General features: G+C 42.3%; 3 protein-coding genes across 6 annotated transcripts; 2 read left to right on the top strand and 1 right to left on the bottom strand.

The window, feature by feature from the left end:
• Positions 1–82245: 82245 nt before the first annotated feature.
• On the bottom strand, positions 82246–147192 carry brat1 (BRCA1-associated ATM activator 1). Of its 4 annotated transcripts, none has more exons than XM_060840384.1 (15): positions 147060–147192; positions 144638–144787; positions 143308–143462; positions 130049–130196; positions 126730–127141; positions 121582–121701; positions 119253–119347; positions 116289–116399; positions 109340–109458; positions 108877–109063; positions 106380–106450; positions 105805–105910; positions 95396–95494; positions 94893–95071; positions 82246–83074 (listed from the first exon to the last, which is right to left on the bottom strand). In XM_060840384.1, exons 2-15 carry the CDS (start codon positions 144762–144764, stop codon positions 82394–82396), a joined length of 2610 nt encoding a protein of 869 aa, XP_060696367.1. In that variant the 5' UTR covers positions 144765–144787; positions 147060–147192; the 3' UTR covers positions 82246–82393. The 4 variants fall into 4 exon arrangements, with proteins under 4 accessions (XP_060696367.1, XP_060696366.1, XP_060696368.1 ...); XM_060840383.1 differs by having other exon boundaries at positions 106380–106453; positions 147060–147190; XM_060840385.1 differs by lacking the exon at positions 116289–116399 and having other exon boundaries at positions 106380–106453; positions 147060–147188.
• A 243-nt stretch (positions 147193–147435) lies between these two features.
• eif3ba (eukaryotic translation initiation factor 3, subunit Ba) lies at positions 147436–216438 on the top strand. Its single transcript, XM_060840926.1, has 19 exons — positions 147436–147591; positions 163127–163319; positions 164301–164420; positions 164734–164791; positions 171064–171192; positions 176568–176725; positions 181182–181313; positions 183868–183934; positions 184812–184858; positions 185749–185959; positions 187897–187969; positions 196195–196317; positions 198291–198369; positions 201107–201245; positions 201872–201997; positions 206080–206157; positions 209645–209753; positions 212739–212855; positions 215966–216438. The coding sequence occupies exons 1-18, from the start codon at positions 147471–147473 to the stop codon at positions 212840–212842; spliced, it is 2067 nt and encodes a 688-aa protein (XP_060696909.1). The 5' UTR covers positions 147436–147470; the 3' UTR covers positions 212843–212855; positions 215966–216438.
• Positions 216439–219989: 3551 nt separating this feature from the next.
• Positions 219990–523839, top strand: LOC132825298 (kinesin-like protein KIF19). Its single transcript, XM_060840402.1, has 19 exons — positions 219990–220246; positions 267952–268032; positions 311425–311535; positions 319756–319843; positions 326289–326425; positions 328844–328969; positions 343408–343602; positions 345259–345411; positions 352292–352414; positions 367028–367184; positions 384995–385169; positions 417318–417519; positions 423552–423822; positions 457966–458087; positions 475425–475591; positions 484001–484106; positions 488701–489228; positions 497576–497731; positions 523720–523839. The coding sequence occupies exons 1-19, from the start codon at positions 220202–220204 to the stop codon at positions 523837–523839; spliced, it is 3063 nt and encodes a 1020-aa protein (XP_060696385.1). The 5' UTR covers positions 219990–220201.
• Positions 523840–576716: the final 52877 nt, after the last annotated feature.

The raw sequence follows: 576716 nt of genomic DNA, 5'->3' as shown, positions 1-576716 counted from the left end.
CACTTGAGATTGGAATTGAACCTGGGACCCTGGTGCTGTGAGGAAGCAGTGCTAACCACTGAGCCACCATGCCGACTGGAGGACAAATATGTACCATTATTCAAGAAGAAAGCAGAAACTCCAGGCCAGTCATCTAACCACAGTGGTGGGGAAACTATTAGAAGCAATTCTGAGGGATAGAATTAAACTGCATTTGGAGATGCAGGAATTATTCAAGAACAGTCACCATGGTTTTGTGAAGGGGAGGTTATGCCTGAGCAACTTGATTGAATTTTTTGAAAAGGTGACCTGGTATGTAAATAAGGGCAATACATTTGATATAGCCTACTGGAACTCCAGCAAGGCTTTTGATAAGGTCCTGCCTGAGAGACTAATAGAAAAGGTAAGAGCCTATGGGATCCAAGGAAATTTGGCAATTTGGATTCAGAATTAGCTGAGTGGATGCAGGAAGCAGAGGGTGATGGTTGAAGAGTTTTTTTTCTGACTGGAAGCATAGGGATCAATGTTGAGGCCAATGATGTTTGTAGCTTATTTGAGCCATTCAGACTTGAATGCAGGAGGGTTCATCAGTTAGTTCACAGATGATACAAACATTGGAGGTGTGGTAAATAGTGAAGAGCCTTAGAAATAGCCTTAGATTATAAGAGTTTATAGATGGGCTGGACAGATTGGCTGATCAATGGCAAATGGAATTCAATTCGGAGAAGTGTGAGTTAATATACATGAACAGGACAAACAAGAAAGAGAATAGATAGTGAACAGTAGGACCTAAGAAAGTTCCAAAGATCAGAGGGACCTTGGTATGTAAGTGTATCGGTATTGTAGCAAGGCAAGTGGTAAATAAATTAAGAAGACATATGGGATATTTGGCTTTATTAATTGAGAAATTGAGAGTTTAAAAGAAGGGAGGTTATGCTAGAACTGTATAAAACATTAGTTAGGCCACAGTTAGAGCAGTTCTGGAATCCACATTATAGGAGGGATGTCATACTACTAGAAAGGGTGCACTGGAGGATACTGCCTGGGCTGGAAGATTGTAATTGTAAAGAGAAAGTGGATAGATCAGAGCACACTTGGGGGACATGACGGTGGTATATAAAAATTATAAGGGGCACAGATAAGGTCGACAGGAAAAAACCTTTCCTTTTGGTGGCAGGATCAATGGCCGAGGCAGAGATTTATGGTAAGGATCAGAAGACTCAACGGGGATGTAAAGAAAATTATTTTCACCTCGAGAGTGATGGGAATCTGGAACTCACTGCCTGTAAGTGTGTTACAGGCAGAAACCTTCAATATTTAAGAAATATTTAGATGTGTTTTGTGGTGCCAAGGCATACAAAACTATGGTGCTGACACAAATTCAAATGGGAGATTATGATATGGTAGCTATTTCTGTATGACTGAAAGATGTTGGGGACTGGGTACTAAATAGACCAGGTTAAAAGGTTTAAAGGGTGGCCAGGAAAATGCATAGGAGGTGGGGTAACTTTACTGACTAGAAACAAAATTGCTTCAATAGTGTGGGAGAATATAATGAGGAGAAACCATTCAGTGGAGATCATGTGGGTAGTACTGAGGAACCATGAAGGATCTAAAGTTGTAATAAGTGTTGTGTTCAGACTCTGGTGGCAGCTCTGAAGTGCTAGATGGTATAAATACAGAAATTAGACAAGTGTGTAGCAAATCCAAGGCATTGTTAATGCAAGATTTTATCTTCAACATAGATTGGGAGAGGTAGACAACACCTATCAGAAAGATGGTGAACTTCTAAAGTGTGTCTGGGTTAGTTTCATACAGCTATTTATCCTGGATGTCACAAGTTGATAAGAAAAACTTGATTTAGGAATGGTTAAAGAGCCAGAATTAATTAGAAACCTAATTGTGTGTGAACATTTATCAAACATTCGACTCGATTCCAGCCTCAGGTGACTGTCTGCGTGGAGTTTGTACATTCTCCCTTTGGATTTCTTTGGGTGCTCCAGTTTCCTCCCACAATCTAAAGATGTGCAGGTTAGGTGGATTGGCCATGCTAAATTGCCCATAATGCTCATGTATGTGTCGGTTAGGTGCATTAGTTAGGGATAAATATAGGGGAATGAGTCTGGGTTGGTTACTCTTCGGAGGGTCAGTATGGACTTATTGGGCCTAATGGCCTGTTTCCACACTGTAGGAATTTTATGATTCTATGATAAGGTAACTCCGTTTAACTGATTAAAGCTAATCTATCCATTGAAATAGTGATTACAACATAATCAAATGAAATGTAGCATTTGAAAGCAAAAAGCATGTGTCAGCTTCTAGAGTTTTAAATTAAGCTAAGGCCAACTTTAATGAGATCAGACAGAGATTGTGAACTGGGAAAATATGCTAATGGGTGAAAGAACAATGGAGGATGTTTAAAGAAACATTTAACACAATACAAAACCAGTTTATACCGCTGAGACAGAAAAGCTCCACTTTACAGATAAAAAAGCTATGGACACATAAAGCGATAAGGGACATCAGAAAACTAAATGGATTGATATAGCTTGGTGTTTGGTGGTCAGCATAGACATGGTGAGCTGAAGTGCTTGTTTCTTTGCTGTATGACTGTATGAGTCTGAATGAAAGGGCTACAAAAATGCCAGAAAACAGCACAATTCTGCTGAATGAGAAAAATGCAGCAAAAGAGCACAAAAAAGCTTGTAAAAGCTACTTATTGGGATAATGAAAGGAAACTTGCCAGGGACAGCAGAATCAGGAAGAAATTTGAAAAATACATAAATGGAAAGCAGGTAGTCCTGAGCAATGTTGGCCAATAAAGACTGGAAGTGAGAATATTGTCAACGACTATAGGGACAATGGCAGATGTATTGAATAATTACTTTATCTCAGTATTTACAGCAGAAAAGGAAGATAATTTGCTGGAAGTCAAATGGATTAGGAGCAAGGACAGAATAAAGTGAACGTGAGTAAAACATCGATAATGAGGAATTAAACAGTGACAAATCTCCAGGACTTGATGGTTCCTATGCGAGGTTTTAAAGGAAGTGGGGAACACATTGTAGATTCCTTAACTATAATCCTTCAGAATTCCCTACGTACAGGAATTGTCCAGGTCATTCTGATTTTTAAGAAGGGCGAAAGAGGGAAAAAAATTACAGACCAGTTAGCCTAACATCTGTGGGTAAGAGAGGAGGGTGATAAGCAAGGATAAGGTAACTGAACACCTTGAAAATTTCCAGTTAATCAGGGTGGGGGGAGATGTCAGCATGTCTTGCCTGACAAACCTGACTGAATTTTCTTTTTGAAAAAGTGATTCAGATAATGGATAGGGGAATATCTATTAATGTCGTTAATATGGACCTACAAAAGGCATTTGATAAACTTAAACATGAAAGATTTTAACGAAAGTAGAAGTCCACAGAATTGAGGGAAAATTACTGACATGGGTGGGAAATTGGTTGAGTGGCAGTTAACAGAGACAATGGATTAATGGGTAGATACTGAAATTGGCAGCATGTGACCAGTGGTGTCCCACAGGAATTTGTTTGGGCCTCACTTATTCATATTATTATTAACAACTTAGGTGATAGAATATGAAGTTGTATAGCCAAATTTGCTACTGACACAAAGTTAGGCTCCAGTGATTGTAATGACGTCAGCCAGTTGGACTTCATGGAAAATGAATTCCCTGAAGGGAGCTGTTAATCTGATCCAATTAGGGAGCCCTGGCTGACATATAAAAAAGCTGCATGTCAGAGTTGACATTTGAATCTTGATGAGACAGTACTAAAGTCAAGGATTGTTCGTGCTTAAATAAGGGGAGATTTGGTGATAGCATATCGACTTTTGTGGAGTTATTTCATAGGCAGCATGATAGGCAGTGCAGATGATAGCATAAAATTACAAAAGGGATGTTTATAGACTAAGTGAATGGTCAAAACGGTGGCAAATGGAGTTCAATCTAAACAAGTGTAAGGCTAGCTATTTTTGGACCAAAACTTTCTAGATGGCATAAAGTTAAATATAGTGGCTGTCTGAAAAGACTTGGAGGTATCACCAGCATAGATCTTTAAAAGTCATAAACTGGGACACAAGATAATGAAAAAAACTAATGGAATGTTGGCATTTATATCTAGCGAACTAAAGTAGAAGGACTCAGAAGTTATGTTGTAGTTATAGAAAACACTGGTTATACCACATTTGGGGTTCTTTAACAGATCTAGGCACTACCCCTTTATGGGGGATATTTTGGCCTTGAATGGAATACAGTCTAGGTTTACAAGAATGATACCTGGATTTTAGGAGTCACATTATGAGCAGACGGTACACAAACTAAGCCTGTTTGCTCAAGAATTTAAAAAGTTCAAGGTGTGATCTGATCAATGTCTTCAAGATTAATAGCAAAAGACAGAGAAACACAGAATATATAGCATAGAATATTACTGCACAATACAGGCTCTTCAGCCCTCAATGTTGTGCTGACCTGTGGAACCAATCTGAAGCCTACCTATCATACACTATTCCATTTTCATCCATATGTTTATCCAATGACCACTTAAATATCCTTAAAGTTGGCAAGTCTACTACAGTTGCAGGCAGGGCATTCCATGCCCCTACTACCCTTTGAGTAAATAACTACCTCTGATATCTGCCCTATATCTATCAACCCTCAATTTATAGCTGTGTCCCCTCGTGCTAGCCATCACCATCCGAAGAAAAAGGCTCTCACTGTCCAACCAATCTAACCCTCAGATTATCTTATATGTCTAAATTATGTCACCTCTCAATCTTCTTTTCTCTAACGAAAACAGCCTCGAGACCCTCAGGCTTTCCTCATAAGACCCTCCCTCCATAGCAGGCAATATCCTAATAAATCTCCACTGAACCCTTTCCAAAGTTTTCACATCTTCCCTATAATGCAGTGACCACAACTGCATGCAATACTCCAAGTGCGGCCCCACCAAAGTTTTGTACAGCTGAAATATGACCTTGTGGCTCCGAAATGCAATTCCTCTACCAATAAAAGCTAACACACCATATGCCTTTTCAGCAACCCAATCAACCTGGGTGGCAACTTTCAGAGGTTTATGTACAGGGACACAGAGATCTCTCTGCTCATCTACACAGTAAAGAATCTTACCATTAGCCCAATGTTCCTTTTTTCTGTTACTCCTTCCAAAGTGAATCACCTCACACGTTTCCACATTAAATGCCATTTTCCACCTCTCAGTCCAGCTCTGCAGATTAACTATGTCCCTCATAACATGCAATGTCCTTCGGCACTGCCTACAACTCCCCCGACTTTAGTGCCATTCGCAAATTTAATAACATGTCCTTTTACACCCTCATCAATGTCATTTATAAAAATAACAAACAGCAGTGGACTCAAAACAGATCCTTGCGGCATACCACTAGTAACTGAACTCCAGGATGAACATTTCCCATCTGTCTTCTTTCCGCTCGCCAATTTCTGATCCAAACTGCTAAATCACCCTCAATTCCATGCCGCCGTATTTTCTGCAATAGCCACTGTGGGGAACCTTTTCAAACTCTTTACTGAAATATTCACCACATCAACCACCTGTTTGGTCACCTTCACAAAGAGCTCAATAAGGTTTATGAGACACGACCTACCCTTCACAAAACATGTTGACTAAGCCCAATCAACTTATTCCTTTCTGTATGATAATAAATAACCTTTTTCAACACTTTACCAACAATCAAAGTAAGGCTCTTTGGTCTATAATTCCAGGGTTGGCTCTACTGCCTTTCTTGAACAATGGGACAGCATGTACTATCTTCCAGTCTTCTGGCACTATTCCCGTAGACAATGACAACATGAAGATCAAAGTCAAAGGCTCTGCAGTCTCTCCCTGGCTTCCAAGAGAATCCTAGCATGAATCCCATCTGACCAAGAGGACTTAACGATTTTCACACTTCCCAGAATTGCTAATACCTCCACCTTGTGAACCTCAATCCCATCTAGGCTAGTAGCCTGTATGTTAGTATTCTCCTTGACAACATTGTCTTTTTACAGTGTGAATACTGACAAAGTATATTCATTTAGTGCTTCTCCTATCTCCTTGGACTCCATGTTCAACTTCATTCTACTTTCCTTGATTGACCCTAATGTTATTCTAGTCATTCTTTTATTCTTGATGTACCTATAGAAATCTTTAGGGTATTCCTTAATCCTATTTGCCAATGATTTCTCACGACCCCTTCTGGCACTTCTTAGTTCTCTCTCTAGGCCTTTCTTGGCTAACTTATCACTCTCAAGCACCCTAACTGAACCTTCACGTCTCATCCTAACATAAGTTATAACTCTTGCTCTGATTAAAGGAAACATAACCGAATTGTGATCGTTATCACCAAAGTGCTCACCTACCTCCAAGTCTAACACCTGGCTGGGTCCATTACCCAGTACCAAATCCAATGTGGCCTCGCCCCTTGTTTGCCTGTCTACATACTGTGTCAGGAAACCCTCCTGCACACATTAGACAAAAACTGACCAATCTAAAGTACTCGGATCTATAATATTTCCAGTCGATATTTGGAAAGTTAAAGTCCCCCATAACAACTATCCTGTTTCTCTCGCTCCTGTCCAGAAACATCTTTGCAATCCTTTCCTCTACATCTCTGAAACTATTCAAAGGCCTACAGAAAACTCCCAACAGGCAAAGCATTCCATACCTTTACTACTCACTGAGTAAAAAAACTACCTCTGACATCTGTCCTATATCTATCACCCCTCAATTTAAAGCACCCCTCGTGCTTGTCATCACCATTTTTGGAAAAAGGCTCTCCCTGTCCACCCTATCTAACCCTCTGATTATCTTATATGTCTCTATTAAGTCACCTCTCAACCTTCTTCTCTCGAATGAAAACAGCCTCAAGTCCCTCAGCCTTTCCTCGTAAGACCTTTATGGATGGCACGGTGGCACAGTGGTTAGCACTGCTGCCTCACCGATTGTAGTGAACCCTACACCGATCCTTGCGGTACACCAGAATTTCTAATACCTCTTCGTTGTGAACCTCAATCACACCTAGTCTTGTAGCCCATAACTCAGTAATCTCCTCGACAACATTGCCGTTTTCTAGAGTGAACACTGTTGAAAAATATTCATTTAGTGCTTCCCCTATTTCCTCTGACTCCACACACAACTGCCCACTACTATGGGTGGCACGGTGGCACAGTGGCACTGCTGCCTCACAGCACCAGTGATTGGGTTCAATTCCCACCTCAGGTGACTCTCTGTGTGGAGTTTGCACGTTCTCTGCGTGGGTTTCCTCCGGGTGCTCCGGTTTCCTCCCACAATCCAAAAATGTGCAGGTCAGGTGAATTGGCCATGCTAAATTGCCGACAGTGTTAGGTGAAGGGGTAAATGTAGGAGTATGGGTCTGGGTGGTATACGCTTTGGTGGGTCGGTGTGGACTTGTTGGGCCGAAGGGCCTGTTTCCACACTGTAAGTAATCTAATCTAATCTAATCTAGATTGGCCCTAATCTTACTCTCATCATTCTTTTATTCCTTAAATACCTATAAAAAAACCTTAGAGTTTACCCTGATCCTATCTGCCAACAACTTCGCATGTCTCCTCCTGGCTCTTCTGAGCTCTCTCTTTAGGTCTTTCCTGGCTACCTTGTAACCCTCAAGCGTCCCATCTGAGCTTTCACATCTTATCCTAACATAAGCCTTCTTCTTCCTCTTGACCAGAGATTCCACTTCCTTCGTAAACCACGGCTCCCGCGCTCCACAGCTTCCTCCCTGCCTGACAGGTACATACGTATCTAGGACACACGGTAGCTTTTCCTTGAATAAGCTCCACATTTCTAATGTGCCTATCCCCTGCAGTTTCCTTACCCATCCTATGCTTCCTAAATCTTACCTAATTGCATCATAATTGCCTTTTCCCCAGCTGTAACTCTTGCCCAGTGGTATACACTTATCCCTTTCTATCACTAAAGTAAACATAACAGAATTGTGATCGCTATCACCAAAGTGCTTACCTACTTCCAAGTCTAACACTGGCCGGGCTCATTAAACAGTACTAAATCTAATGTGGCTTCGCCTCTTGTTAGCTTGTCTAGATACTGTATCAGGAAACCCTCCTGCACACGCTGGACAAAAACTGACCTGTCTATATACTCATACTATAGTGTTCCCATTCAATATTTGGAAAGTTGAAGTCCCCCATGACAACTACCCTGTCTCCTATCAAGTGTCATCTTTGCTATCCCTTCCTCTACATCTCTGGAACTATTTGGAAGCAAACAGGGTGACCTCTCCTTTCCTGTTTCTAACTTCAGCCCATACTACCTCAGTTGACGAGTCCCCAAACATCCTTTCTGCAATTGTAATACTATCAGGTACATACGTGACAGTACATACATTTGTGGGTGGCCCGGTGGCACAGCAGTTAGCACTGCTGCCTCACATCACCAGAGACCCGGGTTCAATTCCCACCTCAGGCGACTGACTGTGTGAAGTTTGCACATTCTCCGTGGTCTGCGTGGGTTTCCTCCGGGTGCTCCGGTTTCCTCCCACAGTCACAAAGATGTGCAGGTCAGGTGACTTGGCCATTCTAAATTGCCCGTAGTGTTAGGTGAAGGGGTAAGTGTAGGGGTATGGGTGGGTTGCACTTCAGTGGGTCGGTGTGGACTTGTTGGGCCGAAGGGCCTGTTTCCACTCTGTAGGAAATCTAATCTAATCTGTCCTTGACTAACAAAGTCACACCTCCCCATCTTCTCTGTTCTTACTGAAACATCTAAATCCTGGCACCTGCAACAACCATTCCTGTCCCTGTTCTAACCATGTCTCCGAAACGGCCACAAGATCGAAGCCCCAAGTACCAACCCATGCTGCAAGTTCACCCACCTTATTCCGGATGCTCCTGGAGTTGAAGTAGACACATCTCAAACCACCGTGCTATGTCCTTTTGCCCAAATCACCGACGTTCCTGCTCCTCGGATGCTGCCTGACCTGCTGTGCTTTTCCGCACCTCTCTAACCCAGCATCTGCAGGTCTCACTTTTGCCTTACATCTCAAACCACCTTACTGCTTGCTGATGCACTCTTGAAACCATATTTCTGACCTCACTACTCTCAAGCTTCTGGACACTGGAACTACAATTCAGGTTCCCATCCCCCTGCTGAATTAGTTTAAACCCTCCTGAGGAGCAAATTCCACCCCCCACCAACCTTCCCCACTTCCTCCCGCCCCAGTATATTGGTACCTTCTGGTTCAGGTTGAGGTCCCACTTACCCCATAATGATCCCCAATTATCCAGGTATCTGAATATATATATATATATATATATATTCCTTGCCTCGTTGGCAAGTGGCAAGGAACCAGAGATAACAACTCTGCTTGTTCGAGGTCCCAGCTTCTACCCTAGCTCCCTGAATTTCTGCCTCACATCCTCATTCCTTTTCCTACTTATGCCATTATTGTCTATATGGACCACAACTTGGGGTTGCTCCCCCCACCTCCTCAAGGATCCCAAAAACATGATCTGAGACATCACAGACCCTGGCACCTGGGAGGCAATACACCAACTGTGAGTGTCTCTCATTCCCACAGAACCTTCTATCTGTCCCCCTAACTATGGGGTCCCCAATGACTAATGCTCTGTTCCTTTCTCCCTTTCCCTTCTGAGCAACAGGGACAGACTCTGTGACAGAGACCTGTACCCCATGGCTTACCCCTGGTAAACTGTCCCCTGAAACAGTATCCAAAACAGAATATTTGTTATTGAGAGGAATGGCCACAGGGGATCCCAGCACTGTCAGCCAGTTCCCTTTCCGTCCTCTGATTGTAACCCATCTGTCTTTTTCTTGTATCTGAGGTGTGACTACCTCCTGTAATTTCTCTCAATAACCCCCTCTGCCTCCTGTATGCTCCAAAGTTCATCCAGCTCCAGTTCACTAACAAGAAGCTGGAGTTGGGTGCACTTCCTGCAGATGAAGTCACCTGGGACACTGGCGGTGACCCTTACCTCCAACATTCTGCAGGAGGAACATTCAACTGCCCTAGCTGCCATTCCCACTATTCTAAATTCCCAAAGAGACTAGTGCTAAATTTAAAGAATAAGAAAAACTTATTACCTTACCAATCCAACGCACAGAATCTTTTTTCTGGTTAGAGGAGGAGGGTGGGTGGGAGACGCTATCTAAGTCATGTTTTGGGCAACGCAACTGCCCAAATATATTACTTCACTTACTCAGCAGTCCCATGTCCAGTCCTGCTCAGTGTGCACTCCAGCTATTCATGCTGTTTAAAGCAGTGATTTACCTTCCCGGCAGCCCCTGCTCCTCTCTCCCTCTCTCCTCACTGCTCCCAAACAATGGAGGCCTGACTCTCATGGTAAGTCCCCTTTTAAGTGAGAAACTTACCTCCCGGTAGCCCCCGCTTCTCTCTCCCTCTCTTCTCACTGCTCTTCTGTATGGAAATAATAATACTCTTTCTATTGATTGAAGATTCTCGAACTAGGGGCATACAGAATTCAAGAGAAATGTTAGGAAACACCTCTACACACAAAGGGTGGGAGATGTTTGAACTATACTAATCCTCAAAAGAAAACCCCATCCAGATCCATCCCATCTTCATAATCGCACATGGGGTTTTTACCATGGCGAACCCACCTAGCCTGCATATCCTTGGACATTACAAGGCAACTTAGCATGGCCAATCCACATAAAGTGCACATCTTTAGACTAAGGAATAAAATCCATGCAGACACAGGGAGAAAATCCACACTGACAGTCACCCAGGTCTGGAATTGTACCCTGTCCCTGGCACTGTCAAATAGCAATGTACCACTGTGGTGCCCTTCTGCTATGAGGTTCATTTTCTTGATGATAGTAGCAGATCCAGCAAGCTGGCTGAGGTTTGTTGAAATTTTGGGTTGGAAATTAACATTTTAGTCCATTCAGCATGAGCTAATCATTTTATGCTCTTGGTTTCTAAAAGCTCAAACAATTTGGTATTTTAGCAATGCAGTTATCAAAGATTACTAGATTAGATTACTTACAGAGTGAAAGCAGGCCCTTCGGCCCAACAAATCCACACCGACTCGCTGAAGCGCACCCACCCAGACCCATTCCCCTACATTTAGCATGGCCAATTCACAACAAGTCCACACTGCCCTCCAAAGAGAAACCCACTCAAACCCATTCCCCTACCCTATATTTACCCCTGACTATTGCACCTAACACTGTCGGCAATTTAGCATGGCCAATTCACCTGACCTGCACGTCTTTGGATTGTGGGAGGAACCGGAGCACCCGGAGGAAACCCATGCAGACACGGGGAGAATGTGCAAACTCCACACAGACAGTCGCCTGAGGTGGGAATTGAACCCGGGTCTCTGGCGCTGTGAGGCAGCAGTGCCACCGTGCCGCCCACAAAAAAAGATGAACATTCCAAGAAACCAGTTAGCTGCACTAAACAATTGGCCATGAAAATGTTGAAGTATGTTATTCTTTCTGTCCAATAAGGAGAGTCAATGGCTCCCTCATAACTAGTTGCCAGTCATCAGTTCTGAAGAAGCCAGCTCATTCTGTTAGGCCACACTTGGAATATTTTGTTCAGTTCTGGTCACCTCATTACAGGAAATATGTGGCAACTTCAGAGATGGTGCAGAGGAAGTTTACCAGGATGCTGTCTGGATTGAAGGACATGTCTTATAAAGAAAGGTTGAGGGAGCTAGGAGTGAAGAAGGATGAGACGTAATTTGATGGCAATGTACAAGATGATGAGAGGCATAGATAGAGTAGATAGCTAGAGATTTGTTCCAAGGGCAGAAATGGCTGTCACAAGGGGATTGGAGGTAGGTATTTTACACAGACAGTGGGTGGGTGTGTGGAATGCACTGCCAGCAGTGGTGATACCTGACGAAGGGCTTATGCCCAAAACATCGACTCTCCTGCTCCTCGGATGCTGCATTACCTGCTGTGCATTTCCAATGCTACACATTGACTCAGATACTTTAGGGACATTTAAGCGCCTCTTGGATAGGCACATGGATGATAGTAAAATGAAGCCTATGTAGGTTAGTTTAATCTTAGGGTAGAAATTTGCCCAGTCCAAGTTGTTGGATTGCCCTAGCTCCCAGTGACACAGGAATACATGCCTGAGAATAAGTTGTTAGCTGTCCTTTCAGATGGCAAGTACATACAGTGGAATAGAAGCTAAAACACAGAAAGTCTAAGGTGATGGTGAAATTTATAGTTTTGATTTTTCTAAGCAAAGAACATCCAATAGTTTCATTGGAATTTAATGTGTTGTTTGTCATGAATAGGGTCCAAGAGAATAATTAGAAAAACATGTGCCACCTTTTTCATCATACACATCGAACACCATGACATCTGGGTGCCAAACTTCAACCTTCTGGACTGCAGGTTTGATGGTGATCCCAAATAACACGGAGCACAGTTCAAAGAGGATCACTCGAGGAAGGATAGGACATTTCTGATTTTGAAATCAATAGGGTACACCAAGTCAGTTTATCAAACATTTGATAATCATTTTTAACAAAAGTGCACAGAGAAGATAGATGAATATTTAGGTATCCACATCCCCACCAGCACCAACTCTGTCTGGTTCCACCTCTAGAGCATTGCCCAACTCAATTGCTTGGCTCAGCAAATCTGCTGCTGAAACCCTCATCCATGCATTCATTGCATCCATGCTTGAAGCTTGTCTTTACAAGAGTTCACCTTTAAAGCTTATAGTGCTATGTGTACACAATACTGTGAATCTGTCCGGAGCTTAGTGTGCTATGGGTCTGCAAGCTACACATAGAGAAAGCAGTGTTCATTGTCATGTCTGTTTTATAACTTGTTTATAACTTTTATAATTGTTTTAAATAAACTAACCCATGACCAATAGTCAGCAGGATATTGAGAAGCAAATTTGTAAGATCTCAATTATCTAAAGAATAATAGACTGGTAATGGTTGAGTTCCAAATGTAGACTGGGACTGCCATTGTGTTAAGGATTTGGATGCAGAAGCATTTGTTAAGTGTGTACAAAAAAAATTTTTTAATTCAGTATGTGCATGTACCTACTAGAGAAGGGGTAAAACTTGGCAAATGCTGACTGAGGTGTCTGTGGGAGAGCACTATGGGGCATGATCATAATTCTATTAGTTTCAAGGTAATGATGGAAAAGGATAGATCAGACCTAAAAGTTGAAGTTCTAAATTGAAGGATGGCAATTTTGACGGTATTAGGCAACAACTTTCAAAAGTCACTGGTGGCTGATATTCATAGGTAAAAAGATAGTTGGAAGGTGGGATGCTTTCAAAAATGAGATAACAAGAGTCCAGAGACAATATGTTCCTGTTAGGGTGAAGGGTAAGGCTGGTAGTGTAGGGAATGCTGGATGACAAGACAAATTGAGATTTTGGTCAAGAAAATGAAAGAAGCATATGTTGGATACAGACGGCAGGAATCGAGTGAATTCCGAGAAGAGTATAAAGGCAGTAAAGGTATAATCATGAGGGAAATCAGGAAGGCAAAAGGGGGATATGAAAAAGTTTAGCAAATAGGATTAAGGAGAATCCAAAGGAATTCAACAAATGTATTAAAAACAAAAGGGTAACTAGGGAAAGAGTAATATGGCCCCTTAAAGATCTGCAAGGCCCGCCTATATGTGGAACTGCAGAAGATGTGTGAGATACTAAACCAGTAGTTTGCATCAATGTTTACTGTGGAGAAGGATATGGAAGTTCGAGAACTTGGAGAAATAAATAGTGACATCTTGACAAATGCCTAGATTACAGAGGAGGAGATGCTGGACTTTTCAAAACGTATAAAGGTGGATAAGTCCCTGGGATCTGATCAGGTCTACCCGAGAACTCTGTGGGAAGCTAAGGAATTGATTGCTGGGCCCCTTCCTGAATATTTGTATCATCGATAGTCACAGGGGAGGTGCTGGAGGACTGGAGGTTAGCTAACGTGGTGCTACTATTAAAGCAAGGTGGGAAGCAAAAGCCAGGGAACTACAGACCAGTGAGCCTGACATTAATGGTGGGCAAGTTGTTGAAGGGGATCCTGAGGGATAGGATTTACATGTATTTGGAAAGGCAAAGACTGATTGGGTTGGTCAACATGACTTTGTGCATGGGAAGTTGTGTCTCACCAACTGAACTGAGTTTATTGAAGAAGTAATGAAGTGGATTGATGAAGGCAAAATGTTGGACGTGATCATATGACTTCAATAAGGTGTTCAACAAGTAGATTGGTGAGCAAGGTTGAATCACATGAAATACAGGGAGAACTAGCCATTTGGATACAGAAACTGATTCAAAGGTAAGAGACAGAAGGTGGTGATGGAATATTGCTTTTCAGACTGGAGGCCTGTCGAACAGTGGTATACCACAGGGATCGGTGCTGAGTCTACATTTATATAAATGATTTGGATGTGAACATAGGAGATATGTTTCTTAAGTTTGTAGATGACATCAAAATTAGTGATGTAGGGGACGGCCAACAAAGTTACCTCAGACTACAAGAGAACATAGAACATAGAACATTACAGTGCAGAACACGCCCTTATGCCCTCAATGTTGCACCGTCTTGTGAAAGCAATCTGAAGTCCATCTAACCTCCACTATTCCATACTCGTCCATATGCCTATCCAATGCCCATAAAGTTGGCAAGTTGACAATTGTTTCAGGCAGTGCGTTCCATGCCCCTACTACTATCTGAGTTAAGAAACTACTTCTGACATCTGTCCTATATCTACCACAACTGGACCTTGATGGGATGGGCCGAGGAATGGCAAATGGAGTTTAATTTTGATAAATGTGAAGTGCTGCATTTTGGAAAGGCAAATCATGGTAGAACTTATACACTTAATGGTAAGGTCCTGGGCAGTGTACCTGAACAAAGATATCTTGGAGTGCAGTTTCATAGTGCCTTGAAAGCAACCTCAGAGGTAGACAGGATAATGAAGAAGGCATTTGATATGCTTGCCTTCACTGGTCAATGTATTGAGTATGAGTTAGGAGGCATGTTGCAGCTTACAGGACACTGGTTAGGCCACTTTTGGAATATTACGTTCAATTCTGGCTTTGCTACTATAGGAAAGATGTTGTGATATTTGAAATGGCTCAGAAAAGATTTACGAGGATGTTGCCAGGGTTGGAGGGTTTGAGCTGTAAAGAGAGGCTGAATAGGCTGGGGCTATTTTCCCTGAAGCATCGGAGGCTGAGGGGTGACCTTATAGAGATTTATAAAATCATGAGTGGCATAGATAGGGTGAATAACCAAAGCTTTGTTCCTCAGGGCAATGGAGTCCAAAACTAGAGGGCATAGGTTTAAGGTGAGAGGGAAAAATTTAAAAAGGACCTATGGGACAACTTTTTCATGCAGAGAGTTGTGATGTATGGAATGACCTGCCAGAGGAAATGTTGGAGACTGGTTCAATTACAACATTTAAAAGGCATCTGGATGGGAACAGGTTTAGGAAGGATATGGGCCAAATGCTGGCAAATTTAGGATACCTGGTTGGCATGGATGAGTTGGACCAAAGGGTCTGTTTCCATTTTTTATAACTCTATGACTCTATGAGTCAATCAATCCCCAAAGAGTGACTGAGTATTAGATCATTATCATGCAAGGACATGGTGAACTGGGATGGAAAATGTCATGTTGATGAAGCCAATTATGCACGTCCGCAATCATGTCAATATAAACATAGAAACCAAGAGTAGGAGTAGGCTATTCAGTCCTCTGGACCTACTCTGCTATTCAATATAAGCAATGCTGATCTTCTATTTCAAAACTGGATTTCCACTTTCTCCCCATACCCCAATGTCTCTAATATCTAAAAATTTATATAACTGTTTTTTTTGAATATATTCAGTGACTTAGGCTCCATAGTCTACAGCAGGAGAGAGTTCCATAGGTTCATTTCTCTTTGAGTGAAGAAATTTTCCTCATCTCAGTCCTAAAATAGTCCACCCCTTATAATCAGTCTGTGACCCTTGGTCTAGACCCTATTCAAAGAAAACATCCTCCCTGCATTTAACTTGCCCAAGCCTGTTGGCACTCTATACATTATGTTAGAGCCCTTGCTAATTATTCATTATTTGCATATCAATTTTATCAATTGTGTCTTTTATCAATTTTGGCTTGGAGCTGTAAAATGGAAGTTGTGAGCAAAATATAACTTTTGGACTATGGGTTAAAATGAAATTTATGTTAAAATGAAAACAGACAAACAAGCTTCTGTTTAGTTGAGAGGCCAGGTCTGGACTTAATTGCAGATTGTTCCTGATCAAAAGGTTCTGCAGATGCTTTATCACTGGGGAGAGCATTATACTTAAACAGATAGTGGAAGTCAAGTCCAGCAAGTCTCAAGCAGGTGGCAGATATTGAATGGTAACTGGCACCTCATGGAGGAGACAGTCAGTCAGTCCATCAGGCAGTGGTCAGTGTTTGAATTAGGTTTTGGACCTAATTGTGTTTTCTGTGAAAAGGAATCTGTTTGTTGTTGCTATAGCATGAAGAATTGAAAGCTCCCTGCCGAACCTGCCATGAGCAGCTCTTCAAAGCCCTGAGAATAGGGAACAAAGTAGTATGTAATACAATCTTTATCTGAGTGAATTGTAAAGGTGATGCTGATCCACATCTTCAGAAAAATTAACCAAGAAACCATTATCTATTCCATTGTAACAATGTATAATGAATGTCACTTAAGTAACCTGATCAGTTTTGTTATTTTCTTTCATTAATCCCTTAACTGTGTTTGTCTGTCTGTCTGTCTTTTGTGTGAATGGGGCTGTAACTAAAAGTTTCGGGTTTAAAGAATATATCAATTAGATTATTTGGTTGTTTAATTTTTCTCACCTAAAGATGATATATTTTTAACCAGTGGCTAAGTTTGTTTTGGAAAGGAGGGGGCTGTTATATGTGCACCTTGCATCTATAAGCTTTAAGGACCCATGTGCTATACGTATATTATATTGCAACTCTGCCTGGCAGAATCTGCTCTGAGTCTGCATCCCAAAAACACAGAATTCAACTGGTTACTGTAATGTCTTATTCATAACTTCTAACGTGTTTTACTGTTTCAAATGAATTAACCCATGGAGTTAACTAATCTCTGATAAGCAATTAGTTATTAAACCATGATCATTAACCTGGCATCTTGTACATTCTACATCCTGTAAACTTGAGGTCATCCAAATTTCTGTTGTCTGTGTCCTAAGCCATCCTGAATTCAAAGGCATCTGTATCTCTGTCATCTTTTCCACCTCTATGAATCTCCAAGATGCCCACACTCCTCTCCTGGCCTCTTTTGCATCCTCAATTTTAATTCCTCCATTGCTCAGAGCTGTATTATCGTACTATTTGTCTCTGCTGTATGTTGCAATATAGTTAAAGGATCAGATACAAAAACAGTGAAAACATAGATTTAAAAATAGATGGAGGATTAAGAAGTACAGATCCTAATAGAAAATCTGTCAGAGCTCACCGTTGCTCTGTACGGTCTCAGCTGTAGAGTTTAAAAAATACAATAAGATGCCATTATTAATCTTAAACAATTTCAATAAAAGAAGATTGATATAACAATTTCACCATTTATTAAAATTTGGGGTATGATATTTATTTTTTAAGATCAATTTATATTTAAATTGTTGAAAATGAATTCCAAGCACTTCAGGACAAAATTAGGGATGAAAAGAAGAAAACATTCATAGCTTTCACCCTCTTCCTGACGGAAACATTTTGTGCTTAGACAGACACACAACAAAATGAGATGCCATTTGTACCTGAACAGTGTTCTCCTTTGTAGCTCATCCCAATAGTCTGTGTCCCACTGTTGCAAATTGCCTTTTTGGCCATGGCTATTAACAAACTGCTGTAGGGTCTTCAATTCCTGCTGTGCCACTATCAGATTCACAAAAAACTTGCATCAAAGAAAGAAAGAAAATATATATTGGGCCCACTAGATCACTCACAGGTTTTACAACCAATCATTTAAATTTGTGGTCACATATGTGGAAGAAACAGCAGCAAACTCCAATGAATAATGGGATAATAACCAAGTAATTTACTTAGTCATGCTGGTTGAGACATTCATTTTATTCTATGTTCAGATACCCCATCTAAATGAATTTATCTTGATTAGGTTGCAAGACAATTCCACTATGGCACCCATTCCTGTTGATATTCTCCTCACCTCATATTGCATCGGCTGTTGGTGAGGTTGATAGTTAGTGAGAACTTCCCCTTCTATCCAAGTCACTCTCCAGACCTCAGAGCCCAGAGATCAGCTAGCTCCATACTGATTAGTAGACCAAACCAGGATTGTAAAGCTCAGATAGTTATGGCAGAATTTAATCCAGCAGATGGGATCTCACTCATTGGCTGCAGAGCTGGCAGAAAAACCCTTGACCTCCTTTCGAAAAGCTCTGTTGTATTAGCTTGCAGCTACAGGCCTCCAGTGGGGTGAATGAATCCAGAGGAGAAAATTCTATCCTCAACCCGTTCTGACTGCTGCTCTTGACCTTAATCCAAATAACAATAGTTTATCATTAATTAGATAACTGTGAATTATGCCATAATAATTTAAGGAAATGGAAAGCACCAGATATTTGTTAACTCTTTAATTATTCTGTTTCATACCCAATGCATTGAGAAACTGTCAGGCATCAATCATTTCCAATTATTTCACACTGAGAATTACACAGAAATCACATTTTGAGCACAAATCCTTCACATCATCAGTCATCTAATCCCTTTCATGTTCTGTGCCCCTTCACTTGCATTCCTTTACTTTGATTGTCTCCATACTTTCTTTAATGGAAGCTGTCACAATAATGAAATACCTCACAAGTAACATTTTAAAATACGATTGACATATCATGAAAGTTTAATTAAAACTCACCATTTACAGACAACTTCTTGGGCTCGTTTTTTAACTCAATGTGAGGGAAGTGTTTTGGGCAAGTTAAAATTAACCAGAAATGTGATGATGCTAAGCATCCTTCCATCAGCAGAAAGGGCAGGAAACAAAATTAAAAGCAAGTTGGATGGCTTATTACCCTGTGAACAGCTTTTAATTGAAGGTGATCTGGCTACCTATCTGGATTATTCTGATTTGAAGATGCCGGTGTTGGACTGGGCTGTACAAAGTTAAAAATCACACAACACCAGGTTATAGTCCAACAGGTTTAATTGGAAACACACTAGCTTTCAGAGTAACGCTCCTTCATCAGTTGATAGTAGAGGGCTCAATTGTAACACAGAATTTATAGCAAAAATTTACAGTGTGATGTAACTGAAATTTTACATTGAAAAATTGATTGTTAAGTCTGTCATCTGTTAGAATACAGTGATAGTTTCACTTCTTTCATGTGTAAATCACAAAACCTTTTTTAATATAAAAAGTTGCATTCTCGGGTTAGCTGTTCACAATGGTGATAGCTAGACAATAAGTTGAAGGTGTTGGCTCCCTGTGTTCTCTGTCTATGCCATGATGCTTAGATTAAATCTAATCTAAAAAGTGAGATAATGGAGTTTTACACAAAATCATGCAGTTTTGAGCTCAGAGTTCTACATGAATGCATGCAGTTTTTAAGCAAAGTACAATGTGACCCTACAAGTACAAATTCACCCCATAAATTATATGTGTGCATGTGTGTCTTTGTCTGTCTGTATGTGTATGTCTGTCTGGGTTGGGGGTTGTAAGTGTGAGAAAGTGTGTGTGTGTGTGTAGTGAGTGCAGAGTGTCTTAAGTCTGTGAGGGGGTGCAGGAGTGAGTGTGGGAGTCTGTGTGTCTGTAAGGGTGTGTGGGTGTCTGTGTGCGCGTCTGTGTGTATAGGAGTGTGTGTGTGTGTGTGTGTGTGTGTGTGTGTGTAGGAGTATCTGTGTGTGTGTATAGTGCAATGGTGGTCACTTATAATGTGACATGAACCCAAGGTCCCAGTTGAGGCCCTCCCTATGGATACCGAACTTAGCTGTCAGCCTCTGCTTGGCCACTTTTCTCTGCTGCCTGTCCTGAAGTCCACCTTGGAGGATGGTCACCCGAAGGTCCAAGGCTGAATGTCCTGGACCACTGAAGTGTTCCCCAACTGGGAGGGAACCCTCCTGTCTGTTGATTGTTGTGCAGTGCCCATACATCCATTATCATAGCCTTTGCTCGGTTTCCCCAATGTACCATGCCTCCGGACATCCTTGCCTGCAACGTACAAGATAGACAACGTTGGCTGAGTCACATGAGTATCTGTACAAGGTGGGAGGTGTCCCCACGCGTAAAACTGCATGAAGTTATATAAAACTCCGTTATCTCACTTTTTAGATTCGAATCAATCTAAGCATCATGACATAGTCAGAGAACACAAGGGGCCAACACCTTCAACTTATTGTCTAGCTATCACCGTTGTTAACAGCTAACCTGAGAATGCAACTTTTTATATTAAAAAAGGTTTTGTGATTTACACATGAAAGAAGTGAAACTATCACTGTATTCTAACAGATGCAAGACTTAACAGACAATCAATTTTTCAATGTAAAATTTCAGTTACATCACACTGTAAATTTTTGCTATAAATTCTGTGTTATGATTGAGCCCTCTACTATCACCTAATGAAGGAGCGTCGCTCCGAAAGCTAGTATGCTTCCAATTAAACCTGTTGGACTATAACCTGGTGTTGTGTGATTTTTAACTTGGATTATTCTGAATAGCCTTCCTCACTGTCGCCATCTGCTGCCCAATTATATTGTGAACTTTTAATGCAAAATAAAAAAAATTTGAGGGTCTCAGTACAATGTTGAGGGGTGAATGGATGGATGAATGCCGATTGTTCACACTTTATTGTCAAGAAGGAAGAGGTGGCAAATATCAAAGATTGAAATCATTGTTGAAAACTCAATCCGTAGGACTAGGAGTCTTTTACCATTTTGCGAAATCTGGGGTTCCACAATCATTTCCTTTCCCCATCAGCACCTTCTGTCCAGTGGATTTGGCCAGTCTGCAGCCTACGTGACCCTGGGATGGGCCAGAGCAAGTGATCTTATTTAGGAGGCCTGCTCTCCGGTAATGCGTGACTGTGGCATCTTCTCACACCCAGACTGAACTCAGCAACTCTCTGCTGACCACTACCTCTTAACAGGTTAAATTTCACTCCCACCCCAGCAAAGATTTGGCCACAATGGTTGTTTGCAGGTGATCAGCACCAAAAAGACACTGTGGAGTTCCCTAAAATGATTCTTCTTGCCGTGCTTGATAATCAAGCCTGCTTCTCCATGAAAAATTCCTCACGTAACAAAGGTGCTTTAACTTCAACAGTGTCAACTTGCTTTTATAAAATGGCTTTAAAGTGAGGGACTCCAAGGCGTTTCACAGCAGCATTTTTCAACAAATTTTGACACAGAGTTAGGTAACTCAATGTTTAGTCAAAGAAGTCAATTTTAAGAAGCATCTTAAAGTGAGAAGAAAATCAATACAGAGGAGAGATTCAGAGAGGGAATTGTAATGGTCAGGCAAGTGAAGGCTGCCAATCGACCTGATTAAAATCAGTAACAACCAGGTCTCACCCTTATCTTTTGAAAATTAATGCTCTATTCCCAACTTCATTCCCCCAACTTCAGCAATGTTTGCAACTCTATCTCCCTGGCTCACCTGGATAACTCCGGGCACGCAGAGTATTAGCAAAATTCCACACCCTATCCACACTTCCTGCCATGTTTTTACTGATGGAGTATTCAGCAAAGTTCTTGTCGCCAAGTATCTGGGCAAACTCATGTCTATCAGTCAAAGAAAAATAAAATTATATTCAAAGTAATAACATTTTCATGCTTAATGAGGTTGATGGTGTTGAATGGTGAGGCAGATACTGGGGGAAATGTTTTAATGTTCAAACCTTGTAATGACAGCTGTGCTCCTAAAGGGGCAATACTGTCAAGATTCACTGGTCATAGAAATCAAAGATTTATCTCCTGGATACCACAAAGCAACTAGGAGAAACAATTTATGCAGTTATCTTTGAAAATAAATTTGTGTTGATTTTGTTTTCATTTTTTCTATCACATTTGTTCATTAGCTGGAAAATATATTGAAAATATGGGAAAACAGGCTGTTATGACTTACAAATCAGAACTATTCAATTGGGTGCCAATGGAGACTATTTGTTTCCCAATTGGTACAAGAAGGCTGTGCTTGCCAAGGATGGATAAGTGGGTTGACCAATGCCAAGAGAGCAAGGTAATCTGGGTGTTATGTTACAACATTTAAAAATCAATGTACAGGAAGGACAATAACTTGTAAAGAGAACATTCATTTGAATTTACACATGATGAGTCAATATTTACTGCAGTACTGGAAGGGCCAGCTCACTGCTCTGAATGGACTGCTGTTGATGATGAACATTACTGCCACCATCCTCTACAAGTGTAGGAAACCATAGGGGCAGTTTCATTTAATGTGGGAAATGAAAACCATTTCCCGAATCCTTCTAGTTAGCAAGATCTAGTTTATTGTATTTTAGCAATGAATCACAGCTCACAATGATATAATAGACTCTATCATTTGAAGAGGGTCAGATGTCACATCTCTCATCTTCAAGATCCTAAGTTGTTCTGCCCCTTGAAATTGACTGAACAGCCAATCTCTAAAGGCAGTTAGGGATAGGCAATAAATGCTGGTTCTTCCAGTGTTGTCCACATCCCTTGAAAGAATTTTCAATAATTCAAACCTTAGTAGGCAAACCTTTGCAGCTACTAGACGCTAGAGTCTGTCTAAGGGTAAGTTCCACTGTACAGCAGATTGGCCCAATAAAACCATAGTTCACAACCTTGCTTTTTGACTTGTTTCAGCAAAACTACTGTAGCCCTTAGAGAGTTCATGAACCTTCAGAATAAAATGTCAGATACACAAACTGTTCAGTCTGATTCCTTTGTAAACAAATTTCTGATTTCACTGGGCATAGCTCATCAAGTAAATATATGGGCTTTTTACATTGTGTGATAGCAAACTAAATGAACAATTAAGTTTAAAAGTGATTTTCTCTCGAGCTTTATCGGGATTAGAAGTTGTGGATGCTATTACAGGAAGAGAGGAAATGTTCTGCATGAAAAGCTCATCTTATTTCTGATCACCACACTACCAGAAGGATGTGGATGCTTTGGGGAGGGTACATAAAAGGTTTACCAGGACATTGCCTTGTATGGAGGATTTTAGCTATGAAGAACGATTGGATAGACCGGGTTTGTTTTCACTGGAATGCAAGAGGTTGAGGGGCAACCTGATAGAAGTTTATAAGATTGCAAATGGCATGGATAGAGTGGAAAGTATGAGAAAGTATGAAAAAGTGAAGGAGGTCAATTACTAGGGGACACAGTTCCTGGTTCAAGGTGCTGGTTGGTGGGGTGGGGGTGAGGGGGTTTGGATAGAGTTCAAACCAGATGTAAGAGGCATGTTTTTCAAACAAAGGGTGGTGAGTGCCTGAAATACATTGCCAGAAGAGGTGGTGAAAAGTAGACACAATTGCAGCATCAAGAATATCTAGACGAATACATAAATAGGAAGGTCAAAAATCAAACGATAGCAGGTTATAGTCCAACAGGTTTATCCACTTATTCCTTGGGTTTGGTATGACAGGAAGGTATCAGACACAGTACTTATAAGCAAGAAGTCCTGAACCATCAAAGTGTTCCCACTGGGAGTGTCCCCCACCCTCCTGTCCTCTCCTATGTGTTGATCGTTGAGTGGTTTCCACTCATCCGTTTGTGTCTATCTTATATGATGTAGGCTAGGATGCCCTGAGGGATGATACATTGTCGAGCCCGTATTGACACTACGAAATGGATTAATGGACACTGCACAATGATGAACACACCGCAGGGTACTTTCCCAGTATGTGAACACTTTGGCAGTCCAGGACATTCAGCCTCCAATCTTCAGGTGAATGTTCTCTAAAGTGGACCTCAAGATATGCAACAATGCAAAATCGCTGAGGACAGTCTCAACTGTGATCCTGGATTCATGCTACACTACATCACACTATCTACTCGCTCACACAGATTCACACACACACACACTTGCACACTTACACAGACCCTCTCCCATACACAAACACTCACACTTGCACACTCAAACTCACATAGACACTCACGCACGCATACTCACACTCTCTCAGATGCGCGCGTGCACACACGCACACACATTCCGGGGGGTGTCATTTCATTCAAGATTCTTTTCTGTCAAAAAAAAATCAAACCAGGCCTCAGCTTAAAGCATTTACAGATTTGAAGCAGGACCTCACACCTAAGTGCATTGCCTAACCTGAGATATCATCTCTTCTACATTGTTAAAACCTTTAATTATCTTGGACAAAGACTTGAAAGGAATCTGGATATAGCATTTTAATCTGCTGTCTATCTCCTAATTAATTAAAACATTCCAACAAGGGCAGCTAGTTTTAAAGTTGTTGATGTTTTGCTTATAAATACCCTGTCTTATATCTCCCTATTATACAATGCCTGGGGAGGGAGTGGAGCTCCAAAAGCTTGCAATTCCAAATTAACCTGTTGGACTATAGCCTGGTGTCATTTGATTTTTGAGCCAACTCCAGCATCTCTAAGGGATACCAATCATGAAAGTGAAGACAGTTTTAATATTGAAGGGCAAAATGCGTCGGTCAAGGCTTGGAGAGCTGAGGGCCTGTTCCTGTGCTCCATTGTTCTTTGTTCAGCCAAGCAAAGTTTTAAATGCATACAGAACCTTACAAATTACCTTAACATTCTAATTTCTTCAATCAGTGCCCCATTATCAAACAGCCCTTCTCTCGTCGGGAGACAAAGGCCTTATACAGTTGTTCTTTTAACTGTCTGTTCGTACTATACAACATTATTGGTTTGAAACTGGGGCTGTCTAACCCCACCTTCCATGGACCATTCTCTTCATCGGGACTGCCACACACAAAATGGAAAGCATTTAATTGAAAGCCATGTAAAAATTCTTCAAATGTATAAAGTTACAAAGGAGTGAAACAAATTCCATAATCACACAGAAACAATGAATTAATATCGACCTTACAATTCACTGTACATTGGATTACATCAAATGAAGTCATGAAACAGGCTACTTGGCTGAATGAGCCCAGCTTCCATCATCCAAATCTCCCATTGTAATTCTCTATTCCACTCTCCCTCATATAACCTATAATCTATACAATCTATAATCCTCTAATTTTGCTTTTAAGTTCATCCAGATAACCTTTTTTTAAAATTTGTGTGATGTGGTCATCACTGGGCTGGGCCAGCAGTTATTATCCGTCCCTAGTTGCCTTTGAGCAGGTGATGGTGTGCTGCCTTCTTGAACTGCTGCAATCCCTGTGCAGGTGATGGACCTATAATGACCTGAAGGAGGTAAATCCAGGATTTTGACCCAGCAGCACTGAAGGAACAGTGATGTATTTCCAATTCAATAATGGACGGTGCCTCATTCCTGATGAAGGGCTCTTGCCCAAAACGTCAATTCTCCTGCTTCTTGGATGCCACCTGACCTGTTGTGCTTTTCCAGCACCACAATTTTGACTTTGGAAGATGCTGTCTATGAATTCCTGCAATGAATTCTGCAATACTTCCAGCGCAGCGTCGTAGCATCAGAGAATGGACGTTTGTGGAGGTGGTGCCAATAAAGCAGGCTGTTTTATGCTGTCAACTACTTTCCTGAGGTACTCAGTGCCACAGTCTCACTATTTTCTGGGTAAAGAAGTTTCTTGCGAATTCACATAGGGGCAAGGTAGTTAACAAGGTGAGTTTGGTAAAATATGGCAAGAGATCTCAACAAAACCTGTAAGAAATCCTCAAACAACTCGGTACTACAGGCATTTAACAAATACAACTGTGAGATATCTGGTATAAATTTCAAAATCATTAGTGGTGCTGTGGCACTGAATAAAAATAATCAACTATAATAGGAAATGCCAGACCTGTTTGGTTACAAAATCAAATGAATAGGAGGACGAAGAACGAAGAATATAAAATTAATCCTGTCCAATTCCTCACTTATTACCACTGGCCCATGCGATGTACAATGACACAAGTTAACATGCACTAACTTTCTTTTGAGCACCCACTCTATTTATGAATGTATAGGCTATTTCATTGTAGCAGCATTACAACCAAGATAATTTATCCTCGTGAGTCTAGATTAGAGTGGTGCTGGAAAAACACAGCAGTTCAGGTAGCATCCGAGGAGCAGTAAAATCCTTGTAGAGAGAGGAGGAAAACTTCTTCAAGGCAGGCATCCTTGCATGAGGATTCGCAGTAAGGTTAAAATCAACTAGGTAAAAACAATGACTGCAGATGCTGGAAACCGGATGCTGCCTGAACTGCTGTGTTTTTCCAGCACCACTCTAATCTAGACTCTGGTTTCCAGCATCTGCAGTCATTGTTTTATCTTGTGTGTGTCGGTGTGTGGAGGGTGTATCTGTGTGCATGTACTTTACACCAAGATAGCTAAGTAAGTAACGAGTTTATGACAGCCTTTCTTCAATGGCAACCTAATCCAAAATAGAATAAGACCTATTTCTGGTCATGTGTTTGTGGACTATAAATATGCTCCATTCTTAGGGTGAAATTAGGAACTTAGATTCTAAATAAAAACTTTTCACAATGCAAATACAATACTGATTGAAAATGGAACAATATTTAGAACAAATAAAATCATTTTACATCTCTCTGAACTTGTGCAATAATTATGAAAACAATATTAAATGTTGAATTGCCATTTATAATCAAGAAATAAATTAGCAGGAAATAGAATTGGAACTTCAAACTTCTCAAAGTTCTCCACTTCCAGTGAAGGTATCTTGAATATTGTTGAAAAAAAGATACATTTTAACAAATTTAATTTGATTCCAATCAGTCAAGGAAAGGCACTGAGAAGTTAATCAAAGAATAGCTGTCATCTATGTTGTTGCACTGACTTTAAACAAAGCTTAGCAGTTAACTATCAATCAGCATTAACTGGTGCATTCTGCATGGGAACGCTGCCACCAGAGTACACTTGTCAACCAATCAGCAACCTCTTCTCATACAGCACAGATGTTATTTTCCTTTCATATTGGATTTTCTAAATATTGTATTGATGAATGCAAGCTGAAACGCTTGGGGGAAAAATGTTTCAGCAATAATGTTCTGTGTGACCAAATGATTATTTAAAACTAATTTGCTTGAATGAATCAGTGCCTCCCAATAAATGAAAATGGGAAATCTACAGTGAGTACAGATTGGTTTAATGTGCAAAAAATTGGAAATCAAAATGGCATTATTTCAATACCAGAATTCTTTCCTGGGTTGTGGGCATTTCTGGCTAGCCCAGTGTTTGCTGCCCAATCCTAATTACCCTCAAGAATTTAGTGATGAGCTGCTTTCTTGAATTGCTTTAGTCTACGTGGTCAAACCTTTCTGCAGTAATCTGATATCATTGAATAATCTGTGAGGCCATAATTGCTGTAGGTCTGTAGTCACAAGTAGGCCAGACCAAGTAAAGGTGACAGATTTCCTTTTAGATTAGATCCTCTACAGTGTGGAAACAGGCCCTTCGGCCCAACAAATCCACATTGCCCTCCAAAGAGAAACCCACCCAAACCCATTCCCCTACCCAATATTTACCCCTGACTATTGCACCTAACACTGTCGACAATTTAGCATGGCCAATTCACCTGACCTGCACATTTTTGGATTGTGGGAGGAAACCGGAGTACCCGGAGGAAACCCACGCAGACACGGGGAGAATGTGCAAATTCCACACAGACAGGCGGGAATCAAACCCAGGACCCTGAGCCCCTTTCTTAAATGACATCAGTGGGTTTTTACAACAGGTGGGTTATTTTTTACAAAAATCACCATTGGTTGATGGGATTTATGAGAAGATTAAATTTATCAAAATAAATTAATAGAATTTTTGAAAAAATTTCATGGTGAGATTTGAAACAATATTAATCTGAGCTCAATAACAGGCCTAGTGACATAACCACTGCACCACTATTTCCCTTTAATAGTGGCAAAACCAGCAGCATTTGCTAATGAAAAGTTAATATGAAGACATTGGGTACTCCTGACTTAAACCATTTGTCAGGACTTAGCTTCATTATTGCAAAGCTCAATATTCTAACAGTTCCACAATTTTTCTGAAGGATGGGAATTGGAATCTGTAAAATCAAGACACAGTTGTTTGATCCATCTAACCAGGCTGTACATTTGTTGTGATTTGGTGACATACCTTTGAGATGTCCCAGCGACTGCACTACTAGCAAGGAGTGCGAGTTGTTTCAGGTAGTTCCTGAATGTCAGCCTTGTCCATCAGCAGTAGTGAGAAAGAGCATGTAGAATCAATCACATTGGCACTGAAAACAATGAAAGAAAGATATACAAAACGGAGGCTATAATCACTATCCTTTTTCGATTTATTTTATAAATATATTATGTTAGGAACATCAGAACAAGAGTAGGCCTTGAGCTTGTCCCACCCTTTATCTGTGACTTAAGTCCATGTGCCATCCTTGCCCCATATCCTTTGATGTGATTTTGCCTCCAACAATGGCTTTTTAACCTGTTGTATAGAAACATAGAATATGGGAGCAGGACTAGGCTATTCAGCTTCTTCCCCGCCCCGACCCTCCACACTCCGAACATCATTATGATCATTCAACCCTGTACACTGTTCCTGCTTTCCCCTCATACGTTTGATCCCTTTAGCCCTAAGAACTATATCTAATACCTTTTGAAAATATCTGGCCTCAACAGTGGCAGAGAATTCCACAGGCAGTTACAGTAATGCTTATGGTAACCCTTGTAACACTGGAAATTGGACTTGGATATTGTCGTATCCAACAGATGTTTATTGCAGCTCGTAATTATATATAAACATAGCACTCAAAAGGACATAGGTGTCTGGGTTAACACTGAGTTTGTATGCAATTTTTTGAGAAGATTTGTAACTCAGATTGAGGTTCAGGTTGTGTGCTACCTGTGAACAACTGTATTTCCTACATGAATGCCTCAGGAAACAGATATTATCAATATGTATCAAGTACAAACCACTTCTCAACATCGCACAAGCCAGAAAATTAGCTAGCAGAATGTTGCAAGAAATGATTAATGATGCCCACATCCGATTTCACAAATACGAACAGGAAATTTCGCGCCAAAAAACTCAGTACACCAATATGACTGATCTAAATGGACAAATATGTTAGACCAAGTCACCAGCATCAAACAACTGCAGACCAAGACTAAGAAAAAACTAGACTTACAAGAAAAACTCAACAAGCTCACACAAAAGAACAACACAGACAAGCCAAAAAAAACTTGTCAGAACCGACTACTAACAGACACAGAAAAAGTCGTTGTAGAAAGAGGAATGAACTATAACTGCAGAGATGCAGACGAAAAGGGCTTCCTAGCAGCATTGTAATCAAGCCTGAAAGACAACAGATTCACGAAAGAACCCCAGCAGACGATCAGACCGACAATCTCGGGGCGGTATGGTGGCTCAGTGGTTAGCACTGCTGCCTCACAGTGCCAGGGACCCAGATTCGATTCCAGCCTCGGGCGACTGTCTGTTTGAAATTTGCACATTCTCCCATGTCAGTTTGGGTTTCCTCCCACAGTCCAAAGATGTGAATTGACCATGCTAAATTGCACATAGTATCAGGATGTGGAGGTTAGGTGAATTAGTCAGGGGTAAATACAGCATAATAGGGTAGGAAAATGGGTCTGGGCGGGATAATTTTCAGAGGATTGCTGTTGACTTGTTGGGCCGAGTGGCCTGTTTCTACATTGTAGGGATTCTGTGATTCTATGACAGTTGCACCAACACTAAGCAGGAGGAAAGAAGGGAACAGCCTCAACACACCGGAAAGGAAAGCCCTAGAAAGAGACAGAAATATTGTAATCCTACCGGCAAACAAGAGCGCATGACCATCATCCTAAACAGAACACAGTACATTGAAAAGGTGAACTCACTACTCACTGATACCGAAACCTACCAACAGGTGGTGATAGACCCGACTCCACAGCTACAAACCCTTATCACAGCTGAACTGAAAAAACTCCACAAATCAGGTGAAATTAACAAGTCAGATCACCAAAAAATGAAACCTGATGGACTCAATGCACCCTCTTTCTGTAGAACATAGAACAATGCAGCACAGAACAGGCCCTTTGGCCCACGATGTTGTGCCGAACATTTGTCCTAGCTTAAGCACCTATCTATGTACCTATCCAATTGCTGCTTAAAGGTCACCAATGATTCTGACTCTGCCACTCCCACAGGCAGCACATTCCATGCTCCCACCACTCTCTGGGTAAAGAACCTACCCCTGACATACACCCTATACCTTCCACCCTTTAACTTAAATTTATGTCCCCTTGTAACACTCTGTTGTAACCAGAGAAAAAGTCTCTGACTGTCTATTCTATCTATTCCCCTGATCATCTTATAAACCTCTATCAAGTCACCCCTCATCCTTCGCCGTTCCAAGAAAAAAAGGCCTAGCTCTCTCAACCTATCCTCGTACGACCTATTCTCCATTCCAGGCACCATCCTGGTAAATCTCCTCGGCACCCTCTCCAAAGCTTCCACATCTTTCCTAAAATGAGGTGACCTGACCTGCACACAGTAATCCAAATGTGGCCTTACCAAGGTCCTGTACAGCTGCAACATCACCTCACGACTCTTGAATTCAATCCCTCTGCTAATGAACGCTAATACACTATAGGCCTTCTTACAAGCTCTATCCACCTGAGTGGCAACTTTCAAAGAGCTATGAACATAGACCCCAAGATCCCTCTGCTCCTCCACCTTACCAAGAACCCTACCGTTAACCCTGTATTCCGCATTGTTATTTGTCCTTCCAAAATGGACAACCTCACACTTGACAGAGTTGAACTCCATCTGACACTCCTCAACCCAGCTCTGCATCATATCTAAGTCCCTTTGCAGCCAACAACAGCCCTCCTCACTATCCACAACTCCACCAATCTTCGTATCGTCTGCAAATTTACTGACCCACCCTTCGACTCCCTCTTCATTAATAAACATTACAAACAGCAGAGGACCCAGAACTGATCCCTGTGGAACTCCACTTGTAACTGGGCTCCAGGCTGAATATTTACCATCGACCACCACTCTCTGACTTCGACCGGTTAGCCAGTTCTCTATCCAACTGGCCAAATTTCCCACTAGCCCATGCCTCCTGACTTTCCGCATAAGCCTACCATGGGGAACCTTATCAAATGCCTTACTAAAATCCATGTACACTACATCCACTGCTCTACCCTCATCCACATGCTTGGTCACCTCCTCAAAGAATTCAATAAGACTTGTAAGGCAAGACCTACCCCTCACAAATCCGTGCTGGCTGTCCCTAATCAAGCAGTGTCTTTCCAGATACTCATAAATCCTATCCCTCAGTACCCTTTCCATTACTTTGCCAACACCGAAGTAAGACTAACTGGCCTGTAATTCCTGGGGTTATCCCTATTCCCTTTTTTGAACAGGGGGACAAGATTCGCCACTCTCCAGTCCACTAGTACCACCCCGTTGACAGTGAAGATGAAAAGATCATTGCCAATGGCTCTGCAATTTCCTCTCTTGCTTCCCACATAATCCTAGGATATATCCCGTCAGGCCCGGGAGCCCTGTCTATCCTCAAGATTTTCAAAATGTCCAACACATCTTCCTTCCTAACAACTATCTCCTCTAGCTTACCAGTCTATTTCATACTCTCCTCTTCAACAATACGGTCCCTCTCGTTCATAAATACTGAAGAAAAGTACTCATTCAGGACTTCTCCTATCTCTTCCGACTCAATACACAATCTCCCACTACTGTCCTTGATCGGACCTACCCTCGTTCTCGTCATTCTCATGTTTCTCACATATGCATAAAAGGCCTTGATCCTACCCGCCAAAGATTTTTCATGCTCTCTCTTAGCTCTCCTAATCCCTTTCTTCAGCTCCCTCCTGGCTATCCTGTATCCCTCCAATGCTCTGTCTGAACCTTGTTTCCTCAACCTTATGTAAGCCTCCTTCTTCCTCTTTACAAGACATTCAACCTCCCTCGTCAACCAAGGTTCCCACACACGACCATCTCTTTCCTACCTGACAGTTACAAGGACACGTTGTATCTGTTCCTTGAAAAAGTTCCACATTTCAACGACATCCTTCCCTGACAGCCTATACTCCCAACTTATGCTCCTCAGATCTTGTCTTGCAGCATCATATTTACCCTTCCCCCAATTGTAAAACCTACCCTGTTGCATGCACCTATCTCTCTCCATAACCAAGGTGAAAGTCACAGAATTGTGGTCACCATCACCAAAATGCTCACCACTAACAAGCCCATCACTTGTCCCGGTTCATTACCAAGTACCAAATCCAATATGGCCTCCCCTCTGGTCGGACAATCTACATACTGAGTTAGAAAAGCTTCCTGGACATTCTGCACAAACACCGCCCCGTCCAATCTACTTGATCTAAAGAGCTTCCAATCAATATTTGGGAAGTTACTGCTACCCTGTGGATTCTGCACCTTTCCAAAATCTGTTTCTCCACATCTCTGCTGCTATTGGGGGGCCCATAGTAAACACCCAACAAGGTGAATGCTCCTTTCCTATTTCTGACTTCAGCCCACACTACCTCCAAAGGCAGATCCCCCTCGAACTGCCTTTCTGCAGCCATTATACCATTTCTAATTAGCAACACCACCCCCACTCCTTTTTTACCACCCTCCCTAATCTTACTGAAACATCTGTAACCAGGAACCTCCAACAACCATTCCTGTCCCTCTTCTATCCACATTTCTGTGATGGCCACAACATCATAATCCCAAGGACCGATCCACACCTTAAGTTCACCCACCTTATTTCTGATACTCCTTACGTTGAAGTATACACACTTGAACCCATCTCTGTGTCTGCAAGTATTCCCTGTCAGTGCTACCTTCTCCACAGCCTTCCTACATTCTTGGATATCCTGAAAAACATCTAACCTACTTGCTGGACTACAAGTCCAGATCCCATCCCCCTGCCAAATTAATTTAAACCCCCCCGAAGAGTGCTAGCAAACCTACCCCCCAGGATATTGGTGCCCTTCTGGTTCAGGTGCAACCCGTCCTGCTTGTACTGGTCCCACCTTCCCCAGAATGCAGTCCAATTCTCCAAATACCTGAAGCCTTCCCTCCTACACCATCCTTGCAGCCACGTGTTCAACTGCACTCTCTCCCTATCCTTGCTTCACTGTCACGTGACACCGGCAACAACCCAGAGATGACAATTCTGTCCATCCTTCCGTCCTAGCTTTTAGCTTCCAGCCTAACTCACTGAGCTCCTGAATGACCTCCCCACCCCTCTTCCTACCTATGTCGTTGGTGCCAATGTGCACCATGACGTCTGGCTGCACACCCTCCCCCTTAAGGATTCTGAAGACACTGTCTGAGACATCTTGGACCCTGGTACCCAGGAGGCAACAAACCATCCAAGAGTCTCGCCCATATCCACAGAACCGCCTGTCTGTCCCTCTAACTATTGAGTCTCCTATAACTAGCACTCTCCTCCTCTCCCCCTTTCCCTTTTGAGCCTCAGAGCCAGACCTTGTGCCAGAGATCCGGTCACTGCAGCTTACCCCTGCTAGGCCATCTCCCCCAACAGTATCCACTCAAGTAACAATCACTTACCTTCCCAACCAGCTTTGCGCTCCAACTTCACTTCCGCTGCTCTCTGCTGCAAAAAGACAATTGGCATTGAGGTAAGTTCTTAAATAACAATCACTTAGGTATAGATTATCTAAGGTACACAAACAGGGACGCCCCACCCCCCCACCCCCCACCTCCCCAGACCCACAATCTCACTTCCCAGCACACCAACATACAGATTAGCAAAGAAACTTCACCATAAACTGATATACCTAGTAGAAGACTCATGCCAATCCACCCACTTCACCCAAGAATTCCTGAACAGTATCAAAGACACCAAGAAAGAAGAGGACGAAGTCATGGTCTCTTTCAACGTAACAGCCCTATTCACATCAATCAATATCAGCCTGGCCAAAGACATACTGACCTCACTGTTAGATGAACAAAGGACACAAACACCAGACAGCACCAACTCCATCAGCAAGGACAGCATCCTTAAGCTAGTAGACCTGTGCCTCACAACCCACTTCACCTTCAATGACAAGACCTACAAACAAATCAACGGGAAATCCATGGGATCACTAGTATCAGGATTCTTAGCAGAACGATACACAGACTAGAACGAATAGTCCTCCCCATGATCTAACCCAAATTTTGGGTCCTTTATGTTGACTACACCTTTGTCATCATGAAACGGAACAATTTTGAGGAAACCTACTATATCATTAACAACATTTTACTGGCATAAATTTCACCAAAGAGGAAGAGAACAACAACAGACTCCCCTTCCTAGATGTCACAGTGGAACAAACAGTTAATGGAGAACTGCAGACCTGCGTCTACAGGAAAGCAACACACACAGAGCAGATACTCAACTACAGGAGCAATCATCCCAATACCCACAAGCAGAGCAGGATATTATTTAAGTGGGCCACAACACACTACAGGACCCTGGAACTACGAGCAGCAGAAGAAAAATATCTATACAGTGTATTTAAGAACAATACGATAAAAGCACCCGATAAACACAGTCTGCCGATCCTTAAACAACAAATCCAGACAAGAAGACACAAAATGACCAGAAACATTAGCCACACTACCATACACCAAAGATATCTCGGAGATGGCTACCAGGCTACTCCGACCTCTTGGCATCATGGTAGCCCATAAACTTAAGGACCCGGTACCAACAAATAGCAAATTGAATGTCTTAAACAAAATACCCTCTAAGGACTGCAACAAGCAGTACATCAGACAGATAGGCAGAACACTAGCCACCAGGATACATGAGCACTAACTAGCCACCAACTTGACCCACTATCACTAGTATGCTAATAAACAGATGAAGAAGGACACCACTTTGACTGGGACAACACATCCATCCGAGAACAGGCTAAACAGAGATACACACAGAAATTCCTAGAGGCCTGGCATTCACACCAGAACTTCATCAATTTGGTCCCCATTTATCAACCTCTGAGAAGAAGAACCAAAAATGATCTCAGCCACCTTAACACACAGCGGCAGAGGTGAATTTGGGCTCCTTGCAAGAATCAGTGGCATCAGCAGGGGCTGCATCAGAGAAGTGAGGTCCAAGCATAAATGAGTTTGGGATAGTGCAGTACCCAGCATTATCAGTGGCATCTGTATTGGCAAGGTCCAGTGAGGACTCATTGTAGCAAAAGTGTTAGTGGAGGCAAGATGGCACTAAAGAGTGACTACTTTCATTCAGGGGCTGCAATATGGCAAAGGGGACCTGTGCATGGTCACTAGGCCCATGACAAAACATTTAACAGGAAGGACTGTAATGTTGGACACTTCCATTATCTCTTCATTTTTCTGCCTTTATATTCTATGTTTTGGTTTATCTCTCTGCATTAAGATGGCACCAAAGAGTGGTATAGTATAGTATGGAGTGATAGTATACAGTACTTCTCACTGTATTTTGTAACAAGAAATGTGACAAATCATATAGAAAGAAACATATTCAGAATATCATCACTATATTGTAACATGTGACCTAAGGGTATAAGGATCTCAGACTCCACCTTCCTCCAGAAACACTTGAAACACAACATGCGACTAAAATCATGTCCTCTTTTGCAAATAACAAGCTCAGTTTGTAAGTTTGCTCACTGAGCTTGTATGTTTGTTCTCAGACATTTCATCACCACACTTGGTAACATCAATGAAGCCTGTGTTGAAGCACTGGTGTTCTGTTCTGGTGTCTTGGTCTGTTAAGATGGTTGAGATCATTTCCGGTTCTTCTTCTCAGAGGTTGGTGAATTGGGACCAAATTGATGGAGTTCCGGTTTGAATGCCAGGCCTCCAGGAATTTCCGTGCGTACCTCTTTTTAGCCTGTCCTAGGAGGACCTTGCTCCTCAGATGCTACCTGACCTACTGTGCCTTTCCCAGCGCCATGCTTTATCAATTCTTTATTGAGTCACTGTCACTGATTCAAAGTTCCTTTCATTACGATATCAGAACTATACTTGTAAAGATTTTGCCTGCTGCAGGATGCAGGTATGTATCTTATATCTTTGCAGAAAGACTGAACAGAAGGAATCTGTTTATGTGGCAATACACAGTATATAGAAATGCCCCCACAAAAAGTAAAAGCTAACTTTTTATGATTCCTTTCCTGGCACAGCCGCATCCCTTTATCCTGCAGCATTCTGCAGTTTCTCTAATTTAAAAAGTATTCTGCTTTTCTATTCTTCCCACCAAAGTGGACAACCTCACATTTTTCCACATGGTACCTCATCTGTAATTTTTTTTTGTCCATTCACTTAAAGCATCTAAAATTTTTGCAGACACTTTGCATTCTCTTCACAATTTGCTTTTCTACCTCTCTATCTATCAGGGCCTTTTTTCAAGTCATTCAAATAGATCACAAATTGAAGCCCCAGCACTGGATCCTGCAGGACTCTATTAGTTGCAGTTTGTCCACTCTATAAGACCAGTTTAACCAGACTCTCTGCTTCTTGTCCTTCAGCCAATCCTCTATCAATGTAAATATAACATCTCCAAAATTCCAAGAGCTCTTATCTAGTGCAATAATCTTTCATGGGGTATCTCGTAAATACTTTTCCAAAATCTAAATTCATGTCTGTTCAATCCCTTTGATGCAACCTGGTTATTACAGCTGAAAAACTCATAATTTGTTAAATATGGTTTTCCAATCACAAAAAACAGAGGGTCACAAGTCAATTTCAGGAATTCAATTCATGCCATTTTCTATCATGGCACTGAACTATACAGATTGCTGAGATGAACACCGACTTTGACTATGAATGTGTCCTGGTTTAAGCCATCAAGCATGAATGAAGAGAGAATAAGGGAGGATGAGAGGCAATATGTTAGACATAGTGAACATAGGAAACCTTCCTACTGCAATTATAATGTTGCCCTGGCAACTTCACCCTGCTATCAAGATAAGAAAGCACCACACAGTTGACAAACTCTTCGGCATCCTCTTTGGTAAAAGTAAATCAACACCAGAAAGAAAGATCCTCACAATGATAATACAACCATTTAGAAGTAATTTACCATTGAATAGAATAATAGAATTTGACAGTATAGAAGGAGGCCACTCAGCCCATCAGGTCCTGAAAAAGTTGCCCAGCCAGTCCCTGCATCCCTCTAAATTCAAAACAGCTTTTAAACAACCACATCTCAATATGAATTACCATTTGAAACTAGAGAAATGTGAAAGTGATTAGTAATTTGATGTTAGGGCAAGATGCAGGAGCAGAAACAGGCCATTTAGCCCATCAAGTCTACTCTGGCATTCAATGCGATCATTGCAGATCTGATCATTGACTCATCCATTTTTCCTATAGCCACTGAATCCCCTGCTGATTAAAAATCTGTCTATCTAAGACTTAAATATACTTAATGACCCAGCCCCAATAACCGTCGCAATAAAGAATTCCACAGATTCATTCCCTCTGGAAGAAGATCCAATCGGTCCTGGTTAGTCTGCAGTCCCAAGTCCTTTGTTGGATGGTTAATTGCTTCTTGCCACACCCGAATTTGCTGGAGTGCTTTGCCAGCTGCAGCTGGATGTCATTGAAGCGGGCTTTTGTTTGTCCTTTGAGATGAACTCCCCCATGCCTGGCTGCACACGGAGAGGAATTCAGGATACGAAGCTGGACACCATTAAGCTTCTGGTTTTGAGAGATCAGTGCCTGCTGAAACAAAAACATGTCACAGAGGCAAACACATTTGTAATTTCAATACTTTTTCAGTTTCATCAAAGTTTATCACTGTCCTTACAGAAGGGTTCTCATCTCCAACCCAAACCATTTAAATCAAAAGCAAAAATTTTCATCTCCACAATCAATTGTTCTGAGCCTAAATATTAGTGATCTATGATTAGGGATGAAATATGAATAATATCCTTTTTTTCAATTAAGATATATCAAATATATTATAAATTAGAAAATATATGTCTATTGTTACCGTAAAATCTGCTACCACTATCTAACTCTCTCTCGCTTCCACTCTGATAGCAGCAATTCATACAAGGATGGATTGAATGGCTAACACACACTTTCTGATATCTCAGTCAAAACCATACTTCACAGATTCAGAGAGTCATACAGTGTGGAAACAGACCCTTGTTGGTCGGTTTTGGCAAGTTATCCAAATGCAGGAACTATAACAGCTGAACCCTGACTTCCTCTCCAACTGACAGGAACAAAGCCATCTAACCCTTGCTCAGACACAATGAGATCAGTTACAGCCTCCACTGCTCTCTCGACTGGATTTAGCTGTCTGAAATAGACTGGGGTCCAGTTGGGAACAGTTCTTCTCTCTGCATCAGAGAAACTGAAGAGAACACCAGCTGCAATTTCCCCTCCAAGCCGTTCACTATCCTGAATTTGAAATATCATAAGATCTTATGCAAAAAGCGGCCATTCAGCCTATCAAGTCTGAACTGACTCTCTGAAGAGCATCCCACCCAGAAACACCTCCTATTTTATCCATATAACCCATATCCACATTTACTTTGGCTAATCAGCAAGCCTGCACACTATGGAGCAATTTAGCATGTCCAATTCACTATTAATGAGGCTCGGTCATTAACTAGTGGAGCACCCATTTGAAACCTGCACAGACATGGGAAAAATGTGTCAATTCCACACTGACAGGCACTCAATGCTGAAATCAAACCTGAGTCCCTAGCGCTGTGAGGCAGCAGTGCTTACCACTGAGCCACTGTGCCACCCGACATATCATCATTCCTTTAGTGTCATGAGGTCAAAATCCTGAACACCCTCCTGAACAACACTGTGGATCTACCACGAGCAAATGGACTGTTGTAGTTCAAGAAGGCCATCACTTTCTCAAGAAAATCAGTATTAGTAATGAACACTAGACCAGCCAGATGCAACCACATCCTATTAAAGTGTTAAAAAAATTTAATAACCAAAGTATTTTGGGGAGAACTGAATACTGCTAACTTCCAGCATTTGCAATTCCAGGAAGAAATGTTTCTAAAATATAATGTTCTCAATCACTCTAATCATGCTGCTCATTGAGCACCTTATTGTAACACCATCTGATTATTGAAATCTTCCTTGTCAGGATCAGTGGACATGGGTCTCAAAGTTTCATTTATTAAAACCCAAAGATCATCTACAACCCAACGATATGAAAAGGTTTGCTGTCATGTTTCCTTCTGGTGGCTTTCTTGAACAATACTGTAAACTGGCATTTTTAGACTGTTTGTTTGCCAGACAATACTGTCTTTGGAGATTAGTCACCATGGTTACATTACTACAAATGGAAGCTCATGGAAGATGTCTCATAAGGTAAGAACTAATTGCCATTAATACAATTGTGGATAGAACAAAGAAGAACAAAGAACAATGCAGCACAGGAACAATGCTATACCAGCATCGACACATTTTACCCTTTCACACTAAAACTGTATTCACTTATAGGATCTGTATCATGTATTCGTGTATTCGTCCGGGTGCTTTTTGAATGCTGCCACTGTGTCTGCTTCCACCACCTTCTCTGGCTGTGTGTTCCAGGCAGTCACCATGCTTTGTTTGAAAAGCTTGCCTCATACATCTCTTTTAAACACATCCCCCATCGCAACTTAAACCTGTGACCCCTAGTAATTGACCCCTCCACCATGGGAAAATGCCTCATACTTTTCACTCTATACATTCACAATTGTATAAACATCTATTCAGGTCATCCCTAAACTTCCTGCATTCTAATGAAATGAAATCCAACCTTTCTTTAGAGCTAAAATCCCCCATATCAGACATTATGGCAAACCTTTTCTGTACCCTTTCCAGAGCATCCACATCCTTCTACTAGAAGTGATCAGAACTGTACACAATATTCCAAGTGTGGCACAACTAAAGTTCTATAAAGCTGCAGCATAAGTTGCCCATCCGAATACTCTGAAGCATTCTGCTTCCATCTGTACTTGACCTCCCAAAATGCATCACCTCACATTTGCCTGGATTTAACTCCACCGGCCATTTTTCTGCCCATGGTGTTAGCTGATCTATGTCCTGTTGTACCCTCTGACAATCCTCCTCATTATCTGCAACTCCACCGATCTTTGCATCATCCACAAATTTACCAATTAGCCTCGCCACATTTTCCTCCAAATCATTTACGTAGACCACAAACAGCAGATGTCCCAGCACTGATGCCTGTGGAACACCACTAGTCATTACCCTCCATTCCGAAAAGCATCCTTCCATTGTTACCCTCTGTCTCCTATGACTAAGCAATTCCATATCCATCTTGCCAGCACACCCTGATTCCATGTGACTTCACCTTTTGTACCTGTCTGTCATGAGAGACCTTGTCAAAGACTTATTGAAGTCCATGTAGACAACATCAATCACTTTTCCCTCAGCAATTATCTTTATCACTTCGTCAAAAACATGATCAAGTTAGTGAGGCACGACCTCCCCTGCACAATACCATTTTGTCAATGACTCGTAAGTCCATTTGCTTTTAAACCGTACAAATCTTGTCCCTGAGAATCTTTTCCAATAATTTCCCTACTGCTAAAATAAGGCTCGCAGGCCTGTAATTTTCTGAATTAATCCTGTTACCCTTCTTGAACAATGTGACACCATTGGCTATTCTCCAGTCCTCAGGGGGCACCCCTGTGACCAAAGAAGATACAAAGTTGACTGTCAATGTTCCAGCAATTCGATCTCTTGCCTCCCTCAATATTCTGGGATAAATCCCATCAGGATCCAGGGATTTACCTACCTTATTACTTTTTAAGATGTGCAAAACTGCTTCCTTTTCAATGGCAACTTGACCAAGATCTATGACACTCCCTTCCCTGAGATCATCTTCCACCAATTCCTTTTCTTTGGTGAATTCTGATGAAACTATTCCTTTAGAACCTCACCTACCTCTTCTGGCTCCACACATAGATTTCCTCTTTTCTCCTTAAGTGGGCCAACCCTTTCCCTGGCTACCCTCTTGTTTGTTGTATATGTATAAAAAACCTTGGGATTCTCCTTAATCCTGTTTGCTAATGACTTTTCATGCACTTTTTTAGCCCTTCTAATTTCTTGTTTAATTTCTTTTCTATTTTCCCAATATACTTCAAGGATTTCATCAGTGCCCGTCCTCCTAGACCTTATGTAAGCTTCCTTTTGCTTTTTTACTAAGGTCATAACATCCCTGGTCATCCAAGGTTCACATTAACATGCCATACCCAGCCTTCATTCTTGCAGGAATGTGCCGCTCCTGAACTCTTATCAACTGCTGAATGAAATACGCCCACATGTCCAATGTGAATTTACCCGACAATTAAAATTCTCCAGTTCCTGCCTAGTATCATTGTCATTTGCCTTCCCCCAATTCATCACTTTTACCTGAGGATTGCTGTTATCCCTATCCATGACTATCTTAAAATTCATGGTATTATGGTCACCTCTCCCAAAATGCTCCCCAGTGAAATTTTACTCACCTGGCCAGGCTCATTTCCCAAAACTAGTACTTTGGCTGGACTGTTTCCATAATTTCAAGATGATTTCATCTTGACCTGAAATCCATTTTCCTGCCCACTCCCTATAACTCCTGTTGTAGACCTGACCAGAGCCCCCCAATATATTTTAAGAAGCCTTGACCTTAAGGTCTTCATATTTTAAAGGTGTTGTGATCCAGATGCAATGTGACTGTTCAAACTACTCAACGTTTAGCAAAACGTAATTTATCTAAACACTATAGTTAAAATACAAACAAAAGAAAGAGGAATTTAGAAAAAATTAACTATTGTCAACATAACCAACTAATAGATACAGTACCTCTTATTAATTAACTGCTTCAACATAGTAACATCCCATAAATATACCCATTGGCAAAATGACAATTTCAGACACAGATTCTCACATGCAGTTCTCCAATCCAGGAGGAAGAAAAATCCAAGAGAAATTTCAGAGAGAATAGCAGTTTGGAGACATTCACTGAAGCTTCCAACTTTGTTGAGACCCCAGAGACTTCTGCTTAAAACTAAACCTAAAAACTAAAAAAAACTAGAAAGCTTGTTTGTGAGAGCTGGCCACATCAAGGCTGCTTCTACCGTTCTAACTTAAAAAAAAACCCAAGGCCTCACAAATAGTTTACTTTTTTAGAGACAGCTCAGCACCTTTGCCTTACAACCTCTCTTTGAAAAAAAGGACAAACAAATCTCTTGAAGTGACATCATTGTCACATTTCTTAACCCATTGCTAACATATGATGTGGAAGTGCCAGTGTTGAACTGACAAGGGCAAAGCCAGAAGCCACACGACATCAGGCTACAGTCTAACAGGTTTATTTGAATCACAAACTTTCAGATCGCTGCTCCTTCATCAGGTGGTCTCCACCTGATGAAGGAATAGTGCTCCAAAAGCTTGTGTTTTCAAATAAACCTGTTGGACATGGTGTTGCGTGACCTCTGACATTGTTAGTTTAAATATCTATCTCGCCCTTGGATTTATTCAGTGTCCCAGCATGCACCATATTCTAGAATTGAATTGAAGTAAATTGAATTTATTGTCATGTGTACCATGGCACAGTGAAAAGCTTTGTCTTGAGAGCAATACAGGCAGATTACAAAGTTAAGTAACATAGGTAAGCAAATAATAGGCAAACAGCGTCAAAAATTGCATTGATTTATGACCGTTCGTGAGACTTAATTCTTTCTCTTGGTTTTAAATCTGCCACACCTTGTCCTAAAACTATGACCTCTCAACCTCTTCCCACAAGCAGAAACATCTGTAAATGTAGATTTTGTGTTTTTGTATTCTAGAAGAGCAGCACTATTAATCATGTTGCTGTTTATTGAAGCTGTCTTTCTGTTCATTTTGGGGGAAGAAATTAGCCTTATTAACTCAGAATTACAATCATGTACAGATTAACAGTTAATAATTCTCCAAACCTTGTGTGCACAGCCCAAACCATCATGGAAGCCAACCTTCCATCCACGGACTACATTTATATTTCTCATTGCTGCAGAAAGGCTGCCAACACCGTCAAAGACCCATCCCACTCCGGTAATGCTCTCCTACACCCTCTCCTGTTAGGCAGAAGACATAGGTTCAAGATTACTAACTTCAACTAATGTTGATCTTGCAAATGTTTATTTTGCTTTGTGCATGTCCAGTGCAGCTGTAACCTTGTATGCCTTGCTCTGTCTAATTGTCCATGCTATGTTCTACCTCTACTTCTCACAAAACACAGCCTTTCATTGTACTTAGGTACATGTGACAACAATAAACCATAGAACATAGAACACAGAACATTACAGTGCAGTACAGCCCTTCGGCTCTTGATGTTGCACCAAACTGTGGAACCAATTGGAAGCCCATCTAACCTACATTATTCCATTGTCATCCATATGCCTATCCAATGACCATTTAAATGCCCTTAAAGTTGGAGAGTCTACTAGTTGTCAGCAGTATGTTCCGTGCCCCCAAATACTCTCTGAGTAAAGAAATACCTCTGACATCCATCATGTATCTATCACCCCTCAATTTAAAGGTATGTCCCTTTGTACAAGCCATCGCCTTGTGAGGAAAATGGCTCTCACTGTCTAACCTATCTAACCCTCTGACTATCTTCTTTGTCTCAATGAAGTCGCCTCTCAACCTATTTCTCTCTAACGAAAACAACCTCGAGTCCCTCAGCCTTTCCTTGTAAGACCTTCCCTCCAAGCCAGGCAACATCCTAGTAATCTCTTCTGAACCTTTTCCAATGCTTCCCTGTCCTTCTTATAATGCGGTGGCCAGAACTGTACATAATACTCCAAATGTGGCTGCACCAGAGTTTTGTACAGCTGCGGCATGATCTCATGGTTACAAAACTCAATCCCCCTACCAATAAAAGCTAACATATTGTATGCCTTCTTAACAACCCTATCAACCCGGGTGGCAACTTTCAGGGAGCTTTGTACCTGGACACCGAGATCTCTCTGCTCATCTACACCACCAAGAATCTTACCATTAGCCCAGTACTCTGCATTCCTATTGCTCTTTCTGAAGTGAATCACCTCACACTTCAGTGTGCCCTCATTCCTGATGAAGGGCTCTGGCCCAAAGTGTCGATTCTCCTGCTTCTTGGATGCTGCCTGACCTGCTGTGCTTTTCCAGAAACACTCTCAACTCTGTTCTCCCATATCTGCAGACCTCACTATCTCCCAAAACAGATCCTTGTAGTACCCCAGTCGTAATTGAAATCCAGGATGAATATTTCCCATCTATTACCCCCGCTAGCCAATTTCTGATCCAAACCACTAAATCACCCTTAATCTCATGCCTACGTATTTTTTGCAATAGACTACTGTGAGGAACCCTATCAAACGTCTTACTGAAATCTATGTACATCACATCAAACACTTTCCACTTTACCCTCATCCACTTGTTTGGTCACTTTCTCAAAGTATCCAATAAGGTTTGTGAGACACAATCTACCCTTCACTAAACCGTGTTGACTATCCCTAATCAACCTATTCATTTCTAGATGACTACAAATATAATCCTTTCACTGAAGGAAGGCTCCCAAGTTTATAATTTCCAGAGTCGTCTCTGCTCCCCTTTTCGAACAAGTGAATAACATTTGCTATCCTCCAGTTTTCTGGCACTATTCCTGCAGACAATGACAACATAAAGTTCAATGCCAAAGGCTCAGCAATCTTCTTCCTGGCTTCCCAGAGAATCCTAGGATAAATCCCATCCAGCCCAGGGGACCTATCCATTTTTACACTGTCCAGAATTGCTAACACCTCCTCCTTACGCACCTCAATCACATCTAGTCTAATAGTCTGTATCTCAGCATTCTCCTTGACCACTTTTTCTAGTGTGAATATTGATGAAAAGTATTCATTTAGTGCTTTCCTATCTCCTCTGACTCCACACACAATTTCCCACTACTATGCTTGATTGGCCTAATCTTACTCTAGCCATTCTTTTATTCCTGATATAGCTATAGAAAGCCTTAGGGTTTTCCTTGATCCTATCCGCCAATGACTTCTCATGTCCCCTCCTGGCTTTTTTTTTGCTCTCTCTATCGATCTTTTCTGGTAAACTTGTAACTCTAAAGTGCCCTAACTGAGCCATCACATCTCATCCTAACATAAGCCTTCTTCTTCCTCTTGACAAGAGATTCAACTTCCTTAGTAAACCATGGCTCTCGCGCTTGACAACTTCCTCCCTGCCTGGCTGGTATATACTTATCAAGGACACGCAGTAGCTGGTCCTTGAATTAAGCTCCACATTTCAATTGTGCCCATCCTCTGCAGTTTCCTTCCCCATCCTATGCATCCTAAGTCTTGCCTAATCACATCATAATTTTGTTTCGCCCTACTATAACTCTTGCCCTGCGGTATACACGTATCCTTTTCTATCACTAAAGTAAACATAACTGAATTGTGGTCACTATCACCAAAGTGCTCACCTACCTCCAAATCTAACACCTGGACGGGTTCATTACCTGGACGGGTTCATTACCCAGTACCAAATCTTATGTGGCCTTGCACCTTGTTGGCCTGTCTACATACTGTGTCAGGAAACCCTCCTGCACACATTGGACAAAAAAAATCAAATCAAATCAAAATTTTAAGAGTGTAAATCATTGATTTTCTTAAATCTGCATTCAGATTTCTGGGCTTAAGCAGATTCTTCAAAGTTTTTTTTACTCACAATGCACTTTATGTTTCAGAACATAGAACAGTACAGTACAGGAACAGAAAGTGAGGTCTGCAGATGCTGGAGATCAGAGCTGAAAATGTGTTGCTGGAAAAGCGCAGCAGGTCAAGCAGCATCCAAGGAGTAGGAGATTCGACGTTTCGGGCATAAGCCTGACCTGCTGCGCTTTTCCAGCAACACATTTTCAGTACAGGAACAGGCCCTTTGGCCCACTATGTCTGTGCTATGATGTCATTCTAAATTAATCCCATCTGGACCCCTATTCCTATATTCACTATCTGCCCAACTGTCTGTCTAAATGCCTCTTAAATGTTGCTATTGTATCTGCTTCTACCATCTACCCTGACAATGCAGTCCAGGCACCCATCACCCTCTATGTAAAAACTTTCCTTGCAGATCTGTTTTCAATTTTCGTCTTCTCACCTTAAACCTATGTGCCCGAGTATTTGACATTTGTACTCTGGGAAAAAAAAGACTTTGACTAGATGCCCTGTCCATGCCTCTCATAGTTTTAATATACTTCTATCAGATCACCCCCTCAGCCTCCGATGCTCTAATGGACACAATTCAAGTTTGCCCATTTCTCCTTATAGATAACAAACTCCAATTCAGACCAACAGCCTGGAAAAATCTCTTTTGTACTTCTCCAAAGTTTCAATATCTTTCCTCTAGTGTGAGGACCAAAACTGTACACAATAATCCAAATGTTGCCAAACTAATTTTTTTGTACAGCAGCAACATGACTTGCCAACATTTGAACTCAATGCCTGATCAATGAAGGCCAGCATTCTGTATGCCTTCTTTACTACCTTATCCGCTTGTGTTGCCACTTTCATGACGCTATGGACTTGGGCAACAAGATCCCTCCATACATTAATGCTTCTAAGGTTCTTGTCACATAGCTGTACTTTCCTTTTGCATTTGATCTCCCAAAGTGCATCACCTCACACTTGTCCAGATTCAACTCCATCTGCCATTTCTCTGCCCAACTTTCCAACCGATCTACATCGTGCTGTAAACTTTGACAAACTTCTTCACTATGCACAATTCCACCAATTTTCATGTCATCTACAAACTTATTAATCAAGCCTTCCTTGGTAACATTCGGCTGTTACTAGCAATGAGAACATGCTGTAATATTGAAGAAGATTAGAATGTAGAAATTCAGCTCTTTCCTGTAGTTTGGTGTGAAATATTTTAGTGACCTTACATTCAAAGAAACATTGGTTTTATTCACCTTGTATGCATTGTACAATGAAACACTTTGAGAAAATCGAGTAATTTTCCCTCAAAACCAGCAGTGCTACCTGCAACACAAAACACCAGCAGATCAACATAAATTTAATTTTTTGATTTGTTCAATGAATTAAGAATATTAATAACATTTTGCAACCTTTGTACATTATTAAGAAGCAATACTTTTAAATCCAAAACAGACAAACTAATGTCTTGCTCCTGGCTTTGGAAAAGATCTACTCCAATTTTGGTGATCTCTTTGCCATCTGTCAACCAGGTGCTCAAGCACAAAGTTTGGAAGGATCTGTAATTTCAGTGAGCCCACTAGCCGCTAAACAATAATAGGCCTGTCGGCAGGAGCAAAGTTAAAGGGATCAATTTGAAGGGGATTATGTGAGCACATTTCACTGTCCACTCGGTCTCAAACTAATTCTGAGTGAGGAAGGCCATTTTGCCAATCTTAATCTATCAGATCAAGAAATGGGAAACCCTGAAAGTCACCAACGAGTTCTTTTTGACAAAACCCATCTGTTGAATGAAAGGCTTTGAAGGACCATGACACAGAGTACGCATTGCTAAACAGATTCAGGACAAGCCAAAGTCACTGCACAAGCGATCGTTCACCAATGGGGCCCTTAGCACTTGTGTGGAGAGACACAAACAAAGCCACACATCACAGTTCACAAAATCACAGAATTATTACAGTGCAGAAGAAGGCTATTGTGCCTGCATCATCTTTGTATCAAGCACCAATCTCCTACCTTTATCCAAACCCCTGCATACGATTTCTATCCTAAAAAACAAATTCCTCTAGAATGACTCAGTTTGAACTTGCTTCACCACATTTACAGGTTTTTCATCCACCATGCTTGCTTTGTTTCACGTCACTTTAAATCTAAACTATTTTGTTTTTGCTCTTAAACAAACAGCTTTTCATTCTCCACTTTGTCCAGCCTTGATGATTTTGAAAGCCTCTATCAAACCTTCTCTTAGCCTTTAGGTCTCCAGGGTGAACAGTCACCACTTCAATCTCTCCTCATGTTATGACATGGGGCAAACCCTCCTGCTTAATTAAAAGTATCACAGCATACAATGAAACAGGAAGTGGATGAGGAATCACAAATTCGCAATTTTGCAACTGAGGATAAGGTATTACTTCCAGTGACAGATGAGCCTTTAAAAGTCAGGTTTAGTGGACTTTATCAAATCGAGAAAAAAATTGAGTGAGGCGAACTACTTGATAAGGATTCCAGACAGGAAGAAATCTCACAGAGTATGTCATGTGAATATGCTCAAGAGGTATTTGATAGGGAAGGAAAGCAAGAGGAGAAGGTGCTAATGATTACATCACAGAAGGAAGAACCACGTTCAGAGGCTTCCGAGTTGGACATTCTTCAAATTAACTTGGACAATGAGGAAGTTGGCAAAAATTGGAATAAATTATTGAGTTACCTTCCACAAGAAAATTGAAATTATCTGGAAGAGTTATTACTATCACATTGGGAGATGTGTGGAAATAAACTGGGAAGTACTAATTTAATTGTGCATAATGTAGATAAAGGAGATGCTGTTCTGATTAAACATTATCCTTATAGGCATAACTCTAAAGTTGGCACAGGTTCAGAAGGAGATAGAGCTCCAAGATGGCATAATCAAAGGGAGTTACAGTGACTGGAGCTCACCCATAGCCATGGTACCAAAGCCAGATGGTAACCAATGATTGTATGTGGACTATCACAAAGTCAAGACTGTTACAAAGACTGATGCATATCCAATTACATGGTTGGAGGACTGTGTCGAAAATGTACCACAAGCAACTTACATTTCTAAGTTGGACTTGCTCAGAACCTACTGGCAAAAGACTCTGTCAGAAGGAGCAAAGGCGATTTTGACTTTCATACTGCCAAATGGACGATATCAGTTGGTATGAAAAATGCTCCAGCCACATTTCAGAGACTGATTAATAGGGTCATTGCCAGATTACCCAATTGTGTGGTGTCTATTGATGACCTAGTGATTTTTTAGTCACTCATGGAAGGAACGTTTATAGCATTTATTGGACTTGTTCAATCGACTTTGGGAGGCAGATTTGGTGGTAAACCTAGCCAAAAGTGAATTTGCAAAGCTCAAGTCACCTTCCTGGGCTATGTATTGGACATGGACAAATGGTCCCACAGAATGTGAAAATGAAAGTAATTGGGGAATTTCCCACACCCTTTACAAAAAAAGTAGTACTATGGTACCTGGGATTGAGTGGATTTTACGGAAAGTTTGTGCTGAAAAAATGTTAACTACTTCCCCAGTATTAGCCACACCAGAATACATGAAGCCTTTCAGGGTGGCTATCAATGTCAGTGATGTGGATGTCGGTGCAGTGCTCCTGCAGGAGGATGAGGAGGGAATAGAAAAATCCATCGGGTACTTTTCCAGCAAGTTGAACGTTCATCAACAGAAATATTCAACGGTGGCGAAAGAGACTTTACGTTTGGTGTTGGCCTTACAACATTTCAGTGTTTATATTACCATCAATGCATCTGAGACAATCGTATTCACTGATCACAACCCACTGACATTTGTTGAAAAATTTAAGGACAAAAATGCCAGACTGTTTAGATGGAGGTTGTTGTTGCACCATTCAATTTGACAATTGTGCATGTGGCAGGTCGCAAAAACCTGATTGCTGACGCATTATCGATACTCTAATGGTGGGTGTACTGCAGCCTGAATTTGCCTGTGCGTGCTTGCATATCTATAGTTAGTACAGTGTATATGTGTGTTTAGACTACTAACTGGGGGTTTGGAAGTGTTAAAAATGAAGCCACCTTTTGGTTCTGTTTTTTAAGGGAGTAGGTGTCACAAAGTTAGCCCCTTTTTTTCAAAAAGCTGTTCCTTGGTTCAAGGACACCCTGTCCTTGATTTGTTTCAGAGAGATAGTAAACCAGGCCGGGCTCTGATCAGTCTGGTTTGGGATAGAGATGAAAAGTATTTTGAGAGGCCTTTTGTTTATATGTAAACAGATGAGACTTCAGGCCAAAGTGGTCATGATTTAGAAGTGACCTGTATAACAAAAGGGTCAGCGCTCTAACTGAGCAGTTTAATTCAGTCCTGAACTGGTGAGGAGTTCAACAGTGAGTTGTATGGAAACTCTCTCTCTCTTTCCGCCCTGCAACTTCAACCTGTAAGCATGTTTATACTGGGTTTAAAGGGGGTTTGCTTATTGGGACTGGTGTGTGTACTCAAAATAGCATAATTAAGTCTAGTTTGGATAGACTGAGTTCTGTAGGGGTTCTTTATTCTGTTCTTTGTGTTTCATAGTGTAATTTTGTGAATACATTTTTGTCTGTTTTAAAATCTAGTAGACAACCTAGCTAACTTACTCCGAGTAATTTTCACTGTTCACTTACAGAAACAAATTGTAAAGTTATGGTATGGGCTGCCTGCTTAAGTATGTTTTGAGTGGTCTGGCTTAGTCTATAACACCTCTTCATTGATTACAGATCTTTCAAGTTTGGTGACATTTGCAAACATGTAAACTATCCTCTGCCCACCAAGATCTAGATCATTAATATATATCAGGAAAAGCAAGCATCCAAATATTGGCCCCTTGATATCTCCAATACAAACTATTCACCAGCCTAAAAATAATCAATTATCATCTGTTTCCTGTTACTCAGTCAATTTTGTATCAATGTTGCCACTGTCCCTTTTGTACCAGGACTTATATCTTTTCTCACAAGTAATATAACCAATGATTTTTGGAAATGCATATATACAATGTCACATGCATTAGTCTCACTGACCCTTTCTTTTACCTCTTCAAAACATAAGCTAATCATAATTTCATAGAATCCCTATTGTGCGGGAACAAACCATTTGGTTCACTGAGTCTACACTGATATTGCAAGGACCAGCCCACCCAAACCTACCCTATACACGTAACCCTGCATTTCCTATTGCCAAGAACACCTAACCTGCACACCTTCAGACAGTGGGAGGGAACTGGAGCACCCAGAGGAAACCCACGCAGACAGTAAAACAATATGCAAACTCCACACAGTCACCCAAGGGTGGAATCGAACCCAGGTGAGGCAGTAGTGCTGACACTGAACAGCAGACCAGCAATTTTCTCTTTAGAAATCTATTTTGACTCTTCCTGAGAGAGTGTCCCCTGTCCAGACTAAGTGGCCGATTAATCACCTTGAACTCAGCAAAGAGGTCTTCGCTTAGTTTTGGATATGTAGAATTATGAAATAAATAAATAAAACAAAATGTTTATCAATGAAGACCTAACTGCAAGCAAGGGCCCCACGATATTATGAGCCACCATTTTTATTACTCTCTAAAAAGATAATACAAACCTCATGATTGGCCTCCCGCAATTCGGGACTGCCCTTTACTTTATCCAGGTACAACACAATCCCCCAGCTGTAATGAATAGGGAACAGTAGCACTTTCAATCTGTTGAACACTGTTTCCCATGTTTTTTCTGTATGTTCTAATACAACATAGTAACAAAAAAGTTAGCAATTCTTCTTAATCATTCTGAAGCTGATAATAATCTGTTATAAAGGAAATCCAGACTTCATTCACAGAATATTTCATTTGCATTGACTATTATCTTTAAATGTAGGATTGCTGAGTTCAAACTGAGAACAAAAACAGCTAATGTTAGGTTCCATAGCTGTCGTTGTTTGACAAAGAGAGTGGCAGGATCTCTTAATAAATTCTCCTTGTAGACAGAATCCAGCCTGGTTTATAAAAGTTGCAAAAAATTGTATTGACAGTTATTGAAGAGGAAGAAATCTGATGTCAATCTAAAGTACAGGAGTACTTTAATACTAAATATAAGTGCACTTAATATAATTTTATGTTTTGCAGTCATGTAGAACATAAAATATTATAGCATAGGAACAGCCCTTTGGCTTGCCATGTCTGTGTTAACCATGATGCCATTCTAAACTAATCCCATCTGTTGCATCCAATTCATATTCCTTTAGTTTCTGACTGTTCATGTGTCTGTCTAAATGCCTTTTCAATGTTGCTATTGTATCTGTTACCACTATTTCCCCTGGCAGTACATTTCAGACACTTGCCACTTCCTGGACAAAAAACTTGTCTTGCACATCTCCTTAAAATATTTCCCTCTCACCTTAGCTCTCCATAATATTCACATTTCCATCTTTGGAAAAAGACTTTGATTACCTGCTCTATCTATACCTCTCTAGTTTAAATATACTTCTATCAGGTCACCTCTGATGCTGTAGTGAAAACAATCCAGGTTTGTCCAACATCTCCTTATGGCTAATATTCTCCAATCCAGGCAACATCCCAGCAAACACATTCTGAACCCCCTCCAATGCGTCCTTTCTCTGGTGTAGTGACTAGAACTGCACACAATACTCCAGCTTTAGCCAAACTAAAGTTTTATACAGCCAATACATGCCTGGCCAACTTTTATACTCAATGCTATGATTAATGAAGACAGGAAAACTGTATGCTTCGTGACAAGGATGTTGCCAGGGATTGAGGGTTTGTGCAAGAGGAAAGGCTGAATAGGCTAGGGCTGTTTTCCCTGAAGCATCAAAGGCTGAGAGGTGACTTTATAGAGATTTATAAAATCATGACAGGCATAGAGAGGGTAAATAGACAAGGTCTTTTCCCTGGGATTGGGGAGTCCAGAACGAGAGGGGAAAGGTGAGAGGGGAAAGACTTAAAAGAGATCTAAAAGGTATCTCTTTCACACACAGAGGGTGGTGCGTGTGTGGAATGAGCTGCCAGAGGAAGGGGTGGAGGCTGGGACAATTGGAACATTTAAAAGGCATCTGGATGGGTATATGAATAGAAAGGGTTTAGAGGGATATGGGCAAAGTGCTGGCAAATGGGACTTGATTAATTTAGGATATCTGGTCAGCATATACAAGTTGGACCAAAGGGTCTGTTTCCCTGCTGTACATGTCTATGACTCCATTACCTTATCCACTTGTGATGCTCCTTGCAGGGAGTTATGGACTTGCACCCAAAGATCCCTCTATATGTCAATGCTCCTAAGGGTCCTACCATTTACTGTACACTTTCCTCTTGCATTTGATCCCCCAAAATGCATCACCACACACTTGTCCATTTTAAACTTCATCTGCCATTTCTCCACCCAATTTTCTAGGCAATTTATGTCGTCCCTTATGCTTTGATATCCTTCCTCACTATCCACAACTCAACTAACTTTCATGTCATTTGCAAACTTACTAATCAATCACTGACATTGTCATCCAAATCATTCATATATGTTTCAAACAACAAAGGTCCCAACACTGATCCTTGCAAACCACATCACATGTGTTGCCAGTCTGAGAAACTACCTTTCATTTCTACCCTCTAATTTGTGTTTTGTACTTTGCAAGCCATTTTGCTGTTTAGAATCCACATCCATAAAATAGCTACACAAGGTCATTTAGCCCATTGCGTCAGCACCAGCTGAATAAACTAGCCATCCATTCTAATCCCACTTTCCAGGACCTGGTCCAGAACTTTGCATCCAGTGCTTCAGGTGCAGGATCCTTTTAAACGAAAAGAGAGTTTCCACCAAACTGGACAGCAAATACCAGATAACCACTACCCTTTGGGTGAAAATGCTTTTCCTTGTGTCCCTTTGAAACCTTCTCACAGTCAGCTTGAATTTGTGCCCCCTGGTAATTGACCTCTAAGGGAAGCAATTCTTCCCTGTTCATGCCCCTCATCATTTTATACTCATCAATTAAGTCATGTCTTGATCTAAGGAAAATAACCTTCACCCAGCCAATCTTTTCTCATTCCTCCAATTTTTGTGCCCTGGTAACATTCTGGTAAATCTCCTTATTCAGCTTTCTCTCGAGCACTTATGCCCTTCTTGCAATGTGGTGACCAGAACTTCCATTGAACTCCAACTGCAGCTGAACCAGTGTCTTCTATAGTTCTTGCATTATATCCCTGCTTTTTGCCAGTAAAGGAAAGTGTCGCATATGCTTTCTTTACTATCTTCACTGCCTGTCCTTTAACCTTTATGCATTCCAAGGTCTCTCAAGATCCTCCCATTGATTATGTTTGCTTTTTTTAAATGCCCTTCCCAAATTGAATTCATTTGCAAAGTCTCCACCCTGTTAACCAAAGTGATATCTTTCTGCAGTTGACAATCATCTTCTTCAGTGACAGTCATCTTCTTTATTATCAACTACCCCGCCAATTTTTGTGTTGTCTGCAAGATTTCCAACTGTGCCTCCCACATTTAAGACTAAATCAGTAACACATGCAACAAACTGCATGGCACCCAAAATTGAAACATAGAAACATAGAAAATAAAAGCAGGACTACGCCAGTTGGCATTTTGAAACCAGTCTCCTATTAATAATGATTACGGTGATCATCCAACTTTATAGCTTGTTCCTGCTTTATCCCCCTATCTTTTGATCCTTTCAGCCCAAAGTGCTGCATCCACTTCTTCTTGAAGACATAAAATGCTTTGACCTTGACTAGATCCACTGACTTCCCTTCATCAAGTCTACAAGTTACATCCTCAAATAATTCCAGTTGATTTGTCAAACAAGATTTCCCTCTTGTAAATCCATGCCAACTGTATCCAATCCTGCCAGTGCTTTCCAAATGCTCAACCATTAATTATTTTATAATAGACACTTATATCTCACCCACTACCATATCAGATTCACAGGTCTATAATTCACGGTTTTCTCTCTGCCTCCTTTCTTAAACAGATTGGCTACCCTCCAATCTGTTCCTGAGTCTACAGAATATTGGAAGATGCCCACCAATGCATCCACTCAGACCACTTCCATAAGTACTCTGGGATGGAGATTATCAGTTCTTTCAAGTTATTGGCTTTCAATTCCATCAAATTCTCAACATCATTTCCTGAAGTAATACTGATTTCCTTTAGTACCTCCCTCTCACTAAACCTTTGGGTTCTATTTACCCTTATGGTACACCACTGGAAATTGCTTTCCATTTGCTAAAACACACATCTGCCATGACTCTTTGTTTCTTGTCACTGAGCCAGTTTTGGATTCAGCTTACCACATTCTCCTGTAGCCCAAAGACTTTAATGTTACTGACCAGATTGCCATGAAGGACATTGGCAGATGCCTCAGTGAAATTCATGTAACAACATCCACTGTACTACCAATCAACCATCCTTGTTGCTTCATCAAAAAATTCAATTATACTAGGAAGACAGAACATTCCCTTAAAATCATGCTGATTACCTCTGATTAATCCATAGTTAATTTGATCTCTCAATGGCAATTTCAGTTATTTGACCATTACTGCAATCAGATGGGCCAGCCTATAAAGCATTTGGCTTATTCTTCTCCTCCTTTTTGAATAATGATACAATGAGGTTTGGAAATGAACCTCAGAGCATTTATGTCCTTGCTAACTTTATTTAACAGCCTAGGGAGGATACTATTCATCTGGTCCTGATGATTTATCCATCTTCATGGAGGTAAGTCATTTCAATACTTCTCATTTCATGGTGCTTATTTTATTTCACACTCCTCCTCTTTAACCAACATGATTGTATCAGCCACCTCCCTTACTAAGTCAGAGAAAATTCTCACTTCGAATTTTGCCCAGCAGTTCTGTATTTGCTCATGAGCTTTCTTTGTCACTTTGCATAATGGTGCCTATTCTAACTATTTAATCACTGTCTCCAAAATGGTCATCCATTGCGATTTCATTCACCTACCAGCATAATTTCCAAAGACAAAATCTAGAAATGCATCCTCTCGAGTTGGGTTTGTAACCTCTGTGTACCATGGAGAAAGACATGAAGATTTGGGAACTTGGGGAAGCTAGTATTCGTATCTTGGGGAAAGTCCATATCACAGTAGAAGAGATATTGGATATATTAGAATGTATGAAGTTGGATAAATCTCCTTGTCTTGACCAGGTATATCCAAGAACACTGTAAGAGGCTAGAGAAGAAATTGCGGGGCCCCTGGCTGATATTTTTGCTGATATAATGATGCCTATTCTAACTATTTAATCCCTGTCTCCAAAATGGTCATCCATTGCGATTTCATTCACCTGCTAGCATAATTTTCAAAGACAAAATCTAGAAATGCATCCTCTCGAGTTGGGTTTGTAACCTGTTGGTTAAAAACGATTCTCCTGAATGTCGTTCAGGACTTTTGTGCCCATTGTGCCTTTCTCATTGTTTATGTCCCAGTTAATAATTTCCAATTACTATTCTATTGTAGAACCACAGCAGATGGATGAGGTCCGCAATGAATATTTTTCCTCTCTGTGTACCATGAAGAAAGACATGAAGATTTGGGAACTTGGGGAAGTTAGTATTCGTATCTTGGGGATAGTCCATATCACAGTAGAAGAGATATTGGATATATTAGAATGTATGAAGTTGGATAAATCTCCTTGTCTTGACCAGATATATCCAAGAACACTGTAAGAGGCTAGAGAAGAAATTGCGGGGCCCCTGGCTGATATTTTTGCGTCCTTGTTAGGCATGGTCCCGGAAGACCGGAGGTTAGTGATAAGGTTGTTCCCTTATTCAAGAAGGACTGCAAACAGAAGTCTGGAAACTATAGACCAGTAAGCCTAACATCTGTGATAGGGAAGTTACTTGAGAAGATTCTGAGATGTAAGATATATATGCATTTGGAAAGAAAGGGTTTGATTAGGAATAGTCAGCATGGCTTTGTGCATGGGAAAGCATGCCTCACAAATTTGTCAGTGTTTTTTGATGAAGTGACCAGGAAGGTTGATGAGGGCAGGGCAGTAGATGTAGCCTATACAGATTTCAGTAAGGCCTTTGATAAGGTTCTTCATGGTAGGCTGCTCTGGAGCTTTTGATTGCATGCAATCCAGGGGGAGCTGATGAATTGGATACACAATTAGCTTGGTGGTCAGAAGCAGAAGGTAATGGATGGATGCTTGTCATACAGGAAGTCTGTGACTAGTGGAGTGCCTCAGCGGTCAGTGCTGGGCCTATTGCTGTTATCTATATCAATGATTTGGATAAGAATGTACAAAACATGATTAGTAAGTTTGCAAATGACAGTAGAATAGGAGGTTTGTGGACTATAAGGAGGATTATAAGAAATTGCAGCAGGACCTTGATCAGCTGGGGAATTCGGCTGAGAAATGGCAAATGAAGTTTAATATAGATAAGTGTGAGGTCTTGCATTTTGGAAAATTAAATGGAGGTAAGAGTTTCATGGTGAACAGTAGGGCCTTAAGGAGTGTAATGGAACAGAGGGACTTTGGAGTTCATGTGCACGGTTCTCTGAAAATGCATTGCCACCTTCAGGGTACAGTGGACCCTGGTGTTGCGAGGCATCGTGCTAACCACAGGGCCGCTGTGCCTCCCCTTGGCCCATAAAACATTTCTAAACATTTCCTATCCACGGATTGTCCAAATGCATTTTAAATACATGGATAGGAAACGTTTAGAAAGGTTTTATGGGCTGAGGGGCGGCACGGGGGATCAGTGGTTAGCACTGCTGCCTCACAGCACCAGGGTCCCAGGTTCGATTCCAGCCTCAGGCAACAGTCTGCTTGGAGTTTGCACATTTTCCCCATGCCTCTCTGGGTTTCCTCTAGGTGCTCCGGTTTCCTCCCACAGTCCAAAGATGTGCAGGTCAGGTGAAGTGGCCGTGCTGAATTGCCCATAGTATTAGGTATATTAGACAGAGGGAAATGTGTCTGGGTGGGTTACTCTTTGGAGGTTCGATGTGGACTTGTTGGGCCAGAGGGCCTGTTTCCACACTGTATGGAATCTAATCTATCAAAAAAAGTGCAGGGAAATGGGTTAGCATTGATGGATGCTTTGGTCGGGATTGACCAGTTTGGGCCAAAGGCATGTCTCCATGTTGTAGAACTCTATGATTCTATGAAAGACAATGGTAAACCAAGATAATATGTGTTACATGGATAATGAAATGTGAAAGTTCGCCTATGTATGCTGTAATCTATATAAAGCTGGAAATTGTTCTGCAACATGGCAGAGAGAATTTTAACTTCTGTATTAATATTTTCTCTCTGGACATACACATAAAATAAACAACTGTAATCTGTTGTCTTGAAGTTCTCTATCAAATATACCAACAATATTTCCATTAAAGCAATGACACCATGTTAGTACCACCTGATGAAGGAGCGATGCTCCGAAAGCTAGTGTGCTTCCTGCTGACTATAACCTGGTGTTGTGTGATTTTTAACTTAGTCCATCCCAGTCTAACACTGGCTCCTTCACATCCTATTAATACTACCAGTTTTAGGTGCTGTACATTTTTTAACCTCTGCTTCCTCTGTTTTTCAGAGTCAGTCATTAAGTTTCTGACTGTCATGCATTGATCTGAATTTACCCTCAGCTTTCAAACCCCTGATAATCTAGTTTATACCTTCCCCAGCAACCCTAGTACATCCTGTTTGGGTGTCAACCAGCCAGCTTACACAGGTCCCATGTTTCCCAAAACCATTGCTCTGGAATCTGATGACCACCTTCCTATAACCAGCTTTCTAGCCAAGTGGTTCAATCCTCAATTCTCCTCTTTCTATGCTCAATAGAACATCACAGTGGCAATAATCCTGAGACTCCATTCCTTTCAAATCTCCCATTAAACTTCCTGAAATTCTCATCCCCTCCTACTTCTTTTGATGTTATTTCAAAAATATACTATATTCACAAATATATATATACACAAATATATATATAGTCATAAATGTAGTTCAGCTCTGCGCAGTAGCTTATGAATAAAACAAACAAACATTGGAGTTGGACACGATTCAACAAACAACCAAAGTCATCTCTTACATGTGCAGGATCATATTTACATGTATTATAGGCATCACACAGGTCCGATAAATGGATGGACCCGCATTTAGGTTAAAAAGGAAGACCTCAGTTTCACCCACTGTGCTTTGGCTGCAACTGCCAACCTTTAATGCATCTCTCTAGGCCTTGGAATGTGCGGTCAAGATTAACTCCTTGTTCTGGAAGATGAACAAGTTTTGGGCAGACCAAAGACATGATGGTCGTCCAGACACAAGACGATACTTGCCTCAGCATGTGTCCTGGGGAACAGATTGTAGAGCACAGAGTCTTGCGTCACTGAGCTGTTCTAGACAGACTTCGACAAGAATCACTGCATCTTTCTCCAGACTTCCTTTGCAAAGGCACATTCCAGCAGGGGATGTGTGACAATCTCATTCCCTCCTCATTTTCAGAGTAGCATGTGGTGGCACAGACAGACTGGGCCTTCAAGAGCCAGGCAGTCTTTATGTACATACAGTCACTTATTGCAATCATCACTAATATTGTGAACCAAGGCCTCTAACTGACAACCCTACCCATCAGTCATTCCATAATAACATACGCTCCTGGAATCATATTGACTGTGACAGAAGTGCCTGTCAGATCTCCTGATGATTAAATACCATATCACTATTGTTCTTCCATTCCTCCCACCATCTTTCACACACATCTGGGGGCCCAGGTGTCATCTTGGTTTAATGATTCATCTTAAAACTTATACCTCAGCCAACGCTGTACTCCTTCACTGCTGTATTAGTTTATGTAATAATAATATTGACCAAAGTAAACACTAACTGGCTGCATCCAAATCCTTCTCCAATTCCTGTAGTCCCTCACGAAATTCCTGAACCACCTGTTTGACCCCAGGCACTATATGCTGTATCGTAATAGCAGAAAATCGAGGCAGCCCTTCATTATCGAGTAATGGATTTGCTTCCCTTCTTTCTCCCTCTGCTGTTGTGGAATATCTGCCAATGTGAAAGTGATAAAATAACCAGCAGAGAATTATAATGCTGTCATTTACAGCAGACCTAAACAGATAAAACACAGCTATAGAATCATTTCATTTCTAAGCAGACAAGGACAGCAAATGTGAACAGCTGGTTGTTCAGACCGGTTGGGTAAACAGATTAATTCTCTTTTCCTTTCCCTTCGGCCCAACAAATCCACACCGACCCTCTGAAGAGCAACTCGCCCAGACCCATTCCCCTACATTTACCCTTGCACCTTGCACGAGCAATTTAGCATGGCCAAAGCACCCTAAACTGCACATCTTTGGACTGTGGGAGGAAACCGGAGCACCCAGAGGAAACCCACGCAGACACAGGGAAAATGTGCAAACTCCACACAGACAGTTGCCCGAGACAGGAATTGAACCCAGGTCCTTGACACTGATAAATATTAATGAGGACTTGAGATGCAAGAACAATATTAAAGAAACACAAGACTTGGAAATGAGTGAAGAGAAAAGTTGCAGAGGTTGGAGGGTCTCAGACGAGTAAAATGGGCTGGTGTTTGACTGTTGGAATTTGAAATTGGAAATGTGAACTCATATATTTTTGTTAAAAGAATGAAGAACAGTGATATAAACCGGATGGTGCAATTCTAAAGGTATGCAGGGCCAGAGAGAGCTGAGGCTGTACACTCACAAATCTTTGATAATATGGTAATACGGGTGTTTAAAAAGGTCAGATTGGAACTTTGTCAAGGCAAAGAGTCAAAGTCATAGAGTCATACAGCACAGAAACAGACCATTTGGTCCAATTCGTCCGCGCCAACCAAGTTTCCTGAACTAAAATAGTCTCATTTGCCTGCATTTGGCTCGTATCACTCCAAACCTTTTCCATTCATGTACCTATCTAAATGTCTTTTAAATGTTGTAACTGCACCTGCACCTAGCACTTCCTCTGGCAGTTCATTTCACATACAAACCACTTGCGTGAAAAGGTTGGCCCTCAGGTCCCTTTTAAATCTTATCCCTCTCATCTTAAAAATATGTCTCCTAGTTTTGAACTCTCATGTCCTAAGGAAAAGACCTTTGCTATTCATCTTATCCATATCCCTCTTTTTTTTAATTAATTCATGGGATGAGGACATTGTTGGCTATGGCAGCATTTATGGCCCATTCCTAATTCCCAGAGGGCAGTTGAGAGTCAACCACATTGCTGTGGGCCTGGAAATATATGTAGGCCAGACCAGGTAAGGATAGCAGTTTCCTTCCATGAAGGGCATTAGTGAACCAGATGTGTTTTTCCAACAATTGACAATGGATTCATAGTCATCATTACACCAGATTTCTTTTTCTATTGAATTCAAATTCCACCATCTGGCATGACAGGATTCAAACCCAGGTCACCAGAACATTTCCTGGGTTTCTGGATTAACAGTACAGCGATAATACCAGTAGACTATTACCTCCCCATGATTTAATAAACCTCAATTAGGTCACCCCTCACCCTCCTACACTCCAGTGAAAAAGTCCCAACCTATCCAGCCTATCCTTATAACTCAAACCCTCCAGTTATGGCAACATCCTGTTAAATCTTTTCTGAACCCTCTCCAACTTAATAATATCTTTTCTATAGCAGGACAACCAGAACTGCACATTATACTCCAAAAGTGGCCTCATCAGCATTCTGTACAACCTTAACATGATGTCCCTACTCCAATACAATGGTCTGAGCATTGAAGGCAAGCGTGCCATGACCAGTGTTGACAAGCAGACTATGACGATGAAGGAAGAAATGAGTGGGTACAGATTTCCCAGAATAATAACAGATGGAAGGAGATTAAATCATGTACGGATGTGTTAGAAGCTGGAATTGTTCTCCTCAGAGCAGAGAAGTTGCAGAGATTTAATAGATGTTCAAAATGATTCAGAGCTTTGTATGTGAGTGAAGAGCATTGGTTGGAATTTGATCTCCTTCAATGTCAGCTTGATGATGATGAGCTGAAAATGTGTTGCTGGTTAAAGCACAGCAGGTTAGGCAGGCTCTGGCCGAAACGTCGAATTTCCTGTTCCTTGGATGCTGCCTAACCTGCTGTGCTTTAACCAGCAACACATCTTCAGCTCTGATCTCCAGCATCTGCAGACCTCACTTTTTACTTGATGATGATGAGGAAAGCATTTAGTTAGACAGGAGGGTGACGAATGGCAAACCCATCATCTTCCCATCTCTGCTATGGAAGGCTTGTGATTGGCCTCCTCAGCCAACTGAGATCCTAAGTAGGTAGTTAATACTTGATTTAGGCCTTAGTCTTACTGCTAGAATGTGTAATCAGTCAGGCAGAAAGCCCGAGCAGAAAAGTGTGTGTGCATGCTTGTGCATGTGAGTGTGTGCGCACTCATATATGTGAATGAATGTGTGTGTGTGTGTGTGTATGTGTGTAGATTCCTTCATTGTCTGATTAAGGAAGCTGGCATTAGGAAGACAGTTGGAAAACAGTCGGGTTGCAGCCAAATTGCTGCTGGGAGGCATTTCCCCATATTTGATGACAGCCCATTTTCCCCTCTTCCATGACACCCCTATCACAGCTCCACTTACCATCACTTCCCTGTGGCTTGGCTCACTCAGCAATGCTTGACTTTGGGTTGGGACATTACTGACCATTAACTTCCCAAAGCTGTTACTGATCAAGCATTGCTGACAGTCTCTAATTGGCTGGCAGGTCTCAGGGAGCAGTGTCACAGGGAACTTGGTTCTGAGAATTCTCTTCTAAAGCTAAGGCCATTTAAGTGAATGGTATGGTGATGGAAAAGCATAGCAGGTCAAGCAGCATCAGTGTTTCAAGCAAAAGCCCTTCATTAGGAATGAGGCTGGGAGCCTCGGGGGTGGAGAGATAAATGGTGGGGCTGGGGGAAGGTAGCTGAGAATGCAATGGCGGTGCGGGTAAAGGTGATAGGTAAAGGGGAGGGTGGAACTGATAGGTGGCAAGGAAGATAGACATATGGGGTGGGTCATGAGGACAGTGCTGAACTGAAAGGTTAGAACTAAGGTAAGGTGGGGGGAGGAGAAATGAGGAAACTGGTGAAATCCACATTGATGACATGGGGATGGAGAGTTCCGAAGCAGAAGATGAGGCATTCTTCCTCCAGGCATCAGGTGGTAAGGGAGTGACGATGGAGGAGGCCCAGGACCAGCATGTCCTCTGCAGAATGGGAGGGGGAGTTAAATCATTGAGATTCATTCAAACTCATTCATGACACAGAATTGAAATCAGGCCCAATATTGCTTCCTCTATGTGATGAATCAACAACAATGAAGAGAATTGGCAAAATGAAAATGGGAGCTAACGAGATATTATTTTATGTGGTGAGCTCTTATAATCTGAAAAGTGCTTCCTGAAAGTGCAGTGGAAGCAGATTCTACAATAACATTTGAAAAGGAGATGGGTACATCCTTGAAAGGAGCCTTTCGTGGATCTAGCTTTTAGTTATAGAACATTGACATTTTCATTGTCAAAACTATTATAAAATCTAGGCCATAATAAGTTCCCAAATGCCAGTGACAGTATTTAAATGACACTGAGTTCTTGTCTCTCAGACTTTCTTGGACCTCATCAAAAATGAAGATGAGAGCATTGAGGAAAGCTAGGAATTAGGGCCAAGTTACTGTAGTTCTGGATAGAGACAATGAGATGGTGAGAACACAGGAGATCGTTATAGTTTGAAATTTTGCCCCTTTTCATTGTCAAAGGAGACCAGGTTCCATTTACAATAATATTGCTTTGTTTACGACTGCCCAGCATTTATTTCCAATATATTCTTCCTCCACAGCAAGCCCCATTTGTCACTACATCTTGAACACATTAATATTTTATTTTGAAAGCTGAAGACAAGATAGTACAGAGTACCTTTCTAAAGATGTAAACATCCATTTGCATAGTAAAATGAACATCAGTGCTTGGAGACACCAGCTGCATGAAATAGAACACATCCCATTGGCTTTGTATAATATCGGATCCCTATCACTGTTTCTTGAAAAACAAGCTATTTCATAACAGCCTCTTGTATAAATAAATTTGTAATAATCATCTCAAATACAGCTGCTCTGTAGTGTATGAGTGATATTTTCTATTATTAATGAAAGAGAAGTCATTAAACAAAGCTTGATAGTTGCATCCTAGAACCTATCACAATTTGAAAGATTACCACATTAGTATCAGTTGAGGTCATTCTCAACTGTGAATTGTTACATCACATTTTTCCTTAATTTGCTTTATGTAAGGGACACTTTACAAAATGGAAGACTCTGTTAGAGTCATAGATTCCTACAGCATGGAGACAGACTATTTGGCCCAAATTGGTCCATGCTGAACAAAAGGTCCATCCACTTTAACCCAATTTCCCTGCACATGGCCCATATCCTTCTAAATATTTCCTATCCATGTATTTGTCAAAATTCCTGTTAAATGTTGTTAATATACCTGCCTCAAGCACTTCTGCTCACAGCTCATTCCATATGCATACCACCCTCTGTGCCAAAATGTTGCTCCTCAGGTTCTCTTTTATTCTTTCCCCTGTAACGTTAAACTGATGCCTTCTAGTTCTCGATTCTCCAAAGACCAAGTGCACTCACTCTATCCATACCTCTCATCATTCCATTCATTTCTATAAGATCCCCCCTCAGTCTCCTACACTCTAAAGAAAAACATCCTAATTTGTTCAACTTCTCTCTATAACTCAATCCTTTGAGTCCTGGCAACATCCTTGTAAATTCCATCTGCACTCCTTCCTATAACAAGGTGACCAAAACTGAACACAATAATCTAAGTGCAGCCTCATCAACATCCTGTACAACTACACCAGAACTTCCCAACTTCTGCCCTGACCAATGGAAGCCAGTGTGTCAAAAGCCTTCGTCAATGCCCTGTCAACCTGTGACTTCACTTTCTGAGAACTGTGCACCTGAACTCCAAGATTCCTCTGTTCCACTACCTTCTTTAAGATCCTACCATTCACAATGAAATTCCTACCTTGATTTGATTTTCCAAAATGCAAGACCTTGTGGGAGATTAGAAATGTAGTTTCTGCAGGTGGGGGAGGGGGTGTTGTGGGGGGAGGGGAAGGGGAACATTACACAAATGATCGCGGGATTCTTGCAGCATACTTAAGGCTAAGATTTTAATGAATATAGAGGTTTTTGATTAAGAAATAGTTTTAAACTAAGAAATAACTTTAAAGTGTTGTAGCTGACCACCAAAAGAAGCAGCAGGGGCATTTCACAATAAAGCTTCTGGTATGATAAGAGAAACTGGATAAAAGAACAAGCTATCACAAACAAGGAACAAAGAATGCAGACATACAAGGACAGCAGGATGACCAGATAAGAAAATAACTAGAGAGAGAAAAAAACAAATGAGGTCATGATAGGATGGGAAAAAGGAAGTGTGATTCCGCAACTTGCAAACTGAATAAGAATGCTTACATGCTTTGTTTTCGTGCACATTTTTGCTTGATTGCAGAGGCGTAATAAATTGTTCTTTTTTCCAAGGCTTTGTCTCAGGCTGATTTGTGAGTGAGTTCTTTTCTCAGAACCTAGCACCTATCTAAATTAAATTCCATTTGCCATTTCTCGGCCCACTTCCCCAGCTGATCAAGGTCTTGCTGCAATTTCTGAAAACCTTCCTCACTGTCCACAATACCATCTATTTTAGCGCCAACTGCAAACTTACTAATTATGCTTTGTACATTCTAATCCAAATCATTGATGGAGATAATAAACAGCAGTGGGCCCAGCACTGACCCTTGAGGCACTCCATTAGTCACAGGCCTCCAGTCTGACAAGCATGCTTCCACTATTACCCTCTGCTACCTTATGTATCTAATTCATCAAATTCCCCTGAATTCCATGCAATCTAACCCTCCAGCAATCCACCATGTAGAACCTTATCAAAGGCCTTACTGAAATCTGTATAGACTACATCTACTGCCCTGTCCTTATCAACCTTCCTGATCACTTCATCAAAGAATTCTAACATTTCGTGAGGCGTGATCTTCCATGCACAAAGCCATGCTGACTACTTCAAATCAAATGCCGTCCTTCTAAATGCATCTTATCTCTCAGAATCTTTTCAAGCAACTAACCTACCACAGATGTTAGACTTACTGGTCTATAGTTTCCACATTTTTCTGTACAGTCCTTCTTGGACAAGGACACATCATTCACTGCCCTCCAGTCTTCTGGGACCTCACCCGTAGCTAACAATGATGCAAAAATATCAGTTAAGGCCCCTGCAATTTCTTCGCTAGTTTCTTGTGGTATTCCTGGTCAGGACAAGGATATTTATCCACCTTCATACATTCTAATATGTCCAATACATCCTCTACTGTGAAATGGACTGTCCCCAAAATATGATCACTAACTTCCCCAAGTTCCCGTGTCTTCATGTCTTTCTCCATGGTAAACACAGAGGAGAAGATATTTAATGAGGATTTTGTCCATCTTCTGCAGTTTGACACATCCATGACTCTCTCGAGATCAAGTGTTCTGTAGTATGTAGTGTGTCAGAAACTTCAAAGCGTATTCATAGCAAGGGATGTAGGATATATCAGTGATGTGGCGGCGCCAGTGTTGGAGTGGGGTGGACAAAGTCAGAAGTCACATGACATCAGGTTATAGTCACATTTATTTGAAATCACAAGCTTTTAGGGCACTGCTTTTTCATCAGGTGGACCACTGAAGGAGTATTGCTCTGAAAGCTTGTGATTTCAAATATACATGTTGGACTATAACGTGGTGTTGTGTGACTTCAGACATATCCATGTCAGGGCTAAATAGGGAGTGTATTAGAATATCAGAGTAAGGATTCTGTAGAAAATAATTGATACAGTGAGAAATGTGAAACATATCAGTGTGAGTGATAAGAACTTTTTTTCTTCATTCATCACTGGCTGGTCAGCTTTTACTGGGTGTTCTCAGTTGCTCTTGAGAAGGTGGTGGGAGTTGCCTTCTTGAATCACTGCAATGCATGCTGATTCACAATGCCCTTAAGGCAGGAATTCAGAGATTTTGATTCAGTAACACTGAAGGAACAGTGATATATTTCCAAGTCAGGATGGCAAATGGCTTGGAGGGTAACTTGGAGGTGCGGGCGTTCCCATGCTCCTGTCCTTCAAGACAAAAGTAGCTGTGGGTTTGGAAGGTGCTGTCTAAGGATCTTTGGTGAACTAATGCAGTGCATCTTGTAGATCATGTACACTGCTGCTACAGAGCAACTGTGGTGAGTGGGGTGAAGGGGAAAGGTGGATGCTTGTTGATGTGGTTCCAATCAAATGGGCTGCTTTGTCCTGGATGGTGTCATGCTTGAGTGTTATCGTAGTTGCACTCATCTAAACAAATGGGGAGTATTCCATTACACTACTGACTTGTGTTTTGTCGATGGTGAACAGGCTTTAGGGAGTCAGGAGGCGAGTTACTCTCTGCAGTATCCCGAGCCTCTGAATTGCTGTTGTAGGCACTGTGTTTATGTGGTGAGTCCACCTGAGTTTCTAGTCAATGGTAACCCCAAGGATGTTGATAGTTGGGGATTTAGTGATGGTAATACCTTTAAATGTCATAGGGCAGGGGTTAGATTATCTTTTTTTGGAGCTAGTCATTATCTGATGTTTGTATGGTACAAATGTTATCTGCCACATGTCAGCTCAAACCTAGATATTGTCCAGATCTTGTTGGATTTGAACATGGTCTGCTTCAGTATCTGAGGAGTCATCAGTGGTGCTGAATATTGTACAATCAATGGCGAGCATCCCCACTTCTGATAAACTCAAGGTCATTGATGAAGCAGCTGAAGATATTTGGGCTTAAGTCATTACCCTATAGAACTCCTGCAGAGAAGTCCTGGATGACTGACCTCAAACAACCACACCCATTTTCCTACATGCCAGGTATGTTCCAAGCGGTGGAGAGTTTACTCCCTGATACCCATTAATTCCAGTTTTGCTCGGGTTCCTTGATGCTACACTTGGTCAAATGCAGCCTTGATATCAAGGCCCATCACTCTTATCTCACTTCTAGAATTCAACTCTTATGTCCATGCTTGAACCATGTCTGTCATGAGTCAGGAGCTGAGTTGGTCCTGGCAGAATATCACTGAGCAGGTTATTGCTGAGCAAGCGCTGCTTGAAACACTGTTAATGGTACCCTCCATCATTTAACAGATGTATGGAGTGGTAATTGGTTGAGTTGGATTTGGTTTACTTTTCCCGTACAGGACAGTCTTGGGCAATTTTCCACACAGTTGAGTAGATGTTAATGTTTTAACTGTACTTGAACAGTTGCAGGATATTTGGGACTTTTAGTACTATTGCCGGAATGCAATCAGAGCTCATAGACTTTGCAGTATTCAGTGCCTCCAATCGTTCCTTGATATAATGTGGAATGAATTGAATTGGCTGAAGATTGGTATCTTTAGTGCTGGGGACCACTGGAAGAGGCTGAGATAGATCATCCATGTGGGATATAGGAAAGCAATGTTGCCTCTGCGACCATAATTGCTTCTCCATGGTGATGAACTGACTTGTACAATTGTATCAGCAAAGAGCTGAGTTAGCTAAAACCTGCATACAAAGATGAAACTATATGAAGGGAATACATAATTGCTTCTGCGAGGTAATAAAGTAACTTACACAACTGTATAATCATTTCAGCAAAGAGCTGAATTTACAAAGAGCTGAGTTAGCTAAAACTTGCATGCAAAAGTTAAGATTAGGATGAGCAACAATGGAATATGTTATGGACGAGTAGATAAGGAGGAAAGAGAACACTGAGCCATGCCAGCTCAGCAGATTCCCCTCATGTAGGCACCAGAACAAGCTAGGTTAGTTGCAAATAAGGGATAAACAAACAAGAGTGAGGGGTGCCAGGCTCAGAGTAGTGGGAGAAGTAAACAAGGGCGGAGTGCAGCTGGGCAGGGGTGGAATACAATAAGGAATAGCGATAGGTTTGACACGTAATATGCTAGGCCAATGAAGTAGACAGGGAAGTACCGAGAGAGACTCAATTAAACTGTATAAATTGTGAAGTAATTTTTGGATCGGTGTACTACTTGTTAGATACCCGTCTTGCAAGAACGTTTCAATAAAATTTGCTGCTTCACAATTTGACTCGGACTGAAATTTATTAATATGTGAGCTTTGTTTCTCACATTCACTTGCCACTTCTGGCTGAAGATTATTGTGAATGCTTCAGTTTTATCTTTTACACTGATGTGCTGGGCTCTGCCATTATTGAGAATTGTTACAATATGGGGAAACCCTTCTGCTTGTTCAAACCAGCCACACAGAAAAACTCACCTCGCTTTATGAGGTGAGTTACAAATTATGAGTTACAAAGAACCACCAAATTCCACTATTTAAAGAAAAAAAATTGGTTTGATGTCATCAAAACATTAAAATTCAAATGCAATTGGATTTTGGTATCTTGGGGCATAATTTAAACTGATTGGCCCAATTTGAATTTGTTGTGTACCATGGCAACTCAGCTCTAGCTATTTACTTCACAGCCAAATGTTACATTTTTAAATTGTTCAGCACACTCTGTGCTTGCAGTCAGTCCTTGCCAGTTTTCACTCTTTCTTAAAGGTACAGTACACACCTACACCTTCATAACAGGGATGAAGACATTTATGAAGCCTCCTCCTCCTCCAGTGAGCTGGTTTAATTATTCACCATCATTCACGACTGGATGTGCATCTAGTTTACATCTCATCTGTTGATTATGGGATTGTTTAAATCTGTCTATCATTCACTAGTTCCCCTGTTTGACATGTAAAGAGTCCTCTGTTGTAGCTTCACCAGGTTGATGTCTTATATTCAGGCATGGCTGGTGCTGCTCCACACTATCTGTTGAACAAGTGCTAATCCCGCATCTTGTTGGTAATAGTGAGGCATTGGCAAAGCCAGGTCATGAGTTTGCAGATTGTGCTGGAGTACAAAACTGCTAATGTTGATTGCCCACAGTGCCTCATTGATGCCCAGACTTGCTGGATCGGTTCAAAATCTGTCACATTTAGCATAGCAATAGTGCCACAGAAGACAATGGTGGGTATTCTCAATGTGAAGATGATATTTCATCTCCACAATAACTGTGCAGTGATCACTCTTCTGGACTTGAAAAATTTCTTCCTATAGATGCTGCCAGACCTGCTAAGTTTCTTCAGCAAACTGCTGTTTTTGATCTTCAATGATGCTTGACGTGGAAGATCACAGAGTCATCAACCAAGGCGTGTGGGAATTGGGGGAGGGGGTGTTGGTGGTGGTGGTGGTGGGATGTTGGTAGGTGGTGCATGGTGATCAGCAAGATGTTTTCCTTGCCCATGTTTAACCTGAACCAAGATATTTCATGATGTCTGGTGTCAATATTGAGAACTCTGAGGGCACATCTTCCTACATTATAAAACTCTGCTGTCACATGCTGGGCCTGTCCTGCTGGTTATGGCAGGTATGATTCCTTGAATTGAATTGAATTTAATCAAATTAGCTTTATGTACTCAAATTAATACTATGAAAAATTTACAAGTCACCACTTACAGTGCTATCCTAGTCACAAAGAGGTCAGCAGAGAGACTTCACTGAGGAGCATTCTGGGACAAGTCAGTTTAGTCACCATGACTGGAGAGCAGAGCAAAGAAGAATTCCCTTTGGTGATAAGCAGGAGGAAGAGCATCCAACAAAGGCAGCAAAGAGACTTCGTTGAGCAGCATTCTGGGAGAGGTCAGCTCAGTCACTATGACCAATTGGCAGATTAAGAAAGAAGCTTGTGTCAAGGAATGGTAAGCCCCAAACATTACATAACTGTCTTGTTTCCCTCCTTCCCTCCTCCTCATACAACAAAAAGAAGAGAGAGAGAGATTGAGAGAGATTGTTGGGAAGTTAGTTGGAGACTGTATGGTGGAAGTGCTGTTAGTTTGTAAAAGGTTCAGGCTTAGGTGAAAACTGAACTTTAGTGAGTAAGGCAAGTAGGTAAGTTTTTAAAAATCTTTCTTAGTGTAAAAGGACAGAGATGTAAGTTAGGGCAATGGTGTGGTTCTCCCGTCAGACAGAGGAGACCAGGGAGCAGTCTAGTGCCCCTCACGGCAAAGTCTGCAGGAAGTGTGACCGGCTGCAGCTCCCCACAGATCACGTTGCTTGGTTGGAGTGGCAGTTGGACACACTGAGGACCTTATGGGTTGCAGAAAAAATGTGACAGAGTGTAAGGGAAGTGGTCACATCACAGCTTCAGTCAAGTGGATGAGAAGTGAGCTGGTAGTGCAGGAGTCTCCTGTGGCTATTCCCCTCTCTAACAAGTATTTGTATTGGGAGGATAGCCCTTCAGGGCAGAATAACAACCAGCCTGTGGCACCACAACTGGCTCTGTAAGCAGGGTCGGGCAAAGTCCAAGCAAGCACTATTGATAGGAGACTCAATTGTTAAGGGCTTAGACAAACATTTCTATGGCCGCATTCATGACTCCAGGATGGTGCGTTGCCTACCTGGCGCCAGGGTCAACGATGTTGCTGAGCAGTTGGAGGGTGAGCAACCAGAGGTCATTGTGCACATTGGTACCAACAACATAGGTAGAATGAAGGGTAAGGTTCTGCAGAGTGACTAGAGGGAATTAGGAAAGAGGCTGAAAAGCAGTAATCTCTGGATTAGTACCAGTGCCATGTGCTAGTGAAGCAAAAGAACAGAAAGATAGGACAGATTAACACATGGCTAAGGAGCTGGTATGGGGAGCAAGGTTTCAGGTTCTTGTATCATTGGGGCAAGGGTGACCTATACAAGAAGGACGGGTTGCACCTGAACTGGAGGGGAACCAATACCCTCACAAGTAGGCTTGCTAGTGCTACTTGGAAGGGTTTAAACTAGAGTGGCAGGGGGCTGGGCACGAAAGCAGTCTGGTTAGCAAGTAGACGGATTCAGGGGGAGGTAGATATTAGGACCAATAAATCAAAAAGGAAGGACAGGCAGAGACAAATAAATTAACACAATGGTACTAATGGACTGAAGTGTGTTTATTTCAGTGCAAGGAATATTATAGGTAAGGCAGGTGAGCTCAGAGCCTGGATGAGTACATGAGACTATGATGTTGTGGCCAGTACAGAGATTTGGTTGACAGAGGGACAGAGGTTCAATGTTCCAGGGTTTTATTGTTTTAGATAAGTTAAAGAGAAAGTTGCATCACTAATCAGAGAGAATGTTACAGCTTCTCAAAAATAAGATGGGTGCAATTACTCTGATAGGATTAAACTAAAGATCCCCTAACAGCCAACGAGACATTGAGGAACAAATATTTATGCAGAATGTGGAAAGATGTAATAACAACATGGTTGTCATAGTGGGTGACTTTAACTTCCCCAATATTGACTGGGACTCCCTTAGAGCAAAAGGCTTAGACGAGGCAGAATTTGTTAAATGCATCCAAGAGAGTTACTTGATGGACAGTCCAACTAGAGGAGGGTCCATACTGGACCTCTTATTGGCTAATGAGCCTGATCAGGTCACTCACTTTCCAATGGGAGAGCATTTTCAAAACATTAATTACCACTCCTTCAGTTTTAAGATGGCTATGAATAAGGATAAGTCAGGACCTTGCAGGAAGATACTAAATTGGGAGAGAGCAAATTACGTGAGTATTAGGCAGGAGCTAGGGAGTGTTAACTGGAAGGAGCTGTTATCAGGCAATTCCCACAATTTGACATGTGGGAATTAATTAAAGACCTGCTGGGGAGAGTTCAGGACTGGCATGTTCCAGTAAAGAGGAAGGATAAGAATAGTCAAAAGGAAAAAATAAATACATAAGGTTTCTAAAGCTAAAATTGGACGGGGTCCATGAGGAATATAAAGAAAGCAGGAAAGAACCCAAGCAGGGAATTAGGAGAGCAAGAAGGGGCCATGAAATGAGCTTGGCAAGTAGGGTTAAAGAGAATCTCAAAGTATTCTATACATACGTTAAAAATAAGAGGATAACGTGGGGAGAAGGTAGGGCTACTCAAGGATAAAAGAAGGGAAGTTGTGCTTGAAAGCAGAGGATGTGGGTAAGATCCTGAATGAAGATTTGATTTGATTAGATTCCGTACAGTATGGAAACAGGCCCTTTGGCCCAATAAGTCCACACTGACCCTCAAGTGTAACTGACCTAGACCCAATCCCCAACATTTACCCTCAACTAAAGCACCTAACACTATGAACAATTTAGCCTTTGCACAGTATTTACCCAGGAGAAGGATATAGAGGATAGTCATATTTGTGTGGAGCATACTAGGGCATTTCATGATGAAGAAAGAGGTGGTGGTGGGTTTCTTGGAGAGCATTAAGGTGGATAACTCCCCAGGGCCTGATGGTATCTACCCCAGGTTACTGAGAGAGGAGATTACTGGGATCTTCGTATCCTCGCTAGCTACTGTAGAGGACTGACGAGTAGCTAATGTTGCTCCTCTCTTCAAGAAGAGAAATAGGGATAATCTAGGAAACCATACTTACTTTGGTAGTTGGGAACTTATTGGAGAGAATTCTTAGGGATATAATTTACGCTCATTTGGAAAAGCATGGCTTTCTGTGGGGCTTGATTGAGTTTTTCAAGGAGGTGATAAAAGGTGTTTGATGAGAGTAGAGCAGTGGATGTTGGTTATATGGATTTAAGCAAGGCTTTCGACAAAGTCCCTCATGGTAGGTTCATCCAGAAGATCATGGGCAGCACAGTGGCACAGTGGTTAGCACTGCTGCCGCACAGCGCCAGAGACCCGGGTTCAATTCCTGCCTCAGGCGACTGACTGTGTGGTGTTTGCACATTTTCCCAGTGTCTGCATGGGTTTCCTCCCACAGTCACAAAGATGTGCAGGTCAGGTGAATTGGCCATACTAAATTGCCCATAGTGTTAGGTGAAGGGGTAAGTGTTGGGGTATGGTTGGGTTGTGCTTCGGCAGGTCGATGTGGACTTGTTGGGCCGAAGGGCCTGTTTCCACACTGTAGGTAAACTAATCTAATCTAAAAAAAATTAATATACATGGGATCTACAGTGACTTGGCCGCATGGATTCAGAATTGGCTTGCCCATAGAAGGCAAACAGTAGTGGTGGAAGGATGTTTCTCTGGATGGAGGTCTGTGACTATTAGTGTTCTGCAAGGATTCGTACTGGGACCTCTGCCATTTGTGATATATAAATAACTTGGATGAAAATGTAGTTGGGTGGGTTCTCGAAAACCCTCCCTCTGAACGCAATAAAGACAGAGTCCCCCTTATCCTCACCTACTACTCCACGAGTCTCCGCATTCAATGCATCATCCTTAAATGCCAATTCCAACTAGACCCTATCACCAAGGACACTTTCCTCTCCCTGCCTCCTTTTGCCTTCTGCAAAGACCTTTCCCCTCCACCAATCCTTGGTTTGCGTCAGTTTCCCCACCACCCCCTCCAAACCCCCAGGTACGTTCACCACAGAAAAGATGCAAAAGCTGCCGGCACACCACTCTCCTCACATCCATCCAGGGCCCCAAACAGTCCTTCCAGGTGACAGAGGTTCACCTAACTCTCCTCCAACCTAGTTTACTGAATCCAGTGTTCCCAATGTGGTCTTCTCTACATTGGGGAGATCAAAAGTAAACTAAGCGAACGTTTCGCTGAGCATCTCAGCCGAGCCCAAAGGGGCCAACCGAATCTCCCAGTCACCGCCCATTTTAATTCCTCTTCTCACTCCCTTTCTGACATGACCATCCTTGGCCTCTTCTATTACCAAAACGAACCACAGCGCAAATTGGAGAAACAACACCTCATCTTCCGCCCGGAGGACTCAACATTCATTTCTCCAATTTCAAATTACCTCCCTTCCCATTCTCCGACTCCCTTTCCAGCCCCTTCCCTCTCCCTTCCTGTGGGAAAAGATCTGCCACCCTGTCTACCCAGTATGCCCACACAGAACATAGGAAATCAAACTTGGCCAAACTATACCAGAGACACCCAGAATGCCTCAGCATTGACCAAACAGACTGACAAGTGAATCCAGACAGAACCATAGTCACTTGCAGACAAAGGAACATACTTCCCAAAACACACTAGTAATAAGCTTCCTGGACCCGGTCAACACAGCTGTCCGAAAGCCTGGAGGACAGTCTGATAACACAGCGATACCAAAGACACACAAAGGACAGGTCAGACGGAGAGACACCAGAGGACCTCGCTCACAGGACAGGAACAATGGAAGCACCTTATGGTTTTAAAAGAGACATTCTCATCTACCTGCAAAGCGAGCTGGAATCTCTTGATACCATCAAGAACTCATTGATACTGTCAGGATGTTACGTTGTATCAACAATCAGGACATTCTTCCGAGAACTGTTTTCAATTATCACTATTGTAACTGGATTACTTAATTTCCAAATACATTGTCTCTTTCCCCATTTTAATTAACCTCATTGCACAAGATTCCTATAAAACTTTGCTTGATTCTCAGCTCTGGGAAGAGAATTCTCAGCTACCAGGGCAGACTGTCCGTGCTGTTTCAGGTCAGTCAATTTCTCTTCCGCAATATCGCCGTACTAATAAACTATTAATTTCACTTTGATCTGTGTTTTGTGATCTTTAATTTATTGGGCTAATTTCTCCGACACTTTCATTCATCTCAGCCACCTATTGGATTCACCCCCTCTCTCGACCAACCAGGGTGTGCCCTCTACCTGTCTTCACCTGTGAGGAGAAAGTGAGGACTGCAGATGCTGGAGATCAGAGCTGAAAAATGTGTTGCTGGAAAAGCGCAGCAGGTCAGGCAGCATCCAAGAAGCAGGAGAATCAACATTTTGGGCATAAGCCCTTCTTCAGGAAGAAGGGCTTATGCCCAAAACGTCGATTCTCCTGCTCCTTGGATGCTGCCTGACCTGCTGCGCTTTTCCAGCAACACATTTTTCAGCTCTGTCTTCACCTATCCCCACTTCACCACCCAGCCCCCCACCCCCTTTCTCTGCAGTTCCCCTACACCCACCCCTAGTTCTGAAGAAGGGTAACACCTGAAACGTCAACTTCTCCACCTTCTGATGTTGCCTGGCTTGCTGTGTTCTTCTAGCCTTCTGCTTGTCTATCTTAGATTCCAGCATCTGCAGTATTTTTTCTCAGCACAGGAACAGGTCCTTCGGCCCTCCAAGCCTGCACCGATCCAGATCCTCTATCTAAACCTGTCACCTGTTTTCTAAGGATCAGTATCCCTCTGTTCCCTGCCCATTCATGTATCTGTCTAGATAGATCTTAAATGATGCAATTGTGCCTGCTTCTACCACCTCCGTTGGCAATGAGTTCCAGGCACCCGCCACCCTCTGCATAAAGAACTTGCTGCGCATATCTCCCTTAAACTTTTCTCCTCTTACTTTGAACTCGTGACTCCGAGTAATTGAATACCCCACTCTGGAAAAATGCTTCTTGCTATCCACCCTGTCTATGCCTCTCATGATTTTGCAGACCTCAGTCAGGTCCCCTTTCAACCTCCATCTTTCTAATGAAAATAATCCTAATCTACTCAACCTCTCTTCATAGCTAGCGCCCTCCTTACCAGACAACATCCTGGTGAACATCCTCTGCACCCTCTCCAAAGCATTCACATCCTTTCGGTAATGTGGCGACCAGAACTGTATTCCAAATATGGCTGAACCAAAGTCCTAAACAACTGCAACATGGTTGCCAACTCTTGTACTCAATATCCAGCCGATGAAGGAAAGCATGCTGTATGCCTTCTTTCCAGTATCCTGGCTAACAAGACTTTATGTTTCTGTTGGTGGTGGGGTGCCAACTTCTCTTTCTCAATCATTTACCTTAGAGTAGTGAATGGCACTCTGTGGCTTTCAGCATTTGACCTGATGCGCAACTGAGATTCACAAATAACACAATGGTGTGAACCGCAGAATGTTCCAGCAATGGTGAGTAATTCCACTGTTGCTGATTGTAATATAGTATGAGCGCAGTGTCATTGCGGCATAATGTAAACAGTTGTGAGGGGAGTTCGAGGAGATAGGGGAAGTACGAAATTAATATTTTTTATTAGTATTCACACTGGAAAAAGACAATGCTGTCAATGAATGTACTGAGATACAGACTACTAGAATAGGTAGGATTGAGGTTCACAAGGAAGTTGTGTTATCTGTTTTTACACTTTCCAGAATTGCTAGGTCCCCTGGGCCAGATGGAATTTATTCCAGGATTCTCTGGGAAGCCAAGATAAAGATTGCTGAGCCTTTAACTTTGATCCTTATATCGCCATTGTGTATAGGAATAGTGCCAGAAAACTGCAGGATAGCAAATGTTGCCCCCTTGTTCAAAAAGGGAGGTAGATACAACCCTGGTAATTATAAACCAGTCAGCCTTACTTCAGTTGTGGGTAAAATGTTGGAGAGGAATAAATTGATTAGGGATAGTCAACACAGTTTTGTGAAGGGTAGGTTACCCTTTACAAACCTTATTCAGTTCTTTGAGATTTTGACTAAACAAGTTGATGAGGGTAAAGCCATGTGCATGGGATTTCAGTAAAGTGTGTGATAAGGTCCACCACAGTAGGTTATTGCACAAAATAAGGAGGCATGAGATTGAGGGTGCCTTAGCAGTTCGGATCAGGATTTGGCTAGCTAAAAGAAGACAGAGGGTGGTAGTTGATGGGAAATGTTAATTCTGGTGTTCAGTTAGGAGTGGTATACTGCAAGGATCTGCTTTGAGGCCACTACTGTTTGTCATTTTTATAAATGACCTAGATGAGGGTGTAGAAGGATGGGTTAGTAAATGTGTGGACAACACTGAGGTTGGCGGAGTTGTGGATAGTGTTGAAGGATATTGTAGGTTACAGAGGGACAAAGATAAGCTGCAGAGCTGGGCTGAGAGGTGGCAATTAGAGTTTAATGCAGAAAAATGTGAGGTGATTCACTTTAGAAGGAGCAACAGGAATAAAGAATACAGGTACTATGGAAGATTCTTGGTAGTGTAGATGAGCAGAGAGATCTCGATGTCTATGTACATAGATTCCTTAAAGTGGCCACCCAGGTTGATAGAGTTGTTAAGAAGGCATACGGTGTGTGAGCTTTTACTGGTAGAGGGATTGAGATTCTGAGCCATGAGGTCATACTGCAGCTGCACAAAACTCTGGTGCAGCTACACATGGAGTTTTATACAGTTCTGGTCACAGAATTATAGGGAGGATGTGGAAGCTTTGGAAAGGTTCAGAGGAGATTTACCAGGATGTTGCCTGGTATGGAGGGAAGGTCTTATGAGGAAAGACTGAGGGACTTAAAGCTGTTTTCATCAGAGAGAAGGTTGAGAGGTGACTTACTTGAGACATATTAAGATAATTCAAGGGTTAGATAGGTTGGACAGTGACAGCCTTTTTCCTTGGATGGCGATGGCTAGCATGAGGGGAAGTGGTTTTAAATTGAGGGGTGATAGATACAGGACAGATATCAATGGTTTCTTTACTCAAAGTAATAGAGGCTTAGAACGTACTATCTGCAACAGAAATAAACTTGTCAATTTTAATGGTTATTGGATAAACATATGGATGAAAATGGAAATATTCTTCAGATTGGTTCCGCAGGTCAGCATAACATCGAGGGCCGAAGTGTACTGCGCTGTAATGTTCTATGTTCTATAATAAAGTGAGAGGTGGAGAATTGCATAAGAGAATTTGCTAGCACTGAGAGAAACCATGAAACTCCCTAGGATTGACACTGAGCCAACTTACAGTAAAATTCAGCCCAATGTGTCCAAATGGAAATTAGGTAAATGTTTTACGAACTTCAGATTTTCTTATTTTATTTGCTAGGTTAGGTTGTTAATTTAGGTTTTTCCTAATTTGTGATGGTTTTATTAGTGTAACTGACCCAACTGGGTTAAAACTAGTCCAAACGTTTGAAGATTTTTGAATACGAATTACATTGAACATCAACTGAGTTTCAATAATCTCTTTATGCTGACTTTACAAATCTCACTGCAAGTTGTGCCAACTTTCAGAATTGACCGTACTCCTGTTGCCTCAATGATCATGGTGACTTGCTTACAACTGTGCTTAATTCTAGCCCTTTGAGAAAATGCTTCAAATAAGATTTTATTTAAGGAAAAGCACATTGTTAAAATATTTTTACATTTTAAAAATAACAATTTGCCAAAAAAAAGTGTCAACTAATTAACATATTAAATAGTTCAACTCAGTTTTAAAAATAATTTTTAGTTATTTAAAACGAGATTACTTGCAGGTGGTGGACTACCGATATTTGTTAATAATTTGCAATAAAACTCTTACTTGTGAAAAACTGTGCCAGGTCATCATTAAATTCTTCTCCCATATTGTGAAAAGTATTTGTTAAAAAGGGGGAAGAGGATTTTCCCTGGAATTCCAATCTCCCCTTTCATTACCTGCCTCAACTTAACTATTTAGAATGTGCTGTGTCAGAGAGCCAGCCCCGTCCCTCTTAACTGCATGTGGTGAGTACTCCGCTAGATCATTAACACTGACCTTCCTTCCCCTGTGTAGGCTCCACTGACAGGAGATCAGGAGCTTTGTGATCATTGCCTCTTGCATCCCCCAACATCTGGCTTCAGCTTCCAGTACTCTGTGACAGGTCAGTTCGTATTCACCTGACATGCAGTGCCTTTTGGAATTCTGTCTTCACTGTATTGTTTATTCGTTTATTCCGTGCTCCCGCGAGGAGGTTGAGCAATTCATCAACTTCACCAACACATTCCACCCTGACCTTAAATTTACCTGGACCATCTCTGACACCTCCCTCCCCTTCCTGGACCTCTCCATCTCCATTAATGATGACCGACTTGACATGGACATTTTTTACAAACCCACCGACTCCCACAGCTACCTGGATTACACCTCTTCCCACCCTATCTCTTGTAAAAATGCCATCCTGTATTCCCAATTCCTCCGCCTCCGCCATATCTGCTCCCAGGAGGACCAGTTCCACCATAGAACACACCAGATGGCCTCCTTCTTTAGAGACCGCAATTTCCCTTCCCACGTGGTTAAAGATGCCCTCCAACGCATCTCGTCCACATCCCCACACCTCCGCCCTCAGACCACACCCCTCCAACCGTAACAAGGACAGAACGCCCCTGGTGCTCACCTTCCACCCTACCAACCTTCGCATAAACCAAATCATCCACCGACATTCCCGCCACCTCCAAAAAGACCCCACCACCAGGGATATATATTCCCTCCCCACCCTCCGCAAAGACCGTTCCCTCTATGACTACCTGGTCAGGTCGACGCCCCCCTACGACCCTCCCATCTGGGCACTTTCCCCTGCCACCGCAGGAACTGTAAAGCCTGTGTCCATACCTCCTCCCTCACCTCTTTCCAAGGCCCTAAAGGAACCTTCCACATCCATCAAAGTTTTACCTGCACACCCACTAACATCATTTATTGTATCCGCTGCTCCCGATGCGGTCTCCTCTACATTGGGGAGACTGGGCGCTTTAGGGAACATCTCCGAGATACCCGCACCTATCAACCACACTGCCCCGTGGCCCAACATTTCAACTCCCCCTTCCACTCTGCCGAGGACATGGAAGTCCTGGGCCTCCTTCACCGCCGCTCCCTCACCACCAGACGCTTGGAGGAAGAACGCCTCATCTTCCGCCTCGGAACACTTCAATCCCAGGGCATCAGTGTGGACTTCAACAGCTTCCTCATCTCCCCTTCCCCCACCTCATCCTAGTTTCAAACTTCCAGTTCAGCATTCTCCCTATGACTTGTCCAACCGGCTTACCTGTTTTTCCACCTATCCACTCCATCCTCTCCTCCCCCACTGTACTCTATGCTACTCTCTCCCCACCCCACCCTGCTCTAGCTTATCTCTCCATGCTTCCAAGCTCACTGCCTTTATTCCTGATGAAGGGCTTTTGCCCGAAACGTCGATTTCACTGCTCGTTGGATGCTGCTTGAACTGTTGTGCTCTTCCAGCACCGCTGATCCAGAGTATGGTTTCCAGCATCTGCAGTCATTGTTTTTACCTTGTTTATTCGTTAGCAGGCCTTCCTCCCTCCCTCGATGCTGGGCCATGCAATTGTCAGGAGGTATTGTTGACGGAAACTGAAGGAGTCACACAGGAATGGCTCTTTGTGCAGAGAAGGGATTGGTTGGAGCATGACTGCCACAGTCTTCGAGACTTGGCAGTTTCTATATCATTACCAAGTTTATTCTAGGGTTCACATCTCTATTTGGGGAAAATGGAAGACTCGGAAGCTGCTGAAATATCTTTTGAGTGCAGATAGATTTAAAATGAGACCCTGGAACACAGCAGGGAAAGCTGGAATCAGTTTCACTGTGACATAGGTTGTAACAAGTTCAAAATCTGAGAATCAGGGATTTACAATTAAACAATTTTGTCACTACTGATGGTAACTGATATGTTTTTAACAAGAGACATTTGCCTATTTTTGTGTGAACCAGTGAATGTTTCAGAAAAGTAGCAAATAACCTTGTCTTAATTCATGTTTCCAGGCTGCCTGCCTGTATTTTACAACAATAAACTCAACCTCGCTGTTCAAAAAAAGGGGGCGGTACTGTGGTTAGCACTGTTGCCTCACAGTCCCAGGTTCGATTCCAGCCTTGGGCGACCTGTGTGGAATGTGCACATTCTTCCGGTGTCTGTGTGGGTTTCCTCCGAGTGCTCCGGTTTCCTCCCACAGTCCAAAGATGTGCAGGTCAGGTGAATTGGCCATGCTAAACTGCCCATAGTGCTGGGTGCATTAGTCAGAGGGAAATGGGTCTGGGTGGGTTACTCTTTGGAGAGTCGGTGTGGACTGGTTGGGCCGAAGGGCCTGTTTCCACACTGTAGGGAATCTAATCTAATCTAATCCAATCATTCTTAAACATAACATTAGAATGCTTTCCAATGCACGGAAAAAAATAATTTTGTTCTAAAAAGCTTGTTTTTGCATTGGTTCATGCAAAATTTTACTCACGTAGTCAAGTATTATGCCCAGTTAAGGCAAGTCATATTCATACTTTTAAACACGGACTGCATTCAGTATGGAACTGCCAGCTCTTTTAAAAAACGGACAGTAAAAGGATGCTCAAATGGGTCAGGTGACTCTTGTAATTTCTGCACAGACTATTTCAAACCTCCAGAAAGCTCCTGATTGAATGTGTGCTTCTGATATGCGACTCCAGCTAATGAACCCACTGAGGCTACTCTTTGGGAGTGTAAGTGCCTTTTTCACTAGGCCTGCAAAGCATGCTTTTCCTGGAAGTGAGCTAAACACAAAATTCGAAACTATCCTTTTGTTTGTGACCTGTAAATATGCACCATTCTCTGAAACTGTGCTTGTCTGAGTGTATGCCCAAGTGAATGGCACTAGATTTTCAGAGTAAATGCATAAGTAAATAACTCATCTTTATTTATACACATGAAAACTTTCTGCTCGTTAATCAAATAACCAGCACATTTCCCAAATTTGACTTACATTACAATAAAAATTAGTACCACAATTTTGCAGGTAACATTCATTTTGATTTGAAGATAATGCATTACTAGATGACAACCGCCATGTTAATAACAGTCTGCACCACCATCTTCAGAATCAGCTGCTGCCAGTAAGTCCTCTAATAGAGATCGAAAACTGCTCTCAATGTGATCACTGCTACGAACAAGGTGTTGGTGTTGAATTTCCAAGTCCAGAACTATCAAAATCTCCATGATATCATTAACGTTTTGCAAATTTAAGTTACTGTAGGAAAGCCAATCGCTAAAACTTTCTCTGTTTGGTTTTTGTCCATTTGACTTGAGAACTTCTACGTTGTCAGCACCTGAAGCAATTGTTTTTAGTTTAATTAGGATCTCACATGCTTTCTGAGCTACTGGTCTGTCACAATCCCACAAAGCATGAAATAAAGTAGTAAACATTCCAACCTCACAGAGGGTCTGCAGAAAGACCTTCACTTGTGTAGAACCAGTGCTATTTGACATCAAAACTGCATATGGACTTATGGATAAGTTGGAAGCTACATGATCGATGAAAGCTTCTGCCAAGCCCAGGGTATGAACTTTGACTTCCCAATCCAAATCATTGCTTCCTATTTTCAAAATTACAGGAACAAAATTCTCCAATTCACAGGAACTGAGCGTGTGGCTATTTTTCAGCCAGTCAGCAAGCACTTTAATCGCAGCCCTCCTGGCAAAGCCCTCAGTATCCTTGTTCAAAATATCTAACAAATAGGAAAGAATATTGCCCTAGAAAACAAAATAAAGTGTGTGAAAACAATACAACTTATGACATTCATTTGTTCTTAAAGTTCATGGTGGCAAAACATGCGAATATAACCTTGATTTTTCTTCTATGAATTACAAGAATGAATAGTATTAAAAAGTAAAACATATTAGCTCCAATGGTTTTCTTTTCCAAGTGTAAGGTAATTTCCAATTAATAATGATAGGGCACCATTGAAATAAAATATAACTGACTGAATTAAAGCATGCAAATAATTCCCATCATTTTCACAATGGCAATTCTGGATGGATGGGTTGCATATTCCTTCCTGGTTTCCAACACTATCATGAATGGCACAAGGCATTTGATAAGGTTCCCCAGGGTAGGCTCACTCAGAACATAAGGGGGCAGGTGATCGAGGGAAATTTACCTGATGGATGCAGAATTGGCTGGTTCATAGAAGACAGAGTAGTAGTAGATGGAAAGTATTCAGCTTGGAGCTCAACGACCAGTGGTGTTCTGCAGGGATCTATTCTGGTACCTCTGCTCTTTATGATTTTTATAAATGACTTGGATGAGGAAGTGGCAGGGTGGGTTACTAAGTTTGCCGATGACACAAAGGTTGATGGAGTTGTGGATAGAGTGGAGGGCTGTTGTAGATTACAACAGACATTGACAGGATGCAGAGCTGGGCAGAAAAGTGGTAGATAGAGTTCAAACTGGATAAGTGTGAAGTGATTCATGTTGGAAGGTCAAATTTGAATGCAGAATACAGGGTAAAAGGCAGGATTCTTAGCAGTGTGGATGAACAGAGGGATCTTAGTGTCCACGTCCATAGATCCTTCAAAGTTGAAAAGGTTGTTAAGAAGGCATGTTGTTAAGAAGGTGTGTTGGCTTTCATTAGCAGAGGGATTTAGTTTAAGAGCTTCCAGATTATACTGCAGCTCTATAAAGCCCTAGTTAGATCACACTTGGAATACTGTGTTCAGTTCTGGTCACCTCATTAGTGGAAGCTTTAGAGAAGGAGCAGAGGAGGTTTATCAGGATGCTGCTTGGACTGGAGGGTATGTTTTATGAGAAAAGGTTGAGGGAGCTTGGGCTTTTCTCATTGGAGAGAAGGACGAGAGGTGACTTGATAGAGGTGGACAAGATGATAAGGGGCACAACCAGAGACTTTTTTCTCAGGACAGAAATGGCTTTTGTGAGGGGGCATAATTTTAAAGCGATTGGTGGAAGGTCTAGGGGAGGTGTCAGAAGTAGGATTTTATACAGAGAGTGGTGGGTGTGTGGTAGTAGAGTCAGATATTTTTTGCAAGGTTTGTAGCTCAGGTTGAGGTTTAGGGTGTAGGTTTGCTCGCTGAGCTGTAGGTTTGCTATCCAGACGTTTCATTACCTGGCTAGGTAACATCATCAGTGGTGACCTCCAAGTGAAGCGAAGCTGTTGTCTTCTGCTTTCTATTAATATGTGTTTGTCCTGGATGGGGTTCCTGGGGTTTGTGGTGATGTCATTTCCTGTTCGTTTTCTGAGGGATTGATAGATGGTACCTAGATCTGTGTGTTTGTTTATGGCGTTGTGCTTGGAGTGCCAGGCCTCTAGGAATTCTCTAGCATGTCTTTGTTTAGCCTGTCCCAGGATAGATGTGTTGTTCCAGTCGAATTGGTGTTTTTTTTCATCCATGCGTAGGGCTACGAGGGAGAGAGGGTCGTTCTTTTTGTGGTTAGCTGGTGTTTCTGTTTATAAGCAGGGATGATGAACTGTATAAAATATGGCCACAGGTAGAATGTTGCATGCAGTTCTGGAATCCATGTTCTAGGAAGAATGTTGTAGATGATCCTGAAGGGATTTACCAGAATACTTCCTGGGCTCAAGAGCTGAGGTTGCTTTCCTTGGAGCAGAGGAGATTAAGTAGGGATGTGAATTAGATGCAAAAACTAATGAGGGGCCCAAATAAGACAGACAGGAAAAAATCTTGATGGAGAGATCAATGCCTAGGGTGCATAGCTTTAAGATAAGGGGCAAAAGATTGAGAGGAGATAGGAGGAAAAACTTCTTTATCCAAAGGGTGGTGGGAGTCGAGGATGCATTGCCTGTAAGGATGGTAGAGACAGAAACCCTAGCTGCAAATGTGTTGCTGGTCAAAGCACAGCAGGTTAGGCAGCATCTCAGGAATAGAGAATTCGACGTTTCGAGCATAAGCCCTTCATCAGGAATAAGAGAGAGAGAGCCAAGCAGGCTAAGATAAAAGGTAGGGAGGAGGGACTAGGGGGAGGGGCGATGGAGGTGGGATAGGTGGAAGGAGGTCAAGGTGAGGGTGATAGGCCGGAGTGGGGTGGGGGCGGAGAGGTCAGGAAGAGGATTGCAGGTTAGGAGGGCGGTGCTGAGTTGAGGGAACCGACTGAGACAAGGTGGGGGGAGGGGAAATGAGGAAGCTGGAGAAATCTGAATTCATACCTTGTGGTTGGAGGGTTCCCAGGCGGAAGATGAGGCGCTCCTCCTCCAGCCGTCGTGTAGTTGTGTTCTGCCGGTGGAGGAGTCCAAGGACCTGCATGTCCTCGGTGGAGTGGGAGGGGGAGTTAAAGTGTTGAGCCACGGGGTGATTGGGTTGGTTGGTTCGGGCGGCCCAGAGGTGTTCTCTGAAGCGTTCCGCAAGTAAGCGGCCTGTCTCACCAATATAGAGGAGGCCACATCGGGTGCAGCGGATGCAATAGATGATGTGTGTGGAGGTACAGGTGAACTTGTGGCGGATATGGAAGGATCCCTTGGGGCCTTGGAGGGAAGCGAGTGTGGAGGTGTGGGCGCAAGTTTTACATTTCCTGCGGTTGCAGGGGAAGGTGCCGGGGGTGGAGGTTGGGTTGGTGGGGGGTGTGGATCTGACAAGGGAGTCACGAAGGGAGTGGTCCTTGCGGAACGCTGATAGGGGAGGGGAGGGAAATATATCCTTGGTGGTGGGGTCCGTTTGGAGGTGGCGGAAATGGCGGCGGATAATACGTTGTATGCGCAGGTTGGTGGGGTGGTAGGTGAGAACCAGTGGGGTTCTGTCTTGGTGGCGGTTGGAGGAGCGGGGCTCAAGGGCGGAGGAGCCCCTCCACCGCATCTCCTCCACTTCCCGCTCCTCCGCCCTTGAGCCCCGCTCCTCCAACCGCCACCTTGGACTCCTCCACCGGCAGAACACAACTACACGACGGCTGGAGGAGGAGCGCCTCATCTTCCGCCTGGGAACCCTCCAACCACAAGGTATGAATTCAGATTTCTCCAGCTTCCTCATTTCCCCTCCCCCCACCTTGTCTCAGTCGGTTCCCTCAACTCAGCACCGCCCTCCTAACCTGCAATCCTCTTCCTGACCTCTCCGCCCCCACCCCACTCCGGCCTATCACCCTCACCTTGACCTCCTTCCACCTATCCCACCTCCATCGCCCCTCCCCCTAGTCCCTCCTCCCTACCTTTTATCTCAGCCTGCTTGGCTCTCTCTCTCTTATTCCTGATGAAGGGCTTATGCTCGAAACGTCGAATTCTCTATTCCTGAGATGCTGCCTAACCTGCTGTGCTTTGACCAGCAACACATTTGCAGCTGTGATCTCCAGCATCTGCAGACCTCATTTTTTACTCAGAGACAGAAACCCTTACAACATTGAAGTAGTATTTAGATATGCACTTGCAATGCCAATCCATACAATGCAATGCGTCAAGTGCCGGAAAATAGGACTAGAATAGTTAGGTGGTTTTCTTTGATTGGCACGTATGTGATGGGCCAAAGGGCATTTTTCTGTGTTGTAGCCCTCTATGACTAACTTTTGCCCAACACATCCTCATCTCCCTTTCCTCTTTTAGGAATCTATTCACCTGTCTGAATATCTCTATGTGACTTGACAATAAATTTTCCTTCTAACACTTGGCAGGTTTTACTACATTAGTAGTTGCCATTGTCCAAGGGCAAAAGGGCTGCTCTTTGAGTAGAGAGGGACAAATGGGTGTGGTTTAACCAGAGGGTTACCACACCTCAGATGAGGCACGAGGTTGGGAAGGCAGGACCTTCATGGTAACCTCAGCCAGTGCGGGAATTGAACTTGCACTATTCCATCAAACTGCATCACAAACCAGTCACCTTGAGCTAAACCACACCATTAAAGCTGATAGATAATGCAAGTTGTTGTTGCCTTGTGAAGCCAATACTGAAATTCAATTCAGTAGAAGTGAAATATCTTGGGCCAAATATTCATGTTGCCAATAATACTCAGTCCTCTATTTCTGTTTTTCAGCAGCAACAGCAACTCGAAGGGTGGGAGCTTGACTGGGACCTGCCGGGAGCGGTGAGTCACTGATTTGAGCTTTTATATTTGAACTCAGAGAGCACTGGTTTTCTGGGAAAGGAGGGATTTCTGCTTTTTATTTCTGTCCAGCTATACAAGGTGGTGTTTTCTCAACCTGAGACCCTACGATTGGAGGGCCTCCCACCCAACCACACCTCTAACCTTAAACACGAAGGACACATCAGCTAAGCATCTCTTCTTTATTATTTTGTGAAAAGCGGACTAGTAGGGATGGCAGTGCAGGGAGAGCAATGTTCCTTCTGCATAATGTTTGAGGTGAGAGATGCCATTAGTGTCCCATCCAAGTACATCTGCAGGAAGTGCACCCAACTCTCACTTCTCCAAGATTGTGTTAGGGAACTGGAGCGGGAGACTGGATGAACTTCGGATCATTCAGGAAGGCTGTGATAGATGAGAGTTACAGGGAAGTAGTTACTCCGAAGCATGAAGAAAGCTGGGTGACTGTTCGAAGTGGGGGAAAGAAACAGAGTGGAGGGATCCCCAGTGCGTTCCCCTGAAAAACATATTTACCGTTTTGAATACTGTTGAGGGGGATGATTTACCAGGGGTACGCCGTGGAGCCCAGGTCTCTGGCAGAGCCTGTCCTTGTTGCACAGAAGGGAAGGTGAGAAAGGAGGAGAGTGCTAGTCGTTGTGGACTCAATACTTAGAGGTTCAGATAGAAGGTTTGTTGGGAATGAACGAGACTCGCGGTTGGTGTGTTGCTTCCCAGGTGCCAGGGTACTTGATGAATTGGATCATATCTTTGGGGTCCTGATGGGAGAGGGTGACCAGCCTCAAGTCGTGGTCCATGTAAGTACCAATGACATTGTTCGAAAGAGGGATAGGGATGCAAGGCAGGATTTCAGAGTGCTAGGGTGGAAGCTGTGAGCTAGAACAAACAGAGTTGTTATCTCTGGTTTGTTATCCGTGCCACGTGATAGCGAGGTAAGGAATACGGAGAGATATCAGCTCAACACGTGGCTGCAAGGATGGTGCAGGAGGGAGGGCTTCAGGTACTTGGATAATTGGGACTCATTCTAGGGTAGGTAGGACCTGGACAAACAGGATGGTCTTCACATGAACCAGAGGGATACTAATATCCTGGGTGGGAAATTTGCTGGTGCTATTCGGGTGGGTTTACCTAGCTAAACAGGGGGATGGGAACCTGAGGTGTAGTTGCAGTACACAGGAGGATAAGTGTAGGGAGGACAAGAAGATGATTTCAGGGTCACAGGAATGTGCTGGCAGACAGCAAAACTGATTTGAAGTGAGTCTACTTCAATGCCAGAAGCATCCGAAATAAGATAGATGAGCTTGTAGCATGGATAGGTACTTTGGACTTTGAAGTTGTAGCCATTTCGGAGACATGGATAGAGCAGGGTGAGGAATGGATGTTGCAGGTTCCAGGGTTTAGATCTTTCATTAAGAACAGGCAAGGTGGTAAAAGAGGAGTAGGCTTGGCTTTGTTAGTCAAGGATAGTATAACGGTGGCTGAGAGAATGTTTGAAGGGGACTCATCTACTGAGGTAGTGTGGGCTGAGGATAGAATCAAGAGAGAAGAGGTCACATTGCTTGGAGATTTTTTTTATAGGCCACTGCAGAGTTCCAGGGAGGTGGAAGAGAAGATTGGCAAAATTATTCTGGACAGGAGTGAAAGGAACAGGGTGGTCATTATGGGGGACTTTAACTTCCCCAACACTGACTGGAAATGCTATAACTCTAGTATGCTGGATGGATCAGTTTTTGTCCAATGTGTACAGGAGGGTTTCCTGACACAGTATGTCGAAGGGCCGACAAGAGGGGAGACCACACTGGATCTGGTGCTTGGTAATGAACCAGGCCAGGTGTTTGATTTAGTTATGGGTGAGCACTTTGGAGAGAGTGACCATTATTCAGTTACGTTTAGTTTAGCGATGGAAAGGGATAGGTACATGCCACAGGTCAAGAGCTATCGATGGGGCAAGGGCAATTATAATTCAATTAGGCAAGAATTAGGATGCATAGAATGGGGGAGCAAAGTGCAGGAGATGCAGAAAATGGAAATGTGTATCTGGTTTAAGGAACAGGTATTGCGTGTCCTTGATAGGTATGTCCCAGTCAGGCAGGGAGGAAGTCATAAGGTAAGGGAACTGTGGTTTACTACAGAAATTCCACCTCTTGTTAAGCAGAAGAAGGAGGCTTATGTGTTGATGAGGCAAGATGGTTCAGGTGAGGCGATGGAGAGTTACAGATCAGATAGGAAGGATTTAAAGAGAAAGTTATGAAGAGCAAAGAGAGGACATGTGCAGTCTTTAACGAATAGAATAAAGTAGAACCCTAAAGTTTTCTATAGGTATGTGAGGAATAAAAGGATGATTAGGGTAGGAATAGCATCAGTCAAAGACAGAAGTTGGAAGTTGAGTGTGGACCCTGTGGAGATCAGAGAACATTTCTCATTGGTTTTCACTCAGGAAAAGGAGAATATTGTAGAGGAGAAGAATGAAATACAGAATAGTAGACTAGAAAGGATCGAGGTTAGTTATGAAAGGGTGTTATCAATTTGAGAAGAAGTGAAAGTAGACAAGTCCCCTGGATTGGATGGGATTTATCTGAGGATTGTCTGGGAACCTAGGGAGGAGATAACAGAGCCCTTGGTTTTGATATTTCAGTCGTCATTGTCTACAGGTTTAGTACCAGAGGACTGGAGGATTGCAAACGTTGTGCCCTTGTTCAAGAAGGGTAAAAGAAATGACCCAGGTAATTATAGACCAGTGAGCCTTACTTCTGTTGTAGGAAAGGTTTTGGAAACAATTTGATTTCAGATAGTCAGCATGGTTTCGTCAAGGGCAGGTCGTGTCTCACAAACCTCATTGAGATTTTTGAGAAGGTGACCAAGCATGTAGATGAGGATAGGGCAGTTGATGTGGGATACATGGACTTGAGCAAAGCCTTTGATAAGGTTCCACGTGGTAGGCTGGTGGAGAAAATGCAGAGGCATGGCATTGAGGGTGATTTAACAGTTTGGATTAGAAACTGGCTTTCTGAAAGAAGGCAGTGAGTGGTGGTTGATGAAAAATATTTAACCTGGAGTCCATAAGACCATAAGACATAGGAGTGGAAGTAAGGCCATTCGGCCCATCGAGTCCACTCCGCCATTCAATCATGGCTGATGGGTATTTCAACTCCCTTACCAGCATTCTCCCCATAGTCCTTAATTCCTCGAGACAACAAGAATCTATCAATCTCGGCCTTGAAGACATTTAGCGTCCCGGCCTCCACTGCACTCCGTGGCAAAGAATTCCACAGGCCCACCACCCTCTGGCTGAAGAAATGTCTCCGCATTTCTGTTCTGATTGGACCCCTCTAATTCTAAGGCTGTGTCCACGGGTCCTAGTCTCCTCGCCTAATGGAAACAATTTCCTAGCGTCCACCCTTTCCAAGCCATGTATTATCTTGTACGTCTCTATTAAGTCTCCCCTTAATCTTCTAAACTCCAATGAATACAATCCCAGTCCGGTTACTAGTGGTGTGCCACAAGGACCTGTTTTGGGACTACTGCCGTTCATCATTTCTATAAATGACTTAGACGCAGTCATAGGTGGATGGATTAATAAATTTGCAAACAACACTAAAGTTGGTGGAGTAGTGGACAGTTTGGAAGAATGCTACAGGTTGCAGGGGTCTTGGATAAAATGCAGAATTGGGCTGAGAGGTGGCAAATGGAGTACAATGCAGCTAAATGTGAGGTGGTGCACTTTGGAAAGAATAACAGGATAGGCAGGAAGGTCAATGGAAAGATTCTTGCTCATGTGGACATGCAGAAGCATCTTGAGTCCATATACATAGATCCCTGAAAGTTGCCACCCAGGTTGATACTGCTGTTAAGAAGGCAGCTCTTGAGTATAAGAGCTGGCGAATCATGTTAAAATTGTACAAGACAATTGGTTTGGTCGCATTTAGAATACTGTGTACAGTTGTGGGCGCCACATTACCAAAAGGATGTGGACACTTTGGACAGGGTGCAGAGAAGGTTTATGAGGATGTTGCCTAGTATGGAAGGTGATAGCTGTGAAGAGAGGTTGAGTAGGTTAGGTTTATTTTCACTAGAAAAAGGAGATTAAGGGGTCCGGATTGAGGTTTACAAAATCGTGAAGGGTATAGACAGGGTGGATAGAGACAAGCTTTTTCCCAGGGTGAAGGATTCAATAACGAGAGGTCAAGCTTTCAAAGTGAGAGGTGGAAAGTTTAAGGGGGATACACAGAAGGTGGTGGGCGTATAGAATGCGTTGCCAGCAGAGGTGGTAGAGGCAGACACGGTAGATTCATTTAAGATGCGTCTGGACGGATGCACGAGTAGGTGGAGAGCAGAGGGATACTTAGATTAGATTTTTTAAGATTGCTTACAGTGTGGAAACAGGCCCTTCGGCTCAACAAGTGCACACCGACCCTCCGAAGAACAACCCACCCAGACCCATTCTCCTACATTTACCACTTCACCTCACACTATGGACAATTTAGAATGGCCAATTCACCTGACCTGCACATTTTTTGGACTCTGGGAGGAAACCGGAGAAAACCCACGCAGACATGGGGAGAATGTGCAATCGCCACACAGACGGTCAGCTGATGCGGGAATTGAACCCGGGTCTCCGGCGCTGTGAGGCAGCAGTGCTAACCACTGTGCAAATGGGCCTCACAAAGATGCTTAGAAACTGACCGACAGGTTGAGACAGTACATTTGGATCGACTCAGGCTTGGACGCCTGAAGGGCCTGTTCATTTGTTGTAAATTTTCTTTGTTCTTATATGGTGTGTTAGGTTTCATTGGTAGAGGGTTTGAGTTTTGGAGCTGCAATATCACGCTGCAACTATACAAAATGCTAGTGCGATCACACTTGGAATATTGTGTACAGTTCTGGTGCCATATTTTGGAAAGGGTGTGGAAGCATTGGAAAAAGGTGCAGAGATTTACCAGGATGTTGCCTGGTCTGGAGGGAAGGTCTTATGAGGAAAGGCTAAGAGTCTTGGGTCTGTTCTCACTGAAAAGAAGAAGGCTAAGAGGGGATTTGATAGAGACATACAAGATGATCAGAAGATTAGATAGGCTAGACAGTGAAAGTCTTTTTCCTAGGATGATGAATTCAACTTGTACGAGGGGGCATAACTGCAAATTGAAGGATGATAGATTTAAGACAGATATCAGAGGCAGGTTCTTTACGCAGAAAGTGGTGGGGGCGTGGAATGCCCTACCTGCTAATGTAGTTAACTCAGCCACATTAGGGAGATTTAAAGAATCCTTAGATAAGCACATGGATGATTTTGGGATAGTATAGCACGGTGGCACAGTGGTTAGGGCACGGTGGCACAGTGGTTAGCACTGCTGTCTCACAGCGCCTGAGACCCGGGTTCAATTTCCGACTCAGGCGACTGACTGTGTGGAGTTTGCACGTTCTCCCCGTGTCTGCGTGGGTTTCCTCCGGGTGCTCCGGTTTCCTCCCACAGTCCAAAGATGTGTGGGTCAGGTGAATTGGCCACGCTAAATTGCCCGTAGTGTTAGGTAAGAGGTAAATGTAGGGGTATGGGTGGGTTGCGCTTCGGCGGGTCGGTGTGGACTTGTTGGGCCGAAGGGCCTGTTTCCACACTGTAAGTAATCTAATCTATAGGGGGACGAGCTGAGAATAGTTCACAGGCCGGCGCAACATTGAGGGCCGAAGGGCCTGTTCTGCCCTGTATTGTTCTATGTTCTATTCTTGACACTTTTCAAGCTGTGCATAGTATGATTGAAATTCTATTGGAAGTTCTGATCTGGTAGTTTCTGAATGTTTTTCTCAGCACACACAATCACAAGAAGAATACTTATTCTAATGCAATTGGTTAAGTTTTGGTTATATTCATACCAATACGCAAGATGTCTCCATTACACAAAAGGTTAGCAATCATCACAGAAAGGTCAATTACTTCCAACGTAATTCAGGTATACTCACTAATAACTACTAATTCCTGTATTTGCCCCATTTCTTTCATTTAGTGTCACATCCATGAATATGTGTTGCTTTAAGCCACCAATTTCATGCAATATTGTGTAATGTCATCCATATCAAAGCCTGACTGAGCACTTGAACCTATTTTTGAAAGATCATATGGGAGTGCGCATGGGATCTTTTAAAGATGTTACAACTTTAGTTTCAAACTGTTTGTCAAACAAAGCTTAGCTTTTGATTGTAGGTTTTAAAAACAAATACATTCTTTTATCATGGCTCTGAAAAGGCCTCAGATGTTTTCTTTACAATCACATCATGACTGGCCTTCCAAAGGAATAGATTACTTTGTTTCTGCTACTGAATGCCAAACCACCTTTTTTGGACAGATTCTAGCCTCCATCATTATTCAAGGGAGCAACAGAGGGGAGAAAGGAGGAAACAATTATAATGCTATAGCTTCAGACAAAAGCTAAGGTTAGAAATCCACTCCAAGTGGCAACTTAAAGACAGCAAATAAATATGGAATGCATTAACACGGGATTTTGTTTTAAAATTGGTGACTACTAAAGCAAATTCTTGAATTCTTGTAATCAATTCAAGTGTTACTATTAGCAATCAATTCAAGTGACTAGAATTCAAGTAATGCTATTTAGTGACAAGAATACGTGCTGTTATCTACTTCCCAACTTATGTGAACTATTCTATCAAAAGAATTTAAAACTGTTCTCCAAATTAACTTATTTTCTTTCATTAATTGGTATTTACAATTAAATGCTTTGAAGAGGTATTTGACCTTTTATCAGTTGGTAACAAGTAAACTATTGAGAGGGACATCTTAGAATGATCGACAGTTTGTGATTTAAGTGAAACACAATACTGTATATGATGCAGCTAATTGCTAAGGTTAAAATTCATTCCAAGAATTCTCATTACCATTCATTCCAAATTAATGCTGTGTGGATAATACATTAACTCACTAAACCGTGGAATAAAAATGAGGATTCTCTCTCCTCAATTTTTTTTTGATTAGATTACTTACAGTGTGGAAACAGGCCCTTCAGCCCAAGAAGTCCACACCAACCCTCCGAAGAGCAACCCACCCAGACCCATTCCCTTCCATTTACCCATTCATCTAACACTATGGACAATTTATCAAGGCCTATTCACCTAACCCGCACATTTTCGAACTGTGGGAGGAAACCGGAGCACCCGGAGGAGAATGTGCAAACTCCACACAGACAGTTGCCTGAGGCGGTAATTGAACCCGGGTCTCTGGTACTGTGAGGCAGCAGTGCTAACCACTGTGCCGCTGTGCACCATTTTCTTACATTTGAGCTCACAACCTGTGTTATCAGTAAAAGAAGGTATTGGCAAAGACCTTTGGAGCGCATTTAAAATTTATTGGAAAACTAATTCCAGAACATTGAATTTATTCTAATGTTATGCTAAGTCTAGAACAGTTTCATCTTGCCAATGTCCTCATAATGCGAGAGAGGAAGAGCAACTATAGTAGAATTGAAGTGGTTACAAAAACGAAGGCCAATTTAAACACACTACAGAAAACTGACTGACCTTCACCGCTGTGACACTGTTCTCATTTGGTAACATTTGCCAATTAGGAGAGAGATAGTTCATTTTTCCCAGAGCAGTAATGGCACTTGCTCGAACATAACTTTCAGGATCTGAAAGCAGCTCCAATACAAGATGAGGAATTCCACAGGAACCAATTAACTGACAGAAACTCTCAACTCCTGAAACAAGGTAACAATTAAATACAGTTACAGTAAATTTTATGCAAATAAGCAAAGCTTAATAAGTCTGAGCATGAGCAATTATTTTGTCCATTCCAACTTCAATGTATTCTGCGCAATTTCTAATTAAAAATTAGGTGAACAAACTGTCCAATACATCAAGATGGATAATTTTAAAATCAATCATTCTTAAATATTACAGTAAAATGGGATGAGAAGTTAGAAGAAGCAAATTAAAATCCTTTCTGAAGATTATCTTAATTATGCAAGCAGCAATCAGTTCTAGGATTTGACTAAAATGACTATTGGAAAAAATGTTTATACCTTTAAACTGGAAGCACATTTGGCCAAGGAACTCAAGTACGGAGTCTCGAATTTCCCAATGAACATCAAATAGTCGCTTCTTCATTACTGATATGAAGTCTGAGGGTATTGTAATAGAAATCAGTATTAACTCCGGATCCATCTGATACAAAACATACCAAATTTAACATAATATTGCTGAACTCTGAGAATTACAGTAACATAACAATGCCAAGTAAATCTTCATGACAGACTGGAAATGGAAGATGAGAAATTAAACTGAAAATATGTATCTCCACATTAAACTTTCAACCTATATCAAATGCCACAGGAATTCTCCACTTTAGATTGATTATCAATAAAAAACATCTGTGTTTAACTTAAAGGGAATAATAATGTAACAAGGATAGAGTTTGCAAAAGTGAACTGGGTTGATGAATTAGCAGGAATGATAGTAAGAAAGCAGTGCTAGGCATTTAAGGTGATAATTCATGACTCTCAGCAAAACATATCCCAGTAAGGAGTAAAGATTCTAAGAGAGGAATAAGCCAACCATGGCCAACCAAGCAAGTTAAGGAGAGTATTAAGCTGAAAGAAAAAGTATGCAAGGAGGCAAAAGTCAGTGATGACTCTGAAGACTGGCATAAATTCAGAATCCAGCAAAGGTCAACTAACAATATAACAAAGATAGAGAAAATAAACTACAAGAGCAAACTAGCAAGGAAAATAAAAAAATCTTACAATAAAAGCTTATTTAAATACATTAAAAAGATGATAGAGGTCAAACTGAACAGAGGCACCCTAGAAAATGAATCTTGGGACAGTGTTTTGTGGAACAAGGAAATGACAGAGGAATTAAACAGATATTTTGCATCAATCTTTACATTAAAATTACTTTGAATATTCCATTAATAATAAAGAATACAGGGAGGAAGGAAGCATCATCATCGTCACTAAAGAAGTGGTATTAGACAAACTAACAGGGCTAAAATTAGCTATGTCCCCGAACTGCTTGCTTACATCCTAGCATTCTAAAAGAGGTAGCTACATTGTGGATGCTAGGTGATTTTCTAAAAATTGTTGGATTCTGGTGAAGTAACAGAGGATTGGACAACTGCCAATATGACACCCTATTCAAAAAGGGAAAGAGGCAAAAAGCCTCACATTTATTGTTGGAAAAATGTCAGAATCAACTATTGAGGTGACATGGTGGTTCAGTGGTTAGCACTATTGTCTCACATTACTGGAGACTCGGGTTCAATTCCACCCTTGGACAACTGTCTGTGCAAACGTCAGATATCTCTCCAGGTCTGCGTGGGTTTCCTCCGGGGGGCTCCAGGTTCCTCCCACAGTCCAAGGTTAGGTGCAGGTTAGGTGGATTGGTCCAGGCTAAATTGCCTAAATGTCCAAGGATGTGCAGGTTAGGTGAGTTAGGGAAAATGCAGGGTTATAAGAATAAAGTAAAGGCACGGGTTGGGTGGATGCTCTTTGGAGGACTGATGTTGACCCAATGGGCCTAATGACCTGATTCCACACTGTAGGTATTCTATGACTCTATGGTTTAGGAAGTAACAGCAGAACAGTTGGAAAGTCATAATCTAATGGTGCATTCATGATTTTGTATATTGTGTCTTGACTAACTTCAAGAAAGCCTCAACCAGAGTGGATAGAGGAGAACCAATAAATGTGTTGCATTTCCACAAGGAAAAGGGTAAGTCAGAAGATGAGAGTCCAAGGTATTGGAGTTGGTGTATTGGCATTGGCAGAGAAGGGACTCATGGGCAAGAAACAACAAGTGGGGATAAAGGGTTTCCTTCATCAGGCTGCCAGTCAGTGGGGTTCCACACGGTTCGGTGTTGGGACCACAACTGTTTACAATATCTATTAATGACTTAAAGGAAGGAAGTGAATGTATTGTAACCAATTTTGCAAAAGACACAAGAATGAGTGGAATGGCAGGGGACAGGGATACAGTTTATTGAAAAACATTCATATGTTAAGTACATGTGCGAAAAGTTATTAAATAGAATATAAAGAGGGAAGATACAAAGCTTTTTTTTGGAAAGGAAAGTAAAAGAATAGAGTATTATTTACATGGAGAACAACTGCAGAATGTTCTGGAAGACAAAGGGACTTGGCATAAAACACAAAAAGCTAGCACCACAGGTGCAGAGGAGAATCAGAAAGGCTAATGGAGAGTTTGCCCTTTATTTCAAAGGTGATGGAATACAAGTGTAGGAAAGTCTTACTGCAACTATACAAAGTGCAGGTGAGACCACACTGAAAAACTGTGAACAGTTTTAGTCCCCTTATTTAAGAGAAGATATTATTTCATTGGAGGCAGTTCAGAGAAGGTTAACTAGAGATTGTCTTATAAGCAAAGGTTAAACAGGTTGGGACTTTACTCACTGGAGTTTAGAAGAATGAAAAAAGTGATCTCACCAAAACATATTGGATTCTTAAAGAGCTTGACAAAGTAAACGCTGCGAGGATGTTTCCCCCATGGAACAGAGGGCATAGTCTCAGAATAAAGGGGCATCAATTTAATACTTCGATGAGAAAGAATTTCTTCTCTCAGAATGATGGAAGTCTTTGGAACTCCTTGTCACCAAGAACTGTGGGAGAAGAATCTTTGGGTTTATTTAAGACTGAGATCGATATATTCTTGATCAGTAGTGGAAACAAGTGTTATGGGGAAAAGACAGGAAAATGGACTCGAGGAATGTCAGAACACCATGATCCTATTGAATTGCACAGCAGACTCGAACAGTTGAAAAGCCTACTCCTGTTCTTATTTCATATGATCTTATACACCTAAAATCTATGCCATTTTGAACTATGGTGATGGTGAGTAGCGTAATGTTTTTGGTAGAAGGCAAGTTCAGCATGATGCTTCAAAGACTAAAGTTAGAAATGCAACAAGAATTTTCATTATGAATATTGTTAAGTATTTAATTAAGCAGTTATTTCTTGATTTTACAAGAAAGAATTGCAGGAAGAAACATTTATTTGCAGACAAAATCCACGTACCATATACGAGAAAGCAACAGGAATATCTGTACAACATGCAAGTATTCTTCTTGATGTAAGCAGATTTGCAGGAATGAACTCTTTGTATAAGTAGTGTCACAAAGCAATACTCAAGGATAATTAAATATAACAAATATTGTACACAACAAGGTAAATGCCGATGGGAGTCACAGCAAAATTCAAGGAATTGGAGATGACTTTCCTGAACACACGATAAGTACATTTTTGAGATACAAAAGACAGAGAAATAAGGGAGGGCATGTCTCACTGGCTTTCCATTAGCTCAGGATGTTTAGACTTTAAACAGGATGGGCTGGAAGTGTACCTGTGCTACTAGTAGCTATATATCATTGCAGTAATGTAAAATGAAGAGATAGGCATTCTGACCTGCCCTATCATTTTGCTGCATTTATGGCGCTGGAAAACCTGAACATGCTGGCTTAGTCTGGCACATCTATGGAGTGTTGTGGTTACATCGAGATTTTTCTTGGAGAGACAACAGACTGCCCATGGGACAACTGAATCACATGGAAATTTGCAGCTGTTGACCTGATTAGCAGCCAGTTTTCTTTGGTGGCATTGCCCCTCTCCAATATTAAGACAGGGAGTCACCATTTTCAGTGAAAATTCAATGACAGCAAACAGTTAATGCTCAATATGCTGGTTGTATAATCAGAATCCCAAAGTGAGACAAGACTTTTAAACAGATTCAACCTCTGCAAGGATCCAAGGCAATCATCATCTTGCGCAAGATGGAATTATGGGGAAATATTTACATTTAGAGTTAGTATGAAAAGTATTTAAAGTAATGACAATAAAGTCCATCTGTTTTAAACCATCTTCCAGCATGTAAATAGAAAAAGTTGTAAATGATAGCTGTTAGACAGAGAGAGACTGTGTTTGCTTGACTTCAAAGTCAGGTCAGAAGGAAACTACTTTTGAAATTGTTAGCTTTGTCATAGAATTGTAATGTTTGGTATCACTACGAAATAACTTTACATTAAAGCTGATACTAAAACGTCATAAAAATAGGTAGAAATTAGCATCCTTTCTAACCTTCTGTACTAAGGTTAGCAAGAATTATAAAATGCATAATAGAATTTGAAAAGTAATTCATAATATACAATACTGCTGGCCAAAGTCTGGGAAGGAACAGAACTGTCAGTTTTGGAATGTGGTCAATAAGATCTATTATGTAAGCCCAAGGACAGGTGATTGGGGTCTGGCAAACATCATGAGACGTTGGGAAAACATGGGTTGACCATGAGTTGTTCATTATTGATTGTGATTTCACAGGATTGGATGTGTAGATCAGAGTGGATGTGGCAAGCACTGTTAAGAGTGTTGCACATCGTCATTGTAACATGGTATGCATAAATATTCTTTACTTTATTGGGAATGGTATCCCTGTAAGTCTATATTTTCAAATTCACCTAGCCTGCAGAACCCTGGACATGTTGGGCAATTTAGCATGGCCAAACCGTCTAACCTGCAGATCTTTGGACTGTGGGAGGAAACTAGAGCACCCAGAGGAAACCCATGTAGACATGGGGAAAATGTGCAACTTTATACAAAATCCCGAGGCTGAAATTGAACCCGGGGCCCTGGCGCTGTGAGGCAGCAGCGTGAAGCACTGAGTCATTGTGCCACCCTGTTCTTTTGGCACAGTGGTAGAGTCCCAAACCTTGGACAAGAACTCTCTAAAGTGTGGAAAGAGGCCATTCAGCCCATCAAATCTGCACTGATCCTTCGAAGAGCATCCCATCCAAATCCAGACCCTTATCCCATAACACTGCACTTACCATGGCTAATCCACTGAGCCACACACATCCCGAGACACTAATGTCAAGTCAGACGGCCAATCAATTAAACTGCTTATCTTTGGACTATGTGAGAAAGCCCATGCAGACATAGGGAGAACATACAAACTCCATACATACATTAACCCAAAGCTGGAATTGAACCCAAGTCTCTGCTGCTGTGAAACAGCAGTTCTAACCGAGCCATCATGCCCCCCAAGGAGGTCTGAGTTCAAATCACATTTACTCCAGAGGAGTATATGACATCTCTCAGCAGCTTGGTTTGGACAATATTTACATATAGAAAGACAGTGATAGTGTCCCTGTCTCTGACAGGCGACCCAGGCTCAAGTTCCACTTCTCCAAAGTTGTGTCATAACATGTCTGAACAGGTTGATTAAAAAGATCTGGAAACAAAGGGTAAGAGTTCTTGTGTCTCAACTGCTGATGAGGGCCCAGTTTCATGTCCCATCTGCTCCAGAGTTGTGCACCCTTGTAGTCGAAAGGTACCCTCCTCACTATTTACTATCCCACGTGCAAACTGATTGATCCCTCCTACATTCAAGTCTAAACCAATTATTTAAACCACAAACAGTAGGGGCCCTGTGATACCCCAGATTTCCATTTGGTAAACCAACTCTCAACCTTCAACTTCTGCTTCATCCTACTCAGCCGATTGTGTATATAATTTTCTAAATTCCCTTGAGTTCTATGAGTTCTTACCTTTGCTCTCCCATGCAGGACCTTATTAAAAGCCTTGCTGAAGTCCAAGTAGGCTACGTTAAAAACATTGCTGTCATTTACACACTTGGTCAACTCTCAAAAAATTCAATCAAGTTGATCACATGACCTTCCCTTAATAAAATCATGCTGACTTTCTTGATTAATCCCTACCTCTGCAAATGCAGATTAATTTTGTGCTCCAGAATTACTGACAATAGTTGCCCCACCACTGAGGTTAGACTAGCCTGGAGTTTCCTGGTTTATTCCTTGTTCCTTTCTTCAACAATATTACCACATTGACTGTCCTCCAGTGCCTCTTTTGTGACTGGAGATGAATGGAAGAGATTTGCAAGAGCCCCTGCTATTTCCTTCCTTGACTCATGCAACAGCCTAGGATATATTAGGCCTTGGAGATGTATCTACTTGTAAGCCTAGTAGCCCCCTCAGACCATCCTCTCTCTATATATTCTTAAATTGTATCAGAGACTTTCTCACTGATTTCTACACCCACAGTTTGGTTATGTTTACAAAGCAATGGGCGGGGATAACTAGATACCACAGGGAAAAAAGGTATAACTGCGCGGAAGGCAATTACGATGCAATTATGCAACATTTAGGATGCATAGGATGGGGAAGAAAACTGCATGGGATGGACACACTTGAAATGTGAAGTTTATTCAAGGAACAGCTATTGCGGGTCCTTGATAAGTATATACCTATCAGGCAGGGAAGTAGATGCCGAAAGAGGGAGCCATGGTTTACTAAAGAAATTGAATCTTTTGTCAAGAGGAAGACAATGACTTATGTGAGGATGAGGCATGAAAGCTGAGTTTGGGGGCTTCACAGTTATAACTTAGCAGAAAAGATCTAAAGAGAGGGCTCAGAAGAGCCAGGTAGGGACATGAGAAGCTGTTGGTGGATAAGGTCAAGGAAAACCAGAAGGCCTTCTATAGGTAATATCAGGAATAAAAGAATGATCAGAGTAAGATTAGGGCCAATCAAAGATAGTAGTGGAAATTTGTGTGTAGAATCTGAAGACATAGGGGAAGCACTTAATGAATACTGTTCGTCAGTATTCACGTTGGGAAAGGACAATTTTAGTGAGAATATGGAGAGACAGGCTACTAGATTAGATGGGATTGAGGTTGACAAAGAGGAGGTTTTGGCAATTTTTGAAGATCTAAAAATAGATAAGACCCCTGGACCGGATGGAATTTATCCTTGGATTCTCTGGGAAGCCAGGGATGAGATTGCAGAGCCTTTGGCTTCAATCTTTATGTCATCATTGTCAACAGGAATAGAGCCAGAACACTGGAGGATAGCAAATGTTGCTCCCCTGTTTAAGGAGAGTCAGAACAACCCTGGTATTATAGGTCAGTGAGCCTTACTTTGGTTGTGGGTAAGGTGTTGGAAAAGGTTATGAACCTATAATTTATAATCATCTAAAAAGAAATAATTTCACTAGGGATAGTAAACACTGTTTTGTGAAGGATAGGTCATGCCTCACTAACCTTATTAAGTTCTTTGAGAAGGTGACGCAGTTGGTGTGGTGTATATGGATTTTCAGTAAGGCTTTTGATAAGGTTCCACATGGTAGACTATTCCACAAAGTACAGAGGCATGGGATTGAGGGTGATTTAGTGGTTTGGATCAGAAATTGGCTAGCTGAAAGAAGACAGAGCATGGTGTTTGAAGGGAAATGTTATCTTGGAGCTCAGTTACTAGTGGTGTGCCACAAGGATCTGTTTTGGACTCATTGCCTATTTTTATAAATGATCCAGAGGTGGGCGTAGAAGGATGGGTTAGTAAATTTGCTGATGACACTAAGGTAGGCAGAGTGAACAGTGCCGAAGGATGTTGTGAGTTACAGAGAGGCATGGATAAGATGCAGAGCTGGGCGGAGAAGTGGCAAATGGAGTTTAATGTGGAAAAATGTGAGGTAGTTCACTTTGGAAGTAACTGGAATGCAGAATACTGAGCTAATGGTAAAATTCTTGGCAGTATAGATGAACAGAGAGATCTCAGTATCCAGGTGCATAATTCCTGAAAGTTGACACCCAGGTTGAAGGGTTGTGAAGAAGGCATTTGATGTGTTAGCATTTATTGATCAGGGGATTGAGCTTCGGAGTCACCAGGTCATGCTTCAGCTATGCAAGACACTGGTAAGGCTGCACGTGGAGCATTGTGTGCAATTCTGGTCACCACATTATAGGAAGGATGTAGAAGCTTTGAAAAGTGTTAGGATGTTGCCTGGTAACGGAAGTAAGGTCTTATGAGGAAAGCCTGAGGGATCTGAGGCCATTTTCGTTGGACAGAAGAAGTTTGAGAGGTGATTTAATCGAGATATAGAAGATAACCAGAGGGTTAGTTAGGGTAGTCAGTGATAGTCTTTCTTCTCAGATGGCGAAGACTAACACGAAGGACATAGCTTTAAATTGAGGATTGAAAGATTTAGGACAGCTATCAGGGGTAGTTTCTTTACTCAGAGAGTAATAGGGGTGTGGAACAGTAGAAGACTTGCTGACATTAAAGGCATTTAAATGGTCACTGGATAGTAATGGAATGGTGTAGGTTCCATTTTTGGAATCAGATTAATTTCACAGGTTGGCGCAACATTGAGAGCCAAAAGGCCTATACTGCACTGTAATGTTCTATATTGTCCCTCTAACTAGTGAACACCAACCCTAAATATTCACTTATTACATTACCTGCATCCTCAACTCCATGCACAAGTTACCACTATGATCTGTAATATACAATAGGTGCAGGAGTAGGCCATTTGTTATGATCATGGCTGATCATCCCTAATCAGTATCCTGTTCATGCCTTATCCCCATTAACCCTTGATTCCAATGTCCTTAAGAGCTCTATCCAACTCTTTCTTGAAAGTATCCAGAGACTTGGCCTCCACAGCCAGTAATGGACGCTAGTCTTTCCCTAGTTATCCCATAATCCTTAATGTCCTTTAAAACAACTTAAAATTTACCTATATATTACCAACTAGGATCCTTTCATATCCCCTTTTAGACCTCCTTACTTTTAAGCTCCCTCTTGCACATTCTTTACTCCTCTGGGGCTACTGCTGCTTTGAGTCCTTGGTACCAGCCATAAGTCTCTCTTTTTCTCTTAATTCAATGCTGTAATTCAATGCTCCAGGCTTCCCTCCACAGGATTCGATGGTCCCACCATTTTTCTTATTGGAATATATTGGTCTTGCACTCTCCATATTGAGACATTTAGAAGTAAGATGAGAATTTCTTCCATTCAAAAGCCTGAGTGTCTTTGGAAATATCAATCCACAAAGTTGTAGATGGGCTGTCAATGAATATACTGAAGGTTGAGATAGACATATGGTGTATTTGGATTTCCAGACGGCATGAATAAAAGACTGCTGCATGATAGAGGTGCACAGCATTATAGGTAATGTGTTAAAATGGACACTGCACTGGTTAACTAACAAAGCAAACTGCAGTTGTAAATGGGTGTTTTTCTGGTTGGAGATCAGTGTTTAATGCAGTGCCTCGAGGACCAGTGTTGGGACAGCAATTATTTACAATTTATATAGATGATTTGGAGTTAGGGGGTGAAGTATTGTGTGTCAAAGTTTGCAGATGATATTGAGGTGAGTGGCAGAACAATATGTGCAGGGGATACTGAAAATCTGCAAAGGGATATAAATAGATTAGATGAGTGGACAAGGGTCTGGCAAATGGAGTACAATGTTGGTGAGGTCTTCCATTTTGGTTGGAGTAACAGCAAAATGGACTATGATTTAAGTGGTGAAAAATTGCAGCATGCTGCTGTGCAGAGGGACTTGTATGCCCTTGTGCATGAATCGCAAGAAGTTGGTTTGCAGGTGTAGCAAGCAATTAAGAAGGCAAATAGAAAATTTTAGATATTTGAGAATGTAAGATGAATGGAGTTTAAAAAAGGGAAATTATGCTGCAGCTGTATAGGGTGCTGGTGAGGCCACACCTGAAGCGCTGTATACAGTTTTGGTCTTCTTACTTGAGAAAGCATGTACTGACACTGGAGGGGCTACAGAGGAGGTTCAATAGGTCGATTTTGAAATTGGAAAGGTTGTCTTATGAGGAGTAATTGAGTAGACTGGGACTATATTCATTAGAATTTAGAAGAATGGGGGGGAATCTTATAGAAACAGATAAAATTATGAAGGGAACAGATAAGGTGGCAAGGAGGCTGTTTCCACAGGTGGGTGAAACTAAAACTAGAGGGCATAGCCCCAAAATAAGGGAAGCAGATTCAGGACTGAGTCGAGGGGGGAACTTCTCCCAAAGAGTTGTGAATCTGTGGAATTCCCTGCCAAATGAAGCAGTTGTGGCAACCTCATTGAATGTTTTAAAGGTAAAGACAGATAATTCCTTTACTGTTAAAAAATCTAAGGATAATAGTAAGCAGGCGGATGAGTGGAGGGGAGTCCATAAAAAGATCAGCCATGATCTTGTTGATTGGTAAAGTAGGCTCGAGGGCCAGATGATCTACTCCTGCTCTTATTTCTTATGTTCTTATAGCACGTTTGGTCTCTCACGTAATCAAAATCAGCTCCACAGGCTATATGATTTTCTCCTTTTCTATTTCTTTTGTTCTTCATGAAGTATTTAAAAAACATTAGGATCAGAATCCAAAGCTATTTCTTTCCAATATCAATTCTTTATTGATCCATGTGTGATCTGTGTATTAAGTTTAATTGAATTCTGTCTGTTAGTTTTGGATGTCTCGTTTACAACTAACAGCATGATAAACATTACCTCCTCCTCCCACTTCAACTGGCAGAGGTAATAAAGTTAGGCAGAATGAAAATAGAATTAAATATTTACTGGGTAGAATACAAGAAGATAACCAACATCGGTTTCCTACCTCCATGTAAAAACTCTTGTAATTTGGGCTCAAGTACATGAGAGTTCACACCTTCAATGCAATGTGACATCCAGCAAAATAAAGCCTGGAGGGACTTCTTCAAAACCTAAATTTACACATTTGATTTATTGATTGTATTTTTAGACATTCAATTCAGAAAACATTCAATTCAATTTTAAGTGGTACAAAATATACCTTGAGCAGGAATGTGGATCTTTACCTCTCTGAAGGGCTTGGGCAGCAGATCAATGGGTACATCATTACCTGTATGTTCCCCTCCAAAATACACACCATCCTTATTATCACCATTCCTTCACTGTTGCTGAATCAAAGTCTGGAACTCCTTTCCTAACAGCATTGCAGGTGGCTTACCATTACCTTTTCATAGACAATGAGGATGTGTAACAAATGCTGGCCCTGCTAGCGATACTCTCACCCCACGAACGAACAAAAATTTCAAACAACTGCATGCAACCTCAATGATGCTGTCCCATCCCAGATCATATGCTTCAGTAAAAGAAAACTATACTGACACATTATGACTAGTTATTTTAATAGACAAAAATATTACTCACAGTACAGTCAGTATCTGGGTTGCTGATGTAATCATGGAGAATGGCCAATGCACTGTTTACTTCCTCAATCCCTGCTAAGATTGAAATCTTAATTTCAGCAAAATGTCAACCAATCTTTTTATTGGTGCAAATATTTTTATAATTTTAAAAATATTTACTGGTAAAGAAAAAAATGTGTGTATTATAAAAAAGTGTTTTTGGACACCAATGTACAATTAAAAATTCTGAGGGTGTACGCTTACCTCAGTTTATTTTCACATACATGTAAAAGATATAAAGATGGTTTTTGAAAAATTAAATGTAATTCTATGATGTTTAACAGCGTTTTTTCTCTTGAACAATATACTCTAATTTTTTTAATATGTTTTTAACAATTTAAGTAAACTTAATTTAGAGATTTTGCTACTAGTGCAATGCTCTAGGATGTCAACAGACTCTAATATTTTGATTAAGATTGCTTCTGAGATAACAAGTAGTCTCTCAAGACGGAAGGAGAAGAATATAAACTCCATTTTCTATATGGGTGTTTACTTACCCTATTCTAAACAATAAAATCTAGCATTTTCTCAGAAGTTAAGTCATGTAATGTCTAAGACAAAATTTACTTAATTGTGGTTTATTTTTGAATGTATTAACTCCTAAATTGTGTTTAGTTCAGACAAATTAAGTCCCAAATTATTAATCTAGAAGTACTGTTAAACTATACCGAAAAGCTTGGATCACAGAACAATTTTATTCAAATATAAACATTACCAATTTCACCAAAACTCTACTTCAATACTTTTATACAAGTTGAGTACTACTGAAAAGAAAAATTTTTTCAAAGCTTTTTTTTTAAATTTTACACTCATCAAGATAGCTGGAAGAATACCAATTTAAAGAGAACAATATTTTATACAGTATGAGAAGACAGTGTTGACTGTTGGCAAGTGGGCTCTGATTGGTAGGGATATTGCCATGGAAAATATACCTTGGACAATGACTGACGGTTAACTGCCAATCTTTGTTTCAATTTAAATGGAGTTGACTCTGACTGGTCAAGGCATTGGCCTGACAAATAATATAGACAACAGCTGTTTGTTGGTTTAAGTTAAGAAATGCAATTTGTATACATGTTCTTTCTGTCATGAAAGAATATACTCTGCCAATTAATATATGTCTCTGTCAATGCACACTGTAGCAATCTTAAGTTGGTTGTCAGCAGATGCCTTAGCATATTATTTAGTGAATCTATGATTTCTCAGGGCAATGCTGTCAGTGATTATTTAACTGATGAATTTTTCATGTCAATACCTTTACCCATCGGAGTCCACTTGTCAACCAATCGATACTCTCCTCTTACAATATAACATGCTGTTCCCCTTTATATTCAAAGCGTTAGTCTCTTAAGAGACAGAGAATACTGTATTGTGTTATAAAGATGTGTACTGTACTTTGAAGTAAGTTAAAAGCTAGCAGAACTATCTGACGGCACCAAGTGTTCGGAACAAGATATAACAGTCTAGCAGTTAGTGTAGCTGGTTGCATGGAGACAAAAACAAATTCGAATTCGGACAATCAGTTTAAATTATACCCTAAAATACAAACCTCCAATCAAGTTTGTATTTAGTATATTGACAATATTAAAAACAAATGAAACAATCTGATGCTTTGGGGTATAAGACTGGGGAAAATTGAACAGTTGTGGAGAACTACCAGAAGACCAACAGATGTAAGTTGCTAATCAGAACTGAGAAGTACCTGTCTAAAGAAGGAGTTTGCACAGAGAAAAACATCAACAGCAACCTGGAGAACAAATCTACAGAGAAAATTTGAATTTTTCACTAAATCTTAATCGGGGGTTTTATTGGACTTATATTATAGAAGGGCAAGTAAAAGATAGCTTAGAGGATGGATTTGTAAATAGTTGTTAGTTAATCATTCTCTGTTATACTTTAAGGAATAAAGTTGTTAATTTTTACTTTAAATAATTCACAGCCTCTCAAGCCTTTACAGATTACTGTGTGGGATAAATCCTTTCTATGTTGCTGGCTTATGTTAAACAGGAGGGTTTATCCCATATCGTAACAATTTGGGAGCTCGTCCAGGAATTGAACCCAGGATCTCTTGCAGAGTTCTAACTAGCGGCCTACATCTGTTGGTCTTCTGGCAGTTCTCCCCAACTATTCAATTGCCCCCAGTCTTATATCCCAAAGTAACCGATTGCTTCATTAGTTTTTAATATTATCAATATACTAAATTTAAACTTGATTGGAGGTTGGTATTTTTGGGGTATAATTTAAACTGATTGACTGAATTAGAATTTGTTTGTCTCCAGGCAACCAGCTATATTAACTGCTGGGCCAAAAGGATACATTATATCTTGTTCAGAATACTTGGTGTTCTGGTCAGGTACTTCTGCTAGCTTTTAACTTTCCTAAAGGTACAGTTCACCCACATCTTCATAAAAACTGTTATGCTTATTTACATTTATTGTTGTTTTTGTTTTGCTTCTTACCTGCCCACTGAGGTAATGCACCCAGTACATCCATTCCTCTTCTCTGAACTTTGATGCATCCAATCAGATGTCTGCTAATATTGACAACAGTTGAAGCGACAGGAATAGCAATACCAATACACAACTGTAGTATTGTGATCACTGATCTCATCAAAGCTTGGAATGGCAATTCTGTGGTCTGAGGGGGCTGATCAAGATGAAGAAAATCAATACTTTCAGGTTTATTAAATAATGTTTGATAAATGAATTTTATATTAAGTCTCAATAACATTTTTTTCTTGCAGTCAAACCATGAAAAAAAAATTGTTGAAGGAAAAGAGACATTTTCTGGACATTATGATAATGTCCAGAAAATTGCTTATTGACTGCTTGCAGGTATAAAACCAAGGAGACAGAAAGATTTACTTTGAGTCCTGAGCCAAAAGACCACAGCAGAATATCTAACATAGTCTTACCTACTCACCATTTGTAAGAGTTCCCAGAGATAAGAAAGTATTTGACAGAGCAAGTTGATACATGCTGATTTTCTGGATAGACGATTTTCAATATCGACTCGACAGAATGAAGACTCATCCAGCAAGACTACAGTAAAACATAATGCATTTTCACTGCTTGTTTATGTTACTATTAAAGAAATACCAAAGTGTTTCACTTAGTACTGACAAAATCAAGACTGTTTTGAAGGGATAGAAGAAGGATCAGAAACCAAGGGCCCTGGTACTTCTACTATTTTTGGGTCCCTCATTTTCTCCACCAATCATCTCACGCCCAACCTTTAACTCTTTCTCTCAAATCATTCAGAATTAAGACCAGGGTTCAAACTAATCTCTTCGGTCATTTCCCCCCAACACAAGAATTGCACTTAAAAATAAATTTTTTTCAAGATCTACACTTAATTTTGGGGAGCTTCTTTTTCATTTTCACTAATTCATTTATTCAATGATGCAAGCCGTCTGTATTTATGCTGACATATGACGTATTAGAATACATACAGAAGCAGAATTAGAAAAATACATTAATATCCTCAATAATTACTTATTTTCCATTAAATTAGAAGCTACAGCACATAGGAAAGCATTAATTTCTTAAGCCTTACAGTATTTAAACTGAAACAAAACAACATGTGTAAGATGCATAGCCTGACAGACATGGGCTAGGCCAGAGGATTGAGCCTGGAGCAAAGGAAAAAGCAGACGGAAAAAAAGAAAAGAAAAGATTTAGTGGGACAATAGAACTGCAGGATTTAGAGGGACAATAGAATGCCAGAGATTGCAACTGTCATGGGGTGAAGAGAAAGAGAAAGAATTGTTGGGGGCAGAAAAAAAGTTACATTGGCAAGAACATTGTCAGTAGGAATGACCTTGACCTACGAATTGCCTGCCATTTCAATAAAATACCTTTCTATCATGCCAACATTTCTGCCCTGAGCTGGCAGGAAGAACCCTGACCTCCTAGTTGGTTGCCAGTTCAATAAACCACATTGCTCCCATGTTAACATTTCTATCCTGGCCGTGTTGCAATGTTCCAATGAAGCTTGAGGAACAACACCTAATTTTCCACTTAGACACCTGACAGCATCAAAGTCTCAATACTGAATTCCATAACTTCAGAAACTGATCACATTATGTCTGTTCTCAATTGTTTCTAATATTCTCTCCCCTCTTCTCACCCATAGCCTCTCTTGTTTGTGTTTTGTATATTCTAATCTTCGTAGAAGGAACCCCTTCTCTCCTTTTCACATTTTAATTTACACCTACTTTATCTCCCTTTTTTCCTTTACCACCATTAACTACCCCTGTGTATCTTGTACTGGGCCTCTCTACTCCCTTGCTCCACCTCTGCCTCTGTCAAAAGTACATTAAAACAATTCAACACCTTCTGAAGAACATTAACTAAATTTCTCTCTCCACAGAGATAGGGTAAATAACAAGGGTGGACTAAGGGCAACTGCAATAGTTGGGGAGGGGAGAAAGACAGAAGCTGGAAAAGGGAGGTTGCATGGTTGGGAGAAGGGGTGATTGTGCTATGAAGGTGTGGAGGTATACTGTACCTTTAAGAAAGTTGAAAAGCTAGCAAGGACTGACAAAACACAGAGTCCTGAACAAAGTAAGAACATAACACTTGGTTGAAACAAATAGGTGCAGCTGAGGTGTCATGAAATAAAAACAAATTTAAATTTGGCCAAACAGTTTAAATTATGCACCAAGATACCAAACTCCAATCAAATTTGAATTTAGTATTCTGATAATATTAAAACCAATGAAATGATCTGATGTTTTGGGGTATAAAACCACATATTTTGAACAGTTAGGAGAACTGCCAAACTACCAACAAGCACAGACTGCCAGCAGAACTGCTCTCTGAAAGGCACCCGTCTATAACAAGTTTGTGCAGCAGAATATCAAAACCAACCTAGAGAAAAATCTACAGAGGAAAATTTACAAAGGATAATCAACAAAGCTGATTGGTTTTTGAAATGTGAGGTTTTTTTCTGTAAATCCTAATCAGTTTTTAAAAAAATATCAGACCAGTATTGTAGAGTGGAAAGTAAAAAATAGGTTTAAGAGAAAAGTCGTAAATAGTTGCTGATTTTAATGTTCTCTGTTGGACTGAAACAATAAAATTGTTAATTTTTACTTTAAATAGTCAGCTCTGGGATAGTTCTTTGCCTCTTGAATTTTAACAGATTACAGCATGAGATGAACTTTTTCTGTGTGGTTGGTTTAAATTAGCAGAGGGGTTTAACCCCTGTAGTAACAACTGTAATAGGGGCCAGAGAGGGAAGGTGCAAAGTGAGGTCGAGAGAACAAAGATTTTCAACTTCTTTGCAGACTGCTGGCATCACAGCTAATGTTTATACTCAAACCTGGATGACTTTAACCAAGTAGTTAGTATCATTTTTTTACTGCAGCTTAGATTTAAATTTAGCAACTGACAGTTTTCATTACAATAACATCAACAACATATTTCAATATAGTAGCTCATTAATATTGCAGCTGCAAATGTGTTGCTGGTCAAAGCACAGCAGGTTAGGCAGCATCTCAGGAATAGAGAATTCGACGTTTCGAGCATAAGCCCTTCATCAGGAATAAGAGAGAGAGCCAAGCAGGCTGAGATAAAAGGTAGGGAGGAGGGACTAGGGGGAGGGGCGATGGAGGTGGGATAGGTGGAAGGAGGTCAAGGTGAGGGTGATAGGCCGGAGTGGGGTGGGGGCGGAGAGGTCAGGAAGAGGATTGCAGGTTAGGAGGGCGGTGCTGAGTTGAGGGAACCGACTGAGACAAGGTGGGGGGAGGGGAAATGAGGAAGCTGGAGAAATCTGAATTCATACCTTGTGGTTGGAGGGTTCCCAGGCGGAAGATGAGGCGCTCCTCCTCCAGCCGTCGTGTAGTTGTGTTCTGCCGGTGGAGGAGTCCAAGGACCTGCATGTCCTCGGTGGAGTGGGAGGGGGAGTTAAAGTGTTGAGCCACGGGGTGATTGGGTTGGTTGGTTCGGGCGGCCCAGAGGTGTTCTCTGAAGCGTTCCGCAAGTAAGCGGCCTGTCTCACCAATATAGAGGAGGCCACATTGGGTGCAGCGGATGCAATAGATGATGTGTGTGGAGGTACAGGTGAACTTGTGGCGGATATGGAAGGATCCCTTGGGGCCTTGGAGGGAAGTGAGTGTGGAGGTGTGGGCGCAAGTTTTACATTTCCTGCGGTTGCAGGGGAAGGTGCCGGGGGTGGAGGTTGGGTTGGTGGGGGGTGTGGATCTGACAAGGGAGTCACGAAGGGAGTGGTCCTTGCGGAACGCTGATAGGGGAGGGGAGGGAAATATATCCTTGGTGGTGGGGTCCGTTTGGAGGTGGCGGAAATGGCGGCGGATAATACGTTGTATGCGCAGGTTGGTTTACATTAATATTGCAGCCTTGGGATTTATACTCAATCCTACAAAACTCTCATATTCTGAATTACTGGCCAAAATCCTGGACTTTCCCAATAACTTTTAAAAATAAAAGTAAAAGAACAAGGCAGGTAGCTGGGCTAGGTTCTGGGAAAATGACACAGACACAAAGGTAGCTGCTTGGAACCATTGTTCTGAAGAAGGGTTATACCTGAAACATTGACTTCTCCACCTCCTTATGCTGCCTGGTTTGCTGTGCTCTTCCAGCCTCCTGCTTTTCTACCTTGGAACCATTGTTCAGCCTGAAAATTCAATTCATACATTCTTTCCAAAAGAACAATCAACCAGGCCTAAACTCCATCTAACCCATCTCTGAACAGGGCCTCGGCAGATCAAACCTCAATCAATATTCCAGACATTCCGCTTAATCAAAATATATTCACATCTACTCTTAACTATCAGGAAGCCATTTGATCTCAAAACGGAACACCAGAAATACAATGGCAACACAGATTTGAGAGGAGATAATGGGACACATGGTCTGTATAACTGCTAAATTAAAAAATTACACAAAACCAGGTTATAGTTAGTCCTGATCTGGAAGACAGAGAGGAAGAGCCTTTTCCAACATCAAGCTCCTGCAGAAACAGTTTCCCCACAAGCTGTATCCCCAACAGCAGCTTTCGAACCAACAATCATAGAAGCCAAACTGAGAAGCTGGATCAGGAAAACAAATCAAGAGCATCATCACAACATAGGGCATCTGAGAGGGTAGGAAGCCAGCCAACGCTTTCTGAACAAGAGGTTCCAGACAAGGCTTGTTCCATGACAAGAGAACCGACGGGAAGAACACCAGCAACCGGGTGCACTTTACCACTGTTTTCCCCAGTGATGAGTGAAACTCCCGAGACCCCAAGGTTTCCAAACAAGCTCGCAGGGAGGGGAAGGCAGATGGTGACAGTGCAGGGACCCCAAGGGTAGAAAGCTTGAAGAAAGTGTCTGTGATTAAAACCTCTGTTTAGCTTTGTTTTAACCTCTGTTTAATTTGACAGCGTATTTAATTACTGTCCTCTGTATAATTGCCTTAAAGAAGTTTTCCACCTCTCTCTACAAGAATCTCAGTGAGTCTCTCTCTCTCACTGCAACCCCCAGGTCATCTCCTCTGCACTGAAGCTCTTCTCAATGCTACTTTCTCCCCACTCCCCCTCTCATTTATCTCTCCACTCTGCAGGCACCCTGTCTCTATTCCTGATGAAGGGCTTTTGTCCGAAACGTCGATTTTCCTGCTCCTTGGATGCTGCCTGACCTGCTGTGCTTTTCCAGCACCACTCTAATCTAGTCTCTGGTTTCCAGCATCTGCAGTCCTTGTTTTTACCCCTGTATAATTGTGTCCATTTCACATTTTTATCATAATTGCGTTTTTATTGCTTGTATTATACTTACCTTTCGTAATTAAATAAATGCAGAAACTCCTTTGCCCTGAAATACCTATCTGCTGCCTTCTTCATTTCACATTACCTAAACAAGTCCAGTGTCAGAACCAGGGATCTGGGGGATGATTCAAACTGCCTTAAAATCAGCAAATTATTGATCACAAACCAGAAACCCGACAGATTCCATATTCACTTGCAAGGAATTGCTTATTTCAATGACTTTCAGTTTTCTTGGCTCTTATTCAGCTGTATATACATTTACTGACAGGTATAAAACTATTCAGTCTCTTTTGTAACCAGCTAGCTTCACTAGCTGCCTTCCTGCACACTCCATCTTCACTCACAACTTCAGCCTCCTCGGTTGAACCTCTCCCTTTCTCCTACCCTTGTAACATTCCTCTCTACACCCTTGCAGCCTCTCTCTCCATTCTCCTCCTGACAGCTTGAATGTCTTCCCTCCCTTGCAGTTGCTCTTTCATCTTCACATTAGAATCTCTGCCCCACTTTGCAAACTCTCCTTTGCATCCCTACATTATAGCCACACACTGTATCCTCTCGCAACCTTCGTCTCTTGCCCACTCATGCAACCTACCTTTTATGTCCCCACCTCCCTCCCCCATACTTTTACAGCCTTCCTTGTCTCATGCTTGTAACCTCCATCTCGCTACCCATGCAGCACCTTGCTGTCTCTCTCCTAGTCCTTGCAGCCTTCCTCTTTCAGTCTTCCTCTGCAGCTTTCTTCTCTCTGTCCAGAACTCACCGTTGCGTCTCCACCCCTTAGGGGCTCTCTCTTCTCACAATGACAGCTGAAGATCCCTGGCACTCTCTCTTCTAACGCTTGCAGCGTCTCTTCTCCTTATCTCTCTCTCTACCTGCTATGTCTAGCTACTCACACTCCATTGGCCTTGATCCTAATCCACACCTCGTGGGCCCTGTAACTCCTCACTGTTGCCAACTTCTTGCACCTCCAAGCAGGCTGGTTCTCCATCTTTGTTGCTAATAGGGTTGACAGTCTGCCTAGTTGTACCAATTAGCTCCACCCTTCTGATAGCCATTGTGACAACTGACCATGCTCAACACCCCTTAGACCGCTTTCTTACGCACCCTCCATGTTGTACACAACTACTATCTTACCCTCAATAGGACACCCTCGACACTTTACTCTTCAGAACAACCTTTTAAAACACCAAACCATCATATGATTGCCATCTTGACTGCAGCCACAATCACTTTTTCAGACCATCCCTCAACTTACGTATCCTTTTATTGTGTATCTCTGCTATAAACTGCCAATTAGTTTATCTATTGAGTGTAAAAGCTGCAGCAAGTAAAAACTAAAGATAATTCTGGAAATCTGTACTGCCCAACCGTAATTTCCCACTGACACCCACTCCCAGTCTGAACGTGTGCTCTGAAAGTCGCCGCCCATTTTATCAGGTTCAGCAAGCAGTTCTTTAGATGACATTAGACAGAGATAGTCTGCAGATTGATGTTTTCCCCGATTGCAGAGTAAATCAGGTTGCATATGAGACAAGTAAATCGATACTAAGCATGCCATAATTCCTTCAGAAAAACTGACAAATCAGTATTGAATAATTTTGCATTATATGTCTGGTAGATGGAGATTAAGGTTACTCATCTTGTTTACAATTGGAACAAGCTCACCTGCCAACATCTATTGTAAATGGAAAACAAAAAGACAACTCTAGATTGAGAATGAAAATTAATAAAACTGCAAGGAAAATATAGAGCAACTAAAAGGCACCTGGATGGGTATATGACACCCAGGTCCCATTGCCCCGGCCACCATCATTCAGATAATAATCTGCCTTCCTGTTTTTTGTGACCAAAGTGGATAATCTCACATTTATCTACATTAGGAAGATCTTAGAGTGATATGGGCCAAGTGCTGGCAAATGGGACTAGATTAATTTAGGATATCTGATGGCATTGACGAGTTGGACCAAAGGGTCTGTTTCTGTGCCATACATCTCTATGAATTGCAACATTTAAAAGGCATCTGGATGGGTTTATGAATAGGAAAGGTTTGGAGAAATATGGTCCAGTTGCTGGCAGGTGGGACCAAATTGGTTCGGGATACCTTGTTGGCATGGACGAATTGGACCGAAGGGTCTGTTTCCATGCTGTACATCTTCACGACACGATGACTGTAAGTACTTTCCATGAAACAGGGTGCTTGTGTGTACTTGCACTGGAAATGATAATGGGGACAAAAGTAAAGCTTATTCATCTCTATATAATCACTTTACTGAAAGGAAAATCAATTCTCTCTGTGATCGATTTAGCTTTCTTTTCATGTGCACCTTTCATGGAATCATAGAGTGCAGAAAAAGCCCTTTAACCCTCCAAGTCTATATCGAAAAAGTTACACTAAATCATTAAGGATGTAATAACTGAGCATTTGCAAAGTGGTGACAGAATCGGTCCTAGTTAGCATGGATTCACTAAAGGGAAATCATGCTCGAAAAGTCTTCTGGAATATTTTGTGAATATGATTAGATGAGTGGGCAAGGGTGAATCAATAGATGGTGTGTATTAGGACTCTGGAAAAGCTTTTGACAAGGCTCCACACAAAAGGTTAGTAAAGAAACGTAAAGCATACGCTATCAGAGGTAACGTATTGACATGGATAGAGAACTGGTTGTCAGATAGAAAGCAGAGAGTTGGAATAAATGGGTCCTTTCAGAGTGGTATGCAATGGTAAGTGGGGTGCTGCAGGGTTCAGTGCTGAGAGCTCAGCTGTTCACAATATACATTAACGATTTGGACAAAGGAATTGAATATCATACCTCCAAATTTGCAGATGACACCAAGTTGGGTGGTAGTCTGTGCAGTGCGGAGGATGCTAAGAGGATGCAGGTAACTTGGACAGACAGGCTGAGCGGACAAATGTTTGATAAATACGATGTAATGTGGATAAATGTGAGATTATCCACTTTGGTCACAAAAACAGGAAGGCAGATTATTATCTGAATGTTGGCAGTTTAGGAAAAGGCCAGGGGTAACGGGACCTGGGTGTCATGACAGAACGGTCGCTAAAGGTTGGCATATAGGTGAGGCAGACATGGATGGTTGAACCAATATTTGAGGAAAGAATGGATTAACTGGGCTTGTATTCACTGGAATTTGGAAGAATTATGGGGGGAATACCTCATAAAAAACATAAAATCTTGATGAGACTGGACAGGATGGATGTGGGAAGAATGTTTCCAATTTTGGGGAGGTCCAAAACAAGGAGTCACAGTCGAAGAATAAGGGGAAAGCCACTCAGGACTGAGATAAGGAAGAATTTCTTACTCAGAGTTGTGAACCTGTGGAATTCTCTCATAGGAAGCTGTTGGAGATATATTCAAGAGAGAGCTTGACATGGTCCTTGCAGCTAAAAGGGTCAAGGGTTACGGGGAGAGGGCAGGAATAGGATACTGAGATTGCATGATTATAGTGAATGATTGTGCAGGCGTGAAGGGCTGAATGCCTACTCCTGCACTTATTTCCTATGTTTCTGTGACACTAATCCCATTTTTCAGCATGGGACCCATAACTAGATCTAATACTCTGGACCATTAATCTGCTTCAGCATTCTTTTTACTATTCTCTTAATCATATGAATGTTGCCACTAAAAATGGTAACTGGGTCTTCATTAAGTACAAGTAAGGGGCCTGGTGGCTCAGTAGTTAGCCTTGCTGCCTCACAGCACCAAAGACTTGGGTTTGATTCCACTCTGGGGTGACAGTCTGTGTGGAGTTTGCACATTCTCCCAGTGTCTGTAAGGGATTCCCCTGAGTGCTCTGGTCTCCTCCCACAGTCCAAAGATCTGCAGATTAGGTGGATTGACCATGTTAAATTACCTATAGTGCTCAAACACGTGTATGTTAGGTACGTTAGCCATGGGAAATGTAGGGTTACAGGGATAGGGTTGGGGAAATGGGCCTGGGTGCTCTTTGGAGGGTTGGTGTGGGTCCATTGGGCTGAATGGCCTGTTTCCACACTATAGGGATTCTATGGAAGATTTATTTATATATATTAAATTCTCTACAGTATGGAAACAGGCCCTTCGGCCCAACACATCCAAACTGACCCTCCGAAGAGTAACCCACTCAGACCCCCTTCCCATGTTCGTCCCTGACTATGGGCAACTTAGCGTGACCAATTTCCCTAACCTGCACATCTTTGACTTGTGGGACGAAACAGGAAACAGTCAGTCAGTCACCCAAGACAGGAATTGAACCTGGGTCCTTGGTGCTGTGAGGCAACAGTGCTAACCACTGAGCCATCGTGCTGCCCCTTCTCTATGACCTGCTGATCCTGTAAGATACCTTTTTCAGATTGATACACAAAGATTCCCAAAACCCTTTGTGCAGTTAGTCTGAAACCAAACAGTGTTATCCTGACAGTAGGTCATGAAAGTGCTGAATATGTCATTTACAATAACAGGACCCTTAGAAACACATTTTATAAAAGAGAATGTGTTTTTGAGCTTCTTGGATTTTATTTATTTGAATTTTTAGAAGTTTCAATAAGGGCTAAAGAGTAACTTGGCAGAGAATAGGGCCCCTTAAATATCAATAAGGTCACCTTTGTGTGGAATCGGCGGAGATGGGTAAGATACTAGGCAAAATAGTCTTGTCAGTATTTACTGCGGAGAAAGACATGGAAGCTCGGGAACTTGGGAAATAGTGATGTCTTGGAAAGAATCCTCAACAGGGAAGAGAAAGTGCTGGAATCTTAAAACAAATAAAGGTAGATCAATACTCAGTAGCTTATGAGGTCTATCCTAGTGTATTGTGCGAAGCTAGGGAAGAGATTGCAGTGTCCCTAACAGAGATATTTATATTACATGACAACTCATTCTTCTGCAAATCCATTCCTTTGCCTATATGCTGGCTCTTCACTACTTCTGCACAAATGATAGGACTGTAGTCACTTAAATGCCATCATAATTCATTACACAAAAACTTCAAATCTCTAACTGAAGGCAAAATTCAGCATAGGCAATATTAATTTTGTTACTGGGACTGTTGTATAATTATTTACGTAACATACCTGCATCTTCTGGGGCTTGCACAGAAGTCACAGCAATGATGTAATTCAATGGTTGGAATAGTGTTGTCACAGCCTGCATCCTCAATGACTGTGGACTATAAAAAAATACAAAGGATTAGCTAAAACCAATAAATAAAGGTTGCATGCATGTCCCACGAGCTTATAAAGAAAATCCACAAATTACGAGACAATGTCCTTGATTGTGAGGCTGCATAAAATCTTGTGAATTAATAGAACTTAGTGAAAAATTTGGGAATACATATTCTAACAACTTTGAAAGCCTGGAGAGGCAATTTCTATGATTTACACAAAATCTCAATTTAACTCTGTACTAACAACTCATTTTTTTTGGAAAGGTAGGTTAGAACCAGTTAACGGGTAATTAATAGAACATCGATTTCAAGAGTGATACTTCAGGCATTAAGTTATAAGGATTATAACTTAATTGTAATTTATAATTAGGCCCATTTTCTCTAGAATTTAGAAGGATGATCTGATCAAATTCTTCCAGATAATAACAGGAAAAGACAGGGTAGATAAATATAATCTATTTCCACTAGTTGGAGATTCTAGAACTTGGGGGCATTGACTGAGAATTAGGGTTAGACCATTCAGAAATGTTAGGAAACACTTCTGCACACAACTGATGGTAGATGTAGCCAGTATCTTATATGAATAAAAGGTTTCCAGCGTGGCAGATCAAGTTGAGAACCGTGTAGAGCGTAGAGAGTTTCAGAAGCCACTTGTTCTCATTGCCACTGATTTCAATGCATCCACTGGTATATTACATGCCAATAAAGCACTCTCAAATGATAGATTAACATCTTCAAAGCCTTAGACCTTGATTCCAGCTGCTCTGTTAAGATCAGCATGGACACCTTCAACACAGTCGGAGGAGTACTCTCCACAGTCCTGAACTCTCACTTATCCATTTCATCATGATTTCAAAGGGCATTGCCTCAAAGAATTGTTTGCATTTCAAGACATAACCAGTAGTCTTAGACAGTAGCAGTGCCAAGGCTGATCAATGCATCAGCTATTAGAAGACAATGATGGCTGGGAGACAACAAGACTCTTCCTTCCAACCAACCATCGGACAGTAGAATGTTAAGGGTGTCTCCTACCCAGAAAGCCAGGAGAGAGGATTAACGATCAACCTCCAGACAAGAATCAGCAAAGCCAAATCAGTCTGCCAGCAGCTTCACACTATATATGTATCAAACATCATCAACTCAGTCAAATGCTACATGTTTACGTAGTATAACTACAATGAGATTTGATTACTTTAGGTTAGATCACCTACAGTGTGGAAACAGACCCTTTGATCCAACAAGTCCACACCGACCCTCCGGACAGCAACCCACCCAGACGCATTCCCCTACACTTACCTCTTCACCTAACACTATGGGCAATTTAGCATGGCCAATTCACCTAACCTGCATATCTTTGGACTGTGGGAGGAAACCCACGCAGACACGGAGAGAATGTGCAAACTCCACACAGACAGTTGCCCGAGGCGGGAATTGAACCCGGGTCTCTGGCACTGTGAGGCACCAATGCTAACCACTGTGCCAGCGTGCCGCATATGGAAGAGAACAGTGTCACTAAGTTGCATATCTTCCCACACCATTGTCTGTATAAAATCTTGTGCATAACTTAGAAAAGACAAAAAACTCTAACAAGGAAGGGTTACAAAAAACTGTCTGAGGCACCTACAGGAGAGAGAGATGACTGAGATTAGCAGGATTCATGTTTCACCTCCCAGACCATTGATCGAACAAAGTTACATCGAATTCATACCACCAGATGGGAAAAGATGGGTTAAGCAAAAAGACATAGTTAAGCATTTAAGAACCTTCAAGAGCAGGATATCCACTGGGTTTGCAGTGAAAGACATTGCAATGGATGGGACTGGGCCTGTAGTGGAATCTGGAGGATCTAAACCTAAATAAAAATCTAATCTCTTCTTTGGGTTTGACCAAATCAGTGTCTGACACATTCCCATACATATGCTGTTTTGGATACAACCTGAAAACTGGGAACGATGGATGCTGCATTGCTAGTCGACAATAATCTGAAGAGAACATTCACATCAAAGCATGTATCAGCTCACCTTTTCTTGACAAAAGTAGAAGTATCAGATTAAATAGAGTGCACCCTCAAAGCAAGTAAATTTTACATTAAATCCCAGGGCTTAGAGTGGTATGTGGTTGAATTGGAGCAGCAGTCAATGTCCAACCACATGGTAGTTTCATGACACATACAACTTACTTATTCAACCAGATATTTTAACAACATATAATACAAGTAAATGCTCAGACTTCCATACCAAGTTTTGAGCTTTAGAATTCCAGAAGCTAATGTCAATGCTTCAATCTGATTCATTGATCTCAATAAGAGACATAGCAATTCCCAGAACGTAGGCTCCAGCACTTCACTTGGAAATGATCTGCAGAATAAAATCAAAGTTACCCTTTTCACTCTAAATACAAAAGTCCTCACAAATCATCACAAAGTTTTGATACCAAGCAAAATGCCATAAATATTTGTCTCCTCAATTACTTCCAGCTTCTGTGGTACTATCCCTGATCAGGAATGCAAGAAATCTCCACAGATACTGTATTGGTACCTGGCATATTACCAATAGATAACTAATTAATCATGACAAAAGATCATCTCAGAAAATGAGAATATTGTCAAAAAGCAGAATTTTCAATTTTCTGATCAGCAAAACTAAATGTTTAGGTAGTCAAAATTGTAATGTTGCACACTGCTAATTTTCTAAACTTAATGGTGGATTCACAGGATTTTTATTTAGAGTCATAGAGATGTACAATACAGAAACAGATGAGTCTAACTTGCTCATACTGACCAGATATCCTAAACTAATTATGTCCCATTTGCTAGCATTTGGCTGCTATCCCTCTAAACCCTTCCTATTAATGAACCCATCCAGATGCCTTTTAAATGTTGTAATTATGTCAGCCTCTATCACTTCCTCTGGTAGCTCATTCCATCCATGTACCACCCTCTGCATGAAAATGTTGCCCCATACGACTATATAAACTTCTATAAGGTCACCCCTCACCCTCCGACAGTCTGGGAAAATAGCCCCAGCCTTTTCAGCCTGTCCCTGCAGCTCAAATCCTCCAAGCCAGGCAACCTTTTCAAGTTTGACAACATCTTTCCTCTAGCAGGGATATCAGAACTGAAACGTAGGTGTTCCAAAAGTGGCCTAACCAATATCCCGTGCAGCCACAATATGACCTCCCAAGCCCTATACTCAATGTACTCAATAAAGGTAGGTGTATCAAATGCCTTCTTTACTATCCTGCCTGCCTGCAACTCCAATTTCAAAGAATTATGAACCTGCACTCCAAAGTCTTTTGTTTGGCAACACTCCCCAGGACCTTACCATTTAGTCCTGATCTGATTTCCTCTACCAAAATGTAGCACCTCACAATTAACTAGTTTAAACATTGACCATCTGTCAATCCTCAGCCCACTGGCCCATCTGATCAAGGTTCCATTGTACCTTCTTCACTGCCCATTACACCATCTATTTTGGTGTCATTTGCAAACTTACCAAGCATTCCTCCAATATCCAAATCATTTATATAAATGACAAAAAGCAATGGACTCAGCACCGATCCTTGTGGCACACCACAGTCTCCAGCCTCCATCACCATCCTCCATCTCCTACTTTCGAACCAATTTCATATTCAAATGGCTAATTCTTCCTGCAGTCCATGTGATATGACTTTGTTAACCACTCCACCATGCACAACCTTGTCAAACACCTTTCTGATGTCCATGTAGACAACATTTGTTGCTCTACCTTCATCAATCTTCTTTGTCACTTATTCAAAAAATGTAATCAAGTTAGTGAGACACAATTTTCTACACACAAAGCTGGGTTGTCCATCCCTAATCCAAATACATAACCTTGTACCTCAGAATCTCCTCCAACAACCTCCCCACAATTGGCTCACTGGTCTATAGTTCTCTGGCTTTTCTTTCCCACCTTTCTTAAGTAATGGCACTATATGTTAGCCAATCTCCAGTTTTCCAGCACCACACTTGTGACTATCAGTGGTACAAATATCACAGTAATGTGCTCATCAATCACTTCCCTAGCTTCCCACAAAATTCTAGGATATACCTTATCCAGTCCCAAGGATTTACCCACCTTTATGTGTTGCACTCTCAATGTTGCCAGAGCACATTCTCTTGGATTGATTCACAAAATAAATTGAGATAAATTGTAATTATAATACTTTTGGCTATTTCTCTGAACAATTTGGCTAATGCTTTAGAATTGGAATTGCACCATAGGAACATGCACAATATGATGCAAGTACCTCCAAGTCTTACCACAGCAGGATATAGGAAACAACTTTGCTTCATAATTTAAGCAGATGAACTCATGGGCATGAGGCTCTAAGCTTTTCACTGTATCCACCCCTCTCCTATCTCCAACAAGTCTAAGACATTAGATTCCACAATTTTCTATTTAAAAATTAATTCAACTGAAAACATAATCAATTCATATTATCTCACTCCATCTTTACCTACCTTTAAGATGCTCCCTAAAACCTATTCATTTAACGAGTACAGAGGAACCTCAAATATCAAAGAACATGGCTGGGGAGCATTTCGATTGGATAATCAAATGCCAAATAAAACAGTTTAGCTAAGAATCGGGACCTTGCGACCTTATTAGGATGATCCAAAGTACGGATAATTGAAGTTCTTCTGTATTTTGTTCATCTGCCCGAATAACTCCTTATGTAGCTCAGCACCAAATAATGTTATAGTGCTCAGGTATGGTTTGGGATGCCTTTCTACATTAAAGGTGGTGTGTACATTACAATTTACTGTTAAATCTTGTTCAAAATGCAGGAAGCATTTTACCAGATTTATTTATCATGCCAAAACAATATTAAATAGCTCTTAAAAACAAGCAGAATATGTTAGACCATAAGACATAGGAGTGGAAGGCCATTCAGCCCATCGAGTCCACGCCGCCATTCAATCATGGCTGATGGACATTTCAACTCCACTTACCCGCATTCTCCCCGTAGCCCTTAATTCCTTGTGACATCAAGAATCTATCAATCTCTGCCTTGAAGACATTTAGCGTCCCGGCCTCCACTGCACTTTGCGGCAATGAATTCCACATCCTCCAAGGTGGTCTTTGGGACAGGCAGCAGAGGAAAGTGGCAGAGCAAAGGCTGATAGCTAAGTTCGGTACCCATAGGGAGGGCCTCAACCGGGACCTTGGGTTCATGTCACATTACAGGTGATCACCATTGCACCACACACACACACACACACACACACACACACACACAGACACATACAGACACATACAGACGCGCACACAGACACCCACACACACCCTTGTAGACACACACACTCCTACACGCAACCCCTCGCAGACTGAAGACACTCTGCACCCTCTACACACACACTTTCTCACACTTACAACCCCCACCCCAGACAGACAGACACACACAAAGACCCTCATGCACACATATATTTTGTGGGGTGAATTTGTATTGCAGAGTTACATTGCACTTTGCTCAAAAACTGCTGGAATTTATGTAAAACACTGTTATCTCACTTATTAGATTAGAATCAATCTAAACATCAGGTCATAGACAGAGAACACAGGAGCCAACACCTTCAACATATTGTCTAGCTATCACCATTGCTAACAGCTAACCTGAGAATGCAACTTTAAAAAGAAGGGTTTTGTGATTTACACATGAAAGAAGTGAAACTATCACTGTATTCTAACAGATGAAAGGTTTAACAGACAATCAATTTTTCAATGTATAATTTCAGTTACATCACACTGCAAATTTTTGCTATAAATTCTGTGTTACGATCGAGCCCTCCACAATCACCTGATGAAGGAGCGTCGCTCCGAAAGCTAGTGTGCTTCCAATTAAATCTGTTGGACTATAACCTGGTGTTGTGAGATTTTTAACTTTGTACACCCCAGTCCAACACTGGCATCTCCAAATCATGTATTATCTTGTAAGTTTCTATTAGATCTCCCCTTAATCTTCTAAACTCCAATGAATACAATCCCAGCATCCTCAGCCGTTCCTCGTATGTTAGACCTACCATTCCAGGGATCATCCGTGTGAATCTCCGCTGGACACGCTCCAGTGCCAGTATGTCCTTCCTGAGGTGTGGGGACCAAAACTGGACACAGTACTCCAAATGGGGCCTAACCAGAGTTTTATACAGTCTCAGTAGCACAACGGTGTTTTTATATTCCAACCCTCTTGAGATAAATGACAACATTGCATTCGCTTTCTTAATCACGACTTTACCTTTAGAGAATCCTCAACTAGCACTCCCAGATCCCTTTGTACTTTGGCTTTATGAACTTTCTCACCATTTAGAAAGTAGTCCATGCTTGTATTCTTTTTTCCAAAGTGCAAGTCCTTCCATTTGCTCACATTGAATTCCATCAGCCGTTTACTGGACCATTCTCCCAAACTGTCTAGATCCTTCTGCAGCCTCCCCACTTCTTCAGTACTACCTGCCTGTCCACCTCACTTCATATCATTGGCAAACTTCGCTAGAATGCCCCCAGTCCCTTCATCCAGATCATTAATATATAACGTGAACAGCTGCGGCCCCAACGCTGAACCCTGTGGGACACCGCTTGTTACCGGCTGCCATTCTGAAAACGAAGCTTTTATCCCAACTCTCTGCCTTTTGTCAGACAGCCAATCCTCAATTCATACCAGTAGCTCACCTCGAACACCATGGGCCCTCACCTTGCTCAGCAGCCTCCCGTGTGGCACCTTATCAAAGTCCTTTTGGAAGTCTAGATAGACTACATCCACTGGGTTTCTCTGGTCTAACCTACTTGTCACCTTTTCAAAGAATTCCCACAGGTTTGTCAGGCACGACATCCCCTTACTAAATCCATGTTGACTTGTTCTAATCCGACTCTGCTCTTCCAAGGATTTAGAAACCTCCTCCTTAACGATGGATTCTAGAATTTTACTAACAACCGAGGTTAGACTAATTGGACTATAATTTTCCATCTTTTGTCTTGACCCTTTCTTAAACAAGGGAGTTACAACAGCGATCTTCCAATTATCCGGGACTTTCCTTGACTACAGTGACTTTTAAAAGATCTCATCCAACGCCTCCACTATTTCCTCAGCCACCTCCCTCAGAACTCTAGGATGTAGCCTACTGGGGCCAGGAGATTTATCAATTTTAAGACCTTTTAGCTTTTCTAGCACTCAGCACTCAGTTGGAGAAACTCCGCATGTCAGGCAGAATTTGTAGAGATTTTAAATGTTAAATTGGACACAAAACATTAACTTTTTCTCCCTCTACATATGATGTCAAGTTTGTTTATCACTTTCTGCTTATGTTTCAAATTTCCAGCATTTAGAGTATTTTGCTTTTATTACACAGTTATTAGTTACTCCACTCTTACCTGGATACATTCAAGAAAAGTTCTGCTAAGGGTTGACCAATTCCAGTCAGGTCACCTTTCAAAAGTAACTTTATACTTTCTTCTATCTTAGGCCACAAAAATATTATGGCAACCGGATACATGGTTCCCGACACCTTGGATAGTAGTTTTAGAGCCTGTTGGACATTGGAAGTGATATCTGACCTCAGGAAATCTTCAATGTGACCAGTAATTGCACAGATACAATCTGACCAATCATCAGAATGCAAAACTGTAACTTTGTTAGTTAACTGGGTTTTGCTACTATTTCCCAGAGTAGCATGTGTGGAACATTGTAAACAGAAAGACAAAATGCTTGCTAAAAGTTGGCTAGCTGTTGAGGCCACAAATATACTGGGATCCTTCTGAAGCTGTATAATCTCATCAATACATCCTGTTGATAAAAGGGAGAAAGTAAATGTTATTTTTTTGTTGAAATTAGTAACAGGACATATAGCAATTTTCCTGATAAAATAGAAAACCAAACAAAGTGCCATACACTCATCTAGTGGCATCATCTTTATAAAAGTTGTGATGTAGCACTTTCACATTAATGCATATACACAGGTTTCATTAACCTGCTACTACAAATGATGTAAAACACTTTTCACAATTTAAAATGGGGCAAGTTCAATGTAAATAAAGGCTTACAGAACTAGTTAATCAAGCAGTTTCAGTGATATAATCAAAACACAGGCCTGATCCAAACTTTAATAACAAGGTCGGCTAAAACACAAATAATTAACCTTTGTGAAAAATCAGAAACAGTTCTTGCAAGTTTGTGATTGTATGAAAATTATTTATATGTATTAACATTTTTTTGCATGATTTCAAACCAGGGAAGTAGGGTGTTAGTCTGTTTTTGGGAAGGTATTTGAAAATTAACTCCGTCAGTCGTATCAGAACCACCATAAATCAGTATGTGTCAGTGAATAGATGACCTGAGATTTCTTGGAATGTTAATGGAAGTTTGTTTCTACTGTAGGGGTAGAAGAAAGTGAGGATTTCAGATGCTGGAGAGTTAGAGTCGAAAGGTTTGACGCTGAAAAAAGTACAGCAGGTCAGGCAGCATGCGAGGAGGAGAGTTGACATTGTGGGTTAACTCACAGGAATGGACTGCAGCGATTCAAGAAGGCAGTTCAACATCAACTTCCCAAGGGGAAATAGGGATGGCCTATCAATGTTGGCCAGCCAGGGATGCCCACATCCCAGAAATGAATTTTTAAAAAATTCAGGCATAAGCCTATAATCAGGAATGATAGGGGCATCCAACTGGAGAAGAAAAGCATTGAAATGCATGTGATTGCTTTTGAGTTTGGAATAATCAAGGATTGATTTTAGCTTGGCAAAGCCCAAACATTGGAAAACCTTTGGGGTTCAGTTCATAGAGGACCTTACTGAAATCAGTTGACAGCATTGTAATGAAGATGTGGGTGAACTATACCTTTTAAGAGAGTTAAAAGCTAGCAGTGACAGCACCAAGTGTTTTCAATAAGATACAATGTAACATATGCCCTAGCTACTGGAGTAGCTGATTGCCTGGAAATGACAAAAAACACATTCGAATTAGACCAATCAGTTTAACTTGTATCCCAAAAAATACCAAAATCTAATCAAGTTTGAATTGAGTATATTGACAATCTGAAAAGCCAATGACACAATGCAATGCTCTGGGGTGTAAGACCAGGGAAAAATTGAACAGTTGAGAGGAGAACTGCCAAGCCCCAGCAGGTAAAAGACTGTCTGAAAAAGTCACTCTCTTAAAAGTACCTTTAGCAATCAGTAACCTGTGATGCAGAAATTCCTAAGAAGAAGAAAAGAAAATACAGGAAGATCCAAATAGAAGATCCGAAAGCTGGCTAGTTTTGAGATAAGAAGTGTTGTTTTGTAAATTTTAATTGGGAGTTTTAACAGACTAGTATTATAAAAGGGAAGGTAAAAGGTAGGTTAGAGTAAGAACTTGTACATAGTTGTTAGTTAATTATTCAGTAACATTTTAAGAAATAAAGTTGTTAATTTTTACTTTAAATAGTCTTGGCGACTCGAATTTCTACAGATTACTGCATGGGATAATTCTTTGCGGTGTTGCAGGTTTTAAATTAAGCAGGAGAGTTTACCCCATGTCGTAACAGTTTAGTCTCACCTAAATTGTTTAGATTGTTTAGATCAGTTAGGATGTAAGTTACTTCAAAGAAAGAATTTAAATAACTTACTTCCTAACTGATCTGAATAATCTTTTTCTAGGCAATATTTTACGGTCAACTGACTTCAGTAAGGTCCCCTACAAATTGAACCTCACAGGTTTTCCAATCTTTGGGCTTTTCTAAGCTAAGACCATAAGTATTTGGTTACAAATCTGCATTGGTTATTCGAAACTGAGATTGGAATTTCTCAGCTATGTGAAGACTAAAGGATAAGACTTCACAGCTCAAAAGACAGAAATTGAGGAATTTCGTGAAACCTAGAGATTTGATTGGGAAAGGAAATTTTGCTGACTGGTAAGAACTGTTATTTAATATTGTTGAGAGTAGATGGGATTTTGGTTTGCTGTGTGTTTTGAAATGTTTAACACTGTATTTTACTTAGAGAGATTTTTTTTATTCTGTTCTTGTTTCTTTTATATAATAAATTGCTGTTTTATTGTTAAAACCAATTGACAGCCTTATGTTCTTACTTTTCACAGAAAAAGCATGGTGTTAAATCAAAGAAACCCATGAAAATGATCTAACAAGCCAAGTGTTATTTTGGGATCTGATTTGGCCAGTAGTAAAATTAGCAGGTATCATAGCATGACAGAAGACAAAATAGGTAATAGTTACAATCCCAGGGATACATACAAAATGCTCCAGTGTTGGAATAAATATGCAGAGACAGCCTCCTTAAACTGCACAGATACAAAATGGTTAAGGTAAAGGAGCCATTGTCTCCCAGTGGAATACAAGACTGCTCTCTCATTAGAAAGAGATAACTGGTGATGGATTAACTTAAAGGTCACCATGTCTTATGGGCGATGTGTTCCAGGAGTGAGCTTGAGAAGGCAAGCCTTTCATTATGTCCTTAGCCAATGCAGTAAGTTAACTCACACTGTTGACATCACTCTGCATCACAAACTAGCCATCCATCAAACTGAGCTAACTGGCTCCAAAACAGAAGGAATTACTACTCCATATTCTTTTCTTAAGTTTCTATACATTTCAGGCTTTCACTATCCATTAATCATGCACACGAGACTTTTCGTTGACCTTAATATTTACAACAGAAACTGTCTGCATTCAAAAGAAAAATCAGACGAAGGGATTACCATATTTATAGAGAAACCGAATTACAGCCTCATGCCGCAACATATTTTGGATCCCCAAGAGCCATCCACTTCGTACAGTTGCTTCCTCCCACGCGTCTGTTCCAAGGTTTGTCGGATTCACAAAAAGGCTGCTCATAATTCCATTATCCTGAGACAGCAACAACATTGATTGGACAAACATTTTTGATTGGTAAACATTAATCAAAAATAAATTATTTCATAGAAAAATCTCCTGAGCTGCCACTTCACCTTTTTTTCAGCAGTTTAAAATAGAAAATCAAGAAAATTACAGTCAGGTGATGATTATCAACATGTCGTCTTGTGGGCCTAAGTAATTTTCCAATCATCCCTTCTTTTCTCACCACCGCAAAAAATTAAAAGCCCAAGACAGACAGAATACCATTCAAATGGGACTTCCTTTAATTTATGTTAATACAAAGCATTAACATGATACAAAAGGACATTTTACTTCAGTCAAAACTACCAGGAATTGTGCTCTCAGTCAAATTTAAAGTAAACATAAGATTGAAGTTACTGACTTCTTACATTTATGTAGTACTGCTAAGACACCCTTAGGCACTTTACAGATGCATTGTCAAACATAATTTGACAGCGCTGCATAAGGAATAGTAGAGTGATGTCTAAAAGCTTGATTAACAACAGGCCAGAGAGAAATTATGGGCCCTGGTGCACCTCCCATTTTCATTCCTCCGTCTCCCCATCCTTCGATTGCCCGGAATATTGATCATCACGGGGGAAAACTGTTTTATATGGTTTTAGCAATAGTTTATTGGCTTTTGTCATCTATGCATCTATTTATAAACCTATTGAAAGCTCATGCTTCTCTATGATATACTTTAAAACTACATCTTTAAGAGTTAATTACACAAAACATAGTCATTCATATTATATGAAACTAGCTCCACTTTATTGAAACAAAAGCAGAAACTGCTAGTGAAACTTATCAGGTCTGGCAGCATTTGCGGGGAGAAAGCAAAGTTAACGTTTTGAGTTGATGACACTTCATCTGGACAGCAACATCCAAAATACATGGGCTTTAATCATAGAAAAATTATACTTTGCATTAAGTTATAAATATGTTCTCATCTTAAATTTAAATTAATCACATTTATAAATCCCCAGCCTGAAACACAGCAGCAGAGCAAATTGTTGCTGATGCTGAAAATCTGAAAGAAAATGATTGAAATGCTCAGCAGGTAAGACATAGAAAAACAGATTCAACTCATCAGATTCACAGGCTTCACAAATTTTGGTGAGGGGTTTCTCTGCACAACCGCCTTTAGACATACTGAATATTTTGAACACTTGTGGTTTCTACTTGAGCTAAAATAATTCCTTTTGCCAGTCTTTGAAAAAGCAGATTTCTTATGAGCATTTTATTCCTCTTCAGCAAAAAGCCCAGCAGCTGCTGTCTGAGTTTGGGTTTGGCATAATAAAGCACATGAATTTAAAATATCAATGACAAAGCAGTTTGCTGTGTAAAATCATAAAGCAATCATGAGTAATTAACCAATTACTACAGGAGAACCTCAATTATCTGAATATCAATTATCCGAAAATCAGATTATCCAAAGGAGATCTCGAGGTCCCAATAGAAACATTACATCAAAGACGTGTTTCCAAAACTGATTGTGTCTTTGTTTACAGTGATTAAATAGGCTCTGTCTCCAAATGACTGACCTCCCACCCTCTCGCTCACCCCACACTTTCCCTGGGGTTGTAGAGAGGTGTACCCTAACCAACCCCCCACCCCCAACTTCCCAGGAATAATCTCTCCAACGTAGTCCTGTGCAGGATAAACGTCAAAAAGTTGCAGTAAAAAGTTGTATGTGAGGCTGTGTGCATGCAATTTGGAGATTTACCCCACAAAGGCAGCTCCAGCAGCAACAGTTGTTGTTGGAGTCCAGTCTGGATGCCCCGGGTCAGGAGTGGACAGGGGAGGTGGCAGGGAGCAGTGTTGGGGGTGAGCGCTCACGTGCTTTGTACTGGGGAGCGGGGTTGGACCACTTGGGGGGGGGGGGGGGGGGGAGCACAGGGCAGGTTTGGAAAGGTTGGCGGCAGGTATTTGGGGGTGGGCGGGGTTGGACAGTGTTGGGGGGCAGGGGACATTGGACCAGTTGGGGGGTGGGGTTGGGGACATGGTTCGGGGGCGCAGGGTTTGATGCGGGAGGTGGAGTTGGACCGGGTTGGGGGCAGGGTTGGACGGGATTCTGAGGGCGAGCGGGGGTGAGCATGCTTTGTGCTGGGGGCGGGGGCGGTGTTGGACCAGGTTGGAGAGCGGTGCTGGACGGGGAGGCGGGCGGGGGCGGAGTGTCGCGAATATGCGCTGCTGCTCATCCCCTGAACGGGGAGCAGACTTTTCAACTCTGAGCCCCAGAGGAAAGCTCAAATTAGTCTCACATCTCTTATTGGAAAAGTTTTGGAATTCATCACGATCATGGCTGATCGGCCAACGCAATAGCCTAATCCTGCTTTCTCCCCAGATGCTATATCTATCCACATCTTGATTTTCCGAATAATCTATTTTCCGAATGAAATAGTGTCCACCCATGTCATTCGGATAATTGAGTTTCCACTGTATATGAAATGCAAAGCAGTAGAGCTAACTATTTTCTTTTGCCTGTTCAACTTTAGAATCAGAGCTGAAAAACGATGGACCAGCACCCAAAACTTGATCACTGGGAAGGGGAGGGGACTAGGATGAGTTAAGGAATTACCTTGTCCTCAGGTGGTGCACACTGCACACTGACCTTTGCAGAATTCATATGAGAATGAGTGTCAGAAATGGTTTGTCATCCAGCTTGGATTTTGGTCCTCTCCAAACCCAGTGTGTGAATAGATTTTTGGGGGTGCATTCATGTCTGTGTGTATATAGATATACGTACATGTCCACCAAGCAGCATCTGCCTTTTAATATGTGCAGTTCAATCCTAGCCTCAGTATACATGTGCGCACACACACTCACACAAACTCTTCCTCACACACACAAACAGGCCCAAAAATGCTCTCTCTCACACTTATGAGCACTCACTCTTGCTAACATTCGTACACACACAAACACTCGATGTGCACTCACCTTCCTACACACAAATCTGCACTCTCTCAAACATGCTCTCACAGAATCTCAGAAAGAGGCCATTCAGCCCTTCATGTCAGCCCCAACTCTATTATCTCATTTCTATCTCCTGTCTTTATCCCATATCATGCACAACATTACTATTCAAAAAAAAATCCAAAGAGACAGTGGATGCATTATTGTAATTTTCTAAAAATCCTTGGATTCTGGAGAAGTACCAAACATTGGAAAATTGCCAATCGAGTCAAAAGGCTGATTAGCCTCACATCTACTGTTGGAAAAGCTTTGGAATTCATCACGATCATGGCTGATCGGCCAACGGAATAGCCTAATCCTGCTTTCTCCCCAGATGCTATATCTACCCACATCTGGAATACATTCAATATTTTGGCATCAACTATTTCCTGTGGTAATGAATTCCACAGGCTGACCACTCATTGGGTGAAGAAATGTCTCCTCATCTCTGTCCTAAATGATACACCCTGAATCCTCAAACTGTGATCCCTGGTTCTGGATGCACCCACCATCGGGAACATCCTCCCTGCATTTACCAAGTTGAGACCAGTTAGAATTTTATGAGTCTCTATGAGATCACCCTCATTCATCTGAACTCCAGTGAAAACAATCTTAACCTCATCAATCTCTCCTCATATGTCTGTCCTGCCATCCCTGGAATCAGCCTGGAAAGCTTTTGCTGCACTCCCTTGAGAGCAAGAGCATTCTTCCTCAGAAAAGGAGACCAAAACTGCACACAATATTTGTGGTGTGGCCTCACCAAAGCTCTGTATAACTGCAACAACACATCCCTGCTCTTGTACTCGAACCTCTCGTAATGTAGGCCAACATACCATTTGCCTTCTTTACCGCCTGCTGCACCTGCATGCATACCTTCAGCGACTGGTGCACGCTCCCCTCTCCCAATTTACAGCCATTCAGGTAGAAGCTTGCCTTCTTGATTTTGCTTCCAAAGTGAATAACTTCACCTTTATCCAAATTATACTGCATCTGTCAATGATTTGTCCGTTGGTATCATCTATAAATTTTGAGATGTTACATTTTGTTCCCTTATCCAAACCATTAAGATAGACTGTGTCACATTTTGTTCCCTTATCCAAATCATTAATATAGACTGTGTTATATTTTGTTCCCTGACCCAAATCACGAATATACAGATCATAGAACACTACGGCGCAGTACAGGCTCTTCGGACCTTAAATGTTGCGCTGACCTGTGAAACCAATCTGAAGCTGATCTAACCTACACTATTCCATTTTCATCTATATGTCTATCTAATAACCACTTAGATGCCCTTAAAGTTGGCGAGTCTACTACTGTTGCAGTCAGCGCATTCCATGCCCCTACTATTGAGTAAAGAACCTCTGATAGTTGTCCTATATCTATCACCTCTCAATTTAAAGCCATGCCCTCTCATGCTAGCCATCAGATTCTGAGGGAAAAGGCTCTCACCCCATCTAACCCTCTGGTTATCTTATATATCTCAATAAAGTAACCTCTCAACCTTCTTCTAACAAAAACAGCCTCAAGCCCCTCAGCCTTTCCTTGTAAGATATTCAAATATATTGTGAATAGCTGGGGTCCTAGCACTCTGTGGCACCCCACTAGTTACTGTCTGCCAACTTGCAAAGGACCCTTAATTCCTACTCTTTATTTCCTCTCTGCCAACCAGTTTCCTATCCATCTCAATGCACTCCCCCCACTCCAGTCCCATGCACTTTAACCTTGCATGAAAATTTCTTATGCAGTACGTTGTCAAATGTTTTCTGAAAGTCTAAATATATCACATAGATTGGTTCCCCCTTGTCAATTCTACTAGTTACATCTTCATAGCATTCCATTGGATTTGTTAAGCATGATTTCCCCCTCATAAATCCATGCTGACTCTGTCTGATCCCGCCACTGCATTCTAAATGCTCCACTATAAAGTCTGTTATCATGCATTTGAAAACTTTCCCCACTACCAATGTTAGGCTTTCTCTCCACCTCCCTTTTTGAAAGTTAGAGTGACATTTGCTACCCTCCAATTAGCGGGGACTGTATCAGAGTTTATAGAATCCTGGAAGAAAGTGAGAATTGCAGAAGCTGGAGATCAGAGTCGAAAAATGTGGCACTGGAAAAGCACAGTAGGTCAGGCAGCATCCAAGGAACTGGAGAATCAACAATTCGGCCATAAGCCTGATGAAGGGACAGCAAGAGTGTACATGAGAGGGAGCATGCGGGGCGGGGGGGGGGGGGAGGAGAGAGAGAGAGAGAGACAGCGTGCGTGAATGAGATAAGTGCGTGCACATAAGAGAGACAAAGTGTGCACTTGAGAGAGAAAAGTGCACATGCTCAAGAGTGCGGGTGCAAGATGGAACGTGAGAGAGAGCATGCAAAAGACAGTGCGTGTGCATGCGAAAGAGCGCATCCATGTAAGAGAGTGTGCGAGAGTGCATGTGCAAGAGAGATGAGTGTGTGCAAAGGAAATTGCACGTGAGAGGGAGAATGTGCACAAGGAGGATGTGTGAGAGAAGGTGCGCGTGAGAGTGTGCAAGAGTGCATGCACAAGAGAGAATGAGAGAGTGCACACATGAGGCAGACAGCGTGGGTGTGCGCGTGAAAGAGACAGCGTGTGCGAGATAGATACCACCTGTGAGTACTTGGGCAAGACAGTGTACGTGACAGAGAGTTGTGCATGCACGCAAATGAAGGTGTGCGCACAAGGGAGAGCACACAAGAGAGAATGAGTGGGCACACAACAAAGACAGTTTGCATGAGAGGGAGTGTGCACGCATGAGTCAAGAGTGAGAGTGCGCATGAGAAAGAGAGCACGTATATGAAGGCGTGCATGCGATACAGTATATGTGACAGAAAGATGTGCTTGCACACAAGAGAGTCTGCATGTATGAGGGAGAACACGAGAGAGAGCGAGTGGGCGCGAAAGCAAGTGTGTATACGAAAGTGCTTGTGAAAGAGAGTGGGTGTGCACGTGAGATAGACTGCACGAGAGATTGCTCATGCAAGAAAGTGTGCAAGAGACAGACAGCGTATGCACGCAACAGAGAGTGTGCATGGGGATAAAGTGAAAGAGATGTTCTTGTGTGCAAAAGAATGCATGAGCGAGGGACAGCATGCAAGAGAGTGAATGTGCGTGAGTCAGAGTGTGCACAGAAGACAGTGTGAACAAGTGGGAGGGACAGAGTGTGCGCATGAGAGAAAGTATGCACAACAAAGTTTGTGAGAAGATTTGTAGCTCGGGTGCTCGTTGTTGTGGTTCTGTTCGCCGAGCTGTGAGTTTTTGTTGCAAATGTTTCGTCCCCTTTCTAGGTGATATCCTCAGTGCTTGGGAGCTTCCTGTGAAGCGCTTCTGTGCTGATTCCTCTGGCATTTATAGTGGTTTGAATCTGCCGCTTCCGGTTGTCAGTTGCTGTCCGCTGCAGTGGCCGGTATATAGGGTCTAGGTCGATGGATCTGTTGATAAAATTTGTGGATGAGTGCCATGCCTCTAGGAATTCCCTGGCTGTTCTCTGTTTGGCTTGCCCTATAATAGTGGTGTTGTCCCAATCAAATTCATGTTGTTTGTCATCTGAGTGTATAGCTACTAAGGATAGCTGGTCGTGTCGTTTCGTGGTTAGTTGGTGTTCATGGACGCGGATCGTTAGCTGTCTTCCTGTTTGCCCTATGTAGTGTTTTGTGCAGTCCTTGCACGGGATTTTGTACACTACATTGGTTTTGCTCATGCTGGGTCTCGGGACCTTTGTCCTGGTGAGTTGTTGTCTGAGCATGGCTGTTGGTTTGTGTGCTGTTATGAGTCCTAGTTGTCGCAGCAGTCTGGCTGTCAGCTCAGAAATGCTCCTGATGTATGGGAGTGTGGCCAATCCTTTGGGTTGTGGCATGTCCTCATTTTGTTGTCTTTCCCTTAGGCATCTGTTGATGAAATTGCGTGGGTATCCGTTTTTGGTGAATATCTTGTATAGGTGTTCGTCTTCCTCTTTTTGTAGTTCTGGTGTGCTGCAGTGTGTTGTGTCCCTTTTGAATAATGTCCTGATGCAACTTCATTTGTGTGTGTTGGGGTGGTTGCTTTCATAGTTCAGGACTTGGTTCGTGTGTGTGGCTTTTCTGTATACCTTCGTGGTGAATTCTCCGTTCGGTGTTCTTTGTACCATCACGTCTAGGAATGGGAGCTGGTTGTCCTTTTCTTCCTCTCTTGTGAATCGGATTCCTGTGAGTGTGGCATTGATGATCCGGTGTGTGTTCTCTATTTCTGTGTTTATAATGATTACAAAGGTGTCGTCCACATATCTGACCCAGAGTTTGGGTTGTATTTGCGTTAAAACTGTTTTTCTAACCTTTGCATTACTGAACACCAACTAGCCATGAAACGACATCTTTAGTAGCCATACACTCAATGACAAACAACATGAATTCGATTGGGACAACACCATTATTATAGGGCAAGCCAAACAGAGAACAGCCAGGGAATTCCTAGAGGCATGGCACTCATCCACAAATTCTATCAACAGACACATCGACCTAGACCCTATATACCAGCTACTGACAACCGGAAGCGGCAGATTCAAACCACTATAAATGTAAGAGAGTGTGCAGAACAGTACGCATGAGAGTGTGCGCAAAAGAGTGTGCAAGACAGTTGCAATACAGTGCATGAGAGAGTGTGCGAAAAAGAGATTGCTCTCAAATGAGAGATTGTGCTCACACAAGAGAATATGCGTGTGCACACAATGGAGAGACTGTGCATGTGAGAGTGCATGCAAGAGATGTGCATGTGTACAACAGAGTGTGCATATAAGAGTGCGAGTGAGACAGTGTGTACACAAGACACAGATTGCGTACGACACAATCTGATGAGTGTGCATGTGCGAAAGAAAGTAAATGCACAAGAGCTAGCGAGTGCATGAGAGAGAAGTGAGTGTGCGCGAGAGAAAGAGTGTGCACCCAAGAGACACAGATCATGCACATGAGAGAGACTGCACGTGAGGAAGACCCTGCATGTGGGAAAGTGTATGAGTGCAAGAGAGACAGCAAGTACATGAGAGAGTGCGCGAGACAGAAAACTGGAGTGAGGACTGTGGGTGCGTGCAAGAGACAGACTGCCCATGTGAGGGAGTGCGTGAGAGAGACTGCCCACGAGAACACGGATGGATGAGAGAGAGTGCGGGCAGGTGAGGATGCAGACAAGTGAGAGTGCACACAAGATAGATTGTGACAGAGAGTGCACGAAAGACAGTGAGCAAGAGTGTGCATGAGAGAATGTGCACGTGACAGAGAGTGTCACATGAGAAGGTGTGTGCAATAGATTGCACAAAAGAGTGCATGCGAGAGAGCATGCACGAGTGAGGACGCGTGAGAGAATGCGCATGTGAGAGACAGGGTGTGTGCAATAAAGTGCACAAGAATCAGCACATGCAAGAGTGGGTGCACGAGAGAGCATGTGAAAAAACATGTGAGATAGACTGCAAGAGAAGGCGCATAACAGTGCACGAGATATCATGGGAGTGCACTCGAAAGACTGTGTGAGAGACAGAGAGCGTGTAAGAGTGCGTAGGAGAGAGTGCATGCGAGAGACAGACAGCATGCGAGAGTACGTGAGAGACTGCACATGCATGATAGAGTGCACGTGAGACTGAGAGTGCGCAGAAGAGTGCATGCAAGACAGAGTGCGCATGGGAGAGAGAGTGCAAGTGCGAGGGTGTGCACACAACAGAGGCAAAGTATGCAAGTGAGAGGCAGAGCACATGCGAGCAAGAGAGAGCACACTCGTGTGAAGGAGAGAAAGGCTGCCTGCGCTAGGGAAAATTGCAGGATGTGCCCATGCGAGGGAGAGGTAGAGGACATGCCAGTGCAGCAGATAGATACAGGACGAGCCCGCTCGAGGGCGAGAGAGGCTGTGTACATGAAGGAGAGCGTGCACACACGCAGAGGGCATGGACAAATGAGAGTGTGCATGCACAAGGGACAGCGCACACAAGACAGAGAGGGCATATGCACGAGAGAGAGAATGCATGCAACACTGCACATGCAAGAGAGTGCCTGCACGAATGTGAGTGTGCAAGAGAGTGTGTGGGAGAAAGACAGCACATGCAAGACAGTGAGTGTGAGAGACTGCACCAGAGGGAGCATGCAAGAGAGTGTACGAAACAGTGTGAGAGACACCACGAGAGAGAAAGGATGTAATATTGAGTGTGCCACAGAGAGTGTATGTGAGGAAGTGACTGTGTGTGAGAGAGAAGCGGCACATGAGAGAAAGGGCGCACGAGTGAGCACGTAAGAGACAGAGGGCGCGAGACAGAGGGCGCTAGACAGAGTGCAGAACGCAAGAGAGAGTGCACGCATGGATACCTGTGTGACAGAGTGGCAGTGCACGAGATAGTGCATGTGAGACAGAGCACACGAGAGACAGAGTACATGAGAAAGGGCGCACAAGTGAGCACGTAAGAGACAGAGGGCGCTAGACAGAATGCAGAACGCAAGAGAGAGAGAGTGCATGCATGGATACCTGTGTGACAGAGTGGCAGTGCACGAGAGAGTGCATGTGAGACAGAGCCCAACAGAGAATGCACACGAGAGAGAGGAGAGAGGGAGAAAGCAGGAGTGAAAGAGCGTGGGAGAGAGAGCACACAAGGGGGCAAAGAGCACGTGAGGGGGAGGGTGCACGTGAGAGGGAGAGCGAGTGAGGTGGGGGTGCACAAGAAAGCACGAGAGAGCGCGCAAGGGAGAGAGTACACGAGAGACCGTACAAGACAGCATGTGCACCTGCGCGAAAGGGAGGGCACCCGCGCAAGGAAGAGTGGACCGGCCTGCATCTGGACAAGGGAGAGGGCAATGGACAGACAATATGTAGGCAAAGCAGAGAGAGGGCGATGGCACGAGGAGGGAAAGGACGAGCATGTGAGACAGTAGAGGGCGTACGGGAGGGAAGGAGCGACATGCACCAGAGGGAGATGGAACGAATAAAATACAAAGAACGCACATGAGATTGTTTGCGAGAAAGAGAGTAAGTGAGAGAGTGCATGAATGCACGAGTGTGAGAAAGGATGCGCACAAGAGAACGAGCAGCAGTGTTCAAGAGTGTGCGCAAGAGACAGCGCACAAGAGAGTGCATGAGAGAGTGAGTGCGTGTGCGAGACAGAGTGGACACATGAGAGCGTGCGTGCAAAAGTGAGTGTGCATTGGAGGGAGCATGCAAGAGGTGTACTTGGGAAAGTGCATGCGCGAGAGTTTGCACACAAAAGATAGAGTGTGCAAGTGAGAGACAGAGTGCGCGCAAGGGAGAGAGCAAACGAGAGAGCACGCACGAGAGAGACAGCGCACAACAGACAGTGCACCTGTGTAAGGGACAGTAAGGTCACCTGCGCAAGGGAGAGGACATGCCTGTGTGTGGGAGAGATAGAGTAGGCATCCACGTGAGGGAGAGATAGAGGATGTGCCTGCACAAGGGAGAGAGAAGCTGGGTGCGCGAAGGAGAGCATGCGAGGGAGAGGATGTGCGCAAGTGAGTGCATGTGAGAGTGTGCGTGACAGTATACATGCGAGAGGCATGTGTGAGAGGGATTGTTCAAGAGGGAGACAGCGCATGCAAGAGCAAGAGAGACTGCGCGAGAGACAGCATGCAAGAGTACATGAGAAAGTGCGATAGAGCATGCTTGAGTGTGCAAAAGTGTGCGCGAATGAGAGTGTGCACGTGAGGAAGAGACTGCATGCGAGACAGTGCATAAGAGAGTACATGTGAGTGAAAGAGGGTACACAAGAGACAGCATGCGAGAGAGAGGCTGCATGAGAGAGGGCGCATGAGTGAGTGTGAGAAAGATGGAGGGCAGAAGAGTGAGTACAGGCGCGAGAGCAAGTACGTGTGCGAGAGAGTGTGTACGCGTGAGAGTGCATGAGAAACAGCATGCAAGAGGTTGCGCGAGAGAGTGTGCATGTGAGAGTGCCCGCGCAAGAGAGAGTGTTCGAGAGAGAGCATGAGTGCGTGCAAGAGAGAGATTATGCGAGGGAGAGCAGGCAAGAGATCGCACGTACAAGAAAGGAGTGCACACGAGTGAGAGGGGGAGAGAGAGCGCGCATCTGAAAATGTCAGAGGGAGAGCACATGCGCATGGAGGTGGGGGGAAGTGAGAGACAGTGCGTCTGAAAATAAAAGAGGGAGGGCACATGCACAAAAGAAAGAGAAGGCAAGCGCGCATGAGAGAGGGAGAACGTGCACACGAGCGAGAGAGAGGTGCATGAGTACGGAAGAGGACAACCGCAAGAGAGTGCACAGAACTCAGAGAGAGCATGTGAGAGTGTGCATGAGAGTGCACATGCGAGAGAGGCATGTGTAAGAGGGAGTGCACAAGAGGGAGACAGTGTGAGATAGAGCGAGAGTGCGCAAGAGGCAGCATGTAAAAGAGTGCATGAATGTGATACAGTGCGCGTGAGAATGTGCAAAAGTGTGCGCAAATGAGTATGTGCACGAGGAAGACAGTGCATGAGAGAGTGCATGCGAGTGGAAGACAGCGCATGAGAGACAGTGCGAGAGAGAGCGCGCACGAGAGAGAGGCTGCATAAGAGAGGGTGCACAAGTGAGTGTATGAGAGATAAAGGGCACAAGAGTGAGTATGGATGCAAGAGCAAGTACGTGTGCGAGAGAGTGTGCACACGCAAGAGTGCATGAGAAACAGCATGCAAGAGACTGCACGAGAGAGTTTGCATACAAGACAGTGCCCGCGCAACAGAGAGAGTTTGAGAGTGTGAGTGTGCACAAGAGAGAGGTTGCGCGAGGGAGAGTAGGCAAGAGATTGAACGTACAAGAGAGGAGTGCACACAAGAGAGGGAGGGAGAGAGAGAGTGAGACTGTGTCTGAGAACGAGAGAGGGAGGACACATGCACAAAAGAAAGAGATGGTGCACGCACATGGGAGAGAGGGCAAGCGCACATGAGAGAGGGAGAGAGAGGCGCACGAGCATGGAAGAGGGAGAGCACATGTGCACGAGAGAGGGAAAGAGGAAGACAGAGTGAGAGAGGGAGAGGACACATGCACGAGTGAAAAGAAGGGCACGAAAGAGAGAGAAACTACACGTGCACACTAGAGGGAGAGACTGCACGAATGCACAGGAGACAGAAAAACTCTATTCAAATGTAGAGCACAAGTACAGTGATCTAAGTTTGTGCTTTGGACAGCAACTGACAACCGGAAGCGGCAGATTCAAACCAGTATAAATGCCGGAGGAATCAGCACAGAAGCGCTTCACAGGAGGCTCCCAAGCACTGAAGATGTCACCTAGAAAGGGGACAAAATGTTTGCAAGAAAAACTCCCAGCTTGGCGAACACAACCACAACAACAAGTACAGTGAGTTAGATACAAAACTGTCACTTCAGATAGGGGCAAGACTGTCCAACCCCAGGCCCCTGAAGTCACAAGTCCTGGGGGAATCAACCACATTTGCACCCTTCTCTGCTAGGTCTTGATTATGAAGATGTATTTGTAAAAAATAAACATTTAAAAAAAGAAACAAGGTATAGTATATATGGAGGAATATCCAATGTTTAAGGTCCTGGCACCTGTTAGCTAAGCCATAACTGATCTGAATTGGCAAACTGGTAAAAGGATATCTCAAAGGGTTGCTTGGTTGCAGTAAATAACAGACCTGTGGAGGAACAGGTTTATGGAGGAATTTGAAAATAAGAATGAGAATTTTAAGAACAGTGGTGTTATCTAACTGGACACCAATGTTGCTCAGCAATCACACAGGAGATGGACACGGTGCAAGTTAGTTCATAGAAAGCAAAGTTTTGGATGAGTTCAAGGCTGGATTGCTCTAAACAAGGTACATCTGTGTAAAATGAATAGGCATTGTATTTCAAGATACCAAAAGTATTAAAGATAACAAAACCAGAAAATGTTGGAAATACATAGTGGATGTGACAGCTCATGAAAAAGGTGGGAGAAGGATTTAATTTTAACATGCATACATTTTGCCAAATTAAACTACATATTAGGTGTTGAACTCTTTTGTCTTTTATCAATGTAGATATCTACGTATCTCCAGAATTGTGCACTTTCAATTTGAATTTCATTTTAACTCTAGCAGTCATACTTGAATATCATAAACAATATTCTTACATTAAATAAAAACTTGAAACTGAACTATTTTCTGATTACTAACCTCTAACTGAACAAAATAGTTCTCGGATGCAGCAAATAGTCCAGTCAGCCTCATAATGAAGGAGAGGATGCTAGGGTTAATGTCCCTTTGCTTGGATACATTTACAATTACGTTTGTCAGACACGGGATTCTCTGTAGAATATAGAATTCTGTTTCTGAAGGGAGCACAAAATAGTAAAAGCGAGTAAAATTTTACACAAATTTACTGTCCAATTTTATCACTGCAGTTTATAACGTTTTTATATTTAACACAGGTATCAACATTTTCTCCTTTGCCTGGTGGCACTGAGTTCTTGCAAACGTTCAGACTCAAGGACATTGATTGCTGTCTGGTACAGTGTAAGATCATATTCACTGTGTCAGCATACTGTCAGCAGAATACCTGAGCCAAGATTAATGCTGTACCCAGTCAAATATCCAGAATTGTGTTTTTTTAACAGGAATTAATAGATAACGATCAGTAACCAGGATTCTATCCAGTTTTCTCCTTTCTGAGGCCAGTTTCAGCACTATTCTCATTGTAGGCTCTGATTAAACACAAGCTGAGGATCACACTTAAGGCACAGTCTTATGCTTTGGTTTCTCTACCTTAAATCAATTTGTAACAATAGGTGCAATTTGTCATCTGCTCAGAGGTAACAAACGTTATTACATCAAGTATATTATAATGCACTGATGTTTAACAAATACATTCCCTAGATAACAAAAACTAGACAGTCAGGCAGATGGATAAAATGCCAGATGAAACTGAATAGAAGTCCAAATAGGGTGAAAGTGAGGATTGCAGATGCTAGAGATTAGAGTTGAGTGTGTGGTACTGGAAAAATACAGCAGGTCAGGCAGCATCTGAGGAGCTAGAGAATCAAGCCAGAATTCTCTGGCTCCTTGGATGCTGTCTGACCTGCTGTGCTTTTCCAGCACCACACTCTTGATACAGAAGTCCAAATATGTTCATTAAAAGACAATAGCCAAAGCTCAATTCAGATCCATGTACATGTTATTTAGACACGAATGAGTCAAGCAAGTTTTTTGTAAAATAATCCATTTCACATTAATTTAATGTCAACCCAGGTGCATTTCCTCCCAAGTTTGAAACCTTATATGAAAATTCTATAGGATGGTTGCTGTGGGAAAAAAAATCTCATTGGTGGCAAAATAATGCTGTAGCAGAATTGATATAATAGCTTTAATATCACAATTGCAACATTCTCCATTACTAGATTACATTGATATGTAGAAAAAGTATATTAAATTATGCAATTAAAATTTATTTCACATTAGGTACTGGTTGTGTTAATCAAGATTTCAAAATAAGTGAGTATCCAGTTACCATTTTCTGTTATTGCCCGGAAACAATCTAGCAGCTTCTCCAAACAGGTATCATCAACAACCGTTTGCCTGGCATCTCCTAATAGTGAGAAAACACGGGGCAACAACTCCACGTACTCACTTTCCATTTCCCAATTATATGATAAATTCTCTGAGGGGAGAAAATAAACAAAATATAAATCCTCATGCTCTTGTACAGTACCTTCTGAGTTTTAAATTTGCTACAATTGGCAGGTAGTTCCTTAGCATAACACTGCAAAAAAATTATATTCTCCAAGAAGATCCTATTCAAAATAATTCACCAAATACTATCTGTTTTTCATCCCATCTTCAGAATTGTAAATCATTTATGTCTTTTTAAGTAATTATGGTTAATTGTCCATGTCTGTTTTGCTAAAAATCGAAATTAACACTTTTTCCAAGCATCCATTAAGTTGATTTCTTCTTTTGGTTATAAGAATTTGCATCCATTAAAAAAAGTACTACACATGCTGAAATCTGAAATGAAATCAAAAACAGCTCGAAATACTCAGCAGTGAAGCACAGAAGAGTGAAATAGAATTAATATTTCAGGTCAACAACTCAGTCCTGAATAAGAATCATTGATCTGACACATTGTCAACTCCATTTACCTTCTACAGAAGCTTCCAGCATTATCTGTTTTTTAATACCTTTTATTTATTCCTTGATTGGAAATAGTAGGAGAATATATCAGAATCAAACATATTTACGGAAGAATGTTGTGAAACTTGAAAGCGTTCAGAAAATATTTACAAGGATGTTGCCAGTGTTGAAGGATTTGAGCTATAGGAAGAGGTTGAATAGGCTGGGGCTGTTTTCCCTGGAGCGTCAGAGGCTGAGGGGTGACCTTATAAAATCATGAGAGGCATGGATAGGATAGACAGACAAAGTATCTTCCGTGGGGTGGGAGAGTTCAGAACTAGAGGGTATAGGTTTAGGATGAGATAAAGAAGAGACCTGAGGGGCAATGTTTTCACACACAGGTGGCGCGTGTATGGAATGAGTTCCCAGAGGAAGTGGTGGATGCTAGTACGACTGCAACATTTAAAAGGCATCTGGATGGGTAAATGAATAGGAAGGGTTTGGAGAGATATGGGCTAGGTACTGGCAGGTGGGACTAGACTGGGTTGGGATATCTGGTCGGCATGGACGAGTTGGACCGAAGGGTCTGTTTTCATGCTGTACATCTCTATGAGTATGATTCTACAGCCAACTATGCTAAAATGTGAAGATGATCAACATTAATACTCTCAGCTTCAGAGTTACTTAAGCTTGGTAAGGGCAGACATTGGGCAGAAAAGGTTATAATTTGTTTTGTTCTTTATTAAGTCAAACTTGGAAAAATGAAGACAATGAATCAGCAAAAATGATGAAGCGATCAATCCTCGAGTAAGCAAAGCCAGGGAATAAAATTTCAGAAAGGGTCCAGTTGAGTTAGGAATACAAGTTGTCAATATTTCAGAGTAGGAACAGTGTGTCTTGTGACTGGCCACATGTAGCCCCAGGATCACCTCGACACTAAATTTAGTCCAAACGCATAGATAAAGGTAACTGTAACACTACTGTGGTTTCAGTTATATCTTTGTTCCAAGTGTAAAAATGTTACATTTTGTTACGGAAGAACTTTGGTAAGTCAGATTCTAAAACAGAAATGCAGTTTCTTACAAAATAGGAACTGAGAATACTCATTTAAAATAATACATTTCTAATCAGATCTTATTATTTTGAATGCTGATGTATCTGTCCCTCTGAAAGAATGTTGTGCTGAACATGATGCTAAATTAAACTAATCTCTTCTGCCTGCCCTTAGTCCATAACCCTCCATTAGTTTCCTTTGACAACAAATAAGGAAAGGCAAAGGCAAAATACTATAGAGACTGGAAACCAGAAACACAAATTCTGACAGTATCTGTGGGGAGTGAAATAGAGTTAACATTTCGTATCAATAATATTTTAATAAATAGAAGATTGCAGGTTTCAACTTAAATCAAATTTAATATATGTACATTTTGAACCTGGCATCATAACTATGAGATGGTCAGCAATAAAACTCGTATAAAACCCAGAAGAAACTTCCTTTCCCTGAGAATGGATAGAAGGAGTGCTTGAAGAGAGTGGAATAGGTGTATTGAAAGATGAAGTAGAAGAAACTAAAAGATACCAAGAAGATGAAATAGAAGAGAATGGGAGGAAGCTGGTGTGCATCAGCAGTACAGATGGGTCTAGTGGGCCATTTGTCAGCTGCTCATTCTGGAGGCTTCCATATCAGTTAAATAAACTGCAAAGTGAGGGAAGATTAAACTGCACAGACACTATCCCACTATCAAAGCTGGGAAAAGAGGATTCCAGCTCCGCTACAACAATCGCCCAAAATGACCGAAAGGTTTAATTTAAACAGACACCTTGGTTGAACAATCAATCCGAAAGCACAGAGCAGCAACCAAACGTAACCGTCGCCATGTCCTTCATCCAACAACCAGACTGGACCACCATTCACTCACTGGGGGGGAGCACGAGGAATATTTCACAACAAACCCTCAACAATAACGGTGATCCTCAGACGAAGTCAAGTAATGCTTTAAATAAATTAATATAAATCTATTTATGAAAACCATCTAAATTCAACAACCAGCAATTACTTCTAAATCCTCCCTACAACTCAGTGTTTCCGCCCCTCTGAATGCTTTCAAACAGGCAAACCGGCAGGCCCGCGGTGGACTCGCCCGAACGTGCCCCGCCCCTTTCCCCTCGGCGGGCCCGGACACGCGCTTCCGTGCTCGCTCTTTCTTTTCCGGCCGCCCAACCAAAGCAGAATGAAGGAGACGAGTGGTGACGGTGAGGCCCGGGAGGCTGATGATGAGTTGGCAGAGGTGGAGGAGCCTGAGGAAGGCTTCAGCGATCCCGAAGGCTTCGAGGACGATATCTCCGACGAGGGTAAAGTCAAGGGCTGGGGTAGTTTATCGTATTCGGGCACATGGAGGGGAACCGGTTCAGATCTCGAGTCCATGTGCGTTTGGGAGTGATTAGAGCCTGAGGCCTTGTTGGGCCCGGAGCCGGCATCAGAGTAACAAGATGAGTAGATAGGTCGGCTGGGTCCCGGCTGATTTAGGAATGGCAGACCGTAAATTCTGTAGTTTTTAGCGTTGTGACAAAATGTGTATTTTTTTCCCAAACGATAACCTGTACAGTGAAAGGTGGTGCACCATTAATTTGGAGGAACACTTCTTAATTTAAACCCAGGAAGACACTTTTTTTTGCTTTAAACAATTTTCATGCATTTTGTTTAAAATGACTTAATTAGAAATTACTAACCTCCAGTTGATCTGTACCATTAGTGTGTATTTTAGGGATGCAAATTAGATTGCATGACGTGAAGTATATTGAGTTAACATTGTGTAAACTACAGCGTAGTGGACAGAACTGTAAAGGCAGAGTTCTTCAAGTTAATATCACTTTAAATATCACTGTACTCTTGGGTAATCCGTATCGAGAAGGGAGCAATGCCAGACAGGATCCTTTCATAAATTAGATGAATATACAATGTCTTCAATGAGATAAAAGAAAACATTGTTAACAGCAAAACTAAATCATTCATTTAATCTAAAACATTATAAATGTAATTTTAGCATGGTTGTAAACTGGTTTGTCTGATTACAGACTAGAAAATCTGTAAACAAAATAGCTTAAATCTGTATTCACTTGATCTTCCAAAAATGGTGGAAATATTTGTATTTCATGTACTTTGGGCACTTTATCAATTACTAAGACCTTGAGATAGAGTAGCAAAATTAAGTCACTTTGCACATTGGATCTGCTCTTCCGTTCAATGAGATTGAACTTGAGCTGATAATCCTCTATTCCCCTTTTCTGCCTCCCCCCCCAATAATCCTTGATTCCTTTACTATTTTAAAAATCTGTCGATCCTTGAATACATTCAGCGCAACCAAGCCTCTGTAGCCTTCTGGTAAAGAATTGCATAGATTCACTATCCTATGAGAGAGGTAACTGCTGCAATTCTCACCTAACTGAGTGATCCCTTAAAGTAAAATCATTCACTTTGGCCTGAGACCCTTCTGTAAGGGGAAGCAACATCTCCACACCTGCTCTGTGAAATCCCTGAAAAAATCATTACATCTTGCATTTGTCAAATTTTTGCCCATTTGTATGTCCCATCAGTTTTTGTGTCATCATAAACTTGGTGATAGTACAGTCTTGTCCAAATCATGGATATTTCTTGTAAATAATTGTGGCTACAGCACTGATTCCTGTGGCACTTCATGAGTTGCAGATTGCCATTGTGCCTCCTTATCCCAAGTCTTCTATTATTTGGTTAGTCAAGCTTATATCCGTGCTAATATGCTACTGCTTCCAACACCACCGGCTCTTAAATTTTTGGCTCAAGTCCTGAAACTCTCTTCCTGATTACATTGTGCGTCCACTGCAAAGTTCAAGAGGGCAACATGATATTACTTTCTCAAAGGCAATTCAGGGCAGGCAGTAAGTGCTAGGCCAGCCAGCATTGTGCACATCCTGTGAATGAATATTAAATCAACAGTAGTCTAACACATGTCCCTTATTAAACACCTAGAAATCTAAATTTGTTGCCTCCACTGGTTTAGCTGTCTGACTGGAAACATTAATTGTGGTTGAATGTTGCTTATTGTGGTATTCCAGATAGCTGATGTATATGCTATAGGATAACATTGAAGAAAAAATGAAAGCAATTGCTGGAAGCGCTGAACAGATTAAACAACAGTTGTTTAAAAGGGAGCTGAATTAATATTTCAGATTAATGGAGCTAAAGCTTCAGTGCAGTACTGAGAGGGGTCCTACATTGTCGTTGGTGCGATCTTGTGGAAGAGACATTAAATGAACTTCCTGGCTGACTCAAACTCCTGGAGTCCCTGCAAGTTCCCATGACTACTCTGAAGAAGAATAGGAATGTTCTTCCTAGTCTCCTGGTCAATATTTATCTCTCAATGAACATGCCAAAAAAAAAGCTTTTGAGTATATATCACATCACGTGGAAGCTTGCTGTGGGCAAGTTCGCTGTTGTTACTTATTGTGAATACTCTTCCAAAGTATTTCTTTGTCTGTGAAGTTGTCAACAAAAGTATACGTAGGTATGCCTTTTATTTCCAATTTCTCGCACCTGCATTTTCTTATGCACAAATAAAATTTTCACACGAGGGCACTCATGATATTTTATTCATGCTTTTCTGCTATTTGCGGAAAATCTAGCAATTCTTGTCATCAAGGCATATGTTGCTGAGGATAGGATGTAATCTCACCCTCTGTTTGAATCCTTTCAATCATTCAGTCTGACTGTGTCACTGAGGCAGCTCTGCTGAAAGTTGCAATTGCCATCTTTGAGCACAGCTATTCTCTCCTTGTTCCTATTTAGTTGCATCTGGGTTGATCGTTTGTTCAGTAATTCATGATACATAAGAAATAGGAGCAGGAGGCCTGAATAGAACAGCAATTTATTATCACTTGTAAGTATGAAAATACAATGAGATGTGTAAGTTTCCACAATTTGGCATCATTTTAATTACAGAAATAAAAAGAAATAATTGAGACAAAATTAGGATAAAGTTCATCTTTTCCCCCTCCACGGCAATCTGGATTCATGGGCTTCCAAATCTAGAATTTCTGCACCGGACTCACCATGCGGTCACGGCTGAAAGTGATGTACCGCCACCATAGCAAGGAGCTACAGACTGATCTGCCAAGTCACCAATGCTGAAGCTGTTACCACTTAGGTCATTGCCTGAAGCCACCTTATTGCCACCATAGCCACAAGAAACAAACCAAAACCATCATGCAGCCACCATTGAAACAGCTGCCAGAAGGAATGGACCAGAGCGACAGATAACGAAGCCTTCAATAAAGCTGTAGTCACTAAGGCAACTATTCGACATTCGGATCCACCACGCTGCTGCCACAGCAGTAGGCCGTCACGACCACCTTCCTTCGCAGTTGCAGAAAAGAAAACCTGAACTTGAGGTCAGAGCAGAAATGAAAAAAATGAAGAGACAAAATAAAAAGTACAAAGAAGAATGCTGTCTTCCAGGTGAGCAGGAATGGGAATTAATGGGCACGTAGCCCAAACATTTCCTTTCCTGCTGCCATCTTGTACTGCCTCTAGTGCTGTCTTTGTGATTATAAGTGACCTTTGTCAGATTGCCATAGATTAGTTCATACATCCTGTATGCTGAACGTATTTGCAGCCTAGGTTTCTGCTTTGTCCCCACAGTCACTTTGTGTATGCTTGCTTTTGGTTCCTCGTTTCTCTCATTAACATTTCTGTTTGTTGGCATCATTTTGTATTCTGGTAGTATTTTCAACTCCATACCCACTTGTGCATTGTCAGATTGGTTAAACAATGTATATTTTAGAGTGAGCCTGCATCACCGAGTCATACAGCACAGAAACAGAACCTTCAGTTCGACCCATGCCAAACATAATCCCAAAATAAACTGATTCCACCTGCCTGCTCCTGGCCCATATCCCCCCAAACCTTCCTTTCATATTCATGTATTTATCCAAATATCTTTTAAATGTCATAAATACCTGTATCTACCACTTCCTCTGGAAGTTCATTTCAAATGCAAATCACCCTCTGTGTAAAAGAAATTTGTCCCTCATGTCGTCTTCAAATCTCTCCTCTCAGCTTAAAAATGTAGCCCCAAATCTTGAAATTCCCCATCCTGGGAAAAAGGCAACTACCATTAACTCTAATATATCCCTCATGATTTTATAAACTTCCATTAGATCGCCTCTTATCCTCCTACACTCCAACAAAAAAAGGACCCAGCCACCCAGCTTTCTTTATAACTCAAACATTCCCTACCTGGTAACATCCTGCTAAATGTAACAACCTCAACATGATTTCCCAACTCCTACACTTAAAGGACTGAGCAATGAAGACGAGCATGCCAAACACCCTTTTAACCACCCTGTTTATATATGATGCACACTTCAAAGAAATATGTACTGGCACCCTAGGTTCCTCTGTTCTGCAACACTACCAAGGTCCTACCATCAACCATCTAAGCCTCACCCTACCTTTGCTGTACCAAAATGCAACACACAGCACCCATCCAGATTGAAATCCATCTGCCATTCCTCAGCCCATTGACTGATTTGATCAAGATCCCTTTGTAATGTTGTATAGTTAATAAGTTTGCAGATGACACCAAAATTGGAGGTGTAGTGGACAATGAAGAAGGTTACCTCAGTACAATGGGATCTTGATCAGATGGGCCAATGAACTGAGGGGTGGCAGATGGAGCTTAATTTAGATAATGTGAGGTGCTGTATTTTGGAAAAGCAAATCAGGCAGGCTTAATAGTAAGATCCTGGGGAGTGTTGCTGAACAAAGAGACCTTGGAGTGCAGGTTCATAGCTCCTTGAAAGTGGACTTGCAGATGGATAGGATAGTGAAGAAGGCGTTTGGCATGCTTTTCATTTGTTGGTTAGAGGATTGAGTATAGGAGTTGGAAGGTCATGTTGCGGTTATACAGGAAATTGGTTTGGCCACTTGAAATATTGCATGTAATTCTGGTTTCCTTCCTATTGGAAAGATGTTGTGAAACTTGAAAGGATTCAGAAAAGATTTACAAGGGTGTTGCCAGAGTTGGAAGATTTGAGTATAAGGAGAGGATGCATATGCTGGGACTCTTTTTTTTTCCTTGGAGTGTTAGAGGTTGAGGGGTGACCTTTACAAAGGTTTATAAAATCATGAGAGGAACAGATAGGGTGAATAACCACGGTCTTTTACCTCATGGTGTTCTGAGTCCAGAGCTGGAGGCATAGTTTGAGTGATGGGAACAATATAAAAGGGACCTAAGGTGCAACCTTTCATGCAAAGGGTGGTGCGTGTATGGAATGAGCTGCCAGAGGAAGTGGTGAAGGCTGGTACAATTACAACATTTAGATAGATACATGAAAGGAAGAGTTTAGAGGGATATGGGCTAAGTGGTGGCAAATGGGACTAGATTAAGTTAGGATATTTGGTCAGCATGGACAAGTTGGACTGAAGGATCTGTTTCTGTGCTGTACATTTGTATGACTGTAAAATCATCTTCACCTCTGCTATGCCATCCATTTTAGTGTCATCTGCAAAATTATTAACTATGTCTTCTGTATTCTTGTCGAAATCATTTACATAACTTTGTACATTTGTGCGCTGAGCTGGTAGATTTGGTCTGAGACGTTTCGTCATCATGCTCGGTAAAAGTGAGCCTCTGATGCAGCACTGATGTTCAGTCCTGCTTCCTATTTATGTCTTGGTTTGTTAAGGTGGGTCTTTTGGTACTTTTTCTGAGAAGTTGATCAAGGCCACAGTCATCCTGAACAGAGCACAATACAGAGGAACCTCAATTATCCAAACATCAGATTATCCAAAAGAGAGCTCAAGCTCCTGATTAAAACATGACACTAGAGGTGTTTCCAACATCGATCACGCCTTTTTGTTTACTGTCATTAAAAATGAGCTCAGCTTGCTGAAATGCTGCAGAGAACAGTCCAGGACATTGATGGGAACCCAGGCACTGAACCCAAATGATTGACTGCCTGCCCTCCCACTCTCCCTCTCCCTCACCATACTTACCCTGGAGTTCTATACAAGGATGTACCCTGAACCCCCCTCCTCTAGATAATCTCTCTAACATTGTTCTATACAGGGCAAAGGTGGAACTTGACAATATGTGCATGTGTGCGTGCACGATTTGGAGACTCATTCCCCAGCAGCAGTGTTACTGATGGAGTCCAATCTGGCTACCCTGTAATGCGATTGATCCGAGGATACTGTTTCTAAAGTGCGAGCATTTAAAATGTGTGTCAGCTGTAATGCCATTACGTTGCCAGCGTGTTAAATGCTATTCGTAAAATGTGATTTTTCTTTTCTGTAATGCGGTGTCAAGTCTGACAACACCAATACCAAACCTACGCCCCCCCCCCCCAAAAAAATAACTTTTGATACTGTTGGGGGACAACTTCAGGACATACATTGGAAGCCAAATCTATGGCGTCATAGGTGGCAAGGTGGAAGAATAGCAGGACTCCAAAGATAGGGAATTCAATAGTAAGTGGAACAGACAGGCATTTCTGCAACTGCATGATAGTCTGTAAGTAAAGGCATGAAACAAGCAGAAACACATGCAGTATGGGTACAACTTTAATCATAGGTGTCTTTAATATAAATTGTATAAACCAAATTAGCAAGGCTAGCAAACTATATTGTGAAGAATTTCCTACAATTGTATGTGGTGGTCTTTCAGACCAATAGGTTAAGGAGCTAACCCGCAAACAGACCATTCCAGAATGTGCACAGTGCAATGAGAAAGGGTTAGTTACCAGTTTTGTTTTGTGGGGTCCTTGGGGGAAACAGCTACTGTTATATGGTGTAATTCTTCATGAAGACGAAAAATTAATTGGTCAAATCTGGAAACTGGTTTCCTAAACCTAAAAAAGGAAACTATTAGGGTATGAGGTGTAAATTGGTAAGAATGGACTGGAGGACCTTACTGAAATGTTTTGACTGAGGGCAGGCAATATTTAAAGAACAAGCCCATGAATTCAAACGAGTATTCATTGCTGTCTGGTGCGAAAATGCAAGAATTAAGGTAGCTCAACCATGGTTTACAAATGAAGTTAGGGATAGTATTAAGTCCATTAAGACACAATTGCTAGAGAAAGCAAAGAGTCTGAGGATTGGGAGTATTTTAGAATTCTGCAAAAAAGATGAAAAGTTTGATTGAGAAGAGGAAGATAGAGAATGGGAGTAAAATGATAGGGGACAAGTAAACTGATAGTAAAAGTTTCTATAAATCTGTCAAGAGAACAGATGAAAGACAAATGTAGGTTCCTTACAGTGAGAGCCAGGGAAATTACTGTGGGAAGAATGGTAAATTGACAGATCCTGAAAATGTTAAATTATGAGAACATTGCATAATTGGAAAATTGCATAATAGAACATTTGGAAAACATTAACAGAATTGGACAAAGCAAGCATAGGTCATGAAAGAGGTAAAAACAATGACTGCAGATGCTGGAAACCAGATTCTGGATTAGTGGTGCTGGAAGAGCACAGCAGTTCAGGCAGCAAGACAATTTATGCTTACCAAATCTACTGGAGTAGAATATATAAGAGTGAAGCACTGCATGTGATGTTTGAATTTCCAGAGGCACTTGATGTCATATCAGAGGTTAATAGGCAAAATTTAAAGCACATGGCATAATGGGTAATGTATTGACAAGGGTTAAAATTGGTCGGAATAAATTATTATTTTTTTAAACTTGTGGGATCAGACAGTGAAGAATATCATACTGCAAGGATTCGTGCTTGGGTCCCAGCCTATGGTTTTGAGGAACCAAATTCAACGTTTCCGGGTTTGCTTATGCCAAAATTGGGCAGGATTCAGAGTTGTAAGGCGGCTCCAAGGAGATTTCAACAAATTGAATATGTGAGCAGATGCAGTGCAAAGTGACTAAGTGTCAAGTTAGACTCTTTTGGTGCTCAAACAGAAAGGATAATTCTTGAAATGGTATCATGTTGGGAAATGGGAATGAATAAAGTAATCTGGAAGCCCATCTATATCAGTCAAAGAAAATAGACTGGCAGGTACAGCAAGCAAGTAGGAAGGCAAATGGCATACAGGTAACTTCCGGGTTGTGAATAGGTTCTCTAAGGAAATGTTCATATGTCGGATCTTTAAAATTATATCTCTGTACGAAATCACGATTGTTAAGTCAAGCATCCCTTGTCACTGGCCATCACTGAAACAGATTTCAGTTTTGACAGTTGAACAGGGACTGTTCAGGAATACCATATGTAGTTTTGGTCTCCCTACCTCAGTATATACCTGCCAAAGAGAGTGCTATCGAGGTTTACTTGGCTAATGCTAATAGCAAGACTCCTATCAGGAGAGATGAGCTCATCTGACCCTGTATTCATTCGAGTTCAGAAAGCTGAGAGGAAATCTGAATGGAGCATAAAATTCTAACAGGGCTAGACACACATTTCCTTCTTGGGAGTCTGGAATCAGAGGTCACAGTCTCAAGGGTAGGCCATTTAGGACAGAAGCGAAGAAGGCTCTCTTCACTCAAACTTCCTCTCCCCCCCCCCCCCCCCCCCCCACCACCACCACCCCCGCCAAAAGATCATCTCAATCCTGAGATTACTACCTCTGAGATCCTGCTTTTTAACTTGGTTCCTAACTCAGTAAATTCTGCTTGTAGGACCTCATCCCATTTTTGTTGTAAACCTATATTGTTTGTGCTAATATGCGCCACGACAACTGGTTGTTCACCCTCCTCGAGAATGTTCTGCGGCTGATCAGAGGAGGACCCATGCACCTGGGAGGTGACATGCCATTCGGGAATTGTGTTTTCAACCACAGAACTGTTTATCTACTCCCCTTACAATTGAATCCTTTATGACTATAGAGCTTCCAGTCCTTTTACTACCCTTCTGAACAGCTGAGTCAGCCATTGTGCCATGAACCTGGCAACTGTTGCCTTCTCTGAGCCAACTCCTCCATCAGTATCCAAAATTGTATACCTGTTTTCAAGGGAGATGACCGCAGAGGACACCTGCTCTACCTTCCTGCTCTTTCTCTGTCATTTGGTCACCGATTCCCTTTCTCCTCTCAGCAATCCTAATCTGTGGTGTGACCAATTCACTAAATGTGCTATCGACCACCCCCTCAGCATCGTGTATGCTCCAGAGCCATGGTGCAGTTTAACAACAGCTGCACCTGGACACACCTCTTGCACATGAAGGAGCCAAGGACATCAGTGGCATCCCTGAGCAATAGGAGCATATCACAGGTCTGAGGTGTCCGGCCATTTTTAATCTTAAAGCTTTATCTAAGTTAAGTCTAAAGTTAATGAAAAGGGAAAGAAAAGTGTTTACCAATTGCACGGCAAAATAAAAAATAATTCTTACCTTCTCAACATACCAGAGTTCTATTTTTTGATCAGAGTAAGAGGGAGACATGATACATGTGTCTCTGGTTCAGCTGCTGCCCAACTTTATCCCTAAGTTTTCGAATACTCATGGACAAAGATGAGAGTGCTAAATTGCGGGAAGGCCAACTATACCAGGAGTTGGGGAATGTAGGTTGGGAGCAGCTGTTTTTAGGTAAATCCACATTTGATATATGGGAGGCTTTTAAAGAGAAGTTGATTAGAGTTCAGGAAAGATATATCCCTGTGAAAATGATCGCTATGGCAGGTGAAATCGAGACAAGCTAAGAGGAAAAAGGATGTGTAAGGTCTAGGCGACTGAAGACAGGCAAAGTTTTGGTCCTACATTCCTGATATTCTTCCAATCTGAAACAAGGAATAAAGAGGGCTAAAAATGGTAATGAGATATATTTAAGGAAAATCCCAAAGCCATTTTTTCATATATTAGGAGTAAGAGGGTAACTAGAGAGAGTTGGCCCACTCTTGGACAAAGGAAGAAAGTTATTCTTGGAGTCAGAAAATGGGTGAGATTCCTAAAAAGTACAATACAGCACAGAACAGGCCCTTCAGCCCTCGATGTTGTGCCGACCTGTGAACTAATCTAAGCCCATTCCCCCTACACTATCTCATCATCCATGTGTTTATCCAATGGTTGTTTAAATACCCCTAATGTGGCTGAGTTAACTGCATTGGCAGGCAGGGCATTCCACGCCCTTATCACGCTGAATAAAGTGCCTACCTCTGATATCTGTCTTAAGTCTATCACCCCTGAATTTGTAGCTACGCCCTCTTGTACAAGGGTGACATCATCCTAAGAAAAAGACATTCACACTCTATCCTTCATGGCACGGTGTCTCAGTGGTTAGCAGGGTCCCAGGTTCAATTCCAACCTCGGGCGACTGCCTGTGTGGAGTTTGCACGTTCTCCCCATGTTTTCATTGGTTTCTTCCGGGTGCTCCAGTTTCCTCCCACAGTCCAAAGATGTGCAGGTCAGGTGAATTGGCCATTTTTCTGCATTGAACTCCATTTGCCACCTCTCAGCTTAGTTCTGCAGTTTATCCAAGTCCCCCAGCAACATGCAGCATTCTTCCACACTGTCCATCACTCCACTGACTTTAAGGAGAGCGCCATGACGGATGCTGGGGTTAGGGATAGATTTTTGAGTACTCTAGGTCAAGTCGGCATAAGGAGGGAGGAAGTTTTGGGTATTCTAAAAAGCATTACGGTGGACAAGTGCCCAGGTCTGAATGGGATCTACCCCAGGTTACTGAGAGAGGAAGTAGCTGGGGCTTTAGGACTGGAGCATTGCTAATGTTGTCCCTCTGTAGGGGTAGCAGAAATACTCCAGGTAATTATAAACTGGTGAGCCTGATGTCAGTGGTAGGGAGGTTTTTGGAGAAGATACTGAGGATAGAATCTATTCCCATTTGGAAGAAAATGGGATGATCAGTAATGGGCAGCATTGTTTTGTTTAGGGAAGGTCATGTTTTACAAACCTCAAAGAATTCTTTGAGGAGGTGACAAAGTTGATTGGGCAAATGCTGTGGATGCCATATATATATATGGACTTCAGTAAGGCGTTTGATAAGGTACCCTATGGTAGGCTTATGGAGAAGGTGAAATCGACTGAGGTCCAGGGTGTTCTCGTTATGTGGATGGGAAACTGGGTGGGCAGCAGAAGACAGAGATTAGTAGTTGAAGGGAGTTCCTCAAAATGGAGAACTGTGACCAGTAGTGTTCCACAGGGATCAGTGTTGGGATCACTGTTGTTGTGATTATATATAAATGATTTGGAGGAAGGTTGGCAAGTTCGCAAATGACCCTAAGATTGGCGGAGTAGCAGATAGTGGAGGGGACTGTCAGAGAATACAGCAGAATATACATAAATTGGACAAATGGATAAAGAGGAGGATCCAATTCAAGAACAAACCAAACAGCAACTGGAAAAGTCCTGGGGAAAATTATAGAGAGATCTGGGTCTTCAGGTCCATTGTTCCCTGAAGGTGGCAATGCAGGTCAGTAAAATGGTCAAGAAGGCAAACGGCATGCGTTCCTTCATTGGACGGGGTTTTGAGTACAAGAGTTGGCAGGTCATGTTGCAGTTGTATAGGACTTTGGTTTGGCTGCATTTGGAACACTGCATACAGTTCTGGTCACCATGTATTGAAAGGATGTTGAATGCTTTGGAGAGGGTGCAGAGGAGGTTCATCAGGGTGTTGCCTGGTATGGAGGGCACTAGCTATGAAGAGAGGTTGAATAGTTTAGAATTATCTTCATTAGAAAGAAGCAGTTTGAAGGGGGACCTGATTGAGGTCTACAAAATCATGAGAGGTGGATAGACAGGGTGGATAGCAAGAAACTTTTTCCTAGAGTGGGTGATTCAATTACTAGGGGTCACGAGTTCAAGGAAGTGAGAAGGGAAAGGTTTGGGGAGGTATGCATGGAAAGTTCTTTACACAGAGGATGGTGGGTGCCTGGAAAGCATTGCCAGTGGAGGTGGGAGCGATAGTGTCATTTAAGATGTATCTAGACAGTTACATGAATGGGTTGGGAGCAAAGGGTTACAGATATTTAGAAAATAGGGAGCAGGTTTAGATAGAGGATCTGGATCAGCGAAGCTTGGAGGACTTGTTCCTGTGCTGTAATTTTCTACGTTCTTTGTTCTAACAATCATTGGCTACATCATTAGCTTGGTAAAAGATTTAAAAGAATGTTGCGACTAGTGGAGTAGTGGGACTCGAGAAAGAGCCAGTGCGCTCAGTTGTAGCATAACTGAATTGAATTATGACAGTTTTTTTTAAAAAAGCATCTTAAATTATTGACAAAACAAGCTGTCAACTGAAGGTTGATTGCATGCTCATGATTTTGCTCCTTTTGTATGACTGGCTAGTAAAGTTAGCATGAGGCTACAGCAAGCACTTAGAACTGCAAACAGTGTGCGACAGGAAATTTTCTCCAACCTCTTCAAGTAACTCGGTGTTTAAATCAGACTACACAAGTTAATGTCAAAGGATTGAAGCCAGAAAGCCAATGACCTGAAGTACGTACAGTTTGTGTAGAAATCTACATTTTGAATGAGTTAACACCAGTGCTACCAGATGATATAAGATAAAGGCAAGGACAGATGATGTCAATGTGGTTCCTCTGATTTACAAGATATAGCTTATTAACTAGGACATTGTGTAAACAGACTACTTGATCCAGTTGAGGCAATAAATTGGAAAGGGGGACATGCAAAGAGGAAAGTATTATATCTCAACAGAGGACAAACAGAATGGAGTGGGTCTTCCAAAATTTATTTGGCGATGTAATGCAATTGACAGCAAATTTGTATTAACGAAACTCCTTATCGCAGAAGACCTGTATTTTTCTATCAAACTCTTATTTGATATGTTTGTAAGTCCAATGATTATTACTAGTTAAGTAGAACTTAATATCACTACTCCTATCTGAGAGTGAAGTCTACCTATGATCGTGATCAGTGTCTCTTGGACTGATTTTGATCACCAAGAGAAGCTGAAGAAACTATTCTCTAAATTTTTGATCAGAATTTCTTCTTCCTGTACATTAACTAAAAGTTATAATTATTGGTAACATTCTTGGAAATCTTTTCTACCCCTTTTCCAATTTAATAATGTCCTTCCTATAGCAGGGCAATCAGAACTGCACACAGTGCTCTAAAAGTGGCTTCAGCAAGATCCTGTACAACTGTAACATGACGTCCCAACTCTTAGACTCAGCGGTCAGTAAGCGTGCCAAATATCACCTTCAGCACCCTGTCTACTTTCAAAGAACTATATACTTCAACCGCTAAGTATCTCTGTTTGACAACACTCCCCAGGGCGCTACCATTAACAAGTCTTTCCCTTGTTTGTCTTACCAAACCACCACCTTTAACTCGATTAAACTCGATCTGCCACTCCTTGGTCCATTAGCCCAGTTGACCAAGATCCCATTTAAGGAAAGATGAGTGGAAACTGGTGGTTATGAAGCAGGAAGATTTTAATAATTTCCCACACAAGAAGTTAAGAAATTAAATTTAAACCACTATGGATTGGATGAATTATACTGACACGTATTGGGAACTGGTTAGTGGACCGAAGACAAATAAATGATTCATTTTTATGCTGGCGCATTATGACTAGTGGGGTATTGCAAGACTTAGTGCTTGGACCCAGCTGTTCACAATTTGTATCAATAATTTGGTTGTGGGATAAAGCATAATTAGCAAGTTTTGAGAAGGTTTGTAGCTCAGGTTGAGGTCCTGGTTGTAAGTTTGCTTGCTTAGCTGGAAGGTTTGTTTTTAGACATTTCGTCCCCATACTAGGTAACATCATTCACCCTCACTGGAGGTGAGGCTCACTCATGATGTTACCTAGTATGGTAATAAAACATCTAAAACTTGCAGCTAAGTGAGCAAACTTATATCCATAAAATATAAGTTCAAGAACTCTTCAAGGGGATTTGGGGAGATTTAGTGAATTGGCTAGAATTTGGTAGGTGCAGAAATGTGAGCCAACTCACATAGGATGAACAGAAATCCAAACCTGGAGTTTCCATTCTGGGTCAAAACTGTAACTAAAAGTTGCCCAAAGTCCGTGGTTGAGGAATTTACAGCAGAAACAGTGTAGTTCAGTTGAGCCAACCTTACAGGTGGCAGTGCAGTAGATTGGTGATGAAACCATGCCCCATCTCTTGCAGTCGCTGCTGAATTCTGTAATTTAAATGTCTGAGAAGATAGGAGAGAAGCTGGGGTGCTAGCTGGAGGAGAGATACAAATGGTAGGTAAGTGATTGAAGGCTTAAGGCAAGGGAGGAATGCGGTTGACATGCTGAGTCTCATCAGGCAGGAGGTACTGGTGGATGTCTGTCAGTCGGTCCAAGTGAGGGCACTGTCAGGGTCAATGTTGAATTAGTTTTTTTTTTAAGATTTAGATTCCCTACAGTGTGGAAGCAGGCCCTTCGGCCCACCTAGTCCACACCGACCCCCCGAAGAGGAATCCACCCAGACCTATTCCCCCTGACTAAAGCACCTAACTCTATGGGCAATTTTAGCATGATCAATTCACCTGACCTGCACATCTTTGGACTGTGGGAGGAAACTGGAGCACCTGGAGGAAACCCATGCAGACATGGAGAATGTGCAAACTCCACACAGGCAGTCGCCCAAGACTGGAATTGAACCCGAGTCTCTGGTGCTGTGAGACAGGGAGTTGCTCAATTTTATACTTAACTTGCTTTAGCTTTTGGCTTTCACTCTTGTTTTTTGTTAGTAACTATTCGACTAGGTGAGGTGGAACGCTGTTGAGTCTTTGTCTCTGACTCTGAGCTGGTGACTTTTTCAAGAGATTCCAGATGCCTCGTAATTGCCCATCAGTAATCTCAATGTCTGGATAGTTCCTGTAGAGTTAGTTTATATCAGGACTTCTGCATTTTTCTGATGTGCAAATCCAGTGTACACTTCAGTGGCAGTCTTCTATTGAAAGGTCTGGGCCTTGAATATTTCTTAAACAGGAAGAGGCTAATGAATGAACTTCAAAGGGGCTTGCTTGCTCTTGTTCATGAGTCATCTGTTAGCCTGCAGGTACAATAATTAGGAAGGCAAATAGTATGTTGGCCTTTATTACAATACACTTTCAGTATAAGAGAAAGTGAGGACTGGAGATCAGAGTCAAAAAGTGTGGCACTGGCAAAACACAGCCAGTTAGACAGCATCTGAGGAGCAGAAGAACTGGACGTTCCTGATGAGTCAAGATTAGAGTGGAGCTGGAAAAGCATAGCAGGTCAGGCAGTTTCCAAGGAGCAGGAAAATCGACGTTTCAGGAAAAAGCCATTCATCAGGAATGATAAAGGGCTTTTCCTGCTCCTCAGATGCTTCCTGACCTGCTGTGCTTTTCCAGCACCACTCTAACCTTGACTCTAATCTCCAGCAGCTGCAGTCCTCACCTCTGCCCCGATGATGAGCCTATGCTCGAAATGTCGATTCTCCTTCTCAGATGCTGCCTGACCAGCTGTGGCTTTTCCAACGCCACACCTTTTGACTTTCAGTATAGGACCACAGTTAACTCATAAATTGCAAAGACCCCTTGGGTGAGAGGATACTAACTTTGGAATTCTGCACCCAGTAGAGATTTGGATGCTCAGTCATTGTATATGTTAAAAATTAAGATTCATAGTTTTCTACGTCAAGAAATGGTGATATCACAGGAAAGTGATTATAAATTTGATGTGTTGTCATACCATTGAACGGCAGAGTGGACACAAGGGCCTGAGTTACCTACCCCTGCTTCTGTTTCTTTGGTTATTCCATATGATTTAAGAACATATGTTATTTAATTGTGTTTGAAATGGTGAAGCATTTAGCGGCACTTTGGAGAAGGTGGAAAGAAATTGATCGCTATATTACAGACTGCATTCTACCAACAGTTTACTAGCAGGTTGAGAAAATATATCAAACGCTGCCACACTAATTGTAAGTTTTGCATTTTTACTTGTAGAGCTGCTGGGTGATATTTTAAAGGACCAGCCTCAAGAAGCTGATGGTATAGACTCTGTTATTGTTGTGGATAATGTACCACAAGTCGGACCAGATCGACTGGAGAAACTCCGAAATGTCATCCAGAAGATATTTTCTAAGTTTGGGAAAATCACAAATGAATTTTACCCAGAGTCCGATGGAAAGACAAAAGGGTATGTTTACAATACAGATATAAGTAGTGTACATTCGTCAATTGTTGTAAACCACATTAGTTGTACTTCTGTTAGTTGAGACCAATCATGTTACCTCACAGTAACTAATCTGTAGAGAGATCTAATGAGGTACTTGTTTATCTTCCAAATGTTTTCGCTGGTGTTGCAGTGCAATATTACAAAATCAGCCTATTGTATTGCAGCCATCAACTTGGCAACAGTTTGTTCATATTGGACTTTTATTGTAACGTGTCCGAAGCCATTTCTCAGGAGTGTAACAAATTGGAGTCTGACATCAAGTCATGTGATATGATAATGGAGACGGTGACCATAAAGTCAGACAGTTTAATGAACCCTTGAAGAAAAAGAAGTTTGGGAGCAAACTCCAAAATTTGGGGTTCATGCTATTGAAGGTGAAACTATTGAAATCGGAGATGCATAAGAGGCTATAATTAGAGGAGCCTCAATATCTCCAGAAGTTGTAGGCGGGAGGAAATGAAAGATGGGGAGCTGTAAGGCCTGTAGAAAAATTTTGAAATAAGAATGAGATTCCGCAATGAACTCACAATCGAGTACCATCCAGAAACTATGGAGAGATCCATATAATGAGCACAAAATTAAGTGGAAATGTGAGATTGTGTTGTTTGTAGTATTGTTTCTGCAAATATAGTAATACAGATACACAAGTTTTCCTAAAATATGATTTGGTGTTCTGCGCAATGGATTATAATACCTTCTTTGACCATGAGGATTTGACATTATCCCAAAGATAAATGCTAACATAATTACAAGATTTTTACACACCAATTGAATTGCATATGGACAAAGCTTTGACCTCAGCTAGAGCATTTGACCATCAATTTTTGTTTCAAATATGCTGACTAAACAGTGCAAGCTATTATCAAATTAAGAAGTAAAATTTCAATAATTTTACACCTATTTTTGTCGTAACCCTTTTAACATTTGGAATGTTGTTTTTAGGTACATTTTCCTGGAATACAGTTCACCAGCTTGTGCTGTTGATGCTGTGAAAAATGCAGATGGATACAAGTTAGATAAGCAGCATACTTTCCGTGTCAACCTCTTCACTGATTTTGATAAGTGAGTGTTAATGTGATATTTGTGTAACTTCATTATTTCTATTCGGAGTCAAAGTGCTGAAACTTTAACGTACTTAACATAATTCACTTTGTAAGGGCAACCAAGGCTTTGAGGCGTATTCCCAAGCAGATAGTTGAGATAAGGGGAAGGAATAAATGAGAAATATATTGTGATGTAAATTTTCCAGTATTCCTTCATTGTTATTTTACAGTTTCTTTAAAGTCCTGTGAGTTGCTAAAGCATTGCCTAGCGTAATTTAATATTGTAAGCATTTTCTTTCAGCTTGATTCAATTGATTGTGTTTTTCTGCCAGATACATGACCATCAGTGACGATTGGGAAATTCCACCGAAACAGCCATTCAAAGATTTTGTAAGTGATGGCAGAATTCAAAGTAAATATCATGTGAAGAATGGTTTCCATGTTGCCATGTTTGCTGACAACCTCAACACTGCGCGTGTTCGCTACCCGTTATTTCAGTCTGTGGATGTCGTGCGCATCACAGTCCAAAGATGTGCGGGTCAGGTGAATTGGCCATGCTAAATTGCCCGTAGTGTTAGGTAAGGGGTAAATGTAGGGGTATGGGTGGGTTTCGCTTTGGCGGGTCGGTGTGGACTTGTTGGGCCGAAGGGCCTGTTTCCACACTGTAAGTCTAATCTAATCTAATATTAAACTGATTTTTCAAAATGAAAAGTTCTACTTTAACATCTATTTCTCTTTTATGATACATTGTTTCATTAAGATTGTAACATTAACTCTTGTCACTATATATTACTATGAGATCTGCTAAGACTGGTGTACATACTCCACAGCCCATACAATCTGAGAGGGGTACAGCTGAGAGCAGAAGTGAGTCAAACTGTCAGGGCAGGCAGGGACAAGGTAGGACTAATAAATTGCACTGCATTTATTTCAATGCAAGGGGCCTAACAGGGAAGGCAGATGAACTCGGCATAGTTAGGAACATGGGACTGGGATATCACAGCAATTACAGAAACATGGCTCAGGGATGGGCAGGACTGGCAGCTTAATGTTCCAGGATACAAATGCTGCAGGAAGGATAGAAAGGGAGGCAAGAGAGGAGTGGGGGGGGTGACCCTTTTGATAAGGGATAACATTACAGCTGTGCTGAGGGAGGATATTCCCGGAAATACATCCAGGGAAGTTATTTGGGGGGGGAACTGGGAAATAAGAAAGAGGTGATCTCCTTATTAGGGTTGTACAATAGGCCCCCAATAGTCAGAAGGAAATTGAGAAACAAACTTGTAAGGAGACCTCAGCTATCTGTAAGAATAATAGGATAGTTATGGTAGGGGATTTTAACTTTCCAAACATCGACTGGGACTGCCATAGTGTTAAAGGTTTAGATGGAGAAGAATTTCTTAAGTATGTACAAGACAATTTTCTGATTTCAGTATGTGGATGTACCTACTAGAGAAGGTGCAAAACTTGACCTATTCTTGGGAAATAAGGCAGGACAGGTGACTGAGGTGTCAGTGGGGGAGCACTCTGGGCCCAGCGACCATAATTCTGTTCGTTTTAAAGTAGTGATGGAAAAGGATAGACCAGATCTAAAAGTTGAAGTTCTAAATTGGAGAAAGGCCAATTTTGACGGTATTCGGTAAGAACTTTGGAAAGCTGATTGGAGGCAGATGTTCACAGGTAAAAGGGCGGTTGGAAAATGAGAAGTCTTCAGAAATGAGATAACAAGAATCCAGAGAAAGTATATTCCTGTCAGGGTGATGGGGAATGCTGGATGACTAAAAAAATTGAGGGTTTTGTTAAGAAAAAGAAGGAAGCATATGTCAGGTATTGACAGGATATATCGAGTGAATCCTTAAAAGAGTATAAAGAAAGTAGGAGTATACTTAAGAGGGAAATCAGGAGGACAACACGGGGCATGAGATAGCTTTGGCAAATAGAATTAAGGAGAATCCAGAGGGTTTTTGCAAATATATTAAGGACAAAAGGGTAACTAGGGAGAGAATAAGGCCCCTCAAAGATCAGCGCAGCAGGTCAAGCAGCGTCCAAGGAGCAGGAGAGTCGACATTTCGGGCATGAGCCCTTCTTGAGGAAGGGCTCATGCCCGAAACGTCGACTCTCCTGCTCATTGGATGCTTCCTGACCTGCTGCTCTTTTCCAGCAACACATTTTCAGCTCTGATCTCCAGCATCTGCAGTCCTCACTTTCCCCTCAAAGATCAGCAAGGCAGCCTTTGTGTGGAGCCACAGAAAATGGGGCAGATACTAAATAAATATTTTGCATCAGTATTTATTGTGGAAGAGGATATGGAAGATGTAGACTGTAGGGAACTAGATGGTGACATCTTGCAAAATGTCCAGATTACAGGAGGAAGTGCTGGATGTCTTGAAACGGTTAAAGGTGGATAAATCCCCAGGACCTGTTCAGTACCCGAGAACTCTGTGGGTAGCTAGAGAAGTAATTGCTGGGCCTCTTAATGAGATATTTGTATCATCGATAGTCTCGGGTGAGGTGCCGGAAGACTGGAGATTAGCAAACGTGTTGCTACTGTTTAAGAAGGGCGGTAAAGACAAGCCAGGGAACCATAGACCGGTGAGCCTGACCTCGGTGGTGGGCACGTTGGAGGGTATCCTGAGGGACAGGATGTATATGTATTTGGAAAGGCACGGACTGATTCGGGATAGTCAGCATGGCTTTGTGCGTAGGGAAATCATGTCTCACAAACTTGATTGAGTTTTTGAGGCAGTAACAAAGAAGATTGATGAGGGCAGAACAGTAGGTGTGATCTATATGGACTTCAGTAAGGCGTTCAACAAGGTTCCCCATGGGAGACTGATTAGCAAGGTTAGATCTCGGTGGCACAGTGGTTAGCACTGCTGCCTCACAGCGCCTGAGACCCGGGTTCAATTCCCGACTCAGGCGACAGACTGTGTGGAGTTTGCACGTTCTCCCCGTGTCTGCGTGGGTTTCCTCCAGGTGCTCCGGTTTCCTCCCACAGTCCAAAGATGTGTGGGTCAGGTGAATTGGTCATGCTAAATTGCCTGTAATGTTAGGTAAGGGGTAAATGTAGGGGTATGGGTGGGTTGCACTTTGGCGGGTCGGTGTGGACTTGTTGGGCTGAAGGGCCTGTTTCCACACTGTAAGTAATCTAATCTAATCTCCTGGATTACAGGGGGAACTAGCCATTAGGATACAGAACTGGCTGAAAGGTAGGAAAATGTGAGGACTGCAGATGCTGGAGACCAGAGTTGAAAAATGTGATGCTGGAAAAACACAGCAGTCCAGGCAGCATCCGAGGAGCAAGAGAATCGATGTTTCGGGCATAAGCCCTTCTTCAGGAATGAGACTGGTGTGCCAAGTGGGCTGAGATATAGGGTAGTGGGAGGAGCGCTGGGAGTACGATAGGTGGAAGGAGGTGAGGGTGAGGGTGATAGGCTGGAGAGGGGGTGGGGGCGGAGAGATCAAGAAGAAGATTGCAGGTCAAAAAGGTGGTGCTGAATCCGGGGGTTGGGACTGAGATGAGGTCGGGGGAGGGGAAATGAGGAAGCTGGAGCAATATACATTCATCCCGTGTGGTTGGAGGGTTCCTAGGTGGAAGATGAGGTGCTGTTCCTCCAGACGTCGTGTAGTCAGGGTCTGGTGATGGAGGAGGCCAAGGACCTGCATGTCCTTGGGGGCGGGGGGAGTTAAAATGTTCAGCCACGGGGCGGTTGGGTTGGTTTGTACTACCAAACAACCCAAATGGCCTCCTTCGAAGACCGCAATTTCCCCTCAGACGTGGTCGACGATGCTCTCCACTGTATCTCCTCCACTTCCCGCACCTCCGCCCTTGAACCCCGCCCCTCCAATTGCCACCAGGACAGAATCTCACCTTTCACCTCACCAACCTTTGGATACTTCGTATCATCCTCCGTCATTTCTGTCACCTCCAAACAGACCCCACCACGAGGGATATATTTTCGTCCCCACCCCTATCAGCGTTCCAGAGAGACCAATCCCTCGTCAGGTCCACACCCCCTCACCAACCCAATCTCCACTCCTGGCACATTCACCTGCACCTCCATACACATTTACTGTATCTGTTATACCTGATGTGGTCTCCTCTAAATTGGGGAGAGACAGGTTGCCTACTTGCAGAACATTTCAGGGAACACATCTGGGACACCCACACCAACCAACCCAACTGCTTTGTGGCTGAACACTTGAACTCCACCTCCTACTCCGCCAAGGACATGCAGGTCCTTGGCCGCCTCCATCGCCAGACCCTGACTACACGACGCCTGAAGGAAGAGCGCCTCATCTTCTGTCTAGGAACCCTCCAACCACATGGGATGAATGTAGATTTCTCCAGTTTCCTCATTTTCCCCCCCCCCCCCTCCCCCACCCCACTTTATCTCAGTCCCAACCCCTGGATTCAGCACTGCCCTCTTGACCTGCAATCTTCTTCCCAATCTCTCTGCCCCCACCCCTCTCCGGCCTGTCACCCTCACCCTCACCTCCTTCCACCTATCATGTTCCCAGCGCCGCCCTCCCCTGCTCTTTATCTCAGCCCACTTAGTACACCAGCCTCATTCCTGAAGAAGGGCTTATGTCCGAAATGTCGATTCTCCTGCTCCTCGGATGCTGCCTGGCCTGCTGTGTTTTTCCAGCACCACATTTTTCAACCTTCATCAAAGGAAGGAAGACAGAGGGTGGCGATGGAGGGATGTTTTTCAGACTGGAGGCCTGTGACCAGAGGAATGCCACAAGGATTGGTGCTGGGCCCTCTACTGCTTGTCATTTACGTAAATGATTTGGATGCGAGCATAAGAGGTACAGTTAGTAAGTTTGCAGATGACACCAAAATTGGAGGTGTAGTGGGCAGCGAAGAAGGTTATCTCAGATTACAACAGGATCTAGACCAGAAGGGCCAATGGACTGAGATGTGGCAGATGGAGTTTAATTCAGATAAATGTGAGATGCTGCATTTTGGGAAAGGAAATCTTAGCAGGACTCATACACATAATGGTAAGGTCCGAGGGAGTGTTGCTGAACAAAGAGACCTTGGAGTGCAGGTTCATAGCTCCTTGAAAGTGGAGTTGCAGGTAGATAAGACAGTGAAGAAGGCGTTTGGTCTGCTTTCCTTTATTGGTCAGAGTACTGAGTACAGGAGTTGGGAGATGATGTTGTGGCTGTACAGGGCATTGGTTAGGCCACTGTTGGAATACTGCATGCATTTCTGGTCTCCTTCCTATTGGAAAGATGTTGTGAAAGTTGAAAGGGTTCAGAAAAGATTTACAAGGATATTGCCAGGGTTGGAGGATTTGAGCTATATGGAGAGGCTGAACAGGCTGGGGCTGTTTTCCCTGGAGTGTCGGAGGTTGAGGGGTGACCTTATAGAGGTTTACAAAATTGAGAGGGGCATGGATTGGATAAATAGGCAGTCTTTTCCCTGGAATCGGGTGTCCAGAACTAGAGGTTTAGGGTGAGAGGGGAAAATATATAAAAGAGGCCTAAGGGGCAACGTTTTCATGCAGAGGGTGGTACGTGTATGGAATGAGCTGCCAGTGGGCGGCACGGTGGCACAGTGGTTAGCACTGATGCCTCACAGCACCAGAGACCCGGGTTCAAATCCCGCCTCAGGCGACTGACTGTGTGGAGTTTGCACGTTCTCCCCATGTCTGCGTGGGTTTCCTCTGAGTGCTCCGGTTTCCTCCCACAGTCCAAAGATGTGCAGGTCAGGTGAATTGGCCACGCTAAATTGCCCGTAGTGTGAGGTAAGGGACAAATGTAGGGGTATGGGTGAGTTTCGCCTCGGCGGGTCGGTGTGGAGTTGTAGGGCCGAAGGGCCTGTTTCCACACTGTAAGTAATCTAATCTAAGGATGTGGTGGAGGCTGGTACAATTGCAACATTTAAGAGGCATTTGGATGGATATATGAATAGAAAGGGTTTGGAGGGATATAGGCCAGGTGCTGGCAGGTGGGACTAGATTGGGTTGGAATATCTGGTCGGCATGGACCAGTTGGACCGAAGGATCTGTTTCCATGCTGTACATCTCTATGACTCTGTTACCTGCATTAGTTTTGTGTGAATATGCATTTCTATCTCTCAGCATTCAACTTGCTGGCCCTTTACCGTTAGACATGCTATGTATCTGTAATTTGATATTTGAATTCAAATCAAACTAAATAGATCCAAGTCCATGTTAATAAATGGATGCTAATCACTTTATCTGTTAAAACAGATTGATAAGCCAATGTTTATGTAGACAGCATCTGAATTTGAGTAAATACACTAGATGTCAGTTACTTGACTAAATAAGCCATATTAAAAACATCAATTATTTCAGGCTAATGGCACTTGAAGTGCCAGTTGATAGTTCAACCCTGCTCAGATCTCCAGTTGCCTCTTCCTTTTTCCGACCTGCATGGATCAAATCATGGCCTCTTATTCAGTACACTCATCAGGTGAAAAATGATATCTCCTTCTGTTTAAAGCATGTTTGTTAACACTGACCGCTATACATGAAGGCATTTTTTTTGACAGGTCTCGAAGTGCCTGCTATAAGCCGTAGGGCCTGCAGAAAAGGAAATATTTACTTTTTAAACACTAATTCAAAACTAACTTCTTGTCTAAATAATAAATTATTGCCAAAGTCATAAAACTTTTATGTCTGATGTAGGGGAATCTCCGATACTGGTTGGAGGACCCAGACTGTCGAGATCAGTGCAGCATTATCTATGAATCTGGAGATAGAACAGCTATTTTGTGGAATGACATAAAGGAACCAGTTGTCATTGAAGAACGGGCAGTAAGTACTCTGTATATTTAACACTTCATGCAAATCTCTTAACTGAGAAAAGTCTTCAGAGCAATAAAAGCTCAAACACATACTAAAAACTAACTAAGGGGATCAAGAGTGGAACATTCAGCAAATCAAAACTACTCTACCATTCAGAATGCTCAAGACTCATCTTGGGCTTTAACTCCACTTTTTTTAGATCCCTACAGTCCAACAAGACCACATTGACCTTTCGGAGAGTAACCCACCTATATGATTTCCCTACATTTATCTGTGATTAATGCACCTAACACTGTGGGCACTTTTGTATGGCCAATTTACCTGACCTGTACATGTTTGGACTATGGGAGGAAACCAGAGCACCCGGAGGAAACCCACGCAGACATGGTGAGAATGTGCAAACTTGACAGACAGTTGCCCAAAGTGGGAATCGAACCTGGGACTCTGGTCCTGTGAGGCAGCAGTGCTAATCAATGAGCCACCATGCTGCCCCCTTTCTCATTGATGGATTCCTTTGAGAGACCCAAATTTATTTATCTTAGTTATCTACTACCCCCCCACCCCAAGAGAATTCCAAAGTTTCATAATCCTTGGTTAATCCTAAATTATTGCCTCACCCTCCTCCTAAGCCTATGCCCCTACTCTCTCGTACCCTAGTCAGTAGTGTGGCAAGTTGTCGAAGGCACTGGATTTAAGCTTCAATGTCTCTGGAAGCCTGGATTTGAATCCCATCTATGCCAAATTTCAGGACCATTGGCCTGTGAGATGCTGTTTAGGTGCAGGGTATTTAGCTCAGTTGGTTGGATGATTGGTGAGCAATGAGTTTGACTCAATTGACTAGCCAATAGTATGGGTTGGATTCCTGCTCTGGCTGAGCTTATCATAAAGGCTTCTTCTTCTCCACCTCTTCCCTTCCCTGAGTGAGGAATGGTGACCCTCAGGTTAAACTGCTACCAATCGTCACCTTGCTTTGGACCTGGAGTCCTATAGAGTCCAGACCAAGTAGGGATGACAGTTTCCTTCCCTACAGGACATTAGTGAACCCAATGGATTTTTTGACAATTGATTCCTGGTCGTCATTAGACTCTTCCAGCTTTTTCTTCTGTTTATTAATTGATTTGTTTTTATAAAATTTTGTTTTTGGTTTTCAATTTTAAAAACTTTTTTTAATGTTTAAAATTTTGGAGTGTTTAATTTCTTCAGCTTCTAGTCAGGACTACCAAATCAACCTAGGAACCAATTCAACAAACCTTTGCTGCACACTTCCAAAGCAGGTATATCGTTCCTTGGGCATGGAGATCAACTCTATCCTCTACCCTAAGTGTGGTCCCACCGAAACCTGATTGCCTTATTTTTGTACTCTAGTGTCTTTGCATGGTGATACTGCTGCATTTCTGCAATCTTAGTAAAATGGATTAGTTGTTTAAAAAGTTCATCCTTAGTTTTTCGCTCAAAGCAATATGTGGCAAGACTAAAGGTCCCAGGTTTGATTTTGAATTTGCACTAAGTTGTCTAATCATAGTTGAATTGACCATTTGGGTTGGGATGGGGTAAGCCAGTTACAATTACTGTCTTTTAGCTTGTCCTTGAATCAATTTCACACATTCTATGTTGTGGTTCTGTTCACCGAGCTGGGAGTTTGTGTTGCAAACGTTTTGTCCCCTTTCTAGGTGACATCCTCAGTGCTTGGGAGCCTCCTGTGAAGCGCTTCTGTGGTGTTTCCTCCGGCATTTATAGTGGCTTGTCCCTGCCGCTTCCGGTTGTCAGTTCTTGCTGTCCGCTGCAGTGGCCGGTATATCACGTCCAGGTCGATGTGTTTGTTGATAGAATCTGTGGATGAGTGCCATGCCTCTAGGAATTCCCTGGCTGTTCTCTGTTTGGCTTGTCCTATAATAGTAGTGTTGTCCCAGTCGAATTCATGTTGCTTGTCATCTGCGTGTGTGGCTACTAAGGATAGCTGGTCGTGTCATTTCGTGGCTAGTTGGTGTTCATGGGTGCGAATCGTTAGTTGTCTTCCTGTTTGTCCTATGTAGTGTTTTGTGCAGTCCTTGCATGGGAGTTTGTATACGACATTGGTTTTGCTCATTCTGGGTATTGGGTCCTTCGTTCTGGTCAGTTGTTGCCTGAGAGTGGCTGTTGGTTTGTATGCTGTTATGAGTCCTAGTGGTCGCAGCAGTCTGGCTGTCAGTTCAGAAATGCTCCTGATGTATGGTAGTGTGGCTAGTCCTTTGGGTTGCGGCATGTCCTCGTTCCGTTGTCTTTCCCTTAGGCATCTGTTGATGAAATTGCGCGGATATCCGTTTTTGGTGAATATCTTGTATAGGTGTTCTTCTTCCTCTTTTTGCAGTTCTGATGTACTGCAGTGTGTTGTGGCCCTTTTGAATAATGTCCTGATGCAACTTCGTTTGTGTGTGTTGGGGTGGTTGCTTTCATAGTTCAGGATTTGGTCTGTGTGTGTGGCTTTCCTGTATACCTTTGTGCTGAATTCTCCGTTCGGTGTTCTCTGTACTATCACGTCTAGGAATGGGATCTGGTTGTCCTTTTCTTCCTCTCTCGTGAATCGGATTCCTGTGAGTGTGGCATTGATGATCCGGTGTGTGTTCTCTATTTCTGTGTTTTTAATGATTACAAAGGTATCATCCACGTATCTGACCCAGAGTTTGGGTTGTATTTGCGGTAAGACTGTTTGTTCTAACCTTTGCATTACTGCTTCTGCAAAAACGGATGCCCGCGCAATTTCATCAACAGATGCCTAAGGGAAAGACAACAGAATGAGGACATGCTGCAACCCAAAGGACTAGCCACACTACCATACATCAGGAGCATTTCTGAACTGACAGCCAGACTGCTGCGACCACTAGGACTCATAACAGCACACAAACCAACAGCCACTCTCAGGCAACAACTGACCAAAATGAAGGACCCAATACCCAGAATGAGCAAAACCAATGTCGTATACAAAATCCCATGCAAGGACTGCACAAAACACTACATAGGACAAACAGGAAGACAGCTAACTATTCGCATCCATGAACACCAACTAGCCACGAAACGACGCGACCAGCTATCATTAGTAGCCACACACGCAGATGATAAGCAACATGAATTCGACTGGGACAACACTGCTATTATAGGACAAGCCAAACAGAGAACAGCCAGGGAATTCCTAGAGGCATGGCCCTCATCCACAGAATATATCATCAAACACATCGACCTGGACCCGATATACTGGCCACTGCAGTGGACAGCAAGAACTGACAACTGGAAGCGGAGGGACAAGCCACTATAAATGCCAGAGGAAACACCACAGAAGCGCTTCACAGGAGGCTCCCAAGCACTGAGGATGTCACCTAGAAAGGGGTCGAAACGTTTGCAACACAAACTCCCAGCTCGGCGAACAGAACTACAACAATGAGCACCCGAGCTACAAATCTTCTCCTAAACATTGATTCAGTATTGTGAAGTAGGCTATTCACAGTCGCAAAATAACCTGAGCAAGATAGCTGAAAATGAAAAGGAGACTTCAGTGTGAGAAATTTGCCCCAACGATTTTAAAATGACTATCCTTTTGCTATACTAGGAAAAGTAATTTTAAATGGAGTACACTTTATACTGGATCCCTCAGTGGAAATGGCATTGGTTCATTCAAATGCAACCGGAGTAAATCTTTTCAGAAAGTAATATCTCAGGATACAGAGTTAAAATATTTTGAGAATAGCATATGATAAGGACAGTTATGATTCCCAAAACACACACTATTAGAATCATAGAATCTCAACAGTGTAGAAGCAGACCATTTGGCCATCAAGTCCACAGTGACCTTCCAAAGAGCATCCCAACCAGATGCACCCCCCCCGCCCCATGCCTGAAACCTTCCATTTTGTGTGGCAAATCCACGTAAGCCTAGGCATCCCAATTTAGCATGGCCGAGCAACCTAACTTGTACATCTTTGGATTGTGGAAAGCTTTGCAGGCACTGGGAGAATGTGTCAACTTCCAGTCACTTGAGGACGGAATTGAATCCGGGACCCTGGTAGCAGCAGTGCTAACCACCTGAGCTACAGTACTAATTTTTCTCTCCTCATACTTGTCTGCTATAGATTGTTTCTAAGGAATTTTTTTTTCCTGGTTCATAAACAGATCCTTTACACATAATAACATGCCACTATAAAAGTATAATATAAGTTAGGCGGACTACAGTCCTTTGGTTTAACTGCATTTTGGCAAAATGTTAACTGATTTTCCTCTTTTTTTTATTTTGTTGTGTGTTTGAATAATTTCTAATATGGTTGGTATTTTGGGGGCAGCTAATATCCAAATAGAATAAAAGAGAACTGTTGGGCTCACTTGCACCCCCTGTCAACAGAAATCATTCATACATTTGTTTCTAATGCTCCATGGCTTACTGTTAATGACTAAATGATTCCAAGACTAATCAGTGTTTAACTCATGTATCCACTGTTCTTTGATTCATGATGTTAAAAGATTTGTTGCTGGCCTTAATCAGAACTTAGGGCAGCACGGTGACTCAGTGATTAGCACTGCAGCCTCACAGCACCAGAATCCCAGGTTCAATTCCAGCCTCTGGTGACTCTCCATGTGGCGTTTGTGTGTTCTCCCTGTGTCTGCGGAGGTTTCTTCCGGCTGCTCTGGTTTCCTCCCATAGTCCAAAGATGTACAGGTCATGTAAATTGGCTATACTAAAGTACCCACAATGTTAGGTGCATTAATCAGAGTTAAATGTAGGGAAATCAACCAAGATGTACAGACCAGATGAATTGGCCATGCTAAATTGCCCATAGTGTTAGGTGCATTAGTCAGAGGGACATGAGTCTGAGTGGGTTTCCCTTTGGAGGGTCGGTGTGGACTGGTTGGGCCGAAGGGCCTGCTTCCACATTGTAGGGAATCTAATCTAAAGAAAAAGAACTTCATGGTGCAACAATAAATAATGTCTGTGTAGGTTTACTCTGGGTAATCTGGTTTCCTCCCACAGTCCAAAGATATGTGGGTTATGTGGATTGGCTGTGCTAAATTGCCCCAGTGTGTCCAGGGATGCCTAGGCTATGTGGATTAGCAACACAAAATGCAGGGTTACAGGCATGGGGTGCATCCATGTGGGATGCTCTTTGGAAGGTCACTGGACTTGGTGGACCAAATAGCTTGCTTCCACACTGTAGGGATTCTATGAAAACTCCATGAAGAAATCGAGTAATGTTACATGACTCAGTCTTTGCAAATATTGATCTTTTTGAGGCAGTAATGTTTGCTATGCTTGCTCTTTAACTGTGGGAAATGTGTCATTCCTGTTGGTTGTTTACTGTGCCAGGTCCAACATTGCTCAAACTGTTTAGATTCTCACTGTGTTTTATTCTTTTTGTTAACAGCGTTGGACAGAAACATATGTTCGGTGGTCGCCCAAAGGCACTTACTTAGCAACATTCCATCAGCGTGGTATTGCTCTTTGGGGTGGAGAGAAATTCAAACAGATTCAGCGTTTCAGTCACCAAGGTGTCCAGCTAATCGATTTCTCACCATGTGAAAGGTATCTAATTTCTTTAATACAGGTATACTAACACCAGTACAGATATACCAATACTAATTTCTTTAATATTTCAAAATTTCTTTAATAATTTCCCATATATATTTTCACATTCTTAACTCTGCATTTGTAACCAAAATGTAAGTATTTTGGTTTTCCTGCAGTCATAAACGTTGAAATATTTTCGACCATCTACTCAAGTAGTTTGTAGTAGACTATTCAATCTATAATCCTTAAACATAATTCTGTTTCACTTTCCTGATGCCTGAAGTCTACACACTTTATATGCACAGTATGTTAAAACAAAGAAAATACTTTGTGATTTTATGATAAGCAAAGTGTACACACACTTTTTTATCACTTTTTAAATAGGCTTTGTAATGTCTAGTGCAATTTGTAGTTGCTCCTCCCAACTAAATATCTTTTCCCAGCATCTAATATTTGGAGCTAGTATGTTTGCCATTGCAGGCATTATAGAAGTTAGTTTCAGTTGAGGCTGGTTTCATTCTCATGCTGAATTGAGACTACCCAAACCCAGATCATGCAGAATCAATGGATGGCAAATTTCATCCCTATTTGAGCTGAATTTCAAATACATTTCCTATTTATACATCAGAATTTCAAAATCTGTTTGAGGGAGAGGAACGGTGATCTCAAACCGGTTTGCTGAATTATGGAGATTTGAAGAAGGTTGTCTATAATGATTGGTTAAGTCCATAGATGAGCAGTGGCAGACATTTTAAGCAGATGTTTCATATTGCTCAGCAAAATGTATTCCAGTCAAAAAGGAGGATTCAATAAGAAGGATGATCTGCCTGTTACTAACAGAGTCATAGAGTTAATACAGCACAGTTGTATCCAACTTGTCTGTGCTAATCAGATATCCTTAACTGATTTGTTATCATTTGGAAATGTATTTAAAATCCAGCTCAAATGGGGATGAAATTTATCATTTATCTGCATAATCTGGGTTTGGCTAGCCTCAATCCAGCATGAGCCTGAAACCAGCTTCATCTGATACTAACTTCTACAGTGCCTGCAATAGCAAATATGCTAGCCCCATATATTACATGCTGGAAAAGATATTTAGCTGGGAGGAGCAACTACAACTTGCACTATTCTTGTACCTAGCCAGATGGCTGTTATATGTTGTAATTATACCCACCTTCAGCACGTCTGGCACCTAGTTCCATACATGCACTACTAATTATATGAAAGAGTAGGCTGCTCAGGTCTCTTTTGAATCTTCCCCTCTCACCTTTAACCTTTAACCTATACCCTCGTGTTTTGGACTCCCCCATCCTGGGAAAAAGACCTTGACTACTCACCCTACCAATCATCAAAAATTAAGTGAGACAAAAACTAGCAGCAGATGGAGTTAAATGCAGCAAAGTGTGAGCTCTTGCACTTTGGTAGAAAGAATCAACAGGCAGACTATAATTTAAATCAAGAGAATCCCCTAAAATATGCAGTAGTCTGATCCAGGAAAAATAATTAGCATGCAAATACCACAAGTAAATCAGACAAATTGAATGTTGGTCTTTATTGCTGGGGGACTGGAGATTAAAAGCGGGAAGGCTTGTTACTTCAGTACAGGGTGTTGCTAAGGCTGCACTTAGGGTACTGCTTTAGTTTTGCTTCACATGTGCAATATTTGCATTGGAATCAAATCAGTAGGCTGATTTCTGGAATGGAAAGAGTTTGCTTATGTTATGATAATGGAGACTAATAGCTGAACCAAATCAGCCTTTCTAATTCTATTTGCAACACAATACAATTAAAACCTTCAAAGATTAGATTAGATTCTGTACAGTGTGTCAGGCCCTTCGGCCCAACCAGTCCATACCGACCCTCCGAAGAGTAACCCACCCAGACCCGTGTCCCTTTGACTAATGCACCTAACAATATGGTGCACCTGGAGGAAATCCACGCAGACATGGGCAGAATGTGCATATTTCATACAGACAGTTACCCAAGGCTGGAACTGAACCTGGTTCCCTGGTGCTGTGAGGCAGCAGTACTAACCATTGCAGTGGTTCAGAATTGACTGCAGTGGTTCCTAACCAAACTTTTTGAATGACCCAAAATTGGAGGTGTAGTGGACAGCAAAGAAGGTTACCTCTGAGTACAGTGGGATCTTGATTAGATGGGCAGTTGGCAGATGGAGTTTAATTTAGGTACTGCATTTTGGAAAGGCAAATCTTAGCAGGACTTATACTCTGTGGCAAGGTCCTGGGGAGTGTTGCTGAACAAAGAGACCTTGAAGTGCAGGATCATAGCTCCTTGAAAGTGGAGTTGCAGGTAGCTAGGATAGTGAAGGAGGAGTTTGGTATGCTTTCCCTTATGGAGAAAGTGAGGACTGCAGATGCTGGAGATCAGAGCTGAAAATGTGTTGCTGGAAAAGCGCAGCAGGTCAGGCAACATCCAAGAAGCAGGAGAATCGACGTTTCGGGCTTGAGCCCTTCAGGAATGAGGAGAGTGTGCCAAGCAAGCAAAGATAAAAGGTAGGGAGGAGGGACTTGGGGAAGGGGCGTTAGAAATGTGATAGGCGGAAGGAGGGTGATAGGCCGGAGTGGGGGTGGGGGAGGAGAGGTCAGGAAGAAGATTGCAAGTTAGGAAGGTGGTGCTGAGTTCAAGGGTTGGAGCTCAGATAAGGGGTGGGGGGTGGGGGGGGGTGTGGAAATGAGGAAACTGGAGAAGTCTGAGTTCGCCCTTTGTGGTTGGAGGGTTCCTAGGCGGAAGATGAGGCGCTTTTCCTTCATGGTTGTTGCCATGCTCTGACGATGGAGGAGTCCAAGGACCTGCATGTCCTTGGTGGAGTGGGAGGGGGAGTTGAAGTGTCGAGCCATGGGTTGGTCGGGTGTCTCAGAGGTGTCCTCTGAAACGTTCTGCAACTAGGCGGCCTGTCTCCCCAGTATAGAGGAGGCCACATCGGGTGCAGTAAATGGTGCGTGTGGAGGTGCAGGTGAATTTGTGGTGGATATGGAAGGATCCCTTGGAGGCAAATAAAGAGGGAGGTGTGGGCGCAAGTTTTGCATTTGTTGCGGTTGCAGAGGAAGGTGCTGGGAGGTTGGGTTGGTGGGGGTGTGTGGGCCTGACGAGGGAGTCACGGAGGGAGTGGTCTTTTCGGAACGCTGATAGGGATGGGGAGGGAAATATATCCCTGGTGGTGGGGTCCGTTTGGAGGTGGTGGTTAGAAAGGATTTACACGAATGTTGCCAGGGTTGGAGGATTTGAGCTATAGGGAGAGGCTGAATAGGCTGGGGCTATTTTCCGAGGATTATTTGAGGCTGAGGGATGACTTTATAGATGTATATAAAATCACAAGGGGCATGAATAGGATAAATAGACGAGGTCTTTTTCCTGAGGTGAGGGGGAGCCCAGAATCAGAGGGCATCAGTTCAGGGTGAGAGAGGGAAGATTTAAAAGATACCTAAGGGCCAACTTTTTCACGCAGAGGGTGTTACATGTATGGAATGAACTCCCATCTGGATGGGTATATGAATAGGAAGGGATTAGAGTGATATGGGCAAATAGGACTAGATTAGTTGAAGATATCTTGTCGTGTGGATGAGTTTGACTGAAGGGTCTGTTTCCATGCTTTATGTCTCTATGACCAATCCCAGACTATGAATAATCAATTCTCGACACCTGTTTGTAGCTTAAACAAAAACTTAGCAATTGTTAATGATACAGTAACTTTAGCAGAGCAAAATTAAACATACGTATCCATGGAATTATGATGCTTTAACATTTGTTTTCAACCCATTCACACAAAAGACAGACAACAAACACAGTTAAGAAACACATAAAATAAATCTGGCCAGATTAGATTAGATTCCCTACAGTATGGAAACAGCTCATTTGGCCCAACAAGTCCATACTGACCTTCCAAAGAATAATCCACCCAGATCCATTCTCATACCCAAAAACTCACCCCTGAGATTCATGAATCTTTTGATCAAGAATGAACCTATAATTAACTTTCAGTCCTGGCTTCTCAGATGGGCCGCAATTTCTTTTTGGTTTTTAACATCTCTGTTAACATCTTCAAACCAAAATAAAAATAATGGAAAATCAGTGAAGGTTTTAACATTTATCAAGAACAGCTAAACAAGGTTAGGCCTTTATTCATTAGCATTTGGAACAAAGAAGGATGTTTTTATTGAATTGTGCAAGATTTGGGGTAAGTTTAAAGTATTTAAAAGTATGACAAAGTATTTTAAGAGAAGGTAAGTAGATTTTTGAGTTGAAGCCTATAAGGAGCTGATATCAAAGAGGTGTTGAGGTCTGGCACAGAAAGCCATGATCTTAGATTGGCAGGGTAGGGTTCAGTGGCTGGAATGACTCACTTTTGCTCCAATTTCTTGTGTTCTTGTGTGTTGTGAAAACAACTGTCATAGATATGATGAAAACTGTATGTGAATGCAATCAAATTTGTAATATTATTACTTTATAGATATATGGTGTCATTTAGCCCTTTAATGGATACAAAAGATGATCCTCAAGCCATTATCATTTGGGATGTGTTAACAGGCCAGAAGAAGCGAGGATTCCATTGTGAGAGTTCTGCTCATTGGCCAATATTCAAGTGAGTGTGGTCTGAAGAATTGTTGTACAGTGATTTAAAGTGATCCATTGAATATTGAAGAATGTAACTGTGCATGTTCGCAATGTTTACTACAAAATCCGTATGGCTTTCTATTAAGACTTTCTGTCACATGCTTGCCATGTTACATGGGCACAATGGTTAGCACTGCTGCCTCACAGCATTCAAGTCCCGCCTCAGGCGACTGGCTGTGTGGAGTTTGCACATTCTCCCTGTGTCTGCGTGGGTTTCCTCCGGGTGCTCCAGTTTCCTTCCATAGTCCAAAAATGTGCAGGTGAGGTAAATTGCCCATAATGTTAGTAGAAGGGGTAAATGCAGGGGAGTGGGTCTGGGTGGGTTGCGCTTCGGCGGGTCGGTGTGGACTCGTTGGGCCGAAGGGCCTGTTTCCACACTGTAGGTAATGTAATCTAATCTTAACTAATATTTATCTACACCTTTTGGATATTCGTAGAAGATGATTCCTCTGGAATTTGACTTTCCTCAACAGCTTAGTCCCTGTATTCTAATTTGAAAAGCCAATTGTTAAAGGATGATACGAAAACTAATTTTGTTTCTGTCTTTATTTTACCTACAGTGTGAAATAACACAAACAGTCCCTGACTCAATCACTCCATCATTTCTGGAAGTGTTTCTTTTTGTCATTTGTGCGCAATTGAAACTCCAATTAGTGCCTTCTATCTGCACTCCAGCTCACTCATTCTCTCTCTCTCTCTCTCTCTCTCTTTTCCTCTCCCCCCTCTCTTTTTTTCTCTCTTTCTTTCTTTCTTTCTTTCTTTCTCTCTCTCTCTCTTTCTCTCTCTCTCTTTTCCTCTCCCTCTCTCTCTTTTTTTCTCTCTTTCTTTCTTTTTCTCTCTCTTTTTCTCTCTCTCTCTCTCTTTTTCCCTCTCTCTCTCTTTTTCTCTCTCTCTCTCTCTCTCTTTCTCTCTCTGTCTCTCTCTCTCTTTTTCTCTCTCTCTCTCTCTTTCTCTCTCTGTCTCTCTCTCTCTGTCTCTCTCTTTTTTTCTCTCTCTCTCTCTCTCTCTCTCTCTCTCTCTCTTTCTATCATGCACACGTAAGTCTATGGGATGAATTTGCATTTGCAGATGTGTTATATTTTGTTGAAAAAGCACACAGTCCATAGGCAATGTGACATTTTATAAATTCCTACTTTGGAAATAAAACCAGTTCTGACTTCACGTTGGGATACAGATGGCCTATAATCTTGCACCTTTATTGCATTGTCTGAGTCGAGATGTCACTTTTTTTTAATCCACTGATAAAATCTGAAGTTATCTTAGGGCTGTGGTTGAAAGACATTCTGGGATTTACATATTAATCAATCGAAACCTGCATCCCCATTCTAAGTAATTAAAGACTTAACAGTCTAATACATCACATCAGTTGTATGACACTTTGATCTTTGACTTTTAAATTCTGTGTCGGATGTACCTGCCCCACTAGCTACCTGATGAAGGAGCAGTGCTTCAAAAGCTTTACTTTCAAATAAACCTGTTGGACTATTATCTGGTATTGTGTGATGTTTAACTATATGAAGATGAAGTTAAAGGTAATGTTATCTAGTTAACACAGCTAATATCCTGCTATCTCTTACAATAAATGTAATTGAAGTAATAAAAAAAATTGTGTTGTTCGCCAGTTTTAAGTGTGAACTTTATAAGTTCACTGCCAGAGAGAAAACACTATCTAATTTTAAATACTTAGGAAGAATTTTTCCGTAACTGTTTTTCTCAAAAGTGTGTTTTCTGTTGTCTTCTCATCCACAGTTCTTTACTGACCACCTGCTGACCGAACATTTTTTATCATGGATTTATTTCCCACTTGCAGCCCATAGCCTTTCTTTGCAAATTTAGTTAAAAATAAATCGAAGTAGTTTCTCCAGGTACAATTACAAAACATTCCAGCAACTTCCCATTTAGATTAGATTACTTCCAGTGTGGAAACAGGCCCTTCTGCCCAACAAGTCCACACCAACCCACCGAAGCGCAATCCACCCATTTGCCCCTTTACCTAACGCTACGGGCAATTTAACATGGCCAATTCACCTGACCTGCACAGCTTTGGACCATGGGAGGAAACCGGTGCACCCGGAGGAAACCCACGCAGACACGGGGAGAATGTGCAAACTCCACACAGTCAGTCGCCTGAGGCGGGAATTGAACCTGGGAGACAGCAGTGCTAACCACTGTGCCACCGTGCCACCCATTTCTTCTCATTTCCAGGTTTTTCAACATATATTGCATAATGTTCTTGCACAGTGGGACCATCTTTTTAACATGATTGCATTACACTGTACTCCTGTTTTCTTTCTCCCCATTATTATCACACAGTACCAACAATCTACTTGCTAATTCTGCATGGTCTCTTAACTCAGAGTATTTCCAATGGAATTGTTTTTGCAGTAAATTTTGAAATGTGTACAGCATTCTGGAAGTATTGCTTTGTACTTGGACCACATTTAATATTGAAGACTCTGCTTTTGAAAGCATGAACCATAGCGAGAATATGTATGTCATTTTAAATTGTGGTTCTTCAATAGATGGAGCCATGATGGGAAATTTTTCGCACGAATGACACAAGACACGCTTAGTATTTATGAAACACCTGTGAGTATTTCTGTTAATTGGGCGAATCTTTAAATGAAAAGTTAAAGGAACGCTCCATAAGCAAAATAAAATCATTAAACATCAAATGAATAGATTGTATTTCTTTGTTTGAAATTGTTTGCCAGTAGTAATGGGGAATTTGAATGTAAGCAATTTTGTGTCGGTTATTGTCAAGAATGTGGAGACCCCATAAGAAGTGGGAGAGATCACAATCAGATCTAGAATTTCAAAAATGTAATGGGAAAGCGCCAACGTACAGGCAGCAGTGAAATGTGAAAACATCCTGTTTTGAACAGTATTGTGAGGAAATGAAATATACTGGTGATACATTTAGTAAATATCTCAATTATTGAACTTCAGTAAGCAGTATTTGTTTTTCACAAGGAAAGTAACATCTGCTTAATATTTATTTTTAAATCTCATTTGAAGTGTATTAGTTGTAAATAACTATCAACCTTGGTTTTTGGCTGTATTACCGAATGGAAACTTTAGTAAATTAGAAAAAAATAGAATTGTATTAATTCAATTTGGATTAATATTTCAATATGACAAAGTGGCAATGGTGACTTCTCTGTAAACTCATGGAGAGCTGGCCTCTAACAATCAATCCTGGTCTGATTGGCAATTCTGTGGTGGATCAGTGTTCACTGTCTAACTTGAAGAAGTCTGATCTCATGAGAAAGGAATTATTGATTGCACAGCAATCAAGGAACACAAGCTGAAGCAAGCTAGGGTCAAAGTTGGGGAAGGGGAAATATGTGACAATATACAAATCAAACTCGACCGAGCAGTGAATGCAATTTTTTTAGTTTTGAAGTTTTCAAGTTTTTATTTTTGAGTTCAACAAAGCTAATGCTACTTTTTCATAAATTCTCAGTCGATGGGGCTGTTGGATAAGAAAAGTCTGAAGATCAGTGGAATTAAGTAAGTGAATGTCCTATATGATAATGGTAAATTTCCAGATTTTGTTGACTTCTAGATTTATTTAAAAGGTGACTGCTTTGAGTTTTCTGTTGATTATGTTTTTAAATTTTTTTGCCTGTTATGCCTGCATCACCATTTTGTCATGTATAAACAGAACATTCTGCTTTTATACCTGCATGACTGTCTCTTCAAGCTATCTATTACAAGTGTATTACACCAGATCAGGGTCATCCTTCTCTCTCCCACTTGCAGCCACTCGCTGTCTCGCTTCTCGCCTCCCTTCTCCCCAGCTCCACCTCACTCTGTTTCCCTTCCCCTCCCTTTCTGTCGACACTCCACCTCCCCTCCCACCCGCCCTATCTGTCTCCCCTTCTTCCGTCGCCTCTTTCATCTACCCTCCATGCCCCACTCTGTCTCCCCTCACACGCTCCCCCTCTGACTTCAATCCCCCCGGTCTCCCCTCTCAGCCCCCTCCCTTCCCACATGCCGCGACCCTCCCCCAGCTGTCTCCCCTCCCTCTCCTCACCATCTGTCTCCCCTTCTCCCCACCTTTCTGTCTCCCCTTCTCTTCCTGCCCCCCCCACCCCATTCTGCCTTCCCTGCAAAGCTTGTCTCCCTTCTTTTTCCCCCCCCACTTCCCCCTTTTGTCTCCTGTCCCCCTCTTTCTGTTCCCCCCCCCAGCTCTGTTTCCCCTTACCCCATCTTCCAGCTCTTCCTCACTCTCTTCTCCCCACTCCTGTCCATTTCCTTTTTTCCTTCTCCTTTCCCCATGTTCTCATAAATCCACCCTTTACTGCACCCTGCCCCTACCAGATTTTGTTGCAGTCAGAATTTCTATATGCTAAGTTATATTCTATATGCTATTAAATTAGATTCTGTTTTCTCACTAGGGATTTCTCATGGTCTCCAGGTGATAACGTAATTGCATTCTGGGTGCCAGAGGACAAAGATATTCCAGCCAGAGTCACATTAATGCAGTTTCCAACACGACAAGAAATGAGAGTGCGCAATCTGTTCAATGTAGTCGACTGTAAATTGCACTGGCAGAAAAATGGCGATTACCTGTGTGTGAAAGTGGATAGAACCCTGAAGGGTATACAGGTACATTTGTATGGATGCAGCTGATAAAACTGCAAGAAAAGCATAAACAAAGAATTGGATTTCAAATAGCTTGTTTCATCTGGCACAAGTTTGCCTATTTTGCAGGAACCTTGCAAACTAAAATAATTAAACATAAAATGAATCTAGGGTGGATTTTTTTTTGTTTTAGTTCAGGAGACATCAGTGTTGAGTATAGAAGCATGTTTAGTTTCTCTGTCGTGAGGAAGTTTCAGGGCAGATCAAGAAATAGGTTACCTCAACAGAAGAATTTAGTTTTGCGCATTTTCCAAATCAAGTGAATTTGGTTAGAAATCTGCAGGTTTTTAAAGAACTTAAAAAGTTTAGGATTGCATATTTATGAAAACTTCAAATTGGGAAGGTTTGCATTTCTCCACAGTCCAGAGGAAAGATCCTGAAAGGAGTCAATTAACTAGTACCTTGGAGAGGGTGCAGTTTCACTTGAATCTTTATTACATAATTTTGGGAATGACTTAAAATTTAATTTTGCCGACTGGTCTTTGCTCTTTGAATAGCTTTATTATATTTCTTTTTGAAAAATAAACTTCTGCTCTGTTAAAGAAAGTCCACAACTAATGAAAATATTTCTCAATGATTAATCATCTTAGTTAACTTGGCAAATAAAATGACTTGTCAAGCCAAGTTTCATTCTGGGACCTGGACAAACAGATTTCCTGAATTGTCCCCTCCTTGCGGGTAGAGGGAATTCTGTTTTCTACATTGACAATTGTATGTTGAATTCTTACAAAGGGTAGATGCTTCCAGTTGGTGAAAAGTTTGCATCTGATCATTTTGCAGCAGCTAGCACTCATTCCAGATGTGAATTTAAGAATCCGTGTTTTCTTAAAATAGTTTAGTCTCATCCAGTTCCAAAATTGTTCATCCTTAAACTCTTTCACCCATAAGTTGTCATGCAATTCCATTGCTGAAAATGTGTTGCTGGAAAAGCGCAGCAGGTCAGGCAGCATCCAATGAGCAGAAGAATCGACGTTTCGAGCATGAGCCCTTCAGGAATAAGAAGTGTGCCAAGCATGCTAAGATAAAAGGTAGGGAGGAGGGACTTGGGGGAAGGGTATTGGAAATGCGATCGGTGGAAGGAGGTTAAGGTAAGGGTGATAGGCTAGAGTGGGGGAGGGGGCGGAGAGGTCAGGACGAAGATTGCAGGTTAGGAAGGTGGTGCTGAGTTCGAGGGTTGGGACTGAGACAAGGTGGGGGAGGGGAAATGAGGAAGCTGGAGAAATCTGAGTTCATCCCTTGTGGTTGGAGGGTTCCTAGGCGGAAGATGAGGCGCTCTTCCTCCAGCCGTCGTGTTGCCATGGTCTGGCAATGGAGGAGTCCAAGGACCTGCATGTCCTTGGTGGTGTGGGAGGGCAAGTTGAAGTGTCGAGCCACGGGGTGATTGGGTTGGTTGGTCCGGGTGTTCCAGAGGTGTTCTCTGTGACCCACTCCGGCCTATCACCCTCACCTTAATCTCCCTCCACCTATCGCATTCCAAATGCCCCTCCCCCAAGTCTCTCCTCCCTACCTTTTATCTTAGCCTGCTTGGCACACTTTCCTCATTCCTGAAGAAGGGCTCATGCCCGAAACGTTGATTCTCCTGCTCCTTGGATGCTGCCTGACCTGCGTTTTTCCAGCAACACATTTTCAGCTCTGATCTCCAGCATCAGCAGTCCTCACTTTCTCCTATACGATTCCATTGGTTTGCTATTCAGAGGGTAAATTTTAAGTTTAATTAAATTATGTACTTTATTACTTATACAACTGTGAATACATTTTAATTGAGCAAAAGATATTAGATTTTAAAATTTTTGCACCGTTGACATTGAGATTGAAGAACTGAAATTAAGTCAGTTGCTCTTGTTGACATTCTGATCTGAAGTTATTGCGTAAAGAATATTTATTATGTTCTCCTTCTGCAGGGCCTTGTGACTAATTTCGAAATCTTCAGAATGAGAGAAAAGCAGGTTCCTGTGGATGTAGTGGAAATGAAAGGTAGGTTATCGCAAATTGACCGCTGGCTTTATTGAAGTTCTTGCTGGAGAGTGACAGCCATAATTGACTGTTGAATTTCATCTGATCATATAGAGTTGGTAATTGGGTGTTTTTCTTACCTCATTTAGCTTCCAGGGTGAATTTGAGTGTTTCATGATTTGATAATGGATTACTTGAAAATGGCTATTTAATGTTTCACATCGTTGAAAGAAGAACAAGTCTGACATTGAAGCTTCAGACGTGATTGGCAGGGTGGAGGGGATTGTAAGACAGATGGGGCTGTTATACTTTTATAAATAATACAAGGTAATGAAGGAGCATGTCTTAGGTACATGGGATGCTTGCCTTCATTAGTCAGGGTATAGGATATAGGAGCAAGGAAGTCTTGTTAAACTTTACAGAGCATCGGTTAAGCCACAGGGCTTAATACTGTGTGCATTCAGCTCGACATACTATTGGAAAGGTGTGATTTGAATGGAGATGGTACAGAGGGCATTCACCAGTATGTTGCCTGGAATGGAAAGTTATGAGGAGAGACTGGATAAACTGGGTTTGTTTTCCCTTGAAGCTGGAGGTGGGAATCTGAATGAGATATATAAAATTGAGAGGCGTAGGTAAGGTACATTTGAGAATATTTTCCCAGTGGCAGATGTGTTGAAGACCAGAGGGCACAATTTTAAGATGAGGAGTAAGTGGTTTAAAGGAGATCTGAGAATACATTTTTCACCTAGAAAATGGTAGAAATATGAAGCATGCTGATTGATGGAGTGAAGGAGGCTACCTTTGCGTCTGTGTGAACACTTAAAATGCTGAGGTAATGTATAAATAAATGGGATTACTATAATTTCTTGGTGCACCCTACCACGTCAATGCTGACCAAGTCGTACAGTATAGAAACACACAACGTAGGAGAGGTGGTTCATCATGCCTGCACTGGCTCTGAGAACACAATCTAACTTGTCAGACTACCTTGTTCTTTCCACGTAATCCTGCAAATCTTCACCCTTCCTAGTACTTGTCCAGTTTTCCTTTGATGTCTATTAAAAGTGCTTTCACTATCCTTTCAACTGGTATGTTCACTGTTTTAAAAATGTTCTCATGTTGCAATTTATTTTGCCAAGTCTGCAGTTGGAAGCAATTTATTCTTTTCTACTCTGCTAAAATCCTTTTGTCTGCTTGTGATATTTATACTTTATGGAGAACAGGTTTCTCTAATCCCTTCACCATACCTGTTGATCTTTTATGTTCTTCACTGAAACCTTTGCATTTTACTGAATGTGTGATGTCTAGACTTTGTATCCAAATAAGGCCTCACTAGCGTTTATGGAGTTTTATTATAGTATTCTTTGTTTTTTGTACACTGCCTTGATTTACAAAGCCAAGAATCACCTATTTATTTTGATAGCTGTCTCAACTTTCTGTGCTATCTACAAAGACTCATTGACATACATTGCATCCTTCCCTGTCACCTGTTCCAATGTTGACTCTTAACTAATTTGTATAACTTTTATACTGAAGTAGTCATTCTTCCTACCAAAATACATCAGTTTTTCCTGTTGAGTTTTGTTATGATGTGCAGATCCATTTTACCAGTCTCTGACCTCCCCAGAGGTTGTTACTATCTTCGCTACTTACTGAATTTGAGTGTTTTGCCATCTGCAAATTCTGAAATTATGCATCAAGTATCCGTCTATATTGTTAATATATATCAAAAGAGCAGTGTTTCCAACATTATGTGCATATTTTTAGATTCAGTCTAAAGACTTGCCCAGTATGACTCTTGCTTTTAGTTTTCCATAGCCAGATGTCTCCATACAGTCGGTTCACACTTCATGGTTCTTCATTTTATACAAGGACATATGTGGAACTGTATCAAATGCCTCTTGAAAGGCTATAATGTATTTCAACAGAGCCACCCTCGTCAGTGCCCTCTGTTACTTAACAAAGAATTGTCATGTAAGTGAGGCGATTTGTCCTAACAATTCTGCCCTGGCTCTTGTTTATTAGTACAGACTTTTCCAGGTGACAATTTATTTTCTGTGGATTATTGTCTCAAACTCTTTGAACAGTTACCTTGACATGAATATTGTAATGTTGCTTAAAAGGGTGCAAAGATTGTAAAATTCTCCTGTGATTATTACTTAACCAATTTTTCTAGTCAACCGTTAGGAAAATGAGAGATTTCTTATAGAAACATATGAAATTATGAAGGGATAGATAAGATAGAAGTAGAGATGATGATTCCACTGGCAGGTGAAACTAGGACAAGAAGGCATAACCTCAAAGATTAGGGGGAGCAGATTAGCACCAACTTGAGAAGGAACTTCTTCACCCAAAAGATTGTGAATCTATGGAATTCCCTGCCCAGTGAAGTGGTTGAGGCTTCCACGGTAAATGTTTTTAAAGCTAAGAGAGATTATTGTTTGGACAGTAAAGGAATTAAGGGTAATGGTGAGAAGATGAGTAAGGAGAGCTGAGGCCATGGAGTGGCTTCGAAGGCCCAGATGGCCTACTCTTGTTCTTCGTTCTTGTGTAACCTGTATAGAGATGTTGTTACATGTCTCTGAAGCAGATGTGCCCTCCTGGTTCTGGGGTAGGAATGTTACCTCTGTGCCACAAGAGAGCCCCTAACCTCCATTCAAAGGAGAAATAATTTGAAGCAATAAATTGATAACAAAATCATGTAATTAATAGAAATGACCAAGCAGCAGAGCTAATCAATTTAAAAAAAAACTTTTGCCATCTTATTTAAACTCAGTGGCTTTGTGATTAGCACTGTTATGTCAGTGCCGGAGACCCGGATCCTTGGGTGACTGTGTAATGTTTGCACGTTCTCCCTGTGTCTGTGTGGGTTTCTGCCACAGTCCACATGATTGAGTTTTTTAAAGAAGTGATTAAGAACATGGTTAAAGGTAGAGTGGTAGACGTTGTCTCCAAAGTCTTTAGCAAGGCCTTCGGCAAGGTTTCACGTGGTAGACTAATTAGTAAGGTTAGATCACTTGGGATCCAGGGAGAGCTAGCCAGTTGGACAGAAAATTGGCTTGATGGTAGGAGATGGTGGTTGATCATACTGGAGGCGTGTGACCAGCAGTATGCTGGTGGTTCGTCATTTGTATAAATGTTTCAGATTCATGTAGTGCAGGAAAAGCCATTTGGCCCACCAAGTCTGCGCTGACATAACTACCACTAAAAGTATGCTAATCCAATTTTCTGCACTTGTCCCATATCTTTGAATGTTATAATCTTGCAAGTGCTCATCCAAATATTTTTAAATGTCATAAGGTTTCCATCCTCCACTACTTTCCCAGGCAATGCAGTCCCAATCTCCTCCACCCACTGAGGGCAATTTTTTTTTTCCCCCCTGTTCACTCTGAATCTCCTGCCCCTTACTTGAAAGCCATGGCCTCTTGTGACTGACTCCTCGACCAAGAGGAACAGCTATTCTCTGTTCATCCTGTTCATACCCATTGTAATCTTGTACACTTCAATAACGTCCTCCCTTCATCTTCTCCTTTTTAGAGAAAACAAATCAAGCCTATCTAATCTCCTTATAGCTCAATTGTTCCATTCCAGGCAACAACCTCTGTACCCCTTTTAGTACTACCACACCCTATAGTGAAGTGAGCAGAACTCCAACTGTGGTCAATTCAGTGCTTTGTTTAATTCCATCCTTAATCCTTGTTCTTACATTTTATGCCACAACTCAAAGCGTCCTATATGCCGCCTTAACTCTGCCAGGATGTCAGAATAATTGTCCCAAGGTCTCTCTGGTGCTATATGCTCCCCAGTGTCCTGCTATTCATTAAATACACCCCCACCTTATTATTTCTTCCGGTGTGCTTCACCTCACTCTTATCAGGGTCTGCCCATCTGACCAACCTGCTTTTTTGTAACCTACAACCAGTGGCTCTGCTATTAAACACTGTACCAATCATGGTGTCATTTGCAAAATTTTCTTAACATTCCCACAACATTTTTATCTGCATCATTTATGTGTGTAACAAATAATAAGGTTTCCAGTGGGAATGTCTATGAGTTACGTTTTATGCATTTAACCATTATATCATTGGGATGTGCAATGGTACTTATGAGCATTTTATTTTCTTCCAGACCTCACTATCTTTTTATTAGCTAAACGGTGGCTCAGTGATTATCACTGCTCCTCACAGTGCCAGGGACCCACATTCAGTTTCACCCTCAGGCAACTATTTATATGTTCTCCCCATGTCTGCATGAGTTTCTGCTGGGTCATCGTTTCCTCCCACAGTCCATAGATGTGGTTAGGTGCATTAGCCATAGGAAATGTAGGGTTACAGGGAAAGGTAGGGAGATGGGTCTGGGTGGGGTGCTGTTTGGAGGGTCAGTGTGGACTTGTTGGGTCAAATAGCCTGTTTCACACTGTAGGAATTTTGAGATTCTCTGTCCCATTACAAAATTTCTGTTCCATTTCATTAAGTTTCCCTTAATTGCATGTTCTTTAACCGTCTCAAGTGGGACCTTATCAAAGGTTTTGCTGAAGTCCATATAAACTGCATCAGCTGAACTTCCCTCATCCATACACTTGATCACATTTTCAAATAATTCTAACAAATTTGTTAATTATGACCTCCCTCTGACACAGCTATGCTGACTAATTGACCTAATGCCTTTCGAAGTAGATATTAATTCTCTCCTTCAAAATAGTTTCCCTATGCAAAGCTAACCAGTCTCTAATTCCCTGGTTCATCTCTACCACCATTCTTGGAAAAGTGAAACCACATTTGCCTTCCTTAGTTCTCTGGTGGCCAGAGTCGTGGAGTTGTACAGCATGGAAATAGACTCTTTATCCAATTTTTCCATACCGACCAGATATCCCAAATTAATATTAATTCTGTTTGCCAGCATTTGGCTCATATACCCCTCAACCCTTCCTATTTATGTACCCAGATGTTTTTTAAATGTTGTAATTGTACCAGCCTCCTCCACTTTTTCTGGCAGCTTATTCCATAGACACGCCACCCTCTAAACAAAAAAAGTTACCCCTTGGGTCCCTTTTATATCCCTCTCCTCTCAACTTAAACCTGAGCCGAATTTAAAAATTTGTGTCCCTGCAATTTCCTGTCTTGCCTCCATTAGCAAACTGGGATGCAATTCATCTGGGCCAGAGAATTTGTCTTTTTATTTAAGCCCATCAGAGTCTTCAGTACCTCCCTATTTCCTATGTCCAGAGGTTACAACCATTGAGGGCCTGCTTTTTAATCTGCTGCCTAGCTCCCAGAATTCTTGATGCAAGACCTCATTCCATCCCTTGTCCATACTTCTGGTACTAAAATATACTACGATTTTTTAACTCATCGCCCTCCCCTTTTAGGATGACCTGCAGCCATTCAGTGACATCCCTGACACTTGCACCAGGGAGACAACATATCTTGGAGTCACACCTTCAGCCGCAGAAGCATCTGTCTGCTTTCCTAACTAAAGAATCCCCCTATCTGTATTGGCTTTCCTTTCTTCTCTTCCTCATTGCTGCTGTCGCGTGTGGACAGTTAAGCCGTTCTGGTGCTAGAAACATTGACTGGAACTGCATTCCTTTGAGGTACCAGCATCCTCATCAGCTTCCAAAATGAAGTACCAGTTAGTGAGTGGGATCCCAGGGGATTGCAATACCTGCCTGTTCTTTCTGGACAATCTGGTGGTCACCCATTCCCTTCTTTCCTGTAGTCAATTGAGCTGCAGTGTGGTCACCTCTCTAAAATTGCTAACCACGTAACTCAGCTTCATTGATGTGCAACAGCGTCTCCAGCTGCTGCTCAAACTCCAACACCAGTACTTTCAGCTTCTGCAGCTGGGAGCACCACCTGCACATGTGATCATCTACGATCATGGCAGTGTGCAGGACTCTCCACATAAGACATGCTACACATTCGGTTTGACTGACCTCTCCTGACATCTTTTAAACTTACAATTAATGCCTTAGACGAGAATGATTGTTTTATTTTGTTAGACTTCCTACTCCATCACTAAGGTTATGAAAAGATAACTTGTGACTAAGTTCCCATTGTAACTGTCCAGTAGCTGTTAGGTGTCCAGGACACACCAATTTGGAGCCTTTCTCACCTTTTGATGTTGTGATGTCAACAGAAGCCGCATTGAGGATTCCTGCTTTATCTGCACCACAGTAGATTTATAGCCTTACAGGTTACTGTGTACCCCCCTCCCAGCTACTGCACGGTTTCCCGACTGCTGCTCCAACCCAAGTACCCTGTGAAGACTTGGATGAAAATATGAGGCATGGTTAATAAGTTTGCAGATGACACCAAAATTGGTGGGAAGTGGACAGCGAAGAAGTTTATCTCAACACAGTGTCATTTTCATCAACTGGGCCAGGAGGTCAAGGATTGGCAGTTGGAGTTTAATTCAGTCAAATGGAAGGTGTTGTATTTTGGTAAGAGAAACAAGGGCAGGGCTCTGGGGAATGTTGTTGAAGAGACCTCGGGGTCCAGGTACATAGTTTCATGGAAGTTGCATCTCACAGGGTGGTGAAGGAGTTTGACATGCTTGCCTTCATCAGTCAGAGTACTGAGTCCAGGAGTCAGAATGCCATGTTACAGCTGTTAGGCCATATTTGGAGTACTGTATGCAATTTTGGTAGCTCTGCAATTGGAAGGATGTTATTAGACTGGAAGGAATACAAGAAAGATTTAAAAGATGAAATGTTTAAGTTATAAGGAGAGAATGGGTTGGGTGGGACTTTTTCCCCTAAAGCGTAAGAGGCTGAAGTTTAAAGAGGTTTATAAAATCATAAGGCACCAAAGTCTTTCCCCAAGGATTGGGGAGTTCAAAATTAGAGGGCATAGGTTTAATGTGAAAGGGGGAAAGACTTGAAAGAGACCTGAGGGGCAATTTTTTCTCCGACAGGTAGTGCATATATGGAATGAGCTGCTAGAGGAAGTGGTGGAGGCAAGTATAACTACAGTATTTAAAAGACATTTAGACAAATTCATGGATAGGAAAGGTTTAGAGGGATGCCAAATACAGGCAAATGGAACTAGTTCAGTTTAGGAAACCTGGTTGACTTAGGCAAGTTGGGCTGAGGGGCTGTGACATTTGGTGACCAGAACTAAACAGCCCTCCGGTCGTTGCTTAACCTGAACTTAACATAGACTCATTCTTAGTATGTAAAAGCAATGACTGCAGATGCTGGAAACCAGATTTTGGGTTAGTGGTGCTGGAAAATCACAGCAGTTCAGACAGCATCCGAGGAGCATCCTTACTATGTCTGTGTTCGTACTACTGTTATGAAGTTCAAGGTATGCATCCTCAGATCTTCTTTCACTCCACACTTTAAAGCTCACCGTGAAGTCTTCCCTTCCTTTCTGCCAAATGTGTGATCTCACATATCTTTGTATTAAATTCTGTCTACCCATTCTGCAAGCTGATGACTGACCTGTTGCAGTGCAATTATTGGTATCATCCTCATTGTGAACCAGATCTCCAAAGTTTGGGATCATCAAAAAATGTTGTGCAATGGTTCTACCACTGAGACGTGGGGAACAGCAATGACTACCATCTCCCAGTCAAAAAAATTCAATTATTTACTATCAACTATTTATAACCACCTATTCCATCAGGCAATATTTTATCTAAACTAATATTGACAAATTTCTGTGAACCATAATTTTGTAATACTTTCCATAAAATTCATATGGACAAGCAGCTACTTCTTCCCCTTTAGCAATCTTTGCTGTTATTTGTTCAAAGAAATTCAATTTGATTAAGCAAATATGGTTTTCTGTATTTTTATAAATATGTGCTGGCTCTCCTTTGTTAACTCACGTTCCTCCAAATGTTTGTTTGTTTTCTTTCCCTGCTTATTGTTTCGAAAGTTCTACTAAAAATGTGCTGAAAGTGACCTTCTCTTATCTTATTGTAAAGTTGCTGAAATTGAAATGCCTGGTGTTTTAAATTGCATTTGTGTAAAAATGTCTGGCGCTGTTTTACTAAGGCGGTCTATTTCAAGCTATTGGATAACTTCTATTTGGCCACGAGGAAATACAGCATGTCTGTGAAATAACAACAAAACAGTTATATACTAAGCTAACACATATCACAATTTATTTTGATAAGGGAAGTGATAAGTTTTGAAGAGAGTATAAAATTTATCCTTGATGCTTTAAAATTGAGAAATCGTTAGTGCATTTTAATTAAGTAAATATTGTTTATATTTTCTTTTGCATTTATGTCAGAGGGTATTATTGCTTTTGCTTGGGAACCAAATGGAAGTAAATTTGCTGTGCTACATGGAGAGACACCCAGAATATCAGTATCTTTCTACCATGTAAAGAATAATGGCAAGATTGAACTCATCAGTAAGTAACTCCCCTTTGGATTTTTTTGTGATCATATTGTTTCTCGTGTTGGTTAATCCAGCAAGTGCTGTTTTTTTTTCCCTGCAACTACCCTGCATCTCATAATTTTATGAAAGTCTCTTATTATCACCACCGCCACCCTCAGTTTTTCAGAAAATATAAACTGTCAACTGCTTGTTAGTATAACACCACAAAACCTGAATGTGAATTATATCACACGTGCTTTGTTGTTAGACAGCAGCCAAACCATGACTCAACCATCTGAAAAAAGGTTTTCATCTAAATCCGAGTTGTTAAAGTAACCTCATTTTGTAAAATGGGACACAACTAAAATTTGCTCAGCATTATCCATTTCTTAACTTCATTTTTCTTCCTGCATAAGTGTCCCATGGCATTTCTGTAATGACTGCGTGCCTATTAACGTTGAACATTTTGTGTTAAATAAATGCAATTCCAGTCATCGCTACTGCCTTTCCTGATACGTCTATCCCCTCTGTTCTAGTATCGTCCTTCTTTATACTTTCTCCAGTGCTTCTATATCCTTTTCACATTGTGGATACTCAATGAGGTTTTATACGTGATTAACAAAGGCTTGATCATTCAGGGAATCAAGGGTTATGGGAGAAAAGGCAGGAAAGTGGACTTGTGTTGGATCGGCTATAGTCCTATTGAATGGTGGAGCAGACACCAGGAGACAGGTGGCCTAGATAATCATACAGCATGGAAACGCTTTAGTCCAATCAGTTCATGCTGAACATAATCCTAAGCTAGTCCCACTCTGCCTGCTCCTGGCCCATATACCTCCAAACCTTTCCTATTCATATATTTATCCAATTGTCTGGAAAATGTTGTAGTTATACCCTCAGGAAGCTCATTCTAGGCGCAAATCAGTCTTTTAAAAAGAAAAATGCCCCTCGTGTCATTTTTAAATCTCTCCTGTCTCCTTAAAAATTGTCCTCTAGTCTTGAAATTTCCCATCAATTAGCTAGCTCTTTCTATATCACTCGTGATTTTATCAACTTCTTTGAATGTCACCTCTCAACCACCTCTCCAATCGAAAAAGTCTAGCCTATCCAGCCTTTCTTTATAATTCAAACTTTCTGTTCAAAGCAGCATCTTGGTAAATCTCTTCTGAACCCTCTCCAGTTTAACAATCCCCTTCCTATAACTGGCGACCAGAACTGGACACAGTATTCCAGAAGAGGCCTCATCCATGTCCTATACAACCTCGATATGACTCTTCCCAACTCCTATACTCAAAGGGCTGAGCAATGAGAACAAGTGCCACAAACACCTTTTTTAGACTAGCCTATCTACGACTATTCCTGTTTCTATGGTCTTCCCAGGATCATGGCCAGTATTTTTCCCACAGTCAGCATTGTTAAATAAACCGATCTGGTCACTTTCCCATTATTGTAATGGGAGTGTGCTGCGTACAAATTACCTTTCACATGTCCTGCATTACAATAGTGATATATCTCCAATATGTTTAATTGTGAAGCATTTTGAGATGTTCAGGCACTTTAAAAGCAAAACATTTTATTTCACAGTCGTTCACTTAATTTGCCTGAACAAAAATGCATGGTTACCTCTGGGCTTGATGTTTAAAATCTTGTGTAAAACACTTTCCTTTGGAGCCTGCACCCACACTGCTTTTCCTACAAAGAAGGAAAGCAAGAAGTCCAAAGACAAGCAAAACGCATGTATATCAACCATATACAGGAGCCTACATATGTATGACGACATGATTGGTTGTTTTTTTAACAGATGTGTTAATCTTCTGTGGTTGTGCCATAGAACTGTTGGTATTTGTTAGAACAGCTGTGTTTACTGCAGGTAGTTAACTGTTCTAATCATTGCTGCAGTCATTTGTTTATGTTAGGGAAAAAACAAATTAGGTAAGGATAGTAAATTAATAGTTACTTCAATCTGTAGTGGCAGAATTGACGTCCTCTTGTTTATTTTCTTTATAGAAATGTTTGATAAGCAGCAAGCTAACAGTATCTTTTGGAGTCCACAAGGACAATTTGTGGTATTGGCTGGTCTAAGGAGGTGAGTTATGGTGCAGTATTTAATGTGAGACATTCAGAACACGTCTGTTGAATTTCTCTAAATGGGTATTATCATAGCATTGAGATTCAAAGTTTTGTGAGAAGATTTGTAGATCAGGTGCTCGTTGTTGTGGTTCTGTTTGCCGAGCTGGGAATTTGTGTTGCAGACATTTCGTCCCCTGTCAAGGTGACATCCTCAGTGCTTGGGAGCCTCCTGTGAAGCGCTTCTGTGATGTTTCCTCAAGCATTTATAGTGGTTTGTATCTGCCGCTTCCTGTTGTCAGTTCCAGCTGTCTGCTGCAGTGGCTGGTATATTGGGTCCAGGTCGATGTGCTTGTTGATTGAATCTGTGGATGAGTGCCATGCTTCTAGGAATTCCCTGGCTGTTCTCTGTTTGGCTTGTCCTATAATAGCAGTGTTGTCCCAGTCGAACTCATGTTGCTTGTCATCTGCATGTGTGGCTACTAAGGATAGCTGGTCGTGTCGTTTCATGGCTGGTTGGTGTTCATGGATGCGGATCGTTAGCTGTCTTCCTGTTTGTCCTATGTAGTGGTCCTTGCATGGGATTTAGTACACTATGTTGGTTTTGCTCATGCTGGGTATTGGGTCCTTTGTCCTGGTGAGTTGTTGTCTGAGAGTGGCTGTTGGTTTGTGTGCTGTCATGAGTCCTAGTGGTCGTAGTAGCAAAACCAACGTAATGTACAAAATCCCATGCAAGGACTGCACAAAACACTACAGAGGACAAACAGGAAGACAGCTAACGATCCGCATCCATGAACACCAACTAGCCGCGACCAGCTATCCTTCGTAGCCACACGCAGATGACAAGCAACATGATTTCGACTGGGACAACACTACTATTATAGGACAAGCCAAACAGAGAACAGCCAGGGAATTCCTAGAGGCATGGCACTCATCCACAGATTCAATCAACAAGCACATCGACCTGGACCCAATATACCGGCCACTGCAGCGGACAGCTGGAACTGACAACTAGAAGCGGCAGATTCAAACCACTATAAATGCCGGAGGAAACATCACAGAAGCGCTTCACAGGAGGCTCCCAAGCATTGAGGATGTCACCTAGACAGGGGACGAAACTTCTGCAACACAAACTCCCAGCTCGGCGAACAGAACCACAATAACATTGAGATGTCTGCGAGGAAGAGAAATGATGACTGGAAGAAATTACTAAAGTGAATGATTAACATTCTGAACTTCAGTTGATTTTGTCAGATATGATGCAAACATAACTTTCACCCATAAGGTAAAAATACTGATTTAATGTGGTTTAACTGACAATAATGGATAGATAAAAATTAAGGTGGCTGTAATTCAAGAATGGCCCAAAATGATCTGCCAGTTTTTGAGAATGAGAAAAATGTGCTCATGATGGTGGCTGATGTTTGTTTGCTCAATGCCTATTTTCACACAATGCAACAGTCAATGGAGAAAACTATGGGAAGAAGTTATTCTTGTTTTGTTTCGTGACCCTGACAACTGTTCACTTATTGTATATTCCTGTAGCATTCTCAATTCTGATTTGTGATATTCACTTTGAAAGTTTGTCAAGATTCCTATCAACCAATTAAAAAGATTAATGTGGACACTAACCAGTCCAAGTTAATATATTCTTTTTTCATGAAAGGATAGTTTGCATTTATCAGGATCTATCAAGACCTCATTAGCATCACAGTGTTGTATAGCCAATGGAATACTTTTGAAGTGTTATTGTTTGTAGTGTAGGAAAGTACGATAGATGTAGCTTTGGTGCATAAAAGTCTGGGGCCAGTTTTTTTTCTAGACTTGATTTTGATTTTTAATTTAAGGCTGCTTTTTTATTTTCACCCCTTTACATTCAGACTCATTTACTGGGTAAAGCAGTCTCTTTCAAAATATCTTCTGCATTTCTGTAGATATAATCCATATTTGGGATTCAAAAGGAGAATAAGAAGAGTTCATTAATACCTTCAATAAAATCAAACTTCCATGAATTTGAAGTGACAACACAAACAGTATTGATTTCGCAGACACCTCTTTGTAAATAGCTGGCACGCATTCATGCACACATACTGGAATAACCCTAAATAACCACCTCTGGACTCGTAAAAGTCACAGCCCATGCATTTCCTTTCCACAAGCACAATGCTGAAACATTTTAATCAGGCACTTACTACCGTTTTTACGAGATTTCAGATGTCAAAACAATTTACACAGTATTCATTACATTAGCATGCTGTACATCTTTCTCTAATAAAAGAGTTCCTGAATGTCTGTGGCGTTAAACTAAAGGTTTTATGTTAATTTTGAGGAATTCATTATCTCTGATTTCAGATATTCCTGTCTTCCAGTTAACTGAATAGTCCTTTATTGAGACATGTAAACTGTTTTCCTTACAGCTACTTCTATTCCCCTTTGCAATTTTGTTATTGCCCTTTGAGAGAAAAAAGCAAACAACAAAGCAATTTCTTCCCCTCTTTCCCTCCCCAGACCTTGCTTGTTGCTGCCACTTGCTTGCCTAATTGTTCATGGCTCTTCCAAGCTGTTTCTTTTGCACACTTACTGCTTACAGGCTCACCAGTGAATTTTCCCTGTCTGGTCATCCACATTTTGCTTTCTGAGCTTCTAGTATGAATGTACCTAGATGGGTGAAAGTGAACATATAAACTTAGTAATAGTAAATATAATGTTAGGATGTGAATATCTTGTTCTAAAATTAAAATATTCTGAATCTGTAGCATGAATGGTGCTTTGGCATTTTACGACACATCAGATTGCACGCTGATGAATGTAGCTGAGCATTATATGGCTTCTGATGTTGAATGGGACCCAACAGGACGATATGTAGTAACTTCAGTGTCATGGTGGAGTCACAAGGTAAGGTTAATATACTTCGCTTAATATCGGGATTCCAAATTTCTATTAGACTGGGATGAAGTTAGCAACCGGGCTAATTTCTTTTCATTTATTACATTTCAAGTCCTAAATCTTTATCCATCAAGCCTAGGATAGTCTGTTCAATTCTAAACAGTGATTAAAACTTTCATAATTCTTCTACAGCTCATCCTATTGAAAACACAATGTTGCATCATGTTTCTAACTGCCATGGGGTCACATTGTACTCTCCCCATAAAGTAGCATGGATCCAAGCTCCTGAGAAATGTTTCTCTTCACAATGGGGATGGGCGAGGAACTGATGGCTTTGACTACTCACAATTATTTATAGTGTGCAGTTTGAAAGTTGTATCAGCAAAGGTCAGGGAACAAATATATTTGAGATAGCCAGAAAAGGAACGAAAACAGAAATTGCCAGAAAGATTCTGCAGGTCTGACAATATCTATGGGGAGAAAATAGACCTGATGCGTTTCTCCAGCCCTTCGTTTTTGTTTCAGATCTCCAGCACCTGAGTTATTAGTTTTAGTTTAGTGTTTGAAAGGATAGGTATTCCATACTACCTAGAATAAACGTGTTTCTGTCTGCTTGTGTTTTATGTATGTCTTAGGTGGATAATGCATACTGGATGTGGACTTTCCAAGGACGTCTCCTACAGAAAAATACCAAGGATCGCTTCTGCCAATTACTGTGGAGACCAAGACCACCAACCCTGCTCTCACAGGATCAGCTCAAGGTGTGTCACCAATATTTGTTTGTACAAAATAGGAGAAAGGTTCCTATTTAGCATGTTATACTACTTCAAAATTCCAAATATTTGTTTCTCATGCAAATACAAATATCTTGCCTATATTTTACCTTCATTCTGGGTTTAATTTGGTGGTGTTGGGATATATTTTTCATATAGTGGCATAGAGATGTACAGCGTGGAAACAGACCTTTTGGTCCAACTCGTTCATGCCAACCAGATATCCTGAATTATGTTAGTCCCATATGCTAATACTTGGCCCATATCCCTCTAAACTTTTCCTAATCATATACCTATCCAGATGCCTTTTAAACCAGCCTCCACCACTTTCTAAGGCAGCTCATTCCTTACATGCACCACCTTTTCCGAAAAGCTTCCCTGTTGAATCCCTTTTAAATTGTTCCTCTCTCCCCTTAAATCCACACTCTGTAGTTCTGGACTCTTTCCCCACCCCAGGCAAAAAACCTTGTCTATTTACACTATCCTTGCCCTTCATGATTGTACAAACTTCTATAAGCCTCTGACATTCCAGGGAAAATAGCCCCAATGTACACAGCCTCTCCCTATAGCTCAAATCTTCTAACCATGGCAACATCCTTGTAAATCTTTTCTGAACCCTTTCAAGTTTCATAACATCCTTCCGATAGGAGGGAGACCAGAGTTGCACACAATATTCCAACACTAGGTTCGATATTTTCTATACAACCTTTTTCGAGATGTTTATTTACATCTCGGCTGTGACTTGTAACTCGGGATAGAATAGGGCCCCTCAAAGATCAGCAAGGCAGCCAATGTGTGGAGCTGCAGGAGATGGAGATACTAAACAAGTATTTCATATGTGTTTATTTGGAGATGGATATGGAAGATATAGAATGTGGGGAAATAAATGGTGACATCTTGAAAATGTCCATATTACTGAGGAGGTGGTGCTGGATGTTTTGAAATGCATAAAAGTGGATAAACCCTCAGGACCTGATCAGGTGTACCCTAAAACTCTGGGAAGTAGGGAAGTGATCGCTGGGCCCCTTGTTGAGATGCTTGTATCATCGATAGTCACAGATGAGGTGCTGGAAGGCTGGAGGTTGGCTAATGTGGTGCCACTATTTAAGAAAGGTTGTAAGGACAAGCCAGAGAACTATAGACCGGTGAGCCTGACGTCGGTGGTGAGACTGATTAGGGATAGTCAGCAGGATTGTGCGTGGGATATCATGTCTTATGAACTTGGTTGAGTTTTTTTTTGAAGTAACGAAGAGAATTGATGACGGCAGAGCAGTAGTTTTGACCTAGATGGACTTCAGTGAGATGTTCGACAAGGTTCCTCGTGGGAGACTGGTGAGCAAGGTTAGATCTCATGGAGTACGGGGAGAATTAGGCATTTGTAGACTGGCTTGATAGAAGACAGAGGGGTGGTGATGGAGAGTTGCTTTTCAGACTGGAAGCCCGTGATCAGTAGTGTGCCACAAGGATTGGTGCTGGGTCCACTGATTTTCGTCACTTTTTTATATAAATGATTTGGATGTGAAAATAGAAAGTATAGTTAGTAAGTTTGCAGTTGACACCAACATTTAGAGGTGTAGTGGACAGTGAAGAAGTACAATGGGATCTTGATCAAATGGACCAGTGGGCTGAGTGGCAGATGGAATTTAATTTAGTTAGATGTGAGTTGCTGCATTTTGGAAAAGCGAATCAAAGCAGGGCATAACACTTCATGTTAAGATCCTGGGGAGCGTTGCTGAATAAAGAGACCCTGGAGTGCAGATTCATAGTCCCTTGAAAGTAGTGTCGCAGGTAGATAGGATAGTGAAGAAGGCTTTCCTTTATTGGTCAATGCATTGAGCATAGGAATTGGAAGGTCATGTTGCGTCTGCACAGCACATTGGTTCGGCCAATTTTGGAATATTGTATACAATCCTGGTCTCTTTCCTATTGGAAAGGTGTTGTGAAACTTGGTTTCAGAAAAGATTTACAAAGATGTTGCCAGGGTTGGAGGATTTGGAGCTATAGGTAGAGGATAAATAGGCTGGGGCTGTTTTCCGTGGAGTGTTGGAGGCTGAGGGATCACCTTATAGAGGTATATAAAATCATGATGTTCTAGCATTGAATGTATTTTAGGCTGGGATGGAGAAATGGTCAGTATGCTTCCTAAACCAATGGATGGAGAGTGGGCAGGAAAGTGAAGTTGATTCCCAAAATCAGCCTTGATCATTAATAATAGTGGAGCAGACTTGATGTGTGGTCTTACCCCATCTTTGTTCCTGTGTTTGAGTAATTCCTGTTGTGCTGATTGTGTTTAAATAACACTTTTATACTATAATTAGAATTAATTTCCGTTTTTAAAATAGCTTTCTCCAGTTAGTCATGAGTCATGTAAGCAAACGATAATTTGCAAGTGGTAATTTTGGCCCTAAATTCCAGGTTGTATTATTTCCATTTCATATTGTGAAATTAAAAAATGCTCAGATAGACTTTAACAATGATTTGTGGGCGGCACGGCACAGTGGTTAGCTCACAGCACCAGAGACCTGGGTTCAGTTCCCACCTCAGGCAACTGTCTGTGTGGAATTGCACATTCTCTCCATGTCTGCGTGGGTTTCCTCTGGGTGCTCCGGTTTCCTCCCACAATCCAAAAATGTGCAGGTCAGGTGAATTGGCTACTAAGTTGCCCGTAGTGTTAGATGAAGGAGTAAATGTAGGGGAATGGGTCTGGGTGGATTGCGTTTCGGTCGGCCAGTCAGTGTGGACTTGTTAGGTCGAAGGGCCTGTTTCCACAATGTAAGTAATCTAATCTTATCAAAATATATGCACACTGTTATAGTTGTACAATTATAACAACTCTTTCAGCCTGATTTTAACTCTAATTGGGCTAAAACATGAATATGTCATGATAAACAGTTAAGAATCTGTTACAAAAATGTCACCTAAGTTATTTTCCCAAAAAAATTTGCGGTTTTAGTCAAGAGAGTGTCCTACCTTCTATTCTAGTAAATGCTTTCCTTCAAAAATGTCACCTGTCTGCAATTTTAATTATTACCAGGCAGTCTACTTTTTGTACCATTTTCATTTGCTGTTTGTATCAGTTTTATCAGTGTTTGGTACTACTTTAGAGACTCATTCTTTCCAAGAGGGGTTCTTAAGCCGAATGAGTGTTACTTAAGTGGGGACTCACAACTGAGCTTCATTCTGTCCTCTTTAGTGTCGCTAGGTTTTGTTATGTTTTTGGTTAGAGATAAAATGGAAGAGTTTTGCCCTGTAACATTAAGACATTCTGGAGTGTTTTTGAGGCACCTGGGTAATCCTAGAATCCCTCCAGTGTGGAAGCAGGCCCTTCGGCTTGTCGTATCCACACTGACTGTTTGTTTGAGCAGCATCCCACCCTCCTACCCTATCCCTGTAACCCTACATTTCCCATGGTTAATCCACCTATCCTGCACATCTTTGGACTGTGGGAGCACTCTTGAGAAAAACCACACAGACACGGCAGAATGTGCTAACTCCATGTGGACATTTGCCCAATAGTGCAGTTGAACTGGGTCCCTGACAGTTAGACAGCAGTGCAATTATTGAGTGAGTGTACTTCCCTAATGTCCCTAGCTCTGAGTCTGGAGGCTAGGTTGAAGTCCCATCTACTTCAGAGGTGTGTCATAACATGTCGGAACAGGTTGGTCAAAATATCTAACAGTCTGGTTGTGTTCTCATTAGTTTGATGTAGGCTAGAAATTGAGGTTGTATCCGTTTATTTTGCTGCCATTGTCAGCTGCAATAAAACATATTTAGAGTTAAAAGTTTGAAAGTGTTTTCTTAAACCATTTGCAATATTGTTTTCCATGCACAAGTAAGAATACTGGAAAAGCACAGTAGGTCAGGCAGCATCCGAGAAGCAGTCCTCACTTTCGCCTAGTAAAAACATTTCCTGCTCCTCGGATGCTGCCTGACCTGCTGTGCTTTTTCAGCACCACTAATCTAGACTCTGATCTCTAGCATCTGCAGTCCTCACTTTCGACAAGTAAGAATGCATGTGACATTGAAATAATTTGTTAATTGGTTAATGTTTTTACGTTTCATTTTCCCAGCAAATCAAAAAAGATTACAAGAAATACTCGAAAATATTTGAACAGAAAGATCGTTTAAGTCAGTCCAAGGCCTCCAAGGTGAGTAGACAGTTTTGTATAATCATTAAAAATTACAAATCCAATGTTAAATGCAATACTCGTAGGAGACATAAGTTTTAAGAGGAAGTAGATCAAATTTCCAGAATGGAACTTGTATTCTAACAATTAAAAAACAGTAAGTTACCTGTTAAAGGTGAAAGGTAGTAATTTCTTGAGAGTTCTTGTTTACTTAATGTTAGATTTAAAGATTAGTTTTGGAATTTAAGTGGGTACAAGAAAACTTTCTGATTTGGTATATGGATAAGAGAAGGTGCAAACTTGACCTACTTTTGGGAAACAAGGCAGGGCAGGTGACTGAGGGGTCAGTGGGGGAGCATCTTTGGGCCAGCGACCATAATTCTATTAGTTTTTAAAATAGTGATGGAAAAGGATAGATTGGATCTAAAAGTTGAAGTTGAAGTAGGCTAATTCTGATGGTATTAGGCATGGGCTCTCAAAAACCGACTGGGGGGTAAATGTTCGCATGTAAAGATACAGCTGGAAAATAGGAAGCCTTCAGAAATGAGATAATGAGAGTCCAGCGGCAGTATATTCCTGTAGGTGAAAGGGAAGGTTGGTACGTGTAGGGAATGCTGGATGACTAAAGAAATTGAGGGTTTGGTTAAGGAAAAGAAGGAGGCATATGTCAGTATAGACAGGAGAGATCGTGAATCCTTAAGAGTATAAAGGCAGTAGGCGTATGCTTAAGAGAGAAATCAGGAGGGCAAAAAGGGTTAAGGAGAATCCAAAGGGATTTTATAAATATATTAAGGACAAAAGGGTCCTTTAATTTTAGGGAGAGAATAGGGCCCCTCCAACATCAGCAAGGCCATGTCCATGTCCAACCTTTTCATGCAGAGTGGCACGTGTATGGAATGAGCTGTCTGAGGAAGTGGTGAAGGCTGGTACAATTACAGCATTTACAAGGCTTCTAGATTGTTATGTGAACAGGAAGGGTTCAGTATGTGAACAGGAAGTGTTGGCAAATGGGACTAGATTAGGTTAGTCCGCATCTCTTCTGCATGGACGAGTTGGATTGGAAGGCCTTTTTCTGTGCTGTACATCTCTACAATTGTAATTTCCTTTCCAAATTGTGATTTTGATTAGATGTCTACAGCTAATCTTCATGCATTTGATATAAGGAATCTTTCCAGGGACATCTATTTTGTTTTAAAAAGCTCCTCCTTTGGTCAGTTTCAGGATTTTTATTCTGTGGGGACCTTGTATGTCTCAAATGTCAGTGTCACACCACTGATCCAAGCTTAATCTCAATGTTTTGACTTTAAGTCCAGTAGGAGCTAGTAACTCTGTAGTTGTCATCAAATGTAAGCTCAATTCCTTAACCAAAAGGGAATTAAATATATTAAGATTTGCTCAATTAATTTTTTTCCTTTCTCAAAGAGAATTTAGAGAGACGTGGCGGATGTTGAGATTAGGGATAGATCTTTAATTACTCTGGATCAAGTCGGCATAAGGAGAGAGGAAGTGTATTCTAAAAGGCATTAAAGTGGACAAGTCTGCAGGACCTATCCCAGGTTACTGACGGAAGCGAGAGAGGAAATAGCTGCAGCCTTAACAGAGATCTTTGTGGCATCCTTGAAAACGGGGGAGGTCCAAGAGGACTGAAGAATTGCTAATGATGTCATGTTGGAGAAGGCTAGCAGGGATAACCCACAGTTAAAAATCACAACACCAGGTTATAATCCAACAGATTTAATTGGAAGCAATTGGTAGCCACCTGATGAAGGAGCGACGGTCCGAAAGCTAGTGTGCTTCCAATTAAACCTGTTGGACTATAACCTGGTGTTGTGATTTTTAACTTTGTACACCCCAGTCCAACACTGTCATCGCCAAATCGGGGGTAATCCAGATAATTATAGACCTGTGAGCCTGATGTCAGTGGTAGGGAAGCTACTGAAGAAGAAACTAACGAATAGGATATATAGCCATTTGGAAGAAAATGAGCTTATCAGTGATAGGCAGCAGCATGGTTTTGTGCAGGAAAGGTCATGACGTACAAACCTAATAGAATTCTTTTTGAAGACGTGACAAAATTGATTGATGAGGGTAGGTATATATGTATCATATATGTGGACTTTAGTAAGGCATTTGATCCGGTTCCCCATGGTAGGCTGATGATGGTGATGGGGTCCAGGGTGTTCTAGCTAGATGGACAGAGAATTGGTTGGGCAACAAGAGACAGAGATTAGTAGTGGAAGGGAGCTTCTCAAAATGGAGAACTGAAACAGTGGTATCCTACAGGAATCTGTGCTGAGACCACAATTGTTTGTGATGTACTAAATGATTCAGAGGAAGGTGTAGGTTGCCTCACTAGCAAGTTTGCAGGTGCCAGTCAGATTGATGGAGTAATAGTGAAGGGACTGTCAGAATACAACAGAATATAGATAGATTGAAGAGTTGGGCAGAGAAATGGCAGGTGGAGTTCAATCCGGATAATTACGAAGTGGTGCATTTTGGAATATGCAATTCCAGAGTGAACTATACAGTAAATGGAAAAGTCCTGGGGAAAATTGATGTACAGAGAGATCTGGGTGTACAGGTCCATTGTTCCCTGAAGGTGGCAACGCAGGTCAATAGTTGTCAAGAATGCATATGGTGTGCTTTCCTTCGTTGGACAGGGTATTGAGTATAAGAGTTGGCAAGTCATGTTACAATTGTATAAAACTTTGGTTTGGAATACTGCGTATGGTTCTGGTCTCCACAATTACCAAAAGGATGTGGATGTTTTGGAGAGAGTGCAGAGGAGGTTCACCAAGATGTTGCCTTGTATGAAGGGTGTTAGCTATGAGCAGAGGTTAAGTAGATTTGGATTATTTTCATTCGAAAGAAGGTGGCTAAGGGGACATGATTGACCCCTACAAAATCATGAGAGATGTAGATCGGGCGGGAAACAAGAAACTTTTTGTTTTCCCCCAGAGTGGAGGACTCAATTACTAGGGGTCACGAGTTCAAAGTGAGAGGGGAAAGTTTCAGGGAGATATACATGAAAAGCTCTTTACGCAGAGGGTGATAAATATCTGGAATGTGTTGCCAGTGGAGATGGTATGATAGCGCCATCTAAGATGAATGAATGGCAGAGAACAGAGGGATACAGATTCTTGGAGGATATGGGTCAGCACAGGCTTGGAGGGCCAAAGGAGAAGTGTCATTCCTTTGCTGTAATGTTCTTTGTTAAATTTGTCTTTCTGTCAATGATGTAAATATTAGCTTTGGCTAACAGTGGAAGACTGCTTTTATCAATCAGTCATCCATTCAGTACCTCCTAATTTCAATTTGAAGATGGATAACGGGCACCTGATAGAATATCATTTGTGCTACTCCTATCAGTCAGTTATTCTCGGCAGTTCTGGCAAAGTTCAAATTCTTAATGGAGTGGTTATAACTGAAAATTCGAAACTTCGGTTCATTTCCATTTTCCTGTGTTTAAAAAGCAAATGTATAATAGTTCTGATTAATCATCTTTAAGGAATTGGTAGATAAGCGACGCAAGATGATGGAAGAATTCCATAAATATCGTGAGAAGGCCATGCAGATTTATGCAGAGCAGAAACCCAAACGTCTGGAGCTACGAGGAGGTGATTTGCGAGTATTTAATTTTAATTGTTACCAGTTTAACCATACAGGCACATAAATCCCTGTAGATTGAGGCATAAGTCAATCTTTTGAAGGTTCAAAAAATCCTTCCAGAAGTGAGGGTAAATCTCGTCTTGTGTACCAAGTAAACATGTGAACCATCAGTGTTTTTGCAGGATGACCCATTTCTATCTGTTGGTTCTTCTGCACAGTCTGTGCTCTGTAGGCATGTCTTAAAAGTCTGGGATTTATTTTGTCAATATGGGCCATGTTGTCTGTTTAACCCCCATGCCTGGCTAATAAAGCAAGTATAATCCCTAAAACTACATCTCTGAACTTAAAACATTGAGGCCAATTACGTGTAAGCATAGCCTTTAAATACACATTTACAGATTTTTAAGATGTGTAGCTCAGGTTGATGATATGGATAGAAGTTACCTCACTGAGCTAGATGGTTTGTTTTCAGATGTTTTGTCACCATGACTAGATAACATCATCAGTGAGAGTCTCTGGTGGTATATCTCGCCTCTCTACTTCTAGGTCTTGGCTTCTTAAGGTGGCTGAATTTTCCTGCTTGTTTATCCAATTTTTTTTTACAGTTCTTGCATGGTATTTTGTAAATGACTTTAGTTTTTCTGGTAGTGTCTTATGGATCCTTTAGATTCATTAATCGCTGTTTTAGTGTGTTGGTAGGTTTGTGGGCTACCATGATGTCAAGGGGTCTGAGTAGTCTGAAAAATCATTTCTGCTATGTCTTTGATGTGAGATAATGTAGCTATAGTTTTTGGTTGTGTTGTTTCTGCTTGTTTGCGTTTGTCTCTGGGGAATTGGCAGATTGTGTATATTGGGTAATCACTTTTCTTGAAAACATGGTTTGGTATTTTTCTTCTGTTTCTAGTTCTTGGGTTCTGCAGTGAAATGGAGCTCGTTGAAATAATATCTTGATTCAGCTCTGTTTGTAGGTGTTGGGATGATTGCTTCTGAAGTTAAATATTTGGTCTGTTTGTTTTTCTGGAGACACTGGTTTGCAGCTTTCCATTAAATGTACGTTCAAATGTAATGTCTAGGAATGGGAGTCTGTTGTTCTCTTTTGTGAATTTTATGCCTGTCAGGATATTGTTGGTGTTGTATGCTTCCTCTAATTTGTTCAGTTTTGTGATGACAAAGGTGTCATCCACCTAGTGGACGCAAAGTTTTTTGGGTTGGGTAGATGGGAGGGCTGCTTATTTGAGTCTCTGCATTACTGCTTCCACTGATAAGCCCTGATATTGGTGATCCCATGGGTGTTCCATTGATTTGTTTGTAGGTTTTGTCATTGAATGTGAAGTGGATGATAAGACACAGGTCCACCACCTTGGAGATGTTGTCTTTGCTGATGAGGTTGGTGCTATCTGGTGTTTGTGGTCTTGGTTTTCCTCGCAGTGATGCCAGTGTTTCTTTGGCCATGTCGTTGTTTATTGATATGAAAAGTGCTGTAATGTCAAAGGAGACCACTATTTCATCCTCTTCTATATTCGTATTTTGGTGTTCAAGAATTCTTGTGTGTTGAAGAGGATATGCCACCAGGATACATGAACACCAACTAGCCACCAAAAGACACAGCCCACTATCACTAGCTGCCATACATACAGACAAAGAAGGACACCATTTTGACTGGGACACCACACACCACCTAGAAACAAAGACACACACGTGAATTCCTAGAGGCCTGGCATTCTAACCAGAACTCCAACAATAAACACATCGATTTAGACCCCATCTACCTTCCCTTGAAAAGAAAACTGCCTTAAGAAACCAGACCTATAAATAGAGAGGCGGGACATACCACCAGCGCTTCACTAGAGACTCACTGATGATACCTAGTCATGGTGATGAAATGTCTGAAAACAAATCTTCCAGCTCAGCAAGCCAACTCGCATCCATTTACAGAGTACCTTTGGTATTTTTGTGGATGTAAAGAAATTAGGGTTTCTAGGTAATGTTTGGAACCTTGGTCAAACATCTTGTTCAGATCATCTCAGTATTCTGTTTGGCTACTGTATTGAATTAGATTAGATCTCTATATTGTGGAAACAGGCCCTTTGGCCCAACAAGTCCACCCCGACCCTCTGAAGAGTAACACACCCAGATCCATTGCCTTCTGACTAATGTACCTAACGCAATGGGCAATTTGAAATGGCCAATTCACCTGACCTGCACATCTTTGGACTGTGGGAGAAAACTGGAACACCTGGAGGAAACCCATGCAGGCACAGGGAGAACATGCAAATTCCATCCAAGGCTGGAATCAAACCTGGGTCCCTGACACACTGAGGCAGCAGTGCTAACCACTGAGCCACTGCGCTGCCCTAATGTACTAATTAAACTTATGCTTTTAAAAATAAAACGCTTGTGAAAATTATGGTATCCTCAGTGTAAAATAGTTCTAAATTAAAGGAGGTGCTCATTGTGAAAAAAGTGTTTCCTTACAAATTAGAAAAATGTAAATGCAGTAAATCGGTCTAACAAGGTTATGAGGATACAGCTTGGATTATAGTACGAAAGGAGAGTTTTCAATGAAAATAAAATCTCAGATTGGAGCAAGTCAGCTGCAAAGCATCAGGACCTGGATTGTACAATGGCCACTGAGAACTTGTATCTCTTGATCAGAATCCCATCCAAATTGTATTGATTAGATTAAGGTTACTTTGCTCTGGCTAAGACTCCAAGATGGCATGAACAGCTTTGGTTGATCATCACAATTTCCAATGTGATCATCTAGTTTTGAGATGGAATAGAAATGCAAGATTAGTGCAATAGCAAATAAGGCTGTTGCTTATGTTAGTTAAGCAAAATAGAAGAAATATACCAAATGACTACGGCATGTTTGATTTGGAAATGTTTTAATACTTCATGCTGAGATTCTGAAGGGGAAAATTGTTTTTCATTACAATAAAATGTAGATGAATGCAAATTGCTATTGAAAGTTCTTGCTCATCACCTCACAGGTGTAGACACTGATGAGCTGGATAGTAATGTTGACGATTGGGAAGAAGAGACCGTTGAATTTTTTGTCACAGAAGAAATTATCCCTGTTGGAGATCAGGAGTAGTCTCATAACACAGGTAAGATCCTCTAGTATCACAACAGAGATGCAATGGCTGTCCCCTAAAAATTGCCACCATTAATTAAACTTTATTAAGCACAGATTTTGGAGTGCAGTTTATTTTGACTGGAAAGTAAATCTGCTTCAAAGCTTGTAAAATATTTTTGAACGCAGTGTATTGTTAGAGCCAGAAATAGTATGTTTCCTTACTAGCAGCAATCAAGATATTTTATGTGAGTTGTGTATTTTCTTACCCTCAGAATGTATGATTCTAATTTAAATAAGAAGCAGCAAAATTTCTGTTGAGTTAAGATAAAGGTCACTTGCCCTAGAAATGTAAAAATATTGTTCACTTCATACTTGCACACTAACACACACAGATTAGGTACAGGTGGGGGAAAAATATAATTTGCAATTATTTCAATCCCTCTAATAGCAAGCCTGTGATTTCTTCGACAAGTCTGGAGGTTCTAATTGAAATTAAGCTCTTGTAGAGCAGAGGATTCTCATTAAGTGGTGAGTTTTCTTGCACCCAAATGACTAGGAGGTTGGTTCACAGGTAAATTTGAATAGGTCAGGGCATTTCCTCTTTCTTATTACTTTGGCTGCACAGTTGACTGGTATCTGGTTGCTTGGCTCTTCGGAAGGAACTTTGCCAGGAGTTTGATTGTTTTAAAAGTAAGCAGAAAATGAGGTTTTCCAATCATGTGCACTCCACCAGTTCAAAGCTATTTTTTCTTCATGGAATCTGATGTATCTGGCAAGGTTTCTTTTACCCCATCCACAGATCTGTTTGAACAGCGTAGCTTCTTAGGTTGTTTTAGACATCAGTCAACTACATTATTATTGATCTGGTCACATATAGATTAACCTGAGAAGACTGGTAATTTTCCTTCCTCAGAAGGCATTTGTGAGCTAGTTGGCTTTTTACAATATCCAATGTTAGTCGCCACTACTGGAACTAGCTTTCAGTTCCAGGTTTTCATTATTTCAATTTAAGTTCCATCAGTGGGATTTGCTTACGTCCTCAAATGTTACTTTACCACTGCCTCCGAATCCTTTTCCAAATATGATGGGTGGTTGGGATGATTAGACATCATCTGTTGTCACTTGACAATTTGAAATTCATTCTGGCTTTGGATGAGGAGCCATGTAATGCAGTGAAAGGCCAAAGAAATCCACTTCACTCTGGTCTGTAACATTCATTGTGTTTTGCTGTTTCTTCTGAATGGTGACACTGAATAAACAACTCTTTTTGTTGATGAATGATCCTTAAACACAGGCATGTAAGTTTTACAGGTGCCTGTGAATTATTTATTTTGGTGAAGTATTTAATTAGTTAATGTCTTGATACTCACTCTCTGTTGTCTATGTTTCAATGCCAAATGGTTGTATGATGTGCAGTGATCATTTCTATATTGTATTCAACACTTTGAAGGATCCTCTGAAAAGTTCATAATTATTAAAATTTCATAATTACAGAAATTAATTCTGTGCAGTTCAACATTAGGAAATACAACTGCTTTCAATATGTTTATAACAGAAATTGCAGTTGTCACCAAAGATGTTTACAATCCAGGAGGTCAATTTTGATCTGTAGTCACTGTTGTAACACAGGAAGTGCAGCCATCAAAACTGCAGTAAGAACGTGAATCGTCTTTTATTTTGAGCTGTTGGTTAAGAATAACTTATAAGTGAGGAAAGCTTTCCCTGTTCTAAAAGTAGTGCTATGAATCTTCTGTGTCTACCATAGGGAATCGAATCTAATCTATATGTGTGGAAACAGGCCATTTGGCCCAACAAGTCCACACTGACCCACTGAAGAGTAACCCACCCAGACCCATTCCCCCATACCCTTTATTTACCCCAGACTAATGCACCTAATACTATGCACAATTTATCTTGGCCAATTCACCTGACCTGCACATCTTTGGATAGTGGGAGGAAACCGGAGCACCCGGAGGAAACCCACGCAGACACTGGGAGAATGTGCAAACTCCACACAGACAGTCACCCAAGGTGGGAATCAAACCCCCGGGTCCCTGGCGCTGTGAGGCAGCAGTGTTAACCACTGAGTCACTCTGCCTATTGTCAGAACAATACATATTTAAATAGTTTTGGTTCGTTTTAGCATCTTTAAATTGTAGCAGTATCATTGATTCATAGAACAGTACAGCATGGAAACAGACCCTCTGAACCAGCTCGTCCATGACGGCCATATATAAATTAATTTAGTCCCATTTGCCAGCATTTTGGCCCATACGCCCCTCAACCCATCCTTCATGCCATGAAGGTCCACATGCCTTTTTAAATGTTGTAATTATAGCAGCCTCCACCACTTCCTCTGGAAGCTCATTCCATATACACACCTTTCTCTGCATGAAAAAGTTGCCCTTTAGGTTCCTTTTCAAATCTTTTCCCCTCTCGCCTTAAACCTATGCCCTTTTGTTTTGGACTCCTTTATCCTGGGGAAAAGCTCTTGGCTATTCACTGTATCTATGACCCTCATGATTTTATAAACCTCTACCAGGTCACCCCTCTGCCTCTGACACTCCAGGGAAAATAGCCCTAGCCTCTTCAGCCTCTTCTTTAACTCAACACTCGAACTCTGGCAATATCCTTATAAATCTTTTCTAAACCCTTTCAAGTTTCACAACATCCCTGCCATAGCAGGGAGACCAGAATTTCACACAGTATTCCAAAAGTGGCCTAACCAATATTCTGTACAGCCACAACATGACCTCCCAACTCCCATACTCAATGCACTTACCAGTAAAGACAAGCATACCAAATGCCACTTTCACTATCCTGTCTACCTGTGACTCTGCTTTCGAGGTCAATCCTCTGTCTGTCATTTTTGACATTTTGTAATATTATAGTGCCACTTAAGTGATTTTTATCAAATTTCAACTTGCCTATTCAAATGAATCAAACAAATTGGATTGTGGACATTGGAAACATTAAAGAGTGACCATCAATTTTTTTTCCTGCCATACATGTCCTTTCTGTTGAGCTAAAGGCTGACAAAGTATCTATTTAGAATAGATATGCACATTATAATGGTTAACAACACGTGGATGAATTTTAATTTTTTTTTAATATATACATGTGCAAACTTTTTTTCTCCAGTGCCACCATATCTTCAGTTGAAGCTGATTTCTCTTTCGTCACCTGGAACTTGATCTCTACATTTTGGAAGTTGAATGCGTTCCACTCTTGCAAAAATCATCACAGTGCCTTTAACTATATCAGTTCTGCAGTGGTGATAAAGACACTGCCTCCACTTTTAACAAATGTGAATACATTTCACTAAATAGCAGCAGCTCTGCAGTTTACTTTGTGCTACTGTCACTGATCACTGTGGATGCTGTCTGTGGTTGGTGTAAGTATATTACTGAGGCACTCAAAGTTTCCTGTAGCCATGGGCTATTTTCAAATCCATGGTAAATTAACACAGCATTTTGTAAGGAGGAATATTCAAAACATAATAAGGGTTAATACATATTTTAACGTGCAATTACTGCACTACAATGGACTGTATCCTCCTCCATTCAGGTTATACTTGACTTCAAATGGGATAAAATAAAGCTTAGTAACATTGATGTTTTGCCTGTGTATTGATTATTGCTTTAAATACTTCATTAATCTAAAGAAAACGGGTTGAATACATTGACTACATTTTTAGCACAGTCTCGTTTAGAAAATTATATGACAGATCAGTTGTAGCAGGTAATTTTGCATTCCAACAATCTGCTCTATCCCATGCACAATATTTTCTTTGCATCGTACTAGGCCTTGAACACATGTTCATTCATTTATGTAAACAGAGCTGGCAGGTGCTGTGCTTAGAAATCTAAAAGTGGACAATGGCTGCTTTGTGGTTTTGACAGTTTAGGGATGTTGTAATGGACACTAAAACTCAATTAAAGCTGTGCACATATTGACTGGGTAGCTTCAATCCAGTTATTGATCTGTCTTCAGATTGATTCTGCTTGTAATGTTAGTTAATAGATCCCTTTGGAGCAACACTGTTAAATTCACAATGAGACTTTACTGAATTTTACAAAAGGACTACAAGGAGGAATCATTACTTCAGAATTTAGCCTGCTACAACTGTTATTTTTAGCTAATTGTTCAAAGTTAACTTTACACCATATGATACATTAGTGTGTTCTGGTTAGCTTAATATTTTATGGAATCTAAGAACAATTCTTATACAAATGACAAATCAAACATTCTGAATAATGCATACCTTTCACCAATGCTTCCTTTTATGTCCTCAAACTGCGTCTGCACGAATGACTTGCAGCTTGAGGAAAGGGAGTCTAAATTGATGAAGCAATGTACATTTTTGGGATATCTCAATTTTTTTTCTCCATTCTTTTCATACTTCTGTTCATCTTCAGAGAAATGAAGTAGAGCTTGAAGTTTTAGAAACGTGTCTTGATTGACAGTGGATGTTTAGGAGGAGAACTTCACATTTTTACTGTTATGCTGGAGACCACATTAGACACTGCCAAATGCAAGCAGAAAACTTAGAGTTCATATTTTCATAAGATGTGAAAAAATGTTGGGAAACTGCAGATGTGAACGTGTTTATTCTTTACAGAACTTTTAGTAAGTTAAATTAACAGATCTTTACTAATGGCAAAATCTGAGAATAATCAATACAATCAGTAAAGAAAATCCATGTTGAATGCAGCACTGCATATAACATTAAAAAAATCAACTGTCCTATTGATCCTGTAGGTTTCCCATAAAGTGGAAGAGCCTTCCAAAAAGACACTGTTCTCATTCTTTTGTTTTAAAAAGGTAACAGCTGCTTATCTTAACCTTTCTCCAGTGTGCGTTTTTTCAGTACCTTATGACTGCAGGATATATTTGGTTGGCCAAGCGTGTTTCAATGTGTTCAGCATTTTATTGTTAAATTGTATATGTTTCATTATGCTGAGAAATAGCTAACTATATTTGTATTTTGGATTAAAGCTAAATATTTTTAAAATTTTGCAAAGATTGTAATGGACATTATACGAACCACGAAGCCATTTATGCTCAAATATAGTATGGTTTCAAGGTATTATTTTTGGAGATCCTGAAGATGGAGGTGCAACAAAGCTTGGATTTATTTCGCACCTTTAGTGACCGCAGGTGTCTCAAAGTGCTTTACCACTAATGTGGGTTGTTTTTAATGTAGAAAGTTAGCAGCCATCAATGTGATAACCAACAATTAAAGACAGATTATTTGATTATGGGGCAAAAATTTGCCAGGTCACCAGATAGACCTTCAATGTAGTTTGAATAGTGGGCTGGCATCTCTTAAGTGAGAAGCAATGATGGTGTGCTGATTTTACTTCATCTTCCAGGCTTGACTATAACTCCAGCCTGGATAAGTGGGTGAAAGTCTCTCTTACGTAGTGATTGTAAGGGACATCTGAAGAAATTAATTTTGGAGTCTCATCCAGTTCATTGACAAGCATAAGTCTACATACAAAAATGGCCATAATTCACTGTAAATTGGCCTTGCTTTAGGTAATCTGTGAAAAACTGACACTGGTGTTCCTTTCAGATTTGTAGGAGTTAACCACAATGTTATATGCCATCCTGAATGTTAACACCGGGTGAAAAGCAGTGAAGTGTTCCACTCCTGGATGTGCACAAAATTCAGAAAGGGAGGAGAATGAATGAAATATCACTGATTGGATCATCTTGGAATTCATTGTATTGTAGGAAAAATGGAAGTTACAGGATCACTACAGTGGGAACATTACACGTTAACAAAATCTTGTTTGCTAGCCTTCTCAAATTTCACTATAATAATAGCAAATGCTCTTTTTTTTCCCCTACATTCTTACATGGTGCATTAAAAATGTTTTCTTAAACCTGTGTACATATTCCCAAATATGTTAAATGCAACTCGCTCTGCACTAGTAAATTCTCTATTTGGAGTAATGGGAAGTGTGCAAATCAGATTTATCCACTTTAACATTAGATTTTTTTTTTGTCTATGGAGCTGTAAGCAGTGTATTTACATTTTTCTGTATTGTTGATTTATCAGGACATTATCTGTGTCACTGACTGTATATGTGTATTTACCAATAAAAACGTTTTCTGCTATAACAGCGCTGTTGTTCTTTTGGTTAGGAGGCAACTTTTAACGTCAGTCCTGGACCTGGAGTCTATCAGTATTAGCATTGTTGCATTCTTAAATGCTCAGTTTAACATCGAGATCTGGATGTATACTAACAGCAAATATAGAATGGGAAAATGGTCTCAGATGAATGCTGAAGTCTTAAAGTGTCCGCCCATATGCCAAAAGTACCAGGAAGATGATTAATTGGTTTATAACATTTTTTTGGTCTTCGAGTGTTTGAATAATTTAGAAGGTGGATATTAATGAGGGGAAAAAATGAAGCTACCACGGGGGTGGACACCTGAAACATCAACTGAATGTCAGCTTCATGATGCTGCATGATCTCCGACGGTATCCTTTTCAGTGGTAAAAGTAAAGTCTCCGTAGTGTCTCGGGTTGCTTTCACTCCTGAGGGTCACCGCAGCCTCTGGTAAGGGATCAGGAAGAGACGACTTCATATTAACCCAGGTCGGTGTAGAATTAAACCCCTGTTGCCATCAGTTTGTATTGCAAACCGCCCCCAATAAATTGAATTTACAACACGCAGTTTATGGACAGCCCGTCACCAATCTTCTACAGCTTTTCTTGCATCCGTTCCTTAATATTCTTAAATGCAGCATTGGTCACCTCAGCTGTTCGGTGCGACAGGAAATTCCACATTTTGACTACACGCTGGGTAAAGAAAATTGCTAGCTCACCGTCCACGCAATTTTGTCCCAAACCACTTTGCCCTTTTGTTGCTCCTCTACCTGTCAGCAGTTATTGGGGCCTGGGTGCAGAAATGCTGCTGGGTAGACGGTTTGCTTTCACTGCGTTCTCCCGCATCTTCATAAACGCTCTGCCTTGTTTATGCTCAGTAGTCACCTGTAGTCTCTAACTTGTGGCTCCGCCTTCCGTACAAACATTGACTGTTACCTCTGTTTCCTGGGTAGCTATTGCTAAGGCTCCGGCTGTTACTGAGGAACTGACTCCCTCACAAGTTTTAGCTTATTTGTTTTTTCTGAAGGTTTTGTTTTGCAGCAGCTGCCTGTTTCATTGGTCTGCGTAGCCGTGTATTTTCGAGACGTGTAGGGATCTCTGCTAACGCAAACTAATGTCGAACGATTGATGTACGACCGGGACACAGCGTTTCAGACTTCACAGTCAACAGGGGATCGTCCTAGAATTGCAGTCCTGGGGGACGAAGGAATGGAAGAGGCCAGCTGGAAATCTTGGACAACAGTATCTCCAGAGTCATGAAGGAGTTGGAAGTAGATTCAAGGATTTGTCACCAGCTCACGGTGGGTTCAGAAACAGTTCGTGATGCTGATTAAAGTGGCATTTCAGCGTTAATGCTAAAATATCTCCTCCAGGGCCCTCTTGTGGCGCAGTGGTAGAGACTCTACCCGGGACGTTTGTGTTCAAGTCCCACCTGCTCTAAAGGTGTATAATAATATCTTTGAAGAGGTTAAGTAGAAAAATAGGTTAAAATATCACAACATCCCCACCCCGCCAAAGTCAGGAAAAGCTGCCATCATTGAAAGATGGGCGAATGTGAGGACTGCAGATGCTGGAGATCAGAATCAAGATTATTGTGGGTGCTGGAAAAGTACAGTAGGTGAGGCAGCATCGGAGGAGTAGAAAAATCGACGTTTCGGGCAGGATCCCTTCATCAGGAGCTTGATTGAAGGTTCCTGCCCGAAACGTCGATTTTCCTGCTCCTCCGATGCTGCCTGGACCTGCTGTGCTTTTCCAGCACCACTCTAATCATTGAAAATGGTCTGAAACTTCATGGAGGTATCTGGGTCCAACTTATTGATCCATACCTGCTAAACCAGATAAGCCTGAAGCAAAGCTTGAGGCTGGAGTCAGAGCTAAGATTAACCTGAGCAGTTTGGTGACAAGAAGGGAATCGGAGGCTAGCAGGACAAGTACAGAGATCGTGTAGTGCAGGGTGAAACATGATCCCTGAATGTTGGGACCATGGCAATGACACGCCAACAAACCCTGACATAAATAATCAAGTATAAGCAGTTGCCCTGGAGTTTTGGTTAATTTTGCTTTGCAATACTCTTTCTCACATGAGACTCATTTGGTCTTGCCATTGATCACATGGATTGGATTCACGTCAATAGTTGCATGTTGGGAAAATAAAACCAACTGTTAAGAAAATAGTTGAGCTCAGCTTGAATACAGAGGTGTGGTTTGCTGCTCAGTTCTGGGCAATGAGGGCCAAAGGGCCTGTACTGCGATGTAATGTTCTAAAAAAATTGTTCTAACTCTTAGGTATTAATTCTCAATTGTTTTGAACTGTGGATCACTTAAACAAGCAGCTTCTTTCGGTTTAACCAACTGCAGCATCCATACTTGCAAGAATATAATTAGTTCACTGCTTTTTCCTTACTAAAGGTAAAATAGATTACATTTCCAATGGAGAGCGATGCCTATGGTTCTTTGTTTACAATGGCTAATTCCTTATATTCAACATTTTTTAAATTAAACATTATTAGTAAATTCTTACATCATGCAGAATCAAAGGTTCATTTTTGTTTTGTAAAGACAGCACATTTATTCAAAACATTCTAATGTGTTATAAACTCATCATAACCATCTTCTGAGAAACAAATACTGTTGATTCTGTGATTAATATGGATGTAATGTTATTCAAGCTAATAATTACAAGCAGAGACTCTCACAAGAGTAATAATTGAATGGTGGAAGCCCTCACAAGAATAATAGTTGGGTAGGCAGAGACCCTCACATGAGTAATAGTTGGCTAGGCAAACACTCTTACAAGAGTAACAGATGGATAGGCAGAGACTCTCAAATGAATAAAAGCACAGGAAATTGGGATAAGCACGCCTTTCTGACTTGATGGGCCAATGGGCCTTTTTTGACCTTAATGAATCTATAATAGTTTGGAAAGGTAGTGTTGGAGGGCACTCGTTGCACCTGCTTGAGACTATGTTTAGGAGGAAAGAGAATCGGTGAGGAAAACTGATACAAATAAATGGATTGTACTTGGAAAGAATTGCTGTAATGGCCTGAATAGTTCCACTTTTTGTTTTATAAGCTTTCAGAGTCAAGCAAATCATTGGAGTGAGAAATCTGATTTATATCTTTGTCTTTCAGTTCTTACATATTTTGGTGCTCACAACAGCCACCAGGATAGATTCTTAAAAAGGAATGAGAATAAGGCACTAAGACACTTGTTCCCCAATTTATAGTGCCTGCGGTCTCCTTGGCTGATGTCTTGTAACTTAGGACAAACCAGGAAACAAGATCAAATTTTCCAAGTCTGTGACATTTGGCATTGTGTCACTCAGCATTTTAACTTTGTCCTTCAGGAACCTTGCTTTTGTTTATTTTGATTGGTATTTGTCTTCAAGTTGAACACGTTTTTGACAAATTTGAATTTAATCAAAGTAACTGATGTAGGTATATTGAGTGTAGTTGTGTTGACTTCTATTTCTCAGAAAAAACTTCTACCAGCCCATCTCCCATGCTGTCAAAAGGTGTGGTGCTGGAAAAGCACAGCCAGCCAGGCAGCTTCCGTGGAGCAGGAGAATCAACGTTTCAAGCATAAGCTCCTCATCAGGATGTTGCAAGGATAATAAGAATAAGAAGAGTCATACTGGACTCAATGTTAACTTTGATTCTATTTCCACGTGTGTTTCAAAAAGCTTTGTACCTATAGTGGCATGTTTAGTCTTAAAGAGAAATTCAGCATTACAAAGATAAATGAGAAATATTCCTAAACCAATCTATTTTTCTTTAACAACTTCCCTGGTTTGGAATGAAAGAACACAGTCTTAAAACTATATTGAAAAACTTGTTAGAACACTTTCTGTTGGCTTTATTAGCACTATTTGTTTACTTTCTCTGTCTCACCTTATTGATAGCATTTCCATCATTGTAAAACCATGATATGCTCTGATTTATTAAGTTCATAATTATGTATTTGGTTACAATTAACTAGTGAGCCTGGGTATCATGGGTATGTGACAGTGATGAACCTATTATAACAAGGGTTCTGCTGCACCATAGCTGCAAAACCAAGTAGCAATACCATGACGTCCCTGCCTGCACATAAAGGATTACAGAACAATTTTAATGATCCACTATTTCTGATTTGTCACACTGCTTGCCGGACATTCAATGCTAGCTGTACAGAAATTTCCTGCAGCTGAATATTGGGAAGAATAAAGCAATTGTCCTATGTCCCTGCCACAAACTCTGCTGTTAGCTTTAAATAATTGAGACAACTCAGGCAACTGAGTCTGAAACACTGCTTCCAGCATTATTGTTATATTTCACATCAAGCTAAATTTCTGTCGTCATAATTGCTTCATTACCTAAAGTGCTTCCACCAATGTATTGTTGCTTGCTTCGCACATCCCTGTGACCCTCCAAAACACCATACTTTTCCGATTCTAAATCATTACTTTTAATAATTTCAACATTTCAACAATCATTTTAATCATTTCAGTATCCTAAATCCTTAACTCTTGAATACCCTTCCTGAATCGCCTTGTCTTTTCATCTATCTCTCTCTCTCCTCCTTTAATACCCACCTTAAAAACTCACTTTATTGACAATGTTTTTGGTCATCTGACCAGATACGTCCTTATTTGATGCACTGTCAGCTTTACTATGCCCTTATGAAACACATTGGAAAGTTTTGTTATATTGGATGTGCTGTATAACAAGTTCAAAAGCAGAACATTACAGATGAGACCAGAAATAAAGATGGAAGATGCATATCAAGATCTAATGGTGAATTCTTCAAAGCTCAGACCAGGCACCATCTGACCTTACTTCCTCAATCTGAACTGCTCTATCTTTCCACAGATGATATCCAACAAGCCGAGTATTTCCACTATTTTCTTTTTTTATTATATATATGCTTGTTGCTGTGCATCATCTCACAAACCATGTAGTAACTTCTTGTTATGGAGGATACTGCAATATTTCTTTGCTGTGAAACTCTGAAGATTAAACTTGATAGTACTAATTATGCAGGGCCACACCACCTACTTCACTATAAGTGTGAATCTTCTCAGGCAGTTGCTTGTGACTGAAATTGACTTTCTTCCACTCCAGAGTTGTGCATTCGGACATGACTGTACAGTTTAATATTGGATCCATGCACACAATATGCCTCAGGTGGAGCAGATGGTGTTTGCAGAGTTTCGGATGGGTGTAGTACTCAGATGTTCATACATTCGTTTCACTATTTACACTTGACCTTCACCTGGGCCTGTCAAAGACACTGGCACCTCCACAACTACTTCTCCAGTTTGGACTGATGTGATCTAGTGATTCCTACAAGTTAGTAGGAATCATACATTTTTTCAGGGAGCCTTTAAAGAGGACTATGATGTATTTCCTGTACCCTCCTCATAACTTCTTGCTATGATTTATATCAGATATATGAACAATGTGACTCATGCAACACAGCTGACTGGCAGTAAACTGTGCCCAAGACAGGGCATGTTGGTTTGGGAGAGTTACTGATACTGGAGCACCAATCCTTCCAGTGAATATTATGGAGGCATTGCTGGTGAAATTTCTCAAGGGGTGTGAGGTATGTGCTGTACATTGTCCATGACTCTAGTGCATGCAGGATGGACATAACACTGCCCTGAAGACCATATGTGGTTTGAGCTCTTTGTCATCAAACATTGTAAACCTAAAATGGTCAACGGTTGTGCTGGCCCACTAGTGTGATGTTGAATTTCATTGTCAATGTCTGCCCTCCCCGTGAGGAGGCTTCAAAGGAATGGGAATAGATTGACATTGTCAAGATCTGCAGCAAGCCACTGGACAGAGTTGGGAACATGCAATGGGAGCAGATTGTCAGACAGTCCTCATCTTCTGGATATGATGTAGAGGAGCCAGTGTTGGACTGGGATGGACAAAGTTAAAAACCACACAACACCATGTTATAGTCCAACAGGTTTATTTGGAAGCCCTAGCTTTCGGAGTGCTGCTCCTTCATCAGGTAGTGTGAAGCACTCCTGATGAAGGAGCAGCGCTCCAAAAAGCTAGTGCTTCCAAATAAACCTGTTGGGCTGCAACCTGGTGTTGTGTAATCTTCTGGATAGTTAGCCTAAGGTGCCTTCTCTTGTTGTGAAAACTAGACAATAGTTTGGATATTTAACTAATGGTCACACATTTAACACTGTTTTATGAATAACTTTCAGTGAACTTGCGTATTCTAAACTAACAGTATTTGTATATTTACTGGGGAAATGGCATTTATTAAAAGGATTTATTTCTCAGCAAAAGATCTGTTGTTGAATTTAAAGTTCACATTATATGCTTTTTGAAAAAGTGTGCATTTCTAATTTGCAATCTTAATGTAATCTAGCCCGAATCCTTGTTTTAAGTCACAAGTCTAAAGTAAGTTTTCAGATGAGAGTATTGGACTTTCTCTGCAGAATCAATCTCATTATTATACACGTTGCTTTGTTTATTTGATTCATTGTTTATTTCAAGCTGACAATATTTTGACAGTGACATGGAACATGAAGGAGTGATGTTAACTGAGGGAGGATGTGGATTAAGTTTCCAGACTATAGATTTGTTAAAATCCAGCTGCACTGCATAGGAGAGATGCTGAAAGTAGATGACTGCCCTCCTTTCCATGGGGTGGAATGGATGAAGAATGAAAATTGAAGAGCTTTTTCCAGGATCATCTAAAAAGCTTCCAGCAGATGGCTCTGTGTAGCTTTAGCAAAACAATATTTGTCAGCTTTCCTCCTAAAAGTGAAAGCCAGCTAGAACTAGTGGCAAAGAATCATCAGAGAGCAAGATTATTGCTGCTGTAATGTAATGACTGTCCTTAACAAGAAGCAAGCGCATGCTTTCCACAAGCCTTGCTACACCATACATCAATGGATCTTTTACTCGTAACAAACTCTGGCTAACTGATTCTACATCAGGAACAAATATATTTCTTTGAAATTAAAATGTCTTATTTGTTCAATTTAAAGAGACTTTCTCTGTATACTTGCTATCTGTGCCTTATCCCACCTGCTGTGCTCCTACCGTCAAGTTGTTAGACTGATTTTGACTGTCAGGGTGCTGGTGAGGCCACACCTGGGGTTTCCTTACTTGAGAAAGGATATATTAGCACTAGAGGGAATGCAGAGAAGGTTCACTAGGTTGATTCTATAGTTGAGGGGGTTGGTTTATGAGGAGAGACTGAGTGGACTCGGCTTATTTACATTGGAATTTATAAGAATGACAAGGGTGTTATAGGAACATATAAAATTATGAAGGGAATAGAGAAGATAGAAGTAGAGAGGATGTTACCACTGGCTGGTGAAACTAGGACAAGAAGGCATAGCCTCAAAATTAGGGGGAGCAGATTTAGAACTGAATTTAAATGTTGTGAAGCAGTGGAATTTCATGTGCAGTGAAGTAGTTGAGGCTTCCTCATTGAATGTTTTTAAAGCTAAGATAATTTTTTGAACAGTAAAGTGTGACATGTTGGCTCAGTGATTAGTACTGCTGCCTCACAGCATAAGGGACCCAGGTTTGATTCCAGCCTCAGGCAACTGTGTGTGGAGTTTGCACGTTCTCCCAGTGTTTGCATGGGTTTCCTCCGGGTGCTCCAGTTTCCTCCCACAGTCCAAAGATGTGCAGGTCAGGTGAGTTTGCCAAGCTGAATTGCCCAAAGTGTTCAGGAATGTGTAAGTTAGGTGCATTAGTCAGGGGTAAATGTAGAATGATATGAGAGGGGGAATGGGTCTGGGTGGGTTATTCTTCAGAGGCTTGGTGTGGACTTGTTGGGCCGAATGGCTTGTTCCCACACTGAAGGGATTCTATGAATTAAGGGTTATGGTGAGAGGGTGGGTAAGTGGAGTTGAATCCACGTAAAGGTCAACCATGATCTTATTAAATGGCAGAACAGGCTCCAAGTGATGGCCTATTCTTGTTTCTGATGTTCGTATGTAACCCTATCTATGTATCTCATAACTTTATAGACATTCTTAAATCTACCCTCAGCTTTGGCCACTATACAGAAAACAACCAGAGTTTTTCTAGCCTCTCTTCATAGCTCATACCCTTTAATCCAGGCAGCATCCTGGTAAACCTCTTCTGCACTCTCTCCAAAGCCGTCTCTTCCTTCCTGTAATGTGATGATGAGAGTTGAATGCAATCACTTTCCTTTTTTTTTAAAACATCTATTCTCATATTGCCTAGGTTGCTTCAACATTCTTTGTTTTTTACTTTTCTGCCAAACAAAACATGCTGTTGAAGTTTGTTTCTTGCATTCATCAGGACAGTAACAAAAATTCCAGATTTCAAAGGGAGCAACAATGAGTAAAGTAGGTTGACTGGATACAAGTCAACCCTGATTGATTAAAGGTGCTGCCATGGAGAATGCACAATTGAAATATTTACCCCGCACTTTGTTTACACAATGCCAGGTCATGTTCCTTTTTGCCGAGAGACAGCTTGCCAATTTCATAGAACACAGAACATTACAGTGCAGTACAGGCAATTTGGCCTACGATGTTGTACCGACCTGTGAAACCAATCTGAAGCCCGTCTAACCTACACTATTCCATTTTCATCCATATGTTTATTCAATGGCCATTTAAATGCCCTTAAAGTTGGCGAGTCTACTACTGTTGCAGGAAATGTTTTCCACGCCTCTACTACTCTCCGAGTAAAGAAACTACCCCTGACATCTGTCATATATCTATCACCCATAATTTAAAACTATGTCCCCTCATGCTTGCCTTCAGATTCAAGGAAGAAGGCTCTCACTGTCCACCCTATCTAACCCTCTGATTATCTTATATGTCTCAATTAACTCATCTGTCGAAAGTGTAGTGCTGGAAAAGCACAGCAAGTTCATTTCTGATTAACGGCTTATGCCCAAAACATTGATTCCTCTGCTCCTCGGATGCTGCCTGACCTGCTGTGCTTTGCCAGCACTATACTCTCAACTGATATCCAGCATCTGCAATCCTCACTTCCCTCAAGCCACCTCTCAACCTTCCTCTCTCTAATGAAAACAGCAAGTCCCTCAGCCTTTTCTCATAAGACCTTCCCTCCATGCCAGGCAACATCTGAGTAAATCTCCTCTGAACCCTTTTCAATGCTTCCATTCCCTTCCAATAAGTTGTGGTGACCAGAACTGTACACAATACTCCAAGCGCAGCCGCACCAGAGTTTTGTACAGCTGCAAGATGACCTCTTGGCTCTGAAACTCAACCCAATAAAAGCTAACACACCATATGCCTTCTTAACAACTCTATCAACCTGGTTGGCAACTTTCAGAGATCTCTGCACAGCGACACCAAGAGCTCCCTACTCATCTACACTACCAAGAATCTTACCATTACCCCAGTACTCTTTACTCCTGTTACTCCTTCCAAAATGAATCACCTCACAATTTGCCACCTCTCAGCCCAGCTCTGCAGCTTATCTATGTCCCTCTGTACCCCGCAACATCCTTCAGCATTATCCACAACTCCACTAACCTTAGTGTCATCTGCCAATTTACTAACCCATCCTTCTACACCCTCATCCAAGTCATTTATGAAAATGACAAACAGCAGTAACCCTAAAACAGTTCCTTGCAGTACACCCCTAGTAACTGAACTCCAGGATTAACATTTCCCATCAACCTGTTTTCTTTCAGCTAGCCAATTTCTGATTGAAACCATTAAATCACCCTCAATTCCATGCCTCCGTATTTTGTACAATACCTTATCAAGCGCCTTCTTGAAATCCATGCATATCACAACTGCTTTACTCTCATCCATCTGTTTGGTCACCTTCTCAAAGAACTCTAAGGTTTGTGATGCATGTCCTATCCTTCACAAAACCATGTTGACTATCCATAATCAAAGTATTCCTTTCTAGATGATTATAAAACCTGCCACTTAGAACCTTTTCCAACACTTTACCCACAACTGAAGTAAGGCTCACTGGTCTATAATCAAAAGAGTTGTCTCTACTCCCCTTCTTGAACAAGTGGACAACATTTGCTATCCTCCAGTCTTCTGGCACTATTCCTATAGAAACCGATGGCATAAAGATCAAACCCAAAGCCTTAGCAATCTCCTGCTTGGCTTCCCAGAGATTCTTAGGATAAGAATCAGCACGGTGGCACAGTGGTTAGCACTGCTGCTTCACAGCGCCAGAGACCGGGTTCAATTCCTGACTCAGGCGACTGACTATGTGGAGTTTGCACATTCTCCCCGTGTCTGTGTGGGTTTCCTCCCACAGTTCAAAGATGTACAGGTCAGGTGAATTGGCCAGGCTAAATTGCCTGTAGTGTTAGGTAAAGGGGTAGGGGTATGGGTAGGTTGCTGGTTGATGTGGACTTGTTGGGCTGAAGGGCCTGTTTCCACACTAAGTAATCTAATCTACACACACACACATATATATACACGCTCCAAACACCACCTCCATGTGGACCTCAATCCCATCTGATCTATTAGCCTGTATCTCAGTATTCTGCTGGACAACATTATCTTTTTCCAGTGTGAATACTGAATATTCATCTGGCACTACATCGAGCTCCTCAAACTCTGTCCTTTATTGGCCCTAATCTTTCTCTAGCCATTCGTTTATTCCTGATATACCAACAGAAAGCCTTAGGGTTTTCCTTGATCTTATCTGCCAACAACTTCTCACGTCCCTTCCTGGCTCTTCTTAAACTCTCTTTTAGGTCTTTCCTGGCTAACTTGTAACTCTAAAGCATCCTAACTGAGCCTTTGCATCTCATTCTAACATAAGCCTTCTTCCTCTTGACAATCGATTCAACTTCTTTAGTAAACTACGGGTCCCTTGCTTGATCACTTTCTCACTGCCCGACAGGCAAATACGTATCAAGAATATACAGTAGCTGTTCCTTGAATAAGCTGCACATTTCAATTGTGCTCATCCCCTGAAGTTACCTTCCCTATCCTATGCATCCTAAACCTTGCCTAATCGCATCACAATTGCCTTTCCCCCATCTGTAACTTTGCCTGCAGTATATACCTATCCTTTTCCATCGCTAAAGTAAACATAATCAAAATTGTGGTCACTATCATCAAAGTGTTCACCAACTCCAAATCTAACACCTGGCCTGGTTCATTACACAGTACCAAAACCAATGTGGCCTATCTACATACTGTGTCAGGAACTTTGGGCAGCACGGTGGCACAGTGGGTTAGCACTGCTGCCTCACAGCGCCCGGGTTCAATTCCTGACTCAGGCGACTGACTGTGTGGAGTTTGCACGTTCTCGCCGTGTCTGCGTGGGTTTCCTCCGGGTGCTCCGGTTTCCTCCCACAGCCCAAAGATGTGCGGGTCAGGTGAATTGGCCATGCTAAATTGCCCGTAGTGTTAGGTAAGGGGTAAATGTAGGGGTATGGGTGGGTTGTGCTTCGGCGGGTCAGTGTGGACTTGTTGGGCCGAAGGGCCTGTTTCCACACTGTAAGTAATCTAATCTAATCTAAAAAAAACTCCTCCTGCACACATTGGACAAAAACTGACCCATCTAAAGTACTCCATTATAGTATTTCCAGTCAATATTTGGAAAGTTAAAGTCCCCATAACAACTATCCTGTTACTCCCGCTCCTATCCAGAATCATCTTTGCTACATCTCTGGAACTATTTGGAGGCCTACAGTAAACTCGCAGCAGGGTGACCCCTCCGTTCCTGTTTCTAACCTCCCCATCTCTAATGCCAGCTTCCTCCGCTGCCAACCTTCGGCATCTGTATCCAATACAGATTCAAGGAGGCAGTGGCAAAGCCATGTAGATGAGTTCTCAAACGTCCTTTCTGCCACCATAATACTGTCCTTGACTAACAATGCCACACCTCCCCCTCTTACCACCTTCCCTGATCTTACTGAAAAATCTAAACCCTGGAACCTGCAACAACCATTCCTGTCCCTGCTGTATCCATGTCTCCAAAAGGGCCACAACATCGAAGTCCCAGGTACCAACCCATGCTGCAAGTTCACCCACCTTATTCCGGATGCTTCTGACATTGAAGTTGACACACTTAAAACCTGATTCCTGCTTGCCAGTGCATTCTTGTAACCTTGAAACCATATTTGACCTCATTACTCTCAAACTCCGGACACAAACTACAATTCAGCTTCTCATTCCCCTGCTGACTTAGCTTAAACCCTCCCCAAGAGCACCAGCAACTCTCAAATCTCCCTCTCCAGGATATAGGTACCCCTCTGGTTCAGGTGTAGACCATCCTGTATTTAGAATCCCATCTACCCTGCTTGCCTCATATTTAAACGTAGCCCAGTCCAATCAGTTTTTCAGGTCTTGGGGAAATGCAGTGATTAAAGGGAGATGAGGACTGCTTGGTTCAGGGATCATTAACTTGATTTTTACAACCTCCCCATCTCTAATGCCAGTTTCCTCCGCTGCCAACCTTCAGCATCTGTATCCAATACAGATTCAAGGAGGCAGTGGCAAAGCCATGTCTGAGCCCAGCACAAGTCCCTGTGGCATTGGCAATGGCTGCATCAAAGCAGACTCATGGCAGCAGTGGATTAAAATTTGAGCTAGTGCAGTACCATGGGATATCAGTGGCATCTGCATGATGAGGACCAGCATGGACTTAGTAGTGAGCAAGTTGGCGGAGGAGAGATGGCACCAGGAGAGATAGGGAAGCATGGTGGCTCAGTGGGTAGCACTACTGCCTCACAGCACCAGGGACCCAGGTTCAACCCCTGCCTCAGGTGAGGGTCTGTGTTGAGACCATGAGAACATAAGACCATAAGACATAGGAGTGGAAGTAAGGCCATTCGGCCCGAGTCCACTCCGCCATTCAATCATGGCTGATGGGCATTTCAACTCCACTTACCCGCATTCTCCCCGTAGCCCTTAATTCCTTGTGACATCAAGAATTTATCAATCTCTACCTTGAAGACATTTAGCGTCCCGGCTCCACTGCACTCTGCGGCAATGAATTCCACAGGCCCACCACTCTCTGGCTGAAGAAATGTCTCCACATTTCTATTCTGAATTTACCCCCTCTAATTCTAAGGCTGTATCCACGGGTCCTAGTCTCCTCGCCTAACGGAAACAATTTCCTAGCGTCCACCCTTTCCAAGCCATGTATTATCTTGTAAGTTTCTATTAAATCTCTCCTTAATCTTCTAAACTCCAATGAATACAATCCCAGGATCCTCAGCCGGTCCTCGTATGTTAGACCTACCATTCCAGGGATCATCCGTGTGAATCTCCACTGGACACGCTCCAGTGCCAGTATGTCCTTCCTGAGGTGTGGGGACCAAAACTGGACACAGTACTCCAAATGGGGCCCAACCAGAGCTTTATACAGTCTCAGTAGCACAACGGTGCTTTTATATTCCAACCCTCTTGAGATAAATGACAACATTGCATTCGCTTTAGAACATAGAAGGATACAGCGCAGTACAGGCCCTTCGGCCCTCGATGTTGCGCCGACCGAATCCTACCTAACCTATACTAGCCCAATAACTTCCAAATGCCTATCCAATGCCCGCTTAAATGACCATAAAGAAGGAGAGTTCACCACTGATACGGGCAGGGCATTCCATGAACTCACAACCCGCTGTGTGAAGAATCTACCCCTAACATCTGTCCTATACCTACCACCCCTTAATTTAAAGCTATGTCCCCTAGTAACACCTGACTCCATTAGCGGTAAAAGGTTCTTAGTATCTACCCTATCTAAACCCCTAATCATCTTATACACTTCTATCAGATCTCCCCTAAACCTTCTCTTCTCCAATGAGAACAGCCCCAAGTGCCTCAGCCTTTCCTCATAAGATTTTCCTACCATTCCAGGCAACATCCTGGTAAACCTCCTCTGCACTCGTTCTAAAGCTTCCACATCCTTCCTATAGTATGGCGACCAAAACTGCACACAATACTCCAGATGAGGCCTCACCAGAGTCTTATACAACTGCAACATGACCTCAGGACTCCGGAACTCAATTCCTCTGCCAATAAAGCCCAGTACACCATATGCCTTCCTCACAGCACTATTTACCTGGGTGGCAACTTTCAGAGATCTGTGTACATGGACACCAAGATCCCTCTGCTCATCCACACTACCAAGTAGCCTACCATTAGCCCAGTAATCCATCATCTTGTTATTCCTACCAAAGTGAACGACTTCGCACTTAGCTACATTGAATTCCATTTGCCACATTTCCGCCCAGCTCTGCAACTTATCTATATCCCGCTGTAACCTACCACTTCCTTCCTCACTATCCACAACTCCACCGACTTTCGTGTCATCCGCAAACTTGCTTACCCAGCTTTCAAGTCCTTCCTCTAGATCATTTATAAAGATAACAAAAAGCAATGGTCCCAAAACAGATCCTTGTGGTACACCGCTAGTAACTGCGCTCCAAGATGAACATAATCCATCAACTACTACCCTCTGTCTCCTTCCAGCCAGCCAATTCCTAATCCAAACCTCTAATGTATCCTCAATGCCATACCTCCGAAGTTTTAGCATTAGCCTACCATGGGGAACCTTATCGAACGCCTTACTAAAATCCATATACACAACATCTACTGCTTTACCCTCATCCACTTCCTTAGTCACCTTCTCAAAGAACTCAATAAGGTTTGTGAGGCACGACCTGCCCTTCACAAAACCATGCTGGCTATCCCTGATCACGTTATTCCTACCCAGATGTTCATAAATCTTATCCCTTACCATTCTCTCTAAGACTTTGCCCACCACTGAAGTCAGACTCACTGGCCTATAGTTACTAGGGCTATCCCTACTCCCTTTCTTGAACAATGGGACCACATTCGCTATCCTCCAGTCCTCTGGTACTATTCCCGTAGACAATGACGACATAAAAATCACGGACTCAACCTGTATGTTTACCTTTAGAGAATCCTCGACTAGCACTCCCAGATCCCTTTGTACTTTGGCTTTACGAATTTTCTCACCGTTTAGAAAGTAGTCCATGCTTGTATTCTTTTTTCCAAAGAGTTTGCGCATTCTCCCCATGTTTGTGTGGGTTTGTGCTGGTTTTCTCCCACAATCCAAAGATGTGCAGGTCAGGTGAATTGGCCATGCTAAATTGCCCTTAATGTCATGCGCATTAGTCAGGGGTAAATATAGGGTGGGAGATGGGTCTGGGTGGGTTGCTCATTGGTGTGGACTTCTTGGACCAAAGGGCTTGTTTCTTTACTGTAGGGATTCAAATCTAATTGAAATGCACATGATCTCAGGAAGCGCTTTACAACCGATCTAGAATCTCAGGCGAGTGCTCTCAGGCACAGCAGCAGCAAGGTGAATTTAAATTCAATGAATAAGACTGGAATTAAAAGCCAATGCAATAGCAACCCTGTAACTGCTACTAATTGTTTTAAAAATCAAATCTTATTCACTGAACTACAGTCAGGAGGAAAATCTGTTGTCCCCACCTGCTCTGGCTACATGAGACACCAGACCCACAACGAGGTGGTTAACTCTTAATGGCCTTCTCAAATGAGCTAGCAAGCCATTTTGATGTGTCAAGCAGCTAGAGGAAAACAAATAAAGAATGAAACTGGACATACCATTTGCCAATGCCCTCAGCATTGGAAAGAAGTACAAAAACAGCCCTGGAGACTCTTCAATATGAAAGACTGGATGCTTGTGCCAAAGTTGGGAGATTTGTCTCATGCACTATTCTAGCAACATTGGACATGGTCATACTCATGGAATTTTGCCTTACAGCCAACACCACCATCACATTCCCAGGTTAATCCTGTCCCACCAGCAGGGCAGACCCACCAAAAATGGAAACTGTCATATACGCTCGGGAGGGAGTTGCCCTTGGAATTATCAACATTGATTCTACAGTACAGGAAGTCTGATGGCATCTGGCCAGACATGGGCAAGGAACTCTCCTGCTGACTCTCCTGTTGCTACCTTTTTGTTAGAAATAACAGCAAAATGGACTGTAATTTAAAATGGTAAAAAAAATTACAGCATGCTACTGTACAGAGTGACCTGGTGACCATGTGCATGAATCACAAATAGTTGGTTTGCAGGTGAAACAGGTGACCAAGGCGGCAAATAGAATATGGTCATTCAATGCCAGTGGGATGGAGTTAAAAATTAAGGAGGTTATGCTGCATAGGGCACTGGTGTGGTCATACCTGGTGTAGTCATACCTGGTGTACGGTGTACAGTTGTGGTTTCCTTGAGGATGGCACACAGTGCCAGGGAGCAGTGTTCAATTCCAGTTTTGGGTGACTGTCTGTGTGAGAATTTGCATATTCTCCTCATGTTTGTGAGAGTTTCCTCTGGATGCCTTGGTTTCCTCCCACAGTTCAAAAATGTGCAGGTTAGGTGGATTGGCTATGCTAAATTGCCCCATAGTGTACATGGGGCAAGCTACATGGTTTAGCCATGGGAAATGCAGGGTATGGAGGGGAAGGGCTGCTCTTTTGATGGGTGGTGTGGACTCATTGGACTGAATGGCATGTTTCCAAACTGTAGATATTCTATGAAATGACGTACTGGCACTGGAGGGGATGCAGAGGAGGTTCACTAGGTTGATTCTGCCCTTTTCTCATTGGAACGGTGAAGGATGAGGGGTGACTTGATAGAGGTTTATAAGATGAACAGGGGAATAGATAGAGTAGAGAGTCAGAGACTTTTTCCACGGGTACAATAGAGTGTTACAAGGGGACATAAATTTAAGGTGAAGGGTGGAAGGTATGGGGGTGGTGATGTCAGGGGTAGGTTCTTTACCCAGAGTGTGGTGGGGGCGTGGAATGCGCTGCCTGTGGGAGTGGCAGAGTCAGAATCATTGGTGACCTTTAAGCGGCAATTGGATAGGTACATGGATAAGTGCTTAAGCTAGGACAAATGTTCGGCACAACATCGTGGGCCGAAGGGCCTGTTCTGTGCTGTAATGAGTAGATCATCCAGCGCACCATCCTGTGCCATTTCACCATCTACAGTCTGGCCCCACCAAAGAGATATTTTTTCCTCATCCTTGTCTGCTTTCTGCAGGAACCGTTCCCTCTGCAACTCTCTCATTAGGTCCACAATGTCCACCAACCTCTCCCCCACACATGGTACCTTTCCCTGCAGCTGCAGGAGGCACAACCCCACTGCCACAGCTCACCTCTTACTTCTGTCCAAAGCTGTAAAGAATTATTCCAGGTCCAGCAGATTCACCTGCCTTTCCTCTAACCTGATTAGTACTGCATTTGTTGCAGTCTCCTCTATATCGGAGAGGCTGAGCACAAACTCGCACACCAGTTCAGGGAACATTTGTGGTCCGCCTTTCCAATCAATCCCACCTTTTGATTGACAGCCATTTCAACTCTGCCTCACGCACTCCAGCAACATGCCTATTCTTGGCTTCCTCCACCAAACTGGCAGGAAGAACACCTCATCTACTGCCTCAGAAGCTAACAACCTTACGGCCTCAACATAGAATTCACCAGCTTCCAAATCTCCCCATGTCCAACCGCATCCCAGATCATGCCCTCCCTCTCCACCCTGCCCTTTTGACCTGAGACAACCTATCTATCTTCCTTCCTACCTAACTGCCCCACCCTTCACACTGACTAATCATAATTACGTCCTACCTGCATCCACCCTATCGCCATCCTACTTCCCTTTCCCCCAGCCTCACACCCCTCCCTCTTCATTTCTCAGCCCCCTTCCCCATTCCCCTTCCAAGGCCTGATGAAGGGTCCGACCAAAAACATCAACTCTGCTGTTCTATGGATGCTGCTTGACCTGCTGTGCTTTTTCCCACCTCCACATTTTAATCGACGCTGACCTACTAGCATCTGCAGTCCTCACTATCTTCATGCTCCAGTCACACTTGGAAATCTCAAGTTTAGGCAAGGATTTGATAAATGGGTCATATCATTGTTTAATGGTTATTGAATCTTCTGATGAGGAACTTTATTTCTATTCTAATGTTTGTATTCATCTCAGGGACTTGTGTGCTCTTCTCACAGAAATTTAAATCAAAAGGCTCCTTCACATTTTTAGGTGTTGGGGTTGTCCATTTCGATCAGCATGGTCAGAGCAAAAAATTACTCAAAGCGTCAATATTTGCCTCTTCATTTCATAAAACTGGAGTGAATGAACTAAACTCTGCTCAACATTTGAATATGTTCCAACGTACAGCATTCTCATGTTTCACTACTGAAGGTGATTATCACCATGTAAAATGTGGTAATCATCTCAGTAAGTGGCAAGGTTGGCTCTTAACTAGAAGCTTATGGATTCAAATCCTGCTCTGGAGACTGAGTATATAATCCTGGTTGACCCTACTTCCTGGACAGGTGACCCAGGTTCAAGTCCCATTTGGTCTAGAGGAGTGGCATATCATGTCTGAAACGGGTGATGAGGAAATATCATTGACACAGGCTGACATTCCAGTGTGGATGTATTTATTGTATTCTATTGCTCTGACCAGCACAGAATGAAACAGGCCAGGTGTTAGATTTGGAGTTGGTGAGCACTTGTTGCGATAGTGACCAAAATTCAGTTGTTTACTTTAGTGATAGAAAGGGATACGTATATAACACAGGGCAAGAGTTATAGATGGAGGAAAGGCAAATTATGAATTGATTAGGCAAGATTTAGGATGACTAGGATGGGGAAGAAAACTGCAGGGGATGGGCAGGATTGAAGTGTGGAGCTTATTCAAGGAACAGCGAATGTTCTTGATAAGTATGTACTGGTCAGGCATGGAGGAAGTAGTTGAGATAGGGAGCCGTGGTTTACTAAAAAAGTTGAATCTCTTGTCAAAAGGAAGAAGGTGGCTTGTTAGGATGTGAAGATGTGAAGGGAGTTAGGGCACTTGGGAGTTACAGGATAGCCAGGAAAGACCTAAAGAAAGCTAAGAAGAACCAGGAGGAGACATGAGAAGTCATTGGCAATCATCTTTAGGGTTTTCCTTGATCCTCTGGGTATATCAGGAATAAAAGAATGGCCCTAATTTTTCTCAAGTCAATCAAGGACAGTAGTGGGAAGTTGTGTGTGGAGATTGGGGAAATGCTAAATGATATTTTTCCTCAGTATTCACATGGTCTTTTTCCAATGTTGTCAAGGAGAATACTGAGATACAGGCTATTAGACTGGACGGGATTGAGGTTCACAAGGAGGTGATGTTTGCAGAGCCTTTGGCTTTGATATTTATATTGTCATTGTCTACATGAATAGGGCCAGAAGACTGGAGGATAGCAAATGTTGTTCCCTTGTTCAAGAGGGGAATAGAGACAACCCTGATAATTATAAACCAGTGAGCCTTACTTCGATTGTTGGTCAAGTGTTGGAAAAGTTTCTAAGAGATTAGATGATTATAAATCCTGAGAAGAATAAGTTGATTAGGAATAGTCAACATGGTTTTGTGAAGGGTAGGTCATGCCTCCCAAACCTTTGAGTTCTTCGAGAAGGTGACCGAGGGTAAAATGGTTGATCTGGTGTATATGGATTTCAGTAAGACATTTGATAAGGTTCTCCATGGTAGGCTATTGCACAAAACATGGAGGCATGGGATGAGGATGATTTAGTGGTTTGGATCAGAAATTGACTAGCTGAAAGAAGACAAAGGGTGGTGATGATGGGAAATGTTCATCCTGGAGTTCAGTTACTAATGGTGTACTGCAAAGATCTATTTTGGGGTTGCTGCTGTTTGTCATTTTTATAATATGAACTGGATGAAGGCGTAGAAGGATGGGTAAATAAATTTGTGATGACACCAAGGTCAGTGGAATTATGGATAGTGCTGAAGGATGTTGCAGGTTATAGTAGGGCATAGATAAGCTGCAGAGCTGGACTGAGAGGTGGCAAATGGAGTTTAATGCTGAAATGTGTGAGGTGATACTCCTTCCAAAGTGTAACAGGAATAGAGAGTACTGGGATAATGGTAAGATTCTTGGTAGCGTAGATGAGCAGAGAAATCTGTGTCCTGGTGCATAAATCCCTCAAAGTTGCCACCAAGGTTGAGGGGGTGGTTAAGAAGGCATATGATGTGTTAGCTTTTGTTGGGAGAGGGATTGAGTTTTGGAGCCACAAGGTCATGCTGCAGTTGTCCAAAAGTTTGGTCTGCCAAAATTGGAGCATTGTGTACAGTTCTGGTCGCAGCATTATAGGAAGGATGTAGAAGCATTGGAAAGGGTTCAGAGGAGATTTGCTCAGATGTTGCCTGGTATGGAGGGAAGATCTTATGAGGAAAGGCTGTGGGACTTGATGCTGTTTTCGTTGGAGAGAAGCTGAGAATGTGTTGCTGGTTAAAGCACAGCAGGTTAGGCAGCATCCAAGGAACAGGAAATTCGACGTTTTGGGCCAGAGCCCTTCATCGAGAAGGTTGAGTGGTGACTTGAGTTATAAGATAATCAGAGGGTCAGATAAGTTGGACAGTGAGAGCCTTTTTCCTCTGATGGTGATGGCGAGCACGAGAGAACATAGCTATAAATTGTGAGGTGATAGATATAGGATAGATGTCAGAATTGGTTTCTTTACCAAGACAAGTGTGGAATGCACTGTCTGCAACAGTAGTAGGCTCACCAACTTCAGGGCATTAAAATGGTCATTAGATAAACATTTGAATGAAAATGGAATAGTGTAGGATAGATAGGCCTCAGATTGGTTCCACAGATCAGCACAACATTGAGGGCTGAAGGGCCTGTAATGCATGGTAATGTTCTATGCAATAGAAACACACCCATGTTCGACATCTTTGTGAATGCCAGTGGTATAACATTTAGATCATTTACATTGATGCATCCTAAAGTATTTGTTGCTATGGATGCATTTTATTATGTAAGGAGATCAGCAAGAAGCTTTCTAAAATGAAGTGAAGTGAAGCGAAGCAAAAAGAACAGATGTCACAATATGTAGGAAGCAGACAGATTATTTCAAAAAATTGCTTGTTAATTTGGGAATGGAATTATCTCACCTTGTTCTGAGTAAAGCTCAGGATGGCTGGAGGTCATGTTAGATTGGATTGGTGGGGTCAGTCTGTTCACTTCCTGATCTTGATGACTTTTCACATGAGTGTGGGAATAGAGATTGAGAGCAGGTCACCTTGGGTCACTTCGTTGTTAATAGAATCCATACAATGGAAGTGGGCCATTTGACCAATCCAGTCTATGCTGGCTCTCCAAAGAGCATCCCACTCAAGCCCCATCTCCATCCCTGTAACCCTGCGTAGCCCTGGCTAATCCACTAGCACATCTTTGGACAGAGTAGAAATAAGAGCACCCAGAGGAAACCCACATAGACATAGTCAGAATTGCACAGCATGGAAACAGACCCTTCAGTTCAACCCATCCATGCTGGCCAGATATCCCAACACAATCTAGTCCCACCTGCCAGTACCCAGCCATATCCCTCCAAACTCTTCCTATTCACATACCCATCCAAATGACTCTTAAAAATGTTGCAATTGCACCAGCCTCCATCACTTGTTCTGGCAGCTCATTCTATACATGTACCAACCTGTGAGAAAATGTTGCCTCGTAGATCTCATATCTTTCCCCTCTCACCCTAAACTTATGCCCTCTAGTTCTGGACTCCCTGACCCCAGGGAAAAGACTGTCCATTTATCCTATCCATGCCCCTCAATTTTGTAAGCCTCCAGGAGGTCACCCCTCAGCCTCCAATGTTCCAGGGAAACAGCCCCAGCCTGTTCATCCTCTCCCTATAGTTAAAATCCTCCAACCCTGGCAACATCCTTGTTAATCTTTTTTGAACCCTTTCAAGTTTCACAACATCTTTCCGATAGGAAGGAGACCAAAATTGAACGCAATATTCCAACAGTGGCCTAACCAATGTCCTGTACAGCCGCAACATGACCTAACTCCTGTACTCAATACTGAGTAATAAAGGAAAGCATACCAAACACCTTCTTCACTATCCTATCTACCAGTGACTCCACTTTCAAGGAAGTATGAACCTGCACTCCAAGTGAGAACTCACCATTTGGATACAGAACTGGCTCAAAAAGGTAGAAGACAGAGGGTGGTGGTGGAGGGTTGTTTTTCAGACTGGTAGCCTGTGACCAGTGGAATGCCACAAGGATCAGGACACGGCGAGAATTTGCAAGTTCATGCAGATTGTCACCCAAGGAATGGATTGAACCTGAGTGCCTGACACTGAGGTAGTGTTAACCACTGAACCACCATGCTGCATTGTAACTTGTTTCACTCAAAACGAGAGTCCAGCAATGATGGTCTGCTCACTCTTTTTCCATCCATTTCTCAGTAGGCTGCCACATTGACCAAATGCTAAGAAGAAAATTCCCTAAGAGAACAAAATTGAACATATGAAATGACCTCATAATCAAGATTGTGTCACAGTGTTAGAAGCAGAGTGCTGCAATTCTGCAATTCTAATTTTTTAAATAATTCTTTAAGTATGCAAGAAATATAGAATCAAAATATGCAGTATGAATCTTTCTGAAAAAATAAAGGTAGGATTTTGTTCACTATCAATGTATTTGTGTTCTCAATTATACACATTGTGTTACGAGGACAGTACCTTTGGAGAAAGGTTAATTAGGATGTCTGTCAAATTAGGTGCCACCATTCAAAACAATATTATATTGTATACTGGAACATGAGATTGTGAATAATATTGTACAGTGTCTACAATTTAAGATAATGGAACTGGTTTTGAGTTTATCTTGAAAAAGAATGCAGGGGCACTGATTTGTTCTCCTTCTGAACACTGCATGCCTTATTTACACGGATCTTCCAGTGCTATTTTCTTTGGGAACATTAGCATTAACCATGAGGCTTAAGCTACTGCTCCAGAGACTTGATTTTAAATCCCATTTGACAGCTGGAAAATGTACATTAAATTAATCAATGGATCTGGAATAAAATGCTTGTCTCATTCATATTATTCCTCACATTGTTGCACTATTATAAAACCAGCTGTCCACTAACTTGTGGACTTTTCATCCCACACTTGATTCACCTGACCATTTAGAAAACTGCCCTTCATTTCTTTACAGCTCTCCCCTCCTCATTCCTGAAGGGCTTATGTCCGAAACATCGATTCTCCTGCTCCTTGGATGCTGCCTGACCTGCTGCGCTTTTCCAGCAACACTTTTTCAGCTCTCCCAAACCCCTTCACCTCCTTTGGAATGCAACGTAATACCTCCCAGTTTTGACAATGATCAGTCTCCTTTAGCAGCTTAGCATTGGTTCCTATTAGATTACACTTCCTGTGAAGCACTCTGCTACATTTTACAGTATTAAAAAGGTAATTTCTAAATGTAAGCTGTTCTTGTTGGATTTGGCCCATTTTTGTTGTGATGGCTTCAATAACAGAGCAACATTAAATGAATATTCCTGCAATTTTCAGTCACTTATTGTCAGACTTGGTTTTATGTTATGAAACAATGATAAGCTGAATACAAGTAGGAATGGGCAACACTGTTGATATGGTCCTCATTCTTAACCACCCTCTCAAAATATTCCAATGTAGCAAAGTATAGCAGCATTCTCTTATTCAAGTTCCTGGGATAGGTAATCCTCAATCCATTCCTATACTGTTTGGCAATTGGGATTCTCCATATATTTAATGAGGGCAAGGGACTGAAAGAAGTACACAGATGCCAGTATCCCTTCAAGTCACCCTTGACTTACTTGTGCACAGTACATTGAATTGGCTGGCCATAGTCAGTCAGTGCCCTGAACAGAGGAGATTCTTACCCAGTTATATCATCGTTTATTAAAACTGTACAAAATACAAAAGAGTCAACAGTAAACAACAATTCACAGAAAAATAGAGGCAGAAAACCAGACCCCAAGCCCCATCATACAATCAATTTATAGGGAAATACAGTCAAACCCCAAATCCCACCATAACCTATTAGAAAGAAAACATTACATGAATGTCCAAAACAAATCCAACCAACCAAGTAATAGAAGCTGTGCCCAGCAAATGGCCTGCCCCTACCCACTAAAAGCAGCCTGCTCTAATCCCTCTTCCAGTTTTCTGCTTGCCCCTGCACCTCTTGCAGCTTCTCTGTCTGCTCCTGCGCCCCTCCCAGCCACCTCTAGGAAGCCTGTCCCAATACCTTCCTGGGGATGGAAACACTCAGGACAACCTACCCACCTTCTGGCTCTCTGGATGGCCTACCCACCTTCTGGTTGTTAGGGTGACAGCTTTCGTGATGACCTGTGAATCTTCTGGCCCACCTTCACTTTGGAAGTACAGAGTACTGGGCTAGATGGGCTTCAGATTGTTTCACAGATCCCAACATCAAGGGCTGACTGGCTTGAACTGCATTGTATTGTTCAGAGAGAATATGTTCCATTCACAGAAGCACAGTCCATACACAAAGGCGCAGTCCACACAGAGGGTAGGTCTACTTGCGCGGGCACAACTCAAGTGCCAACTCAAGAGCACAAGGCCAGGTCATGTTGCCATGTCACCCTAGAACTCAAGTTCCTCCAGCAGTGCCACTGGCTTTAACCAGCCAGTTCAGGAACCAGTTCTAACAAACAGCAGTACATACTGGCTGCAACTCAGAAATCAGTTCTCCAATAGACGTACACTGGCTGTGGCCAGCCAGCTCGGAGTCAGTTCTCAACGGAGGAGATTCTAATCTCCTGGTGATTTTTCTTAGCAGTAGTGTTAATTTCTTCAGAGCACCCATGTTGTGTAGGTGTAAGAGTGAAGAAACAACAAGAGCAGAAAGCTTAATTTTTCTTCCCAGTGGTGGAATACAAATAAACAGTTATGTTTCCCCCCCGTTTTAATCCCCCACACTACTGTCAAACAGTAGTGCTTATTTCTCCCCGGCACCAGTGTGTGTGTTGTTTAAGGCTATAGCCCATCTTTAAACATTTAGACTAAAGTGTAATGCTGAAATATACAATACATTTACTGCATTAGTAAATATAGACAGGCACGAATGCTCAGAAAAGGGGGGAAACCCTCAAGGAATGCAGAAAATAAGGACAGGTGGGCTTACCAAATGATAACAGGATGCTGTAAGGCAATTAAGAACGTTTGCCTTAGCATCAGTGAATTTGTGTGAACTGGACACCAAGTGAGAACATTCACAGCCATTCCAAGTGTTTGATTCTGACCTGAAACAAAACTCTACTATCAAAAGCTTTGTAATTAATGATCAGATGTTGTTAATTATAATGGATTCTTACTACCTCTTGCAAGTGGGGCAGACAAAAAAACCTTTGCTGTCACAAAACCCTGATTTGAGAGTTCAAAAGGACAAGAGAGAGAGAGACCATTTTAGTGCAGAGGCTGTTGGAACTAGTAGAAAATTAGTGCTTATCTGCTATGGATTGAATTTAATTGCATTTTAGGTCTTTATGATATTGAATAGCCGTTATTAGTTATTAAATACAACTTCTAAAAACGTAACCAGAGGGGTACCAATATCCTGGGTGGGAAATCTTCTGGTGCTATTTGAGTGTTTAAACTAGCTTAGCAGGAACCAGAGGTGTAGTTGCAGTGTGCAGGAAGATGAGAGTAGGGAGGACAGGGACAGGATTTCAGGTTCACAGGATTGTGCTGGCAGACAGTTAACTGGTTTGAAGTGTGTCTACTTCAATGTCAGAAGTATCTGAAATAAGGTAGGTGAGCTTGCATCATGGATAAGTACCTGGGGCTTCACTGTTGTGGCCATTTCAGAGACCTGGACAGAGCAGGGTGAGGAATAGATGTTGCAGGTTCCAGGGTACAGATCTTTAATTAAGAACAGGCAAGGCAGTAAAAGAAGGGGTGGGAAGGTGTGGCCTTGTTAGTCAAGAAAAATAGAAGACTGGCTGAAAGAACTTTTGATAAGGACAAGGACTCCTCGGAGGTAGTGTGGGCTGAGGATAGAAACAGGAAAGGAGAGGTCCAGTGTTGAGTTTTTTAAAAAAAAAGTCACCACAGAGTTCCAGGGAGGTGGGAGAGAGGATTGGCAAAACATTATTCTGGACAGGAGTGAAAGGAACAGGGTGGTCATTATGGGGGACTTTTACTTCCCCAACATTGACTGAAAATGCTATAACTCTAGTATGTTGGATGGAACAGTTTTCGTCCAATGTGTACAGTACAAGGGCTGACAAGAGGGCAGGCCACACTGGATCTGGTACTTGGTAATGAATCAGGCCAGGTGTTTGATTGAGTGGTAGGTGAGCACTTTGGAGAGAGTGACTAAAATTCAGTTACATTTAGCGATGGAAAGGGATAGGTACATGCCACAGGTCAAGAGTTATCGTTGGGGCAAGGGCAATTATAAATGCCATTAGGCAAGAATTAGGATGAATAGAATGGGGTAGCAAACTGCAGTGGATGCAGATAATGGAAGTGTGCATCTGGTTTGAGGAACAGGTATTGTGTGTCCTTGATAGGAATGTCCCTGTCAGGCAGGCAGGAAATGACAAGGCAAGGGAACCGTGGTTTACCACAGAAGGTGCATCTCTTGTTAAGCAGAAGGAGGCTTGTGTGTTGATGAGGCATGATGGTTCAGATGAGGCGATGGAGAGTTACAGATTAGTTAGGAAGGATTTAAAGAGAGTCAAGAGCAAAGAGAGGACACGAGCGGTCTTTAGCAAATAGATTGAAAGGAGAACCCTAAAACTTTCTATAGGTATGTGAGGGATAAAAAGGATGACTAGAGTAGGAATAGGGCCAAAGACAGAAGTTGGAAGTTGAGTGTAGACCCTGTGGAGATCAGAGAGGTGCTAAATGAACATTTCTCATCAGTTTTTACTCGGAAAAAGGAGAATATTGTAGAGGAGAAGAATGAGGTATGAGATATTAGATTAGAAAGGATTGAGGTTAGTTATGAACAGGTGTTATCAATTCTAGAAGGAGTGAAAGTAGATAAGTCCTCTGGGCCTGATGTTATCTTAGGATTCTCTGGGAAGCTAGAGAGGAGATAGCAGAGCCTTTCGCTTTGATATTGGAGTCATCATTGTCTACAGGTTTAGTACCAGAGGACTGGAGGTTGCAAACATTGTGCCCTTGTTCAAAGGCAGTAGAGGTGACCCAGGTAATTATACACCAGTGAGCCTTACTTCTGTTGTAGGAAATGTTCTGAAAAGGATAAGAGATGAGATTTATAATCATCTAGCAAGCAACAATTTGATTGCAGACAATCAACATGGTTTTGTCAAGGGCAGGTCGTGTCTCACAAGCCTCTGAGATTTTTGAGAAGGTAACCGAGCATGTAGATGAGGGTAGGGAAGTTGATTTGGTATAGATGGACTTCAGTAAAGCCTTTGATAAGGTTCTACATGGTAGGCTGTTGGAGAAAATGCAGAGACATGGAATGGAGGGTGATTTAGCAGTTTGGATTAGAAACTGGCTTTCTGAAAGAAAACGAGTGATGTTTGATGGGAAATATTCAGCCTGGAGTCTGGTTACAAGTGGTGTGTCACAAGAATCTGTTTTGGGACCACTGCTGTTTGTCATTTTTAAACAAGTGTCTTTGATGCAGGCATAGGTGGATGGATTAGTAAATTTGCAGATGACTTTAAAAGTCAGTGGAGTAGTGGACAGTTTGGAAGAATGTCACAGGTTGCAGGGGGACTTGGATAGACTGTAGAATTGGGCTGAAAGATGGCAAATGGAATTCAATGCAGCTAAATGTGAGGTGATTCACTTTTGGAAGAATAACAGAAAGGCAGAGTACTGGGTCAATGGAAAGATTCTTGGTAGTGTGGATGTGCAGAGGGATCTTGGAGTCCATGTACCTAGATCCCTGAAAGTTGCCTCCCAGGTTGATAGTGCTGTTAAGGCAGCATATGGCATGTTAGGTTTCATTGGTAGAGGGATTGAGTTCCAGAGCTGCAATATAATGCTGCAAGTATACAAAATTAGTGCGGCCACACTTGGAATATTGTGCACAATTCTAGTCCCCATATTTTGGGAAGAATGCACCTTTTCCAATGCTTCCACAGAGGAGATTTTGGAGGATGTTGCCTGGTCTGGAGGGAAGGTCTTGAGGAAAGGCTGAGAGATTTGGGTCTGTTCTCATTGGGAAGGCTGCGGCAACTAAGAGCGGATTTGATAAAGACATACAAGATGATCAGAGGATTAGATAGGGTAGACAGAGAAAGTACTTTTCCTAGGATGATGACGACAACAGCTTGTAGGAGGGAGCATAACTACAAATTGAGGGGTGATCGATTTAAGATGGATGCCAGAGGCAGGTTCTTTACGGGCGTGGAATACCCTACCTGTCAGTGTAGTTAATTTAGCCACATTAGGGATATTTAAGCAATCCTTGGAGGAGCACACAAAATCATAGATGTACAGCATGGAAACAGACCCTTCAGTCCAACCTGTCCATGCTGACCAGATATCCCAACCCAATCTGGTCCAACATGCCAGCACCCAGCCCATATCCCTCCAAACCCTTCCTATTCATATACCCATCCAAATGCCTCTTCAAAATGTTGCAGTTGTGCCAGCCTCCACCACATCCTGTTGCAGCACATTCCACACATACCACCCTCTGCATGAAAAAGTTGCCCCTCTCACCCTAACCTTATGCCCTCTAGTTCTGGACTCTAACCCTAGGGAAAAGACTTTGCCTATTTACCCCATCCATGCCCCTCAATTTTGTAAGCCTCTAGGTCACCCCTCAGCCTCTGACGCTCCAGGGAAAACAGCCCCAACCTATTCAGCCTCTCCCTGTAGCTCAGATCCTTCAACCCTGGCAACATCCTTGGAAATCTTTTCTGAACCCTTTCAAGTTTCACAACATCTTTCTGATAAGGAAGGAGACCAGAATTGCATGCAATATTCCAACAGTGGCCTAACCAATGTCCTGTACAGCCGCAACATGACCTCCCAACTCCTGTACTCAATACTGACCAGTAAAGGAAAGCATAACAAACGCTTTCTTCATTATCCTATCCACCTATGACTCCACTTTCAAGGAGCTATGATCCTGCACTCAAAAGGTCTTTGTTCAGCAACACTCCCTGGAACTTACCATTAAGTGTATAAATCCTGCTAAGACTGGCTTTCCCAAAATGCAGCACCTCGCATTTATCCGAATTACACTCCATCTGCAACTTCAGTCCATTGGCCCATCTGGTCCAGATCCTGTTGTAATCTGAGGTCACCCTCTTCACTGTCCACTACACTCAATTTTGGTGTCATCTGCAAACTTACTAATTGTACCTCTTATGCTCACATCCAAATCATTTATGTAAATGACAAAACGTAGAGGACCCAGTACAGATCCTTGTGGCACTCCACTGGTCACAGTCCTCCAGTCTGAAAAACAACCCTCCACCATCACCCTCTGTCTTAGGGTAACGAACTAAGAATAGTTCATGGGTTGGCACAGAGGGTTCTGGGTTAGCTTTAACTTCCTTGCTGTTCTTGCAGACCACTCTACAGACTGCTCCACTGTCAATTCTAACTCATCAGATCTTGTATCTTATTTGAAATTGAATCACAACCCTGAAAAGAAAGCATGTTTAGTTTGAAGACTAGTGAGTCAGTTTAATTGCAACCTTATGGTAACATCTCAATGATTCATTGCTTAAAAAGCAGGAGTCTGCTCCTAGCTGAGAAATTATTCTAAGCCTAGCATTGAAGGGATTCTGTCACAATGTGTCAGGAAGCCATTTTATGGTCAAAAGTTTGCCCTGCTTACTAAGAAGCCATTTTGTAAAATATGTCAGACATGTGCATGGATCCCCTGTACGCAAACACCAAGTGTCACTATGTACTGAGGTTCTACCTGTCCCCGGTGTTGCAAAGGATGGGCTTGGCCTTGCTGCCGTGGGATATTCAGAGTAGTTGGACTGTTCTGTATCACCTGTCCTTCGTGGAGAAGTTTATGAATAAAAACACCTTTGACCCCAAGTCCATCAGGAAGTGGTCAGCACGTAATATCCTTGAGACCCTTCGGGAAAAGGAGAGGGCGGATCCTATCGAGCGGTTCCCTGGGCAGACTGTCAAAGCCATTTGGCAGAATGCCTCATCACCAGAACTTTCCAACAAGCACCAAGACATGGCTTGGCTGGTAATGAGAAGGGCTCTGCCTGTGAGATCCTTTATGCATACCCAGACTCTCAGCCGCACTGCACGCTGCCCTTGAAGCGGCTGCGGCGGGGGGAACGAGACTGTCACACACCTTCTGGAATGTGCCTATGCAGAGGAAGTCTGGAGAGGAATGCAGTGGTGTTGGTCGAGGTTCGTCCCGAACAGCGCTGTGACGCGGGACTCCATGCTCTACAGCCTGTTCCCCAGAACGTACACCGAGACAAACATCAACTGGACCTGGAAGATCATCAACTCCGTGAAGGACGCTCTCTGGGCGGTCTGAAACCTGTTGATCTTCCAGCTGAAGGAGTTGACCCCAAATGAGTGTTGCAGACTGGCACCTTCCAAGGTCCAGGACTACATGTTGAGGGACGTGCTGAAGCTTGGGGCAGCTGCCGCTAAGGCGCGGTGGGGAAAGACCAGTGTGTAACATCTGCCTACCCAAGAACAGGGGGCCCACATGGTCATTTGGGCTCTGCTGGCACTTCAGCTCAAAATGTAATCATACCGATCTGTAAATAGGAATGATTACTGTTTCGGTATGCAAAGAAATGGAATGTTTACTTATGTACGGCATGTCTGGTTGTATAGATCAAAGTATTTATGAATAAAGTATATTTTTGAAATAAAAAAATTATGTCAGACATGTGATCTGTGCAAGGTTACCTTATGAACTCTTCAATTAGCTCAGTCTGGTACCTCAGTTTCTCACTAGCAGGTGCCTAACTCGGCTGGGTAGATTTTTTCCCATCTGATGAATGGCTTAGGGCCTGTAAGAGTGATCAGTCAAGTGTACACTGACTTGTCAATTAGCTTTTCTTCCTTACGAATTATTGTCTTTCAGTCACCTGTCTAATTAAAAACATGCAATTTTGTATAAAGGAAGCACTTTGTATCAGTACATCAGAATAGCCTGCTGGGGCACTTGAAGAGCTGGTAGCCTGCTCTCCCAGATTATTAGAACCTAGTTAGTTTAGCTTATAGGTATCAGTGTTAAGTTGTAACAGTGATGCTATTAGTGAATAAAGGGGATGACTAAAATTAAACTAAAAACTGTTAAGAGGCTTTTATTCTAGAATTCCAAAGAATACAATCTCCAGGACAAACCAAGAAAGACCTTACAGCTGAGTCCACAAGGGATTCCCTGGGCTGTCTCAAATCTCCACTTTAACACGTGCAGAAAACTTATTCTTATTTCACCACCAGGAGGAAAACAACCCCAAGTGGCCAAGTGCCCTTTCTCCTGGTTATATTTTTTGAAAAAATTTAAATTTCCACATTGCCAAACAGCAGTAGTGCTTAGTTTCCTTAGCGCCCATGTTGCCTGTGTGTGCAGGTGTTCGCCTGCTTTTTTTTAAGAATTAAGCAGTACAAACTACAGTTAACATGACCAGCCATATAAAAGAAACAGCAATTTACAGGGGAAAGAGGTGGCAAAGCCAGGCCCCAAACCCTACTGTTCAACCAGTTTTCAGGGGAAGGAGGACAAACCTCAAATCCCACTTTCAATCACCATTAAAGTAACAGCAAATACATAAAGACAGTCCAGTCAAATGAGAAACAGCACACAGAATACAGACCTGTCCAGCAACAAAACAAGGCACCCTTCCCTTCCACCTTTTGGCTACTAAGGCACCCCCCTCCCCAGGATTACATTCCCAACTTTCAGCTTCCCTAACTGCCCTTCCAGCCATTTATGGGCTGTGTGCTCCAGTACCTTCCTGGGGTGAAGGTGCTGAAGACAGCTTACCCACCTTCTGGCTCTCTGTCAGCCCATAAATGTCATCTGGCTCTCACCCATCCTGACATGCCATCCAGCGTATGGATTGCACCAACACACCTTCCTGGCCACCTCTAGAACAGTTGGTCCCCTTCCCTGGAATGACCATGCCACAAGTTTTCTGGCTCTTGACCACTGACACCTTCAGAGCTGAAAATGTGTTGCTGGTTAAAGAACAGGAAATTTGACGTTTCGGGCCAGAGCCCTTCATCAGGATCATTCTGTTCCTTGGATGCTGCCTAACCTGCTGTGCTTTAACCAGCAACACATTTTCAGCTCTGATCTCCAGCATCTGCAGACCTCACTTTTTACTCACTGACACCTTCAGGCCACCTCTAAGACAGCCTATACCTTCTTGAAATGATAGTGCTCAGAACAGTCCATCACCTTCTGGCTCTTGGGGCAACTGGCATCAGGGTGGCCTGCCCACCCTCTGGCTCTCAGGACACCCTACTCACTTTCCAGCTCTCAGATTGACAGCTTTCAGATGACCCATGATCCTTATTGCTCAGTGAGGCCTGCTAGACCCAGGGACACAAGACAGTGCAGGTGATAAACCCAGCAAGCAACAAGACAGTCAGAGTCAATTATCAACAAACAGAGTCCCTTCTGGTCGAGAACATTAACATAATTCTTTTCATTAGGCAGGGTCCATTGCCAGAAACAGAGTCCACAACTGAAGGCAGAATCCACTCCAGTGTGGAGAGTCCACTCCTGAAAGCAGCAAATGTACATCCCACATTACCCACAGGTGTTCAGTCTCCATTAGAGGCCTGGTTCATCCACAGAGAACCAGGCACACACTCAGGAATACAGTTCTTTGTAAAAGAAAAAAAGGTGCAGTTAACTCAGGGAATGATCCCCTCCAACAGGGAGCAAATACTCGCCTCAGCACACAGACGTTCAGTCTTTGAGGCCCAGTCTACCCACAGATGAACAGTTCATCTGGAAAGGTGCATTCTCTCACAGGGCCTCAGTCCAAACATTTAAAAAAAACACCTGCGCATAAATAAGTGCAAGGGCTAAGCCCTGCCACAAAGTCAGTAAAATCATTTTCTCAAAAGCCAGTGAAACAATGCCCTAATGAGGGCTAAGTTACACCTGAAACACTGACAGGGTAGATCAGCCAGTTTAGAAATCAGTCCTCAATAAAAAAGGACCAGTTAACAAACTGGATGGATAGATCAGCCAGTTTTAGGTACAGGTTTCCCCAAAAAAAACCACAAACCAACATCAGCAGCATGTACTGAGCTGGCTGGGCCACAGCCAGTCAGTCCCCCAGACGGAGGGATTCTGATCTCCTGGTTATGTACAGTGGTCATGCTATTTATTCCCCTGCACCCATGTCGTGTGCACACTGTGTGGGACACAATGAAGAAACAACAAAATGCAGAAAAATTCATTTGTCTTCCACCACCAGGAAGGAAAAAAAAACCCACCCGAGTGGTCAGTGACAAGAGCGCCTGTTCTCCTGGTTATACATTTCTAATATAAAACCCCACACTCTCAAACAGCAATAATGCTTGTTTTCCCCAGCACCCACGTCATGTTTGGGCAGGTGGTGTTCTCCTGGTTATTTTTATTAACTAGTACAAACTACAGTTAAAGTACAAATTCATTCAAAAAACATCATATACAGGAGAAAGGGCAGTAAAGCCATACCCCAAACCCCAATGGTCAACCAGCTTTCAGGCAGATGAGGACAAATCTCAAACTCCACTTCCATTCATCACAAAGATGACAGTAAAACACAGACAAAAACCAGTAAAATAAAAAGTGCATAGAGCACAACCCAATATAGCTGTATAAAAAACACCAACACCCATCACACTGATCAGAGTCCTGGTCTAGCCTTCCTGCAGGACAGTTGTCAGTCTTCTGGTATCTGGCCGCCTTGTGTACTGACCAACCCTCCCAGTTCCACTTTCCTCCAGGCTGGTCATCAATCACCCAGCTCCCAGTCGCCCTGCATACTGACTGGACTACCCAAGACCACTTTCCTACGAGCTGGTTATTAGCCTTTCAGTCTCCAACCGCCCCATGTACTGACTGACCCTCCCCAGCCCACTTTCTTCCAGGAAGGACATCAGCCACTGGCTCCCGCTCACCCTGCGTACTAACCAAACAACTTTCCTGCAGTCAGACTGTTGGCCTTGCAGCACCCAGCCACCCTACGTACTAAGTGACCCTTTCTCCTGGCCAGTGTTCCTACTGACTGGCCATCAGCTGTCCGGCTCCCACCTTCCGTGTACTGATTAGTCCTCCCTGAAGGACCTTCCTACCGGCTGCCGTCAGCCATCTGGCTCAGCGTCCCTGTGTACGGACCAGTCTGCCATATACCAGCTTTTCTGCGAGGACATCAGTTGCCTGGCCCACCCACCCCACATACTGACAGGGTCCTCCCAGCCAGCTTTCCTCCAGGCCAATCGTCAACCCTCCAGCCCCTGGTCAGCACACGTACTGGCTGCCCTCCCTTGACCAGTTTTCCTATGAACATGCTGTTGGCTGCCTAGACCCAGCCACCCTGCATACCAAGCCACCGCCCCCACCCAGCCCACTTTCCTTCAGGCAAAATCATAGACCCTTCAGCTCACAGCCACCCCATGTACTGACTAGCCCACTCTGGCTCACAAAACAGTTAATTATAAAACCCACATACTGTAACAATTCACAAAATTCTCAAAACAATTTCCAGTACCAAGACAGTCCACACCCAAACTCTAGGATGTAACAAATGCTCATCTCAAAGCACAGACACACAGATGTTCAGTCTTCATAGAGGTCTGGCCCTTCCAAGGATAACCAGGCTCACTCTCTGGAACACAGTACATTGTGAAGCTGCAGTTAACTCAAGGGTTTGGTCCAGTCCCAAAAGAGAGTCCACAGGTGCTCAGTCTTCAGAGGCCTGGTCCATCTTAAAAAAAAAGGACCAGGCCCACTCACAGCAACACAATTCATTGTAAAGACGCAGTTAACTCACAGGGGTTTGGTCCACTCCAGGATATAGTAATTGCTTACCTTACAGCACACATACGTGTTCAATCTTGACAGAGGCCTAAACACCCACAAAGGGCCAGCTCAACCAGAAAGGTGTATTTTCTCAAAGGCTTAGTCCAAAACATCAAAAAAGTGAAAACACATTCAAAAGGAAGAAAACCAGAATAGAAGGGACAAGCCCTGCCACAAAGTCAACATACTTCTTCACTTTGAGAAAAGGACTAATGGGCTGTACCCAGCAAGTGAAACAACAGTTCCCTAATGAGGGCTGAATTACTCCTGAAACACTGAGTGGGTAGATCAGCCAGTTTAGAAATCAGGCCTTAAATGAAAAAAAAAGGAATGCCAGTTTACAAACTGGCTAAATAATTCAGCTAGTTCAGGAATCATGTCCTCCCCCAACACCAAAAATGGCAGAAACCAATAGCAGCAGTAACACTGTGGCCCAGCCAGCACAGAGTCAGTCCCAGAGACTGAGGGGATTCTAAGTCTCATTTTTTTTTAAATCAGGCATTTTAAAAAAATTTATTTAACAATACAGTTTACAAACAGTTAACATTAGTAGTTGTATACAGAGAAACAGCAAAGCCAGGCCCCAAACCCTACTGTTCAGCCAGTTTTCAGGGAAAGGGAGGACAAACCTCAAATCCAGTTTCAATTGTTAAAAAGACAGTCCAATTATATTTGAAAATGCATAAAATTAGACCACAGCAAGCCCCCCCACCCCGCCGCCATCCTTCCCACCTTCCAGTCACTAAGGCAGCCCACCCCTGCCAGCTCTCACTCCACCCCCCCATACCCCTTCTAGTTCTCAGTCCACCCCAACACCTTTCAACCACTTCTAGGCCAGCCCATCCTGCTTTCCCAACTCCCTCTCCCCGCTTCCCCCCTACCAGGATGGCCTACTCAGCTTCCCTAACTGCCCTACGCACCTTCAGGTCACCTCTTGGTCCCGGTATCTGCCTGGGGTGACAGCACTGAAGATGGCCTACCTGCCTTCCAGCTCTCGGTCTACTTCTGTGTACTGTTGGGCTCTCGCCCACCCTGATTCACCATCCAGCCTGCGGATGGCCCTGACACCTTCCGGCCAACCCCTGGACAACCAATCCCCTTCCCTGGGATGACAGCACGCAGGGCAGCCCACAATCTTTCCAGATCTCAGCCTGCCCCTATGCACCTTCTGGTGCTTGGCCACTCTGACACACCTCCAGGACAGCCTGTCCTGATCACCCCATCTCAGGGCGGCAACACTCAACCGTCTACCCACTTTTCAGCTCTTAGGGGACCTAGCATCAGGGTGGCCTACTCACCGTCCAGCTTTCAGGTTCGCAGGATGGCCTACCCTACATACTGACAGGGTCCTCCCCACTCAACGAAACAGCTTTCATGACAATCTATGAGCCTCCCAGCCTGCCAGACCCAGGGACAAGATGTTGCTTGTTGGATTTATCACCTGCACTAAGACAATCAGTTACCAAGAGTCCTTTTTGATACACAGTCCATTACCATAAACAGTTCTCTTCAAATGTAGAGTCCATTCCAGTATGGAAAATACATAGTCAGAAATAGAAAGTTTGGGAGAAGATTTGTAGCTCGGGTGCTCATTGTTATAGTTCTGTTCGCCGAGCTGGGAATTTGTATTGCAGACGTTTCATCCCCTGTCTAGGTGACATCCTCAGTGCTTGGGAGCCCCCTGTGAAGCACTTCTGTGATGTATCACTATAAATGCCAGAGGAAAGATCATAGAAGCGCTTCACAGGGGGCTCCCAAGCACTGAGGATGTCACCCAGACAGGGGATGAAACGTCTGCAATACAAATTCCCAGCTCGGCGAACAGAACCACAACAGTCAGAAATAGAGTCCATTCCAAACTGCAGAGTCAATTACTAAAAACAGGGCAAAGACAACAAATGCACACCCCACAGGCGTTTAGCCTTCGTAGAGTCCTGGCTGATCCATGGCCCACTCGCAGGAACACAATACATTGTAAAAGGTGCAGTTAACTCATAGGGGTTTTGGTCCACTCCCAAACTCCAGGGTGTAGCAAGTGCTCACCTCCCAGCACACATAGGTGTTCAGGTTTTACAGAGGCCTAGTACAAGGGTGAGGCCTATCCACAGGAACAGCTCATCTAGAAAGTTGTATTTTCTCACAAGGGCTCAGTCCAAACACCAAAACAGTGAAGACATACACACAAAAAAAACTAGAGTCCAAGGGCTAAGCCCTGCCACAAAATTCTCAAAAAGAGAGTAACACGCAGGCTGTAACCAGCCACTGAAACAAGTCCCTGATGACAACTGAATTGCACTTGCAACACATTGACAATGTAAATCAAGCAGTTTAGAAATCAATCCTCAATAATAAAAAAAATTAACAAAACTGACTTTTTAAAACCAGCCAGCTCAGGTTTCTTCCAAAAAGCAGAAACCAATAGCAGCAGTAACACACTGACTGTAGGCCAATCAACACAGAGTCTACTCCCTAGACTGAGGGGATTCTAAATTTTCTGGTTTTATATATATACTTTAATCTGGCTATATTGGTCAGCCAGGGTTTTCTGATTGTCACATGGACCTGATAGTCAACAAGGTCAACCTGGTTCCAATCATTACAGGGATCCTCTTTCCAGTCCATATTTTCTCCTTTGCCTCCTAGCTCCCCCTTTCAGTCACTGTGACTATGGAAACTGGTCAGAAATGTCCGCTATTGTCTTCACTCTGGTTGCTCAGAAGGATAGTTGTCTTTTTAAGTTTCCTTTATCCTTAATTCGGAACTTTCAGCTTCCCCACAACAGCCCAGTTTGATCAGAAATTGGAATATATTCAGAACTTTGTAGTTCAACATTAAGGGAAGAATAAACTTCATTTATAATACTTGCAGTTGGTGAATGAAATATTCAAATGTTTAACACATTTTCTATTGGGAACTGGGTCATGGAGTGGTTAGGGGACTGGGTGCAAATCCATTCAATACTTATAAATCTCTTCTCTCCGTCAGTATTTTAATTCCAATGGGAACGGTTTAGGCCATTGTTTGCCCAACAAGGACACTTGTGGATTTAAGCTGATTAGAAGAAAGACCCAATTCATTTCAAGTAGCAACTAAAGTGAGCATCTGACCATAGGACCATAAGAAATATGAACAGGAGTAGGTCTTTTGGCCCCTCAATGGATCATGACTGACTTCACGTACACTCTCCTGCACTTTCTCCAAAATCCTTGATTCTCTTACTGATCAAGAATCTATCTATAACCAGCCCTAAATACACACCAATACTTTTCCCCCACAACTCTCTGTGGCAAGGAGTTCCAATGACTCTGAGAGAAGAGATTTCTCCTCATCTCAGTCTCAAGATTAAGAGGTGTCAATTTAAGACTATGTCCTCTGGTCCTAGACTCTCCATGAGGTCAGCATTTATTCTGTCAAGCCTCTTAACAATTCAATATATGGGGATCCAAGATGGCGGCGACCCAGCAAGACTGAGTCCACAGTGCTCTACCCAAAACTTGGGAAAAGTGGGCTATCCACCCCCACCACACTCACTAAACCATTTATAATAGTTGTTAACCTTAAATAGTTACCTATTAGTACATTTAAATAGTCTAATACTAGCTGGAAAATGAGTAAAGGGAAGGGAACAGGCGGCTCTAAGAAAGCAGGGACCCCTCCCCCACCCTCTCCCTCTTCAGCTGCAACAAAGGTGTCTTCAGCTACTTCAGGAGAGTTACCAATGAAGATGAGCTTTGAGGAGATGTTTGCCAGGTGGGAGGCGAAGATTGATGCTTTTATCGATGAGTCTCGGCAGAGCAGAGAAGCACTATCAGCCGAGCTGCAGAAGCAGGGCAGAGACATTCAGGAACTGGAGTGCCGAGTCAGAGAGGTGGAGTCGAAGGCCGCACCCTCAGAGACTGCGATAAAATCAACAGTCGACCACATCTGTTTTCTCGAGAATCGAGTCCAGAACCTAGAAAACCACATTGATGACCTCGAAAATCGATGTCGTAGAAAAAATATTCGGTTGTTGGGCCTTCCCGAGCAGGAAGAGGGAGGCCAGCTGACAGCATTCTTAGAGCATTGGCTGCCACAACTTTTAAATCTGCAGGCTGGATCAGGCCAGGTAAGGGTAGAATGGGCCTACCGGGTCACAGTACGTGGGCCCGGCTCAACCCAGCGCCCACGCCCGGTCCTGTTCCAGCTGCAGAGCTATAGGGAGAGGCAGATGCTCCTGGAAGCCTCAAGAAATCTGGGAAAAGATCCCCAAGCTATGACCCACAAAGGATCCAGGATCATGCTGTTCCAGGACTTCTCCCCAGCTTTGGTCCGAAAGAGGAAGGCATTCGATGAGGCGAAGAAGCGTTTAAGGGACTTAAATATCCAGTACTCCTTACGATATCCAGCGACGCTACGCCTTAGCCACGAAGGATCCATATATAACTTCGGATCACCGGAGAAGGCTAAGGAATTCTTGGACTCTCTTAAATAAGCTGTAAGAGATTGTGGACGCTGGTCTGCCTTTCCCATTATTTTGGTTTACATCCCTTCATCTTTTCTTATCTTTCCCCCTATGTGTGTATGTATATATATATGTTGGGGCGTTTGGTTAATGTTGATGGGGGGAGGTGGTTACCTTATTCTATTTTACTTCTGTTTTTAGGAGCGGGGTTGTTTTTCTTTCCCCTGTTATTTTGTGGTATTATATTTAAGTATTACGTGTTGAGATTGTAATCTTATAGTTATATATGGTATTAATATTCCCAAATATATTTAGATGTGGGTGTGGGTGGGGGTGGGGTGTTCACTGTTAACTCTAGCTTTATATTATATTTGAATTCTCCTCATTTTATTGAGGAACACCTGGGTCAAGGGTGGGGCACTGGTTGGAAGAGGGTAAGATGGACTGTGGGAGAGGAAGTGACGCTCCCTGGGAACAAGGGAGAAAATCTCCAATTCGGAATGTTTTATATTTTTTATACTTAGAAAGAGTTTTTTGTTATATTGTTTTGAGTGTGTCAGAGAATCTTTACTTTTGTAAATCTTGTATGCTCCATGCTCGGGATGTTCTAGATAGGGTTTCCCCTCCCGAGGGGTCTCGGATCTGTCCAGATGATTATGGCTGAACAGTTGGTTAAGTGGTGCACCTGGAATGTCAGGGGGAGTAATTCGCCAGTTAAAAGGAAGAAAATATTATCAAATCTTAAGAAGGAGAGAGTTGATATAGCTCTCCTACAGGAGACACACCTGTCGGATAAAGAACACTTAAAATTACGACAGGGCGGATTTGATCAGGCCTTTTTTTCCTCTTTTAATTCAAAAAGCAGGGGAGTGGTTATCCTTGTCCGGAAGAACTTCCCTTTGAAAATTCTAAATCAGATAAAAGACGAATCTGGACGATATATTTTGATTAAAGCCCTCATAAATGGAGAGGAATATGGGATCTTAAATGTATACTGCCCCCCGGCACACCCCTTTAAATTCATAACGGAAGCTTTTTCAAAACTGATGGCCTTTGGTGCCCGTCATACAATTATAGGGGGAGATTTTAATTGTATTATGGATCCGGAAATAGACAGGATTCCCAAGAGTGCCGCTGGAGTATCTCCCAGATCTAGACAACTGGCGGACCTGAATAAAGAATTAGGATTGGTAGATGTATGGAGATGTCTCCATCCACAGGGTAGAGATTTTTCTTTCTACTCTAATCCACATAAATGTCACACAAGAATTGATATGTTTTTTGCCCCATCGATTTTTCTAAACTCTATAGCAACCTGTAAAATAGGTACTATAGCAATCTCTGACCATGCCGCTGTATACATGGAAACTAAGGTAAAGAACAATGGGACATCTGCTCGGCATTGGCGTATGGACCCCTTCCTGATAAAAGATAGCAAATTTTTAAAGTACTTCTCCCAAGAACTTAAAACTTTTTTAGAAATTAATACTGGTACGGCTAGCAATCCGTCAATGATGTGGGAGACCATCAAAGCTTATGCACGAGGTTTGATCATCTCCTATTCAGCGACCCAGAGGAAAATGAAGGGAGAGCAACAGCGTCTGCTCGAAGCTCGCCTAAAAGCAGCCGAAACAGCATACGCTGATAGACCTTCTATCACAAAATTGCAGAGGATTACAGCTCTTAGGACAGCTTTAAACACCGCGCTTACTCAAACGGCTAGAAGGGAAATATTATTTGCGAAACAAAGATTATATGAATATGGCGACAAACCGGGTAGATACTTAGCATTTCTTGCAAAGAAAAAGAAAGCCCCTCAAACTATTCCGACCATCAAGGAAAGTACAAGTACCCTGACTCATGATCATAAAATGATCAATGCGACCTTTAAAGAATTTTATTCTGAACTATATAGATCGCAGGATTGTGAAGATAGGATTAGGAGGATGCAGTCATTTTTTAAAAATTTGACCTTCCCGGGCCTGACTCCGGAACAGGTGTCGGCCCTAAATACCCCTTTAACAGTCCAAGAAATACTTGAGGCAATTAGGCAACTTCAGAGCGGAAAAGCACCGGGCCCGGATGGTTTTCAAGCTGAATTCTATAAAGAATTTACAGGAATATTGGTTGACCCACTTATGGATATGTATAATTTTGCGCATAGTCAGGTCTGTCTCCCGCCCACGCTGAAAGAAGCAAATATTTCTCTTATCCTCAAAAAAGGAAAAGACCCAGAAGATTGTGCATCTTACAGACCAATATCCTTACTAAATGTAGACTTTAAAATTCTCTCAAAAATGTTAGCACTAAGACTAGAAAGGGTACTGCCATATATTATAAAGGAGGACCAGACGGGATTTATTAAGGGCCGCAGATCATCCAATAATATCAGAAGGGTCTTGAATATGATCCAAGCCTGTCATCAGGGAAAGATACCAGGAGTAGTAATTTCATTGGATGCGGAAAAGGCATTTGATAGGGTTGAATGGTCATATTTATTTTACACATTGGAAAGGTTTGGCGTTGGACAGGTGTTTACCAAATGGGTTTCAACATTGTATAATGACCCCAAAGCAGCTGTTATTACTAATGGGTTAAGATCGGATGGCTTCAGTGTGGGTAGGGGCTGCCGTCAAGGATGTCCTCTCTCACCATTGTTGTTTACACTGATAATCGAACCATTAGCAGAAGCCATCCGGACTGATCCTAATATAATGGCCCCGAGGATTGGTACAGGTAAACACAAAATTACCCTCTATGCAGATGACATTCTCTTATTCCTCAGTAATCCTTTAATGTCAGTGCCTCGTCTAATTCAAGTTATTAATACATTTAGTGCATTCTCAGGCTATAAAATTAATTTTTCAAAATCGGAAGCCATGCCAATGGGTGGTCTGGCTATGATACCCCACTTAATGGACGGATCCCCTTTTCCCTTCCGTTGGTCCCTGGAGGGCTTCTTATATTTAGATATTTTTATCACGCCAGTATTTGATCAGCTGTATAGGGCTAATTTTGTACAATTAATGGAAAGGATAAGGCAGGACCTCCAGCGATGGAGAGACCTTCCGATTTCCTGGCTAGGGAGAATAGCATTAATTAAAATGAATGTTCTGCCCCGTCTCTTATATCCTATGAGAATGCTCCCGCTGATGCTGCCAAGGCTAGCCCTACGTAAATTATATGGCTGGTTGGGCTCCTTTATTTGGAACCATAGACGGCCCCTTATTAAGCTGAAGAAGCTACAGCTTCCACAGGCAAGGGGAGGACTGGACTTCCCAGACTTTAGGAAATATCAGTTAAGCTCCCTACTAAGTTACATAGCTGATTGGGTTTCATCTGATCCACAATCGATTTGGCTGGATATCGAAGCCTCCCAAGTAAAATACCCACTTATTAACCTTTTATTTTCAGATAAGAGGAAAATCATTACAGACCACTGTAAAAATCCCATAATATTAAACACAATTAAGGCCTGGAATATAATGCGGCAAAATGAGGATAACTCACATAAAACATCCCCCCATGCACCAATAGTAGGCGCATGGGGATTCCAACCGGGGATTACAGATGCCACCTTTAAACTCTGGAGATCCAGGGGCATCTCATGCTTAGGGGACCTATTTAAAGATGGGATCCTGATGTCGTTTGAGCAGCTGCGTCTGAAATTCGGAATACCTAATGGGGATCTCTTTCGATACTTCCAAGTTCGAGATTATATACAGAGGAAGACTACATTAATAGATAGTCTTTATAAATCAGACAGAGAACGTAATGTCTTACGACCAGCGGGGGCATCCTCCGTTAGTACTATATACCATTTGCTACATGATGGAGTCTCAGGAGACATGGATGACCTGCTTAAAACATGGGAGCAGGACTTGGGGCTAGAAATCTCTGAGGATATGTGGAATGACATTTGGGAAAATGCTAGAAGAATTGCTATCTGTAACAGAACTCAGGCTATCCAACTAAAGATACTTCATAGGGCCCATATAGCTCCGGCTCGACTGGCAAAATTTAAGGCAGGAGCATCTCCAATGTGTCCCAAATGCAAAATAGAGGTGGGTACTCTTGTACATTGTCTGTGGACTTGTCAGAAAATCCGCAGATACTGGACTAAAGTGGCAAATACCCTGACAGAAATTTTAGGAACGGAAATTAGGGTGGACCCTGTATCTCTCCTTTTGGGCTTTTCGAACCTCTCATCTCTGGATATGCATGGGAAGAGACTATTTTCTATTCTCTCTTTCTGTGCAAGGAAAAATATTTTGGTGAACTGGGTGGCTGAGGGCCCCCCTGGACTTTCAAATTGGCACAGATTAATTATAGAATATATCCCCCTTGACTTCCTCACAAATATGGTGCACCGAAAGACTGAATTATTTTATAAAATATGGCAGCCCTTTTTGAATTATATAAATGCAGATATGTCGGCTATCCTAACAAGGGCTTTTATTTAGTGAAGATTTCAGACCGGGCTGCTCCGGGGCCCCTTGGGAGAGGAATCCTGCGCGAATACGGGTTTTATTATATTTGATGTTTATACATTCCGAGCATGTAAGAGACTTAGGTATACACTCTGGTTAGTTATAGGTTAGATTAGTAGAAAGTTGAGTTTTTTTTTCTTTCTTTTTTTCGTTTCTTTTTTTTCTTTTTTTTGTTTTCTTTCTTTCTCTTTTCTTTGTTAAATTATGACTATTGTATATATGATTTAATTGTACATCAATGTTTGTATTTGAGAGTTTTGTTTATTTTTGTAAATTTGCAAAAATGTTAAATTTCAATAAAAATATCTACAAAAAAAAACAATTCAATATATTACAATGAGATCACCTTTCATTCTTCTAAGCTCTAATGAGTAGAGTACCAGCCTGTTTAGTCTTTGCTCATTAGACAATCTCTCCATACCATGGATCATCTGAGTGAACTTTCTCTGAACTGCTTCCAATGAAAGTGTTTTCTACGATAAGGGAATCAAAACTATTCATTTACTCCAGATGTCATCTCACCATATGCCTACTCCCTTGAAATAAGTACCAGTATTCCATTAGCCTTCCTGATTCCTGCTGTGTCTGTGTGCTAGCTTTCTATGTTTTGTGCACAAGTACATACAAGCCCCTTTGTGTTGCAGCTTTTTGCATTTTTCCCGCATTTAAACTATATTCTGTTCTTTTGTTCTCCCTTCCAAAATGAGGAACTTCTCATTTTCGCACTTTATATTCCATTTGCCAAGTTTTTGCTCACTTATTTAACCTATCAATATCTCCCTGTAAACACAATCTGTTATCTACAAATTTTGCTATGATACATTCGCTTCCTTCCTCCAAATCATTAATATGTGTTAGGAGACAGTTACGTCTGCAGATGCTGGAGATGAGAGTTGAGTGTGTGTTGCGGAAAAGCACAGCAGGTCAGACAGTATCGAGAAGCAGAATGAAGGACGGATTTTTGATGAAGGGCTCCGGCCCGAAATGTCAATTTTCCTGCTCCTCGGATGCTGTCTGACCTGCTGTGCTTTTCCAGCAACACACTCAACATTCAGATATGTTGTCAGCAGTTGTGGGCCCAGCATTGATCTCTGTGCAACTCCACTGGTCACAGGTCACCAACCTGAAAACGAGACCCTTTTCCCACGAGCTATTTTCTGCACCTTAGCCAATTCTGTACCATATCAGATACTACCTCCAATACTTATGACTTAATCTTTTGCGAGGTAGTTTGTTGAATGTCTTCTGAGAGTCCAAATACAATACAACCATTTGTTCCCTCTATCCACTCTGGTTGAGACTTCCTTGAAAAGCTCTGATAAATTATTCAGGTGCAATTTCCCTTTCATTAAGCCATGCTGATTCTTCTTGATTAGATGTTGATTTTCCAATGTTCTGTTATTACTTCCTTGATAATTGATTCCATTATTTTTCCAACAACAGATGTTAGGCTTAACCTCTTTGTTACTCACTCTTTGCCTGGCTCCCTTTTTGAATAGGGTTGTCACATTGGAGAAGTACCTGAGGACTGGAAAACTGCCAAAGTCTAAGGACTTTCGGAAAATTACAACAAATGCATCCACTATCTCTGTAGCCTGATCATAGAATACATGACATCAAGGCCAGGAGACTAATCTACCTTTAGCATCATTAGTTTGTTTAATATAACTTCATTAGTGTTGGAGATGAAACTTGATGATACAAAGTATCCCATTTCCTCAAGGATTTATGTTCACTTTGGCCTGTTGCTTACTTGTTATGTATTTCAAGAAGCTCTTATTGTCAGTTTCTATATTCCTTGCTAGTTTGCCAATGTAGTTTGTTTCCTGTCTTTTTTTCATCGTTCTAATCATAGGAAATAGAGAACAAAAAAGAAGAAAGTTACATCTGTATCATACAGTTGTTTTTCAACATTCAGGAGGGGAGGTAGAAGAAAAAACAGCTTTTGTATATTGGAAATGGGGTAACAAGTAGGCACTGTTAAGCAATATATCAGTGTATAGATGTCGGAATGATTGGTCATCCTGTCTCCAAGTAAAAATCAATTAATTTACATTTCAACAATTCAAATGAAAGGAAACATCACACAGATGAGTGACTATGAACAGCAACAAGAAGGGTTTTGTTATCTGTCATTGTTTACGAATTTTTTTAGTTTTATTTAATGTTTCGCTTGAATTAGTCGTCATTTAGTAGGATTTATTATAGCTACATCCAGAACATTTGAGAGATGCCACTAAATAGTCCCACAGTACACTGAATAATTTTATTTTTAGGTAACTGTGCTATTTGTCACAGGGTGAAAACTACACCTGGATTTTTTCTTTGCTCAGAGAGGTTTGGGGCTGAAGTTAAAAGACTATCCTGCTTAGAGCCATCTGGTACTGCAAATTGCCAATGACAGCCAGTGAAGTGCCTACCACTAATAGTCTGGCCCTGAGGGTAATTGGGCTTTCTAAGTGGTGGTGCCTCCACCATTAGCATCATGTTGGGTTGGATGAGGGAGGAATTACGTCTACAGGATGAGGACTGATTGAAGGCCGAGGACTGATGGAAGGCAGTGTACTGTCTAAGATAGGTCTGTGCAGTCTGGGGAGCTCATATCAGTTAATCAGGCTCTGGCAACATGGGAGCAGTCATAGAGTCATAAAGTTATGCATCTTTGAAATAGACCCTTTGGTCCAACTCATCCATGCTGACCAGATACCCTAAATTTATCTAGTCCCCTTAGTCAGCATTTAGCCCATATCCCTCTATCCCTTCCAATTCATATACCCATGTATATGATGCCTTTTAAATAGGTCCAAATGTGCACCAACCTCTGTGTGAAAATATTGCCCCTCAGGTCCCTTTTAAATCTTTCCCCTCTCACCTTAAACCTAGGCCCTCTAATTTTGAACTCTCCTACCCAAGGAAAAATGCCTTAGCTATTCATCCTTCCATGCCCCTCATGATCCTATAAAACCTTTATAAGGTTATTGCCCAGTCCCCAAGCCTTCAACGCTGCAGGGAAAAAAGCCCCAGCCATTGGGTCATACGGCATAAAATTACCCCTCATGTTTTTGTTAAATCTTTCTTCTCTCACTTTAAAAATATGTCTCCTAGTGTTGAAATCCTCTACCCTAGTGAAAAGACCTTATCTGGACCCCTCTTTATTTTACAAGCCTCTAAGAGGTCACCACTCAACCTCCTACGCTCCAATGAAAAAAGTCCCCGCCTACCCAGCCTTTGCTTATAATTAAAACCCTCCATTCCTAGCAACATCCTGATAAGTCTCTTCTAAGCCTTCTCCAGCTTAATAGTATCCTTCCTATTACAGGGGAGACCAGAACTGGACACAGAACTCCAGAAGAGGCCTGACCAACATTCTGTACATTCTCAACACAATGTCCCAACCCTTATACTCAAAGGTCTGACCAATAAAGGCAAGCATGCTAAACACCTTCTTAACCAAATGTGGTGCAAACTTGAAAGAATTATGTACCTGAACCTCTACATCTCTATGTTCTCTAACAATGCCCAAGTCTCTACTTTTAATTGTGTAAGTCTTGCCTTTGGTTTACCAAAATGTAATACCTTGCATTTATTCAAATTAAGTTCCATTTGTCACTCTTCAGCCCATTGTCCCAATTGATCAAGTTCTCTTTGTAAGCTTAGATAACCTCCTTCACTGTGCACCACACCACCAATCTTGGTGTCATCCACTTACTTACTAACCATGTCTACGATATTCTTATCTAAATTATTTATATAAATGACTAACAAAATGAGACCTATCACTGATCCTTTTGGAACACTGCTGGTCACTAGCCTTCAGTCTGAAAAACAACCTTCCACTATTACTCTCTGTCACTTGCCAATTTTATATCCAGTTGGCAAGCTCACCCTGAATCCCATGTGATCTAACTTTCCTCATTCGTCTACCGTGTGGAACATTGCCAAAGACTTTAGTAATGTCCAAGTAAACAGTGTCTTTTCTCCCACTCTGCCCTCATCAGTTTTCTTGGTTGCTTCCTCAAAAAAACTCAATCATGTTTGTCAGACACAATTTCCCTTGCACAAAAACCATGTGGACTATCCCTAATCTCTCCAAATGCATGTAAATCAAATTCAGCCTGTTTAACTTTTCCCCATGGCTCAAACCTAGGAACAAGGCTGTATGTAGACTGGTAGCACCATTTACTTTGAGGGTGACCATTGTCCACCAAGAACCCCCTTGTGGGCCATCAAGTGCCAAAATGGAGACCTCCTCAGTAGCAGCTTTTCCAGTGGGAGAAAGATGTGAGCCTGGCAGTGGCCTTTAATTTCTGAAGAATGGTTGAACAGGTTCTGGCCGAACTCAGTTAGATTTTGGGAGAATGAGTATAATCTTATTGAAATATATAAGACCTTGAGGGCAGTTGACAGAGTGTTTCCCCCAGTGGAGGACCAGGGACACAATCTAAAGGGTCTCTCAACTAAGACAGAAATGAGAAGAAGTGCTTTACGTCAAAGGTTGTGTATCTGTGGAGATTGAGGTGAATAGATCCTTGACTAAGAAAGGAGTGAAAGGTTATTGAGGGTAGACAGCAAAATGGAGTCAAGGCCACGATCAGATCAGCCAGGTGGCAGGGTAGGCTTGAGGCTGAATTGTTCCACCTCCTCTCTGTTTTGTCCCTCTGGCTCCATTGTGCTCTTGGTAGCCACAATGATCAATATTCCTATCATTGGCAATATGGCATGATGGTATGAAGCACTGGCACACCACCATTGAAAGCAGCATAGTGGCTCTGTGGTTTAGCACTGCTGCCGCACAGCACCAGGGACCCGGATTCAATTCTTGCATTGGGTGACTGTTTGTGTGGAGTTTGCATATTCTCCCCGTGTCTACTTGGGTTTCTCCAGGTGCTTTGGTTACCCCAACAATCCAAAGATGTGCTGGTCAGGCAAATTGGCTATGCTAAACATAGATATGGGTCTGGGTTGATAATTCTTCGGAAGGTCTTGTTGTGGACTTGTTGTGGACTGTTTCCATACTGTAGGGAATCTATCTATCTGTCTGTTTACCTTCCTGGCTCTTTACCTCCCAAACCCATTCCAAAAAAACCTAAACACGTGTGGTTATTTTTTCCCTGCTTTCAGTGAAAGCACATTTGTGTATTTGACAAGATTGATCTACAGAAAATGTCATGATTAAGATGCCACCTCCTCTGTGATGTTCTTGAATTAGAAAAAGCCATTGTTTGGAGTTCTGACCATGCAGCATGAAGATGTGAATATTAATATCCTCTTCAACTTGCATACTTGCAGGTGGCTCTTCGAATCCGTCCCATTAATGAATCAGAACTTGATGAAGGAGCCAGCAGCATAGCACACAAAATAGATGATCAGGTAATTGGCTTTCCTGTTATTGCAAGCATAGAATTTGAGCTGGTTTGATAATGTTGATTTATACCAGAACCGTGCTGTTCATGTGAACTTCTTTACTTGTAATTTTTCATCAAATTCTAAATGTAAAATATCTGCAAACCCCCCACTCTTTCTTTCAGCTAATGTCTCGAATGACATATATAACATCCACAAGTAGAGGTTTAGTATACTTCTCCCATTAAAAATTCAGTATTAATGAATATATTTGTTGGTTAAGTAAATCTAAAGAACAGGTTACATTTGTTTTCCAATGACAGAATAAAATTTGAGAGGATATTTTATTTATCAGTTGAAATTTAAAATAACATAAATGTAGGACAAATAAATTTCTTTCAATGCAATGCTAGGTATTGCTAAATTTGCCATTCCAGGTTGTATTTGCAGTGTCCAATTGCATGTCAAACATTTCCTGACACATTCAGCCAAAGGGGTTTTACATGAGTTCCAACCACCCATCATACTGTATCAGTAAAGCTTTGGACAGCGTCTCTACAGTGTGTTCTCCAAGTTTTAGTGAATCCCTCAGCATTCAGTCCAAGACCTTAGACAGTCCAAACACTCTCAACATTATCACACTTAGAGACCCAGATGTTACAGCAGACTTTGGAATCCTGTGTCAGGGAGCTGCTCAGGGTAAAACTCAACAAAAACTATTGCATCGCTGTCCAGAGCTTTTTTGCAAAGGCAAATTTCACAAGGTAATAGACAATGATACAGCCACCTCAACGACAATGTTTGAAGGGGACAAGAATTTGGGTGTGTAGGAAGGATCTGACAGAAACATCTTTCTCACCACTAGCCAAGCAATCTCTTGGTGCTTATTGGAAAGTTCTGGCATTGAGGCATTCTGCCAAATGACTTCGACAATTTCCTCAGGGAACAGCCCAAAAACATCCACCCTCTCCATTTTCCACAGGGTCACAAAGACATTTCATGCCGACCACTTCAATTTTCACATCCTATAACATCATTTTTAAAGAGATATCCTTCTCATCTAACACAACCAAAATCGGATTGTATTGAGTTCTGAAGAAGGGTAACTGGACCCAGAATGTTAGTTCTGCTTTCTGTCCATAGATGCTGCCAGACCTGTTGAGTTTTTCTAGCAGTTTCTGTTTCAGATTATCTGGTTATTCATTTCTCTTCTTTTTATGGTATCTTACTCAAGGAATTTGACTACGTGTATTGTGTTTGCCTACGGTGAGTTTGAGTTATCAACATTATTCAGATGTCCCCAGAATTTTTTCATTGCTCTTGCATGGGCTGTGGGTGATGTTAGCTGGGCGAGCATTTAGAACATAGAACATAAAACAGTACAGCGCAGTACAGGCCCTTCGGCCCTTAATGATGCACCGACTTGTGCCTCTGATCTGAAGCCCATCTATCCTACACTAAACCATTATCAGCCCATAGGTTTATCCAATGACAATTTAAATGCCCTTAAAGTTGATGAGTCTACCACCATTGCAGGCAGTGCATTCCATTCCACTACTACTCTCTGAGTGAAGAAACTACCGCTGAAATCTGTCCTATCTCTATCAGTCCTCAATTTAAACTATGTCCCCTTGTGCAAGCCATCACCATCTGAGGAAAAAGGGTCTCACTGTCCATGCTATCTAATCGGGGAGACAGTGAGGACTGCGGATGCTGGAGATCAGAGCTGAAAATGTGTTTCCTGAAGAAGGGCTTATGCCCGAAATGTCGAATCTCCTGTTCCTTGGATGCTGACCTGCTGCGCTTTTCCAGCAACACATTTTCACCCATGCTATCTAATCCTCTGATTATCCTGTATGTCTCTATTAAGTCACCTCTTAACCTTCTTCTCTCTCACGAAAACAGTCATAAGTCTTTTCCTCATAAGACATCCTCCATACCAGGCAACATTCTGGTAAATCTCCTCTGTACCCTTTCCAATGCTTCCACATCCTTCCAATAATGTGGAAACAAGAACTGTGCGCAATACTCCAAGTGCAGCCGCAACAGAGTTTGTACAGCTGCAACATGACTTCATGGCTCTGAAACTCAATCCCTCTACCAATAAAACCTAACACACTTACAATTCTTAACAACCCTTTCAACCTGGGTGGCAATTTTCAGAGATCTATGCAAATGGACACCAAGATCTCTCTGCTTATCCACACTACCAAGAATTTTACCATTAGCCCAGTACACTCTATTCCTGTTACTCCTTCCAAAGCGAATCACCTCACACTTTTCCTCATTAAACCCCATTTTCCACCTCTTAGCCAAGCTCTGCAGCTTATCTATTTCCCTTTATAACATGCAACATCCTTCTCGCACAGTCCACAACTCCACCGACTTTAGTGTCATCTGAAATTTTATAATTCCATCTTTCTATGCCCTCATCCAGGTCATTTTTGAAAATGACAAATAGCAGTGGCCCCAAAACAGATCTTTGCAGTACACCACTAACATATGAACTCCAGGATGAACATTTCCCATCAGCCACGACCCTACCTTCTTTCAGCTAGCCAATTTCTGATCTAAGCCATTAAATCACCCTCAATCTCATGCCTCCATATTTTCTGCAATAGCCTACAGTGGAGAACCTTATCAAATGCTTTACAGAAGTCCATATACACCACAGTGACGACTTTACCCTCATCCACCTGTTTGGTCACCATCTCAAAGAACCCAATAAGGTTTGTGAGGCATGACCTACCCTCACAAAATTGTGTTGACTCTCCGTAATCAAATTATTCCTATCTCTTATAATCCTTTCTAAAACTTTGCCCACAACCTAAGTAAGGTTCACTGGTCTATAATTACCAGGGTTGTCTCTACTCCCCTTCTCGAACAAGGGGACAACATTTGCTATCCTTCAGTCTTCTGGCACTATTCTGTAGACAATGACAACATAAAGATTAAAGCCAACGGCTCTGCAATCTCCTCCCTGGCTTCCCAAAGAATCATAGGATAAATTCCATCTGGCCCAGGGGACTCATCTATTTTTACACTTTCCAGAATTGCTAACACCGCCTCCTTATGAACCTCAATCTCGACTCATCCAATAGCCTGTATCTCAGTATTTTACTCGACAACATTATCTTTTTCCTGTGTGAATACTGACAAATAAACTCATTTAGTGATTCCCTATCTCTTCAGACTCCACGCACAACTTCCCACTACTGTCCTTGACAGGCCCTAATGTTACTGCATTCTTTTATTCCTGATATGCCTATAGAAAGCTATCGGGTTTTCCTTGATCTTACCTGGCAAAGACTTCTCATGATCACTCCTGGCTCTTCTTAGCTCTGTCTTTAGGTCCTTTCTGGCTAACTTGTGACTCTCAAGTGCCCTAACAGCCTTTATGTCTCATTTTTACATAAGCTTCCTTCTTCCTCATGACAAAGAATCAACTTCTTTAGTAAAGCACGGTTCCCTTGCTCAACCACTTCGTCCCTGCCTGACAAGTGCATACTTATTAAGGACACGCAGTAGCTGTTCCTTGAACAAGCTTCACATTTCAATTGTGCACATCCCCTGCAGTTTCTTTTCCTATCCTATGCATCCTAAATCTTGCCTAATTGTATCATAATTGCCTTTCCCCCAGCTATAACTCTTGACCTGCGTTATACTCCTATCCTTTTATATCGCTAAAGCAAACTTAACCAAATTGTGGTCACTATCATCAAAGTGCTCACCTACCTCCAAATCTAACACCTGGCCCAGATCGTTGCCCAGTACCAAATCCAATGTGGCCTCACCTCTTGTGGCTTATCTATATACTGTGTGAGGAAACCCTCCTGCACACATTGGACAAAAAAAAACACTCAAACTATAATATTTCCAGTAAATATTTGGAATATTAAAGTCCCATATAACAACTACCCTGTTAATTTTGCTCTGATCCAGAATCACCTTTGCAATCCTTTCCTCTACATCTCTGGAACTATTTGGAGGCCTATGGAAAACCTCCTCAGCCCATACTACCTCAGTGGACGAGTCCTCATCAAATGTCGTTTCTGCCACCATAATACTGTCCTTGACTAATAATGCCACACCTCCCCGTTTTACTACCTTCCTTGATCTTACCGAAACATCTAAGCCTGGAACCTGCAACAACCATTCCTGTCCTGCCATATCCATGTCTCTGAAATGGCCACAATATCAAAGTCCCAGTTACCAACCCACGTAGCAAGTTCACATACCTAATTCTGTATGCTCCTGGCATTGAAGTAAACATACTTCAACCCACCTTTCTGCCTGCCAGTACACTCCTGCAACCTTGAAACATTATACATGACCTCACTTCTCACTACTGTACACTGGAGCTACAATTAAGGTTCCCTTTCCCCTGCTGAATTAGTTTAACCCTCCCAAACAACATTAGCAAACCTCCCTGCCAATGATATTGGTACTCCTCTGGTTCAGGTGTAGACCCTCCCTTTTGTAGATGTCCCACCTACCCCAGAATGAGCTGCAATTAACCAGGTATCTGAAACCCTCCCTGATCTGAGACATCACGGACCCTGGCATCTGGGAGGCAACACACCAACTGCAAGTCTCTCTCGTTCCCACAGAGCCTCCTATCTGTACCCCTAAAAATGGAGTTCCCAATGACTAATATGCTACTCTTTTATCCCCTTCCCTTCTGAGCAACAGGGACAGACTCTGTGCCAGAGCCATGTACACCATGGTTTACCCCGATAAATCCACCCCCCAACAATATCCAAAACAGTATACTTGTTATTGAGGGGAATGACCACAGGGGATTCCTGCACTGTCTGCCTGTTCCCTTTCCGTTGCTTGACTGTAACCCATCTACATTCATCCTGTACCTGAGGTGTGACTACCTCCCTGTAACTTCTCTCAAATACTCCCTCAGCCTCCCTAATGATCTGAAATTGGTCCAACACTAGCTCCAGGTCCCCAGTGGGGTTTCCGAGGAGCTGGAGTTCGGTGTACTTCCCAACATTCTACATTCTACAGGAGGAGCATTCAACTGCCCTAACAAATATTCCCACTAATCTAAATTCCGAAAGAGACTACTGAAAAAAAACTGGTAACCTTACCAAATCAGCACACAGAACTTTTTTTTGGTTAGAGGATGAGGATGGGTGGGAGACAATACCTAACTGGTATTTCGGGTAATGCAACCGCCCAAATATATAACCTCACATACTCAGCCGTCCCATGTCTGCTCCTGCTCAGCATGCACTAAGTCTTTTCCTGAGATAAACTTTGATAGGATTAATTTACCTTTCCAGCAGCCCTCTGGTCCTCGGCCTCACTACTCCTGCAGTAAAAGTAGAGGCTGCTGACTCACTTGGTAAGCTTTTATAGGATCAATTTACCCTCCCGCCAGCCCCCTGTCATTGATCCCAGGATTATTCCCATCCCAGGATGGGATACTCACTAATAATCCAAAAGGATGGCCAGACAAGCTTGAGGAGCTGAGTGGCTGACTGCTGCTCTGTTTTCTTATGTTTTTACATGTACAAATTTCTCTGATTTAGTGAGTATCATCTTACAGATGCTCTAATTCCCCCATTGACAGAGCTTCACTACATTAAATAAATTGTTGAAACCTCTTCATTGTACATGGATAAATGGCAGTTTAATTAGATCCACTAATTGTTGGGTTTGACTCAGTGAAACCTGATGTATGGGACCCGAAGAATAAAATCCATAATTCATGCTAAGCCCAATAAAACTGAAACCTGGCTTCATGCCCAACATGACTGAAGGATGCTGCCATGCTCATTATTGCAGCATAATGTGAGCTGCTGGGCCCATCTCTGTACAGTCCTGCCTTCGATTCTGTTTATTGTTTACCATTGTATTGCATGTCTGTATTGCCTGTCTTGATCAGCCCAGTAAAGAGAATCATAGAATTTTAAAACCTCCTTTGCTGGGAGGCTTGCTTGTGCTGTTGAGTAGGTTTTAAACTGATTTGGCAGGGCAATGGGGCACATAGCAGTCATAAAGTCGGGAGCAAGGTTCAGACAGATTTAGAAGGAATACTCAGACAGTCCAGCAGGCCTAAAAGACATGGGCAGGACAGTGCACATGGGAGATCGGGAAAGCAAAATTTGATCTATTTTAATGCAAGGAGCCTGACTAGTAAAGCAGATGAACTAATAGCATTGATCAGTACGTGGGAATTGCTGAGACATGGTTGAAGGAAGGACAGGATTGGCAGCTCAACATTCCAAGATATAGAAGTTTCAGCATGACAGGGTGGGGGCAATGTAAGAGAGGTGGGGTCATTGCATTATTGATAAAGGAGATCATCACTGCAGTCACGAGGGAAGATATTCAAGAAGGCTCTTCAAATTAGGCCACATGAGTAGAGCTTGGTAATAAAGAAGGGACGATTGCTTTGCTGGGATTTTACTATAGGCCTCCCAACATTCAGAGGGTGATAAAGGAGCAGATGTCAGCAAATCATAGAGAGGTATGAGAGGAAGAGGGTTATAAATCATAGAATTCCGATGGTGTGAAAAGTCTGCACCCACCACTGAAGAGCAACCTACCCTGTCCCAGTAACCCTGCATTTTCCTGGAAAATTTAACATGGGTAATCCACCTAATCTGCACATCTTTGTTCTGTGGGAGGAAACGCGAGCACCTGGAGGAAAGCAATGCAGACATCGGAAGAACATGCAAAGTCCACAGACTGTCACCCAAGGCTAGAATCAAACCCCTGGTGCTGTGCCGCTTGAGGAACCATGACACTCTTGTTATAGTTGTGGAGAATTCCAATTTTGCTCACATTAACTGGAGTCACCTCAGTGTGAAAGGATTAAACAGGATGGAATTTTTAAAGTGCACACAGGAAAGTCCTACTAGAGATGGGCAGTGCCAGACCTAATTGTAGGAAATGAAGCCGGTCAAGTGGTTGAAGTGTCAGTTGGGAGTATTTTGAGTACAGTGATAATAACTCTTTAAAGTTTCATTGTCATGAAAAGGGAGAGGTACAGAAGGTAAGTGTCTAAACTGGGGGAACACCAATTCGATATCATTAGCCAGGATCTGACCAACAGAAATTAGGAGAAGCTAGTTGCACATAAATTTACATTCGGAAAATGGGAGCCTTTTAAAAGCAATGTAGTGAGAGTTCAGAACCAGTGTGTTCCTCTAAGAGTAAAGGCAGCAAGTCCAGGGAACTCTGGATGTCAAGGAATACTGAGAATTCTGTAAAGAAAATGAAAGAAGCACATATTAGTTCCGAAACTGAGGGACAGGGCTAATCAACACTTGGAAAGGCAGTGATTTATCAAGGATACTTAGTAGAAATTTATTTGAGGGAGATTCTGTTTGACTAATTCAATTTATTTTTTTGAAAAGGAACAAAATATTTCACTCAGGGTAGTGCAGTTGATGTGGTTTACATGGACTTCAACAAGGCCTTTGACAGGTCCAACATAGAAGACTAACTAAAAGATAAGAGCCCATGGGATCCAAGACTCTGGATCCAAAATTGGTTTAGATTTAGGAGGAAAGAAAGACAAACAAAGGACAAAGAAAATTACAGCACAGGAACAGGCCCTCCAAACCTGTGCCAATCCAAATCCTCTATCCAAACCTGTCGCCTGTTTTCTAAGGATCTGTATCCCTCTGCTCCCTGCCCATTCATGTATCTGTCTAGGTAAATCTTAAATGATGCTATCGTACCCACTTCTACCACTTCCACTGGCAACACATTCCAAGTACCCACCACCCTCTCTGTAAGGAACTTTCCATGCATGTCTCTCTTAAACTTTTCCTACTCACCTCGAACTCATGACCGCTAATAATTGAGTCCCCCATTCTGTGAAAAAGCTTCTTGCTATCCACCCTCATGATTTTGTAGAGCTCAATCAAGTCCCCCCCTCAACCTCCATCTTTCTAATGAAAATAATCCTAACCTACTCAACCTCTCTTCATAGATAGCACCCTCCATACCAGGCAAATCCTGGTGAACCTCCTCTGCACCATCTCCAAAGTATCCACATTCTTTTGATAATGTGGTGACTAGAACTGTAGGTGGCACGGTGGCTCAGTGGTTAGCACTACTGCCTCACAGCATCAGAGACTGAGTTTAATTCCAGCCTCGGGTGACTGTCTGCGTGGGTTTCCTCTGGGTGCTTTGATTTCCTCACACAATCCAAAGATGTGCAGGTCAGATGAATTGGCCATGCTAAATTGCCCATAGTGTTCAGGGATGTGTAGGTTAGGTGCATTAGTCAGTGGTAAATAGCGGGGGGGGCGGCGGAATGGATTTGGGTGGGTTACTCTTTGGAGAGTCTATGTCTGAAGGGCCTGTTTCTCCTCTGTAGGGATTCTATGAGAACTGTACACAGTATTCCAAATGTGGCCAAACGAAAGTCTGACACAACTGTAACATGATCTGCCAATTCTTGTACTCAATATCCTGTCCAATGAAGGAAAGCATGTTGTATGCCTTCTTGACCACTCTATCAACTTGCGTTGCCACCTTCAGGGTACAATGGACCTGAACACACAGATCTCTCTGTACATCAATCTTCCCCAGGCCTTTTCCATTTACCGTATAGGTTGCTCTTGAATTGGTCTTCCAGAATGCATCACCTCGCATTTGCCCGAATTGAACTTCATCTCCCATTTCTCCGCCCAACTCTCCAGTCTATCTATATTCTGCTGCATTCTCTGACAGTACCCTTCATTATCTGCTAGTCCACCAATCTTAGTGTCATCTACAAACTTGATAGTCAGGCAATCTATACCTTCTTCCATATCATTTATATATATAAAACAAACAACGTGGTCCCAGCACAGATCCCCATGGTACACCACTGGTCACGGTTCTCCATATTGAGAAACTCCCTTCCACTACTACTCTCTGTCTCCTGCTGCCCAGCCAGTTCTATATCTATCTACCTAGCATACCCTGAACCCCATGCAAATTCACTTTTGCCATCAGCCTACCATGGGAAACTTTCTCAAATGCCTTACTGAAGTCCATGTATATGACATCTACAGCTCTTCCCTCATCAGTCAACAATGTCACTTCCTCAAAGAATTCTATCAAGTTGGTAAGACAGGATCCCTGCACAAAACCATGTTGCCTGTTACTGTTTCTTCCAAATGGGAATAGATCCTATCCCTCAGTACCTTCTCCAGAAGCTTCCCTACCACTGGCATCGGGCTCACCAGTCTATAATTACCTGGGTTATCCCTGCTACCCTTTTTAAACCTTTTTAAAGGGACAACATGAGAGATTCTCCAGTACTTCGGGACCTCATCCATGTTCAAGGACGCTGCAAAGATATCTATTCAGACCCCAGCTATTTCCTGTCTCACTTCCCTCAGTAACCTGGGATTGATCCCATCCAGACCTGGGGACTTGTCCACCTTAATGCCTTTTAGAGTTCCCAACACATCCTCCCTCTTAGGATGGTTTGACGTAGAGGAGTCAAATCTCTATCCCTAACCTAAACATCCATCATGTCCCTCTCCTTAGTGAGTACCGATGCAAAGTACACATTAAGAATCTCACCCATTTTATCTGACTCCATGCATAACTTCTCTCGTTTATCCTTGTTTGGGCCAGCCCTTTCTCTCATTACCCTCTTGCTCCATATATACAAATAAAAGGCTTTGGGATTTTCCTTAACCCTGTTTGTGAAAGGTATTTCATGACTCCTTTTAGCCCTGTTAATTCTTTGTTTCAGATTGGTCCTACTTTCCCGACATTCTCCCAAAGTTACATCTGTCTTCAGTTACCTGGACCTTCCTTTTACTTCTTAGCCAGTCTCACAATTTTAACTGTCATCCATGGTTCCCTAATCTTGCCATTTATATCCCTGATTTTCACAGGGACATACTATCCTGAACTCTAATCAACCTCTCTTTAAAAGCCTCCCACATATCAAATGTGGATTTACCTTCAAACAGCTTCTCCCAATCTACATTCCCGAGCTCCTGCTGAATTTTGCTATAGTTGGCCTCCCCAATTTAACACTCTTCCTTTAGGACTCTTTGTCCATGAGTATGCTAAAACTTACGGAATTGTGATCAGTATTCCCAAAGCAGTATTCCTACTGAAACTTCAACCACCTGGTTGGGCTCATTCCCCAATTCCAGGTCCAGTATGGCCCCTTCCCGAGTTGGACTATTTGCATACTGCTCTATAAAACCCTCCTGGATGCTCCTTACAAATTCTGCTCCATATAAACCACTGAGTGAATCCCAGTCAATGTTGGGAAAATTAAAATCTCCCATCACCACCACCCTGGTTGCTCTCACATCTTTCTGTTTACCTATTTGTACCTCTATCACATGTTCACTGTTGGTAGGCCTGCAGTGCAGCACCAACATTGTTACTGCACCCTTGCTACTTCTGAGCTCTGCCCATACTGCCTCACTGCTCAAGTCTTCCATAGTGCCCTCTTTCAGCGCAGCTGTGATATCTTCTTTGACCAGTAATGCAACTCCTCCAACCCTTTTACCTCCCTCTCTATCCCGCCTGACGCATCTATATGCTGGGATATTTAGTTGCCAATCTTGCCCTTCCCTCAGTCTCAAGTCTCAGTAATAGCAATACCATCATACTGTCAGATACTAATCCAAGTCCTAAGTTCATCTGCCTTATCTACAACACTTCTTGCATTAAAACAAACGTACCTCAGACCACCAGTCCCTGTGCATTCATCATCTGCTCCCACCCTACTCTTCCCCTTAGTCAAACTGACTTCATTATCTAGTTCCTTACAGGCTTTAGTTACTATCTCCTTACTGTCCACTAACCTCCTCAATTTGGTTCCCATCCCCCTGCCACAATAGTTTAAACCCTTCCCAACAGCGTTAGCAAAAGCACCTCCTTGGACATTGGTTCCAGTCCTGCCCAGTGTAGACTGTCCAATTTGTAACCCAGGATCTTTTTCATGACTTGAAGTCTGTGATCAGTGGTGTACCACAGGGATGTGATTGTAGAAGGTATAATTAGTAAGTTTCCAGTTGATATGTTGATATTGAGGAGGATGGTCTCAGGCCTATTGATCAGCTGGGAATTTGGGCATAGCAATGGTAGATGGAGTAAAATCATGGTAAGTGTGAGGTGAGGCATTTTGGGAGTTAACCAAGGGAAGGATTCACACAATGAATACTGAGCAACAAAGGGATCTTGATGTACAACTCCATAGATCCCTGCAGGTGTCAGCATGCTGGTCGGTAATAAGAAGACTTAAGGGATGCTTGCCTTCATTAATTTGGGTTCAGGATATAGGAGAAAAGAAGACTTATTGAAATTTTATCAAAGATTGGCAAGACTACAGATGGAATTCTATGTGCAGTTCTGGCTGCCACACTATTGGAAAGACATGATTGCACTGGAGAGTGTGCAAAGGAGGTTCACCAGGATGTCGCCTAGGATGGAAAGTCTCAGCAATGAGGAGAGACTGGAGAGGCTGGGTTTGGTTGCCCTGGAGCAGAGGAGCCTGAAGGGGATCTGTTTAAAGTGTTAGAGGAAATCTGAGAAAACATTTTTCATCCAGAGGGTTGTAGAAAAGTGGAATGTGCTATTTGTGAGGGTGGTGAAGGCAGATGCACTTGCAACATTTAAGAAGCACCTGACAAGCACAAAAATGCCAGGGCATAGTAGCACATGGAGTAAGTGCAGTTGTCATTGAACCCCTACAGTATGGAAACAGGCCATTTGGCCCATCAAGTCATACTGACCCTTGTTAGAGCATCCCACCTTCTAACCCTATAACCTTGCATTTCCTGTAGCCAATCCACCTAACTTGCACATCTTTAGACTGGAAGGAAACCCACAAAGATACAGGGAGAATGTGCAAACTCCACATAGGCAGTTGTCTAAGGGTGGAACCGAACCTAGGTCCATGGTGTTGTGAGGCAGCAGCGCTAACCACTGAGCCACTGTGCTCCCTGGTAAATGGGATTAGTATAGTGTGGCATTTGAAACAAAAAGAAAAATTGCTGGAGAAACTTAGCAGGTCTAGCAGTGCTTGTGGGAAGAAAGCAGAGTTACCAGTGATCCTTCTACAGAACTGTTAGAAGCTGGAATAAAAATGTGCTATTCATGCGAAGCCAAAATAGGAATGGAAGGGAGAAGGGGATAGGTGGAGATAGAGCCCAGACAGAGAGATATGAAAGGACTAAGTAAACAAGGACATTATAGATAACAGGCCAAGACAGAAGGAAAGCTTAATAAGTGTTAATGAAGAGGAAAGATTAATAAAATGGATTATCTGTGCTGAAATCAATCCACACACTGTGATAAATGGCCTAGGAGTGGATGGCAATGGGTAACTGTGCTAAAGACAACCCATGTCATAACAGGACCAAGTCAGGTGTGGGTGTGAATAAAACACATGAAAGGATGGAATGAGGCTGTCGCATTAATAAACTCGATGTGACATTAACCGAGTCACATTAATGATGAGGATACAAGGTCCCCAATGGAAAAGGAAGTGCTGTTCTTCCAGCTTGCTCTGAGTTTCACTAGAGTACTGCAGCAAGCCTGAGAGACATGTTGGCCAGGGAACGTGATAGTGTGTTGAAGTGGCAGGTGACTGGAAGCTCAGGATCTTTTTTATAGATGTAACGTAGGTGTTCTGTGAAGCGGACTCCCAGTCTGCTCTTCCTTTCCCCAGTGTAGAGGAGACAACATTGTGAGCAGCAAATACGGTGGATTAGATTGATTGCAGGACAGATAAATCATTGGAAGGTATGTCTGTGGCCTTGGATAGCGAGGAGGAAGGTGGTAAATGGGCAGGTAATACACCTTCTCAGGTTGTATGGGAAAGTGCCATGTGATTGTGGGGAAATGCTGGGAATGAAGGAGGGAACAGTCCTTACAAAGTTTGACAAGGTAGGGGTGAATGAGAGGTCAATCTTATCAGAAATTGTGACCAGGCTAGTGGGTGCTACGGCCTTGATTTAAAAGCTGCAGTAGAGCTATCAAAAAACAGTAATGGGGCAGTTGTGAATTTTCCTTCATTTGACCTGGTGGATTATGAGATCAGCCCTGCAGTACTTGCAGCTGATCAGCTGTTATGATGAGAACTCCTGAATAAGGGAACTGCACAAATCAAATAAAACAAAGAACGGCAGTTACTGGAGATCTGAAACAAACAAAAACAGAAATTGGTGTAGAAACTCAACAGGTCTAGCAGCATCTATGGAGTGAAAGCAGAGTTAACATTTCAAGTCCAGTGATAGTTCTGAAGAAAGTTAAATGTCTATTAACCTGGCACTGCAATAAATAAAAGTTGTAAGTACCAGAAACTTAGACAATGCAAGTTATTTGTCTGAACGGTTTCTCTCCCTTTCTAATTTCCCTTCTCATTTGCCTGTGGGTAGTAGCCTCTGGCAACATATCCAAGACGTCATTCTTCCTGTGCCAATCCTGTTAATTCATCCTGGAGAGACTCTGTGTCCGTGAGCATATTCATTAAGTATATATATGTACCTGTATCTAAACCTCTCTTACAGCAATTCCTATAGCTAGTTCACAGTATTATGAACTAATCTTAAGCTTTCCCTCTTGTTCTGGAGATCTTGAGGTAACTGTTGTCCATTACCTCCTCTTAACCCAGCAAATTGCAAAGAGCAGAACCTGAGTTAAATATGTCTCATGCCAGTCAACATCAGGTCATTCTGGTTTGGACAGTCTCATTAGGATAAGGGCACTACAAGGGCATCATCCACGAAAAGAACTGCAATGTTGTCACAGAACATCCATTGTTTAGTGTGAGTAAAATCAGCTCAAAGACAAAGGGTGCATGAAGAAACTACATCATTAGTGATGTGGTAAATCCTGGTCAGGCAGTAATCTGAGCGATACAGTATGGGGTTAGAGCACTTTGCTGTCATTCCAAATTAGTGTTGATTCTGTTTATGATCTAGTTCTGAGTCCTGGCCAGAATCATGGATATTTGGAATGAATTGTGAACTCTCATCTCATTAGAGAGTTTATACTCAGACAAAGCTGCCATTGAATCTCACAGAACAGCAACAAACCTTTTCTTAAACTCCTGTCTCCCCTCACCTCGCCCCACGATGACGCTATCAGACAGGAGGTGTGAAGTACAGATTGGGAGAATTGTTCCACAAAAGGGCGCAACAGACATGTGGAGACTGTTTAAGGAGCAGTTGTTGTGAGTGATGCACAAATTTGTTCATCTGAGACAGGTAAGAAGGGGTAAGATTAAGTGGCCTTGGATGATGAGAACAGAGGAGCTTCTCGTCAAAAGGAAGAAGGCAGCTTACATAAGGTGGAGGAAGCAAGGATCCAGCATAGATTTAGAGGATTACAGGCATATTAGAAAGGAGCTCAGAAATGGACTGAGGAGAGCCGGGGAGGCCATGATAAAGGCTTGGCAGGAAGTATTAGGAGAATCCAAAGACATTTAGCTTATACGTGAGGAATAAGAGAATGATCAGGGAGAAGGTAGGGCCTGTCATGGATAGTATAGGGAACTTGTGCATGGAGTCTGAGCAGATAGGGGAAGCCCTAAATGATATTTTTGCTTCGGTTTTCACTAAGGAAAGGGAACTTGTTGTGAATGAGAACTTTGAGGCACTGGAAACAGGCTTGAACAGATCAAGATTGATGAAATTGATGTGCTGGAAATTTTGGCAAACATTAAGATTGATAAGTCCCCAGGACCAGACCAGATTTATCCCAGATTGCTCTGGGAAATGAGAAAGGAAGTTGCTAAGTTTCCTCACTCTCCATGGAAGTCATACCAGAGGACTGGAAGGAGGCAAATGTTGTTCCTCTTTTCAAGAAGCGAAATAGGAAATCCCTGGCAATTACAGACTAATCAGTCTTACGTCTGTGGTCAGCAAGGTTTTGGAAATAACTCAGGGATAGGATTTATGACTATTTGGGAAAGCATGGCCTGATTAAAGGCAGTCAGCATGGCTTTGTGAGGGGCAGGTCAAGCCTCTCAAATCTTATTGAGTTCTTTGAGGAGGTGATGAGACAGGTCAATGAATGTCAAGCAGTGAATGTGGTGTATATGGACTTCAGCAAGATTTTTGATAAGGTTCCCCACAGTAGGCTCATTCATAAAATCAGGAGATATGAGATACAAAGAAATTTGGCTGTCTGGATTCAGAATTGATTGGCTGACAGAAGGAAGAGAGTAGTTGTAGATGGAAAATATCTTGCCAGGAGGTCAGTGGTGAGCGATGCCCCGCAGGGCTCTGTTCTTGGGCTTCTGCTCTTTGTAGGCTTTGTAAATGACTTGGAAGTTGAGGGGTGGGTTAATAGATTTGCTGATGACACAAAGGTTGGAGGTGCTGTTCATAGTATTGAGGACTATTGCAGGCTGCAGCGTGACATAGACGGGATGCAGAGCTGGGCTGAGAAATGGCAGATGGAGTTCAACCTGGATGAATGCAAAGTGATGCATTTTGGAAGGTTGAACTTGAATGCTGAATATAGGTTTAAAGACAGGATTTTTGGCAGTGTGGTGGAACAGAGGAATCTTGGTGTTTAAGTGCATAGATCCTTCCAACTTGCCACCCAAATGGATAGTAAAAAGTGAGGTCTGCAGATGCTGGAGATCAGAGCTGAAAATGTGTTGCTGGTTAAAGCACAGCAGGTTAGGCAGCATCCAAGGAACAGGAAATTCGACGTTTCGGGCCAGAGCCCTTCATCAGGAATGAGGAGAGTGTGCCAGGCAGGCTAAGATAAAAGGTAGTGAGGAGGGACTTGGGGGAGGGGCGATGGGGATGTGATAGGTGGAAGGAGGTCAAGATGAGGGTGATAGGCCGGAGTGGGGTGGGGGCGGAGAGGTCAGGAAGAAGATTGCAGGTTAGGAGGGCGGTGCTGAGTTGAGGGAACCGACTGAGACAAGGTGGGGGGAGGGGAAATGAGGAAACTGGAGAAATCTGAGTTCATTCCTTGTGGTTGGAGGGTTCCCAGGCGGAAGATGAGGCGCTCCTCCTCCAGCCGTCATGTTGTTATGTTCTGCCGATGGAGCCTCCTCCCTCACTTCCCTCCAAGGCCCCAAGGGATCCTTCCGTATCCGCCACAAGTTCACCCGCACCTCCACACACATCATCTATTGCATCCGCTGCACCCGATGTGGCCTCCTCTATATTGGGGAGACGGGCCGCTTACTTGCGGAACACTTCAGAGAACACCTCTGGGATGCCCGGACTAACCAACCCAACCACCCCGTGGCTCAACACTTTAACTCTCCCTCCCACTCCACCGAGGACATGCAGGTCCTTGGACTCCTCCGTCGGCAGAACATAACAACACGACGGCTGGAGGAGGAGCGTCTCATCTTCCGCCTGGGAACCCTCCAACCACAAGGAATGAACTCAGATTTCTCCAGTTTCCTCATTTCCCCTCCCCCCACCTTGTCTCAGTCGGTTCCCTCAACTCAGCACCGCCCTCCTAACCTGCAATCTTCTTCCTGACCTCTCCGCCCCCCACCCCACTCCGGCCTATCACCCTCATCTTGACCTCCTTCCACCTATCACATCCCCATCGCCCCTCCCCCAAGTCCCTCCTCCCTACCTTTTATCTTAGCCTGCCTGGCACACTCTCCTCATTCCTGATGAAGGGCTCTGGCCCAAAACGTCGAATTTCCTGTTCCTTGGATGCTGCCTAACCAGCAACACATTTTCAACCCAAATGGATAGGGTTGTTAAGAAAGCATATGGTGTTTTGGCTTTCATTAGCAGGGGGATCGAGTTTAAGAGCTGTAAGGTTTTATTGCAGTTCTACAGGACCCTGGTTAGACCACACTTGGAATATTGTGTCCAGTTCTGGTCGCCCTACTATAGGAAAGATATAGAGTCTTTGGAGAGGGTGCAAAGAAGGTTTACCAGGATGCTGCCTGGACTGGAGCGCTTGTCTTACAAAGAGAGGTTGACCAAGCTCGGACTTTTTTCTCTGGAGAAAAGGAGGAAAGAGAGGTGACCTGATCGAAGTATACAAGGTAATGAGAGGCATTGATCAAGTCAATAGCCAGAGACTTTTCCCAGGGCAGAGTTGACTGGCACGAGGGGTCACAGTTTTATGATATCAGGAGGAAGGTTTAGAGGGATCATCAGAGGTAGGTTCTTTACACAGAGAGTTGTGGATGCATGGAATGCGTTGCTAGCTATTGTGATGGAAGCAGAGTCATTAGGGACAATTAAGCAACTGCTGAACATGCCCATGGACAGCAGGGGTGCATAGGTTAGGTTATTTTATTTTACATTAGGAATAATCCTTGGCACAACATCGTGGGCCGAAGGGCCTGTTCTGTGCTGTACTGTTCTATGTTCTCTGTCCTATTAGAGTCAGCTGAAGGATAGGCTGAGTGTGGCATGGATTGATGGTCCAGGGTATGTGCATGTTACAATGTAAGATCAGCCATTGTGTGCAAAATGCTTTGGGATACTTCTGGGGAGATGTGATAAGAGCCAATGTAATTGCAAGTATTTATCTACTGCACAAGACTTTTATCAGGACTTAATGTGCTGAAAGCAGATGTCACCCTTGGGTTGTTTGACAGGCACAGCGTTGTACAATTTAGGCACTGCAGTAAAAGAGTCAGAGCATGCAAACAATCATTTTACTAGTCTCTGCCAATTGGTTGAGTGCAAATTGGGAATGTTTGTGAGAGTTGGAATTATTTAGATTTAAGTATGGTGATAAGATCAAACATTTTGGGGCTGATGTATTATAATTCACTCAAAGAGCATGCATTGCTATGGCAACATACACTTGTACCTTCTTGTCATAGCCCGGAATAATGAATAGAGATGGTGGAGGCTCCAATATCTTTCTGTTGTGTGATTGACCAGTAATCAATTGTACTCTCACCACCTGCCATGCTGTGTCTTGAGAGGATTTGCAGCTTGATAATAGTCACATCAAGAGTGCATCTTCTGTAGTCATTGGCACCTATAAAACCAAAAGAAATTACAACAAGACTAGGCCATGCAGCCCCTTGAGCCTGCTGTGCCAGTTAGTAGGCTCTTAGTGATCCAACATTCCTCGCATCTCACCTGGACTGGGATTCAAACTTGGATCTACTGAATCAGAGGCAGGGACACTACCTACTGTACCACAAGGCCTCCCAGCTTTCCAAAAACCAGATATTATTGCTGTTCATTTAAATCAGTTGTGCCTCTCCTCTTAGTGTCTGATATGGTATATTTTCGGAGTCAGGCTTCCATGCACAATATTGGTCTCTTATTGGTACCCTAAGATTTAGAGTCACTGGATCCAAAACATTAACTCCGTTTTTCTGTCTGCACAGTTGCTGCCAACCCTGCTGAATGTCTCCAGCAGTTTCTATTTTTTGTTACCCAGGACTTTTGCCTTATCTATCAATAAAGGACTTAATGCGTATTTTATCCTCTGTTCTCCCTTTACTGGTTTAGCCTGAATGTATCTGCGTCACCAACCTTGACCAGAACAAATGGCCAGTGGTATTATCATTGGATGCTGGTAATGTTCTGAGTTCCTGGGTTTGAATACCACCTTGATCGATTGTGAATTCAGTAAAAATCTGGAATTAAAAGTCTGCTGATAACCATTAATCTATTCCTGATTTTTAGAAAAGTATATCTGATTAATTAGACCAGAAGACCGTAAGACAAAAGAGCAGAAATAAGGCCATTCAGTTCATCAAATCTGTTCTGCCGTTCAATCATAGCTGATAAGTTACTCAACCCCATTCTCCAACTTTCTCCCTGTAACCCTTGATCCCCTTGACAACTAAGAACCTATCCACCTCTGTCTTAAAATATACTCAATGACCTGGCCCCCACAGCTTGCTTTGGCAGTGAATTCCATAGATTCACCACTCTCTGGCTGGAGAAGTTTCTCCTTATCTCCATTCTAAAACGCCTTCCCTTTACTCTAAGGCTGTGCCTTAGAGTACCAATGGAAACATCTTTCCAACATCCACTCTGTCCAGATCATTCAGTATTCTGTAAATTTCAACTAGATCCTGTCTCATTCTTTTAAACTCCATTGAGTATAGTCCCAGAATTCGCAAACGTTCCTCATATGTTAAGCTTTTCATTCCTGGGACCATTCTTGTGAACCTCCTCTGAACCCACTCCAGGGCCAATACATCCTTCCTGAGATATGGGAACCAAAACTGCACACAATACTCCAAATGTGATCTGACCAAAGCCTTGAAGAGCCTCAGAAGTACATCCTGTTTTTATATTTAAGTCCTCTCGAAATAAATGCCAATATTGCATTTGCCTTCCTAACTGCTGACTCAAGCTGCAAATCCTGGAGAGAATCCTGGACTAGAACTCCCAAGTCTCTTTGCACTTCAGACTTATGAATTTTCTTCCCATTTACAAAATATTCCATGCTTCTATTATTCTGACCAAAATGCATGATCTCACACATTCCCACATTGTACACCATCTGCCACTTCTTTGCTCACTCTCCTAACCTGTCCAAATCCTTCTGCCGCCTCCCTGCCTCCTCAATGCTACCTGTCGTTCTACTTATTTTTGTATCATCTACAAACATAGCCAGATTGCCCTCAGTTCCTTTATCTAGATTGTTAATGTATAAAGTGAAAAAATTGTGGTCCCAACACTGACTCTTGTGGAAAACTACTTGTCACTGGCTGCCATCCTGAGAAAGACCGTTTTATCCCCAGTCTCTGCTTTTTGCCAGACAGCCAATCTTTTATCCATGCTAGCACCTTGTCTCAAACACCATGGGCCCTTATCTTACTCAGCAGCCTCATGTGCAGTACCTTGTCAAAGGCCCTTATGAAGTCCAGGTAGGTAACATCCATTGGCTCTTCTTAGTCTAACCTGCTCCTTTCCTCCTCAAAGAATTGCAACAGATTTGTCTGGCGAGACCTCCCCTTGATGAGACCATGCTGACTTTGCCCTATTTTACCATGCATTTCCAAGTATTCAGAAATCTTGTCCTTCACAATGGATTCCAAAATCTTACCCACAACCAAGGTTAGCCTAATCAGCCTGTAATTTTCCGTCTTTTGCCTTACTCCCCTTTTAAACAGTTGTTTCAAATTAGTGATTTTCCAGTCCTTTAGGACTCTCCTTGACTCTAGTGATCACCGCTAACACCTCCACTATTTCTTCAGGTTTAGAATCCTGTCTGGTCCAGGTGATTTATCCACCTTCAGGACATTCAGTTTTCTAGCATCATTTCCTCCATAGCCAGCTCTGCCCACCTCTTTTGAATTTTTGGGATATTACTCATGTCTTCCACTGTGAAGACTGATGCAACGCAATTATTTGGTTCTTTAGCCTTTCTTTGTTCCCCACTACTACCTCTCTGGTGTCATTTTCCAGCGGTTCAATGTTCACTTTTGCCCTTCTTATATGTAAAGAAACCCTTACAGTCTTTCTTTATATTACTGGTTAGTTTATCCTCATATTTAAACTTCACCCTCCTTATTTCATTTTTTTGTTGCCCTCTGTTGGTCTTCGTAAGCTTCCCAATCCACTGCTCTTTGCTACATTATCAACTTTCATTTTTCCCGTTGTGCTATCCCTGACTTCCCTAGTCAGCCACGGTTGCCTTATTCTTCCTGTACCATGCTTCTTTTTCCTCAGGGTGAATCTCTGCTGTATCTCCTGAATTACTCCCAGAAATTCCTACCATTGCTGTTCTGTTGTCTTTCCTGTTAGGCTCCTCTCCTCATGCCTTTGCAATTGCCTTTATTCAGCTGTAGTACCATTGCCTCTGATTCTATCTTCACCTTCTCAAATTGCAGAGTAAATTCAATCATATTATGATCACTGCCACCTAAGGATTCCTTCACCTTAAGCTTCCTTAACAAGTCTGCCTCCTTGCACAACACTAAGTCCAGTTTTGCCTGTTCCCTTGTGGGCTGCACCACAAGCTCCTCCAAAAAAGCCATTGCATAGGCACTCCACAAATTCCTTTTCTTGCTATCCATGACCAACCTGATTTTCCCAGTCTACCTGCATATTGAAATTCCCCATGATTGCTGTAACTTTGCCTTTCTTACACACCCTCTCTATCGCTTGGTGTATTTTGCACTCCAAATCCTGACTACTGTCTGTACATAACTTCAACTATGGTTCTTTTTATTTTTGTGGATCCTCAATTCTATCCACACAGATTCTACACCATCTGACTCTCCTTAATTTCATACCATTGGGTTAATTTCATTTCTGGGCAGTGAAGAGGGTTACCTCAGATTACAACAGGATCTTGACCAGCTGGGCCAATGGGCTGAGAAGTGACAGATGGAGTATAATTCAGATAAATGCGAGGTGCTGCATTTTTGGGAAAGCAAATCTTACCAGGACTTATACACTTAATGGTAAGGTCCTCGGGAGTGTTGCTGACCAAAGAGACCTTGGGGTGCAGGTTTATAGCACCTTGAAAGTGGAGTCACAGGTAGATAGGATAGTGAAGGAGGTATTTGGTATGCTTTCCTTTAGTGGTCAGAGTATTGAGTACAGGAGTTGGGAGGTCATGTTGTGGCTGTACAGGACATTGGTTAGAATATTGCATGCAATTCTGGTCTCTTCCTATCAGAAAGATGTTGTGAAACTTGAATGGGTTCAGAAAAGATTTACAAGGATGTTGCCAGGTTTGGAGGATTTGAACTATAGGGAGAGGCTGAACAGGCTGGGGCTGTTTACCCTGGCTGAGGGGTGACCCTATAGAGGTTTACAAAATTATGAGGAGCATGGATAGGGTAAATAGGCAAAGTCTTTCCCCTGGGGTCGGGGAACTAGAGGGCATAAGTTTAGGGTGAGAGGAGAAAGATATAAAAGAGACCTAAGGGGCAACTTTTTCCACACAGCGGGTGGTAGGTGTATGGCAGTAGCTGCCAGAGGAAGTGGTGGAGGCTGGTACAATTGCGTCATTTAAGAGGCATTTGGATGGGTATATGAATATGATGGGTTTGGAGGGAAATGGTCTGGGTGCTGGCAGGTGGGGCTAGATTGAGTTGGAATATCAGTTTGGACCGAAGGGTCTGTTTCCATGCTGTACATCTCTATGACTCTGTGACTCTAAGGCGATCCCACCCCCCGCCCCCTGACCAATCTGATCCCCTTGTAGCCAAGTCTCCATGATGTCCACATGCCATACCTGCCAATTTTGATCGGCACCACAAGCTTATTTACCTCATAGGTTATACTGTGTGCATTCAGGTATAACACCTTCGGGCCTGTATTAACTCTCCCTCTTCTCATTGTCATTTGTTTGTCCAGTGTGCTTGAAGTTTGATTAGTAACCTTTTCTAATTTGTCCTATTTGTGTCTCTACTGGAGACTTTAATAATCTTTAAGAATTAGATTAGATTCCCTAAAATGTGGAAAGAGGTCCTTCGGTCCAACAAGTCCACACCGACCCTCCAAAGAGCAACCCACCCAGATTCATTCCCCTACATTTACCCCTGACTAATGCACTGAACACTACAGACCAATTTTCCTAACCCGCACATCTTTGGACTGTAGGAGGAAACCAGATCACCTGGAGGAAACCCACGCAGACACAGAGAGAATGTGCTATCAACACACTGACAGTTGCCTGAGGCAAGAATTGAACCTGGGTCCCTGGTGCTGTGAGGCAGCAGTGCTAACCACTGAGCCACCATGCTGCCCCTGTCCCAAGATCACCCCTATTATTTCTTTCATATTTTTCCATGCAGTTGCAACCACTCCTGCTGCTATGTTTCCCACTGTGGGCAGTTTTAACCCTCCCACCTACTTTTTAGTTTAAAATCCCGTTGTCCTGACAGTCTTACTGACATCTGACCAGCTTGCAAGAACATTGCAACTGTTCAACAATTAATGTCCTTTGGAGAAAGAACCTCACCTGGTCAGGCCTACATGTGACTCCAGACCCACAGCTATATGGTTGATTCTTAACTGCCCTCTGGGCAATTAGGGATGAGCAGTAAATGCTGGCCTGGTCAGTGATGCCCTCATCCTATAAATGAATAAAAAAAAAGAGGTGACATTACTAATCTGAATACAAAGCCAGGAGAGGAAGGAGTGCATTAAACCTATGCACAATACTATAGTGAGCTTGCTCCCGGCAGTCCCATTGTCATCTGCCCAGATTGCAAGACATTGTAACTGTTTGACAATTGCAAGAGGCCAAAGTAAGGTTTTCAGTTTTTATTTAGGTCTCCAGGGTTAAAAAAAAACCTGCTTAAATGTTAGCTTGATACTGGTGATTGTTTTCGTTTTTAAAATATAAAAGTAATACATCAGCTCAGTGAAATGTAAAGGGCAGGGCATCTGTCCATGTGAGTGATCTCATACCCAGTTTGTAGACTCGTGCTGAGGGTCACGTTTTTGAAAACTGACATTTAAACATTCCAGCACTGTATGGTTAAAAAGGGAAAATATTCTTTCCCACATTGATTGCTGCCAAAAGCTATCAGGATAAAAGAATTCCAAGCAGCCTACAAAGCCGGGAATCTTGTAATCGGTTGTCCAATTGCCAATGTCAATGTTACCTGTAACCTCCATACAACGGCCACAATTTTTAATGGTCTGCTGTTCATGAACAATTCAGAGACTGAATGATTTTAGTTTTATCTTTTTGTCTATGCATTAATATTTCTTCTCAAGTCCAGTATTAAATAAGTTCATACTGTTTGTTAACTCAAGAAAGCCTTGTTATATTGGCTCTTTTAAATGATAAGTCCATTTCAGCTGAGAGAAAGGTATCCACAAGAAAAGGGATCTGGTTTCCAATTAACCTTCTGTCAAACAGCCAAGGGACTGGGTGAATAATGAAGGGGATCCAATTGATCTTTCCTCACTTGGAAGCTTAAGAACTTGAGATATCCCATCTGGAACTGTAGCAAACTGAGGAACACTACTCAGAAACTGGTCATAAAAGGTTCTGTGTTCCAGATTGGAAAGGTAGCTAGTTTTTAAAATTCTTCATTTTTCTACAGTCTCTTTAGGAATTTAGAATAGTGGGAATGAAGATTAGGGCAGTTAAATGTTCCTCCTGCAAAATGTGGGAGTAAAGGTCAAGGCAAGTGTCTCTGCTGATTTCATCTACGGGAAGTGCACCCAACTCCAGCTCCTCGAAAACTGCGTTAGGGAACTGGAGCTGGAACTGGATGAACTTCAGATCATTCGGGAGGTGGAGGGAGTTATTGAGAGGAGTTACAGGGAGGGAATCACACCTCAGATTCAAGAAAGAGGTAGATGGGATACAGTCAGGAGACAGAGAGAACCGGCAGACAGTGCAGGGATCCCCTGTGGGCATTCCCCTCAATAACAAGTATTGAGGGGCTGGATTTACCAGGGTAAGCCACGGGGTACAGGTCTCTGGCACAGAGTCTGGCCCTATTGTCAGAAGGGAAGGGGGGAGATGAGCGATGTATTAGTTAGTCGGGGCTCCATAGTTAGGGGGACAGATAGGAGGTTCCGTGGGAATGAGAGAGACTCACGGTTGGTATGTTGCCTCCCTGGTACCAGGGTTCGTGATGTCTTAGACCTTGTTTTCAAGATCCATGAGGGGGAAGGGGAGCAGCTTCAAATTGTGACCCACTTAGGTACTAATGACATAGGTAGGGAAAGAGATGGGGATTTAAGGCAGAAATTCAAGGAGCTAGGGTGGAAGCTTAGTGCTAGAACAAACAGAGTTGTTAACTCGGGTTTACTACCCATGCCACGTGCTGGCGAGGTGAGGAATAGGGAGAGAGAGGAGTTGAACCTGTGACTACAGAGATGGTGTAGGAAGGAAGGGTTTGGATACTTGGGGCTCATTCTTGAGTAAGTGGGAACTCCAGAAATAAGATGGTCTACACCTGAATCAGAGGGGTACTAATATCCCTGAGGCAGAAGTTTGCTAGTGCTCTTGGGGAGGGTTTAAACTAATTCATGGGGATGGGAGCCTGAATTGAAGTTCCAGTGTCCATGTGTTTGAGAGTAGTGCAGTCAGAAATATGGTTTCAAGGTCGCAAGTGTTCATCAGCAAACAGGAAGGTGGTTTGAAGTGCCTCTACTTCAACACCAGGAACATCCAGAATAAGGTGGGTGAACTTGTAGCAAGGGTTGGTTCCTGGAGCTTTGATGTTGTGGCCATTTCGGAGACATGGTTAGAACAGGGACAGGAATGGTTGTTGCAGGTTCTGGGATTTAGATGTTTCAGTAAGAACAGAGAAGATGGTAAAAGAGGGAGAGGTGTGCACTATTAGCCAAGGACAGTATTACGGTGGCAGAAAGGACGTTTGAGGACTTATCTACTGAGGCAGTAAAGACTGAAGTTAGAAACAGGAAAGTAGAGGTCAACCTGTTGGGAGTTTTCTATAGGCCTCCAAATTATTCCAGAGATGTAAAGAAAAGGATAGCAAAAATAATGCTGGATAGGAGTGAGAGTGACAGGGTGGTTGTTATAGGGACTCTAACTTTCCAAATATTGACTCTAAATACTATAGTTCGAGTACTTTAGATGGGTCATTTTTTGTGCAATGTGTGCAGGATGACACAGTACATGGACAGGCCAACATGGGGTGAGGCCACATTGGATTTGGTACTGGGTAATGACCCCGGCCAGGTGTTAGATTTGGAGGTAGGTGAACACTTTGGTGATAGTGACCGCAATTTGGTTAAGTTACTTTAGCGATGGAAAGGGACAGGTATAGAACACAGGGCAACAGTTATTGCTGGGGGAAAGGCAATTATAATGTATTTAGGTAAGATTTAGGATGCATAGGATTGGGAAGGAAACTGCAAAGGATGCGCATAATTGAAATGTGGACTTGTTCAAGGAACAGCTACTGCATGTCCTTGATCAATATGTACCTATCAAGTAGGAAGGAAGTGGTCAAGTGAGGGAGCCGTAGTTTACTAAAGAAGGTGAATCTCTTGTCAAGAGGAAGAAGAAGGCTTATGTTAGAATGAGACATGAAGACTCAGTTAGGGCACTTGAGAGTTACAAGTTAGCCAGGAAAGACCTAAAGAGAGAGCTAAGAAGAGCCAAGAGGGGAAATGAGAAGTTATTGGCAGATAGGATCAAGGAAAACCCTACAGATTTCTATGGTATATCAGGAATAAGAGAATACTAGAGAAAGACTAGGGCCAATCAAGGATAGTAGTGGGAAGTTCTGCATGGAGTCAGAGGAGATGGGGTAAGTGTGAAATGAATATTTTTCATCATTTCTCTGGAAAAAGACAATGTTGTTGAGGAAAATAATGAGATACAGGCTACTAGACTAGACGGCATTGAGGTTCACAAGGAGGAGGTTTAGATTAAATTAGATTCCCTGCAGTGTGGAAACAGGCCCTTCAGCCCAACAACTCCACACTGACCCTCCAAAGAGTAACTCACCCTGACCCATTTCTTTCTGACTAATGCACCGAGCACTATGGGCAATTTTTGCACGGCCAATTCACCTGGCCTGACATCTTTGGACTGCGGGAGGAAACTGGAGCACCAGGAGGTAACCCAGGCAGACACGAGGAGAATGTGTACACTCCACACAGTGAATCACCCGAGGCTGGAATTAAACCTGGGTCCCTGGCACTGTGAGACAACAGTGTTAACCTCTGAGCCACTCTGCCACACCAGGTATTAGCAATTCTGGGAAGTGTGCAAAGAGATAAGTCTCCTGGGCTGGATGGGATTAAGCCTAAGATTCTCTGGGATGTCAGGGAGGAGATTGCAGAGCCTTTGGCTTTGATTTTTATGTCATCATTATCTACAGGAATAGTGCCAGAAGACTGGAGAAGAGCAAATGTCCCTTAGTTCAAGAAGGGGAATAGAGACAACCCTGGTAATTATAGACCAGTGAGTCTTACTTCAGTTGTGAATAAAGTGTTGGAAAAGGTTATAACAGTTAAGATTTATAATCATCTAAAAAAGAATAATTTGATTAGGGATAATCAACACAGTTTGATCACAAACCTTATTGAGTTCTTTGAGAAGGTGACCAAACAGATGGATGAGGGTAAAGCAGTTGATATGGTGTATATGGACTTCAGTCAGGTGTTTGATAAGGTTCCCCACAGCAGACTTTTGCACAAAACACGGAGGCATAGGATTGAGGGTGATTTAGTGGTTTGGATCAGAAATTGGCTTGCTGAAAGAAGTGGTGGTTGGTGGGAAATGTTCATCCTGGGGTTCAGTTACTAAGATGGGAGCAGAAGAGGTATAGTAAGTCAGTTTGCAGATGACACCAAAATTGGAGGTGTAGTGGACAGCGAAGAAGATTACCTTAGATTATAGTGGGATCTTGATCAGATGCGCCAATTGGCTGAGAAGAGGCAGATGGAGTTTAATTTAGATAAATGCGAGGTGCTGCATTTTGGGAAAGCAAATCTTAGCAGGACTTGTACACTTAATGGTAAGGTCCTAGGGAGTGTCACTGAACAAAGAGACCTTGGAGTGCAGGGTCATAGCTCCTTGAAAGTGGAGTCGCAGGTAGATAGGATAGTGAAGAAGGCGTTTGGTATGCTTCCCTTTATTGGTCAGAGTATTGAGTACAGGAGTTGGGAGGTCATGTTGCAGCTGTACAGGATATTGGTTAGACCACTTTTGGAATATTGCACGTATTTCTGGCGTCTCTCCTATTGGAAGGATGTTGCATAACTTGAAAGGGTTCAGAAAAGATTTACAAGGATGTTGTCAGGGATGGAGGATTTGAGCTATAGGAAGAGGCTGAACAGGCTGGGGCTGATTTCCCTGGAGCATCGAAGACTGAAGGGTGACCTTATAGAGATTTACAAAATTATGAGGTGCATGGATAGGATAAATAGACAAAGTCTTTTCCCTGGGGTGGGGGAGTCGAGAATTAGAGGGCAGAGATTTAGGGTGAGAGGGAAAAGATATAAAAGAGACCTAAGAGGCAACTTTTTCATGCAGAGGGTGGTACGTGTATGGAATGAGCTGCCAGAGGATGTGGTGGACGCTGCTACAATTGCAACATTTAAGAGGCATTTGAATGTGCATATGAATAGGAAGGTTTCGGAGGGATATGGACCGGGTGTTGGCAGATGGGACTCAATAGGGTTGGGATATCTGGTTTGGAACCACTACTGTTTGTCATTTTTATAAATGACCTAGATGAGAGTGTAGAAGGATGGGTTAGTAAATTTACGATGACACCAAAGTCAATGGAGTTGTGGATAGTACTGAAGGATGTTGCAGGTTACAGTGGGACACAGATAAGTTGCAGAGCTGGACTGCGAGGTGGCAAGTGGATTTTAATGCAGAAAAGTGTGAGGTGATTCACTTTGGAAGGATCAACAGAATACAGAGTACTGGGCTAATGGTAAGATTCTTGGTAGTGTAGATGAGCAGAGAGATCTTGGTGTCCATGTTCATAGATCCCTGAAAGTTGCCACTCAGGTTGATAGGGTTAGAACATAGCACATTGCACAATACAGCGCAAGACAAGCCCTTCCAACCATTGATGTTGCACCGACCTGTGAACTATTCTTAGCTCGTCCCCCTAAACTATCCCATCATCATCCATGTGCTTATCCAAGGATTGTTTAAATCTCCCTAATGTGGTTGAGTTAACTACATTAGCAGGTAGGGCATTCCATGCCCTGAACACTCTCTGAGTAAAGAACCTGCCTCTGAAATCTGTCTTAAATCTATCACCGCTCAATTTGTAGTTATGCCTCCTTATACAAGCTGACATCATCATCCCAGGAAAAAAAGATTTTCACTGTCTACTCTATTTAATGTTAAAACGGAATACAGTGTGTTAGTTTTTATTGGTAGAGGGGTTGAGTTTCAAAGCCACAAGGTCATGCTGCGGCTGTACAAAACTCGAGTGTGGCTGCCCTTGGAGTATTGCATACCCTAGTTCTGGTCACCGCGTTACAGAAAGGCCGTGAACACTTTGGAAAGGGTTCAGAGGAGGTTTACTAGGATGTTTCCTGGTATGGAGGGAAGGTCTTATGAGGAAAGGGTGAGAGACTTGAGGCTGTTATCATTAGAGAGAAGAAGGTTGAGAGGTGACTTAATTGAGACATATAAGATAATTAGAGGGTTAAATAGGGTGGACAGTGAGAATCTTTTTCTTCGGATGGTGATGGCTAGCACGAGGGACATAGTTTTAAATTGAGAGATATAGGACAGATGTCAGAGGTAGTTTCTTTACTCATAGAATATAGGGGCGTGGAATGCCCTGTTTGCAACAGTAATAGACTCGTCAACTTTAAGGGCATTTAAGTGGTCATTGGATAAACATATGGATGAAAATGGAATAGTGTGGATTGGATGGGCTTCAGATTGGTTCCACAGGTCAGCACAACATCCAGGGCCAAAGGGTCTGTACTGCGCTGTAATGTTCTATATAATGCAGAATGTCCATTTTCTCTGAGTTTGGGAGTAATCTTTCAGATGTGAAAATGTTGATGATGATCTGAGACCTACAAATATGTGATTGTGGTTCCATATAATGAGTGGATTGAGGCAGATGGGGTTGTTTATCGGAAAAGGAAATGTCTCCTTATTGTGTTGATGTCTCCAGTTTTGCTTATTTTAACTATAATTTCCTTGTAATCCCTTGTGCATATCCACTTGTTGAATTATGCCATTGTTCTATGGTTTCTTTGGGTTTCACTCAGATATTCTGGTTGAGTGGTGGTGTCACCTTGAGAATAGTCAGTGACATATGAAATTTATGGTCAATTACAAGTTTGGCTTTTGGCCTTCTAGCCAGAGATTGTGGCAGAAATTAAAATGAAAGAAGTAGGGTATGAATAGATTGTTAAATTTGGCATTGCTAGCTTTTATGAATGATCACTGTTCAATTGTTCAGTTTGATTGCAGGTTGTAACGTGGTGTCAGATGGTGATGAATTTTAGAGCTTGCTGGGATCTCTGTGAACTGAATGGGAACAAACAGCACTTATTGTCTGTAGTATGGCCACAATATTTAATCAAATTGTCTCAAGGATTAATAACTATAGTGGGGCTCACAAACCTTAACACAATGATTTTTGGTCATTGTAATGTAGATTATCAGCAGCAAGCAGAAAATGTTTGTTGCTCGGGACTGCTTGAAAATCTCCAAATATTATCTACACAAAGTTGTTGCCATAGTTTTCTTTGCCATTGCATGAGTCGTGAAGGTACAAGACACAAGTTTAACGATTATTTAACGAGTGTACAAGCTGTGCAGTTTTAAAATAAATTCTATTCAGAAATCTATTGCTGACCACCAAACTGCTTGAGTTTACATTTCATTGTCATCAAACAAGGTATGTTCATTGCGTGTAGTACAGGGCCAATCTTCCGTCTGTTTGACAAGACCACTCGGTTTTCAAGGACCAGCTTGCTTTCAGCACTATACTGATTGTTCCCAATTCTGTCTTCAACACTTCTCTCGTAATCAACTGATTAATGTGACATCGCATTGATCCTGTGGTTTTCAATGCTGCTAGTTATCAGAAATGTTTCTTCTAACAGCAATGTGGCTAAGCTTCTGGTTGTGTAAGGCATATGCTCTTTAAGTTGTCCTGATGACGATCTGACTATCTGGTCAATGACTAGTTCCTGACCTGGTTAATAACATGCAAGTGCTTAATGGCATGGAAAGATGGTAAACTTTTCATTAAATTTGCTAGTGCTCAAAAGCAGGTGAGCACATCCCATTGTCCAGTAAAATATTTGTTGTCAGTTTAAGTTGGTGGATGAGATACCAATACAATGGGCTTCTTTGTCCTGGATGGTGTCAAGCCTCTTAGTGTCATAGAGACATACAACACAAAAACAGACCCTTTGATCCAACCATTCCATGCAGACCATAATGCCAAACTAAATTAGTCCCACCTGCCCATTCCCTCCAAACATTTCTTATTCATGTACTTATTCAAATGTCTTTTAAATGTCATAACTGGACCTGCATCCACTACTTCCTCCGGAGTTTCATTCTATCCATCAACAACTCTCTATGTAAAAAAACAAATTGCCCCTTATATCTTTTTAAAGTCTTTCTCCTCTCAGGTTAAAAATATGCCTCTCAGTCTTGAAATCTTCCACTCTAGGGAAAAGACACCTGTCATTCACCTTATCTATACACCTCATGATTTTATAAACCTCTATAAGGTCACCCTAGTGTTACTGGAATTGCATACATCCAGTTAAGGATATTCCACTGTTATGACACAGGGTAACCCCCCCCCCCCATTATTTAAAACCAGCAATACAGAAAGGATTTAACCTGTGCAGTAATCTGTAAAAATTTGAGAGTCCAAGAACTAGGTGTTTTAGATTATTTACAGTGTGGAAACAGGCCCAACAAGTCCACACTGACCTTCCGAAGAGCAACTCACCCAGACCCATTCACCTACATTTACCCCTTCACCTAATACTACGGGCAATTTAGCATGACAAATTCACCTAACCTGCACATTTTTTGTACTGTGGGAGGAATCTGGAGCACCCCGGAGGAAACCCACGCAGACATGGGGAGAACGTGCAAACTCCACACAGACACCTGAGGCAGGAATTGAACCTGGGTGTCTGGCGCTGTGACTCAGCAGTGCTAACCACTGTGCCACCGTGCTGCCTATTTAAAGTAAAAATTAACAACTTTATTTCTTAAAGTAAAACTTTATTATGAAAATAATTAACTAACAACAATTTACAACTCCTTCCTGTAACCTATCTTTTACTTTCCCTTCTATAATACTAGCCCAACAAAAGCCACAATTAAGATTTAGTGAAAACTTCAAATTTCAAAACCAGCCAGCAGTCGAATCTTCACTTTATCTTCCTCATTAGATTTGCTCTCCAGGTTACTGTTGATGTTTTTCTCTGTGCAAACTCCTTCTCTAGATATTTGTAATAAGTAGAGAGTCAAAATTAATGGGGGGAAAGGAAGCAATGTGGATTATCAGATCAGCCATGATCTCATTGAATGGTAGAGCAGATTTTGATGGACCAAATTACCTCAGAGAGTTCTGACTAGCAGCCTACACCTGTTGGTCTTTTGGCAGTTCTCCCCCAACTGTTCAATTTTTCCCTGTCTTATATCCGTAAAGCATCGGATTGTGTCATTGGCTTTTAATTTTGTTAATATACTAAATTCAAATTTGGTTGGAGTTTGGTTTTTTGGGGGGTATAATTTAAACTGATTGGCCTAATTCAACTTTGTTTTTGTCTCTAGCCAACCAGCTACACTAGCTGCTGAACCAAAAGGTTACATTGTATCTTGTTCAGAGCACTTGGTGCTGTCAAGTATTTTAACTTTCTTAAAGGTACAGGACACCCACATCTACATAACACCACCACACTCCTGCTGCATGCCTTGTAGGTCATGGACAAGGTTTGGAGCGTCAATAGGTGAGATACCCACTGTAGTCTTCATAAGCTCTGACCTGCTTTTGTTGCCACTGTGCCTATATGGCTAATCCACTTCAGTATCCTGTCAATGCTAACCCTAGGATATTGACCACTGGAGATTCAGTAATGATTGTGGTGATTAGGACTTGACCAAACTGGTCAGTATTGGCACCACTCTTGGTGGTGGACTTTGAATTGCTTCACCCAGAGTACACGGCAGTATCTTGTCATCTTCAGAGCTTTCATAAAGTGCTGTTCAACATGGAAGAACAATGATTCATCTGCCAAGAGGGGGATCCATTAAGTGGTAATCAGCAGGAGGTTTCCTTGTCCATGTATGACCTGAAATCACAAGTTAAAGTGGAGGGCTCCAAGTGTCCTTTCCTTTCTGAGTGTATGGGACTGTGCCACCACCTCTGCTGGATCTGTTTTGATGGTAGAAAAAGACATATCCTAAGATGATGATGGTGTTGGCTGCCATAATGCCTGTAAGGTTTGAAACCTTGAGCACGACCATGGCAGGCTGTTGCTTGATTATTCTGGACTGAGCTCTCCCAGTTTTGGTACAAGCCTAGAGAGAATAATATGCTCTAGAGTTTTTCGAATTGACAGTGTCTAGGTTGATTCATTTTTATTCCTTTATGACAATGAGTGATTTCCTAGGTCATTTCAGAGTCAACTACATTGCTAGAGGGTAGTGAATCTGTGGATTTATTTTAATGGCAGTGTGCTGTTGAGGGTTGTTGAGCCTGGATAACTGACTGAAATTGGCATTTGTAATGAGTAGGAGAATCAAGATTAAGGGGGGGGGGGGAAGACAGCAATGTGGAGTTGAGGATTATCAGATCAGCCATGATCTTAATGAATGGTAGAGCAGACTTTGATGGACCGAATTACCTACTTCTGGCTCCTGTGTCTTATGGTCTTCTGGACTCGGTCCAATTCATTAAGACCACTGGAATAAAGAATGAGGTTAAGAGATTCCTTTTTGTGCACAGAGTGATTAGGACCAGCAATACCCTGTCAAAAACCTTGGCATAAGAGTGAAAAAAGGGAAGAAACATTTGAAAAATGTACAATTTAAAAGATAGCAAGCACCTGGTAGAGAAATGAGAGCAAGTAAGATTACTGTTTGAGAGACCTGGAGCAGACAAAACTTTCCGTAAAAGCCTATGCCAGTGTCTTGTGCATTTCCAAATCCTCTTCCATCAGGCAGCTTTCAATTTGAATCATCACAACCTGTTCACATATTTTTGTTCCTGCTTTTAGCCTTGGATCAAATCTTCTTCCCAACTGTAGTATTCTTGACGATTTATTGAGACCATGATTTCACATATTGAAAGCATATTACTGATTTGAATTAAATATTTGTGATAAAGGATTTTAGTAATACAAAATATCTGAATATTTGGATTTGGAATCGAAGATTATTTCAAACACCAAACAGAATGTTTGGTTGACATCAATGAATGCCTTATGTTTCTTTTCAAATTTCACTGTAGTATGATTCTGTTCACCTTCGTGGCTTCTAATATAACCAATAGCTGTTTTAGCTTCTAATTAGAAGCACTTTACTGAATGTCAGGGATTGTGTTCATTGGATAGTGAGTATTTAATTACACTGTTACAGACATGTTTAAACTTGCCCTCCTTTTACAATTTACTGCTGAAAGTAATCCTACAGGGAACAGTAAATTATAAATGGGAGGCTTCTTAAAGGTAATTTATGAAGTAGTATTACCTTTGTACAAACATAGAAGCCTCTATTTTTATTTTATTGTTCAGCTTCTCAGTTGACTGAACAACATTTTGTTTTTTTTTAATTGTATGCTGCTTTATTCTTAATGAGGCTCTATGGTACCATTAGAGTTGAATTATGGGCTTCTCAATTCAAAGTATTGTCTTTCCACACAAGGCTCCCCTGTTCCTTGTATCATTTCTCTGCTAGAGGACAGAAGGCCACAGATTGTTTAGCTGCCATGAAACTGTAGTGTGGCTCTGGGACTGTTCCCAAAGCTCCCCGGCCCACTGCAATTTCAAACCCAAATCTAATCCAACCCTCAATTAGAGGGAAGCAGGCACTTTAATAATAAAAACTGTAAACAGAGGGAAGAAATTCAGTATATTACAACTCCAAAAACTGAGAATGTCTCTACGCACAATGCAGAAAGTAATTAAAAAGCTGTTATTTGAGTACAAATACAATATGCAAATCATAGAATCCCTACAGTGCGGAAATAGGCCATTCATTCCAACAAGCCCACATTGACCATCTGAAAAGTAACCCAACCAGACCCATTCCCCTACCCTATTATTCTACATACGCTTGAGTATTGCACCTACCTACACATCCCTGAATACAATTTAGCATGGCCAATTCACCTAACCAGTACGTCTCTGGATTGTGGGAGCAAACCAGAACACCTGGAGGAAACCAACTCAGACACGGGAAGAATGTGCAAACTCCATACAGGCAGTCGCCTGAAGTTGGAATCAAACCCAGGTCCTTGGTGCTATGAGGCAGCAGTGCTAACCACTGAGCCACCATCTTAAATAATAATAAAAAACATCTCAAAGAACACAGAAACAGGCCCTTTGACTCGTCAAGCCTGCACCAACACATTTTGCCCTTCCATACCAAAACGATCTTCACTGTCAGTCCCTCTATTCCCTTCCTACTCATGTATTTGTCCAGGTGCTCCTTGAATGCTGCTATTGTGTCAGCTTCCACCACCTCCTCTGGCAGGCCCTCACCACTCTTTGAGAGAAAAACTTGCCTCGGACATCTCTTTTAAACATTCCCCCTCCCATCTTGAACCTATGTCCCTTCACCCTGGGGAAAAGCGTCATTCTTTCTACTGTATCCATGCCATTCACAATCTTATAAACTTCTATCTGGTTACCCCTCAACCTCCTATGTTCCAAAGAAAACAACAGCTTGAGGAGGGGCCAGCTACCTCATGAGAATGGGAAATCATCATTTTGCAGGTCAATTTTTTTTACTGTTTTTGCTCAGCTTTATTATTAACTCTGATACTGTGAATATTCCAGTAGCCACTTAATGCAGAATAATCCAAATATTTTCAGACAAAATCTCAACACATTTATCCTAGTTTTTACACAGTTCTCAATGTCAGTTTTTAAACTGAGAGAAATCTTAGATGTTTTCCAATCTACTAAAGTAAGTGGTTTTGTAATTCTTTCAATCAAATGTTATTTTAAAAGAAACTGGAAGGAATGATTTGAAATGTTAAAAAACAAATAGGTTGTAAGGAGAGTTGCAGATAAAGGAGGGTTAATTAGGCTGGAATAAGGAGCCTGAAATGTATTCCATTTCATATTTGGTTTTATTGACTGTTCTGGAATTAAATATTGAGGATATTGTACAGTAGGCATGTCTCTCCTCTCCATGTCCAATTTCACCCTATCAGGCTCTGAGAGTGTGCATGATGAAAGAAACATTTCATATCAAATTGTATCTAGATTCCATGGGAAAACAAATTCCAGCAGTGAAATTAAAATACAAATAAATGAGTTATAACATTACATGTTCTTGTAAAATGAAACTAATCTGACCATAACCAAGCACAAGAATCTCGGTAAAAGATACCAAAATGACCAGGCAATGCAACTACAAGGTCTCAGTGAATTGCATTGAATTTATTGTCATGTGCACCGAGGCACAGTGAAAAGCTTTGTCTTGCAAGCTATACAAGCAGATCACAGAGTTAAATAGCATAGATAGTAAATTATAGGTAAACAGTGGCAAAAACAAAAACACAGGTACAGGTGAATGTTAAGAGTTTGTGAGTCCATTCAGCATTCTAACAACAGTAGGGTAGAAACTATTACGAACCCGGCTGGTGCATGTGTTCAGGCTTCTGTACCTTCTCCCCAGTGATAGAGGTTGTAGAAAAACATTGCCAAAAACGGTGGCTGAAAGAACTTTTGACGAGGACTCGTCTACTCAGGTAGTGTGAGCTGAGGTTAAAAACAGGAGAAGAGAGGTCACACTGCTTGGAGTTTTTTTTATAGGCAACCACAGAGTTCCAGTGAGGTGGGAGAGAGGATTGGCAAAATTATTCTGGGTAGGAGTGAAAGGAACAAAATGGTCATTATGGGGGACATTAACTTCCCCAACATTGACTGGAAGTGCTATAACTCCAGTATGTCGGATGGATCAGTTTTTGTCCAATGTGTGCAGGAGAGTTTCCTGACACAGTATGTCGAAGGGCTGACAAGAGGGGAGGTCACACTGGATCTGGTGCTTGGTAATGAACCAGGCCAGGTGTTTGACTTAGTTATAGATGAGCACTTTGGAGAGAGTGTCCATAATTCAGTTATGTTTAGTTTAGCGATGGAAAGGGATAGGTACATACCACAGGTCAAGAGTTATCGATGGGACAAGGGCAATTATAATGGGATTAGGCAAGAATTAGGATGCATAGAATGCGTTAGCAAAATGCAGGGGATGCAGAAAATGAAATTGTGGAGCAGGTTTAAGGAACAGATATTGCGTATCCTTGATAGGTATGTCCCTGTCAGGCAGGGAGGAAGTGATAAGGTAAGGGAACCGTGGTTTACTACAGAAAGTGCATCTCTTGTTAAGCGGAAGAAGGAGGCTTATGTGTTGATGAGGCAAGATGGTTCAGATGAGGCCATGGAGAGTTACAGATCAGCTAGAAAGGATTTAAAGAGAGTATTAAGAAGAGCAAAGAGAGGACACAAGCAGTCTTTAGCAAATAGAATAAAGGAGAACCCTAAAGCTTTCTATAGGTATGTGAGGAATAAAAGGATGACAATCAAAGACAGAAATGGGAAGTTGAGTGTGGACCCTGTGGAGATCAGAGAGGTACTAAATGAACATTTCTCATTAGTTTTCACTCAGGAAAAGGAGAATATTGTAGAGGAGAAGAATGAGGTACAACATATTAGATTAGAAAGGATCGAAGTTAGTTACGAACAGGTATTCTCAATTCTAGAAGGAGTAAAAGTAGATAAGTCCCCTGGGCCGGATGGGATTTATCCGAGGATTCTCTGGGAAGCTAGGGAGGAGATAGCAAAGCCTTTGGCTTTGATATTTAAGTCATCATTGTCTACAGGTCTGGAGGATTGCAAATATTGTGCCCTTGTTCATGAAGGGCAGTAGAGATGACCCAGGTAATTATAGACCAGTGAGCCTTACTTCTGTTGTAGGAAAGGATTTGGAAAGGATTATAAGAGATAAGATTTATAATCATCTAGCAAACAACAATTTGATTTCAGATAGTCAACAAGGTTTCGTCAAGGGCAGGTCGTGTCTCACAAAGCTCATTGAGGGTTTTGAGAAGGTGACCAAGCATGTAGATGAGCGTAGGACAGTCAGTGTGGTATAAATGAACATCAGTAAAGCTTTTGATAAGGTTCCACATGGTAGGCTGTTGGAGAAAATGCAGAGATATGGGATTGAGGGTGATTTAGCAGTTTGGATTAAAAACTGGCTTTCTGAAAGAAGGCAGTGAGTGATGGTTGGTGAAAAATATTCAGCCTGGAGTCCATTTACTATTCTGTGCCACAAGGATTTGTTTTGGGACCACTGCTGTCTGTCATTTTTATAAATGACTGAGACACAGACATAGGTGGATGGATTAGTAAATTTGCAGATGACGTTAAAGTCATTGGAGTAGTGGACAGTTTGGAAGAACATTACAGATTGCAGGGGGACTTGGATAAACTGCAGAATTGGGCTAAGAGGTGGCAAATGGAATTCAATGCAGCTAAATGTGAGGTGATGCACTTTGGGAAGAGAAACAGGAAGACAGAGTACTGGGTCAATGGGAAGATTCTTGGTAGTGTGGATGTGCAGAGGGATCTTGGAGTCCGTGTACATAGATCCCTGAAAGTTGCCATACAGGGTGATAGTGCTGTGAAGAAGGTATATGGTGTGTTAGGTTTCATTGATAGAGGGATTGAGTTCCGGAGTTGCAAGATCATGCTGCAACTATACGAAACGCTAGTGCAGCCACATTTGGAATATTGTGTACAGTTCTGGTCGCCATATTTCAGGAACATGGAAGCATTGGAAAAGGTGCAGAGGAGGTTTTCCAGGATGTTGCCTGGTGTGGAGGGAAGGTCTTATGAGGAAAGGCTGAGAGACTTGGGTCTGTTCTCATTGGCAGTAAGAAGGCTAAGAGGGGATTTGATAGAGACATACAAGATGATCAGAGGATTAGATGGGGTAGATAGAGAAAGTCTGTTTCCTAGGATGACGTCAGCTTTTCCAAGGTGGCATAACTACAAATTGAGTGGTGATAGATTTAAGACAGATGTCAAAGGCAGGTTCTTTACTCAGAGAGTGGTCAGGGCATGGAATGCCCTACCTGCCAATGTAGTTAACTCAGCCACATTAGGGAGATTTAAACAATCCTTAGATAAGCACATGGATGATTTTGGGATAGTGTAGGCGGACGAGCTGAGAATAGTTCACAGGTCAGAGCAACATCGAGAACTGAAGGGCCTGTTCTGCGTAGTATTGTTCTATGTTCTATGTTCTGTTGATGGGATGCAGAACTGGGCTGATAAGTGGCAGATGGAATTCAACCTGGAAAAGTGATTCAGTATGGAAGGTCAAATTTGAATGCAGAATACAGGGTTAAAAACAGTGTGGAGAAACAGAGGGATCTTGGGGTCCATGTTCATAGATCCCTCAAAGTTGCCACCCAAATTGATAGGGTTGTCAAGAAGGCATTTGGTGTGTTGACTTTCATTAGTAAGGGGAATTGAGTTTAAGAGCTGTGAGGTTATACTACAGCTCTATAGGGTGCTGGTTAGACCACACTTGGAATATTGTGTTCAGTTCTGGTCACCTCACTATAGAAAGGATGTGGAAGCTTTAGAGAGGGTGCAGAGGAGATTTACCACGATACTGCCTGGACTGGAGAGCATGTCTTATGAAGAAAGGTGGAGGGAGCTAGAGTTTTTCTCATTGGAGTAAAGAAGGATGAGAAGTGACTTTATAGAGATGTCCAAGATGATAAGAGGCATAGATACAGTGGATAACCGGAGACATTTTCTCATGGTGGAAATGGCTTTCACAAGGACCATAATTGGAGATGATTGGAGGAATGTTTTGGGGGAGATGTCAGAGGTTGGTTTTTTACACAGAGCGCGGTCAGTGCATGGAATGCATTTCCAGCATGGTAGTAGAGTCAGATAAATTAGGGACATTTAAGCAATGCATGGACAGCCACATAGAAGCTAGTACCATTTTTTAGTGTAGGATAAAAGACTGGCACAACATCGATGGCCAACAGCCTGTACTGTGCTTTACTGTTCTATGTTAAGTGTCAATTCATCAGTGTCAAAGGAGGGTTCTATCAAACATTATCTTTCTTAATTGCCCACGGCAGCATCATATTTAAAACCTCCATGTGCCCAATGTCAATCACTGCAAGCCAGCAATTACAGTAATTTGCGGTAAACAAAGTGGGAGGGCAATGCTTCAGAAGGCATTGATGTCATGGGTGAGACTTTACAGTGAATAGTTGATCTCCTTTGGAAACATATTGGCTCTTCAAATCATCAAACACCTATCATTGATGCAACAGCTACAAGAATGAAACTACGGAGGCACCATGTCTATATCAACCCCACTCCTCCCCTCATGCCCATCATAACATAAGATCTGCTCATTGTTCACTGTAGGAGCATCAGATTGTAAAAACATCAGAGTGGCGAAAGTTTACTAATTAAACAAAGAGTGAACAAACAAAAATCTGCCTTTGCTTTTGGGATTAAACAGTGGCTGATTGTCTTTGGAACTGAAATAACTTTAGTCAGTGAGTGATCACTGCTGCCAGCTCACATCTAGCCAAAACTGGATGTCAGTGAAGTTGTGTCTGACATGCTGTGCAAGATGCTGCTGCCTTCTCTCATGCAGAATTGAATGAATTTCCTTCATTGTCACATGTACTGAAATGAGTATATGTGAAAAGTTTACAGTCGCTGCAATACAGGGCCATCTTAGGCACAAAGATAGCCAGGTACAGATACTTAAGATGAAATACTTAGGAAACAAAAAAAAATTAGATAAGTTAAAGCAACAAATAGTCCAACAGTATAGGTCATAGGAATAAATTTTTTTTAAAAAGTAATATGTTCAAAATATCACTCTTTTGGAGCCAACAGAGACCTGCACCATAGACCCATCAACATAGGAGTTGCCCTACTTTAGGCACCATCTCTTTATCGCTAGGCTCATTTCATTGAACCCGTAATCGCCCCGCAACCAAAAAGGCCCTGTTTCCACTGCCAGGCCAGGCCACTTTTGGGACACGAATCTCTGCAGATATCACCTTGCTGAAGTCACTACCTTAAAAAGTTCACTGCCGCTGATATTGCCACCCGGATGAGTTTTGGTGATGATAGACATCTTTAACCCATTCTATTTCTGGACAGTGCAATTTTGATAAATGCAATTGCTCCTTGTGGGGCCTCATATCAATCACAAGTAGGTCCCCTCCCTCAGAGAAACAAAAACTCACTGACTCCAGCCTCTCTAGTTGTGTTGACAAACATTTCTCATTCCATTGTGCACTTGGAGGATCGAGGCATCAACGTAATGCTCCCTAGGGTGAGTCAGAGGCTCAGCCTCTCAATCTAGGTAACTCCATAGTCATGCCAAGCATAGTGATCCACTGTGCCCACCCACCAATTGAAGCTATCGATGATCCCGCTCCTACAGTATTCTGTGATTTCCCATGCTATTACCTCTACCACTCTTATATGGTGAATTGCGACTTGCTGTTTACAACATTTCAGCAAGATGCCTCTAATCCCCACAACTGACTTCCTCAATGTGCCTACCCCAGCAGAAGACAAAGTGCCATACCAGAGAGAGTGTTTTTCTCTCCACAAATGCTGCCAGAGTTGCTGAAGTTTTCAGCATTCTCTATGTTAGTTTCAGATTTCCAGTATCTGCACTATTTCATCTTTAATCAAGTTATTGATATGGCTTTTTCAGATCAGTTAAACCCAAGGATGTTGTTAGTACAGGATTCAGTGATGGCAATGCTTTTCAATGTCAGTGGTGAATGGATAGCTTCTCCCTTGTTGGAGATGGTCATTTGTGTGGCATGAATGTTACTTGCCACTTTTCTGCCCAAGCCTGGACAGTGTCTAAATCTGTCTGCTTCAGTATCCGAGGAATCATGAATGATGCTAAGCATTGTGCAGCCATTGATGAACATCCCTACTTCTGAGGGATCTGATGATGGAGCGAAGGTCATTGATGAAGCTGCTGAAAATGTTTGCGACTAGGACACTGCCCTGAGAAACTCTTGCAGAGATTTCCTGGAGCTGAGATGCACCACCTACAATGATAAAAATCTCAGATCCAGTTTATGAACTCTGTACTTTAGTATCTGACTAACTTAATCAGCAGTGGTGCTGCCAAGCTAATCTTGGTGGTGGATATTGAAATCCTTCAAGCAGGAGTGCATTTTCACCTTAGTGCTTCAATATGGCAGAGCACTGATTTATTAACTGAGGCAGGATGGTAAATGATAATCAGGAGGAGGTTTCCTTGCTCATATTTGACCTGTTGCTTAAAGACTGCATTGGAGTCAATGTTGAGGACTCCCAGGTCAACCCTGTTTTGACTGAATGAAACTATCCCACCACCTCTGCTGGGTCTGTCCTGCCGGTGGGACTGGATCTATCCAGGGATGGTGATGGTGGCGTCTGGGTCACTGCATATGATGTATGATTCCATGAGTATGATCCTTGTTTGACTGGTCTGAAAGGCAGCTGTCCCAATTTTGGAACTTGCCCCAGATATTAATAAGAAGAAGCTTGCAGGGTCAACAGGCTGTTATTGACATGTCATTTCCAGCATTGAGGTCGATGCCAGGTGGTCTATCTGGTTTCATTCTGTTTTTGATATTTTTAGCGATTTTGGTACAATAAGCAGCTAACTCATCCATTTAAGAAGGCAGTTAAGAGTTAAGTATAGATTAGATTACTTACAGTGAGGAAACAGGCCCTTCGGCCCAACAAGTCCACACCGACCCGCCGAAGCGCCACCCACCCATACCCCTACATTTACCCCTTACTTAACACTACGGACAATTTAGCATGGCCAATTCACCTGACCCCCACATCTTTGTGACTGTGGGAGGAAACCGGAGCACCCGGAGGAAACCCACGCAGACACGGGGAGAACGTGCAAACTCCACACAGTCAGTCACCTGAGGTGGGAATTGAACCCAGGTCCCTGGTGCTGTGACGCAGCAGTGCTAACCACTGTGCCACCGTGCCACCCCCATTGTTGTGGAGCTGTAGTCACATGTAGGCTATGATGACAGAAGGATATTTGTGAAACAGATGGATTTTTATAACAATTGACAATGGTCATCATTAGATTTTTAGTTCCAGATTTTTAATGGATTTAATTCCACCATCTGCCATGCTCGGGTTCAAATCCAGTTCTTTAGTGTCTCTTGATTATTGGTCTAGTACAGTATGATTATGCTCTCATCATGTCCAAACAACACCTCTGACACTGTAATCCTATTCACCAAGGTAGCAGAGATTGCCTGCAAAGTGGAGGGGGTGTCTCCTGAGTCATACTGACAATGTCAAAAAATGCACAACATATTGTCCAATCAATAGGAGAGCTGTCAACTGAGAAATGCATGATCATTTCACTCACGTTAACGGTTTTTAAATAATTCTTTAGAAATCCTATTACTATTTTTTACATTTTATATTATCCTTGTGCTATGGTTGATGCTGGACAAGGCAACTCCTTGTTTCATAGAAATGTGTCTTGGGTGATTATGTGCCAGTGTTTAATGATTCTTCCTCCCAATAGATATTGGAAAAGGCTCCACATAATCGCAAAAAAACAATTCTTTCCAGAATCACACAAACTACGCTATAGATAGCCATTCAGCCTATCATATAGATGTCAGTGCTAATTCCTCAATTACAGCTGTCTTCTAACATCTGCTCTGAACATTTCTGCTTATAACAAATTCCTTTTCATCCTGATCTACTGGCTTTTTACTTAATTTTTGAAGCAGCACTTCATTTGATGACTTTCCAAACTACAGATTTATTTTCATTTCTGGATTTTTATTTGATGCAGATGGTCGTTTTGATGGATCCAACTGAAGATCCTGATGACATCTTGCGAGCTAATAGGTCCCGAGAAAGAACATTTATGTTTGATGTGGTGTTTGATCACACATCCACCCAGGTACAGAATCACAGTATAAAATAATTGTGTGTGTGCATTCATGTGATTATGTACGAGAGACCTGTGCTTGTGTATTTATAATGTGTGTGTGTGCGTGTGTGTGAGAGAGAGAAAGAGAGAGAGAGAGAGAGAGACTGTGTTTGTGTGTGTGTGTGTGTGTGTGTGTATGTGTGTGAGAAAGGGACAGTGTGTACATATACATGTTTGTGAGAGACAGTGTGTGTATTGTGTTGTGTGTGAGACTGCATGTTTGTGTATGTGTGAAAGAGACAGTGTGTTTGAGTTTGCTTGTGTGTGTATTTGTGTGTGTGTGTGAGAGAGAGACAGTGTTTGTGAAAATGTGGGAACACAAGTATGTGTCATCAAAGTGTTGTGGTTCTTTAGCCATGAACTTGATTTCATAGACTACCTCGACATTACAACTCTTATAAATGATAACCTCCTATTGCATTAATATTTTATCCCTTACTATGATAATGTTTAAGAGCATATTAAAAATGACTGTGATTACTATTTAAATTAATTAGTGTTCACAAACTGGGATGTCGAAGGGTCAGAGTTGTGCAGTAGGGAAACAAACTCTTCAGTCCAATTCATCCATGCCAACCAGATATCCCAAGTGAATCTAATCCCATTTGCCAGGATTTAGCTCATATTTCTCTAAACCCTTTCTATTCATGTACCCATCTCGATGCCTTTAACATGTTGTAATTTTAGCAGCCTCCATCACTTCCTCTGGCACCACCTTCTGTGTGAAATAGTTGCCCCTTAGGTCCCTTTTAAATCTTTCCCTCTCACCTTAAACTTTTGCCCTCTAGTTTTGGACTCTAACCTGGCTATTCACCCAATCCATATCCTTCATGATTTTATAAATTTGTAATCTTGTAAAATTTTATAAATTTTATAATCTTGCTACCCACCACTATCATCACTGATGTCATTGCTTAGAAATATGTTATATTCCTTTGCCAGGGATAGCCCAGTTTCCCTACATGAAAGCATCCACATCTTTCTTATAATAGGGCGACCAGAACTGGACGCAGTATTCCAAGTGCGGTCTAACCAAAGTTTTATGGAGCTGCAACAAGATCTCATGACTCTTAAACTCAATCCCCCTGTTACTGAAAGCCAAAACACCATATGCTTTCTTAACAATCCTGTCCACTTGGGTGGCCATTTAAGGGATCTATGTACTTGCACCCCAAGATCCCTCTGTTCCTCCACACTGCCAAGAATCCTATCCTTAATCCTGTACTCAGCTTTCAAATTCGATCTTCCAAAATGCATCACCTCGCATTTATCCAGGTTGAACTCCATCTGCCACCTCTCAGCCCATCTCTGCATCCTGTCAATGCCCCGCTGCAGCCTACAACAGCCATCTATACTGTCAACGACACCTCCAACCTTTGTGTCATCTGCAAACTTGCTGATCCATCCTTCAATCCCCTCATCCTAGTCATTAATTAAAATTACAAACAATAGAGGCCCAAGGACAGATCCCTGTGGAACACCACTCACCACAGACTTACAGGCAGAATATTTTCCTTCTACTACCACTCGCTGTCTTCTGTTGGCCAGCCAATTCTGTATCCAGACAGCTATGTTCCCCTGAATCCCATTGCTCCTGACCTTCTGAATGAGCCTACCATGGGGAACCTTATCAATGCCCATATATACCACATCCACAGCTCGACCCTCATCAACTTTTCTAGTCACATCCTCAAAGAACTTGGGAAGGTTTGTGAGGCATGACTTGCCCCTCACAAAGCTGTGTTGACTGCATATAATTAAGCCATGCTCTTCCAGATGGTCATAAATCCTATCCCTCAGAATCCTTTCTAACAACTTGCAGACGGCAGACGTGAGACTTATTGGTCTGTAATTGCCGGGGATTTCCCTATTTCCTTTCTTGAAAAGAGGAATTACATTTCCCTCTCTCCAGTCCCTAGGTACGACTCCAGTGGAGAGCGAGGATGAAAAGATCTTCGCAAGTGGCGAAGCAATTACATTTTTCGTTTCCCAAAGCAGCAGAGGACAAATCTGGTCCGGGCCTGGCGACTTGTCAATCTTAATGTTTGACAAAATTTTCAGCACATCAGCTTCGTCTATCTCTATCCAGTCCAGCATGCACACCTGCTCTTCATTCACTACAAAGTTTGTTTCTTTCGTAAAGACAGAAGCAAAAAACTCATTTAGGACTTCCCCTACTTCCTAAGACTCCACACACAATTTCCCTATGCTATCCCTGATCGGCCCAATCTTTCTTTGACCATTCTCTTATTCCTCACATAAGTGTAAAATGCCTTTGTGTTCGCCCTAATCCGTTCCGCCAAGCCTTTCTCGTGCCACCTCCTGGCTCTCCTCAGCCCATTTTTAAGCTCCTTCCTCGCATGCCTGTAATCCTGTAGAGCTGAGCTTGACCTGAACTTTTGATGCCTGAACTTTTTTTTTCATTGATCCAGACATCCGTCAGAGACAGAATCACAGTAAGATGTTAATCAATGTGTAGTCGCTTCTAACCAAAGGATACACATCAACTCACTAATTTAATTAACTCTAATAAAGTCTCTGTTTTTATTTTTCTGAGCTGATTGTCTTCTTAACCTGCTTTGTTAGTTTGTTTTTATGTCATTCTTCCTGTTGGTAAGAAAGAAGAATGATCGGAGCTACATGTTTCCCCTATTAACCTCTATCCATTTAGCTCCTTCGAGTGTCTAAAAAGAAATTTGTTTTGGCTCCTGGGGCTTGACCTCCATAATTCTTCCTGCTGTCTCAGATGAATTGCTTCATAGGATATAGGAGCAGAATTAGGCCATTTGGCCCATTGAGTCTGCTCCGCCATTCGACCATGGCTGATATCCTCCTCAACCCCATTTTCCTGCCTTCTCCCCCTAACCATTCAACCTATTACCCATTAAAAATCTGCCTAACTCCTTAAATTTACTCACTGTTCCAGCATCCATTCCACTGTGGGGTAGTGGTACAACACTTCTATTAATAAACCAAACACACAGAAAAGCTCACCTTACCTCGTAATCTATTAAAGTATGAGTGGCGAAAAACTACACAGATTCCACTATTTAAAGAAAAAAATATCAATTTTATTCTTTAACTCTAAAAGCGAACATTAAATAACAACTATTTAAAACTCTATGCGTTAAATGTTTGTTAGCTACCTCCATCTCTACGCTTTAAAGGTTTGTTATCTATCTCCCACTCTATAATACAATACTGATCCAATAAAAGCCCCTAATAATATTACAGCAGCTTAACTTTGAAAAAAACACAGACAGTGGTTGTCGTGTCCAGTGTCTGTGTCCTTCTGTTTGTACATCTCCCTGGGTCATCTTTGGTCTTCTGCTGCAAAGATGTTTCACATGAAAAATATACCTTTGATAGAATTTTTTTTGGGCAGTCTCTCAATGGCAGTTGGTGCTGTTCCTCTGGTTAACTCTCAAAATGCTGGCTTATTTTGTACCGTAAACATCAGATCGTCTTGTTGGTTCGATGTTGGTGGTTAGTTTTCAACCAAATGTTACATATTTTCAATACACTCTGAGACTGCTAGTCAGTCACGTGACACTGACTGTCGCTGCCAAAATAGCCTTCACTCTCTCTTAAAGGTACAGTACATGCCTTCAACTTCATAATAGTAGTGAATTCCACAGATTCACAACCCTTTGGGAGAAGTAGTTTTTCCTCAACTCTGCTTTAAATTTGCCATCCTTTATCCTATGACTATGACCTACCGTCCTAGAACTCCATACAACAGGAAGCATCTGCTCCACATCAGTTTTATCCATAACTTTCATCATCTAGAATACCTCAATTTGATCTTCGCTCATTCTTCTAAATTCCAGAGAGTATAGGCCTAAACTGCTCAATATATGTTCACATGATAAACCCCTAATCTCTGGGATCAACTAGTGAACCTCCTCTGAATTGCCTCCAATGGCATCACATTTCTTCAAATAAGGGGACCAAAAGTATGCACAATACTTTGGGCGTGGTCTCATGAATGTCTTAAGAACTGTACAGTTTTCCATTCAGTAATCCAAATTTAAGTGTTGATTGAAATCAAAGAGCTAGATTGCCTCATTGGAATCGTGATACCATCTTTTTGATGTGGACAGGGTAATTCAGCTCTTGGGATCTGCTTAGGAATCAACACCAGCTTTTGACAAACTCTAGATAAACAATCTTAGAATTAACACCTATTTCTGTTGGAACCAATTTCTAGCTGTCTTAAGGTTTTTCATTAAACATTGTGCATCATCAACTTGAAAATCTCATTGACCATGGAATATGGGAAAAAATGAGATTGGTGTTTGAAGTGATCCTGTAAAATTGTTATTAAGCATTTAACTTCCAAATCTCTCTAACTGTAATTATCAACACCATCTCATTTATTTGGTGTTTTTATGTGGTAAAATGTTTCATGTCACTTCCACATGAGTGCTATCAAAGAAAATTTGACACTTGTAAAAAAATGTATGGGAAAGTTTAATCACTAGTTATAAGATATTTCTTAAATGGGGAAGGAGAGGAACAAATGCAGAGAGGTTTAGGAGGGAGAGAGGAGTATGTTTATAGAGGAAGGGAGGAGCAGGTTTTTGGGGGGAGAGGTAAAGGTTTATTAAGGGAGACAGAAGCAGGTACAGAGAGGTTTAGGAGGGAGTGAGGAATTGGTTTATCGAAAGGTATGGAGAGGTTTAGGCGGGTTGGGGACTAAGTTTATTGGAAGATGCAGAGAGGTTTAGGAGGGAATTCTAAAGCCTGGTGCCTAATCAGCGGAAGACCTGGCTGTGGCAATGGGTGCCTGGGAGCACTTGGTGCTGATGCTCTGCTCATTCCACAGCGTAGCCAACCCACAGGTAGGTTTTAATCCATTGATCATTTCCGTCTCTTCTCTGTTGATGCTTGCTCTGTTCAACCTCCTTCACATTTCTAACCTTCATCTTACCCTCTACCTTGAAGGTAGGTGATGAGTTTGTGCTCCAGATGTACAAGGGAGAATCTCTTAGAGAGAGAGAAGTGGGAGAGAAGTTTCAGTCATGTGAAAAGAAGTTTGCATCCAATCACTGTTGCACATGATGGGTTCCTGATAAAAGAATGGGAGCAGGTGGAGAATCAGTTGTGATAAGGAAATTGTTGCCATAACAAAATATATGAACAGATGAAAAAATATTTAATTCTTCACTGATCACAGGTAAAGTGACAGGTGACTGGAGGATAACTAATCCTTTGTTCAAGAAGAGCAACAGTGTACCTGCTTCTGTCTCCCTTAATAAACCTTTACCTCTCCCCCCAAAAACCTGCTCCTCCCTTCCTCTATAAACATACTCCCCTCTCTCTCCTAAACCTCTCTGCATTTGTTCCTCTCCTTCCCCATTTAAGAAATATCTTATAACTAGTGATTAAACTTTCCCATACATTTTTTTACAAGGCTCAGTGTCAAATTTTCTTTGATAGCACTCATGTGGAAGTGACATGAAACAACAGGGAATTGCAGATCAGCTTGATGTCAGTGTTGGAGTAATTATTGGAAAAACTTCTCAAATTATTGGAAAAACAGGCTCAATGAACACTTGAAAAGGCAGGTATTGATCAGGGATAGTCAGCAGATTTTTTAGACAGAAATCCTTCTGACTAACTTAATTTAGTTTTTTGAAGAAGTGACTAAATATATTGATGAGGATGATGTGGTTTACATGGACTTCAGTATGGCCTTTGATGAATTAGATTAGATTACTTATTAGATTAGATTACTTACAGTGTGGAAACAGGCCCTTCGGCCCAACAAGTCCACACCGACCCGCCGAAGTGCAACCCACCCATTCCCCTATATTTACCCCTTTACCTAACACTACAGACAATTTACCATGGCCAATTCACCTAACCTGCACATCTTTGGACTGTGGGAGGAAACCGGAGCACCCGGAGGAAACCCACGCAGACACAGGGAGAATGTGCAAACTCCACACAGACAGTTGCCTGAGTCGGGAATTGAATCCGGGTCTCCGGCGCTGTGAGGCAGCAGTGCTAACCACTGTGCCACCATGCCGCCCACCTAGAATTCCCACATAGAAGCTGATCCAGAAGATAAGAGCCCATGGGATGCAAAGTATTTTGGTATACTGGATTCAAAATTGTCTAACAAAGGGTGATGATGGAGGGTTGGAAGGACATAATTGCATTGGAAGGACATCATGATTGGAAGCCTGGGATCAGTGGTGTACCACAAGGATTGATGATATGACCTTTGCTATTTCTTTTTACATTAATATCTTGGATGTGAATATAAAAGGTATAATTAGGAAGTTTGCAGACCACACAAAAATTGGTGGAGTTGTTGATAGCGCAGTGGATAATCTCAGGCTACAGTCTGATATTGGTCAGCTGGTAAATTTGACAGAGCAGTGGCAAATTAAATTTAATTCTGATATGCATTTAATAAGGGAAGGGTTCACACATTGAATGCTAGGTTCCTAAGGAGTACTGAGGATCAAAGGGACCTTTGTATACAAGTCCATGGATCCCTGAAAATGTCAGCGCAGGTAGGAAGAGTGGTGAAGAAGGCATATGTGATGCTTGCCTTTATTAGCCAGTGTGTAGAATACAGCAGCAAGGAACTCTTGTTACTACTTTACAAAACACAGATGGAATACCGTGTGCAATTCTGGTCACTGCAGTGTTGCAAGGACATAATTGTATTGGAGAGAATGCAGAGGAGATTCACCAGGATATCGCCTGGGATGGAAAGCCTCAGTTATGAGGAGAGACTGGATAAGCTGGATTTGTTTTTTTTTCTTGGAGCAGAGTAAGTTAGGGAGATCTGATTGAAATATATAAAATTATGAGAGGCAGAGACAGGGTAGACCATGAGAATCTTTTCACCATGGCAGACATGTCTAAGACCAGAGGGCATAAGTTTAAGATAAGGAGCGGGTGGTTTACAGGGTATCTGAAGAAATATTTTTCTCTCAGAGCATAGTAGAAATATGGAATGTGTTGCCTGAGGAGGTGGTGGAGACAGATACTCTCACAATATTTAATAAATATCTGGACAATGGACCAAGGTAAGTTATTGGGATTAATGTAGTTAGATATTTGTTGGTCAGCCTAGACATGATGGACTGAAGGGCCTGTTGTTCTGTGTGACTCTATGACTAAGGTGATTGTGTAATGGTAAAGTCACTAGACTAGTGACCCATGCTGATGTTTTGTGGCCATAGACTTGAATCCATCACTGCAAATAAAAGTCTGGAATTGAAAGCCCTTTCAGTGATGGTGACCACGAAGCCATCAGTGGTTGTCATAAAGACCAATTAGTTCACTCAGAGATTTATCTAACTTTGTAGATGATACCACCCTGTGTGCTCTGTCCTCATGGAATGTGCCTGTCATAAAGTCTGGGGATGAGGATATGATCTGCCTGTAGAAACTGCTTTCTTGGATTAGGCTGTCTGGTTTCTGGATTTGCTGCATCTCTGTCTCGACCTTATCTGAGAGTGACAGCCGTCTAATACCCTCTCTTTTCAGAGTCTCAATAACATGTGACTGCTGATATCACAACTATATCATCATGAGCATCATTGTTTCGTGAAGATACATGAACTCAATATACTATATTTTAGGGAAAGGAAATCTACCCTCATTCGTAATCTGGTCTACATATGATTCCAGAATGACAGCAACATATCTGACTTTATCTGCCCTCTGAAATAGCCTGAGCAAGTTGGTCAGTTTATAGGCAATTAGGAACATGTAATAAATACCAGGCTTGCCAGTGACGTCCACATCCCATGAAAGAGTAAAGAAAGAAAAACATTAGGTTGAAATTGAGGTTGTGACAGTAGATACTGAAAGAAGTGACTGGAAGAATGTTACTGGGCAGTCAGAGATGAGGTCGTGATGATGGATTTTGAGCTCTCTGTGGAATTCTAATATCATAATTATCATTCCTCATTTTTATTACTACAATTAAATCATTATAATAAATGAATAAAATAATTCACTTTTAGAGATAAATATCTCAGATAATTGTTTATATTCAAACCTGTATTCAGAAACCATTTACCTTATTAACACTGATAGACAGTAACAGAAATTTTAATCAGTACATGAACAATATTAACACAATCAAAAAGTTTCTGGAGAGATTGAAAGATTGATTTCTATGATTGGACTTAGTAAAACTGTTTTTCTGTTTAATTTTAGGAGGACGTTTATTTGGCCACTACTAAGGACCTGATTAACGGTGTTATTTCTGGATATAATGCAACGGTATTTGCATATGGACCTACAGGTAACGTTAGAAATTTATTTTAAAATGTAATCAAAACAGTTTATTAAGTTGACCTTTGGCAGTGTTGTGTAGGAGAACAATTTTTCACACAGCAAATTTGTGAATGACCAGTTAACCTAGAAGTTGCTTTGGCTGTGTTTACAGGAGAAACAACACTAGAAGATTGAATTCCTTTTCCTGAAACACATGTCTTGGGTAATTTGATGGCTACATGATGGGGCTTCAATGTCAAGCAATTGAGGGTATTTCTGATATCCGTCTTTTCTGCGCTGAAGTGCCAGGCAAAATTAATTCAAATGTAGGAATGGAGATTGAGTCTTCCAACTCGAGATATTATTGAGCTGAATTGATAGCTTAGCGTGTAGGGTATGACACAACATATTTTACTAGGCAAGGAACACTAGACCTGGAACGATTAGCTGTTGACAAGTTTGAGTCTTAAAAGGATATTACCTAACTCCTGGTGAGTAGGAGTGTCTGCATGAGGTATTACTCCAATATAGGACAGACAAGGTGGACCTGTAAGTTCCCAGTCCAACATTTTCTGAAGGTAAGACCATGATGAAAATTAGCTTTGCGGAAGGAATTCATTAAAAAGATAAATCTGACATTCTTGTGAATGGGGTAGTGGGGAAATGTAAAAGTGATATTTCCCTGGTTTTATCTCAAGCACATGAAAGCAAAAAAAATGTTTGACCTTCAGTCTTTTTGAAAGAGATGGTAACATACTTTCCAATCCATTACCAGAACCTATGCATTCACAGGTTGATTCAAGGGCAAATGAAAAGAAAACAGGCTCCCAAATGCCCAATATCAACAGTACTCCATTAGCAAAGGTCTAGTATAGATGCATGAGTGGCAGTAAATACCTGCTGATATGCCCTGTAATGCAGGACCAGAGCTGTGGCCGCCTTTGGAATAGGGTAAGATACAGGATGTTTGTGCTGCTTGGAACGCTGAGGTATGTTTTGATTTGTCTCAAAATTCTATGTTGAGTGTTTTTATGACAATAAATGAGGGAAAATGGGATGATGGATTTTCCAATGGCCAGACAGATGTTACATTCCAGCCTAAGTAGGACTTGAGCAATGAGACTCTTTGGAATCCCCAAAGTAGCACGGTCTGAGCACGCAGAAAATTAAAAATGTTACTGATCAATTCTCCAGTATTTGGAACCCTATGAAAGTTTTCATTTAAATCAGAGAATTCGGAGAGTTTGCTGAAGTTAACAGTTACCAGGAAAGATTAGATTAAAAGTCATAAAGCATAGCAACAGCCTTTCAACTCTCCTTTATTAAACCAACAAAAACCAAACAAGACTATTCCCATTGCCCTGCACTTGCTTCAGAGCCTACCACATCCTGGCATTTTAAGTGTTCATCCAGATGCTTCTTAAATGCTGTAAGAGTGCCTGCCTCCATCACCCTCTCAGCACATTCCATATTTCAATCACCCTCTGAATAAATATACTCTTTCTCAGAATCCTCTAAACAACTTGGTCCTCATCTTAAACTTATGTCCTCTGTCATGGGGAAAAGATTTTCACAGTCTAAGCCTGTCATAATTTTGTATCTCATTCAGATCCCCCTCAGTTTCCTCTGCTCCAAGGAAAATAAACAGCCTATCCAGCCTCTCCTCACAAGTGAAACTCTCCATTAGCATTCATTAGCAGAGGGATTGAATTCAAGAGTCGTGAGGTGATGTTGCAGCTGTACAGGACCTTGGTTAGGCCACATTTGGAGTACTGTGTGCAGTTCTGGTCGCCTCACTTTAGGAAAGATGTGGAAGCTTTGGAGAGGGTGCAGAGGAGATTTACCAGGATGTTGCCTGGAACGGAGAATAGGTCACACGAGGATAGGTTGAGAGTGCTAGGCCTTTTCTCATTGGAATGGCGAAGGAGGAGGGGTGACTTGATAGAGGTTTATAAGATGATCAGGGGAATAGATAGAGCAGACAGTCAGAGACTTTTTCCCTGGGTACAACAGAGTGTTACAAGAGGACATAAATTTAAAGTGAAGGGTGGAAGGTATAGGGATGTCAGGGGTACTTTACCCAGAGAGTGTTATGGGCATGGAATGCACTGCCTGTGGGAGTGGCAGAGTCAGAATCATTGGCGACCTTTAAGCGGCAATTGGATAGGTACATGAATAGGTGCTTAATCTAGGACAAATGTTCGGCACAACATTGTGGGCCAAAGGGCCTGTTCTGTGCTGTATTGTTCTATGTTCTATGTTCTCCATCCCAGGCAACATCCTGGTGAATCTCCTCTGCAGCCTATCCAGTGCAATCTCATCTATCTGAAAATGTAGTGACCAGAACTGCACATAGTTTTCTATATATGGCTTAATTAATATTTTATAAAGATGCAAAAAAAATTGTTGCTATTACATTTAATGCCTTGGCTGGCACTTATTAAATTCCATCTGTCCAATTTGCTTGTTGATCAATATCAGACTGTAGCCTGAGACCATGCTCCTCACTGTCAACAACACCACAAACTTTTATGTCATCTGCAAGTTTACTAATTATACTTTATATATTCACATCTATGTCATTAATGTATATAACAAGCAGCAAAGATCCCAGCACCAACTCACCACATAAACATCTAACTATACTTCCCTTAGATTCATTGCACACCCTGGACCCTGACTGAACATTTTCAGCACTCATCCCCTATCAGAACCCAACCCACTCCACTTAGTACCCAACATCACCTCCCCTCTCCTTACCAAACCCAGGACTCAGCACTCCTTCAAACAACTGTCAGACTGGACACCTTCCCAAGACACAATGACTTGTCCTGGGTCTGATCACCCCCTCTTCCCTCAGGACCCAACACAGCCCTCTCCTCATGGAATGCAATTCAAGTTAACTGACAAATCCAAAGCCTCTATGACACACAATTAGCCACTCTCCATGTAGCATCTGACATCACCCTCCCCTCAAGACCCAACACTGGCTCTGCTCCTTGGTAGAGACACCAACCATCACACCCCCAAAATTCTTCGGCCCAAATTCTTCACCAGACTGCATAGATCCCATGTGCCTTAACCTAACCTAAATGCACAAGAACTGCCACAACAGCCAAATACACCATTCCCCCCCACCTCTCCCCCCCCATACATGGCACTCTTACCCTCACTACTCCTTACCTTACTTATCTGGAATCTTACAAACTTGGCACCTCACCTGGCATGATACCCATCATGGATACTAATCCAGGTGGCAATTCTCCTCCAACCCCTGACCTCAAGCTTACCTTGCTGAAAATGTGTTGCTGGAAAAGCGCAGCAGGTCAGGCAGCATCCAAGGAGCAGGAGAATCGACGTTTCGGGCATGAGTCCTTCTTCAGGGCTCATCATTCCTGAAGAAGGGCACATGCCCAAAACGTCGATTCTCCTGCTCCTTGGATGCTGCCTGACCTGCTACGCTTTTCCAGCAACACATTTCCAGCTCTGATCTCCAGCATCTGCAGTCCTCACTTTCTCCTCAAGCTTATCTTACAAATTTACCATTTCAGTGGAGCTGTCAGAGTAGCTGTATGTGAAGCTGTTCCTATTATAGATTGCTGCAACTGACTGGTGTGAAGAAAGGGGTTCTGTAACTATCCTGTACTACATGGGAATTGTGGGCAATTCAATGGTGAGCACTGCTGCATTACAGTGTTCGAGACTGGGTTCAATTCAACCGTTAAGTGATTGTCTGTGTAGAGTTTACACATTCTCCCTGTGTCTAGGTAAATTTCCTCCAGGTGCTCAGGTCTCCTCACTCAGTCAAAAGACGTGCAGGTTAGGTGGATTGATCATGGTAAATCGCCCATTGTGTCCAGGGATGTGCAGGCTGACTGGATTGATCATGGTAAATTGCCCATTGTGTCCAGGTATATGCAGGCTGGGTGGATTGGTCATGGCTAAATGCGAGGTTACTGTGGTAGGGTAGTTGGGTCTACTTGGGATGCTGTTTGGAGGGTTGGTGCAGACTCAATGATCTCTTTCTGCACTGTCAGGTTTGACGATTTTATGCTGTATTTCAGGAATGCTCTGCATTTCTGTTGTATCCATGCTCACAATCACTTATCAGAAATGAGAAGATCTAACTGTAAAGAAGTAGAATCAAAATGGTAATCAAAATCTTGCCCATAATCTTGATTAAAAGCTATGGATTAGAATTATCTCCAGGGGATGATTAGAGTAGGATAAAAGTTTGGCACAACATCAAGGGCTGAAGTGCCTGTACTGTGCTGTACTGTTCTTTGTTCTATGGGACCTGGCAGTGACCACAGCTCGAGCCAAACTACATGTCAATTGTGATGCATTGATTTAATTTGCAGTGCCACCCACCTCTGGTATATCCCTGTTTCTAACCTGCTGCTGTCCCCAAGTATTCCACTTCAGTTGTGACATTGCGGAGTCTGAGCCAGCGATTAAGAAATGGCGGAGATGTGTAGTGGTTCCAGTTTTCAGTAAATGACTTGGATTTGTGTGGAGTTCAAAAGTGTGGTACTGGAAAAGTACAGCAGGTCAGGCAGCATTCGAGGAGCAGGAGAGTTGATGTTTTGGGCATAGAGGTGTTTTTGCTGGAGGGGATAAGGGTGCAAGTATCCAACTTCCAAGCAGTGCTCCAGATCAGGCTATTCCCAGTGCAGGGCTGACCATCCTACACTTCTTCTATACCCTTCTGTCACATCATTGCAGTACTGAGGGATTGTCAGAAATTCCATTATTTGCCTGAGAAAATTTTATGGTGTTATTTCCAAAATTCCTCCTGCAAACACTGCCACAATAAAAAAATCCAGAAGAAATGATCTTTCTGTTTCTAAACATAGTTCATAGCTTCTCTAAAAAGAAGAACAAGGAGACATAGAAAATAGGAGCAGGAGTAGGCCATTCAGCCCTTTGAGCCTGCTCTGCCATCCTTTATGAACATGGCTGATCATCCAACTCAATCCTGCTTTCTCCTCAGATCCTTTGATCTCTTTTGCCCTAAGAGGTATATCTAACTCCTTTTTGAGAACATTAAATGTTGTTGGCCTCAACCACTTCCTGTGGCAGAGAATTCCACAGATTCACTGCTGTCTGGTGAAGACACTTCTCCTCATCTTAGTGTTGAATGGCCAACCCCCATATCCTTAGACCCATTGTATGGAGTCCTTATTTTGTTTACCTGTTCTAAGATGAGTAAAAAATATTATTATTTTGGGGAATGAATGCAGCTCATTATTTCTGTGATAAGAAGAAGATACGAAGAAAACTAAAATGGAGGCTGGAAGAGAAAGCAGAGATTAAGTAGACCTTAGTTGTTTTCTCTGGTGAAGAGGAAATGGAACAGGGATGTGATTTCAATATATAACATGATGAGGGGCATAGATAGGGTCGATCCCTCCCCTTGGTGGAGGGATCAAGGAGCATAGATTTAAGGCAAAGAGTAGGGGGTTTGGAGGTGATGTGAGGAAAAATGAAGGGTAATGGAAATCTGGAATTCGCTGTTGGTAAGGGTGGTAAAGGCAGATCATAATCTTGAATCTTTAATCTCATAACCTTTAAATACACGCAGCATGTAGGCTGCAGTGGTTAAAGAAGCCATCTCAATACCAACATCTCAACAGCAACTAGGGATGAGCACCAAATGCTGGCCAGCCAGCGATACTCTCATCTCAAGAATGAATAAAAAACATCTCTAGATGCTAAGACATTGAAGGCTATAGGCCAAGTAATTGAAACTAAGGTTAGAATAGTTTTCTCTTTCTGTCCGATGGACCTCTATGACTCTAATTGAGTCAGAGGTAACTCTTGCACAGGGCTTGCTGACCTTGGAATTCATAACTTCTTTCAGAGACACTTGTTGGAAAGTTGTTCCCAAATAATCCTTTGTAGCATTCATGCAGATTTATGGCTCAAGTTAATCAGGAATTTGTCTTTGTCATTGGCTGACAAGTCATTATAGCAGTGACTTCTCACGCCAGGCAGCCTCAGATGTTTCATGCCATGTTAGCCAATCAATCAGTATGCATACTTCAGGATTTTCTTTGAAGGTGTTTAACTTGTGCGGTTTGAGTTTTGACTTGTCCCCCTTTTCTTGTTTGGTTAGCATTTGTTAACAAGAACATGTAGGTAAATCCCTTTCCCCACTCTTGCTGCATTAATGTATGCCTAATAAATGATAACACTGATAAATATAATTCATAGCTAATGCAGATGTAAATTCAGCAGTACAAAATTATCTGATGATAGGTAAAATATACCACATACAGGCAAAAACGTTCAGCACTCTTTGGAGTACAAATGGTAGTTTCAGGAAAGCATCTACCTTCAATCTAACTAACTTTCCACTTACTGCAGCCATTCCCTTATTATCATAAATACTATTTGAATTGCCACAATCAGAATTTACCCTTATCTTGTCTACAGGTAAATGATTTACCATGAGCATTTTATTGGTACAGGAGCTGGCAAGACTTACACAATGCTGGGGATGGACTGTAAACCTGGAATCTATGTCCAAACTCTCAATGATCTTTTCAAGGCCATCGAAGCTACAAGTGAAAACATGGATTATAACGTTTCCATGTCGTACTTGGAGGTAAATCCAAAGTTGCTCAAGCAGAAATTTGGGGGAACCCTACTGTTATTGTCATTCGGTAATCCACACTACCAGGTTTGGAACAGTGTCAGAAAAAGCAGGCACTCGTGAACCAGTGAATATTAACATAGTACCTGCTGTGTAGTTCCTAGACTGTGGTCATTGTTTTCCTGCTGGAATCTGTGAACACTGAATGTTTACGGGATCAGATTGACAATCAGGTATACCTCACTATTTTGGATTATGCATGACTACAGTAATAGTAATTTGATAGTACAAACCTTGAATATTACTTATAAAAGACATTTTGTTGAAGCTTTTCATCTTGCATTCAACAAGACAATTCACAAGAAATTCCAAAGTTACGGGGAATCAACATTTATATTTCATGAGCGGAGAGTGTTAATTGGTTGGCAACTGAAATCTGACCAGTACAGACCAGTTGCAATGGACAATGCATCAGTCAATGGTGACTGATAGTTAACTGCCAAGTTTTGGTTACATTTTAAACAAGACAGGTTGACTCTGATCTATCACAGCATTGCCCTAAGAAATGAACCGGAGAATGACTGTCAGCTGTTCATTGTAACAGGTGCTATGTGTGTACATGTTCATTTTGTTTGTAAAAAAGGGCATTGTGTATTGATAGATGTAGCTTCCAGTGGATGCAAGTGATATCAAACTGTGAACCCGATTATAAATCCTAAATTGTTGTCAGCATCACTATTTGCAAACTGGCTGCTATGATCTGTCATCACAGAGGCACTGAAACTCATATAACACATTATAATTTATGTGATAGACAAGATGCCTTTTTGATTTGATATCAACATTCTGTTAGTGGCAAACACCACTCAGTACCTCATGCTATACTAGCAAGGTACCTGAGAGCACTAATGAACTATACTCCAGTATCAGGCAGTGTTTTTCGTTAACACAGAGAGAAAGTTACAAAGAGGAGAAAAATATATGAAAAAAGAGAGAAAGGAAAAAAGAAATATCTTTTAAATGCTATTATTAATGGTCTTTTTGAATAATATCAGTGAATAGCAGGTAATAGACATCATTATTCCTAAGAACATTATAAGAGAAAAGAAACAGGTGTCTTATCATCACCTTTGGCTTAAAGACTTGACAACAATGAGATGGTTTGGGAGACAGACACCATTGTGGAGGTAATGCTGTAGTGATTGTAACAAGGTCAGCCAGGTGGATATGAGTTCCTGATTGGGGCTGTTAGTTTGGTCCAGTCAGGGAGGCCTGGCTGACGGATGAGAACAGGAGTGTCAGACATCCGGTTCACTCTGAGAGCTGACTCTAAGGGAGTTAGATCAGTGTCACAGACTCTCCATATGTAAATAAAGGGTGACTCAGTGATGGGTTAGTGGCCTCAGTGGAGTTCTTACAAACATAATATCCCATTATCCACAGGAAGATCCCTGAAATATGAAGTGAAGAAACATAATTTTACATCATTGGTTGGAAAATGAATGGTGAATGCTCTGCTTGTGTTTGACAGATTAGATCTTTAATGTTCACTTGAACAGGGTGGAGATAAAATCTCACTAAAAGACAATCTCTTCAAACTTCAATGATTAATTATCGCTCAGCATTCATCATGCTTAAAACATGCAGCTTGGCATCAGTGGGTTATGGAAGGCTTTCTGTTTGGCAATGTACAGATGAGTTTGAATGGAAATAGAAGCAAAAAGGAACATTTCCTAAAAGAACTGTAATTTGAGCACTATTTGTGCGCAGATCACGGTTATCAAACTCTTCATCTGTGTGTTTAGCCTATCATGAATGTTATTAATATTGACAGCAGAGATCATATATGTTCAGGACATGAAAACCAAAAAAAAATTTATGGATTTTATGTGTGTGAAACATTTGGTTCACTCTTTTCAATTCAATATATTATTCACAGCTAGCTGAATGCATAAATCTGACAAAGGAACGTTTAGTTTCAAAATTTGTAATTTTAGATAGGTTTTTCCTGCTTTGATGTTTTGATGGTAAGTATAGGAATGTTATGGTGTGTGGGTGAGAGGAGCAAGGTCTGTTCCCTACCCAGTATCTGTAAGCACATAGTTTCAAACCTGACTGATTTCCATTTTGCTTAACCTGATACTGAGACCAACTGAAGATCTTCAGCTGTCATCTGACTCAGCCAACTCTGGGTGTCCAGCCTAAAATGATCTAGCTTATTGATGTCTCCAATCTGAGGCAATCATGGATCTCCAGGATTTAGATTCAAAGCTAATCCATCTTCTCTTCTCACAAATGCTGCTTGTTGTAGAAGAATGGAGAACAATGGTATAATGTTAAAATGGTTAACAAGAGGGAAGAACAATTGGCAATTAATGTACGTTTCAATGTAACTGAAAATACATTTTCCTCACTTCTTTTTCTTTTCAGATATACAATGAGATGATCCGTGATCTCTTGAACCCTGCCTCAGGATTTCTGGATTTGCGAGAAGATTCCAAAGGGGGGATCCAGATAGCTGGAATCACGGAATTCTCAACTTGTAATGCAATGGAGGTACTGACCAAAATTAATAACATTAACTCCAACATTAATAGGGCTTTTAATGTAGCTAAGGATCTCGTCAAGCACTTCACAGGAAAATTAACAATTACAGGATGACATTGAGTCACGTGAGAAAATATTGAGGCAGCTGAGCTGAAGGATTTGCTCAAGAGCTAGGTCTTAAGGAGGATGTTAAAGAAGGAAATTGAGGTTTAGCTGAAGAGGTTTAGAGAGAAGCAATTTGAATCAAGACATTTATAAGGCCAGAGTTGTAGGAGTGGAGGTATCACAAAGTATCATAGGTTTATGAAAAGTTACAGAGCCAGAGAGGAGTGAGGACATAGAGGTGTTTCATAATAAAGCATGAGAATTTTAAAATGGGGTGAAGCTGGACTGAGAGCCAGTGTAATTCAGTGAGCAGATAACAATGGGTGAATGAGATGTGGTGTGAGTTTTTGCTGAGCTTAGTTTATGTGGGAGAAGGATATAGAAGACCGATCAGTGAATCCAGCTGCTTGGTGACTCTGTGAGATTCAGACTCCCCCTATCTTTGTCCCCATTGATACACTTGCACTGATTGGCTATTCAGTCCTGTCCACTTTGTGATTGGTAAATGTTTTTATTCTTAGTGATTCTCTCTCAGTCTCTTGCATGCTATCTAGAATGCCTGGCTTAGCCTCATGTGATGCCCAGGTATCCACTCACTGACTTTATCATCCCCTTCAGAAGACAATGTATACAAGGCTGGAGACCAGGTGTTGGAAAATGGGATCAGAATAATTGGGTGGTTTTGACCAGCACAGTCTTGATGGTTGGAAGGGTATTTCTCTGTGCTTAAAAAAATGTCTGATCAGCAGAGTGCTGACTCATGTCTGGAGATAATAAATATATGGTTGAGTCCTACATTGAAAGTGATGAAGTGGGATAGTCAAAGGCGACACAGTCAGAGGCAGTGTAATCAGGGGTGACACAGTCAGATGCAGTACAGTCAGAGGCTGTGCAATTGGGTAACACAGTCAGAGGCAATGCAATCAGGGGTGACACAGTCAGATGCAGTACAGTCAGAGGCTGTGCAATTGGGTAACACAGTCAGAGGCAATGCAATCAGGGGTGACACAGTCAGATGCAGTACAGTCAGAGGCTGTGCAATTGGGTGACACAGTCAGAGGCAGTATAGTCAGAGCGCAGCAGAGTCATAGGTGGCATGGTCAAGCAGTGTTAGAGATGGAAGCTCATCTTGACGACAAATACAACTCAAAATTATGAGTAGTCAGTTCAGCTTTAGGCAGTGGCCAAGAAAAGGATTGGAAGTGGTGACTAGGAAACTGTAGCTCATAGTAGGCAACAACAGCTTTGATCTTCCCAACATTTACTTGGCAGAAAGTTTAGCTCATCGGGAACTGGATGTCAGATGAACAGTGTGAGAAGTGAGAGGCAGTGACAGCGTCATAAGAGGTGGGATAAACATAAATTTGGGAATGGGCTGTGAAGAATGAAATAACATCATCAAGCTTCTGATTTAGAGAAGATGAAACTGGATGGAATATTTGTCCTTCATATCTTGTCAATTCTAGGACACACAGCACCTGTGATGTTGTTACAGGCTTAAACCTACTGAAGATGACAAAATTAGCTCCTTATATATGTCAAAGTCGAAACTACAGATTGTATATCAAGGACATTCTAAATGGGCTTTAATATTCTCTCTACATAATGGTTAGTGTCTCAGTAGTAATGGTGAGTTCAGATTATATGCAGCCAGTATTTTTCTAAGCTGAAGCTTGTTCTGTTACATAGTGTGCCTTGAACTGCTTAAACCAGAAGTTCCCAAACTCTGGATGGAGGTCGCAGAGGTCATGATTGGGGTCGTGAGTGGGACAGTCATTGAGCGTAAAGTGCTCTTTAACTTCAGAGATCACATCTGGCACTCAGTTTGCGTGACCCCAGGATGATTGTGCACTGATTTGGGAAAGTTAGAGGCACTACAGATTCAGCCTGTTCTTGGAACAACTGGCAGGTCATACGGCTGAACTGGGAAGGTGGATGACAGCTTCAAACTTGACTCATGAAAGAAAGAACTGCAGATGCTGGAAATCTGCAATACAAACAGAAATTGCTGGAGAAACTTTGCAGGTCTATGGACAAAAATCAGAGATAATGTTTTAAGTCCAATGACTCTTTTTCAGAACTGACAGCATCAAGGAAAAATTGGTATTTATCATGTCAGTAGGAGGAGGGATGGGGGTAAAAGGAGTGAGCGGATATGTGGAGACGGGACCCAGAGAGACAGAGGTGAAAAGAGGCAGGCAAAGAGATGGTTGGTAATAGGCCAGGGAAGAACAAAAGGTGATAATGGGCAAGTGGGTGAAAATGGGGTGGCTGTGCTGTGCCATGACAAGACCTGGGCTGTGGGGGCTGAAGGCTGCAGGGTCCCCAGTCGGAAAATGAGATGCTGTTTTTCCACTTTGCAGTGAGCATCATTAGAGCACTGCAGCAAACCTGACAGAGAGTTGGCCAGAAAAGATGGTGGTGTGTTGAAGTGGCAGACAACCAGAGCATGGAGTCATTTTTACTTCCACAGACATCATTACTTTCATTTATGCTCCTACTTTTTGGCAAAGTAGTTTCCTAAACTCCTTTCCAAAGCTAATTCCCCAGGGACCATGCCCTTTCCTCCCCTCCCCTTCACTCTGTCTCTATCCTTTCTCTTAACCCCACATCTTGTCGAGTGTTTATGATCATCTCTTCCACTTTGAGGCTGAATGTTTTTTACTCAACAAAGGTCTTAGTTTTGCACAGCCTCCTCTGTGAATTTTGGGCACATGACATTGAACATTTCTTCTGTCGCCTTCACCTCTGTGCCCACTTCTTTGGACAAGAATCCTCTCCCAGTCCCACAGATCTCTTTGCCCACCTCCAGCACTCTCCCTCCACTTGGACCCCTCCCTCTGAACTTTTACCTGCATTTTGCCTATTCATTGAGAACTTTTAATGATATATTGATCGCCTTAGTTTCTGTGTTTCCCTCCCCATTCTAACCTATCTTCCTTGGAATTGACTTGACTGCATGCAGTCAGATTCAGCCCTCACTTCATAATCAAGCCTGCTGATAAAGGTGGTGCTGTTATTTAGCTAAAGTATCTGGAATTAAGATTAAACCATCTGGTTTATTAACATTGTTCAGGGAAGGAAAAGTGCCATCTTTACCTGATCTGACCTACCTGTATTCCTAGACCCATAGCATTGTGGTTGACTCTCAATTGTCCTCTGAAATCTTCACTTCCAGCCTCAGACAACTGTTTGCGTGGAGTTTGCACATTCTTCCCGTGTCTAAATGGGTTTCCTCTGGAATCCTGAAGAAGGGCTCATGCCCGAAACATCAATTCTCCTGCTCCTTGGATGCTGCCTTGATTTCATCCTTATCAATCGGCCAGCTGCAGATACATATGTCCATGACAGTATTGGTAAGAGTGACCACGACACTGTCCTTAAGGAGATGCAGTGCAGCCTTCACGCTGAGAATATCCTCCGTGTATGTGGCATTATCACCATGCTAAACAAGACAGACTTCGAAAAAATATAGCAACTCAAGACTGAGTATACATGATATGCCACATGCTGTCAACAGCAATAGAATTGTACCCCAGCAGAACCTGCAAACTCATGGCCCCCGTGTTCCCCCTCTCAACCATTACCATCAAACCAAGGGATCAAATCTGGTTCAATGGAAAGTGCAGAAGGGCATGCCAGGAGCAGCACTAAACTTACCTAGAAATGAGGTATCAACCTTATGAAGCTGCCAAACAGGACTACTTGCATGCTAAACAACATAAGCAGCAAGTGATAGACAGAGCTAAGTGATCCCACAACCAACAGATCATATCTCAACTCTGCATCATGCAACATCTAGTCATAAATTATGGTGAATAATTTAACTCAGTAAAGGAGAAGGTTCCACAAACATCTGAATCCTCAATGATGGAAGAGCCTAGTCCAAAAGCATTTGCAGCAATCTTCAGCCAGGAGTGCTGAATGGATGATCCATCTTGGCCTCCTCAAGGTGGACCCAGCATCAGAGATGCCAGTCTCCAATCAATTCCATTCACTCCACATGGCATCAAGAAATATTTGGAAGTGCTGGGCTACTGCAAACACTATGGACTCTGATAACATTCCAGCAATTGGACTAAAGACTTGTGCACCAGCACCTGCTGCTCCCCTAGCCAAGCTCTTCCAGTACAGTTACATCACTGGCATCTACCTGACAATGTAGAAAATTACCCAGGTATATCCTGTACATAAAAAGCAGGACAAATCCACCCAGCCAATTACTGCCCTATCAGTGTACTCTCGATCATCAGTAAAGTGACGGAAGGTGTCACCATAAGTGCTATCCAGCAGCATCTGCTCAGCAATAACCTGGTCGGTAAAGCCTAGCTTGGGTTCCACCAGGGCCATTCAGCTCCTGACCTTATTACAGCCTTGGTTCAAACATGCTCCAAAGAGCTGAGTTTCAGAGATGAGGTCAAAGTGATACCCTTGACATTAAGGCTACATTTCACCAAGTATGGTACCAAGGAACCAAAGCAAAATGGGAACTAATGGGTATCAGGAGAAAACTCATCACTCATTAGGGCACACAGAAATATGGTTGTGTTGGTAGAAGTCAGCCATCTCAACTGCAGAACATCTCTGTAGGAGTTCCTCAGTATAGTGTCCGAGGACCAACCATCTTCAGCTGCTTCATTAGTGACCTTCCCTCTGTCATAAAGTCAGATGTGGGTATGTTCACTATTGATTGCACAATTCAGCACCATTAATAACTCCTAAAATACTAAAGCAGTTCATGTACAAATGCAACAAGACCTAGATAATATACAGGCTTGGGCTGACAATTGACAACATTCATGCCACACAAATGCCAGGCTACAACCATCACCCATAAGAGAGAATCTAACCACTGCCCATTGATATTTGATGGTGCTACCATCACTGAATTCCCCCACTATCATTATCATAGAGAGTTACCACCGACCAGAAACTCAACTAGACTCACTGGCTAAAAGAGCAGATCAGAAGCTAGGAATTCCGCTGCAAGTAACTCACCTCCTAACTTCTGAGAGCTTGTATCTACAAGGTACAAGTCAGAAGTGGTGATGGAATACCCTCCACTTGCCTGAATGAATGCAGCTCTAACAACCATCCAGGACAAAGCAATCCACTTGATTGGCACTACACCCACAAGAATCCAGTTCTTCCACCACCGATGTTCAGGAGCAGCAGTATGTACTATCTACAAGATGCACTGCAGATATTCACCAAAGATTCTCAAGTCAGAATTTTCCAATTCCACAACCATTTCCATTTAGAAGGTTAAGAGCAGCAGATACATGGGAACACCACCACCTTCAAGTTCCCCTCCAAGCCACTCACCATCTTGACTTGAAATGTATCACTGTTCCTTAACTGTTCCTGGGTCAAAATCCTGGAACTCCCTTCCTAAGGGCATTGTGGATCTACCTATAGCACATGAACTGCAACAATTCAAGAAGGTAGTTCACCACCACCTTTTAAGAAGAACTAGGGATGGACAATAAATGCTATGCAGCCAGTGACACCCATTTCCCACAAGAGAATAAAGAAGTCAACTGTATAAATGATTCTTGCAATGACTGTCAGGGTCACTGTTTCAAAACATGCAACAGCTCTCCAGCAAGCCCATGTCAACATTTCTATCACAGGCCTACTGCAGTGCTCCAGTGAGGCTCAGCACAAGTTAAGGGAATAGCATGTCATTTTCTACTTGGAGACCGTGCAACCTCTGCAAGACTCAAAATCGAGTTCATACACATTGACATAGACATAGACATAGGAGAGAAATGGATGTAATGCATGGAATAAAAGGCAGTTCAGTGGTTCCTGTTCACAGGGCTGCTGAGATTATTGTTTTGATTCTTGTGCTAATTAGAACGTTGCCTTTTGAACATCATTCTCCAAAAGCTTTGAGTGGCTTGTGAGAGGCACAGGGTGGTTAGTTCGTTTATAAAAGGTCTCCAACCCATCAATTAAAAGTTACTACTTAACATAACTGCTGAAGGAAAGATAAATTCGTTCTCTTTTGGCTTTAAGTGGCTTTTACTGTAACCGTTTGCCTGAAAAACAGTCGCAATAGTGCTTCAACATTCGGGGAAGCTGATTGAATCTCATTGTGGGAGATGGTTCAATACTGGTCAAGGTGGCAAAAATGCTCTTTATCTGAATAATTTTCCTGATTAGAAGCTTGGAAATGTTTGTTTCTTCGACAAGATTAATCATCAACATCATCAGAGTAAACTTTCACAACTTTCCAACATCTCACAAGTGTTTTTCTGAGGCACCTAAATCAACTAAAAATGTAAAATTGCATACAACATTTTTGGATATGATTTTCTGGTTCATTTTAAGTGTATCTATCAAACAAAAATAAAGAATTTGATTCATAACATGTGTCTTGGGGATAGTATTTCACCAGCAACTATATGCATTGCCATCACTGACTTCTTTCTTTTTCAATCTTTTCTTTTATTCACACAATTACTATATCAGGCAGGTTTTTTTCTTGCTTTGAGTTCATTTTCATCAAAACTTTCTTGGGTTTTGTTCAAGAAGTTAGCAATGAACATGTAATGCTCTGCCTGTGCAAAGAACTGTCTGTGCCACCTCGCCGGTCTCACTGGCTTTGTGGAATGATCTAATTGAAGATTTCAAAAGTTCTTACACCAGCACAAATGCAAATTCCTTCATTTTCCCCGAGAAATACTGGCTTCTCAAATCACCTTTTTCACTGTCATCAGTCTGAAGATGAGTAAGAGCATGAAGAAATAAACCATGATTCTCTGTTATGAGCTTTCCCGCTAGAGTCAGAGAGATCATATTTTGGTGTGGTGGATTCAGAGCTTGAAAATACTTTGCATACCGCCCATCATTTTGTGGAGGCAGAGAGGGATGTGTACATTTATTGCATGTTCTGAATCATCTAAATAGCAATTTACTGCATCTCTGCCAGAAAATTCAACAAATTCCTGCACATAAAGCATTGAGTACGCCATAGGTTCAGCACCCTCTGAGTGAAGAGAACTCTTCCCATCCTAGTCTAAAATTGGTGACCATGTATCCTGAGACCAAGACCACTTACTCTGCAGCCCCTAGTTGGGGAAACATTATTCCCTGCATTTAGATTGTCTAGTTCTCTCATAATTTTATACATTTCAATTAATCCCCTCTCATTTTTCTAAAATCCAAAGACAAGTTGAAGGCTTCCCAAACCAACTGCTTCCAAATGTTTTATTTTGTTGCCAAGAAATAAGTAAAAACTAGCAATGACTTCTGCCGAGCCAAGAACGTTTCTATCAAATTCTTCATTGTCTCTTCTAAATGCTAGCTCGTGTTCTTCTCAAGTGTACATAGCTGTGAATAATACGTTCATGCACAGGCCTACAGTATGCTTGCTCATTTTTCATCTGTTCTTCCAGCTGTTAATCCATGGTTAACCCACATCTGCTCATCAAATCTGCAAGTAAAGCTTTTCAGGAGATTTCATGATTTGAATTCCAACAGGAATTCTCCAGTCATTAACACCATCACTAGCTAGTGATGCCCATAAAGTTAAGAAGAGTTTGCAGACAAACAATAAACACTAGTTATTGGAGCATATACTGACAGTCCTGATATGTATTTTCACCATGAATGTTTGTTGACTGATATAGAACAATATCTAATCTGGTTTTCAAATGACTGCTTCGATTTGTTAAATGGATCACTCCAGTGTTAATGGTCTGAGGGACCCACTGTATCCTGAATGAGACCTTACCCTTTGCCAAGAGATGTTGTGTATCTCTTTTCTTCAGCTGGGTTTTCAGGCTCTGTAATACTCTCGGATGCAATAGTCACATTCCTACCTGAATCATTGGTCCGAGCGGAAGAGGTTGACGTTTGTGGTTGTGTTGGGCCTGGGTGACTGTCTTGATGAATGTGATGGCGAAATAACTATCAATGTTTGAACATTGTTTCTTCCATCCTTCAAGCTGCTGCTTCTGTTATCCCTCCTGACATCACTTTCAAATGTTCCCTTCATTTTTAACAGCTGACTCTAATAATGAGAGAAAGAAGCTCCAGACAAATTTTCTGAAATCAATCCTTTATATTTATAGGTAAAGTACATGTAAAAAAGACAATGCACACATTTCAATATTTGCCTGGTTTGAAGGAGAAAGGAAGTGTTTTTCATGATTTATTAGATTTTAGAAAGTAAATTTATTTTTCAGAAGGAAGACAGTTCAAAATTCAAAAAATATGTTTTTGTGTTTATTATTGTCTTGAAATGCTTTTATAAGGGGCTTTTATTTATTGACTGAAATGACTAAATGGATTACGTCGGAGGTTGAGGGAAGTGTTTTTGACCTGGTCTAGTCCTGCAACCCATCAGTAAGAGACAGATGAGCTTAGAGGATGCTGTACTGCACTGCATTGCTGGAATGGGGGATGAGAATAAATCAAAACTTTAACCTTTTGGACATGTTTAAGATCAAAGAGGCACTATGCTGTATAAAAATATAATAATCATGTATAATTATATATAATAATATAATAGGGCAACACGGTGGCTCAGTGGTTAGCATTGTTGCCTCCCAGCACCAGGGACCTGGATTCGATTCAACTCTTGGGCGATCGTCTTTGGGGAGTTTGCATTTTCTCCCTGTGTCTGTGTGGGCTCCCTCCCATTGTCCAAAGATGTGCAGGTTAGGTGGATTGGCACTGCTAAGTTGCCCATAGTGTCCGTGGATATGCAGGCTAGCTGGGTTAGCCATGGGAAATGCAGGGTTACATAGAAAGGTAAGGGGTGAATTTAGGTGGGATGGTAAGCGTGGACTTGATGATCCAAATTTACTGCTTCCACACTGTAGGTATTCTATGTTTTAACTGTATAGTAGCAAGGTTTTGTCATATGAGAATAGAAATGTTCATTTATTGAGAATTGTTTTTCTCCATCTCCTTCATTTTTCAATGCAATATGCAAAATTTGAAATTTAGTTCTTTTTTTACACATTTAACAGTCCCTTGTATAAGGCCTTTAGTTGTAACTGACTAAATCCAGCACTGCCTTTATCACTCTCTCCTGCCTCTCGTTTCTAGTTTTAAATGTTCTCTCTTGCCCCTTATCACCTTATCCCCTTTTTCTTACTGAATGTATAAGATCAATTCTAGACTCTGTCTGACATAAGGCTCTCCAGCTCGGTCAATCACAGCGTCCCTCTCTCTCACACTAACTGCTCCTCCAGAGACAGATCGTGTGATTGGTGGTGCAGCCAAGGGCAGGTGAGTGGGAGCGGGTCATTGGAAGTTTTAGCCAAGTTGTTGCCATAGCCACCAGACAGGAGAGTTTTAACCCAAGTCAGTGTGTAAGAGTGTGCTAGACCCTGAGGGTTTATTCCTGGAGAAGGGGTTGGGCTGAGGCAGACCTGTAGGCTGTGGGAGAGGGAGCAGACAGGCATGCCTGAGTGTCAGTTCATCTATGACTGTTTGGGAATGTAGGGTGCATAGATGTTGTGTATAGTGAACTTTTTCTGTCACTGACCAAGTTTATTGAAGCTTATAACCATTCATATTCAACATGTTGAGATGTAAGTGCACTTAGAAACATGTAGAATATGGAAAGGTTTGGAATATTGTGTGCAGTTCTGGTCGCCACATTATCAGAAGAATGTGGATGCTTTGGAGAGAATGCAGAGAAGGTTTACCAGGATGTTGCCTGGTCTGGGGAGATGGGGGGGAGGGGGATGGTGTTTCAGTTTTGAGGAGAGGTTGAATAAACTTGGATTATTTTCACTGGAAATTTGGAGGATGAGGGGCAATTTCTGTAAGGTTCTAATTTGCGATCAGTTATATTCAGATTTTTAGGTAATTTGAATCACCTCTAGATCCCTGTTCCTCAACACTGGACATTAGGGCATGTGAAATGAAGAAGGTGATAGACAGGTGTTTCAGGGTAAAAGAACCTCTGCATTTATTTACAATACAAAAGGTGAGTCTAATATAAGAAATTTGGGTAAATGTAATAAAGCAGGGAAATTGACACAATCAACAATGCTGTGAATGTGGTACTGGAAAAGCAGGGGCTGATGAAAGGCTTATGCATTAAATGTTGACTCTGCTGCTCCTCGGATGCTGCCTGACCTGCTGCGCTTTTCTAGCACCACACTCTTGACTCTGACTCCAGCATCTGTAGTCCTCACTTTCTCCACAATCAACATTATAGAGAACAGTAATACTATTAAATCCACTATTAACTAGATTAAAGACTACTAGAACCGAAAAACAAAAGTTTAAATTACGGAAACTTTAATCAGACTTCCTACCCTTGGGGTCCAAGAGCTAAATTCCAGAAGCTATTTTCCAAGAACCTTCCAAACAGCTATTTCCAAGGGCAATTCTGAGAACAATCCAAGCACGTTCTGAGAGTTTCCAAACAAAAGCTACCAGATACAGACTTGTTCTGAACCAGGGAACCAATGGCAACTGACCACAACTAGCAGATCCAAGAACTGACAAACACCGAAAGCTAACCAACCCATATGACACCACAAAGGTCTGTCACCACACACCTTCTCCTTCCTGCTCGCTGGGTGGGAACTTTGGTGTCTGGAGAGTTTCAGCTCATCGCTGAGGAACACACAGTTTTGAAACATGCCTGGCTGTTCAGGTTTGCTGTACCTGGAGCCTGGATGAAGACGGTGGAGTACATAGGTTTTCAGTTTGAGTTGAGTCTGCTGAAGTGGTAATGTGCAGAGTGGATGTATCAGTTAAGTACTTGATTTTTTAAATTTTTCTGCCGGTATTGTAGACCTGGTTTTTACCAGGATGTCTGATGCCCTGTGGTGTCGTTTGAATTGGTTGGTTTTCGGTGTTTGTGGGTTCTTGTGTCTGTTGGTTGTGGTTGGTTGCCATTGGTTCCCCTGTTTTGAATAGGCCTGTGTCTGGTAACTCTTGTTCGGACACACAAAGAATGTTCTTGGATGGTCTTGGATTGTTCTCAGAATTGCTGTTGGAAATAGCTGAAACATTCTTGAAAAATTGCCCTTTCAGATGAGATTAGGGCCTGCAATTATACTGATTGTGGGCCCCTTTATCTTTGTGCCAAATCTGTCTTGTCCATTGTGTTTCTTCTGAAGTCAATTGGTTTGCCAATTGTTAAGAGCGTGTGTGAATGGATTTCAGTTGAAGTTGAATAACCAGTTTATCTGTAGGCCCCAAGCTGTCTATCACCATCACCTCCCACCTTCATCTACCAATTGCATTCCTCGCTAACTTCCTCCTCAGCCCTATGCCCCTCCCATTTATCTCTCAGCTTCCTTGCACCCCCACCCCAATCCACATTCCTGATACAGAGTTTATGCTCAAAATGTCGACTCTCCTGCTCCTCTGATGCTGCCTCTGACCTGCTGTACTTTTCCAGCACCACATGTGGGCGGCACGGTGGCACAGTGGTTAGCACTGCTGCCTCACAGCGCCTGAGACCCGGGTTCAATTCCCGACTCAGGCGACTGACTGTGTGGAGTTTGCACGTTCTCCCCGTGTCTGCGTGGGTTTCCTCCAGATGCTCCGGTTTCCTCCCACAGTCCAAAGATGTGCGGGTCAGGTGAATTGGCCATGCTAAATTGCCCGTAGTGTTAGGTAAGGGGTAAATGTAGGGGTATGGGTGGGTTGCGCTTCGGCGGGTCAGTGTGGACTTGTTGGGCCGAAGGGCCTGTTTCCACACTGTAAGTAATCTAAAAAAAAACACTTTTGGCCCAGACTATCTGTGCTAGGTTGCCTGAGGTGTAAAAGCTGTCTCGCGCTAGATTCTTGTTGGTTTCAGTTGATTGTTCTTTTAGAATGGAGGTGTAAATTGGAATTCCAAACTGAACAGTCGTCCCAGACGAAAATCTCCATTCTGCTGGCTCTGGTGTGTATTTACCATAGCTTTATCAGTCCATAATTTTGCCCAGCATTTTATATATTGGAAAAGTTCAGGGTCTGTTCAGTAATTTCAGATGATGGAAATTTTTGCTCAATCCTACATCTCATAGAGGTCTACAAAAGTGAGAGGCCTAGATAGAGTGGATAGTTAGAGGCTTTTTCCCAGGTCAGATACAAGAGAGCATAGGTTCAAGGTGAGAAGGGGAGAAATGTGGGGAAAATTTTTCACCAGAGGTTGGAAAGTACCTGGACTGCAAAAGTGGACGTGATGGAACCACACTTAATAGCAACATTTAAAGTTTATCTTGACAGACACATGAATAGGAGGCGAAAAGATGGGCCGGCATGTGCAATAAGTAGTAGGCCTAAATAAGGACTATGAATTGGTTCAGGCACGGTGGGCCGAAGGGCCTGTTTCTGTGCTATGTTTCATTGTATTATATATTGTATTGTATTATGCATGGATTAAGAGCAGGAGTAAGCCACTTGGCCCTTTGAGCCTGCTTCACCATTCCATACTACCATGGTTGATCTGGTTGTCCCCTTAACTTCCCATTCTGACCTATTTCACTGGGGAAGTAGGAGGCAATCGGAATAGCTGAAGCCTTAAATAATTCCCATGTGTAGAGGATAGAATACAAATGGGTGGATGATCTGCAACTTGTTTGGCTGGATGGCAGTCAGATTTCTATGTTGCAGTCCTATGATTTTCTGAAAGCCACATACAAATGATGTTATTCCTAGTTACCAGAAATAAGAATTCCTAGAAATTCCATAGTAATAATGCACCATTCTTAATAGGGTTTGCATTTAACAATTTCAATGAATGCTTACAAGGTACTGAATTTGGAGTTCATTTTCATAATGTTGCAAAAAAGTCCAATTTATAGATATCAAGTTAAAATATCTAATAATATATGTATTCTCAGGTATGTAGTCTTTACTATTTGTGCTGTCTAGCTGAAGAAGAAACTGCTCCCCCCAAAGATAACCATAAATATAAAAGTTACATTACTATGTAATGGCGTCATCTGAAAAAGTAGTTAGTGAGAATGAGGAGCGAGACCCTGAAAATGGAAATCAAAAGGTATCCCTTGAGAAAATCTTAAGTGGAGCCCTTAAGAAAGATAAATTATTTTGACCATTGGTGTCACTAACTTGGACATTTTCCCATCCCGTTTCTTGTGTAAGATCCTGTACAGCACTTGGAAAGACAGCACCACTGAAGCAGGTTAACAAAGAATTGTCAAATGCATCAATAGAGAGATGACTGAGATTGGCAGGACTCACATTTCACTTCCCAGACCCAAAGTCAGCCGGAGTGACGTGGAATTGATGTCACCAGCTCTGAAAAGATGGGCAGGGCAAAGAAGTTGTAGCAAAGTATTCAAGGAGAAGTTTTAAGACCTGGGAACCACAGGTATTGAAATAAGAGTTCGCAATGGAACAAGTCAGTAGCAAAGTCTTGCTACCTATTGCCCTGCATGGAACTGGAGTGGGGACAATGTCTCTGAAAATGGTCGAATTTTTATTTGTAAAACTAAGCTGTGAAAGTGACCACACCCCAAGAAATATTTTGTTTAGTTGTAAGACACTTTAGGATGTTTTGAGATTTGTGTCAGAATGCATGCAAGTCCTCTTCAGTGTGCCTCTGAATGCTACATTCACTTGCCTGGACTGATGTTTTCACAGCTCTCTGGCTAACCTATCTATAATCCCCAGACTAGTTGCAGCGACTAATGTTGTGCTTGTTTTGCAGTCTTTTCCTATATTTTTGCTATTTCTCCAAGTCCAAATCTTACTGGGGATTTTTTTTTTACTTATTAGATTAGATTACGTACTTACAGTGTGGAAACAGGCCCTTCGGCCCAACAAGTCCACACCGACCCGCCGAAGCGCAACCCACCCAGACCCATTCTCCTACACTTACCCCTTCACCTAACCTGCACATTTTTTTTTTGACTGGGAGGAAACCAGAGCACCCGGAGGAAACCCATGCAGGCACGGGAAGAATGTGCAAACTCCACGCAGTCAGTCGCCTGAGGCGGGAATTGAACCCGGGTCTCTGGCACTGTGAGGCAGCAGTGCTAACCACTGTGCCATCATGCTGCCCATATATTGGCAGTAGATTATATTCCTGGGTATATTTCAGTGTGCAGACTATATTATTACATTTGAAATTTTCTGGTTGATTAATGTCTAAGACCCAGTTTTATGCTGCTATGACCCAGCCACATGCTAGGTCATGGACCTTGGCATGTCCATTGTTTTGCCCTCAAACAACAATGGGGTGCCATCTACCTTCGCCGTCTGTGTGGCTAGATCCTTTGGTTTTCATGTTATTAAAATCAAAAGCTATGAGATCATGACAAGGTGATGGCAAAAATTTTACCTGAGGGTAAATGCAGTACATTTAGGCCCGATTGCAACTAACTACTTATTTCTCTAATCCTCAGATCATGCAGTTGCTCATAAAAGGCAACAGACAACGAACACAAGAACCAACAGCTGCCAATAAAACTTCATCCCGCTCCCATGCAGTGCTGCAGGTTATTGTTAAACAAAAGAGTCGGCTAAAAAACATTACAGAAGAGATCCGAATTGGCCGTCTCTTTATGATTGACCTTGCTGGCTCTGAGAGAGCATCTCAGGTAATCAGGAGTCATATCCATGCTGACACATTACTTGGCTACATCAATTTAGTAACCACACTTTATTCATGAAGAACTAAATGTAAAACCATCAATCATAATTTAAGATAGAATGTTCAGTTCCAGATGCACAGCATCTGTCTGTTTAGTTGTGTTTCTATAAAAGCAAGGTTTGATAATGGGGGGATTAGAGTCGGTGAAAAACGCAGAAGAGGTTTCATCTTGTAGGCCCTGTCCCCAATACTTGTTGCAGTCAACTCTGGAGATGGGATTGCATCACTCCAACTGCTGATCTGCATTTTTCATGCCCAGCTTGTGTTGTTAATGTTGGATGTTAAGATACAGGAAAGCCACTGGCAGTTTTAGCCTCAGAATATCTGTGGCCAAGGGCAGAAAGGGATGTAGAGAGGGGATCCAGTAACGTACAAAAAAGATGAATTTATTATTTAAATGGATTTATTCAACAGGTAATCCCAAATTTATTGCTCTTTATGATGAATCCTGGCAATCACAATTTATTTCCCTATTATGGGATGGCACAGCGGTTAGCACAGCTGCCAGATGATGCCAGCGACCCAAGTTCAGTTCCAACCTTGGGTGACTGTCTGTGTGGCGTTTCCACATTCTTCCCATTTCTGTGCGGTTTACTCTGGGCGCTCCGGTTTCCTCCCACAGTCCAAAGATGTGCATGTTGATTGGCCATGTTAAATAACTCATGGTATAGGCTAGGTGGAATAGCCAAAGGCAATACAGGGTTACAGGAATAGGGTATGGGGCTTCTGGGTGGGATGCTCTTTGGAAGATTGGTATGGACTCGATGGGCCCAATGGCCTGCTTCCACACTGTAGAGATTCTATGATCCTATGATACTTTGCTGATTGGAATTCTTGAATTACATCAAAATAGTTTCTGAAGAGAGAGAAGCTGAAATAATACTAACAGAGAGAAAGGAAGTAAATGATAACAAATATTACACTGTATGGGAAATTGCAACATGGAAAACAAGTAGAATAAGTTTCCTTAAGTAGAACTTCATGTCAGATAAAGCTTTTAAGAAACTTGAAGCCAATTAACAATAATATTTAAAAATTGTAATTCCTGACTGGCTGCCTCTTTTGTGGCTATGTTTGTGCCTTGTGACCTTGGAGAAGGAGCATGTGGTATTCAAGAGAGGTGGGCATTATTTTTCGATACAGCTTCATTTAAAATTTTGTCCTCTCTCTCTTCCCATCCTCTATTTTTGTTGATGTTGCACTTCCCCTGGTAGACAGTGATTGTCAATTGTTAACAGTTTAGTAGTTTAATTGGATGATTTAGTGGTGGGTTTTCAAAAAAAATCATGTAAGAGATTGTGAGATTAGAAGTCTGTTGGTGGCAAAGCTGAAAAGAATGGTAAGGGGTTGAATAAGGAATCATTAGGCTCAATGCTGGCAAAACTGGGTAGAGGATGGACAAAGCTTGTCACAGGAATTAATGCCATGATACAAGGAATAAACAGTGCACCAGGTTGTAGGCGATCCGACAGCAATGGATGATGGTCTCTCCTATTCATCTGATTGTTTTGCTACAGAAATAGCCAAGGAACAGTATGGGATAAACAACAAGACAGAAAGGGCAAACATACAGGCAGCTCAGGTTTTTTATCTCTGTTAACAGACTCAGAACACAGGCAAGAGGATGAAGGAAGGAGCCCACATTAATCGGTCCCTGTTGGCCCTGGGCAACTGTATCAATGCACTGAGTGAAAAAGGAGCAAATCGATCCCAATATGTCAACTACAGAGACAGCAAATTGACCCGGCTTCTGAAGGTATTGTTTGCTTCTATTTTAATGCAGATTTGTCTGCATGGAGGCAGGAGAAACTTCTAGTGCCAGAGACTTCACAGTGAATAGGTCAATGAGGGATGCTGTAAATTCAGCCCAGTTGGAATGAGGATTGAACTCCATGCTGTTGACATCAAACTGATCCACAACAACTCGGCAAAAGTGAGGACTGCAGATGCTGGAAATCAGAGTCTAGATTAGAGTGGTGCTGGATAAGCAGAGCAGGTCAGGCAGCATCCAAGGAGCAGGAAAATCGACATTTTGGGCAAAAGCCATTCACCAGGAATATACAGGGCTTTCCCCCACCAACTCTCCAGCCCTGTATCATGTTGATGTTTACCTGTACCATCCCTGTATTTACTCATTTAACAGCAGAACGTGAAGGAGTGATAAAGGGCTTTTGCCTGAAACATTGATTTTCCCGCTCCTCAGATGCTGCCTGACCTGATCCACAACAACTGTCCAGCTAACTATATAGCTCCCCAGCCCCAGACCCAACGAGTCGAGTGGTTATGGTGACATACACGTGTGCTTGCATGCTTCAGTATGGAGCTATGGCTCGTGAAGATAGACTGCAGGAACAGTTGTGTGCCATTCAGCCCATTGAGCATAATTCAACAATGGGTGATCATCTTCTCAATGCCTTTTTCTTGCACTGTCTCCCTCTCCTGCCATCAGACATATTGATTTCTGTCTTGAACGTGCTCAGTGACTGAGCTTCCACAGCCCACTGGGATAGAGAATTCCAAAGACTCTTCACTCTGAGTGAAGAAATTCATTCTCATCTCAGCCCTATATTCCTACCCCTGAGATCATGATCCCTAGTTCCCAACTTGCCATCCTGTGGAAACATCCTTTCTGCATCCACTGTTATTGCTGTAAGAATTTTTTTTATGTTTCAGTAAGATCACATCTCATTGCTTGAAACTCAGGAGAATGCAGGCCAAATTTTCTCAGTCCTTCCTCGCAAAACAGTTCTCCCATCCCAGGGATTAATCTGGTGAACTTTAGTGCACTACTTTCTGTGGCAACTTCATTCTTAGTTAGGTAAGGAGATGCAACCCTACACAATATGCCAAGCATGGTCTCACAAAACTCATGCCAGTTAAAACAAAGAACTGCAGATGCTGAAATAAAAACACGTTGTTTATGAAATTCATGAAGGTTGACAGCATCTGTGGAGAGAAAGCAGAGTTAACATCTTGGGTCCAGTGACCTTTCTTCAGAAATGATGGTATAGAGGGAAAGATGGTATTTATGCTGAACACAAGGATGGGGGGAAGAAGTAAACAATAGATGGAAATGGAACCCAGAGGGAGATAAAGTCGAAGTTAGGTAGACAAAAGAATGGATACGGTAAGCCAGGGAAAAAGAAAAGTTGCTAAAGGGGCTCCTTTCATGGTGAAAATGGTTTGGCTGTGCTGTAAGTCCATGTGATGACATGACCTGGGATGTGGGGTTGGGATCGGGGCATGAAAGAAGCCCCTAAAATCATAGAACTCAATATTGAGTCCTGAAGTGTGCAGAGTTCCCAAGCAGAAAATGAGATGCTGTTCTTCCAGCTTGCATTGAAACTTGCTGGAGCACTGCAATAAGCCTGAGACAAAGATGTCAGTCAGGGAAAAAGGTGGTGTGCTGAAGTGGCAGGTAACTTGAAATTCAGGATCATTTTTGCAATAGAACTTAGGTGTTCCACAAAGCAGTCACTCAGTCTGGATTTTGTCTCCCTGTGTAGAGAGTACGTTGTGAGCAGTAGTCTAGATTGAGTGAAGTGCAGATAAAGTGCTGCTTCACCTGGAAGTATATCTGGGGCTGACAAGGGAAGGGAGTATATGTCTGGTAGATGGTCCCAATGGTGGCTTATGATCCATTGGTAGTGGATCGGGTGCAGTGTTAAGTGAGAGTGGTGAACCTAATCGCTGTTGTGGGAGGTAAGAGAAGTGGTGAGGGCAGAGTGCAGGAGATGTGTCAGACACCGCTGAGAGCCCTATCAACCAGGATTCCTTGGTTGTGGAAGAAGGTAGACAATTGTTTTGAGGTCTTCCTGTGGGAAGTAGTATCATCAGAACAAATGCAATGGAGACAGAGAAACTGAAGGAGTGGGATGGAGTCCTTACAGGAAGCAGGGTTTGAGGTTGTTCAGTTCAGGTAACTGTAGGAGTTGGTGGGTTTGTAGTGGAAATTTATGGCCAGCCACACATAGAAACAGAGGAAGGGAAGAGAGGAGTCCGAGATAGACTAGTGAAGGTGACAGCATGGTGAAAATTGGAAGCAAAATTCATAATTCTTTCCAATTTTGGTCGAGAGAGGCATGCTGCAAGTGATATCCTCAAACAAAACTAACAAGTTTGTCAGACATGATTTCTTTTCCATAGATCCATGTTGGCTCTGTTCAATTCTGCCACTCCTTTCTCAGTCTCCATTTATCATATATAATGTCCAATATCCAATTTTTCTCCCACCACACAACTGACCAGGAATCTCTTCTGCTCTTACTACCTGTAAAACAGTGGAAGAATTTACAAGTTGATACTCAACCTGTTCAGCATCATTATCGACACCAAGTCATGGAGTGCGACTTAAAGCTTTTCAGAATCACAGAAGTGTTATTCTGCAGAAGAAGGCCATTTGGCCAATCAAGTCTGCTCTGGCTCTTCAAATGTACATCATTGCCTACATTTTCCCCATGAACCTGCACATTATTTTGATTCAAATAATGTTATTGTGAATGCCTCTGATGAACTTGCCTCTGTCATGTCTCCAGACAGTGCATTTCATACCCTCACTACTCACTGAATGATAAAGACCTTTCTCATCCTGCATTTGCTTCTTTTGCAAATCACTTTAAATCCGTAACCTCAGATTCTTGTTCATTTTACGAATGGGAACAGTTTTTCTATATCTACTCCATCCAGCTTGCTCGTGATTTTTAAAACCTCTATCAGATCTCTTAACTTACGTCTCTCCAATTTCTTTAACTGCAATTAAGACCATACACAGTACAAACAGGAGGAGGCTGTTTGGCCCTTCAAACCCAATTCGATAACATAATGGCTGATCTAACATTTCTTATTTCCATTTTCCTGTGTTTTCTTCTATTAACACTTGACACCCCTACTGATTGAGAGTGTGTCTATCTCAGTCTTAAATATACACAAAGACTCTGCCCCCACAGCTGTCTGTGGCAAGAAGTTCCAAAGACTCTCAAACCTCTGAAAGAAAACAAAATCCTCCTCATCTCAATTTTAAATTGGCACTGCCTTATTCTGGTCCTGGGTTCTCCCATGAATGGAAACATCCTGTCATCAATCCCCCTATGAATTCCCCCTAAGAAACCTTCATATTTCAATGAGATCACCCCCCATTCTTGTAGATGGTAGACAGGCTTTTGGGGGTCAGGAAGTGAGTTATTCGGTGCTGAATTCCCAGCCTCTGACCTGCTGTTGTAGCCACTGCGTTTATATGGTGAGTGCAGTTAAGTTTATGATCAATGATAACTCTGAGAACGTTGATAGTGGGGGATTCAGTGATGGTTGATGGGCGGTGCTTAGATTTTCTCTTGTTGGTGATGGTCATGTTGATAGTTATTTCAGGGGGTAGGTTTATAAGAGTAGGGAACTCTTACTACAACTGTAAACTATGCTGGTGAGACCATATCTGGAATACTGTGAGTAGTTTCATCCCCTTATTCAGAAGATATTTAATTGGAGGCGGTTCACAGAAGGTTAGAACATAGAACATAGAAAAATACAGCGCAGTACAGGCCCTTTGGCCCTCGGTGTTGTGCCGGCCCAAGCCCACCTAACCTACACTAGCCCACTATCCTCCATATGCCTATCCAATGCCCGTTTAAATGCCCATAAAGAGGGAGAGTCCACCACTGCTACTGGCAGGGCATTCCATGAACTCACGACTCGCTGAGTAAAGAATCTACCCCTAACATCTGTCCTATACCTACCTCCCCTTAATTTAAAGCTATGCTCCCTCGTAATAACTGACTCCATACGTGGAAAAAGGTTCTCATTGTCAACCCTATCTAAACCCCTAATCATCTTGTACACCTCTATCAAGTCGGTCCTAAACCTTCTTTACTCCAATGAAAACAGCCCCAAGTGCCTCAGCTTTTCCTCATACGATCTTCCTACCATACCAGGCAACATCCTGGTAAACCTCCTCTGCACCCGTTGCAGTGCCTCCACATCCTTCCTATAGTATGGTGACCAAAACTGCACACAATACTCCAGATGCGGCTGCACCAAAGTCTTATACAACTGCAACATGACCTCAGGACTCCGGAACTCAATTCCTCTATCAATAAAAGCCAGTACGCCATATGCCTTCTTCACGGCACAATTTACCTGGATGGCAACTTTCAGAGATCTGTGTACTTGGACACCAAGATCCCTCTGCTCATCCACATTACCAAGTATCCGACCATTAGCCTAGTACCCCCATCTTCTTGTTACTCTTACCGAAGTGAATCACTTCACACTTACCTACATTGAATTCCATTTGCCACCTTTCTGGCCAGCTCTGCAGCTTATCTATATCCTGCTGTAACCTGCCACATCCTTCCTCACTGTCAACAACTCCACCTACTTTCGTATCATCTGCAAACTTGCTCCCCCAACCTTCTAGCCCCTCCTCCAGGTCATTTATAAAAATGACAAACAGCAATGGTCCCAAAACAGATCCTTGCGGAACACCGCTAGTAACTGCACTCCTAAATGAACCTTTACCATCAACTACTCTGTCTTTTTCCAGCCAGCCAATTCCTAATCCAAAATTCTAACGCACCCTTAATGCCATACCTCCGTATTTTTTGCAGTACCTAAGATGATCCCTGATATGGAGAGATTGTCTTTTGTGCAAAGGTTAAACAAGTTGGAGCTCTACTCGCTGGAGTTTGGAGGAATGAGAGGAGAATGGGGCAGCACTGCTGCCTCACATTGCCGGGCACTCGGGTTCAATTCCACCCTCAGGCGATTGTCTGTGTGGAGGTTGCACATTCTTCCCCTGTCTGCATGGATTTCCTCCCACAGTCCAAAGATGTGCAAGTTAGGTGGATTGGCCATGCTAAATTGCCACAGTATCCAGGGATGTGCAGATTAGGTGGATTGGCCATGCGTTGTGTGAGGTTACTGCGATAGAGTAGGGGTCTGAGTTTGGGTGAGATACTCTTCAGAGGGTTGGTGTGCACTCAATTAGCTAAATGGCTTGCTTCCATACTGTAGGGATTCTATCCTATTCTATTTCTATTCTATCTCATTGAAATATATAGGATTCTGAAGGAGCTTGATAGAATAAATGTTGAGAGAATGTTTCTCACATAGGATAGTCTTGGACCTAGGACGTAGCCTCAGAATAAGGGGGACGACAATCTGAGACTGAGATATGGAGGAATTTATTCTCTCTGAGGTTTGTGTGTCTTTGGAACTCTTTGCCACAGAGAGCTGTGATGGCAGAGTCCTTGTGTTTATTTAAGGCTGAGATGAAAGGAAACCTGTCTATCTGGATACAGAATTGGTTCGCCCATAGAAGACAGAGTGTAGTGGTAGATGAAAAATAGAGTTGAGAGTGTGGTGCTAGAAAAGCACAGCAGATCAGGCAGCATCCAAGGAGCAGGAAAATTGATGTTTAGGCAAAAGCCCCTCATCAGGAATTATTCAGCCTGGGGCTCGATGACCAGTGGTGTTCCGCAGGGATCAGTTCTGAGACCTCTGCTCTTTGTGATTTTTATATGTGACTTGAATGAGGAGGTGGAGGGGTGGGTTAGTAAGATTGTCATTGACACAAAAGTTGGTGGAGTTGTGGATAGTGTGGAGGGCTGCAACGGGATATTGGCAGGATGCAGAACTGCTGATAAGTGGGAGATGAGTTCAACATGGAACATTTACTTTGGAAGATCGAATTTGAATGCAGATTACAGGGTTAAAGGCAATTCTTAACAGTGTGGAGGAACAGAAGGATGTTGGGGTCCATGTCCATAGATCCCTCAAGTTACCACCCAAGTTGGTAGGGTTATTAAGAAGGCATAGGGTGTGTTGGCTTTCATAGCGGAGAGATTGAGTTTAAGAGCTGCGAGGTTATGCTGCAACTCTATAGAGTCCTGGTTAGACCACACTTGGAATTTGTGATCAGTTCTGGTTGCCTCATTATAGGAAAGATGTGGAAGCTTTCAAGAGGGTGCAGAGGAGATTTACCAGGATGCTGCCTGGACTGGAGGGCATGTCTTATGAAGAAAGATTGAGGGAGCTAGGGCTTTTCTGAAGGAGCGAAGAAGGATGAGAAGAGACTTCATAGAGGTGTACAAGACGTTGAGAGGCATAGAGTGGATAGACAGAAACTTTTTCCTATGGCAGAAATGTCTATCACGAGGGGCATAATTTTAAAATAATTGGAGAAAGGTTTAGGGGGCAATGTCAGAGGTAGGTTCTTTATTCAGAGAGTGGTGGGTGGATGAAATGCACTGCCAGCTGTGGTAATAGAGTCAGATTCATTAGGGACACTTAAGCGACTCTTGGAAAAGCACGTGGAAGTTAGTACAATGAAGTGTATGTAGGTTAGCCTGATCTTGGAGTAAGATAAAAGGCCGACACTATATCGAGGGCCTAAGGATAGACTCTTGATCAGTAGGGAAATCCAGGGTTATGGGAAAAATCACAGCAAAGTGGATGTGAAGAATGTAAAATCATGGTGCAGCAGACTCAGGAAGCCAAACAGCCTACTCCTGTCTAATTGTTATGCACTTATCTGCTATGCTGCTAAGCATTGAGCGGTGAATCTCATCATCCAAAATTTAGCAAGACTTGGGTCTAAACTCTGGATTTCTAAGTGAACATTAAGTTTTGTTCAATTGTTACAGGACTCATTGGGTGGAAACAGCAGAACAGTAATGATTGCTCACATCAGTCCTGCCAGTGCTTCGTTTGAGGAATCCAGGAATACACTGATGTATGCTGACCGTGCAAAGAACATTAAAACAAGGGTATGGATGGCATCCTATTGCTGCTGACATTTTGATTTGAATGCGATTTATATTCTGTTGCACCATTCTTTTTCCTTCCATTATGTGAAGGGAGGTGATAGCAGAAGATTCCTAAATAGGAGTTCAGGTTGAAAGAGGATTGATGACTCTCAAATATAAGGACGTAAGATGTTTGTATATTTGCTTGTGTTTCTCAATTTTGTCAGAGTACAGGCACCATTGGATCTTGATAGAAAAAATGCAGTATATTTGTATTGAGTGAATTCACCACCTTCCTTTCCCCCCAGCCTCACCATCAATGAATGTTCAAGTGAATGCTTGAATCTGTTTAATTCCATAGCGCTTCACTACAAAACACATCCTTTAAGCATACTGAAAGCTTCAACAAATGTCACTAAGTATACAACTGCTAGTCCAAACTCAGTATAAAATGGGTTTTATAAAACCCATTTCAAAAACCCAGAACCTCTGATAAGAAGAATGCTGCAACTGCGTAGACAGAAACTTCATGTGGGACTATGCAGACATCTCAATTCAACTGAACTCCCTGGGAATTGTCGTGTAAGTTGGAACATTCAGTGGGCAAGTGCCTACTGTCTAAGACCCTCCAACTGTTCAACTCTGAGATTATTGTTAGTTAAACAATCTCAAGTCTCTGAAATTGCACATTCAACCATGTGTAATTTTTGTATTTGACAGTGGCATGTGAGCTGGGAAGCATTGCCCACCCCCCATTACCATTGAGAAAGATGGTATTGAGCTGTCTTCTTTAACTACTGCTGTTCATTTAGTGTACATGCATCCACAGTGTTGTGAGGGAAGGAATTCCAGGAATTTAACAGGGAAAGAACAGTGACATATTTCCAAGGCAAGACAGTGTATGGTTTGGAAGGGAATTTGCAAGTAGTGGTGTTCCGTATATCTGTTGCCTTCTAGATAATGCAGGTTGCAGGTTTGGAAGTTAATGTCAAGGGGGCCTTGGTGAGCTACTGCTATGAATCTTGCAGATGGCACATACTGCTATCAGCATGCATCTATGGTAGAAAGAGTGAATGTTGAAGGTTGGTAATGTGGTGCTTAGTCGTGGTCATGTCAGTCAAGTTGCTTTGTCCTGAATGGTTACAAAAGCAGAAGTTGCTAAAAAAGCTCAGCAGCTCTGGCAATATCTATGAAGGAAAATCAGAGTTAATGTCTCAGGTCTGGTGACCCTTCCTCAGAAGAGTTCTGCCAGACCTGCTGAGATTTTCCAGCAACTTCTGTTTTTGTTTCTAATTTCCAGTATCTAATTTCCAGGTCTTCCAGTTTTTGTCTTGAATGTCATAGAGTCATAGAGATGTACAGCACAGAAACAGACCCTTCGGTCCAACTCGTCCATGCTGACCAGATGTCCCAACCTAATTGAGTCCTGCTTGCCAGTACCTGACCCAAATGCCTCCACACCCTTCCCATTAATGAACCCAACCAAATGTCTTTTAATTGTTGCAATTGAACTAGCCTCCACCACTTCCTCTGGCAGCTCATTCCATACATGCACCTCCCTCTGTGTGAAAAACATGCCCCTTAGGTCTCTTTTATATTTTTCTCCTCTCAATCTAAACCTATGCCCTCTAATTCTGGGCTCCCCTACCCCAGGGAGAAGACCTTGTCTGTTTATCCTATCCATACCCCTTATGATTTTATAGACCTCTATCAGGTCACCCCTCAGCCTCTGACGCTCCAGGGAAAATTGCCCTAGCCTACTCAATCTCTCCCGATAGCTCAAACCCTCCAACCCTGGCAACATCTTGTGAATATTTTCTGAACCCTTTCAAGTTTCGCAACATCCTTCTGAGAGGAAGGAGACCAGAATTGCACATAATATTCCAAAAGTGGCCTAACCAATGTCCTGCACAGCCGCAACTTGACCTTCTAATTCCTTACTCAATACTCTGACCAATAAAGGAAAGCATAGCAAATGCCCTCTTCACTATCCTATCTACCTGCGACTCTACTTTCAAGGAGCCATGAACCTGCACTCAAAGGTCCCTTTGTTCAGCAACACTCCCTAGGACCTTACCATTAAGTGTATAAGTCCTTCTAAGATTTGTTTTCCCAAAATGCATCACCTTGAATTTATCTGAATTAAACTCCATCTGCCACTCCTCAGCCCATAGGCCCATCTGACCAAGATCCTGTTGTAATCTGAGGTAACTTTCTTCACTGTCCACTACACCCCCAATTTTGGTGTCATCTGCAAACTCACCAACTGTGTACGTCTTATGCTCACATCCAAATCAGTTGTATAAATGTCGAAAAGTAGTGGATCCAGCACCGATCCTTGTGGCACTCCACTAGTCACAGGCCTCCAATCTGAAAAACAACCTTCCACCACCACCCTCTGTCTTCTACCTTCGAGACAGTTGGCTAGTTCTCCTTGTATTCCACGAGATCTAACCTTGCTAACTTTGCCCTCATCAATCCTCGTTGTACTTCTTCAAATATCTCACTCAGGTTCATGAGAAATGATTTTCCACGCATAAAGCCATGTTGACTATCCCTAATCAGTCCTTGCCTTTCTAAATACATTCTGTTCCTCTGGATTCCCTCCAACAACTTGCCCACCACTGACATCAGGCTCACCAGTCTATACTTCCTTGGCTTGTCCTTATTACCTTTCTTAAACAGTGGCACCATGTTAATCAACCTCCAGTTTTCTGGCACCTCACCTATGATTTTCGATGATCCAAATATTTCAGCAAGGGGCCCAGCAATCACTTCCCTAGCTTCGCACAGAGTTCTAGGGTACACCTGATCAGGTCCTGGGGATTAATTCACTTTTGTGCATTTCAAGACATCCAGAGTACCATAACTTCCCTATCGTTCTTACAGATAGCTGAGATCTCCTTACAAATTTGTTTCTCAATTTCCCACTGACTATTAGGGGGTCTATAATACAATCTCAATAAGGTGATCATCCATTTCTTATTTCTAAGTTCACTGAAATAACTTTCCTGTCTCTATTTCTGGGAATATCTTCCCAGTGTATAGCTATATGCTATCTCTTATCAAAAATGCCATTCTCCCTCCCCTCTTGCCTCCCTTTCTGTCCTTCCTGTAGTATTTGTATGCTGGAACATTAAACTGCCAGTCTTGTCCATTCATGAGCCACATTTCTATAATTGTTGTGATATTGCAGTCCCATGTTCCTAACCATGCTCTGAGGTCATCTGCCTTCCTGTTAAGCCTCTTGCATTGAAATAAATGCAGTTTGATTTATCAGTCCTACCTTGGTCTCTGCTTTGTCCCTGCCTGCCCTGAGTATTTGACTCGCTTCTTTTCTCAACTGTACCAGCCTCAGATTGATCTCTTTCCTCACTGTCTCCCTGGGCCCACACCCCCACCATATTATAGTTTAAATCCTCCCGAGCAGCACTAGCAAATCTTCCTGCCAATATATTAGTGCCCTTCCAGTTCAAGTGCAATCCGTCCTTCTTGTACAGGTCACTTCTAAACCAGAAGAGATTCCAATGATCCAAAAATGTGAACCCTTCTCCCCTGCATCAGCTCCTCAGCCATGCATTCATCTGCACTGTCCCACTGAGGATATTCTTATCCTCACTAGCACATAACACCGGGAGTAACCCAGATATTACTGCCTTCGAGGACCTCCTTTTTAACTTCCTGCCTAACTCTCATATTCTCCCTTCAGAATGCCATCCTTTTCCCTTCCTTTGTTGTTGGTTCCAACGTGTACAACGACCTCCTGCTGGCCCCTCTCTCCCTTGAGAACATTCTGTTCCCTCTCTGAGACATTCTTGATCCTGGCACCAGGGAAGCAACACACCATTCTGCTTTATCGCTGCTGGCCACAGAAACATCTGTCTGTGCCTCGGACTACAGAATCCCCTAACACAATTGATCTCTTGGAAGTCGTCGTACCCCTCATTGCATTAGAGCCAGTCTCAATACCGGGAACTTGACTGTCCCCTGAGAATGCATCAACTCTTATATTTTCCAAAATAGCATACTTGTTTGAAATGGGGATTGCCACAGATGACTCCTTCACTACCTGCCTCTCTCTCTTACCTTTCCTGGAGTTAACCCATCTCTATTACTCTATCTGTGACTTTTCTCCTTCCTATAACTGTCATCTATCACATCCCCTTGCTCTTGTAAATTCCTCATTGCCTCTAACAGTTGCTCCAACCAATCCTTTCAATCTGACAGGATTCACAACCAATGGCATTAATTGCAGATATAATCCTCAGTAACACGTAAACTCTACTGAAATACTCACATCCAATAAGAAGAGCTTAATCACTCTACTAAAGGCCATTTTTGCTTCTTCCAATCTAAAGACCCAGAAAACAGCACCGTCTTATTCCACTACAAAACACTGCTCCAGGCTTGATACTTATGGCTTATATTTTTGAGTTAAATCAAGAGATGTATCTCAATAAAGCATAATTCTGGAAAGTGTAAAAATAGATAAGTCCCCTGTAGCATTAGTATCCTGGAACATTAAGCTGTCAGTCCTAATTGTCCGGAGAATTTATCCTCGGATTCTCTGGGAAGCCTGGGAGGAGATTGCTGAGCCTTTGGCTTTAATCTTTATGTCATCATTGTGAAATAGTGCCAGAAAATTGGAGGATAGCAAATGTCATTCCCTTGTTCAACCCTGGAAATTATAGACCTGTGAGCCTTACTTCAGTTGTGAATAAAGTGTTGGAAAGGGTTATAAGAGATAGGATTTATAATCATATAGAGAAGAATAACTTGAATAGGGATAGTTAACACGGTTTTGTGAAGGGTAGGTTGTGCCTCACAAACCTTATTGAGTTCTTTGAGAGGGTGACCGAGCAGGTGGATGAGGGTAAAGCGGTTGATGTGGTGTATATTGATTTCAGTCAGGTGTTTGATAAGGTTCTCCACAGTAGGCTATTGCAGAAAATATGGAGGCATGGGAATTAAGGATGATTTAGCAGTTTGGATCAGAAATTGGCTAGCTGAAAAAAGACAGAGGGTGGTGTTTTATGGAGTTCAGTTACTGGTGGTGTACTGCAAGAATCTGTTTTGGGGCCACTGCTGGTTGTCATTTATATAAATAACCTAGATGAGGGTGTAGAAGGATGGGTTAGTACATCGGAGTCTTGTTAGTGTGGATGAGCAGAAAGATCTTGGTATCCATGTATATAGATCCCTGAAAGTTGCCACTCAAGTTGAGTAGGTTGTTAAGAAGGCATACAGTGTGTTAGCTTTTATTGGTAGAGAGATTGAGTTTCAGAACCATGAGATCATGCTGCAGCTGTATAAAGCTCTGGTGTGACCACATTTGGAGTATCGTGTGTAGTTCAGGTCACTGCATTGTAGGAAGGCTGTGGAAGCTTTGGAACGTATTCAGAAGAGATTTACTAGGATGTTGCCTGGTATGGCGGGAAGGTCTTATGTGGAAAGGCTGAGGGACTTGAGACTGTTTTCGTTTGAGAGAAAAAGGTTGAGAGGCAACTTAATTGAGACATATAAGATAATCAGAGGGTTAGATAGGGTGGACAGTGAGAGCTTTTTTCCTCTGACGATGATAGCTAGCACAAGGGGACATAGCTTTAAATTGAGGGGTGATAGATATAGGATAGATGTCAGAGGCAGCCTCTTTACTCAGAGTAGTAGGGGTGTGGAATGCACTGCCTGCAGCACTAGTAGGCTCACCAACTTTTAGTGCATTTAAATGGTCATTGGCAAGGCATATGGATGGGAATGGAATACTGTAGTTTAAATAGGCTTCAGATTGGTTCCACAGGTTGGTGCAACATCGAGGGCCAAAGGGCTTGTACAGTGTTGTAATGTTCTATATTCTATATAATCAAGAAAGAACCCACTTTACTCATTATTGTAGATTTACAGCAGGGCTATACTTAAAAATATTCACTTATCTGTTTCTGTGCTGTGACCTCTCCCAACAGGTTCCTCCAAGATCAATTGTGAATTTAACTGTTTAACTTTTCCTAGATGCACTCCGATGTCCAGTGATATACAAATTCAACAGCAAAGGCAGGAACTGTGCAGGTTCACTGCTGTGTCAGTTAACGGTGTGGGTTTCTCTCTCTCTCTTCTGCACTGACCATGTACTGCCTTTGCCTGACCCTTGTCCTTTTAAAGATGCCGTTGTTTTGACTTGTTTTTTTCTTCAAAGCTCCAAAACAATGCAACAGCATATATAACAGTAATTGCTGCTCCTGGAATTTGAGGAAATCACCAAAAATATCTCAAAAAAAGAGCAGCCTGTGACAGCCAGAAATTTTCCAAGCTTCTTGATTATTGTTAGAATTGTAGTCATCAGGCAAGTGAGAGTATTCCATCATACTCCATCATACTCCTGACTTGTGCCTTGTTGATGATGGTCAGTCTTTGGGGAGTCAGGAAGTGAATTACTCACTGCAAGATTTCTAGTCTCTGACCTACCCTTTTAGCCATAAGAATTATATGACTCATCCAGTTCTGTTTCTGGTCATGGTAACCATCAGGATATTGATAGGGTATTCATTGATGGCAATGTCATTGAAAATTAACAGGGGATTCTCTCTTGTTAGGGATAGTAATCACCTCACATCTGCATGGCACAAATTATGCACGCCATTTACCAACCCAAGACTGGATATTATCCAGATCTTTACTGCACTTGGCTGTGAGTTGTTTTAGTATCTGAGGAATCATAAATTGTGCTGAGAACATCCTCACTTTCTCACACTATTGTGGAGGGAAGGTCATTGATGAAGCAGATGAAGATGTTTGAGCCCTCAGGACACTGTTCTGAGGAACTCCTGCAGAGAGGTCCCGCAGCTGACATGAGTGAACTCAACATAATAAGATTTTGCAACTCCTTCCTGGGGAGGACTGGAGGACAGTCAGTTATTCTAGGAGGAAGATACACCAGGGAACTGGACACCAGTCAGTCTAACCTCAGTAGTGAGCAACTTGAACAGGCAGGGATTCATCAAGAATATCAGCACAGGGAGGTTGTGTCTGACAACTCAGTTGAATTATTCAGAGGTAATCAGATATATGAATGAGGGCAGTACATTGATGTAATCTGCTTGGACTTCAGCAAGGCTTTTGATAAAGGCACAGTTGTTAGCACTGCTGCCTCACAGCACCAGAGACTCTGGTTCAATTCCGGCCTCAGGCGACTGTCTGTATGGAGTTTACACATTCTCCCCGTGTCTGCGTGAGTTCCCCGTGGGTACTCTGGTTTCCTCCCACAGTCCAAAAATGTGCAGGTTAGTTTGGCAATTTTGCATGGCCAATTCACCTTAGTGTTAGGTGAAGGGGTAAGTGTAGGGGAATGGGTCTGGGTAGGTTGCGCTTCGGTGGGTCGGTGTGGACTTGTTGGGCCAAAGGGCCTGTTTCCACACTGTAAGTAATCTAATCTAAAATAAAAGTCCCACGTGGGAAACTGATAGTGAAGGTAAAAGTCTGTGGTATCCAAAGAAATTTGGTAAATTGAACACAGAATTGTCTGAGAAGCAGGATGCAGAGGGTGATGGTTGAGGGATGGTTTATGTGACTGGAAGTGGGGTCAAGTGGAGTTCTACAGGGATTAGTGTCAGGGCCCTTGCAGTTTGTGGTATGTTAAATATTTAGACTTGAATGGGAAGGGTTGATCAATAAGTTCTGTCAGGAGTGCTGGCTGGTTTATTATAAAACAACTTCCTGGTTCTGATGCTGGGCTTATGTAGTGAGATGTGGTGTGGTGAAAAACACAGAAGGCAGATGCTTAGAGGCAAATGCTATGCATCAAATGAAATGAGCCTTATCTGACAGCTACTTACACCCCAGTTAACCCTTACAGCCCCAACTTGGTAATTACAGAGAGCTGTTAATTACTGGGTGACAGGGGAAACGAAAGAGAATACATGCAAATCTCAGGGTCCTATCCTGTTAGTCTCACAGTTTACCCTTCTGCCCCTATCTTATTGAGCCAGGACAAAGGGTCTTGCTGATCTTATGCTCAGCCCAGAAGTGGCGTCTGTTGGTTTGGATAGTGGTGGATATCGCTGATGCTGTCCCCACTCAGTCTCTCTGCTCTCCAGTCACTTCTCGTCAGTACATGGAAGATAGAACATTACAGGCCCTTCGGCCCTCAATGTTGCATGACCTGTGGAACCAATCTGAAGCAAATCTAACCTACACTGTTCCATTTTCATCCATATACCTAGCCAATGACCATCTGAATGCCCTTAAAGATGGCGAGTCTACTATTATTGCAGGCAATGCATTCCACGCCTCTCCTACTCTCTGAGTAAATGAACTACCTTTGACATCTATATCAATCACCCCTAAATTTAGAGCTATGTCACCTCATGCTAGCTATCACCATCCGAGGAAAAAGGTTCTCACTGTCCACCTGATCTAACCCTCTGATTATCTTATGCCTCAATTAAGTCACCTCTGTTGTGGTTCTGCTCGCCGAGCTGGAAGTTTTTGCTGCAAACGTTTCGTTCCCTGGCTAGGGAACATCATCAGTGCTGTTGGAGTCTCGTGTGAAGCGCTGCTTTGATGTTTCTTCCAGTATTTATATTGGTTTGTTCTTGCCGCTTCCGGGTGTCAGTTTCAGCTGCAGTGATTTGTATGTGGGGTCCAGGTCGATGTGTCTGTTGATGGATGTTCTTGCCGTTTCCGGGTGTCAGTTTCAGCTGTAGTGGTTTGTATATGGTGTCCAGGTCAATGTGTCTGTTGATGGAGTTTGGGGATGAATGCCATGCTTCACCTCTCAACCTTCTTCTCTCTCACGAAAACAGCCTCCAATCTCTCAGCTTCCCTTCATACCATGCAACATCCTTGTAAATCTCCTCTGAACCCTTTCCAAAGTTTCCACATCCTTCCTATAACTTGGTGACCAGAACTATATGCAATACTCCAAATATGGCCGTACCAGAGTTTTGTACAGCTGCAACATGATCTCACGGTTCCGAAACTCAATCCCTCTACCAATAAAAGCTAACACACTGTATGCCTTCTTAACAATCCTATCAACCTGGGTGGCAACTTTCAAGGATCTATGTACAAAAGAACCTCAATTATCCAAATGAGATGGGCGGGCACTATTTCGTTCAGATAATTGATTATTCAGTTAATCAATTCAATGCCTTTTCTGGGGTCGGAATTTTCTGTAAAATCAGCTCCCTGTTCAGGAGATAAGAAAGCATCACAGCACGTGTGAGGCCCCACCCCTCACCCACTCCAAACTCTGTCCAGCACCGCCCCAGTTTGCCCCCTAACACCATCCAACACTGCCCCTGCCCGGCCTCAAACCCCATCCAACACCCACCCCTGCCCACCCCAATTCCCATCCCAAACCGCCCCCTGCCCATCCAACAACGCCACCTGCCCGTCCCCCAAACAGCGTCCAGCACTGCCCCCTGCCCACCCCCAAAGCTCCATCTGCCACTGTCCCCTGCCTGCCCCCAAACCCTGTCTAACACTGCTGCTAGCCTGCCCCCACCTCCTCTCTGGTGCAGCCGGACTGGACACCAACAACAAGACTGCTACTGCCTTTTGGCGGGGGGGTGCGGGATTGAGTGTCCAAAAAGCACACACGCACAACTTTTTACTGCTACTTTTTGACAGGTTCCACAATGTTGGAGAGATTATCTGGGGAAGGGATGTTTAGGGTACACCCCTCTGTAGGTCTCCAGGTTAAAAATCACACAACACCACGTTATAGCCCAACAGGTTTAATTGGAAGCACACCAGCTTTCAGAGCAAAGCTCCTTCATCAGGTGGAGGTGGTCTGCAAATCATGACTACTATAGATCTCCAGGGAAAGTGTGGGAAGAGAGAGAGAGAGAGAGAGAGAAAGAGGGTGGGATGTCAGTCATTTAGAAACTGTGCCTGCACGCCCATCAGTCCAGGACTGTTCTTGGCAGCACTTTTAATCACTGTCAACAAAAGTCGCGATCAGTGTTGGACACACGTCTTTCATAGAACATAGAACATAGAAAAATACAGCGCAGTACAGGCCCTTCGGCCCTCGATGTTGCGCCGACCGAAGCCTACCTAACCTACACTAGCCCAATAACCTCCATATGCTTATCCAATGCCCGCTTGAATGACCATAAAGAGGGAGAGTCCACCACTGATACTGGCAGGGCATTCCATGAACTCACAACCCGCTGAGTAAAGAATCCACCCCTAACATCTGTCCTATACCAACCCCCCCTTAATTTAAAGCTGTCCCCTAGTAACAGCTGACTCCATATGCGGAAAAAGGTTCTCACTGTCAACCCTATCTAAACCCCTAATCATCTTGTACACCTCTATCAAATCTCCCCAAAACCTTCTTTTCTCCAATGAGAACAGCCCCAAGTGCCTCAGCCTTTCCTCATACGATCTTCCTACCATGCCAGGCAACATCCTGGTAAACCTCCTCTGCACCCGTTGCAGTGCCTCCACATCCTTCCTATAGTATGGCGACCAAAACTGCACACAATACTCCAGATAAGGCCGTGCCAGAGTCTTATACAACTGCAACATGACCTCAGGACTCCGGAACTCAATTCCTCTACCAATAAAGCCCAGTATGCCATATGCCTTCTTCACAGCACTATTCATCTGGGTGGCAACTTTCAAAGATCTGTGTACATGGACACCAAGATCCCTCTGCTCATCCACACTACCAAGTAGCTTACCATTAGCCCAGTAATCCATCTTCTTGTTACTCCTACCAAAGTGAATGACTTCACACTTAGCTACATTGAACTCCATAATGTAATGCTTCTGTCAAGACCTCGAGGTCTCCTTCAGATAATCTGATTTTTGGATAATTGGTATTCAGATAATCAAGGTCCCCTGTACATGAACATCGAGATTTTTCTGCTCATCTACACTACCATGAACCCAGTACTCTGCATGCCTGTTACTCCCAAAGTGAATCACCTCACACTTTTCCACATTAAACTCCATTTTTCACCTCTCAGCCCAGCTCTACAGCTTATCTATGTTTCTCTGTAACCTACAACATCCTTTGTCACTATCCACAATTCATCCTTCTATGCCCTCACCCAGGTCATTTATAAAAATGGAGGTTCATGGATAGAAGATTATTCGCTCTCCTTTTCCTGAGTCTGTGACTGGCTGTGGCTGATTCTCTTGATGCTGGCTGGACTCTTAATGAACAACACCAGAGATCAGGGATCCCCAGTTACACTGACAGTCAGTTTCCCTTATCGCCTGCCAAATCCGGATTTAATCTGAGCTGTTGCACCTCCTCTCATGTCTGAATGAGCTTTGTGAGTGTTAGTTGAGCTGTGAATGGTTCTCCAATTAAAGTGAGCAGTTTCTGATAGTTTTGAATGTTCATTATTACTCTTAGATAGGTAGAAGGTTAAGATGTTGCTGGTAGTGTAAGGTCTTCGCATTCAAAGGCAAACAGTTTATATGTAATACAATGGTGTGGGAATGTTTTGTATCACTGTGTCCGAGCAAACTGATGAAAAGTTGAGTGGTTTTGTAATTTAGTAGGCTCCAGAATGTCTCAGTTATTGGCTCTGCAGGCTGGTGTTCATTGTTTTTAGCTGAGATGTTTGTGGGGTCTTGTTGTAGCTTTACAAGCTAAACCCTTTCTCCCCTAGGCTTGCATAATGCCTAGTCTGTCTCAGCCAGAGAGCTCAGTGAATCTCTATTCAATGTGAATTCCACAAACTCATGTCCCAAGTTCAGAGAGCTTTAGTCCAGGGTATCTGATGGGAATGTTTGCCCCACTTTACAGTTCACATGTACTATGCAAATTGGTGGTGTGGTAGATCATGAGAAGGATAGCCTGAGATTGCAAGAAGATGTGGACAGAATCATAGAATCTGTATAGCATAGAAGCAGGCCATTTGGCCAATAGAGATTGCACCGACCCTCTGATGAGCATCCCACCCAGACCCTATCCCTATAGCCCCGCATTTACCATGACTAAACCACCTAGCCTGCACATCTCTGGAAACTGTGGCAATTTAGCTTGGCCAACGCACCTAATAGACTCAGCAGATCAGCTGATAGTGGCAAACGGAATTCAGTCTGGATAAATGCCAGGTGATGTACTTAGGTGAGACAACAAGGCAGAGGAATTTATGATAAATAGTAGGAACCTAAGGATCACTGAGGATCAGAGGGACCTTGGTGTGAGGAAAAACTATTCACCCACATGTTTGTGGGAATTTGGAACTCTCTGCCTATGAGAGCGTAGAGGCAAAACCCTTCATGACATTTAAGAAACATTTTAGATGTATACTTGGGATTCCAAGGTATGCAATGCTATAGGCTAAGTTCCAGAAGATGGGATTTGAATGGTTAAGTGGTTGTTTCGATCAGTGCAGATTTGATAGGTCAAAGGGCCTTTTTCTATAATGTTCTGAACTCAATGACTCTAATCCACAACCATCTTATGTGCCAGGTTTGACTCCCAACAAATGGAGAGTTCCCATTGATTCCAGTTTTGCTTGAGATTCCTGATGCTGCACTCAATCAAATGTGGCAAGGCTGATTACTCTCCCCTTATATTTGGAATTCAACTCTTTTGTCCATGTTTGAACCATGGAGGTTCAACAACTGAGGTCAGCTTGGAACCCTAACTGAATGTCAGTGAGCAGGTTATTGCTAGGCAGGTGCTGATTGACCTCTTGTATCATGTTGCTGATGATTTACCAATGAATTGGTAATTGGCTGGATTGGATTTCTCTTGCAATTTGTGTATAAAACTTACTGCGGCAATATTTTTGGGTAGATGCCAGTGTTTTAAACTGTATGGGACGGAACGGCGGCACGGTGGCTCAGTGGTTAGTACTGCTGCCTCACAGCACCAGGTCCCAGGTTCGATTCCAGCCTCAGGTGACTGTCTGTGTGGAGTTTGCACATTCTCCCTGTGTCTGTGCGGGTTTCCTCTGGGTGCTCCGGTTTCCTCCCACAATCCAAAGATGTGCGGGTCAGGTGAATTGGTCATGCTAAATTGCCCACTAGTGTTAGTGTTAGGAGGGAAATGGTTCTGGGTGACTCTTCGGAGGGTCGGTGTGGACTGGTTGGGCTGAAGGACCTGTTTCCACACTGTAAGGAATCTAATCTGTACTGGAATAACTTGGCTGGGGGGGGGCATAGCTAGTTCTGGAGTTGCCATCCTGCAAATAAAGTCATAACATTTTCCAACTGAAACAAGACAATTCAAATCAATAATATATAGAAAGAAGAGAGTTTTATTATTTATATTATATTCTTTACATTACAAGGCACTTAAATTTAAATAAGTCCTTCCATAATTTCAGAATATCTCAAAGATGACATAAATTGGTGGAATGTAGAAAACACATCAGCCACTTGTACACAGCACTTCCCACAAACAACAGTGCAATAATGACCAGATCACTGATGTGTGCTAATAATTGTCTGGAAAAAAGGAAAACTGTTTTACAGAGTCATGAGACTTTTAACGGTTTCATAGCTGGACAGATAAAGCCTTTCGTCAACAAAGAGCCAAATCTCACTGTCTCTGAATCATCAGACTCTGGACTGAACTAGCGTGACAAAACCCTCAGGAAGTCCTGATATGTGGACCAAATAGGAATTATTGGGTAGATGAAACTTGCTTCTTACCTCCTCAAAAAATTCTGATAGATTTGTCGGGTATGACTTCCCCTTGACATAGCTGTGCTGACTCAGCATCTTTTCACCATGCACTTCTAAGTACAGTGCCCTACAATCTCATCTTTAATAATGGACCCGAAATCTTATGATCTATAGGTCAGGCTAACTGGCCTATAGTTTCCTGTCTTCTGTCTCCCTCCCCTCTTAAACCCTCTTAAGGTTGGCATGGTGGCTAGCATTGTTGCCGCACAGTACCAGGGACTGGGGTTCGATTCTACCCTTGGGTGACTGTGCATGGAGTTTGTGTATTCTCCCTGTGACTGTGTGAGCTTTCTCTGGGTGCTCCAGTTACCTCCCATAGTCCAAAGATGTACAGGTTAGTTGAATTGACCCTGCTAAATTGCCCATAGTATCCAGGGATGTGCAGGCTAGGTGGAGTAGTGATGGGAAATGCAGGGTTACAGGGATAGGGCATGGGGTGGATCTGCGTGGGATGCTCTTTGGAGGGTCAGTGTAGACTCTTTAGGCCAAATAGCCTGCTTCCATACTGTAGGATTCTATAATTCTAAACAGGGGCTTCACATCTTTCTGTGACATCCAGAAGGTTCCAGAAGAATTGCTCAGTAGCATTGGGTCAGGTGAAGGTTCATACCATGCTGCTCAGAAGATTCAGATCCAGTGTGAGACTTCTTTCCTACGCTCCTATGTGTAAAAGAAATCTGATGTTAAAGCAGAAAATGAAAATGTTGGTTGTTCACAGCCATGCTAAAAGATCTGAAGAGAAAAGATTAGGGATTATTGGGGTGACATGCAGTGGTAGCAGGGAGAACAACTCCACAAATTACAATGTTATGCCCCTCCTGCCTGGTTCCCATTGTTCTTCCCAGTGATACTGATGGTCCTGGACAATCCGTTTCATATAATGTCACTTTGGCTAAACTGTTGTTTCTATTCTCAATGTATTTCCTCTGGACTCCATTTCACAGTTTCTGATTGGAGATTTGTTACACTTTTAAGGTGAAACGAAACCTGCTCAACATCTCGTACCACATTACGCAGTACACCAACATTATAGCTGATCTGAGGAAAGAGATTGAGCAGTTGAAGTTGAAGATTGAAGAACAGGGGCCAGAACGGAAAAAATCTGAGAAGGCCAATATAAGGGACATCCAAGGTAGGTTCAGGGTTTTGGAAATGAAGAGATATTGTTTGAGGAGTGTCCAGCCTCCACCATGTATGGCCCAAAAGTATTTATGCTAACATTTCTAAACTGTTGGTTCGTTGCAAATTGGTGGAGCTTGACTGAAGATTTGGAAAAGGTTTTTCATGTGGGTGAGAACATTGTTAAACTCACACAGTCCAATATTGCTGATGTTATAGGAATCTATAACTGAACATTATATTGGATCTGTTGAGCTCCAGAGCTGAAAATGTGTTGCTGGAAAAGCGCAGCAAGTCAGGCAGCATCCAAAGAGCAGGAGAATCGATGTTTCGATTCAGGAACCTGAAGAAGGGCTCATGCCCAAAACGTTTATTCTCCTGCTCTTTGGATGCTGCCTGACCTGCTGCGCTTTTCCAGCAACACATTTTCAGCTCTGATCTCCAGCATCTGCAATCCTCACTTTCTCCTCTGTTGAGCTCCAGGGAACTAGAGACCCATGAACATTATTGGACTGGACATCTGTGTGTGAGAACCAAGGTTTGGCTCTGCAATGCATTTGGATGGATGGTTGTAGACCCCTATCAGACAGTTTGCAGATGATAAGGGTGGGGTCTGTGGAATTCCCAAGGTGACCTTCCCACTGCTCTGGAAATACAAAGCAACTTCTCATAGAATCACTACAGTGTGGAAACATTTGGCCCAACAAGTCCACACTGACCATCCCAAGAGTTACCCATCCAGACCCATCCCCTTGCCCTATTACTCTACATTTGCCCTTGTCTAATACACCCTGAACACTAGGGGCTATATAGCATGGCCAGTTCACCTAACCTGCACATTTTAGATTGTGGGAGGAAACAGAGCACCTGGAGAAAACCCACCCAAATAGTCGCCCAACGCTGTAATCGAACTTGGGTCTCTGGCACTGAGGCAGCAGTGCTAGCCACTGAACCGCTGTGCTATCAAAATTATTGTCATTTAGATGTCAGACTTCAATCAAGTTAGAAAACAATTTGTAAATATGAGTGAAAGGATTAAGCCAGCCACTTTATGAAGGATTTTATAGTATGAAGGTAGGGTCACAGCTTCATCACCACCTTCCAGTATACAGTGAAACAAAAGCTATCTTTTTACAGTTATTTTTTCATGGGATGTGGGTTTTACTAATAAGGCTGGCATTTTTGGCCTTCTCACTAATTAATCTTTCGAAGATGGTGGTGAACCACTGCAGACCATGTGGAACAAGTATATGTAGCCATTCAGCATAATTCAGTGACTTGTTCCACCATTTCAGGGTACAGTTACCAAGCACACTGCTGTATGTCTGGAGTCCTATGTAAACCAGACAAGGTAAGGATGGAAGATTTCCTTCCCTAAAAGGTATTAAAAGTGAATTGGTCTTTTTTAGTCATTTCATGGGACCATTGCTTCAATTCCAGATTTATTAATTGAATTTAAAATCCTGCAACTGTTTTGGTGAGTTCCGAACACATGTCCTCTAAGCATTAGCTGAGGCCCTGAATTTTGAGACCTCTACTGTTACCATTACATCACCATCTCCAATTTTACAGGTCTAGCCTTTGTGGCTTTAAAGAAACATAAGGAACAGGCTAATTTTCTCTAATCTGATATTATGTTCTTGTCCTTATATGAGTTGTTATTTTCTAAATTATTAAGAACCAGGATAGAGGTATACTTCAAACCATCAACATTTCCCTTTATTTTGTTTATGTCCTGTCTCTCCCCCTGCCTCCCCTTGTCTTGTTTATATTGGTTTTCTGTCAGCAGAGGAGACCTATTCTATTCATACCAACAAGAACACTTATTTCAAATCCATAGCTCTCCTCTCTTTCTATTAGCACTTTCTTTATCTTTTGCTCTGTACATCCTCACATTCTGATTTAATTGCTTTTTCTTCCCTTTTGTCAACAGAATAAAAAATATTGTTTTCCAGCCCCCTTCAGTTCCACAGAACAGTCATATCAGACATGAAATGTTAAAGTTAACAAAAATTAATTGATATGGCTTTCTTATGGGAGTGAGCTCCACATTTCTTACAAACTTTTCCAGAAGTAATGTTTCCTGAATGGTGTGGTTTGAATTCCTAGGATCCCTTTGTCCAAACCTTCCCTACCCATGGAAGGAAATACTTGCCATAGAAGGGAGTTCAGCAGAGTGTCAACAGATTAATCCCTAGCTTAATCCCTGCAGGATTGTGAGGCGGGATGGACCAAAGTACACCTATTTTCAAATACTTTGATGAATAAGAGGAGATCTATTGGAAAGTACATAATTCGTACAGTGCAAGAAGCAGGAACGAAATTTTTTCCTGTCCGATGGCTGTGGGACCAGGGGACAAAAGTCAGGATGAGGACATTTAAAGACTGTGATGAGAAGGAATTTCTTCACACAGAAGATGGTGAAGTTTTAGAATTCTCTGCCCCAAAGGCTTGTGAGGGCTCAGTCATTGTATACATTCAAGACAGAAATCAACAGGTTTCTGAAAATTAATTATGTGAATGCATGTGGAGATGGAGTGGGAAAGTGGCATTGATATAGATATAGTGCATGGTCTCATTGAATGGTGGAGTAGGCTCGATGGGATGAATGGCTTCCTATGTTTCTGTGGCCCTGGAATCTTAATTTACCCAAAAAGAGTCAAAAGTCGCATGACACCAGGTTATTGTCTGACAGGTTTGTTTGAAACCACAAGCTTTTGGAGCACTGCTCCTTCTTCAGATGAAGGCTTTGCGGTGTAACGAGGTTAGATACTTGCTGCAAGATTTAGCCTCTGACCTGCTCTTGTATCTACTGTGTATGTGACAATTCCATTTCAGTTTCTGGTCAATGGTAACTTGCAGGATGTTCAAAGTGGTGGATACAATGATGGTAACACCATTTCATGTTAACAGGCCAAGGTGAGATTTGGTCTTATTGGAGACAGTCATTGCTTGATAATTGTCTGATACAAGTGTTACTTACCACTTTTCAGGAAAACTTTGATTTGCGCAGGCCTTGCTGATTTTAGGCATGGACTATTTCAGTATTTCAGGAGTGATCCTGAACATTGTGGAATCATCACTGAACATCTCAACTTCTAACCTTAAGATCGAGGGAAGGTCATTGGTGAAGCAGCTGAAGATAGTTGGGCCTCCTAACATTTGAAAGCCACTTAAAAACCACTTGAACACATCTACAAGGCAGAAGTCAGGGGTGTAATGTGGATGCTATAAATCAGAAACAAAGACGCAGCAGGTCTGACAGCATTTATTCAGAGAAATCAGAGTGACCCTTTCCTCCGAATTGTTCCAGCAATTTCTTTATAATGGAATATTCCCACACTTGCCTGAATGAGTGCAGCTTCAACCATGAGGCATTCCTGCAGAGATGTCCAGGACTGAGATGACTGACTTCCAATAACCACAACCATTTTGTCCCAAGTATAACCACTGGAGAGATTTCCTCCTGATTAAAAATGATGCATGAGCTAAGGAGGCAGAAAAAGTTTTTTTGCTGGAGACATTTTACTGATCCAAAGGATAAATGAATGTTGCACCTTGGGGCTGGAGGTGGAAGTCTTATGTCCTTCAGCTGCAATGGCACAAAGCTGTTCCTCTGGCTTGCCTCCAGCTGACATTAGCAGGGATGTAAAATTTTCCCAGGCAGCATTATCCTGCTCAGAAACCCATTTTAACCTTTCTCGAGATGGTTAGTTCACATACAAGACATAAACTCCAACTGTGTCAGGAATGTCTGTGCACAAGTTGGGTCTTTGATAGGGTAACAGACAGGTCCTTTTATATCTCAGCCAACATACAATTCCCAGAACATTCTTCCACATATTTCTATGATGTTTTTGATAAATTGAAAATTTTCAGGGTATTATAGAGCTATTTGTTCCAGATCAGTCAGTAGACTGATTGATCAGTTATCAGTGACAGCCAGAGTTGTAGATAACTGTTTGGCTTAGCTCAGCAGTCAGATTACTGGATCAGAAGAGAGCATCAGCTTGATATCAATGACATTGCTAGAGGTGACTAATTATTGCATTGAGACTGCACTTCAGTCACTTGTAGTCCTTGTGATTACACAGATTGTGCAGTACCTGTGTTTCAGATACAGAGTAGATGTTTTGGGTCAAGACCTTGATTAGAATTGGTGCTGGGCCAACATTGATCTGAAAACTTGTTAATTCTGTTTCTCTCTCCGTGGATTACTGGCAGAACTGCTGAGTTTATGAAGCAGTTTCTGTTTTGATTTTGCACCTCCCAGGATCTGTGGTATCTTGCTGTCACAACTGATTGAATCAAGGGTATTTCGCTCGCCCTCCTGAAATTTCATATCTGAACGTTAAAGATGTTAGCTGCTCTGAGAAATATTAGACAAAAAATAAAGTTAGTTCTAGTAGATTAAGACTACAGTAATTTTCCAACCAAAATTGTTTGGCAAGATTCAATAGTAACATTTTAAAAGAATATGTTAATATAAATAATTCATAATGAAGCAGAGGGTTTAAAAGTAAACAATGGAGAATATACCTGGACCAAGGAAATAAAATTTTTTACAAATAACAATTTATTCCATTTCTTTCCCTGTATCTTTCAAGGTCTGTGCCTGTGTCTTAGATTAAAATGCATTGAGATCTGGAAATTCCTGATGGCTGGCATGATTTGAATCAAGTATTCCTAATCCAGTTCCTCGACTGAGCACAGGCTGGAACATGAGCCACCTCATAAATTGGGCACACATGAACATTAAATTGCTAATGTCATGAGAAGCTGCTCAATGCACATAATAATCATGTACAACATACTGAGGCACATTAGGAACAATGAAGTGATTGAATCAATCTGACTCCAACATTACCTGGCTTGAGAATATGTAGCTTAGTGTCCAACAAGTAATGCAGAACATTGTTTGTTACTCAGTGCTGAGCATCTTAAACTTGATGACTAAAGAAATTAATTGGAAAACTTCAGGGCAGATTGTATTTTTCTCTTAACATGGCTGTGGGCATCTTGGCTGGGTCTGTCTTTGTACTTGCCCCTAATTGCCAGGTAAAGGTGGCAGTAAGCTGGCTTCTTGAACCACTGCAGACTGTATAGTAAGAACTCCCACGGTGTTGACAGGGATTTATTCCATACATTTGAAGGGGTTTAGTCTGGTCCATAACAACACACGTGCGCACACACACAAACACACACAGAATACACATGGACAGTGGGGAGAGAACAAGAAAGATAAAAAGTGTTTTTTCTCCATACAGCATGATGGCGCAATGGGTTGGCATTGCTGCCTCACAGTGCCAGGGACGTGGGTTTGATTCCAGCCTCAGGTGACTGTATGTGTGGAGTTTGCATATTCTTCCCTGTATCCCATGTGGATTTGCTCTGGTTTCTTCCCACAATCCAGAGATGTGCAAGTTAGCTGAATTGCCCATAGATTTTAGGAATGTGTAAGTTAGGGGTAAATGTAGGGGATGGGTCTGCGTGGGTGACTCTTCAGAGTCAGTGTGGACATGTTGGGCCATATGGCCTGATTCTATGAAATGAAAGTCCATTTAGTTGTTCTTTTTTTTGCTGATTTTTATAGTCATAGACTCATACAGCGTGAAAACAGACACTTCAGTCTAATCAGTACATGCTGACCATAATCCCAAGTTAAACTAGTCCCACCTGCCTGCATTTGGCCCACATTTCTTATTCATGTACTTATCCAATTGTCTTTTAAATGTTGTAACTGTAGCAGCCTCCAATCCTTCCTCTGGAAGTTTATTCCACACACAATCTATTCTCTGTTTAAAAAGGTTGTCCCTCATGTCGATTTTAAATCTTTCTCCTCCAGAGAAAAGACATCTATCACTCACCTTGTCTATATTCCTCATGATTTTATAAACCTCTATAAGGTCACCCTTCAACCTTCTACACTCCAATGAGAAAAGTCTCAGCCTATCAAGCCTCTCCTTATAACTCAAACCCTCTATTCTCAACAACATCCTGGTAAATCTCTCCAGCTTAATACTATCTTTTCTATAACAGAACTGGACATAGTACTCCAGAAGAGGCATCATCAACGTCATGTACAACCTCAACATGATATCACAACTCCTATACTCAAATGGTCTGAGCAATGAAGGCAACCATGCTAAATGCCTTAACCAGTCTTTCTACATGTGATACAAACTTCAAAGAACTATGCACCTGATCCCCTGTTCTACAATGTTATCCAGGGTCTATGGTTAATTGTAGAAGTCCTGCCCTTGTTTATTTGACCAAAACGAAATATCTCGTATTTATCCAAATTAAACACCATCTGCCACTCCTCAACACATTGACCCAATTGATCAAAATCTATTTGTAATCTTAGATAACCTTCTTCACTGTCCCCTATGCCACTAATTTTAGCCTTATTTGCAAACTTTCCAAACATGCCTTCTATATTCTCATCTAAATACTTTACATAAATGACCAACAAAAATGACCCAACACCAATCCCTCCTGACTTTCCTTTTTCAGGTACTTCCAATAGTTTGCAAAAGGTGCAGGGTGACTGGTTCACTTGCAAAACATCACTGATTTATCAATTAAAAGTCACATAGAATTGAATTTATTGTCACATATACCAAGGCACAGTGAAAATCTTTGTCTTGCGAGCAATACAGATAGATCATATAGTTAAATAGCATGGATAAGTAAATATAGGTAAACAGCAGCAAAAACAAAAACAAAAACACAGGTATAGGCAAATGCTAAGACTTCAGTAGTCTACCAGCAGTAGGGTAGAAACTGTTTTGAAACCAGCTGGTGCGTGTGCTCAGGCTTCTGCACCTTCTCCCCAATGGTGGAGGTTGTAGAAAAGCATTGCCAGAGTGGGATGGATCTTTGAGAATGCTGCCGGCCTTTCCTTGACAGTGGGCCTGGTAGATGGATTTGATAGATGGGAGGTTGGCCTTTGTGATTGTCCAGGCCAAGTTCACCACTCTCTGTAACCATCTCTGATCTTGAATGGTACAGTTGCCATACCAGGTAGTAATGCATCCAGACAGAATGCTCTCGATGATGCACCTCTAAAGGTTGGCAAGGGTATTCACCGTCATGCCAAATTTTCTCAGCTGCCTGTTGTTGTATCTTTGTAACCAGTGTGTCCACATGAAAAGTTCAAGACAGCTTGCTGTTGACAACCACTCCCAGGAGCTTGACACTCTTCACTTGTTCCATCTCTGTGCTGTTAATGTGGAGGGGGGTATGAGTAACATCCTGCCAAAAGTCCTTGGTTTTGCTGGCATTGAGAGCTAGGTTGGTTGCAGTGCACCATTTTCCCATAGAAATATAGAAAATTGGACTGGGGTAGGCCGTTCAAACTTTCATGCCTGCTCAGCTGAAAATGTGATCATAGCTGATTACCCAACTCAATACTCTGTTCCCACTTCCTTCCTTATAGCCCCAAGTGCTATATCCAACTATTTCTTGAAATCACACAACATTTTGACATCAACCAATTTCTAAGGCAGAGAATTCTACAGAGTCAAAACTTTCTGGTGGAAGAAGTTTTTCCTCATCTCAGTCCAAAATGGCCTACATTATTTTCTTCAACTGTGACCCCTGTTTCAAGAACATCCTTCCTGTTTATCCTGACTAGTCCTGTTTGAAGTTTAGGAGTTTCCAGAAGATACCCCCTTCACTTTTCTTTGTCCTGACCACTCCAGATTTTCTTCCTACATCAGTCCTGCTGACCTAGGATCTTGTAACCTTTGTTGAACATTCTTCATAGCCAGAGTATCCTTCCTCAGATAATGATACCAAACTTACATACAGTACTGCAGGTGTGGTCTTCTTCTTATTCATTCATTGGAGAAGAGTGTTGCTGGGTAGGCTAGCATTTATTGCCCATCCCTAATTGCACAGAGTGCAACTGAGCGTTAACCACATTGCTGTGGGTCTGGAGTCACATGTAGGCCAGACCAGCTTACAATGGCACTCATGTCCTATCCTAAAGGGACATGAGTGACCCAGATGTGTTTTTCTGACATTCTTAATTCCAGATATTTGCTGAATTCAAGTTCCATCATCTGTCATGGTGGGATTCAAACCTGGGTCCCCAGAACATTACCTTCTTCTCCTCACTAAGACCCTGCACAATTGCAGTAAGATATCTTTGCTCCTGTCTGAAATCCTCTCACTAAGAAAGCCCACATACCACCGATCTTCTTTGCCACCTGCTGCACCTGCATACTTACTTTCAGCAACTGGTGTACATAATACCTAGGTCTCATTGAATTTTCTCTTTCTATCAACATTAAGATAATAATCTGCCTTCCTGTTTTCCTAACCAAAGTGCATAACATTTAACTCCACATTTATTCACATTATACTTCATCTGACGTGCATTTGCCTTCTCACTTAGCTTATCCAAATCAGACTGAAGCATCTCTGCACCTTTATAATTATAGAATTTCTACAGTGTGGAAGCAAGGTATTCACTCCATCAAGTCCACACTGACCCTGCGAAGAGCATCCCACCCAGACACACAGACTCCTCACACCCCCACCCCTCCAAATCCCTGTAACCCTGTATTTCACATGGCGAATCCAACTAATCTGTGCAACCTGGGCAGTATGGGCAATTTAACTTGGCCATTCCACCTAACCTGCACATCTTTGGACTGTGGGAGGAACCCCACACAGGCACAGGGAGACTGTGCAAACTCCACACAGACAGTCACTCAAGGGTGGAATCTTCTATCAGTTCACCCTCCCACTCAGTTTTGTCCAGCTTACTGCAATTTCTGAAGGAAAAATGAACTCATTCTCTACAGGTTTAATGTTAGACTCAGGGAAACAGTGCCAGAACTATTTCTCTGTAATGTGTTCCCAGCACCAAGCTGTTCAGGTACCTGACAGCCAAACATATGGTTGACAAGCAAAAGGTCATTGCCATCAGTAACTGATCATCAGTCCATAGATCAATCAACTTCTTGTTGCCACCCAGTTGTACCTTTACACACAACTTCTTGAATTCAATTCATTGGCAATCATTTCAGTGTGATGTGATGCCTTTGGATGAAGTAACTAGACAAGAATGACAGGATGCAAGGAAGCTCAGAGGAACAAAGAAACCTTGGGGTATCCACAGATCCCTGAAGGTAGCAGGGCAGGTTAATAAGGTAGTTAAAAAGACATACAAGACTTTATCGGTCAAGACATAGATTACAAGAACTGGGGGGATGGAGTTACGTTGGATCTGTAAAGGACTTTGGTTAAGTCAGAGATTAGGTACTGTGTACAATTCTGATCTCTAAACTATGAGAAGGATGTGATCATGCTGGAGAAGGTTCAGAAGAGTTTCACTAGATTATTATTTGGGATGGAGCATTTCATTATGAAGAGTGGTGGATAAGGTTGGGCTGTTTTCTTCAGAGCAGAGAAGGTTGATTCTGTATTAATTATGACTTGTTCAAATAGCTGTATAAATGAAATCCTTGCCATGAGTGTTTGTATACATGCTTTCAAAACATGGATTTTAAATCAGTTCTTTCTCATTTCCATCCACAATTCTCAAAAACAAAGTAACAAGACCCAGACTTGTATATAGCTGGTCCACAGTATCTATGTGGTTGTTCCACAGTATTTATGTGGTTGGTGGGCTGTATTTATATGGTCATTATACTATATTTATATATGGATTGTTCACTACTTATTTAGTTCATGCATGATTCAAATGGCTATTTCATAATATGGCTAGTTCACAGTATTTACAAGTCATTATGCTATAACATGCGTTTCATCAATGTGAATTTGGTATAACGCGATTGACAAATTGGGCATGCGCTTTCTTAAGCATGAACTTTTAAAATATTTGTTGGCTACAACATAATTACATTGCCAACACTTTAAATGCTGTTTCTAAAGCCTGATTTTTCTATAATGTAGGGTTACACAAGAACGCTACCATTGTGTTATAGAGGAACTGGTTATCCCATTGCATTTATGTATTTAGTCCCCTGTATTTATTTGGCTAGACAACATATTACCAGTTTAAGGTATTTATATGTGTTGAGACCATCACTATTTTCTTTTTGTTTTGGTTTGAAACTGTGAGTTGAGGTTAAGACTTGAACTTTGAACAGCTACTTGTTTTAAAGGAGAAGAGACAAAGGCAAATGCTTGTTGTTGGGAACCAGCCTGAAAGACAACACAACTTAACTACTATTCTGCAGAGACAAAATAAATCAGCACTGAGCTGTTGCTATGCTCAGGGTTGGCAGCTGGTCAGAAGTTGAATTGGTCAATCAAAGGAGGATCAGTGCTAACCAGTCAACCAAAGGGAATGTTGATTGGAAAGGAAAAAAAACAATTCTGACACCACTTTTGCAGAAGACAAAGTGATTTTGAAGAGTTTCTGGACTGGCTGCTCTGTTTTCGCTCAATAGTTTTCTCTCCAGAAAATTGTTAAATGTTCTGAGAAAAGAAGCGTAGTGTGTAATAAATAAATATTCCTTGGAGTCTTGCCAAAAAAAAGAAAAAAAAACAGGGAGGTTGTGTTGGAGCTGTACAGAAGCTTCAGTTGGGCCTTAGCTGGAATACTATGTTCAGTTTGGTCACCGGAATATAGGAAGACTATGATTGTACTGGAGCAGGAAAGATGAAATTCATCAGGATGATTCCTTGGACAAGGCACTTTAGCTATGAAAAGCAGCTGATTAGTTTTATTTTGAATTGGAAAGGCTGAGAGGGAATTGTATAAGATTTTAAAGGACATGGACAGGATGGAAAAAGAAACAGCGGTTGTCTTTTGATGAAGGGCCAATAAAAAGGGGTATAGTTTTCAGGAGAAAGGCAAAAGGTTTAGAGGAGATGTGAGGAAAAGTGGTGGTGGGAATCTGGGAAGGTAGTTGAGGCAAGAAATCTCACAACCTTTAAAAGGTACCTGGATGAACACTTGAAACATCTCAACAATCAAGGCTATGGAGCAAGTACTGAAAATAGGACTGGTGTAGAGTTGGGGAAGCATTTGTTGATGCAGAACCAATGGGCATCTTCTGTACTCTGATTCTGTGGTTAAATAGTTGGTCCATAACATTTAAATGTCTGGTCCTCAGTATTTGTATATTGTTTCACTCTATTTATATATGGCTTGTCCACTGCACTTATATGTTTAGACCACTGTATTTGCATACTTGGACAAGAATATGTGTATGGCAAGTCTACAGTATTAAGATGGCAATCCCATTGTATTTAAATGACTGTTAAACTATTTATATGATTAGAGGGAGCAATCTACTGAAGTATTCATATTGTTGGTCCCTGGTATCTTTAGGGTAGCCCACAGTGTTTATATGATTGGTGTGGAAACCATTTTCTTGGCCGTGGCTTCCCTCCTGATTAAGGACCCATTTTGCTGAAGTGCCCCTCACCCAGGACAACAATAGTACTTGGCGTGTAGCTCTGTCTTGCAGCCTCCCGCCCATAGCTTAGGTCGTCTCTCACAAAGATGTAATGTGGATGTGTAGCTTAACTATTCAAAGACGCCTCAACCTGCCTGCTAACTGCTTTCTCACTGTGATATGTTGTTGGTGTGTATATGGCTTAATTATTCAAAGGTGCCTCCTCTTGTCAATTAGCTTCTCTCTCTCTACGATGTATTGCTAACATGTGTTGTTGTTTTTCTAATTAAGGACATCTGTCCTACATTTGATGCGAATTCCTGTGACAAATGTTCGGTGATAACTTTCACTCCTATCTACTTGTGGAATGCGTAACATCAATTACGGCTGACCCCGAAAGCTGACCTTTGATTCAGTACCTCCTCGGACCATCCTGACTCTTTGTAATTAATGGTCAGCCTGTGTCTCAGCCCATGTTTGTTTTGTATATAATCCTGTAACTATCTGCTGTACTTAGAAGTTCTGCTGTGCCATACTTAGGACACTGTGTACATTGTCTAATAAACTGGTTAATGCTTGAGGTCTGCCTTCAGAGATTTTCTTCAACAGTTGGTCTACTATTTTTATATGGCTGTTCTGCATTATCTATGTGGCTCATCCACACTGTTTTCATGTCTTGGTTGAATGACTTCCAGGAAGTTGACAATGTTATGGATAGGTTCTTTTCAAGCTCTGCCTGAAATCAACAGACACGCTACATTTGCCTTGATTTGAAGAGTTTTTCATTTCACCATAAGACTATAAGAAATGGGAACAGGAGTAGGCCATTTGTCCCCTTGAAACTGCTCTGCTGTTCAACAGGATCATGGTTAATCTGACATTTGTCACCTCCATTTTCCTGCCCTTTCTCCATAACGCTTGATTTCCTGCTGATGAAGAATCTACCTCAGCCTTAAATATGCACAAGGAGTCTGCCCCTGACAGTTTTCCATGGCAAGGAGTTACAAAGACTCAACCCTCTGAGGGAAGAAATTCCTCCTCATTTCAGTCTTAAATTGGCACCCCTTTATTCTGAGATTATGCCCTCTGGTGCTAGACTCTGCCATGAGGGGAAATATCTCCTTAGCATTCACCTGTCAAGCCTCTTAAGAAACCTTGATGCTTCACTGAAATCACCGCTCATTCTTCTAAGTTCTAACAAATAGAGTTCCAACCTTTGCTCATAAGACAATCTATCTACACTGGGGATCATCCTTGTGAACTTTCTGGATCTGCCTTCAAAGAAATAATATATTTCCTTAAATAAGGGGATTAAAACTAGTCACAGTACTCCAAAAGTTGCCTGGCCCCCAGATCATTCTCTTCAGCCCAGTGTCCTCCTGAGCTTTGGAATGGTACTAGAGCTGGAGAGTAGTTATAGCAGTGAGGAACAACTGGCAGATACATTAATTTCTGATATGAGTTCTTTCTTAGAGCCATAGAGTCCAACAGTACAGAAGAGGCCCTTTGGCCATCAAAACTGCATTGACTATCTGCCATAGCCTTGAATGTTCTGATATTTCAATTGATTTGGAGATGCCGGTGTTGGACTGGGGTGCACAAAGTTAAAAATTACACAACACCAGGTCATAGTCCAACAGGTTTAATTGGAAGCACTAACTTTCGGAGCGCCGCTCCTTCAATAACCTGGTATTGTGTGATTTTTAACTCTGACATTTCAAGTGTACTTTTTAAACATTGTGAGCTTTCACACCATTGTCATAGCCAGTCATACCTAGAAGAGAGTGAAGTAGAAGGTTGGAAAGACTTCACTGACTTATTAACAGTTATCTTTATCTGCTGCATATTATGATATGGCTGGAAATCCAAAGGTTGATGTTAAGAAGGTGGGTGTGCTGAAAACTTTGAAAAACATAAGGATAGATAAGTCCCATGGGCCAGATGGGTTATACCCAATGATATTACAGGAAGTGAGGGAAGAGGTTGCTGCACTTTTTGCGTCCTCACTGTCCACTGGAGTAGTACCAGAAGGTTGTTCAAGAAAGTGATAATCCTGGGAACTACAGACCAGTCAGTCTTAGGTCTGTGGTGGGCAAATTATTGGAAAGGATTTTGAGAGACAAGATTTATGATTACTTGGAAGACCATAGCTTGATTAGAGATATTCAGCATGGCTTTGTGAGGGGCAGGATATGCCTCACAAATCTTATTAAATTCTTTGAGGATGTGAAAAAATACATTGCAGAGGGTAGAGCAGTGGATGCAGTGAACATGGTTTTTAGCAAGGTGTTTGATAAGGTTCCTCATGGTAGCCTCATTCAGAAAATAAGGAGGCTAGGGTTTCAGAGAAATCTGGCTATCAAGATACAGAATTGGCTGTCCCATAGAATACAGAGGGTGGTGGTTGATGGAAATTATTCAGCCTGGAGCTCAGTGACCAGTGGTGTTCCGCATGGACCTCTGCTCTTTGTGATTTTCATAAATGACTTGAATGAGGAAGTGGAAGGGTGGGTTAGTAAGTTTGCCGATGACACAAAGGTTGGTGGACTTGTGAATAGTATGGAGGGCTGTTGCAAGATTCTTGGCAGTGTGGAGGAACAGAGGGATCTTGGTGTCCATGTCCATTGATCCCTCAAAGTTGCCACCTAAATTGATAGGTTGTTAAGAAGGCACATGGTGTATTGCTTTCATTAGCAGGGGATTGAGTTTAAGAGCTGCTAGGTTATACTGCAGCTGTATAGAACCCTGGTTAGATTGCACTTGGAATATTGTGTTCAGTTCTGATTGCCTCATTATAGGAAGGATGTGGAAGCTTTAGAGAGTGTGCAGAGGAGATTTACCGCAATGCTGCCGGGACTGGAGAGCATGTCTTATGAAGAAATGTTGTGGGAGCTAGGGCTTTTCTCACTGAGAGATGACTTGATAGAGGTGTACAAGATGATGAGGCATAGCCAGGGTAATGGCTCTTACGTGGGGGGAATAATTTTAAGATGATTGGAGGAAGATTTAGGGGAGATGCCAGAGGTTGGTTCTTTACACATAGAGTGGTGAGTGTGTGGAATGCACTGCCAGCGGAAGTAGTAGAGTCAGATCCATTAGGGACATTTAAGCAACTCTTGGATAGATGTATGGAAGACAGTACAATGTAGATTAGTTTGGTCTTCGAGTGGGATAAAGCATAGCATAGCAGTGAGGGTTGAAAGGCCTGTACTCTGCTGTACTGTTCTGTGTTCTATGTTTATTTAAAAATTGGGGGTGTAGTGGATAGCGAAGAAGGTTACCTCAGATTACAATATGATCTTGACCAGATTGGCCAATGGGCTGAGAAGTGGCAGATGGAGTTTAACTCAGATAAATGCGAGGTGCTGCATTTTGGGAAAGCAACTCTTAGCAGGACTTATACACTTAATCGTAAGGCCCTAGGGAGAGTTGCTGATCAAAGAGACCTTGGAGTGCAGGTTCATAGCTCCTTGAAAGTGGAGTCGCAGGTAGATAGGATAGTGAAGAGGGCGTTTGGTATGCTTTCTTTTATTAGTTAGAGTATTGAGTACAGGAGTTGGGAGGTCATGTTGTGGCTGTACAGGACATTGGTTGGGCCACTGTTGAAATATTGTGTGCAATTCTGGTCTCCTTCCTATCGGAATGATGTTGTGAAATTTGAAAGGGTTCAGAAAAGATTGAGAAGGATGTTGCCAGGGTAGGAGGATTTGAGCTATAGGGAGAGGCTGAACAGGCTGGCGCTGTTTTCCCTGGAGCGTCGGAGGCTAAGGGGTGACCTCATAGAGGTTTACAAAATCATGAGGGGCATGGATAGGATAAATGGACAACATCTTTTCCCTGGGGTTGGGGAGTCCAGAACTAGAGGGCATAGGTTTAGGGTGAGAGGGGAAAGCTATAAAAAATTCCTAAAGGGTGACTTTTTCTCACAGAGGGTGGTACGCGTATAGAATGAGCTGCCAGAGGAAGTGGTGGAGGCTGGTACAATTGCAACATTTAAGAGGCATTTGGATGATTATCTGAATAGGAAGGGTTTGGAGGGATATGGGCCAGGTGCTGGCAGTAGGACTAGATTGGGTTGGGACATCTGGTCAACATGGATGAGTTGGACCGAAGGGTCTGTTTCCATGCTGTACATCTTTATGACTCTATGACTCTATAAAAAAAGTCAAAGATTGTTTTGTATTTTTATTGATGGACAGTTTTTATGGAACTGCACAGAATATAGAAACTTGTTACATTGAGAAAATGTCTCCCTCATTAATCAGAAAACAGAATACTATAAATACTTTTCTAATCATGTCACCTCATCTCAAGGTGTTTTTCGAACTCTTAAATTTGAGATTTGCCTGATTTGGAATCATAGCACAAATTAAAAAAAAAACAAAAATCATGAAACAGTATGAAATTAGAAAATTGACTATACATTTGGCTAATGCTGCATTGTAGCTGTTCATGTATTTTGATTTGTATTAGAGTAGATAATGGAACATGGTATGCTTGAGATAGATGTAAGCATTTGAAATTAAATGTATAGACTTCAGCCACAGAAAAGTTTAAAGTTTTATCAAATATACCTGAGTAATTTTAATACTTATAAACTAAAACAGTGAAATAGGTTTTTAATCTACTTTTTTTATTCAATCATGGGATGTGGACATCACTGGCTAGGCCAGAATTTTTTCCCCATCCATAGTTGCCCTTGAGAAGGTGATGGTGAGCTGCCTTCTTGAACTATTACAATCCATGTGTTGTATGTGCTCTGAGGGAGGGAATTCCAGATTTTGGCCCAGCTACAGTGAAGGAACAGCAATATACTTGCAGGTCAGGATGGTGACTGGCTTGCAGAAGAGCTTCCAAGCAGTGGTATTGATCTGCTGCTCTTGTCCCTCTCAATGGAATTGTGTGTGGGTTTGAAATGAGCTAAGAATTTTTGGTGAATTTCTGCAGTGCATCTTGTGGATAGTACACACTGCTGCTACTAAGCATTGATGGTGGAAGGTATAATGGAGGGTGTGGTGGACGATGTGATGGTGTATGTGGTGCCAATCAAATGGCGTGCTTTGCTGTGAATGATGTCAAGTGTTGTTGAAGCAGCAGTCATCCAGACAAGTGGAGAGTATTCCATCACACTCCTGACTTGTGCTTTGTGAATGATAGACAGGCTTTGAAGAGTCAGGTGGTGAGTTATTTGTTGCAGTATTCCTAGCCTCCGAACTCTGCTGTAGCCACAGTATTTATTTGGCTAGTCCTGTTCAGGTTCTGATCAATGGTAACCTCCAGGATGTTGGTAGTCAGAGATTCAGTGATGGTAATGTTATTGTTATGTAACGGCGTGGTGGTTAGATAGTCTTGTATTGAAAATAGTCATCACTTGGTAGTTGACTAGCGCCTCTGTTACTTTGCCATCTTCAATTGTCTTAAAATTAAGGGAAGAATGAATGCAAGAAAGTGGAGGTGGTAATGGCATTAGCTCGTTATGTACATGCTGAGGCTAATGTCATCAAGCCACCACAACAGGCTGAATGAATTTAAATTCAATCAATAAAATCTGAAATTGAAAGCTGTCTCAATAGTGGTGACCATAAAAATCAATGTAATTCACTCATATCCTTTAGGGAAAGAAATCTATCATCCATAATGTAGAAATGCTCATGATGCGACTTCCAGCCAATCCAGAGGTCAAGGCTAATGTTCTGTGAATGTAAGTTCAATTCCCATCTCAGCACTTAGTGGAACTTGAGTTCAGGAATTAAAAGCTCATCTCAGTAATCGAGACCATGAAACTATTATTGATTATTGTAAAACCTCATCTAATTCACTAATCTTCTTCAGGAAAGGAAATCTGCCATCTTTATTTCATCTAGACTACATGTGACTCCAGACTAACAATGTGTCTGATTCTGCCATGCCCCCTGAAATTACCATACAAGTGACTCAGTTCAATAGGAATTAAGGATAGGTAATAAATGTTGGCCTTGCCACTGATGTCCCTTTCCCGTGAAAGAAAAAAATATGGAAAACTGTCAGCAGCATTTTTTGTAAGGTTTGTCTCCCCAGCATGGAAAAATATAGAAGCTGCAAGCAAAATTACAATTGATATAAAGATTTGCGTGGGTAAAAATGTGTTCTGCCAAGTGTGGTCAAATGCTAGGTTCAAGATGGCTGACCTGACAATTCTTTGAAGGTGAAGGGTTCACCTGAGTGAGACTGACCATCATTGTCAAGAACCCTATTACTTATTGGCAGAGAATAGACAGAATATTTTTGCAACAGGTATGGGGAACCTGCTCCCACCTCTGCCAGCCTGCATGGCTGATGAAGGAATAAACTGGGTAATAAATAGCCAATGAGTCGAATTCCTCAAATACAATTCTGGAAAAGCTCCAAAGGAGCAGTAGTCTCTCTTTAATTCATGTATAACTTTGTAATGTAATTCCAGCTGAGGTACAACAACATTCAGTGCAATATAACCGAGAAGAGTTGGACCGACTGAGGGACCAATTAATGATTGCATTTCGGCAACAGATGGAGATTCGTCGCAGCCTCGTGGAACTTGAAAACACCAACATGGAGCTTCACATTGATACTTCCAGACATTTACTAACCGTAGCTGAGTGAGTCCCACAGTATTTTAATAATATCACTACAACATGAACTGCACTGGCTGACGGAATGTAAATGCATTGAACAATGCAGCACTTCCATTACTAATACGGTATGATTCAGTGATTTTATATATGCTTTTGGCATCAGAAAAAAAATGTTTTGATCATGCTGGTTTTCCTACAACCTATTAGAACCACTTTCCCCCCTGACCTGGTGCCAAATTTGAGCTTTTGCTTCCAGCAGGGTATTTGTATCTGATGAGGCAATACTTATGTTAGCTCCTATAAAATTAGAATGATACATGGGTAATATAGTACTGAAAGCTTTAACAGCTCCTGATGGCTGTATATATTACAGTCACATCAGTAACTGGGCTACTATTAATCTATTTGGTTACAAAGGGTCACATACTATGTTTCAAATGGCCTCAATTCACATGGAGTCTGAGACCTTTATACCATGAGGTTATTATTCTACAATACAGTAATGTGATCATGAGCATATTTCTTAAAGATATACCATATGCTAGCTGAGAGATAGAACTCCACACCTCCTTTTGTAACGTTTTACCACAAACAAACGGGTCTGAAGATGGGAAAGGCCTTTGGATTCCAAGGCTTCCAGTACGTTTTCTTGGGGCACGCATGCATCAGCCTAGATTTTCATTGAGTTAGGTTGATTTGGGAGTCCTTTAGAAAGGAGGTCATTCTGACTTTTATCAGAACCCTTTCTGGATTTTCTGATTTTCACCAGACCTTTGTAAGAATGCAGGCTAGTTTGGGATGTGACTCACACCCTGCACTGTCAACAGAGCCAGTTCAGAGATAGGCACAGCTTACCCCACCACAATTTGTAAGCAGTTGAATCAATTTTTAAAGGTTTGTAATTCATGGTGTGGTATTAGTGGGTGGAGTGAGTGCCACCATTCATTTTCCTTTGACTGGATCCAAGGACACTTACTTTCCAGTGGCAGAAGACCAACCAGTAGCAAATTGTCACAAGGTGGGACTCTTATCTTCAATTAATTGCATGATAGCAATCAGGTGCAAGCAACAATGATAAGCTATGCATTGTTATTAAACCTGTGAGGACACTTGTGGATACAGGTGCTCCTTATTTGGAGGACTCTTAATTTCCTGAATACCTTTCATAGCACAACTCTTCTCTGCTGAATTAGGTATGTGCTAGAAGATCAGCTGAAGAGCACTTTATCTCATGGAATTCAGCTGCTTAGTAGAAATAAACAAGCTCTTCTTGTTGATTGATGTATTTTCTTCTTTTTGACCATATTCTGGCTCCCATGGAATTGTATTGCAGTTTAACCTCATTGTATTCATCCATCTCTTTACTCCCAAACTCTGATATAACTATACTTTAAAGTGTACTTCAATAGGTTGGCTATCTTCATTCTCCTCCATGGTTGTTATACTGGTGTATTCAAAGATTTATCCCAATTGGGATTGCTGCTTCCTTAGCATTATCTCTGTTATTAGGTACTCATAATTCTGCTTTGTAAGCTACATAATTTATGTTAAAGAATATTCCTTGAGAATTTAGGTTGTCAGCTCATCCAACATGTAAGTTAGATCTGCAATAACAATTTGTTCTGCAGGCAGTATCATTGTTGGAATGATACTGTGCTTGAGTGGCTTTGGTCACTCGTTATCATCAGTATTTGCTTCTACTCGCAAACAGTGCTGAATTACATTATAGAATAGTACAGTACAAAAATGAGTCCTTTGGCTTACAATGTTATGCTGAACAGGATGCCAAATTAAACTAATCCCTTCTGCCTGCCTTTGGTCTATGTCACTCCATTCCTTGCATTTATATGTGCTTATCTTAAAGGTCCCTATCATATCTGCCTCCACCATTAGCAGCATGTTTCAGACTGCCACCACACTTTTTAAAAAAAACTTGCCCCTCATCTCCTTTGAACATTTTGCCTCTCACCTTAAATTCCCTCTATTTTTAGACATTTCACTTTTGAGGAAAAGATTTTGACTGTCAATCCTTTCTATGCATCTCAATTTTATAAACTTCTATCAAGTCTCTCCTCAGCCTCTGCCGCTCCAGAAAAAAAAACTCATTTTTTAGCCTGTCCTTATAATTAGATTAGATTAGATTACTTACAGTGTGGAAACAGGCCCTTCGGCCCAACAAGTCCACACCGACCCACAACCCACCCATACCCCTACATATACCCCTTACCTAACACTACGGGCAATTTAGCATGGCCAATTCACCTGACCCGCACATCTTTGGACTGTGGGAGGAAACCGGAGCACCCGGAGGAAACCCACGCAGACACGGGGAGAACGTGCAAACTCCACGCAGTCAGTCGCCTGAGGTGGGAATTGAACCCAGGTCCCTGGTGCTGTGAGGCAGCAGTGCTAACCACTGTACCACCGTGCCGCCCCTAATTCATAACCTCTAATCCAGGCAGCATCTTCTGCACCCTCTCCAAAGCCTTCACATCTTTCCTGTAATATAGTGACCAGAATTGAATGCAATACTATAGATGTGGCCTATTCCAAGTCTTATAAAACTGCAACATGACATCCTGACTCTTGTATTCAATTGTCCGACCATTAAAGGCAAGCATCCATATGCCACCTTCACCGTATCTACTTGTGTGGCCGCTTTCAGGGAGCTATGGAGTAAAACCCAAAATCAGGTTCAGCCATTAACTCTAACTCTATACCTTTCCTCAACATTTGATCTCCTAAATTGCAGTCCTTCAAACTTACCTGGATTAAATTCCATCCATTTTCTCTGCCCATATCAGCTGTATCCTTTGACAACCTTCTACACTATCCACAATTCCACTGATCTTTGTATCATCTGCAGACCTACTGACCCATCTATCTACATTTTCATCCAAGTCAATTGCATATCACAAACAGCAGAGATCCTAATCTGGATCCCTGCTGAACACCAAGTTTTGACAATCTACTATGTCATCAGCTGTACGTCCTATTGAATGCAATAGTGTATTTACTCAGCTTAAGATGTCATATTTCGTCTTAAGTTTAAGTAATGCTGCATCTTAAGAACTGTTTTCCCAAGATATCCAATCCTCCTCTTCTTTTTGGCCCACCTCTGATATTAGTTCCAGACAGTATTACTTCTCATATCAAAAAATGCGGTGCTGGAAAAGCACAGCCGGTCAGGCAGCATCAGAGGAGTGGGAGAGTCCATGTTTCGAGCATAAGTTTATGCTCTAAACGTCTGTTCTCCTGCTTTTCTGATGCTGCCTGACCGGCTGTGCTTTTCCAGCACCATGCGTTTCGACTCTGGTCTCCAGCATCTGCAGTCCTCACTTTTTCAACTTGTGTCTTCTTAATATAATTATTTATGCATATTATATTGGAGGTTTTAAATTCCGTAGTGTCTGAATGTTGTCATTTCTTTCCCTTGAAGACTTTTACTATAATTTGTCATGCTTTTTATTTTTAAAGCATTTAAATTGTGTAGTATACCATTGCATTTTTTTGTTTTACTTTTCCTGATGCTTCTTATTCTGTTAAGTAGCAATACTGTATAAGTCCACTGCTTACCGAGACCTTTCTCGTGGCTTTGAAGTTCAATTGGAAGTTAACATTTTCTGGAGGCAAAGTTGATAATTTCCTATCTTTCATGGTCTGATTATATTATGTGCATCCTTTTCCACAATTTCCCAAACACAGTCTTGTGCTTGCAGCCTTAATTAGTTCTTCCCATCTTGACTGGAGGTTAGATTATGAATCTGGCACTTTTATCATGACCTCAACGTCTTGTAACTGTCTTCTTCTGTTCAACTGTATCATCTTTAGCTTTTAAATTATCCCTTCCACAGTCTTCAATTCTCTGCTGTAACTATGCCTCATAATACCTGGATCCCAAGGACAACTGGTTACTGCTCTTCAAGATCCTAAATGTACAGCATTTCCTCACCCAAGTCCTTGTGATTTCATAAAAATTCATGGAGCTAATACAGCTTTATTCTTTTCAGAACCACTAACTTAAACAGCACACAGCAGCTCCAAGTAATCAAGGACTATTATCTGCAAAGGGCAATCTTTTGAATGTAAATTCAATAAGTCTTCCTTATGTCCATATGCCAGGTTATGGCTCTCTATCCACTTATGTGCTATGCCAAACTATGCCCTAGGTCTATTCTAAAAGACCCATCGTGCCCCCCATAAGAGAATTTCCATGCTTTGTGATTCACTGTACACAGTACAGAATCAAGGTAATTTACTGACAGGATGTGTAAATAACACATTAAAAAATAGTGGAATATTATGGACAAATTTCTATGTTGAAAAAATGAATGCTGCACTTCAATAAAAGTGCCAATTATCTGGATCCTCAAAAGTACCAATAGAATCTGTCATCAGCGATCATGGAACATTACAGTGCAGTTCAGGCCTCTATGTTGTGCTGACCTGTGGAACCAATCTGAAGCCCATCTAGCCTGCATTATTCCATATTCATCCACACATTTATCCAATGACCATTTAGTGCCTTTAAAGTTGGCGGGTCTACTACTGTTGCAGGGAGGGCCTTCTTCCCCCTACTACTCTGAGTAAAGAAACTACCTCTGACATCTGTCCTGTATCAATCACCCCTCAATCTGAAGCTATGTTCCCTCATGCTAGCCATCACCATCTGAAGAAAAAGGCTCTCACTGTCCGCCTTATCAAACCCTCTGATTATCTTGTATATCCCAATTAAGTCACCTCTGAACCTTCTTTTCTCCAACAAGAGTCTCAAGTTCTGAAGCCTTTGCTCATAAGACCTTCCCTCCATACCAGTAAATCACCTTTGAACTCTTTCCAAAGCTTCCACATCCTTCTTATAAAGCGGCGACCAGAACTATATGCAATACTCCAATGGCAGCTGTGCCAGAGTTTTGTACAGCTGCTGCATTGACCTTATGACTCAGAAACTCAATTCATCAACCAATAAAAGCTAACCCATCTTCTAAACAACACTATCAACCTGGATGGCAACTTTCGGGGATCTATGCACATGAACACCGAGATCTCTCTGCTCATCTACATTACCAAGAATCTTACCATTAACCCAATACTCTTTATTCCTGTTACTCCTTCCAAAGTGAATCTCTTCACACTTTTCCTCATTCAACTCCATTTGCCACCTCTCATTCCAGCTCTGCAGTTTATCTATGTCCCTCTGTAACCTGCAACAACCTTCAGCACTATCCACAACTCCAGTGACCTTAGTGTTATCCACAAATTTATTGACCCATCCTTCTATGCCCTCATCTAGGTTATTGATAAAAATAACAAACAGCAGTGGCCCCAAAACAGATCCTTGTGGTATACCACTAGTAACAAGGGTCCAGGATGAACATTTTCCATCAACTATCACTCTCTGTCTTCTTTCAGCTCGTCAATTTCTGATCCAAACCACTAAATCACCCTCAATCCCATGCCTCTGTATTTTGTACAATACCCTACCTGGGAACCTTATCAAATGCCTTACTGAAATCCATATACACCACATCAACTCCTCCACCTGTTTAGTCACCTTCTCAAAGAACTCAATAAGGTTTGTGAGGCACAGCCTACCCTTCACAAAACAGTATTAACTATCCCTAATCAACTTATTCCTCTTGATGATGATAAATCCTATCTCTTAAAACCTTTTCCATAAGTTTACCTGTAACTGAAGTAAGGCTGACTGGTCAATAGTACCAGGGTTGCCTCTGTGCCCCTTCTTGAACAAAGGGACGACATTTGCTCTCCTCCAGTTTTCTAGCAGTATTCCTGTAGACAATGATGGCATGAAAATCAAAACTGAAGGCTTTGCAATCTCCTCCCTGGCTTCCCAGAGAATCGTAGGATGAATCCCATCCAGCTCATGGGGCCTATCTATTTTCACATTTTCCAAAAATGCGAATACCCCCTTGTGAACCTCAATCCCATCTAGTTTAATAGTCTGTATCTCAGTATTCACCTTGACAACATTTGTCTTTTTCCATTGTGAATACTGATGAAAAATATTCATTTAGCACTTCCCCTATCTTCTTTGATTCCATGCACAACTTCCCACTACTGTCCTTGATTGGTCCTAATCTTACTGTAGTCATTCATTTAGTCATGATATATCTATAGAAAGCCTTAGGGTTTTCCTTGATCCTATCTGCCAATGACTTCTCTTGTCCCCTCCTGGCTCTTCTTAGCTCTCTTTAGGTTTTTCCTGGCTAACTTGAACCTTCACATCTCCTGCCCGCACAAGTCTTCTTCCCCTTGACCAGAGATACAACTTCTTTAGTAAACCATGGCTCCCTCGCTCGATCACTTCCTCCCTGCCAGACTGGTACATACTTATCAAGGATACGCAGTGGCTTTTCCTTGAAATAAGCTCCACATTTCAATTGTGCCCATCCCCTGCAGTTTCCTTCCCCCTCCCCCCCCCCCCCCCCATCCTATGCCTCCTAAATCTTGCTTAATCACATCATAATTGCTTTTCACCTAGCTATAACTCCTGCCTTGTGTTATATACCTATTTTTTTCCATTGCTAAGCTAAACATAATCAAGTTGTGGTCACTATCACCAAAGTGATCACCTATCTCCAAACCTAATACCTGGCCAAATTCATTACACAGTGCCAAATCCATTGTGGCCTAGCCCCTTGTTGGCTTGTTGACATACTGTACTCATACAATAGTGTTTCCAGTCAATGCTTGGAAAGTTAAAGTCTCCATTAACAACTACCCTGTTACTCTTGCTTCTATCCAGAATTATCTTTGCCATCCTTTCCTCTGCATCTCTGGAATGATTTGGAATTCTAGAGTTACAGAAACTCCCAACAGTGACCTTCTCCTTTCCTGTTTCTAACCTCAGCCGATACTACCTCAGTAGACAAGTTTTCAAACGTCCTTTCTGCTACCGTTTTATACTGTCCTTAATTAACAATGCCATACCTCCCCCTCTTTTATCATCATCTCTGTTCTTACTGAAACATGTAAATCCTGGAACCTGCATCAACCATTCCTGTCCCTGTTCTATCCATGGCTCTGAAATGGCCACAACATTGAAGTCCCGAGTACCAACACGTGCAGAAAGTACAGCCACCTTAATCTGAATGCTTCTGGTGTTGAAGTAGACACACTTCAAACCACCTTCCTGCTTGCCGATGAACTCTTAAAACCATATTTCTGATCTCACAATCTCAACCTCCCGGACACTGGAGCTACAATTTAGGTTCCTATTCCCCCTGCAGCAAATATCCCCCCCAGAATATTGGTACTCCTCTGGTTCAGGTTTAGACCATTCTGTTTGTAGAGGTCCTACCTATCTCAGAATGAGCCCCAATTATCCAGGAATCTGAAACCCTCCCTCCTGCAACATCCTATAGCCACGCGTTCAACTCCTCTCTCTCCCTATTCCTCTCCTCATTAGCATGTGGCACTGGCAACAATCGAGAGATGCTAACTGTTTGATCTAGTGTTAAACTTCCACTCTAGCTCCCTGAATTTCTGCCTTAAATCATCATCCTTTTTCCTACTGTGTCGTTAGTACCTCTGTGTCCTCCTCCCCCTCAAGGACCAAAAAATGATCCAAGATATCATGAACCCTGGAGTAAAACGTGAGGTCTGCAGATGCTGGAGATCAGAGCTGAAAATGTGTTGCTGGTTAAAGCACAGCAGGTCAGGCAGCATCCAAGGAACAGGAAATTCGACGTTTCGGGCCAGAGCCCTTCATCAGGAATGAGGAGAGTGTGCCAGGCAGGCTAAGATAAAAGGTAGGGAGGAGGGACTTGGGGGAGGGGTGATGGAGATGTGATAGGTGGAAGGAGGTCAAGGTGAGGGTGATAGGCCGGAGTGGGGTGGGGACGGAGAGGTCAGGAAGAAGATTGCAGGTTAGGAGGGCGGTGCTGAGTTCGAGGGAATCGACTGAGACAAGGTGGGGGGAGGGGAAATGAGGAAACTGGAGAAATCTGAGTTCATCCCTTGTGGTTGGAGGGTTCCCAGGCGGAAGATGGGGCGCTCTTCCTCCAACCTTCGTGTTGTTATGTTCTGCCGATGGAGGAGTCCAAGGACCTGCATGTCCTCGGTGGAGTGGGAGGGAGAGTTAAAGTGTTGAGCCACGGGGTGGTTGGGTTGGTTGGTCCGGGCGTCCCAGAGGTGTTCCCTGAAGCATTCTGCAAGTAGGCAGCCCGTCTCCCCAATATAGAGGAGGCCACATCGGGTGCAGCAGATGCAATAGATGATGTGTGTGGAGGTGCAGGTGAATTTGTGGCGGATGTGAAAGGATCCCTTGGGGCCTTGGAGAGAAGTAAGGGAGGAGGTGTGGGCGCAGGTTTTGCATTCCCTGCGGTTGCAGGGGAAGGTGCCGGGAGTGGAGGTTGGGTTGGTGGGGGGTTTGGACCTGACGAGGGAGTCACGAAGGGAGTGGTCTTTGTGGAACGCTGATAGGGGAGGGGAGGGAAATATATCCCTGGTGGTGGGGTCCATTTGGAGGTGGCGGAAATGACGGCGGATGATACGCTGTATACGGAGGTTGGTGGGGTGATAGGTGAGAACCAGTGGGGTTCAGTCTTGGTGGCAGTTGGAGGGGCGGGGCTCAAGGGCGGAGGAGCGGGAATTGGATGAGATGCGGTGGAGGGCATCGTCGATCAGGTCTGGGGGGAATCTGCGGTCCTTGAAGAAGGAGGCCATCTGGGCTGAACGGTATTGAAACTGGTCCTCCTGGGAGCAGATGCGGCGGAGACGAAGGAATTGGGAATATGGGATGGCGTTTTTACAGGGGGCAGGGTGGGAGGAGGTGTAGTCCAGGTAGCTGTGGGAGTCAGTCGGTTTATAGTAGATGTCTGTGTTGATTCGGTCGCCCGAGATAGAAATGGAAAGGTCTAGGAAGGGGAGGGAGGAGTCTGAGACAGTCCAGGTGAATTTGAGGTCGGGATGGAAGGTGTTGGTAAAGTTGATGAACTGTTCAACCTCCTCGTGGGAGCACGAGGCAGCGCCGATACAGTCATCGCTGTAGCGGAGGAAAAGGTGGGGGGTGGTGCCAGTGTAGTTGCGGAAAATGGACTGTTCCACATATCCTACGAAGAGGCAGGCATAGCTGGGGCCCATGCGGTTGCCCATGGCAACTCCTTTAGTTTGGAGGAAGTGGGAGGATTGGAAAGAGAAGTTATTCAGGGTGAGGACCAGTTCAGTCAGTCGAAGGAGGGTGTCAGTGGAAGAGTACTGGTTGGTGCGGCGGGAAAGGAAGAAGCGGAGGGCTTTGAGTCCTTCGTGATGGGGGATGGAGGTGTACAGGGACTGGATGTCCATCGTGAAGATAAGGCGTTGGAGACCGGGGAAGTGAAAATCATGGAGGAGGTGAAGGGCGTGGGTGGTGTCCTGAGTGTAGGTGGGGAGTTCTTGGACTAAAGGGGACAGAACCGTGTCGAGGTACGCGGGGATGAGTTCGGTGGGGCAGGAGCAGGCTGAGACAATGGATCGGTCGGGGCAGTCAGGTTTGTGGATTTTGGGCATGAACCTTGGCACTTGGGAGACAACACACAGTCTCTCTCATTCCCACAGAACCTCCTATCTGTCCTCCTAACTTTGGAGTCCCAAATGACTAATGCTCTGCTCATCTTCCCCCTTCCCTTCTTAGCACCAGGGACAGACTATGCCAGAGATCTGTATAAAGTCCCAGCACTCAGGTAAGCCTTTTAAACAGCCCACCTTAAGGCCTGATTGCCCCTGCTTTACTTCCAAGGTAGCTGGCCTGACTGTAGCCCGTATTTGCCCATCTACCAAACACCACAGCAAAGTGGATCTCCATTTATTTTTAATCCATTCACATGGTCTGGGTGTCACGTGTTAGGCTAGCAGTCATTGCTTATCCCTAATTGGCTGTTGTGGATCTCGAGTCACAAGTAGGCCAGACCAGATAAGGATTGCAATTCTTTTCCCTTAAGGACATTTATGAACCAGATGGGTTTTTCCTGTTAATCAATATTGGTTTCCTGGTCTCCATTTAACTTTTAATTCCAGGTTTTTCTGGCATTCAAACCGAGGTCGCCAGAACAAAATGTTCAAGCCCAATTGATTAATAGTTCAGCTTTGTTTACATCCGTGTACACCCTAGCCAGTAATAAACCAGAGACATCTCTATCGATGGAGAACTAACTCTACAGTCCTCCGCTCTACCAGCTGGGCTATCGAAGGAGAAGAAGATTCCTGAAGAAGGGCTTATGCCCGAAATGTCGATTCTCCTGCTCCTTGGATGCTGCCTGACCTGCTGTGCTTTTCCAGCAACACATTTTTCAGCTCTGATCTCCAGCATCTGCAGTCCTCACTTTCTCCTAAATCTCTATTGATCAATTTTGAGTTGAGAGGAGGTGAATCTCACCCCACTATCATGTCCTTTTCAGCTGCCACTTTCAATATCTGGGTGTACTTGTGTGTCAGGAGCAGGAAGCACAAGGATTTTCTGATCAGTGAGGAATCTGTTCGATTTAGAGACCACAATCATAATTTGATCATCTCTGATCATCGGTCGTGGAGAGTTGAACCAGTGCAGCCTCTAGGGACTCCTGGTATTGAGGTAGCCCAGCAGAGATTAGATGAGCACCTGGCCTCCAGAAACCCAGCACAGATTCCCAGCCTCATTGGCCCAGCATGGACTCCTGGCCTTAATGAAATCCAGGGCGTGCTCCTCGCATCAGTGAAGCCCAGCCTGGACCACTGGGCTCAAGGAATGCAAGCGCAGAATCCTGGCCTCAAGGTGAATCCAGGCATGGACTTCCTGCTTCAGAAAGACTGTAATGCTGAACTTTTATTTCCTTATTTTTCTAATGTATAAGATTTTGTACCTAGCTTGAGAAGAACTGTAATGCTCTTTTTTTTTGGATATAACTTTTAATTGTTCTAACTTTTGAACCTAGTTATCTTTGTACCTAAAGGATGCCAGAAATGGCAGCTTTGTGAATTTTCACTGTATTTTCGTATCCCTGTAATTGAATACATGTGACAGTAAATCTAATTCTAATTCTAGCAATAATAATGCTAGGCTATCGCTTCCCTTCTAAGTGCCTTTAATGTTCTGATTATGCCACTGAATTTCACACCGGATCTACAATTATGCTTTTATTTTGGTTTATTTTTCTATTTTTGGAATGAATTTGTAATAGAGTGATATTGGTGCTGTGTAAACAATTTGTGACTATGACTAAGTGCCATTTGAAAGCCTGGCTGTGTTTTCAACCCATGGAAAACTATTTAAGATAATCATGCTGTCACTGTTGAGGTTATTATTCCCACGGTAGCGATGGCATTCTTTGAGCTGTGTAGGAAGGCTGTTTGGCAGGAAGACATTTAAACTCGCTGCAACACTTTTTTTTGTGTTGCAGGGTATGCTGATGATAATGATGATGCACAGTCCTTTTCGAGCATTTTGCTACTATCTGACAAACTATTCTGATGATCACTATGCAAATTACGTCAGTTCTGATCAGTACTTTTCACCACTGGAAAATATTATTCCCTTGGTTTTTATATTCAAATCAGCAGCATCACATCAAGCACATTTATTAATTCCAGCACAATATCTTTAAACTTAACAAGCTTAAAAGTCTTGTCTGCTAGTATAAGATGGGCAGTACCAATTTGACTATCAGACTGTGATTTTGATACAGTTGACTATCTGATGGAGTTGCAGAACTGATAGCTACAGCTCGAACTTAACCACCCAAAATTAATTTCTATTCCGGTAGGAAACCATCATTCCCTACAATTCCTGAATGACAAATGTTTCCATGTGCAGTTGTCAGGAATGAATTTATTCATGAGACATTTAATGGTATTCTTATTTTCAACTTGACCTTGCAGGGTCGAGAGTGTGGTGCTGGAAAAGCATAGCAGGTCTGGCAGCATTTGAGGAGCAGGGGAATTGACATTTCAGGCAAACTCCCTTCATCAGAAATGAGGTTAAGCCGAGGGGGTGATGAGATAATTGGGAGGGGGGTGCGGCTAGGGGGAAGGTAGCTGAGTGTGATAGCTAGATGGGGATGGGGGTAATGGTGAAAGATTGGAAAGAAGGATGGAGCGGATAGATGGGAAGGAAGTTGGACAGGTCATGAGGCCAATGCTGAGTTGCAAGGTTGGAACTGGGGAAAAAGTGGTGGGGAGGGGAAATGAGGGGAACTGGTGAAATCCACATTGCTGTGGGGTTGGAGGGTGGAAGATGGGGCATTCTTAGTCCAGGCGTCAGATGGTTAGGGAGTGGTGATGGAGGAGGCCCAGGACCTGCATGCCCTTGGCAGAGTGGGAGGGAGACTTGAAGTGGGCAGTGGGGTTGGTTGGTGCGGGTGTCCTAGAGATGTTCTCTGTAGCACTCTACAAGCAGGTGTCTTGTCACCTCTACATAGAGGAGACCACATCAGGAACAACTGATTCAGTAAATGACATATGTGGAAGTACCAGTAAAACTCTGATGGATGTGGAAGGCTCCTTTGAGGTCTTGGATGGAGGTGAGGTGGAGGTGGTGGGGGTGGGGGGGGGGGGGCGAGGTATGAGTGCAAGTTTTGCAATTGTGGTGGCAAAGAAGGTCCTGAAAGAGGAGGATGGGTTGGTGGGGGAGTGTGGACCTGACAAAGGAGTTGTGGAGGGAATGGGTTTTATGGGAAGCGAATATGGGTGTGGAGGGAAATATATCTCTGGTGTTGGGGTCTGTTTGTGGGTGGCAGAAATGGCTGAGGATGATGCAATGTATGCAGAGGTTGGTGGGGTGGAAAGTGAGGAAAGTGTTCTGTCCTTGTTGCAGTTGGAGGGGTGAGGTTCGAAGGCGGATGTATGGAAAATGATGAGAGGTGTTTGAGGGCATTGAGGGCTTGAAGACATTCCTGAAGAAGGGCTTATGCCCGAAACGTCGATTCTCCTGCTCCTTGGATGCTGCCTGGCCTGCTGTGTTTTTCCAGCACCACACTTTTCAATGCTTGAGGACACCATCAACCACATGGGAGGGAAAATTGTGGCCTTTAAAGATGGCGGCCATCTGGTGTGTTCTGTGGTGGAACTGGTCCTCCTGGGAGCTGATGTGGCAGAGGCAGAGGAATTGGGAGTAGGGATAGCATTTTTACAGGAGGCAAGAAGGGAGGAGGTGTAGTCCAGGTAGTTGTGGAAGTCAGGTTTGTAGGAGCTGTCAGTGTTGAGTCGGTCGCCGTTGGAGATGGAGAGGTCCAGGAAAGGAAGAGAGTTGTCCGAGATGGTCCAGGTAAACTTATGGTCAGGTTGGAATGTGTTGGTGAAGTTGATAAACTGTTCAATCTCCTCGTGGGAGCACGAGGTGGCGCCAATGCAGTCATCAATGTAATGGAGGGAAAGGTGGGGAATGGTGCTGGTGTAACTTCCAAGTAGTTGACAAAGAGACAAGCTAGGCTGGGGCCAGTGTGGGTGCCCATGGCTAATCCTTTCATCTGGAGGAAGCGGGAGTATTCAAAGGAGAAATGGAGGGGGAGGACCAGTTCAGCCAAACAAATGAGTGTGAGTGGAAGGGTGGAGATGTCAGAAGAGGACGAAACTGAGGACTAGTAAGCCCTTTTCATGGCGGATGGAGGTATATAGGGACTGGATGTCCATGGTAAAGATGAGGCGTTGGAGGCCAAGGAAACGGAAGTCATGGAGGAGGTGGATGGGTACATGGGTTGTGCCCCGAACATATGTGGAGAGCTCCTGGACCAGGGTATAGGACAGTATCAAGGTATGTGGAGATGAGTTCAGTGGGGCAGGAGCAAGCCAAGATGATAGGTTGGCCTGGGTAGTCAGAATTGTGGATTAGATTAGTGTGGAAACAGGCCCTTCAGCCTAACAAGTCCACACCAACCCTCCAAAGAGCAACCCACCCAGACCCAATCCCCTACATTTACCCCTTCACCGATTAGATTAATCTTGGGTAGGAGGTAGAACTGGGTGGTGCGGGGTTCCTGAACTGTGGTTGCAAGCTGTGGGTGAGAGATCCTGAGGCGATGAGCTTGTGTATGGTCTGGGAGGAGGTTTGTTTGTTTGTTTGTTTTTGTTTGTTTGGTGATGGGAGGTGAGTAGGCAAGCCAGTTGCCACACAGAGTAAGACAGGCAAACTTATGTTGGTTATGCATGGTCGCTTGGGAGGCTGTGAGGGTCCCTAATTCAAAGGTATGGTGCCTTATTGAGAGACCCTGCATTGCAAAGGGTGGGAGGGGCCTGCTGGGATTTAGCCCACTGTTCTTGGTTTTGAATTTTCTTCTCTCCACCTCCCAACCCCTTCACATTGACCAGGCCATGATATTACCCCTGTCATTATGTACCTGTCAAGTCAGGCTTCTGACACCACTCTGGGAAGGTGGGATGTTCCCAGTCTACAGTCTTCATGCAAGGAATGCACACCAGAGACCTCTTGACCTGCCTGAGTGTGATGTACAGCTGGTGGGCCTTCCTGGCAGAGGAGACTAAGGTCTGATACTGGGCATTCCAGCATCAGGCAAAGCCCCTGCTACCTTTATAGAACCATCCCATGCCCTGAAACCTACTCAGACACTATTCTCAATAGTGGAAAGTTTTGATCCATTTTGTTTGAGGCTGTTCAAATATAAGTTGTTGTTGAATAACTGTGAAGAGCACTTTTTTTTCCCCCCAAAAGAAACATGAAATGCAGCAAGTTACATAATCGACACCAAGCTCCAAATCAACAGCAGCTAAAACGCAATACTTTTTGATTAGAGTTAGAAATATATTTGAGTATTCTAATGGTGGATCTGAGCTGATTAGATATATGTAAAGTACCTAACACTGTTTGTAACTGACCTTTGGAAAAGAAACTTACAAATTGTTCCAATATAAGTCCTTGGATTAGAATGTTCCAATTGTTACACAAAGTATCTGTGGGGATGAGCTGAAGATGTAGGATTGGAGGCTGAGAATGTTAGAAGAACTTTGTTTAGCTTATGGTGGATAGAATGAACAATCCATCACTAAGAATTATTGGCTTGCAGTTTAATAAGCTTAGAGTTTGGTAATAGATGTGCAGGCACCTCACTAACTTTGTTCACATTATGTGCCTGTCCCTTTGTTGTATTTGAATGCTTCATCAGTTTTCCATTTAAAAGATGCCTCAAGACCTCCCTCTGGTACCTGCCACCAAATTGGATATGAACAAGTGAGAAATGTCTCACCTCTCAATCTGGCTTTAATATTTTGCCTTTGTCAATCCATGGTACTACCCCCTCCCACCCATCCACTGATTTCCTGCACTTTCTCTGCTACACATTGCCCAGGCTCTACTCTTCATACTGATCCTCATAACCTTTCATACTGACTTTCAAGAACACTAACCTGCTGCACCACCTACAGCAGTCCCACTTCACACTGCCCAGAGGGTGAACTGTGCTTCTCATGCCCCACGTAAAGAAAATTTTTTTCATGAAACCATTTCAGCACATCCTTTTTGAATCCTCTGTTCACTTATGTAATTGCATGTCTTATTGCACATCTTTTAACGACATGCATACATGAAATGTCATGTCCTTTTAAAATATCCAGTGTTATGGCTGTGATGGGTAGAATGTCACCCCTTCATGTTAATGAGTTGATTCAATTCCCAAGACAATTGATAGGGTTGTTTAAAGAAGGCATTTGGTATATTGGCTTTCATTAGCAGGGGAATTGAATTTAAGAGCTGCAAAGTTACGCTGCAGCTCTAAAGAGCCCTGGATAGATCACACTTGGAATATTGTGTTCAGTTCTGGTCGCCTCATTATAGGAAGGATATAGAAGCTTTAGAGAGGGTGCAGAGGAGAATTACCAGGATGCTGCCTGGACTGCAGGGCATGTCTTATGAAAAAAGGCTGAAGAAACTAGGACTTTTCTCACTGGAGTGAAGAAGGATTAGAGGTGACTTGATACAGGTGTACAGGATGGTGAGAGGCGTAGTTAGAGTGAATGGTCAGAGACATTTTCCTAGGGCAGAAATGGCTGTCACAAGGGAGCATAATTTCAAGGTGATTGGGGAAAGCTTTAGGAGAGATGTCAGAGGTCAGTTCTTCATGCAGAGTGTGGTGGTAGTAAGAGAGCCAGATCTATTAGGAACATTTTAAGTGACTCTTGGATACGCACATGAATGAAAGTAAAATGAAGGGTATGTAGTTAGTATGATCTTAGAGCAGGATAAAAGCTTGGCACAACATCGAGGGCCAAAGGGCCTATACTATGCTGTACTGTTCAAATGTTCTAAAATGGCTGATTGTCTCTCCTTTGTATAGCTATCCAAAATAAAATAAATATCAACCAGGCTTTTTCAATAAATTAAAAATAATCTATCTATCATAAATAAAAGCTACTCTTAAAGTAAGTGCCAATACTGATTACCCTCAAAGCTCTGATTCTGAATTAAACTAGGTTCACTTAATCCCACACAGACACGCGCTCTCAACACAAACAAGCAAGTCTCTGTAGAGATGCTTTTCTTTTTCAAAAAAAAGGCAAAAGAAGCAGAAACAACGCTGTCAACCAAGAGTCTGGAATTAAAGGCCACAATGTGACAACTTCACATATTCATAAGATTTCCTAGCAATGAAACTGATTTGCTAACAGCTGTAGATTGAAGGTAAACTACTAATTCTGATCCCAGATGACCTGGATGTGAATGTTTGACAGTTGCTCATAGTCCACTTCCTCCAGGTGTTACCAGGTAGACAAAATACTGACACCAAAATGTTAATATATAATATATAATTTGAAAATTACTACTGAGAGCAGAATTTCAGGAGAAAGAGTCTTGCAGTTTCTGGAGTGCTGTCTTTTCTCTGATTCCTTGATCTGTGTAATGGAATTTCCATTCTAGAAAGGTTTGCTAGGCAACCACTAGCATAGAGACAAACCTCAGCCCCCAGCCCTAACCCTCCAGTCCTCTCAAAATTATTTTTTTTCCGCAGTTATCAAGGTAATAAACCCTATCTCTTGTCTCCTTTGTAGCTTTGTTTGATCATTTCTCCAAAGTCACTTTATAAAAATGGTGGCTTGACCCGAAACATTGACTTCTGCACTTCCTGCAGTTGTTTTTTTATCCCTCACCGGCACTTAGCTGCACCAAGGTAAGTTGTGCTGCTGCAGGACTCCCCTCACATTGCTTAAGAACTGCTAAAATGAAAGAAGAAAAAAACTCCGCTCTGCTGCCATCTTGTTTGTAATGTAATTGTAATGTCATTACGTTACATCTGAATGAGAGTTGCTTGTGAAACATCAGATTATACCTTCATTACTATTGCCGACAAGGAACTTAAGCAATACAACAACATCTGGAACACTTGGTTAGCTCTTCCCAGCAAAACTTTACAACCTCGTGGGCAGATCTTATATCGGGATATTAGTTTACTGTAATTGCCTTAAACAACAGTAACAAAAAGATGGCCGATAAAAACAATCCAATTGACGTGCATGTAGAATTTCAAAATACGAGTAGTAAAACGCCAGATATTGTATTTTATAAACTTGAAGTTTATGGGATAAAAGGGAGAGAATCATGGAATTGTTAAAGCACAAAATGAGCCCATTGGCTCATTGTGTCTGCACAGACTATCTGAATGAGCAGTTGTCCTACTGCCCACTTTCTCTCCAGAACTCTGTACATTCTTCATTTTTAAACAACAATTCAATTTCTTTTCAGAGCCTCCAGCACACACTGTCAGGCAGAGCTTTCTAGACCCTAACCACTTCATGTATGAGGAAGGTTCCTCTCAGGTCTTTATAGCTTCAGTCCTCACTTTCTCCTCCTTCAGTTGCCAAATACGTGAAATCTGCAGCCTCTTGTTCTCCATCATTGTTAAAGGTTGGTCACTACCTATTTTTATCAGACTTTTTAAATTGATTTTAAATGCATCTATTAAATCTCCTGTCAACCTTCCCTTCAAGGAAACAATCCTAACTCTAGAAATGAAGTTCTGCATTCTGGGCACCCTGCATAGAACCATACAGTACAGGAAAGGGCCTTCAGCTCATGATGTTGTGCTGAACATGACACCAAATTAAACTAATCCCTTCTGCCTGCCCTTAGTCCATATCCTTCCACCCCTATATATGCATGTGCTTATCTAAAAGTCCCTTAAATTCCCTTATCATATCTGCCTCAACCACTACCTCTGGCAACGCATTCCAGACTCCTACCACTCTGTGTGCAAAAAAACCTGCCCCTACATCTCTTTTGAACTTGTCCCCTCCCCCATAAACACATGACCCCTAGTATTAGACATTTCAACTCTGGTGTAAAAGATTCTAATCGTCAACCCTATTAATGCATACCTTAATTTTATAGACTTCCATCAAGTCTCCCTTCAGCATCTGCTGTTCCAGAGAAAACAACCCGTGTTTCTATCCTCTCCCTGTAGCTCATACCATCTAATTCAGGCATCATCCTGATAACTGTCTCCAAAGACTCCAAATCTTTCATTGTCATGTGGTAACCAGAATCAAAAGCAATACACTAGGCATGGCCCAACCCAACATTACATCCTGACTCTTGTACTCAATTCCCTGACCAATAAAGGCAGGCATGCCATACTCCTTCTTTAACACCCTATGTACTTGTGTGTCCTATTCTTACATATCAGCAAGAGCAAAGGACCCAACAACAACTCCTGAGGAACTCCACTATAAACATGCTCCAGTCCAGGAATCATCTTTAACCACTACTGTTTCCTTTCACTCAATTAACTGAATATGTACAGTCCCTTTCATTGCGTATTGTAGAATTTTGTTCAAGTCTTTTCTGTGGCACTGTATCAAATGTTTTCTGGAAGTCCACATACACCATCTCAACAGCATTACCCTCACCTATTACTCATCATAAGTCACTCGCAAGTTATTTAAATAAAATCCAATGTTGATTTTCCTTAACTTCCATTTTCCCAAATGACCATTAATTCTGTCCTGAATTATTGTTTCAAGAAGTTTTCCCACCACTGATGTTAATCTAATTGGTCAACTGTTTCCAGACTTTTGGAAACAGCTGACCAATTTCGGCAGGATTTCGGGGAGCTAGGATGGAAGCTGAGAGCTAGAACAAGGAGTTGTTATCCCTGGTTTGTTACCCCTGCCACGTGATTGAGAGGCAAGGAATAGGGAGAGATATCAGCTAAACATGTGGCTGCAAGGATGGTGCAGTTGGGAGGGTTTCAGGTTCTTGGATAATTGGTGCTCATTCTGGGGAAGGTGGCACTTGTACAAACAGGACGGTCTTCACTTGAACCAGAGGGGTACTAATATCCTGGGTGGGGAATTTGCCGGTGCTATTCGGGTGGGTTTAAACTAGCTCAGCGGGGGATGGGAACCGGAGATGTAATTGCAGTGCACAGGTGGATGAGAGTAGGAAGGACAGGGACAGGATTTCAGGGTTACAGGAATGTGCTGGCAGACAGCAAACTGGTTTGGAGTGTAGTGTGTCTACTTCAATACCAGAAGTATCCGAAATAAGGTAGGTGAGCTTGCAGCATGGACAGGTACCTGGGACTTCAATTGTTGCGGCCATTTTGGAGACATGGATAGAGCAGGGTGAGGAATGGATGTTGCAGGTTCCAGGGTTTACATCTCAGATTAAGAACAGGCAAGGCAGTAGAAGAGGGGAGGCGTGGCCTTGTTAGTCAAGAATAATATAACAGTGGCTGAGAGAACTTTTGATGAGGACCGTCTACTGAGGGGGACCGTCTACTGAGGGGGACTTTAACTTCCCCAACATTGACTGACTGGAAATGCTATAATTCTAGTACATTGGATAGATCAGTTTTTGTCCAATGCGTACAGGAGGGTTTCCTGACACAGTATGTCGAAGGGCCGACAAGAGGAGAGGCCACACTGGATCTGGTGCTTGGTAATGAACCAGGCCAGGTGTTTGATTTAGTTGTAGGTGAGCACTTTGGGGAGAGTGACCATAATTCAGTTAGGTTTAGTTTAGCAATGGAAAGGGATAGGTACATGCCAACGGTTAAGAGTTATCAATGGGGCAAGGGCAATTATAATGTGAGTAGGCACGAATTAGGATGCATAGAATGGGGTAGCAAACTGAAGGGGATGCAGACAATGGAAATATGGTGCTGGTTTAAGGAACAGATATTGCGTGTCCTTGATAGGTAAGTCCCTGTAAGGCAGGGAGGAAATGATAAGGTAAGGGAACTGTGGTATACAACAGAAATTGCACCTCTTGTTAAGCAGAAGAATGAGGCTTATGTGTTGATGAGGCAAGATGGTTCAGATGAGGTGATGGAGAGTTACAGATCAGCTAGTAAGTATTTAAAGAGAGATTTAAGAAGAGCAAAGAGAGGACACAAGCAGTCTTCAGCAAATAGAATAAACGAGAGCCCTAAAGCTTTCTATAGATATGAGGAATAAAAGGATGACTAGGGTAGGAATAGGGCCAGTCAAAGACAGAAATGGGAAGTTGTGTGTGGACCCTGTGGAGATTGGAGAGGTGCTAAATGAACATTTCTCATTGTTTTTCACTCAGGAAAAGGAGACTTTTGTAGAGGAGAAGAATGAGGTATGAGATATTAGACTAGAAAGGATTGAAGTTCGTTACGAACAAGTGTTATCAATTCTAGAAGGTGTGAAAGTTCACAAGTTCCCTGGGCCGAATGGGATTTATCCGAGGATTCTCTGGGAAGTTGGGAAGGAGATAGCAGAGCCTTTGGAGTTGATATTTGAGTCGTCATTGTCTACAGGTTTAGTACCAGAGGACTGGAAGATTGCAAATGTTGTGTCCTTGTTCAAGAAGGGCAATAGAGATGACCCAGGTAATTAGAGACCAGTGAGCCTTACTTCTGTTGTAGGAAAGGGTTTGGAAAGGATTATAAGATTTAGAAGCATCTAGCAAGCACCAATTTGATTTCAGATAGTCAACATGGTTTTGTCAAGGGCAGGCCGTGTCTCACAAACCTCAGAGTTTTTTGAGAAGGTGACCAAGCATGTAGATGAGGGTAGGGCAGTTGACGTGGTATACATGGACTTCAGTAAAGCCTTTGATAAGGTTCCACATGGTAGGCTGTTGGAGAAAATGCAGGGGCATGGAATTGAGGATGATTTAGCAGTTTGGATTAGAAACCGGCTTTCCGAAAAAAGGCAGCAAGTGGTGGTTGATGGAAAATATTCAGCCTGGAGTCCAGTTACTAACGGTGTGCCACAAGGATCTGTTTTGGGATGACTGCTGTGTGTCATATTTCGGCAAGGATGTGGAAGCATTGGAAAAGGTGCAAAGAAGATTTACCAGGATGTTGCCTACTCTGGAGGGAAGGTCTTATGAGGAAAGGCTGAGACACTCGGGTCTGTTCTCATTGGCAAGAAGGCGGCAAAGAGGGGATTTGATAAAGACATACAAGATGATCAGAGGATTAGATAGAGTAGACAGTGAAAGTCTTTTTCCTAGGATGATGACGTCAGCTTGTACGAGGGGGCATAACTACAAATTGAGAGGTGATAGATTTAAGACAGATGTCAGAGGCAGATTCTTTACGCAGAGAGTGGTAAGGGCGTGGAATGCCCTACCTGCTAATATAGTTAACTTAGCCACATTAGGGCAATTTAAACAATCCTTAGATAAACACATGGATGAGTTTGGGATAGGAGGACGAGCTGAGAATAGTTCACAGGTTGGCACAACATTGAGGGCCAAATGGCCTGTTCTACCCTGTATTGTTCTATGTTCTAAAAAAGGTGTAACATTTGCAATTCTCCAATCTTCTGGCAATAAACCTGAGTCTAAGCAAGACTGAGTAATTGTGGTCAGTGCCATCTTGGATGCTACTCATCAGCTCCTGATCAACTTTAAGGACAGACAGTCAATCCAGTAGTTCCTCATTATCAATTTTAAGCTCTTCCAGTGTCTGAATTACACTCATTTTTTTACTATTACCTGGTTAGCACCGCCTTCCTGAGGAGGAACAGATGCAAAGTATTCATTTAATAACTCAGCAATGCCTACATTCACAAAGCCCTTTTTGGCCTCCAATCATCCCCACACCTTCTTTTACCACAGCAGCATATTAGATATACATTGGCAGAAGGATGCTAAAACATAGTCTATCTTCTTTTAGACTGGAAGGAGGTAGTGGGTGGAATTCCCCAGCATCAGTATAGGACTGATTCTACTTTGATATCTAGAAATTATTTGACTTTGTGGATTTTGAAACTTCTGATTTGAAACTTTCAGACTATGTGAATGTTGGCTGCAAGTTGAAAGCAGCAACAGATTTCAAGAGGACAGTGGATAATGGAAATAGCAGACATGAGGCAGATAAAATTCACAGCAGAAATATTTGATAGAAATAATGAGCAGAATCAAAGCAGCTCAATTGTACCATCAGCAACAGGATGAGAAGAATCATACTGGACTGAAGGAAGTGAGACTGATGTTAGGGGCATAGAGGTAAGGAACCTCTATATTCTAACAAAGTCTGTAACCTGAAATATTGATTCTGCTTCTCTTGTGTGGTGGTAATGCCAATAATCCAGAAACCCCAAAGCAAACATTTCGGGGGCATTTGTTTGAATCTCACCAAAGCAGATGGTGAAATTTGAACTCTGTAACAATGTTTGGGGTGGGGGTAAAGAGGGTGGAGAAAGGATGGAATGGCAACAATGTAATCATTGTCAATTATTATTTTAAAACCCCATCCGGTTCCTTCAGCCATCTGAGTCTGTCTGCCAAAACACTAAATCTACTTTCTGAAATCCATATATACTGCATCAACTGCACTACCCTCATCTACACACTTGATCACTCAAAATTCAACCAAATTTGCTAGACATAATCCCCCTCTGATAAAGTCATGTGGACTATTCTGGAGCTGAAAATGTGTTGCTGGAAATGCGCAGCTGGTCAGGCAGCATCCAAGGAACAGGAGAATCCAGCAACACATTTTCAGCTCTGATCTCCAGCATCTGCAGTCCTCACTTTCTCCTCGGACTATTCTGGATTAAACCTTGCTTCTCGAAACGAAGGTTAATCTTCTTCATAATTTTCTCCATAAGTTTCCCTGTCACTGATGTGAGACTGACTGGTCTACATTACCTAGTCTATCACGACCACCCTTTTTGTAACGTGGAACCACATTAGCTGTCATACAATGTGCTGGCAACTCCCCTGTGGCCAGAGACAATTTAAAAATTTGGGTCAAGGCCCATGTAATTTCCTTCCTTGTATCTCAGGCTTCTGTGGGAGACAAGTCATCTGGACCTGAAGGTAAAAACAATGACTGCAAATGCTGGAAACCAGATTCTGGATTAGTGGTGTTGGAAGAGCACAGCAGTTCAGGCAGCATCCAAGGAGCAGCAAAATCGACGTTTCGGGCATTCCTGATGAAGGGCTTTTGCCCGAAACATCGATTTCGCTGCTCCTTGGATGCTGCCTGAACTGCTGTGCTCTTCCAGCACCACTAATCCAGAATCTGGACCTGAAGGTCTGTCCACTTTTAAATATGTGAAAAACTCCAATTCCTCCTGTATCAAAGAACCTCACAGCCTCACATCTTCTTGAATTCTGTACTTGCATCTCCCTTCTCCTAAGGAAAGACAATTGTGATGTACTTGTTTCAACGTTCTACTATTGTTCTCTACTTCGGCAATCGATGGTCGACACCCCAGAGTAGCAATCAAGCTATATATCAGAGGACCATTAGCAGACCTCTGATCTCTAACATGAAAGCAATATATTTTATATTTTTCATGTGTGTGACTAATTCATTTTTGTTTTCATTCCAACATGATTGAATGTTACTACCTCTCGAGTTCTCATAAGTCAAAGATAGATAAGCAAAGCAGCTGATTTAAATGTAACATTTACTGTTCACATAAGTCAAAACAAAGTTATTGACTTAAATGTTACTACATCTGGCATTGTTCTCATAAGTAAAAAACAGATAAAAGCAAGGGAGTTAACAGTGTTCTATTGATTAAAATTGAATCAGCTGTGTCCTGTTACTGGGAAAAAGCATACACAGGAACATCTCCAAGGTTATGTAGAAGTGCCTGCATTCTTGATATTCATGTTCTTGCAGCCACTGTGACTACAGCTGACATTTCAAACTTGTAAGACAAAAAATTATTGCAAATAGAAACTTTTAACCATTGATTTCCCCAATACCTAATCATCACCGTTCTGCTGTGGATTTATCCTCAGGTAGCTTAGATTAGATTACTTACAGTGTGGAAACAGGCCCTTCGGCCCAACAAGTCCACACCGACCCGCCAAAGCGCAACCCACCCATACCCCTACATTTACCCCTTACCTAACACTATGGGCAATTTAGCATGGCCAATTCACCTGACCCGCACATCTTTGGACTGTGGGAGGAAACCGGAGCACCCGGAGGAAACCCACGCAGACACGGGGAGAACGTGCAAACTCCACACAGTCAGTCGCCTGAGTCGGGAATTGAACCCGGGTCTCAGGCGCTGTGAGGCAGCAGTGCTAACCACTGTGCCACCGTGCCGCCCCAGTTCCAGGCTGTTCCAGTCTATTTGGCTATATCCTGCCTTTGCCTTACCCCAATCCAAAACCCTTTCTTGCAAATTAATGTCTTTGTTTCAATAACAATGCAACCCCCCCCAATCCGCAACCACTGTCACCTTGAACACCTGTCCAGCTTTATTCCCCAGAATTAGGTATAGCATTTCACCACCCCTTGTAGGACAATCAGCGTGTTGATATAAAATAAACTCTTCTGAAAACATTTCAAGAATTCCCCACTTTTTGTACTGTGACTACTCCATTTAATATTGAGGTAGTTGACATTCTCTAATATTTTTATGCATCTCAGTGAATTGAAGGCATATCTGCTCAGTTGTCTGCTGACTGTTTGGGGGCCAATAATGCACTCCTATTAGGGTGACTAAACCTTTTTTAATTCCTAACTCTTACCCATAAAGCCTCCTTGATAGTGAATATCCTTGTATGTCGCAACATTGTGGGATTCTATGGATTTCCCTTGGGTCTTGCTGAATTTAAGGAAACCATTTTTGAACACTGTTTACCAGTTGCAGCAAATCACTTTGAGACTCTGACATGATGTCAGCCTTGTCAGCTTGTGTCAAGGGAAAGAAGGGAGGGAGAGAGATCATGGGTGAGGGGGATAAACTTCAATGATTGGGGAGGAGCACCTGGAGAAATCATGAGTAGGGTTCGACTTGAAACTTTTACATATTTTGGGTCAGTACTTGGAACTATGATGTTGTGGCCATAATGGAGACATGGATTTCACAGGGGCAGGAATGGTTGCTGGATTTTTCAGGGTTTAGATATTTTAAAAACAATGGGGCGGGTGGGGTAGTAAAAGTGGAGGGGGAGTAGCATTGTTAATTAGAGTGCATCACAGATGCAGAAAAGGAGGTTGTTGAGGAGGATATGTCTACTGAGTCAGTATGGGTGGAAGTCAGTAACGGAAAGGAGCGGTCACCTGTTTTCTATAGACCCTGCTCTTTTCTCTCTCTTTCCACCCACCCACCCATCCGAAAAAAAGCAGCATTTAGATGGAAGAACAAATCGGACAGCAGATCTTGGAAAGGTGCAAATGTAACAGAGTTGTTGTTATGGGTGACTCAACTTCTCCCAATATTGACTGGACCCTCCTTAGTGCAGATGGTCTGGATGGAGCTGATTTTTGTCAGGTGTGTCCAGGAAGGATTTCTGACTCAATATGTAGATAGGCCAACTGGAGGGGGAGGCCATATTGAATTTGCTGCTAATTAGCATGCCAGGCCAGGTGTTAGATCTCTTGGTGGGAGAGCATTTCGGTGACAGTGACCACAACTGTCTCACCTTTACTATAGCCTGGAGTGGGATAGGAACAGACAGTATGGAAAGGTTTTTAAATTGGGGAGTGGAAATTATACTGCTTATCAAACAGGAACTGTGGAGTATAAATTGGGAACAACTGTTCTATGGGAAAGACACAACAGAAATGTGGAGGCTGATTAAGGAGCACTTGTCGCGAGTGTTGGATAACTTTGTCCCACTGAGACAGGCAAGGAATGGTAAGGTGAAGGAGCCTTGGATGACTAGAGAAGACGAGCTTCTCATCAGGAGGAAGAAGGAAACTTGCTTAAGGTTGAGGATGCAAGGATCTGGCATAGCTTTAGAGGATTACAGGGTAGCAAGGAAAGAACTTAAAAATGGACTGAAGGGAGGGAGCAAGCAAAAGCTTTGGTGGGAAGGATTAGGGAAAACCCAAAGGCATTCTCCACTTACGTGAGGAATAACAGAATGATCAGAGAGAGGGTAGGGTCAATCCGGGATAATGAAAGCAAATTGTGCCTGGAGTCTTGAAGTAAGGGATGCCCTAAATGAGGCTTTTGCTTCAGTATTCATGAAAGGAAGGGACTTTGATAGTAAGAACACCATGGACCAGGTTAATAGACTTCAACGGATTGATGTTAAGAAAGGTGGAACTGTTGGAAATTCTGGGAAGCATCAAGATAGAAAAGTCCCTAGGGCTGGACCAGATATATTCAAGGTTACTACGGGAAGTGACGAATGAGATTGCTGGGCCTCTGGCGATGATCTTTGCATCCTCGCTTTCCACAGGAGTAGCACTGGATGATTGGAGGAAGGTGAACATTGTTCCTCTGTTCAAGAAAGGGAATAGGGAAATCCCTGGGAATTACTGACCAGTAAGTCTTACGTCTGTGGCAAGCAAGGTACTGAAAAGGATTGAGGGATAGGATTTATGACTATTTGGAAAAACATGGTTTGGTTAAAGATAACGTAGCTTTGTGAAGGGCAGGTCATGCCTCTCAAGCCTTATTAAGTTCTTTGTGGATGTGACGAGACAAGTTGACAAATGTCGAGCTGTGGTTGTGGATGTATATGGATTTCAGTAAGGCATTTGATAAGGTTCCCCACGGTAGGCTCATTCAGAAAGTTAGGTATGGGATACAGGGAAATTTGGCTGTCTGGATACAGAATTGGCTGGCCCATACAAGACAGAGGGTGTTTGTGGTTGGAAAGTATTCTGCCTGGAGTTCGGTGATCAGTGGTGTCCGCAGGGATCTGTTTTTGTGCCTCTGCTCTTTGTAGTTTTTATACGTGACTTGGATGAAGACGTGTCCGGGTGGGTTAGTAAGTTTGCTGGTGGTGTTTTAGATAGTATCGAGAGCTGTTACAGGCTACAACAAGATATCTGACAGGATGCAGAGCTGAGCTGAGCTGAGAAGTGGCAGATGGAATTCAACCTAGATAAATGCAAAATGGAAGGTCAAATTTGAATGCTGAACACAGGGTCAAAGGCAGAATTGTTGGCAATGTGGAGGAATAGCAGGATCTTGGGGTCCATATACATAGATCCCTCAAAGTCTTCAACCAAGTTGATGGGGTTGTTAAGAAGGAATATCGCGTTTTGGCTTTCATCAACAGGGAGATTGAGATTCAGAGTCGCAAGGTTTTACTGCAGCTCTATAAAACCCTGGTTAGACCACACCTGGAATATTGTATCCAGTTCTGGTTTCCTCAATTTAGGAAGGATGTAGATGCTTAAGAGTGAGTGCAGAGGAGATTTACCAGGATGCTGCTGGGTTGGAGGTCATGTCTTATGAAGAGAGAGTGAGTGAGCTAATGCTTTTCACATTGGAGAGAAGAAGGAATGAGAGACATAGATAGAGTAGGTAGCCGGTGACTTTTGTCCTGGGCAGAAATGGCTGCCATGAGGAGTCATAATTTTAAGGTGATTGGAGGAAGGTATAGGAGTGATGTCAGAGGTAGGTTTTTTTTAATGCAGAGAGCAGTGGGAGCATGGAAAGCACTGCCAGTAGTGGTAATGGAGTCAGAGCCATTAACTTAAGCGACTGTTGGACAAGCACATGGATGGCGGTAAATTGAGAGGTATGTAGGTTAGGTTGATCTTCGATTTAAGATAAATGTGCTGCACAACATCATAGACCAAAAGAGGCACTAAACAAAAGGGGCATGGGACTGCGGGCAATTTAACAGTTTGGATCAGAAATTGGCTAGCTGAAAGAAGACAGATCTTCTGGTTGATGGGAAATGTTCATCCTGGAGTTCAGTTACTAGTGATGTACAGCAAGGATCTGTTTCAGGTCCACTGCAGTCTGTCATTATTATAAGCGACCTGGATGAGGGAGTAGAAGGATGATTTCGTAAATTTGCAGATGACAGTCAGGTTAGTACAGTTGTGGATAGTGCTGAAGGGTGTTGTAGGTTACAGGAGCATAGGTAAGCTGCAGAGCTTGTCTGAGAGGTGACAAATGGAGTTTAGTGTAGAAAAGTGTGAGCTGATTCACTTTGGAAGGAGTAACAGGAATGCAGAGTACCAGGCAAATGGTAAGATTATTGGTAGTGAGCAGAGACAGCTGTACATAGATCTCTCTATGCCACCACCCAGGTTGATAGGGTTGTTAAGAAATCATACTGTGTGTTAACTTTTATTAGTAGAGGGATTGAGTTTTGGAACCATGAGGTCTTGCTGCAGCTATGCAAAACTCTGGTGCGGCTGCACTTGGAATATTGCATACAGTTCTGGACACCACGTTACAGGAAGGATGTGGGAGCTTTGGAAAGGGTTCAGAGGAGATTTACTAGAATTTTGCCTGGTATGGAGGGAAGGCCTTACAGGGAAAGGTTGAGGGACTTAAGGCTGTTTTTGCTAAAGTGAAGGTTGAGAGGTGACTTAATTGAGACATATAAGATAATCAGATCAAGTGGACAGTGAGAACCTTTTTGCTCAGATGGTGATGGCTAGCATGAGGAGCATAGCTTCAAATTGAAGGATGATAGATATCTGAGGTAGTTTCTTTACTCATATAGTAGTAGGGGCATGGAACTGCCTGTAACATTGTAGGCTTGTTAATTTTATGGACATTTAAATGTTCATCGCATAGGCACATGGACGAGAATGGAATATTGTAGGTTTGATGGACTTCAGGCTGGTTTCACAGGTTGGTACAACATCGAAGCCATGTTGCCTATACTGCGCTATACTGTCCTATGTTCTATGCATTTAAATCCTCACCAATGAAAGCCACTCATTTTGTGAGGTGAAATGACCATTGAATCGAATAATCCCTTCCTTTCAGCCAAACGTTGTTGGTTAATGTCATAGGGAACAGCATCAGCCACACACGCACATGATTTATGTATATCATAGATCTAGAATAGAATTCCTATAGTGTGGAAACAGGCCATGTAGCCTAACAAGTCCACGCCAACCCTCTGAAGAGTAACCTACCCAGACCCATTCCCCTATCATTCTACATTTACCCCTGACCAATGCACCTAATCTACACATCCCTAAACACTGTGGGTAATTTAGCATGGTCAATTCGCCTAACCTGCACATCTTTGGACTGTCTGAGTAAACCGGAGCACCCAGAGGAAACCCACACAGACATGGGTAGAAATGCAAACTTCACATAGCCAGTTGCCCAAGTCTGGGATCAAACCCAGGTCCCTGGTGTGTAAGGTAGCAGTGCTAACCACTGAACCACAATGCCAACTTCGTTGTTCTGAAGTCTTCAACAAGATGTTACAGCATCTCCCTGCAAATGACACAACACATACATGGCACTTTGTAATTTTGGCAAAATTCTCAAATAGCTGATATAATCTGAACACCTTCATGCTTCTGGCAGAATGATTTACTAGAAAGGATATGAACCTGTTGACCTGGTTGGTGTTGTCACTGGAGTGTTAAAAAGAATGATGTGTATGCACCTAAACAGATAGGGTTTCAACAAAACATGCCTCTGTACATTTAAGCCAGTAACCTGTTTCTACATTGTTGCTTTGGGCAGAGCTGCTTCTGGTTAGGTTATCTTTCAAAGATATAGTTGGGACTTTTAAATGATGTGTGATTACTGTTAGGATGTCCAGAGCCACAGACTTATTCCCCAGGAGCATGACTGCAAATCCCATTGCAGCAGATGGTGAAATTTGAATTCAAGGAAATCTGGAATTAAAAGCTGTGTAATGGCTGTCTCACTAACACTGTGGATTGTCATTAAAATTCATCTCATTCACTAATGCCCTTTTTAGGGAGTGAAACTGCTATCCTTACCTCGTGTGGTCAATATTTGCCTCCAGACCCACAGCAATATGGTTGATTCTTAACTGCCCTCTGAAATAACTCAACAAAAACCCCTCAATTGTGTCAAAACGGCATGAAGTTTAAAAAAAGATCAACCTGGGTATCAGAAATGACAAAAATGACAAAGGCAAACACACCCCTCCTGACTCTTCAAAGTCCTCCTCAACAACACCTGGGAGCTAGTGCAAAAACTGGAAGAGGTGTCTCACAGACACGTCAAGCTACAGCCTGACATGGTTGGATTCTCAAAATCATTCCTTACACATAGAGACCCAGACACTACCATCACCATTCCTGGGGTATGTCCTGTCCAACTGGCAGAATAGACACCTCAGAGGTGGAGGCATGGTGGAATACAGTGCGGAGATTATTGCCCTGTGAGTCCTCAACATTGACTCTAAACCCCATGACTTCATGGCACCAGGCCAAACATGGATAAGGAAAACTCTTTCTGATTACAACTTAACATCCAATCAGTTGATGTTTCAGTATTCCTGCAAGATGGACACCACTTGGCAGAAGCACTCGGGGTGGAAAAAAAATGTATTCTGGGTGGGGGATTTCAATGTACATTACAAAGAGTGGATTAGCAGCACCACTACTGATCAAGCTGGTCGGGTTCGGAAGGACAGCTGCTGACTGGGTTGGCTGTAGGTGGTAAGAGAACCAATGACAGGGAAAAACATGTTTGACCTCATACTCGCCAATCTGACTGCTGCAGATGCATCCATCCACTGCCCAGTTCTTGTGGAGATGAAATCTGGGTATTCTACAGTGAACAACTCACTAGTCCCTGTCCATCATCTACAAAGCATAAGTCCGGAGTGTGATCCCCTTCTTGCTGGATGAGTAGAGGTAAAACTGTACTCAAGAAGGTTGTTACCAGATGTAATCTGGAGCAGATCAAGATGGCTCACCACCACCTCTGCCTGAGCAATCAGGAATGGGCAACAAACACTGGGCCTACCATTACTGCCCACATGACTAGCAACAGATTACCTTAATCCAGCTGAATGGCATAATTGACTCGTGTCTGAAAAGTGCAAAACCCTGTCTGATCTTCCGTGTGACTAGTAGTTTATTTAATTATTGCAGCTTAACATCTGAACATTACATCATTACATCAGGGGAATTCAGTGTACTAGCAGCTGTCTTAGCAGATTGTGGAACTGCTTCATAATTAATGTATAAACATCAGATGTTGGATATTTGGAGTATTGCCACAGGCTGATAAATCACTCAAATCCTACCTAGTACAGAAAAGAATCTGACCTGAAGACCAATACAGCTTTATTGACTACAACATCCAACTGAATTATTAACCGGTTTACATCTTATGTATTATATTTACCTCCACAATCTTGTGGGTCCTCCAGAATCAGTACACCCTAGATAATAGCAGGAGAGGACATGTCCATTATCTACTTCATATAGAATTGATGAAATCATATTTCTTGGTGAATTGGTCTGCTTCCTGTTGATTTCACTTTTACTGTAAAAATATATTGTAAACTTAGTATGTTTGTTCAGTGATTTTGCTAATTCAGTCATCTGCCTACCTGATAGCTTACTCCATTGTGTAAAATATAGTTTTCCATTTTAGAGTGGTGGATAGCAACAATATTACGATGGCCAAAGTTGACAAATGTGTGTAGGCACAGGACCCACAGAAACATAGAAGATATGAGCCGGCACAGGCTATTGGGCTCTTTGTTCTGCCATTCAGTATGATCGTGGCTAACTACCCTGTTTCCACTTCCATTGATCCTTTTAACCCTGAGAAGTATATCTAATTCGTTCTTGAAAACATTCAATATCTTGGCCTCAAACACTTTTTCTGTGGCAGGAAGTTTCACAGGCTTGCCATGCTCTGGGTGAAGAAAGTTTGGATTGCCAACTGCCATTGGTTGAATATCATTCTAAACATTAATCAATATTCGTTAATCAATATTTCATGTACTCATCCAGAATGCATTGATTAGTGGAATGGCACATTATCCCTTTTAATGTGGCCTGTTTCTCATGTAATTTATTTCTACTGGAAAGTCATTCTCAGATGCTGATCAGTCTTTCCTGTGTGTCCATGTTTTATTTCAAGTTGGGAAAGGGAAAAAGCAAAACGTGCTCGGAAGTGGTGGGAAGAGAAATGGAGTGAGAAGGATAATAAAGAGGAAGAGGATGATGAGAGGGAAGTTGCAGCAGCAGATGAGCTGGACATGACTGAACCATTGGAGGTTGCTATGGCACGAGAGGAAATTGGCATGCTCCAAACTGAGCAAAGAAAAACGGCAGCACTCAAGGTAAGGAGAGGAAAGTACCTAAAACTGAGATAAGTTTGAGTCAAAGTGTGGCACTGGAGAAAGTACAGCAGGTTAGGCAGCATCCTAGGAGCAGGAGAGTCGAAGTTATGGGCTTAAGCCCTTCATCCTGACTCTCCAACATCTGCAGTCCTCACTTTCTCCCAAAAGTCAGAGTTAGCCTTGTAGATATTTTGTGCTTGTTTGCTCCCTCTATAATTGTTTCTTTAGAAGAGAAGGGATATTATTTCCAGTTTGGAAAGAAACATAGGCAGGTCATTAACTTGAACTTTGTGTGACTTTTTTTGAGGAATGGGTTGGAAGTTCCGTCAGTCTGTGGTTTTAAAAACTTTAATTACACTATATCTTGAAGATCATCATGATAGTAAAATACTTAAATGGATTGTCTTGAATGGATGCTGGTATTGCAAAGAGTAAGGAAACTATTGTAAGCCTGACTCTAACCGTGCAACTGTGGAAGGCATTAAACAAAGAACAGTCAATTACTCTCATTTCTTCTTTCCTCTGCCTAACATTAACTCCATTAAATTTTGCCTGTCATTTGTCTACAAATATATTTGTTTTGTTTATCTACTTCTCATCTTATCTACTTCTTTCCTTTTGATGCTTCTGCCCCTAATGCACTGGAATCATCTGAGAAGTTTACTAATTTGCATTGAGAAGCAATGGGAATTACCTAAATTTACCTACCACCTTTTTGTGACCTCAAATGTCAAGTTGTTTTACAGTCAATGTAGTCAAATTGCAACCACTGTTAGAAACATGGCAACACAGGAAATAGGAGTGGACCATCAACTCTCTGAGCTTGCTCCACCATTCAATAAGATCATGGCTGATGATCCGATGCAGTGCCCTGTTCCTGATTTCTCCCTATAGCCTTTGATCCCTTTTGCCCTAAAACTAGAAGAGTCATAAAGCATAGAAGAGTCCATTTGGCTCTTTGAATCTGTGTTGATTTAACTGCACTAATCCCATTTTTCAGCATTTGGCCCATAATTTGAATGTTGAGACATTTCAAGTGCTCAGCCACAAAAAGTTTGTATGGTTTCCCACCTACACTGACCAGTCTAAGGGCACATTCATCCATAACAAATTCCTGTGAAAAGTTCTGTTGTTTTTGACCCAAGCTTCAATTTTCAACTCATTCCTAAGTTTTAGCTAAATATAGTCTAATATGTTGATCTTTTTAGAGTGCATTTGGAAGATTAAGAATGGACATACAAAGTACTATGTTATAGACTCCTACAGAAAATAGGAGCATTTAGTGTTAAAGGGAGGACAATTTTTGAAGTTTGCAAATTATGGAAAAGTTTGCAACATAGTAAAGGAAGAATGGTATAGTAGACATCAGGAGGACATTGAGAGATTGGTGATATAGACAGACAGAATTTAGTGCAGATACTTGTGACCTTGAGTATAACAACAGTATAAACAAAATCAGAACATTAAATCAAAAATCTTGGTCAAGCTTCTGGAACTCCTTCCTAACAGTACCCTACACCCAGAGAACTGCAATGCTTCAAGAAGGCAGCTCCTCACCTTCTCAAGGGTGACTGGGAATAGACAATAAATCCAGACCCTGCCAGTGATGCCCACAGCCCTTGAATGAATGAAAAAGACAAAATGATACTGAGTCGAGGAGGTGCAAGAGCAAAACATTTTAGAGTGCATAGCCACAATATTTTAAAAATTTATTGCGTATCTCTAAATATTTGAAGGTACAAATGCAAGTTGTTCAGGTCATCTATAAGATACTTGGCTTTGTAAACAAGGAGCATTGAAGACAAAACGAGGAAGTCACACCCAAATCATTAGCTGGACTCTAGTTGGAGCAGTGTTTCTAATTCTGGGCACCATGAAAGTCTTCAATGGGCTTACCAGGATGGTATCAATGATGAGGCACTTCAGTTATGAACAGAAATTTGAGGAGGTGGGGCTGTTCTCCTTTGAGAAAGACAAAGTTAATGGAAGATCAGAAGGTATTCAATAAATTGTCAGGAGTTTTGAGATAGTCCTAGAGATGTACAGCATGGAAACAGACCCTTCGGTCCAACCCGTCCATGCCAACCAGATATTCCAACCCAATCTAGTCCCACCTGCCAGCACCCGACCCATATCCCTCCAAACCCTGTCCAAATGCCTCTTAAATGTTGCAATTGTACCAGCCTCCACCACTTCCTCTGACAGCTCATTCCATACACGTATTTCTACGGTGCAATTATTTCTGTGAGAAATAATTGCCCCGTAGGTCTCTTCTATATATTTCCCCTCTCGCCTGAAACCTATGCCCTCTAATTCTGGACTCCCCAACCCCAGGCAAAAGACTTTGCCTATTTACCCTATCCGTGCCCCTCATAATTTTGTAAACCCTCAACCTCCAACGCTCCAGGGAAAACAGCCTCAGCTTGTTCAGCCCCTCCCTATAGCTCAAATCCTCCAACCCTGGCAACATCTTTCTAAATCTTTTCTGAACCCTATCAAGTTTCACAATATCTTTCTGATAGGAAGGAGAGCAGAATTGCACGCAATATTCCAACAGTGGCCTAACCAATGTCCTGTACAGCCACAACATGATCTCCTAACTCCTGTACTCAATACTCTGATCAATAAGGGAAAGCATACCAAACGCCACCTTCACTATCCTTTCTACCTGCAACTCTGCTTTCAAGGAGCTATGAACCTATTCTCCAAAGTCTCTTTGTTCAGCAACACTCCCTAGGGCCTTACCATTAAGTGTATAAGTCCTGCTAAGATTTGCTTTCCCAAGTAGAGGAAGATTGTTTCCACTAGCAACCACGTGACGTAAAGAGAAATATTTTCATACAGCAGGTTGTTAAAATTTAAATTGCACCGTCTCAAAAGATGATGGAAGCAAATTTTCAGAGAGCATTCCAACAGGATCATAGCCATGAAGAGGATTTAGGACTGTAGGAAAATACCAGGATATTGAACTAATTGTTTTGAGATATTTTAAAATAATCTGTATAGACTGGTTCAGACATACCTCTAGAGCAGGTGGGACTTGAACACAGACCTTTAGAACCAGAGGTACGGGCATCAGCACTGTGCCAGAAGAGCCCTCTTTCATTACATGTGAGCCCATCCCTAATTGCCACTGAATTTAGTGTCTTGCTTGGCCCATCTCAAGGGGGCAAGTTGAAAGTCAACCACATTGTTGTGGATTTGAAGTCATATGTAGGCCAGACAAGGTAAGGAGTTTAGATTTCGTTCTCTAAAAGGACATCAGTGAATGGTTTTTACCATAACTGTTGGCAATTTCATAGTCTATCACTAAAATTAACTTCAATTACATGTTTTATTAATTGAATTTAAATTAAGCCAGCCACGATGGGAAATGTTAAAGCTATACTCCCATAGCATCATTCGAGTTTAGAACATAGAACAATACAGCACAGAACAGGCCCTTCAGCCCTTGATGTTGCACCAACCTGTGAACTATTCTCAGCTCGTCCCCCTACACTATCCCAAAATCATCCGTGTGCTTATCTAAGGATTCTTTAAATCTCCCTAATGCAGCTGAGTTGACTACGTTAGCAGGTAGTATATTCCACGCCCTTACCACTCTGTGCGTAAAGAGGCTGCCTCTGACATCTGTCTTAAATCTATCACCCCGCAATTTGTAGTTATGCCCCCTCGTACAAGCTGGCGTCATCATCCTAGGAAAAAGTCTTTCACTGTCTACCCTATCTAATCCTCTGATCATCTTGTGTGTCTCTATCAAATCCACTCTTTGCCGCCTTCTTTTCAATGAGAACAGACCCAAGTGTCTCGGCCTTTCCTCATAAGACTGTCCCTTATAAGGCCTTCCCTCGAGACCAGGCAACATCCTGGTAAATCTCCTCTGTACAATTACAAATGCTTCCACATCCTTCCCAAAATAAGGGGACCAGAACTGTACACAATATTCCAAGTGTGGCCGCACCAGCGTTTTGCAGCATGATATTGCGGCTCCGGAACTCAATCCCTCTACGAATGAAACCTCACACACTGTATGCCTTCTTAACAGCACTATCCACCTGGGTGGCAACTTTCAGGGATCTATGTACATGGACTCCAAGATCCCTCCGCACATCCACACTACCAAGAATCTTTCCATTGATCCAGTACTCTGCCTTCCTGTTATTCTTCCCAAAGTACATCACCTCACATTTAGCTGTATTGAACTCTATTTGCCACCTGTCAGCCCAATTCTGCAGTTTATCCAAGTCCCCCTGCAACTTGTAACATTCTTCCACACTGTCCACTACTCCACCAATTTTAGTGTTGTCCGCAAATTTACTAATCCATTAGCTTGTGTCTAAGTCATTTATAAAAATGACAAACAGCTGTGGTCCCAAAACAGATCCTTGTGGCACACCACTAGTAATCGGACTCCAGGCTGAATATTTTCAATCAACCACTACTCGCTGCCTTCTTTCAGTAAGCCAGTTTCTAATCCAAACTGCTAAATCACCCTCAATTCCATGCCTCTGCATTTTCTCCAACAGCCTACCATGTGGAATCTTATCAATGGCTTTACTGAAGTCCATGTATACCATGTCAACTGCCCTACCCTCATCTACATGCTTGGTCACCTTCTCAAAAATCTTATTGAGGTTTGTGAGACACGGCTTGCCTTTGACGAAACCATGTTGAGTATCTGAAATCAAATTGTTGCTTGCTAGATGATTATAAATCCTTTCCAAAACAGAAGTAAGGCTCACTGGTCTATAATTACCTGTGTCATCTCTACTGCCCTTGAACAAGGGCACAACATTTGAAATCCTCGAGGCCTCTGTCTACAGGTTTGGTACCATGTGTCTTGCATGGGTTTCCTCTGGGTGCTCCAGTTTCCTCCCACAGTCCAAAGATTAGATGAATTGGCCATGCTGAATTGCCCATAGTGTTTAGGGATGTGTAGGATAAGTGCATTACTCAGGGGAATTGGTCTAGGTGGGTTACTCTTTGGAGTGTCAGTGTGAACTTGTTGGGCCAAATGGACTATTTCCACACTGTAGGAATTCTATGAAACTTCTATGAAGCACAGTAAATTGAAATACCAACAGGTTGAACTTTATTGAAGAATCACAGTTAGGAATCACAAAGTGTCTAAGAGCAATACCCTCCTTTTTTTTCTTTAGCTATATGAAAATTCACTCCTGATTTCAAAAATTATTATCATTGAGAAGGTGATGGGGTCACTGGGCTCATAGTCCAGAAGCCTGCGATAATGTTTTGGGTCATGGGTTCAAATCTCCTCATATTAGATGTTTAAAATTTTAATTTAATAAAAGTCTGAAATAGAAGTTAACTTAATCATGGCCATGTAACCATTATCATTACAAAAATTACACCAGGGTAGATTTACCCTTTACGAAAGGAAAATCTGCAATCTTTTTACCTGGTCTGGCCTGCATTTGAGTCCAGATCCACAGCAATGTAGTTGACTGTTAACTGTCCTCTGTGCATTTAGGGATGGACAATGTTAATGACACCCACATCCCATGAAAAAACACAAAAAAGATTCTTTTCTTTCCCAATAATCTTTTTTTGTAGTGCATCTTCCTGATATGGTAGACAGTTTGTAAACTGGTTTCTGTCGTTAGCATCTTCTGCACAGATGATAGCTGATCCTCTGGGTGTTTCTGTTTTGAAATTGGTTTTGGGTGTTGTCAAGGGTTAGATTTTGACAGGATAACAACACCCCTGCTCATCTTTCAATGGGATATTTCAGTTCTAACTGATAGACCAGAGGAGACTTTGGTAGGTTACCAACTAGGTGTTAAAAGAGAAAGTTCACCTGTGTTGTGAACAGAGATCGCAGGAGTGGTATAGTGCTGTGCTTAGCTATACATAGGTTAGGACAGGAATAGTGCATTCAGGAATAACATGTGCTTTTAAGTCAATTCATTGGAGGTTATACTATACATCTTCTCATTATTTTAGGACATATATCCCTGTAAAACATTTCAGAGCCTAGAAAATAAAGGTTTTGTTTCCTGTCTTGTTTCTAGTGTGAGTTGGAACAGAAGTTGATAGACACGAAAGCCAAAGTCATAAAGCTGGAGGACTTACTGCCAAAGTGGATTAATAACCAGGATCAACAAGAGATCATCAGTTTGCTCTGTAGAGTTCATGAGCTGGAGGTGGAGAACACAGAGATCCAGTCTGTTATGCTGCGAAAAGAAAACATGCTACAACAAAAAGACTTTGTCATCCAGCATTATGAGCAACACCGAGCCCTCTGTGATGAGATCATACACCAGCAGCGACAACTGATTGAGGGTACAGTAACCACAGCTTGAATGTTATTCTGCATATCAATTCTTGTATCAAGCTCAATGGTACCAGGGTCAAGTCCTGACTGCATTCATTTTACCAATGAGCCACAATACTCTGAGGTCTCCAATTCAACAAACCCCAATGGGCTGTCTTTACTGGGTGTAACTCGATGCCAGAACCTTGCCACAGCACTCTCACCAGCATAGAGATGTTGCACCCAGTGGCAGAAAGGTGAACACCTATTGTTGTCCTTATCACCAGTATCAGCATTAGTGGCAGCAATGGTTTCTACCTTTATGCCTGTAGGATATCAAAAGAGTTGGACAAAAGAAAAAATCAAATTTACTGTGGTAAAGAAATTAAATATGATTCATTGGTGTACAAGATGGTAATACAATTCTGAAATGCCCCCTTATCATCCAGTGTGGTCAATTTCAGTGGCACTCTTTTCTGTGAAAAAGGAATTGGAAAATCTTTGCCATCAGTCTTACAGTCTGAAAGGAAAAGCAGAAAATCATGCAGCATTCTTATGCTTACAGAGGATACAAAGAGTAACATACTGTAAAATGTGTTCCTAGGCAGTAGCTTATCATTGGGGTTGAGATGACATTATTCATCTTCTAGCATTGCTTTATTTGTCAATGTTTCATTTAGTAACCCTCCCACATCACTCATAAATGCTGAGCCATTGTTCAATGCATTTACTTGAAGGCAACACTAGATTAGCTCAAAAGAAGGTAAACGGAGTCACCCTGGTAACTTACCCAGTAATTGCTTGACCACAATCTCCAGGAATAGAAACATAGAATGCCTACAGTGCAGACCCATTGAGTCCACATTGACCTTCTGAAAATTATCCCACCCTATAACCCCGCATTTCCCATGCTTACCAACATAACCTGCATATACCTGGACACCTTTCAGTAATTCCCCATGGCCTATCCACCTGACCTACATATCTTGGAATATGAGTACGCCATTCACCCCTTCACACTTGTTTTGCTACAGGTTAATTAGATCATGGGCTAATCTGCATTTCAACTCTTATCTACTTGCCTTGCTCCACATCCCTTAACAACTCCAAACGGAATCGATCCATCAATTTTAATACTGAATTTTTAAATTAGTCCCCATTTCCATACTCCCAGCCTCAATAGCTTTTCACTGGTGGTACCAGATTTTCACGACCTTTTGTATAAAGAATATCTTCACAATAACTAACATTATGGACTCTCACAGTATAAGCAATCATTTCTGTTTCTCCCTGCACCAAATGCTTTATCCATCATAGAAACCTCAATTAATTATCTCATAAACTTCTGTCCACACGGGATTACAAGCCTAGTGAATGGGTCTCTTGTGGTATAATAGTAGTGAAGTCAGGAGTTTTCGTGGATTAGAATCCCTACAGTGTGGAAACAGCCCTTCATCCCAAAAGGTTCACATGAATTCTCCAAAGACTAACCCACCCAGACCCATTTCCCTATCCTATATTTATGTCTGACTAATGCACCTAACCTACATATTCCTGAACATGGTCAATTCACCTGCAAATCTTTGGATTGTGGGAGGAAACCCCCACAGACACAGGGAAATGTGCAAACTCCACACACAGTCAGCCAAGGTTGGAATTGAACCTAGGTCCCTGGCGCTGTAAAGCAGCAGTGCTGACTGCTGAGCCACCATGCTGCACATTCTCAATAATGGCGAATGTCCTTTCAGTAGATTTCTCCAGTGAACTGGAAGATGAAACCAGTTAAAGGCGAATTCTCTTTCAAGACATTGCAGGCTGTATCTTGACTGCTTAGCTGACCACAACAATGTGACAGGTTTTTCCTGCAGAATTTTCTCTCCAGTGAGAAACCTATTTGAATTTCTGCCCAAAATCTTTTAGTGGGGAGTAAAAGTAGCTGCCTTTCAAGTGACCTGTCATGAAATATGGAAGTCTGATTTTTTTTTGCACTGTGGTTTTATTCAACAAAGCCTTTTATATTTGTAAAAATCAATCTGTATGTCAAAGGTGACAAGGGGCCTCATCAACATGCCCCCCCCCGCCCAGTCTAATCCAGAGTTATAGTCCGAGCTAAACCTATCCCTTCAAGAGGTAAGACAATTCAATCTACAAAAAATTTGATAATCCTTGGAAGCCATCTTGACTAGGCGATTTTTTTTTAAGTGTAGCTTTTTACAATTCTAGTTCTTTTTCTCCATTATAATACTGATATTGGCATGACACCTTATTAAAAACCTCAATCCCACATCAAAAACAATTAATCTTTTTAATAACTTCCTTGAGCAATCATTCAAACTATGAACGTTTAATCCCCTACTAAAATAACGGGCTGTATTTTTGCTACCGAGGCAAATTTCCTGACCTGGCTGCTCTGCCTTGGCATCATATCCAGCTTTCTTTCCAGTGGAGCAGGTGCGGGAGAGGGTCAAACGTCCCATCCCAGAAACAGATCAATGACAGCCACAGGGAGTGCCGACTACTAGGGTGACCTGGCTGAAAACACTCTCTTCAGTTCTCAGAGACTGTTTTGTTAAATTTCACTCTTAAGCCCTCATATGGGGTAATTTTAATTTAGTGGCATATCTCAATATCACCAAGTCTGAATGAAATATATCACTATTTGTTTAATTGTGAAATAAATACCATTATTTATAAAGCCACAAAATGTAGAATAAGGAATATTTTAAAAATATATATTTACACTATCAATTGAAATCAAAATCACTAAATTCCAGGGATTCAACGAGAACTTTATATGAACCTTCTATCTTCAGTTTTCATGTGGTTCCATTAAGAATAATAAATAAAGCTAAAACCAGACTTAATCCAATTAATTGACTCCCATTCTTTTCTTCAGATGCCTCACTGCCTAACATGACCTATTCTACAATTTAGTGTACATCACATCACTTGGGATGGCACGGTGGCTAGTGGTTAGCACTGCTACCTCACAGTGCTAGAGTCCCAGGTTCAGTTCCAGCTGTGGGTGACTGTACAAACTCCACAAAGACATTCTTCCCATATCTGCATGGGTTTCCTCCGGGTACTCTGGTTTCCTCCCACATTCCAAAGATGTGCAGATCTGGTGAATTGGCACGCAAAATTGTCCATTGTTGTTAGGTGCATTAGTCAGAGGGGTTACTCTTCGGAGGGTCGGTGTGGACTTGTTGGTCCGAAGGTGCTGTTTCCACACTGCGGGGAATCTAATCACAGTCATCATTAGTACTCTTCGTCTCCAGTCTATGTTGCTTTCCTTTTCCTAATTTGTATTTCACTCCCTCCCCCACACAACTTGTATCAGACTTCAGGGGAGTATTATCAGTAGACCATTACCCCAGAGATCTGGGTCCCCAGTAGTTCAAATCCTGCCATGGTAGATGGTGGAATTTGAATTGAATAAAATTTGGAATTTTTATGTTTAACGATGACGATGAATCGGGCAGCACAGTGGCTCAGTGGTTAGCATTGCTGCCTTACAGAGCCTGGGACCAGGTTTGATTCCTTGTGTGACTGGGTGGAGTTTGAACATGCTCCCAGTGTGGGTTTCCTCTGGTTACTCCAGTTTCCTCCCACAATCCAAGGATGTACAGGTTACATGAACTGGCCATGCTCAATTGCCCATAGTATCCAGGGATGCATAGTTAGGGATAAATATAGGATAATAAGGGAATGGGCCTGAGTGGGTCGGTGTGGACTTGTTGGGCTGAAGGGCCTGCTTCCACACTGTAGGGATTCTATGATTATTGAAAAAACAATCTGATTCGTTATAGTGCTCTGGACAATATATGTTGACTTAGGCAGTGACGCCCTTATCCCGTGAATGAATAAAAACTTCCTTTTTCTAAGTCAGGAAGTGTCTGATCTGCTTCAGTAAAAAGTGCCCCACAGAACCAGTTCGCAGTCTGGAGGAGCAGGGTTTGTTCATCCTCAACCCTCCTCCCCAAAAGCAGCTGCAGGCTTTCATTCCAGTTGTATCATTAAATGTTAGGCCCTCTAGCCCTCATGGCCAATCTTACTCCCCTTCCACTTGCAATCACCCCAATAGCCCCTCAAATCCTATGCCCCATACCCATCCACTGGCTCCTTAATTCTGCTCACTCACATCCTTGATGATTAGATTCCCTACAGTATGGCAACAGGACCTTCGGCCCAACTAGTCCACACTGACTCTCCGAAGAGTAACCCACCCAGACCTTGGGAAGATGCCAACAAACAGCTATTCCAACTTCTCTAATGAGAGCTTTTCAGCTTTCTTTTAATTTTTAAAAGATTGAGGATTTAATTAACCTCACATGATGACAGTTTATCTGCTCTTCATGAGCACGTATCGGTAACTTGAGAGTTCTGTACTGTGGAAATAACAGCCACAACGGGCTCTGTTGGAACTCAGCGAACTCAAATAACCCTGCATCGGAGACCCCTTATGTTAGTCACAGTCTTTCCAAAAGTGGTCAGAATAGAATGTGTCGGAAACGGGAATTGAAACTTCCACATCACGACATTTTAAGAGCTGCAACGTTAGTTGACAAATGCATCGGACGGAGTCTTAAAATGCAATGCGCATGCGCAGAAGCCGGGGGGGGGGGTTTGCGCAATGAGCACATGGCGTTTCCATAGAAACCGTGTGCCTGAGGACAATAAGGCTGGCGGTCGGACGGTGTTGGGTCTGCCTTGATACGTTCCCTTTGCATGGATTTTACAGTGAATACTTTCTAAGATTTTGAACTTAATATTTTCTTAATAATAATTTGCATTAGCACATATTTTAAACTGAATTGTAATTGAGCAGTGCTGGTCCTGTCGAGGCTTGGTTTTGTGCAGACTTTAAAGAACTATAAGTCTGGGATAATAATTAATCACTGATTGTAACTCGTCGCCTGCTGGGTCCGTCATTCTACTCATAAACATCAGATGCTGACCAGAACGCCTTTATTTTTATTTTGATGGCCAGCCCAGTAAGAGAGATACACATGTACATACTTTTCAATTAATCTCATTTCATTAACGCATGTCTAACTCTCTGCAAATGGCCTTCACTGTTAACAAAGACAGCCTAGTAGGAATAGACTATTCAACCCCTCCAGCTTGCTGTGCCATTCAACAAGCTCTTGGCTAAGCTCCTACTTCAACACTATTTTCGTATCTCTTGTTGTTTTTAATATGGATCTTTATTAGATTACTTACAGTGTGGAAACAGGCCCTTCGGCCCAACAAGTCCACACCGACCCGCCGAAGTGCAACCCACCCATACCCCTATATATACCCCTTACCTAACACTACGGGCAATCTAGCCTGGCCAATTCACCTGGCCCGCACATCTTTGTGACTGTGGGAGGAAACCGGAGCACCCGGAGGAAACCCACGCAGACATGGCGAGAACATGCAAACTCCACACAGTCAGTCGCCTGAGGCGGGAATTGAACCCAGGTCTCTGGCACTGTGAGGCAGCAGTGCTAACCACTGTGCCACCGTGCCGCCCCTTGAACATAATTCATTAACTGACTTTCCACAGTCCTCCAGGGCAGAGAATCCCAAATGTAACTTCTCCCTCTGAATGAAGAAATTTCTCATCTCACTTGTAAATGGTCTACCTTTTACTCAGAGTTGAAAAGTGTGGTGCTGGAAAAGCACAGCCGGTCGGGCAGCATCCGACGAGCAGAAGTGTCAGCAACTTACTTCAAATCCACTGACTCCCACAGCTCCTGGACATCACCTTCTCCCATCCTGGTCCTGCAAAACACTATCCCTTACTCCCGATTCCTCTGCTTCCACCACATCTGCTCCGAGGAAGACCAGTTCCACCACAGAACATCCCAGATGGCCTCCTTCAGAAACTGCAATTTCCCCTCCCACCTGGTCAATGATGTCCTCCAGCACATCATATTCACTTTCTGCACTTCCGCCCTTGAAACCCACCCCTCTAATTGCAACATGGATAGAATCTCGGTCCTCACCTTCCACTCTACCAGCCTCTGGATATAAAGCATCATCCTCCACCATTTCAGGCACCTACAAACAGACCCCACAACTAGGGATATAGTTCTCTCCCCACCCCATTTGCATTCTGCAGAGACCATTCTCTCTGCGACTCCCTTGTTAGGTCCATGCCCCCACAAGTACAGTTTCCATTCCCGGCACCTTCTCTTGCCCACCGCGAGAAGTTCAAAACCTCTGCCCAGACCTTCCCACTCACCTCCATCCAAGACCCCAAAGGATTCTTCCACATCCGACATCCGACCTGTACTTCCTCACACATCATCTACAGTGTCCTTTGCTCTCTGTGTTCTTCACTACACTGGGGAGGTAGGAAACCAACTTGTGGAAAATTTCAGAGAACATCTCTGGGGGACACGCACCAATCAACCCCCATCACCCTGTGGTCGAACACTTCAACTCCCCCTCCCACTCAGCCAAGGACATACAAGTACTTGACCTCCTCCATTGCCAAACTCTAGCCACCCAATGCCTGAAGGAAGAATGACTCATCTGATGCCTTGGGACCCTCCAACCACACAGGATCAATGTTGATTTCACCAGTTTCCTCATTTTCCCTGCCCCCAACTTATTCCAGATCCTCCAACTTGGCACCACACTCTTGAACTGTCCTACCTGTCCATCTCCTTTCCCACTATCTGCTCCACCCTCCACTCCAACCTATCACCATCATCCCCCACCTTCATCTACATATCACACTTTCAGGTACCTTCTCCCCAACCCCCCATTTATGCCTCAGCCCCCATGGGCACATTCCCCCCCCACTCCAATTCCTGTAAAGAGCTTATGTTTGAAACATTGACTCTCCTGCTCCTCAGATGTTTTTCCAGCACTGTACATTTCGACTCTGATCTCCAGCATCTGTAGTCCTTAGTGTCTCCTACCCCTTATTCTGAGACTGCATCCCCTGGTTTTTGACAACCCCTCCAAGACCTCCCCTGGCCTCCCTCAGTAGGTGTAATGTCATTCCTGCATCCAACCTGCAATTCCTGTAAAAATAGTTTATCTTTGAATTCACTCATTCTTCTATATACAATATATTTTATCTTTTCCTTTGTGCAAATGGTTTGGTGAACCATTTGTTGCACTCTCTCTTAAACAAAATTCCAATTAACTTGTCCAGAGATGTTCTGACACACCCTGAAGGAGGTGGAGCTTGAAGCCGGGGTTCCTGGCCTAAAGGTTGGGACACAACTACTGCACTACAAGGGCCCTGATTGATTGATTCCTAAAGGCGAGCAAATTCCTACATAAGGAGAACAAAGCTACTCATAATACTTCTCTGTTCTTTCACAAAGGCTCTATACAATTGCAGAAAGATTTCTGTGCTCAAATCCTACTGAAGCAAACATAAACAAACCATTTACCGGACATGCATGTTAACTTTCAGTGACCCATGATAAAGATCACTCTTTGAAGTTCTAGACTTCCCAGCCTTTCTCCATTTAATCAAAATTCAGGCCTTTTTTTCTCTCTCCCTCCCTCATGTGTGCTTTTCTCCTGTTAGTGTTATCTCTCTCCTTCCAAAATTTATATTCCTGCTCAGTTTGAGTTTCTGTCTTCTTTTGATTTCTGTTTATCTCCTTCTCTGTCACTAGTTTGTGTTGCTCACCTCCTCTTGCAGTGACACTCTCTATAGCTATGGAACTTTTCAGAAATTTTCATTGTCACTGAAGCCATATCCTGACAAAAGATAATGATGCATTGTGTCTGAATGGTGGGAGGATCAGCAAACATGGCTTTTGGTGGCAAGCTTGACATGCTAGGCACTCCATTGGTGCAAACCTTTCTTGTATTTGGGAGACTAATTCGACGGTTGGAAGCCCTTAATTTGCAGACATGAACCTCCATCAAACCACTGACTCAGTAATTTGGGCAGTGTGCAAATGTTGGTTTCTAATTTATAAATGTTGGTTTTAGTTTCCAGCTCCCGACTATTTTGATGAACAAGTCTTAGCCCTGCTGGGTCCCCAGTGGGTTAGAGAGTTCACCTTGATGATAGGGACCATACTCCAGCTATAACAACAGTCTGTTCTCAGCTGAGTAGCACTAGGATATCAACAATTGCCCACGCAAACTGGGTGAGGAAGGAACTAGTTAAATATGGTCCCCAACAGAAACGAACACATCTCTTGGTGTTTTAGAATCGGTTTCTACTCTGTGCTTATAGCAATTATTTTCTTACAAAGTTAGATGTGAGTTCAGCTCTACATACACCACAGTGGTCAGGTTCCTTTGCGATTTTAAACTGTGCTTAGTTTTAAGTACTTCTCAACTCTTTTTGGTGCCTAAAGCACTGTGTCACCCTTTTGTCCAGCTGGCTATGATTTTTTTGTATCTATACTTGCCTTTCATTTTCAACTTATTCATTAGTTATGAAAACATTAGATAAAAGAAAGAGAATCTGATTTACTAGGTGGAGCAGTAGGGAGCAAGAAGGTAAGTTAAAAAGCCTCCATGAATAGGTCTCCAGAGTTGACAATCCAAAAGAGTACCTTTTGGAACTACACATAAGGGGAATTAGATGTGAGTGAGGTATTCCCTCATGGTCCAATAGTGAGTCACCTTATAAAGATTCACATGAAAAATGACTGCTGAGCTGTCAGGCAAATAATTCAAATAATCGGACAAGTTAAATTTTATACAGCCATCTGACCAAATATTCACATTTAATCTTGTGTCCTAATTCCTTTTGGTATGTATATTTTAGGCAGGAGAAAGAAACTTTGCAGTTCAGATCCCTTCAGTCTATACACAATTGCTGGAATTTTCTATCCCATGCAGCACTGTTTTGTCCTTTGGGAACTGCTCTTGTTATATGGTCTTGCTGAAAATAGTTTGGTTCATGCCGCTTAAACCTTATAAGTTACTTTATTCTGCTCAACAAAAGTATTACGATCCTAATTATGCAGATAAAATTTCTGAGTTATGAAATATGTCCAGTAATTTATCAAGCTACGCAGCAGAGCTTGAAAAGATATTTATGCTGTTTCCTGTTAATTCTATTGGCAACAATAAAACACAGGCAAAGAGTACAAATAAAAGTTAACATGTCTCAAGCCTCAAAAATGTAAAAATTGGTTCACAAGCACAGTTGCTTCCTTCTGTGTTGAGCTTACATCCTGTTTGGCTGTGATAGTATTAATATTGTATCATGCCAAAAAGCAAGGTCAATTTTTTTTCCACTTCCTTCACCAGAGCTACTGAGGCCAGCTTTTAGGATGTTAACCACAACCCTGGTGAGATCGCAGCATGGACCATGGTCTGACCGAGTCTGTGCCCCTCCTGAGATTTTTGTTAAGCTTGCAGTTGCTATGAACACTGATGAACAGTGTTCTAAACCAAGCTGATGATAACACTGAATGAGTCAAATCAGAGCGAAGGGTGCCTTGGGAGACTATAAGTTTTATTTTGGAAGTTAGTTCCCATGGTGGACAGTCACTGAATGTATTCACATAAAGCTGTAAATGTACTTTTACAAAAGAACATGAATTTATTACTCAAAGGAGAAAAAGCTATATATATCAATAAAAATTTTGGAAAATCTAATCTTAATCAGTACAGAGAAAGATTCAATCCAATATTCTCAGCAATATCCTTGACAGGCACTCAACCCCAATGAAGTATCACTCTGATCTTCACTTTAACATTTTTTATTCAACTGATTAACTTGCAGTTTTTCTTTTCAATGTCTTTCTGCACATTTACCAAATGTGATTTCCACCGCCTCTCCCAGAGACACCCAGACACTAGAACATAGAACATAGAAAAATACAGCGCAGTACAGGCCCTTCGGCCCTCAATGTTGCGCCGACGGAATCCTACCTAACCTACACTAGCCCAATAACTTCCAAATGCCTATCCAATGCCCGCTTAAATGACCATAAAGAGGGAGAGTTCACCACTGCTACTGGCAGGGCATTCCATGAACTCACAACCCGCTGTGTAAAGAATCTACCCCTAACATCTGTCCTATACCTTCCACCCCTTAATTTAAAGCTGTGTCCCCTTGTAACAGCTGACTCCATTAGCGGTAAAAGGTTCTCAGTGTCTACCCTATCTAAACCCCTAATCATCTTGTACACCTCTATCAAATCTCCCCTAAACCTTCTTTTCTCCAATGAGAACAGCCCCAAGTGCCTCAGTCTTTCCTCATACGATTTTCCTACCATACCAGGCAACATCCTGGTAAACCTCCTCTGCACACGTTCCAATGCCTCCACATCCTTCCTATAGTATGGCGACCAAAACTGCACACAATACTCCAGATGAGGCCGCACCAGAGTCTTATACAACTGCAACATGACCTCAGGACTCCGGAACTCAATTCCTCTGCCAATAAAGCCCAGTACACCATATGCCTTCCTCACAGCACTATTTACCTGGGTGGCAACTTTCAGAGATCTGTGTACATGGACACCAAGATCCCTCTGCTCATCCACACTACCAAGTAGCCTACCATTAGCCCAGTAATCCATCTTCTTGTTACTCCTACCAAAGTGAATGACTTCACACTTAGCTACATTGAATTCCATTTGCCACCTTTCTGCCCAGCTTTGCAACTTGTCTATATCCCGCTGTAACCTGCCACATCCTTCCTCACTATCCACAACTCCACCGACTTTTGTGTCATCCACAAACTTATTCACCCAGCTTTCAAGCCCCTCCTCTAGATCATTTATAAAGATAACAAAAAGCAATGGTCCCAAAACAGATCCTTGAGGAACACCGCTAGTAACTGCACTCCAAGATGAACCTATACCATCAACTACTACCCTCTGTCTCCTTCCAGCCAGCCAATTTCTAATCCAAACCTCTAATGCACCCTCAATGCTATACCTCCGAATTATTTGCATTAGCCTACCATGGGGTACCTTATCGAACGCCTTACTAAAATCCATATACACAACATCTACTGCTTTACCCTCGTCCACCTCCTTAGTCACCTGCTCAAAGAACTCAATAAGGTTTGTGAGGCACGACCTGCCCTTCACAAAACCATGCTGACTATCCTTGATCACGTTATTCCTATCCAGATGTTCATAAATCTTATCCCTTACAATTCTCTCTAAGACTTTGCCCACCACAGAAGTCAGACTCACTGGCCTATAGTTACTCGGGCTATCCCTACTCCCCTTCTTGAACAAGGGGACCACATTCGCCATCCTCCAGTCTTCTGGTACTATTCCCGTTGACAATGAGAACATAAAAATCCAGGCCAATGGCTCTGCTATCTCCTCCCTAGCTTCCCAGAGGATCCTAGGATAAATGCCATCAGGCCCAGGAGACTTATCTATTTTCATCCTTTCCAGTATTCCCAAAACCTCTTCCCTACATACTTCAATGCCATCCATTCTAATCACTTGTGACTCAATATTCACACCAGCAACAGTGTCCTGTTCCTGAGTGAATACTGACGAAAAGTATTGATTTAGTGTCTCTCCAATCTCCTCCGCCTCCACGCACAACTTCCCACTACTATCCTTGACTGGACCGATACCTACCCTAGTCATCCTTTTATTCCTGACATACCTATAGAAAGCCTTTGGATTTTCCCTAATCCTACCAGCTAAGGACTTTTCATGTCCCGTTCTCGCTGCTCTTAGCTCTCTCTTTAGATCCTTCCTGGCTACCTTATAACTCTTAATCGCCCCAACTGAACCTTCACGCCTCATCTTTACATATGCCGCCTTCTTCCCTTTCACAAGGGATTCCAATTCCTTATTAAACCACGGCTCCCTCACAAGACCCTTAACTCCATGCCTGACTGGTACATACTTATCAAGGACACTCAGTAGCTGTTCCTTGAACAATCTCCACATATCATTAGTATTCTTCTCTTGAAGCCTGTTTTTCCAATCCACACATCCTAAGTCATGCCTCACCGCATCATAATTTCCCTGCCCCCAGCTATAACTCTTGCCCTGCAGTGCACACTTATCCCTCTCCATCACTAAAGTAAAAGTCACCGAGTTGTGGTCACTGTCCCCGAAGTGCTCACCTACCTCCAAGTCTAACACCTGGCCTGGTTCATTACCTAGAACCAAATCCAGTATAGCCTCACCTCTTGTTGGCCTGTCTACATATTGTGTCAGGAAACCCTCCTGCACACTAACTGACTTTTTCTAGCCTTGTCTTCTCAAATGCGATGATGTGGAAGTGCCGTTGTTGGACTGGGTTGGACAAAGTTAAAAATAACACAACAGCAGGCTATAGTCCAGTAGGTTTATTTGGAAGTATAACCTTTTAGAGTGCTGCTCCTTCATAAGGTAGCTAGTAGGGCAGAATCATAGTGATCCTGCCCCTGTAGCTACCTGATGAAAGACTATAACCTGCTGTTGTGTGATTTTTAACTTTCTCAAATGTGAACATAGCTTAAGATTGCTGTCCAGCTGTGATGGCCTGGAGACTGCCAAAAGTAACCTACTGGATGGAATCTTTTATTCTTCAGATTTAAACCTACCTGTGACCTTAGCATGTCTCTCTGTGAGTTCTGAAAGGTCAGCAGTGTAAATACTTCAATATTTAGCTCCCTCTGCCCTCTTTAGCTAAAGTGACATGACTTTTTGGAAATAATATTTTGAGCACACTGTTCAAAATTGCTTTCTGACATTTAAAAAAAACACATTGAATCCTCTTCACAGAACTAAAACCATTCTACTTCTACTTCAAAATCCAAGTGCCCAAATAATCAGATGAAACATTCCACACTAGTGCATTGTGGGGTTTGCAGTTTTGACCTTCTAATGTCTCCAAGGTAGAATTCCTGGAACCAAATCATATTTGGACTTCAGAATTTTCTGGATTGTGGAATGATATTAGACTGCCTCATGTCAAGGGCCTGAACCCAAACATCATAGATATAAATATTTAACTGAAGGATAAAACTGAATCAAATATGAAAAGACAGAAATAGAAATTTAATTACATATCCAAATATCTTATCTTCCATGTTCCAACTCTTAAAGTGCAGTCCATTTCAACCAGTTGAGTGAGCCTGAGAGTTTCTTGAAACTGCTGAATGTCCAAACAACTTATCCAAAATACTAGAAAGTTTTGTAAGCGGTGACAAAAACTCCACTGCTCCTTAGAGAGCTGGTAAGAAACCCACAAAGCCTCTTTTCAGGTACACCACTGAATTAAGAAGAAAGATCAGGCTTTTTCTGGATCAGGAACCTCAGCATCTGAATCCCATCTGTTTCTTGGCAGCACCACTAGAGCTACTGTTGGTATAATCTACTGAATTGCCATGGGACTCAGGCACAGGTGGATGGTGGTGGCTGGGGACATGGGGATGGGCTGGCAACAAAGCCAGGGGGTGGATCTCACTGGAAACCCTTCCCCTCAGGGCTTCTTGATTGCTTTCTGAGCAGTCACTCACTTCGTGTTTACTTGGATGCTCACAGAGTTTCTGACTTCCTTGCCTTTTAACACAGCTAGAAAACCAGTTAACTTCTAATGACTGCCAGCAATGATCAGTCAAGAGGCAGGCATGTCACTCCATCTGCCATTTCTCCACCCATATCTTCAACTGATCTATATTCCACTGTATCCTTTGACAACCTTCTACACTATGCGCAACTCCACCAATTTTTGTATCATCTGCAAGCTTACTAATGCATCTATCTACATTTACATTTTCATCCAAGTCATCTGCTAAGTTGGGGTGGTGTGGAGAAGTCAGTTCAGGGATGGGTTAGTTCTTCCTACAGTGTGACAAAGGGAGGGATTGAATATGATGGAGTGGATGGAAAAGCAGGTGGTGGTGCAGGAGCAGGAGAGGTGGTGATGTGTCCTCAGTGGATGAATAGGAAGGGCAACGGGCAGAAAGGCTGTGTAATCTGGTAGGCTGATGTGGGTGAAAGCCATTGAAGGAAGATGCTGCATGTGACAGTGAAAGTGATAGATCATAAGTCTTCATGGGAGATGGATAGCAGAGAGGAGATACTTACCCTTGAGAATGTACTCACTATTGAGGAGTGTAATTCTTGCAGCATTACTGTGCACCTCTGGACCGTGGACACCTCTGACCCAAAAGAAGCTACCACCTAACCTGGCTGGCAGTGTTTAGTACCGTAATCACCATTGGTGGACCTGAGAAAAGAGACCATCCATCCTATCTGCCAGGACTCCATGTGCCTGTCCATGAATCTGGGTTCCAACAACTGTTGAACTGTGGTTGAGCTCCACACTTGGTGTGTTTCTGGCTTTCAGTGTTTGAAATGGTACACAGCTGGCAGTTTGCAGAAGGACATCAAAAGGTTAAGTGAGTGGGCAAAAATCTAGCTGATTAAGTATAATGTGGCAAAATACTTGATGATTCACTATACCAAGAAAAATGAGAAACAATGATTATGGAATACTGATGTACCAAAACACCTAGATCCCTCAGCACATCAGTTACAATAAGTTAGCATGCAGGCAGCATGTAATCAAGACAACTAAGGAGATACTAACATTATTTATGAGAGCAACTGAAAAAAAAGGAACAGTGTTTTTCTTCAATTATGCATGGCATCTCGAATAGTGCATACAGTTTTGGTCTCCTTATTGAAGGAAGGAAATAAATTATTTGGAGGCAGTTCAGATGAGGTTTATCAGGTTAATATCTGAAACATGCAGTTTATCTTATGAGGAAAGTTAGGCTGATTTGTTTCTGTTGGGAGTTTAGAAGAGTGAGGAGTGACTTGATTAAACATCTTGAATAGTCTTAACTAAGTGAATGTGGAAAGGATGTTACATATAGTGGGTCAGTCTAGAAACAGGGGATACTGTTTCAAAATTAGGGATCAGCTTTTAAGACAAAGATGTGGAGAATTTTTTCTCTGAGAATTGTGCAACTTTGGAACTCTGCCTGAGAAGTTGGGGATTGTTGAATATTTTTAGACAAATGGATAGATTCTCCCCACGCAGGGAATCTAGAGCTATTGGGGATAGATGGGAATGTGGGATTTGAAACAAAAGCAGTTCAGCCCTGATCTTACTGAATAGAGTAGTCTTGAGCAGCTGCATGGCCTGCTCCTATTTTACATATTCATATGTTCGTAGACTCTTAAAGGGGGCCCCATTGCCTCCGGACAGTTAAGTGTTCCCTACAATCAAACCCACTGTGGCAAAATTGCACCCTTGGTGTTTCCAAACAATCGATTTCTGAACTGGACAAGTTATAATGTCTCATTTTATGTTTGTATTATAAAAAGTAAAAAGTAGTATTTACATTTTCACTGAAATCTGTCAGTAAGTAATCATTATTCAATTTCGTTGCTGTTTCCAATGCTGCTTTCAAACTTTTCTCATTAAACCTTTAGTCTGTCATATTACAAGTTCCCAGCAGTAGCTCTTGCCTGTAAGTCAGATCCCATTGCAGAGACTCAAACATGTATCCTAGGTTGCAGTGTTGAAGGAGACCAGGATTATCAGATAGCATTGCCTTTCAAACCAAGGCCTTGCCTACCATCTGGATTGAATATAAGCGATCCCGTAGCACTATTTCAAAGGCGAACAGAGGAGTTTGATCTGCAAGCCTAACCAATATTTATTCATCACCACAGAACATGCCTAATACAGACGATCTGGCAACAGTCCTGTTTGTTGGAACTTGATGCACTGAAAATTGGCTGCTGTGTTACCTATATAATAAGTGATTACCCTGTACAAGTAAAATTTGCTGCCCTGAGGTTTAGAAATACACTGTATTGGAGATAAAAGTCCACTCTTTGCAGTCTTGGTGCTGCCTTACTCTTTGGTGTTCTGAATGTGCGGATTTGAGAGATCCTAATTGGCTATAAGTGTGTATATTTTTCAAATCCTTATTTGTAAAAATGTCTCCTGCAATTTCAATTCTTAAACTCTTGATGTGATTTGTCATAATGTTTAAACCTCTCACATGTGAAATTCATGAGACAACTGCAGGAATTAAAGCAGACACTCATTAATATTTTACCACGATGGTCCAAGCTACTCAGCAATTAAACATTTCCAGATGCAGGAATGTAAGTGTATCATCAAAAAATGTGCTTGTTGTTAGCTGGCTTTTGAATCGAAGAATTGAGCTGTTTGAAGAAGTAAGACAAAACATTAATACCACATGGTAGATTATTGAGTAAGGTTGATTCTCATGGGATCTGTGGAGAGTTAGCCAACTGGATACAAAATTGGCTTGATAGTAGAAGTCAGAGGTGGTGGTAGATGATTGTTTTTTAGTCTGGAGGCTGTGACCTGTGATGTGCCAGAGGGGTCGGTGCTGGGTCCACTCATTTATATAAATAATTTTGATGAGAATTTAGAAGGTATGGTTAGTAAGTTTGCAGAGGATACCAAAATTCGAGGTGTTGTGGACAGTGAAGAAGGTTATCTAGAAATACAGCAAGATCTTGATCAACTGGGCTAGTGGGCTGAGGAATGGCAAACCAGGGGAGGATGTACACAGTCAGTGGTAGGACCCTGGGGAGTGTTGTAGAACAGTAAAATATAGGTACAGGTTAATAGCTCCTTGAAAATGAAGTCACAGGTAGACAGAGCCATGAAGAAGGCTTTCAGTATGCTGGCTGTTATCAGTCAGTAGATAGGACATCTTGTTGCAGCCATACAAAACATCGGTGAGGCCACATTTGAAGTACTGCATGTAGTTCTGGTCACTCTACTATAGAAATGATATTATTAAACAAGGAGGATTTACTTGCATGTTACCTGGACTGGAAGGTTCGATTTGTAAGGAGAGCTGGATAGGATGGGACTTTTTTCCCTGGAGCATTGGAGACTGAGAGTTGACCTTTAAAGAGGGATGTAAAACCATGAGAGACAGAGATAAGGTAGATAGCCAACAGTTTTTTTCCATAGTAGAGGGGAGTCTAAAACTAGAGGACATAGGTTTAAGGTGGGAGGGGAGAGAAACAAAGGGTTCAGAGGAGCAATCCTTTCACACACAGGATGCTAGGTGTCTGGAATGGGCTGCCAAGGTAGTGGTGAAAGTGGGTACAATTTTGTCATTTGAGAAACATTTAGACCGGTAAATGGATGGGATAGGTCTGGAGAGGTGAGGACAAATGCAGGCAAAAGAGACTGGCTTAATTGTGAAAAATGGGTGGCATAGGCAAGTTTGGCCTACCAGCATGTTTTCGTGTTGTAAATCTCTATGGTTCTAAATAAATGTGTTTTTTTAATATCTCTAAGGGGACATAAATTTAAGGTGAAGGGTGGAAGGTATAGGGGGGACGTCAGGGATAGGTTCTTTACCCAGAGAGTGGTGGGGGCATGGAATGTGCTGCCTGTGGGAGTGGCAGAGTCAGAATCATTGATGATCTTTAAGCGGCAATTGGATAGATACATGGATAGGTGCTTAAGCTAGGACAAATGTTCAGCACAACATCGTGGGCCGAAGGGCCTGTTCTGTGCTGTATTGTTCTATGTTCTATGTTCTATCCCTTGAAAGCACTAAAGTTATAATCACACTAAATCACTTTTGTCCTTGAAATTCTCAATGCAGTCATTTATTATTTTGTTAAAGTGTACTTTCAATTAATCTTACTATCCTCTGTACACAACGTTACAAGCAAGTCTGGAGGAGTGCACAATCACTCTAGTCCTACTACTCCAGGAGGCGCAATATCACATAAAGATCATTATCCCAGTTAAATATTGTGTCTAGCTCAGGTTTTAAATAACAAGATCAAAAATAGAGTTTATTTATAAACACAATTGTGAATTAATTATCATTTTAAAAAATCAATAAGGTGGATTAATAGCTCATTGGATAAGAGATAGAATAATCAAATTCCTCTGCCGAAGTTGGTTTTCTGAAAGAAAATAAATACTTTGTCCAATGATATTCTTGAAGGCCAGAAGATTAAAGCATTCTCCACTTGACAGGGTCAAGTCAGTAATCAGATATGGTTGTCTCTGAAGTCTTGCAGACGTGCCTTGCTCAGGGACACAGTCTTCAGATGTTCTTTCAATCACATTCTAAAGAAGAAATGGGTTTTACGCTGAACTGATGTAGAAGTTTTCTTTTCGCAAATAGGACAGATCAGCTGGGTAACTTGTTTGTACCAAACTATTATTCAAATAAGCTTGTTTTTAGCAGGCGTCCCTCCAACTGAAGCATAGAATCTCAGAATTGTTTAAATGCAGAAGGATACCTTTCAGCTCATCATGCCTTCACCAGCTCTCAATGAGTGCCATGCTCCTCCTGCCTTTTTCCCAAACCCTTGTATATTGTATCTATTTAAGTAACAACCTAATGCACTTTTGAATGCTGCAGTTGACTCTGCCTCCACAATACTTAGAGACAGTGTATTTGAGACCTAAACCACTTGTGTGGAAAAAAGCTTTTTCTTACCATGCATTTGCAAATCAAATTAAATCTGTTCCTTATCATTCTCATTCCTTTAATAGCGGGAACGGTTTCTCCTTATCCACTTGATCCAGACCTCTTGTGATTTTATAAACTTCAATCAGATTTCATGTTTCCCTCCTGAAGAGAACAATCTCAACTTTTTCAATCTATTCTCATCCCTGGTGTCATTTTCCTAAATTGCTTCTGTCCCCTCTCCAATGCATTCATATCCTTCCAATAATGTGGCATCCAGAACTATACACAATATTCCAGCTGAGGCCTAACAGGCAAAGCAAGGGTTCAGTACTGACTCCAAGCATTCTTCCAGCCTGATAAATATGCATCCACCATTTCTCACTTACTGACCCTCTGATGTGCAGCACTCCCTTAGAACCGACCCTCTGATCGTGCAGTGCTCCCTCAGCCCTGACAGTCTGATAGTGCAGCACATCTTCAGTACTAACCATCTGATAATGCACTTCTCAGTACAGACCATTCACTAGTGCATGCGCGCCCTCAGTGCTAAACCTTCAAGAGTGCATGACTACCTGAGTACTGACTCTCTGAAAGTGCAGTGCTCTCTCGATACAGACCCTCCCACAGGACAGCACTCCCTCAGTACTGACCGTCCAACAGTGCAGGATTCTATCAGTACTGACCCTCTGCCAGCACAACACTACTTCATTATTCACTCTCTGACAGTGAGACCCTCCTTCAGTACTGACCTTCTGACAGTGCAGTGCTCCCGCAGTATTGACCCTCTGACACTGCAGCACACTCTTAGTATTAAACCTGGATGACAGGAGGAGGAATTGGCCATTTGATCCCTCAAACCTAATCCGCCTTTCAATATGATCATGGTTGATCATCGAGTCATAGAAATCATTGAATCCCTGTTGTGCGGAAGCAGGCCATTTGGCCCATTGAGTCTGCAATGAACCTCCAAGACCATCCCACATAGACCCAGCTTCACACCATATACCCATAACCCCGCATTCACTCTAGCTAATCCATTTAGCCTGCATAATCTTGGATGCTACAATTTAACATGGTGAATCCACCTCAACTATGCACCTTTGGACTGTGGGAGGAAACTGGAGCACCCGGAGGAAGTTAACAAACAGATGTGGGCATGCAGGTCCACAGTTCCCTAAAAGTGGCAACACAGGTGGCCAAGATGCTTAAGAAGGCATATCGCATGGAGTACAAGAGTTGGCAAGCCATGTTGCAGCTATATAAAATCCTTGTTAGGCTGCATTTGGAGTATTATGTGCAGCTTTGGTCACCACACTACCAGAAAGGCGTGAAAGCTTTGGAGAAAATGCAGAGAATGTTCACCAGGATGTTGCCTGGTCTTGAGGGCATTGGCTATGAGGAAAGGTTAAAAAGTCTAGGATTGTTTTCACTGGAAAGACAGCAGCTGAGAGGAGACCTCTACAAAATTATGAGTGGCATATATAGGGTAGATAGTCAGAAGCTTTTCACAGGAGTGAAGTTTCAATTACAAGGGAGCACAGGTTCAAGGTGAGAGGAGGAAAGTTTACGGGAGGTGTGCAATGGAAGTTTTTCACGTAGAGAAATGTTTGAATTGAACCCAGGTCCATGGCACTGTGAGGCAGTAGTGCTAACAACTGATTTTCCATGCCACCTTCCACTCATATCCCTTGATCCTTTTAGCCATAAGATCTATATCTATTTCCTTCTTGAAAACACGTAATATTTTGTCCTCTGAGGTAATAAATTCCACAGGATCACCTCTCTCTAGGTGAATACATTTCTCCTCACCTAAGTCCTGAAAGCTTTATCCCTTATTTTTAAACAATGACCGCTGGGTCTGGACAGCCCCAGCATCAGGAATAACCTTCCTGCATCTAACCTGTCAAGTCCTGCAAGAATTTCATAAATATCTATGAGATCCCTCCCATTCTTCTAAATTCTACTGACTATGTTCCTGACTGACTTAATCTCTCCATACACATCAGCACTGTCATCCCAGGAAACAATTTGGTAAACCTTCACTGCACGCCCTCTACAGCAAGAGCATTCTCCCTCAGATAAAGAGATCAAAACTGAACACACAAGTATTCCAGGCGTGGCCTCACCAGACCCCTGTATAATTGCAGCAAGACATCCATATTCCTATTCTAAAATCTTCTTGCTACAAAGACCAAAATACAGTTTGCATTTTTTTATTGTCTGCTACACCTTGCATTTACTTTCAGTGACTGGAGTACAAGAACACCCAGGTCTCACTTAACATTCCCCTTCTAAATTTTTAGCCATTCAGGTAATATCTGCCTTTTTATTTTACCAAAGCGATTGACTTTACATTTATCCACATTATGCTCTGTTACCATACATTTGTCCACTCACTCACTCTGTTCAAATCACACTGCAACATCTCTACATCCTCTTTACAGCTCACCCTTCCACTCTGTTATCAATACATTTTGAGATACTATATGTAGTTCCCTTATCATTTATTGTGAATAGCTGGGTCAAAGAACATAGAAGAAAGTGAGGACTGCAGACGTTGGAGATCAGAGTTGAGAGTGTGGTGCTGGAAAAGCACAGCAGGTCAGGCAGCATCCGAGGAGCGGGTGAATCAATGTTTCAGGCATAAGCCCTTCGTCAGGAATGGCTTCATAAGCTACTCCTCATGAAGGGCTTATGCCCGAAACATCAGTTCTCCTGTTCCTCAGATACAGTCTTACCTGCTGTGCTTTTCCAGCACCACACTGTCAAATATAGAACAATAGAGCACAGTACAGGCCCTTTGGCCCACAATATTTTGCCAAACATTTATCTTAATCTAAAATCAACCGAACCGCCACACCCTTAAATTTACGGCCTTCCGTAAATTTGCTTGTCCAGCAGTCGCAAAAATATCCCCAATGTCTCTGACTCTACTACCACCATTGGCAGTACATTCTATGCACCTATCACTCTCTGCATAAAGAAACGACCTCTGACATCTCCCCTCTACCTTTCTCCAATCACCTTAAAATTATGACCCCTAGTGATAACCATTTCTGCCCTGGGGAAAAGTCTTTGGCTATCTACTCTACCTATGCCTCTCATTACTTTGTACACCTTTATCCTCTCTTCTTTCTCTCCAAGCTCACTCAACCTCTCCCATTCCAAGCAGCACCCTAGTAATTCTCCTCTGCGCCATCTCTAAAGCATCTGCATCCTCCATATAATGAGGCAAACAGAACTGAACACACTATTCCAAGTGTGGTCTAACTAGGATTTTATATAGTTGCAACAAAACCTCATGGCTCTTAAACGCAGTTCTCCGTTAACGAAAGCCCAAACATCATCTGCCTTTTTAACAACTCTATCAACTTGGGTGGCAACTTTGTGGGATCTATGTACATGGACTGTAAGGATCGCTACTACCAATGCCTGTGGTAACCCAATAGTCATTGACTGCCATTCAGCCAAAGACGCATTTATTCCTATTCTTTGTTTCCTATCTGCTAACCAATTTTCTATCCATCTTAATACACGACCACCAATCCCATGCGTTTTAATTTTACAAATTCATCTCTTATATGGACTTTATTGAAAGCCTTCTGAAACTCCAAATGTGTAATGCATAAAGAGACAGACTTGATTAAGGGCTTAAGAAGAAGGAGAAAGTGAGGACTGCAGATGCTGGAAGTCAGAGTCAAAACTGTGGTGCTGGAAAAGCAGATCTGAGGAACAGGAGAGTCAATATTTCAAGCATAAGTTCTTCATCAGGACTGTTGAATGATGAAGAGCTTATGCTCAAAACATTGACTCTCCTGCTCCTCAGATGCTGCCTGACCAGCTCAGCTTTTCCAGCACCACACCTTTTAATTTGGGTTTAAGAATATAGTACACCTAGGGAAAATGATCATAATTCACCAGTAGCATAATGGAACACCAGAAGAGTCGGGTGGCAGAGATGAGTGTCATGGCCATCACTAAGGAGAAGGTGATGGGGAAGCTGAAAGGTACAAAGGTGGTTAAATAACCCAGACTGGATGGATTACACCCAGAATTTTGACAGACATAGCTGAGGAGATTGTGGAGGCACTGGTGGTGATTCATAAATCATCAGTCAGGGAGGTTGCCAGCTTACTGGAAAGTGGCTAATGCAACATCCTGTTTAAGAATGGAGGGAAGCAGAAGACAGGAAATTATAGGCCAGTTAGCCTGACCATATTCATTGATAAAATTTTATAATCCATAATGAAGGATGAGATCGTGGAGTACCTGTAAGTGCTTCATAAAATAGGGCAGAATGAGTGCGACTATGTCAAGGGGAGGTCATGCCTAACAAATCTACTTGAAATTCTTAAGGACATAAAAAGCAAATTAGGCAAAGGACAATCAGTGGACATGGAGTCATAGAGATGTACAACATGGAAACAGACCCTTCGATCCACCCCGTACATGCTGACCAGATATCCCAACCCAATCTAGTCCCACCCGTCAGCATCCGGCCCATATCCCTCCAAACCCTTCCTATTCATATACCCATCCAAATGCCTCTTAAATGATGCAATTGTACCAGCCTCCACCACTTCCTCTGGCAGCTACCTCCATACACGATCCATGCATGTAAACATCACTCCTTAGGTCTCTTTTATATCTTTCTCCTCCTAAACCTGTCCTCTCGTTCTGGACTCTCCAAACCTAGTGAAAAAACTTTGTCTATTTATCCTATCCATACCCCTCATAATTTTGTAAACCTCTATAAGGTCACCCCTCAGCCTCCGTCGCTCCAGGGAAAACAGCCCCAACCCGTTCAGCCTCACTCTGTAGCTCAAATCCTCAAACCTTGGCAACGCCCTTGTAAACCTTTTCTGAACTCTTTCCAAGTTTCACAATATCTTTCCAATAGGAAGGAGACCAGAATTGCACGCAAGATTCCAACAGTGCCCTAACCAATGCCCTGTATAGCCGCAACATGACCTCCCAATTCCTGTACTCAATACGCTGACCAATAAAGGAAAGCATACCAAACGCCTTCTTAACTATCATATCTACCTGCGACTCCACTTTCAAGGAGCTATGAACCTGCACTCCAAGGTCTCTTTCTTCAGCAATACTCCCTAGGACCTTACCATTAAGTGTATAGGTCCTGGTAAGATTTGCTTTCCCAAAATGCTGCACCTCGCATTTATCTGAATAAACTCCATCTGCCACTTAAGGTGGGGGAGGGGGTGAGGGGGGTGGGACTCATGGAGATAGTGAGGAAAGAGATCAATCTGAGACTGTTACAGTTGAGAACAGAAGCGAGTCAAACAGTCAGGGCAGGCAGGGACAAGGTAGGACGAATAAATTAAACTGCACTTATTTCCATGCAAGGGGCCTACCATGGAAGGCAGATGAACTCAGGGCATGGTTAGGAACATGGGACTGGGATATCACAGCAATTACAGAAACATGGCTCAGGGATGGGCAGGACTGGCAGCTTAATGTTCCAGGATACAAATGCTACAGGAAGGATAGAAAAGGAGGCAAGAGAGGAGGGGGGGGGGGGCGTGGTGTTTTTGATAAGGGATAGTATTACAGCTGTGCTGAGGGAGGATATTCCCAGAAATACATCCAGGGAAGTTATTTGGGTGGAACTGAGAAATAAGAAAGGGATGATCATCTTATTGGGATTTTATTATAGACCTCCAAATAGTCAGAGGGAAATTGAGAAACGAACTTGTAAGAATAATAGGATGGTTAAAGTAGGGGATTTTAACTTTCCAAACATCGATTGGGACTGCCATAGTGTTAACTGTGTACGAGACAATTTTCTGATTCAGTATGTACCTACTAGAGAAGGTACAAATCTTGACCTACTCTTGGGAAATAAGGCAGGGCAGGTGGCTGAAGTGTCAATGGGGGAGCACTTTGGGCGAGTGTTCATAATTCTATTAGATTTAAAATAGTGATGGAAAAGATAGACCAGATCTAAAAGTTGAAATTCTGAATTGGAGAAAGGCCAATTTTGACGGTAATGGACAAGAACTTTCAAAAGCTGATTGGGGGCAGATGTTCTCAGGTAAAGGGATGGCTGGAAAATGGGAAGCCTTCAAAAATGAGGTAATGCAAATCCAGAGAAAGTATTTTCCTGTCAGGATGGAAGGAAAGGCTGGTAGGTATAGGGAATGCTGGATGACTAAAGAAATTGAGGGCTTGGTTAAGAAAAAGAAGGATGCATATGTAAGGTATAGACAGGATAGATCAAGTGAATCCTTAAGAGTATAAAAGCAGTAGGAGTATACTTAAGAGTGAAATCAGGATGGCAAAAAGGGAACATGAGATAGCTTTTGCAAATAGAATTAAGGAGAATCCAAAGTGATTTTACAAATACATTAAGGACAAAAGGGTAACTAGGGAGAGAACAGGGTTCCTCAAAGATCAGTAAGGTGGCCTTTGTATGGAGCCGCAGAAAATGGGAGAGATACTAAATGAGTATTTTGCATCAGTATTTACTGTGGAAGAGGAAATGGAAAATATAGACTGTAGAGAAATAGATGGTGACATCTTGCAAAATGTCCATATTACAGAGGAGGATGGATGTCTTGAAACATATAAAAATGGATAAATCCCCAGGACCTGATCAGGCGTACCCTCGAACTCTGTGGGAAGCTAGAGAAGTGATTGCTGGGCCTCTTGCTGAGTTATTTGTATCATCGATAGTCACAGGTGAGGTGCTGGAAGACTGGAGGTTGGATAACATGGTGCCACTGTTTAAGAAGGTGGCAGGACAAGCCAGCGAATTATAGACCAGTAAGCCTGACGTTGGTGGGCAAGTTGTTGGAGGGAATTCTGAGGGACAGGATGTACATGTATTTAGAAAGGCAAGGACTGATTCAGGATAGTCAACATGGTTTTGTGCATTGGAAATCAAGTATCACAAACCTGATTGAGTGTTTTAAGGAAATAACAATGAGGATTGATGAGGGCAGAGTGGTAGATGTGATCTAAGGCGTTCGACAAGAGTCCCCATGGGAGACTGATTAGCAAGGTTAGTTTTCATGGAATACAGGGAGAACTAGCCATTTGGATACAGAACTGGCTTGAAGGTAGAAGACAGACTGTGGTGGTGGAGGGTTGTTTTTCAGACTGGAGGCCTGTGACCAGTGGAGTGTCACAAGAATCAGTGCTGGGCCCTCTACTTTTTATCATTTACATAAATGATTTGGATGCGAGCATAACGACACTGAAATTGGAGGTGTAGTGCACAGCGAAGAGAGTTACCTCAGATTACAACAGGATCTTGACCAGATGGGCCAATGGGCTGAGAAGGGGCAGATTGAGTTTAATTCAGATACATGTGAGGTGCTGCATTTTGGGAAAGCAAATCTTACCAGGACTTATACACTTAATGGTAAGGTCCTAATGAGTTGCTGAAGAAAGAGACCTTGGAGTGCAGGTTATAGCTCCTTGAAAGTGGAGTCGCAGGTAGATAGAATAGTGAAGAAGGCATTTGGTATGCTTTCTTTTATTGGTCAGAGTATTGAGTACAGGAGTTGGGAGGTCATGTTGTGGCTGTACAGGGCATTGGTTAGGCCACTGTTGGAATATTGTGTGCAGTTCTGGTCTCCTTCCTATTGGAAAGATATTGTGAAACTTGAAAGGGTTCAGAAAAGATTAACAAGGATGTTGCCAAGGTTGGAGGATTTGAGCTATAGGGAGAGGCTGAACGGGCTGGGGCTGTTTTCCCTGGAGCGACGGAGGCTGAGGGGTGACCTTATAGAGGTTTACAAATTTATGAGGGGCATGGACAGGGTAAATAGACAAAGTCTTTTTCCTGGGGTTGGGGAGTCCAGAACTAGAGGGCATAGGTTTAGGGTGAAAGGGGAAAGATATAAAAGAGACCTAAGGGGCAGCGTTTTCACGCGGAGGGTGGTATGTGTATGGAAGAGCTGCCAAAGGATGTGGTGGAGGCTGGTACAATTGCAACATTTAAGAGGCGTATGGATGGGTATATGAATAGGAAGGGTTTGGAGGGATATGGGCCGGATGCTAGCAGATGGGACTAGATTGGGTTGGGATATCTGGTCGGCATGGACGGGTTGGACTGAAGGGTCTGTTTCCATGTTGTACATCTCTGTGATTCTATGACTGTCTGGACGTTTTGGGTTATAAGGGGTAGCTGGATAAGCTGGGACTTCTTCCCCTGGATGTGAGGCCTGACTTTATAGAGGTTTATAAAATCATCAAGGGCATAGATAAGGTGAATAGGGGAGTTCAAAACTAGAGGGCACACTTTTTAGGTGAGAGGAGAAGGATTTAAAACAGATCTGAGCAACAACGTTTTCACACAGAAGGTATTTGATATGTGGAGTGAACTGCCAGAAGAAGTGGTTGATGCATGTAAAACACATTTGGACAGGTACGTGAATAGGAAAGGTTTAGAGGGATATGGGCCAAACAAAAGCAGATAGGACTAGCTTAGTTTGGGAAATCTGGTCAGAATGGATGAGTTGGACTGTTTTTGTGCTATATGATTCTATGACTGTATAACTGTTCCAGAGTCTGAAGAATCTTGTAAAATGACTACCAATGCATCCACTATTTCTAGGACCACTCCTTTTAAGTACTCTGGCATGTAGATTATCAGGCCCAAGGATTTTTCAGCCTTCAATCCCATCAATTTTTCCAAAACTATTTTCTTAACAGTCTAGATTTACTTAAGTTCCTCCCGCTCACTAAACCTTGTTTTTCATTATTACATTATTCATGACCCCCTTTGTGAAGACAGAAGCGACATTTGAATTTACTTCATAATCCATTTCTTTGTTTCCAGTTATAAATTCCCCCATTTCTGACTGTAAGAGACCTGCATTAGTTTTCACCAATCTTTTTCTCTTTACATAGCTTTAGAAACTTTTACAGTCAGTTCCCATGTTCCCTGCAAACTTACTCTCATATTCTCTTTTCCCTTGTTCTGGTTCTGTTCGCCGAGCTGGGAGTTTTTGTTGCAAACGTTTCGCCCCCTTTCTAGGTGACATCCTCAGTGCTTGGGAGCCTCCTGTGAAGCGCTTCTGTGCTGATTCCTCCGGCATTTATAGTGGTTTGAATCTGCCGCTTCCGGTTGTCAGTTGCTGTCCGCTGCAGTGGCCGGTATATAGGGTCTAGGTCGATGTGTCTGTTGATAGAATTTGTGGATGAGTGCCGTACCTCTAGGAATTCCCTGGCTGTTCTCTGTTTGGCTTGCCCTATAATAGTGGTGTTGTCCCAATCGAATTCATGTTGTTTGTCATCTGAGTGTATGGCTACTAAGGATAGCTGGTCGTATCGTTTCGTGGCTAGTTGGTGTTCATGGATGCGGGTTGTTAGCTGTCTTCCTGTTTGTCCTATGTAGTGTTTTGTGCAGTCCTTGCATGGGATTTTGTACACTACATTGGTTTTGCTCATGCTGGGTATCAGGTCCTTTGTCCTGGTGAGTTGTTGTCTGAGCGTAGCTGTTGGTTTTTGTGCTGTTATGAGTCCTAGTGGTCGCAGCAGTCTGGCTGTCAGTTCAGAAATGCTCCTGATGTATGGTAGTGTGGCCAGTCCTTTGGGTTGTGGCATGTCCTCATTTCATTGTCTTTCCCTTAGGCATCTGTTGATAAAATTGCGCGCGTATCCGTTTTTGGTGAACACCTTGTATAGGTGTTCTTCTTCCTCTTTTTGTAGTTCTGGTGTGCTGCAGTATTAACAAAGACGGCATACTTAAACTACTGGACTTGTGCCTCACAACACACTTCACATTCAACAACCAGATATATGAACAAATCAACGGAACACCCATGGGCTCACCGATCTCCACACTCATAGCAGAGGCAGTAATGCAAAGGTTAGAAAAAACAGTTTTAACGCAAATACAACCCAAACTCTGGGTCAGATATGTGGACGACACCTTTGTAATCATTAAAAACACAGAAATAGAGAACACACACCGGATCATCAATGCCACACTCACAGGAATCCGATTCACGAGAGAGGAAGAAAAGGATAACCAGCTCCCATTCCTAGACGTGATGATACAGAGAGCACCGAACGGAGAATTCACCATGAAGGTATACAGAAAAGCCACACACACAGACCAAGTCCTGAACTATGAAAGCAACCACCCCAACACACACAAACGAAGTTGCATCAGGACATTATTCAAAAGGGCCACAACACACTGCAGCACACCTGAACTACAAAAAGGCCCTTATGCAACAGGGCCAACCCAGGTGCCACAAATTCACCTGTTGCTGTTTTTTTCCAGAAAGGCCATTCCCCTTAACAGTATCCAAAGTAGTATATCTATTTTGCAAAGAAATGGCCACCGTGGATTCCTGCACTGCCTGCTGAGTCCTCTTACTCTGCCTGACGGTGGCCCATTCCTTTTCTGCCTATGGAGTCTTAGCCTGCAGTGTGACCATCTCTCCGTCCATGCAATCCATGATTCTCTCAGCTTCGTGATGTTCTACAACCTCTGCTCCAGCTCCAAAACCAGGACTTCCAGGAGCTGCAGCTTGACTCACTGTTTGCACACATGCTGGTCCAGCGCACCTATTTTCCCACATTGAGGAAAACTACATTGCTGCTTTGGGTTCTCCTGTCATGACTTACTCCTTTAAGTTAAAACTTTTGGAAGATGCTTAATATCAAATAATATCAATTTTGCTAGGGCCTTTCTTTCCTGTTCCTTGTTTCTACAGAATACAGCTTGAAAAACTATGAAACACAAAAAAACCTCACAAACTAAGTGATAAAAGTTGTAAATATTTACTTGCACTTATGTACTTCTTACCTATCAGCCCTCTCCCTTGGAAACTCTACACCTACAGTCAGGTAAGACCATTCCAGTTTTCCTGTGATCTCACTCACAATACTCATCTGTTGACTCTCTGACAGTGCCACACACTGTACTGACCCTCTGACAGTAAAGCAAATTCTCAGTACTGACCCTCCAACAGTGCCACACACTCTCAGTACTGACCCTCCGGTATGGAGTGCTTCCTCTGTGCTGACCCCCCCCCACAGTTCTGCACTTCCTCAGTACTGACTGCCTGATAGTGTGATACTCCTGCTGCACTGACCTTCCAGCAGTGTAGCACACCGTCACTACTGACCCTCCTGTAGTGAAGTGCTCTCTCCCTGTTGACCCTCCTACAGTTTTGCACTCCCTCAGTACTGACCTTCTGATACTGTGATACTCCGTCTGCACTGACCTCCCCCCTTTCCCTCCCCAAACAATGCAGCTCTCCCTCTGTATTGATCCTTCAATAATTGGCACTCACCCAGTACTGATCCTCTGACAGCAAAGCGCATCCTCAGTACCAATTCAATGATAGTGCAGTATACCCTCAGTACTGACTTTCTGACAGTGCTGGTCTCTGGGAAGCATTGGTGTGCATGTCCATCAGTCCTGAAAGGTATCAGGATAGGTAGATAAAATGTGAAGGCGGCAAATGGTATACTTGCCTTTGTTATTCAAGACTTAGTTTAAGAGCAGGGAAGTTATGCTGGAACTGTATAAAATGCCAGTTAGACCGCAGCTACAATATTATGTGCAGTTCTGGAATCCACATTATCAGAAGGATGTGATAGCGTTAGAGAGAGGGTGCAGAGAAGATCCTCTAGGATGTTGCCTGGACTGGAGAGTTTCAATTATGAAGTAGATTGAACAGACTGAGTTTGTTTTCCTTCGAACAGAGGAGTTTGAGAGAGGATATGATCAAATGTATAAAATTATGAGATGCATAGATTGGGTATATAGGAAGAAACCTTTCCTCATTGATGGAGAGATCAATGACTATAGATTTAGGGTGAGAGGCAGAAGGTTTTGAAGCGACGTGAGGAAAATCGTTTTCATTCATTGGGGTAGAGTCTGGAACTCACTGCCTGTAAAGGTGGTAGAGGCATAATATTTCTGAAGTATTTAGGTGTGCATTTGTGATGCCAAGGCATACAAAGCTATGAGGCAAGTGCAGGAAAATAGAATTAGAATAGTTAGCTGCTTGTTTTTGGTTGGCATGCACACGATGGGCTAAAGTACCTTTTCCTGTGCCGACCCTCTGACAGTGCTGCGTTTCCTCTGTACTGACTTTTGGAATGTGCAGCATCCTCTCAGTACTAACTTTCCAATTATACAGCACTCCCTTCATACTGACCTTCTAACAATGCAATACAAACTCAAATACTGGCCCTCTGACAGTGCAGCATTGTAGTAATGATGTTCTAACATTGCAGCACTCCCATTGTGGGGGTGTCTGTAGCCTAGAAACAAGGACATGACTAAACAACGAAGTGTTGAACTGCAGAGTTCGCTGGTGTTAGCGATTGAAGCAGAATGTCTGGGAATGTGAGAAGTGCAATGTAGTGAGTCTATCTAGAACAAGTACATTATCTGGACTGGAAAGTGGGAAAGAGGAATGCCATATTTTTATGGCTGTGTGATTAAGTCTCACATTGCATGACACATTAATCTGCAGATGTACTCCAAAAGGCAAATGTTTTGTACAAAGTGAATAAAGACTTGTAAAGCTAAGAATCTCACCATTGTAATTTCACTTAAATTCAAGAGTTATGGTTAACTGAATGATTAGCCACTCTCTTAATTGTAAATATATAGTTAGTAAGCTTGATTGTTCCATTTCTACAATCTCAAAGCTTTATTGTTACGATTCAATAATTTTATAACAGGACCACTTGTTTCAGTGGGATGAAATCCTGCTGGGACTCAAGAGGATTGGAGGCTAAGTACACGTTTAAAGCTGTCAAATTACGTGGCAGTGCTTCTCCCAATGTGAACTTGTCTGTGGCTGGATATCAGACTTAAAAATAACCCATTATATATTAAATATAAAATAACAGAGAAGCTAAATTATTGATTGGCAGAGGCATAATCAGAGATGTATGCCACCAGTGATAGCATTCAAAGGAAACCACAAGTCTCATTATATCATTTTGATTTGATTTATTACTGTCATGTGTATCGCAGTGCAGTGAAAAGTGTTGTCTGATGTGCTTTATGGGTAGTTTGTACTGTACTGCATCAGGGGAACAAAACAGAGTGCAGGATATAATGTTACAGCTGGTACAGAGAGTAACAGCAAAGAAGTCCATTCAAGAGTCTGATAACAGCAGGGAAGAAGCTGTTCCTGAGTCTGTTTGTGCGTGTATACAAACATTTGTATTTTCTACCTGACGGAAGAGGGTGGAAGAGAGTTCAACTGGAGTGGGAGGGGTCTTTGATTACATTTGTTACTTTCCTTATGCAGTAGGAAATATGGATGCAGTTAATGGATGGGAGACTTGTTTGCGTGATAGAATAGGCTATGTTCACAACTCTCTGTTTTTGCTTGCTGGGCAAGCATTTAATGCCCATCTTGAGTTGCGCTGGGGAATGTGGTGATGAGCTGCTGCTTTGAACCTACTGGAGTCCAAATAGTGTGGGTACATTCTCAATGCTATAGGGAGTTTGTTCCAGAATTTTGACCCAGCAAAACTGAGGGAGTGACGACAGATTTCCAAACGTTTTTAGATAGACAGAGAAATCATTTCTGCTAGTGTAGAATCTAGATGCAGGAGTCCTCACAGTGGCAATGGGCCCTTTAGGATCGGATTACATCAGGGAGATATCAGAGAATATGGAATAGATAGGGAATATCAGAGATATATCAGGGAATGTTGACATACATCAGAGGTAAACACACTTGCTGTCAGAAAGTGTAACAGAATCTCTTTTACCCTAAAATACTTCATCAATTGACATTTTCAAAACAGAACGAAACAGTTTTATTTTAAAAAGTTTTGCATTTACATAGCACTTGTCACAATTCCAGGTTGATTTTCAGCCACTGAAATACTTTTGAAGCTTTGTCCCTAATCCAGAAAACACACCAACCAATTCTCACAAAGCAGTCTGAACAACAAATCAGTTCATCTGGTCTCAGTGTTGGTTGAATGAGGCATATTGGGCAGACACCCAGGAGAATTCTCTGTGCTTTTCCTTGGATAGTACCATGGAATCTCTTGAGTTGTTTGCAAGGGCAGGTGCAGCCTTGATTTTAAGGTATTACTTAAGTACATCACCCCAAATACCAGCCTAAACGATGTATTTAAATATTGAGGGAGGAGCTTGAACTCTTAATGTCCTGATCCAAGACAACAATGAGTTGCAGCTCGTGATACTTGAATGTGTGTTTATCAAAGGAACTGGATCAAGGATACATTAATGGAGTTGAGGTGCAGATGAGCAGTGATCTAATTGAATGGAGCAACAGGCCTGAGGGGCTGAATTAGCCTGCTTCTGTTTTTATGTTGCTTCAATCATTAAATCAAAGAATGGTTACAGCATAGAAAAGGCTAGTTGGCCAATCATAAGAACTATGAGCAAGCAATGCAGCCCCTCAAGCCTGTTCTGCCATTTAATGCAATCATAGCTAGCGTCCATCACACTCTGGCTTAGTGAATTGCACAGATTCACTACCATTTCCGAGATGTAATTTCTCCTCATCAGTGTTTTAAATCTACCACCTCTTAGCCTAAAACTGTGAACTCTCATCCTAGATTGCCCCATAAGGGGAAATATCTGCTCTGTATTTATCTTGTCAATCCCCTTTAGCGTCTTGTAGTAGATTTCCTCTCATCCTCCGAAATGCTGGTGAGTGTAGATCTAAAGTGCTCAATTTCTGGAATTAATCAAGTGAACCTTCTCTGAAGTGCCTCCAGTGCAATTACATCCTTCCTTATGTGGATCAAAACTGTGTAAGCAGTATTCCAGATATGGTCTCATTATGTACAATAGCAACACTTCCCTGCTTTTATTCACCATTCCTTTCGCAATATATGCCAAAATTCTACTTGCCTTCCTTTTTACTTGCTGTCCCTGTGTACTCCCTTTCTGTGACTCATACACGTGGACACCCAGATCCTTCTGAACTGAAGCATTTTGAAGTTTCTCTCCATCTAGATAATGAGTTGCTTTTTTAAAATTTTCCAATCAAAATGAGTAACTTCACACATTTGCAATCCAAAGATGTTAGGTGGATTGATCATGATAAATGGCCCATAGGGATGTATAGACTAGGTGGATTAGACATGGGAAATGTAGAAATACAGGGACAGGTTGCTGTTTGGAGGGTTAATGTAGACTTGACAGGCCAAATGACCTGCTTCCACACTGTAGGGATTCTATAATACCCATGTGCCTAATTTTGGCCCAATCACCTAATCTATCCATATCCATTTTTAAATTTCTTATTTCTTCATTGTACCTTACTTTCCAACCTATTTCATTGTCATCTGCAAATTTGGTTATAGTACCTTCTATCCCTACATGCAAGTGATCAATGTAAATTATAAATAGCTGGGGCCCAAGGATTGAACCCTGTGGTACCCGACTAGTTACAGCTAGTTAGACCTCCTCGATATGCAAGGTGCATGGTCATGCATGGAATTAGATACTTATAGCCAAAATAATTGACACCAACTGAGAGTGGATAGACTACTCAGAGTATAATAGAAATAATAACTGATAGAATATAAAGATAGAGAAAGATACAGTGGCTGTATTAGGAAGCCTGTTTGATGATTTGTGGTTTTTATGAGGTTTTACTTTTTTTATATTGATGATTTAAAATTCATGTATGGGCTCAATTTAAGTTCTTAATTTTCTTTTGAATATTGACAGAATTCCTCCTTGTTCAAATATTGTGACCATCCTTCAAAACCCCTAAGCTAATTTCAGCAAAATTAATCAGAGTATAATAGATGTTTGCTCTGGGTTTGGGGATAGTGTGTGCACATGTATACAACTGCTGATGCTACTTCTGTTTTCCTCCAGATCACAACATCCAAATTCCACAGCACCTGCATAACCTCTACAACATGTATTCGCAAGAGACGGAAGAGGGGACACTAGACAGCCTGATCACCCTCCACAACATCACCTCCAACACATTGAGGGTAATTTAACTGCTGTAATGTGCACATCAACAACTTGATCCTTTAGGATCAATGTGATCATTTAGGCTCTAAAGAATAAATAAGGCAGCTACTGGATCTTTAGCGTGCACCGTAATTCCTGAGTTGTTAGGAGAAATGCTAATATTTCAAGATGATGCGATGTTTCTGATTATGCACCGGGTTAATAATCCGGTGCATAACCAAAAGTACATCAACAACATATATCAATCGATTTTCAACACCAATTAGCATTTATATTTTTATTTGTTCATGGGACCTTGCCGTTGCTGACTGGGCCAATATTTATTGTCATATTTGCCCTGGAGATGGTTGTGGTGAGTTGATTTCTTGAACCTCTGCAGTCCTTGGTGTAAGTAGACCCACAATGCCAGGATATTGATCTAGCGATATTGGAGGAACAGCAACATAAATCGTAGACACAGAGATCTACAGCTCAGGAAAAGCCCCTTTGGCCATCAAATTTCAACCACCTAACTATTGTCCAACATTTGGTCCAAGCCTTGTACACCTTGGCATCACCAGTACATCAAAATATTTCTTCAAAGTTATGAGGGTTTCTGATTCTACTGCCCTTAAAGACAGTCATTTCCAGATTCTTACCACTTTCTAGGTTAAAAAAAAACTTTCCTTCACATTTTGTCGAAACGGTCTGAGCCTTACCTTAAATCTGACCTCTGGTCATTTAACTGTTTATCAAGGGGAAATCCTGTCCACCCTATCTATGCCCCTCATAATCTTATACGTCTCAATCATGTCTCCTTTCCATCTCCACTGCTCTAAAGAAAACAACTCTACTCTGTCTAATCTGTCTTTGTAACTGAAATTCTCTGGTCCAGGCAACATCCTGGTAAATAACCTCTCCGCCCTTTCCAATATTATTACATTCCTCCTACAATGTTGATTCCAGGCTGCACATAATACTCTAGCTGTGGCCTAACCAATATTTTACACAGTTTTAGTATAACCTGTATGTTCTTAAGTTCTTGGCTTCGACCAAGACAAGTATCCCGTATACCTTCTTAACCATTTTGTCCACCAGTCCTGATATCTCAAGACACTGGTGTACATGCACACGAAGGATCCTGTGATCCTCAGTGCTTCCCAGGGTCCTGCCATTCATCATATATTCTCTTGCCTTGTTTGTCCTGCCCAAATGGACTCTATTGGACATAGATGTCCAGCCAGAAAAAACACCCCTCAACCATCACCTCTGCTTTCTGCCACTCAGCCAATTTCAGATCTGATTTGCCAAATTTGTTTGGATCCCATTGGCATTTACCTTTGCTATCGGTCTGCTGTGTTGGGCCCTTATCAAAAGCCTTGCAGAAGTCTGAGTAGAGAATATTGAACACCATCTACACACCTGGTCATCTTTTTAAAAAATTCAGTCCAGTTCGTCAGACATGATCACCATGTACCAACACCATGCTGAGTATTCTTGAAAAATCCCTGCCTCTCCAAATTCAGGTTAATTCTGTCCCTCAGAATTGCTTCCAACAGTTTTCCCACCACTGTGGGTAGACTGAGTTAAGAGTTACTTGCTGTAAGATTCAACTTATTAAATTCCATTGCAGTCTCTTCCTCAGTTTTTATACATTCGTCAAGATCTGACCATTCATCATAATCAGTTGATAAATCACCTTCTTGATAAATTTTATCCATGAAGGTTAACAACCTGACCACACCTTCAACCATGTTAAAATAATAAAGCTGCAATTTCAAAATAAAATATTATTTCCTATCTGGTCTCTGTATGGTAACAAAATTGCTGAAGACCGTACCATAATTCCTTTTTAGTAAAAAGTGTTCCTTCTGGTAAAAAAAAATGCTATCAGAATAATAGTGGAGCAAGAGAGGAGGAGGAGAGGCATTTTTGATTAGGGATAACATTATAACTGGACTTAGGGAGGATATTCCTGGAAATACATCCAGGGAATTTATTTGGGTAAAACTAAGAAATAAGAAAGGGATGATCACCTTATTGGGACTCCCTCCAATAGTCAGCAGGAAATTGAGAGGCAAATTTGTAAGGAGATCTGTTATCTGTAAGAATAATTGGATGGTTATGGTAGGGGATTTTAACTTTCCAAACATGGACTGGGACTGCCTTAGTGTTAAGGGCTTGGACGGAGAGACATTTGTTAAGTATGTAGAAGAAAATTTTCTGATTCTGTATGTAGCTGTACCTACGTGAGAAATTGCATAACATGACCTACTTGTGGGAAAAAAAGCAGGGCAGGTGACTGAGGTAAAAGTGGGGGTGGGGGAGAGTATTTTGGGATGAATAATCATTATTCTATTAGTTTCAAAAGAGTGATGGAAAAGGAAGACCAGATCTAAAGTTTAAAGTTCTAAATTGGAAGAAGGCCAATTTAGATTGTATTAGTCAAGAACTTTCAAAAGTTGATTAGAGGTAGATGTTTGCAGGAAAAGAGACAGCTGGAAAATGGGAAGCCTTCAAAATTGAGACAGCAAGAATCCAGAGACAATATGTTCCTGTTAGGCTGAAGAGTAAGGCTAGTCAGTGTAGAGAATGCTGGATGACTGGAGAAATTGAGGTTTTGGTTAAGGAAAAGAAGAAAGCATATGTCAGGTATAGACATCAGAGATTGAATGAATCCCTAGAACAGTATAAAGGCAGTAGGAGTATACTTAGAGGGAAATCAGGAGGGCAAAAAAGGGACATGAGATAGCTTTGGCGAATAGAGTTAAGGAGAATCCAAAAGGATTCTAGAAATACGTTAAGGACAAAAGGGTAACTAGGGATAGAATAGGCTCCTTAAAAATCAGCAAGGCCACCTATGTGTAGATCCACAGGGGATGGGGGAGATACTAAATGAGTATTTTGCAACAGAGTTTACTGTGGAGAAAGATATGGAAGATACAGAACATTGGGAAATAAATGGCTCTATCTCGAAAATGTCGATATTACAGAGGAAGAGGTGTTGAATGGCTTAAAATGCATAAAGGTGGATCCATCCCTATGTCAGGTGTACACTAGAACTTTGTGAGAAGCTAGAGAAGTGATTGTTGGGTACTTTGCTGAAATATTTGTATCATCAATAGCCACAATGAGGTGTAGAACTTTGGCTAATGTGGTACAACTATTTAAGAGAGATAGTAAGGAAATGTCAAGGAACTAAAGGAGTTGTACTATAGGCCCCCAAATACTCTACAGGAATTAGAGGAACAAATATACAGGGAGTCTGGGGAGACTTGCAGGAGCAAGAGGGTAGTCACAGAACATAGAACAGTACCGGTCCTTCAGCTCACAATGTTGTGCCAAGTTGTGGCCTATTCCAAGATCAACCTAAACTATATACCCCTCAATTTACTACCGTCCATGTGCTTGCCAGCAGTCGCTTAAATGTCCCTAATGTCTCTGGCTCTACTACCATCATTGCCAGTGCATTCCACGCACCCACCACTCTCTACATAAAGAACCTACCTCTGACATCTCCCCTAGACCTTCCTCCAATCACCTTAAAATGATGCCCTCTCGTGACAGCCACTTCTGCCCTAGGGGAAAGTCTCTGGCTATCTACTCTATGCCTCTGATTACCTTGTACACATCAATTAAACCATCTTTCTTCCTTCTTCTCTCCAATGTGAAAAGTCCTAGCTCACTCAACCTTTCTTCATAAGACAATCCCTCCAGTCCAGGCAGCATCCTGGTAAATCTCCTCTGCGCCCTTTCAAAAGCATCTGTATTCTTCCAGAACTGGACACAATATTTCAAGTGAAGTCGAACCAGGGTTTTATACAGCTACAGCAAAACCTCCCAGCTCGTAAACTCAATCCCCCTGTTAATGAAAGCCAAAACACCATATGCCTTCTTAACAACCCGATCAACTTGGGTGGCAACTTTGAGAGATCTATGTACATAGAGACTGAGATAGAACATTGAACATAACAGCGGAGTACAAGCCCTTTAGCCCTAGATGTTGCGCCGACCTATGAAACCAATCAGAAGCCCATCTAACCTGCACTATTCCATTATCATCCATAGGCTATTCAATGACCATTTAAATGCCCTTAAAGTTGACGAGTCTACTACTGTTGCAGGTAGGGTGTTCCACGCTCTTACTACTTTCTGAGTAAAGAACCTGCCTCTGACGTCTATCCTATATCTATCACCTCTCAATTTAAAGCTATGTCCCCTCATGCCATCACCATCCAAGGAAAAAGGCTCTCACTATAAACCCTATCTAATCCTCTTGTATGTCTCTATTAAGTCACCTCTCAACCTCCTCTTTAACAAAAACAACCTCAGGTCCCTCAGCCTTTCCTCATAAGAGAAGACTCCATACCAGGAGAAAGTGAAGACTGCAGATGTTGGGGATCAGAGCTGAAAATGTGTTGCTGGAAAAGCGCAGCAGGTCAGGCAGCATCCAAAGAGCAGGAGAATCGATGTTTTGGGCCTGAAGAAGGGCTCATGCCCGAAACATCGATTCTCCTGCTCTTTGGATGCTGCCTGACCTGCTGCGCTTTTCCAGCAACACATTTCAAGCCTCCAGACTAGGCAACATCCTGGTAAATCTCCTCTGCATCCTTTCCAATGTTTCCACATCCTTCTTATAATGCGAAGACCAGAACTGTATGCAATAATACAAGTGCAGTCGTATCAGTTTTGTACAGCTGTAACTTAACCTCATGGCTCTGAAACTCAGTCCCTCTACCAATAAAAGCTAACATGCTGTACGCCTTCGTAACAACCTTGTCAACCTGAGTGGCAATTTTCTGGGTGCTATGCACATGGACACCAAGATCTCTCTGCTCATCCACACTACCAAGAATCTTAACATCCTGCTGTTTGTCCATACTGCCAAGAATCCTGACTTTAACCCAAATTCAAATTCAAATTCAACCTGGTAAAGGATCTTTCATTTTCCAAACAGACTGGGATTGCCAGAACATTATGGGCATATCATACAATCATAGAACCCCTACATTGTGGAAATTGACCATTTGGACCAAAAGGAGCATACCAACCCTCCTAAACAAATCCCACCCAGACCCATTCGCCTACCCTTTCTCTCTATATTTCTCTGACTAATGCACCCAGCCTACACATCCCTGAACACTATGGGCAATTTAGCATGGCCAATTCACCTAAATTCCACTCAGTGCCACTGAGTGGAATTTGTTCAGTGCGTTCAGGAAAATTTCCTCAAGCAGTATATAGAGGGTCCTACTTGGGAAGGGACAAAACTTGACCTACTCTTGGGCAGGATAGGTGACTGAGGTGACAGTGGGGGAGTACTTTGGGGCCAGTGAGTATTGTAGAATGAATTTTAAATTATTTATAGAGAGGGACAAAACTGGCCCACAGGTTCAAGTCCTAAATTGGAGCAAGGCAAATTTTGATGGATTTACACAGGAGCTTGCAGAGGTTGATTGAAGTGGTTTCTTTGCAGGCAAAGGGACCTCCGGCAAGTGAGAGACCTTTAAAAGTGAGATAGAGTTCAAAGTCCATATGTTACTGTGAAGGTGAAAGACGAGGTTGACAGGAATATGGAACCCAGGATGACAAGAGATATTGAGGGTTTGACCTGAAGGAGGAAGGAAGTATGGTTCAGGTACAGGCAGCTGGGATCAATGGAATCCCTGGAGGTATATGTGGGATACAAACATTTACTGAAGAAGGAAATCAGGAGGAAGAAAAGGGAGCACGAGATAGCCTTGGCTGAAAGGATTAGGGTGAATCCAAAGTGGTTCTTTAAGTATATTAAACGAAAAAGAATAACTAGAGAGAGAATAGGACCCCTCAAAGACCAAAGTGTACAACTACAGGAGAGGGTGAGGTTTTCAGTGAATATTTCTCTTCTATTTTTACTGTGGAGAAAGACCTGAAATCTTGGGAACTTGGGGAAGTTAGTGGTGGTATCTTGGGGATAGTCCATATCACAGTAGAGGAGGTGTTAGATGTATTCAAATGTATGAAAGTGAATAAATCTCTTGGTCCTGACCAGATATATGTGACCAGATATGACTGTGTGGAGTTTGCACATTCTCCCCGTGTCTGCGTGGGTTTCCTCCGGGGGCTCCGGCTTCCTCACACAGTCCAAAAATGTTCAGGTTAGGCAAATTGGCCATGCTAAATTGCCCGTAGTGTTAGGTGAAGGGGTAAATGTAGGAGAATAGGCCTGGGTGGGTTGTGCTTCGGCGGGTCGGTGTGGACTTGTTTGGCCAAAGGGCTTGTTTCCACACTGTAATTAATCTAATCTAACCTAATCTATATCCAAAAACACTGCAAGAGGCAAGAGAAGAAATTGTGGGGGCCCTGGCTAATATTTTTTCATCATTGTTAGCCACGAGTGAGGTCCTGGAAGATTGGAGGTTAGTGAATGTTGTGCCCTTATTCAAGAATGGCTGCAAGGAAAAACATGGAAAATGTAGACCAGTAAGCCTAACATCTGTGGTCGGTAAGTTACTGGAGAAAATTCTGAGGGATAAGATATACATGCATTTGGAAAGATAGGGTTTGATTAGGAATAATCAGCATGGCTTTGAGCGTAGGAGATCATGCCTGTCAAATTTGTTAGACTTCTTTGATGAAGTAGGAGAAAATGAGGACTGCAGATGCTGGAGACCAGAGTTGAAAAATGTGGTGCTGGAAAAACACAGCAGGCCAGGCAGCATCCAAGGAGCAGGAGAATCAATGTTTCGGGCATACACCCTTCTTCAGGAAGGGCTTGACAAACTCGCTGCTACAGCCACATCTCTTTCCTCTTCTTTGATGAAGTGACAGGAAGGTTGACGAGGGCAGGGCGGTAGACCTATATGGATTTTAGTAAGGCCTTTGATGTAAGGCCTTACATGGTAGACTGCTTGGAAGATTAGATCCATGGAATCCAAGGGGAGCTGGCAAATTGGCTTGATGGTAAGATACAGAGGGTAACAATGGAAGGATGGTTGACGGATCGGAGGCCTGTGACTAGTGGAGTGCCTCAGGATTGCTGTTGGGCCCATTGTTGTTTGTTACCTATGTCAATGATTTGGATGAGACTGTGTAAGGCATGATTACTAAGTTTACAGATGACACTAAAATAAGAGGCATCATGGACAGTGAGAAAGGTTGTCAGAAATTACAGCAGAACCTTGATCAGCTGGGGAAGTGGACTGAGAAATAGGAAATAGAGTTTAATAGAGATAAGTGTAAAGTCTTGCATTTTGTAAAGTCAAATCAAGGCAGGAGTTTTGTGATGAATGGTTAGGCCTTAAGGAGTGTAGTGAAACAGAGGAACCTTGGGTTCAGGTGCACAGTTCTCGGAATGTTCAGTCACAGTTAGACAAGGGCAGTGAAAAAGGCTTTTGGCACACTGACCTTCATCAGTTAGGACATTGAATATAGAAGTTGGGAAGTTATGTTGCAGTTGTATATGGTAAGGCCACACTTGGAGTATTGTGTTCAGTTTTGGTCACCTTGCTATAGGGAGGATGTTATTAAATTGGAAAGAGTACAGAAGAAATTAACAAGAATGTTGCCAGGTCTCTTGGGTCTGAGTTAGATGGAAAGTTGGACAAAATAGGACTTTTTTCTTTAGCGTGTAGGAGACTGAGGGGGGACCTTTTAGTGTATAAGATCATGAGAGGCATGGATAGGGTGAATGCACTCTCTTTTTTCCCATGGTTGGGGAATCAAGTACTACAGAGTGCTAGTTTAAGGTTAGAGAGAAAGAATAAAAGGGGCACGTTTTTATACAGAAAGGGGTACACATATGGAATGAGCTGCCAATGGAAGTGGTTGTGGCGGGTACATTAACAACATTTAAAAAGCATTTGGACAAATACATTTGGAAAAGCTTAAAAGGATATGGGCCAAGTGCAGGGAAATGGGGTTAACGTTGATGAACATTTTGGTTGGCATGGACAATTTGGGCCAAAGGACTGTAAGACCTATAGACTGGTGAACCTGACATTGGTGGTGGGCACATTGTTGAAGGGAATCCTGAGGGACAAGATTTACATGTGTTTGGAAAAATAAGGACTGATTAGGGATAGTCAACATGGCTTTGTGCATGTGAAATTGTGTCTCACAAACTTCAAAGATTTTTTTTGAAGAAGTAACAAAGAGGATTGATGAGTGCATCAGGTTGGATATGAGCTATATGGGCATTATTCAGGCATTCAACAAGGTTCCTCATGGTAGACTAGTTAGCAAGGTTAGATCACATGGAATACAGAGAGATCTAGCCATTTGGATATAGAACTGGCTAGAAGGTAGAAGACTGAGAGTGGTGGTGGAGAGTTGTTTTTCAAACTGGAGACTTATGACCAGCCATGTGCCACAAGGATCGGTACTGGGTCCACTGCTTCTGTGATTTATATAAATGATTTGGATGTGAACATAGGAGGTACGGTTAGTAAGTTTGCAGATGACATCAAAATTGGAGGTGTAGTGGACAGCAAAGAAGGTTACCTCAGAGTACAATAGGATCTTGATCAGATGGGCCAATGGGCCGAGGAATGGCAGATAGGGTTTAATTTAGATAAATGTGAAGTGCTGCATTTTGGAAAGGCAAATCAGGCAGGACTTCTACACTTAAAGGTAAGGTCTGAGGGAGTGTTAATGAATACAGAGATCTTGGAGTGCAGGTTCATAGCTCCTTGAAAGTGGACTTGCAGGTAGATAGGATAATGAAGAAGGTGTTTGTATGCTTGCCTTTATTGGTCAGTGCATTAGTATAGGAGTTGGGAGGTAATATTGCAGCTGTACAGGACTTTGGTTAGGCCATTTTGCACCTGCATGCAATTCTGTTCTCCCTCTTGCAGGAAAGACATTGTGAAACTTGAAAGGGTTCAGATAGGATTTACAAGGATGTTGTGAGGATTGGAGGGTTTGAGCTATAGGCAGAGGCTGAAGAGGCAGGGCTACTTTCGCTGGAGCATTGGAGGCTGACGGGTGACCTCATGGACGTTCATAAAATCATGAGGGGCACAGATAGGGTAAATAGACAAAGTCTTTTCTCTGGGGTGGGGGAATCCAAAACGAGAGGCATAGATTAGATTACTTAGATTAGATTACTTACAGTGTGGAAACAGGCCCTTCGGCGCAACAAGTCCACACCGACCCGTCGAAGGGCAACCCACCCAGACCCATTCCCCTACATTTACCCCTTCACCTAACACTACAGGCAAGTTAGCATGGCCAATTCACCTAACCTGCACATTTTTGGATTGTGGGAGGAAACTGGAGCATCCAGAGGAAACGCACGCAGACACAGGGAGAATGTGCAAACTCCACACAGAGAGTAGCCTGCTTTAAGGTGAGAGGGGAAAGATTGAAAAGTAACCTAAGGGGCAACTTTTTCACACAGAGTGGAGTGGACTATGGAATGAGCTGCCAGGAGATATGGTAGAGGCTGGTACAATTGTAGCGTTTAAAAGTCATCTGGATGGGTATATAAATAGGAAGGGTTGAGAGGGATATGGGCCAAGTGCTGCTTAGTTCAGGATATCTTGTCAGCATGGTCGAGTTAGACCAAAGGGTCTGTTTCTGTGCTGTACAACTCTATGACTCTAAGTAACCCACGTTCACACTGTAACTTAATTCTTCCACAGATCACAAAGCTTGTTTTCAGAAAACAGGGGCTGATAATCATGCTTTGAAACTTTACATTTCAACTAACTTATGTTAACGAAGTTATATTCTGGAAGATAGCTGTATTTAAATTGAAGAAACCAAACCAAAGAACTGCAGATGTTGGACATCAGAAACAAAAACCAGAAACTGCCAGGAAAACTCTGGCAGCATCTGTGAAGAGTGGGCAGAGCTAATATTTTGGGTCCAGTGCTCTTGTTTCATTTAATTTTTATATCCAGCACATTCATTTAGTTCTAAGGCATTTCCTCAGGCCATATTAGATGAAAACAACAGGTTGTGGACAGGGCAAGGCTGGGCCATAGCGAAGAAGCAGAAGTTGAGGATAATTACTGTGCAGACACCATCAGGACAGGGAAGTGCCAGCCTCCACTTCCACCTTCCCTGTCCTGATGTCCCATGGAATCTCCAACATACTATTTCATCAGAACTTCTGACAGTGACATATTTGAGACTGGCTGCTACTTTCCATCACTTCTCAATGATAGTGGTGCCTCTTTTCACATCACAGTATACCAGCATCCTGAGAAAGTTTGAATGACAAAAGGTAGGCAGGAGCTGATATGAAGCATAGATTAGATTTTCTACAATGTGGAAACAGGCCCTTTGGCCCAACAAGTCCACACCACCCTTCTGAAGAGAAACCCACCCAAACCCATTTTCCTACCCTATATTTATCCCTGACTAACACACCTAACACTGTGGGCAACTTAGCATGGCCAATTCACCTGGCCTGCACATCTTTGGATTGTGGGAGGAAACTGGAGCAGACACAGGGAGAATGTGCAAACTCCACACAGACAGACAGGCAGGCATCGAACCCAGGACCCTAGTGCTGTAAGGCAGCAGTGCTACCACTGAGCCACCCAAATCTCTAATCTATTTCAGTGCTGGAAGTCTTATTTAATTTTCCATAATTATAGCAACAGCAGTGATTTAAAAATTAAAAAAAGGCATTCCTCACATGCTTAGGTAAACAAGTTTTGAAATGATTTTCTTTTTAACCATTTAGATAACTTTTATCTGGTATTAATGAACAAAGGAAATCAGATTAATTTCTTTTTACAATCAGAGTGGAAGCACCTTCAGTGGTAACTTCCAAAAGAGAATTTGGATATATATATATGAAATTGAGAAGCCTGTAGGTCAATGAGGAAAGTACGAAGTATTTGAAGCTATAACAGGCACAATGGGTTGAATGGCCTCTGTGCTGTACAATGCTGTGACAGTTTCTACAGCAATTACAGAGGAGGAATGATGTTGCAGGGTATCATAAAGTAACTGCTATCTCCTCCTTTGTCATTCACCCCCGCAGTTTAATGTGGATAAATGTATGGTGCTGGGACCGCAGCTTTTTACAATATGTATTAATGATATAGAAGATGGTATTAGCAATAACATTAGCAAATTTGCTGATGATACTAAGCTGGGTGGCAGGGTGAAATGTGAGGAGGATGTTAGGAGATTACAGGTTAGATGAGTGGTCAGATGCATGGCAGATGCAGTTTAATATGGATAAATGTATGGTTATCCACTTTGGTGGCAAGAACAGGAAGGCAGCTTACTGCCTAAATGGAATCAATTTAGGTAAAGGGGCAGTACAAAGAGATCTGGGTGTTCTTGTACACCAGTCAATGAAGGTAAGCATGCAGGTATAGCAGGTAGTGAAGAAAGCTAATAGCATGCTGGCCTTCATAACAAGGGAGATTGAGTATAGAAGCAAAGGGGTTCTTCTGCAGCTGTACAGGGCCCTGGTGAGACCACACCTGGAGTACTGTGTGCAGTTCTGGTCTCCAAATTTGAGGAAAGACATTCTGTCTATAGAGGGAATGGGTTCACGAGGTCAACTCCTGGAATGGCAGGACTACCTTACGCTGAAAGACTGGAGCAACTGGGCTTGTATACCCTTGAGGTAAAAACAATGACTGCAGATGCTGGAAACCAGATTGTGGATTTGTGAATGCTGGAAGAATACAGCAGTTCAGGCAGCAACTGGGGAGCAGTAAAATCGACGTTTCGGGCAAAAGCCTTCAGGAGTTTAGAAGACTGAGAGGGGATCTAATTGAGACATATAAGATTATTAAAGGATTGGACACTCTGAAGGCGGGAAACATGTTTCCGCTGATGGGTGAGTGCCGAACCAGAGGACACAGCTTAAAAATACAGGGTAGACCATTTAGAACAGAGATGAGGAGAAACTTCTTCACCCAGAGAGTGGTGGCTGTGTGGAGTGCTCTATCCCAGAGGGCAGTGGAAGCCCAGTCTCTGGATTCATTTAAGAAAGAGTTAGATAGAGCTCTCAAGGATAGTGGAATCAAGGGTTATGGAGATAAGGCAGGAACAGGATACTGATTAAGGATGATCAGCCATGATCATATTGAATGGTGATGCAGGGTCAAAGGGCAGAATGGCCTACTCCTGTACCTTTTGTCTATTGTCTATTGTCAGTCCTTTCGAGTCATAGAGCTGTATAGCACGGAAACAGACCCTTCAGCCCAACTTGTCCATGTCGACCAGATATCCTAAACTAATATAATCCCATTTGCCAGCACTTGGCCCATATCCCTCTGAAACCTTCTTATTCATAAATCCATCCAGATGCCTTTTAAATGTTGTAGCTGTACCAGCTTCCATCACTTCCTCTGCTGCTCATTCCATAGTCCACCACAGTATGAAAACGTTGCCCCATAGATCTCTTTTCAATCTTTCCCCTCTCACCTTAAACCTATACCGTCTAGTTTTGGACTCCCCCACCCTGGAGAAAAGACCTTGTCTATTTACCCTATCCATGTCCCTCATGATTTTATAAAGATGAAGTCCTCTGACGCTCCAGGGAAAATAGCCCCAGCCTATTTAGCCTCTCCCTATAGCTCAAACTCTCTAACCCTAGCAACATTCTTGTCAATCTTTTCTGAACCCTTTCTTTATTAAACTTTATTTCAGCAGTTGATTTGCTGGCCTATGCATGTTAAAGATACAAGTTATTTCTGTCATATGTTTACATGGTAACAAAGCAAAGGAAGTTCTGCTTAGCCAACTTGAGAGGTTCTGCTGGTTGCAATCATTATAATAAACTGAAACAGTATCCCAAGACAGAAATGAAAATGGAATCTTGGGTTTTACCTTGATCATTTATTTCCAGACAGGATTTAGAAGGAATTAATGGTCATTAATATACTGAATGACAGTTGTTTTTCCCAAAGTTTAAACATTAAGTGGTTTATTGGCTTGTCTGAATATTCGGAAGGAAATCATTGTTTTGGAATCAATGTTCCCTGGCAGGCAAAAGTGAGAATGCAGATGCTGGAGATTAGAGTCAAGAGTATGGTGCTGGAAATGCACAGCAGGTCAAGCAGCATCCAAGCAGCAGGAAAATCGACGTTTCAGGCAAAAGCCCTTCATCAGGAATGCTGGTGGTCCCTGGCAGTTAATCACCCAAGGGAAGACAGATCTGCATTTTCAAACAGAGTGTGAGACCATTAGAACAAAGCATGGCATCAAAGCCAGAATGTTATTGGTGGAAGGGAAGACTGTTTACTCCTTCCTGAAGATGAAACAGCATTGGGCCAGCTAACAGACACTCTACTTAGCCATAACAAACTGTGTACAGCTAAATTAGTGAAGTCCCAACTTCAAGAGCTCTGGGGTGGGCACTGTGAGGATTGCAGGCAGATTACGAATGAAGGACCCAGTGGATTCCTTACCTGGGTAATTGGGGCTGGTGGTAGGCAATAGGCAGGGAGGATCTAAGCAGCTTAAGAACGGGAACAAGTTAGGTGTAGAACCTGTTATAAAGTCCAGATCAAGAGGTAGGAGTGGAATGATTCATTTCTTTGGGGTGGGGTTGTGGGGGGACATTGTTTTGGTGGTTGTACTCAATGGTCAAAATGACAACCTCCAAAGAAAGTACCCACATTCCTTGCTGCACTTTTAAAAATGTTTAAAAGCTGCAATTTGTCCCACCTGTCAGCACCAACCCTGTTCTTGGTGTAGCTCAAGAATAAGTGACAAGGTACTGGATTAGAAAGCATCCCTATTTGGCATAGCTTGCAACCCAACACCCAGAGTGAAAATCCACCCAGCAAGATCTAGCCAGAAAAAGGGCATTCAAGCAGCAATGTACTGCCTGATGGTTAAGACAAGGTAGACTACAAAGAGCTGGCACTCAATCCTGAATGATAGGACAAGATGCGAAGGAGTAATTCTGTTTAATCATTGAAGCTAAGCAGAAATTCACCAACAATCCTTAGACAGCATCTTCCAAATGACCACTGCCAAGTAGAAGAACAAATGTACCAAATACATACACCAAAAACCACCACTTGCAAGTTCCCCTCCAAGCCATTTACTATCATGTTTGGAAATATATCATTGTTCTTTCAGTGTCACTGGGTCAGAATCCTGAAATTCTATCCAGAACAGCATTGTAAGTCAGCCTACAGTACTTCAAGGTTGTAGCTCATCACCACCTTCTCAGGGACAAATTGTGTCTATAATAAATGCTAGCCTAACCAATAATGCCCATACCCCATGGACTCATAGAAGAAATGCAGATTGAATACAGTTTCAAGTTCTGAACTCAGTTGATGTTATTACTGGATAAGTCAGATCCAGTCCAAAACCTGGCTTGGTGGATCATTTTATTTAGTTTTAATCAGGTGTCTCTCACTTAAACATAAGCACACAGTGCTGAAGATTTGATTTGAACAATGAAACTATGTTTATTATATAAAAGAAATGAACGGAAAAAACAGAATACACCAAACAAAAGACACAGACACAAATTTAAAGAATTCAAAACACATGGTAAAATACAATCCCATGGAGCCCAAAAGTACCCCTTTATGGTACTCATTCCAGAGAGAATTCCCTGCTCTGTCACATCCAGACATCTTAATTGTGGCTTCAATCCCCGTTCTTGAGAATCTGATAGGATTTTCCATGAGTCTTCATATAGCTGAGCTAAAACATTTTCAACTTCAACTTGCCCTTTGCTTTTTGAACCAAGCACTTCTGGCCTGGAGCTTACAAAATAAACTGTTTACACTGAAGTAATCTATTTATTAACAGTTTTAAACAATCTCCTTTTTTTTAGGAGAGATTGTTTTACATATCCAGTGTCACCCAGGACTTCTGCAAACTGAAAGTCAAAAGGTTTTTCCAAGCTTTGGATGTTTTATTCTAAGTCATAAAAAAATTACAGAGTCTTTGAACTTAAACCTAATGCATATCTGTTTATTTTGTTTGTTGATAAAATTCTCTCAATTAAAATAAAACCCCATTGCATTTCAGGAATACTCTCTTGTGTGTTGTGTTATAAAAGAAATTATTATGACTATCAAGATCTTACAAGTTAATAGTTAAACTCCTTTATTAAAATACAGACCAAAACCCACAAGCCATTTCTATAAAATATTTATAAATATATAAATCCCACACCTTACATCCCAACTCAGCTGTTCATACTCCCTTTTCCTTAAATGCTTGCAATACTTTTTTCTCTTTAGTTAATTATCTAAATATCTTTTGAAAGCCACAAACAACTAATCTGCTTCCACCACATTCTCAGGAATTACATTTCTTTGGTTCTCCACCCTATCGACAATGGGAGCAGTTTGTTTAAATTTATTCTATAAACCACCCCTGAGATTTGCATACCTCAAATAGTTCTCTTTTTAACCTTTTCTCCAAGGAGAACAGAGCCAATTTCTCTGATCCATCACGTAGGAGGGATAGCACAACAATGATTGTTACTAGATTAATAATTTACAGGTTTGAATAATACTGTGCCACTGGGAGTTCAAATCTCACCCTGACAGCTAGGGAAATTTAAATTCAATCAAACAATGTTGAAAGAACTCTAGGTTTGTAGCAATGACCATAAAGCGATTGGGTTGTGAAATCTGGTTCATTGATTCATCCTTATGTGACTCCAGACCCACAGCAATGTAATTGACTCTTAATGGCCCTCTGAAATGGCTGAGCAAACTGCTTGGTTGCATCAGGCTGATATAAAAATGTTGATTAAGAATCACATTTTCCACATGAACTGCAACAGTTCAAAAAGATGGCATGTCACTATCCTCTCAATTGGCATTTAAGGATTGACATGAATTTCTCGTCAAGCCAGTGATGCCCACATCCCACATTCAAATTAAAACCTTAAATATAAGATTTTAATCTTCTCCATTGCAAAACCCAACAACTTCATTCGTGCTAATGCTTCCTGACTTCTAAGCCTACTACCTAAACTCCTCACCTGCACCTCTCCCAATGTTCAGATTATTCTACTTTCATCAGTCTCCTGTCTTCTACCCTTAATAATCTTCAGCTCAGCCAAAACTTTGCTGTCTATATCTGATTCAGCACCAAGTCCCAAATGCCTATTATCTGTGGCATACAATCACTCAATTCCCAGTACCTGAAAATTGATACTCTCTATTCAAACCCTATCATGCCGATCCTTAACTCTAGAACTTTCCCCAGAACTGCAACAAATCAAGATCTCTGCATTTTTCCAGTGTTGTGCATTCCAAAGACCTTTGTTATCTCTTTGAGTCCTCAGCTTCTAAATATTTTCCTTCTTATGCTTCTCCAGCTCCTGAGAAACCATCTGTTTGACCAGGCCTTTCAGCTCCATTCTAACAACTCTTTCATTAGCTCAGTGCAGATTCTTGTCAGATTGCACAAAGTTGGAGCTCCTAAGGGGTGTTTTTCTGTATTAAGGGTGCTCCAGTATTGTATGTTGTTGTTGCAGTTGTATCAATTGACCTGAGAAATTCTGGTTTAGTCTGATAATTTTCACCTAACGGTGGATCACCCTTCCTCACAAAAAACTGAACTTGGTCTCTTCTTATGTTGTACCACCTTTAGACCAGCTGGAGACACACACACATATATGGAAGTCATAGCAATAGAATCTGAATCTCAAAAACAGTTTCATAGTCAAGATCTCTAGGTTTCCCTCTCACCCCATTCGTAAAATAAGTGTGGATAGTGGGCAATCAACATGATGGCTTAGTGGTTAGCACTGCTGCCTCACAGCCAGGGACCCAGGTTCATTTTCCGCCTCGGGCAACTGTCTGTGTGGAGTTTGCGCGTTCGCTCCATATTTGTGTGGCTTTCCTCCAGGTGCTCTGGTTTCCTTCCACAATCCAAAGATGTGCAGGTTAGGTGAATTGGCCATGCTAAATTGTCCATAGTGTTCAGAGATGTTTAGGTTAGGTGCATTATGAAAATGTAGCATAATTGGGTGGGGGAATGGGTCTGGGTGGGTTACTCTTTGGAGGGTAGGTGTGGACTTGTTGTGCCAAATGGCTTGTTTCCATACTGTAGGGATTCTATGATAAACACAAAATGTTCCAATGATACAATTATAACATTTCAAAGACATATGGATGGGTATATGAATAGGAAAGGTTTAGAGCAATATGGCCCAAGTGCTGGCAATTGGGACTAGATTAGGTTAGGATACCTCATTGGCATAGACAAGTTGGACCGAAGGGTCTGTTCCCGTGCTGTACTTCTCTAAAACTCTATATCACGCAGCTGATTGCACTGAATCTATTTCCAATCAATAGCACAGAGTGTTGCTCAGATTGTTTCTTAGTTATCCTCCTGATATTCTTTCTGTATTAAATGACAGTGAGCTTAACAAAATCACAGACACACTTCACAGTAATGTTGTAAGCCTGTTCATTTGTATCATATAGGATCCTCCTCTTCTGAATGTTGCCCGACAGCTGAACTTAGAAGATTATGTGTTGGCGCTGGAAGGAGGTAAAGAGGATATAAGACCAAGGACAGTTCATGAGAACAGGAAACTACTTCATGCTCGAGTCAAAGACTCTCTTCCTCCAATCCTCCCTGATCATGACAGGTAATGTTGCAGCACTTTTTCCATGATAATTAATATATTGCTGATTCAACCCAATATGAACATAATGCACACTGGGCAGCAGTGTAGCAATGGGGAAGTGGTAAACATTTGAATAGGAATTTAATTGCAATCTTTGAAAAGACCTGTGCTAGAGGTCTGTTAGTGTATTTAGATTGTTGTGGAATAGTTCGTGAAATTGTTTTTTAATTTTGCTGTTGTCAACTCCACTGAAGTGAAGATCATTAAGATTTAAATGTTACAAGCCACATTCCAACTACTTAATTAGATTTATATTTCTTAATTAATAATTTGTTAGTTTCATGTGTGTTTTTTTTCCTCCAAATTACAGATGGTGCAATCCAAATCACACACAGTCACCTTCTGCATAATTTATTTGCATACATTTCCTAATGAGTGAACAAAGAGCTTATGCAGAAGCAATTGCTGCAGTTCTCCCAAGATAAAGAGACTGCTCAAACTCCAGTTGCAATTACTTCGCAGGATTTCCCTGACAGGCACTCTATGAAGTTGACAATTGTGACATTACTATGTAGCCAAACCACCATATTTCTAAGACCATAGGAACAGAGAACAAAGAACAGAACAGGACAAGAGCAGGCCTTTTGGCCCATCAAGCCTATGCTGACACATGCGTTTTTAAACTAGAAACCTTTTGCCTCTTCGCACTCCGTATCCCTCTGTTGCCTGCCTATTCATATTTCTTAAACATTACTATTGTATCTGCCTCCACCACCTTCTCTGGCAGCATATTCCAGGCACTTACCTCTGTGTTAAAAACGTACTTCTCACATCTCCTTTAAACTTACTTCCTTTTACCTTAAAACCATGCCCCTTAGTAATTGACATTTTTACCCCAGGAAAAAGACTTGGACTATCCATTCTTCCTCTTGTAATGTTGTAAACTTCTCGCAGGTCTGCCCCTCAGCTTCTGACATTCAAGTGAAACAAATCAAGTTTGTCCAAACTCTCCACCCAGCTGACATCCTTCAAACCAGGTAACATCCTGGTAAACTGTTTCCGTACCCTCTCCAAAACGTCCACATCTTTCTGGGACTGCGGTGACCTGCACTGTATACAATATTCCAAATATTGCTTAGTTATGGGTCTGTACTCCTAGATTCCTCTCTATATTGTTGCTTCTAAGATTTCTGCAATTTACTGTATATTCCCTCCAGCATTAGATCTTCCAAAATGTATCACCTTTCATTTGTCTGAATTAAACTCCACCTATCTATATCCAGGTGTATCCTTTGGAATCCTCCTCACTATCTGCTGTCCCCCCAATCTTTGTGTCATCTACAAACTTACTAATCAGGCCACCTACATTCTCCTCCCAACTGTTTATATGTACATAGCACCGTTTCACCGCTACTCTCTGTCTGCTATGACCAAGCCAGTTCTATATTCATCTTACCAGGTCACCATAGATGTTATGTGACCTTCTGTGTCAGCCTGCCATGAAAAACCTTCTCAAAGGCCTTGCTAAAGTCCAATTAGACAACATCCACCACCATCATCAATCATCTTTGTCACTTTCTCAAAAGACTCAGTCAAGTTTCAGAGACATGACCTTCCCTGCACAAAGCCATGCTGACTATTGCTAATAAGTCCAAATTTTTCCAAGTGTTACCAAATCCTTTCCCTAAGAATCTTCTCCAATAATTTCTCTACCACTGATACAAAGCTCAACAGCCTGTAATTTCCTGGATTATCCCTGTTGCCCTTCTTAAAGCAAAATATTGGCTATTCTCCAGTCCTTGGGGACCTGTCCTGTGACTAAAATGGATACAAAGATTTCATACAAGGCCTCAACAGTTTCCTCCCTCACCTGCCTCAATATTCTGGGATAGATCCCAGCAGATCCTTGGGACTTGTCTGCCTTAACGCTACTCAAAACACCCACCACCTTTTTTATATTGACATGCACTACAGTATCAACATACTCCCCTGTTAGATTCCCTATTCATCATGTCCTTCATCTTTGTGGATACTGATGTCAAGTATTTGTTGAGGACCTAACCCACGTCCTCTGGCTTCATGCCTAAATTCTTTCTTTTGTCCTTGGATGGACAGACCTTTTCCCCTGCTACCCTCTTGCCCCTGATATATGTTTAAAACACATTGGGATTTTCCTTAATCCTGTTTGCCACAGAGATTTCATGGCCCCTTTTCCTTATTTCAGTGCCTCCAGATTCCTTATTTGAGTTCTTTCCTGCATTCTTTATTGTTTTTAGGACTCTATTTACCTTCAGTTTCCTAAGCTTCACCTATGCCTCCTTTCTCTTTTTGACTGAGCTCACGATTTCTCTTGTCATCCAAGGTTCCCGTGGACATTGGGGAGGCCACTTTTCGAGTACTGTGTACAGTTCTGGTTGCCCTGTTCTAGGAAAGATATTATTTAATTAGAAAGGGTGCAGAAGAGGATTTACAAGGGACTGAAGCATTATAAATAGAGCAGCATGGTGACACAGCAGTTAGCAGTGCTGCCTTGCAGCGCCAGAGACTTGGGTTCAATCCTACCCTCAAGTGACTGTCTGTGTAGAGTTTGCACATTCTCACCATGTCTGCCCAGGTTTACTCCCACAGTCCAAAGATATACAGGTTAACTGGATTGGCTGTGCTAAATTACCTGTAGTGTCCAGGAATATGTAGGTTAGGTGCATTAGCACAATGCAGGGTTATAGGGTAGGGGGTGGGTCTGGGTGGGTTGCTGTTAGGAGGTCAGTGTGGACCTGATGAGCCAAATGGCCTGCTTCCACACTGTAGGGATTCTATGAAAGGCTGAATAGACTGGAACTTTTCTCCCTTGGAGTGTAGGAGGTTGACTGGTGACCTTATCGAGGTTTATATAATCATGAGGGACATAGATAAGATGAATGGGTAAGCTCTTTGCCCTAGGATAGTGGAGTTCAACACTCATGGTTTAAGATGAGAGGGAAAGATTTAAAAAGTACCCGATTGACACAGAGGGTAGTTGGTATATGGAATGAGCTGCCAGAGGAAGTGGTAATTGCAGTTAAAGTTATAACATTTAAAAAAACGTCTGGACAGGTACATGAATAAGAAAGGTTTAGAGGGATATGGATCAAAGGCAAGCAAATGGGATTAGTCTAGTTTTGGAAATCTGGTCAACATAGACCAAATGGAGTGAAGGGTCTGTTTCTATGCTATGTGACTGTATGACTCCTCTGCCATTTCTTGGTTGCCATTTCTATTTCTCCACCTCCTTCTCTGACGTACCTATATTTCCGTTGGCACCTCTCTTTAAATATTCAGTAAAAATGTTACTGTTTTATACTATTTGCCATTTTGCCATCACAGTTTACTTTCTTCTCCATTAATGTTCCTCTTTAATTATCTCATTTACCACTAATCTTTGCCACTAACCCTTTGACTGTTTTCTGTTTCAATTTGATACTATCCTTAATGTCTGTTGTTAATGATGGTCAGTATTTTGATGGAAAATGCTTGTGGCATCTGACTGCTCAGCATACCAAAGTTTTGGGTAATTCCCTCAAAGACACAGTGAACAAAGGCCGTAATGCAGGACAAGCTGGAAGCTGTGAAGAATCTCTCAATTTGTGATAATTCTTCTTTATTCATTCATGGGAAATTGGCTCTGCTAATAAGAACCAGCCTTTGTTGCCCATCTCTAATTGCTCTTGCATCAAGTGGCTTGTTAGACCAGTTCAGACAGCAGTTCAAAGTCAATGCTGTTTGTGTGGAGTTACACTTAGGCCAGACAATGTAAGGACAGAAGTTTCCATACTCCAAAGAGTATTAGTGAATTAGATGTGATTTTTACGATAATTGATTATAGTTTTATGGTCACCAACACTGACAGTAACTTTCAATTCCAGAACCTCCCCAGGTTTCTAGTCTGGGTCTCCAGATTGTAGTCCAGTGACATTAATCATTACAGCACGATCTCCCTCAAAAATTAACTGTATTTGTAGATATGATGAGTAGCACACCTAATTGGAAGAAACTGATTTGATTTTGTACCTTTTAATGTCAATTTTGACCTGTCATGTGATGTAATTTTATATATTTTACGAATAAAGGATAATTTTTGCAAAAAGAAACAGCAGAGTATGATTCGCCACATTGATCTGATTTGATTTAATTTTATTTATTACTGTCATGTGTACCAAGTTACAGTAAAAAGTATTGTTTGAGTTTTAAAGAATGCTAGCCTTTTGTATAGGCTAGTGATGCTGTGATGCCCACATTTGTGGGCCTGGACTTTTTAGAATGTTGCATAACATTGTCAAAGTCTGCTTGAAGATTGAAGTCTCTGGATCAGTGGTGCTGGAAGAGCACAGCAGTTCAGGCAGCATCCAACGAGCAGCGAAATCGACGTTTCAGGCAAAAGCCCTTCATCAGAAATAAAGGCAGTGAACCTGAAGCGTGGAGAGATAAGCTAGAGGAGGGTGGGGATGGGGAGAAAGTAGCATAGAGTACAATGGGTGAGTGGGGAAGGGGATGAAGGTGATAGGTCAGGGAGGAGAGGGTGGAGTGGATAGATGGAAAAGGAGAAAGGTTGGTAGGACAAGTCCGGACAAGTCATGGGGACAGTGCTGAGCTGGAAGTTTGGAACTAGGGTGAGGTGGGGGAAGGGGAAATGAGGAAACTGTAGAAGTCCATATTGATGCCCTGGGGTTGAAGTGTTCCGAGGCACAAGATGAGGCGTTCTTCCTCCAGACGTCTGGTGGTGAGGGAGCGGCGGTGAAGGAGGCCCAGGACCTCCATGTCCTCGGCAGAGTGGGAGGGGGAGTTGAAATGTTGGGCCACAGGCTGGTGTGGTTGATTGGTGCGGGTGTCCCGGAGATGTTCCCTAAAGCACTCTGCTCAGAGGCGCCCAGTTTCCCCAATGTAGAGGAGACTGCATCGGGAGCAACGGATACAATAAATGATATTAGTGGATGTGCAGATAAAACTTTGATGGATGTGGAAGGCTCCTTTAGGGCCTTGGATAGAGGTGAGGGAGGAGGTGTGGGCACAGGTTTTACAGTTCCTGCGGTGGCAGGGGAAAGTGCCAGGATGGGAGGGTGGGTTGTAGGGGGGATGTGGACCTGACCAGGTAGTCATGGAGGGAACGGTCTTTGAGGAAGGCTTAAAAGGGTGGGGAGGAGGTAATGACGACCAACTTGACACTGACATTTTTTACAAACCCACTGACTCTCACAGCTACCTGGATTACACCTCTTCCCACCCTACCTCGTGCAAAAATACCATCCTGTATTCCCAATTCCTCCGCCTCCGCCGTATCTGCTCCCAGGAGGACCAGTTCCACCATAGAACACACCAGATGGCCTCCTTCTTTAGAGACCACAATTTCCCTTCCCACGTGGTTAAAGATGCCCTCCAACGCATCTCGTCCACATCCCGCACCTCCGCCCTCAGACCCCACCCCTCCAACCGTAACAAGGACAGTACGCCCCTGGTGCTCACCTTCCACCCTACAAACCTTCACATAAACCAAATCATCTGCCGACATTTCCGCCACCTCCAAAAAGACCCCACCACCAGGGATATATTTCCCTCCCCACCCCTTTCCACCTTCCGCAAAGACCGTTCCCTCCATGACTACCTGGTCAGGTCCACGCCCCCCCTACAACCCACCCTCCCATCCTGGTACTTTCTCCTGCCACCGCAGGAACTGTAAAACCTGTGCCCACACCTCCTCCCTCACCTCTATCCAAGGCCCTAAAGGAGCCTTCCACATCCATCAAAGTTTTACCTGCACATCCACTAATATCATTTATTGTATCCGTTGCTCCCGATGCAGTCTCCTCTACATTGGGGAAACTGGGCGCCTCTGAGCAGAGTGCTTTAGGGAACATTTCCGGGACACCCGCACCAATCAACCACACCAGCCTGTGCAATTGTACCAGCCTCTCCTCCCTGACCTATCACTTTCATCCCCTTCCCCACTCAACCATTGTACCCAATGCTACTTTCTCCCCACCCCCAACCTCCTCAGCTTATCTCTCCACGCTTCAGGCTCACTGCCTTTATTCCTGATGAAGGGCTTTTGCCTGAAACGTCGATTTCGCTGCACTTTGGATGCTGCCTGAACTGCTGTGCTCTTCCAGCACCACTGATCCAGAATCTGGTTTCCAGCATCTGCAGTCATTGTTTTTACCTTGAAGATTGAAGTGTCGAGCGTTGTTTGCAAAAGCAATTCTTCCCTCACTATAGTAGAAGGAGGACAGCTTGTGCTCTGTAACATTCCTTGTTCCAGTCCTATTCGGGCCTCCGCTCACAACTCTTTCTCTGATTTATCAATATTGCTTCCCTCTCTCATCTGGAATTGGAAAAGTTCATTGATTTTGTTGACAATTTCTGCCCTGCCCTCACTTTCACTGGTCTATCTCTGACTCCTCCCTTCCCTTCCTCAACATCTCTGTTTCCATTTCTGGGGATAGACTAGTCACTAATAATCACTATAAACACATAAATATTCACTCCCACAACTACCAGGGGTATACATCCTAGCATCCTGTTTCCTGTAAAGACTCCATTCCATTTTCCCAGTTCCTCTGTCTCAATAGCAAATGTTCCAAAGAGGCCAACTTTGAAAAGGGAGCCTCCATAATGTCTATCCCCTTCCTCAACCAAGGATTCCCTGTCACCATTGTCAACAGGGCCCTCAACTAGGTCTGCAGATGTGCAGGGAGTGTAGGTAGCGACGCATGGCTGCAAGGGTGGAGCGGAGGATCTGGAGGGAGGTCTGTTGCTGGAGGCTTCGGATTTGTTGCAGGTACAGGTTGTACTGGTTGGGTCCAAATTTTGTTGGTTGGAATGTAGTCCGGAGTCCGTGCGGGATCAGTCGGTTCTGTAGGCAGGTGCTGAGGAAGGAGATGTGGCTGTGGTAACGGGTCTGTTTGAGAATGTGGCTGAAAGCTTCTATGCAGAGGAGATGACCTGGGGGATGCAGTGAGAGAGAGACTCACTGAGATCCTTGTAGAGGGAGGAAGAGAGCTTCTTCAAGGAAGGCATCCTTGCAAGAGGATTCGCAGTAGGTTAAAATCTTCGAGTAAAAAGTGAGGTCTGCAGATGAGTCAGACCTCAACTAGGTCTGACTCATCTCCCATAATTCTGCCCTCAATCCCTCTCTCCCCTCCTGCAACAGCAATAGGATTCACCTACCATCTCACCAGCATCCACATCTAGAAGATCATCAGGCACCATTTCCACCAGACTCATATTCCCCTCCCCTCCTTTGTCCGCTTTCCCCAGGGACTGTTTCCTCTGGGACACCCTGGTCCACTCTTCCTTCACTCCCAACTTACCCCCACAGCCCCACAGCACCTTCCCCTGCAACCGCCGAAGGTGCAACACCTGCCCATTTACCTCATCCGTCCTCAGTATCCAAGGGCCCAAAATGACCTTCCAGGTGAAGCAGCACTTTACTTGCACTTGACACAATCTAGTCTACTAGGCGACAGTGAGGACTGCAGATGCTGGAGATTAGAGCCGAGAGTGTGGTGCTCAAAATACACGTCAGGTCAGGCAGCATCTGAGGAACAGGCAAAAGCCCTTCATCAGGAATCTAGTCTTCTGCATTCACTCCTCACAGTGTGGTCTCCTGTATGTTGGGGAAATGAAGTGAAGACTGGGTGACCACTTTGCAGAAGTGGCCTGCATTCTGCCTGTGTGAGAGACCCGGAACGTCCATATGTCTCCCACTTTAACACACCATCCTGTTCCCTGACCGACATTTCTGCCTCAGGCTTGCTGCAGTGCTCCAGCGAATCTCAGCACAGGCTGGAAGAATAACACCTCATTTTCTGCTTCTCTTTGCAGCCCTCTGGACTCAATATCGTTCAATAATTTTAGGGCCTGAACTACCCCATGTCCTAGCCCCCTACCACACACACCAGGGCCTTGTTATCACATAGTCTGCCATTAAGTGCTGCCTATTGTTAGCCACGAACAGTCTCCATTAACAGCTATTCACCCTCCCAGCCAGATCGTTATCAACCCCTTTGTCCAACTGTTCTCTCTCTTTGGGCTCCAGCCCTACATATCATTGACTCCTTGCCCCCTTCCCCCCACCCTATCTTCTCCATATAAACCAACATTTTCTGAGCTACCATCAGTTCTGAGGAAGGGTCACCACACCTGAAATGTTAACTTTAATTTCTCTTCACAGATGCTGCCAGACCTGCTGAGCTTTTCCAGCAACTTATGTTTTTGTTTCTGAATTACAGTTCTTTTGTTTTTTTGTTAGTTTGTGAATTAGAGTATGAGTGAAGCCAGGGTGCAGTGAAACAACTGCATGAAAGAAGCAAAATTGAATGTAAATTTATACAATAAAGGTGCATATGTTTCATGTTTGATGGTTAAAAACTAGAAATTTTCACCTATGTTTATTCACAGTGATAACAATAAGGTGTTTAAAGTCACTGCTCAGTCAAGGTACATGAAACCATTGCCAACTCTAACTCCACCTCCCATCCGTCTGGCTGGACCTCTGTTGTTGCAGGTTAGTGGGAAACCATCATCACCTTCTGATCAGAAAGACAAATAAGGTCAATAATCCAAACCTCAAGTAAAGACAGTAACTGCTAAAAAGACTGAGCAGCATCTGTAGGGAGAAGACACTGTATTAACTGGGGCAATTTCAATCAACGTACTGAACAAGAGTAAAGAAAGAAAGAAGGCATTCGACCAGGTTCCACGACTGGTTAGCAAGGCTATATCAAATAATCAGAGGGTTAGATCGGTTGGACAGTGAAAGCCTTTTCCTCAGATGGCGATGGTTAGCACGAGGGGACATAAGGGAAATTGAGGGGTGATAGATACAGGACAGATGTCAGAAGTAGTTTCTTTACTCAGAGAGTAGTAGGGGCATGGAACACCCTGCCTGCAACAGTAGTAGACTTGCCAACTTTAAGGCAATTTAAGTGGTTATTGGATAAACATATGCACGAGAATGGAATAGTGTTCCTTTAGCCTTCAGATTGGTTTCACAGGTCAGCGCAACATGGAGGGCTGAAGGGACTGTAATGTTCTGTGTTCTAGATCACAAGGAATACAGGGAGAACTACCCATTTGGATACAGAATTGGCTCGAAGGTAGGAAACAAAGGATGGTGGTGGAGGGTTGCTTTTCAAACTGGAGGCCTGTGACCAGCGGTATGTCACAAGAATTGGTTCTAGGTCCATGGCTTTTTGTCACTTATATAAATGATATGGATGTGGACATAGGAGATATGGTTAGTAAGTTTGCAGATGACTCCAGAATTGGAGGTATAGTGGACAGCGATGAAGGTGATCTCAGAGTACAATGGGATCTTAATCAGATGAGCCAATGAGCGGCGGCGTTGCAGATGAAGTGTAATTTAGATAAATGTGAGGTGCTGCATTTTGGAAAGGCAAATCAGGCAGGACTTATACACTGACTGTTAAGGTCCTTGGGAGTGTTGCTGAACAAAGAGACCTTGGAGTGCAGGCTCATAATTCCTTGAAAGTGGAATTGCAGATAAATAGGATAGTGAAGTAGGCATTTGGAAGGCTTGCCTTTATTGGTCAGTGCATTGAGTATAGGAGTTGGGAGGTCATGTTGCAGCTGTACAGGTGAGCCTCACTTGTGGAATTCTGTGTGCAGTTCTGGTCTCTCTGCCAAAGGAAGGATGTTGTGAAACTTGACAAAGTTCAGAGAAGGTTTACAAGGATGTTGCCAGGATTGACAGGTTTGAGCTATAGGGAGAGGCTGAAAATACTGGGGCTGTTTTCGCTGGAGAGTTGGAGACTAAGGGGTGACATTATAGAGGTTTATAAAATCATGAGGGGCAAGGATAGTGTACATAGACATGGTCTTTTCCCCAAGGTGGGGGAGTCTAAAACTAGAGAGCATAGGTTGATGGTGAGAAGGGAAGGATTCAAAAGGGCTTAAGGGTTTTCATGCAGTGTATGGAATGATTTGCCAGAGTAAGTGGTGGAGGCTGGTACAATTGCAACATTTAAACAGCGTATGGATGAGCACATGAAATGGAAGGGTTTAGAGAGGGATATGGACCAAAAGGTGGAAAATGGGACTAGATTTATCTAGGTTAGCTGATTAGCATGGACGAGTTGGACTGAAGGGTCTATTTGCGTGCTGTACATCTCAATGACTCTATGATGTCCCTTTCACAAAACCATGTTGCTTCCCAGTTGTGAAGGAGTGTCACTGGGCTAGTTCACAGGTCAGCGCAATATCGAGGGCCGAAGGGCCTGTTCTGCGCTGTATTGTTAATTTTCTATGACTCAAAACATTAACTCTGTTTTTCTCTCTCCACAGATACTGCCAAACCTGCTGAGTTTCTCTGGCCATTCCTGTTTTTAACCATGTTGAGTCTACCTCATTACCTTAAACTTATCCAAGTGCCCTGCTCTAATCTAGCTTCTAACATTTTACGTTTCAAATGATAGATACCAAGCAGTCGTGAAATCCTTAGACAATGGGTTATTCACAGGTACTACATATCCAGCTTGAAATCTCAAGTCACTGGTTAACACAAAGTGTTTCAGCAACTACTCCTCCCACAATCCAAAGATGTGCCGGTTAGGTGAATTGGTCATGCTAAATTGCCCAGAGTGGTAGGTGCGTTAGTCAGGGGTAAATATAGGCTAGGGAATGGGTCTAGGTGGGTTATTCTTCGGAGGGTTGATGTAGACTTGTTGGGTTGAAGGACCTGTTTCTATTCTGAAGGGAATCTAATCAGACTGGATCCTTTTTATAGAGCATTCAACAATTCAATAAAGGGAGAGAAAATAGAGAGAGCAGAAAACAAAGCAGCACAGCTTTGTTTTCAAAAATCACACTGTCTCTTGCCAAAACCCAGTCAGAATCATTTCTTCTTTTTCTCTTTTTAATCAACATTCTTTGTGGTTGGCTGGTTAGCACCGGTCTTCCTTTGATCCACCTACAGCTGCCAGCCCTGAGCATAGCAACAGCTCAGTGTCAGTTCATCTGCAGTGTCCTTAGATCAGTAATTAAGTTTTTCAGAGCAGTTCCCAACAGAAAACATCTGTCTTTGTTCCCTTCTCTTTACTTCAACTCACAGTTCCAAAAAAAACTATTAACAATAAAGAAGTGATAATTCGACAGTTTTTACAGGATCAATGCACTGTTAACATTTTTCTTATTACTATCTGTTTTATATTTATGCTTGCTTTCTCTCAGGCTCTAATTTTTCCCTTATTAATCTTTTGATCATTCTTTTCTGTTCTTTTCAAAATTCTGACTGACAGCTGTCATTGTGCAATTATACTCTTTAACTTTAAATTTGATTTTTTAAAAAAAGTTCCTCAGTAGCTCTGAAGTACACTCAACATTTCAAACAGAATCAAGATTAGAGTGGTGCTGGAAAAACACAGCCGATCAGGCAGCATCCAAAGAGTAGGAAAAAATCGACGTTTCGAGCAAAACCCCTTTATCTGCTTTTGCCCAAAACGTTGATTTTTCCTGGTCCTCAGATGCTGCCTGACCTGCTGTGCTTTTCTAGCACCACTTTAATCTTGACTCTGATCTCCAGCATCTGCAGTACCCACTTCTGCCTACTTCACACAGAGAGGTCTCTGTAATCTTGCTGCAACTCTCTGTGGACTTCACTGCAGCCAGAGAGTACAACCAAATAACCTTAAAGTCAGAAACATTGACCAGGGTGAGGAGCAACTCGACACCCTATTCCATCTTGAGAGGGTCTTGATACTACACAAAGAGACAATCTAGACTATTCTTTTGTATCATAACCCAAGTTTTCTGATCATTATTATTTCTGGTTCAGATTCTAGGTAACCTGGGGGATCAAATTTTTGACTGTTTAATTTTCACCCAACTAATGCCTGCATTGCAGGAATCAGCTATTATAAAAACATGATCATTCTTTCCCCAACAGTCATAAAGTAGCAGTGGGCAAGAGAAACCTTTTGCCAGCTTTACCAGCAAAATCGAACTTGCAGTTTCTTCACTGATTTGTCTGTTTATTCAAATATTAATCTAGTGATTATTTGTACATTTATTTTGTGTGGTTTCCCAGAGCATCATTATTTTATCAGTTCAGCAACATATTTTGCCTGGGAAATAAATCTTTCTGTCCAGATCCCGTTGCTCAGATTCTATTATATGAGCTTTAGATAAATCTCCTGCTCAATCCAATTCAATAAGTTATGGTTTTGTTTGCAGTCAACGGTTCCATTTTTAAACTGGACCTTTCACTAACACAAGATGCTCTGGAAATTGATGGCAGGGAGTCTTTAAGTACGAATATAAATCAGGTTCCCCTTGCCTATAAACAGCAGAGTGTCTGGAGTTAAGAGCTTCTTCCACAACTTATTGAGCAACATTTCTTCCAGTCTTACAGTTGTACAGCATGGAAACAAACCCTTCAGTTCAAATTGTCTATGTCGACCAGATATCTGAGATAAATGTAGTCTCGTTTGCCAGCATTTGGTCCATATCCCTCTAAACTCTTTCTGTTCATGCACCCATCCAGATGCCTTTGAGTGTTGTAATTATACCAGCCTTCACTACTTCCTCATTCCATGCATGCACTGTCCTCTGCATGAAAAAGTTGCTTGTAAGGTCTCTTTTAAATCTTTGCCATCTCACCTTAATCCTGTGCCTTCTTGTTTTGGACTACCCTACTCTCAAAAGACCTTGGCTATTCACCCTGTATAGGAGTCAGTGAGGGCAGATGCTGGAGATCAGAGTTGAGAGTATGTTGCTGGTAAAAGAACAGCAGGTCAGGCAGCATCCGAGAGCAGGAAAATCGGTGTTTCGGGCCGGATGAAGGGCTCTGGCCCGAAACATCGATTTTCCTGCTCCTCAGATGCTGCCTGACCTGCTGTGCTTTTCCAGCAATACATATTCAGGCTATCTGTTTCATAAACCTCTTTAAGGTCACCCCTCTCCTACCCTGGCAACATCCTTGTAAATTTTTTCTGCATCCTTTCAAGTTTCATAACATCCTATAGCAGAAATATCAGAATTGATCACAGTATTCCAAAAGTGGCGGAACCAATGGAGTGAGTAACAATGTCGCTACTAAGTGAATGTTATCTTTGATATTTTTGTCTGTTTGGCCTTGACAGAAACAGAGTCTGATCAGCTTGAAAGAACAAACCCACAGTAGGCAGTCCAGCACACCATCTGAAGCAGGTAGCAGTAAATCAGAATTCCATATTGTGGACACACAGCAAAGCCCAGGGAAGCTCCAAGAGATTGTCACGGGGACAAAGAGCATCGCTGTCATTGCAGCTAAGCGGCGATCACAAGCAAATGTGGCTGACTTGACGCTGGTACCCACAAGAGAAAAGGAAAGGACCATGCTGTCCACTTACTCAGCAGAGGAGACCGAGGAGAACCCAGTTCCAGTAGATGCAAAGACTAGCATACTAAACACTGAGTTGAGGTCGGTAGTCAACTTTGATCATCTCATGGTCGAGATGGGAGTGAACACCTTCAGGAACAAGCAAGAGTACAGTAGTCCCCCAACCCCGTCCCCATCTGAGTCTTGCACCAAAATAAAAGGACTGAGAAAGACCAAACAAATGGAAGATTCCACCGAGAGAAATGCAAGGAAGAATCAATCCCAATCCTTCGAAGTGAATTCCCAGGGGGTAAGACTTAACTGACAGAAATATTTGTTTAAAGCTTTGTCATCATTTTTCAGGAACTTGATGTCTATCGTACAGTAAATTAAACTTAAAGAAAGACTTATGAATCTAAATCCCCCAGAGAAATGACAATGGGGCATTATTAATTTTTATCCAGCATTTTATTAAAGAATATTGAAACATTTTATGTAACAAGTCACACTTTTAGCCAGGTGATCTTCTTATAAAGGTGAAGCATAGAAACTAATGTGCCTCAAGCAAATATGAGATGAATGATTTGAAGGAAGACTGTTAGTCCCAATAATTAAAGGGAATAAGTTATACATTGACAATTAAAGATCTGTTGGACTTGTTGTTGGACACATAAAGAGGGGTTGGTTGGCTCAGGTGTAATGCAGAACGACATTTAAAGAACTGGTCTGCACTGGCTGAGGTAGCTCCTGGGGCTTGCGTTCTTGTCTTGCCTCATCTCTTAGTGACATAATGGCATAAGCAATGATGGCTAACTTTCAGGCAACAAGGGACCATAAGTGGAGAACAAATAAAACGACTGCTGGAAGGAACAGGATATGTGGTCATCTGGACAAAGTAGCATTTGTTAGAAAACCCCACGATCACTTCAGACTCTTAGTGAACTCATTTGATTTCAGTGAGGAATTGATCAGGTTAAAAGGCATCTGGATGGGTATATGAATAGGAAGGGTTTGGAGGGATATGGGCCACGTGCTGGTATTTGGGACTGGATTGGGTTGGAATATGTGGTCATCATGGACGAGTTAGACTGAAGAGTTTGTTTCTGTGCTGTACATCTCTATGACTCTATGAATTGTGGATGAGGGCATTGCAGTAGATGTCAGGCTCTTCAACAGGCAAAAAGACTTAAAAAAGGTGTTGCATTGCTGACTGTGGTGGAAGATTCCCTTGTGAAATTGCTGGATATATGTTTTAACATATAATATTATAATATATTATACTAGGTCCTATTTTTGAATGTTGGAGACTATGGAGCATTATAAATGGTTTGAAAGGAGTCGTGTTGTGAGTCTAAATGGACTCTGATGCCTCTGTGGAAGTTTATCATCATCATTCATAAAATGAATGAAGCATTGATGGAACCGTTCATAAATTTGCAGATGCATATAAAAATATACATGCATGTTTGGAATTTGGAGCAATGAAATAAGCTGATCAGATATTCTGGAAGAATTAACTTTCAATCATTCAAATGTAACATCAGACATCGGTGTCGAGGAAACTCCTGTGTATGCAATGCATTGAAGTTACAATAGAAATCCCGTGTCATAAAACATTCATTTGGTATCATGAGACTATTGAAAAAGTAAGTAGTTTCAGGTAATGTTACAAGAATGGATATAAAGCTACAAATGTTATACTTAGTCTGCTTGGCTTTGGTATCTATTGCTATGGAGTATCATGTCCTGCTTGGTAGAAGATAATTAGGTTCTGGAGAAAGTTCAGAGGTTGATAATTAAAATATGTTCTGGAGAAGCATCATATTGGACCTAAAACAGTAACTCTGTTTCTGTCTCTACAGTTGCTGCCAGACCTGCTGAATTTCTCCAGCACCATTTGTATTTACAATTGAAATGATGACTAATATTTTGACTCTTAATGTTCAGGACAGACTACATTGGAAATATTTTCATTAGTGAAATGAAGACTTTAAAGAAGGGATAAAATTCTGTTCAAACAGAAGTTCTATAGGAAGGATATTGTGAAACTTGAAAGGGTTCAAACAAGATTTACAAAAGATGTTGCCAGGATTGAGGGTTTGAGCTGTAGGGAGAAGCGGAATAGGCTGGGGCTGTTTTCCCTGGAGAATCAGATGCTGAGGTTTACGGTGAGAGGGGAAAGATTTAAAAGGGACCAAAGGAACAATTTTTTCATGCAGAATTTGGTGCATGTATGGAATGAGCTGCCAGAGGAAGTAATGGAGGTTGGTTTAAAAGGCATTGGGATGGGTATATGAATAGAAAGGGTTTAGAGGGATATGGACCAAGTGCTGGCAAATGGGACTAGATTAATTTAGGATAGCTGGTCAGCATCGATGTGTTGGACAAAGGGTCTGGTTCTGTGCTGCATATCTCTGTGACGAAGTCTGCTAATTCTGGGACAGTAAAAGATGAACTGAGAATAGTGATAATACTCAGTGCACACACTTTGCTTATTCTATTTGGTTGGAGAAGCCAATTAGGATGTTATAGAATTCCTATAGTGTAGAAGTAGGCCATTTGGTTTGTCAAGTCCACACTGACCCTGTGAAGAAGATACTCTTACTTATTTCCCCCAGCTAACCCTCCTGTGCCAAGACACTGTGGGCAATTTAGCATGGCCAATCCACCTAACCTGCACATCTTTGTACCGTGGGAGGAAACCAGAGCATCGGAGAAAACCCACACACATACACATGGAGAATGTGTAAACTCTACACAGACAGTCATCCAAGGGTGGAATTCACTGGTGCTGTGAAGCAGCATGTTAACTACTGTGTCACCAAGCTGGATGGGATGGGGATGGGTGGGAACAGGCAAATTAAAGAATGTAGAGTTTGTTATATGTTGGGAAATACCTTTTTTACAGAAAATTATTGTTCCCACTCTTTACTGAAATGTTGAGAATTATGTGCATCTTTTCAAAAACTGGCTGACTCAACTTACAGGAGAGGAAATAAACTTTCCTCCCTTCTACAGACACTTCTGTGATTTATTGTCTGTCCTGTACATGATTACAACTTAAATTGATGGTTTATATGCGCACTATGTCAGGACATGGTATGGCTTGGGTTGGTTTGTTAGAGCCCTTAGGAGAAAGTGAGGACTGCAGATGCTGGAGACCAGAGTTGAAAAGTGTGGTGCTGGAAAAGCGTAGCAGGCCAGGCAGCATCCGAGGAGCAAGCGAATCGACGTTTTGGGCATAAGCCCTCATTCCTGAAGAAGGGCTTATACCCGAAACGTCGATTCTCCTGCTCCTTGTTAGAGCCCTTGCTGATTTTTCCATTAGTTTTCTTATACTCTTTGATCAATTTTAGTTTGGAGCTGTTAATTCACAACTGTAGGTTAAGCATGACTTTTGGACTGAGGGTGATAGCTCGTGTTAAAGGGTAAACAAACCAAACAAACTTTTGTTTATTCATGAAGCCATGCCTGGAAATTAATTGCAGATTGGTTCCTGATCAAAAAGTTCTGCAGATGCTTCATTAATGGGGAAGAGCATTATGTTTAAACAGACAGCTGAATCTGTTTATTAATGATGTGTGTGCCTAGGAATTGGTTCTGCAAAATCTGGGGAGGACCTTACACTCAAGCAGATGACAGATGCTGAATGGTAACTGGGACCTTGTGGAGAAGAAGGTTGGTCTGTCAGGGAGTGGTCAGAGTTTGGATTGGGCTTTGGACTGTGTTTTCTGTGGAAAGAAATGTGGTTGTTGATTCTACAGCATGAAGATTTGAAAGGTTCCTGACCAACATTCCCATTAGCAGCTTTTGGAAGCTCAGAGAATGGAAAACTAAATTAACAGTATTAATTCCTTTACTGGATGAGCCGAATAGGTGATCCTGATCAACGTTTTCAGAAAATCAACAATAAACTGTCATCTGTGGAACAACAAATTGTGAAAACCAATTAATTAATCTGGCCAGTTTTGTTATTTTTCTTTTATTTTATCCCCTAACTGTGTTTGTTTGTCTGCCTTTGTGTGAATGGGACTGAAAACAAAGTTTTTTGGTTTGTTTGTCTGCCTCCATGTCATAACAAGTTACATTATATTTTCCCAGCTTTAATCTTGTGCAAGGTCAATTTGAATATTGTGTTCATAATTTCCTACTCCTTTTCAAACTATTGTGTGATATTTAACATCAAATCAATTTAAAAAAAGCCCCTTAATTCAAAGCTCATCTGAAAGTTAATTTACAACTATTCATTTAGGACTCTGTCTATGTAAGGCTTGAAACTCATAATTGTTTCATTACGAACTAAGGTGTAACCCAAACTGAAGAGGACCAGCTCAAATTATAATCAGAACTGAGCTAAGAAACCATTTTCTCAAGGGATGTGAATTCCCTTGAACTTAGGTTTTTTCATTGTCTGAAGTCTGCACATCACAAACTTTTATTTCATTCATTCTTGGGAATGTGGGCATTGCTGACTGGGCCAGCTTTTATTGCCCATCCCTAGTTACTCTTGAGAAAGTGGTATTGAGCTTGAACAGCTCAATACACAGCTGCAGTCCATTTGCTGTGGATAGACTCTCAATCCCTTTAGAAATGTAGTTTCAGGATTTTAATCCAGCAATGCTAAAGGAACAGTGAGATATTTCCAAGTTAGGATGGTGAGTGATGGGCGAATTTGAAGGTGGTGGTGTTGCCATGTGTATTCCTGTGTTCCTGTGACTACATGTTGAGCTGCAGCTCCTGATTTTCCACATGAAGCGTCTAGAGCTGCAGGTGGACTTAGTATGAGACTGGGGACATTGTGGATAGCAGGTATAGCTAGCTGGTAGCACCACCAGTAAGGACAACACAGTCTGAGGAGAGTTGGGTGACCACCAGGACAATAGCGTGGGCAGGCAGTTTTGGAGTACCCTGTGACCATTCCCCTCACAAACAGGTATACCATTTGGATACTTTTGAGGGAGTGGCCTCTAGGGGAAAAACAGCAGGAGCAGCCAGGTCAGTGGCACCACAGCTGGCACTGTTGTACAGCAGGGAGGGTCAAAGTGTTGGCGAGCAGTAATGATGTAGGTCTCAATAGTCAGAGGCATAGATAGGTGTTTCTGAGGCTGTGATTGATACTCCAGGATGGTGTGTTGTCTTCCTGATGCCAGGGTCAAGGATGTCTCTGGTTGAGCACAGGATATTCTGAAAGGGAAGAGTGAGCTACCAAAGGTTGTGTCCCATATTGGTACCAATAACATAAGCAGCAAGAAAGGTGCTGCAATAAGAGATCATGGAATTAGGTAGGAAGTTGGAAAGCAGGACCTCAAAGGTTGTAATCTCAGAGTACTAGAAGGCATGCATTTAAGGTGAGAGGAGAAAGTTCAAAGGAGACATATGGGGCAATTTTTTTACACAGAGTGTGGTAGGAGTCTGGAATGCACTGCCAGAGTGGAGGCTGAGGCAGATACAACAAGGGCATTTAAGGAACTTATAGATAGGCACATGAATATGCAAGGAACGGAGGGACATGGACCAAAGGCAGACAGAAGGGATTAATTTCATTTTGTGTCATTTTTGCACAACATTGTGGGCAGAAGGGCCTGTTCCTGTGCTGTACAGTTCTGTGTTCTATATATTATTCCCTGTGCCACATTCCAATGAAACTAAGGAAGATAGTACATGGCTAAAGAGCTGCTAAAGGAGGAAGGGTTTCAGGTGTGTGGATCGTGGGATGTCATCTGGAACAGGTGGGGGACATGTACAAGAAGGACAGATTGCACCTAAACTGGAGGGGCACCTGTATCCTGGCAGGGAGGTTTGCTCGTGCCACTCGGGAGGGTTTAAACTAGAGCAATAGGTCAGTTAGTAAAATTACTGAAGAGAATTCAGAGACTAAGGCCAATAAGAGTAAGAGGAAGCACAGAAGAGCAGAGGTTTCCTTAAATGTATTTGTTTTCATGTGAGGAGTATGACAGATGAGGCAAATGAACTTTAAGTTTGGATTAATACATTTAATCATTGGCTATTACAGAGACTTGTTAGAGGGTCAAGCCTGGCTGCTTAATGTTCTGGGATTTAGATGTTTCAAGTGAGTTAAAGAGACATGTAAAAGAGGTGGGAGAGTTGTGTGACTAATTCAGGAGGATATTGCAGCTATACTGAGGGAGGGCACCTTGAAGGGTTAATCCAGCAAGGCCATATGGGTACAGCTCAGGAATAGGATGGGATTGTACTACAGGCCTCCCAACAGCCAATGGGAGATAGAGGAACAGATATGTGAACAGATTATGGGAAAAAAGTAAGAACAACAGGGTTGCTGTGGTAGGGGATTTTAACTTCCCCTGAATTGACTGGAGCTCTCTGCCAGGCTTTTGGTTGGCGGTAGAATTTGTTGTATGTGTGTAGGGAGCTTTTTAGAAATAGCCCGAGTACTAGACCTAGTACTGGGGAAAGAGCTTGGTCAGGTGATAGAAGTTTCACTGAGGCAGCATTTTGGAAACAATCATCATAGGTCTGTAGGGTTAAAGTTACTTATTGTTAAAGACAAAAGTAGTCTTTGGTGAAAGTAATAATCTGGGGGAAGGCTAATTTCCACAGTGTTAGGCAGAAACTGGGGAATGTAGATTGGGGCCAGATGTTTCAGGATAAATCCACATCTAGAATTTGGGAATAAGTTAAAGGCCACCTGATTAGAGATCAGGATCAGTATGTTCCTATGAAAATATGGATGCCAAAACCTGAAAACCTTGGAAGATAAGAGAAATTAAGAGCTTAGTCAAAAAGTAAAAGGAGGCGTACATAAGGTTTAGGAATCTGAAGACAGAGAAAATCCACAAAGAATGCAAAGAAAGCAGGAAAGAACTTGAGCAAGGAATTAGGTGGGCTTACATGGGCATGGAAATGTCTTTGGATTAAGGAAAACACCAAGGTGTTTTATACATACATAATGAAGAAGAGGGACGCTAGGGAAAGGATGGGTTCACTCAAGAACAAAGGAGAGAATTTATGCCAGGAGCTGGAGGAAGTGGGTGAGGTCCTTAATTTTGCATTGGTATTCAAAAAGGAGGAGGTCTTAGAATAGGATCCCCACAGTGTGGAAGCAGGCCATTTAACCATCAAACTCACACAGACCCGTCCCATCCCTGTAACCCTGCATATCCCATTGCTAATCCACCTAGCCTACACATCCCCAGACACTCCAGCATTGCCAATCCACCTAACTTGCGCATCTTTGGACTGTGGGAGGAAACAAGAGCACCTGGAGGAAGCCCATGCAGATGCATGGAGAATGTGCAAACCCCACACAGTCACCCAAAGATGGAATCAAACCCCGGGTCCCTAACACTGTGAGGCAACAGTGCTAACCACTGAGCCACTGTGCTGATATGGTGGAGGGTGAGTCTTGGGAGGAGTATGTAGATATTCTAGGCCATGTCAATATAAAATGGTATTGAGTGTTTTGAAAAGCAGTAAGGTAGACAGGTTCCCAAGGTCTGATGGGATATATCCCAGAATGCTGAGGGAAGCAAGTGAGGAAATTGCTGGGACCTTTTTGAAATCTTTGAATTCTGTTCAGGCACAGGAGAGGTGAATAGCCAATGTTGTTGCTTTGTTTAAGAAGGACAACAGGGATAATGTGAGAAAGTACAGGCCAGCGAGTCTTATATCTATGGTAGAGAAATTATTGGAGAAGATTCTTAGGAACAGGATTTACTTGCATTTGCACTTATTAGCAATAGGCAGCATGGCTTTGTGTGGGGAAGATTAAGTTTTTTGAGGAATTGATTGAGTTTTTGAGGTACTGACAAAAATGATCGATGAGGGCAGCACTATAATGTTTTCTGTATGGACTTCAGCAAGGCCTTTGACAAGATCCCTCATAACAGGCTGATACAGAGGATGAAGTCACAAGGACTATGTGGTGAGTTGCTTAGATGGATACAGAACTGGCTTAGTCATAGAAGACAGAGAGTAGTAGTAGAAGAATGTGTTTCTGACTGGAGATCTGTGACCAATGATGTTCCGCATAAATCGGTACTAGGATCTCTGTTTTTTTGTAATATTTGTTTAAGTGATTTGGAAGAGAATGTAGGTGGCCCAATTAGTAAATTTGCAGATGACACAAAGATTGGGGGTGCTGGGGATAGAAAGGAGGATTGCCAGAGGATACAGAGGAGTCTTGGGTGGAGAAATGGCAGATGGAATTTAACCTGGTCAAATGTGAGATAGTGTATTTTGGGATGATCCAATACAGGAGAGAAATATGCAGTAAATGGCAGAATCCTTATAAATATTAATGGCAGCATGGTGGCTTGATGGTTAGCATCACTTTGTCTCTAGGGCAGCACAGTGGTATGGTGATAAGCACTGCTATCTCACAGTGCCAGGGACCCGAGTTCAATCCCAGCCTTGGCTGACTATCTGTGTGGAGATTCTCCCCGTGTCTGCATGAGTTTCCTCCCAAAGTCACAAAGATGTGCATTTATTTAGAAGCTGAATATATGTTGCAAAGTACGTAACATTACGATATATGTTTAAAGTAATACCACTCAGATTACATTTCTGTCATGCCCAATTTCACCCCTCATACTCAGAGCTCCTGTGTTTTTATTTCAATTCATGTCATTACGGTCAGTATGTCATTCACTTCTAATAAACTTTATTTTCTTTTGCAGCTTCCCAAGCTCAGACCAAGCTTCTCACGGCCTCACAATCTCAAAAGCATTTCTGACCATAGGTTTTCTGTTGCTCCACGCCTTTTCCAGAATTCCAACCTCAATCTGCAGCCAAAGGTTATACCAGCAACAATTGCCAATCTTCCAAATGCCAATGTACCTCCTGCAACAAAGATCAAATTCCCACTCAACTATCATTCAGGTGATCATCAATCCAACTCATGGTACATCTCGTTTTCCCACCTCTGTGGACAATGCAGCACTCCACTGCTTGTTAAAATTTCACACAATTTAACAGGTCATGAAGCCAAAGAACTCAAACCAAGTTCTCTGAAATATGCAAAGTACATGGATTCAAAAAAGAAAATCTGTACAAGCTTTATTTTTAAATAATCTATGATATTTCTTGCAGATATTGTTTAAAATGCTTTGATAAAATATGTCAGCTAAATTTTAAACAAAACTTGGGTGCACTAACAGATAAACCAGTGAGTATGTAATCCAATCCCTGAATATGTGCTGAATTAGCATCTGTAAACTTTAGCCTCATGGGGTTGAAATGGATGGTGTTGCTGCACCTGTTGCTTTACAGTAGACTGGGAAATGTGTTCATATTGACTCAAGACAAATTTTAGCTTAGTTGAGATGTTTTTAACATGTGACCCACAGGATGACAGTCATTGACTAAACTGGATAAAGGGGCAAAATGGTGACATAGCAGTAATGTAACTGGAGTCTAACCGAGGTCTGGTTAATGCTAGGGGGGTGTTGATTCAAATCTAACCACAATAGTTGCTGGAGTTTAATACACTTGTATCAGTGTTGGTGGCTGCAGAGCTATCATTGCATGTCATAAAAATCAAGTTCACTAATGTCCTTTAGGGAAAATAGTGTGTCTTCCTAAATCCAGTCTGAAATGCCCAGGAAGCTGCTCAGTTCAAGAACAATTAGGGGTAGGCAACAAATGCTAGCCATCTCAATGATGTCCACATCACATTAAATTAACTTTGAAAATATAAACCAAACATAAATGTTTGTGGGACAGTCCCTTAGTGAGACAATACTTCAGGAGAGAGGACAGGGCAGAATCATTAACAATTATTGAATATTCTTGTTCCCTGTGCTCCTTTATTTCTAGTTTTCCAATCTTTGTCCATAGAGCCTGTCTAGTGAAGGGCCCCAGTGTCTGAATTAACATGCAGTTGCAAGCCTAACTCTGATGGATATTGATGCTTTCCCATTCATCTTCTTCATTTCCTCAATCTTCCATATGGTAGCACATTATTACATCTTGAGGAGAACCAAACTTCTGAAAGGATTGTCTGACCAACTAAAGGTTTATGGAAGTAACAGCCAGAATTTACCATCTCCCCATCTGAGGATTAAGCGTGGTTCCTATAGGAAGTCCAAAGGGATTGGAAGCACAGGGGCTGCCAACACACTGTCTGCACAGTCGGTTAAATAAAGATAAGACAGACTTCAATATATTTATAATGTGTAAAGTCACAGTATGATTTTTACTGCTTCACAGGTGAAAGCCAGTTACAGAAGATAGAAGTGGGTAACACTACCCCAAGTACCATTCACCAAAGAAACGCAGAAGGGAACAAGGGGTTGATCTTGCACAAGCGTGTTAGAGGTCAGAAATTCATATTACTACAGATTAACAGGTGTGGAATATCCAAAGCACAGAATGACTTTTTATCATTGACCTGGAGTTTATTGCCCTGATTTTAAGTGCTGACTATATCCATTATATTCCAATACATAGCAAATATTATAAGAGATCAGATTGCAGTTCTGCGCATCATCTTTGGAAATGAAACTCGACAGAAAACTTTTAAAATTTATTAATGGGAATAGGGCATTGCTGGCTAGGCCATCAATTATTGGGCCATCTCTAATTGCTCAGAGGGCAATTTAAGTGTCAATCACATTGCTGTAGTTCTGGAGTCAAATGTAGGCCAAACTAGATAAAGTTGGCAGTTTCCTCCCTAAAGGACATCAGTCAGAGAATGTTTTGTTTGCTATCAATCATATTTCAGTTAGATTTTAGCATAGCTAATGAAAAGAACAGAGCAGGAAGAGATGGAGAGGCTTTTTTAAAAAAAAATTATTCATAGGACGGGCCGTCCAGCATTGGACCAACACTAATTACCCATTTCCTAATTGCCGTGGAGAAGGTGGTGGTGAGCCACCACTTTGAACTACAGCAATCCATATGGTGTTGTTAGGAAGGGAATTCGAGATCCCTTTGAATGTTCAAGAACATAGAGTAAGGGTGATGTAAGTTTATGTTGGGTACAGAGGTGCAGACATCCTGGAGGAATACAAACTGCATGGGTGAAGTTCAAAAGGAAACTAAGGAAAAACGAGCAGCACGGTGGCTCAGTGGTTAACACTGCTGCCTCACAGCGCCAGGGACCCAGGTTCGATTCTAGCCTCGGGTGGGCTGTGTAGAGTTTGCACATTCTTCCCGTGTTTGCGGAGTTTCCTCTGGGTGCTTCGGTTTCCTCCCACAGTCCAAAAATGTGCAGGTTAGGTGAACTGGCCATGCTAAATTCCACATGATGTTAGGTACATTAGTCGGGGTAAACTGAAGGATCTGGGTGAGTTACTCATCGGAAGGTTGGTGTGAACTTGTTGGGCCAAATGGCCTATTTCCATACTGTAGGGAATCTAATCAAGAGAGTAAATGAATAGAAGTTAGCAAGCAAAATTGAGGTGAACGAAAATTCTATCAGAAGTACTATATCAAAAACCAGCAAGAGGGTTAGTGATCAATAAGATAACTTGTGTGTGGGGATGGAAGGCATGTGCTTGGTTATGAATAAATCCTTCATTCAGTCTTCACAAAAGAAGAGGCAATGGAGGCATTGTGGTTAAGATGAAATGTGCAAGGTATTCAAGGGATAAACAGTGAGGGAAGAAATATTAAGGTGTTCAGCATTCTTGAAAGTGGTCAAATCATCAGGCGTGCCTGAAGTATATTGCAGTCTTCCTAAAGAAGTAGGGGAGAACCTTGACCATTGATTCTTAATCCTGGGTGTGGTTATGGAGCTGTTTAAGATTGCTAAGGTTGCAGCACTGTTTACAAAAGGACGGACAGCCTGTATAGGTATGGGCAGGTCAATCTCTGCTTAATGATAATCAAATTAATGGATAAATATTTGAGGAACAGTATAAATCATTATTTAGAAAGGATAAGATGATTCAATGATAACACAGATTTGTTAAACGTAGGTGATGTCTAACTAATTTGATTGAATGTTCAGTGAAGGTAACAAAGAGGGTTGACGAAAGTAGATTTCTTTCAGAATATAGGCAGAACTAGACATTTGGATACAGAACTGGCTCAAAGGTAGAAGACACAGGATGGTGGTGGAGGGTTGTTTTTCAGACTGGAGGCCTGTGACCAATGGAGTGCCACAAGGTGGTAGGTCCTAGGTGCTAGGTCCTCTACTTTTTGTCATTTACGTAAATGATTTGGATGTGAGAATAAGAGGTACAGTTATAAGTTGTAGATGACACCAAAATTGGAGGTGTAGTGGACAGTGAAGAGGGTTACCTCAGATTACAACAGGATCTTGATGAGATGGGTCAATGGGCTGAGAAGTGGCAGATGGAGTTTCATTCAGATAAATGCGAGGTGCTGCATTTTGGGAAAGCAAACCTTCGCAGGACTTATGCACTTAATGGTAAGGTCCTAGGGAGTGTTGCTGAACAAAGAGACCTTGGAGTGCAGGTTCATAGCTCCTTGAAAGTAGAGTCGCAGGTAGATAGGATAGTGAAGAAGGTGTTTGGTATGCTTTCCTTTATTGGTGAGAGTATTGAGTACAGGAATTGGGCGGTCATGTTGCGGCTGTACAGGACATTAGTTAGGCCACTGTTGGAATATTGCATGCAATTCTGGTCTCCTTCCTATCAGAACGATGTTGTGAAACTTGAAAGGATTCAGAAAAGATTTACAAGGATGTTGCCAGGGTTGGAGGATTTGAGCTACAGAGAGAGGCTGAACAGGCTGGGGCTGTTTTCCCTGGAGCAACGGAGGCTGAGGGGTGACTATATAGAGGTTTACAAAATTATGAGGGGTATGGATAGGATAAATAGGCAAGGTCTTTTCCCTGGGTCGGGGAGTCCAGAACTAGAGGGCATGGGTTTAGGGTGAGAAGGGTTATAAAAGGTGAGAGGGGTTATATAAAAGAGACCCCTGGGGCACCTTTTGCACACAGAGGGTGCTACGTGAATGAAGTGAGCTGCCAGAGGAAGTGGTGGAGGCTGGTACAGTTGCAACATTTAAAAGGCATTTGGATGGGTATATGAATAGGAAGGGTTTGGTGGGATATGGTATGGGTGCTGTCCGAGGTGGGACTAGATTGGGTTGGGATATCTGGTCGGCATGGATGGGTTGGACCGAAGGATCTGTTTCCATGCTGTACATCTCTATGACTCTATGACTCAGTCCACGTGGATAAAGAGCTATACCGTAGACCAGCCAGAAAAATAAGTTTCCATGGTATTTAGGAGCAAGTTGGCCAGTTGGGTCCAGAATTGGATGAGGGACAGGTGGAAAAGTCAAAGGATGTTTTTATGACTGGAAGACCATTTCCAATGTGTTTCCACTGGGACACTTGTTCTTTTGTCATAGAACAAAGAACAAAGAAAATTTACAGCCCAGGAACAGACCCTTTGGCCCTCCAAGCCTGAGTCGATCCAAATGTACTGTCTAGACCTGTCGGTCAATTCCTAAGCATCTGTATCCCTCTGCTCCCCACCTACACATGCATCTGTCCAGAAACATCTTAAATGAATCTACCGTGCCTGCCTCTACCACCTCTGATGGCAACACGTTCCAAATACCCACCACCCTCTGTGTGAAGTACTTACTGTGTGTATCCCCCTTAAACTTTCCACCTCTTACTTTGAAAGCATGACCCTTCGTTATTGAATCCTTCACCCTGGGAAAAAGCTGGTGTCTATCCACCCTGTCTATACCCTTCATGTTATGTTAAATAGTTTTGTCTTAAATATAACATGTCTGCAAATGTTACAAAAATTGATTGTCTTCCTAATGAAGAAGGAATCTGTGGAACCCATGAAAATCTCTTTGGCCTGGTCAGGTGGGCAGAAAAGTGGCAAATAGTGTTCAATCCAGGGAAGTGTGAGCTAAAATACTTTTGGAAGTCAGACAACAGAAATTCAGTAAATAGATACAATAGAGGAATAGGAGGATAGAGGGACTTTGAGATACATGTTCTCAGCTCTCTGAAGGTAAAGTTGCCATATTTCTCATGGACCATAAGGCTGCAGCCTCATTAGAGTGAGAGATGACTGGTGTGGTTTAACGTACAGTAATTATAGGGAACTATATAGTCAGTGGCACAGATAGGCATTTTTGTGACCATGAGCAAGATAGATTAGGAGAAAGTGAGAACTGCAGATGCTGGAGATCAGAGCTGAAAAATGTGTTGCTGGAAAAACGCAGCAGATCAGGCAGCATCTAAGGAGCAGGAGAATTTCCTGAAGAAGGCCCGAAACATCGATTCTTCTGCTCCTTGGATGCTGCCTGACTTGCTGCGCTTTTCCAGCAACACATTTTTCAGCCATGAGCAAGATTCCAGGATAGTGTGTTGCTTCCCTGATTCCATGGTCAAGGATGTCTCTGAGCGTGTACAGGACAATCTGAAAGGGGAAGGTAAGCACCTTGAGGTCACGGTCCATAATTGTATGAACAACATAAACAGAAAGAGAGATAAGCTCTTCCAAAGCAAATTTAGGGAGTTAGATAAGAAGTTGAAAAGCAAATTGCAATCTCAAGATTACCTGCTGTGCTGTGCCACGTACCAGTGAGGGTAGGAATAAAATGCTAATACATTTGATTACTTGGCTAAAGAGCTGGTGTAGGAAGGAGGGCTTCAGGTATATGAATCACTGGGATCTCCAGAGCAGGTAGAACCTGCACCTGAAATGGCAGGGAAGTTTGCCAGTGCCACTTGGGAGGGTTTAAGCTAGTGTGGCAAGGAGATGGAAACCAGGGCAGTAGGTCAACGAGGCTAAAGTCAAGTTCATCTAGTAGAGAGAACAGACAGCACCAAAATAATGAACATAGTGGGACTAGCAGTCTGAAGTGTATTTACTTTAACACAATGAGTATTTCAAGCAAAGCAGGTGAGCTTAGAGCCTGGAGTAGTACATGGAACTATGATGTTGTGACCATTACAGAAACTTGGTTGAGAGAAGGACAGGACTGGCAGTTCAATATTCCAGTAAATAGATGTTTGAAATGTAAAAAGGCTGAGTTGTATTATTGATTAAGAGCGGGCTCATCCAGTGAGTATGAGAATTTAGATTGCCTAACACTACAGGTAATTTAGCATGGCCAATCCACCTGACTTGCACATTTTTGGACAGTGGGAGGAAACCCACGCAGACACGGGGAGAACATGCAAACTCCACACAGTCAGTCGCCTGAGGCAGGAATTGAACCAGGTCTCTGGCACTGTGAGGCAGCAGTGCTAACCACTATGCCACCGTGCCACCCACTATGAGTACATATGGCTAGAATGTGGGAATAAGAAAGGTGCATTCACTGTATAGTGGGGTCATACTGTAGGCCTCCCAATAGCCAGCAAAAAGTAGAGGAATAGATGTTTAAGCAGATCAAGGAAAGATATAAAAAGAACAGGGTAGTTTTAGCGGATGAATTTAATTTCCCAATATTCACTGGGACTCCCTTAGTGCCATTGGCTTATATATGGCAGATTTTGTTAGGTGAATCCAGAAAGTATAAATATTTGAAATAATATTTAGATAGTCAAACTGGGAAAAGATCATTTTAGACCTTGTATTGAGGAAATGAGCCTAGCCAATTGATTGAAATTTCAATGGGGGAGCATTTTGGGAACAGTAATCATAATTCCATCAGCTTTAAGATAATTAGAGTTATAGAGTCATAGAGATGTACAGCATGGAAACAGACCCTTCGGTCCAACCCGTCCATGCCAACCAGATATCCCAAGACAATCTAGTCCCACCTGCCAGCACCCGGCCCATATCCCACCAAACCCTTCCTATTCATATACCCATCCAAATACCTCTTAAATGTTGCAATTGTACCAGCCTCCACCACATCCTCTGGCAGCTCATTCCATACATGTACCACCCTCTGTGTGAAAAAGCTGCCCCTTAGGTCTCTTTTATATCGTTCCCCTCTCACCCTAAAGTTCTAGAATTTTTAGATTGCCTAACACTACGGGTAATTTAGCATGGCCAATTCCCCTGACTTGCACATTTTTGGACTGTGGGAGGAAACCGGAGCACCCGGAGGAAACCCACGCAGACACGGGGAGAACATGCAAACTCTACACAGTCAGTCGCCTGAGGCGGGAATTGAACCCTCTAGTTCTGGACTTCCAGACCCCAGGGAAAAGACTTTGTCTATTTATTCTATCCATGCCCCTCATAATTTTGTAAACCTCTATAAGGTCACCCCTCAGCCTCCGACGCTCCAGGGAAAACAGCCCCAGCCTATTCAGCCTCTCCCTGTAGCTCAGATCCTCCAACCCAGGCAACATCCTTGTAAATTTTTTCTGAAACCTTTCAAGTTTCGCAACATCCTAGGAAGGAGACCAGAATTGCATGTAATATTCCAACAGTGGCCTAACCAATGTCCTGTACAACCGCAACATGACCGCCCAACTCCTGTACTCAATACTCTCACCAATAAAGGAAAGCAAACCAAACGTCTTCTTCACTATCCTATCTACCTGCGACTCCACTTTCAAGGAGCTATGATCCTGCACTCCAAGTTCTCTTTGTTCAGCAACACTCCCTAGGATCTTACCATTAAGTGTATAAGTCCTGCTAAGATTTGCTTTCCCAAAATGCAACACCTCACATTTATCTGAATTAAACTCCATCTGCAACTCCTCAGTCTATTGGCCCGTCTGGTCCAAATCCTGTTGTAATCTGAGGTAATCCTCTTCGCTGTCCACTACACCTCCAATTTTGGTGTCATCTGCAAATTTACTAACTGTACCTCTTATGCTCGCATCCAAATCATTGATGTAAATGACAAAAAGTAGAGGGCCCAGCACTGATCCTTGTGGCATTCCACTGGCCACAGGCCTTCAGTCTGAAAAACAATCCTCCACCACCACCCTCTGTCTTCTACCTTTGAGCCAGTTCTGTATCCAAATGGCTAGTTCTCCCTGTATTCCATGAGATCTAATCTTGGTAATCAGTTTCCCATGGGGAACCTTGTCGAATGCCTTACTGAAGTCCATATAGCTCACATCTACTGCTCTGCCCTCATCAGTCTTCTTTGTTACTTCATCAGAAAACTCCATCAAGTTTGTGAGACATGATTTCCCACGCATAAAGTCATGTTGACGATCCCGAATCAGTCCTTGCTTTTCCAAATACATGTACATCCTGTCCCTCAGGATTCCCTCCAACAACTTGCCCACCACCGAGGTCAGGGTCACTGGTCTATTGTTCCCTGGCTTGTCCTTACCACCCTTCTTAAACAGTGGCACCACATTTGCCAACCTCCAGTCTTCCGGCACCTCATCTGTGACTATCGATGATACAAAGAGGCCCAGCAATCACTTCTCTAGCTTCCCACAGAGTTCTTGGGTACTCCTGATCAGGTCCTGGGGATTTATCCACCTTTAACCGTTGCAAGACATCCAGCACTTCCGCCTGTGTAATCTGGACATTTTGCAAGATGTCACCAAGATTTCCCTACTGTCTATATCTTCCATATCCTTTTCCACAGTAAATACTAATGCAAAATATTCATTTAGTATCTCCCCCATTTTCTGTGGCTCCACACAAAGGCCGCCTTGCTGATCTTTGAGGGGCTGTATTCTCTCCCTAGTTCCCCTTTTGTCCTTAATATATTTGTAAAACGATAAGGCTGGTCTTCCAGTGAAATGCTAAATTGGGGGAAGGCCAGTCACAACACTATGAGGCAGGAACAGGAGAAATTAGCAGGTATTTGAATGTAACTTTTAAAACCTAGTAAACCTGAATTCAAATCCAGCATGTTCCTTTGAGGATGAGAAATAAGGATGGCAAGATTCTGGAATCTGGGATGACAAGACAAATTGTAAACTTAGTTTCAAGAGAAAGAAAGCATATTAAGGTTTCGGAAACTGAAATCAAATCAGGACCTTGGGGAAGAGAGGAAACAAAAATAACATAGAAATTAGGAGGGCTAGAAGGGGCCATGAAATGATCTTGGCAAATAGGATTAAGCAGAATCCCAAGGAATGTTATATGTATATTAGGAGAAAGAGGGAAGCTAGAAAAAGGATGGATCCATTCAAGGACAATGGAGCCAGAGGAAGTGGTAAGGCCCTTAATGAGAACTTTGCATTGGTTATTCACAAAGGAGAAGAACATGGATGATGATAAGATTAGAGAAGGGTTTGTTGGTTCTCTAAAACATATCAATATAAAGGAGGAAGAGATGTTGGGTGTCTTGAAAACCATTAAGGTAAATAAGTCCCCAGTCCCAAGAGACTAAAAGAGGCAAGGGAGGAGATTTCTAGGACCTTGACTTTTGTATCTTTGCAATCTGTTTAGCCCCAGGCAAGATCACAGAAGACTGGAGAATGGTCCAATGTTGTTTCTTTGTTCAAGAAGGGCAACAGAGAAAATCCAGGAAGTTATAGGCTCGTGAGCCTTACATGACGTGTAGGGAAATTATTGGAGAAGATTCATTGGGACAAGATTTGGTTGTAATTGGAGAAGAACAGACATTATGGTTTTATGCAAGGGAGGTCTTGTCTCACAGACTTGATGGAGTTTTCTGAGGAAGAGCTGAAGATGTTTGATAAGGGTAAGGCAGTGTTTGTTATCTACATAGACTTTACCTAATGCATTTGACCATGTCTTTCGTGGTAGGCTTGTCCAAAAGATCAAATCGCAAGGAATCCATGGTGAGCTGGCAAGTTAGATACAAAATTGGTCTGGACATAGAAGATAGCGGGTAGTTGTGGAACGTATTTTCCTAACTGAAGGTCTGTGACCAGTTTGTAATATATGTACATGATTTGAATGAAAATGTTGGTGGTCTGATTACTAAGTTTGCAGATGACTTGAATGTTGGTGGAGTTGTTGATAATGAGGAAAGATATAGAACATAGAACATAGAAAAATACAGCGTAGTACAGGCCCTTCGGCCCTCAATGTTGCGCCAAGCCAAGCCCACCTAACCTACAGTAGCCCACTATCCTCCATATGTCTATCTAATGCCCATTTAAATGCCCATAAAGAGGGAGAGTCCACCACTGCTACTGGCAGGGCATTCCATGAACTCACGACTCACTGAGTAAAGAATCTATCCCTTACATCTGTTCTATACCTACCACCCCTTAATTTAAAGCTATGCCCCCTCGTAATAGCTGACTCCATACGTGGAAAAAGGTTCTCATGGTCAACCCTATCTAAACCCCTAATCATCTTGTACACCTCTGTCAAGTCACCCCTAAACCTTCTTTTCTCCAATGAGAACAGCCCCAAGTGCCTCAGCCTTTCCTCAAACGATCTTCCTACCATTCCAGGCAACATCCTGGTAAACCTCCTCTGCACCCGTTCCAGTGCCTCCACATCCTTCCTATAGTATGGTGACCAAAACTCCAGATGCAGCTGCACCAGAGTCTTATACAACTGCAACATGACCTCAGGACTACGGAACTCAATTCCTCTACCAATAAAAGCCAGTACGCCATATGCCTTCTTCACAGCACTATTTACCTGGGTGGCAACTTTCAGAGATCTGTGTACATGGACACCAAGATCCCTCTGCTCATCCACACTACCAAGTATCCAACCATTAGCCCAGTACCCCATCTTCTTGTTACTCTTACCAAAGTGAATCACTTCACACTTAGCTACATTGAACTCCATTTGCCACCTTTCTGCCCAGTTCTGCAGCTTATCTATATTCCGTTGTAACCTGCCACATCCTTCCTCACTGTCAACAACTCCACCGACTTTCGTATCATCCACAAACTTGCTCACTCAACCTTCTAGCCCCTCCTCCAGATCATTTATAAAAATGACAAACAGCAATGGTCCCAAAACAGATCCTTGCAGAACACCGCTGGTAACTGCACTCCAAGATGAACCTTTACCACCAACTCCTACCCTCTGTCTTCTTCCAGCCAGCAATTCCTAATCCAAACCTCCAATTCACCCTCAATGCCATATCTCTGTATTTTTTGCAGTAGCAAAATTCAAAGGATGCAGCAGGATATAGATCAGCTGGAAAGTTGGGTGGATAAATTGCAGATGGAGGTGAATCGAGCAAGGTTGAGGTGATACATTTTGGGAGGTCAAATGCAAAAGGAAAATATATAGTAAATGGCAGGACTCTTAGGAGCATTGATATACAGAAGGATCTTGGTGCCAAAGTGCATAGCTCACTGAAGGTGGCAACACAAAGTGGACAACTTGGTAAAGAAGGCATATGGAATGCTTCCCCTCATTGTTCAGGATATTGAGACTAAAAGTTGTCATGCTGCAACTGTATAAGGCTTTGGTCAGGCCGCATTTAGAGTGTTGTATATGCAGTTCTGGAAGAATGTAAAACTTTCAAGATGGTGCAGTTAGGTTTACCAGGATGTTGCCTGGATTGGAATGTATTCGCTATAATGAGAGGTTGGGCAAACTTGGATTGTTTTCACTAGAGCATTGAAGGCTGAGGGGACAACCTGATAGAAATATATAAAATTACGAGGGGCATGGATCGCATAGATAGTCAGCCTTTTTTCCCAGGGTGGAAATGTCAAATATTAGGAGGGCATGGATTTACTGTGAGAGGGGGTAAGTTTAAAGGAAAGTCTTTAACATAGAGGGTGGTAGGTTCCTGAAATGCACTCATATGGGAATTGTCAGAAGCAGATACAGTAGCAATATTTTAAAAATGTTCAAACATGTGTATAGGCAGGGAACAGAAGGATGTGAATCATGTACAGGCAGATGGGATTAGTTTCAGAATAGCATCATAGTTGGCACAGACATGCTGGGCCAAAGAGCCTGTTCCTGTGCTGTATTGTTCTACATTCAATATTATCCTAAATCTGGATGAAACACTAATTAGCGCATTGCAGGAGTACAATTCTGGTTACTCCATTCCAGCAAGCATAAGAGCGAACAGATGTGATTTACAAGGATGTTGCCAGGAATGAAGAATGAGGAGAGATCAGATATGCTGGAGTTGTTTCCTCTCAAACAGAGGAAGCTGATAGGAGAGTTAATTGAAGTATATTCAGTTCTGAGTGATTGGGAAGGAATATTTCTCCCAGCATAAGATAAGAACCAAGAAATATAAATTGGAAGTAATTTGTAGGAGGATTAAAGGGAAACTTAGCAGCATTGTTTTTGCCCAGAGGATAGTGTGGTCTGGAGGTGAAAGTGAAGACTGCAGATGCTGGAGAACAAGAATCTAGAGTGTGGTGCCGGAAAAACACAGCAGGTCAGGCAGTATCCAAGGAGCAGGAGAATCGACGCTTCAGGTAAAAGCCTTTCATCAGAAGGGTTTAGAACTCACTATCTGAAACCCTCAACACTTTTTTTTAAAAATGCTTGAAAATGCATTTGTAATTCTGTAACCCACAAGGCTCTGGACCAAGTACTGGACAGTGGAGTTAGGCTGGATCACTCTTTTTAATCACTCTTCATGCTGTAACAAAACCCTGTTGAAAACATTACTAATTTTCCTGTGAAATATGATAAAATGGAAGATAATTTCATAATATAAATTAGGCACATAAATCACTTCTAGTTGTTTATAACAGTTTGGTTAAAATTGTGATTATTGGGGCAATATGTAATCGGTTTGGTCCCGGCTGTGATTTGTAATGTCCCAATTGTTTGTTATATTTGGATACACCAAACAGACCGAGATACAAGAAGGTGATGCATTTTGTAGTTTTTGTTATATGCTAGCTTAGGTATCTATATATCAAAGTTTGGTCTTTATTGACTTGGATATCTTGAAGTTTATTAACAATGTGTTTATATGATTACAAAAACATAGCCTTACGTGCATAAGTCTGGGCTCTGTGCTTATTGCTGGTATTGTACAATGCACATCTATAACTGACTGACTGAACAGTAAGCCCATTAGACTGCAACAGTTATAGAGTGTACAGCATGGAAACAGACCCTTTGATCCAACCCGTCCACTGTTGGAATATACCAACCCAATCTAGTCCCACCTGCCAGCACCCAGCCCATATCCCTCCATACACTTCCTATTCATATACCCATCCAAATGCATAATATATGTTGCAATTGTACCAACCTCCACCACTTCCTCTGGCAACTACTTCCATACACGAACCACCCTCTGTGTGAAAAAGTTGTGTCTTAGGTCTCTCTTACATCTTTTCTCTCTCACCCTAAACCTATGTCCTCTAGTTCTGGATTGCCCGACCCCAGGGAAAAGGCTTTGCCTATTTACCCTATCCATGCCCCTCATAATTTTGTAAACCTCTATAAGGTCACCCCTCAGCCTCCGACGCTCCAGTGAAAACAGCCCCAGCCTGTTCAGCCTCTCCCTATATCTCAAATTCTCCAACCCTGGCAACATCCTTGTAAATCTCTTCAGAGAGAGAAAGTGAGGACTGCAGATGCTGGAGATTAGAGCTGAAAAATGTGTTGCTGGAAAAGCGCAGCAGATCAGACAGCATCCAAGGAGCAGGAGAATCGATGTTTTGGGCATAAGCCCTTCTTGAAGAAGTGCTTATGCCCAAAACGTCGATTCTCCTGCTCCTTGGATGCTGCCTGACCTGCTGCACTTCCAGCAACACATTTTTCAAATCTCTTCAGAACTCTTTCAAGTTTCACAACAGCTTTCCGACAGGAAGGAGACCAGAATTGCACGCAATATTCCAACAGTGACCTAACCAATGTCCTGTACAACTGCACATGACCTCCCAACTCCTGTACTCAATACTCTGACCAACAAAGAAAGCATACCAAACACCTTCTTTACTATCCTACTTATCTGTGATTCCACTTTCAAGGAGCTATGAACCTACACTCCAAGATCTGGCGAGGCAAATAGCATGTTTGATGCCATGTAACTGTATTAAAAGCACAGTCCTGTTTGGTTTGGAATCTATATTATAATAAATCAGTAGGAACATAGAAATTAGGAGCAGGAGTAAGCCATCTGGGGAATCAGTGAGATCATGATTGATCTATTTATTGTCTCAGCTCTATTTACATGTCTATTGCACTTAGCCCTTGACTCCATTGTTCATCAACCCAGAAAAAGTCGAATGATGCAGTCTCTCTACTGCTCTCCGGGGAAGAGAATTCTACAGGCAAAGAACTCTGAGGGAAAATAAATTCTCCTCAACTTCATCTTAAAAGGGGAACCTCTTGTTCTGAAGTTAGGTTGGATTGAAGTGCCTATTCCTGTGCTGTACTGTTCTATGTTGTATTTAGGTCCCCTAGTTTTAGTTTCTCTCCACAAGACGAAACGTCCTCATGGTACCCACCCTAACAAGTCCTCTCAAATCTTAAAAAATCTGTTTAAGTAAAATCCAATGGCTACAAGCCTGCCCCGTGCAACCTTTCGTTCAGACTTTGCATATAATCTCTGAACAATAGTCACTGTCACACACTATACAGTTAATTAATAACTGGTGAATGTTTCTGCTGATCAAGGAGGATTCTGCAGGAAATGGAACACTTTGCCTAATTCAGGTTAGCATTCCCAAGTCAGATGTATTAGATCCAGCTGCAGAGCAAAGCTCGCCATTATTATTCATACTATAGTGCTTTAGTGGCAACTTCTGAGGAGCATCTACTGCTGTACACTGTGACACTGGCTTTTCTATACTCTAATTTCATCTTCATGACTTAATTCAAACTTCCAGTTTAAGGCCAAATAAATGAAGGTGTTTGACGCTTACATTACTGCAAATTGTTTAAGACCAGGGTTTTCCCTGGATTGACTGTCATCCTATAGGGTACAAAATGAATTCCAATTGTGGTTTTAAATGGAAAAGGCAGTTTCTAAATCCATCCATCAACTGAGTTGATCTTTTAGTCAAATTGTTGATTCATTATTGTCAGTGAATAGCATCATGTAACAAACCAGAGGGAGAGAAAGATATGAAGGTTGGTGGATAATAAGGTATGAGGAGGTGAGGAGGGGTGATCTGTTCTGCAACATTTAATCCCCGTTCGGTGGGCAGAACTTGTATTTTTAATTTTTTTGAGCATACAGCTTTCACACTTCAATTGAAATTTTGTTAGCCAAATCAAAACAAAGGAGATAATTATACAGTTACCTTGAATGAAAGAAAGAGGGGTTTTATTACCTACTTCCCTGGAAGAAGATAATAAAAATGCAACATAAATATTGCACATAAACACAGGCAATAAACTTACAAAGAATGAAGAGGATAATGATATCTTGTCCACACCAGAAGATAAAGACAAGGCAATTACAGTTAAAAGCTCTTAGAATCCTTGTGTTGTGAGAATGACTGAGAACTGTTTAGCTGTTTTGGTTCTTCAGAATGGTGAAATTTGGTTCTCAGTAAATGTTATTTTTCTCTCAGGCACTTTTTAAAAAGTTTGTATTCAAGAGGAAGAAAAGAGTATCCTTGCTGTTATCAGTGCATGTTACTTACTTTCTCTGTTGTCCAAAGCAAGCTACTGAAATATTTAATTTAAATATTCTAAGTCTAGCTCCATTTTAACATTCCTCAAATGACCTTACACTCCAATATGTGAATTTACTATGTGAGTAAAACCCAATATGCAAATGTTTGGAGACTTTGCTGACTTGCAATACTTTTGGCTTAAAATTGTAATTCCCAAAGTAGCCATTTTTGTATATTTCATGGGTTGCTTCAGTTTGTCAGTTGATCATAGCAGCCATTAGTATCCTTTTGAGTTAGTAACATCCTTTTTAAAACCATTTTTAATCCAAGCAAATCTCTGGTATTAAAAGTAAATGATGAAAGTTGAAGATTGATAGTGTATTTTTATTGCCATTATTACAGCATACCTGAATATAATTTATCCTGCAATTTACAACAACTTTATTGAAAATATTCTTTCCAATCTGATAGGCAGGCAGAGAGATAGAAAGAGATCATTGGAATCTCTTTTGGGGTAGAAGTGACCTGTACAAGAAGGACGGATTGCACCTAAATTGGAAGGGGACTAATATACTGGCTGGGAAATTTGCAAAAGCTGCTCGGGAGGATTTAAACTAGTAAGGTGGGGGGGATGGGACTCAGGGAAATAGTGAGGTAAGAGATCAATCTGAGACTGGCACAGTTGAGAACAGAAGCGAGTAAAACAGTCAGGGAAGGCAGGGACAAGATAGGACTAATAAATTAAACTGCATTTAGAACTTAATGTTGTGAAGAGGGCCTCACCCACTATTTTGAAAACAAATGAGAGATTTGCATCCCTGTTATACAGCACTGTATTCTATTTTATAGATTAGATTAGATTACTTACATTGTGGAAACAGGCCCTTCGGCCCAAGAAATCCACACAGACCCTCCGAAGAACAACCCATCCAGACCATACCCCTTCACCTAACACTACAGCTAATTCACCTAACCTGCACATTTTTGGACTGTGGGAGGAAACCGGAGCACTCGGAGGAAACCCATGCGGACACTGGGAGAGTGTGCAAACTCCACAGACAGTTGCCTGAAGTGGTAATTGAACCCGGGTTTCTGGCGCTGTGAGGCAGCAGTGCTAACCACTGTGCTGCCCCGGTGATCTGCAAACACTGAAAGGGTTAATACTGGAGAGCACCCTCTATGATGATATCATATAGAGTTGTGGGCAGAGCAGCTTGAAAGAGTGAGACATCATGTCTAGTCCTCCTCGAAGTCCCATCAGAATAATGGAATCCTATCATTACCTGTCAGACTAGTAACCTATAACTAGTTGCCATCATGGAATAAACTAGACCTTGTTAACTACAACAGACTCTTCCAGTTACACCAGTAAGTGGTTTTCCTCAGTCACATGGAGGACGGGAAAAATTTCTGGCTGCTCCTTTATTGAGATATTTTAGGTGTTGGAGGTGATTTCCTCAAATTCCAGGAGCAACAATTACTGTTTTATATGCTGTTGCATTGTTTTGAAACTTTAGGAAAAAAGTCAAAACAACAGCAGTTTTACAAGGGAGAAGAACAGACAAAGGAAGCACATGGTGAGGACAGTGCAGGAGAAGAGAGAGAGAGAGAGGACCTGCACAGTTACTGCCTTTGCAGTTTTGAATTCATGTATTGCTGGACATCGGAGTGTGTCTGGGAAAATTAGCAAACAATGAAATTTACAACTAATCTTGGAGGAACTGTTTGGGCAAAGTTCACAGCACAGAATCAGATAAGTTAATTGTTTTTTTAAGTGTGTCCAATAGAAAGGCTGCAATAGTGAGTCGAGTGGGTTCTTCTTGATTGTGTGTTTTTAGAGATATGTCTCTTGATTAACCTTAAAATAGAAGCCATAACTATTAATTTAACCTGGGGCAGTGTTTTGTAGAGGAATAAGACGGTGTTATTTTCTGGGTCTGTAAATTGTGAAGGAGCAAAAATGGCCTTTAGTACAGTGATATGTACTTCTTGTCTGATGTGGGAGTTTAAAGAGAGTTTAAGGGTTACTGCGAATTATATCTTCCATAAATGCTGTTGGATGCAAATCTTATTAGATCGAATGGAGTGGTTAGAGAGACAGTTAGAAGCAATGAGGAATTTGCAACAGCAACAGTATATGATAGATGGCACTTATAGGAAGGAGGGAAAGTCTCAGATACAGTCACATGGGTTAACTCCAGGAAAAGTAAGAGAGGTAGGCAGCTAATGCAGGAGTCTTTTGTGGATATACCCATTTCAAACAGGTATGCTGATTTGGAAAATGTAGGGGGTGATGGATTCTCAGGGGAACATAACACAAACAGCCAAGTTTCTGGTATTGAGACTGGCTCTAATGCAGCGAGGGGTACGACAGCTTCCAAGAGTTCAATTGTGTTATGGGATTCTGTAGTCCGAGGTACAGACAGACGTTTCTGTGGCCAGCAGTGAAAAAGCAGAATGGTGTGTTGCTTCCCTGGTGCCAGGATCAAGGGTGTCTCAGAGAGGGTGCAGAATGTTCTCACAGGGGAGAGGGGCCAGCAAGATATCATTGTCCATATTTGAACCAACGACATAGGAAAGGAAAAGGATGAGATTCTGAAGGGAGATTACAGGGAGTTAGGCAGACATTTAAAGTGGAGGTCCTCGAGAAGACTAATTTCTAGATTACTCCCAGTAAGAGCAGGAATAGATTACTTACAGTGTGGAAACAGGCCCTTCGGCCCAACAAGTTCACACCGACCCACCGAAGCGCAACCCACCCAGAATCATCCCCTCCAGTTACCCCTTCACCTAACACTACGGGTAATTTAGCATGGCCAATTCACCTAATCTGCACATTTTTGGACTGTGGGAGGAAACCAGAGCACCTGGAGGAAACCCACGCAGACACGGGGAGAATGTGCAAACTCCACACAGTCAGTCACCTGAGGCAGGAATTGAATCCGGGACTCTGCCGCTGTGAGGCAGCAGTGCTAACCATTGTGCCACCGTGCAGCCCATAGGTGGATAGAGCAGATGAATGCATGGCTGAGGAGCTGGTGTATGGAAGAAGGATTCACATTTTTGGATCATTGGAATCTCTTTTGGGGTAGCAGTGACCTGTACAAGAAGGACGGATTGCACCTAAATTGGAAGGGGACTAATATACTGGCTGGGAAATTTGCAAAAGCTGCTCGGGAGGATTTAAACTAGTAAGGTGGGGGGGATGGGACTCAGGGAAATAGTGAGGAAAGAGATCAATCTGAGATTGGCACAGTTGAGAACAGAAGCGAGTAAAACAGTCAGGGAAGGCAGGGACAAGATAGGACTAATAAATTAAACTGCATTTATTTCAATGCAAGGGGCCTAATACGGAAAGCAGATGAACTCAGGGCATGGTTAGGAACATTGGACTGGGATATCATAGCAATTACAGAAACATGGCTCAGGGATGGGCAGGACTGGCAGCTTAATGTTCCAGGATACAAATGCTACAGGAAGGATAGAAAGGGAGGCAAGAGAGGAGGGGGAATGGCATTTTTGATAAGGGATAGCATTACAACTGTACTGAGGGAGAATATTCCCGGAAATACATCCAGGGAAGTTATTTGAGTGGAACTTAGAAATAACAAAAGGGATAATCACCTTATTGTGATTGTATTACAGACCCCCTAATAGTCAGAGGGAAATTGAGAAACAAACTTGTGAGGAGATCTCGGCTATCTTTAAGAATAATAAGGTGGTTATGGTAGGGGATTTTAACTTTCCAAACATAGACTGGGACTGCCATAGTGTTAAAGGTTTAGATGGAGAGGAATTTGTTAAGTGCGTACAAGTCAACTTTCTGATTCAGTATGTGAATGTACCTACCAAAGAAGGTGCAAAACTTGACCTACTCTTGGGAATAAGGGAGGGCAGGTGACTGAGGTGTCAGTGAGGGAGCACTTTGGGGCCAGCAACCATAATTCTATTAGATTTAAAATAGTGATGGAAAAGGATAGACCAGATCTAAAAGTTGAAGTTCTAAATTGGAGAAATTCCAATTTTGACGGTATTAGGCAAGATCTGGAGTTCAACCTGGATAAATGCGAAGTGATGCATTTTGGAACGTCAAATTTGAAAGCTGAATACAGGATTAAGGATAGGATTCTTGGCAGTGTGGAGGAACAGAGGATCTTGGTGTGCAGGTACATAGATCCCTTAAAAAGGCCACCCAAGTGGACAAGGTTGTTAAGAAAGTATATGGTGTTTTGGCTTTCATTAACAGGGGGATTGAGTTTAAGAGTCATGAGATCTTGTTGCAGCTCTATAAAACTTTGATGAGACCACATTTGGAATACTGCATCCGGTCCTAGTCGCCCTATTATAGGAAAAATGTGGATGCTTTGGAGAGGGTTCAGAGGAGGTTTACCAGGATGCTGCCTGGACTGGAGGGCTTATCTTATGAAGAGAGGTTGACTGAGCTTGGACTTTTTTCATTGGAGAAAAGGAAGAGAAGAGGGGACCTAATTGAGGTATACAAGATAATGAGAGGTATAGATAGAGTCGATAGTCAGAGACTATTTCCCAGGGCAGAAATGGTCATAGTTTTACGCTAGTTGGAGGAAAGTATAGAGGGGATGTCAGAGGCGGGTTCATTACACAGAGAGTTGTGAGAGCATGGAATACGTTGCCAGCAGCAGTTGTGGAAGCAAGGTCATTGAGGACATTTAAGAGACTACTGGATATGCATATGGTCACAGAAATTTGAGGGTGCATACATGAGGATCAGTGGTCAGCACAACATGGTGGGCTGAAGGGCCTGTTCTGTGCTGTACTATCTTTTGAAAGCTGATTGGGGGCAGATGTTCGCAGGTAAAGGGATGGTTCGAAAATGGGAAGCCTTCAGAAATGAGATAACAAGAATCCAGAGAAAGTATTTTCATGTCAGGGTGAAACAAAAAACTAGGTAAAAATAATGACTGCAGATGCTGGCAACCAGAATTCTGGGTTAGAATGGTACTGGAAAAGCACAGCAGTTCAGTCAGCATCCAAGGAGTAGGAAAATCGACGTTTCGGGCAAAAGCCTTTCATCAGGAATAGAAGCAGAGTGCCTGCAGGGTAGAGAGATAAATGAGAGGAGGTTGGGGGTGGGGAGAAAGTAGCATAGAGTACAATAGGTTGAATGGGAGTGGGGATGAAGGTGATAGGTCAGGAAGGAGGGTGGGGGAAGGTAACAAAGAGTACAATAGGTGAATGGGGATGGGATGAAGATGATAGGTCAGACAGAAGGGTGGAGTGGATAGATGGAAAGGAAGATAGGCAAGTCATGGGGACAGTGCTGAGCTGGAAGTTTGGAATTGGGGTGAGGTGGTGGAAGGGGAAAAGAGGAAACTGGTGAAATCCACATTGATGCCCTGGGGTTGAAGTGTTCCGAGTCGGAATGTGAGGCGTTCTTCCTCCAGGTGTCAGGTGGTGAGGGAGCGGCGGTGAAGGAGGCCCAGGACCTCCATGTCCTCGACTGAGTGGGAGAGGGAGTTGAAATATTGGACCACGGGGCAGTGTGGTTGATTGATGCAGGTGTCCCAGAGATGTTCCCTAAAGAGCTCTGCTAGGAGGCGTCCAGTCTCCCAAATGTAGAGGAGACCGCATCGGGAACAACGAATACAGTAAATGACATTGGTGAATGTGCAGGTAAAACTTTGATGGATGTGGAAGGCTCCTTTAGGGCCTTGGATGGAGATGAGGGAGGAGGTGTGGGTGCAGGTTTTGCAATTCCTGCTGTGGCAGGGGAAGGTGCCAGGATGGGAGGTTGGGTTGTTGGGGGGTGTGGACCTGGCCAGGTAGTCATGGAGGGAATGGTCTTTGCGGAAGGTGGAAAGAGGTGGGGAGGGAAATATATCCTGGTGATGGGGTGCATTTGGAGGTGGCGGAAATGTCGTTGGATGATTTGGTTTATGCGAAAGACCGGTAGGTATAGGGAATGCTGGGTGACTAAAGAAATTGAGGGTTTGGTTAAGAAAAAGAAGAAAGCATATGTAAGGTAAAGACAGGATAGATCAAGTGAATCCTGAGAAGAGTATAAAGGAAGTAGGAGTATACTTAAGAGGGAAATCATAAGGGCAAAAAGGGAACATGAGATAGCTTTGGCACATAGAATTAAGGAGAATCCAAAGGGTTTTTACAAATACATTAAGGACAAAAGAGTAACTAGGGAGAGAATAGGGCCCCTCAAAGATCAGTAAGGCAGCCTTTGTGTGGAGCTGCAGAAAATGGGGGAGATACTAAATGAGTATTTTGCATCAGTGTTTACTGTGGAAAAGGAAATGGAAGATATGGACTGTAGGGAAATAGATGGTGACATCTTGCAAAATGTCCATATTACAGAAGAGGAAGTGCTGGATGTCTTGAAACGGGTAAAGGCGGATAAATCCCCAGGACCTGATCAAGTGTATCTGAGAACTCTGTGGGAATTGGAGTTCAATGCAGCTAAATGTGAGGTGATGCACTTTGGAAAGAATAACAGGAAGGCAGAGTACTGGGTCAAGGAAAGATTCTTGGTAGTGTGGATGTGCAGAGGGATCTTGGAGTCTTTGTACATAGATCCTTGAAAGTTTCCACCCAGGTGGATAGTGCTGTTAAGAAGGCATTCATTCGTAGAGGAATTGAGTTCCAGAGCTGCAATATTATGCTGCAACTATACAAAAAGCTGGTGCGGCCACACTTGGAATATTGTGTACAGTTCTGGTCCCCTTATTTTGGGAAGGATGTGGAAGCATTGGAAAAGGTGCAGAGGAGATTTACCAGGATGTTGCCTGGTCTGGAGGGAAGGTCTTATGAGGAAAGGCTGAGAGACTTGGGTCTGTTCTCATTGAAAAGAAGGCTAAGAGGGGATTCGATAGAGACATACAAGATGATCAGAGGATTAGATAGGCTAGACAGTGAAAGTCTTTTTCCTAGGATGATGACGTCAGTATGTACGAGGAGGTATAATTACAAATTGAGGGGTGATAGATTTAAGACAGATGTCAGAGGCAGGTTCTTTATGCAGAAAGTGGTAAGGGCATGGAATGCACTACCTGCTAATGTAGTCAATTCAGCTACATTAAGGAGATTTAAACAATCCTTAGAAAAGCACATGGATGATTTTGGGATAGTGTAGGGGGACGAGCTGAAAATAGTTCACAGGTCGGCGCAACATCAAGGGTTGATGGGTCTGTTCTGCGCTGTATTGTTCTATGTTCTAAGTTAGAGAAGTGATTGCTGGGCCTCTTGCTGAGATATTTGTATCATCAGTAGTCACAGGTGAGGTGCCGGAAGACTGGAGGTTGGCAAACGTGGTGCCACTGTTTAAGAAGGACAAGCCAGGGAGCTATAGACCAGTTGGCCTGACCTCGGTGGTGGGCAAGTTGTTGCAGGAAATCCTGAGGGACTGGATGTACATGTATTTGTAAAGGCAAGGACTGATTAGGGAGAGTCAACATGGCTTTGTGTGTGGGAAATTATGTCTCACAAACTTGTTTGGGTTTTTTGATGAAGTAACAAAGAGGATTGATGAGGGCAGAGCGGTAGGTGTGATCTATATGGACTTCAGTAAGGCATTCGACAAGGTTCCCCATGGGAAACCGATTACCAAGATTAGATCTCATGGGATACATGGATATCTAGCCATTTGGATACAGAACTGGCTCAAAGGTAAAAGATAGAGGGTGGTGGTGGAGGGTTGTTTTTCAGACTGGAGGCCTGTGAGCAGTGGAGTGCCACAAGGATCGGTGCTCGGTCCTCTACTTTTTGTCATTTACATCAATGATTTGGATATGAGCAGAAGACGTACAGATAGTAAGTTTGCAGATGACACCAAAATTGGAGGTATAGTGGACAGCAAAGAGGGTTACCTCAGATTACAACAGGATCTTGACCAGATGGGCCAATGGGCTGAGAAGTGGTAGATGGAGTTTAGTTCAGATAAATGCGAGGTGCTGCATTTTGGGAAAGCAAATCTTCGCAGGACTTATACACTTAATGGTAAGGTCCTAGGGAGTGTTGCTGAACAAGAAGTGCAGGTTCATAGCTCCTTAAAAGTGGAGTCGCGGGTAGATAGGATAATGAAGAAGGGGTTTGGTATGATTTCCTTTATTGGTCAGAGTATTGAGTACAGGAGTTGGGCGGTCATGTTGCGACTGTACAGGACATTGGTTAGGCCATTGTTGGAATATTGTGTGCAATTCTGGTCTCCTTCCTATCGGAAAGATGTTGCAAAACTTGAAAGGGTTCAGAAAAGATTTAGAAGGATGTTGCCAGGGTTGGAGTATTTGAGCTATAGGGAGGGGCTGAACAGGCTGGGGCTGTTTTCCCTGGAGCGTCGGAGGCTGAGGGGTGACCTTATAGAGGTTTACAAAATTATGAGGGGCATGGATAGGGTAAATAGGCAAAGTCTTTTCCCTGGGATCGGGGAGTCCAGAACTAGAACACAGAGATTTAGGGTCTGAGGGGAAAGATATAAAAGAGACCTAAGGGGCAACGTTTTCACACAGAGGGTGGTATGGGTATGGAAGGAGCTGCCAGAGGAAGTGGTGGAGGCTGATACAATTGCAACATTTAAGATGCATTTGGATGGGTATGTGAATAGGAAGGGTTTGGAGGGATATTGTCTGGGTGCTGGCAGATGGGACTAGATTGGGTTGGGATATCTGGTCGACATGGACGGGTTGGACCGTAGGATCTGTTTCCATGCTGTACATCTCTATGACTCTATGACATTAGTTAAACAGCCCCTGGTGTTTCGTACAATTAAAGAGGAAGGTGGTAGCAACCTCCACCATGAACAGCAGCTCAAACACAGTCAGCAGGCCCTGCTCACACAACGTGATGGCAGCAATGCGCACTTGATTTGATTGCTCGTCGACTCAGGCCTAACTTGAAGTTGCCTGCTAATACAGAATAGTCAGCAGCAAAAAAGAACTGAAGATTTAAGATCCTTACAGAAGAAATCCTCATGACCTTCCTCAACAAGAAGCTCAAACCTGGTAAGAGACATACTGCAACGGAAAATTAGCAACTCGCAGGAGAAGGAATATTAGGAACATCAAAGCAGATGCAGGGTCTTTCGTGAAGCAGCGGTCAATGGGAGATGTCCTGAATTGGGGTTCAGCAGTGAGTGAACTGATATTGGAGTCTCTGTGGGTATAGCTTAAAATCCCCGGTGGGTTGGGGAAATTTTAAAATGGTGCAGCAATCCACACTGACAACTGAAGTTAAAATATTACTTACAGCTCAGATTGAACATCAATGCCTTATCAGCCAGATACCAAAAAATGAAGAAAGCTACCATGAAAGGAGTTTTCATCTGACTATGAGCATCACCAAGGCAATAATAACTGATAATATTGGGCAGATTAAAAACCTAAGCCCATCTAGTCCAGTGGGAATAGGACAGTTTCTTCAGGACACAAGAAAATCAGAGGATCCTTCAAAAAAGCAGCAATAAGAGCAGGAATCATTTACTTAGATTGCGAGGGGCAAAAATCATTTCGTGAAATAGAGATTAAGCGGGAATTGTTTATTAAAGTTATGAACGTCAGGATTCATACAATGAATCCTCAAAAGAGACAGGACCTTTTCAATTTGCCTGTGAATGGTGGGAAGCTGTAAAACACTGGAAACTCCCTGTACAGCAGCAAAGCAGCAAGCGTGCTGTTACTGTGAAATAAAATATTCCAAGCAAGCAGTGGTAATAAATAGCTTCAGGGCGACCTGATAGAAGCGCCTGTATACAAAATTATGAGAGGTATGGATAAGGTGGATAGTTGGAATCTTTTTCTCAGGGTGGATTTGTCAAAAACTAGAGGGCATAGTTTGGTGGGGGAGGGGGAAGTGGAATTTAAAGGAGATGTGTGAGGCAGTTTTTTTTTAACACTGAGTGTTAAGTTCTTAGAATGTGCTGCCGGGTAGGTGGTAGAAGCAGGTATGATAGCAACATTTAAGAGGCATTTAAACAGATGCATGAATAGGCAGGGTATCGAGAATAGGAAATATAGGGATACAGACCAGATCAGTAGATTGTTCCAGTTTGAAGTACATGATGTTTGGTACCTCGCCTCCTAGCTTAGAAGGGTTTATCACATTCAAAGGTCCAGAATTGCCAGAAGAGACCTTAATGGAGAGAGAACATACAGATACCTTGCGACACCTGAATACAATGCTGATATTTGCAGAATGCATTATGGATATTGCAGTGGTGTAAGGAGGTAGTTTGGACCTAGATAGAGGCACTCTCTCTATCAAATCCAGGAGAGTGTTGTGGTTGATCAGACTAGTCATCTCAACAAGGAGTGGGGACAAGTGGAGTAACTTGTACTATACACGAAAGGATCTCAGCTGTTGGCATCTTCTTTGCATCTTGCAAAAGACCAGGTTAAGTCAGGCAAGCTGAACCCATCGACAGCAGTTAAGCAAGTTGTTAAAAATTTGAATGATCTGTACAAGTGCTGCATCTCCTTTTGCAAAAAGCTTACTGAAAAACTGAATTGTTCCTTCTCTGATAAACAGAGATTTGTGGATGAAATCAACAGTGTTACTGCAGAGAAACTGATCTACAGCTATGCGATGGAAATGATACAGTCAGCTGCACTTGATGAAATGTTTCAGCAAACAGAGGACATCACATAAGGATACCACAAAGCAGCATTATTATTGGAAGGCTTGACAAAGGCTCTGCAAGATCCTGCTGATATTGACAACACCCAGAAATACAAGACCAATGTTGAACGCAGACTGTCTGCACTGTGCCATGGCACAATGGTTCTAAATGAAAACTAGCCTTCTGAAATGGACTACTTGCAACAGGGCTGGGACCACCATCTTTCCTAGATCACACTCAAGTGTTAGAGATACCTTTTCCCTTTGTGTTTAATGTTTATTTCCCCGTCTCTATTGTGGAAAACTGTTGATACTGAGGCTGTTTCTTTTCACCACCAATACCAACCCATGTAGCGAGGAACGCTTGATTTTTGTTTTAAAGAGTTACCAAAGAGGAGTTCTTGTTTCAAATGAAAGGAAATTTATGTATAAGTATAGATTAAAATTATAGATATATATAAATACTTGAATATTGTGTCCAGATCTGGTCACCCTATTATAGGAAAGATACGGAGGCTTTAAAGAGGATGCAAAGAAGGTTTACCAGAATGCTGCCTGGACTTGGAGGGCTTGTCTTACAAAGAGAGGCTGACTAAGCTCCAGTCTTTTCTCTCTGGAGAGAAGGAAGAGAGGTGACCTGATTGAGGTATACAAGGTAATGAGAGGCTTGGATAGAGTCAATAGCCAGAGACTTTTCCCCAGGGCAGGATTGACTGGCACGAGGGGTCATTGTTCTAAGGTATTAAGAGGAAGGTATAGAGGGTATGTCAGAGGCATGTTCTTTACACAGAGAGTTGTGAATGCATGGAATGCATTGCCAGTGCTAGTGGTGGAAGCAGAGTCATTAGGGACATGTAAACATCTGCTGGAAATGCACATGGACATGGGTGTGAAGGTTAGGTTATTTTATTTTAGATTAGGAATAATCCACAGCACAACATCGTGGGCCGTATCTTCTATGATCTATGTTCTAGACCATGAGTAGGCCAGTAGGATTAGTTTTAAAAGATGGCATCATGCTGGACACAGACACAGTGGACCAAAGGGCATGTTCCTGTGCTGCACTGTTCTATGTTCAGAATCTAATTTTAGAGGTGGGTCAAATGGAATGCAGAATTAGACATCTTAGAGAAAACAGTTTCTGTGATACAGAATACCTTCCAGATCAGCAATTAAATAGAGTAGTATGCTTGTGTCCCCACACAGTTGTCTCCATGGGGAAAACTGGCCAAAATTAAGTGCCCATTAGACACTGAAGTAGTCAGCAGTGGACTTTACCTAAGACTCCATCATTTCTCTGCCCATCATCCCAATGCTTTTAGGATTGCTGAACAAAAATTGAGCCCTGACATTCCACCCATCACCCAGACACCCAGCCAACCCCTCACAGCACCTGAGTATTGTTACCCCAGTAGACAGGCATTTGCTGGGGTGACATGAATAGCTGAGGATCCTGGGATTGAATTCATTAGAGTTTAAAAGGTTGAGGGGAGAGCTAATAGAAACTTACAAGATAATGTGTGGATCAGAAAGGGTGGATGCTCCATTATTGTCTCCGTCAGGCAGGAGAAAGTGAGGACTGCAGAACCTGCTCTTTGGATACTGCCTGACCCGCTGCGCTTTCCAGCAACATATTTTCAGCTCCGTCAGGCAGGGATACTAGGACTCCTAAAGATAGCCTTAGAATTAGAGGGGAGTCAATTTAGAACAGAAATTTAGAACATTTCTTCAGCCAGAGAGTGGTGGCCTTGTGGAATTCATTGCCGAGGAGAGCAGTGGAAGCCAGGAAGTTAAATGTCTTCAAGACAGAGATTGATAAATTCTTAATCTCGCATGGAATTAAGGGACATGGGGAGAGTGCGGGGGTGGTATTGAAATGCCCATCAGCCATGTTTGAATGACGAAGTGGACTTGATGGGCCGAATGTCCTTCGTTCCACTCCTATTTCTTATGGTCTTATGTTGGACTGTAGCCTCCTCTGGAAAATTAAGAGAAAATTAATCTCTTCTTTCACCCCAACTACAACCCCACTCAGAAAACCTACCCCAGTCAAGTTAGCCAAAATCCAGACGCCATCAACCTGTTGCAAAAAAATTTTAAATATTGAAGCGTTTATGAGCAGATAGAGGAGTGGACACAATAGTCCAGAAGGCATGCTACGGAGCCAAAGGAAGAAATCCAAGAGATAAAATGTCCCACCAGTTTAAATGGATTTACAGACCTTAGACTCTCAGGTAAAGAATTAGCCAACAGTCTTTAGACATACCAGTCTTCCAATTCTGAAGAGAATGGAGGATAATGAATTGATCGTGCTGCTTAAATTTGTGAAGTCAAAGAATCTGCGGGGAGGTGGCACAGTGGTAAATGTGATTATACAATCACACATTACAGATGAGGCCCTTTCGCACATTGATTCTATATTGCTAAAAATACACTATGAGTTACACTAGTCCCACATCTCTGCACTAGGCCTATAGTCATAGAGTCATAGAGATGCACAGCACAGAAACAGACCCTTCGGCCCAACTCATCCATGCTGACCAGATATCCCAACCCAATCTAGTCCCATTTGCCAGCACTTGGCCCATATCTCTCTAAACCCTTCCTATTCATATACCCATCCAGATGCCTTTTAAATGTTGCAGTTGTACCAGCCTCCACCACTTCCTCTGGCAGCTCAATCCATACACGGTACAACCCTCTACATGAAAAAGTTTCCCCTGAGATCCCTTTTATATCCTTCCCCTCTCATCCTAAATGTATTACCTCTGGTTCTTTACTCCCCGACCCCAAGGAAAATACTTTGTCTAATTACCCTATCCATCCCCCTCATGATTTAGTAAACTTCTAATAAGGTCATCCTTCAGCCTCCAACACTCCAGGGAAAACAGCTACAGCCTATTCAGCCTTTCTCTATAGCTCAATTCCTCCAACCCTAGCAACATCCTTTAAATTTTTTCTGAACCTTTCAAGTTTCACAACATCCTTCTGATAGGAAGGAGACCAGAATTGCATGCAATATTCCAAAAGTGGTACAATTGCAACATTTAAGAGGCATTTGGATTGTTATATGAATAGGAAGGGTTCAAAAGGATATGGGCTGGGTGCTAACAAGTGGGACTAGATTGGGTTGGGATATCTGCTCGGCATGGACGAGTTGGACCGAAGGGTCTGTTTTCATGCTGTACATCTCTATGACTCTATAAATGGCCTAAACAACATCCTGCACAGCCACAACATGACCTCCCAACTCCTATACTCAGTGCTCTGACCAATAAAGGAAAGCATACCAAACGTTTTTTTTTCACTATCTTATCTGCCTGCAATTCTACTTTCAAGGAGTTATAAACCTGCACTCCAAGGTCTCTTTGTTCAGCAACACTCCCTAGGACCTTACCATTAAGTGTATAAGTCCTGCTAAGATTTGCTTTTCCAAAATGTAGCATCTCGTATTTATCTCCATCTGCCAATCCTCAGCCCATTGGCCCATCTGATCAAGATCCCATTGCAATCTGAGGTAACCTTCTTTGCTGTCCACTACACCACCAATTTTGTTGTCACCTGCAAACCTACTAACTTTACATCCCATGTTCACATCCAAATCATTTATGTAAATGATGAAAACTAGTGGACCCAGCACTGATTCTTGTGGAACTCCACTGGTCACAGACCTCCAGTCTGAAAAGCAACTCTCATCACCACCCTCTGTCTTTTACCTTCAAGCCAAATGGCTTGTTCTCCTTGTATTCCATGAGATCTAACTTTGTTAACAAGTCTCCCATGGGGAAGCTTGTTGAATGCCTTACTGAAGTCCATTTAAATCATGTCCACCGCTCTATCCTCATCAATCCTCTTTGTTACTTCTTCAAAAAACTCAGTCAAATTTGTAAGCCATGATTTCCCACACACAAGACCATGTTGACTATCCCTAATCAGTCCTTGCCTTTCCAAGTATATGTAAATCCTATCCCACAGGATTCCCTCCCACCACTGACGTCAAGTTCACCGGTCTGTAGTTCCCTGGGTTGTCCTTACCACCTTTATTAAATAGTGGCACCACACTAGCCAGCCTCCAGTCTTGCAGCATCTCACCTGTGACTTGAATGTTATGACACTTCAAGTGTTCATCCAAGTACATTTTAAGGTTGTGATGTTATTTTTATAAGCAGTACACCACTCTCTGGGTGAAACCTCCTGTCTTTCACTTTAAACATGTCCCCCTTATTCTTGACCCTTTGACCCTGTCCCTGCCCCTCGTAACCTCTGTCAAGACCTCATCAATCTTCTCTGCTCCAAAGAAAATAACCCAAGCTTATCCAGCCTCCCTTCCTCGCTGAAATGCTCCATTCCAGACAGCATCTGTGTAAATCTCCTTTGCACTCCCTCCAGTGCAGTCACATCCTTTCTATAGTGTGTTGATTTATATGATTTAGAATTATTTATACACTTACGTAATACGAAAATAAGAAAATAACTTTGGGGAGATATAGTTTAACAATGCAAGTGTTTGAAAAAAAAATGTTGAGGAGTGTCTTAAGCACTACCCAATTTGCTGATTTCATACAAACTCAAGACATATGGATCTCAAAAGACTAAGACCTAACATCAAGGTGTTCCTCCTAGTTTCTTCTCCTCAGATATCCAAGTAGCTTTCTTCTCCCAAATTGGACCAAGCAGGTCTGAACAGATAGCATCTGAAAAGGAGATAGTGGTAGAACATCTACCAGATGAATGTTACTATGATGAGCTGTGGGAAGCATACATCATACAAGACTAACTGGATTAGCCATGGGAAATGCAAGGTTACAGGGATAGGCGCGGGGATCGAGGTTGGTATGGATAGGATGCTATTCCCACCTGGGTATAGACTCGATGAGCCAAATGGACTGCTTCCATGTTGTAGGGATTCTATGATTCTCTGTCTACTGATCATGAAAGACTTTCAAATTGTTCAATAACCTTATTTTTAGTTAGACACTCTGGTAATTTTCAATAGCACATGCTCAGCAACTGGTTCTTTTTTACTATGTTAAATTGAAGAGCAAACGTGCGATTTTTCAATTAAAGGAGATGATTCTTGAATGAGGAGGATTATAGTTCAGGTATCTGTGATGTTCTCACCTGCTTCCTTTAAAGCTCTGGGCTAGAAATCGCCTGGTTCTGGTCTCCTTGTCACTCTTTAGCAGTAGCAGTTTTGTGGGCCAGGTAGGGAGGCACAATGAGGGGGAATGTTAATGTTTGGTTAGTTATATTTTTTTAGATTAGACTTAGATTAGACTTACAGTGTGGAAACAGGCCCTTCGGCCCAACAAGTCCACACCGACCCGCCGAAGCGAAACCCACCCATACCCCTACATTTACCCCTTACCTAACACTACGGGCAATTTAGCATGGCCAATTCACCTGACCCGCACATCTTTGTGACTGTGGGAGGAAACCGGAGCACCCGGAGGAAACCCACGCAGACACGGGGAGAACGTGCAAACTCCACACAGTCAGTCACCTGAGTCGGGAATTGAACCCAGGTCTCAGGTGCTGTGAGGCAGCAGTGCTAACCACTGTGCCACCGTGCCGCATTGTTGAGTTTGCTAATGTCGTTATTTAAAATTAGGAGGTGGCTGTTAATTATCTGAACACATATAAATATATTCAAACATAGAGAGGGAGCAACTATAACCTGGGTTGAGGAGCTGCAAGACTGCATTGTCAATAAACTCTCTCCACAAACAAAGATATCTGTACTCTGTCTCACTGATTAGCTTGAATTCTATTTCAAAGCGGAATAATCATGGAAGGGTCTACCCCTGATGTGCACAGGGTACCTCTAAATGATTTACCTGTCCCTTCATTTATTCTTTTTCATGTCATGCTGATGAAGTGGCTTCCCCACTCTCACCTGCCTGTTCATCTGCTCACGCCAACCACATCATGGCTTGCAAAGCATAATATTAGAGTCAAATTCTTTGTTCACACCTCAGTTACCCTTTAATGAATCTTTTTTAAAATGATGTGCAGGTGTCCAATTTTGATACCTAGCCACTGTGGGAAGGCAGTGAGTTGACATCAGATTTGTAACTTACATTAGCATGTTATCCCATCATCATACTGCGAATTGTCTGGAATTGCAAACACATAACCCTACCATTAATTGGGTTGAATTTTGAGTTTCAGTTTGTCCTTTTTCATGCTGTATCTAAAGAAGTTTAGCAGGATTTGTTCAGTCGTATTCTACCGGCCATATGTATTCAAGCTACATCTTCCAGTAGAGCATGACAATTTGCTTCCAATAGTTAATGAGATTTTCATGGGACACAGGCACAGAATAGCAGTTAAATAGCAACTGACAGCGCATGAATCTTTTATGACTCCCAAAAGTTAGATTAATGCTTAGGTTAGAACAGATTTAAAGCTGAAATATTGATCATATTAAATATGAGGCAAAGGAACTGATGCAGAAAATGAAAGACCACAAATGGCTGGAGTGTTATTGATGAACCTTAGTGACTGTACTCCTTGTTTTATGAGCACACTTTGGATCAATGTGGCAGACAGTAACTGGAGGTTAACTTGGAATAAATTATTCAGGTTTGGTCATTGTAACATCTAAAATAAAAACAAAATTCATGACTTGAATACTTTATCTCTATAAATTCGGGCTTGATTTGTTAGACTTTTTCAATGGCTCATCTGCTCTGTGTTGTTATCACATGAACACCTGAATAATTTTATTGTGTGACTGCTCAGCATGAGTGACTCCAGCAGTTGTGATGGAAGACTGGCATTTACAGGCAGTGCACAAGGTCTGTCATGAGTGAACGTGTTCCACCTGCTCCGGTTAGGACTGAGAGTGTGGCTCCTTGTAACAGCAAAGGGCTTTCTGTGTAGTTGATCAAGACTGTGGTTCAGCAGCAATTCCAGATCTGTACTTCACGTAGATTCCTAGAACCAGCGTCAGAGTGAGAATATCCAAGCCCAGCCACTGGTGGCTATTTTGGGATGGGGGAGTGATCTGGGCAAGAGAAGGGAACAAAATTCTATTTCACTCTTCCAGAGCTGACTCCGTTCATATATGTGCTCTGTACATATATTATTCAGGTTTGGTCATTGTAACATCTAAAATAAAAACAAAATTCATGACTTGAATACTTTATCTCTGTGAATTCAGGCTTGATTTGTTAGACTTTTTCAATGGCTCATCTGCTCTGTGTTGTTATCACATGAACACCTAAATAATTTTATTGTGTGACTGCTTTTATTTTGCAAATTATTTTTATGAGAATTCTGTTCTTGAAAGTATTTATTTAATAGTTGCATTATCCCATTGATGCTAAGTTCCAATAAATTGCTAGTCTAACAAAGTTTATATATTTATTAAAAGTTGCTCTGATGATATAAATGACAAAACCATGTAGTCTAACAAAGCTGTTGACAAACCATATTGCAGAATTTTTTAATCAAGTGAGGAATACTCAATTGGAATATGTGAAAATGTAACAGGGATGCGGGGCCTGATTTTTGATCGCTACCAGGTTGGGACTAGGTGCGGACATGATTTCAAAATCATCATCACAACATCCCTTGGCATTCATAGTAGTTTTTTAAGGGAGCCATTAGGTGGTTGCTAATGGAGTGAGGGGCCTTGAGCGATATTTTAAAAGAGGATTTGACAAACCCAAACAGTCTGCTGTGCATCTGTGTTTAGGCCAGTCACCTCCATATTACTCTTTTATGCTGCTGACCCTCTGAGGCCATGCCTGCTCCCTTCAACGTGACAATGGCAGGCTCTAACATTGTAGTAGCTTGCTTTAGCCAGTAGGGCCAGGCAGGCAGCTGTCACTTCCTGTTGAGCTTGACTTCTGCAGGATTAGGGCATCAGCACTTCCCAGTAGCGTTGCATGAACAACATAGTTGAGGCACATGGAATCGCCAAGTCCTACATTGAGCATGTAGCTCACAGAGGAGCTAATCAGGTGGTAGCATGCCTGCTGAATTGAACTGGGACTCAAGGTGTTATTGTGAGAGTATCAGATCCTCTGAGGTGGGATATAAGTCAACTTTTCTGGCATGAAAGCAATACTGCTGTGACTATACAAGCACCCAATGATGAAATACCATTGGCAAAGGTATCCATCTATGCTCTTTCTTGAGGCTTAGCATGTCACTTTATGAACATTGTGCTGTGGAAGATGGCAGAGCAATTTTCAACCTTCCACAGTCTCTGAGAAACCAGGGAATTATAGGCAGACCTCTTGGGCTGAATGGCCTACTTTTGGTCCTACAGCTTCTGGTCTTATACTGGTTTTAAAGCTTGCTGCCTGAGTGCTGTTAGCAGAGAGCTAGTACACCGAATTGATAAAAATACAGCAGTTTTAAGTGAAGACGCTCGTGATGTTTGCCCTTTGTTTTCAGTATAAGTGCACAATTGGAATGACTTTTGACAAAATAAACTTTGAAATGTGATTCTAATTATCAATGATTCATTGTTGAAGTTTTTAAAATATTTAAGGTTGGAATTCATCTTGAGCTATAAAATAAAGTGAGCAAAATAGCAGCATATTCAGTTCCACTGATATTTATAAAAGTGCAATACAGTCCGCTTTGTGACGACACCAAGAGAGCCTGTCAAATCAAATCACATCACAACTCAGAGCAAAGCAGTTGTTCTCCTCCTCCTTTGCATTGTAACCACCTGCTTTGTGTTTTGCCTCTGTTTAGAATACCTATTCCTTGGATGCTGCCTGAACTGCTGTGCTCTTCCAGCACCACTAATCCAGAATCAGAATACCTGTAGCCCATTGGTTTCAGTGAGCAGTGGCATGGATGATTAATTGATTTATTGTTGTCACATGCACAGAGATACAACAAAAAGCATTGTTTTGCGAGCTATATAGGTGAATTACATCATACAAAGTACATTAGGGTAGCAGAACAGAGTGTAGAATACAGTGTTAGAGCTGCAACGATGCATAGAGAGAGAAAAATTAGAAATAATATTTGAGAGGTCCATTAAAAAGTCTGATAACAGAGAGAAACAAACTGTTCTTGAGTCTGCTCGTACATATATTCAAATTTTTATATCTTCTGCCAGATGGAAGAGGGTAGAAAAGAGTATGACAAGGGTGGGAAGGATCTTGATTATGTTGGTTGCTTTCCTGAGGAGGTATCATTGGAGTCAATGGTGATGCTCAGGCTTCAGCAATAAAGTGTCACAAAACTGTGATCAGAAATGCTCCATGATGGCAACCTGTCTAGTAGACCATCAAAGACCAGTTTATAAAATAATATGGATGACACTTTGCTTTTAAACTAGCTTCTATGTGTGTTTGGAAGTGGTGGAAGCTGATACAATTCCAACATTTAAAAGGCATCTGTATATGTATGTGAAAAGGAAGGAATATTGATATGGGACAAATGTTAGCGAATGGGATTAGATCAATTTAAGTTATCTGGTTGGCATGGATGACTTGGACCAAAGAGTTTGTTTCCATGCTGTACAGCTCTATTACTCAATGTCTCCATGTTTGCCTCACAAGAAGTAAACACATTTTTCAGGGCTGCCTTTGACATATTACTTAAAGTATTCGTGTAGATCTTTATCCATATGAGTAAGTTCTTTCTCTCCTTATCATTGGTATAGGCCCAGGTGATGTTACCAACACACAGCAGCTCCGAGCACATCTTGGAAACTTCAAAAAGGGAAATCATTTGCCTGTAAGGTCCCAGAGATTGACTGGCACCAACCCACATATCAGACCAGATGGTAAATATAGGAAATGACCACATGTAAAAAAAAACATTTGGATGGTATGATTGGCGGATTTGTGAAAAAGAACAGGATTGAGAATGATCCGCAAAGAAGATCACCCAGGATGACAATCTTCTTAAGCCGAGCTATTAAATTGCAAAGGATTGAGAATTTTATACATTTTTTCTTTCTTAAAAACAAAACAGCAGAACCTAAAGAGAATGGTTATTTTAGACAATTTTACTGCTGCCAAGCACCCAGACAGGTGAAAACATTGCATCATTTTGTGTTTGTATGCAAACTGTCAATGAGGATTGTACAAGGAGAGTATGTAAACTGTAATTCAGTAAAGGTGCAAATCCTTTGAGTACAGTAAAGCATTGACAGCCAGCTTGTTGAATAAGGAAGACCATTGGCAACTTTCAGAATCTGCATTATTGTATCATATGATTACCAACAAAATATTTTGTAAATTTCTCTCACAAATGTATAATTACATAATTAAAAACTGGAAAAAAAAATGGCATTTTTATGGTCTCATCTCATTGAAGCAATGTGCTAGAAGTCAAACCTCTCTATTCCTGGCATCATGATGAATATGATGATTTATTTGCAAGTTTCAAAGGTTATTCTAAAAAGCAGGAAAGTATATCTTAGATATGGAGTATGGAGAAGTACAAGGTCAATATGTTCCAGTAAAGAAAAAGTATGGGACTGTCAGATCCTGTGAACCCCAGATATTAAAGGATATGCAGCATTGGATTAAGAGAGAAAGGGAGGCTTTTGGAAATATGAGGGGCTCATCTGGGAATAAGCTGGCCACCAATATCATCTACAAACCCACTGACTCTCACAGTTACCTTGACTATGCATCCTCACACCCTACTTCCTGCAATGACTCAATTCCGTTCTTCCAGTTCCTCCTTCTCTGCCACATCTATTCTGATAATGCCAACTTCAACAAGGGAGTTTTTCCGAAATGTCCACTTTCTACCTCAACCGAGGATTCCTCAGCACCATAGTTGACAGGGCCTTCAGCGAGTCCAACCCATCTCCCAAACTTCAGGCTGCAATCCCTCTCTCCTTTCCCACATTAACAATAGGGTCCCCCTTGTTTTCACCTAATATACCACAAGCATCCACATTCAGATCATTAGCTGTCACCTCCAGACACATTCCCCTCTCCTTCCTTGTCAAACATCCGCAAGGATTGTTTCCTCTGGGTCACCCTGATCCACTCCTCCTTCACACTCAATAAATCCTTCCCTGCCCCTCGCCGCCCAATAACTCCACAGCACCTTGCTCTGTAACCATTGAAGGTGTAACACCTGACCTTTACTTCCAAAGGTCCAAACACACCTTGCAGGTTAAGCAGCATTTTATCTGCACACCACTCACTCTGGACTACTTCTCTCAATGTGCTCTCCTGTACATAAGACCATAAGACATAGGAGCAGAAATTAGGCCATTTGGCCCATTGAGTACGCTCCACCATTCAATCATGGCTCATGGGTTTCTCAACCCCATTCTCCCATTTTCTGTCTGTTACCTTTGATCCCCATGACAATCAAAAACCTATCTCCATCTTAAATATATTCAATGGCCTGGCCTCCATAGCCTTCTATGGCAATGAATTCCATAGATTCACCACTCTCTCATTGAAAAAAAATTCTATCATCTCGGTTCAAAAGGGTTTCCCTCTACTCTAAAGCTGTGACTCTCGGTTCCTGGTCTCTCTTGCTAATGGAAACATCTTCCCAGTGTTCACTCTGTCTAGGCCGTTCAGTATTCTGTAAGTTTCAATTATCCTTCTAAATTTCATTAAGAATAGACCTGAACTCCTCAAATGTCCCTCATATGTTAGGCCTTTCATTCCTGGGATCATTCTCATGAACTTCCTCTGGACCCTCTCTAAGGCCAGTACATCCAGATATGGGGTCCACAGTTGCTTACAATACTCTACATGTGGTCTGACCAGAGCCTTACACAGCTTCAGAATTACATCCCTCCTTTCCTAATGAAGGGTTTACGCCCAAAATGTCAATTTTCCTGCTCCTTGGATCCTGCATGACTTGCTGTGTTTTTCCAACACCACACACAACTCTGATCTCCAGCATCTGCAGTCCTCACTTTCTCCTCTCAAAATAAATGCCAACATTGTATTTGCCTTCCGAACTACCAACTCAACCTACACGGTTACCTTAAGAGAATCTTAGACTAGGACTCCCAAGTACCTTGGCAATTCAGATTTCTGAATTTTCTCCCCATTTAGATAATAGTCCATGCCTCTATTCTTCATACCAAAGTCTATGCCGTCACACTTTCATCTGCCACTTTTTTGCCCATTCTTCTAGCCTGTCTTAATGCTTCTGCAGTTCCCCACCTCCTCGATACTACCTGTTCTTCCAACTATTTTTGTATCATCTGCAAACTTAGCTAGAATGCCCTCAGTTCCTTCATCTAGATCACTAATGAATAAAATGAGAAGTTACGGTCCCAACATTGACCCTTGTGGAACACCACTTGTTACTGGCTACCATCCTGAGAAGGACTCTTTTATCCCCAGTCTGTGCCTTCTGCTAGACATGCTAGTAACTTGCCATTAACACCTTGGGCCCTTATCTTACTCAGCAGCCTCCTGTGCGGTACCTTGTAGATGACATCCACTGGCTGTCCTTGGTCTAACCTGCTTGAAGAGTTCTAACAGATTTGTCAAGCATGACCTCCCTTTAATGAGACCATACTGACATTGCCCTATTTTACCATTCACTTCCAAGTATTCAGAAAACTCATCCTTCACAGTGGTCTCCATAATCTTCCTATGACTGAGGTCAGGGTAATTTTAAGGGCATTTAAATGGTCATTGGATAAACATGTAGATGATAATGGAATAGTGTAGATTTGATGGCTTCAGATTGCTTTCACAGGTCGGTGCAACATCAAGGGCCAATGGGCCTGTACTGCGCTGTAATGTTCTATGTCCTATCTTCTAATTGGCCTGTAATTTCCTGTGTTTTGCCTTATTCCGTTCTTAAATGGGGTGGGGGGCCCGGTTACACTAGTAATTTTCCAGTCCTCTGGGACCCTCCCTGACTCCAATGATTCATTAAAAATCACGACTAAAACCTTACTACTTCTTCAGTTAGCTCCTTCAATACTCTGGGGTGTAGCCATCTGAGCCAGGTGAGTTATCCATCTTCAGATCTTTCAGTTTTTCTAGCACCTTCTCCTTGGTGATGGCTCTATACTCACCTCTGCACCATAATCCTCTTGAATTTTTGAGGTATTACTTGTGTCTTCCACCGTGAAGACTGACTCAAAGTACTTGTTCAATTCCTCTGCTATTTCTTTGTTTCTCATTACTACGACTCCTCCAGTGTCATTTTGCAGTGGCCCAATGTCCTCTTTTGCCTCTCCTTTGGCCTTATTATATCTAAATAAACTTTTGCAATATTTTATATTACTTGTAATTTACCCGCATATGTAATCTTCTCCCTCCTTATTTCTTCTTTTGTTGTTCTCTGTCGGTCCTTGTAGGCTTCTCAAGTCTCTGGCTTCCCACTTGCCCTTCACCACATTGTATGCTTTCTATTTTGCTTTTATGCTATCCCTGACTTCCCTAGTCAGCCATGGTTGCATCATCCTTCCTGTACTATCCTTCTTTTTCCTCGGGATGAATCTCTGCTGTGTCTCCTGAATTACTCTCAGAAATTCCTGCCATTGCTGTGACACTGTCTTTTCTGCTAGGCTCCTCTCCCAGTCAATTCTGGTCAGTTCCTCCCTCATGCCTCTGTAGTTATCTTTATTCAACTGTAAAACAGTTACATGTGATTCCACCTTCCCCCTCAAATTGCAGATTAAATTTTATCTTATTATGGTCACTGCCTCCTAACGGTTTCTTCACCTTAGGCTCCCTTGTCAACACTCAGTCCAGTGTTGTCTGTTCCCTAATGGGCTCCATCACAAGCTGCTCCAAAAACACATCTTTTAGACATTCCACAAATTCCCTTTCTTGCAATCCACTATCAACCTGATTTTCTCAGTCCACCTGGGCATGAAGTCCCCCATGATCACTTAAATCTTGCCTTTCTTATACACCTTTTCTATCTCCTGGTGTACCTTGTGTCCCACATCCTGACTACTGTTTGAAGGCCTGACCAATTCCCATTATGTTTTGTTTTATATTTATGGTTCCTCAACTCTACCCACATAGATTCTACATCATCTGACCCTACATCATCGTTTCTTGCTATTGATTTAATTTCATTTCTTACTTATAAGGAAAACCCAACCCCTCTGCCCACCTACTTGTGTTGTCAGTAGGATGCATATCCTTGGATATTTAGTTCCCGGTCCTAATCTCCATCAGCCACATCTCTGTGATGCCCACCACATCATACCTGTCAACCTCAATCTGTGCAACAAGCTCATTTCCCTTATTTCATATGTTGCATGCATTCAGGTACAGCACTTTCAGTCCAGTAATCATCGTCCCTCATCTCATTGATGTCCTTTTATCCGATGTGCTTGATTTCTAATCCTTTCCAAACACTCTGTCCTATTCTGGAGACTTTAATAACTTTTCCTGAGTTTTCTTTTCATTTTTTCCCATATTTTTCCATGCAGTTGAATCCACCCCCACACTTGTTGACTTGCATTTAGTTTTGTTTCCCATTGGCCATTATACTTATTTACTACATAGGGGAAATGAGCATAGACTGGGTGACCACTTCACAGAACACCTGTATTCTGTCTGCAAAAAAGGCCCTGAACTTCCCATTGCCTGCCACTTCAACACACTGCCTTGTTCCCTGGCCAATATCTCTGTCTCAGACTTGCTGCAGTCCTCTAATGAAACTTAGCGCAAGATGAAAGAACAGCACTTCATTTTCCACTTGGGAACTCTGTAGCCTTCTGGACTCAATATGTGTTCACATTTTAGGGTTAAAGAAACCTTCTCCCATGTCCTTACCCCAATCTCCACACACCAGGCTTTGTTATCACTTGGTCTGCTATGACACACCATCCATTGTTAGCCACTGAGCGTACCTATTAACAGTCATTCATTCTCCCAGGCTGACAGTTATCCACGCCTTTGTCTGTTCAATTGTCCTTCTCTCTTTGGACTCTATCCCATCTGTTGTTTACTGCTTACCCCCTCTCCTAAGAAAGCTATCACAAAAGTGGCCTCACCAATATCTTGTACAATCACAACATGATGTCCCAATCCTGAACTCAATGGTCTGAGCAATGAAGGCAAGCGTGCTAAACACATTCTTTATCACTTTCTCTACCTGTGATGCAACTTTGAAGGAACTATGTACCTGAACACTCCTCAAGGCCCTTCCATTACCTGTAATCCTGCCCTTGTTTGTCTTACCAAAATGCAACACTTTGCATGTATCTGAATTAAACCCCATTTGCCACTTCTCAGCCAGGTCACATTTGGAGTATTGTGTGTTGATCTGGCCATCACACTATAGGAAGGATGTGGAGACTTTGGAGAGGGCACAGAAGATTACCAGGGTTGCCTGGATTGGAGAGTATTAGCTATCAGGAGAGTTTGGACAAATTTGGATTATTTTCACTCGAGCATCAGAGCACTCGACCTGATAGAAGTATATAAAATTATGAGAGGGATGGTTAGGATGGATAGTCAGAGTCCTTTTCCTCGAGCGGAAATGTCAAACACTAGAGGGCAAAGGTTTAAGGTGAAAAGAAGAAAGTTTAAAGATGTGCAAGGAAAGTTTGCTGTTACACAGAAGGTAGTTGGTGTCTGGAATACACTGCCAGGGAAGGTGGTGGAAGCAGATATAATAGTAAGGTTTAAGAGATATGTGCAGGCAGGTGGGATTAGTTAGAATAACATTGTGGTTGGGCTGAAGGGTCTGCTCCTGTGCTGTACTGTCCTATATTCTAAAGTCCTATGTTGTTTTATTGGTATACTAAGGAAAAAATGATAACTAGGGAAAGAGTAGGGCACATTTAGGACTGCAGTGGTAATTTGTGCATGGAGCCATAGGTGTTTTGAATGAATGCTTTGGGTCAGTATTCATTCATGAGAAGAATGATATGAGTATAAAAATCAGGGATAGGAGCTGGGATACAATTTTAAAACTTAAGCTTAGACAGAGAGGAGGTTCTGATTGGCCTGACAGGTTTGAAAGTAGATGAATCTCTAGGACTGGATGAAATGTATCACAGGTTGTTGAGTGAAGCAAGGGAGGAAATAGTAGGGGTGCTTGCAAAAATTTTCAGTTCCTCTCTGCCCACAGGTGATGTGCCAATGTTCAAGAAGGGAGCAAATGATTGACCAGGAAACTACTGGAAAGTCATTCTAACCTTCAAGATGGGGAAACTATTGGAGGCAATTCTGAGGGATTCAATTAATCTGCATTTGGAGAGGTAAGGATTAATCAAGGACAGACAGCATGGTTTTGTTAAAGGGAGGTCATTCTTACTAACTGGATTAAATTTTTTGAAGACGTGAGGGCAATATTTTTCATGTAGTCTACTTGGACTTCAGCAAGGCTTTGATAAGGTTCCACATGGAAGGCTGATAGCAAACAGTAAGAGCCCATGTGATCAAAGGAATTGACAAATGGATCCTGAAATGGGTGAATGGCAGGAAGCAGAGTGTGATCGTTGAGGGTGTTTTTCTGACTGGATGTTTGTGCTAAGTGGGGTCCCACAGGTGTCAGTATTAGGCCTTTTTTTATGGGTTATGCAAATGATTTAGACTTGAATTTGGAAGGGTTAATGAATAAGTTCATTGACAATACAAAACTTGGTGGATGGAAAATTATAAAGAGGATAATATTAGTGTACTAGAGGATAATGATAGGCTGGTCGGATGGATTGGTCAGTAGTAAATGGAATTCCATCCAGATAAAAGTGAATTGATACACTTGGCAAGACTAACAATGGATAGGAATATGTGATAAATGGTAGAACCCTTTGAAATAATGAGGATCAGAGTGACCTTGGTGTATATGTACACTGGTCATTTAAGGTATCAGTCAGGTGGATAAAATGGTTAAGAAGTTATATGGAGTACTTGCCTTTATTAGTTGAAGTATAGAATTTAAAAACAGGAAGATTATGTTGGAACTGTGTAAAACGTTGGCTAGACTGCAGCTAGAGCATTGTGTGCGGTTCTGGAATCCACACTACAAGAGGGATATGATACCACTGGAGAGAGTGAAGGGGAGATTTCCCAGGATGTTACCTGAGCTGGAGATTTCAGTTATGAAGAGAGATTATACAAACTAGGGTTGTCTTCTTTAGAGCAGTGGGGACACAATTGAGATGTGTAACTTTATGAATTAAAATCAGATAGGTTAGACAGGAATAAACCTTTCCTCTTGATGGAGAAGCCAATGCCCAGGAGTCATAGATTTAGGATTGGCAGCAGAAAATTGAGAGATGTGAGAGACAGCCTTTTCACCCAGAAGGTGGTGGGAATCTGGAACTCACTGTTTGTAAGGGTAGGAGAGGCAGAAACTCTCATAACATTTAGGAAGTATTTAGATGTGCACTTACGATGCATAGGCATACTGCCACAGGCATGAGATTCTGCCATTTACTGTATGCTTCCTTCTTTTTCTTTATCAAAACCTTAATTTCTCTAGTCATCAAGTATTCCCTTGCCTTTCGCCTTCGCGGGAACATACTGTCTCTGGACTCTCGTTATCTCATTTTTGAAGACTTCCCATTTTCCAGCCAGGCCTTACCCTACAAATATCTGCCCCTAATCAACTTTTGAAAATTCTTGACTGATACCATCAAAATTTGCCTTACTTCAATTTACGTAGAACATAGAACATAGAAAAATACAGTGCAGTACAGGCCCTTCGGCCCTCGATGTTGCGCCGATCTAAGCCCACCCTAACCTACACTAGCCCACTATCCTCCATATGTCTATCCAATGCCCATTTAAATGCCCATAAAGAGGGAGAGTCCACCACTGCTACTGGCAGGGCATTCCATGAACTCACGACTCACTGAGTAAAGAATCTACCCCTAACATCTGTCCTATACCTACCACCCCTTAATTTAAAGCTATGCCCCCTCGTAATAGCTGACTCCATTAGCGGAAAAAGGTTCTCGTGGTCAACCCTATCTAAACCCCTAATCATCTTGTAAACCCCTAATCATCTTGTACACCTCTATCAAGTCACCCCTAAACCTTCTTTTCTCCAATGAGAACAGCCCCAAGTGCCTCAGCCTTTCCTCATACGATCTTCCTACCATACCAGGCAACATCCTGGTAAACCTCCTCTGTACCCGTTCCAGTGCCTCCACATCCTTCCTATAGTATGGCGACCAAAACTGCGCACAATACTCCAGATGTGGCCGCACCAGAGTCTTATACAACTGCAACATGACCTCAGGACTACGGAACTCACTTCCTCTACAAATTAAAGCAATTCGCCATATGCCTTCTTCACAGCACTATTTACCTGGGTGGCAACTTTAACACTTAGATCTGGTCTATCCTTTTCCATCTCTATTTTAAAACTAATGGAATTATGGTTGCTAGCCCATTGATAACTCAGTCACCTGTCCTGCCTTATTTCCCAAGAGCAGGTCAGGTTTTGCACCTTCTCTGGAAGGTACACACACAAATTCTTCTGCATCCAAGCATTTAACAGTATGGCAGTTCCATTCAATGTTTGGAAAATTAAAATCCCCTACCATAACCACCCTATTATTCTTATGGATAACTGAGATCTCCTTATAAATTTGTTTCTCAGTTTCCCATTGACTATTGGGGGATCTATAATACAATCCCAACACAGTAATTAGATTACTTACAGTGTGGAAACAGGCCCTTCGGCCCAACAAGTCCACACCGACCCGCCGAAGCGCAACCCACCCATACCCCTACATTATCCCTTACCCCTTACCACTACGGGCAATTTAGAATGGCCAATCCCCTCACCTGACCCGCACATCTTTGGACTGTGGGAGGAAACCGGAGCACCCGGAGGAAACCCACGCAGACACGGGGAGAACGTGCAAACTCCACACAGTCAGTCGCCTGAGTCGGGAATTGAACCCGGGTCTCCAGGCGCTGTGAGGCAGCAGTGCTAACCACTGTGCCACCGTGCCGCCCACTAATCCTGCCTTTCTTATTTCTCATTTCCACCCAAATAACTTCTCTGGACATATTCCCCGGAATACCCTCCCTATGTATAACCATAATGTTATCCCTAATCAAAGATACCACTCCTCCTCCTCTCTTGCCCCCCCTCCCCTTCTCTATTTACTGTAGCATCTATACCCTGGAATATTAAGCTGCCAGTCCTGTCCATCCCTGAGCCATATCTCTGTAACTGCTATGATATACTAGACCCACATTCTTAATCATGCCAAGTTCATTTGCCTTCCTGTTATGCTTCTTGCATTGAAATAAATGCTGTTTAATATATCAGTCCTACCTTGTTCTCTGACTGCCCTGACTGTTTGACTTACTCCTTTTCTCACCTGTACCAATCTCAGACTCATCTCTTTCCTCACTATCTCTAGTTTAAATCCTCCTGTGCAGCTTTAGCAAATCTCCCTGACAGTATATTAGCACCCTTATAATAAGGTTACTTCTACCGCAAATGAGATTCCAATGTTCCAAAAATGTGAATCCTTCTTCCCTGCACCAGTTCCTTAGCTATGCAATTGTCTGCTCCATCTTGCTATTCCTACCCTCTATAGCTCATGGTACTGAGAGTAATCCAGATATTACTACCTTTGAGGACCTTTTTAAATTCCTGCCTAACTTCCTATATTCTCCCCTCAGAGTCTCATCCTTTTCTCTTCCTATGTCATTAGTTCCAACTTGTACAACCACCTCCTACTGGACCCTCTCCACTTTGAGAATATTCTGCACCTTCTCTGAGATATCCTTAATTCTTGCACCATTCTGATTTCTCATTGTTGACCATAGAAACGTCTGTTTGTGCCTCTGACTTGGAGAGTCCCCCACACCACAATCGATTGCTTTAAACATGATGTACCCCTTGTTACATTAGGACCAGTCTCTGTACAGAATCCTAACTGTCAGTGCTGCTACTTTCCCTTGAGAATCCATTAACCCCTACATTCTCTAAAACTTGTTTGAGATGGTATTGGTCACAAGAGACTCTGCACTACCTGCCAGCCATCCTACCTTTCCTGGTGTTAATCCATCTACCTGACTGTTTATCTCCCTTCCTGCAACTGCCATCCATCACGCCCCCTATTTCTGTAAATTCCTCATTGCCTCGAACTGCTGTTCCAACTAATCCATGCAATCCTATAGGATTCGCAACCAAACACACTGGCTGTAGACATAATCATCAGTAACATGGAAATTCTCCTTAACCTCCCATATCTAACAGGAAGAGCACATCACTCAACTAAACATCAACTTTGCAATTTAACTATCCACAGACCTGGAAAATAACATGGTCTTACTGCTCTAATAACAGGCTAACTTAGTACCTATGCTTTACATTTTTAAAGTTTAATCAAGAGATAGCTCTCAATAAAACATATAATCAAAAAGAACCCACTCTACTCCCTGTTGTATCTTTACAAAATGAACAGCAAGGTTACACTTTAAAAAACCACTTACCTGATCCTGAGTTGTGAGTTCCCCCACACAGGGTCCTCCAAGGTGAATTGGGAACTTCTCTGTTCATTTCTTCTGTGAACTCTGATGAAATCAAACAGCAGAGGCAGTAGCTGCACAGATTCACTGCTGGATCAAACAACATTGCAGGTTTCTTTCTCTGTGTGGTCACAGCCACTGCCTTTGTTTATCTTCCTCCTTTTTTAAAGTGCTGTTATTTTCATCATTTTTTAAGCCAAAGTTCCAAAACAATGCTTATAAAGCAGTAATTTCTGCTCCTAGAATTTGAGGAAATTAGCTCCAACATTAAAAATACCTCAGAAAAGGAGTAGCTCTTGCAGCCACATCTTTCCTTCGGTCTTCCACAGACATGAATTCTCTCACAAAAGCCATGCTCCTAAGTCCACATTTTTCCAATGTGAGTAAACCCTATGCTTAAGAATCTTCTCCAATAATTTCCCTACCACTGATGTAAGACTCACTGGCCTATAATTTTCCTGATTATCCCTGTTACCCATCTTAAACAAAAGAACAACATTGGCTACTCTTCAGTCCTCTAGGAGCTTTCCTGTGACTAAAGAGGATACAATGATTTCATACAAGGCCCCAGCAAAATTGCCTCACCAGCCTCCTTCAGCTTCCTTGGATAGATCCCATTAGGTCCTGGGATCTAAGGAGGATTATATCTGCATTACATGCCATTGGTTGTGAATCCTATCAGATTGTAGATTGGTTGGAGCAACAGGTAGAGACAATGAGGAATTTACAAGAGCAATGGGGTGTGATGGATGGCAGTTATAGGAAGGGGGAAAAGCTGCAGATACAGTCAGGCAAATAGGTTGACTCCAGGAAAGGTAGAAGGGGTAGTCAGGTAGCGCAGGAGTCTTCTGTGGCTATCCCCATTTCAGACAAGTATGCTGTTTTGGAAAATGTAGAGGGTGATGGACTTCCAAGGGAACGTAGCATGAACAGCCAAGTTTCTGGTATCAAGACAGGCTCTAATATATTGAGGGGTACATTGGGTTCCAAGCGATCCATTGTGATAGGGGACTCTCTCGTCCGAGGGACAGACAGGTGTTTCTGTGGCTAGCAGCAAAAAAATGAGAATGGTGTGTTGCCTCCCTGGTGGCACGATCAAGGATGCCTCAGAGAGGGTGCAGAATGTTCTCAAAAGGGAGAGGGACCAGCAGGACGTCATTGTACACATTGGAACCAACGACATAGGAAGGGAACAGGATAAGATTCTGAATGGAAAATATAGAAAGTTAGGCCGGAATTTAAAAAGGAGGTCCTCAATGGTAGTAATATCTGGATTACTCCCAGTGCTACGAGCTAATGATGGTAGTAATAGGAGAATAGTGCAATGGGGTGGCATGATAACTCAGTGATTAACACTACTGCCTCACAGTGCCAGGGACTTGGGTTCAATTCCTGCCTTGGATGACTGTCTGCGTGAAGTTTTCACATTCTCGCTGTGTCTGCGTGGGTTTCCTCCTACAATCCAAAGATGTGCAGGTTAGGTGGATTGGCCAAGCTAAATTGCCCATAGTGTTCAGGGATGTGTGGGTTAAGTGCATTAGACATGGGTTAAGCTAGGATAATAGGCTAGGGGAATGGGTCTGGGTGGGATACCCTTAGGAGGGGGAGAGTAGGTGTGGAGTTGTTGGGCCAAAGGTCCTGTTTCCACACTGTATGGATTCTCTAATTCTCAAATACATGGCTGAGGAGCTGGTGCAGGGGAGACAGGTTCACATTTTTGGATCATTGGAATCTCTTCTGGGGTAGAATTGACCTGTACAAGAAGGACGGATTGCTCCTGAATTGGAAGGGAACTAATAGACTGGCAGGGAGATTTGCTAGAGCTGCTCAGGAGGATTTAGACTATTATGATGGGTGGGGGTGGGGGGGGGGGGGGGGGGGAATGGGACCAAGGGAGATAGTGAGGAAAGAGATCAATCTGAGACTGGTACTGTTGAGAAAAGAAGCCAGTCAAACAGTCAGGGCAGGCAGGGACAAAGCAGAGAACAAGGTAGGACTAATAAATTAAATTGTATTTATTTCAATGCAAGAGGTCTAAAAGGGAGGACAGATGAACTCTGGGCATGGTTAGGAACATGGGACTGGGATATCGTAGCAATTACAGAAATGTGGCTCAAGAATGGAAAGGACTGGCAGCTTAATGTTCCAGGATACAAATGCTACAGGAAGGATAGAAAGAGAGGCAAGAGAGGAGGGGGAGTGGCGTTTTTGGTAAGGGAAAGCATTACAGTTGTACTTAGGGAGGATATTCCCAGAAATACATCCAGGGAAGTTATTTGGGTAGAACTAGAAAATAGAAAGGGATGATCACCTTATTGGGATAGTCAGTGGGGAAATAAGAAATAAATTTATATGGAGATTTCAGTTATCTATAAGAATAATAGAGTGGTTGTGGTGGGGGATTTTAATTTTCCAAATATAGACTTGGACTGCCATTGTGTTAAGGGTTTGGATGAAGAGGAATTTGTTAAGTGGACGTACCTTACTAGAGAAGATGCAAAACCTGACCTACTTTTGGGAAATAAGGCAGGACAGGTGACTGAGGTGTCAGTGGTGCAAATGTGTTGCTGGTCAAAGCACAGCAGGCCAGGCAGCATCTCAGGAATAGAGAATTCGACGTTTCGAGCATAAGCCCTTCATCGGGCTTATGCTCGAAACGTTGAATTCTCTATTCCTGAGATGCTGCCTGGCCTGCTGTGCTTTGACCAGCAACACATTTGCAGCTGTGATCTCCAGCATCTGCAGACCTCATTTTTTACTCGAGGTGTCAGTGGTGGAGCACTTTGGGGCCAGCGACCATAATTCTATTAGTTTTAAAATAGTGATGGAAAAGAATAGACCAGTTCTAAAAGTTGAAGTTCTAAATTAGAGAAAGGCTAATTTTGATGGTATTAGGCAAGAACTTTCAAAAGCTGATTGGGAGCAGATGTTTGCAGGTAAAAGGACAACTGGAAAATGGGAAGCCTTCAAGAATGAGATAATGAAATTCCAGAGACAGTCTATTCCTGTTAGTGTGAAAGAAAAGGCTGGTAGGTGTGGGGAATGCTGGATGACTAGAGAAATTGAGAGTTTGGTTAAGATAAAGAAGGAAGCATATGTCATGTATAGACAGGAGAGATCGATTGATTCCTTGGAAGAGTGTAAAGTCAGTAAGGAGTGTGCTTAAAAGGGAAATCAGGAAGGCAAAAAGGGGACAGGAGATAGCTTTGGCAAATAGGGTTAAGGAGAATCCAAAGGGGTTTTTACAAATATATTAAGGACAAAAGGGTAACTAGGGAGTGAATAGGACCCCTCAAAGATCAGCTAGGCAGCCTTTGTGTGGAGCTGCAGTAGATGGGGAGATGCTAACCAAGTATTTTGCATCAGTATTTACTGTGGAGAAGGACATGGAAGATATAGAATGTAGGGAATTGATGGTGACATCTTGAAAAACGTCCATATTACAGAGGAGGAGGTGCTGGATGTCTTGAAATGCATAAACGTGGATAAATCCCCAGACCTGATCAGGTGTACCTAACTCTGTGGGAAGCTGGAGTAGTGATTGCTGAGTCCCTTACTGAGATATTTGTATCATCAATAGTCACAGGTGAGGTGCGAGAAGGCAGGAGTTTGGCTAAAGTGGGACCATTATTTAAGAAAGGTGGTAAGGACAAGCCAGGAAACTATAGACTGGTGAGTCTGACGTCGTTGGTGGTCAGTTGTTATTGGAGGAAACCTGAGGACAGGATTGACAGTTTGTAGTTCATCACAGCTATGCTGAAAAACTATTTTGCAAAGATTTATTTGGTGTGCTGAACCACAACACATGAAATAGCTGGTATTCTTGATGTGAACAGCTCCTTTTGGAATTGCTGCATCTTCTATAGTAGTGGGTGCTATTTGTGTTGAAGTAAGTACTTTGCCAGTTACTTTCTCAATTTTCTTGTATGACTTGAGGGAGATTTAAACAGGCATTAGCTTGTTCTAACACTTTAGCATCTCCCCCATTATAACACGTGTCACGAAGGTCTCAGAAGATGACTCTGGATGTTGGGTATTTTTAGTTCTCTGCCAGATGGGTGACAGTGTAAACTGAGGGTGGATTTTATTTGTGTGTGCTCTAATCTGTAAGTGACACTGCCTAGAGCACCTGTCTTTCAGCACCATCTTGGTCAGGCTGCATTTTAATTAAACTATCACTGCCTGCAGGGCCTAACAAGTACATATGTAATATATGCAGTGGTGCAGACAGAAACTAAACTGCAGATCTGAATGTGTCTTGCTGCAGTCTGGCAATCAGTAGAAATTGTTGCATTCCCAGCTTATACACAGCCTCAATCACAGCGCCACTTTCCAGAATAAATGGTCTTCTGCATAATGCCCTCCTCTTGAACTGGAGTTGATTCAAATACAGACAGAATGTAAGATGACCTCCTGTCCCAGATGGATCAGGATGTAAGGCCACATTTAGACCAGCTCCTGGGGCAGAGAGTTTGATACTAATTGAAACTGAATATGAATCACAAAAATATCATGTTGCAACAAGGAGTACTGTATTTTCTGAGTTTATGATTCTGGCACCACGTAGTTCAGTGCAGAGCATCAGAATCACACTATATCTCATTATTTATAATGAGAATTTTCTCTCTTTTAGCAATTGTTCATTTCTCTTTTGAAAACCATTGAACATACCTCCATCATGCAGTCAGTCAGTACATTGTCTGATCCTAATCACTCACAGTTTCTGCTGATGTCTTCTGCCAGTGTCCCTCAGTTCTCAACCCTTTTGCCAGTGTGAAGGGTTTCTCCCTCTCAGGTCTTCATGCTGTCAGGGTGGGAAGAAGACATTTTCCTCTGTGGCAATAGATAAAGGTGAAGTCAGGGCTGGACCAATGGTTTGAGTGGAATCAGGGCAAACAGGAGATTTTACCTCATGGGTAATATCATTCCTATATTTAGTCTCTGATCCCTGCTCTCTCCCAGCAGAAATCACCAGCCAGTAAGTAGGAACAGGATTTGTGTAGCTGCAGGAGTCACCCAGCAGAACAACTCCGTTAGATAAATGATAAAATAGAGCAGGAGATGCTGGCAAAGTTAATTAAAACTTGGGAGAGGGGAAGCAAGGGCCAGGTGGTAATGTGTGAGCCAAAGCCAAAAAGAAGAATTGGCTTGTTATTGAAAGCTAACCTTGTCAGGCTACTGAAGCAACTCCTGGTTGTCTGAAAGTCTGCTTGGGCCTTGGGTTAAAAAAAGCAGGTGACACCACGATACCACCTTCAGACCTCAGTATGTAAAGAGGATTTGCTGGCGTGGGGAGAGTGCTTTTGTTGCCTGAAATATTAAACAGCAGCCAGTCAGTGGGAAGGATGGTGTAATAGAATGTGTCAGTTCCCTCTCCTCCTGGTTTCTGCTAGTTGTGGGGAGAGTAGTTCAAATTAAGCTGAGGAAGTGACCCTGCCATTATCAATGGTCGAGGGTACAGGCACTGAAGGTTAAAACTGAGCTGCACTGAAAAATCCCAGGTTGAACATTTATAGAACCATAACTTTATTTCCCACTGCTGAAGAAAATATTTCTGCAAAAAAAGGGCCTTGACTTGTTTAGAAAAGGTATTCCATGAAGAATTGCTAGGATGCAGAGCAAGCCATACATTGTTGGGAAAGCTATCTCCCTTTCCAGCTTCAAATGAGATTACTGCAGTAAATTAAATCCACTGACGTGTCACCCTACCAATCATATCTGAAAATTAAAAGGACATTATTTATGCAGTCGATTCCATTCATTATTTGCTTTCCCTGCGTCCTTTATAAACTGCACTGAAAGCCTCTGAAAATGACTGTGCATTTGTTCTTTGCAAGTTCTCATTATCATTGCATCTGTGTTTGAATTTTCTATCCATAATCCTATCAAAGAAATAGAAATCAATGATTCATTTAACTTTAAAATGAATGGGAATGATATTAAGCAGCAGGGCTGTTGAATAATGGGAACGGGGTAATGGAAAGCTGTGTAGTGGCATAAGGTAATTGGTTAACGTTGATGGGAATTGATCAGGGAAGAGATTTGTGTACTGAGGGAAAGTGAGGCTAAAATGAACTTCAAGCTTGGTTTTAGTAAAGGTAATGTAATCCAGGCTATAGGAGCTTCCTTTCAACTGAAGCTAAAGAAGCCCAGAAGTGAAAAAGCAACTCTATTATCTACAATATCAAAAATCACACAAGTCCAACAGGTTTAGTTGGAAGTACGAGCTTTCAGTGCTCTGCTCCTTCATCAAGTAGCTAGTGGGGCAAGATTGTATGACACATAGAACCTGTTGGACTATAACTGGTGTTGTGTGATTTTTAATGTTGTCCACCCCAATCCAAACTTCGGCTCCTCCACATCATCTACAACAGCACACCAGTATCTGGGTTCTTAGCTGCCAACCGTCATTGGTGTCATACTTGAGTGACCACATGTTAGAGGTGGAAAGCAACGTGGGGCAGGCCAGTGGGAAAGCTGTAACAGCAGGAAAAAACTTCACTTCATTGGGAGAATTTTGTGACATCCTTATGGGAGCTGTGGCTCTGTTGGCATTTCTGTCAGCTGAGTGTTTCAGCTCCCAACTCAGGATAGAGATTGAAATTGATTGTTCAGCACAGTCCCAGTGCGGAGAAAGCAATGCATTGTTGGAGGTGCTATCCTCAGGCAAGACCTTCAACCAAGGTCTGGCATCTTGTCAGGTAGACATGAACAAGCTCAGGGCCTTATAGTTTGAGAAAGAGCAAGAGGAGCTTGTCCTGATGTTCTGCCCAACAATAAAACATCACAAAAACAGATTATCACATTTTCATTTATGGGAGTTTGCTGTCTACCAACTGACTGTCACTTTTCCTACCTTTAGAGTGACTAAACTTCTATTTGTAAAGCATGTCCTATAAGCATGAATAGTGTGATCTACTGTAAATGCATGTCATTCTTTATTTCTGAATAGAATCGAATAGACAGATGGCAGTTATTGTGTATTCAAATGTTTTATTCAACACAACAAGATTTTCAGTACCATGTGGCATTGTCCTGCTGGACTCTGAAATTTATCTTTTATTTCCAGGGATGAAACAATTGATTTATTTCAGGCAATTACCAGTTACTTTGAAAATGATATTCTGAGGCAACGAAAGCAGGAATTTATAAAGGCAGAACTTTAATGATTTGCTTCTGATTCACAAATTGGGATTTGTTACTAAAACCAGATCAGGCATCAGAGACGTTTGTACCAACTAAGACTCCCTATAGTGTGGAAACAGACCATTTGGCCCAACAAGTCCACACCAACCATATGAAGAGTATCCCACCCAGCCCTACTCCCCTACACTTCCCATGACTAATGCATCTAACTTACACATCCCTGAACCCTATGGGCAATTTAGCCTGGCCAATTTGCCTAACCTGCACATCTTTGGACTGTGAGAGAAAACCTATGCAGACACAGGGAGAATGTGCAAACTCCACACAGACAGTCGCCTGAGGCTGGAATTGAACTCGGGTCCCGGGTGCTGTGAGGCAGTAGTGTTAACTGCTGAGCCACCGTGTCACCCAACTACAGAGATGCTGGAGATTTGAAAGAAATAAAAACAGAAAACACTGGAGAAACTCTGCAGTCTGGCAGCACCTGTGGAGGGGAAACAGGAGTTCAATGACCAGTTCAGTTGTGAAAAGGCTCACAGGACTTGAAATATTTCACTCCAGAGATGCTGCCAGGAATGTTTCAAATGTAGGAAGAATGTAGGAAGCCCTGTGAAACAAATTTGTTATTGGAAATAAAAAAAATTGCAGAATTATAAAAAAAAAATTGCACCTTAAAGAAGTGAGATCAGAGATGTGATCTGGTGAAGTAAGCTAGTGGTTTTAGGCAGAGAAAGCTGATGTTATTGGTACGAGACAGGAGGGGCAGGCAGGCTCAAATACAGCATTAGAGGAAGTGAGTGTTTACAAACATTCTTCACATTTAAAAATATTCTTTTTGTAAAATCTAACTAATTTTGTCCCCTCATCACCACCGTACAAAGCAAAGTCTGGCTCCCACAACCAACTGTACCCCTTTCTGCATTCTCCTGGGGCAGACCTCTATACTCTCCCACTCAGGCCTCTATGCTCTCCTGGTGCAGGTCTCTACAGTCTCCCAGTGCAGGCCTCTACAGTCTCCTAATACAGGCCTTTACACTCTCTCGGTGTAGGCTTCCACAGTCTCCCAGTGCAGGCCTCTACAGTGTTCCAATTCAGGCCTCCACACTCTCCCAATGCAGGCCTCTACAGTCTCCCAGTGCGGGTGTCTACAGTCTCCCAGCACAAGTCTGCATGCTGTCCCAGAACAGGCCTCCAAACTTCCCAAGTGCAGCTTCTACACTCTCCCAGCACAGGCCTCTACACTCGTTATCTACAGGAGGCACATTTTCCCAGCACAGGCCACTATGTTCTTCCAGCACAGGCTGCATGCTCTTCCAGTGAAGGCCTCTGCACTCCAGTGCAGGACTCCACTGTCCCAGGGCAGGCCTCTATGATCTCCAAGCAAAAGCCTTCTCTCAAAATGATCTCAATCTCTGACCTGAATGCACTTAACAACTGAACAACCATGTCCCTCTGGAGACACAAATTCCAAAGATTGTTAATCATTGAAAGATGAATGTTCTTCTTCTCTCAGTTCTAAATGGATGACCTTCGAATGTGATCTTCTTCTAGGTTCCCCAGCCAGAGGAAATACTTCCTGAGCTTCCTCCCTATCAAGGCTCTCAAAACTTTTCTATGTTTCAACAAGATCACATATTATTCTTCTGAACCGCAGAGTTAGGCAATCCCTCCTCATTGGACAATGCCTCAACAGAAACAGTCTAGGTTGTCTTTGTTGCAATCTTTTTAGAGAAAGTTTCCAGGGATCGCAGTGTAGAAACCACATAGAGCATCAAGCAGAGCAGCACACCTTTCCACCGTTCCTGAACGTATTTTCTCAGTCAACCATCCACTTTCACTAATGCAAATATAATCCTTGAGTTGCCAATTGAGAAAAACATGCAAAGTTTAAATGACGGACGATTAACATGTCACAAAGAGCTGAGTCTATTGCCCTCACTTGACATCCATGCCCAATTCATTTCCAGCATGGGCCTCAGAGTAAGGATTGACAATCCAGGAGAGTGGCCAGTCCACTGGACATAGATTTTATACCAGGACTATGACTGCAATCTTGGCAGTAAAGACTGAACCCACATAAAAGTTTGGCATGAAAATGCCTTCCATTGCACTGTCTGCTGCCTGTAGTGGCATGTGGATGAGATGACTTTTGCAATTATGCAAATTACTACTTCCTTCAGCTAAACAATGCAATTTCAGGATCACTTTGAGTTCTTAGAACTTAGAACATAGAACAGTACCGCACAGGAATGGGCCCTTTGGCCCATAATATTGTGCTGAAACATGACGCTCAAAGAAACTAATCTCTTCTGCCTGCTTTTGGTTCAGATCCCCCCATTCCTTGTGCTTATCTGAAAGTCCCTTAAACACCCTTATCATTTCTGCCTCCATTCTCACCCCTGGCAGCATGTTCCAGACTCCTACCACTCTCTGTAAAAATATTTGGCTCTCATATCTCTTTTGAACTTTTTCCTTCTCACCTTAAATACATGCCCCAAGTTCAGTTTCCTGACTGAGGCCAAAGTAGGAGGTTGTTCTCAGCTGTAGTGGGAATTTCACCTACAGCACAAGGTTTCTGAGTATAACCATGCAATTGCCAGCACTCAACCACTCCTCCATCTGAGATCAGATATCACAGTGACATTATGTGGTGTTGATCCAGCTATGCTGATGTGATATTTCTGATCAAGACATGTATTTCAGCAAGTAGCTGCTTTTGACTGCTGCATTGCTGTTCATTATTGAAGTTGTAAAAGTCAGCTCACTGCTGATCTGTATGTGTAGGAGGATGCGGGGAAAGCTGTTCAGTGCTGTTATATATAGTCAATGGATCTTGTAATAAAAACAGGTAAGAGAACGAGCCAATGGCAAATAGGGAAAAACATCATTGGCATGAAATTGGAGGGATAATGATCTGATTCCATACAAAAAATGTTTGTGAATCTCTGACTACAGATCCCTTACTTAGGGAGAAGGAACTTTCAAAAATGAAAACCCCTTTAAATTATAGTTTAGTGTCTTTGGGATTACAGCTGTGCAATTCAATATTTAATCTTATTTTTTGATGGTTAATATAATTAAAACGGAATCTGTTATCTTTGAGACATGTGTACCTGCTAAACATTTCAGAGACAAAATAATTTTACTTTAATTGATAGTGGATGAAGTTCTTCAGATTGCTTAAAGGGAACAAAATGGCCAGCAAGCATTGACTGAAACCCAAAACTTCCTCTGAAATTGACCCAAGGCATAATGATGATGATTCAACAAAATGTAAATCCTTATGAATATTTGGTAAGGATTTGTGCAAGTTATTGTTGAATATACCTTTCTACAGCATGTTACCTACTTCATGTATACCATAAGCACATTTATAGACATAGGTATATTTTCTCTCTTTGCATTCTGGAGGATAGCAGGCTATGTGATTCACTTTTAAAGTGATGGCATTTTGTAAGATACATTCTCTCTTAATACCACAAAAAAGCCAATTTCTCAAGGATCTTCCAGTCCTGATGTGCATTTAACTTAATGTTCCTTGTCAATTTAAAAGAAATCTTCCTTACGTATTGGGACAATGTCAAAATGAATTCCACCTATTTTTGAAATGGATTCAAAAACAGAAGTATCACATCACAATCACCCCACATTATAAAATGACAGAAGTCTTTATAATTTAAGAGATATGTTTTGTAAAGGGTTTGAGATCTTTCAATGTGGTACAGTACGATATAAAGGCCGACTCCTATGTTTTCTATTTTGCTTGCCCGTCACACTATTAATGTTTTAGTTGTTAACACATCCTGTCTGTTTAACTGCTTTCTTTTAATTGTCTCATTTTTTCAATTCAAACTGATTTGCTTAAATTCAAATTTCTTCCACCTCAGTGGACCATATGTCTATTAATTGCAATTGAATTTTTTTACAGTTTGATTAATAATATTTCATGGTATTATTACTCCACAATAACTATATTTTCTATACAATTACTATACTATCTTCTTAAATTTATCATCCACTTAAGAGCCAGCAAATCCTTCACTGTCTGCTATCTATAATACCTCCACCTCATTCAGGCAGCTCAGGTCCAGTTTTCTCTCCTTCACACATTCACCATTCTCCTAGTCAGCTGCTCACCAAGATCAGATTTCCCTTGCACTGGCTCTGAGGCTTTCATTACTAATAATGTCATTCCATGCCCTCAGTTACACTGTCTTCAGGCATTATCCACGTGGGCAGTTGTTGACTTCACCACCAGGGCTACATTTTATCTTGGTTACCATGACAGCCTCCTTTACAATGTTAGTCAAGCCAGCTCTATAATACATGATTCTTTAATGTCTCCTGCCTGTTTTAAAACACTGTTTCATGATCATGCATTAGGCTCTTGACTGCTACAGCTCCTTACAACACATTTTCAGATCATCCGTAACACATCACAGCTTTAAAAATAAATGCTTTGGCTGCATCTATTCTCTCCTCACTCTTCTTCAGATGTAGTTCCTCAATATCCTCCTCTTCCTTGGAACACCCTATTCCCTCACGACACCCTGCTCCTTTCTCAGCGTTTTCAAGGAATCTTACACTTCTTCTCTATCAGACATTCACCATGGTTGTCTATTCCTTGTTGCATTCCCATTCTTCTAAAGCCTATTCCTTATTTCCACTGCTTCCCAATTGTTTATAACCCCATTTTCTACCATTCCCCAACTTACCTGCTCAAGTGGATCTTTCTATATTGTTGGGAATGACCACCATACAGTCCTTGTGGAGATGAAGTCCCACCTTCACATTGAGAATACCCTACATAATGTTGTGTAGCACTATCACAGTGATAAATGAGGAAGTCTTTAAACAGATCTATCAACTCAAGCCTGGGCATCTATGAGGCGCTGTGTACTCCAGCGCAATCTGCAATCTTATGGCCCTGCATATCTTTTACCGTTACTTTCAAGCTGTTGGAATATTGTGTGCAATTCTGGTCTCCTTCCTTTCGGAAAGATGTTGTGAAACTTGAAAGGGTTCAAAAAAGATTTACAAGGATGTTGCCAGGGTTGGAGGATCTGAGCTACAGGGAGAGGCTGAACAGGCTGGGGCTGTTTTCCTAGAGCGTCGGAAGCTGAGGGGTGACCTTATAGAGGTTTACAAAATTATGATAGGATAAATAGATAGGAAAAATAGACAAAGTCCTTTCCATGGGATCGGATAGTTCAGAACTAAAGCACATAGGTTTAGGGTGAGAGGGGAAAGATATAAAAGAAACCTAGGGGCAACCTTTTCATGCAGAGGGTGGTACGTGTATGGAAAGAACTGCCAGAGGATGTGGTGGAGGCTGGTACAATTGCAACATTTAAGAGGCATTTGGATGAGTATATGAATAAGAAGGGTTTGGAGGGATATGGGCCAGGTGCTGGCAGGTGGGACTAGATTGGGTTGGGATAACTGGTCAGCATGGATGGGTTGGACTGAAGGGTCTGTTTCCATGCTGTACATCTCTATGACTCTATACTCTATGACTCTGGTACAATGGAGAGGGCAGGAGAGTATACCAAGAGCAGTACTAGACGTATGTAAAAATTAGGTGTCAATCTGGTGAAGTTACCAAGCAGGACTATTGCATGCCAAACAGCATAAGCAGCAACTGAGAGACCGAGCTAAGCAATTCTAAAACAATGGATCAGATCTAAGGACATTGCAACAATACAATTAAATTTGACAAAAGAATGCAAATGGAGAAATGATATAAAGGCAATTTGTCAGTACTTGCTTTGCAGATGAATCTGAATCAAGAGGAACATACTGCTCGACTATGATTCAGCAACACCCCACAGAAATAAAACACTGCTTTGCTTTGTTCATAAGGATTTTGGAGAAAACTTTCATTGTATTATTTTCAATTAATGTTGGATTTTAATCTATGTTCACATTTTGTCAAATAAAGCCTGTAATTGTCCATAATCAAGATGGGTGTGATAAGTGTAAACAGCAGCTGTTGTCTGTTTTTTCCCTGGGAAGACATTAGCAGTCTGTTAGCTTTACATTAGATGTATCTGTAAAAATGCCCAGAGCACTGCACTAGCTGGGCATTGACTGAGAGTCCAGTAATAAATCAATCACCAAACATAGATACAGCTGCCAATACATTGTATAATTTGAAACAAAGAAGCAATGAATCTCTTAATTTCAAATAATTGGTACTGTTTTTGTAATAATTTATACTTTACTTCTGCTTGTAATTTTATACATTTTGGTTGCAGTTAATTTCTTATTTATTACCTACACACTACTGTAATTATTGTCATAAATGTTTCTGAGGAACCATCAGTGTGTTCCTGATGGGTTCTCATTCATCTTATTTATGCCTATGGTGCTAGTTTATTTCCCTGTAAAGGCTTTTATTCTTTCTCCTGCCTTTCTTCTGACATCACAACTCTTTGCTAGAGTCCCTTCCCCTCTCACAATCTGCTGCATGAGAAACATCACTAGGACCACACCAGTTTCTCATTCACTCGCTATCTCTCTCAGAACCTGCAGTACTCAGTGCTCTCATTTGCTATTGTTGTATGGTAAAGCAGCCCCCATACAGCAGAGGCTAAACTCTCTGACTCTTCCTTCTCACCTCCCTAACTACAATTCCAAACCACACAGATCAAAACATCCTTTAAAAGCCTATCACTGACATCATCGGTTCTGAGAGTGTTCCCTTCACAGCCTCCAACCTCATGCCCTACTATCCTACACTGTTTTCTTCGAACTCCTTCCCAACAAGACTACCCTGGCAGAACCATTCTTTCAGCCTGTTCATGCCCCATGGGTGGCATGGTGGCTCAGTGGTTAGCACTATTGCCTCACAGCATCAGGGACCCTGGTTCAATTCCAGCCTCAGGCAACTGTCTGTGTGGATATTGCACATTCTCCCTTTGTCTGTGTAGGTTTTCTCTGGGTGTACTGCTTTCCTTCCACAATCCAAAGATGTACAGTTTCGGTGAATTAGCCATGCTAAATTGCCCACAGTGTTAGGTGCATAGTCAGAGGGAAATGCATCTGGGTGGGTTACTGGACTAGTTGGGCTGAAGGGCCTGTTTCCACACTTAAGGAATCTAATCTTATTTCCTATATTGATGCTATGTCCTTAATCCCATGTTTAGCACTTTCCCACCTTCATTCTCAGCCTCATTCAATTTTCAGGCCTGATTGTGGAGATCCAATCCTCTACACCTCCATCCTGCAGCAGGGCACTCTGAGTCCTCCCAACATCAACAAAGGCACAACTAGTTCCCGTCAGACATCTCCCCAAAACTTAACTTAAAAATTTGACACCTCATGATAGCCATTTCTGCCCTGGGAATAAGTCTCTGGCTATCCACTTGTTCTATGCCTCTCAATATCTTGTACACCTCTATCAAGTCACCTATCATTCCTCTTTATTCCAATGAGAAAAACACTAGCTCCCACAACCCTTCTTCATAAGACATGCCCTCCGCTCCAGGCAGCATCCTGGTAAATCTCTCTCTGCAAAGCTACCACATCTTTCCTATAATGAGGTGACCAGAACTGAGCACAATATTCCAAGTGTGATCTAACCAGGATTCTAGACAGTCATAAAGTCATAGAGTCATAGATATGTACAGCATGGAAACAGACTCTTCTGTCTAACCTGTCCATGCCAACCAGATATTCCAACCCAATCTAGATCAGCACTCAGCCCATAACCCTCCAAATGTATCTTAAATGTTGCAATCGTACCAGTCTCCAACACTTCCTCTGGCAGCTCATTCCCTACACATACCAACCTCTGTGTGAAAAAGTTGCACCCTAGGTCTCTTTTATATCCTTCCCCTCTCACCCTAAACCTATGCCCTCTAGTTCTGGACTCCCTGACCTCCTATCCATGCCCCTCATGATCTTGTAAACCTCTATAAGGTCACTCCTCAACCTCTGATGCTCCAGAGAAAACAGACCTAGCCTGCTCAGCCTCTCCCTGTAGCTCAAATCCTCCAACCCTGGCACCATCCTTGTAAATCTGTTCTGAACCCCTTCAAGTTTCACAACATCTTTCCAATAGGAAGGAGACCAGAATGGCACGCAATATTCCAACAGTGGCCTAACCAATGTCCTGTACAGCTGCAACATGACCTCCCAACTCCTGTACTCAATACACTGACCAATAAAGGAAAACATACCAAATGCCTTCTTCATTATCCTATCTAGGAGAAAGTGAGGACTGCAGATGCTGGAGATCAGAGCTGAAAATGTGTTGCTGGAAAATCGCAGCAGGTCAGGCAGCATCCAAGGAGTAGGAGAGTCGACGTTTCGGGCATGATCCCTTCTTCAGGAATGAGGAAAGTGTGCCAAGCAGGCTAAGATAAAAGGTAGGGAGGAGGGACTTGGGGGAGGGGTGTTGGAAATGCGATAGGTGGAAGGAGGTCAAGGTGAAGGTGATAGGCCGGAGTGGGGGTGGGGGCGGAGAGGTCAGGAAGAAGATTGCAGGTTAGGAGGGCGGTGCTGAGTTCGAGGGTTGGGACTGAGACAAGGTGGGGGGAGGGGAAATGAAGAAACTGGAGAAATCTGAGTTCATCCCTTGTGGTTGGAGGGTTCCTAGGCAAAAGATAAGCTGCTCTTCCTACAGCCGTCGTGTTGCTATGGTCTGGCGATGGAGGAGTCCAAGGACCTGCATGTCCTTGGTGGAGTGGGAGGGGGAGTTGAAGTGTTGAGCCATGGGGTGGTTGGGTTGGTTGGTCCGGGTGTCCCAGAGGTGCTCTCTGAAACGTTCCGCAAGTAGGTGGCCTGTCTCCCCAATATTGAGGAGGCCACATCGGGTGCAGCAGATGCAGTAAATGATGTGTGTGGAGGTGCAGGTGAATTTGTGGCGGATATGGAAGGATCCCTTGGGGCCTTGGAGGGAAGTAAGGGGGGAGGTGTGGGCGCAAGTTTTGCATTTCTTGCGGTTGCAGGGGAAGGTGCCGGGAGTGGAGGTTGGGTTGATGGGGGTTATGGATCTGGTGAGGGAGTCACGGAGGGAGTGGCCTTTTCGGAATGCTGATAGGGGAGGGGAGGGAAATATATCCCTGGTGGTCGGGTCGTTTGGAGATGGCGGAAATGACGACGGATGATGCAATGTATATGGAGGTTGGTGGGGTGGTAGGTGAAGACCAATGGGAATCTGTCCTGGTGGCGATTGGAGGGGTGGGGCTCAAAGGCAGAGGAGCGGGAAGTAGAGGAAATGCGGTGGAGGGCATCGTCGATCACGTCTGGGAGGGAAATTGCGGTCTTTGAAGAAGGAGGCCATCTGTGTTCTACGGTATTGGAACTGGTCCTCCTGACAGCAGATGCGGCGGAGACGAAGAAATTGGGAATATAGGATGGCGTTTTTACAGGGGACAGGGTGGGAGGAGGTGTAGTCTAGGTAGCTGTGGGTGTCGGTTGGTTTATAGTAAATGTCCGTGTTGATTCGGTCGCCCGAGATAGAAATGGAAAGGTCTAGGAAGTGGAGGGAAGAGTCTGAGGAGGGTGACCAGTTCAGTCAGTCGAAGAAGGTCACCCTCCTTCGACTGACTGAACTGGTCCTCATCCTGAACAATTCTCTTTCCAATCCTCCCACTTCCTCCAAACCAAAGGAGTAGCCATGGGCACCCGCATGGGCCCCAGCTATGCCTGCCTCTTCGTCAGGAACAGTCCATCTTCCACAGCTATACTGGCACCACCACCCCACCTTTTCCTCTGCTACATCGATGACTGTATTGGCGCTGCCTCGTGCTCCCACGAGGAGGTTGAATAGTTCATCCACTTTATCAACACTTTCCACCCCGACCTCAAATTCGCCTGGACCATCTCAGACTCAACACGAGACCGAATCAACACTGACATTTACTATAATCCACAATATTCCAAATGTGGATTAACTAAAGTTCAATAAAACTGCAACATGACTTGCGAATGTTTAAAATCTGGGCCGCAACTAATAAAGGCAACCGTGCCATATACCTTCTCTACCACCTTATCCACTTGTGTTGCCACTTTCAGGGAACTGTGGACCTGTAAACTTAAATCCTTCAGTATGTTGATGCAATAAATAAGCATGAGATCTTCCAAAGTGCATCACCTTGAAGTTGACCAGATTAAACTCCCATCTGCCATTTCTCCACCCACGTCTCGACCCTGTTGTATGTTCCTGCAATCCTCTCTCAGCACAGCTCCCCAAATGTTTGTGCTGTCCACAAACTTACTAATCAGGCCATCTAAATTCTCCTCTAAATGATATATATAATTAAAAATAATTTTCTATTTATACATTTATTGTTTATTATTGGTGTGTGTGTGTATATATATATATATATGTATATATCAATATCTATGCATCAGTATACATGTACACAGTATATATATTTAACTGGTGTGTGTGTGTGTGTGTGTGTGTGTGTGTGTGTGTGTGTGTGTGTGTGTGTATTGTTACCTAACAGCACCAGGGACCCAGGTTTGACTCTCGTGTGTCAGTGTGGGATTTCGCCGGGAAATCCAGTTTCCCCCCACAATCCAAAGATGTGCAGGTTCGATGGATTGGCCATACTAAATTGCCCTCTAGTTTCCATAGATGTGTAGGCTCAATGCATTAGCCATGATAAATGTGGGGTTACAAGTATAGTGTCTTTGGATATGCTATTCTAAGAGTTGGTGCAGCCTCGATGGGCCAAATGGCCTCTTTCTGCACTGTAGGGATTCTATGATTCCATGAACTCCCAAGATGTTTTAGATGTGAATAAAGAGCAAGAGGGTAGCTAAGGTCCATTCAGGGACAAAGAAGGGAATTTACATATGCAGCCTGAGTAAGTGGGGGAGGTCCTTGACAAATACTGTGCATTGGAATGTTAGTATAAAAAAGGAGGCAGTGTAGGGTGTTTTGAATTTAACATGGCCAATTCTAGTCCTAGCCTCACTGGCTATCTTGGCCTTAAAACATACTCAGTGATGAAACATCTATTGCTCTCTTTGAAAAAAATCCACAAATTCATACCTCAAACAAAATTCCTCCTCATCTGAGATTCTGCTTTCTGCTGTAAGATTCCTACAACTTTTCAGCATTGATCTGTCAAAAACTGTCAAAAAGGTCATCTCCCATTCTTGTGAGTTTATCCCAACCTACTGAACCTCTGTTCATAAAATAATCCACCATACTCTGAATCAGTCTAGTGTATCATCTCTGGAATAAGACTGCAATAAGTGGTTTTACTTTGGTCCTATGTAAATTTAACATTCCTCTCTGCTTTTGTTCGAAACCATAACCCATAGGAAATAGGAACAGGAATTGTCTGCTCTATCATTCAGTAGAACCATGGCTGATATGACATTACTTCAGTGCTCTTTGCTGCTTTCCCCCCATAATCCTTGATTCCCTTAATAATTAAGAATCTATTTCAGTACTCTGCCCCCACACCTCTCTGTGGCAAGGAACTCCAAAAACACTCAACCTTTGAGAGAAGAAATTCTTTGTCATCTCAGGCTTAAACTGGTATCTCTGTATTCTGAGACTATGCCCTCTGGTCCTAGCCTCTCCCATGAGGGGCTACATCCTCTCAGCATTTAACCTGTCAAGCTTCTTAGCAATTTTAAATGTTATTAGATCACCTCTCATTCTGATAAATGCCAGTGGGGAGAGTCCCAATCCGTTTAGTCTTTAGTCACAAGACAATCATCCGTGTTAACCTTCTCTGAACTGTCTTGAATGAAATAACAGCTTTCATTGAGTCATACAGCATAGAAACAGGCTGTAGGTTTACCATGTCTATGCCGATCAACAAACACCAAACTACAGTAAACCCATTTACCTGCACTTGGTCCACAGCCTACTATGTCCTGGCATTTTAAATCCTCATCTAGATGCTTATTAATTATTGAGAGAGTACGTGCCTCCACAATTCTCTTCAGGCAGCATGTTCCATATATCTACTACCCTCTGGGTGGACAAAATCTCATCTCCTCTAACCCGGGTGGCACAGTGATTAGCATTGCTACTTCACAGCATCAGGGTCCCAGGTTTGACTCCAGTGTTGGGTGACTGTGTGAATGTTTGCACATTCTCCCAGTGTCTGTGTGGGTTTCCTCCCACAGCCCAAAGATGTGCAGGTCAGGTGAATTGGCCATGCTAAATTGCTTGTAGTGTTAGGTGCATTCATCAGAGTGAAATGGGACTGGGTGGGTTACTCTTCGGAGAGTTGGTGTGGACTGATTAGATTTCCCACACTGTAGGTAATCTAATTTAAACCACTTGGTCTTTACCTTGTGCCTCTGGTCTTAGACATGTATGCCATGGGGAAGAGATTCTCATGATCTACTCTCTCTATACCTCTCAGTTTTGTACACCTCAATCAGATCTCCCTCTTTTGCTGCCTCTGCTTCAAGGAAAACAGGCCCAGCCTATCCAGTCTCCTCATAACTGAGACTTTTCATCCTGGCAACATTCTGGTGACTCTCGTATGCACACTCTCTATTGCAATCATGTCCTTCCGATAGTGTTGCGATCAGAACTGCATACAATGTTCCATCTGTGCAGTAACCAACGTTTTGTAAAGTTGTAACAACACTTCCTTGCTCCTGCATTCTACACCCTGGTGTATGCTGCCTTCCCGACCCAGTCTACCATGTGCTGATACCTTCAGGAATCTCTGGACTTGTGCAACAAGATTTCTTTGTTCCTCCATACTCCCTAGAGACCTACCATTCATTCTGTATGTGCTTCCATTATTAGATCATTCAAAATGTATCACTTTGCACTTATCTGGATTAAAATCTATCTGCTATGCTCTGCCCCATTTACCAGCGGGTCAATAACAAATTGTAGTCTGGGACCATCCTCCTCACTATTAACTGGAATATTGTTCCAGTCACCACATTCCCAGAAGGATGTGGAGGCTTTGGAGAATATGCAGAAATGCCCTCATCCTATGAATGAAAAGAAGAGAACCCCTGACAAGGGCAGCAGCTATATGAGGACATCACTACGTGGAAGGTGGACGGACATGGATTATAATTCAGGGTGATCATGTTGGAGATGTACAGAACTTCAGTTAGGTCATAGCTGGAATCATGTTCACCATGCTATAGCAAGGATGATATTATCACTTGGGGGGAGCAAAGCAGATTCACCAGGATGTTACCTGGGATGGAGTAGTTCAATGATAAACAGAGGCTAGACAATCTCATGTTGTTTTCTTTGAAGCAGAGGTGGTTGAGGGGGAACCTGATAGAGGTGTATAAGAGTGTAAGGGGCATAGACAGTGTGATGATGCTTCTCCTTTATCTGTCCTTTTTTTCAGAGCACTCATAAAGTCACGGGTTCTGAGAGGTCTAGGTTTGAAGGGTTTAGGGCCAGTTTGATTATAGCTAACAGATATTGCCTCAAGCAAAAGGCCCACATAACTCATCACTTCCTATCGAGACTCAGTTTTTTATCTATGGTCCAGTCCCTGCTCACTTACATCCATGTTCTTTTGATGCTTTACTGCAGTTTCGGAGTTTCCAGTTTACGGGCTCCAATGTCTCCTCTTGACCATGGATGTGCAATCCCTTTACACATTGCCGGGCTCTCTGTTTCTTCCTGAAGCAATGGCTTAAACTTTCCCGGTACCCACCACCCTCCTCCACCTGGCCGAGCTCATCCTCATCCTGAACAACTTCTCTTTTAATTCCCGCCATTTTCTTCAGGTCAGAGGGGTGTCCACAGGTATCCGTGTGAGCCCCAGTTATGCTTGTTTTGTTATAGGGTACATGAAACACTTTTTGTTCTAATCCTATTCTGTCCCCTGCCCACAACACTTTCTCTGATATCTCAATGATATCATCGATTTTGCTTCCCTTTCTCATCTGGAATTGGAAACGTTTATTGATTTTGCTTCCAAATTCGGCGCCACCTTCAATTTCATCTTGTCTATCTCTGACTCAACCCTTCCCTTCTGAGACATATCTGTTTCCATTTCTGGGGATAGGCTGGCCACCAATAACCTCTATACTCCCACAGTTATCTTGATTATACATCCTCATATAGTGCTTCTTGTAAAGACGCTATTCCATTCTCCCATTTCCTCATCTCCATCGCACCTGTTCTGATGATACCAACTTCAATAAGGGAAACTCCAAAAAGTCCACCTTCTTCCTCAACCGAGGCTTCCCCAGTAGCATTGTTGTCAGGGCGTGCAGTCGGGTCTGATCCATCTCCCACACTTCAGCACTCAACCTCTCTCAACCCTCCCTCAATAGCGATAGGGTTCCCCTTGTCCTTACCTATCCCACCAGCATCCATATCCAGATGATCATTAACCACCATTTCCTCCACCTCCAACGAGATGTCACCACCAAAAATATATTCCCCTCCCCTCCCTTGTCAGCCATCCACAGGGACTGTTCCCCCTGGGACAACCTGGTCCACTCTTCCTTCACTCCCATTACTAGCCCACAGTCCAACAGTGCCTTCCCCTGTAATCGCAGAAGTTGTAACACATGCCCATTTACCTCCTCCCTCCTCAGCATCCAAGGGCCCAAATACAGCTTTCAGGTGAAGCAGCCATTGACTTGCACTTCACACAATCACTGCTCACAATGTGGTCTCCTCTACACATGGGAAATGAAGCATAGATTAGATGAATATTTCACAGAACATCTACATTCTGCTTGCAAAAAGCCCTGAGTTTGCAGTTGCCTGCCACTTTAACACCCCAACCTGTTGTCTGGCCAAAATCTCTGCCTCAGCTTTGTTGTAGTGCTCTAGCAAAGCTCAGGACAGACTGGAAGAACAACACTTCATTTTCCACTTGGGGACCCTGTAGTCTTCTACAATAAATATCAAGTTCAACAAGCTTAGGGCTTGAATTCTACAATATTCTTACCCCAACCCCGACACACCAGGCCTTGTTATTGTAGTCTGCTATTACACATAACCTATTATTAGCCATTAGCAGTCTCCATTAATAGCTATTCATGTTTCTCCTAGCCAGATCATTATTGAAATAGAACATAGAACAATGCTGCACAATACAGGACTTTTGGCCCTCAATGTTGTTCTGACCTTTATCCTCCTCTAAGATCAGACTAACCTACCTTCTATGTGTCTATCCTAGAGTCATTTAAATGTCCCTAATGTATCTGACTCTACGACTACTGCTGGCAGTGCATTCCACACACCCACCACTCTCTGTGTAAAGAACCTCTGACATCTCCTCTAATCACCTTAAAATTATGTCCCCTCATGATAGCCATTTCCGCCCTTGGAAAAAGTCTCTGGCTATCAACTCGATCTATGCCTCTCATCGTCTTGTACGTCTCAATCAAGTCACCTCTCATACTTTTTTGTTCCAATGAGAAAATAGAACATAGAACATAGAAAAATACAGTGCAGTACAGGCCCTTCGGCCCTCGATGTTGCGCCGACCAAAGCCTACCTAACCTACACTAGCCCAATAACCTCCATATGCTTATCCAATGCCCGCTTAAATGACCATAAAGAGGGAGAGTCCACCACTGCTACTGGCAGGGCATTCCATGAACTCACAACCCGCTGAGTAAAGAATCTACCCCTAACATCTGTCCTAAACCTACCACCCCTTAATTTAAAGCTGTGTCCCCTAGTAACAGCTGACTCCATTAGCGGAAAAAGGTTCTCACTGTCAACAAAAATATATTCCCCTAATATATATCTAAACCCCTGATCATCTTGTACACCTCTATCAAATCTCCTCTAAACCTTCTTTTCTCCAATGAGAACAGCCCCAAGTGCCTCAGCCTTTCCTCATACGATCTTCCTACCATGCCAGGCAACATCCTGGTAAACCTCCTCTGCACTCGTTCCAATGCCTCTACATCCTTCCTATAGTATGGCGACCAAAACTGCGCACAATACTCCAGATAAGGCCGCACCAGAGTCTTATACAACTGCAACATGACCTCAGGACTCCGGAACTCAATTCCTCTACCAATAAAGCCCAGTACACCATATGTCTTCTTCACAGCACTATTTATCTGGGTGGCAACTTTCAGAGATCTGTGTACATGGACACCAAGATCCCTCTGCTCATCCACACTACCAAGTAGCCTACCATTAGCCCAGTAATCCATCTTCTTGTTACTCCTACCAAAGTGAATGACTTCACACTTAGCTACATTGAACTCCATTTGCCACCTTTCTGCCCAGCTCTGCAACTTATCTATATCCTTCTTCGCTGTCCACAACTCCACTGACTTTCGTGTCATCCGCAAACTTGCTCACCCAGCTTTCAAGCCCCTCCTCTAGGTCATTTATAAAAATGACAAACAGCAATGGTCCCAAAACAGATCCTTGTGGAACACCGCTAGTAACTGCACTCCAAGATGAACCTATACCATCAACTACTACCCTCTGTCTCCTTCCAGCCAGCCAATTCCTAATCCAAACCTCTAATGCACCCTCAATGCCATACCTCCGTAGTTTTTGCATTAGCCTACCATGGGGTACCTTATCGAATGCCTTGCTAAAATCCATATACACCACATCTACTGCTTTACCCTCATCCACTTCCTTGGTCACCTTCTCAAAGAACTCAATAAGATTTGTGAGGCACGACCTGCCCTTCACAAAACCATGCTGACTATCCTTGATCACATTATTCCTATCCAGATGTTCATAAATCCTATCTCTTACAATTCTCTCTAAGACTTTGCCCACAACAGAAGTGAGACTCACTGGCCTATAGTTACTAGGGCTATCCCTATTCCCCTTCTTGAACAAGGGGACCACATTCGCTATCCTCCAGTCTTCTGGCACTATTCCCGTAGACAATGACGACATAAAAATCAAGGCCAATGGCTCCGTTATCTCATAGAACATAGAACATAGAACATAGAAGGATACAGCGCAGTACAGGCCCTTCGGCCCTCGATGTTGCGCCGACCGAATCCTACCTAACCTATACTAGCCCAATAACTTCCAAATGCCTATCCAATCTCCTCCCTAGCTTCCCAGAGGATCCTAGGATAAATGCCATCAGGCCCAGGGGACCTATCTATTTTCATCCTTTCCAGTATTCCCCAGACCTCTTCCCTACATACCTCAAGGCCATCCATTCTAATCACTTGTGACTCAATATTCACATCAGCAACAGTGTCCTGTTCCTGAGTGAATACTGACGAAAAGTATTGATTTAGTGTCTCTCCAATCTCCTCCGCCTCCACGCACAATTTCTCACTACTATCCTTGACTGGACCGATACCTACCCTAGTCATCCTTTTATTCCTGACATACCTATAGAAAGCCTTTCGGTTTTCCCTAATCCTACCAACTAAGGACTTTTCATGTCCCCTTCTCGCTGCTCTTAGCTCTCTCTTCAGATCCTTCCTGGCTACCTTATAACTCTCAATCGCCCCAACTGAACCTTCACGCATCATCTTTACATAGGCTGCCCTCTTCCCTTTCACAAGGGATTCCAATTCCTTATTAAACCACGGCTCCCTCACAAGACCCTTTACTCCCTGCCTGTCTGGTACATACTTATCAAGGACACCCAATGGCTGTTCCTTGAACAATCTCCACATATCATTTGTATTCTTCCCTTGAAGCCTATTTTTCCAATCCACGCATCCTAAGTCATGCCTCACCACATCATAATTTCCCTGCCCCCAGCTATAACTCTTGCCCTGCAGTGCACACTTATCCCTCTCCATCACTAGAGTAAAAGTCACCGAGTTGTGGTCACTGTCCCCGAAGTGCTCACCTACGTCCAAGTCTAACACCTGGCCTGGTTCATTACCTAGAACCAAATCCAGTATAGCCTCACCTCTTGTTGGCCTGTCTACATATTGTGTCAGGAAACCCTCCTGCACACATTGGACAAACACCGACCCATCTAACAAACTCAAGCTAGAGCTTTCCCAGTCAATATCTGGGAAGTTAAAGTCCCCCATAACAACCACCTTTCACTCCTCTCCTGAATCATCCTCGCAACACTTTCCTCTACTTCTCTCGGACTATTAGGAGGCCTGTAGAAAACTCCTAACAGGGTGACCTCACCTTTCCTATTTCTAACCTCAGCCCAAACTACCTCAGATGACAAGTCTTCCTCCATCGTCCTTTCCACCACTGTAATACTATCCTTGACAAGCAATGCCACACCTCCCCTTCTTTTACCCCCATCTCTGACCCTGCTAAAACAGTTAAACCCTGGAACCTGCAACAGCCATTCCTGTCTCTGTAATGGCCACAACATCGAAGTCCCAGGTACCAACCCATGCTGTAAGTTCACCTACCTTATTTCTTTCACTTCTGGCATTGAGATCGATGCCTTGTTCCTAACCTCCCTACACGCAAGGTCCTGTACCCTAAAGCTACAGTCCAGGTTCCCATGCCCCTGCAGAGCTAGTTTAAACCCTCCCAAAGAGCACTAGCAAACCTCCCCCCAAGGATACTGTTGCCCCTCAGGTTCAGGTGTAGACCATCCTGTTTATAGAGGTCCCACCTTCCCCAGAAAGAACCCCAGTTGTCCAGAAACCAGAATCCCTCCCTCCTGCACCATCCCTGTAACCACGCATTTAACTGTTCTCTCTCCCTATTCCTCGATTCTCTATCACGTGGCACGGGTAACAAACCAGAGACAACAATTCTGTTTGTTCTAGCTCTGAGCTTCCAACCTAGCTCCCTGAAAGCCTGCCTAACATTCTCACCCCCACAAGTATCCAAAACGGTCTACTTGCTCTTGAGGGGAATGACCGCAGGGGGTCCCTGCACTGGCTGCTTCCTCCCACTCCCCCTCACTGTCACCCATCTCTCTATAACATTCGGAGTAACTACTTCCCTAAAGCTCTGATCTATGACCACCTCTGCCTCCCGAATGATGTTGCAAGAGGAACATTGCACTGCCTTGGCTGCCATCCCTCTAAAACGTAAACTTTATAAACTAGATCTAAAGAAACAAACAAGCAAAATGCAGCACTTACCTGCTTACCACAATGGATCTTATTATTAGGTTAGAGGAGGAGGGCGGGTGGGAGGCTCTACCCCTGTAGTGCCTCGGGTTCCTCACCTGCACGCTTTTATAAGAAAAAAAAACCTTCCCAGGTAAGCTAGCGCGACACCAGCTTCCGGGTCCGCTAGGCGCTTTAAAAAAACTTTAAATTTTAGCCCTAGCTCCCTCAAATTTTCTTCTTAAGACATGCCCTCCAGTCCAGGCAGCATCCTGGTAAACCTCCTCTGCTCCCTCTCTAAACCTTCCACATCTTTTCTATAATGAGGCGACTAGGAGAACGTGAGGACTGCACATGCTGCGGATCAGAACTTAAAGATGTGTTGCTGGAAAAGCGCAGCAGGTCAGGCAGCATCAAAGGAGAAGGAGAATCGACGTTTTGGGCATAAGCCCTTCAGGAAATGAGGCGACCAAAACTGAACACAATATCCCAAGTGTGGTCTAACCAGCACTCTACAGAGCTGCAGCAAAACCTCGCAGCTCTTAAACTCAAACCCACTGCTAATGAAAACCAACACACCAAATGCCTTCTTGACAACTTAGGTGTCAACTTTGAGGGATGTATGGACATGGACCGTGAGATCCCTCTGTTCTTCCACACTGCCAAAAGTCCTGCCTTTAACCCTGTAATCTGCATTCAAATTTGGCTTTCCAAAATGAATCACTTCACACTTTTCCAGGTTGAATTCCATCTGCCACTTATCTGTATCCTGTCAATGTCCTGCTACAAATTACAACAGCCCTCCACACTATCCACAACTTCACCAACCTTCCTGTTATTGGCAAACTTGCTGACCTACCTTCCACTTCCTCATCCAAGTCATTTAGCAAAATCACAAAAAGCAGAAGTCCCAGAACACCAGTGGTCATTGTGCTCCAGGCTGAATACTTTCCATCTACCATAACCCTCTGTCTTCTATGGGCCAGCCAATTCTATATCCAGACAGCCAGCTTTCCCTGTATCCCATCTCTCCTTACATTCTAAATAAGCCTACCACGGGGAACCTTATCAAACACCTTGCTGAAATCCATGTACACCACATCCACTGCTCTACTTTAATAAATGTGTTTTGTCACATCCTCAAAGAATTCAATAAGGTTTGTGAGGCATGAACTGCCCATCACAAAGTCAGGCTGACTATTTCTCATCAAACTATGATTTTCCAAGTATTCATAAATCCTGTCTCTCAGAATCTTCTCCAATATTTTACCCACCACAGACATATGACTGACTGGTCTGTAATTCCCAGGAGTACCCCAATCCCCTTTCTTGAACAAGGGAGTAACATTTGCCATCCTCCAATCATCTGGTACTACTCCAGTGGACACAATGAGGAAGCAAAGATTATCACCAAAGGTGCAGCAATCTCTTCTCTCACTTCCTGTAGTAACCTAGGGTATATCTCGACTGGCCCAGGGGATTCATTCATCCTCATGAATTTTAGCCTTTCAGCACATCCTCCTTCTTAATATTGACCTTTTCGAGCATAACAATCTGATTCACTCTGTCCTCAGAAACATCAAGGTCCCATTCAGTAGTGCATAATGAAGCAAAGTTTTCTTTCAGGACCTCCTCTAGCTCCTCCGACTCCAAGCACTAGCTCCTCCACTGTCCCTGATTGGCCCTACCCTCACTCTGGACATCCTTTTGTTCCTCACAATGTAGAATGGCTTTGGGTTTTTCTTAATCCTACCCGCTAAAGCTTTATCATGCCCCCTTCTAGCTCTCCTAAGTCCATCCTTCAGTTCCTTCCTGGTTGTCTTGTAACCCTTGAGAGCCCTATCTGATCCTCATCTCCTCAAACATAAATACTATTCTTTCTTCTTCTTGATTAGATAGTCGACATCCCTTGTCACCCAAGGTTCTTTGAAACTATTATCCCACCCTTGCCTCAGTGGGACAAACCTGTCTAGAACTCACAGCAATTGCTCCCTAAACAATCTCTACATTTCTGTCTTATATTTCCCTGAGATCATCTGTTCCCAATTTAGGCATCCCAATTCCTGCCAAATAGCTTTGTAATCCCCACTCCCCTAGTTAAATACTTTCCCATACCATCTGCTCCTATCTCTCTCCATGAGTATAGTAAAGGTCAGGGAGTTGTGATCACTATCACTGAAATGCTCTCCCATCAAGAGATCTGACACCTGGCATGGTACGTTACCAAGCACCAAATCTAATATGGCCTCCCCTCTAGTCAGCCTATCTACATTTTGAGTACAGGAACTCTTCCTGGACACACCTGTCAAAAACTGCTCCATTCTAACTATTTGAACTAATCATGTTCCAATCAACATTGGAGAAGTTAAAGTCACCCATGACAACAACCCTGTCACTTCTGCACCTTCCATTCTGATCCTCTGTGTCTCTATTGATATTGGGGGTGTCTGTAGAAAACTCCCAAAAAGGTCCTTCCTGACTTCCACCCATACTGACTCAGTAGACAATCCCTCCTCAATGATCTCTCTTTCTGCAGCTGATCAGCAATGCCACTCGTCCACCTCTTTTATCTCCACCCCCCCCCCCCATTCCTTTTGAAACATCTAAATCCTGGAATATCCATCAAATCATTCTTGCCCCTGTGACTTCCAAGTCTCTGTAATGGCCACAACATCATAGTTCCAAGTACTGATTCATGCTCTGAGTTTGTCACCCTTATTTCTGATACTTTTGCATTAAAATAGACACACTTCAACCCATCACACTAACTGCATCTTTGCCCTATCAAGTGCCCATCCCTCCTCACAAACTCTCTGCATGCAGTATCTGGCTGTTCACTACCTACTCCCTTGTCTGGTCCATAGCTCCGGTTCCCAACCCCTGACAGTCTAGTTTAAACCGTTTCTAAATGCTCTAGCAAACCTCATATTGGTGCCCCTCCAGTTAGGGTGCAGCCCGTCCTTCTTGTACAGGTCCCACCTTCCTCAGGAGGTATCTCAATGATCCACATATCTGAAGCCCTCCCTCCTAAACCAGCCCTACAGCCACCTCTTCACCTGCACTAGTTCTCTATTCCTAGCCTCACTAGCTCAATGGCACTGGTAACAATCCTGAGATTACTAGTTCTAGCTTCCATCCTAACTCCCTATATTCTCTTTTCAGGTCCTCATTGTTTTTCCTACTTATGTCATCAGTACCGATGTGTACCACAACTTCTGGCTGCTCTCTCTCCCCCTTAAGAATCCTATGGACTCAATCCAAGACATCCTTTGTCTAACTGCTCTTCTCTCTCTTTAGGCTCTCTCCCCACCTATTGTTTACTTCTTACCGCCTTCCCCCACCCTATATTCTGCATATAAACTGACATCTTCCTAGCTACCATCAGTTCTGAGGAAGAGTCACTGGTCCTGAAATTTTGGAGTACTGTGTACAGTCCTGATTACTCTGTTATTGGAAGGATATCATTGAAATGGACATGTTTCAGACAAGATTGAGAAGAATGTCACCAGGAAGGACAGTTTGAGATAGACTGGAAATCTTGGAGTTTTTTCGCTGGAGCGTAGGAGGTTAAGAGTGACCCAGTTGAGGTTTAGAAAATCATGAGAGGTGAATGACAATGGTTTTCCCCCCTAGTGTAGGGAAGTTCAAAACTAAAGGGCTTATTTAAAAGTCAGAAATCACGTGATACCAACTTATAGTCCAAAAGGTTTATTTGAATTCACAAGCTTTCCAAGCACAGTCCTTCGTCAAGTGAAGTGTTGTTTTTAAGGTGAGAGGAGAAAGATTTAAAAAGGACATGAAGGGCAACTCTTTTATACAGGGAGTGGTTTGTGTCTGGAATGAACTTCCTGAAGACGTAGTGAATGTCAACACTGTTACAATGGTTGAAAGTCATTTGGATAAGTTCATGAAAAGAAAAGGTTTGGAGGAATATATGCCAAGGGCAGATAGGTAGGACTGGTTTAGTTTCGTATTATAATTGGCATTTTTTTTAGATTAGACTTACAGTGTGGAAACAGGCCCTTCGGCCCAACAAGTCCACACCGACCCGCCGAAGCGCAACCCACCCATACCCCTACATTTACCCCTTACCTAACACTATGGGCAATTTAGCATGGCCAATTCACCTGACCCGCACATCTTTGGACTGTGGGAGGAAACCGGAGCACCCGGAGGAAACCCACGCAGACACGGGGAGAACGTGCAAACTCCACACAGTCTGTCGCCTGAGTCGGGAATTGAACCTGGGTCTCGGGCGCTGTGAGACAGCAGTGCTAACCACTGTGCCACCGTGCCGCCCACTTGCCGCCCACATGGACTGGATGGATCGAATGGTCTGTTTCCTTGCTGTATAACTGACTCGACCTGACAGTGTGGGCGGAGCTCTCTGATTGACAGAACGGTAGGGGCGGGTCTCACCAACTCCTTGGTTGGGGGGGGGGAAGTATCACTAATTACCAGAAGGTGGGGCGGGAACTTTCTGATTGACAGGGAGAGGGCGGGGCTCCGTTTGAAGTCTGGAAAGAGCTGGAGCGGTATCGGTCGACAGAAATGGGCGGGGCACCCTCTGATTGACAGTGGAGGGATTGGGTTTCCTCTGTTTGACTGGGGAGGGGCGGGGACTTCCCTGATTGGCAGATCGGCAGGTCTTTCCCTGAGTGAAGTGAGGGGCGGGAAACCATTGATTGATGCGAGAGAGGCGGGGCTTTTCCTGATTGGTCGGAGCGGGTCCGCCCTTTTATGATTCCTAATCTCAAATGCTTCCTTTTCTTCACTATCTAGGTGTTATAAACAAACCAACTTCAGGCTGGTCCGCGGCTATGGACGGGAACTATGTTGTTCAATTTTGGTGTTTCAGAATGTTTCACAAATGGATTGAAAATATTAAAATATTTTCTGATCGTGTAACTCCTTCACATTCTGCTGTTAAATGAGTAAATACAGGGATGGTACAAGTAAATATTAACACGATACAGGGCTGGAGAGTTGGTGGGGAAAGACCTGATGAAGGGCTTTTGCCCGAAACGTTGATTTTTCTGCTCCTCGGACGCTGACTGACCTGCTGTGCTTTTCCAGCTCCACTCTAACCCTAACGTTATTGGAAGTTGGATAAAGCAACAAATTCATGATGACCGAGAGGAAGAAAGGAAACGCAGCAACTTGGTACAAAGGTTCTAACTTTTTTTTTGAAAGGGTGTAGCAAATTGAATTATTTGGCATACCAGCAAGGAATGAAGCAGTTTTGATGATGAGTGTAGTAGGTTTCTGTCGGAGAATCGTCCAATTACAGAGGCCACACAAACATCTTATGAAATTGAATACTTGTTGATTTCTCACCATATCGTGGGGAAGAGAAATTGACAGGACTGGTACAGAACAAACCCTCTGCGCAGTAAAGTCAAGGATTATCTTCCCCGAGCTGCAGATATATTGTTACAGTACTGTAGTGTTAATTATAAGACAGAGGTCTTCCTGACCTCTCCGCCCCCACCCCACTCCGGCCTATCACCCTCACCTTGACCTCCTTCCACCTATCACATCTCCATCGCCCCTCCCCCAAGTCCCTCCTCCCTACCTTTTATCTTAGCCTGCCTGGCACCTTCTCCTCATTCCTGATGAAGGGCTCTGGCCCGAAATGTCGAATTTCCTGTTCCTTGGATGCTGCCTAACCTGCTGTGCTTTAACCAGCAACACATTTTCAGCTCTGATCTCCAGCATCTGCAGACCTCACTTTTTACTCGACTACTTAATTATAAGACAGTATGAATTAAATTATATTCAATGGAAAACAATCGGTTGGCCGGTAGTAGCAATCAGGTAATAAATGTAGCAGGAGGTTTCGTTCCTCCGCTAGAGCAGATGCTTATGTCCAGTAAAATGGTTTCAATGGGTCTGCTGGGTAGTGTATCTACTGCTGTAGTCTTGTAAGGTATCTGGGTGCCATTCAGTCTAGGTTGACTTTGTGGGGCTTCAGTACCTGAGGAGACTAGGCATGCCCTCCAGCTGGAGGAACGGTAATGCTATTGAGAGGTAGGAAGTCTGTTATCAGGTCATCTAGGATGTGTATTCCTTTAGTCTGGAAGTTGTTTAGGTAATGTCTTGTTTTGATGTTTGTTCCTGAGCTGGTTGTGGTCAGGTTGAGGTATTATGAGTCTGTGAACAAGTAGTGGGCAGGGAAACTTATTTTTTCTCCCACAATTTCCATTTGCTTTTCTTCCAGTGTTGTAAATCCAGTGTTGATAGATTAATAATAAAATAGAACATGCTGGAAACATTCAGCACATGGAATACAGGGAGAGTGAGCCATTTAGATGCAGAACTAGCTCGAAGGTGGAAGACTGAGAGTGATGGTGGAGGGTTGCTTTTCAGACTGGAGGCCTGTGACCAGTGGTGTGCCACAAGGATTGATCCTGGGTCCACTGCTTTTCGTCATTTATGTAACTGATTTGG

The sequence above is a fragment of the Hemiscyllium ocellatum genome, chromosome 20, assembly GCF_020745735.1.
Source record: "Hemiscyllium ocellatum isolate sHemOce1 chromosome 20, sHemOce1.pat.X.cur, whole genome shotgun sequence".
Lineage (NCBI taxonomy): Eukaryota > Metazoa > Chordata > Chondrichthyes > Orectolobiformes > Hemiscylliidae > Hemiscyllium > Hemiscyllium ocellatum.
This window is presented reverse-complemented; position numbering and strand designations above follow the sequence as displayed.

Bases quoted from the DNA above. Each gene is read 5' to 3' on its own strand.
- brat1 (XM_060840383.1), bottom strand. From the start codon at position 144,764: ATGGAAAGTGAGTACGTGGAGTTGTTGCCCCGTGTTTTCTCACTATTA. The intron at 130,197-143,307 runs GTTAGTAATCAG...TTGCTGTCTCAG, and splicing joins ACTATTTTGTTCAGTTAGAG to GATAATGGAATTATGAGCAG. The intron at 109,064-109,339 runs GTGAGTAGGTAA...CATCTTGATCAG, and splicing joins TCTGGGAACTCTTACAAATG to CCCCCTCAGACCACAGAATT.
- eif3ba (XM_060840926.1), top strand. From the start codon at position 147,471: ATGAAGGAGACGAGTGGTGACGGTGAGGCCCGGGAGGCTGATGATGAG. The intron at 147,592-163,126 runs GTAAAGTCAAGG...TTTTACTTGTAG, and splicing joins GGACGATATCTCCGACGAGG to AGCTGCTGGGTGATATTTTA. The intron at 206,158-209,644 runs GTGAGTAGACAG...ATCATCTTTAAG, and splicing joins GTCAGTCCAAGGCCTCCAAG to GAATTGGTAGATAAGCGACG.
- LOC132825298 (XM_060840402.1), top strand. From the start codon at position 220,202: ATGAAGGAGTTGGAAGTAGATTCAAGGATTTGTCACCAGCTCACG. The intron at 319,844-326,288 runs GTAACGTTAGAA...TTATTGGTACAG, and splicing joins ATTTGCATATGGACCTACAG to GAGCTGGCAAGACTTACACA. The intron at 385,170-417,317 runs GTGAGTCCCACA...TTTTATTTCAAG, and splicing joins CATTTACTAACCGTAGCTGA to TTGGGAAAGGGAAAAAGCAA.